This window comes from Condylostylus longicornis, unplaced genomic scaffold (assembly GCF_029603195.1).
Source record: "Condylostylus longicornis isolate FDR11 unplaced genomic scaffold, ASM2960319v2 ptg000026l, whole genome shotgun sequence".
Taxonomy (NCBI): Eukaryota; Metazoa; Arthropoda; class Insecta; order Diptera; family Dolichopodidae; genus Condylostylus; species Condylostylus longicornis.
The window spans coordinates 2050457-2531975 of NW_026577995.1; the positions used below are offsets into that span (position 1 = coordinate 2050457).

The window sequence follows — 481519 nt, forward strand, 5'->3', positions numbered from 1 at the left end:
TTTTTTTGAAATTAAATTTGTGAAAAACTATGTGGTGATGAGAACACACCATTAATAAAAACTTGTAAAATAAAAAACAAATTATTTTTTCTGTTTTCTCTGTTTTTAGTTTTTTAAAAATAAAAATTCTTAATGTTATTTTAATTTATATAAAAAAAAAAAAAGAAATCTTGATTTTCTACCGAAGCAGAGCATATTGTGTTCTCCTAATTTAAGTTGTAAAAAAAAAAAATTCAGGAATACAAAATTTTTTTATTATTATTGATGCTCTCTCCTATTATAAAAATGATTAATTACAGTCTGGACCTGAGGAAAAAATTTTTACAAAGAAATTATAAAATTTCGAAAAGGTAAAATCAAATTTTTAAAATTATCTCATAAGAAGCAATTGTACACACTTGTGAGTCCTGTAAAGATTTTCGGATTATAATTTTATTTTTTTTGCTGTTTTTTTTTTTAATGAATTTTTCTGTTGTTGTTTAGAATTTTTAGTCTAATAAATCTTATTGGTTTTTGTATTCATTGATTAATGGGCCACCTACAAAATCAAGATTTGGAAAAAAAAAATTATTAATTTTTTTATCCGGAAATTCAAATGAATTGAATATAATTAGAGACTTTTATAAACACGAAATAATTTATATGTGTAATTAATACTAAAATATTATTTAAAAAATTAAACAAAGAGAACTTAAATTTACACAATATGTTCGGTTCAATGAGTGTTTAATGATGTTATGAAATTGTAATTAAAGTGAAGTTTTTTGTATTAGATCGATTATAGGGGAGGGGGCGTTCTATGTTTGGAGCGTGATTTATTTTGTATTTTGCTTATAAAATATTGATTCCAACAATTTAAATTTATGAACAATGTTGTCACCCAATTCGGTTAATATGAAATTTATTAGTTGTAGAGAGATTTTTTTATTAATATAGAGTTGACTAACACTAATTCAATCAATTAAATTAATTATGCCGAAATAGTTGATTAAATTATCTTTATGTGATTATATTTTTAATATAACATTAAAAGATGTAAATTTTTTTGATAACAAAAGGTAAAATAGTATACAATGACAATTGTGATTTTGATTATAACAGGTTCAACTAATTTTTACACACTTTACTGCATTGCACACTCAAAATCTAATCAATCATGCAAATTCTTTATGTTTTCGTTTTTAAATATTTTGACGTTCAAAGTCTCACATAAAAACATCTACCTTTCTCTCTCTCTCTCTCTCTCTCTCTCAAAATGAAATATAAAGGCTCCATCTCAATTGGTTCATAAGGCGTAGTGCATAGGTATCCAAATTAAACATATCGCGTAATCTGACATTTATTGCCAAAATTTTGTTATATTATGTAATAATAAGTGATAAGATTCAAAATTATTTTCTAAAAGTGTACATACTCGTATATTGTTAAATATTAAGTTCTAGTTTTACATATGTAAATTGACAATAATTTGAAAATCAATTTAACATTAGAAAAAAAATCAAAAAACACAAAAAAAAAATGTATCTATCCGTTGTCAAAATCAAAAGTTCCATTAGTAGTTTATTTTAATACACTTAACTTAAAAATATACGGGTATGAGAAGATTTTGACACAAGGCAGGTAGATATTTGCCCATTTTGGGGGAACGCTAAAAGTTTAAGCATTTTGAACTGCATAATGGGAACTCGGATGTCATGACAATAAATTGTATTTTTTGACAATTTATTTTTAACAATATTTTTCTCCAATGGCAACAAACTAAAATTTTGGTACTAATTGAACAATTTTATCATTAATAAATTTTATTTGAAATAAAGTCGTACAATTTTGACAATGACAATTTAAACAGTTCTCAGTTACAAAGATGTCATTGTACGCAAAATTACTACTGTAATTCATAAAATTGTTTTGACATTAATTTTTTTTTATTAGTTAAAGCGAAAACTAATTACATAACGCATAGGCTACCGCACACGTTTTTCGAATAAAATTTTTATATACTTTATTTTTTTACTTGCTTTTTTGTTTACATTATTTTTAAATCAATCATTTTCAAAATTAATTCATTAGAAAATTGCATAAAGTCATTAAAATACATATATTTTTTTTTTGAAAATTTTATATAGTCATAAAAAAAAATATTCAAAAGGATATTAAAAAGGGCTGCCGCTTTATTCGTTTCCTTTTTTAGTACATTTACCTTTAACAATTTTGTTTTGTTGTTCTCTTTTTTTGTAATATTTTCTTTAAGGAACCTATAAAATATATTTTTTTATCGCTAGAAGTTATGGTCAATTTTAATAATCTATTAAAAACGTTCCAAAACGAATTAAGTATTCTTATACATTTCTTTATAGTTTCCCATTATAAATTCAAGTATGTAAGGGAATTTCATTGTTATATTTTTTTGAATAGGTGGAGGTTTGTATTGTGTTTTCTTATTCGAATATTCAATGTAGTCGATACAAACATATGAATTATTATATGGGCATATAAAGGGCATATTATTCAAAAGATTTCTTAATTTTATAACAATATACAAATATTTTGATGTTATACACCCCTTGAAATTTTTTCTTTTACAAAACAGAAGTTTTTTTTTTAATTTCATATATAGTAGATAATTGGATTTTTGATTTGGTGTTAATTGAGTGTGATAATTGAGTAAAATATCCTTTTTTTTCAAGTGTATAAAATTTGTAAGGGTTCTGATATCTTAAGAAATAATGTGGAGTTCTTTTTGAACGTGAATAACATGAGTTTAAAAAGGAATGAATTAAAATAAAGAGTTTTTGATAAAATTATTGTATTTTGAGGTTTGTTACATAAAAATGAAGTCCTGAACTTCAAAGAGATGGAGATGAATTAAAATTTAATGTTTTTGAAAATATTATTAAATAATGTTAAAAAAAGTATTTAAAATTTTTATAATTTTTGCTTTTTAATGAATTAAATTGTCAAAATCCTAATATCATAATGTTTTCTTTTAATAAGTGAATTCACAAAGTTTCTTGTAGAGGTTTGATTTCAAAATTCAACACAAATTCGCATTCATTTCATATTTAAAATTCAAAATAATAAATACGTATAATATAAAAATTGATACAATCAAAATCATTAAAAATTTGAGACACTTCTGACTAAAATAACAAATATTTTCAATTGCAACCATTATAATTGAATACCTTGCAATCGAATACACTTACTATTAAAATTGATATTACAATGAAATTTGATATTGTGAGGTGCTACCGATTCATTGCTGATTTACTTACCTACTCATTTAAGCAAGAAGTATGAATAGATGAATAGAGAATATTATAATGTAATTTCAATTGCGGTATATTTCTTTTTTATGTCTCTAGAGAGTGTTTAACATTAATACAAGTCTTTTATACCTACATGTAAGTATCAATATCAAAATGTAATTAAAATGTAATTTATATGCTTATTTGAATTACTGTTGGTTTAACTGTAAAACCTATAGTATTTCATATTCTCAAAAGCAATATATTATTATGTACATAGGTGCATTCGGGTTTTTTTTTCTTCTCTTCTTAGAGAAAATTAAGAAATTTTTTTGCAGTTTTTTTAAGAATTTGGGGTCGAAGGCAAATTAGCATAATCTATTTTAACTACGTTATTAAATAAGAATATGTTTTACGCTATTTCGCTTTTTAACAAAATACTAGGAATTTGGAAACTCGAAAATTGAAAATTAATGTTACATGACCTAGATTGGTCATGTCTAACCAATTAGTAATAACAAATTTCTTTGGTATGTAATTGTATAGGTTCCGCCACTATATGCCATAATATCACAAACGAAAATTAGAAATCATAAAAAAATAATAATTAATAAAAAATATTTTCGAAAATGTATTAAAAAATAATTTTTCTATTACAAAACAAAATATATGCGTCTTATTATATGCAATTTTTTATATGTATGTACTTATGTATGTGCGAACACAACAGTAACTCAAAAATTAATCAAATTAAGCTCATCAAATTTTCACAAATGATTTGAAATATTAAATGCCGGACCCCATTTTAAATTGGATGTAGTCGAGGCAGTGGTTCGGGTAGTTGTCTTACAACTTCAAAAGATATTTGGCTATATCTCAGAAATTATTGATGCTATAATATAGAAATGTTGCGCAAACAAAAATAATATTAGAACTGTTATGTGTCGTCGTTGAAATTTTTAGATTCCCTGTAGTGTCAATTTCAATAATTTTTTGGTCATAATTTACTGTATTGAAATTTTGCATGAAATTAAAATTTACGGCAACTATTGTTATCGTGCGAATGTATCTCGTAATTTTCTTTTCTTTTTTCCCAAGTAAATGGTCGAATACAGCCGGAGAAGGTTTCAACACCACGTATTTAATTTTTCATTTGTTATAAAATAATTAAAATTTTAATCCAGCGTAATTAAAATCATAGTTTGTCCATAGGGTATCACAGAGTTGGTTTATAATTCTCGTTTGTTACACAATCTTTATTATTTTGACAAACTGTCACTGATGTTGGAATTCACCAATTCTAATTAGGAAAACTTTAAAGATAAACAATTAATTTATTAATTTATTTATTTTATTTTTTAATTGAAAATTATTTTCATAACATGTTTAAAATTTTATTGTATAACAGATTTGATGTTTAAAAATCACAAGAATATGCACATTTACTTTAATTAATCAAAAAAAAAAAATAATTCTTTAAATTGTGAGATTTGTTAGTTGACAACTACAAAAATGAGTAACAAAAAATTTCCTATACCTTGTGTATAAATTTAGAATGAGAGTATAATAAAATTAATTTCGTTTTAAATAAATTTTATTTCATAAATATTTTGCGGAAATTCTTTAATATAAGTAATTTTATACACACATACATATACATGTGCATATTTCTACACAAGTTTTCAAATTTTTATTAAATTTTTTATTTATCTTTTTCTTATTTTTTTTTTTATTATTGTTTTGTTTAATAATTAGATTAATTGTCTTGGATAAAACCACGACTTTGTTAAAAGTAAAACTTTTGTTTTCATATTTTGATTTTTTTTTTTTTTTGGTTTTTTGCTCATAAAAATACCAAGTGTGTTGTATGTGGGAAAAATAAAAAATAAATTTATGAAAATAAAAAAAAAAGTGAATTTTAATTGTTTTATAGACCTATTTTTTTTTATCATGCAAGTTATAAACACATACAACACATACGCACAAACACACATGTGTGTGATATTGTACAAAAAATATTTTTATTATCATACTTGAAATTATTTTTTACTTTCTTGTTACAATAATAAATATTTATAAACGTGTGTGCAATATGTTTAAAATTTATAATTTAATTTCATACCCAGGAAAATTTATACAAAAAAATTACTAGATTATTTCAAATTTTAGTAATAAATTTTATATTATAAAAAATTAAATATGTCGGAATTATTAAAATATTTGAAGAAAAAAAAAGGAAGGCAATTAATTTTGGTGGTTGTTTTGTTTTAAAATATTGTGGTTTCACAAAATATGCAATGAGCATATATTTTTAGTTAAGCACAAAATTCCGAAATTTCACTTAAAATAATTTTTCTTCTAAAATTTTAAATTTCTTTATATAAATTTAAATTAAATAAATTAAAAGTTGAAGGGTTTGTATAATAAAATTATAGACACACAATGAGATTTGACATTCCATTTGTTAGGTTTGACATTCCATTTTCTACAAATTTGACATATCTATTTGTAAGCTGTCAACTATGTCAATTCAGAACATAATTAAAGCAATGTAAAATTAAATTTAGCAAAACAAAATCTACATTGGATTTTGATTATTAATTTTATTTTTAATATCTGATAAATTTTATTTTTCCATCTCTTCAATTTAATGAATATCAAATTTCTTCTCCATATTGGAGCATTAAGAAATATTTGAGATATAACTACAAATATTTTGCTTATAGGTACGAGTACTTGATAAATTTGCAAAATTTCTGAAAAATTTCGTTTAAAACTACAGTTTGCTTGGCAGCAAAAATAAAATGTAGGATTCTCACCGGACATAACTAATATCTAAACAAAATTTCAATGTCTAAACAACATTTTTCCCAATTCAGAATATTATTCATTTTTTTAACAAAAATGACATTTTATCAAGATTAGAAATGTACTCTTACGGTAATTTCACGAAAACATAAAAATTTTATAATTTCTTTAACAATTTCAAATATGACGTAGTAAAATACTCACCTATATCTTAATAACTTCAAAATAGTTAGGTTTTATTTCAAGACCATACGTATTTTTTTTTTACTGATATAAAGCGGTTTTTTTTCATGTTTTTGTTTTCTTTAATTGATAAAAAAAAAAATGAAGAATGTTGATATTATGTCACATTATTATGCACATACAATTACGTATGCGCTTATTATTAATTAAAAATTTAAAATTATATGGTGTTTACTATTAGATCATAATATTTTAGTATTTATAATAAAATATTTGTATGTATATATAGAAGTATACAAGTATTTTTCCGCCGCAGATAAATTCTTTGAAGAATTTGAAATTTAATATTTCAATAGATTTTTGTTTTTATTTAAACAGCTATAATTTATTTACAATACAGAACAGAAAAAATTTCATAAAATCGAATTGTTAATTATTAATTATTGATAATTTGAGTTTATAAAAATATGCTCTCATTGAGAGATTTGAGGAATTAAAAAAAAAAAATTTATCGAGTAAATATTGAAATTTAAGTATAAAAATCACAACCTAATTTTGTTTTACAAACAGCTGATGCCGAAATGTCAAATTTTGAATTTTAAATCACATGTGTGTTATTTTATATGAGTATACTTTTGATATTACAATTCACCTAAACTGAGAAAATATACTTACCCCAAATGTCAAAAAATTGCCAAATTTAAAAGTTAGAAGAGTCACTTACGATGCTCTTTTTTGTGAGAAATTATGCTTCCAATTCAAATGAGAGAAATTTGACATATTTTTTCTCAATTTTCGTAGTACATGTCTAGGTTAAAACTGACTGTATAATTAAATTAATAAATAAAAATTTTAGAATACAATATAAAAAAATTTAATTAGTCTTGATTTTTCCACACTTTTATAACAGAATTATTATGATTGATTAATGAAATAAAAAAATTATTGTTATTTTTTTTTATTTTCACACAAAATATAAGTACATACATATATGCTTACATAAATTTGTGCTCATTTTTGTTGTTTTTTAGAACAATCTGTCATAGTTGTCATTATTTTCATGTATACAAAATTTTTTTTTACTTTTTTTTTTTCAAAAACCACCCAATTATCATCACAATTTTCGAAAAGTATAATTAACGCGTGCGTGTTTAAGTATGCAATATATGTGTACATTGTAGCCGTAGTCATTCCTATTCATAGCTACATACATACATATATGTATGTATATGCATACATGTATGTATGTGCAAGTTCAAGCTATAGTTTTAACTAACTTTGATCAGATGTCTGAGAATTTAAGTACATACATATGTAAGTACGTACATATGTACATAATATGTACATTTAACTTATTTAAGAAGTTATTACACATATTTTAATAATTATTTTTAATTTTTTCTCATCTTATCTCTTTCCTTTGTACGTGCAATATAATATATGTGTATGTACTTATGTACATATTTACTTATTTATACTTTCTTTTCCAAATTCGAAATTATGAACGAACGACAGTCGACAAACAATTTTCTTTTTTTATTTATTTTTTCTCCTCTCCTTCCATTTCTTTACTCCTCTTTAACGCATCTACTCACTGTTCTCATCTGATATAAAATATAATTTATTTTGTTGAAAATGAAAAGAATATTATAAATCTACACATAAAGTATATAAAGAACGAAGTGTAGAAAAAACAATAAGAAAGAAAAAATAAAAGAATTAAAAAAAAACGGCAACATCGAAGTTCTTTATAACAGAAAAACAAGTAAAAAAGTGTGAAGGTACTAAATCGTAATTTTTTATAATAATATTACAGGTTATGCTCTTTCATAAATAATGATATGTCCATCGTCGTAACTGGCATTTATTATTTTTATTATAATTTTTTTATCGTTTTTAATTTTTTCGTGTGTTTTTTTTTTTTTTTAATTTTATTTTACTTTTATTTTATGTTTGCATTCACGCGAATATTTTTCAATAATCGATCATCTCTTGATCACCACAAGTTCATTGCTTGCATATACGTATGTACATAATCTACATATGTACGTATTTGTTATGCGTACAAACTTATGCACTAAATTCATAAATATAAAATTTGTGTGAGTAAGTATGTGCGCATAAGAAATTCATTAACCCTTGAATGTACACCCGTATGTTTCGATTATTTCATTTTTTTATGCATATATGTGTGCATACGTGCTATGTGTATTTATGTATAAGTGCATAAGTGTATAATACATAATAAAACTTATACGTTATAATTTCAAATATAAACTAAATATAATATGCCTATACATACATATGTACATTTATTCAAATATGAGACCTTATGTACATAATTATTTACATAAATGCCATGCATGCACTAAATATAAATAAACATCTACACACATGTATGTAAATATGTATGTATGTATAACTTAAAATATACGTATTTACATTTGTCATGTTAGAATATTGCCTTGCGCCACAAAAAATCCAAATGAATAATGGTGATATTTAAAAGGAAAAAACAAAGAATTACAACAACAAAAAAAAAAAAGAAAAAGTTTTATAAATGTCTGAAAAGGTATGAATATTCATATATCCTTTCTTGTTATTTTAATAAAAAGACAAGACAACACAACCAAAAAACATAAAAAAAAATTAAAGTGAAAACAAAAAGAAAACATTGAAATCTTGTAAAAAAAAAACACACAAAAACAAGAGAAAACGAGAGAAAAAACGCTAAAAAATACAGAAGTCTTAAAGTAAAAAACAAAAAAAAAAAAACAAAAGATAAAAAATTAAAAGAACTTCAAATAAGCAGTTTTACGTTACATTTTCTCTCAATTAAAAATTTGCATTGCATGATAGTTAACTAACTTTATCACATTTTAACTTTCATATCTATTTATTTTACCAAGTATGTATATTATGTACAGAATGCAGGGTTGGAAGTACGTAAAGTGTCAGAAAAAATAATATTCTACAAAAAAATTAATTGCAATTAATGGTGGATGGCGTACGAATTTGAGCAACGACAAGGGCATGTGCTAGCACTGAGCAGGGAGATTCCAGTATTATGATTGGTTTTTCATGGGACCCTGTCAATTGGGAAAGATGGCAATACCCATTGTATCTTCTATTGATCTAGTACCGGGTAGCATTGTATAGGGTGCCAACTCTCCTCTTTAACTAAACTTTTATCAGAATAACAAATATTAGGACAGTTTTTTCAATTGTGATTTTCTTTCATTGAAATTTGCTAAGTAAATTAACCTGTCAAGAAATTTAACTACACAATGAAAAAAAATACATTAACATTTTTTATTACACATTGTCTTTAATCGACAGGTCTATTGACAATCGTCAGTTCAGTAACTATTTTGACTGATGAAAAAAGTAATTTAACAAACGATGCTTTTTTCGCCAATTTTTTTTTTTTTTGTTTCGAAAATTTAAAGTTTATTTTGCATCTTATTTAATTTATTTAAATTTCAGTTGTCGAGATTAATTTTAAATATTGGAAAATTTTTCATAATTTTTCAATTAATGAAAACTCATGACACTAAAATATAACGCCTACAGAACAAAACATTTGGTTTTTGAAAATTTCGTACTACATACATGGTAAAATAAGTATAAGAACAAAATTCTTTTGTATATGCAATAAAAAAATTTCCATATTCTACATTCAAAAATCATTTCTCCTCGTAAAAATTTAAAAAAATTTTACTACTTTCTATGAAATTATCAAAGGTTAATAATCAAAAGTCAATATCGTAAAATATTTCATTTACTTTAAAATCATTTTAAATTTAACAATTTTTTAATATGGTACTTTACATCGGCTCCATCCTTTTTATTAATGTACTTAAAATACTTACGTTTGTTCAGTTGAAAAATACGACAAAGAGGTGTAATTATTTATCTCGATTATGATTTTATTTAACCCTAATTGCTCTCTGGATTCTTTTATTAAAATTATAAAAACTAACAAAAAAAAAATATGTTTTTGGTAAATTTCAAAAATTTGTTATTCAGATGAAGTTAGATAAAAATTTTAAAAGGAAAACAAAAATCCTAAATAAAATTTTAATAGAAGTTGGTAGTGTTGTGGATTCATTTTTGTTTACTGCAATTTCTGCATACTTTAATGTGGATTTTTGCAAAATATTGCAAAAATAACAGATTAGACAAAAATTATAAACTTGCATTTTTCTTTTCAATTGCTTCAAATGCTCTACTATAACTACTAATTCCACTTTTAATTTAAAACAACTAAAATAATGGTCAAAAAACGATAAGAGTTATTTATTATTTGATTGTACACTTAAATATTTAAAAAAAAAATATTAAAATTCCATAATATCCAGGGAAAAGATAAATTATCAAACTTTTAAAATTTTAAATATTTTATAAATACAATAAAAATTTCACAAATAAATTCTTTGTGTTTAGTAGAAAAAGGTGATTGATTATTATCGATAAATAATGATTGACAATCGAATAATTTATAATGTTAGAATTTTCTATTTGTCATTTCATCGATAATTTAACATTATCTACGTGATATAAATTTTAATTGAATTATTCTTAATTCCTAATAAATAAAATTTTTTTAAAATTTACATTATTGACAAATAAATCGATTGAAAATGCAGTTTTTTTATTGAATATTTCAATTGATTTGTACGCATTACACTTTCTTATTATTATCGTATATACATATTGTAATATTCAACATATTATTTAAATTTTTAGGGTGAATAAATCATTATTTACACTTAAACCAAGTGGTAGTGAATTCAGGATTATTTTAAATTAAATTTAGAATTTATTAGAATTTGCACATTTGTAAGTAATTAAAAAAAAAAACTAATGTAAATAAAAAGCAAACATATAATATCCAAAATTTGACAACTAAATTTTGACAATGTAAAATTACATGATTTTCGAATATTAGGTTTGATTAACTAAAATTTTAGTGGAAGGCAAAATATTTTCCAAAAGATATGAATTCATTTCAGTATATTTAAATCATTTTTAGTATATAAAAGCAATTTTTATTTACAAAACCTTGGCTAAAAGACAAGCAGCACCTTGACTTGTATTTCTTGCATTTTGACAACTCATGTGTCACTTTTGACAATTTAACACAAATATCATGTAAATTTCCAAAACAAAAAATTACGATTTTTTCAGTTGAATTTTTAATTAGGTGTCTGTAATTTGGTTATCTCTTGTGACTTTATCTCAAATATATGCTTTAGAATATACATATGTATGCGTTCTCATAAATCTTAAAAATTTGAAATTTAATTTAAAATTCATTCGAAATTTTGAATGAAATATTTTGAATTTATTTTAAAAATTTTTTTAGTAATGCAAACTTCGAACATTTTAGGCCATTTCATAAACGCAGTATATTGCGTGATATAGCAAAAACTGCGCTATATTCAAATCCTGCGAACTTAAATAGAGAAATTAAAATGAATAACGCAGTCAAATCATATAAGCTGATTTGATTTTATAGGATCGTTAATAATATATTGCATATATCACATTACGAGTATGTTTTTGCAGTATGACGTTTCCTAGTTATTATTTTGCATTATATTTATACATAAGTGTATAACGTTTCTAAAATATTAAAATTTAAATGACAAATTACATTTCTAATATCACACATTTACAATAATATTAGCCCGCGATAAATATCCTAAAACTCGTCTTTAATTATTTGTTGTCCATTATTAGCACAAATCAATGAAGAAATTTGACTGGTTTTGAAAATGTTCTTAAATCTAAAAACTTTTGCTTCAATTGTAAGTTTTTAGATTATGATTAAAGCAATTAATTTACATAAAAGAACATTTTACAAATACAATTTATTGTTTCATATAATTATTTAATCATCATAAAATGCCAGAATTTATAACAAAACAGAAAAGCAAAGACATGAACCATAAACCTAATTTAGCGTATCCTTTATTTAAACGACTAATTATTAGTGGGTTAAAAATAAACATACATACAAACATTATGTACACGTATATGTGGGTTTAAGTATATTTCTAATAAGATATCTATTAAATCATTTTTAAGAATTGAAACAAAAAAAAAGAGAACCATAACCATAATTAAAAGATCTTCATTTCATTTTTGATGAAAAACAAAACTTCATAACCTCAAAGACATTTTTAGGTTAGGTATCACATTTTTTGTGCATTTTCTTGTTTTCCCGTTTTACTTTTTTTGAGTATAGTCCTTTATTGTTATGGGTTGTTCTTTTTTGGTTCTTTTTTCAATTTTTGCATTACACACACTAGCTAGCTAGCTATAAGGATTTTCTCAAAAAAAAAAAAATGAAATAAATGAAGAGCTAATTTATGGTTTTTTTAATTAGTTGAAAAATAAAATTTTGTTCTTTTTTTGGTTCTGCTTATTTTTTGCCTTCCAATTTTTCTTAATTTTTATTTCCTTTAAAAAATTTATATTTTATTTTATGTGTCGTTGTTCTTTTTTATACTCATTTCATTTTTTTTAGGATATTCACGTAATTTTCGATTTTGATTCAATTTATGTGATTTTATTTTTTTGCAATAAACAAAACAAAAAAAAACAGAGAACTCATTGGAAAAAAATTAAAATCAGAATTTTTTCCCAAAAAAAAAAAAAGTACAAAAATTTGTTCTGAAAGTTGAGACAAAGAGAGTCTCAGAGAAGGACTCTACTGAATAATCTCGAATACGTTTAGATTTTTTTTTACTTGTTATATGTTGTCATAGTTATTTAGCTGCCCTCAACCTAAAAAAAAGACCCCCTAACAGGAAAAATACACCTTTATTGTAGTTCCAATCAGGTTGATGCTGTTTTTAAGGCTAAAAAAGAAAAATAACAAAAATAAAAAAAAATATTCGTTATGTTATTTTTCAGTTTTTTTTTTGTCTCTTTTTTTTGTTATTCTTCGTCTTCTTGAGTTTTTTTTTCTTTCTATTCTTATTTTATTTTTATAGTTCTGATCTTTGTTAGTGCTGCTTGCTGCTGTCTTCATCATTTTCTCTTACTTTTAATTTTTTTTTTTCAAATTCCTATATGCCTACATAAAAAAAAAATGAAAACAAGTAGAATAGAAAGAGAAAAAAATAAAAGTAAAAAAAAATTTTCTTGTTTTTCTTATAATTTATTTTCTTGAAATTTTGGTTGCATTTATTGGAATACACACTCTTCTTATATCCCAATAAAATGAAATGAAAAAAAAAAAAGTAAAAATAAATTTAACATACATGGCTTGTATGGTTATTACCTCTGTCTGTTATAGGATAATGAGCACAGGATATAAGAGGATTTATGTTTAATAAATTGATTTTTAATGATTTTGTTTGGAGAATTTTAAATTAAGAAAATGAAGAATAAATTTACGAGTTCAGGTCATATAAGTTTTTTAGATTTTTGAAAAAATTTTTTTTAATTTGCAAATGATAATAATTTTAATAGTTTTTTTTAATTTTTCTCCTTTTCTTTCTTTGTATAATCATAATTTAATTAGTATATATATTTATTTGAATAAATTTAATTAAAAATATAAATGAAAAATTCAATTTGATTTATAAACGAACTCATAAATTTGACAATTAATATTTGTCAAATTGGCCGTGTGGCAAACAAAATTAAAAAGTTTTGAAAAATGGAAATTAAATTTCTAGCCGAAAACATAACAGCATGACATTTTATGAATTATGAATGAAAATTGTGACATTTTGTCCTGATATTCATAACAATAATAAGTTGCCAGGAATTTAGCCAGGATTTATGATAAATTTTGTATCTATGTCACAATACGATTTGAATATAGTTCGGAATACGTTAGAGTTTCATATTGCAATAATACTGCTCTTAAATTCTGTTCATAAAATTATATCCAAGCAGAATAGAACTTAAAAAATTGTATTATTTCAATATGGAACACAAGGAACATACCTACAATAGAAAATTTTCATCTTTTATTGCTAAATAAACGATAAAGACCTTTAAATAAAGGATAAAGATTATTAGTACCCAAAATTACTTATCTTTTTGAATGTAGAGTTAAAAGAACTCTCTAGAAGTTAACGCAAATTCTCTACTTAAATATTTTAAATAAAATCTTTTATTATAAAACTATAATTTCCATAAATATATTGTCTACTACATTTTATTCGTTAACATAATATACAAAGAAAAAGAACACAGAGAAAAAAAATTAATAAAATTCTTTTAATTTTTGTATTTTTTTATTTGAATTCCATTAAAATCGGAATTACATTGCTGTAATTCATTGTGAAACTTCCGTTTTTTATATGATCACATGTATAAGAGGGTTTATTTTTTTTAACGAGATGAAACAGCAACACATTACATCTCAACACAGAACAGACAGAAAAAAAAATTAATAAGAAGAAAAAAATTAAATCAAAAGTAAAAAAGCAAAAAAAAAAAAAAAAAGAAAACGTTCTCGAGACTGACTACATAACTACCTGCAACAAGGCAACAAGCAACAATAATACCTTACAGTCTTACACTTATAAATGGTGAGTTTGTGTAAGGTCCTTTTTTTTTTTATTTTTTTGTGGGATTAAATCTGAAAAATTTCTTATCTTGTTATAACACTTTATATGTACATTTTTTTTTCTTTTTTTTTTCATTCTTTTAGTTTTCATTAAAATTTTTTTTTTTTTGAAAAACAAACAAGCCACGCACACTTAAAATATCTACCTAAAAATTTAAGGCACAGGCATTGAATGCACAGCATGGAATAAATAAAAACTGAGAAAAAAAAAATAAAAGGTATACATTTTAAATTTTATTTAGTTGCCGATTTGTATAGCATTTTTTTACAATGAAAAATTATGAAACTTTTGTTTGAAGTATATATAAAATGACAATTAGAATTGGAGTAATTATGTCACTTGTCATATCAAAAGGGAGTGGAATATTATTAGTTTTTGAAAATTAATAATATTTCTGTTACGGATCAAATTGTAAAATGACATTTACTCTCCCATTTAATTAAGATCAATCACCAATAAAATTCAAATGAATTTTAAAAACTTCAAAAAAATTTAATTTTGTCAAATTAATTTTTAAAAATTTGACAAGAAATTCGGTGATTATATTGAAAGTTTGTTGTCAAGCAGTGTTTCAGTAATATTAGACGTTTACCGAACTCATTGAAAAGTCGAAATTTTAATTACAAATTTTGTTATATTCGTTGTAAGCCCTTAAAGGCCTATAAGTATAGTTTTGATGAAAATTATGAATCGATCTTTTAAAATATTCTCTGGAATATAGCCTCGCAATTTGAAATTAATTTTTAAATTGATCAAACACGCTACACGTTTACTTAGACATCATAATTAAATTTTCTGCTTTACAAAAATTATTGGCATAATGGCCATGTCGCCCTTTCTAATATTGTTTTACATAATATCACTAAATATGTAAATCTATTGTATAAAATGCGCAAAATAAAATTTTACAAAAAAAATTCTAGTAACCATTTAAAAAATAACAAAAAAGAAAAACAACTGAAGAAATAAAACTAAATTATATTTTAATTAAATAATTTCAGAAATTTTCTTCAATTGGATTTTAAATTGATTGTTATTAAAAATATTGTAGATTTTATTGTACAGTGTTCCTCTAATTCCTTCATAAATTATAGAGATATGCATATATAAAACAGAAATTTTATTTAGATAAACTTAAGAGTAAAATAGTAATTATTGACAAAATAGAAGCTAATAAAATAAATAGATCAAATACCGATATAAATTGTTTTCTTTTTTTCCTACTTGCATAAATTTTGTTATTGTAATTTCAATTTTTTTCATTAAAAATTGATTATTATGACAGAATCATACAATTATGTTGCATTTTACTCGTGTTTTTCATTATTTTCTATATTTTATTATTTATAGCGAAAATTTGTTAAGTTGTAAAATAACATTGAACAGTTTTTCCAATCATTATAATATCACGTCATAAGAATTGTTTAAGGAAATACATGTATAAAGCGAATGTTTGAAAGAGAATCAAACTTGTTCTATTGCTTTGAGCATCCTTATAAGTATTATGGCAATAAGTCAAAATGTTTCATTACCCTTAACAATACCACAAGAAAGTAAATGAATAAAGTAAATGTTTGAAAATGAATCAAACTTACTCGAACATGTTTCACAGTTTTGTTTCTTTCATATCAATAAGCCAAAATGTTTTATTATTCCTTACAATACAGTGAAAAATAAATGAGTAAAGTAAATGTTTGATAGCAAATCAAACTTGTTGTTTTAAGCGTCTTTCTCTCAAGTATATTATGCAAATAAATCAAAAAGTTTCATTACCACAGACAATACCATGATTCTATAATTTTCTACAATAATACAGTTGTTTTAGTTATCTCAATTAAATATTGCAAATTATAAATATGTTTCTCTCTTAGAAAGTCACTCGCAGCTCTGGATGTCAGAATTATATTCAGAACCAGATTTTTGTGATGAAATTTCGAAATTTGTAAATATACTTATGTAGATTATAGTTATTTTTGTATAAGTTTAGATTTTCCAAGAAAAATTCTTAATTTATTTCGCGATAAATCTTATGTAGAAAAAAAAATAGAAGATTAATTATTAATAAAATTATTATAGTAATTAAAGTTGAATTGAAATTTATTTGGGTATAGTATTATGTATGCTTGTATGTTATTAAAGCACAATCTTCAATTGTTACAGTAGAAACCTGTGTGTATGTGTAGTTATTTTTGTACAAATGCAAGATTCGATTGATTGTAGAGCCTCGATACAACATAATTTTCTCATTTGGTATTCTTGGTTTCTTATTTTGTTTTTGCATACAAAGTTCAGTTTTTCCCTACTTTGAAATTATTCGCATTTTCATATACTTTCAGTTATGGTCATATTCCTGACTATTATTTCACAAATTGTTATATGCACATACTTATATATACACTTGCATTTGTATATTTATTAGAATTCAATTTTAAAATTTGTAAAAAGAACTCAATTCATATATAGAGATTCTTTAAAACAAAAACAAGGGAAAAAAAACAAAAGAAAAATGCGAGGAAAATTGCAACATCTATTTTCCTTGAATAAATGTATGTATATACTTACATTAACATGCATGTTTTATAGTATCTATTCTACTCTATCTATAATATAGCTAGATAGTTAACAGAATGAATATTCATTTCTATATAAACGCATATGTTAAAATTAATTTTGATTTCTTTTCTTATTTTCTCTTCATATTACTCCTATTTTCGTTTCTATTAGTAATTTTCATTATTACATTTTATATACTTACATACTTACATTTCCAATTAAATATTATGGATTGTTGAATTGCTTGCAATTTTGCTGTCATTATTTTTGATCAACTGCAAATTGTTATACATAATATGCATCTTACATTTTTGATGTTAATTATATATGTATGTATGTATATAAAAATAAAAACTCATAATAATTCTATTCGATCGTAATCATAATGAAATTATAGAAAGAATAGCTTATAATATTGCAATATCGCACAAAATTATAATTTTTCTCTTATGGAACTTTTCATTCCGCAAAATACTCTTTCATTTTGAAGTTTACTCAATTATTTGCAAAACCTTTTACAAAACAGCAGCTTGCCTTAATATTTTAACAGTTTAAGTGTTATTCACAAAATGTTTTGAATCCAAATGTTTCTATATCAATTTTCCTAGAAAATTTGAATCGTTCGAAGTTTCAATTACAATATTTTGAGCACCCCTTAAGCTGTATTGATTGGTTGGTCAGTTTAGCGACAAGCTGATGTATTTTGTATGAACATTTGAACTTCGATAGTTGCTTTATTTTTAGTAAAGTATCTTTATTTATTTTTATTGAGACGCTTTTTTAGACAAATCAATGAACCATCAAAAGCAAAAATAGTTCGACTTTAAGTAGTTTAGTTCAAAACCGGCGAAGAAGTGAATTCACCTTTATTCGAGAAATATTCTAAAATTTTTAATATTTAAAAAGAAAAATGCTTTCTTTATTTTTCGTTTCGTTTTGATTTATCATTTTTGACATGATTTTTGACATATTACTCATTTAACCGTCACAATTCATTGTGTTGTCAAAATTAATGCAATATAAAATTTACAACTAAGTTTTCTTTCCGATAAACCATCAAGTTTTATTCTACAATCGACCTTATTTAAAAAAAAAAAATTTGTTGTTCATTCAAACCAAAAATTTTTTCTAAAAAAATTAATCAATTTTTAAAGTTTAAAAATTACATAATAATAATCAAGTTTTTATATTCTTTCAAATAACATTAATAATCTTTCAGGTCTATCAAAAATCTAAAAATTTTCAGGCTCATATTTTCAAATCGTATTCTTTTCTTTTTATTTTTTTTATTTTTATAAAATTGAGAAATGATTGTATTTGAATTAAGCTAAGCTCCCTAAAATAATTTTTTTGAATCAGTACTCAGTAGTGAAGGTGAGGGGAATTGAATGTGATGGTAGTTACTTTACTTACAGCAATTGGAGAGCTTAGAATGAAAGTCATGTAAATTTTATTTTTATTATTTTACTTTTATTCTTTCACTTACCTCTACTTTTTGATTCTTTATATTTTTTTTTTTTGAATCATCGTTATTATTATGATCATCATTATCATTATTATTATCAGATGTACACACACACATTTCCTCTTATTTTTTTTCAAAATCGACAACACTATCCACCCATAGATATTGTAAATATTTATGTGCATAATGTGTGTGTGTGTGTGATATTCACGTAAAATAGAATGCAATGCAAGTAGTACTTTAAATATTGTATGTAAAGTTATTATTACATACATGTGTATACAAGGTGTTTCGCATAAGGTGGCAAATAATTCCTTGGATGACTCTTTGAGGAGCATAACTTTGACAACGATGTTGTTCGTTTTCTGGTTACAGCCTGTTAATAAAAAAAAGTACCAGATTTTTTCTGCATTTAAATAAACGATTATAACTTCGAAACCACACGACATAGAGTTACAATCGAGGACTTGATTTACAGGCAATTGATTGCACTTTATTTTCAGTTTTACAATCTTCAATTATTTGTCCTCTTATACGAAATAGCTTGTATATTTATACATATAATGCATATAATATTGTATAAGATTTTATTATTGAGTACTTTGTATTATACTTTAAGTATTTTTTGGATTCTTTAGCTATATAAAATGTTAAAAAAATATACAACATACATATATCTACATACATACGAATTTTTGCTGTAGTTTTCTCTCTTTTCATAGATAATTGGTATCAATAAACCTTCATTAATGCATTGAACGATTCGCGTTCGACGACTACGACGACTAGATCTTCGTATAATATTCTTAACTCTTTTACTTTTTTTTTTGTTGTATTTTACTATTACAATATTTGATATTATTACTTTCGTTATTGTTTTTATTATTTTTTTTTTTTGGTATTCACTTTTTTCTTAGTACTTGCTTGTTTTTTTTTTGTCGTTTTTCTATCATTATTATAACTATTATTATTGTTGTTATTATAAAGGTAAAATAAAAATTTCTTAAGGTATAACACCAAAAATAATACTGTTGTTGGTTGTTGTGTTGTTAATACTATTATTGCTATCGCTGCTGCTGTTGCTGCTGTTGTTATATTATTTTTGTTTTTTTTTTTTATATTGTTGTTATTTTCATTTTTATTGTTTTTATTTTTTATTGTGTTCTTGGTGCTGCATTTATAATATTATGCATTGGATTGCATTTTGTAACCTCATGAATTGGTTTATTTTTTTTTCTGTTGCTGTTTCTGTTTCTTGTAAATTTTATTTTAAAGAGAAGAGAACATATTAAAAAGTGAACATACATATATGTATGTATGTATGAATATAAGATGAAGAAAAAAATAAAAAGGAAAAATTATAAAAAGAAAAGTAAAATAGGAATATGTGAATGTGTAAAAGAAAAAAAAAACATTTTACTAGAAATAAGAAGAAGAGTATGAGTAAGAGGAAGGTGAAGGAGAAGAAGAAGAAGAAAAAAGAATAAGATAATAAATGTGATATTGTTAGGTTCATATACTTGCTTGCATACACAGGAGAAGATTGATTTTTTTATTTTGTTTATTTCTGTTGTTTCTGTTTGTAAGGTTCGTTTGGTTAATTTGAGTTCGTTTATTTGGTAGTATCCTGCCCTACGTTCATCTTTAAGGTTTTTTTTTTTAAAATACGAAATTCTCTTTTCGTTATTTTTTTTTTTTGTGTTTTCATTCCGATTTTTGTTTTATTTATTTTTTTTTTTTTTAATGTTCTTTTAAAGGAACTTTAAAAAAAATTCTTAGAATGATGAAACGAGTTTTTTTTTTTTTTTTTCAAGAAAAAAATATCAATTTGAATTTACGTTTTCATCGACCATTAACGAGCATTTTAAGAAAAAATTTCTGGTCAGTATGAACTAAAACTGTGCCAGAAAACATAAATAAGAATAAGAAGAAAATTAGGAATTAAAAAAAAAAAAGAAAAAAAAACGTATACGGGTGATTCGAGATCGAGTCGAGTGACTATTTTTTTTACGAATATATAACGAGAACGACGATGACGACGTCGATGTCGACGACAACGACGATCAAGGAATACAAAGGTTTTCATTATTATTATTATCATTTTTTTTTTTTTTTCTTGTGTGTTATACAAAACTATATATATTAAATTTTTATATATAGTAATTTAATTTTTTTTTAATATAAAATTTAAAAAATAAAAACAATAACAATAAGAGTGATGATATTCCTATGCAAGTTACTTTTTGGATAATATTATAAATGTTAATGTATAAGTATGTATGTGTATAAAGAGAAAATATAATAAAAAAAAACAATAACAACAATAAAATACTAAAAATGTTATTTTAGTTTAGAATACTTTTATTATTTTGCTTAAATTCTACTGTTTTTCTCTTAAATTTGTTGTTTTTTTATTATTTTTTTTAATTAAAAATATGTAAATTCACAAAAATCGTTTTGAAAAATAAAAATATAAAAAAAATACAACATTTTACAAATTAAAATTTATAGACTTTACCTATATGTAACATATTTTTTATATACAAACGCACACACATTTGATACAAAATAATAAAATTAAAAAAAAAAGGTAACCTTAAAATTATATAGGATTTTTTTATTTTGAAAACAGTTTAACAGAACGGAATTTATTAAAATAAAATAAAAAAATAAGGAATACATGAAAAAAAACAACAGCAACAAACAAAAAAATTAGTCTACATTTCAACTTCAAATTTCCACTATTTTCTTAGTTGAAATTAGGCATAACAAGGAAGGTAAAGCGAGTGATGATAAATGAACAAGATTAGATATAAATTTTCCAGAAAAAAAAAAATATAAAAATAATAAATAATTAAATATTAAGCGTGAAAGTGATATTAAAAAAAAAAAAATTTTCATTTTTTAAATAAAAACAAAAAAAAAAATTCTTGTTCTAATGAAAATGCATTGAATAATTGCAAAAAAAAATTGATTAAATAATTAAAAAAATTAATTTGTTTATTATTAGAAAAAAAATTATTGGTAATCAAATTCTTGAATTACAAAAAACTGTGATATTTAATTAATATTAGTTAAGTGAAATAAAGTGAAATTTAAATTTAAAAATATTAAAAAAGAAGCACAATAATTTCGAAAAAATTATTCTAAATGATTTTGTGATAAAAAATTTTCCTACACAACAATTGCATTAATTACCAGAATTTCTACTTGAATTAATCATAATTTCCAATTCAATAAAAAGAAATAACAAAAATTTAAAAAGAGTGTTTCAAATATCAATTATATAAAGTGTAAAAATTTACTTTTAAATTTTACTAAATTAAAAAGTAAATTTCGAAATTCACTATCGCACTTATTCACAAAATACAAATATAATGTTCGAAATAGTTGAAGAAAATGAAAAAGCAAGTGAAAATTTTTAAAATATCAAACAAAAATAAATTTTAAAAATTATTGAAAACTAAAAAATAAAATAAAATAAAAATGAGTTGAAAAATTACTTGAAATTACAAAGGAGCAAGCAATACATTAAAAATTTAAATTTACAAATTTTACAAAATTTCACAAAATTTAAAAATAAAAAAAAATTACTAAAATTACATAAAATATTGAAAATTATTTAAAAATTTGAAGTGCCTTTAAAAATCAATAAAAAAAAATTTAATTTAATAATGATGAAAACAAGTGCTGGATAAACGCATACTTAAATTGTGATAATTTGAAAGAGCAATAAAATTTTAATATTTTGCACAAGTATTTTTTTATATAATAGAAAATTTGACACAAAAAAAAAGAGTTTACACTTAACATTATAAAAAAACAAATTTTCCAAATTATTCAAAAAAAAAAAAATAATAATTTTTTTTTTCCACAACTCCCTACATAAACATAAAATGAAACAAATCGATATGACTTTAAATAATCATAATTCACATACAAATCATACAACATCATCTGGTGATGATCTTGGTAGTACAGATGAAGTTAAAGTTTTTAAAGATGAAGGTGATCGTGAAGATGAAAAAATTTCATCAGAAAATCTATTAGAAGAAAAATCCAGTTTAATTGATTTAACTGAAAGTGAATTTGTATCGTATCAAGAGAAAAATGGTAAAATAAATCGTTCTGATCATAGTTCATTAGTATTTGGTAAAGTTGATTCAACACCAAATTTTCCTGGTATGGGTTATTTTGTATCACCGTATGCACCATATGCAGCTGCTGCTGCAGCAGCTAATAGTGGTACAAAAATTGGTTTACCACCATTTTTTCATAATAGTGATGCAATAACATCACCACCGCCAGCACATTGCGGTATACCACCATATCAATTTGATCCAACAAAAACAATTGGTTTACCTCGCCCACCACTCTATCCATTTACAGCTAGTCAATATCCATATTTAATGTTAAGTCCTGAAATGTCACAAGTAGCAGCAGCATCAGCATGGCATCATGCAACAGCTGGACCAACTATGTATCCGACACCAACAACAACATTTCGAACACCGGCTGGTTACCCATCAACATTACCAATATCAACAAATGATTTTTCATTACGTTTTTCACCAAATCTATTATCACATACACCACCACATCATGTAATGAATACTGCGGCGGCAGCGGCTGTAGCTGCTGCAGCAGCTGCTTCACAACAGCATTCTACAATTTCAACATCATCATCTAAACAGGATATTAAAAGCCATCATCAGGATATTGCAAGTCATCATCAATTTAATAAATTTAATAATAATAATAATAATAATAATGGTACTGGAAAAATATCAATAAATAATCATCAACTACACAATCTGCAACATCATCATCAAAATTCATTACTTTTACAACAGCAACAACATCAGCAACAACAACAACATCAACAAAATCATCAACAACAAAATCAAAAAAATAATTCCCAAAGTGGTGGTCATCATCATAATCATCATCAGACATCATCGAATGATTCACAAGATAATAATAGTGAAAAAGGCAAACCTCATATTAAAAAACCATTAAATGCTTTTATGCTTTATATGAAAGAGATGAGATCAAAAGTTGTTGCTGAATGTACTTTAAAAGAATCTGCAGCCATCAATCAAATATTGGGACAACGATGGCATGCATTAGGACGAGAAGAACAAGCCAAATATTATGAATTAGCTAGACGGGAACGTCAATTACATATGCAAATGTATCCCGATTGGAGTTCGCGAACAAATATAACAAGAGGCAAAAAGCGTAAACGTAAACAAGATATAACAAATGGAAATAATAGTATGAAGAAATGTCGCGCCAGATTTGGTTTAGATCAACAAAATCAATGGTGTAAACCATGTAGACGTAAGAAAAAATGTATACGATATATGGAAGCAGAAAATGAAAATAATAATAATAACAATAGCAATAACAACAACAATAACAATAAAAATGATGATAATCATAGTTTAAATTTGAATCATCATCAAGATGATGATAATTTAGGTAGTTGTGGTAGTACAGACGAAGCAAAAACACCTGAAGATGATACAGAATCATTTAATCAATCTGTATCAAGTCCCGGTGGCTTCAGTGGGCTTTCATCATTACAATCACCATCAATGTCTGTATCATCTCCATTAAATTTTTTAGCTAGTCCAGCAACACCAAGCAATTTATTACATGGGAGCAATAGCTTGCTATTAGATCAACAATCAATTAAATCACAGCTTAATTTACCGTCTTCCTTAGTAAACAATAACAATATTAATGAAGAAAAATCGTCTTTACTAAATGTCAATAGCCCTGTATTAGGATCAGCTTCTGCTGTAACAGCGGCTACTAAAACTTCTCTATCATCAATAACATCACATTTATCTTCAATAAATGTTCAATCACCTAGACCAAGCTCTAATGAAAATGCAATATCAAATAGTAATAATAGCCAACTTCAGCATGCTCAACCATCTTTAAGTTCGTCTTCATCTACATCATCATCAAAATCTATATCGTCAACATCATTTACTGATTTATATTTTGACAAAATAATGCCAAATGCAACACGTAGTCCAGTAGGTGCAAATCCAAGAGATATAAATAATCCACTTAGTATTAATCAATTAACGAAAAGAGATTATACGAATGGCAACAGCAGCAATAACCATAGCAATATTTCAAATACTAATGTAAATAGTAATAATGGAAGTAACAACAGTAATAGCAATAATACATCTCCATCCTTATATACACCATCAACGTCATTAGCAGGTTCTGTGGCGGTAACAACACCAACAACCATCAATGGCAGCAATAATAACAATAATAGCAATTCTCTACGATCTCAAACGAATTCCTCATTTACTTCAACAACAGTAACAAACACATTAGCGAATGCATTAGATTTATTAAAGGAATCTCAACAAAGTCCGTCAACATCATCGCCATTATCATCATCGTCACCAACAACAGCATCATCTTCTTCATCATTATTACAATTACCTCATCATCAATCTAGTCTATTAAATTCAATAAATTCAATAAAACAACCTTTACCACCACCACCTTCTGTCAGTATATCAAATTTTTTGGCTGATATTAATCAACATAATCTTCATAATATCCATCATCATCATCAACAACAACAGCAGCAACAGCAACAACAACAACAACAGCAGCAACAATTACAATTGCATTTACAACAGCAACAACAACAACATGCAACTAATACTTTTATACAGCAATTACAGCAGCAGCAACAATTGCAATTGCATTTACAACAACAACACCAACAACAAACCTCATTATTACTAAATCAAGAACAGCAGAGACTACAATCAAAATAGAAAAAAATAGAAATCAATAAATTAAAATATAAAAATTTTTTTTTAGAAAAAAATTAAAAGCAACAGCAAACAAAACCAAAACAAGAAACGTCATAAATAAATAATAGGAAAAAAATATTAATTAGGAAATAATTGATGAGATGATAATTCTCAACTTGAGGCAGCAAGAAGCAATAGCAACAGCACCTAAACAAGCAACACAACAGTAACGAAATGTAAATATCGCACAAACACACACATATGCTTACTAAAATTTGTAATTCAAGCAGAGAAAAGTGTTTTTTTTTTTTCATTTCTTTAAATTCCTAAGAGGAAGAAAAAAGAAGCAAAAATATAAAGAGAAAACAATAAGTTTTGCCCCAAAACTAATATGGCGGCAGCAGTATCATCGCGTATTCGAATATTGTGTTGTGGGATTTGTCATATTTTCTTCTATTGTTGTTATTATCATTATTATATTCGGTTGTTATTTTTACATAACAATGTATGAGAAGCTGTTTGCTATGAAAATGTTGTATGTGCAAGTTTGCTGATATTTCAGAATTATAACAGATTGTTTCAATTTTTTATTGAATTCGATTATGGTTGTTTTAAATTTGGAATTTGGTGTTGTAACAAGAGTGACTACATACTATGTAAATTTGGAATAACACGTATAATTGCAACAAGAAGGAAATAAAAGAAAACGTTTAAGACATTTTCAATTAGAACTTCGAATTACTATAAGGTAAAAAATTTAAATTTTCATTTTATTTAATATTTTTTTTTAAATCTTTTTTATTATGTATGTAGACAATAAAGTTATACTTTTGTATACAATGCGAATACGTATACAAATACATAAAATTATTACATATGTACATATAGAATATAAATGCTTAATAGAACCTTGTATCGATATTGCGTATATGAACAATGATTTATGCACATATGCACTTATCATGTAGGTGCACGTATTTTTTTTTTGTTACATAAAATGTAAATATATTGAACATATACAAACAAACAAAACTGCAACTATGTACATATACAGTTGCTGTGCTGTAGAATGTAGTATTTATTAATTTTTTCAATAATGAAGAATTTTTAAGAGATTTTTACACTACTTATGTCAGAAATCTCACTTGCTCGAAAAATTAAAAATATTTTGTACAAATGTTCTTGATCTATTCATTTGATATTTCATAAAATATTTTCCTTAACTTTATATATACTTTTTTCAAATAAAATTATTGTTGAATAACGAAATTCCACAAAACTTTCGCGAAATTCTACCTTATTTCATAAAAATGTTCTTCCAAATTCAAAAACTATTCTTAAAAGCACAAGTTTAGGTTGCTGTTATTGTTTAAATTGAAATACTTTCAAAAAACCAAATGCTATTTTTTTTTGTGGGAGCAATTATGTTTAGTAGTCAAATATATCTGATAATATTTGATTTTCTGTCAACATTAATTATCTGTCAATTTGTCAATGAAATTTCATAATTTCATTTTCGTTTTGTTTTCATTTCTAATTTAATTTTTATTAACAAGAAAACAGAAGTTGAAGCATTTAAGCATCCATGATTCTTTGCCTCTTTCAACATTTTTGTAAACTTTTAATATTTTTCTTTTAATTTGTATATGGGTCTTTGCGCTTTCGTATTCTTAAGACCTCTTTATTCTTTGGCGGTTTATTCTTCTTCCTTCGTATACTCTGTCATCTACAAATTAGAAACTTTTTTGACGTAAAAGCTTTACGTTACATTGATGTTAAACGATGAATCACAAAATTTTCAGTATTCTCTGTTATAAATTCACTAATACATACAAACCACTAGAATATTTTCTGTCAAAATTTAAACAATTTAAAATATTTTGGTTTAGGTAATTGACAATTTCAAATTAAAATTTTTACTCGTACACTCAATGTGACAACTGATGCAAAATACTAATGTACATTTGTGTTATTGTCTATAAAGGTTTGGTAGCGTTCTTATGAATTCCAATTTATAAAGTTGAACCTTAGCAACAAAATTAAACTTTAATCTTTTTCAATGCATTAATTATAAATAGAAAAAAATGGAACTGAAACAAATTGGAATGAGATAGAGATAGCAAGCTGTCATTGACAAAATTTTGAAGCAAAAATAAAGTTTAGGAGTTCGAACATGATTTTTAAAAAAAATTTTTTTTTTAAATCCTACGAAAGATTTCTTGCAATTCAAAACTTCTTACCTTTTAGAAAGTTAGGTGAGCCATGTTCTCCTTTCTTTTTAGAAAAGTTTAGATGAGCCATGTTCTCAAGTATGTCACTGTATATCTTTTAGGAGCATAGCCATACGTTAATAACTTTTCATATATGTATGCACATAAGTTTATTCATGTGCATTGTATATATACTTATAAAAATAAATTATGCATAATCATGTTTTATACAGTCAGATCCTTTTAGGTTTTTAATACACAATTTTATTGTGAGAAGTGTTCTGAGAATGCAAAGAAGTTATAAAACAAAAAAAAATACGAAAAAGAGAAAAATTTGTTTTCTTTTCTTTTGTTTTGTTTTAGAGAGGCACAAAAGATATTCTTGTTAAGAAAACTAAAGTTGGGTTCATCTTATCATCTTGCTCGTTATTATTTTAGGTTCTTCTTGTATAATTTTTTTTTTTTGTGATTTTTATGGTTTTGTTTTATGTGTTTTTTAAATTGTTTTTACATTTTTTCCTTTTATTTTATTTAAAAAAAAAAAAAATTTTTTTTCCTGTCTGTTATTTACTAAATGATTTTTCATATTTTTTTGTTTTTGCTTTTTTATAACTTGTGTAAAGGCTTAGGTTATTTGATAAATTTATATTCAATAATTAACGTTTTGATAGGTGGTGGTTGAATGTTAGTAAGGTGTTTAAAGAAATTTCAATTTTATTTTTACTTTTTTTTTTTGGAATTCAGTTGAAATTCTGATCAGTTTTTATTCGTTTTTTTTTTTTTGTATTCTTAAAATCAAAAAACAAATGAAAATTGATTATTTTTAAAGTTTAATTTATTGATGTTAATCGTTAATACATGCGTGTATGTTTGTGTATGTATGATAAAAAAATGTTAATTTTAATTTTGATTGTTCATTTTTAAGAAATTACAGAAGTCGATATGATATGCGACTTGTAAACTTAATTTTGTGCATTTGTTATGTGGGCTGTGGTCACATTATTTTTTAAAATTAATTGCTTTTTTTTTATGTTAATACAATTTTAATATATTTTGAATTACATATAACAGTTTTTATTGTTCATAAAATATTTAAGATTCTAATAAATAAAACATATATTCATATTAAGTACATTTTGATTATATGTATGCATACAACATATAAATTTATATAAAGCCTTGACTTGAACTGGGCAGATATACCACAATACCATAAAGTCCAGAGCCCAAAATTTCGTATTTTTTAAAAATGCAAAACTCAATATTTTTACATAGTTTGTTATACGCATATAAAATGTGTAGATAATGAATATTTCCAGTATACAGTATATGCATGCTTATGTTTTACATTGTCATACCCAGCTGATAATCATATCCAGACAGTAATTTAAATAAATAAAAATAACAAATCAGTTCAGAATTGGCAGTAATGTCAATATTTTATTATGTTATTGTGTTCGTACTTAACAATTTCAATAAATCTAATCCATATGTCAGTGTTATATTTATATTATAGCCAAACGTAGTAATTTTAAACATATGCCTGTAGAATTGAAGATATCAGTGTACAGATTTAAATTTTCATATTTTTATAATTAAAACGTTTTTCCATTATCTCCCATCTCCACTCTGGTAACACCCATCTCAAATATTTTATTTCCAATTAATTATTAAGGTACTTATTTAAAATTAATAGTTTAATAGAGTTTCTAATAAAATAAGAAGAAAACTATCGGGAAATCTCAATTCTTATTGAAAATTAAAATAATTTCTAAAAAAACTTAAATTTGTTTTTATATTGCCCCTAATTGTATGCAACACGATTCTGTTTTATAAATTGCAAAGTCAATAATTTCAAGGCAACTGGTTCTGATTATAAAAAGTAAATAAATCTAATAAGGCTTTTCCTTTGTAAATTTTGTACCATTAAAACCATAGAAACATGGTTTTTTGACACAAATTATAGAATTACAATTTACTATATTACAACACACAGTATTATTCTTCAATAATATTTTATATTGTTTAACATTTTATAAGTTCTTACTTAAACTGTGGCTATGCTACAAAACTAGAGTACGATAAAACTTGAGTAGAAAATTTCAATATAAAAGAATTTTTCAAATTTAAATCCTTTGACAAAAAATTTTTTCCCAAAAATAAATTATAAATCTCGATCTCTATATTAACCTCAAATCCCTATTCTCTATAAACTTATCCAAAAATCCACAAACTACATAATTTCTTAAGATTTTTATAATGAGCATTGGAATTAATTGTTATATTTATATAGAAGGAATGAAAAAAAAATCTTAATTTTTCATTTCTATACTTTTCTTTTCATTTCCTTAATTACCATCATAATAATTTTCGTATACACTTACATATACAAGTATGTTAGTAACCAATCCTCTAATTTAACTGTCATAATATAATAGAAGGGTTTCTTCTGTTTGAATTTTTTATTTTATTTTTATTTTATTGTTGGTTTTTTTATTTCTTCTCTTTATTATTTATTTTTATATTTTTTTATTGTACATTCAACAACCTTTTTGGTTAGCTTTTCTCATTCTTTTAAAAAGTATCATAAATTTTAATTCTTTTAATATTTTCATTTTTTTAATTTACTATAATTTTATATATGTATATATATATATTTTTATAGCTCCTACTTTAAACTATAAAAAAAAGGTATTTGATATTTTATATATGCAGTATACTTGTTTTTTTTATTCATATGATTTTTATTACACTTAAATTTGAGGCCTTTCTTATTTTATATTATGTTTCATCAGTTTTTTTTATACATATTAAATTTTATATTTTATTTATGTACGAATTATATTATTTTTACCACTTTTCCAAAATTTTGAAAAAAAGTGTTTATTAATTTCACCTCCGTACGTCCGTTCGTCCGTCCGTCCGTGGAGCAGTTTACAAAATTTCTACACCATTTAGATAGACAGCTTTTAAAAAATTTTTACTTACCTCCCCCCACCTAAAAGTTATAACCCCTCAAAGACCTAAAAATTCGTTTTTCGCCTATTTACTTAAAAAACAACTACAACATTTTTCAAATTTTGTCAGAAAAATAGTGGTTGGTTTGTTCTACCGCTTTATATACAGCATAATTGAATATTGAAAAGACAAAATGGCTGCTTAATTTAACTGTTATTTAAAATCCGTTTTTTTTTTTTAATTTTTGATATCGTTTTTTTTCTAGACCGTAAGTTGTTAGGAGTCCGAAATTTTAAATAGTTTATTTCGTCAAAAGAAAATTTTTTTCCACCTTGAATTTTCGGTACTTTAAGATTTCCAGAGTTGTAAATACAGAATTTAATTTTATGTTAATCCAGAAAGCTGACAGCAATAATGTCATACCATCAAAAAATATAATTATTTATCTTAACTTACGCAATATACCCTTGAAAATATGCAATATTATTTTTATATATGAAACAAAGTAATTTAAAATGTAGTAGATTATTTTTGAAAGCATTATTTTCACTTGTTCATGGGAAAAGTGCTACTTGACAAATCATTGGTTTGATTCAATTTTATTTATTTAGAAGACCATGTGAATTAGTTTTTATAAAAATTTTTTTTTCAACTTAAAAATTCTAAATTTTATTAAATGAAATAAAGTTTAATAATGCAATAATATTTTATAATTTACAATTTATTTTTTAATTACAAATAAGAGAATAGAATAATTTCTTATAATAAAATTTTATTTAAGTATTAATAATAGTAGAAAATATAAGACTTGTTAGTATTTAAATTAAAAAATAATTATTTATACTCTTACTATTTGTTCCACATTATATACTTAATATGCATTATTCAATTTTATAATTTATTTAATAACCTTAATTTGAATTATATTCCAAAAAAAAAATAATTATATTAATTAATTAATTAAAAAAAATTGAATTATCTACATAAATACAACGTTGTCTTAATTAATGAAGGTATAATTAAAAATTTTCTAATTAGCAAATTTTAAACACTGTTCTAAACAATTTTGGAATTTTTTAATAATTTCGAATAAATATAAAATTAATCTTCTAGTAAAAGAAGCAAAAATTGAAATTTAAACATGACTATAAATGAAAATCAATTGTCATTTTGACTTATTAAAGAATATTGCAATTGTAATGTTAAATAAACCAATTTGACGCCATTTAGGATTTTATTTTTTCTTTTTTCATAAATTCCAATTTCTTGAATTTCGTTACTTTAATAGAATATTGTTCAGACTTAGCCATTTACTACATGAATTTTATGTAGATTTAGATATACGAAGAACTCAAATATTTTAACTAATTTTTTTTTTAGTAAAAGCAAATTTACAAGGTTTTGGCTTATTTCCATGGAACTAAAATTTCTAGATTTCATTGCAATTTTTTTCATTCGTGTTAATATTAGGATTTTATTCATGGAATGTAGATCGCCCATATTTTGCTATACATTCATAAATAGTCGATTATAAGTTAACATTATTATAGTTAAAACTCCTTAACACTAAAATATTCGTAAATTCTTTTCTATAAAACTAAAAATTTATTTATGGTAAATTTTTTAAATAAAATTTTTCATATATAATTAAAATTCTATAAAATTTTTGAAAAAGCGTGGGGGATTTGTGTACATTTCGTAACCATAAAAGTGATTTATTAAAAATAGTCAAGTTTATTATGATTCGTCAGTTTCTGTTTTTTTATTTTAAATCAAAAATTTGCGTAGATTAAAAACGATTAGAAAAGAAAAAAAACCAAAGTATTTAGAAATAATGTGTTATATATATATATATATATATATATATATATATATGTATATATCTCAAGTATTTGTATATCGTAACAGATATTTATTGTAATTTTAAGAGAGAAAAAACTTATTTGCCTTACAATATCTTTAATTCCAAGCATACATAGCAAAGCACAATATTATTTGAAACGCGTTTAAATTGTCAAATGAACTTGAGTCATAATTTCAGTTTCTTATTAAGTTTGATTTTTTATTTTTTTATTTTGTTGTTTTTTTAAAACTCCTACTTTATTAAGCGCAATCATTTAAATCATGAAAAAATAAAAAAAAAAGCTAATTTAAAATGAAAAAAAAAAGCAAATATACATTTTACGATATTTATCTAAGCCGAGTTGAATTGAATAACAGTGTGTGTATATACGAGTAGTAAATTTATATTACTGTTAATTACCCTCATTTATTTACGAACATTAAGTATGTATTATGTTTGAAAGAAAAAAAATGATTAATTAGTAATTTTCATCATCTCTTAATTCACAATTTTCGTCTTTTTTTTTGTTTTGTTTTTCTTATGTGTTAAAGCAATACTATTATTTACCTGTACTTAACAGTGATCGTGTTATAAATAATAACAACTTTAATAAATAGGAACATTTACAATATGTTTTTTCTTCTTCTTGTTTTTTTTTTCTGTTAAATAATAGGGTTATTAAGAAAAAAAAATAAGTTTTTGTGGTTTTCCCTTAAAATGCGTTGTAATTTTCATTTTGATTTACAATATTTTTACAGGTTTCAATTCAAATTCTATAGGTACTAAAAATAAATTCTAATAGGTACTACATACAGTACAGTAGAACCCACTTACAAGCGCATAACAAAATTCCACGATTTTTTTTTTTGTTTTTCAAGAGAAATTTATCAATTTCAGATAATTTTTTACAAAATATAAATTTAGTAAATATAACAAAACAATATTTTAATTAAAAAGTAAAACTAGTACTAATATTTCCTTAGTACTAATTTTAAAAAGTACTTTTAATGTTCTATTTATTATTGTACCGTTCTGTTTTACATGAAATTTAGGGCACTGATTCCACACCGTGTGTTATAGTTGATTTTTAACATATAATGTATCAGTTGTAAACAAATTTAGTTGAGTGTTTCGATATCTCGCTATATCTTTTTATGGCCGTGCTTATAGGGATAATTGTTTTCTTTAATTAATATGTTTGCTTGTCCTATCTCAAATTTTCATCAATTATCATTCCTTAATACTTAACATTATCTACATTTTCAATTTAAACCTTTTACCTTATTCGTAATATCAACAAACCTTCTTCTATAGATATTTTGAATATTATGTAAAACACACAATTCGTTGTAATGTAACCAACAGCATAAGGTTTTTAAATCAGAGTTTAGTATTTCTTCAAATTCTTCTTATGAGTTGACATTCGAAATTATATTAGTGTCATTCGCGTATATGTTATAGTTTGATATAAACTTGCTTTTTTGGTATGATCATAATAAATATCAAGTACAGCAATTGAAGTAAGATAGATCTTTGTGGTACGCCTATTCTTTAAGTTACTTTATTACCTAAATTTGTTTGTGTTTATTAAAGACTTTTGCTCATATAACAAATGTTTTTATCTGAGTTTCTTATAAACAGGTCCGCCTGTATACATTTGTTTGTCTTCAAAGAAAAATTTTGTAAGTAACATAATTAGATTTTTATGGAAAACGAAAAACAAAATGATTTAATTGGCAGGTTTACCTTCTTCACATTAGTAATTGTTTCAATTTTAAATGAGATATTTTAAAATTTTTAACCTAACAATAATTAATTATTATATACTCTACTTAATTATATGTAGCTATCAAATTTCATATTAGAACTTTATTCAAGTTTCAGTATCAAATTATCAGGTGTCTCTGGTTATACTGAATTTGAATCAATTTTTAAATTAACTGCATAAAAATTTGACATTTAATATTTGAGATAATGGAATTAAAAAAGTTTTTGAAACTTATTTGATAAAATAAAATACTATTGCCTAAAAGTACGTCAATTTTCAATTTATAAATTATTTCATGTAGAATTACTTAAAAATTTGAGAAACAATGCAGTTGTAGAGGTAAGAGAAAATAGTGCGTTTAAGAAGCGAAATATTAAATATTTTTTAGTATACTGAGTATTAATGGGTCAAAGTTGCAAAAACTGGAATGTCAATTTAATTTTTAATATGTATTTCATTTTTCTTTTTTTTTCAAACATATCGTATTATTTGACATTTTGAGATGTTTTAGTATTGTCAACGTCGCATTTTCAATAGATGATACAATGTGTCTGATGCGTTGTTTATGCAATTTTTATAATACGTATAATAGTGTTTACTAATAATTTGAAGACTTATATGAACTAATTTTTGATTTTATGCTCCGTCCATTTGTCTTTTAACTTTTTTTACAAATTGTATAAAATATTACACTTCGGAAACTATATTTTCTGCTATTGACATTTACTATTTAATTAAATAGTTTTAAATACATTTTAAAATTAAAGTGAAGTAGGATTAATAAAACTGCTTAATATGACACGATGATGTGCTAATAAATGACATATTATTTATTTTGAGCAAAACCATTCTCTTAGTCAATGACATTCACACAATATGTAAAATGAGTGGAATGTAAAAGTCATATCAAAAAAATTATTAAAATTATTATAAAATTGTACATGCTTGTATATATAACATATTGTACGCTAATTAATTAATAAAATGCAAAATTTGTAATACGAAAATTTTTGACTTACTTTAAAAATTTGACAATGACAATTTAATTGAGCAATGAATTTTCTGTTTGGTTTTTTTTTTTCAATTTCAATCAAAATAAAGTTGTCTCGGAATTAATTATTATTAGCACGCTAGAATTTATTTTTCTGATTTTTTATTTTTTTTTTATAAGTATTCTTTGTTTTTAGTAAATTGAAAAACTTTACTGATTTAGTTCTTGGAATTTATGCACAGTTATTAACAATTTCTTAGATTTTTAAAGCAAATTTTAATATTCTTAGATTCAGTTTATTTCTTAAGATACGAATAGCTATCTGTCAAGTTTCGAAACAAATTAAAATTAATATAAGTATGTAAAGTGTATGTATACATGTACAAATTGTATGGAAAATTAAACAAAAAGGGTTAATTATTTTCTTATTTTTCTGTTTCTTTTTTTTTTGTTTCATTTTAATGAGTCGAAAGGTCATTTGGAATATTAGAGCTCCAGATACTATGTTAATTAATATAATGTAAGTATACAATGGAGCTTAATTGATTCCAGAGTTCAATCAATTGCTTTATTTACTTCTTTTTTTTTTCTTCTTTTTTCTACTAAATAATTATTATACAAATTTAAAGACAATTACAAAATACTTTATAATATTTTTGTTATTCTGTGTATTATATGCATAATTTTTGAAAGATTTCAATTAATTTACAAGTTGAATTATTTGAAAGTTCATGGTATGGAAATTGTAATTATCACAATGTCATCAAATTTAAATTTGTTTAATTTATAAATGAAGTTCTTGGGAACATAAATGAATCATTACTAAGTGTAACATTCAATACAAAGATAGATTTCAAATTGATAGTAAAATTATTTTGTTATTAATTAATTTACATAATTGACATAGAATTAACTAATAACAAATAATAAACAGGATGTACATGATCGATTTTCACTTTTGTAGCATAGAGGTGATTTCAGATAATGAGCTTTATGGATTCATCGTCTATGAGACAAAAAACTTTTGATTTACAATTTTTAACTAAAATGTCTTTGAAGGACAATAAGGATCATCAAAGAAGTCTTTCCGCTTAGAATCCTCTTTATTTCCCGTACAACACATTCTTCCAGATACTAGAATTAATTATAATAGGACTTAATATTTTGATGTACATACACAAAATTCAAATGCATTTGATTACAATCATTAATTGAATATTATTATTTAGTTATTTTTGAGATAAAACAAGTGTTGCCGTCTTATTGCAATCTCATATAAAAATACTATAATGATAAGAAATATAACAATTTAATTTTAATGTAGAGTACTACATATTTTAAAATGATATTGTATAATATGAAAAAAAGTAACATACAATTCAAATAGAGCTCTAGTACAATTAACTCAAATCAATCAGAAGCTAATTTAATTCATAATTTTAATATTTTCTTTTCATCAAACTAATTAATTTTTTATAATAAAGAAACTACCATTTTTTTTAACTCTAAATTTTTTAAATTTAAGGCCCTAATAATAAATATAACCAAAAGTAAATGTAAATGTAAACACACTGTAAAAATCAATAATTTTACGATAAATATGAATACAAGCAAAAGATGTATTCAAACCCCTTAAAACTGACATAATTGTTTTTGCAATTGTTATATTCATTTTTAAATTTCCATTATTCGAAAACGATTTTTTAATAATTTGTGTGAAATTCAATACTTTAGAACAGATCGTACCATGTTAAAATAATATTTTTTTTACAAAGACTCTTTCCTACCAATTTGGAGTCAATTGAAATTTTTACCAATTCTGCAATATTTTAAACTGTTTCCACTTTCTAATATGTACATAACAAAATTTTATTCAAATAATGAGTATAATTTCAAATGTATGACATACAACAATCAATTGTACTCAATATTGAAGTAATTATTGTCAAAAAATTATTATTAAATGGCATGAAAGCAATTTTTCTTAACTTAGATTTTAATTTAATTTATTTACTCAGTTTTGATTTTACTGACCGAATTTTTACAATTTATTTATTGCAATGCTTAATTTAGAGGAAAAAACAGAAATTATTGGAAATAAAAGTGTTCGTATTTCACTTTTCTTCATGTATTACATATTATACATAATAAATATAACTGACAATTATGATTAAATATAGGTGGATGATGGTATTTTAAACAATACCTAATTTTTTGACAATTTCTTAGAAAATATCATTAAAAGCTTACCTATATGATAATTCGTATAGTAGACTTATTTATATATATAAAGAAAGATATATGCAAATCTTATTCCTTTTCGTTTGAAATTATCATCTTAATGGCTTTCTGTATACGCTTTAATGAAATAAGTATACCTACGCAAATATATCAAAATATAATTAGTATAATTGCTTTTTAAATTTGTTGTGATTTTGTACTTTCAATTATCACTTTATTGGTTAAAATATTATGTCTTTATTATTAAAATTTTGAAATATGCATACTTTGTATACATATATGTATATATTGACGTTTGCTTTCTATGTACACATATATATTGTTATATAATACTTAAATAACAAATTGTAAATTTAACAGTTTATTGTTTATTCCATTAATAGTCTCCTGAATTTCTATAAATTTCATATTTGTATATAATATTCCGTTTGTTCATAATATCAAATATTATTCAAATATACTTTGTAAATTAATTGACATTCAAAACTTAATCAAATATAATTATTGTTTATCTTTCTCTGACATTTTGGAAAATGACCCAAATGTCAACAATTATATTTCAACTTTGACATTACTAAAGCAAATTCAGTTTTTTTTTTCCAAAATAAAATTTGCCAGAAGATTCGTAATAATTAAATAATTTCAATAAAATTCCGAAATCATATGATAAGATCAAATAATTATGTGAGAAATATTCACCTAGAAAACAAAATTCATATAAAAAATGTCAAAATCAAATTTTAAGTAAATTTCAAAATAAACATATCTAGTCTCCAAAAAAAAAAAATTAATTTTTGAACCCAATGGTTAAAAAAATTGCGCACTGTTATATAGACTTTGAAAATCGATAGCAAATAAAAAAAAAATCGTTGATAATAAAAAATTATTTATTAGTTTTTTTTATTTATATAAAAATCAATCACAAAAAAAAACAAATCTTAAGAGGGCTCTTCAAGGCTCCTAAATTGGATTAAATGAAGTGCTTTGATAAATGATAAGAATAAATTTTCAAGATATTATATTAGAATTTAAAAATTTATTGAATTCGAGGGTATTCCTCTCTCTTGTTCATTGAAAATATTTTGTTAAATAAGTTTTGTTTTTATATCATTCCAAATATTAAGTTGTAAAATCAACTTGAAGCAATTATATTGTTCTGGTCACACAATTCATTACTCTAGTATTTGAATGGTTTTAATGGGGCGTCATCAACTATATAAAGAGAAATCGAAACATATAGGACGTTACATTCTTACATTCAAAACATTTATAAACTGTTCAACATTTTGACAATGTTAAACGTCATTTCGCGCCCTTTTACTTACTAGCTGAGAGATAGATAGAAAGCAAGAGTTTATATAGAAGAGAATGTGTGAATTGAAGTATAAACGTGTCAACACCTTAAAAGGTTGTATTATTTAAATTGACGATATTTCAACAACAAAGAACGACATTTAAGATTAAGTCAGTCAAAGAGATAGAGTATAAATCACATAGCTTAAAACTTACTACAATAATTGTAAAATAATTTTATTATTTAAAAATTCGGTATTTTTAAGTTATCGACATTATTTGAAAACGACATAAATTTTCTGGACAAAATCAAAAAATTGCTAAAATTCCATAGTACTAATTCAAGAAAATATTTTTGTTATAAAGGCAATATTTAATTTTTAACTATGTATATAAAATAAGCACTTCTTTTCAAAATTATTTTGGAAAAAAGTCAACTGTTATATATAAAAATGACAACTAAGAGCAAAATCAGGAATAAATATCAAACACACAAAATTCTCTTAAGTACATAATAGTGACTTTTAAGAGTTTTAATTAAATGACGTATTAGACTTGAAGAGTTTTAACTAAATGACGTAATAATTGTTGCACGTATGACGTATTAGACTTGAATGACGTATTAGACTTGAAGAGTTTTGACTAAATGACGTGATAATTGTTGCACGTTGGCAATACTTTTTTTTAGAATATACCTAAAATTCAAATTTATACATTTATTTAATTTATTCATTGCTTTCCCTAAAACAAATTTTAATTTAAGAAAATTTTAAAAATCTCTTGATTAGATTATAAATTTTTATAAATAAATTCCATAATACATGCACACACCTAAATACTATTTGTAGTACAATATTCTAACACATTTTCTATAAAAAAGCAAAAAATACACACCTACATACCTAATTATATTGTATACAAACTAAGATCACCATTCACTCATTCAAATAGAGTAGATTACAAAAAAAAATCTATGTAAGAATTTCGCGTGTCTGTTTATTTATAAATTTTAAATTAAGCACTTTCCAATATATACAAATATGTATATACATATAGTATACGCATATATGATATTATAAGGTTCAATCAATAAGCATTTATATTTTTATGTAAATAAAATGGCTACATACATACCATTTTTATATTTTAATTAATTGTTTATTTATTTAACCGTAATTATTTAATTTTAATTCTTAAACATAATTTTGTATAATTATATGAACAGGAAACAAACTGAATGTTTGATAAATCAGTACAAAGCAGAAAATAATGAAGGAAAATACAAAAAAAAATAAAATAAAAAGAAGAACAAGAAGAAAAAGGAGAATATAAAAATTTTCAAAAAAAAAAAAACAAAAGTCAGGTGGAAATACGCATACTTTACTTACTCTAGTATTTGAATGGTCTTAATGGGGCATCATACACTAGTATATACATATAGAGAAATTGAAACAGAACGGAAACACATAGGAGGTCGTTTTTGAAGAATTTATGAAGAAAATTTATAGAGGATTTTGTGGTGAAAATATTTTGTGTTTTTTTTTTAATACCTACATATTTACACAACATATTGCGTTAAATTTAAAAAAACAAAAGAAGGAAGGGGAATGAAACATAAATGTGGTTATGGACAATCTATAAGTATGATATACATACATATGTAAAATTTTGTAAAGAGGTTTTCAATTGTTAGCCAAGAACTAAACCATGTTATATATAGTATGTTATATTATTATGTATGTATATATTATTCAATCAATGCATATTAATAATAAATTATAGTTAGGTAGTAATTAATTTCATATAGGACAATAAAATGAGCTTTAATCAAATATAAAAATATATATAATTATATGTATATTAAAATAGAGAAAATTATAAAAAAAATTAAAAAAAAAAAGTTTAAATTTTGTAAACTACCTTATAAAATATTACAAATTAGTAAATATGTACATGTATATAGATAGAAATATGTATATTATATAAAAAAATTGAAAAATTAATAAAAAAAAAATATTTTTTAAAATTATTAAAATTTTTTATTATTTAATATTAAAAATTTATTTTTTGGAATAAAAATTACATACATATATGTATTATATATATATACATATACAATTAGAACACATACAATTAAATAAAAATGTAAATAAATGTATAATTTAAAGTTGAAATGAAATTTATAAAATAATTTGTTTTATTTCTTATTGAATTTTCTTTAATTTTAAAGCCTGATTGTATTTAAAGAATAATAAAATATAATTTCAATAAATCAATCCTTATTGTATAAGAAAAACAAGAAAAAATATAACACAACAAATAGATATGGGTAGAATGAATTAATTTCACAATTAAGTGACTAACCGAACAGTTACAAAAGTATTTCTGGAAATGCAGCAATGTTTTGATAGTATCCTTTTAAACTACAACTGCAACTGTAATTGATTTAAAACATGTGACAGTACTTTAAAAATTTTCGTTATTAGAAGTAGCAACATTGAAAAATACCAAAGGCTCACTGTAAATACTCACTGTCAGTGAGTGCGTTCAGCCAACCTATACGCTTAAAAATTATTAAAGCGCTTCAAGTAATTTTCGGCTGAACGCTTAAATTTTTAAAAATTTTGAAACCAATTATAGTTCATTATGAAGTGGTTAAACTTTGACATTTGGATGTCATGTATCACACTGTTTATATATAAGACACTAAAAATATATTTAACATTTTACAAATACAATTAATTTAAATTATAATTTATATTATTATAAAACATAAGTATTTTTTATTGCATACCATCATCATTCTTCATTCTGTTCAAAAAAATATGAAAATGACAGCCGTCAATCATACAAAATGTCATATTTTTTTTTAAAGCAAAAATATAGTGCTGCAAAATGTTCAGTGGAGCTCTGCAATGATAATCAATTAATCGCTACAATTCATCAAAACACTTAAGTTTGTTGAACGTACCCAATATTGAGCTTTGATGTCACGAGATGTTTCATTATCCCAGTGATGTCAAAAACGGAAGATGAGCGCATATTAACAATATTTCAAACTAATAACGAGGACATTGGAACAAATATACCACATGTCTTTCTAAAATCCTGCTAGGATTTTCAACTATAATTTTATATTTTTTTCTTTTAAATTATACAAATATTTTTGACTTTTACAGTGTTAGAAACTACTTGAATCTGTACTAATACATTTATATTTACCTATTTAGTATATTTACTGTTAATATCTTTAATTGTTTTTAATGATGATTGTTATTTCTTTTAAGGAGTTATTTTTGCTACTTTAATAATTTCTAATAAATAAAACAAAATTTTTCTTTTTGTTTACCAGTTCACTAATTTCTAATTGTTGATTTCCACAATAAAATTGTAATATTCATATATAAATTTACTTACATATGTAATTATTACAGCAAATAATGTAAAAGATTGTATAGCCCCCTTGTTCTCTTTTTACATCTATTTTTATTGTTGCCTGTAAGAAAATTATAAGAGAAAAATTTTTCTATTTAAGATCTTTTATTTACTTATTTTTGTTTGTTGTTATTTATATATATATAATAGTTAAATAAATATGTAATATTTTATATATAGGTATATGTGTATGTAAGTATAACATTTCGATCATAATATTATTATATTTGTTTTCTGATTCAACCTGAATTTCAAAATTATATATTCTATATTGTATAATTAATTAAATTGTATGTTTAATGCATGTTGTTATAAGTTAAAGAAGATTTTTAATCAATTTCTTTCATGTTTAGTTGTGATTTTGCAACTATGTTAAAATTTATTACATTTTTTTATAAATTTTATATTCCAATTTACATTTTACTATTTTTTTTTTCCATTTTTATATATACATATGTAATTTTTAAAGAGCTAAAAGAATGAAATTACTGTCAGAAATTGTTAATTTTAAGTAATAAAAATGTAAATATACTAACGAGGATAACATATATGTATGTACTTACATACATACATATAAAATGAATATTTCATTCTAGTTCACCTTAAGGCATTAATGTTTACATCTCATTTACTTCTTTATAGATTTGTTTGTTGGAGTTGTTGTTGTTTTACTTCTTATTAATATTTTACAGGTGTACTTAATAAAACAGAATAATAAAATGTTATAACATTAAATTAAATTAATTAAGAAACAGTTATTGAACTTGTGAAATGAATGAATTTTTATTTTAACAATTTTAATATTTTTTTTTATGAAATTGTGTACGTGATCTTGTATATTTCTCTTTTATATAATATTAATTTATTAATTACAGGAAAACAAAAATTTTAAAAATACTTACACAAGGAAAGAAAATTTTTTTATCAAATTGATACGTAGATGGTTATTACTTACATACTCATATATATACATAAATGAATTCTTGAACTGCTTAAATTCAGTGAATTGAAAAAATATTTTTAAAATACTTTCGAATTTGCGTATTCTAAATATAATTAAAATAATAAAATAAAATAAATGCTATAAGACCTAGTAATTAAAGAAAAAATTTGAAAAGAAATGCTTATAGAGTTCACTCTGTCTATCCGCCCGTCTGTTTGTTTACAAAGCTTCTGCATTAAAAAAAGATTTGATATAGAAAGCTGAAATTTTATTTTTCCACCCTCTAAAAGTTATCAACCCTTCAAAGTCACCAAATATGCAATTTTTTGAATATTTATTGTAAAGAAATGACAAACGTTTTTCATATTACTTCTCAAGGCAATAGCCTTTCGAAATTCTTAGAATTTAAGATTTCGATACCCTTATATTTCTGAATCTCCAAGTTTTTCTAATATATGAATAAAAGTATAATTTTAACAATGGAGTAGACAGTTATTAAAAGCAATTTAAGTAGAAAAGTGCTACTTGACAAAGCCATTGGTTTAATCTAATTTTATTAATAATATTATAAAAGATTTAAAAAAAATTTGAAATAATTTCATACTCTTTGAATATTTGTAATTAGAAATGATTATATTTTACAACATAATTGACGGAATATTGTAATAACATTAAAAGTTGAAATATATACATATATATAGTTTACAAATTACAAATCAGCAAAATTTTTAACCCTTTGGAGCATACTTACAAAACTTAAGAAAATTTTTTACTATATTTGAGACAATCTACAAAATATACTATATTACAATATATTTCTAAATACACATAAAACCGAAAATAAAATTTTTGTTGTTATGGTAATTGAAATCCATATAATAATTTTTTTTCTATAGTCTCTATATATAACAGATAGTAATAACACTATCAATAATTATTACATAAAAAAAGAACATAACACTATTATCTATAATGAATAAAAAAAAATATATATTTGTAGACAATTTGATATACTATTTTTATCACTTATATATTCCAACTTTTATAAATCAATTGGTAATATAAAGGTATTTGTTAGATAATAAAAAAATTAATCGAATCAATCAAATAAAAAAAAAGAAGAAGAAAAAAGAAAATCGCACGTAATAAATCAAATTAATCAATAAAAACTTAATTATATACTCAATTCCTAATCGCTTATAATGTACATATATATTAACATTTATTATTTGTTCACATATCGCATATTATACTTACCATATATCATGAACTATCAATCAAGTCTAAATGCTTTTGTATCTATATAGAATTGAGATAAACCTTAACAAATCATACCAATCCAATATTTGGTTATGTTCCCCTATTTTCTCTTTCTCTAATTCTTGTACTATTACTATATGTATATGTGGGGCTTTGAAATAATGTGAAAATATGTGAATTACTGATTAAACGATTTAATATATTAAAAAAAAAAAAAACATAACTCTGATTGACAAATTAAATAAATAAATTTTAAATAAAATCAACAAAATAATTAACAATAAGTTATTATCGAAAGTGGAATGGAACTGACTTCAATGGAAGTGGAATGGAACCGATTGGAATCTTTTATTTGTCTTTTCGAATTGCTTCACAGTTATGACTATTTTATAATGGAATGTATTTTGGTAGCATAATATCAAAAATATATTAAAACGGACACTGTGTCGGAAAACGGACAGCCCATTAAGAATTTACATAAATTTCGCATAAACGGAGAAATATTCGATTCAATCTCACGAGATTTCTCAAGATTATAGATTTGAAAAATTTAATTGAGTTCAAGTATACTTGAGTTAACTTTCGAAAATGAAAATGTTAAACATTGTAGAAATATTCACGTACTATCACGTCTATGTTTTAGTAGTAATAGACTTTATAATTAAGAGTGGCGTCAATTTTGACATGATGGCAAATGTCAAAATCATCGCGTTTGGTCTTTCTGTAAATTCTTTCATATTGGACGTGATAAGTAATCATTTTTTATCAGCTTAATATTTAAAATGAAATAGTTACACAAAAATTTTTTAATCATTTTTATACTAAAAATTTTATTCTATTAATTTTTATAATGATAATTGAGATTTTTGTGTTTTACATAACAAAAAGAATAACAAATATGAGCAATTTGAGCTTAAATGTTAGTGACACAAATAACAAAATACAGGTGATAGTGCTAATTTCCAAAAATAACAGTGATATTGGAACAAGTCTTATTTTTCAGAAAAATCAGAAGAGAAGCATGCGCGAGTATATACAAATGCTGTTCGATCGATTAGAATCTTATTGGCTCCTATTAGACGAATTATCATGTTACTCATTATAAATGAATCACTGATTAAAAGTACATATTAGTTCTTACATACATATATGTATAGCTGATGAGCCAACAATTATACAACATGTTATGGCTTAGAATATCTATACAACATGTTTTCATTTCAGTTATCTATTTTCAAGAAAAAAAGAAAAAATTTCCCAATTAATTTGAAAAATGTTGTATAACTTATCAGAACGTACCATACATACAAACATTATATTTCACAATTCGAGTATAAAACTCAACATATTCTCAAACTGTTTGACTCACATACAAAACAATTAATAACATTTTTTATTATAATTAAATTGTAATAATAAAATATTTCAACAACTTCTTTCCTGATGAATTTTAAATTCAATTTTTTAATTTTTTAACTAGGCAATATAACAATAAAAAAAGTACAATAGCAGAAACCAATCAAAAACGTTCACGAAATAATATTTTTATTACTTTTTAAAATTAAAATTCTAAACGTTTACTAAAAAACTTACCAATAAAAAATGCCTAAAAAATCAAAATCGTATACTTAATGCGCACTTAAATTATTTTGTTTTAATTAAAAAAAAACAATACAAGGCCTTTGTATTACGAATTTTTTTCTTCTTGTATTTTGGCAAGGTATTAACAATTTACATATTATGTTCATGTATTGTAATTTTTAATATATTTCATAAAAAAAACACAATTATTGGTTTTGTAGTATAATTTAGGGCCCACCAACGTGGTTAGGCGTGTTTTTTTTGTTAAGAAGTTTTTAAATTGTTTTCCTACTGCACTAAAGGCGAAATTACTCAAAAAATGTCGTCTAGAATCCCATTTATTTGGCCAAATTTTCAAATACATAAATAGTTGCTGACATATGACACTAGATATTTTTGACAACTCAATTTTCATGTAATACTTAATTTGTAGCCGGTTTGACAATATTCTACATACTTAATCTTTCTAAACTTATAAAAATGCTTTCGTATGTATTTACGAAAATTAAGATTATTAAAAAAGTACAATGCTACTTTTTGTTTTTAATAGTTAAAAGTACTATTAGGAGGTCGTCTACATATACGACAAGTTCTAATATTAAATCTACGACAAAATCTACGGTGACTGTTTATATATCACCAGATTTTGTCGTAATAAAAATTTAATATTTTTTTTTGCATTCATATTAAAATTATAACTAACAAAACTCCAAAAAAACAGAAAAGAAATTAATTGTCTTCATTTTGCTTTTAAAAATTTTACAGTGTTCTCATGAGATTTACTGAGAGTAATTTTTATTATTTGCCGTCAGACAAAACTTGATACTAAACAGTGTGTGTAATCAGTGAGTTTCATCAGAGTGAGATTAAAATTTAAATTCTGTCATATATGTAAGCAGTAATTGTATATAACACTCATAATATAGTTTGAGGAAAAAATTATAAATTAAAAAATTAACTAAGAAAGATTTAAATATGAAAAGAAGCCATCTTTGACACCTCCATTAACCATTAATGTCAACACGCAAATTTTTCTGTAATTATGAAATTTGTGCATTTGTATATTTTCAAAATATTCCGAAGTATTTGTAAACAATCTTCTTCTTTCAGCTTATAATTTTTCATTAAACCTTCATCTGAAACAAAACTACTTATATTAATGAAGATCCGCAATAACACAATATAAATAAAAACCTTATACTAAATTTTTAAAAATAAAAATTAAAAAATTTTTAATTATGACCACCCAAATTTTCAATATTCAAACTAATATATTTTATAATTTCTACGCCCCCACTTCTTATTTTTTTTATATTTGTTCACATGTCTATACCTCCATATAAATAGTATAGAAGTAGTACGTTATAGCTATACTGAGAGGAAAAGAACCAAAATTATTTCATTGATATATTATAGCAACCCTTAAAACAACAAACATACACATCATATGTATGTTCATTATGTTTGTATACATGTTTTAAAAAAATGTTATAGTAATTTAAGAATTTATATAATATTATTATGTACATAAATTTATCTAAGAGTGTATAACGACGATACCCAAAAATAAAATTGAAAATAAAATCAATTTTCGGCCTCAAAAACTTATTTAAATGGTGGGCTATCTTGAAAATTACGGTGACTATCTCAAAATATTTCAAATCATTTAAGGAGAACAAAAACCCAAATTAAGATATGAAAGTATAAAAACATATAAATTTAAAAGATAAGAAGACACACATCATAAGATATGTGAAGTGATAAGATAAAAAAAAAATTTAAAATTAAATTAAATAAAAAAAAAATGAAATTATAACTAAAAAATAACTACGATGATGATTTCAAGTGGAAATGCCATCAATATCTTTTCGAAAGTATTTGATGAAATTCGAAAAAAAACTTGAAAAATATGTACAAATGTGCGTATTAAAAACAACATTTAATATTTAAGACGAAGAAAGCAACAATAAGGACAAGAAATTTTTTTTAGTTGTTCCTGATTTGTAGTTGAACTTTGTTTTGTGTATAGGCAGAAATTGGTTAACTATAACCAGAACAGGCTCTTAAAAAGTAATTGCTGATTTTTGTTTCTATATTCAATATACAAACGAGTATCATTGATATCGGAAATGGCTCTAAAAATTTTCAATAGGACACAATGTATTAGAACCCATAATCTAAAATTAATCAGTAACACAGTATTGGCAAAACCACGTTTCAACTTCACGTACTTTTACCGACTCAATATGAGATCACAAATTTGTCAACGCAATGTGTTTTTTTCACAACTTCGATTATATTTAGCACAAATCACAATATCTCTGAAATTTATATCAGACTTATGTATAATGGGTTCTCGATCATTCAGTTTTAGAATAATTCTAGAACCAAGTTAGAAAATTTTACGCTGCGCACACTGAAAATTTAGACCGTTCGGAAATTACTCGATGTATAATAAAGTGTATTCACAAATTCATTCTATAATAACGAAATGTCAGAAATGGAATGCAGACATCTAATTTAAATGTTTTTCGCTGCCACATAAAATTTTTGAAATTTTCATAACAATGTCATTTACATTATTTTCAAACAACTGATTATTTAGGAGTTTCAGAATTTGCAGATTGTGTAAACATGAAAAACTTTTTAACTTTAGGTTTTAAAAATTTAAGTTCTAATGTAGAACTTTCAACGCAATCGTGCATAACCGAAAGCCAAAAGGCCAAAAGTTTTTGGACATAGAATATACATACGAGTACAATAAATACTGAAGTTTAGAAAATTTAACGGAAAAACTAAGTTAACTTACTGGAATTAATTCACCTAAATACTTCTCGTAACAACCCCTAGTTAGGAGCTTTGTGCAGTCAATTGGCAGAATGCATTATAAATCTTAACTGAAATTTACAACACACTACGAAATAGTTTTCAACTCAATTCAACACAAATTGTTCCTAAATTAGGGGAAAAGGTAAGATGAGGTATTGACATTTATTTTTTTTTTTTATTTTTCTTATTCTTGTCTTTCATTTGGTTTTTGTTTTTATTCTTTTACTAATTTTGTTTAAATATGCGATCCATGTATTTCCTTTTTTGATTTATCCTTTTTAAAACTGAGAAAAAAAAAATTTTATTTGAAAAAAAAACTATTATGTTTATTTTAAATTATCAACACAGTCTTTCAAGTATGTACGGAACCTAAAATTAGATTTCACGATCCTTGACGATTAATGGTTCTTAAGGTTGTTTTTCTTTTATTCTTTTTCTTCAGCCATCTATTTTTTGTGTCTTCTTATGTTCCTTTTTTAAATATTCTTATTTTAATAAATAGTCTTTCAACAAAATTTAAAGGCTCATATTTTATGAGGGTCAAATATATTATTATTACTTTCCATATTTACATGCCTACAGACTTTAAAAAGGATTAAATATTTGAAAAAAAAAAGAAGAGAGAGAAGGCATGATGCATTTTCTGTTAAAAACATGATATTTTATTATCTTATGAGCTAGCTGGTCCTAAGAAAAAGTTGTTTGTATAAAAGTTGAAAATTTGTTCAATTGAAATCTATTTAAAGTGCAGGAACTAATTGATGATCGTCTTTCCTTCTTTCTTTCTTTCTTTGAATACTATATTGAAAAGGGATGTTATTATTCATTATAATGTTTATAATAATTCAAACAATTCATGTTTTTTTATTTTTATAATCAGGAAAAGAAAATATTTTGAATTGTGGTTAGTGCGATGATATTTGAATTCTTTAATTTTTCCATTGTATTCTTGTACTTTTTATGTCTCTTTGATTATTTTTAATACTACTGGAATTAAGAAACGGTAGAAGTATGGATCAAAAGGACGGCGGATATTGAAAGAAAAAGTGATGTCGTGGATTTTACAGTAAATAATATAAAAAACATACTTATATTTTATATTTTTAAAGCAGTTCATTAATGCCCGTAAAAGTATGAGGAATTTGCTTAATTAATTTCAGACATAGACATGGTCATGTAAATAGATTCTTTTTATAAATTATCAAAAATTCGACGTCGATCAAAATCTTATAAGAGAATCTAGAATTTTATACAAGTATCAAATTGCAAATGTCAAAATGTTGATAACATGTGTAAAACCAAAGTCAAAATTTATCATGAGATGACCGTCAATAGATAGAATGGAGTATTCATGCTCATTGGTAGTTACACCAAAGTCATACAACACTCTAAACATTATTGTCCGGTCTATAGTGTCAAATGTCTTCCTGAAATCGAAAAATACTGCAACCACCATTTTGTTGTGCTCATTGCTCAACACCAACCTGAATTATAGACACAAAATCAAATAATACCGCAGTCCTGTTAGATTTTTTCCTAAATCTATATATACTGGTTCCTATATTTTATAAATTATCCTTTTGTAAATTTGCAGTAAATTTATTATTTATACATATGTTTTTAGGACTTTGATGAAGATTTTTGATATAGAAATTGAACAGAAGTTATTTTTTATACGTTATTTACGTGAATTGAATCTTAAAAAAAACCATTAAGAGCTATAAACAATAAGTATATTTGATTAAATTATCTAGTAGTGACTTTTTTTAATATATTTTATTGAAGTTTATCCAATTTTTTTAATATAATATCTAAAAAATTTTGTATTAAAAAGTTATTTTATAAATACCCTTGAAAAATGACATTTAACAAAGCCCCCAATGTATTTAAAGGAAAAAAAATCAAATTATTCATTTTCTCTATTTTAGTGTAAATTCTATGATTTTATCTAAACGGCAACACAACGTTATCATAGTGAATAAAAACCGGAAACCGAATTTGTATTTATTAAAAAATTTATTTTTACAAAATGTTCTTTTAAATATCAATTGTGGGTATAAGAGCCTTAGAGGCTTTAATACCTACTGACCATCATATACAATTGTATCTTATCTGTGTATTATTGTAGTTTATCTTTTAATTATTTAATTATGGTAAGATAATTTTCTATTTAACAAAATACTAATTAGGAACTGAAAGAGCATTTCAATCTTAAATTAATCGAAATCAAATTTTTTTTTTTTTTTCATAATTTATCCTAATAAAATTTTTAATTTTTGTCCTCAGTCTTCTTCCTTCATATACATACGAGTAATAAATTTTATACAAATATTTTTGAATTTATTTAAAATGATTTCTGAATGCATTTAGAATATTCTTAATGTTATTAAAGAATTTTATAAATTTAAAATATGCTTGTCATTATTAAATGATCTTTGAATAGGTTGCTTGCTAATAAAAATTAATGAATCGTGTATCATATGTTGGTCTATATATTATATACATATGTATATCGTATTCATAATCCGAATACAAATTTTTCTTTTATTTTAAGAATTTATGATAAGAATTTTTACATAATTTTCACAAATGAATGAACAATGAATGCCTCTTTGGTATTATATAGTGTGTATGTAGAAAATGAAAAAGGTATTGGAATGAATTCCAAGAAAACCTCCAATCTTTAAAAATTTATAACTCATACTTAATATCGTATTATATGCATACATATACAAATATACATACATTTATGCTGTAAGAAATTTTGAGATGAATATTTATAATTTTTTTTTTCTTTTATAAAATTTTAATAATATTTTTTGAATCTCACCTGGAAATTTTTTAAAAAAAAATTTCATTCAATATAAAAAAATTATATTTAGAAAATTTATTAAGAAATAAAAAAAAAATTTCAAATTTTTCATGTTAGCTATTGTTTTATAAGTACGAGTACAAAAAAATATTGAAAGAAAAAATTTCAAAATGAAAGCAAATAAATAAATCACAAAAGCATATTTATATAGATCGTACCTAATTAGTCCTTATAATCCTTTTTGTAATACGATATTATTGTTTTATAATATTAAAATTTTTTTTCTGCTTATTTTGGCTAACTATACACACATATAGTCTTTTATTTTGATTTTAATCCTGTTGTTTTTTCATATTCGGATTCAACAGGAAATGTGTACAGGAAATTCCCTCATAATTACAGGTAAATATATGTAATTAGTTTATTGTTTTCATTATACCTGTCCATTAATCCAACAATTTCACAGAAAATTAATATCAAATATAAATAATATGAGTTTGGCAAGTTTTTGCCAGGGAAACTTTTTATTTTGATCTTGATATACTTTTTTTTCTATAATAATTTTAAAGAAGCAGAGGCAATTTTAAAATAGTTAAATAACTTGTTTGAACATAGGACATATAATAATGTTGAATTGGCTAAAATTTAAAATTATGTTCGTTTCTTCGAAAAAATTTGTCAACTCATATTAAATGTAATATAAATAAAAAAAAGAGCCATTCCTCTGCCAATTTTATACATTCTACATACAAAAAATAAGCTAAATAAAATATTTTGAAATTTCTACTCAATATTCAAGTTTTCAAACATTCATTACAATCATTTCCTTTTTAGCACTTTTCCAAAAAAATTTTTGAAAAAAGTGCTTATTAGTTTCACTCTGTCCGTCCGTCCGTCCGTCCGTCCGTCCGTCCGTCCGTCCGTCCGTCCGTCCGTCCGTCCGTCCGTCCGTCCGTCCGTCCGTCCGTCCGTCCGTCCGTCTGTCCGTGTGTCTGTTTACAAAACTTCTACACCTTTGAAGATAGAAAGCTGAAATTTAATATGTGCATAGATCTTCGCTAGAAACTTATTTCCGTAGAACAAAATTTTTACCTATCTCCCCCCCTCTAGAAGTTATACCCCCCCAAAACCCTAAAAATGGCCTTTTTTAAATATTTGTTGCAATGAACCCATAAGCATTTTTGAAATTTTGCAAACGCAGAAAGGCAGTGGCTTGCTTCCCTTTGCGCGGTATACTATAGTTCAACTTAAGAAAAACAAAATGGCCGCTCAAATTTACCGTTATTTAAAGTCCTTTTTTTCCAAATTTTTGATGTCGTTTTTCTTCTAGACCCCAGACTGTAGAAGCTTTTAGATATTTTAGGAGCTTTTAGATATTAATAAATAGTTCATTTTGTTAGAAGAAAATTTTTTTCCATCTCCACCCCCTCTCAAATTATCACCTCTTGAAGTTCGTAAAATTTGAATTTTTGACACCTTATATTTCCGAAACCGCAAGCTTTTCCAAATTTTTATAAACGCAAAAAGCTAACGGTAAATTCCATGAAATTAAAAATATAATTATTTTTCTTAACTCACACAATTAACCTTTAAAATCGAGCATTATGTTAACCCCTTTTTATATAAATTTTTGTTTTATTTCAAAGATTGCATAAATCGTTCATCCTAAATATATGCAATCATAGAAATAGTTTTGTATATGAATGAAAATAATTTTAATAGTGTGATAGCTATACATAAACTGTATTTAAAAGCAGAATTTTCACTTGTTGAAGGGAAAAGTGCTACAATACAAACCATTGGCTTGACCCAACTTTATTACTTTTAAGATATAATTTGATATAGATGATGATCACAAGTACGTTTTAGGTTAAACATTTCGTTCAATTTGAATTTACTTACTAAACTGAATTGATTTGACATCGACTTATTATGACTTGCGTTTGAAATGTCAAAAATAAAACTGAAAACGCATACCTATGTAAATCAAACTGCAAAAAATTATTTCTTAGTTTTAGTTACTAAATTATACTTTATTTTATATGGTCTCATCAAAGCACATACTACACATAAATGCCAGAATAGAATTTGAGTTAAAAATATCAAACGCAATCAAGTATGAGCTGCTAATACAGGACTAAACTATCATATTTGATTGCTGAAAACTCGAAAAAAACATATTTCACAAAATTATTGAGTGTTTGCAGAAAATTTTATTGGCAAGACTTTAAAAAAGTAAACGGTAAAATAGCATTGAAATAGTAAATGTCAAATGCATGTTACGCAAAATTTATACTTTTTGCATTTTACCAACTTTAATTGTTGTTCGCACCACTCATAGCTAATGTTGTGGGATATTGTAATTATTATTGTAAAATTTAATAGAGAGGATCTTTGTTCTGCATTAAATTTTTTAAGGATTACATCAAGTGGAGTTTTAGTATAATAGTGTTTTCAAGAAATATTAAAAAATCTTTCAAAAAAGCGTCGCGAATGTATCATTCTTTGTAGAGAAAGAGAAAATTTTGACGCGTAAAATTGTTATAAAATTGTGAATGTCAAAGTTACAGGTATAAAAATATTCATTTTTTATTTTTATTTATTATTTATTATTGAAGGCTGAATTTGTTACTTTTCTCAAGATGGTGTCATTTATTTACATATCTATGTGTTATATATTATATAAAATGAAAATTTTGTTTTCGGTTCGACTATCTTTGAAAAATCAAGTTTTTAAAACTTGGTATAAAAGGGCTGGGTTTTTTTAATAATTTAGCACAATTTACTCGGCCAATTATCCCAACACTGCTCATTTGTATAGGATTAAATTGTCGAAAAATTTGTGTTAACTAGGCTCCTGTGTAACACGCTCTTTTGAATACAAAATGTATATTGAAATCTTTTTACGTATGTATGTATAATTATATGAATTTTTTAATAATTTTTTGTTGTCTTTTAAAAAATGTGTAATTAAAAACATTTCTTTTATAAAAACAAATTTTTATTAAAAATTAATCTACATAATAAAACAAAAAAAAAATGTGTCGATAGCCCTTATTTAATTTTCATTTTTGATTTCAGTTTTTATTTAATTTTTTCTCTGTTTTTTTTTTTTTACAATAAAATAAGAAACCACAAATTTAAATAATTTAAAATCAAAAAATTCCAGTTTTGCGAAATTTTCGATTTTTTTTTTTAATCAAATTTTAAGTTTGGTATTTTTAATAACCACATTTATTGTTTAAAATATTAAACAATATTTATGTATGTTTGTATATGTACATACATATGTATATTGTATGTTTTAACAAAAGCATATACATACATATCTACTTATATTTTTGTACAATAAAAATTTTGGAATTCACATTTACATAAGAATGTTAATGTGTGTTAATAATTTATTTTCATATAAATTAAAAAAATATTTAAAAAAAAAAGTAAAAAAAAAATTTAATTTTTGTATTTTCTTTATTTCTGAAACAAAAAATATGTAGATCTCTTTTTTTTGTTTAACAAAAAGAAGACAAATGAAGTTCGATTAAACTAATGGTTTGTAAAGTAACACTTTTCCCTTGAACAAATGGGACCGTTTTTGATGAAGGTATTCTACTTTATTTTAATTATAATTTTATTCATATTCCAAAATATATAAATTTATTGCATACATTTTTGGATGAGCAAACGAAAAAAATTTAAATCGCAAACATAATGCCTAATTTGACGATAGTATTTACCGTTATCTTTTCCCCTTTATGGAAATTTGAAAGAATACGAATTTCGAGTGGCAACAACTTGGAAAAAGATGAAGTTGGAATTATTTTCTTTCTAGCGATAATAAATTATTTATAAGTGTTTTAAAACTGCCGCAGTTTCAGACTCCTACAAGTTGTCGTCTAGAAGAATAACGACATCAAAAATTTAAGAAAAAATGTGTTTTAGGTAACGGTTAATTTTCAGAGCATCGCTAATTTTCTGCGTTGGCGGAATTTGACTAAAAGTTTGTGACTTAGTTATATTAAAAAAATCAGAAAATTACATTTTTAAGACTTTGAATGGCCATAACTATTACAGTGGGGGTATTACAGGCACGCGAATATATATAAAAATTTTCTTCTACAAAATTAAGTTACTGCTAAAAATCTATTCGCGATTTCAGCTTCCTATCTCAAAGGGAAGCTAGAAATTTTGTAAACAGACATACGGACAGACAAAGTGAAGCTTTATTTTCAATTTTTTTTGAAAATGAAGGCAAAAAAAAAAAGCTTTATGCAATTTGTCATGTCCAAACTAACAGCTTCAGAGTTAGCCTATTAATTATAACTTTCTTCACATTTCTTATCACTATAATAACACCAGCACTACAACTACCACCACCACAATACTACACAAAAAAAAACAACAACAATCATCATTATTACCATGACTATCACCATTATTATTACTACTGTTGCCGCGTGTCATACTTTTTTTTTTGTTACCTTTTTCTGATTTCTTATATTAATATTTTAAGATTTTAATCTGCCATTGTTAACGATTATAAACTATAAATATGTACAATATACGAAAACAAAAAAAAAATCCATACTTTCAAAATAATAATAAAATAAAAAAAAATAATAATAATAAAATAAAAATTATTATTATAATTTTGTAATACCCGAACTTCTTCTCCATATATAATTATATGCACAGTTTTAACACCTTCATAAGCACCAATTTAAATTCCACAAACAAAAAAATCAAATCCAGTCCTAAAGAAGAGAAAAAAAAAATAACAAAATAATTTATTTTTTGTGAATAAAATAAAAATTGATTTTTTACTTTCTGGGCTTATAGTTGTTGTAACATATAGTTCTCCTCTTCTTTTATGTCTGGTTGGGATAGATGGATAAATCGTTGGTACTTATGATGGTGTCGGAGCTTATTTTGTGTTTTTGTTTTGCTGCTGTTGTTGTTGTTATGAATTTCATTTAGCTATAGTTTAAGGTGTTTCTTAACCACCAATTCAATATTATAATAATAATAATAAATACTTTTTTTTTTAATGCTTCTTATAAAATATTGAAGTTATATAAGCACATACATATGTATTTATGTAAGTATGTGTATAATAAAATAGTATTTAAAAATTAATTGAATACATTTAAAATATAACAATTTATAATATGCAAAAGGTAGTATACTTAATAAATGCAATTTATTAAGAATTATTTCATAAAAGCATTAAGCTCACAAAATCTTATTTCAGAATTTTTAAATTTCCATTGTAAAAATTAATGTACGAGCGGACAAAAGTACATTTGGAATAGGTACTATCTAAACTACATGACATAGTCTATAAGAAAACTTTGAATTCTATTTCAAAAATTATCTTAGGTAAACTCAATTCTAAGAAATTCATTATCCATCATGTTTAAAAAAAATGAATTTTTGAATACTATAACTTGCACTTACTTAACCAAATCATTACTACAATTTAATGCATCTGTACTGGACTATTTGATCACATAGATCTTACGACGTAAGGAATAATAACATTAAATTTTACTACTTTTTTCATCTGCATTTTTACTACATCTTTTTGTATATATTTCCGAAATAAATATAAATTGTGTTTAAAAATTATTAGAAGATTGGATTGCTTTTGTATTTCATCGAGAGAGCCCATTGAGAATACAATCCGAACCGAATTATTATTTTATGTTAAAAATATACAGCCTGATTCTCTTCTTTTCAATCCTCTTTTTTATTAATTTTCTAATCGATATTCTCGCTTTTTTAATTGAATATGTCAGTTTTCCAATATAATTACTAATTTTTTTCAACTAAATTTTCTCATTTTTTCTCATAATATTGGCTGAATTTGTCACCTTCAAAAGCAAAGTAATTTTCTTCTCACTCGGTATTTTTACTTACCGAAAGCTAAAGTTTTCTATTTAGATTACAGAAATTTTTTATTTAGCGTGCTTGTTACATTGGTTTATTACATTAGCGGTATGTAAAAATTGCATACTTCGAAGCTTACACTATGATTTTATTTTTATTTCCAAGACAAATGTTATATGTATTATGAAGCAAAAGCAATTGTGTATGCATAAAATCCTTCCATACATATCGCTGCATAATTTTTTAAACCATATTCAATCTTAAATTTTATCAGGCTACAAGAACTGGTAAAAAATTTTCATGGCTCTCATCAAATGTATTGTACTATTAAAAGTTATTTTACATGAAATTATAAAAGAAATTTTTTTTTATTATTTTGTAAATTTTTATAGAATGCAACAACAAAAGCGCTGATGATTCAAAAAAAAAATTATTTTCTTGTTTTTTCGTTAACAATAATCTTTTTATTTCTTTTTTGTATTATTTTTTTTTATTTAGCGTGTTAACTTTACTGATTTGATTCGTTATCAACAGGTACACACATAGCATCTTGTATATACGAGAACAACGAATAAATATATGTACTTAAAATAGTATTTGTGTACATCCATACATAGATATATGCATACATACACATTGTATAACACTATTAATAATATAAAATACTGAATTCATATATTGTATAACACTATATAGGACTGCGTAAATTTAAAATTTATATAAATGAAGCATATAATTAGTGATTGTGATTACAATGAATTGATTGGTTTCAATATGTGTAATCCTGATTTTCAGCCTGATGAAGATTCTTTTGCTAAATAGATTTTTGTTAAAAAAAAACAAAAATTTTTTTCTTGTTTTTTTTTTTGTTTTTCGTTTTGATTATTTTGAATTTCAATCAATAACATTTTAATGTTTGTGAATAAATATCATTGTACGTTTATAATGTATTTTGAAAATATTCATATAATTGTATTAAAGTGTTAAGCTAATTGTATCTTGAAAGTGTTATACATAAAATTTTTAAAAAATCATAGCTTCCTTGGAAGCATTTGTTTTCGAACAAATATTTTTTAAAACTTATTGTGTAATAATTATTCGTTATCTTCGTAAAATGATTGAGTTTAGTGAGAAACAGAATTTTTGTTCCTTAAAATTATCTTTGTTTGGTTGCGTTTTTTTTAATATTTTGAAGAAATCAGACATAAATTTAGCGAATCAGAAAGAAATTGACATCAAATTCAAATAGCTCCACCGAAAAAATTAGCTGAAAATATTGAGCAATAATTTCTTATAGTTTAAAAGCTCATAAAAAATGTAAGTAAATACTTATCCATTCCTAATTCGGGCTTGTAATTTTAATAAATAGCAAAAGGAAAAGAATTATACAGACTCCATACCTAACAGTCCATACTGAATATCCATACCTGAAACAGCTGATTTAAGCTTTAAATCAATTTTAATTTAAAAAAAAGCCCGTGCCTTATATATAGAATAAAAACCTGACTAAATTTTAAAAATAAAAATTACTTTTATATGAATTTTGAATGCAATTAAATTTCTTATAATAATAAAATTTTGATAGACACCTTTTCCATTACATACCATTGAAATTTTGAACAGATCCCTTAAAAAAAAAATACAATATGCCCTAATATAACACTTAATCAACTACATATCTCTTTTCTTTATCTCATTTTTTATTCAGTATCGAACAATGCAGTTAAAGGAGAAATGAAATAATTCTATTTTTAAATTAATTTTGTCATCAATTCTCTACACAAAATTGAAAAAGAAGAAATGAATATTTAATTAAATTTAAATTTTTGAGAGGAGACCTAACTAACCGTTTAGAAAGAAAAAAAAAAATTGATTTGTCATGGCAATGTTTTTTAACATTTTTATGTGTTCATATATAATATACATATATATATTATATATGTACAGATGTATATACATACATATACATACATATATGAATAATTAAAATTATTTTAAATCTTTTTTGAAAAATTTCGAATAAATTCCAATTAATTTTTTTTGTTATATAAAATTTACCTTACAAAATTTTTTTTTTGATGTGGGTTGTTTTGTTAATCGAAGGAGATTATAGCTATTAGAATTAGAATGAAATTACATATAACATTATACATATGTATATTATTTATGTATGCATGTGCGTATATAATTATATAATCATGTGTTAAAGAGTAATTAACAAAATTTATTAAATGTATTTTGATTTTTTAAATTTAAAATTTCCATAAAATATAATCAACACCAATCAAATTCAGTTGTATATTATTGGATTAGATTTTTTAATTTTTTAAATTCCTGCCAATACTTATTTTTTACATACATACTTAATTTTGTTAGACTTATTAAAAAAATAACAATATGTTTTTAGAGTTTTTACGTAAAGCAAACTATTTTGTAATTTAAAATTATAACAATACTGAATTTCGTATCGCAAATCATGTTAGTCTAAGTTTAATTGGTAGATATTCAACTAATCAAAAAATTAAATGTCGGTACTCATATACACATTTGGAAAATAAATCGGATCATATCTACCATAAAAGTTGTTGAAAATCAATTGTCGAATTTTGGTGGCAATATGCAAAGGCAATGTATTCATACTAAAATGTCATTTACTTATATGTAAATGTCAGTATGACAATTTTTAATTTACGTATTGAATGTTTATTCAATACTTAAATTAAAAATTGAGTTTTTTTATACTAATTATTACTTGAATGAAATTCGATGACATAAAAAAACTTCTTTTAAAAAAAATTAATTTGAATCTAATATGAAGTTTAAAAATTTTAAGTTCTTGACATTTAATTCTGATTTAGAAGATTTTCGATAATTCAATTTGGATCGAATGCGCTTTGTTAATATCTGCAAAAATGGCATATTTGAAAATTATAGTAGTACTTAAAGTTCTAAAGAAATTCTTAAGTTTCTTTTTATAACTACAGCATAATGAAAATGATGGGAATCGACTGCAGAATGTTACAAATCTGCAGAAGTAAAATCTTCAGTTTCTGCAGATTTGTTAGTATATTGTGTGAAAAAATTTAATTTATGAATTTCACTCCATGAATTATTAAAAGTCCCTTACTATGATTATAAAATAAAAAAATTTTAGTTCAATGTTAAGCTCGTTTAGATTCTGTGCCATGAAGTATTTAAATTACAGAATAATTAGTAAATTATTAGACCACATTTTTTTTTTAATTTTTAACAATTTACACCTTAATACTTTTGTTTATTTTAATAATTAAATTGTCATGCAAATTATGCAAGTTGTACAACAAGTGCTATTAATTTAACACCAATTTTCTGTATGAAATTCTCTTTTATTATTATTTAATAAACTCTTTTTTATTGCGTATTAAAAAATAAATATAAAATTTTCAAATTTATATTTAAAAAATTTCTCTGTAATTTAAGTGCATAATTTAATTAAAAATACTTTAAATATTAATAAAGCCGCTCCTTATTATAATAAAATATGAATGTATATCCAAACATGTTAATTTCAATTTTCAAAAATCAATTGGGGGTTCGATTAAGTTATGAATTATATAATTATTGGAATTGGAAGTGTCTTTTCCTAAACTCAAAGAAAAAACAAAATAAATTGGTTTATAAAAAAAAAACCTTATCAAATGTTATCTGAGTACCATTTCTTTTTTTTTTTCCGTTTTCGATTCTGCAAAAAATCGAGAATTAGGTAATCGTATTCGATTAAATAAGATAATCATAAATTTAAATAATAATAGTGTAATTTAATCGAAAAATTTATACGATGTGATAAAATTAAGAAAGCACGAAAAATATGATATTTTAGGAATAAATTGAGTGAAATTTAAAGTATTTTAAGAATTTGTTGAGTTAAAAACTACAATCAGATATTTAATTATATAAATTCAAATAAAAACTACGTCTAAGCAAAATACGAAAATTAAGGCCAAAAAAATTTTAACATGCAATTAAAAACTTCATCAATATTCTGAGGTGGGTTAATCTCACAAGTAACATCTTGAAATCATGTTCGAGCAAAGGCGTGCTCTTAAGGCAAGTGTGTTAATATGTTTTTGTTCATGAATTTGTTTTGGGAATGTTGTTTCACAGCTTAAGGTCGGTGGAACTGCGTTTTCGTTAGTCGGTACAACAAAATTCTCTTTGTGTCATAACAAAATCTCACTAAAATATTTGTAAATAAAAGTGAAGTCGCAACTGTCAAATAATTTAAAACAGTAGCGCATTTATGTGAAATTATAGTGAAATTAACAATTTTCATGATAACTTCAAATTATTTTTCGAACACATTTTATTAAAAATTTTGGAAAGTCAACGAAATCCATTCTTTTTTGTGTCATAGTTTAAATTTTCTATAAAAAAAGGAAAACTAATTTATTTTTTGTTTTTATTTTCATTTTAGGAAAAAAACGAACTTATTCAAAAACATGAAGAATATTGTATGAAAACTGTTTCTAAAATCTCACAATATTTTAGCAAGTTGCATAATATATTGCAAACTTCTGAACGAAATACATTACTATATATAAAACAGGATGACATTAAATTCAAGAATAATATTAGCTCAATAGAAAACCAAATAACTAATAATATAAAAAATTTTGAGGTAGCTACATATATATATGTACATATGTATATATTAATTGTTTATTGTATACTTAAAAAAAGTCAGCTTAAGTATAATTAATTTCTTATTTTCAGAGTATGATTCTGTCATTGCAAAGTTCAGTTATGGAAGCAAAAAAAGTTCATTTAAAAAAGTTGGCCGATTCAACAAAAAAATATTTAGAATGTGTGGCAACACCACCATTATTTCCAAAACTTGCGAAAAATCCATTTGAGTATATTTTATTTATTTAAAAAACAAAACAGAATATTAAAATTAATTTTACAAAAAAAAATTTTAGGATAATAGAAAATGAAGATTTGGAAAAATTACTTAAAGAATTTTGCCCTTATAAAGTAATAAAAGAAACTGAAGAATCAAATAAATTTATGCAAATGGCATCAAAAAATTTTGAATTCAAAAAGAATGAAACACTTTTAGATGAGACTGAAAATCCATTAATGTCAAGTATAATTAGACGAGGTCAAAAATTTAATCAAAAATATGATTTTCCTGATGAAAAAATATTAGATATGGTCACCGATAATACAAAATTGTCAATACCACAAAAATCTAATAATAAAGAATCTCGAATAAAAATTCAAAAAGCGAAAGTATCACATTTTAATGATCCATTACATTTTTATGTTCAATTTGATTCATATTCTTTAACTGAAAATCTTTTGAATGCTGAATGTACAAAGGATGCAAAAATTGCCGAAACTCCCAATAAAATTAATATAAATCATTTATATTTAATTAAAACAAAATCAAATGTTTGGGAACGTGGAAAAATTTTAGAAGAAGTCAAATCACAAACTTATCGTGTACTACTTATCGATACCGGAGAAACCGTTTTTGCAACTAAACAGCAGTAAGTCAATGTCATTTTTTAGTTTTTGTAATTTTATTTAATTTTATTTAATTTTTATATCATGTTATTTGAGATTCAAGATATTTATAAGGAAAGATTGGCGCCCAACTTAACGTTAGGTTTCTAACTAACGTTAAGTTTTTTGTATTTTTTTTACAAATACGTTCATTTATAAAAATTAATGCTTTCGCTTTCTCTGTCAAGACTTTTTAATTTTAAATTTAAATACATAAATATAGCTCTTAAGGCTTCGGGTTAATACTCATATATGGGGCAATAATTTCAAGGATGTTTCTTTGATCAATTTCCGAAACATTTTGTATAAGCTCGAAAGCGAAACTTTTTTTAGGGTCATACAGACTTATTTTAAGATTAGTATCGTTTATTTAAATTTAATACCTTAAATATACATCTATATTTTCGTCTTATTGATAAAGTTATCCTAATTATAGCAACATAATATATGTAATTAGGTACTTTATCTACAAATTTCATAAAACTTGAATCATATTTGCTTGTAATAAGCGCCACCATTTCATATCATTAAATCATGTAATGATCGTCCAATAGTCTCGGTTTCTTGATTATCATTCTTCTACAACAATGAAATTTAATAGTATTAATGTGAAATTTTCAGAAACAAATTAGCGATCGACAAATAAATATAAATATAAATATATATAAATATTTAATAATTTCTGTAACATAAAAATTATATATTTTTAGAATAATTGTCATGTCAAAAGCATTACAATCGAAGGAAGCAGGAGCTGAAAAATGTTCAATATTCGGGATCAAACAAAAAGAATCTGAAAAAGAGTGGAGTGATGAAGCTAAAGTCCTGGCTAAGAATTTGTTACTAAAGTATTCTCAAAAACAAAAAAAAAAATTTTTCTCTCCTTTTTTATTGAATATTTCTTGTTTTTTTTTCTAGAAAACTTATTTTTGTTGCTATTCTCAAAAAAGACAAAGATGTTCTTTATGTGGATCTTATCTCAAAAGATAATTATCCTACTTCATTTAGAAATGCCTTAATATTTACAGATATAGCTGAAGAAATTTATATTGATAACAAGGAATTAGCGAATACCGTGAGATATTATAATAATTACAAGATGGTAAATCGAATTTATGTTTCCTAAAAGTAAATTTTGTTTTAAAAATTTGTTAATGGGCATACATACTACTTAATATTCTATCCATAATACTTAATATTCTAGCATAACTCTTTACTAGAAGAATTAACTAAAAACTATATACAATTCTAATTAGATAATAAATTAAAAAAATATTAGCTGTTCAAAAATTATAATAACACGCGTAATCACAGTAAGGAAATTTCACACAAGATGATAATGAATTTCTATAATTTTCAAGTAACAAAACTTGTTTTCAAAGAATAATCAAAATTATCTTATATTTTGATTCAATTTTACATTATGGATTATCAACAATTATCAATATTGTTTAATCAAACATTTTAATATAGTCAAAGAAAATGTAGATTTAATTTAGCACTTTTTTTTTGTGTCGAATCACCCACAATTTGTTTATTTTTTTTATTATTTTCTGTGAAGTTGCGCGTTTCGACATCATTTTCTATTATTAAATTTTTAAAATATTCATAAAAATTAAACCACAAACATTTTGTTGATTTAAAAAAAAAAACAACAACAAAAAATAAAACGATGATAGTAATAAAATAGTAATAAAAATCTTAGTATACATATACATAATGTAAATATATACATATTCAATTATACATGTATAAGTTCGCGTGTTGAACAAGTTTTACTAATCAATTATCAAACAAAAAAAAAAAGAACAAAACTTAATTGTCATAAAAACACTATTCCTATTGAAAACTTACACCGAATTCAATTTAATATGAAATCAAACACCGTCTCTAAATCAATCTTATTAAATACTAGTATAGTAGTTCTCGGATGATTTGTTTGATTACCTATTTATTATCAATATGTTAACAAATAAATGTCGCTCAGATTTTGTTTATTGGAATAAATTTTTGGATATTTTTTTTTTTTCTTAAATTTATACATAACTATACGCTATATAATTATGTATTTATGCTATTTATTTGTATTTACCGAATTCTTTATATATATATATATATTAAGAATGGATTATAAAATATTTATTATGCTAAATAATAAATTTTAAAAATAATTTTTCAAATAACTTAAAATATCTTCAAGATATGTTTAAATTAATAATTTATAGACATTGTTATGACGTGAATTAAAAATAAAGCCTTTCAGGCCCTTTTTGACAAAATTATGTACATATGTATTTTAGAATTCAATATACATATGTAAATACATAGATATTCCAATTATATTTTTAAGTTCTTTTATTAACTCTTTAAATTTCAAATTTTAAATTTGAAGAAATGATCCTGAATTGAAAGCGATTTATTTTCTTGGATACGTACATATATATTATATTACGTACATACATACAAATTAAAGTAGTGTCTAAAAGCTGTTAAAATTACAGGCTCTTATAAGTGATCATCTAGAAAAAAAATTTTTCTACTTTTTCTTTTGTTCTTAATACATTGTGATATTTAACTAACAATACAAAGCTCTGTGATTTTACATGCTAATGGATATTTTTCATCGTTTATTCCTAAAAATCCTGATTGCAAAAATTACAAAATTCAAACTTTTTGAATTTATTTCATTGTTGTTGCATATATGCTAGCATAAATTATTATAATAAGCCTGACAAATGAATTTATTCTTATTTGTCAAATATGTAACAAAATAAATACAATATTGATAATATTTTTTATTTATATTTTAAGTGTTAATTATGTTTCCCGATTCTCACTATTAAATAGTTATTAGTGAAATAGTGTTTCCTGAATTTGAATTTTTCGTTTTACAAAAACAATTAAAGTTAGTTATTATGAACGTCTACTGAATCTATTGGAATTACATAATAATAAAATTATCATTATATTTTGAAACAAATATATGTACATATATTAAAGCTCGTACAATTAATTTAAAAGTGTAACAAAAATATCATTGTTATATTATATAACAATGATATTAATGATATGACACATTATATATTTTAATAAATAGAAAGAGCTGATAGCACCACTGAATCGAAGCTTTTATCCAATAAATGTGACTGAGTTAGCAGAAATAAAAATAAGACCATTAAATGTGATTTCTCCATCAGAATTTTATGTTGCTCAAGTGAGAAAATAAATATGCATTTCTATATTGAATTAATAAAATAGGTCTTTATTATATTTAGCATGAATCTACAAAAGAAATGGAAAACTTGAAGTTGGAACTTAAAGAAAATTATAGTAAAAATTTTAAGATGATATACTGCCCTAGAAAAAATATGCAATGTGCTGTCGAAATTAATGAGAACTGGTACAGATGCAAAGTTATTAATGTTCATGAAAAATGTAAGATAAATATTTTTTTAATGTAATCGATCAAAATTATTTGTTAATGTAATAAAGCTTTAATAGGGAACAGAAAATTTATATTTTAATTTCTTTTTGAATTATTTATACATATACCACGAATTATGATTTAATTATTTATTTGTGTAAATATTAAAAAAATTAAAATTTATATCTAAAATTTTTTTGTGTAGTCTGGTGTAGGACAAATAAAACAATGTTCTTTTAACTTTTCACCAACGTTTCGATTTAATTTTAAATCTTCATCAGGGCTAAAAATAATATTTATATGATAATAATGCTTTTACAATATGTCATACATTTCTTATATGTATACTTACATTAAGTTATTGAACAAATTTTAATTTGATTTTAACATAATTAATTAACTCAATAGCTTCCATAAACTAATTTAATAAAATTTTTTAAAATCGTCAATTAATATTTTAATAAATAACATATATATAAATAAATAAATAAAATAAATTAACACAAAATTGTAATTGTAGAGCGAACAATAGATGAAAACAATAAACAGCTGATTTGTGATATTTTTTTATTATAGTTTAAGTTTTTGTAAGAGTCTAGTTTTTTGTCCCATTTACAATTTTGTGTTAATTTATTTTATTTATTTATTTATATATATGTTATTTATTAAAATATTAATTGACGATTTTAAAAAATTTTATTAAATTAGTTTATGGAAGCTATTGAGTTAATTAATTATGTTAAAATCAAATTAAAATTTGTTCAATAACTTAATGTAAGTATACATATAAGAAATGTATGACATATTGTAAAAGCATTATTATCATATAAATATTATTTTTAGCCCTGATGAAGATTTAAAATTAAATCGAAACGTTGGTGAAAAGTTAAAAGAACATTGTTTTATTTGTCCTACACCAGACTACACAAAAAAATTTTAGATACTAAAAATAAAGGACGCTACAATTAGAACTTTAAAATTTATACTTGTTTGTTTATTTTATTTTCAAATTTTTAGGCGATGTGGATGTCTTTCTTGTTGATGAAGGGCGATCAGAAACAGTTCGTTACACACAATTAAGTTTTTTGGAAAAATCTCATTGTATTATCAACGAATACTCGTTTAGGTGTAGTTTAATTGATATTGAACCATTCCAATCGAATAACTTGTACTGGACCTCAGAAGCTTTGGTCGATTTTCAAAGGATTATGAAACATTCAAATTTAAAAATATTAATTCATACCATTAATCAAAAAAACCACTCTGTTACACTTAAAATAATACAAAAACAACGTGAAATGAATGTTAATGCTTTATTAGTCGAATATAAACATGCAATATCAACTGGTCCTGAATCAGTAGATGTTACAACATTTAAAACTAAGTCCCTAGTCTCATTTTCTAAGGAAAAAGATAACTTAAAAGAAAAAATTTCAAAAAATATAAAAACAACCATAAACCCAGAAGGATCATTAACTGCAGGAGGTTCAGTATCTCTAAATCAAAATTCATCAAATTTTCAACGTGAAGAAATTATTGTTACCCATATAGAATCACCTGGTGAATTCTATATTCAGCTTGAAAAATTTTGCGATGGCATTATTAAACTTCATAAATTTTTACAAAAGTATCAAGAACAAATTCTAAGCGAAAATCCAGAATATCAAATAAAATATAACTGGAAAATTAATGATAATTGCTTAGTATTTTTATGTTTATCTGAAACAACAGTGAAAGAATGGTATCGTGGTAATATTATAGATATCAAAGAATGCAAAACTTCAGACAAAAGAAATATTTCTTATACAGTTTATCTAAGAGACCACGGGAAAAAAATTGAAAATATATGTAATGAACAATTATCTCCAATACGATCTTGTGATGCTCGTATTTGTAATGCTACAACAAAATGTCATTTAGCATGTGTAAAACCAACGGGAGGAACAGGTATATGGTCGAAAGCTGCCAAAGATCAGTTAAAATCCTATATTTCTAAATATGAAAAGCTTTATGCAACCGTTCAAGGGGAAAACGTCAACAATTCCATTCCCGTAATTTTATGGGGTTTTTGTACTGAAGTATCGGATGCTCTTTCACCGACAATATATAAATATGTTAACATTAATAAAACTTTACATAGTTTAGGCTTTGCTCAGTTAGTTGAAAGATTTGATCGAGATAAACAAATTATGAAACTTACTGACGTGATCAATCAAAATGAAATAGAAGATTTGGAACAAATAATGAAAAGTGTTGACCTCCAAATTGAAAAAGGTATTTTAGACGAAATTTGTTGTTTATTGGTTGAAATAAAAAAAAAATCTTTATTTTTCTAAGCCAATGCAAAACTTTAATTAATTTTTATTTTCAGAATCTAATGAAATGAAACAAACTGAAACTGTTACAGAAAGTGAGAGTGAATTAGAAAATAGCGATTTCTCTGATAATGATGATAGCTGCGAAATTTGGCCACAATGCTCTATTGACAAAACCTTATTCACCGCATACCCAACGTACGTAGATTACAATGGGTGCATCTATCTTCATGATGCTACAAAAGAAAGTCTTTTAGAAAAAATAAAAAAATATCTTAACAAGAAATTTAAAAATCACATTAATACAAACAATGAAATAACAGATTTTCAACCTGGTGAGGCTTGTATCGCCCGATATCATGGTGATTCACTATATTATCGAGCCGAAATAATTTCTGTATCCAATGATGTAATTCAAGTTTGCTTTGTTGATTACGGTAATGTTGAAGAATGTAACAAAGATGAAATAATAAGGAAAACTTGCTTCAAAAAAACTCCACGACTAGCAGTTAAATATGAGCTTTATGGTATTGAACCAAATGCTTTGGATGGAAAATGGACAAAAGATACCTTGGACTTAATGCATATATTAATTGTGACAAAACTATGTTGTGTTACCGTCAAAACTACCAAAAAGGAAACATCAACAAAGCAGTGTTCAATTAAAATTGATGCATTGGATCTATCCGAATACTTGATTGAACAAAATTTAGCTAGGCGAATACAGTCTAATTTACCTGAAAATTCTACGAAGGAAAGTGACAATTCTTGCACTTTTCTAAAATACTTGGACAATAACAAAGGTATTGAAAATATTGAGGAAGCTAACAGCAATATCGTAAAGTACGATGATTACGACACAAAATATTCTAGTAATAATAGTACCAATTTAATAGCAAACACCAAATCAAATTCTTCTTCAGAAGATGAAGCTGAAGTATGGCTTAATAAACAGAAATTAATTTCAAACATAAATAAAAAAGATTTTTTTGAATACAAAGAAATATTTCAAAAGGAGGAACTTAACAAATTTTGTGCATCTGTTATATCTAAGTCAAAATCAACATCATTTTCTGCAGATGAGGTTGATTTCGACTGCACATTTCAATCTTGGAGTGAAAAAGATCGTCCAATAACCAACCCTTACAAAGCCGAAGAATCCGTATCACTATTATCAGACGAAAAAGACAACGACCTTTCCTCCATGGAACCTTTTGATCCAATAGATACCTCAACAGTAAGACTTAAAATCAATATTTTACCTTTTTATAAAATTTAACAACTTTCTGAAATTTTAAAATGTAATTACAATTCAAAATATATAAATTTTTATTTTCAAAATTCATAATATATATAAGTACATTATGTACATATGTATTTAATTTATATAATATATGTACATGAATATCAAAATGTTGAATGAAGAACACGTACTAAAATATTAATTTTTTTTTGGTTACAGGTTGTTCCGCGTTTTGATGGTATGGAAAATTTTAAGTATTATCAGTTGCCTTACGGTTTGAAAGAATTTTATTGTGAGGTGTATTACATTGATAATTTAACTAAATTCTTTATATCACCGGTTATTGCTGATCTCCAAAAACAATATATAGACATGATGAAACGGATTCAAGCATTTGTAAAAAGTTCAAGAAGTAATATGATTGATATAGAACCTAAAAAGCCATGTTTAGCTCTGTTTAATGAAGATGGTATGTATTATCGCAGCATTATTAAAGAAATACACCCCACATTAAATAAAGCAGAAGTATTATACGTTGACTATTTTAACACGGACTGTGTTCCATTTTCAAATATCAGAAAATGCCCCAATGAATTCATGAACTATCCTTTGCGGATATTACCCGTTCAATTGCGTAAAATTAAACCGAACCCAAGATGGAGAGAATCTGACATAAAATCAATTCTAAGTGAAACTTTAAATGGTAAAAAAATTTTCGTAGAAGTTATTAAACTAGGAAAAATTCCAGAGGTACAATTTTTTGTATCAAACAACAACAGAAGTTCAATTTTAAAAGACTTGTACGATAAAAAAATATTTTTGAATAATTAATTTTTAAAAATTCAATTTTATACTATTTTAAATATTTTTATATTGGATATTTTCACATTTTTATTTTTTAGTTTTGTTCCATTTTTTTTTTCGCTTGAATTCTTGTGTTTTGTATGAAACATGTTTATGTTAATCCCTTTTCAAATAATAAAAACTATGTATTATTAAAAAAATCCGTCTTTCCCTTTTGAAAAAAATTTTTCATATATTTTATTAAGTTTTATAATTTAAATCAATCCAAAAAATAGTGAGTAAATAACAAGAAACTCTTTCTTAGTTTATCAAAATTTTTAATTCGAACACTTCACACGTAAAAATAGTAATAGGTATTGAAATAATTAAAATACGTATTTAACGCTGGGTACTTTTAGCTATTTGCTCTTTCAAGACCAAAATACTTTGGCGTTGTTCTGGAGGTAACTGACCAATTTGTTCATCAGACAATTGCAAAACCTGCATTATTAAAGCAGCTTTTTCATGATCAGAAGCATCACTTGGTATACCATTAGAAGGTAACCGATTCTGTGATGATAACGGTCCTTGCTGTAATGGCTGCGAAGTTTGATTAGTTCCAGTCCCCCTGAGACGTGGATCAGATCTTGATTGTCTTGGATCGTTTGGAAATGCTGAATGACTTGTTGGCTGCGCGGGTTGAACAGGTGGTATAGCTCTTTGTGTCCTTGGATCTGGATTATTTATAGGAGGAGGAACCGGAGCTGGATTTGTGGATATTCCACGCTAAAAATAAAGTTTATTTTCAATTCAACAAGCATATAAAACATTGAATATTTTAAACGTGAAAGATAGTACATTAAGTCGATTAAGTGAATTTTTATAACAATCACAAAATCTTTATAAATTTTTAAAATGATTAAATAATATCGAATTTTGTGCACTAAAAACTTTATTTTTACCTATTCATATGTATGTATTTCTTTTTAATATTAAAATATTTTTGAAGCCACGTGATCATAATGTGAAAAAAATATTTAAATTAAATTTTAATTGACTTCTATCCCGTTTATAAAAAAATAATAAAAAATTTTCAACGATAAGAATAAATTTTTTTCAAACTCTTGAACAATACGATTATTTATATTGCCTACCATATCTTGATCTAAGTTTCTAGTTATACGCGGATCTATTCCTCCAATTCTAGGATCTAATTGTCTAGGATCAACATTGCGTGGATCAACACTTCGTAAATCAATATCACCTGACGCTGACCCAAAGGTTGGAGTATTAGTGGAAGTTATAGTTGGCGCTGGAACTATAGCTGGTTGTGGCGGGCCAGACATTTGTGGTTGCCCAGTTACAGGATTATTAATTAAAACAGGTGGCATTTGGTTAGCTTTAAACAACATAGACTGAAAACAAAAACAAGATTAAATATTGAAAACTGATAAAAAAGCTTTTTTACCAAAGCAGTTTGTGGATCTACTATTCGCATAACGACCATGGCTTGTAAAAGAGCATATGCTAATTGAGGATTTAATAGAAGCATTTGACGAGTTTCACTAGGGTTATTTTGAATACAAGTCTTCATTTGTTTCATTAATTCATACATTTGTTCAGGAGGTAAAGATGCTACAGTTTTAGTTATATTTTCTGGCGCCAATTCTGGTTCACAATGCTCACCGTACGGGTTTTCAACTTGTGGACCTTGCAGTAATTGTTGCATTTCCATACGCGATTTTTCTGTACATGCATTATCAACTCTTAACGTCCTTCCGCCAATTTCATACCCATTTAAATTTCGCATAGCACTAAGAGCTGTTTCTTGATCTTTATATTCACAAAAACCATATCCTTTCGGTTTTCCACTTTCACGGTCAAAAACCAGCCTACCGGAGTATACTCATATTAAATTTAATAGATATGTAAATACATAAAAATCTTTTACTTTAATGAAATAACCGGTCCAACTTCACTAAAAATTTCTTTCAACTTTTCCTCAGTCGCTTCATATGGAATATTTCCCACTAAATCATTTTAAAAGTTAGAACTAACTACAAAAACAATAATATACATGCACATATTTACCAAAAACCGATCTCATGGATTTATCCATGATACTTTGTTCATTATTCTTTTCCGTCATTTTGGTCTACTATTTGACCTCTTTCAATCTAAAATTAGTAAAATCCTTTAATGTTCTCAAAAAACTAATATACTAAAATTGATATTATATATATTGGTTAACCGCTTTAACCTGAAGCAATTATTTTTCAATATTACAATTAACAAATTACAATTATGTGCGGTCAATTCAAAGCCAGTAAGTCACTTTTTCATATTGACAAATGTCAAAATAAAATAACAACTGAACTACCGTTTTTTCTAAGTTCTAGAAATTTTACTACAATTTTCATCAAATCAAATCAGATGTGTGATTTTAATTAAACATCTCTTGTGATTTTCATACAAATTTATAAAGTATGTACTCTATATTTTCGTAGCCTGGATAGATGGATTTTTGATAGTGAAGGGATAACTTTTTAAGTTTTTGAATTTAAAGTTGCATATAGAAAGATTGACAAAAATTAATTGAAATGTAAATGAAAATTTTCATCAATCTTAATCAATCCCAATTTGTCAATCTTTGATTGACATGTAAATGTTTCGTTACAATTAAAACACAATTAAAACTTTGAAAGAAAAACCGAAAAATGTATGTATTTATTCCAATTTTTAATCAAAATTTCAATATTTTAACAAAATTTTTGATATTTATGTACATTTGTAATTTAACTTCAAACAAATTTCAGTGAAAACTCGAATTACATAGATAAATAATTGTTTGCATAAGCGCAAGATTTATGGTTTAGAACAGCGACTCCCAAACGGGGTATCGCGACCACACTTTGATCAGAGACAATATGAAAATTTTCGTGAGATAATGAAAAATTAAAATTATATTAAGTTATAATTTTTTTGTTTGATTAATTCGATGGAAAGAAAAGTTAAAGTAACCTTGACTTCAAAATTGCACCAATACGGACTTAATACAAAATTCAGCTTATCAGTTGTTATTGCTGAATTGTGTAGCAATGCAGTATTGCTTCAATTCTGAAGTTACGGTATGCGTTTTTCTAATAAATATTTCATTTTCCAATAAGATTGCTCATTTTTTCAATTTTATTTTTGCATATCTTCACTTAAACTTCACAAGAAAAGTGAATAAATTTTTTTCTCTTCAAAAGAAAGTTTTAGTATAGGAAAATTCTTCTCACTCGAAAATTACATTATACAAATGTAAGATAATTACTCATTTTCTTCTCATTCGTGAGTAAAATAGGGAGATGCACGATCAGGCTCTGAAAGCCTAAAAATAAAATGCAAATGTTATTACTGATACTATGTATTATGTTATGTATTGCAATAAAATGAATTTCAACTAACTGTTTTGGTTTTAATGTCTAATTACTTGCATAACTTTTCCTTGTTAAATGAAGATTTTGCACTTTGATTTCTATTTATGCAGTTTTTTCTCTTATTTTGGAAAGAAAGATATTAAGAAAAATTAAATAATTTTGTTTATTAAAGTGATAAGATCAATTTTATTTTGAACAGAATTAGAAATTAAAAAAAGAAATAGCAAAACCAAAAATTGCATTTTTTCAAATTTGCGATGTCAGCTGGTTTAATAAGCATAGGTTTTTGGAACCGTATTGATTTTGGAAATTTTGTTCATTACCGTTAGATCTTTAATCATTAATGAAAGCATTTCGCGTATTTTAGAGTCATCCATTTCCTGGTCACCGTCAAACATTTCAATTTCTAAAAGAAAAATTTTTGTGCCATTTTTATTTTGGATGTTAGAAAACAAACAAATATTTATATGCATACCTGAAACTTGTTGCTCAATGCTATCTAAACGTTCTTTAACTTTTTGCTGTTGCATTTTTATATGTTCCAATAACCGGTATTGACACTCAACTGGCTCTATTGGTGCCTCAGGTTGTGGGATAGTGGGCTGAACCTTTTCAATTAACTTTATGTCTTCTTTTTTGTCCTTATTCTTCTCATCTAAAACTTTAGTATCTGAATCTTTATTAACAATTTTGTCTTTGGCTATATTATCTTCTTCCCATTTTTTTGCCCATAAGTACATTTTAGGATGATCCTTGTTAGCTGCTACATTCATTTTTACTTTTAAGCTATGTAAAAATTTTTTGGTTTCCAAAAGATTTCCAGTAAGAGTGTGGGATTTTTTTAATAATTCGAAAGTTTCTTTTTCTGATGGAGAGTTTGCATGGTAATTCGCTACGGGTAATTTACCTTCATACAGCCAGTCTTGATCGTGAATATACTTCATACTTTCTCGACCTCTTTGAGGATTTTTACATATATAACAAATATATTTTTCAGGGACTTGTTTTTCTTTTTCGATTCCATTGCAGATTCCATGCTGCCAGCATAAGCATAATTCGCACTGTATCATTAAACCATCTTCTTCGGTATATGAACATAAGCAATTTATTATCTCCTCTTGACGCATTTTAACAATTTTTATTAATTCACCATTTTCACGAACATATTGTGGACTTTGACTTTGGTCTGGAAAATCTCCAGTAGTATGACTATTCCCATCGATAGATTCATTTACAGACAAATTCTGAAGATTTTTAGTTTTTTTTAACGTCGTCGAAGGTACTTTAGAAATTTCTGGTGTTGCATTGAAAGAATGGCGTGTTTCTTCGAAATCATTAAACCTCGGTGATAAGTTGGTAGTAGTCTGATTGATAGTGGAATCAAGTAACGGGCAAACGGTGGCTTTTAAACTGGTGTTTAAAAATTTTTTGGCAGTTCTTTGTCGGTTAGATTTTCGCGCTATATTTTTTTTGTTTTTAGACAAGGAAAGTGTTTTCGGCGTATGAAGAACCGTAGATGATTTAATAGAGGTTTCTGCACTGGCAGTTGTAGATAATTCCAATGAAATTTTGTTTTCAATATCCTTCAAATCGTCTCCAGTCGGATGCAAAAGATTTTGATCTGTCATACTACTTATTTGAACTGGAGACAAAGATGCACAATCCAACACAGAAGTGCTAGGGGGATCTGAAGTCAACTTTTCTGGCGGTAATATTGGAACATTTATATTTTGCTGATAACTTGTCATTGATGTGGGAGAGTTTAGTCTTTGTGAAGTTGTAAATGAATTACTAGCAAATGAAGTTTTTTGTATGCGTTGATTTTTCGCTTGAATCTCCTGTTGGTGAACTTTAGCAAAGAATTGTGCATTAGGCAAATGGTTTTTTGGTAAATGATCTTCTGTCGGCTCACCAAGAGTACGTTTGAGAGCTAATTCTTGCATGTTAGGGCAAACTCCAAGTAACCTAAAAAATTAGAAAAAGATATTACCTAATTTTTTTGTTTTTTTTTTTGCCTAGTCACATAAATGAGTGTGGTTTTTAATAAACAAAGTAAAAGAAGATATTTAATTAAATCACAAAATTACAGTTTACGGGTTAATTGTGTAATATTTTGATAAACTTACTTTGCTAGTTCATGGTGGTAATGTTTTACATGTATTTGTAAGTGATTCTCTTTTCTAAAGTTCTTGTTACAATTTTGCTCTGGACATCTAAATAAATTTTCTATTATCTGAACTTTTAGCCCACCAACATAAACTAAGAAAGATAAATTTCAAATAAATTAGGTAAATCAAATTTTGCAACGAAAAATTATTACCCCATCCATCCTCTAATTTCAGAATACCAGCGTTACTATCTTCAGTTCCTGAACTTTTTGCTTGATGCGCAGGTGATGTGCCTGTTTGTTGAATTTCATTTTCTATTGAAGTCAAAGCTGACAACACTGTTGAATTAAGAGGTGGCGGCAATAAAGATGGAAGTCCACCTTCTATAGGTTTAACATTTGCATATGCGGCCTCTTTAGGTATGGCAGGAGGTGGTTTGTAATCTTTTGTATAGACATATGCATTTATATCTTTAGCTCTTCTTCTATGTATACTAAAATCGTACACATCTGGATTATATATTTGTCCTTGTTCTTCTATAAACTGTTTCAAATCTGCTTTGGATCGAAATCGTTTTCCTTGAGGACTGACCAAGATAACATCCCATTTTCCTAAAACATTTGACCTTTGATACATATGTTTTATCCATCCGGATGGAAGCCGCCAATCATCAACTATAACGGTCGGTTTTTTGTGATCGCCTACCATTAAAAAACCTTCTTTACCAATTGGTTGATCATTCACCCAATGACAGCACCATTCTCCATCTTCAGGTATATGTGGAAGATTAAGTTCATCTAAAAAAAAAAAATATCGAAATGAATTGGAAAAGTTTTTAGTAAAATTTTTATAGGTAGATACCTACCCAAATTTAATGATTCTTTGGAAATTAAGGGCCAAAATTTTTTATTTGTTTTTGAATTTTTCCCCAGTCCTGATAGAGAACTTGATGCAGACTTTGTAGATGGTGTAGTAGAAATTTTTGGCTCGGGTTGTTGTTCGTTGGTTTTGGGCGATAAAGCGCTAGAAGCAACTGCTGTCTTATTTTGCCTAATTTTTGAAATATGTGCACCTTTTACAACTTTTACAAAACCATCGTCAAAAACAACATCGTAGGTGCCATTATCTAAAACTTTAGAAATTGTTGCCGGGAATTTTCTAGCACCACTCCACCGTGCCATAATTCTTTCGCCAGCTATGAAAAATTGTTCTGGTTTGTTACTTTTATCGACATAAGGTCTTAAACGTCTGCTGTTCATTGGAATCCATTCTTCAGTTCCTCTTTTACTATACCCTTTTCCTTCTTTTCCTTCAAATTTTAGCAATACTTCCCTCTCAATATTATCCACTTCGTCTACTTTAGCCATATGCCAAACTCCGTCAAAATCTTGAGCTTCTACTACTACTCCAGGCACAAAATTTAGCGATTCTTTTTTTGGGATTTTTGAATTTGAATTCGTTGATGGAGATTTATTTTCAGCTTCCAGTTTGGGAATTTTTTTAGGATTATCTTTTGAAAATAATTCGTCATCTGACTTTACTCTTTTAGAGCTCTTAACACCTTCAACTTTAGTTTCAAAAGTTTTAGATTCTTCCGATTCTGATGACCCCAATGTGTTTGCAACATTCTTTAGATCTGATCCTTTCGTTTCGTTATCATTTCTGACATGATCTATTTTACCCCAAGGAAAAATTGTTGGAGCGCTTCCTGGTTTTAAAGTATATTTCCCTCCTTTAACTGCTGTAAAATCTGCCCTTCTGAAATGCCTTGAACACACTGCAACGCTTTTCGTTATATTTTTATCTGCGGGAATTTTACAATTTACAATCCATATATCCCTTGTTTTGGAATCAAATGGAAATGAATGAAACGTTACTCCTCTATGTTCTGGTTTGTCAGATCTAGAGTTACAACCTTCTATAGTGCATCGTCGGGTCATGTTCTAGTTTTCAAATTCTATATCGTACTTTATTATGCCCTTCTTATATGTATTCAAACACAAGAAAAAAAAATTTATAGCAACAATTATCCTTGATTTTGCAATAAGCTTGAGACCTTCATTTAACACGCAATGAAAAACGTTTATTTTTCTAGCGTTTGAGTGCAATTAAATATACAGTATTTTTATCAATTATTTTTAAAAAATACTAGACAATAAAAATTTGCTGCTTTTTTTTAGTCACTGCACCAACACTTTTTAATTTATTTTATAAATTTACCAAAGCAAAACTAATCTGAAAATTACGTACTGTCAGTGTCAGAACTAAATGTAGAAATCAAAAAATGTCAGCCCTGACAGTCATAATATAGTTGTTTAAGTTTACTGGGAATGAGTGAGAGAAAAGGCTTTGGCACTTCCAAAAATATTAATGAGCAAGATTTTCATGAAATATGTCAAAAAATAAGTAAAAAAATGGTATTTAGAATTAAGATAAGTAGTTAACATAATCTATAAATCGAAGTAGTCCGAAAAGTTAACGGGATAAAATTTTGGTTTTTCAATTTACATTTACATGTTCAAACTACATTCGTAGTTTGTAAATGGAAACACCTTTTTCGTATATGAACTTTAATTTTTTTTGTAAAACAATTTTTTTTTCATACAGCTTTGGTTTGTTCAAATGTCAATTTATTAAAAGAAGACATTTCAAATGTTAAAAAGCCAAAATACCTCCGAAAACACACGATCGATTGTTGTCAATCAGAAATACTGTTTCCATGTACAAACAAAAAGTAACGTATAATTTACGTGCATTGGTGTGAAATGTTTAGTTTTGGTAACTCAAGAAAAGTTTGAATACTGTAAGTTTGAATATTACTGTCTGAGTAATTGGAACTTAAATATTAGTTTTAAAAAATGGAAAATTAACGTGTTAAAAATTATCAGTGACATAACAAAAAAGTAAAAAAACGTTTTACTTTAAAAAACATTTACGTTTTTATTCAAAATCGTCGAATTGTGGCATCTCTTAATGTACATTAATTAACTAATTTTGTTTAATAACCTTAATCCGTTTTGGCAAAAGAATATATTTCCGGGTTGTAACACATATGTTACCAAATTTGTGAAGATGTTTTAACACGTGATTCGTTTCGAAAATATTTTTTTTTAACTTAAATAAAAATTTTTGTGCTGTGTCAAAAATAAAATAATATAGTAACACAAGAGGGTTAACCAAATTTGACTTTGACATTAATAAAAACCCAATTTATCCCCAAAAAACGCTACTGGGGACAACATACTTCAGACTTTTAAAGGAAATTTAATACGGCAGCACTCTCAATAGAAGTCATTAAATGAAATAAAATGTCTGCATTGAGATTATTTTAAATTTATTATTTTGTAATATTTGGGATAGTGTTAAACCTAAAAAGTGTAAAAACTTATTTTACAATAAGTAATTAAAAGTGAGAAGTAAAAAATTTGCAACTATGTTACATAGAAGTGATAAAATTTCTTACAGAAGTAAGAGGACTTAAGAGCTTTTGTTGTTTTTTTTTTGTCATTGAATAATTCCGTAGTAAATCGATCGAGCAGCTGAAAATTCCTATCAGGAAAAGAAAAAAGTAACAAAAAATAATTTTCATTATACCTACCTATGAAAATAAAAATGGTGTAGAATAAAAGCTATATTTAAAAGAATAATTATAACAAAAAAAAAATATCAAAGATGAAATTAATTTGAAAAATATGTTTGTGGAAAAAAAATTGGGCGTTAATATGAAGTTCAATTAAAAGTGGAAATAAGAAGTTATTGCATAAACATGAACTAATAATAAATAAAAAACAATTTTTCAACAATTTCAGGTGTTTATACTAAAACATTTTGAAGATTTTAAAAATCTAATATGGAACTTTTGTGACGTTTTTGGTTTATGTATCGATTTCTCGTGTATATATTTACGAGAAACGACCATAAAAAGTTTTGCGTTGTATGTGATTATCTTTTGCTGATAATTTTAAACTTCTACGGGGAGGAGTTTTATTAAGTATAGTATAGATAATTTATGCAACTTATTAAATTTAATTTAAGTTAGTAATTCTTCACACTCCTAGTAGATTTATAAATTAGTGTAACTAGAAAAAATTAAAAAGAGACTGTCAAAATGATGGATTTGGTTGCATGTCCGGTTTGTACCTTGTATTTGCATAAGGGAATGAGTTTGGCTGAACATTTGGAAACTCATCCTAAAGAACAAGTAATAAAAGCTTTGGTATCTCTGGCTACAGGATCCTTGTCATCTGGTGACATTTTAACAAATAATGTTACTAATAAAACGACAACGCCTGTTGCACCATCTACAGCCACATCTTCCGCAAACTATGAAAACTTTCAATCTGCCAATACAGTTTTGCATAGTAGTAATAATTTGCAAATACGTTCACCTAGTAATGGCAATAGCTCAAGTCCTTCATCTTCGTTAAACAATTTTACTACGAGTTCCAACTTTAGCTCTAACATTCAAACTACACCTGTTATTTCAACATCTTTTAACGACGTCGCATCAAGCAGGGTGCACAGTAATGCATCTAGTTTGAATTATAAATCTAATTCAGCGTATAGTTCAGGATATCAAGTGCAGGAAACACATGGGTTACAGGCAAATAGTAATATGGGAAACCAAAGTAGCTCAATAAATTTCCCTTCCCACTTGCAAGTAAGTATTTATAAAAAATTATTTTCTCTTTTAGTTTTTTACTTTGAAAAAAAAAATCAATTAATAACATAACTTTTGAAAAATAAAATTACATTTTATTCGTTTGTGGCGTTCATAAATTTATTTTAATTTCTATTTAATTTTAGCATTTATTTAACTCTAAAACAAAACAATTGCCGCCTCCACCAGAATATAGACAAGCAATAAGCCAGTTACGATCTCAAAATTTTGCACGTACAAATACTACAAAATCTTTAGCAAATTTATCATTGAATAGTAATAATAACAGTAACAATTGTAATGCAATTAACACTAATTTTAATAACAGTAATAATAATAGTAACGATAATAGCTATCAAATATCAAGTAACTCATCTACTTCGTACTCAATAGTTAACCAACAGACTACTAACTTCTATACTAACACCAACAATTATCAAGAAACATTAGACTTTTCATTACCAAAGCAACATCATCAATCATCAACAGTGAATAATTCATCTTTACCTGCGCCACCATACAACTCATCATCACATTTAAAACGTGGTCAAAACAGTGACATTTCCACAAGTAACGGGCCCTGTTTTGAATTTTCCACATATTCTCAACCTTTAGATTGTCAGACCACTTTAAATGAGGAAGTTGTTAAATTTCCAAAAGGTGTCAATTTGGAAAAGGAAGTTAATAATCCTAGATCCCCATCGCCCATTTGTTTGATTACATCAATTCGCTCATCTGAAAACAGTTTAAATGAATCACATCAAGCAAGCAAATCTCAATCGCATTCTTCTTCAGTATTACGTTTTGCTGATACTCCACCTGCTGCACAATATATAGAAAGAGATTCTGGTGATTTTCTAGTTCAAGAATCACCACGTCATATAGTAGAGTGTATTGAAAAAGATAATGGGGAATTTTCTGTTATTGAAAAGGTTATACAATCACCACCAAGTATTGTATCTGTAAATGAACATATATTAGAAGAAAATGCTCAAATGAACAATGAAAAACAAGAAGCTGACGATGATATTCATGAAGAAGTAAGTGAAGAACATGGTTGTGATGATAAAAACAATGAGCTGTCAAAAAATAATAAAAGTGCTAAATTTTCTGAAAATGATATCAAAACTGAGAGTTCGGAAAACTTTGAAAATGAAAACGCAGATTTAATTGAACACAAAAACGAATCAAAAAATAATGAGGGAAATGAGCAACGTTTAAATTCTTCAAAACGAAAACTTATCTCTAAAGGTGTGAAAGTTTTAAGCAATGTAAAATTAGATGCGAATAAATCTCTTGAAATAGTTGAAAATATCCAAAAATGTAGCACTGAAGAGTTTTGGACGGGAATAGTTAATACAATTAAAAAAGAAGATTCAGATAAATCGTATAGCTGTAATTCCTTACCCTCAACAAGCGCAAGCAGTGAGGTAGATGAAGTAGAAGAACTAAATAACTTAAATGATAAAAAAACTGCTCAAAAATGTACCTCAACTAATTTATCAGTGGAAAACGCAACGAAAATAATTGCAACAAGTGTGATTCGTTTAGCAGTAAACCAAAAACAATTAGAATCCAAAATACCATCTTCAAGCAAAAAATCAAAGAGTCCCAAAAGGGAAAAAGATTTAAACGAAAAATCTCAAATTGAAAATGAACCAATAGCATCGTGTTCTTCTCAGAGTCGATTGCAAAATTCATGTGTGAAGAAAAATGTTTACAGAAAAAACCCTAAAAAATTGATAGTAAAATTTAAAAATCCTTTACCTCCCGTTACACCTTCGCCAATTTCATTCGTTAAAGAAGGCGAGTCGCAAGAAATTATAGACATAACGGAAAATGAGTCTATTGAGAATGATTCTGTTAAGCCAGAAGATTCAATATTAATACCAAGTATAAACAAAGGAATGAAGCAGAAAAATATAGATGACTCTGATGAAACTACTCTTAATAATATGATGGAGCAAATAGTAAACGAAGACGACATATCATTTGGCGCACCTGGACTGGAGAACGAGGTCAATACCTGTGAAACAGTTGAAAAAAATCTAACAGAAAATTTCAATTTGAAAATAGAAAAAGAACCAGATTTTGCTGATATTGGGAAACCAATGCAAATACAAGATGCTACAAAAATTCCGTCTGCATCACCTTCAACTTCATCATTAGGGTTATCGTCATCATATTCATCTCCTTCTTCCTCATCGCCTTTATCAGTTTCTAATCAAGAAATTGGAAGTTTAAATGATTTAAAAATAATACAAAATGATGAGTTTTGTGACGAAGACAAAAATTTTATGTCTATCAAAACTAATAATTGTAGTGTGGAAAATGAATCCCGAAATGTTAATGAAAAAAAAAGTGATTTAAGTTTCACTACAAGCAATATTACAAAAACGGTTTTCATTATTGAGGAAATAGATGATGATAGACAATGTGACAGGAAGGTAGCCGTTCAGCAAACAAATCAAATTCCTGGACAATTTTTGAATAATGAGTTTCAAACAGTCAGCTGCGGTTTGTCAACAGGAAAAACCCCAGAATCATTCACATCAGATCATCAACCAAATAAACAACAAATACAGCAGCAAATTGAACACGCTGAATTAGTTATTGATATACAAAATAATCAAAGCAACACACAACAGAATACATATTGCGATTATCCATTCAGTTTTTTGTACTCTGCCTCGTCAACTGTAATACCTAATACAGCAAATTTGAATTTTTCAAGTGGTGCATTTACTTCAGGTAAATTTTCTTTTTCTTTGTTTAAAATCGTTACAAGTTATTAAAGTAGCAATGATTTATTCAATAATTAAAACTAAATCATATTTTTAGGTGCAACTACTAATCAAAACAACAACAGTGAACACGAAATTATTTTTAACTCGAACAGTTCTAGTAATAGTAACATGATTGATAAAACAACAAATTCTCTCACATCAGCTTCATCTTCGATCTCTGTTTACTCAAAAACAGGTGTTAATGATGATAACGCTGTTAATGGTGGTATTCAAATTTTTAATCGTTATGTAGGTCCTACCATATTTACTTCGCGCGAGGATAATGAATCAGAGGAAAAAAACAGTTACTTAGATTTAGATCTATGTACCAAGCATACTGAAAATAATGATGGAGAAACTCGAAATAATGGGAGCAGTACAGCAAATGGAATTCTTAACATAAACACTGTTACATCAATTAGTACTCATAACAGTAGAGATAATTTAATTACAGAATTAAATATACGAACGGATGAAAAAATGCCTGCTAAAGGAGAGATTTCTGAGCAAGAAAGTAATGGTGACATTGATAACTCATGGAGTCAACCTGTAATTTTGTTCTTTAATATTAAAATCAAATGCAAATTATTTTAATTTTATTATTTTAGATTTATAATGAATTGACATACAAATATTCTAATCCTTATGACGTAAGTCATGAAAGTTGGAGCCTAAGTCATGATGAATTCTTTAATCCACATGATTTAAATAATATCCGATCTAAAGTGTAAGTACTAAAATGTAAAAATAACAAAAAATGCTAATAGATTTTATTTTTTAGGACCACAAATTCAGACATAGAAAAAGATATTAAGCCTATTTTGCCAGGAACATCAACAGAATGTGTTAACGAGCCTGCCGGATCTAAAAAAATAAAAAAACGAAAAAAAGCGCCAACATTGTTTTCAGCTACCACGACAATTTTAGATACGGTTAATTTAAATAATAATGCAGCTTCATCATCTTTGGAAAATGGTCAAATATCCGGAGCAATAATAACCAAAAAGAAAGCTTATCAATGTGACCATTGTTCTGTAGTATTCGTACGATTAAAAGATAGAAATCATCATATGGTTTCAATACATCAATATAAAAGAGTTAATCGTCGTCTGATTCGGGAAGCACCATCATCTACCGTTACATCTGCTACTATAAATAACATCGTAAGTATTACAGATCAGCAAAGCGACAATGTTAATTTAGCTGTCGATAATGATACAAAGCCAGACGTCAATGATTCAGTAACTTCATTAGTGTTGTCGTCACAATATATAAAAACTGAAAACGAATTTCCAGAAGCTTCGCAGCCAATAATAGAAACTACTGTTGTTAGCACTACCAGAAATGATGATATCGATATCCCTGATGGTGATGATAAAAAACCAGATTTGGCAGTTGTTGCAACAAGAACAACAGTTCCCGCTAATTACCCGCGAACTAAATACGATTCAATACGAACAAATGTTTACCGTTTATTAATGAATTTCAATTTAGGTGTTCTTAAACAAAACAGTAATGTAGAAATTGATCAGAATCTTTTTAATTCAAAATCTTTTTGTTGCATGGTTTGTAAGCAAGACTTTATTAGCGTTAAACTTTTTGATGAACATTTATCGGAACATCCAGCAGAATGTTTTACGTGTGGTAAAAAATTTTCTCGTTGGACATATTTCTCAATTCATTTGAAACGTCATTTAGGATGGAAAGATTTCGGTTGTACTATTTGCCAAAAAAAGTTTGTAATTAGGAGCGCATTAGTAGAACATATGCGTATACATACAGGAATTACACCTTTAAACTGTAATTTATGCAGCAAATCTTTCAAACGATATTCAAATTTAACACAACATAAAAGAGTGTGTCATACCAAAAAGAGCATAAGAAAAAAAGATTATGTTTGTTACTGTGGCGAAGTTTTACCAACAAAAGCTCGTTTTATTTGGCATAAAGAAACCCATGATCCAAAACCGAAATGTTGTCTTTGGTGTTGCGATCGTTTTATTCACGTTAATAGTCTACGACGTCATATTCGTTTAGCACATGCCGATAAATTTGCTTACAATGAGCCAGCCGAATGTCCAATTTGCAATAATATATATGCAAAAACTAGTCTTAAAAGTCATATGGCTACACATTCAATGGAAACTCAACACGAGTGTGCTATTTGTAATAAATCATTTAGTACAAAATGGAATTTAAAAATACATAGTTGGGTGCATGCAAATCGTACCGCAAAACCTTTTAAATGTGAGCATTGTACAAAAGCTTTTGTACGTGAAATTGATTATAAAAATCATATGAACGCTCACAAACAAATTCGCCCATACACTTGTGAATATTGCGGATGTAAATTTATACGTAAATATAATTATTTAAGACATAGACGTGAACATCACGGACAAAAGAAATTCAGTTGTGATTTATGTGGAAAACTTTTTCATAGACATTATTATTTAATAGAGCATCGTCGTATACATACTGGTGAAAGACCGTTTTTGTGTACCATTTGTGGCAAAAGTTCAACAACAAAAACAAATCATAACAAACATCTAAAAATACATCATTCTCGTGATCCTTTTACCTCCGAAGCTTAAATATAAATGCCGGGTGTATTTATAAAAGCAATACTTTGAAAGTTATAAAAATTAAGCTATATTTCCAATTAATGCTTTCAATAAAAAAAAATTTATATTAATTTCTTCTCAATGCAGACATTATATAGAAAAATAAAATAACCACGAATTTCATGGCTCAACTGATAAAAAGTTGAAATTTGTTTGAAATATTAAAAATAACATGTTTAGTTGCTTTTAAAATTCCCCCTTTATTAGTATATATCGACTATGGACAAAATAATAAAGAAGATTTTTATTGTTTAATAATTCATAAGAATGAGGATTGTAAAAAAAAGTGTTCAGATTGTTAAACTTTTTTCTAAAATTTATTTTCTTGATTTGTAAAAAAATTATTTACTTTATAAAAAAATTTCAGTTTTCATTTTGATTTTTATTAACTATATATATATATATATATGTAAATATCGTAATATATATATATATATGTAACCTATGTGCATAGCTTATTAATATACATTTTAATAATGTTTTAATTTTTAATGAGTTCTAAGGTTAGAAACAGAAAAAAAATCGTAAAATATATTCAGAAATTATTTGGATCGTTATCACTGATATTGACATTTTTAATTTTGATTTTTGGTAGATAATTTTTTATCATCTTCAATTATACTAAGTGGATAAAAAATAACGATTTGTTTTGTTTTTAACCAACCAATCTTCCATTTAATATTTTATTGATATTTTATTGAATTTTATTGAAAAATTATTTGGAAGCATTTTAAAACAATCTATTTTACATTTTGCGTTAAAATTATATTATTTTGTTGTTAAATTATATATCTATATAAGCTTATATATAAATATATATATAATAAAAACTAAATCATGTGTATATTTCTTTTAAATTTTAAATAGAAATAGCTCTGAAAAGAAAAAAAATATTTAATGTATTGAAATATCAAATTGAAAAAAAAAATAATTGTAAGGGACTTTTAAACTGTATAACTTGATAATAAATATTAAAGATGTTCAAACTTCCTTTACTAGTGCAATAGTTAGTTAAGATTTTTTTTGGAGTAATTAATTGCGTATTGATTATATTTAAGATTTAATTATAAATTAAGAAACACACAAATAAAAAGGAACAGAAAACTTCAGATCATATTCTTAGAAGTAGATTCAACAAATAATCTTAACATAATGTATAAGAAAAATTAGAATTTAAGAAAAATAATTACAATATCTATATTTAAATGAATTTACAAATGAATTTATATTAAACAAATGAAAATAGGCGAAAAAAAAATAAATAAATAAGAATAACAAATTTGCTTGAATTACAAACAAACAAAAAATAAAAGACTTTAATTTTTATTGTATTAAAAGAAAACAAAGATTTTTTGTTACAGTTTTTTCTGATATCCAAAAAAAAAAAAAAAACAAAAAAAAAAAGAAGAATATTTTTTATCTGAAAAACAAAACTAACACTACTACAGTAATTATTGTAAAATTTTCCTCAACATATCTGCATATAAAATTCTTTTTGTAATAATACTAATAATATTAAAAAAACAATAGTAAAAAAATAAATATTAAATATAATATAATATGTTACAGTGAATATTTTCATATTTAATTAAACAGCATACGAGCCAAATTTTCTATCAAACGCGTACGTTTTCACGATATATTTATTATTATTTTTTATATAATATAAGAATATCGATTTTGAAAAATTACATTTAATACGTTTAGATATCAAATTATTGCAAATGAATAAATATTCAAGGAATTAATTGAAGAGGCTTAACTTTGAATTTATACGTGTAATATTTTCGTTGTTATTTGTTATAAAAAAAAAAAATCATACATTTATAAATTTCATGGCAATTTATCCAAATTAATGTAAAATTAAAATTCAACAAAATAATAATAACTTACAAGTTTTATGGATTATTTTTTAAAATTATTAAATAATTTTTCGATCAACAACCATTTAAGGAATTAAAAACATATAACAGGGAATTTTACATTTTGCATTGTATTTTAATAAAATATTACCAAATTGCCTTTTATATCCTTGTTGCTGAGATTGAATTATATATTATTTCATTAGCATTAATAAATTTTTTAAATGTAACATATTATATAAGCTCTCATGTAAATACATTCAAATGAATTCACATATTTATATAAATTTACAAAAATTATACTTTAAAAATTACATTTTCACAATCATCAAACCAAATAATATACAAAAAAAAAAAAAACTATAAAAAATTTTTTTTTTCTATATTCTTAACTTTTATAAAATATTCATAAAAAATTTGTATTATTGAAAATTTATTGAATTGTAATTATCGATTATATCTGTATTTCTGGATTAATACAGTTTAAAAATAAATTGTAAATTATTTAACAGAATTTGTAAGGAAGTCTTTATTTTCACAAAAGAAAAAAAAAAAGATATAAATAAAATGAAAAAAAAAAAATCAGCATTAGAAGCAAATTTTGCATCTTTAAATTAGTTATTTAAATTATATTTTTTTACTAGTTATTTTTTAATTTTTTACTTTAACTTTGATTTTAACTTTAGTTATTTAAATTATTATAACTCTTTGCATGATTTTATTCTTACAACTTATAAAAAAAAATATTTAGTTCTGTTACACAATTGAGCTTGGGTTGGATTTTATCTGCCTTATTCAAAATAAGTTTATGAAAGTAATTGATTATACAAGATTTCATTGTAACTTTTTGAAAACAAATTAAACATTTGAATAAAAGCTACATTAAGAAATTATTATGAGAAAATTGAAAATTATTTTCTCATCTTAAATGTTATTTTCAATATTATTTCTTGAATTAAATTCAAATATTTAAAATATAATAATTTATTTTTAACGATTTGATAATTTTACAAAATTTATTTCGTTTTGCTATATTATTAAAAAATAATTAAAATTAATAAACAAAACTAATTTAAAGATACAAAAGTGTAATACGCAAAGCATAAATAAACTAAACAAAATTAAAAAGTATAATTAATATGTGTAAAAAATATTTAAATAATGTAGTAAATAAAATAAAAAACTTAAAATTGTCGTATATTTGTGTGAAAAGCAAAAAAAAAAGTAGTAAATTAATGATATAACAAAGTTTAAAATATAAACAAAAATAATCATGATTAGCCAAATTAAAAATACACCATAAAATTTTTCTATATTTCATCAAATAAAAAGCAAACCAAAAAAAAAAACAATTATTTTCCAATTTCAAATTATTTAAAAAATCTAAAAATTCATTAAATTGCTTAACATAGAGTGTTAAAATTGAGAAAGAAAGAAAGTTTTGTGTGTTTTGTGTAAGCAAGCAATTAAATTATGAATTTCTAAAATATTTAAGTGTAATCTGATAATGTTAGATAATAGATGTAATCGTAAACTGCAAAGCTTCGAAAGCTGTACATTTAATTTGTACATAATGCTTTTTAAAAGCTTTGCAGTTTTGCAATTCCATATGACATTATCGATTATACATTTTATGACGTATGTATGCATGTGTACATAAGGAAATTAAATTAAATTCAATATGAAAACAATTTGTTCCATTTTATTACTTAATGAGAGCAATTTGCCGAAGGAATATCCAAACATTAAATTTTTGGAACACTATATTCTCAATTTGAAGTTGGAAAAACATAAAATCATATAAAAAGAAAGGTTATCAAAACAAAGTAAAAAAAAAAAAATTTAATTGGAAATATGTTTAGTACTAAAAATTATAAATAAAAACTACAATTAAAAAAAAAAAAGAAGAATTATAAAAAAATTAAATGCGCAATTTTTACAAAACAAAAAAGAAGAAAAAAAAAAACAATTGAGTAACAAAAAAATTTTAGATGATAAAATAAAAAAAAACAAAAAAAAAAATAATTTCAATGTATTTGATAAATTAAAATTACTATTAAAAATACCCTAAAATATTCTGTTTTAATTTTGATTATTTTTAAGTAGAAAATATTTTTAAAATATAATTAAATAAAATTAAATTTAAGTAAAAGAAAAATTAATGAAGAGAAAAAGAAATTAGACATCATAATTCAATTATTATTTAAAAATATAAATTTATATGAAATTAAAATCTTGCTGAAGTTTTAATTTTTTTTTTTTTTTTGAAAAAAATTCATGCTTTTGGAGATTGTTCAAATTGATTATTACTAAGTGCCGAATTTCTGTTCAAGATTTCTGTTTAACCTTTTTCTAAATGTAGAAACAATAATCTTTTGATTACAGCACCATGTTATTATTTTGTGAATTATAAAATTTTATTTAATTAAAAGTTGAATTAGTTTAAATATTAATTTAAAAATATTTCGCATAATTTAGACGTGAACTGAAAGTAATAATTTTAAAACTCAACAGTTTTTTCAATATACTTACAAATCTGCAAAAATTGAATATTTTACTTTTACAGATTTTTAAAATAATTAAGTAATTTTTCAATATCCAAAATTTTTCTATTATGCTCTTCTCTTAATCTATAATATTTTTACAATGGTTAAGTTAAAAAAGAAAACTCACTAATTTCTTTAGACCTTTAAGAAAAACTGTTCTTTTTAAACTTATCATTTTTGCAGTATTCTGCAGTTTGCACATATTGAATGTGCTTTATGTTAAGATCTAAGTTATAATTAAATAATCGAAAATTTCCATAAGTACATAAATGTATATATGTCATGACATTTTATTTTTCTTATTTAAACTTAATTCCAAAACAGATTACCAAAGAAATTTACGCATAATTTACATACTGCTGTTAATAAAAGACCAAAATTGAGCCTCGAAGAAAATATATCTATTTCCGGAACATTTCTTTATCTACTTTCAGTTTTATGCTCTGAAAATTAGGTGTAGTAGTTTTTGAATGGTAGTTTGATTCTTCAATATATATCGCTTTACTTCTCATAACGATTTTGGTCATGACATTTTTTTTTGTCAGCTTTCAGTGCTTATTCTGATGATGTCGATTTTTTCTTTTATTTTAGATTTTAATATTTAGGCCTTATTATACTCTCACTTGCTTGTTCTTATTAAGCTTTTTAAAAAGTACTTCTTTCTATTAGTATGAAATTCATTAGTGTTTTGAATTTTTCGAATACTTGATTAAAAAAAAAGTACAAAGTAATTGGTTTAATAGGACATACATACTTACTTATGACATTTCTTGATTTTGATTTTGAAAACTTTATCTTTTAGTGGAGCAATAGCTCATCATGAAAAATTGAACAATGTTCTTGCATATCGCTAAAAATTGGTTTTTGTATATTAGGGCCAGTATTATGTAGTTCATCTTTTTTACTCTTCTCCACCAATTATTTTGTCAAATTTTTACTCTCCGTTACTTATTTTTTTCTCGACTTTATATTTTTATCAGCATTTGGGTAAGAAGAAAGTGAAGGACTATCAAGTTATAAAAATGTTTTTCTCATTTCTATTCTACAATCGAGTAAAATGTAAAATTCAGTCACTTTATTTTAAGAAAATATGAGAGAAATGAATTGAAAAACTGAATAATCTTATTGGAAAATTGATTACAAAAATGAGTAAAGACAAGTTCTTGTACACATAGGCCTTTATTATGACTGGCGAAGCGAATGAAATTTTTGGCGAATAAAAATTTTTGGATATTATGAATTTAGCGAGTTCATCTAAATTTTAGGCGAATGAGCTGTTAAATCTGTCGAATGAAAATTTTGTGTGACAAGCTTGGCGAATGAAACCAAAAATCTTTTATTTTGATTGGATATTGTAGAATTTACAATGAATAAATCTAAACTATCTGTAAAGTAAGTTCATAAAATTTAACAAATAATTGTAAAAAATATTAATTGTTTCATATTAGTTTAAGCGTGAAAAAAAAAGAACCAAAAACTTCAAGCATTTAAGTAAATTAATGGGCAACAACCACGTAATTGTTGCTGAAGGGATAGGAAAATTTAATTGTTCTTGCAAAAAAGCAAGCAAATAAGGTGTTAACCTTATTATTTATTATTAGCAAAATTTTGGATCTCGAAAATGAAAGCATTCGCCAATCATAATTTAAAATATCATTCGATTCACCTAGTCTATTCGACTTGTCCAGCTATTCACTTCGCCGATCATAATAAGGGTAATAATCATCGTTGGAAGTAAAGTGAATGTGTTAGTAAAAAGTAATTAAGTAAGGGAAATATTCAGAACTAAGTTCCAGTTTTGAAGGTACAGAAATATTTTAGAATAAAACAATTTAATTTAATCAATTCAGTGTATTTATTTATTTTTATGAATTTAGCAATACAGTAAACTCGCTATTCATATCCTTTTTTTTTTTTTTTTTAAGTTTTTTTTTTTTTATTAATTTATTTTTTATTAAATAAAACACTTATAATTTCACATTTTTTGTTAATTTAAATTCATTTTTTGTTTTGCAACGTGTATAATTTATTTTTTTAATGTTTTATTATTTGTATTTTGTCTTTCTTGCTCTTTAATTTGGAACATAAATTTAATTTACTTTTCTTTTCACATTGTTTAAATGTTATTTTATATAATTCAATATATTTTGTTTTTTGTTATCTTCAAAGGACATAATATTTTTATTTTTATTTTGTATAAAGATCTTCTAAACTTGGGATACTATTTATATATAAAAAGCGTTTTTTGTTTCACTTTGGGCTAAATTCAAAAAATAAATTATTATTTTCGATAGGTATTTAGTTATAGATATAATAATAACATTAAATTTAAGCGACTTTTTAAAGCTTTTTAAGGCGAAAATAATTATATTTTAATATAAAATTTTATATTACATTATTTTAAAATAAATAAATTAAAAAATTGTGCTTTGTTACTTCAAGATTAGAAAATTATTATATTTTTGCCTTTTTATCAATTAAAAAATGATAATTTTGTAAGAGAAAACAAAAATATTATACTATATAAATTGTATAAAAAGCCCTTATTTTATAAAAAATAAATTGGTTCTGATAATTTCTATATAAAATTTGATATAGTAGCTTAGGAATAGCATAGAGAAAAAATATGAATTGGACATGTTTTTTATACAAGTTTGAATAAAATAGAAACCTGTTTAAGAATGAAATTTTGAAAATTTTTCATAAATGGTAATTTTATAAAAGGTTTCGAAAAACTTTTTCTTTAGAAGATTTTTTTTATAACTTTCAATGGTAGAATATCAAAGCAATTCTAATATAAAAGTATTTCTTTTTTTAATAATAATGTTATATAAATTTTTATATTATTGAAGCATTTAAAAACAAATATTTCAAAAATCATTTAAATTTTTTCTCTTAAAATACCATAATTTACAATCACTCTCATTTTTTATATATATATAAAAAAAACTCATATTACATATTTATATAAAAATTTTACTAAATTGAAAAATAAATGGTAATTTATTAAAAAAAAAAACTTTTCTTAATATTCATATTTTTAGACCATTTATTTATTTCTAAAATAATTGTCTTGTCATTGAAATCGAATTAATTAAATTTGTAATTGGGCAAGGTAAAATATACAATATTTAAAATTAAGAAAAAAAAAACATTATACTGCTAGAAATAATACCGGTAAATATTTGTATTAAAAACACTTATCCCTGAATAGCATAAAAAATAAGGCTTTTCTTATTTGCATCCTCAACAAATTTCTATTCCATTAAATTTTGTAATGTAGCTAATTTTTTTGCAAGACCGGAAAATTCTATACTTATCAAAAATATTGAAAAAAAATATAGAATTTGGATGTGTTATCTCAGAAAAAGTTTTATTATATGTTTTGCAAAATGTATTAAAAACAATAGACCTTATATGTATGGTAAATTTGTCAAATTGGTGAAGTTCCTTGATCTGGTGTTTACACAATAGTGCAACATTTTATAATACTGACAGTATTTTAAAGTCAACTATTACAATAAAATTTTTTAGGTTTCTTCAAGAGACCGTATTAAATTTCATGTCAGTTATCTTTGTTCTCATGAATTAATTATCTTATTCTCATGAATGTTTCTTTTTCTCCAAGAATTATTATTTAATTTTTTTGGTAAATCTTATTAATTTTAATTCAGAAATTTTTTAATCGAGTTATTTTAAAACTAGTCTTGTGACTGAACTTGTAAATTAGATTTTTGACAACTCTGTATTGTTGTAACACATTCTTATTAGCCCGGTTTTTTTGTCGAATTAGCAAAGAAATTTGATGAACCCATCATACATAATAATTCTATAAATATATTTATTATTAAATTGATATTAATATTTATTTCAACTACACTATTTTTCTTTCTCTATAATGAATTGGAACGAAAAAAATATAAGTTTTTATTCCAATTCATAAATGATTTACACAATTATCAAATAACAATGGAAATGGTTGAAGGTGATTTATTGATATCAGAAAAGTGTGTCAGATATTATAGCCAAATATGAATTCCTTTTTTTAATTAAATTAAATTATTTTAATTGTAGACTGGGGCTACAAGAAACAAATTAAAAAAAAAAATAATTATTTATGTAAATCATTCTAATTGAAAATTCAATATGTATAAAATTTTATTCGTAATTTTGCAAATATAACATAATGGCCCCATTATAAAATATTTATAATTCATAAATGGCCACATGATATATTTTTCTCTGGGAAGTGTTGCAAAGATTTATAGTTTTATTTTTAAAATATGTAAATACAAAATATTCAGTGTCCAACATGATAGTTATGCATATTTGAAACTCATAAAAGTTATATATTATAAGAATTTAAAATATAATTAAATAAATAAAGAAAACACACATAAATATTCTTTTTTTTTTTAATAATTATTTTAATATATTTTTTTTTTATTAATTTTTCGTTCTTATATGGTATATTACAAAAATAATATCATTACTAATATAACAAAAGATACAATAATTGAAACAAAAATTACATTCAAAATTAAGAAAAACCAAAAAAAAAGAATTTTATAAATGAAAATTAATTTATTTTAAAAGTACAAAAAGAATACACATTGAGAATAAATAAAATAAAATTTTTAAATAAATAGAGAAAAGATATAATAAGTAAAGAATAATTTTAATTACAGAAGACAAAAATTAATTAGGAAATAAGTGAAATATAAATAAAAAAATTTAATCTTATAATCAAAAAATTGTGAAAGGATTTTTTTTACATCATTTACTTAAATTTTAAAAAGTAAACAAAATATATATATAAATCGTTTTGTTTTTTTTTTTTTTAATGTTATTTTAAATAATCGCTATATTATTTTTTTCTTTTACTTGTTATACTGATTCGAAGCAGACGTTTTAAGTGTTCGTATTTCTTATTAAATAAATCTTAAACTTAAAAATATTTTACATTAGAATTTTTTTTTTTTATCTAGTCGATAATATGAAATATAAAATGCATAAATTGTGTAGTTTGTTTTTTTTTTTTTAGCCCACCGATAAATAATTTTTAAATTAAAATTTATAATTTTCAAATAATATAATACAACAACCTCACCTCTTAAATATTAATATTAATACTTTTTTTATATTGATTAATAGATAAAACTACGGATTTGTTTTACGGATGTGAAAGTGTAATTTTTAAGAAATTAAAAATATAAAATAAATTTTATTGTTGACTAAATGAACCGAATTACAAACAGAAGATTAAAAATAATAAAAGAAAATTGGTTCTAGAAAATGAAATTCAATTGTAATTTGATTTTCTTATTTTAAAATTGATATTTAATATAGGCTGCTATTTAAGCATTTAATTATTAATTTAATTATTTTTTTTTTTTTATAATAATTTCTTATTAATTCGAAATATATATTGAATTATTTTGTATATAATTTAAGTCGTTCGTAGCAAAAAACAAAAAAAAAAAAACAAAAATTTTTCAATTAAAATTTTGTCGACTTTTAATTAAAAACTAAAAAATAACATTCATTTTAATTATTAATAAAATAAAATAGATTTAAATGGAGGAAAATATTAAAATTAAAAAAAATCAAATTATAAAATAGTACACAACAATATATACCACCCTCTTTAAATATACAAAATTACCACCATATTAGAAAATTTAAATTAATTCGATTCCATAAATTTTACATAATATTCATAAATAATATCTATCACCTAAAAAAAAATTTGGATCACTCATTTTTATAATACACATACAATATACACATCATTTTTGTTTCTCACTTATTTTAAATACAAAATAAATTAAAATAAAATAATAATTTTTTTCATGTCAGGGTTTCGAATTTTTTTTATTTTTCGAATTCAAATTACCAGAGCAATATTACGATTTTTTTACTTACATTTTTGATATACATAATTTTCAATTTTAGAAAAAAAAAAGCTACATTTTACATATTACGAAAATAATAAAAGAAACAAAAAAAAAATAAAATTAATACAATTCTTCTTTTTTCTTACACAATTTTTTTCTTTTTATAATATTTTTTTCCTTTTATTAAAATTTAAATCGATTTTTATATTTTTTTTTGTTTGTTCAATATTTTTCGAATTTTTTCATATTATTTTCGTAATTATTTCTTTTAATTTTTTTGTTTTTTTATTTTCTTGTAAAATATTACATAAAAAATATACATTAAAAATATTATTTTATATAAAATATTGAATAACATTGAAATTCTATTGAAATATTAATGTCAATTTTTATATTATGATATTTTATTGTATTTGTTAATTAATTATGATTTTATAATGTTAAATTTAACTGATAGTATTCAATTACTATTATAATTAGTTCTTATTACAATACTGAAAGTCAATTAAAACAAACTAAGCAAATTATGTGAATAAAGTAAAAAAATATGATGTTTTTAACATTTTATATAATAAATTTACAGTTTTAAAAAAAATTTACAGTTTCTTATTAATACACAATGGATTTGTTTAGATGGGTATAGCATTGAGCGTATGCACAGCCGCCCTTCTGGTTTATTTCTCACATCCTCTCTTCTATAAAAAATAAAATTTTAATTATAAGGAAGAGGGTGTGAGAAGCAAAAAGTAAATGCTGTTCATATTCTCAATATATACTTGTATAAAGAGAAAAATAAATTAAGAAAAATATTATTCAATAAAAAACTAGACTTTCTTAATCATTTGTAAAAAAAAAAATGTACAAATTATATGAAACATTTTTTATTATAAATTCTAACAAGAGCAAAAATAATAATTTCAATTTTAGTCATTTTTCCATGTTGCCACGGAAGCAAATAGAATTTTTTAATAAAATTTTAATAAAGTATGATTAAAGAAAATACTAAATAAATTAGATTTCATTGAATTTTCGGTAAATATATAAAACTATTCGTGTATGTAGTTTGAATTCAATAGAAATAGATTTTTTTTTTTTATTTAAAATATTTTTTATTTAAGAATTTATGCACTCATTTCTAATGTATATTTTAAATGTAATATTAATATAAATTTTATTTATTAAGAATTATTAATCTGATTATTATCATTGTTATTGTTTTATTATTATCCTTTTGTTTTTAATTATATATATATATATTTTTGTTTTAAATAAGTATTTTATAAATATGCGTATTATATATATATAAATTATATAAACATATAATAATAATAATATTATCTACTTTTAAAAATTTACATGTCATATTATTATTTTAAGATTTCTTTTTTTTTTTAATTTTTCTGTTACGCGTTTTTATTCATTAATTTTTTTTTTTTTGTAATATATAATTTTCATTTACAATGAGTATATACTTTTTTCTGATTTAATTTTTAATTACAATTTGTTTCTTTATTTTTTAACTATTTAATGTTATATTTTCTTTTTTATACATATAATTAATGCTAGAAATCTTTTGTTTTTATTAAATATTTACTTTCATTTTTATCTTTTAAGCTTAAAATGTTAAAAAAAGGTTTGTTATTTATTTTCTTTTTTTTTAGCAAATTATTCAATCAAATGAAAAACTTTTTTTTTGTTTTGAAGATTATGAATTATGATTATGAATTGTTGTTTGTTTTGTTTTTATTTGATTTTTTAATTTCTAGTCAGTATATTTAATATATAAATGTGTATATAAATATATATTTTATACATAAATTTTATACTAAAGCCCCTAAATTTATTTAATAAGTTAGAAATCATCATTTTTCATATTTTGTTTTATAAAATTATTCAAATTTGATGTACATATATATAATTCAATAAATTTATGTATATATTTCAAAATATTATCAGAATTTTTATGAGGGCGGGGGGGGGCGGAGGAGTTGGAAGCTTTTTATTTTTTTTTTTATCTCTTATTCAAATATACATGCAATAATTTTTGAATTTTTTTTTTTCCAAAATTACATTAAAAATATACTTGTTATAAAATAATAATAAAATAATAAGGAAATGAAAAGCATTTTTTAATTTATAATTAAAATTTAATATTTTTATATTTTTGTTTTTTTCACTGAATCATTTAAATATAATTTTTTTTATATTATATATGTATTATAGTAATTATTATTTACATAATATCTGATGTTTTTATTTTCCTGATATAATTAATAATTTAAGAAAAAAAATTCTTATTTCTTTTCTGCGAACTATTTTTTCATTTAATATTATGTACTATAATAAAAATTTTTTTTTACCTTTTTTTAACTTTTTTTTACTAAAATTTGTTAGATCACATAAAATAAATCTACATATTATGTATATTAAATTTAATTTTGCTTTAATTTTTTGATCAATAATTCATTACAGATTTTCTTATTAAATTATCAAAAGTTTATATAAATCAAAAAAAAAAATAAAAACGAATTAATTTAAATAAAATTTTATGGCTTAAATGATTATGTATATATATATAATGATTATTATTCATTTATTTTCAAATAGTCTGATAATTTTTTATTTATTCTTTAAATTAAATCAACTACAATTCTCTAATTCTAAGTTTATAGTTGTTGATTTTATCGTGTACGAGGTGTTGCTCTGAAATTAAAAATTTATTTTTAAATTTTTATTATATTTTATAAAATATTTAAATAAATATACTACATAATGAAGATGTTTATTAAAATTATTTGTACCTTTAAATATGAATAGTGAAAAATAATTAAATAAATTTATAAATGTATTAATTGACATGGAAAATCATTAGTTTCAATGATTTTCCATTTTCATTTTCTTGTTTTCATATAGTATTGTTCCTTATACATATATTAATTCATACGTATAAAGAACAATACTATATTATAAATATTCGTTATAAATATATTTCTAATTACATTCACTTATAAAATAAGTTTTAAGAATAATCACCCAATCCCAAAACTCATTTTTTTACTTGTTTAGATCTTGAGTAATTTTCAAGCAATATTTGATGTTTTCAAAATAGTTAAATCAATTTCTATGCCAAAATTTTATAAAAAAAAATTAGGCTTAAGCGTTATTAATTCGATATTGATAGTAATATACTAGGAATTTTTAAAACTTTTACCTTGGTGATTGTACACGTTGTTTAGGTGTTGAAATATTTCCATTATTTGATATTCTATTATTCGGTGTTCTTGCTCTGTTACAGGTTGCATTTTGACCTGTAACATTATTTACCGTTGTTAGAGCGGTTGTATGTGTCGGAGCATTAATTGGCGACGTATTCGGCGGCGCCGTATATTTTTTTGGAGGAACAATTCGACTTGGTGATCTAAAAGCTTTAGTTACTTCTTGTGTCGGCCTGTTTACAGGATTAGATTTATTCTGAATAATTTTTCTCCTATTTTCAATTATTATGTGTTATTTTTTGAGGAAATACCAAAAAATAAAACAAAACAATAAAAAAAAAAAAATTAAAAAAAATAATAATTAAAATTTTATACGAAAATTGAAAACATTAATGCATGCATACACGCATAAAAATAATTAAAACATATTAACTCTTGAAACCAAAAAAATAAAAAAAAAAGAATAAATTTTGAATAAAATTAAAATTAATCGAATAGTAAAAATTTAAGTTTTTTTCGAACTCGACATATTTGCTTTATCATTTACAGTTATATTGCTTACTTGCTGGCTGGATAACTAACTGGTCTTGGTATTCTGGATCGTAGTCCGCCACTAGCCGACGTAGGTGTTGATCCACCGCTCTTTGTTTCTTTTTCACTAGCTAAATCTTTAAGCATCATACTTGAGTCTTTACTTAATAATTCCCATTGGATTTGTAATCGTTTAAATCGATTACTTGAAATTTTATTCTGCCGTTCTTTTTCCGCTTGTGTCATTTCTTTAATATTTTCTTTTTCAAGTCTATTATTACTATTATTGACACGTAATCCAGCCATTGATATATTTGGTGAATTTGGGGGCGTTGTGAATTTCTTCCCACTTATATTAGTATGCAAATAATTTGTGTGTGTAGGACCACCACTTTCAATATTGCCATTTTGAATAAATGAAACACGTTTCTGTTGACATAGAGCTCGACTGACCTCATTTTTCAATTTCACGGCATCATATTGTATATTGGTTGAATTGTTCTCAGCTGATTCTAATATACTTGCAATTTCAGCATAATATTTTAAGTCAGATTTTGGTACATTTGAAAGAAAATTTTCAGCTCGAATTCTTGCATCCAGATCATAGTCTCGTCTTGATTTGCGTTCGAGTGAATTCCGATTTTTTGAATAATTATCGAGTATGCAATTAATATCATTACGATCTGATAGTAAATTTTGATGCATATCATCATAATATTGTAACTCTTTTTCATCTTCTGGTGCTTCAGCTAAATATTCTTCTATTATATTATGTTCATCATAAGGTGGTTCTTGTAAGCTTCTGCGTTTTTCTAAATTTCTAACATTGGAATTTTCTTCTTCAAACATGCTATTACGTTTTAAGCGTGTTGCTTGAGATCCTGATTTTAAATTACGTCTTAAAATTCCCTTGGGTGTACGTCCACTTGGTGGCAGCTTTTCTTGTAAAATTTCTGAATCGATTCTATTATTTTCATATTGGTAAACGAACATATTTTTTAGAGGATCTATGTTATTAAGTGCTGGGGCTGAGCCTACAATTAAAAATTAAAAATTTAAGGTTTTTGTTAATCGAATTTCATTTTTGCTTTATGAATATACATATATAAAATGAGAGTTGAAGCTATTACCTGGCGAGTTCGATGTTAAAGTTGGCGGGTCAAAATCTGAATCTGTTAGGAGTGTTGATGATCCACGGTAACCAGAACTTGGTTGATGACTAGAGCCAGAACTGGAATCACAGGCTTGTTGTAGTTGTTGTTGTTGGAAAAACATAGCACAATCACATAAATTTGTTTTGACAGCATTTCTTCTTATCGGTGGTGACATACAGAATAAAGGTTTCATTGAACATTCAGGATCTAGTTCAATATCTGCCTCCGGAATGTGTTTTAATCGTTTACGATATTCTATTGGTAGTAATGTGACTAATGATTTCCAATCAGTAATATTTTTATAATCTATATTCTTTAACACTTCTTCTTGAGAACTAGTCAATGATTTTGGTCTTATTTTGAAATTACGATGATTTCCAGTTGCAGCCGCTAACGCTGCTTTATAATTAAAAGGCGATAAAACAATGTCAGCTAAATTATTTTTAACAAATCCTAAGTCCGGTAGAGCATAATTTGGATAAATGACATAAACAGGAGCTGGCTTTTCATCACCTAGTTTATTTAATTTAGCTAAAAATGATGGAGGTACAAAACGTACACGATCTTTGAGCAAAAATGATGTTTGTATTGAACGTGTAACCACTTCTGTTGGTATTTTAATTCGATCAGCGTTGTTATTGCAATAAATTTGGGTTAAATTATCTGAAGTTCGACTAGCGTCCGATGAAAGACTGTTGTTGTTATTAATTTTATTCAAATTATTATTATTATTATTTTGTAAAGCTAAATTTAATAATTGTGGGTTCCGTAGAATTTGTTGCTGTAAATGTTGTTGTTGTTGCATACGTAATTTATGTGTTGGTGAACTTTCATAAGCATCACGATATAATTCAGTTGATTTAGTCTTTTTAGTTGGTGTTGTGTTTAGCGAATCCTTATTACTACAATTACTTTCTTCACATATGTCTAAACTATCTAGTTGATAACTTGAATCTTCATTGACTTGTTCTAAAGCTGTATTACGATTATTTTGATTTAATGTCATTACATTATCATCGTCATCATCTGTATGTTCAACGATTTTCAATTCGGTTTCAAGAAGATTATCATCTTCTTTAATAGCATCTCTTGCTGTTGTGCCAGAAGAACATGATTTATCAGAGTCATGCATAATTTTCTTGCGACACCGTTGATTATTTTGTTGTTGCTCAGAAGATGAGCTAGCATTACTTGATGGCCAACAGCCAGATGAAACATCCATACAAGTATCACTTGAACTACTTTTTTGTTTTATAAACAATTTGACTAGATTAAATGCTGGTTGATTTTGTTGCTGGTTTTTTATTACTCCAGAGCCACCATTCGAGCCGCAATCTGTTCCGTTACCAATTGATGATTCATCAGTTGTGTGCATAACATTTGATGATCCATCTCCAGTTTCATTTGTTTGGTCAGTGCTACAATCATCAACTGATATTGCTGAAACAGGAATCTGGCACATAGGAAGAAGATTACGTAATTTTGTGGAGTCAACCTGAAAGTGTTATACATACATACATACAGATATAATTCTTGTTTCACTGTTTTATAATTAAAATACTTACAGTTGAAGTACTGATTGCTTGAGAAACATTTAATTGCCTTTGAATTTCTTTTCTTATACGTAAATTAGGTAAGCTTGAACTTTTTCGAACAAAACAGTGTGGAGCGTGTCTCGTAATGACATTAATTGATGTATTATTGTTCCCAGAAGGATATCTAAATATTGAAGAAAATTTAATTATAGAAAAAAGTTGATTTTATTAAAAAAATCCTGTTGTAAAATATTCATTTTAAGATGTACATTATTAATAAATAACAAAAAATTGTAGTGATACATTTTTGATGTTTTTATGAATAGATTCCTCTTGTTTTTGATAATTTTCTGCGAAATGTATTAGTTACTTTTTTAAAGCTTTATATATTCACAAATAGATATAATTTTATATTGTACATTACAGATGAATTATACTTAAGTCTTTAAATTGATTTGACCTCAAATAAGCTTTAACTATGACGTGCACATTAGAATGGGTACAATCGATAAACAGAACGGAAATTTAATAAATACAAATTTCCTTTACTCTAATAAGAGGGGGGCTAAAAATACTATTGTTTAAAAGTATGAAAGTAAATGAGAATTTGAATTTGTAGCAGACAACAATGCGCACACGAAAAACTTTTGAGATATTTTAAAACAGACAGTGCTTTGCATTTTTACAGTTCAAATACACTGTCCATTTGTTAAGCGATGACTTCAAAATAACTGTAGTGCTAATATAATAAAATAAAATCGCCTAATATTTTACGAGTTTTATGTATTTGAATTGAATACTACTTGTCTATTGTTTCATGGTAGTAAATGTACATATTTGATTAAATAGTGCACAAAAACAATTGAATTACCTTTGCAACTGCAATGCGCTATTCTTTTTTAATTTACTCCACGTTGTAAAAGCATTGTCCGATCGACACATTGATACTTCTAAAGATTTTCTTTTTACAATGTCATCTAAATTGCTATGCAAATTTATAAAATTTTGTCTATTCCTAATATTTAATTCATTCGGTTCAGCTACAAGAATATAAAAAATAAAAATTAAATTTTGTTACACGAAGTTGTAAATTTAGCAATTGTAGTTCTTGATATTGAAAAATTGCTTACCATAAAAACTTTCATCCGAATATAATGTGCTCCCTTCAAACGCAATTGTATAATTGTCTTTATTAGCTTTACAAGTTAAAATAATATCAGCATCATCTTGATATGCATCTAAATCCAATGAATCAGTACTAATATGGGATTCTTTAACTGGTGAAAACAATAGCTCCGATTTACATATTGAATTATCAATTTCACTTGTTGTATGCTTCTTACTACAAAATGATGGTATATGTGTTAATAGTGAATGAATATCTTCAGTACGAAAACTTTCCATATCAACTTCAGCTAAATTAGCATCAATATCTTTAGCTAAATCTTCATAATAAGATAATTCACCAATTCCATTATAAGAAGCTGATAAAGATGATAGTACACTTTGATGTGCAACACCATCTCTATAACCATAATCTAAAAACCATTGATAATCAGAATTATCATGTGTAAAATCATGTGATGAAGCTATTGAACAATTCAAATGACCATTTGTAAATGTAAATCCTGGTGTATTTGGACTACCATATGCTGTAGCAAATGTTGTTAAATGCTGTTGACCAATATTAGCTGGATTACTATTATAATCATCTTGTCCACTAACTGGACTTGATAATAAATTTGCTGCCATCATTGTAATATCGTTTGAATTATTTTGACCAGATGTTGAAAAGATATCGTTATTATTATAACTTAATGCCAAATTATTAATTTGTTCATTTAATATTATGCTACGTAATGTATTTTGATAACGACGATCTAAATTATTTAATACAATTGCAACATTTTGTTTTAAATGTTCTTCAGTTAATTCATTTTCAATTGATCTTTGCAATATATTATCTTGGCTTGTATTACTTCCATTAATGCTACTATTGCTGTCATTAATATCATTAAGTGATCCAACACTACATTGAATATTATTGTAGGCATTAAATGTATTATAATTGTATGGCATTCCATTATTATAATAATTATTCAAATTAAATATTGTTGCATTTGGACTTGTTAATGGTCTTTTATACAATATTTCTTGATTGCTAATATTTGAATTTTGTATATAATTTTGTTGAAAATTTCGATTATTCTGTCTTATTTTTGTTGGTGATAATAATGTTGTTGGATGAAGACGTTTTGGTGAAGTTATTATTGTTGGATTATTATTACAACTTATTTGATTATTAATATTAGAGGAGAAAACAGAAGAAGGAGGTGGTGGGCGACGAGGTGATGATGATAATGAAGATGATTTATGTAATGGTGATGATGATTCGGTGTTTGGGTGTTCGGTCATGCCACGGTGAGATTTTATTCCTAAAAGAAAAAAAAATAAAAAATTTGTAAGTAAAACATTACAAACATAAAATATGTAATTATATAAAAATAAACATGTAATAATTTTAATATTATTAAATAATATATTTTTATCTATTATAATTGAAAGTATGTTATAACATTTTCCATAAAATTATGTTAAATATAAGAGAAAGAAACTTCCAACATAAATATATTCAATATACATATGTAAGTTATACACATATTACCAGGACAGTAATGTAAGTATGAGGTTTACACTTGTTTTACACATTTTAACTTTATATACTTACAATAATATTTTACTTATTTATTTAATTAATCATAATACACATAAAATAATTTTGTGTCTCTCAATAAATTAAACTTATGTTCTCATCAATTTCCAGAAAAAAATTATACTATTTAAAAAAATTCTCGTAAAGCTATGAGGGTAGCAAGCTACATAATTAAAAAGCTACAACTTCTTTTTTTTTTTATTATTCACAATAACAAAATATGGAAAAACTTCTCACATAAAAATAAAGAAACTGAAAATAATTGCGATGCGGGTATGTGAGTGTGTATACAAAACACTTCATTAATAATAATATAATGAGAGGTTTTTAATCATATTTGGTAATTGCAAACCTACAAAAATAAATAAAAATTATGTGATAAAATTTAAAAAAAAAATTTCATAACTTTCGAGCCATAAATTTTAAATTATAAATATTGAAAAGTTTATCTAAATTTGGAAAGTTCAATTTTTTATAAGGTTTATTAAGTAAAAGATTTCTTCATTTAATATACAAATTTTTTTTAAAAAATCATGAAATTTTGGATATTAATGTAGAAGACTTTAGTAACAAAAAAACAACAGTACCTACTTAAAATTAATTAACATATTTAATTTTATATAATTCTCCTACAAATTAATTTCAGATCGCAATACTTAAACAGTAAACTAACTTGAACTCGTAAAATTGAAATAAATTTTGTAATAAATCAAAAATTTCAGATTTCACGGGAAATTATTTTAAATAGAAAATAGACTCCTACTGATGCTTATGATTCTGAGAATTGAAATGAAGTTAAATCTAACTAGTTGTCTTGTAGTTGTAAAGTTAATTGTAATTGTATAGTGACCTGGCTGGGCTTTGAACCCGCAACCCTTCAGTTAAAGGATCAGTACAATAACCACTGTACCATTAAAATTGTTGTAATTAATGTAAATTAGTTGAAAATCACAGATGAAATATTTGTTTTTTTTTTGCAAATACAATAATTTTAATATTATAATAAATAACAAAATAAATCCGAAAATCTCCAAATCAAGTACTTAGTTAGTCTTCAAAATTAAGTTCTAAATTAAATTTTTAAACGATTTTTGTTTAAATGAAAATAAAATATTTTCTAATACAGAATTTAATTTTTAATTAAAATTATCATCGTTTTTCTGAAAATATAAAATTATTTTAAATATAGTACACTATATAGGCATTTGGTATGTATCAACCTTTAAAAACTACTTTAAAAATTATGAGATTTCTTTGATCTTGTCTATATAAAAAGAAAACAGAAATCAAATAATACAAGAATTAACAAAAAAATTAAAATACGAAAACAAATTACAATATTAATTTTATTAGACTTCTCTCAATCAATATAACAGAAACCTTCCAATTCACATTCATACAAATATTAAGTTGTATAGATTTTTGTACTCAATATGGAAAATACCAAAAGTTCAATAACATTTTTTCAACTTTCAATATTTGATTGCAATACAGAAATTGTTTGTACAATATTATTGTTTAATTTTAAATTTGAAATTCTCTCTTTTGAATACTAAAAATACCATAATTCAATACTGATGGTTATGGTGCCATTATTACTATATAGCTGTATACAAATGCTGCTTCTCTGTTTTTCTGATACTATTATAACAATTTCAATTAAATGTTTTGCGATAATGATGCATTTTTAATATGCACTTGAGATAATAAGCAAAATAAAAGAGGAAAAGAAAAGAAAAAGAATAAATGAACAAAAAAACTATTTTAAATTTTCCCATTTCCATTCCAATTTTTAATTGAAACCCATCATTAGTCATTGTGTGATAAATTTGTATATATGTACTTATAATGTAAGTGTATATAATTATAAATTTTTTTGCTGCGGTACCAATAAATAAAATTTGAATATTTATTTAGCATCTTTAATTCAAATATATTGTAGATTTTACATAATGAATAAAATATATGTATATACATATATATTTTTGCTCATAAAAATTATGTTTGTATATACAATTATAATCTTTACAAAAAAAAAAAAAATAAAACAAGAACCATTGTATAATTAATTAAATGTACAAAATGAAAAAATACAAGAAAATTTCACTTTCTCTCTGAATAATACTTATTGTGTTATAGGCATATGATAAAATTGAAAGTGATTTCTAGAAATAAAATCATTAGATCATACTCAATAAAATTCAAAAATTAAAAAAAAAAAGAAATAATTGAAAAAGGAATATTGAACTTATTTTTCAAAAATTCAAAATAATTAACAAAAAAAATGATATGAACATGTGTTCAATTTTCAAATTTAAAAAAAGGCGTCTTATTCTTTTGCACATACAGCGGTGTTAATAATCACATTATTTTTGTTCCGCATATAGAAAGCCGATAATCTCACATAAATCTAAAATATTAAATGGATAAAACATGTGCTTTTTGATGGTACATCTACATCAATTCCAAAATCAATTTATGGGGTAAAATTTTTAAAATTTATCCCATTTATAGTTCAAATGGGAAATTTTTACTTATTGTGTTGTGTACTTAAAAAAAAAACATATTTTACTAGATTTTCGTATCGTACTTAATTGTCATTTAAAATATCAAATTTAATTTCATTAGGTTTGAGCCTTGTAGTACACTTGTATTTTTTTAATGTCATTCACCTCCCTAATATGTCCTTTTATTTTCAAATTAGAATTTTTGTTTTCGTATAAACTTCAATTTCTTTGATGATGAGTTAAGTCAATGTATGAGTTAAGGAATGAGAATTGAATGATGGCTGGAAGATCCGTTTTATAAAATGTAAGTATTTTTCGTAGATGTTCAAAAAATTCTCTTAACAATTAATTTTCCTAATGGTTTGTTTTTGTACCAATTTATTTAAGAAAAATTTCAAGTTCTGTGTAAATCCAGTTGAAACTGGAAAATTATTCAATAAGTAAAGGAATTATATTTTCAGTTTTTAAATAAAAGATCTGTCCTTATATTCTGATTTTAATTCTGTTAATATTGGAAAGGTTAACCCCTTTAGTTAAAAATTATTCTGATTGAAGTTTAGAATTTAGGAAATCAACTCTCTTCAAAATTCCAAGAGAAAAATTAATTTTTACACAAATTTAGACAAAATTGTGCGCATAAATTTCCTCCATTTTATTTTTATTAGATAATTAAAATTTTTATATTTTCCAATTTTGTAAATGATTTTTTTTAAAATATGAATGAAAATTTTATTGTTCAAGTTGTTCGTCCTTAAAACTTTTATATTTTAAATTAAAAAAAAAACATTCAATATATTTTGACTTTGAAACAAATTTTTAAACAATGTCTGTTGTTTTCATATTCTGCATTAATTCAAGATTTTCTTTTGCCCCTTTCTTATTAAAAAATCAACTCTAATATATTTATAGAAAGAGTAGAAAATGATAGAGAAACCTTGTTAACATTATAATTATTATTTTATATTGACATTTTATATTTAAACCAAGGATTTTTTCTTTCTAATTTCTAAAAAGAATTACGCAAGGATTGAAATTTTTAAAAAAGGATAAAATAATTAATATAAATACAATATTTTTTTTATAATTTTTAGATTGCAAGTATAGCTAGAAAAGTTAGTTCTCTTTTATGTCAACTCTTCAAAAATCAAAAGATAATCTTTAGAACCAATGTGAAAGCATTGTTGGATAAGATTCTAATTTCTACTCAAAGATTCTAATTTCTTGTGATTATATCACAAAGTATTTAAATCTATTTATGTATGCCGATAGCACATATTTTGAAATAAAATTTTTTAAACTGTTATATTCATCTATAAAATTAAGTGTAAAAAAAATGTTCCTTCTATTTAGGTATAAGTGTCCCTAATACTGACATAGATAAAAGATAGTATTGCGATAATTTTAATGAATATAGAAAAAAAAATTTTATATATGTATATGTGTATGTTGTATAAAGATACCGTATATATCTCAGTATTACCGCCAGTGTCAATATTAGGGGCGTTTACCCTATTAAAAATAATTTGTTTTTTCATTCATTTCAAAAATTTTGAATTTAGATTAAGTATAAGAAATTTTTGTAATTTACGAGTACACAATTATAGTAATTCTATGGGTTTTAAGTCTCGGTTTAAGCCCTTCCAGGCTTTAAACTTGAACTTTTTATTTGCGTTTACCAATGTTACTTATATAGAACTTATACAAACAAGTGAAATGATTTGCTTGTACTAAAATCCAATATGTTTTCCTATTCGTGCAGTTTTTAAAGGGCTAATAAGATTATAATAGTAGTTTTTAATTTATTATATAAGAGGGGATCAATATTTTATTTGTTAAATTTTAATAAATAATAAAAACTTAAACAATAATTAAGAGGATATTTTAATATTATAATTTGTTAGTAACTAATTTTGTGTGTAGATCCTAATTATGTTATTACGAGAGCTTAAAATTTCATATTCCCGTTTATAAGTCAAAATATTTATTTTATTAAAAAAATTTCTCTAATTTGGTGAATTTTTTAACGAAAGCAACATTTTCAAATATTTTAAATTTTGTTACAAAATAATTATGTTCCCTCTTGCGTAGTCAACTACAACATATACGGCGTACTCAAAATATCTTTATTACCACTGAAATAAAATAAGAAATATAAACTGAACTTTTTATTACCCAATAAAATTTTTCTGATAACATTAATTAGCACTCCTTAAAAAGTATGTAATTAGATCATTTTTCAAAATCAAATGGATGATTAATGAAGTGAAAAAATTTTCTAAAAATATCATTTTTAATTTTAATCAACAATTTATATAAATAATAATTGATAACCTTGTTTAATTTTAAAAGAGATTAAATTTATAGGGTAATATTAAATTTTAAAAAATAAATGTTGTATCAAATAACAATAAATAAATATTGTAAAATGATATTATAAATGCATAGCATAACACTTACACGTTATGTACACATAACATAAATATTATTTTAGTATTTAAATATATAAATTCATGTTTCGGATCAGTTAATTATCGCAACAAAAATTAATATACAAATAAATATTAAAACTAAAAAATAAATTTTTTATAAAAGTTACCTTGAATATTAATATCAGAATTTAATCCTAGGCATTTTTTAGAACCAATTTCAGCCCATGTTTTTTTATTATTATTAATACTAATATTATTTTTAATAGAACATAATTTATTTATATCAAAATTATTATTACTGTTACTATTATCATTAATATTTATGTTATACAATTGCTGTTTTGATAATAAATTTTGTTGTTTTGATTGTTGTTCTTGTTGTTTTTGTTGTTCAGCATATTTTTGCTGTTGTTGATTATGTTGTAACAATAATTGTTGATATTGTTGTGATGTTAATTTTTTTAATTGTTCTTCAATTAATTGTTGTTTCTGTTGATGTAATAATAATATTATAATTTTATTAAATTCATTATCATTGCTATTACTATTATTACTATTATTATTTTTATTATTATTTACATTAATATTATTTGAGATTCGATTCTCTTTTGCTGAATCTGATGATGAATACGATGAATGCGATGAATCAGATCCAGTTGATGATAATGGCCTTCTGCAGGCAAAACCACCAGAATAAATATTATCACGACGACCGGATAATAATAGACGTTGTTGTTGTAGTTGTTGATGTTGTTGTTGCTCCCAACCAACATTTCCACTACCATCATAATAATGCATATTTTTATTATTATAATGATTATGATGATTGTTATTATTATTAGAATTATAATTATTATGATTTAAATGATGATTATTATGATTATGTGCAGTATGATGATTATGATTTTGATAAAAATGATGATTATGTTGATGGTTAGGATTGTTGGCCGAGCCGTTGTTACGCGACCGATTTAACATTGATAAGTCCACAAGTTTCATCAGGAAACAAAGTAATAGTAACAACATTAGATTTTAAATGGAACCATTTATGTAAAATGTGTTCTTTTTAACACTTTTTCTCTTGGTTTATATTGTTTTTTATACACAAATTATGTAATTTTATTATTACATTTAGATTGATTTTATTGTTTCTTATTTTGTTATACAATTATTTTTAATTTTTGCGATGATTTAAACACTGTTAAAATTTTTAGTTTTGTTAATTTAAATTTTTTTTTTATTTTTTTTCATTCTTTATTGTTGAATCTCTTTCATTCATATAACTAATAATTTTTAAATATAATTTATGTTATTATATTTTTCAATGTATTGGTAATTGTTATGTTTATATCATATATTATTATGCGGTAATCAACACATAATAAACTTGCAAAATAATTTTAAATTCTAATTGAAAAAAAATCAAAAATTTAAAATAAGTAAATAAAACTGCGAAAATTTTTTATTAAAGAATTTCCTTATACACACACATACATACATATATGTGTTTCTTTTGTACATGTAGTATATTATAGCTTTGCAAAAAGATATTATTATGGGGTATATTAAAATATTTTATTTTATTATACGAGTGTATAGTACAGTTTTTTAAAATATTTACTTTAATTGCAAAATTAGTAACAATAAAAATTTATTTTTTTCACTCCTGCGCTTAAAAATAGCTTTGAATTATAAAAAAAAATTCTTTAATTCGACAAGACAATATTGTAGATTGCGCCGATAAAAATAGGCCCTTAAAAATGCCGCCTTAATAAATTCAATACAATTTTATTACTACTTTCAGAACACTGTTGTAACGCTTAAAATGTTGAACGAATTAAGCGAACATAGTAGATAAGAAAGCTCAAAATCAGTACAATTTACATACACATCGACAATATATTTTTAAATACCTATAAGTACATTAGGGTTACTATGTATTTAGAAAATACAGACTATAGCAATAAATCAAATTTATAAAATATTTGTAATTACATATTTACTTTATGACTCTTATTTTTTTTTTGTAAGTGAATAATTCTTGAAAATTCTTATAAAATTAAATGAAAGGGGGAAAAGTAAAATGAGTGAATTTTTTAATAAGAGCAAGATAACAGCATATACTCACATAATATGTATATGAGGCGCATTAGTGGTCTATACAATATTTTTGCAAAAATGAGTTATTGTGTTCAATAAAACTGTAATGACCTAAAGAATTGTTCTATATTTTCAAAATACTTAATTTACTCCTATTTTCATTCTATTTTGACATAAATTCATTTTTGCCTTTTAAAAATTTTCTTAAAAATTAAATATTTATATAAACATTTCAATTACAGTTTATATATGGGCAAATAAAGAATTAAATTTTGATTAAAGTACACGGGAACCAAAATGTTACACTCTGTCCTTCTTATAGATTGTCATTACCTTAGATTGTCATTGCGTAAATTGTAATTTAAATTTGAAAAAGACAATAATAGTGACAAAAATCCTAGAAACAATAAGTCATTGTTATTTTTATTAATAATTGTGCCAACCAAGTTCAGAACCTTTTTAAACTATAAATAGTAAGAGATTCTTAATTTTCTTAAATTTTGTTAACCAGAATAAAAATTTAAGTATAAATTTTTACGATTAAGAATTTCATTTGATTATTAAACGAATTTTAATAAATTTTATGATTCATAATGCACACTCTAATTTACAGTTATAATATACATATGTATGTGATTATTTGATTAAAACCTACATATGTATATGTATACGACCTATAAAATTTTATTTCACATTTATATATTTGAGTACAACAACTTGTTTTGTAAAAAAAACATTAATAAAAATTTAGCGATAAAATAATTAAAATAATTTGTAAACAAAAATTATTTTTTTTTTTTATTTTATTAAGTTTACAATAAATTCTTAATCTTATCTAATTTTTTTTTGCAGAATAAATATTGAAACCTTATTATTTAACAATTTTATTTATATATAGGGACACATTTAAAGACAACAAAATTCTTCTCTGTTTTAGCGCGAAATTTGCAAGTAATGAAGCCTTTAAAAAATCACATGTCGAATCAGTTTGCCTCTTTTTCAGTTAAAAAAAAGCATCTGCCCGGAAATAACTAAAATGCTATAATCACAAGAATTTTATTGAATGAATCACATAATATTGCAGACGTGTGAAAGAAACTCTATAGTGTCCCTTATTTCTGGAATAACATATGGTTAAAAATTTAAAATAAAATTTAAATTACGGTTAATAGTTATAAAATGTTTAATTTTTAAAAAACAATTTCTGTCAATAAAAATATTTTAAGTCATTGTTAACAAATACAAAATAACGAAAATTTTACTGATAAGATTTTTGATTGAAATGTTGTTTCGACCAGTACACCTATAATTCTTTTATCGTATGAATGTGGTGATAAGAGAATTAAAAAATCTTAACAGAAGTGCATTTTAAAATTATTTTTTGAAATTCAAACTAAACCTTTGTGATAAGATGTTTTTTTTTAATTTACTTATTAATTTAATCTTTTTCCAATTTAATAGCCACAAAGGCGATAACTATAAACAACTGTACTCGTATCAAAACATACGAGGTAAAACACAAATACCTTTCTGCTATCAAAAAATAAATAATAAAATAAAAAATCTGTAAAAAGTAAATTCTAAAGAAAAGTTGGAGAAACTAGATTAAATTGCTTTTATCTAATAATTTAATCTAATATGAAGAGTTGATTGACATTATGTCCAAAAATAAATAAAGATAAAATAAAAATATAGAAAAATTATGGTAGAACTTGAAATAAATTTTAAGAAAATTATTAGAAATTTTAGCTATTAATAATTTTTTTAGCTAGTATTAATTGATCGCTAAGAAATTTAGAGAAATCTTTATGTATGAGTATATAAATCCTATTTAAAAAAAAGATGAATAAGTTCCAACCACATAAAATATATGGTTTTTATTCAGTTTTAAAAAAATTGTCTTAGTTTCTTACGTTTATTTAAACTTAAAATAAGGCTAAATATCAATACTTAATGAAGCACTTAACTCATAAAACGAAACTCATAAAAGACATAATCAAAAATTAATTATGATGTCATAATTATTTAACAAAATAATTTTAACTGTCACTGCTAGTATATGATTTTACACTCCTACAATACTTAAGGCACGTTTAGCACTTTCTCTTTATCGGATATTTGAAGTTAAAAAATTATACAAAAGAATGGATCCGTTTAGAAAAGTATAATTTTGATAATACAGTGAAACCTCTACAACTCGAGGTCGCACGGGAACGCTAAAACAGTTCGAGTAATGGAGATTTTGCGCTGAAGAGAAAAAAAACGTAATGCCAATGTTCAAGGGAACTGATATGGCTTTGAGATAAGTAGATTTTCGAGTTGTGGAGGTTCAACTGTTTTGTAATTAAATGGTTACACATGTATTTGTATCAGCAAAATGGTAGTCGCGCTTGACACACAATATTTGAATTTATTTCATTTTATTATTCCAATTGAAAATTTTCATTTTTTGCAAATTTCCTATTTGTATATTTACTAAAAAGAAATTTTTCATAAACTCAACAAACAAAATCTCAGAAATATTTTAGAAAATTTATCACGTGTTTTTGCATTTTATTTCTAAATGTATTAATAGAAAATCTTTTAATACATAAAATATTTTTTTAAGTATTCTACCGCCTCTGATTAATTCTAAAAATATTTAATATTCATTTAAGATTTTTTTCCCATGAATGTTTTTATATGCGATTTTAATATTATTTTCGACAAAGAATATTATTCATGACAAAATTATAGGAAACTATGATGGCTTTAAAAAATATTATCTGCTCTAAAATTTTAAAATCTAGAAGTATAGATCACTTGAAAAATATTAAGCTTAAAAAAATAACTAACTTTTCAAGTTTGTGATTGCAAAAATCTTGAATTTAAAAATAAGCAAACAAAAAAAAATTACATTTATTATAATATCGCCAATAAGCACATAACAAAACAACTATACAGAAAATACAGAAATTAAATTGGAATTCTTGTGGGTGTAAGGTCAAAGGTATATAGAGGAAATCTTATAGTTTAACTTGCTTTCATTTCAAAAATCAACAGATATTACACATATAAGATCAAAAAACGAAAAAAAAATAAAAAGACCACGAGTAAAATAAAAATTGTATTTTGGTATGGCGCCAAATTGGAATATAATTTTGTTATTCGCAAAAAATTACTTAATTTAAAAAATAAAAAATGAATTTTCAAAAAAAAAAAATAAAGGATTTCCATGCGAAAAATTTGATAAACAAAAAAATAAAAATTTTATTTTTGCAAAATACAACGTAGAAATTAAAAAGAAATTGCAAAAACAAGAAATTTCGTTGAAATTTTTCAATAATTTTTTTTTTAATTTTGAATGATAATTAACTGAATATATGAAAGTTCGTGCAACATCGTTGAAATACAATATTCAACGACACTGTCAATTTAATTGAGAATTAAAGTATTTTGTAGCATTACATTTATTCTCTTTAACTATAGTAGATTATACAATCCCAAGTAATTCTCAGAGAGTTAACTGTAAAAATTGAAGTGACGTATAATAAATTAAAATGACGTATCACAACTTAAATGAGTATCACAACATTTTTGAAAATATAAATCATAATTTTTGAATTTTGACAAAAATTGTTGCAAAAATCATTAATAGTAAAAATGACAACAAATCATAGTAAGAAGAACGACCGCAAAATAAACAAAGCTATCGTTCTGTCTAATAATAATTCAAATAACTGTCACTGGGAGTCGTTGTATAACGAGTCATCTTGTTCCGCGGAATAATCGCTAAGATTTAATATCGATTTAATTTGAGTTAGATTATTTAAGTAAAACCATTAGAAGTTGCTTTTTTATAGTTACTTTATATTGAAATTAATCATTAACATTATTTTATAATTTTTTTTTTTAAATAGAAAGATTAAATTTCAAAATTTCCTTGAAAAACAATTTAAGATTCCCAATTTGGAGCTTTAATTTAATTTCACATTCTCTTAATTTTTTATATGTATGTACATTTGTGCATTATTTGGGTAACAAACAAGGTGGTATTCATTAGCATATTATAAATAAAAATTTAATATTTTTTCTTTAAAATGAACTTGGTATGACGTAAATAACAAGTTTATAATATGAAAACCAAATATTTACGTTTTATTTGAAAATTATTTTAAATTAAATTTTTCATTTTAAAAAAATAAACCAAAATTCTTTTTCTTATTTACTTTAAATTTTTCTTTTATTCTTCGCTTTTTTTGACTTTTTCTTTAAAGTTCAAAGTTATAGGTGAATCTGTAACGCCCCGGAAAACAGATTTCCATAAGGAAATATTATTGATTTTTTTTTAAAGTAAATTTCAAAATAAAAAAGAAGATTTCCACCATGAGCTTAAAAAGTGTATTATTCATTTTGATTTGAAATCATATACGAGTATTTGACAATATTTTTAATTGACAGATTAAATGAAATGAAAATTAAATTTGTTGATAATTCGAAAAAAATTTACAGTTTTTAAAGCTAATTTTTTGTATTTTACATACTTTTAGGGGCTATAATTTTTAGTGAATTCAATACACTAACTAATACAGAGGTACAGCATAATTATGTATGTATACTCTTCTGATACATATTAATTTATTAGTATTGGACTGGGTCAACTGTGTGTATAACAATTAAATATTTTATTATGCCATTTTTAAATTATTTCAATTAATATAAAAGTGAATTTTAATTTTTATTTTAATAGAAGCAAAAAAATTAAAATTTTTAAAGCACAAATACATATGAATAATATATGTATGCATGCATGTATATAATAATTATAGATAATTAAGAATATTACAATAAAATTAGTGCCAAAATATTGTACTAAATTTAAAATATTTTTATTTTAATATAAAATAATTTCTAAAATATTTCATTTTATTATTTCAATTATATGAATCGTACCTATCCACAATAAAATGAAATAATTGAAAATGTTGTTATTTTATAAAGAATTTTAAATTAAATAATTTCGTCATTTTTATTTTATTATTATTCATTTTATTAAATTTTGACATTTTCAATTGTATTCAATGATGATTTATTTAAAAAAGTTGCATGTGTATAAATTGTGGTCTACCACATAAGAGGACGAATTAATTTAAAAAAAGAGTTGCCAACAACAAATTATTGCTTCATAGTTATAATATTTAAGAACTTAGAAAAACATGATTTTAAATATAGAAAATGCATAACAAATAAATGTAGAAATTTTTAAATGCATGATTGAATATAAAATTTTTCTTGTAAAATAACAAATATTTTGTGCATTTTTAATGCGATTTTTAAGTATATAATTTCTTATAACACCGGGATCCCCAAATTTCTAAACAATGTGTGTGTCCGTATTGAAATTTCTTATTTACAAATTGTTTATAATTTGTTTGGTATTAAATTTTTTTTAAAAAATATAATTTATTAAAGTATGTATAAAGTATGTAATGAGTTTTCAAGAATAAATTTTTATTTATTGTATTTTATAATTTATGTAATGTTATTTAAAAATACAAGAATTTTAACAGAAGCAAACTTTCAATAAATCAAAGTTCTATAAAAATGTTGAAGGCAAACATAAATTTAAATCAAACATAACAGTGTGTGCATGTGGTTCTTGTGCTAAATCTGTTTTAATTAAAGCATAAATGCAGTATTTCTACAATGTGTAGTGTGCGCAGTTGAAATATTTTATATACTTTTGTATAGAATTTTGACGTTTACAAATTCCCGATTAAAAATGTAATTTCTTTTTATTGTTTTTGAATGCAATATTCATTTTTTTAACATAGTTTTTAATTTTAAGAGATAAAATTGATAAAATTTTGGACAATTTCAGAAAAAATAATGCTGCTTATACTGACAAAATATTTTGCCTTATTTTTTCGAACATTTTTGAATGTGCGTTCCGGTTCATCAAAAGCAATTTATTAGTTACAATTCTTTTTCTTTTAAATTCTGATTTATTTATACTAAGTCGACTTGTTTTCATTTTGACAGATTTTAAATTTTAAAGACTTTAACATTTTGTTACCTAAAACAAAATTTCAATAAAATTACATACTGCCTATATAGTGAACACAATTTTGACCTTTACACAATTTCTACAAACATGTGGTCAGTTCTACAAAAATGTAATCAGTTGTTTTCAATAATGTCATTTTATGTACCCTACCGCAGTATGACAGTAGTTTTTTCCTACATTAATGAAAACTGGGATAAATTTGAATTACACATAATATAGTGTGTGCATGTGGTTCTGGTTATAAATCTACATTAATGTGTACATACTATGCATGTATATAAATAAATTTTGCCACACACTTAAAATTCATTTTTTTTTTTTGGTTTGTTTTTGATTTTGTAATAAATGTACTTTAAATTTAAATAAATCGTGCAATCATGTAATGAACATGCATTTACATCATTTCAATATAAAATGGACTTTGTACTCAGTTTTCCTTTTTTTATAAGAATACGATTAATAGACACATAGCAACTCGCATTACATAGAAAGCATACATAGAATATTCAAAATACCCCCGTAGAATATCTTTTTACTTTAAATAAAATTTATTTTTGAAACTATTTGAAAGCAAAGAGCTAAAATGTTTTTTTTTTGCTTTTAATTAAAAATTAAAAGTGTATACATAGTGAAAATTGAATTTCTTTGTATAAATGCGATTATATTCAATAAATTGTATTAGAATAAGCAATTGGATTCTATTTTTAAAATATTTTTTTGGATTTTTAATTTCCTTCTTGTACATTTTCGCTTTTTTTTCATATTTTAAACATTTAGTCATAAATTTTGTGTATTTTTTCAATAAAACTTTTTATATTATAATATTGCGAGCATATGTATGTGTATGGGTAAATATGAACATACTTGTACAAAATTTTTGTTATCTTTTATTAATTTTTTCTAAGTTTATTTAGGTTATAATTTCATAGCATGTTTCTTCAAAAAAAAAAGATTAAAAATATTATTTTAAACTTTATTCTATTGAAAATTAAACAACCAAAAAAAAATCAATTTTAACCCCATAAGAACTGCATACTGAATGTGAGTCACTCACAAAAAACTAGCCTTTTTATTATGCATATTAATAACTTTTGACAATATTAATTTGTGAAGTTAATATTGTCAAAATGTGTAAATAAGTTCTTCGAAAAAGGGTTATCAGACACGAAATTTTCTGTTATCTAGCGACATCTGGCGGTTTAAATTACATGATTATTATTGAAAATAATGATTATAATTCTTATGACAAGCCTTAAATGACAAAAAATTGCGGAATGTAACAGAATGAAATGTAATTATGCGGAATGTAACAGAATGATAAACGGTAAATATGTAATTATGTTTGATTATAAAAGCCACAAATTTGAGAAACAGCAAGAATAAGTATTTCACATATCAAACCTTCTTCACAGATTCTATTTGATATAAATTGAATGAACATTGTGTTCACAGTCGATGAACATTGTTTTCACAGACGTTTTGTTTATACATCAAATCAAACAAAATCCCATGAGCAATGTTTGGTAGTAAACAAAAGTTGATTGAAACGTCATTTTTAAATGGATATTCATGTGAAATAGAAATTATGTGACTGATGCGAGCATCTATTCCCAATTGTACATTTATTTCAAAAATAAATTGAATACTCTTTTTTTATCCTTTTCATAATTTTGTTTTTTAAACATCCATTTAAAATTCATTTTATAATGCATCTAAAAATTTAAAAATCAAGAATGATTTCTTATTTTAGGAAATTAATTTTAAATAACTATTATTATTGTATAATATGCATTTATATCATAAACATAAAATTGCAGGCAGAATACCTGTCTCCTTTCGTATTCTTTACGTATTTCTTTTTGCCAAAACAAAAAAATATACTTTGCTAAATTATTAAGTGCTAATTGATTTAATAATGTACTTTTTTTTATTTATTTAGTTATTTTATACAAATTGGCAACAATAACCTTCTAGTATATATTGGAATTGGAACAAAAATCTTATATATACTAAAAATAATCTTTTTTATGCACAACATACGTCTCTTTATGCTCTACAGTGAGCAACAACAGCAAGTACATGTGTATATATGAAATATGTAAATAATAATGAAAATTTTTGTTAAAAAATTAGCATCTTGTTAAATCTTATGAATAAAACCTTGCAAAATACTTATATTGGAACAGTAAAATTAACAAGTTATTTATAATAAGTTTTCATTTTTATAAGTTAACGTATTATTCGTATATGTATAATAGAGTATAAGCTGTCAAAATCGGAAAAGGGACTATGGTTGGAACATAGGTTTCATGTTAAGCTAAAATAGGAAATTTTCTTAATTTTCCTAATTCTTAATTTTTTTCAATTAATTATTATTTTATCAATATTAATTCCGTCATTGGCAGGTTAAATATTTTTAAAAGTGTTTAAGCTGCTCAAATTTTTCTACAGAATTTTTACGGCTTTCGCCTTGACAAGTTGATTGTTCTTTCTGACTTGCCGTTTTTTCCGGCAATGACAGATGTTCTTGGAGCATTTAGTTTTGACATATTTTACTAAATATAACAACTATTCCGTACAATATTTTATGAAATAGCGACATCTATGAGATGATATTAAATTGAATGAGATTATGAATACGAACGAAAATATTATTATTTGCAGGTATTAAAGGGTTAAAAAAAATTTTATATGAAAAAAAAGTTTTTTTTATTACATTTTAATTTCTTTTTTCTTTTAAAGATAATTTCATTTTTGCTTTTGTATAAATTAAAATTTATTTTTAAAAATACACTATTAAAAATTTTTGCAATTCTTTTGCAAAAGAAAATTAAATTTTAAAAATATAATTTTTTTGTTTTCTTTTTTTCGAAAAATCTTTTAATGTTTCAACACCTTTATATTTTTACTATGACATAAATTAATATTTGAAAAAAAAATTTCTTAAAAAAAACTAAAAATAGATTTTTTTTTGTTTTCTTTTCAAAAAAACTCTCACAGTAAAATATTTTTAATTTAATTTTAGCTCTTTGTTTTTGAATTCATATTGAAAAATCTTCAGGTATTTTAAAATTTTTCAAAAAAAATTGAAATATATTTTAATACAATATGCATGCACACATGTGTACAACCATTTTATGTATGTATGTATGTAAAAAAAAATAATTTTCTAATTTAAAATAATTTTAAAACTCTTTTTTTTTTAATTTTTTCATTTATAATTAAATTACATGTTAAGATTTTTTTTAAATGACATTTATTTGTCATAACAGTTGATAATAAATTCTGATTGATTTTTTTTTTCTTTTTTTGGTTAATTCATAATTTTCATTTCACGTTTAATATTTTAACTATCATTCTTCTGTTTTATTATATTTTGCCGAATATAAAAACCGGTTAGTATAACCGTAGAATTCATTTTATATCGCAAAATAATTTTTCCCAATTTTTTATGAAACATTTTTTACATTTTGAAATATGTAAGAAAAGAAAAAACAAATGTAAAACGAAAAATAAAAAATTTAACGGTAAAAACGAATACACGACGAAGATATTATTATGTTAAAACATCACGACGAATTAAAAAAAAAAAACAAAAGTGACATTTAAACCAAATCAGCTCAGCACAAAATATCAACTGAAAGGAAATCATTATACTTAAAGAAAAACACACAAATATTTTTGCTTTCAAAACAAGAAAAGAAAAAGAGGAAAAGAAAATAAAATATTAATCATGTTTTCTCTTTCATTCTCATTGCATATGTGTAGGTATAACGAATTTTTTCCCTCTGTTTGGGGTAAAAAAAAAATTATTTTTCAAATAAAAAAAAGTCTACTTCTAAATTTAAAATTACGTACATATATTTTTCGCGATTTTTTTTTTCATTTAATGTAATGCTTTAATACAATTTTATGTTTATTTTACTATTTCTACAAGTATTATTATGTATACAGGCATTGTACATATATACATATAATGTTAATACACTAATTCATGTTACATGTTATACGAAATTTTTATATATTTAAATTTGTATGTACATAATATACGTAGGTATGTTTTATATGCATAAATGTAGGCTGATATTCTTAATATACATATATTCTTAATATACTTGAATGATACAGTAGAATCTGCATGATATCACATTGAAAAATTCATAGAATTTAGTGACGTTAAAACTCTAGGATCTGTTTTATATCATACTGTGGGAAAATAAATGAAGTATTTTTAATCTGACATATTTTGTGAAAATAAAATGGAGTTAAAACAATTTTTAAAAATACTTAATAATTCTTACTATAACAATTATTTCTACTGTAATTAAAAAATTATTGTGGAAAAACTTTAAAACTGCATGAACATTTTCAAATTTCAAAACAACATCAATTCAGTCAACAATTGAAATAAAATTGAATTTGACGTTTGATTTAAATTGACATTACATGAAAGAAATACAGGAATTTTGAATATTTCATCTCTGGGCAAATATTAAAATTATTCACTTTTATTTTGGTAGAATTTTTGGCAAATGTGAATTTAATTTCAATTGTTGGTAGAATTTTAAACGACTTACTTTAAATGAAATTGAATATTTCTATTGCAAGGTGTTGCCATTGTTCGATTACAAATACAAGTGACACTATATTAAAAAAATTTGTGTGTCATTTTGAAAATAAACAGCTTATAATGCTATCCGATATAATTTTACACGGATTTCACTGTATATGCATACAAAACCGTATGCTACTTTGTAAATTATGTTTTTCTTGAAAACGCTATAAAAAAAAAATAAGAAAGAAACGAGCCCTATTTTATAATAAATTGGAATAATTTTTACCTCAATTTGTAAATGTAACTTTTATATATGCACATATACTTGATTTATATTGCACCATACACACGTAGACATAGATTATATATAAATATGTAAATACATAACATAGTACAGGTAATATAAAAGTACTTCAACTTTGCATAGATTTTGCAAAGTAATAAAAAAAAAAACCTTTTTTAAAATGAAAAAATTTAAAATTGATTCCTTTATTTTAAAAGACGAAAGTATATATTTTAAAATTTTCGAATCATTTTGGAAAATACAATATCTAATAATAAAAGCAATCTGGTATAGCCTACCTATAACATCCCATAAAAGTTGTGTAAAATATAAAATTTATAAGAGTAGTTGCTGTACCAAGACTGTAACCCTCATAAAACTTTTTTGTTAGAATAATTCGGACTGGACGAAATTATAAGTAAATCATAAGAAAAAAATAGGACAAAAGTATAAGTTATAAATTTTATTCATTTATGCAAATTAGAAAAAAAAATAAGTATATTAAAATATGCAAATTTTATTAGTTATTATCATTACGCGCAGTATATAAAGACTTAATAATTATAAGGATTTCCTAGAATATCTCATTTAATTATTTAAATTTTATTTAAATTGTCTGTACAAGAGTTTATGGCCAAAATATTTCAAATTTAAGATATTTCATCAATTAAGTTTTTGTATTAAAAAGTCTCAGTTATTAAAAGGATATTCATAATAGAATATAGAGAGAGATATTAAATTTATTTTGATTAAAAAATATAAGAAAGTTAAATATTTTAGATAAGAAATATTTTCGTCTTGATAAAAACCAAGTGAAATTTGAAAAGTGATAATGAATTTATACAAAACCACGTTTTATTTGTCTTAAGGACTTAAAGAATCCTTAATAAAGAAGTGAAAATTAAAAATATTTTTCCCCGTAATAAGAATTCCCCATAATACTTTCAAAAAATATTTCCTTTCTTTCTTTTAGCGATAATTTTTATTCCAATGGCGTCATATGAATAATTTCCTCAACTTAATCCAATTAAACCTCAATTTTTGACATAAATATTGACACGACAAATATGGAGACGTATGTCCATCTTGTATATTATATATATATATATATATATATTCCCAAAAGATTCGTTCATATTATAATTAACGTATGTATATCCTTATAGTTAGTACCACATATAATGAACAACAAAAAATCTTATAAGTTTTGTGTGTCAAAGAGAGATTTTAAATAATGTATATTTTTAAATAAAAATGCAACTATACTGTCAAACAAATTATATGCTAATATACATATATATAATAATTACGTACATATTTTAAAAATATTTTGAAAAATAATTTGATCCCATTTATTACATAAACTCCTAAATAATGCTCAATCATAGACTGTCATAGTTTAACTTAATTATTATTTACATATGTATGTTAGTCCTTTTTTCACGTCTTTTATTCACAATGTATATGCTATAAAATATCTCAATTCACAATATGCACAATTAAATTAAAATTCTTAAAAAAGGGACCCCGTAAATTTTATATCGAAAATATTTCCTAAAACAATTTTATATTTGAACTCGTTAATTAAAGTACAAATTTATTTTTCTTCTTCACTATTTATAACCGTATATAATATTATGCGCGTATATTATATATATTTATAATTTCCTTTTTACACTATAGGGTCCGTTTCAATTACACATTACCATTAAAATATAATACATGAACATATACAGACATACATAGCTTGTTTTCCTTTTGTCTTTATTTTTAAAATAAAAAGAAAAAATTCGATATTGCAGTAATTCTGAAGTCGATAACACTTTATAAACATGTATGTAGTATGTGTAAATGTATAACTAAACTTTTTTTTATTTATTTATATGACTTCCCAACAAATATTATTGGTGGTGTTTTAATTGATGGTGATGACTTAATAGTTTTAATAGCCATATAGTTAACAGGCAAAACGTTATTATAAATATTTTGGCACTAAAATACTTCATAAAATTTATGTTATCAACATTATAGATTACAAAACATAATCTATTAAATACGTATGTATGTTTGTATTTAAGTATGGATAGACAATTCGTATATCGTATAATTTATGCTATAAATTTATTTACCACATATAGATTGTCAACCACAATTTCGCGTTTTATTACTTTGTACAATAATAAGGGGCTATGTTGACTACATAGAATATAAATTAATATTGTGCGTATACAAAACTCTTATACTTGTATAAAAATATATTTATTCTATTAATATATAACAGATATATAGACAATTTAATATTTAAGTATGTTTGTATTTGAATAGGTAAGTAAACATATACGTAAAATTGGCTGACTGCCGAAATGTAATAATAAAGGTGTAATAAAAAATATTTTTGTGTGTAAAAAGAAAAATAAAATTTTTGAAAAAGATTTCTTTTACGATTCTTTAACACTTTTTTTTTAAAAAGTAAAAAATAAATATTAGAGAGCATCAATAATAAAAATGATCCTTTTTAGTAATTTTCCAAAAAATTATTGAAAAGAAGTTTTGATTAGTTTCATTCGGTCAGCCCGTCCGTACGCCCGTGGTTATCGCCACTCGAAATTTGTAAAATTTGAATTTTCAACGCCTGATATTTCCGAAACTGAGAGCTCTTCCAAATTTATAAAAATGCAGAAATTTGATGGTAAATAATATTCTATCAAATTCCTTATTTCAAACTGACGCAATTAATCCTTGAATTATGTTAACGCCTCTTTCAATTGCTTTTTTGTTTTTATTTTGCTATCTGAATTTAAAATGTAATAGTTTGTTTTTAAGAGCCGTATTTTTACTTGTTCAAGGGAAAAATGCTACTTTGCAAACCATAGATTTTACCTAATCTTCTTTGTTTTGTTTTTTCTCATTTTGTTTTCAGATTTTATATCCTTTTAATGTTAGAAATAAATATGAACGAAATTCAGGATTATTAGAAAATTATGTGCAAAATATTAACTACCAATAATAAAAATTGGTGTAATTACCATTAAACATGTCTTCAATTTAAATTAAAATTAATTTTTATCTATTTTCGGGATTCAGTTTCTATTTTCTTGCGTTTCCCTTTCTTCTGTGTCTATGGTAATAATAATAAATATGATGCCATACATTAAATGCCGAAATATTATAGAGGATTTTTGGCTTCATTTTTTTTTGTTTTTCTTTTTAGGTTATGATCATAAAAATTAATTAATTATAATCACTGTAGATGATGCCGACTCAAAAAATATTTTCAAAGCGAAAAATAAAAGAATTAATTTTTTGACGTACACACACAAATTCTTGCACATTTTTATGGCTTATGTACCTATATTTCAATGTGTACCTATCTATGTATAATCATAGTCTATGACTATGTGTTCTCACAGTTTAATTTTGGAGTAAATTTAGTTTTTGTCTCTTTTTTTGTTCTTTTTAATGTTCTCGCGGCAATTTTTCTTTTATTAATGGCTTATTTTTTTCAATGGAGTGATTAATATAATTTAACGGGATATAAAAGGAAAAAAAAAGAAAAAATGAAAATATTTACACGTAACATTCCTTGAATAAAAATTACAAATTATTGTTGTTCCTTTTTTTACTATAATTTTAATAAGATATATTTTTTTTTAATTTTTGAAGGAAAGTGTGCTCTATTAAGGTCAAATAAATTTTATTTTCATGTTTTGAAATTTATCAGAAACCCATTTAATAACGAATTATTGGTATTTTGTATCTATCTTTTGATTGGTGTCGACTCTTCCAGTAAATTTGAGCAAAAATAAAATTAAATTATCAAACCGCACAAAACTGTCAAATTTTGTGAAAGTAACTGGTGTTATCAAAATTCTATTGACAATAAATTAATTTTTAGTAAATGCAATTAAATTCACTTGACAAATTTTTCGCCAGTGTACCAATATTGAGCGAACTTTAACAATGTTTTGAATAAACTTGCTTCAAAAAAAAATTCAATACTCATAAAGCAATTATTATAGATTTCAATTTGAATTTATAGAACCAATAATTAAATTAATTTTAGAGCAATAATCGAATAAATATTATTAAAAATTAAAGAGGAACTTTGAGAAAAATTGTTTTGGTGTAAAAGAGAGGACGAGTAGACTTGTCTCTGGAAAAATTAAATAAAATTTTAAAAATTCAAGAGAAAGATTTATCACAGAAGTTACTGAATTTCTTAAAATTTCATTATTTAATAGCAACGTTAATTTTGCACACGAATAAATTACAATTTCTTATCTCCATGATGTGTAAATCAAAAAATCGGTTTATTCTGTTTATTTGTAAAACTTTCTACGTATTTTTATATTAATATTATTCAAAATACAAAAATTGGCTTGGCTTATCAGTGAAATTGGAATAAATGTAGGTTATCATAATTTTGTGAATCCAATATACAAGAGATTATAAATTTCAGAATTTTAGGGTCAAACTTTATTTTGATTAAGAATTTTTTTTTTAATGATTTATTGAATTTATTGTTTAAGTTATTTATAGGTCCATAAAATTTTACAAAGCTTTTTAAGTGCTCTTTAATTGAGGTCTGTATTTTATTCAGTGCTTTGTATGAAATACACAATAAAGAATTATGCAAGAAAAAAACTTAATTTTAGTTTTAAAACTTTTAAACCTCAAAAAGTTTAAATTTAAAAAAGTTTTTTAATAAGTTTAAAGTAAACTAAATAAAAAAAAATTTATACAATAAAAGAGTTACAAGTTTTTTTTGAGTTCAAAAATAAAAAAATTATCAAAAACCACAAAAGTTTTATATAAAAATTAGAATTATTTTCTTTTTGTTTAAAAAAAAAGATTTGTTTTTTTTTAAATTCAAAAGATTTATTTATGTTTAAAACAAAAATTTTATTTTATAAAAAGAATCAAAAAGAAAACAATGAAAAATAACTATTTCTGGCAATTGTAAGAAATTTTCTTTCAGTGTACCAAACAAAAACTTAAGTAAACAAAAAATTTAAACATAAAAACCCAATGAAATTTATTTGTAAATTAAAATATAAATTTTGTATTAAAAACAAAAAAAAATAAAATATTAAAAATAATTTTTGTATAAATAAAAACATTTCTCTTATAATTAAGAGCACGCAGCAATACAACGTTAGACTGACCAAACCATCCTCAGGAAGAAAAACGCAATAATATGTTTACAAAAACTTTATATAAATATAGAATTTTATTAAAAAAAATTTTTCTATAAAATTTATAAATAAGATTTTAGAGAAAACTTTATTATTTTTAACGTTAAACAAAATCAGTAGGTATTAGATGAACGGAAATACTAAAGTGATGTTGAAAAAAATTTTAAAAATAAATTTTATTTTGTTGTCTAGCTAAGTGCGCTGTAGGCAACATTAATTTTTAATATAGAACAATATTTTATAAAATTTTTTAATTGCCTTAAATTTATCACTTACTATTTTTCGTTTAGTTAGCTTTCTTACTAGATTTTAAAATAAAATTATATTTACATACATAAAAAAAAATATTGAAGTTGAATGAAATTTACTTCGCAACTTCTGTTCGATTATACTGTCATACATAATTTGTTACATCATACATGATTCGCTATCTAAACAAGCGCTTTAATTACAATATCATAATCATACATGATTTCATACCTTATTATGCGGTTCGATTACAACATCATACATGATTTATTATCTAATCAAATTGTTTGATTTTCACACACTATCATACATAATACTGTTTGAAAATTTTGATTTTTTTAAAATTCGATCGTCTAGTTGGATTTTTTAAAGTTCGATCAAAAACAAATACACATTAATTTTTTTTTAATTCCAGTTTAAAAATTAAGTTGCTTTGAAAAAGAATTTCGAAAACTTACTCAAAAGATTTATTACTAAATATGAAAATTTTAAAATTTTTGCAACTCTTCGCTCTCTCTCTCTATATATATATATATTTCTATATATATATTTTGAAAAATTAATTTAAAAATTTTCGTGAAATGCTTTTAATTTTTGATTCTAAGCAAACTGCATAGGAAGTTTTCGCCCCGAAATCATATTGTCTAAGCCGGAAAAACTACGACAAAATGGTCTTGTAATTAATACACAACAGTATAACTTCTATCAACAGCTCGAATTTAAAAAAAAAAAAGATTTTTTTAAGAAAAGAAGATTCTAGTTTGGGTTAAAATCGAGTTTAGAACTTTTTCGTGCTTGGTTCCTATAAATTAATCTTTAAGAAAACAAACTAATCAATTGACTAATTGATAATCAGATGAGAAATTTTGATAATCATCAGTTCTTGCAATCATTTCTTTTATAGTTACTTATTTGGGTACAAAATTGCACAAGTTATGCTTTAACTCGCCTTTTCAAAAACTTTTTAAATTAATATAATTAGAACTATTTTTCTTTTATATAAATTATTTAAAATTCAGTTTACGGAAATTTTTTCAAATTACATTGAATATAATAAAATATTTATTATAAAATCTTGCAACTTAAAGAAAGGAAATTTTCTCTTTTAGAACAGAAAATCTTTCAAAGTTTTTCCCTTTGATTATAACAGAAAATGTTAATTATGTATTTCAAACGTCGCTTTGAATTTTAAACAGATATGGTATATTGATGTAAATCCTTAATTTCCTCATATCCTTATATTAAAAATGCTAATATTCATAATATAGATATGACACAATTGTCAGTTATGTACAAGAAACATAAAAAAACAAAAAAAATATTCTAGATTTTCTGTTATCCTTTTTCTTTTGTGCCTTAATTTAAATCTTATTTAACAAGATGTTCTTATTTTTCTTTACAATTAGGCAAAAAACATTAATGCATACAAATTTTTTCAAAAATCTCATCAACAGATGAGTTAATTTTAAGTATTGGTATTGCTTATAGCAAGAACAAATTAACAAGTTTGAATCTAGATGAAAGCAAAAACGAAAAACCTAGAAACACAGATTTTAAAACAAAAAACACAAAATTTTATACTTTGTATTTAAAATTTCACTTTAATTAATTCAAAAAAAGACAATTGGTTTTAATTTAATATTTTTCTTACAAACTATTTATTTTATAGGTTTTGTGGCTCACAAATTTTCTTAAAGCAATATTATGCGGCATATTAGCGAAAATGGGACGTAATTAAAAAAAAAGCCAGAATTTCTTTGATTGTGTATTAAAGAATCCTCGCATTTCTTTAATAAAAATTATTTTTGATTGGATAGTGAGTCCTTTATGTAGATCTATTTATGAAGTCTTTTATAATAATTCTTTTATGTGCGATGCTCTATATGTGTCTATTTTTAAAAAATGCTGAAAACTTTCAAATTATAAATTAAATTTGTTGTCAAAAGTTTTATTGTTAGTAATTTTGTTATGCAAACAAATTTTTCAGTCTTTATTGCTTTTTAGAAAAGTTCTACATGACTTTAAGGGGAAAACTACCTACATAATGTCAAAGAAATTGCTTCAACAGCATTTAATTTAAAATAGAAATTTTATTAAGAATAATTAAGTTTGCGTCATTTCTCTCTAATTGTCAATTGTCATATTTTATGTCTTTCGAATAGTACAAACAAACAAAATTCTTTTCCAAATACTAAATTTACATTTTTTGAAGCAAATTAATGCGAGCACTCTTGACATTTTGTTAAACGAAAATCCTTTTTAAAACACACACGCAACACACAACATACAAATTTCATTCCTGTTTTTATAAGACATTAACCTGCAGGTAGACTGCAACAAAACTTAGCTAATTCAAAAAAAATAATTCTAGTGTAAATTCTCTTAATTAAAAACTTTATTTTGCATATTAATTAGTTTCCAGACCTTTCGACATTATAAATACTAAAAATAGAGACTTTACGAGAATTTTAAATTATTTCTTTTAAAGGAAAGAAAGAAAAACAACTTCACTTAAAGCTTCAAAAGGAAAATGTGACCGCATAGTGAAATGTAAATTGTTTTAGCAGGAAATTTTTTTAAAATCAAAAAAAAAATCTATGGTACAGGATACTTCAATATTTACCTATTGAAAGTTTGCGTTACAGGCTCTTATTAGAAAAATAATAGCATTTTTTGGTTGGTTATGTTATATCACAGAAGACCAAGCTTTAAAAAGAAGTTTTGAAGCTACTGCAAGCAAATATTGTTCTATATTAAATGCCGCGAGCATATAAAATTTGTAATACTTGCTTTGCCAATTAATTTGCATATACGAATAAAAATTATTGTCGAATTTCATTCTTGTTTTTTTTAAAATTTACACTGCAATTGTTTCTCATTTAGGCTCGTATAGTTTTTGATTTACAAGTTTATTTAATTTTTTTGAATAAGAGAATTGAAATTTGTTTTCATTGTTTGATTTCTCGTTTTTCTTACAAAAAAATAATATTTTCTTTATTATTATTATTTAAAATGACCTAGAATATTCAATGGGAGGAAAATTTTGTATACACTTGTTAATTTTATTTAAAAAAAAAAAATTATTTAGATTTTAAAATTGTAAAATGGTGGGTATATAAGTGTATTTATCATACATCATACGTAAATAAAATATTCAAATTTTTTTGCCAAAAATAAAAGATACTCATGTCTTCCAGTTAGTCTGCCTTAATACTACAAATAATTTTATAATGAGATGTGGGAGTTCAATAGTTTTATAATTCTTTATTTATTAATTTATTTCACCTTTTTTGAAGGTTAGACTATTTGAAATGCTATAGGTATACGATATACATACACACTAGTATGAATATAATGTCATATCTGTGCAAGCTGTGTAGATAAGTATAAAACAAAAAATAAATGATGCCTTAAAAAAAAAGCGCTTTAATCTTACGCTTATAAAGACAAAATTGTTGGATGCAACAAAAAAAATAAAAAAGTTGTTGTTTATGAAAATAAACTTTATGTTTTGCAAAAATGTCTAAAGATGAATAGAAATTTGAATAATATTAATTAATGCTTGCGTCATAAAAAAAAATCTCACAATTAATTTGCAAAATAATTGGATACAGTAAAAAACTTAAAGTACTCAAAAAATTCGGAATAAAATTTAATATGCGTAATTTATTTAATCATTCGAAAGTTGAAAGAATTTCCGAAGCTAAAAATTGTGAAAATAAAAGAATTTGTAATGCGAAAGTAAGTAAATAAACTGGTTTAAAATCAGTAATGACATTTTTCCGCCTATCTTAAACGACTTTTTCTATAAAATAGCTAGTGAAGTGTAAGTACCTTATCAATATAAATTTGCAGAAATATTTACAGAATTTTATATGAATCGATGAAAGGTGGATTTTATATGAATTCTGACATTTCGCCATGGAAAATCGCAATTTTCAACTTTACTTTTTAGCTTAAGTTTGCAACAGAGATTTTTAATACATAGGCAGCATTATGTAAACAACTTCTTTTGCAACGAAGTTTAAGAAATTTACGAGAAATTAATAATGACAATTCATGCGTTTTTGACAATTCATGTGATATGAGAAAGAATTAATATGATAATAAAGTGGTTTAAATTTGGAATTTTTTGTTTTCAAATTTTAGTTCAACAGTTTGGCTTCTACATTCATGCACACTTTTGTCAACTTGCAGTGCCTGCGACTTTAATGAATTAACTGTTTACTTATTATTTACTGTATACAATTTGAGTCAGATGTTTTTTGTTAAATAACTAATACGGATACAAAAGAAAATCTCTTTTTATACAGTTGAAAATACAAATGACTCTTTTGTGCATTAAATTGAAATTAACAAAGCGGTCTTTTTTTTTAAATGTCATTTATGATGTGACCCCTAAAATTTAAATATGCCTTTTATATTGTTTCCATTTGAATGTAAATATCCATCGAAAATAATAAACAGCCTGAGGAGTACTACTTTAATGTATAGGGTATATAAAGCAATTTTTTTTTTGTTTCATTTTGTTTTTTTTTGAATATCATTTAAAAAGCTCACAAAAAAAGAAACTGAAATAAATCGAAGAAAAAAAAAATTTTTAAATTGGAATCAATTAGAATCAATTGTAAGAAATTTATTTTTATCTAGAATAACAATGATAATGACGACTGTTGTGCTGTGTTCTGTTCATGATGATCTCTAAATTCTAGACTCTTATGATATAATAATTTTTTATTAAAATTTCTAACAGCCATATGAAAAATTTTTGTTCCTTTTTTGTTTGTTAGGGTTAAATGATCTCCTGATTATCTCAGATGCTGTTGATTACATAAAATTTGCCTGTATGAACATACATATACATATATGTATGTGTAATTTTAATACAAATACAACTAAAAAAAATATATTATACGAGTATCAACCAGGGTTGCCCAATAGAAAATTTAAAATTACCGGATATAAATCTATTTTTTTAGTTTTAAATTTACCTTTTAAATGAGTCCTTTAACACAATTTTGAAGGTTTCGAAAAAAACTTAAAGTGCCTATGTTGACCAAGATGTTTGCATGTAATTAAATAGTGTCTGAGCAGGATAAGTCAAATGCAAAACTCTCTTTGTAAAAATAACATAATAAGAAATTTGCAACAAAAATTTTTTTAAAATGAAATTTTTAATTGAAAACGTCAGATTTTGTCCGACTACACTAAAGTTTTTGATTTTTGAAGAAAAATTTATAAAATATAAAATTACTCAAAATAAGAATTACCCGAGGTATTATTTGACAGTATCAAAAATACCGTAGTTTTTCATATTTAACACAGGTTCGACCACCCTGATATTAACACATACTCATACATGCAATGTCCATATGCATATTTATATTTATGGGTTATTTAATCTTGCCTTTTATTTTTCTAAAATTCTTTTGCATGACAAATCGAGTTAAATTTTTTTTTGATGACGACTCAATTGCTCCATTTTCATTTCATTTACAGTTGACCATTTCATTTTAAATGTATAATCACAACAGAGTAGCGAATAAAAAAAGAATCATTTTTTTTATTTATTTTTTTTTTATTAAGTATTAAATTTCTTTAAGAATTTAAGCATTGATGTCACTTTTATACTAACTGAAACTGAATTTAACAAAAAATACTTATATGGAATGAGATTTTAAAAATATTTTAAAAATCCCTTTTTCGAAATTTGTTTAAGACGTTTTGATAAAACAATTGCATAAATTGCAAAAAAGAAATAAAAATAACGAAAATCAAATGATAATTTAAAAGAAATTCAAACATTAAAATAATGAATAATGTCTTAGATTTTATCATCTTTAGAATCCGTTGCCGAGAATTCACATTTATTTTTGTATTTAATACAAGCTAATGTAGAATAAATTGTTATCACGGTCACACAATATTGGAAAATTGCAAAATTATCAAATTCATTGTTTCAATTTACATATATGCAGAGATTAACTTAAATGTCACTAGTTGAATTCGGAAATTACCCTTTATAACTTATACATAATAGGTAACATTCTTGCTTTAATGAATGAAAAAGTGTCGACTAGTACAAAACAAAATTTAGTTGTGGAAATATTCGAAAGTTTATTTGTCACATTAAATGACAAAAGCACTACAAATTACGTCTAATCAACATTAAAACAAATAAACAAAAAGCATTTTGTGTCAAATTAATTTCTTCATGTGTCAAATAAATAGCTTCAATTTATTGTCAAAAAATGTATTTGTATTGTTAAATTATATTCGCTTTCGTCATCTCTCCGTTAAAAAAAGTAATTTAACAGTTATAATATTTTTCCGCAAATAAAAGAGTTTAGAAAATTTTATTAAAAGTGTTTCTGTCAAATTTTTGCTTCCAAACTAAATTGTAATTTTATTTATAACCTAAATGAACTAATTGAGGAAGATATCAAATTAATTTTAAGAGAAACAATTCTAAGCTTTTAAATTTCTCAAAGACATAAAGATTAAGAGAAAAGAAAATAACAACAACTACAATATTTTTTTGCGGAAATTGTCAATGATTTTTGCACCATCCGGCGGTTAATATTTTATTTATTTAAAAAATTTTAGATAGTTGAGAAAATAAGTGCTACATCAACATCAAATTCTTTATCACGTGTTGTAAATTTATTCTAGATTCTAATGAGATGATATCAAATTTAAAATTATTTCAACTTTAAGAAAAAATATTGAGCTCAATTTTTGTTATAAATTATTTATAAAGGAAATTTCAATATTTTTTCTGATTAAAATTTATATTTGATATATGGCGCTTGGTAGTATAGAACGTGAAAAAGCGGCACATTGAAATGAAAACAATTCGTAATTTTTGATTTCGAAATAGAATAGAAATAAAATTGTATAAAGATTTCATTTTCGAAAATTTTTCAAAGTCGACTAATTGATCTTTATTTCTCCAATACCCTACACTTCGTCAGCACTCAGATCTTTTTACGTGTAACAACATTGTTTGTTTTCGAAATTCTATTCGTATAGCCAGAAAGCATTTATTACAAAAGTGACACAATTTTTCGGTTTCTTTTTTATTTTAAAACGAAAAGAAAAAAATCTTAATATTGCATTTTCTTTATAAAGCGTTTATTGAACTTTAATTTTACAATCCAAGGTTTGAAAAGAAAGAAGATATATTCTAAAAAATGAAGACATACAAAATTATTTAAGAAAAATTTCAAACTTTTTTACTTTCTTTATATTTTTTTTTATCGTAAAATTAATTTGTAACTTTCTTAAATGCAAAATGCAAGCATAAAGAAAGCATTATAATTTACTTACTTTTCTTATTTTTTTCGAAAAACTACTTAAACTGATAAGAGAGTTTTTGTTCGTTTACTCTTATCATGGATCAGAATTAGACAATTGTGTTTAACAATAGCAAGAATGAAATGAAGAAGAGTAAAAAGAGAAAGAATAAAAACTCATGTCTGGAATGCATTACAACAAAAAAACCAAGTTTTTTTTTTAAAGTAAATTTAAAAATTTTAGTTCTTAAATTTTTTACAAGCTTCTTATAGAATCTTACACTATTATAATTTACGGAGTGTCAGAAACAGAGTAATGCAATGTATATGAACCATATAAGAATCTAAAAAGTCGAGTGTATTTGCGACAGCGAATTTACTAACGTTTCTAACTTACTAATGTTAGAATCTATATAGATAAAAGAAATATCTTGTTCAACTCAAGAACAGCCGTTTTTATCTGTATCACTCAAGGTGTAATGGATTATACGCGTTGAATTCATTTTCATCTTAATTGATGTTGAGGTTGATAAAAGCATTGTAACTTTTAATGTTGTCAACAGATGTCTTCATTTGTATTATAACCGATAACGCAAAACAAACAAATTTCACGTAATTAATATTGTCAATTGCTGGTCATATTGATAATTTTAATAATAAAATTTTTTGCCATATCTATTGTATCTTAAATTTGGAATATGTCATAAAATGTATTTTCTAAAATCCTGCGTATAATCGTCATAGTACACATTAAATCTTAATTTTATGTTCAAATTTATGAAATAACATAAGTAACAAAAATTAAATTCTACACATTAAGCAGGACACATTTAATTCCTATATCAAATTAATTATTATGCCGATGTTAAATTATATGTATGTATGTATATGAAATGTTCAATTCAAAAATTTTTAATATTTAACAAAAAGTTGTTGATTTTAATGAAAACATTATTGAAATCAACTAGCCTATTTGAAATATTGGAAACAATTATAATGAATTTCATATTAGTCTGTATTATTTTACACATAATTAATTAGAAAGAAAATATTTTATACATACAATATCTTTATCGAATTTCTTACAAAAACAAAATGGCAAATAAACTTTCACGAAAATCATTCTTCAATAGAAAATTTTATATCTTTTTATTATTAATTAATTACAATTTATAATTTTTCAATAATTGTCATCTCTTCAACAACCTACTTACATACATATGTTCGTATCGAATATTAATTACGAGTTTATTTGCCTATTAATTCTTTAAATACAAGTATTGATTATAGTTTAACAGACTTTCTATTTTTTTTATCGTATTTCTAGTATCAATTCCATGCATACAAGTTTTAACATAAGATTCCATTAACCAATAACCACATGTTTAAAATATTTCATTTGAATCTTCAAAATGAACGGTAATAATGAATGGTATATCTTCAATATATATATATACATATATATATATAGATATATACAAAATAATAATTCTTAAGCGGCAGTGTATGTATAACAGTATGTTAAAATAACAATTTATTGAATTGCCATAATAAATTAATAACAGGTTTAATTTCCCTTTTCATTGATCTTGATCTTAATTCATACTAAAAAAAAATAAATAAAATAAATAAGCATTTAAAACTTGTACGATATTTTTGTAAAACATAGTAAACTCTTTATTTATATTGTCATTTCCTATTAACCCCATTAACCTTATTTTCTGTCATTTGCTTTTATTACTAAAAAAAAAAATTATTAAAACTAAATAAAAGTATATTGATTGATCCAGTGAATGGCAACGTAGTTTAAAATGGCGAATGATAAAATCAAAAATTTTAATTACATTTTAAGTATAATAGTATGATATTAAAGAACTTGCAGTTCTCACAAAATATCGACATAAAGGAGGAAATTTGCTGTTATCAACTTGAAACTGAAATAATATTGAAAATTTTATTGAGATTGTAGCTCTCTTAAGTAACTTGTCAAATACATTAAAGTTGTTGAATAAACAACTGTTATACTAATAGCACAGATTTGGTGCACTGTTATACTAATATACTAGACTAATATGTAACAAATTTGCTATTCATTTCAAACTCTCTTGCCATAGATAAGAGTTTAAGTGTAATAAAGACTAATTTTATAAAAAAGAAAGGTTGTTAATTCCTGAAACAAATATATATTAAATATACCTGATTACCGATAATATGCCTTAAATGGTGACAATTAACGGTAAACATTAAATGTTGGTAGCGATGAGTACACACATAACATTTTGTATTTCTCTAATTAATTTATCTCTTCTTGTATTTGTTCATTTTATAAAAGGAAAAGCGGATGAGAAGCCATATAGTAAAACTGATATATCATCAATACGAGTATAAATAAAAAATTAAATATAAAAGAAAGTAAAGACAGAAATAAAATTTATTGAACTGGTAATTAAAAAAATCCTTAATTGGTGAATTTGAATTTTTTTCCGCATTTATAGAAGACAACATTTTTTACACATTTTTTATAATTTTAAATAACATTTTGTTATAATTTTAATTAACACTTTTCGAATATGAACAATTTAATATAATACTAATGAAGTCTCCTTTGAACTTTACGCTGGTCACTAATTTTTTTCGCTCCTTAACATAACAAAAAATTTTTCATTTTACAATATTTTTGCTTGTATACCACACATTACCTAGACAACATTTCTAAAAGCACATACGCCTTTAGATATGCAATATAATAAAAATATTTTAGTCAACACTCAAACTCTTTATTTTACTTAACAAATTTCTAAAGTCAATTAATTTGTAAATAAAAATTCTCAAATTATCTACTCATTTCTCTCAAAACCAAAAAATGTAATTAAAAACTTTTCAAAGTTAAATAAAAATAGGTACACACAATACCGTATGAATAACTATGTTTATGTATAAATTTGAGATTTTTTTTAATGATGCACGTACAAATTCACTCACTGTACACTCACACTGATTATTACTCCCTCGTGAGAAATTTCATTAACTTAGTTAATTGTATAAGTTTTCACAAAAGTAAAGTTTTCAAATTTTCTCTTCAAGGTCAAAGTTAATAATGTTTTTTTACGAAATATTTTTAAATGTGTATGTATGTATGTATGTATGAAATTGACATTAATGATAAAATCATGACAAAACATAAATAAAATTGCAAAAACAATAAAAAAACATCAAAGAAGTGCAAAGTGAAAAGTTTACCTTTTTAAAATTCATTGAATTATTGAAAAATTTTGATATTTAATTAGAATAAAACAAAAAAGTATTGAATTAATTATTGCATTAAAATAATGATATTTTTATATCCAAATTATACGCCCAAATCCAAAATGTATAGAGATTAATAAAAATATTAATACTGAAAGTAGTGTAAGTAATGGAACGCATTGAAATTTTAAATGATGAGTTTTTTTAATTAACCCACACAAGCTAACAATACGTTTACTAAGATTTTTGAATACTATAACTTTTATTTAATAATTAAGTTATAATTTATACTTGACTAAATCTGAAAGGAGGAGGAGGAGACGGTGGCTGGTGCTCATGCCCAGTTTTGGCACAGGGAATTCCAGCGGTATTTCAACAGGCCTATCTGGCCTAAGCGATTCCTTTGACAGCGGCGTCAAAATAAGCTAACCTAACCTAGTTGCAACTTGTAAACTCAAAATAATTATAAAATACCCACTGAATCTGAAAAAAATAGGAATACATTGATTACGAATAATCTTAATAAACTCTTTAATAATTAAATAAAATGTAGTTATCCTTAAAACAATGTTTAATTTAAAAACTAACTACAGCTTAATTATAATTACACAAACATTGTAAATAACGTCATCATCATCATCATATCAATAGATTTCCCCTTTTTATTTTAGGGTCATATTACATTCATATACACATATGTAGTATAATCCGATAAAAAATATATATAAAATATTATTATTAAAAAAATTGAAAAAGGTCAAGACACTTAATAAATACATACACATATTATATATGTTTACCTATACTATTAGATTACCCTACAAACTGAAGTATAAAGTGGCTCATCGCAGAAGTAGACCCGTTTGTATAAAATTAAAAAAAAATATTGGAACCAGTGTCATAGTGCTTTCATTCTTAAAGTGATCCAAAATAAGGTGAATGGTAATTATATAAGAATAATTGATAAGTCACAATATGAGGGACTTGTAATTTAATGAATAGCAGTACGCGAATTTCGACAGACAATCAGATACTTAGCTCATAATAAATATCCATGTAAGGCTGTTTAGAGTGGTTCAATAGTGAATGTATGTATTCAGTCGGTCTGATAGGTCTGATATAAGATGACAATTATGTTGATTAGAACAAGAACTGCTGGAAGGGAATACTGAAATAAGAAATATTGAAAAAATCTTCCAGGGTTTCGAAGAGGCAAATAAATTCTGTAAAAGAATGACTATTATTAAGATCTACAAGAGCCAGGTAAAAACTTGGATATCTTATTGGATCATTGCAAAATGAGACAAAAACTCGAAGGTGGACTTAGAAAGTAAATATTCGTGCAACTTTTCCGTAAGGATGAATTATTTTTGGGCAAGACTGGACAAATATACACTAACTGCAGCTATAGATTCAAAAAGATTTCGGTATCATTTTTTTTCATACAACAATGACTTTACAACAATTTATCTCTTGTAAACTTTTACCATAATATTATATACATTTCCGTAGATTAAAAAGCAGCATGTTTTTAGTTTGTTTATAACAGAGACACTACTTTTTTTAAATCAGAAGAACTATCTTTTATAATTTTCCGATGAAACACACTGTGCCGCAGAGATCCCAAAAAAAAATTTCTCCTTTCCAGCTGATTATATTTATCAAGTTATTAGACAAAAAAAAAGATCTCTAATTGGCTTAAAATAAAATTTCATTTTATTTCATTATTGTACACATTCTTTACACAATGGTCAGAAAATGTTTTTTTTTTCATATACTTAATAAGCATAATATTGAAATTTTTCTTTTCCGATTTTGGGATCTGAAGGAGACAATATGGCTTAACCTTTTTTTTTTTTACAGTATAAAACTTTGAGATTTTAATAATTTTGTTTTTCTTTTTATATTCTTACTTTTTGTTTCTTTTTTTGACCCTGAACAGATTTTCTTACAACCCCTCACGTACCTAAAAATATAATGGTAACCTTACATAAAATTTACCATTTTAATAAAGTTCAAAAATGTTGCAATACAGGTGTATGACGTTTTGTTTTTAGTTTCTTTTTTCATATGTAGAGAGGGTAGGGAGAGAGGATTTAATATTTACATAAATTTAATTTGATCACATTTTATATTTTGTGTATTGTGCTTGAGGCAAATTATGTATTTTGTTTAAAAAAATTAGAATTTAACAAATTGTAAATAAAGAACGAAGAGATTTTCTTGAATATTATTATAATTTAATTTACTTTTAATTAAATTTTTAAATTACAAAAAAAAATATTGACTTTACAGTTTATTATAGCAAAGAAGAGAGAAGAAACGTCAAAATTTCACTTATAAATGTCACTTGTATTCACAAGTGACGTTTATAAGTGAAAAATTTCACAAAATTTAATACCTCTACTTACTTTTTCATTAATTTTATTTAATATCTTTGCAATAAGCCAATTTTTTACTGTGTTACCTCACCATTTCATTATCTCTGGTAACACTTATAAAGTTTTATTTAATAAATAAATGACAACTGTTATCATGAATAACTTGAAAGATTTACTATGAAATTTCCGGCAAGATCTCATATTTCAATTTTTTATTTCAATATTTAATCTTCTGCACATTTTTATACTCATAAATTGTAAAGTTTAAAATGTGAAATCAATAGCACCTATATACAATATTCTAAAATAGGTGAATATTAACAGATTAAATAAATTTGATTCAATTAATCCAATAGTTTAGGTTTTACGACAAAATGTCCACCAACACAATATTATATGATTTGTTCAATTTATTTTTAAGTGTTTTTAAAACGATTTTAATTCTATATAAAGCTATAAAGAAAAACAACTTAAATGTATTAAAATTTTAAGTATGTTAGCACTAAAAAAATATGACAATTGAATAGTTTTTGCATTAACATTTTGACAGTTGAAATTTCAATGAAAGCAAATTAGTGGTCAAGAAAAGGTTTTAATTGAAGCTCTTTTCCTGTTGCAATAGCATTGGTTTATTAATAATAGAATGTACCAGACATTTTTTGTCAGCAAAAAATTGTCAAAACAGTTGCGAAAAAATTAATCCTTGCATACCTTACGAGTAGAAAAGGGCAAGCAAAAAAATTTCTACAACTCAAAATATCTGTTTTTGAATAAACATGAGTGAAATTAAAAATAAATTTAAAGAAAGTTCCATATCGGCTTAAAATTTATTTGATAATAATGACATTTAAATGTTATTGTAAAATAAAATTAAGTTCCCCTGTCTATGTTATTATTAATTTTTCTTTAATAAAATTTTTCTTTAATAAATTAATAATTACATTTTTTTCTTGAGATTACATTAAGAAAATTAAAGATTTGCATAATCAAGATTAGAAGATTTTGGTTCGGATTCATAAAAAATATCATTAAGTATTTTATTACGTAACATAAAAAATTAACATCGTATATGTACATTATTTGATACCAAAGTTCATGGAAAAGATTGAGTTAATACCCAATTTTTATGCCAATTTTTATAATTAAAATAATTATTAATTTAAAAAAAGGCTTGAAAATTTTGTTTAAGAAATAATTTTCATATTTTTATATGAAAAATCTCAATTAATCGCTTACAAAATTCGAGATAAAATATTGACATAAAGTGTAAACAAACTTTTTTTTTATTTGTCAATTGTCAAATATCAATTTGATTAATTCAGTTTATAATTTCTAATTAAGTTATACATAATTTTAACACAAAAATTAATAAACTAAATTAATTGAGAATTTTGAAACTAGGAGAACTCAAAAAAAATTTGACATGAAATCAAAATGGCTCATTACAAAGTCTGTCTTTCAAAATGGATTTTCTTTCATTAGTTCGGTGGATAATAAAGTAAACAATATTGTTAATGAAATGCAACGTTTTACATAAAATTTATGAATCTATTTTTAGATTTAATAAATAAATCGAGTAAAATTATAATTTTTAAAAATTCATGATAATAAAAGAATTTTTTTTTCTTAATTTTATGGAATTTTCGTTTTTCATCCTCATTTAAGGTCTAAGATTAGTTTTTAAAATAATGATTTTCATATTCAGATTGATAATTTAAAAAAAAATGTCATTAAAATTGCTCTTTTTATAGATTTATTTTATAAATTGTATGTGATGTTTTATGGAACATTATAATAATTTGGAAAATATTTTAAATATTATCAAAAATTACAGAAAAATTATGCTATTAAAAACAATATTTTTTATAGTAATAAATTTATTATTTTAAAAGTCACATATATTTTTGAGTGTAACATTTTTATTATTTTAAAGTTGTAAAATTAATTTTTAAAATTTAATGCTTTCCATATACTATAATTACGCTTTTAAGTAAAAATTCAGTTTAGAAAATTTTTTAATTCAACTTTCTTAATATGTGCGCTCCATATTTTTCTTGTATGTAAGGTGCTTTTTATTAACATTTTTCCCTAAAATATATTTCTTCATTTTTCATATACTTTTATGACGGCAATATGAAATGTACGAATCAGGGTTGCCGTTTTGGAATATTTCTTTAAAAATTACAATTTTTTCTCGTGCCTGAAAAATTGGAAGAAACTTCTTTCAATCGAAATTGAATTTCGTTTATTTTGTAAAATTTTTGTTTCACATTTTCGTTACTTCTTATTGTGGAAGAATAATTTGACTACTGCAAAATTAAAGGCTTTCCTTTAATTTCCAGAACACAATCATTAACTACTGCGAACTTCTGCAATGTTGAACATTTATTCTTTGAGTGATTTTAATGTTTACTTACACTCAAATTATCTAATATTTTTCATATATCATTGACTAATCCCTATGGTTCATTCTCATAAATCGTAAAAGTTTATGATCGTCCCCTCTTAATATTTTTTAACTTTAAGTTGTTGTTTTATAAGAGCAGGTGTAGTAAATTTAAAGAAAATGTAGAAAAAATATAAAAAAAGTAAAAACACTAACTTCTTGTGAAATGGATCATTTTGCCCCCGATTTGAATTATTTTCCAATCGGAATGGTTTAAAATTTTTCTTTTGAGTGGCAACCCTGTGTACATTGCATAACTTAAGACAAAAATCCCATATACAGAACAATCATGTATATTAAAATAATTTTTATAATTAAAAAATTTTTATAGCCTTGCATATTACAAAGAGGGATAAAGTTATTAAAAATTCCGAAATATATTAATTTTTCATTTTTTCCCTTTTTTTTTTTTGAAATTTGAATATGAAAATTTTTTAATTATGTATGTATGTATACCAAAATTATTATTATCCTCTTTAAAATATTAAAATTTATTTTATTCCCTGTAAATATTAAAGATGAAATTCATTAGAAAATGACAGGAATTTAACAGTGACAAGAATGTCGGGTGAATAAAATAAAAATGTGATTTCTTACAAAAAAAAAAACGAAAAGGAAAAACAAATTTATGACATTTTCCATAAAATATTTTTTTAAAGATTATAAGCCATCTATTGTTCAACACACAATAAAATTTTTTTTTAACTTTGTTGTATTCACTGCGTATATAGCAATTAGAAGGTCATACACAATAATATTTTAAGTCAAATAGTTTTATACATTAAAACAAATTTTTCCATTTTGATGTTTAAGTACATACGCATATATGTATATATGTAGTAATATTTTAAATTCCCTAAATTTCCGATTTTTCAAGAGCTTTAACTTCGAACAAGTGAAATTATTTTCCACTCAAGAATATTAAGAGTATGAAAAATATTCTAATAATTCTCCACATTCTTTGACAACAGACCCTAGCATCAATAATAAAATGTTGAAAGATGAGAATTTAAAACTAAAGTAGAAGTATACAAAAACAAAAATATCGTATACGGAATCATATTCTACGAGTACATACATGTGTATATAAGTATATTTTTTTCTTATTTTTGATAAAACATTCATAGAAATACCATAGAATTCATTATGAATTCTCCCCCTTTTTAGAAAAAAAAATTCCATGAATTTGAAAACAAAAACTAAAATAAAAAATTATTCAATAAACAAAAACTTTATTCTATAAGGGCCTTAAAATAAAAAAGAAAATGTAGAATTATTCAACTTCAAGCATTTTTTTTTCAGTTTCAGAGACGGATTCAGGAAAGAAAAAAAAATTTTATATCGAAATATTTTCTCATTTTATTTTGATTGTTTATGCCAATCAAGGAATGAGCATAAACCGAAAAAATAAGAGCGCCTAAAAATATGCAAATATATAGCGTTTTTTTGATATCTTAAGAATTTTGAATGTCAGGAATATTGAATTCGGAAATGCATTATTTTATATGCATTTCTGAGCCTTTACATTCCCTTAACAATGGGTGAAATCAAAATGTAAACACAGCATGTAAGATTGTGTAAGTGCTGCTGTGTTTTTATGCTTTCACACTACAACAATATTGCTATTTAAATTAAAAATAAAAGATTTCGTGAAGAATTTCGTGTTACAAATGTGTACTAAATATTGTCGCAATGTCAAGTTAATTTTTAGAAATTGATTATGTTACTTACGTCAGCTGATTTCGTGCATTATTATTTTTTTTTGATTTCATGAACACATGACATGATAGTTTTTGTTGTCAATAAAAAGAATAACTCCTTACAAATTTTTAATTTATTATTAAAATACAATAGAAAATAAATTAAATTATATTTTGTTATTTGAGTAAATATTTTGCAAATTTTAGGGTCTTGAATAATTTTTTTTCTTTTGTTACCTTTCCTCCAAATACTGGGTACTTCTCTAATTTGAAACGTACGCATACCATAATATATACATTCTTATCATATGTATGCATATATGTAAAAAACTATAGTTAGTATTAGTGGGCAAAACGATGAGTCATACAATATATTCATGTCACATTTTTTTTTCTATATATACACTTAACATTAGACATATATATAAATATATGTACAAGATTTATATATGTATTTGTATTTATAATAAAAATTGTGCACTTATATAACGAAATCATTTAAAACAAACATTATTTACAGTTAAACATGTGAAACATAAACGAATTAATAAATGAAACAGGAAAATGCAATTTTAATCTGAAGTATATGTTATACATATACATATACATATTATAAATGTAGATATTATATTTAAAACAGATTCAGAACGCATACACATAATACACATGTGATATTTAAATATCCCCTCCAGTAAAATTAGAGAGAAAAAGAAAACAAAAAAAAAAACTTGTGATGACTAAGGTTATTAAATGTTAAAAAAATAAAAACTTCCTATCATTTATGGTGAAAAATCATTAAAACACTTGTATAGCATTATGAAAATTATACAAGTCAAGGGAGAGAACCTCAATTTAATACTATACAATAATACTGAAGATTCGCTCTGATTCTGCACTAAAATGTATATTGATGCTTCATTAATATGCATATGTGTGTATAAAATATAATATAATATAATTTATTATTAAATGATTTTAATATTGAGAGAATATATATATATATATATAAAGGGAATAAAGGGAATATAGGGAATAATTTATGAAATTTTTGTATTTTAAAAGTTGAAAAATTTTTACCATAAAGTAATTATCATTATTTATTATCAGAGAGTTTGAGAAAATATTATTCCATTTTATGAGATGAAAATCACTTTATATACACCACACCCAAAATACCGCATATGGAATTTTAATAAACTAAATTATTATAGATACAATTAATTCTCCCCTCATCCTCTACGATATTATTTACTTTACTTAGTCACAGACATTAAAAAATTATTATTAAAATCAACATTTGAAACTAATTGAGTTGATTATTGAATTTATTTTTTGTTTTTATTATTTTAGGATATGATGCACTTGAATCTATTAATAAATTATAAATTATATGAAAAAATAATAATAACAAAAGAAAACCGGCTGAGATTTTTAAAACAGATTTTCCCGCATATTTTTAAACATGAAATTTAATATTGATTAATGGGATATTGAATAAAATTTACTTTACATACGGTATATACGTTATATGGGTATTTATTTATACAAACATGAAGTAATCAGTCAATTAAAGCATCCTTTTTTTGTTCCCTTTTCTTTATTTTTGCAGATAATTTAAAGTAAAAGCAGATTCACATTGAAATTTTAAACTCAATATGAAGAGAAAACAAAGACCAACGCAACGATTATAGTGAAATTGTTAAAATATTATTTAGACTTGCCGTTTAAAATTAATAAGAGAATGAAATTTTCATTATTCTTGAAAAACGATTAAAAATAACGATAGATTTTGATTATTTCAGGTATAAAGATTCATCCTTTATAAGATTTCAAAACAATAAATTGTCAAAAACGTAACATGTTTGGGATTTTAATGAAGTGAAAATATTACTAATTAGAAAATTTTTACTGCAAAAATATTAATAACTAGAAAACCTGAAGACCATATGCTATAAAAATGTTGCATTTTAAAGAATTACTCGACTATAATACGAATCGGCAAAAATGAAATATTCAGTTTATGCAGATTTGTAGGCATGTTTGATTAATTTAGAAGTTTCAGTGTATGTCTGAGTAATTGAAAATTCTCATTGTATACTAGTAAATTAATTTTCTAAATTTAATATTTTTGCTTGGAATATTTTAAACTTTTTACCATTGAACATTTCGAAAGAACAACATTTTTTCAAAAATGTTTTGTAAATAAGCGGAAAATTATTTTAGAATTCAATTTTTTAAAAGAATTTTAGAAATTATTGAAGTTTTTTATAAAATACTGGATCAGAAAGGTACCTGAAAATTTCAATTTTTTTTTTCAATTATACCGGAAATATGAAAATATTTTAAATTCTCAAGTACCGTTCTCTAATTAATATTTCAGGAATACTGTATACGCACTATTATCGCATGCGGTCAGCTCTAATAAAAAACTTATAAGTGTTTTTAAATTTAATCCCACTTGTTTACTTAAATTGAAATTGAGCAGAATTGTTTTAGATTTTTAATGCATACACCTACAATCACAATAGCAATGTTTAGATATTTTAAAGTTACTTAAAAATTATATTTAATCAGATTTATTTTTAACTTTGTAAATAACTTGCAAAAAACAAAAAAAAAGAAGTCGAAAACTTTGTTATTTTTTAAAGCATTTCTAAATTAATTAAATTAATTGGACTTAAAACTTTCAATGAATTTTTTGTATTTTATATATAGTTTAAAGAATTAAGAAAAAAAAAATACAAAATCCGTCACTAAAACTGTACTCATGAATTTTCAACTTATAAAATAAAAGTACAAGGTAAACCCATAAAAATGTTGTAATCTCTACTACTCCAGTATACCATTGGAATAAAGAAAAGCAAACGTTTTTAAATCTTTTAATTTCTTTTTTTAATTGTTAAAGTTTTTTGGAGAAGAAAATGTAGGTCGTTTATAGGAAATAAAATTGCAAACTGATGAATTTCAACAATTTTAAAATACGGATGAATTTTAATGGTTTTTTTTTTTCATTTTCAAGAGTTCAATGTATGCAAAACCATCAGAGGCAACATAAAAATTATTTAAAAAGCAAATCGTTTTAAAATTTTTTTTTCTTAATTTAGTTCAGATTTTTTTTTCAATATGCTTGTTTAAATGTTAAATAAATTTTTTGTTTACGTATACGTTATGCTGTACTTGTGTGGGATTAGATTAAATAAATAATTTATGAGCACACAGAAAAACTTTATTTGAATCTGAGTTTATAAAATGTGCCTATATAGAAAGTTTGTGGTAAGTTTGCACATTATAATTATTTTATATTTGTATATGTATATGTGAAAATATTAAGGTAAATGAAAAATAACAAATGATTCAAAAATTCTAATTCAAAAATTAATTTTAAAATTTATTAAATTAATAATTTCATTAAAAATTAGTCAATTCAATTTATTTTTCGGCCATTTTGTTGACCCATTTTTTAACCAGTATATCAATATTGACTCAAACTTGAATATTAAAGTGTACTTTTCAAAGCAATCTTTTAAAACGATACAAACGGTCGGCACAATTCACAAGCCGGCTGTGCCTATATTTGATAAAGATTACGTTCTTCTATCATTATCAGTCAACAAAACATACAGTGTGATCGTTAACTGCAGTGCTTTAACATAAAATATAGATAAAATTTAAAAATGGGTTTTAGAATGGGGCAAATTACAACAAGTTTTCAGAGAATTTTCATGAAGTTTCCACTTGCTTCAGTTGCTATGTTATATTTTATATTTCGATGGGGCAAATTTAATCAGCATCTCGACCATACAGGTCTTTTGTGCATTCCCGCGCCAGATCATTAGAACTAGAGATACAGGCTCCCGATAAATTTATATTGATGTGGTAATAATACTGATCTGTGTATTATGATGTCACAAGAAGGACTACCACTATTTTGTTCAAACAACATTTCATATTATTAGTATAAATACATATAGGTTCAACTGAAGGGAAAGAGTACCAGAATTTATGTAAAATGCAAAAAATGCGTAAATATGTAGGCAAATTTAAACATAAGCCATGTTCTTTTTAATAGACGTATGATAGAGTTCCATTCAGCAGTACTTAATATACGATTTTCAAATCTGATCTACCTTAGAAATAAATTGTTGAATTAATCCTTGTTATGAATTTCTTAATATAATTTAAACATTTAAACACTGTAAATATTTAAACTACAGAACTCAAAATTCGATTTCACTCTGCAAAACTTTATCAATTTGTAACTTATTTCCAAAGTTCTTGTAGCAATTAAAAATTGCTTTTCAAAGAATATAAACTATACATTCATACAACAATGTGAATGTACATGTATGTAAATCTAATATAATTATTAACATTAAAATTATTCCTAATCAAGTAAAAACGACACGATTCTTTAATTTAAAAAAACTTTTTCAAATAAAAATGTTAAAAAATAAAAATCAAAAAAAAATATTTATTAACATTACAATAATTGAAATTCAAGCATCCATTTCTCAAATTCCAAATTATTTTCAATAATATTTCTAAGAACTAACAGTATAATTTCTTGTTTTATCTTGATACATAACAATAATATGATTTGAAGCAGACATCTTTCAGTTTTAATTTAATTCAATGCGATTAATGGAAAATGTTATATATGTATACATTTTGGTGAGGAACGAGAACTCTTCACCAAAATGTCAATAAGGATCAACAAGCTAATGTAATATGAATGAATACAAGTATGATTAAATATGTATAAAGAATGTATATACATTACATTGATATAAATAACAGATAACGCACATATTATTTACTATAATCCTATAAAATCATTTTCAAGTTAAAGATAAAAAAATAATATTTTCTAATAAAGAAAAAATAAAAGTTTCTTATTTTTTTATTTAAGTACAAAATTGTGTATGAATTTTGATTAGGGTGGGTCATTTTATAACTATATTAATGATATTAGTAGAAGTTGTCTGTTTTGTAAATAAAATTAAAAATTTCCAAAGGGCAAAGACACCAGTTGGGACAACATTGTTTATATTATACAGCTCTGAATGTAATATAATGAAAATCGTGTTCAATTAACATAATTCCTCTCTCTATCACATAAAATTGCATACATTTAGGATTAATATTAAAATTTAAAAAAAAACGTCTTAGTGTCAAAGAAATAGGGGACTGAAAACTAACAAATTGGAAATTTTAAACGATTATAACTCGGATTCAATATATGAATATTTGACATTCATATAGTGATATTTTTAAGATTAATCCGAATTGATTTTAAGGAAAAAAATAGCTCACCAGATATCAGTTCATACGATTACTAATAACTGTTGCAGGAAAGTTGTGTTAGATTACGAGTACTAAAAAAAAATTCAAGCGCTTAACATGAGCCTTATTTAGATTATACTCGTACAAGAATTAAGCATTTGTTTACTTAAAAAAATTCATATAAGTTCACATTCGCTGACTGCTAACACAGAATATAAATGAAAAATTCATTTATTTTCTTTTTTTTTAATTTTCTCTATAACTCATTTCATCTCCTTTCTATTTCATCTTATGATCAAGGACAAAACTTAACTTTTAGCTATACTTTCATACTTTCATCTTAATTTTGTAACTTCTATTTTTTAACCTATAAATTCGATATTATCATTATTTTTCAACAAATTATTCTTATATATTTATTTTTTTAAAAAGTTCTTAATCAACTTTTTAATGGATAAGTTTTTTTTGTATATAGCATAGTTGTAGATTATAAATAATATAGTATATAGTTATACATAAGTATATATGTCCGTATTATAATTATAAGTTCTATGTAAAGTTATAATATTGTAGAGCCACTTAAGGAAATAATTAAGTGAAAATCAATAATTTCAAAAACTTTGTGTAAAATACTTAATATATTTTATATAATGTGCATACACATATTTATATACATGTTAATTTAAAGGAGATATAAGAGACATTATTACACATACTGTCTTTGTGTATAACCTATACAGCTGTTATACAAAATTAAATTATCGGAATATGATAGTGACAAAGGATTCAATGAGAAAAAAAGTAAAAAAAAAATTAATTCGCTTACATCTTTTGAAAAAAAAAAAATAATATATGAAATCTATTATATTGGCATACAATATACTTTACTTATTACAATATTGGGACATCCTTTATAACGTGTTTAAGACATCCTTTTTAAGAATTCATTTTCTTTTTTTTGCTCTTCTCTCTCATATGAACAATAACTATTCAATTTATTCATTTTATATAATAATAATAATTATTATTATTTTTATTTTACATAATATTTTTTATAATGGTAAACCTATTTATTAAGAGTGAAACATTATCCTTTCACATTTAAATACACTTAAGTGTGTTTTTTTGGCAAAAATTCAAAATAAAAAGGACAAAGAGCGAAATAAATGAGTACAAAATGGAATCAAAACCAAAAAAAATTTTTTTCTTCGTACTTTTTAAAAATTCAATATTAAATTTTTATGTTTATTGAAATTTTCTTTAAAACTGAGATTTTCTTTTAAATACTCGTATATTGAGTTTTTACCGACCGTATTGAATACAATACGGGAAGTTATGTGATGGTACTAAATTTCACATGTTGAAATTTCGGCGGAAATGCGCTCCTCCGTAGTATAGAAACGTTCGACTGAACCGATTTTCACAAAAAAATATATATCTGAGTTTACTTTTGGAATGTGATTATTTGATTAGCTTTTGGCAAATGTCACAGAACTTTGGAACTGGATTTTTATTATATGAGACGATTTTACATTTTTGATTATTTTAAGAAAATAATTAGCGAATTTTCTAGAAATTTTATATGACAATACAACAATAAATCTAACTTTTTGAGGAAATCAGGCTGTCCGCAAATGGCGTGATTTTTTCATGTGCCGGAAACTAGTTGACGGAATTTCTAGAAATTTAATGCCTGAGTTCTGGTTGCTAACTAGATTCACTGGAAAATGAATTTCTATTAAGAACCAAATTTACATTTTTCTAGGTATATTACCAAAAGTCTATATTTTCTATCTTTCATAGAAATTCAAATAAACATTCAAAAAAAATGTTGAAAATCTTGTTGAATATTTAAATAATGCAGTAGGTTATGTGCTGTTCACATCAGATTTTTATATTCTGAATATTGAATTTAATTTTAAAATAATGACCTAAATTTTGGCCAAAAATTTGAAAAAAAAAATACGTAAATATTGTTTTTTTTTCTTTTCCACTTAAATGAAAGTAACTTTTATCCTATGCAGATTATTTATAACATTTTTTTTTGTTGTTTGAAATCTTAGAATTTTAATAGAATTCAATAAAAGCAAAATAGAAGAGCAAATAAAAAAAACTTTATTTGACACTTAAGATTGTATATGTAGGTTCTTTTATTACACCTTTCTCTCTAAAAGCTTTCATTATTTTAAGATAAATGTTATTTTTATCAGATTCGCAATGTACCTTGCTCAAAATAAGTTTTTCAATAGAGACCAATTATTTAATAAATATAAATTTGTCAAAATTATTGTGAATGATAATTAACTCTTTATGGAACAACACAAAAACTAGAGGTGGATATTAAAACACTGAACAGAATGTATTCTCACTCCAAATTATAATAAAAGCAATTTAATTGATTGATTTTTGATTAAATTAAATTGTATTTATTTGAAATGGTCATTTTAATACTTTTTCGTTTGCATTTCAGAAAAAACAAACACTTTTTAACTTAGCATTATTGTGAATACTAGAAAACGAGCAAAGTATAGTAAATAAAATAGTAAAAACGCAAATTATTCAATCAGTAAATATTACCAACACTCAAGGTGATCTCAAGGAGAATTACTTTTTCGTATTTATAAGTTGTAATGGAAATTGAGCAAACTTAGCATGGAACCCAGTTTTTAGTGAAATAAAAGAGATGAGTTTAAAATTGAATGTAGTACTACGGTTGTATACTAAATTAGAAAAGTGAAATTCTTAATCATACTATTTTGCCTCCTTTTACAATTTAAAAACGCAATTAATATCACTAATTTTCTCAAAAAGAATTCAAATTTAAGAATCAAATAGCCATAAAAAACATAATATCAATAAATTTACACCTGAAATTATAACATTCCTTTAAGCTCATTAACATTATTGTATTAACAAATACAATAAATATTAAAATCATATACACATGAATCACAATATAGATGGCGACTATTCATTTTAAAGAATACTTTTATTAGAAAATGGCGGAATATCTGTTTATTATTCTTCATTATAATATAAACTAAGACTATATAAACAAGTTGCTAATTTAAAAAAAAAATAAAAAATTCTTTCAAAGATGAAGTTTGTGTTTATAATAATCGATTTTTCTTTAATGATTCTTGGAATTTATGCAATTAAATATTAATTTTGCAAATCTTAATTGATATTTTTATTTACTTACTAATTTTGCAATTAATGTATATTTTACTGAAAGAATTTAAGACAATAATTTTAATAGTTTTAAATTCCAAAAAATTTCATTAGAAAATAACAAAATATTTTACCATTTGTTTAAAATTTTTTATTAAAATTACTTAAAAATAATTTAAATTTCTTTAAATTTTTTGTGTTGTAAATTATTGTTATTTTGTAATAATTACAATTTTTTAAATTATTATTTAAAATTTTTACTTTTCAAGTTCTTTTATTTTAGTACAAGTATTGTATGCAGTAAGGTTTATCAAAACTATTTAATTTTCTTAATAAATTTTTTTATAATAAAAATATTTCCATGTAAATGTCATATAAATTTTATTAATATTATATAATAAAATATACCAATTTATATACCATTATATACCATTTTATATTTTGATAAAAATCAAATATAAAAAAGAAAACATTAATATTAATTACTAACAATAGTTTTAGTAATTTATTATGACAAAATTTTCATAAAAAATAATCTGTTTTTTTTTCTCAGTGTATATTAAATAACTTTATAAATCACTTTGAAAAATTAAAATTCACATAAACCACAAATTTTATCTTTATAATAGTAAATTATTTTTTCCTTTTTTTCTATTTTATTTCTCCAATTTCCTTACTAAAATTTACTTTAATATTTTATTTTATACATTAATATACACGGGTTATATATGCAAAATTTCGTATATGCATGTATGTATGTTTTGAATATTTTGTTTATTTTTAATTTATAGTCTTCCTTTAAAATTTATACATGCATATGTAAGTATATGTATGTATGCATTTTTATTTAACATATGGGCTATAAAAACGCTCAACGCCGCTTAAACGAAAATGCTTTAATCTTTTTTCTTTTTTGAATAATAAAAGAAAAATAATTTTTCAAACGAAAATTTTATAATGAAAAGAGAATAAAAATGCAAACCAAAAAAAAAAATAAAATAAAATAAGAATTAAAATGAGAATAGGTGGAGTTGACCGTGTCAACTTTGTGATACTCATACGAATGAACGATCTTAAAGAGTTTTATTGTAATTACCATACTATTTCATATGACCTTATTTTATAAATTTGCTACTCTGTACTTGTATATATTGCAATTATGCAAAATTTTAGAACTACGAGTATAATTTGAATATGGTTTCTATAATATACGATCAAATAACTTTCGAAGTTATATAACAGCTACTAAAACGAAATTTTATGAAATTTCTATAGCTATAAGAGTTCCAATAATTTCTGAGATAACGCCAAATAAGTTTTAAAGTTGTAAGACAACTACCGAACCTCTGCCTCGATCACATCCAATTTAAATAGGGTTCTGACATTTACTATCATAAATCATTTGTGAAAATTTTGTGAAATTGGCTCAATTAGTTTTTGAATTATCTTCGACACGGGCGGATAGAGGCATAGACCGATAGACATGGTTCAAAATTAAAAACATACACTTATATCTATATCTTGAACCATTATTTCTTAGCATTACAAACGATAAGGCAAATTTATAATACACTCCGAACATACGTTCGCTTGGGTATAAACAAAGATGATAAAAACCGGCGCCTGAAATTATACTATGTGATATTATTGTTATTGTTTTTTATTCTAATATTATTCATAAATAAAAATTTTCTAGTACCACCGAACTTCAAAGGAGTAAAAATAAAAACAATATGAAGAGGATTTGTTTTCTTTTTAATTATATGTACTTGTTTTGTATTTTTTTTTTAATAAAATCCACTTTAAATTTCAAATTTTCAGAAAAATTTATAACAAATTTTTAAACATGTCAAAACAAAATGAAAAAAAAATAAAGAAATTATTGAGGAGGAATTTATTCTCTCTTTTTGTTAACTCTTCCCTTTGTTTTCTCTCAAAATTTAAAAAACAAAAGAAGTTTCACTGAAGTAAATTTACACTGTCAAAATGTCAACTTCATTTTGTGTTGTCTGTCATTTATTTAAAATGGAACATAAAATAAACATTTTTTTTTTTAATTTAAATTATTATTTTCCAATTATTTTTATTAAATTTCATTTTTAATTTAAAAAGAATTTTTAAAAAATTTTCAAAAAAAATTCTCAATTTTCAAAAAAAGAAACAAAAACATTCTCATTTTCTGTCAAATCAAAATGCATTATAACAAATTTATGTGCTGTTGGATGTGTGTACATTTTCGAAACATACGACGCTTATATCTAATAAATTATTTAAAAATTAATTTTCATTTTTTTGTTAATTTTATTTTTTTTCATATAACACTTTTCCTTTTCTTTTAACTCATTAAATATTCATGAACTTTTATTATTAAAATAAAATTGGCATACGCTCTTTAAAAAAAAATTTCATTCTTATCATCAGTGTATCCTTAATAAATTCTAATAGGTGGTAAATTACCAGCACACTTTATTTATTTCACATACAATTTTTCAAATGAAATTCTAAAGTGTAATACAAAAATATTTTAAATGCCACGACAAATTTAAATGTCACAATCAAATTGAACGAGATTTAATTTAGTTAAACTTTGTTTATTATTTACTTTTTATTTGTATACTCCTCAAATTCCACTTTAATAATGACAACAATATTTCAAAGTTTCTTTTTTAAACGCGGCGACAAGTGCATACATTTTCCGATACATGCATCATATTACGTTTATATAAGTTTACAGATGTATAATTAATTATATAGTTGTGTCTGTAAACGAATAATCACGAAACGCATATTATTATTGTTATACGAAATAAACGACACGAAAAATTTAAAGTATATACGTGATATACTTAATACGCGAATTAATTCAACTTAATATTAAAATTTTAAATTATACATTAAATAAAAATTATTGAAAGTAAGTTTAAAAAAAAAAATAAAAAATATATTAAAAACCACGTATGTATGCGTTCATTAATAAACTTTTATCATTTATACGCTTTTATATTTATTTCTAATACCGTTAACATCAGCGTCTAAACTTGTAATGAAACATTCCTTAAGGATGATAATGCATTTTTATTCGTCTTTGGACTTGACTTTATCCATATGTATATATAGTTGAAAATATGAAAAATATACAAAAATTATTTATGTATGTATGTATAAATGTATAATTGCACACAGCACACACATTTAATGTCAATATGTATGTATGTATTTATACGGATACATAATAATAATATATTATGTTTACCGTTGTTTTGTTAGTGCTGCTGGCTTATTATTTCTCTTCCCCGCTGGATGCTTCGGTTTTTCTCTCCCTGTACTCTCTTTCTTCTTCTAATCATTCGTTTAATTTTCTTTTATTCGTTATTATTTCGTATCTTTTTTTTTGTTTTCTCTGTTTTTATTTCATCATTTTCTTTTCGTTTTTCGTTTTGTTTCTCTCTCTTTCTAGTTTTCCATTTACTTCTTTTTTTGGAATAAAATATTTTTCATTTCATTTCTGTTTTCCTTTCTCTATAATGTATATACATTGCTTTGGACAAAGAAAAACTTTTTGTTTTGTTTCTCACTTGAAAAAATTTTCCATATTTAAACATAATGATATGATGTTGAATAAAAAAGAAAAATAATATGAAAAACAGTGAAAATTTCAACTAAAACGATCTATAGGATGAAAATAAGAGGCAGAATAGAACTGTCATTCTCATTACATGTGACAAGTTCTTAATAATAATATAATAAAAATAAAAAGTAGAATAGAACAGTCATTGTCAATGCGTATGATAAGTCTTTTATAAGAGAGGAGAACCTCGTTCGGCCACCAACCCGAAGTCAATGCACTAGGCCAACCAAAAGGCCATGTAGTACAAATCCCACAAATTATCTATCGGAACCAATTAACCAAAGATTCTCGAGACAGATCCTCCAGGTCATCGTAAACAAAGGATCTCAGGATGCGTTTCCCCTCCCAAATCGGAGACGAATAAGCACAAATAACATGTTCCATGTACTTCATTTCCGCAATATCTCGACATTCCCAACAGACATTGTAGTTGTTATGACTCCTAGCCGCTTGAATATTTTTCCAAAAAAACAATGCACCATCAGCAGAGCCATCAGTTTAACAACAACACCTTCGTCTTTTTTTGACAAGTTACGGTTTACGAATTTGACGTATTTTAGATTTGAAATTAATTTAAATAAATATTTAGCTAATTTTATAGATTTATTACTTATAATCCAATCTTTATTCACAATTCAATATATTTCTCTACCTTTTGTTTAACATTGACAAAATGACATTTATGAAGCAGATGTTTTCCACTTTGCTCTCTTTCACAAGCTGCCATCTTAATGTCATAAGAGATTTATTATTGTCATGTTGAGATTCCTATTCTTATATCTAATGTTGAACAAAAATAGCGGTCCTCCCTCATTACATAAATAAATCATAACTAAATAATTAAATTAATTTCCTTTTTAAATACTAAAAAGTATTACGAACGAAATGTAAAATGTACTATATATATTTAGAATTCAAATGTGATTCACAGGGTTACAAAAATTAATTCAGGAAAAAGCAAAAAAAAAAAAATTGTTTGTATAAAGAGAGATTTTGTTAGACAGTTTAGTAGAAAGAATTATGCTTCATTCGATTCGTGTGCGAGGCGACTCACATTTTTTTTCCATATTCCTCATTCGTTTGAGTTAAAATGATTAGAAGAATAAGAAGACAAAAAAAACACAATAAAAAAAGAAAATGAGTATGAAAAATGTTTCATATTCTAAAAGCGTACACGTTTACTTTACTTGCCATCGCCGCGCCACCATCATGTCTGGTGGAATTTTCTTTTTATTCTTTAAAGATTTTCATTTTCCTCTTTTGTATTATTTCTTTTTTTTTTGTTTGTTTGTAAGTTTTATTATACAAATTACATAAAATATAGGAAAAATAAAAACAATATATAAAATAATGTAGTGTTTGTTTATACGTATATACACACATACACATATATGTACATGCATACATAAATTTATATTCAAATGGAAAACGAAAGGGAAATCTCTTAATGTTTTTATGTGGGGGTTGTTGAAAAGAGAAGAATTTCATATTATTGTTATTTTTATCACTGGTTGTTTCATATTAAAAATATGTAATTTTTTATATAAAATATAAATATATTGACATTATATACATTCACTTATATTATTCAGGAATACATACATATAAACATACGTATATGCAGTTGTACGTGTTAATTTTAAGACATCCAATATACATTTAGAAAGAACGCAATATATAATTTAGATTCCAATGAAATAATATAGGGGGACCGGGACACAAACTTCAGTTCATTAAGGACTAAAAATTATTCATAAGAATTTTCCTTCTAGAATAGAAAAAAAAAATTTATGTTTATTTAAAAAATTTTGCAAGAAATATTTTTTTTTTTTGCAGAATTTAGTTAAGAGAATTGCAAATTTTAAGAAATGAAACGTGTATCGTTTAAAATCTATTTATCTATTTTTGTATACCAATACATTCATAAAATTGGATACAAAATGTAAAATAAGTAATCAATTTTAACAAGGTAAAATGTGATAAGCATTGAATTTCATAATATCCTTGAATGAAAAAAAAAAGATTTTGAAATTTAATTCCATAATAAATGTGCTGTATAAAAAAAAATTGTACACAAACTGAGTTTAAGCTTTTTTATCTTCGGTTATCCTCGGAGTGTGTACACATGCAATAAAATAAAATTTAAAATTATTATACACGAGCTCATTTAACAATTAATTCGCAAATGTTGGAATAAAATTAAATTGAATTTTAAAGAAAATATTAAATAGCAATTGAAGATATTTATTGGAATTAAAAAATTTTGTTCTAATATTGCATATATTAATCCTATTTCAATTTTCTAATACATAGTTTAACAAAAAGTTGGTATTTTGTTTCGATAGTTTAAGTGATAATAATAAAGACAAATTCCCTATAAAAACCACTTCTTTTAACTTATAATTTTTGATATTTCTATGACGCGCAAATGTCAATATACACAAAAATTAATGCTTATGATTTTTTTGCAACAAAAATTAATGTGTCATTTTACAAGATTCATCAATTTTTATTTAAAAATTAAATATTTTCTATATTAAATTTAGATTCAAAATTTCGTGTGGCAAATTTAATTAACACTTAATTCTTTTTTAAAAGTTTTATATAATCCAAAATTAGATAATTCAATGGCTGTTCTAGAATATACTTTTATAATTTTATACTAAATATTTTTTGATGATTATTTTAATAAATAAATTTATTAAATAAATAAATAAATAAATAAATTTAATAAATAAATTTATTAAATGATTTTTAGGATAAATCAAAAAAAATGTCAAGTACATAATCCATTGATTTTTATGTCATTTAAATAAAAATTTCAAGGTTTTCAATTTTTAGAAAATAAAGAAAATATTTTATATAACAAGAGAATACAAATATCAAGAATAATATTAAAAATTATATCTTGTATTCTTGATTTTATATTATAAAATGAATAAACTCACAAAATCTCAAGGGTAGTAAATAATGTATACATATTGTTCCCTTTTTTCTTTTTCTATAAAAAAAATTCTAAACGAATTTATTAGAAAATTTATGCAGAATAAATTGAAGCCTTCAGATCAAGGAAATTTAATTGACCAACCCTACAATTGACATTACTGATTATAAAATTGTTACAAAAAAAAGGAATGCCATTTTAGTACCTACAAGAGCAGTAAATTGTTATTCTCTCCATAGCAGTTTAAATTAAAATTTTTTAGAACTAAAGCACTGTTGAGACTTTTGCTCTTTAGAGCACAAAACACTACTTTGTAGAAGACACGTTTGCTCAGTTCCGAAAAGATTTATATTTTGCTCTTTCACACTGAGTTTTCTAAAATTTATATTAATTTCAATGTATTCAACTTAAAAAATAAAAAAATATTTTCGAAATGCGAAATATTCGCCTTGGAAATTTGAGTATTCAAATTTCGAATGTTCAGAAAATATATATACGAGTATTTGACAGTGATATGTAGGGATATTCCAAAAATAAAACAATTGAGAGAATAAAAAGAGAGAAATAGTCAGTATCTGTGTATAGCAATTAGCAGAGAAATGTTGAATAATCAAACTTACCGGTTGTATCTGCTTGTGCTTTGTAATTTACAATGAATGGTTGAATTTAAATTAAATATGTATAGCTACATATGTTTATGTATTTTCTAAAGCATTAAACATTTGAAAATAAACAGAAATTTTTTGCTTTAAAATCTTTGATTAAAAACGCATTTACTTACTAAAATTTAAAACAGTACTACAAATTATAGAAGCAATTGACAAGAACAAAATTTAATTTTAATTTGAAACCTACGTAATTTAAAAAAGTTTATTAGAAAATTTCCAAGAATATAGATTAATAATTTACGACTAAGAGTAACTTTTGGATAAGAAAAATTTTGTTTTTTTTTGTCCTTTTCTTTTCTTAAAATAAAATTAATTTCCCTTGAAACTGTTAGATGTACCCTCTATAGGAAAATTTTCAAATTGTCAAATATAATAAATTTCCATTTAAAGAACCGAAAATGGTAAAGAAATTCTTTGTTTTTTTTTTGTTTTTATAATCAGGACAATGACGGATTCAAATGAATGGAGAAATGATTACATACAATGTATACGGTATATCTCTTCAGTTTCTTTTTGGTCTTACCAAAATACCAATTGTGTATGTGTTCATTATATTCATGTTCTATGATGATGTTCAAGCATCTCTACTTAAGTCATTTATTTTTTTTTTTTAAGTTTTTCCGTTTTACTTTTCATTGTTTTCATTTTTTTTTTTGATATTTTTGTATTCACTCGAGTACATTTATAATACGTTCATTTTACTTCATTTTTGTTCTTGTGTGCTTTTTTTTTGTTCTTTCCTCTGACTCACCATAAATACATAATGAATTTTATACATTTTGTCTTATAAATTATAAGGGGGGAATTTAAAATAAAAGGGTATAGAAAATTTGATTGCATTTAATGGATAGAAAAAAGAAAATATTATTCTGGACTTATGTGTGTTAAGTTAGAGAAGGTACAAATACTATATATACATACGTGTATATCACATAGTAAATTTAATTGTGTGGTACATAAAAATACCAAAATAATATTAAAATTTCGAAATGATTGTTTATTATGTATGTATGCAAATAACAAAAAGAAAGAGAACAAACAAATAACGATTAATTGTAAGAGTGAGCATTGAATTTGATAAAATAATTTTTCTCTCCTTTTTTTTTTTGTAAAATTTTTTATGGCTATTTGCATATCCTATATGGATTTTAGTTAACATCATAACGGAAATATGCTTTTAAAAGTCATAAATTCTCTGAGAAATTTACAATGTGTTAATGGTGAATGGGTAAATTGTTTTTTTTTTTCTCAAGGTTGTTAACTGAATTAAAAATTTTGTAAGAGTAATTTAAAAATTAGATTATTGTCAAATATTGACAATTCTATAAAATTTATTTCTTTATTTTGTTTTCCTTGTTTCTTATTAAATTTAAAATTACCTAATATTTCGTACATTAGAGAATAAAACTGCAAGATTGCCTATTTGTGTGATTTCCACCTGTTGTCTAAAATTAACAAAAAATTCACCCAAAATACACAATGCATACTAAGTACAAATATTACATAGAATTAGATACTACCTGGATGTATTATATATTGTATATTTCGCGTACAGTTCGATTTTCAGAAAAATTCTGGAAATTATTTTTTAGTATCCATGCAAAGCTTATGCGGACGAACTCCGTACGAAAACTAACAAGAACTCCATAAATTTTATTTATCCTGACAGATGTATGTTTGGCATTCGGAAAATAAAATTTCGCGTGCTTTTTTAATAACATCTTACACACCTTTTGCTGTTTCTTCATTCGGTTATCATTATAAAGCAAACAAATTACATTCACCAAGTGTGCAATTATCTGTGGTCTTCTGATATACACTTAAACAAAAGTAACACGAGTATTTGACAAATAATATCAAAATTGAAACTGAATCCGGTTAAATTGATTTCAATATTTTAAACTTCAAAAAGTAATTTAAGTGTCAAAAACTCTCACCAATGAACAAAAAAAGCTTTACAATTATGGCAATTATTTGCATTTATTATATTAGTAATTTTTGACCTTGAAAATTATTCTGTAATTTTTAAATTTTGTATATCAAAATTTAAATTCAAATTTATGGAAATAAATTTTACTATTGACAAAAGAATTGTCAAAATTTCAATAAAATAATTTTTTTTTTTGATCATTTTTTGATCGCGATTGATTTATTTGATCAAAACCAAAAAAACAAATAAACTTTTATTATTAAACAAAAAAAAAACACTAAAAATTCAAAACACAAAATTGACATAAGGATTCAATGTTGAAATTTTTAAATTGAGAAATTAAACTTAATTTATTACTCAAAATTATTACTGGTTTTTTAATCTTTAATTTAATTAGATCAATCACATTATTTATTTCCAAAATTTCGATCTAAATTTAAATTCAAAATTTGTATAAAAAGATCTTAATATAATCTTCAATATTTCAGTTTAATTTCAAAAATATTATTGAAAACATTAAAATTATCATTTCTCAAATTCTAAAGAATTGTAAAATGAAAGTGAGTTTACATTATTCAAATTTACTGAATAATTTATAATTAATATTAATTACAAGATTGAACTAAACTAACAAATTTAATTTTAAAAATTAGGTCTTCGTATATTTCACATTATTTCTACTATTTGTCAGCGGTGGGACTGCAACAACTTATCGTACTTTACCAGTAGCACCACTTCCTACAATTATATATTCAACAGTTCCACAAGTTTCATCTATACCAAGATCAAGTACAATTTTTTATAGACCAGAACCAACTATTATTCATAGAACTTATTCAACATATGGTCAAATTCCAGTTGTTTATAGTACGATCCCATCTAAAGGATCAGTAATTACTTATTATGGTAATGGTAAAACATATTAAATTTACAATTTTTTAATAAATTTTTAAATTACATTGTTGGGAATGTACACATACTTTCAAATTTTTTATATTAATTGAAATTTAAAATAAAAAAATTTGTTTTATTGAACACTTTAGTTTAATTAAATTCAAGTCAATATTTAATTCAAAAATCTGTGCTCCAATTAACATTTTCCTTCTGTATAAACGAATTTAAATTCTGGTACATGAGTTTAAAATTCGGTTAAAATTTACTTACATAATTGTTTTATAGAAATTTTAATTAATTTAGTAAATATTAGTGTATGTTATTGTTCATAATTTTAATATTATTAGGTGAAACAAGGGAATAATTAGGGAATATATTTACAACAAAATTTTTTATATATATAAGTAATTTAGAAATGAATAAATTCATAGAGGAGAAATACAGTCGATGTAACTAAAATCTGTAACTTGTGAAATTTGTAATTTAAGTGAAAATTCGACACTTTTAAACAAATTTTAATGATTTTGTTTACTTATATTCTTATATAAAGTCTTATTGCATACTTTTAGGGCCAACATTAAAGAAGGAATAAATTTAAAAAAGTTATATGTGAATTACAGTTAAATTAAACATAATAGAGTTTCTGTTTGAAATTACACCTTTTGTTCCGTAATTATTGTAAGTGGACGATGTGGTTAAATGGAGAAATCGGGCGGTACCACAATGGGCCTAAATGGCCTCAGTGTGTCCTTCGGGAGCCACTTCAACCAAACATAACCAAACTTAATAAAATCATAATACACCTATTTATAATTCGACTTAAGGCGGAGAATGTTTGAAAAGATTAAAAAAAGTATGGAAAAAGTACGAGTATTAGAAAATTTTAAGTTTTGAATTTTCTGTGGTTGCATAGTTTATTGAAATTTAAAAAAATTCATATGATATTGTAAACATCTTACTTCTGCACTACATGTTGTGCAAATCAAAATGTCTTATATTAATTTGAAATACCGTATATTTAAATGAAATTTGATTCTATATTTTCATAAGAATTTAATTGTAATTTGATATTAGATTTATGTATTAATTTTGAGATTGCATATAGCTGCATTATAATAAATAAATATCACATTCCCATCTAATATAAATACTAATTCCACAATTTGTACAATAATTACAGAGAAAAATAATGGTATATTAATTTCATAACTATCATAACGATTATATAAAAAAAAAACATAATGTTCTGCTTCACTAATTCGAAAACAAAAAAAAAACGTCAAGTTTATATTCTTGAAATTTGATATTAGAACCCTTGAAAATTAATATGCAAAATATATTTAAATTTGAAACATGAATAAGAATATTTTTCTTGATTTATAATTTCAATTAATTAATTAAACATTTTAAATTGTTAATAAAATTTTTATAAAATATTGAAGAATCCCTAAGTTGGAGACGGTAAATTTTGTATTAAAATTTATATATAAAAATTTAATTCATTAATTTGCAACATTTGCTATAAAGAATTTTACACAGTATACTTAAACAGGAACAAAATAATTCCATTACCTTTTATTAAATGAAAATTTTCTCTTTTGCGATAGAAATGCACGGGATATGTCAAAATTCCAACAAAGTCATAATTAACACAAATGATGACGTTTTGATATTCTTTTCATCTACCCATGATCGATTCCTACATCTAATAATACGACAAATTGTAGTATAACAACTACCTCAAGCTGCGAGACTTCCATTTGGGTTACCAAAGCTCTTCCGAAGAATCTATCAGTCATAGGCAAGCCATTGATGCCTATTCACATAATAAGTGCTTCTCCGTCTTGCCCATCTCTTTCAAATGGACCATCGAAAGATAATGCCTAATAAGCACATCCATTAATATGGAAAACCAAATTTGTCCTGCTCTCTCGTCTTTAAAAGAGACATAAATTTTTTGAAGTGATATTTGTAGTTGTGTCGATGGTCACATATACACACACATGCTGATGTTCATCATTTATATGTCAGTGAAATTAAAAAAGAGATCTAAAAATTTGTAAATAAAACTAAAAATTTGCAGTTTTTTGGTAATATTCCAAAGTTGTTAATACAAGTCGAACAGTTATGACAAAAACTAAGATTTGTGAAAATAAAATTTTTTTTAAGTACTCTTTAATCTTATGAAATTACTTAACCATTATGCCATTCACACCATCAAAATCCAATTACAGCGAATTTAGGTACAAATAAAATTTATCTTAATATTTTCTATAGGCAATTTTTATATTTTATTGTTTTTTTAAATGTTTGATCCCTAATGTCTACTTGAAAAGTTGACATCTGGATAATATAACAGGCTTATATGCATACACATATATGTTTGTGTATACACTAAATAGGAACTATAAAAATTATGGTTAACATTTTTCACTTAATACGTAATAAAAATTTCACTTTAAGAGTTATAAAAATTCATAAAAAAAAGTATGAAGGAAAACATTTTTTTTTTTATGTTTGTATGCGCAACACAGTATTCTAGCCAATTCCATATAAAACTGAAAACAAAACAAAAACTAATAAAAAGAAAATTTCATCTTTTTATTTTCACAATTTTTTGCTTTTTTCCTCTTCCGAAAAAGGAAAAACTTTTCCACTTTAATATCAATAAAAGAAAACCCCAGAATGAACATTAAATTAGAAAACAAAAATTCATTAAAAATTCATAAACCAATTCTCCTCAGCCACCCCCTCATACACGCTTTATTCTCACATAAAATATGTACATCAATTCTTCGCAGAAATTAAAATGAATAACGTGAAAATAAACAAAAATTTTTATTAAAAAATAAAAAAAAAAAAAGGATTTTAATAGAAAAACGAAGAATCCTTTTTGACAAATAAGCAAAAAAAAAAAAACGAAAAATCTTCATTGAATTCAAATTATAATTATAAATATTTTCCTTGTTAACCTTGAGTTTTTTAATCATTTGGGAAGACATGTGTACGATAAAAATGGAACTTAATAATCCTAATAAGGATAATAATAATTATAATAAAGAGAAATTAATTTGAATCAAAGCAATAGTTTGTAAAGTAGCATATTTCCAGGTGGAAACAATTTTTGAATGAAAATAACATTTTTACGAATCCGAACCAATATAAATGAATTAAGCAATTAATTCAACATTTAAAATGTTTATTTATATTTTCGGATTAGAAGACATTTACCGTTATTTATTTACTTTTATATAGATTTTACATTTGAATTGTTCTCTTAATTATTAATAGAGAAATATTCATAATAATATTATTATCACAATTATTGCATAGCTTCAGGATGAATAAACAAACTTCATCGTTATTTTTATGCGATTTTAAGGAAAGTGGCACTTTGTCAGAACGTAATTTACACTCAATTTTCAAAAATCTTGAAATTACGAGTAGTTTTTTAACTAACACAAATGATTGTCATTTTATGATATTGTATTGCATTTGTTGATGTTCACATTTTCAAAAACTAATTGTTAAATATGGCTGATTCCTTGTTTCCCTTTTCTACATCAAAATCAGTCATAAGATTTTTATTTATAAATTATAGAAGATCAACTGACACGAGTTGCTTTATATATGATGTCCCTTGGAAATTAAAATAGTTTACATGATTGATGATGTTCTGGGAAGGTACCTATATGATTCAATTGTGTATACAATATTAGTTTTGAATATTGAAAGATGTAAAAGTTTTGTCAACAGACGAATAGACAAAAGGACGGGCATAATAATAACATACAGCAGAATAATAATAACATTTTTTTTTTCAATTTTGTTTGAAATGTGCTAAAAAACCGAACGAAATTAAGGTTGCGTCTGTTCTTTTTAAAAAAAAATTATTAAACAAAAACGTAAACACACATTACAAACACACACTATATATACCATGAGTGTATGAGTGCGTGTAAGAGAGAAAATTTAATGAAAAATCAGAAAATTGTTTTTCAATTATCAATTTCGAAATGGCTATCCTTCCCATAACCAAAATACAAAAAATAAATAATTTTAGAATTAAAATTAAAATTGACTTTATTTTTACATGTAAAATGAATTTTATATTAAAATGAGCGGCATTTAAGCAGATTAAATAATTTTTTGCCTTTTTTTTGCATTGGTTGACTTAAAAAAATCGAAAAAATGAAAAAGTTTAATTAAAAGCTATTCAAATTATGATTTTTTTTTTCAATATTTGAAAAGGTCGAAAAGTTATTTTTGATCATAAAGGCTGAATAAATGCCGAATAAAATTAAAGAAGAACAAGACAATTAATGAAAAATGCAAAAATTAAAGTAAAAAATCCACTCAAAAAAAATTTTTTTAAGTTTTTAACGAAAAGTTAAAAAAAAACAAAAGCTGAAATTTTTTTATGAAAATGTCCTTTAACTTTAGAGTGCATATACAATTCAAGAAAAAAAGTTGAAAATTTAAGCACTTAATTTGAAATTCAACTTTTTAAGTTGTTAAATGCAAATGAAAAACTTTTAAAATAAATTTAAAATATTGGTGGGTGAAATAATTGAGTATTGCGATTTCTCAAATTAAGTTAAACACAATGAGCTCTGTATGCAAGCATATACAAAAGAAAATACATACAAACAAACTCAATCGATTTTATTTTATTGGAAAATCATAGCAGATAAGAAACACTTGTGTGTCTGTTCAGAAATCACTTAAATTTAATCAAAAAAATATGAAATTGATTAGTTTTCAAGTTGTAATTGTTTGTTCAGATTGTCTTTCCTCATACTATAGTAAGTTCCAGAAACGACATAGTGTTCGTTTCATTTCGCACTGGTGTTTTGCATTTTCTGCAGGGATAGCTATATTTGCAAACGGGTTTAGATCGAAGTGTTCAGTCACAATATCAAATAATCTGTCACATTAGGCACGCGATAGCGACAAGGACTAATTCATCCATTATTTATTGTTTTATCAATTATGCAAAATCTATTGTCTTCCAATTCAACACTAACATGTGAGACCTAAAGTTATGTATTATAAAACAAAATGTAAGTAAGAGTAAGCATTTTGGTAATTGAGCACCTAATAAAGAGTCTAATAACTTCAATTATTTTCTGTAATGTTAAATACGTCCTTGAAATTTTTTGAGCATTTTAACTTAATTAATTAAGATTTCTATGCAAAATATTGAAAATGTTTTATACATTAATATTATATTCACAATATCTTATTAATTTATAAACCTTTTTTGTGCTTGACTTTGGCATAACATTAAAATTAATTGCATTAAACACTCAAAATAACCCAATTTCATTAACATTTCTTTTTATATTTTTAGAAAATTAAAAGTTCATCTTGTAATTATTTTCAATATTCGATAAAAAAATTATAGTTTTTAATTAATAATAAACTGTTATAAATAAATATAAAATTAGACTTATTTTAAAATTTAATTAAAAAATTTATATTTTGTTTTATGCAATGTTATTATTAATTGTATTTAATTATAAATATAAACTTCTTAAAATAAAATTGTCTGTTTACTTTACTGGAAACAAAGATAATATTTTTTATTTAGACGTGACCCGATTGAAATTCAAGTAGAATGCCTTGCTAAAGAATTTAATTTTTCATTAAAATTAGGTTTTTTAAATATCATAATGACCGGTACAGGAAAATGTTATCCAATTGTCTAATTTTAATTTGGAATTCAGTTGTGTATTTGCGATACCTATCTCTAATTTGTTTTATCACAAAATTGTTTGCAAAAAGGCTTATTTTAAAGTCATCAACTGATTCATTAATAAGCAAAGTTACTGCTTATTGCGTAAGACCAATCACCAAAAAACGCCGCAAATTGTATTACATTTGCCAAAATTCGGCATTTGCTGTGACGCGACTTAAAAATTTATTATTTTTCAAAAAACATCTCATGTCACTGTTAATGTAGATTGTTACCGTGTCATTATCAGTGGTTCCTTTTGAACTAAAAAAGAATTGAATAATAAATTTTCAATAAAGCACACTTTAATTTAAGGCAAAATTAATTAAACAAGGCTTGTACAGAAAATATCGATTCAGTATGAATCGATTCAAAGAGAAATGAAGTTTTATAAAAGATGTTAGTTTGACAATGAGTCAATTGTGTAAATTTTGTATAACACATAAAAGAGTTTTTATTACGAGTACTTAATACAGAAAATGACAACGATTCAAACAAATAATTTGTTTTGAAAAACTAAAAACTGCTCATTCTGTTAAAACAATGTTACAATTTTGTACATTCTTATGCTTTTATAAAGACAATTGTTTTTAATATGACTATATAAAGCAACAATTGGAATAAAAATATAAATTGTAAGATAATTGTTGGAAAATGTTAGAACATACACTCAATATAATATAATATGCGTATTAATAATTATTATTTTCATGTAAACTTAACCTAAAAAAATATTTATTTATCAACAATTATTTATTATTTAATTTATATATTAAAAGTATGAAAACAAATATAAAAAACAAATATAAAATGTTATTTTTATATAAAAGCATTGCATACCCTTTTTTTAGATTCTCTGGCATGTATCAAACAATTAATGTTTGCTGTGTTAAAATGCAGCTTCTAGAAAATTTTTTTCCAATAAATTTTTTTTTAATTGAGAAAATATAAAATGCGATTTTTTCTTGTATTTTTTTTTAAAAAGCCTTGTCAATTTTTCAGTTGCGATGTGACAAAAATATAGAATATCAATGCAAATATATATATTTATGTATATATTATGTTAATATGTATATATAAATAGCTGCTAGCGAGGCTGTGTTTCTTTTGTATAGAAGAAATTCTACAAAGCTTGCAGCACTAATTTTATAACTACTTAAAGTATAAAATGTTTGAAGCTTTGCCTGAAATGAGAAAAAAAAATGAGAGAAAATAAAAAATTAGGTTAAAAAGTTATTTCTTTTCTTAATACATATAACGAAAAACATTATATATAAGTATATGTATATGTAAATATTAATGTATATTCTATATTACATAAGAAATGTACGTACATAATCTATAACGCACACTGTAATGCTAATTATGTACATGTACATACATTTATATTTACATTTTGATAATGATTATACTTTTTATTATGAATTAATTATTTGACACATTGATGTTTGACAATTATTTGTGCAATTAACATTGTTTTAAACATTTTTGTTAGCGATTGTGATTTGTTTAATGGTTAGATTAAGAAAGTGATTATAAAAATTCCCTCTCCGTTTCGATCAGATAGAATAATATGTCCACCACTGTCTTTTGTATACAAATTTTGCGAATAAAAGTGCCTATTATTTTCAACGGCCTTCACTTTCCTTAGTTCAGTTTAATATGACCCGAGATGTGAACAAATGAACGGAAATGATCTATAAAGTTTGTACTCTTTATAACAATCGACTTGAGTCGGCTGCTTATAATATTCGAAGCATGTACTTTTACGAAATTAGTATGCTTAATTCCTAATGGCAACAAACAAGTCTGCATAAAATACCAAAATCAAATGTCACAAACTTCTCCCGCAACACTATATAATAAACTACTTGTGGCGTTCTTTAACAATTTGGTTTAATGTTGCAAATTTAATATGCGGATCACTAAATTTTAGAAGGTATAAATGCACTTTATAATGCAATTACTGTAACAGTAATAAATTTTAAACCATTGTAATTTTACTCATATATTTTAGATATTAGAATGTAAAAGTTGCCTTTCTCTTTTTTCCTAATATAATTACATATAAATATAAATTAGAAAAGAATAACTGAGTTTTCTATAAAAAATTTCCCTATTGAATAAAATAATTTTTTTAATTTGTTGACTCACATATCACACGTACATTATTAGTACCAGCATTAACCACAAGGGGAATCAAATTATATAAAACAATATCAAAAAAAATTTGTCGGTAAAACTGGTACACATTTTTTTTTTCTAATGGAAACTAAATACAAAATCTGAACAAATAGTAGTAGGTGAATAGCTTCCTTTGTTTTTTTTCCTCTGCATTTTCTAATAATAGGAAAAAAAATAAGAAACAAAAAAATAAATAAAGAAAAAAAAGTTGTTGTCCCATAAATCTGTTAAAATGTCCTGATTATAGTACGTGCACTTTAGATGGTAGTTTTTTTTAAAATTCCTATATAATACAACGGATTAAAAAGTTATTTGGAATTAATGTCCTTGTTGCTAAGAGTTTTCATGAATAGAAAATATAAAAAAAAAATAAAAAAGAACATAAAAAAATATAAAAATGAAAATCGATTATTTTATCCTTGCATATATACGAGTATAAAAGTGGGAAGAAAATGTTTGAATAATGAAGGTTTTTATAAATAACGAAAGCAAAGAAATCTTATATAAAATCAAAATTATGTGTCGAAAACAATACAAATTCATTCTGAAAACTTTATTCATTGACATAGTTTATGTTTTTTTTTTTTTGTAATCAGAGGGACCCTTTAAGATAATCGGAAATAATTCTTTATGAAACAAAAATCTTCTCGGATTAAGAAGAAACTTATATGAAAATTTATTACATATATCATAAAAAAATATTAAATATAACAGTTTTATACATAACGTGTAACAGTTTATGATTGAGAACGCACGCCCAAATATCGCACTTATTTTTCCAAACAGCAGGCAAACAAATTGCATTTCACTAAATTAAAATAATTAATATTGTTATAAATTTAAAATTATGTTTCTCAATCACAAAAAAGAAAAAAACAAATATAATAAAAAACATAATTAAATTTTAAAGTTTTTTTTTTTTTAATTTTACACTTTTCCACCCATTAATTTTATTATACTTATCCAAATTACAAGTGTCATACAGATTTTAAATGCATTCAATGCAAGTTGTTTTTAAAATCATTAATTAAGCAAAGCACATTTCATAATTTTATAAAAAAGAAGAAAATTAAAATTATGGTAAAGAAGACAAATGAGCTTGCAAAGATGATAATTCAAATACATATTTACTCTCACTAGATCGCTGCTGCTAAATTGTCGTAAAATTTTATGAATATTAAATTTATTTGAATTAAAAACGAAAATAAGTTCTAATAAAATAGTTCAAATTTCTGTTAAAAGTTTACGGTATACATGTGAATACTGCGATAATCGTACGTAACCATTACGTAATAAATTACAAACATAAATGTGAATCGTAAATTAATTGATGGTTAGTGATTCAATAAGGGTGGGACCAGAGTTTTTTTAAATAAATAAACATGTCAAATTTGATCATTGCGGTTTTAATATCTTCTCAATTGAATGATTAACTTCACATAATTTCACACGAAAATAACCGTTAATACCGTCGTACGCTAAAATTTGTCGAGAGTCGTAATCATTTTACGATACGATAGTATTACTAAGCGGAAAATCATAACACTAAACAAGGTTGTATAAAATTTCTCTATATATTGACCAAGTAATTGATGTAACCCATATATGATAATGAAATTATTTTTGAAGTTATATAGCCACAACCGTAGGTCATAAATACAGTACTCATTCAATATCAACTATACAACAAATCTAACTACTTCTTGAATAAATCAACCTTAAACACTTTACATGTCTTACACATTTGAAGAAATATGGAAATACAATACAAACAACTATAGTAAGCCCATTTTTATTTTTAATTTTAAGTAAAAAACGTACCAAACACAAAATTTTAATACAATTTGTAAGTTGTTATTTTGAAATGTTCGTGTGATATTCAGACATGTTTATGTTTCTAATAATTTATAATTTAAAAATAAGACACACTTTTAGTAAATTAAAAAAAATATGTTTTTTTTTCATCTTGTAAAAGTTCTACTGGATCTACACGCCGATGGACAACGACGCAATCTTCTATTGTTTATTTGTAGATTTAAATTATACTAAAAATAAAATGAAATAATTCTAAATTTATAACCAAAGATGTTCTTTTTTATTCATAAAATTATTTACAATCATTAAGAGGGAAGAAAAAAAAAATTTTACAATAAATTTTAGTATTTAATTTTTTTTATGTTTATTTGTTTGTCTTTAAAATTATGATCATTAATTTTTGCTAGAATACATAATATGCATAGGATTACAAAATATTTTAAAATATTTACTCATTATTCAAAATTTTACCATTAATAATTTTTCCATAAAAAATGCATTTTTCATAAAGAAAATTATATTTTTTAAAAAAGCTTATTTTTATTAACAATTTGCGTATTAATCGCTTGCGTCTCAAAATTATTGTAGAAATTTATATCATTCTTATTTTAAAAATTTTTGAAATTTACAGACGAATTTTGGTTTGACGTTGGCCACCTTAAATTTTTTATTAAAAAATAGAATTTTTTTTTAAATAAACAGCTCAGAAAAGAAAATATTTAATTTTTCTTTTGAAAATTATCATATAATGACCGTTTTTATCGCAATTTTTATTTCCAAATTAAAAATTACGTTTGTCATTCAATTGTCATCGCATGTTGCAGCTGCAAATATTCAATTTTCCGAAATTTTGTAACTGTCACAGTCGCATGTAACGGCACTTCAACCTATTAAATCAGTGGATTGAATAATATTTTGACACTTCGTGCGGCTGTTGCTGTCGCAGTAAGTTTATGGGCTTACTACTTACTTACGATCATGTTTACTTTTATAATAATTTGAGAGTTCGTTAGCATAAGATAAGTATTCCCTATTGTCACTATGGAATAAGGCAAAATTTATTATATTTACGATGATGTATACCAAAAAACAAAATGTCATCTATCGAAACTAAAATGGTAGCTAATTTATCTAAAAATGTTAGTATTTTTAAATAATTTTATATAAAATATGCAAGTTATTAAATTTTTTTTTCTCAATTGTTTGACAAAGAGATTCAAATTTATGAATAAATTTATATTCATAATTTTTATGCTCAAAACATTGCATTTACATTTATAGAAAAGTTTTATATACATGACGTATACTTGTACATATAATATTTTTAATAGCGTAAAATGTGTAAAACATTTGACATATCCGCCAAAAAATGTCATAGAACAGAATATTATACTGTAAAATTCTACAAAAGGATGACGTACACATACATACATAGATATATTATGCATCTTCATTCTGGCGATTATAAAAATATATTTAAGTAAATTTATGCACAGAGAATCACAAATATACTTACATAAAAACTGTCAGACGCGTTTTTATGACTGGTTTAATTGCAATGTGTTTGTATATTTTTCTTTTATTGTTTTTTTTCCTTTTTTAATGTCTAATGTGACCCCAGGCAGCATAAATATTACAAAAGCTTTTAGCTCATTCATTTCTTGATTTAATTTTAGAAATAAAATATTTTATGAAAAAATTAAAAAAATAAAAGAACACTTTTTGTTTTGTTTATATTTATGTGAGAAATTCAAGTTTAAAGTACACATATATACGCATACCTAGGTACACATACATAGGCATAAAAAGCCTTAGGACATTTTTGGTTCAAGTACAATAGTACTTAAATCCATTATATTATGAATATTAAGTTATAAAGTAAACATTTTTTTTGAGTCATTTCAAATTAAAAAATTATATTTCGCATTTATAATTAATTTTTTTAATATTTTATATTAAAATTTCGTGCAGTTAGTATATGAATTTAATTAGGAAATTGAATAAAATGTAGTCGCGCTGCAGCACTTAAAAATGTTTAAAATTTAAAAATTAATGACTAAAATACTTGTTTAGTATATAATATTTTCCTTTCAGTACATAAAAATATAGCAGATTGTACTACAAGTTATGGTAAACTACATAACGACAATAATCCTAATTGAGAGAAATTGTTTTCAGATTCGCTTTTGACATACAAAATAAAATGCATTTTCATATTTAGTCTTTAATAAAATGCATTGGCATATTTTGATTTTTTCTTTTGTAAATATCAATTTTAGATTTCGAACGTTCCAAAAGTTTAATTACGTAGCATTTAATTTTTGCATATAAATTTGCTCCTGAATTTTCGACCATTCTTCTGTTATACATATATTTAGTAAGATTACATCTGGAATTCTGTAAACTTTTTGCCACATTTTTATTAAAGTGTGTTAAAAAGTTCTTAATCGGGTTCAGAACACTTTTGGCCAGTTATAAAGCCACAAGCTTCTTACCAAATATTGGTTTTTATTTATATGTCTATCAATAAAAACCGAGTCTCCTGCCAAAACCAAAAAAAAATTATTGTAGTCACTTTCTGCAAAAAAATATCATTTGTTCAATATATCAAAAAGTTTAGACCGATAACAATGTCTAGTGTCTAATTTCTACAAATCCTCGAGTAATTAATATGTTTTAGAGGTTTTCTTGCAGTTGTGTGACTCACACTCGTCGAATGTAGGAGTTCTGCTAAAAGCCTTCAAATTCAATTTTTGTTATTAATTTTCTAAATAAATTTTAAATTATAAATTCAAAATTACATGAACAATCAAGTTGTTTCAAGATCTTACATCATTCAACTGAATTGAAATTAGACCTTTAAAGATATATGGAGTGAACGCCTGCCGAACCGTTTAGGAAAATCTGAGCTTCTTTTCCTAATAAAATGAAAAATAATTAATAATCCAAATTCTACATACTTGAAATTCTTCGAACGTTCGATTTAAAAAAAACAGTTTGCTTCTAGGGCTATTTTCATTAAAAAAAAATATTAAATATTAATTATCAAATTATAAATATGCTCACATATTATTGTCCACATGCAAATCTTAATAGATTTTAATTATTGTTTATTAGCTTTTAAATTCAAACAAATTATTTGACAGAGGTTAAAAACTTTATTTAAAAACAAAAATTTCTTTCTTTTTTTTCCGAGTCACAAAAAAAAAAACCAAAATATTTAATTTTTTTTTGTGTTAAATTTAAACATTTTTAAAAAAAACCTTCTCTACATATTAAAATATATTTTAGACAAGTAGACTAAAATATGAATTTATAAAAATTTTGAAATTAATTAAACCGGATCATCCGGTTCGCAATTATTTTGTTATTCTCTCTATAAATCTATATAGCTAGGGCTCATATTAGTTTTAAAATTTGCTTCATACAAGAGAAACTAAAAAATTTTCGGCTCTGATTAAATTTTAATAATTCAATATACATGTATGATGTATACGTACATACATACATATTATATATGTATTTTCAAAATTGAATATTTTTTAAGTAATTAGACGTATTTTGTTAAAATTTGCTTAAAGAATTTATAGATTTTTAATTAATCTTATTAAAAAAAAATCTCAATAAGATTTTTGAAAGTTCATTAGTTTTAAATGGGGTCAAAAAAATATTGAAATAGAATTTTCTAAAAACCTGATTTTTCTTTTTTTTTTTTTTTGAAAAATGCTGAATATTGAAAAAATGAATTTAAATAGAGACTAGAGAGTTGTTTTTTTTTATTTTTAATTAATCATAAATAAATAATACGAGTATAAAAAAAATATAAAAATGTTTTTAATATAATAAAATGAGGTTTAATTAAAAATGATGAGTAATTTGCGTTTTCATTATTTCGAATATAATCTAAAAATAATAAAAAAAAAGAAATAGAACTCGCAAAAAATTAGCAAACAGTTTTCTCTACATAGTAAATGAGGATGTGATCTAAATCTAACACAATATTTGCAAGACTACGTTATTGTATTTTGGGGATTCAATATTTGCGTTTCATTTAAGTGCTTTACTCATGAGTATCCGAAGCAGAGTACAACTTCACTACCTCAAACAAATGCATGCATGACCTGTGCAGCTACCTTACTATTTTCCATTAGGCCGAAGTAGTTTTTCTAAAACACAACATAACAGGGATTTTATGTTTTCGAAGTTATTATGGCATTTAATTTTAATATTTAGATGTTGTTTTATTAAATTGACATTTGAACAATAAAAAAAAAACTATATTTAGGTTATTTTTTTACTCATATATACCGAAACAGACTGTTCCGTTTACAAACTATTCACATCTATAATCATGCGTACTCTGAACACAAAAACGCAACGCAAATAGTTTAACAGTCTCTTTATTTTCTTACTTTACAATTTTTTCATTAAATAAGTTATTCGTTAATTTTCAACTATTTACGCGTATAAATTGAGTTGTGTACAAGGAATTAAAGCTCAAGAATGTTACCGTAAAACATTAAAAAACAATTTACTATACGTTTAAAATACAATTAATTTTAATAAAGTTTCTTTAAATCTTAAAAATTTCTCTAAAATTTTGGGTGTTAATTTTTAAATTTCAAGTATTGGAATGATTTTCTGTATTGTAAGGTATACCATACCTTTATATCCCACGAACGTCCAACAACTTTTAAAATACAATATAAAAGAACTAAAAGCATAAAGAAAACAAGGAAATTATTACCTAGCTAGAGTACTATATCTTAAGATTATTTGCAAATTTATAATATAAATATACGCACCTATATTAATTGTATTCGTACCAATTTAATATATTCAATCTTTTAACTAGTAATTTAAGATTTATAGCGTTTTGTTAAAGTTCGAATACTCAAATATTCAGTTTATTGTATGTATACATAATAAATGTACACATATGAATATTATATTAGTACATAACCGAATACTACATAAATAAGAGTAAAAAAAAAATAAATATAATATCAGTGCTGTGCGTTAACCTTTATCACAATGTGTAATGGAAGTAAAATTTTTTTCTTAAAAATATACCTTTATTTTGAATTGCGTTTGACAAATTGAATTCAAAATTAAAATCATATATTTTTTTCGAAATTAGAACTTTCTTTACATTTTCTTGGTTATTTGTCTGGTAATTTTTCCACAAAATCTTTTCCGAACTGTATACTAGCTTTAAATAGAACTATAAATAATAAAATTATATTTAAAATTTGAACTATAATATATATGTATGTATATATATGAAATGATTGAAACTACCTAGATATTCAAATTGCACTATTATCGCAGCCAGTTTTGGTTTGATTTTCTAAATTTTGATAATATTTAACAATTATTTTATTACCATCACTACTTAATTACAACTTATACATCACTAACTTTTACTTATTGAATTACTTAGACAAAATTCGATGCGAAGGAAATGGTCTTCGCCACTGCAAAATTTATGTTCACATATATACCACATATTATAATATCCACGTTTCTATGTACATTTTTCAATTTTTTTTATCTTCTAATAGTCATGATTTCATCAGCCATTTATTAATGTAAGTATTTATTTCTTTAAGTTTTTTTTTCCACTTCCGAATTATCATATCATATTATATAAATTATGAGTTAAACGAATTCCAATATACGTATAATATTATACGAATACATATTATTCACAAAAACAAGAACAAATAAGATTATACAATGTAAAATATTACACAGGGTACCCACCGAGATTCAATAGTACACCCGCAATAGGGTAATAAAGTAATTTCAGTCGAACAACAAACACATACTGACATTTTACATTTTAAATGTTGTTATGTGGCAACAAAGTTGGAATTTCTTAAAACCGTTTAATTTTGACATTTTTATTCATAATTCGAGATATATGACAGCTAGAACCAACTTATTATAGTCATTTTGAAGTTTACGGATTTTTTCTTCTATCAGCACAACAGCGGTATCGAATACTTTTTCAACTGGGTTTATTTATCACCCTACTGCTAGAGTACGATTAAGCCTCGAACACTCTGTATATGTACATAAAAACTTATATTATAATATATATATATAAACAAAATGTATGTAACAATATTGATTGGGTGTATAAAGAGCTTATACTAAAAAAAAAAATAAATAAATAAATAAATTATAATGCCTATATGTTCCTACTATACACTTTTATGTCCTTGCTATCATTATCCTTAATTTTATACGAATACAAAAGAAAAGAAAACAAAATGTCAATATCAAAAAAAAAATTCAAAAAAGAGAAAAACAAACAAAAATGGAAAAGGAAAACAGATCCTTTTTTTAACATTAATACACTCAAATCGATTTTATTACATTTTGTAGGTTAAAAAATGGTAAGTAATAATAATAAAGTTAAAAAATTTCTATTGTAAGTGTGTGTTTGTACCGTGTACGTTATGTTTAGATAATATATAAAAAGTCAATATTTATTATGTAAGTATTTTGTTGTTTGTTTGCCGAAATTTTCTTATATTTATTTTGCGTTCTTTCTTTCCAATTCAGTAAAATTTTTGTTTTTGTTTCTTATAAAATTTTTGACTCCTTAAACTCCAATGTGTTAAAAAAAATTTGGTATCAATTTTATTTTACATTTTCATATTGGCACTTTTTTTTTTCCTTTTAATTCTTAACAAAATGATGGCCTTGTTTTAAACTCACAGCTAACAAAGTTAAAAATGAAATTTAACATTTTGTTTTAACAGGGATGGGAAAAAAAAATTCGATTTTCTCCAGTATGAATTAACAATCTGTACACATCCATATTGTTGCCTCTACTACATTTATTTATATTTTATTCTTTTTTTATTTTTTTTTTGTGAAATCCCAAAATTTTAAAATTTTTTTCCGAAAAATAATACGAGATAAAATTATAAAATATAAAATCAACTTTCTATATAATATATTGAACAAACTTATCAACAAAAAAAAATATCAGATAACTGGTTAAGGATTACTTTAAGATCAATTGAATTTCAAATTAAATCTATATAAACGTTATCTATTTAATTCAGCCTACGCATTATTAACTTAAATAGTAAGAGCCTAAACATTGTGTTATGATAATAAAAACGAAATATCAAAAAAAAAAGACGGTTTGAAAGTTTTAAATGTCATTTTTACAAAAATGACACATCTTATCAGAAATATTTACACAAAAGCAATTATTGACACAATACGTTGAGACCATTTCGAAAAACTCGTAGAAAGCTTTGATAATTTTAAAACAGAAAAAATTTTAATCAAAAATTGCAGTAGATTAATCAAATATGAGCTCAATCAAAAATTTTTAAAAATCGAATTGCTAAAATTGATAGAAACTTATTTCAATTGAAGAATATATTAAGATTAAAAATGTGTCAAAGTGATTTCGCATGACACCAAGAATTAAGAGAGAAATTTAAATAGTTCTTTAATAATTCTTCAATATAAATAGATCATTGAAAATTTTATCCACTATAATTTTGAAAAAAAAACTTTAAGAATAATTAAAGCTGACTTTGTTTTAAATACATAATTTTCTTTTTCCTTATATACAATTAAAAATCTCCTAAGAAGATTAAATTTGAAATTACTTTAACATTAAATTTTAATTCCCGCTCTTTTGTAAATCTATATGTATATATAAATTTATTCAAAATAAATAACCTCTATCATTTATTATAGATATTATCAATGTGAACAGACAGACATTGCAAACTATATAAAAATTATATTTGAAAATAAATGTGATCTTATTTTTTTTTTCTTTTCCTTTTTATCGTAAATATGTATTATAGAAGGAAAAGAAAATAGATTTAGGAAAAATATTTTTCTTTTTTTCTTCTCTCATTTTCTACTTAAATTTTAATTTAAAATGACATGAATATAAAATAAAATTATAAAAATTACACGCAAAGACTTTATGTATAAATAGAGTGTAGTAAATATGTAATTATAATATTTAAAAAAAAATCGTCAGTCTATCCTATCGGATAAAAACGAACTGATCCGATAATTTAAAAACGGGGAGACCAGATTTAAATTTGACAATTCAACATAGTTCGTACTATTTTTCATAGAAAATTTTAGCTTAATCTCAAAACTCAAATAAAATTTTCGAATAAATTTTTTTTTTATTTAAAAGAATTGAAATAAAAGAAAAGGCAAATTTTTACATAAAATTATTTGACATCTGTCAATGTTCCTTATTTTTGGATTTTGTTAATACTTTCTTCAATTTTTCAAATTTTTTGATCGATATTACTTCATATTTAACTTCAATGATTCACATTGATTGTTAGACAGTCGAAGTTTTTTTTATCAAATTACAAAAGATGTTTAAATGTCACTATTTTTCATTCTATTTGTAAATTGACGCTATGCAAGTTTTTCAATAATATTCTAAACGTAATTGAATAAACTTTTTATCACTCCATGTAATTTTTTGTTCGATTACATTTTAAAAAAGAGGCAAAAAGAAAAAAAAAATTAATTTAAAATGACTCGGACATTTCTGTTCCATAGTTGTTTTCCAATTTAATTTATTATCATGTCTACTTAAACGAAATATATTTATATAATATTCTTTGCTTATTTTTGTTTTTTTTTTTAATGTCAATATAGTTAATACGATAATCTGTTTTATGCTACATACATACTTGCGTACATTTATTCAATATTGATTTATAAAAAAGGAAACAACGTAATTTTCCTATAGCCCCAAGAGAAATAGAAATCGTACTATCAAAAATGGTTTTTTGTTGTGTGTATACTACATAAATTATTAATAAAATAAATTTTGTACGTGACTAAATCTTAACAAGTTCCAAGAAAAAGGAAGGATAATTTAGAATAATTTTGATGAATTTTGTGCAAAAAAAAACATAGGTATAGATGTAGATTAATAAAATATAAGCTTCAATCAATATAAAAAAAAACAATACTTCGCAATTAGTAAAAAAAATTTTAATCCAGCCATTTTGGTCATGTAAAAATGTTTAATTAACGTTAATAAATAATTTATATTAACGTTTGGAATTACATTTAAAGCTCTAAAATTTTTTTAATTTTTAAAATATTATTTTGTCTCTTATTTAATTCACCTATTCACATACCACCTAACGTTCATTTTATTAAATAGAAAAGTTACATGTTCAGTGTTGTCGTGATGACAAAATTATTGTTATAATTATTTCCTTGAAAATTTTTAAATTTAATTTTTAAATTTTCTCTTTATTTTACTACATCTAAGTTACTTTTATTTACAATGATTTAAATTGAAATCAAGACAACAAGACATAAAATTGTAACATACTTATATAAGAAGAAAATTACTCAGTATTGTTACCAAATTCCAAGAGTCGAAACATACAAGAATTTAGTTGGACAACAATATATATGATAAAAAAATTTGAAACTAAATTAATATATTCATAGATTAACCCAATTTTTATTTAAATTTCTTTTATATGCATTTTGAATTTTTTTCATTCAGTCATGTTAGTTTAAGTTTTTGTTACCTACCTAACAATGTAAAGCATAATAACTGATTTATGATCGCCTGCAGGTCAATAGTATAGATAATATTCTGGATTAAAATCGTTCACTAAATATTCACTCACCAAAAATCAAAAATTAACTATATTCTATATCTTATAAGCAAAGCAAAACAATTAGTTTTTGAAATACTTATATTGTTGTCAATAAGTGGAAACAATACCATTAAAACTTCAATAATAACTAAATAATTCAAATAACTAAATCATAAATTTTTCAACCTCTAAACTTGTAATTAATTTTAATTACACTTGATGGAAACAAGCGAAAAAAAAGAACTACATTATCTAATTATTCTTATAAAGTTCTCAAACTATTAAGAAAATAAATTAAACTGGAATTAATAATGACATTTCATATCATTATTATTACGTACCTAGTGGTTAACAACAAAGTCTTATTTTGGCAATAATGTGATGTCAAAAAACCATTTAAAGTCAAAGAGAAATATTTTATTATTCGATTTTTTAATTATTTATAAAATAATTTAAATAATAGTGACAACAGTACCAATTATTCACAAAATTACTGGCGCTATCCGTAACAAGCATCAAGAATTTTTTATTTCGCATAAATTAAAAACAACAAAAAAAAATAAATAAGCGAAAATATTTTTTTTACCTTTCTCTATTTATTTAAGCCTTTCTTTTTTTCTTTCTTTTTATTCAAATCATACATTTTTATCCCTCAATTAGAATTGGAGTTTTTAAATAAATTAAAAAAAAAAAACAAAACACGAAAACGAATTGATTAAACAAATCACCAACATCAAGACACTTCTTACCTTACATAATTTATATTCTTTTTTTTTTCAAAATTTAAAAAAATTTTTAACATATCCAGTAGTTTTATCTTTAACGTTTATAATGCACAAACGAAACCAAACAAACCAGTACCAACTTTAATTATTAAATTCGTTATATGCGCGAAAAAAATTTAAGGATTTTCTATATAACTTTTGACAAATCAAGTTATGAAAAAATTATGACAATTAAGACAAAATAATTATGATAACTATGATTAACATTTGTGTTAAAATCTCGAATATAATATGCGAAACTTAGAGCAAGAATAAAAAATAACAAATTTTAATAAATTAATAGAAACTAAATAGCGATTTCAAAATTGTGAACGATTTTGACAGTTAGCCTAGGTAAACTATGCAAGCATGCATATATATTATGTATATATTGCATTATAATTATATACAAGATTGTGATTATTTGTTGCCATTTTGCCATGAATATTATTAAAACTTGTCAAGATTCAATCCACAATTTTTCTTAAAATAATATTGCATCTTTCAATCATCAAATTTAAAATGGTTTGAAAATTCACAAAAAAAAACCAAGTAAAATGTACTCAAAAGCAAAGGGCTCAAAATTATTAATAGTACACATTGCAAATGACTAATTTCTTTCCAATTATCAAAATCTCATAGTTTCTTAAAACGAACACTACAATTTAAAATTTGTTTTTGCAATTTTATTATTCTATTGAAATAAATTTTATAACTTTAAATTAATTACAATTATGCCGGTAATTTTATTAGATTTTTCTTAACAAATTTAATTTCATTATACAATAACATTAATTAATTACATTGTGAATTGTGATTTTGTTATTTAATAATTTTATTTTATTGAGACTTAGTTAACATAAAAAAAAAGATGAAAAACCGGTTTACGTTTTTCTAAATTTCCTATTGATGAACATTGTTTATGCACGTGTGTTTAATTAAAATTATGGGCAACGGTTCTTAATCATGATAATCAATCCCATATAATTAATTAATGAAATAACAACAGAAGAAATACCCACACATAAAAAATTAATATTTTACTATAGACAGATTATTTTCCTGTTTAATTTTACATGTAACAGTTGTCAATATCAAATCGATTTATTTTGGTTTGTTATTTTATCATTGAAGACAGACGCCCGAACAAATTACTGAATTACTGAACGTTTTCAAATGACTTTCGGAATCCTAAGAATTGACGAATCTAGATATATTTTAATTTATCCATCCGAAATTGGCCGCAGTTTTGTGTGACATAAAAACATAATGAGCTAACCGATTAAACACATAAACATTCATCCATTATTCATTTTGTGTTTCATTTTTAATATTTAGTGTTTATAAAATTTCCGTATACTCAAAATATACATGGTGTCATATACTATAAGTTAATTTTATAAAGTAATTAGTACGAGGACGTTAACTTTAATAATGATTTATTATAACTAAAAGTATAACTGATTGATTTCACAGTACACAATTACAGATTATAAAGATCTTCAATTATTTATTCAGTTAATAAATGCTACCGCCAATTTAAGTACTTTGTACAAATACATTTTAATTTCAATTCATTTAGTTGGATTGTCACTTGCGCAAAAATACAATATTATTAAAATATAGAGTCGTCTTTGTTTAGTTTTGAAATTTTCAAAACTTTTGAAATTTTGCCGCTCAGGCACTTATACAAAAATCGCTCAAACTGCTTTTCATTCGATCAGGATATTTGAATGGGCGTTTTTTTTTTTATTTTTTTGAATTTAGTATTGATCCCAGGGGTTCGTACTTCCGATTTTTATCACTTTTATGATATTTTAGCTCCTAGGGTTTTTATGCTTTGCTTATGACCTTTTAATATGCATCCTTCGCAAATTTAAATTATATCCAATGTTTTGCGCTAATTATTCGAAGCGTTAATCTTAATTTTTGTATTTCACAAAATTTTCCAAAATCGCATGGTACTCATTCATAGAATGCTTAATTTCGCATTTTCTTCATTTAAACTGTTTTTTGCTGCTTTTTCTAAGATTTATAAGAACTATGTTAGAATTCTATAAGAATTGTATTAACTCTCTTAATTAAATCGTCTTTTCTACTAAAGAAAATTAGTTAAGATTATACTGAATTTGTATTAAAAATAATAACAGTTCCTATTGATGTACTGCACAAATTATATTTTTGTTAAACTGTCGAATGAAAATTTTTTATTTGTTTATATTTTATTTTGGTATTTTTTTCTGCTTAAATAAATCCATTTTTTCTAGACTTTTTTTTTTGTTTTTTTGTAAAATATGCTTGGAATACATAATGAACTTAAAAAAAAAATTAAAAAATAAAAAAACTCAATTTATTCTGTTTGTTTGCCAAATTCTTATTCTATAGTCATTATAAATTTCTCAAGTGTAGTATCCTAACCTTGAAAAATTAATCATAACCGGCTATCACACCGGTATAATATGATTTTTAGTATATACACAAATTAATATTTAAAACTAAAATTAAAAATAAAAATATTCTCTGTTTCGAGGAAAAATACCTACGTCAGTTAATAAAAAAACGTTGATTTCTTTTTGTTTCAAGAATTGCTTTTTTTTTTAATAGCAATGGTGGTTTCAGTTATTGTATAATAATAATGGGTACAATATGACAGTATGACATCTTTTTAATAAACAAATTATACTACTACATTTAAAATATATGTAAATATGTGTGTACACACTACAATAATTAAGAAGAAATTAAAATGAATTTTTATTATTTAATTGGAAATAATTAATAACATGAATTTTTTAATAATTTAATCTTATTATTTTCCCTAACATACAAAATTATATTTTTGTGGTTTTGATTTTAACAAAAACAACATTTAATTTCATTTTAACCAGTTTTTGTTTTTTTACTACACTTACAGGAATTAAAATTTTGAATAAAATTTAAAATATGTAGGCATATGTGTATAAAATGTGCGTGTAAGGCATTTTGCGTAGTTATACGCGTCTAAAAATAAATAATTTTGTTTTGACACTTGAACTTATCCGATGAAAATTCATGAATTGATAATTTTGTGTATACATAATTTGATTTGCTCAGATATTTACGATTGTCAATTTTAAATTTAAAAGTTTTTTCAGTTTTAAAGTTAAAAGTGCTATCCGTACTTGCATTTTGTTAAAACTACGTTAACTTAGGCGAAGAAACGGACTCCATATATAGTTTATAAATAAACTTTGACGAAGCATCCTATTCCATATTGTTTAAAGACCATTTTCAATGCGGAGAAAAAGCGGAAAACTAGATGGTTTTTATAAATACTTTGGAAACCTTTTGATTAAAGGCTGACTAAAAACTGATTTTTTGCCATTACATATGGAAGCTAGGGCTATTAAATTTTCTAATGGTGTCTCTAAAATTATATGTAGTTAATTGAGCAAATTTGAACTGTGTTTCGAATTTTGATTAGGTTTTAAGCCTATAATTCGAAACACAACACAACTTTTTACTTCTGTGTACTCATTTAATGTTAACAACCTTAATGAAAATGAACTATAACTTAACATCCCTTTTGATCTACAAAAGTGACAATGGCAGCTATGGAGTAGTCCTTGAAATTTCAAACCAAAACTGAAATTTATTCAATAAATCGTATGAAAATTCACGAAAAATTAGGAATTATTGGAGTTTACTAAAATTTATTCAAAAATTTTTGAATTTTTTTATGCAAATTAAAATAAAGGAAAATATTAAACATAAAACTACTTTGATACAGATTTAGATTAATTCAAATATAATTTTCCTAGAAATTCTTTTGTTAAAATTTTTGAAAATTCTATGAATTATTAGGCCATATAGCCTCAAAGTATACTTCAATCATAATTTGAAAAAAGTCTTCGCGAACTTTATTAAAATCTTTTAACAACGCATTTAATTTTCTACTTTACATAATAATTTTATTTATTATTTTATTTTTAAAACTCAAGACTCACCTAAAGAATTTTGTATATACGTATATATTCATTTAGGAATTCTAAGGATAAAATAAGTTGTAACATTTTTAAAATATTAAAAAAAATTAATTATATTTAATGCAAGTTGATCTCAATTTTGTTTTTCAAAGTTTTAAATCTTCTTAATTTATGCCATACGTACAAGATTAAATTATAACCCATTCTATAGAAATGAAATTTTCGTTGAAGAATCGCGTTGTTTGAAGCATAAATCTTCAACAAAAGGATACAATAAAATCCGTCATAAGGAAAAAAAATTTAAAATGCTTAAAAATAAAATTGTTATGTACTTTTCATGTTTTTCAAAAATTATTATTTATTCAAATTATAAAAGTTTTGGCTTTAAATTCGTTTAATCGAAATGAAAAGAAGTTTTTCTAATATCACACAGTCCAATTTTAATTGCCGTTTTTTTTTTTATTGTCAAATGCAAAGTTCTGGTTTGAAGTTAGAACTGCAGTCGCTACCCATTTTTATTAGTACTGCACAAAGCCGTCCGTTTTATTTTTGAAGTTTTGCGAATCGTCTATCGCAGAGTTAGCAAAACTACAAAAATAAAACGGGCGGTTTTGTGCAGTATACTAACAAAAACGAATAGTGACTGCAGTTTTAAATTTTAACCAAAATTTTAAATAATTTGAACTTTAACCGCAGTACGATGATGCAATGATAAGAAGAAAGGAAAAAATATACGTGTGGTACCATCAAAAGCAAGAAATTTGACATCACTTTATTTGATGCAGATAGGCAACATTGTTTTTTGCGTTGAAATATTTAAAGTTCATAAAATTTTACAAAATAATTTCATTTGTTTTTGAATTTTATGTAGAGTATAAATTTTTTTTCTTATTTTTTTTCCTCTATATAAAAAATTTATGTAAAACGTACATAAAATAAAATTGTTATATTTTTAAACAATGAACGAAAAACTATGTTAAAATTACAAGAAATTTTAAATAAAATAAAAAATCGCCTTTTAAATGCAGTCATTACTAAAATAAACTGTCCTAATTTTCGATATTTCCAACAACTCACAAGAGAAAATGTGTCTAAAGTTAAATTTTTTTTTATATAGGTTTATATGCCATCGTATTGTTTTTAAAATTACAGCAGTACTTAAAATATTACAAAATATTTTTCTAAAAGTACGACGATGTAAAATAATTAGAAAAAAAATATATAAAAAAAATAAATGTAAAGAGAACTCTATAAATAAAATATTAAAAAATAAAAAAAAATGGAAATTTAAAATAGATTAGAATAGTGTTATGAAAATTTAATTTAAAAGTTATTCCTTTTTTTTGGTATTCCCATTTTACTGTTGTTATGTCATTGGAATTGAATAGAATCTGATGAATCTCAATTAAGATAATTAAGGAAATATTACTGAATTAAAAATAATATTCTACAAAAGAAAAAGAAATCTGACACCATTAACTCTAAATATTCATTAAATTGGCAAGATTTGGAGAATATTTGAAAAGTTATTTTTAAGTCAACTGAACAATTTACATTTTATACTTTCTTTCTTTGAAGATTTTCAATTGAAGATTTTCTATCTATTTAAATTAAACCTTGCGGCCTACTATGTAAAAATCCCAATGTCGTAAATTTGCAAAAAATTGCAACTGGCAACATTTTCTAAAATTTGAACGTACATTTGAATGTACATAAAAGTAATGTTTGTTATTAATTTTTCAGAAAAAAAAAATGGATTGCAGGAGATTTTTAGCACAACATGTAAACTTTGCAGATTATTTAAATATTGCTCTTGCTCAGTAAACCATTTCACTTGTTATGCCCGAAATGCATAACATTATAGAAAAGAAAATAATTTCTTATCAAAATAAAACTGGAAAGGAAGGGACTCCAAGAGAAGAGAAGCTAAACAATTTTTGGACAATGTATGTATTCTGTAAATGAATAATGTATGAACAATTATCGGCAACTGAGATGATTTTGTATTTTGTTTTGATTTATAATTATAATTTATTAGTATTATTAGTTGCTCATTCACAATTACAATTTTTGTTTTAAATTACAAAATTCAAACGTCAATTACTATTTAGTCGCATAATGTTGTTATGTCATTTTTATAATTTATGTATTTTTCAAAATAATTTTTTTTTTCCTTTTTGAAAAATAATCAAAAATTAGGGAATTTTTTTCCAAAAAAAGAATTAATAAGCAATTAAAAATGAATTTTATTTAAAAAATATTATAAAAATTCATACATATATAATATTATTCTATCCCATCTTTATGACGTAAAGCTTCTTAAACATCATTTATTTTTTTTTTTAATTTTTAAACCATAATAAAAAAAAAATTTAATATCCATCGGAAACTAGTATTATTTATGCAAAATAATTCCAAAAACAAACATTGAAAATGTACACACATGCATACATATACAATACATAATACATGTATATATTTAAGTGTGCAATAATTTTATTTATACGAAAACCTTATGGTCAACAAAAAAGTGATAAATTTTTTTTTAATATTTTTCCAAAAATGTCTTTAAGATTTAGAAAAATAATTTGAGACCGTACTAGAGGTAAGGTATAATTGCAACAGTAATTTGAAAACAAATATTTACTTTTAAGTTTTTGTGTATTTTCAACTAAATATCATTTTTATAAATTATTGATAAATTTTGTATAGATATTCCTAATTTGCATAATATACGAGTGTATACTTTACTTATAATAATATGGTATTGTCTTGACAATAATTTTTTTTTTGTTTTTATTATTGTTGAGATTATTTTTTTTACTATCAAATTTAACATTATCAAACACAACTTATTATCACCGTCCTTACATCATTGAAAAAAAGCAAAAAGCTAAATCATAATATTATTGGTAGTCACGATGGTTGGGTATCATGACAAATCTGTTTGTAAAAAGCTTTTACTTGTTAAATTTCTTAAGAATTAGAGAACCGGAGAGGGAGGGTAAGTACCTAAAACAACAAAATTAAAAAAAAAATTAATAAAAAAAACAACACTTTTATAATATGTATTTAATTTTTTTTTTGTTTTACTGCTGCTGTTGCTGCTGCTGTTACCGATATTTAAATTGTGTTGAAGGAGTTTTAAGAGACAAATAAAATTAAAACAAAAAATAATAATAAGATGATAAAACCCAAAAAGTGAGAAATAACAAAATAAAGTTAAGAATATATTACTGTTATTACGTATATTATAGTTATACATATTATCATAAACATAAAATAAATTTTAGAAACGGCATTCATATAAATAGTAGCAAGTTTGAAAATTTAAAATCAGTTTGATATAGCTCTTCATTAGATTGAGGCGGCTTATCTATTTTCACCTTATTTTATATTTTTTAAAAATAAAAATTTTTTTTTACTATAATTCATAAAAAAATCTAGTCATGTTTAAATTAATTTTAATATCGGTATTATTGATTAGTTCATCATATATTAATGCTGATGAATTATCAAAGGATGCAGTACGTACAAAAGCAGCTAAAGATATTACCGATTATTTGGATAAATCAGTAAATCCATGTGATAATTTCTTTAAATTTGCTTGTGGAAATTGGAAAAATTTTAATAATCCACCAAAAGGTCAATTAGATGCAACTGGTTTTTCAAAATTAAATCATAATATTCAAACCGAATTGAAAGAAATGTTAGAACAAAATGATGCCATCTATAATGCAGATGTTGAATTAAAAGTAAAACAATTTTATAAATCATGTTTAAATACTGATGTCATTAAATCAAAAGGTTTTGAACCAATTAAAAAATTTGTTCAAACATTAGGTGATTTTCCAATTATTAATAAAGAATGGGATGAAACAAAATTCGATTATGTTGATGTTGAAGAAAAATTAAAATCATATGGATTTGATGGTGTTATTGGTTTAAAAGTACTTAATGATAAAGATAAATTATATATTGGTGAAATAAGTTTACCATTTAACAAGGAAGGATATAGTAATCCACAAGTTATTGACCAATATATTAATCGTATTGTTGAATTTTTAAAATTAACATTTGGTATTGAAAATGAAGAAGCCGGTAAAATTGCAAATGAAATTGTTGAATTTGAAAAGCAATTATCAGTAATTGTAGCTGATGAAGAAACAAAAGCAGATCAAAGTAAATATTTTGTTCATACAACTGTTGAAGAATTAAATAAAAAATATCCAAAAGTACAATGGGAAAAATTCTTAACACAATCAATTGGTACACCAATTGAATTATCGAAACCAATTGTTGAATTTAATCCAAATTATATTAAAAGTGTAATGGAATTAATTGAGAAAGCATCGAAAAAAACTGTTGCCAATTTTATGATATGGCACGGTATTGGTGAATTTGTTTCAATTACAGTTCCACCATTAGGTGGTGATAAGGATGATATTTGGAAATATTGTATTGCAAAAACAAAAGAATTTTATCCAAAATCTATTGCTGTAATGTATTCTAAAAAATATTATGATAATGAAGTACAAAAAGATGTTGAAGAAATTTTCAATGATATTAAAAAATCTGTTCGAACACAATTAGAAAAATTAGAATGGATCGATGATGTTACAAAAAAATTAGCTTTTGAACGTTTAGATGCAGCTAAAATTGAAATTGTTGGTTATCCAAAAGGTGTTGATGTACCAGTTGCATCAGATTTTGGAACAATTGTCAGTAATCCAGATGAATATTATGAAAATGTATTAAATAAATTAAAATATAATATTGGAAAATTCCGTTCAAAAGTTGTTAGTGGTGAAAGTATTGAAGATTATATTAAAGATCCAGCAAGTTTAGTTGCACGTTATGTTGTTGAAGAGAATACATTAAAAATTTCTTTAGGATTCTTAAATCCACCATTTTATACAAAAACACTACCAAGAAATATGAAATTTGCTCAATTGGGAGCTATTTTAGTACATGAACTTTTACATGGCTTCGATGCTTTAGGACAGACAATACCAGTTAGTAATGTACCAGCACCATGGTGGTCACAAGCATCAACGAATACATTTAATGAAAAATCAAAATGTTTCGCTGAACAATATACTAAAAATGGTGGTACTTCAAGTTTAAATGATAATGTCGCTGATAATGGTGGCTTAAAATATTCATTTGAAACCTATAAAAATTGGGCAGAATCAATTAAAGAAAGTAACAAAGACTTGTTTACTGAAGAAACATTCCCAGGTATCGATTACACTAACACACAATTATTCTTCTTAACACACGCTCAAACATGGTGTCATTACTCAAAAATGACTGCTGATTCAAATGATTTATTATATCCATCTGAATATAGAATTAATTTACCAATGACCAATTTAGATAGCTTTTCTAAAGAATTCCAATGCCCTGAAGGTTCACCAATGAATCCAAAAGATAAATGTGTATTATGGTAAGATTAAGAAATTTAAAATTAAAATGAGGTGAAAAATACGAAATTTTTTTTTTTTTTGTAATTTGATACGTAATTTTAAGGCTTTAATTTGTAAAAAAAAAGGCAATTGTAAAATTATTTGAATTTTTGTTTTTGTTTATTTTGTAGACTTTAAAAAAGAAAAAAAAATTAAAGTTTTTTTATTAAAAGCAAAATTTGTTATTGTTTTTTCAAATAGTGAAGTTCAAAAACATAATTTTTGGCTCTAAATCAAAAACAAGACCAAAATCCTGAAATTTTTGAAATCACTCCTCTGGTTTTTTTTGCAACTACACAATTATGGCAGTTCCATATCTTGAAATATTACATCCTTTAACTTCACAGAAAATTCAAATTTTGAGAAATTTCAACTTAATCTGCAACAATTTTAACAGTGCCATATCCTACATATGTATTGTTGAAGACATTCTTGCAAAATTATGATTTTCAGTGAACAACGAAAGCTTTTTCCGGAAAAACAATAAATTAAACATACAACATTTCAAAAATGACTAAACGGACCTGCAAGCAAATAAAGTTCCTTGCAAAAATTTGTTTAATTAAATGAAAAAAAAGAACAAAATCTAACTATCAAAGTTTATTTGAAAACTTTTTCGCAAAAAATAATGAAAATCGAAAATTTTATGTTGTATAAAAATTGAAACTTAAATTAGTAAATAATTGATAAATTAATTTAATCTTAATTTAATATATTTTCAAAACTCAAAAATATATGATTGAATTGCTCTTTGTTTTGTTGCTTTTACCATCCCGAACATGTACGTTTTGGTCTCATCCAACTACCTTCGGTACAACGAAACTCTTTCGCAAATTCATCAAAATTAGCCAATGATGTAAAAATACGTAATTTATCATCTTTTTTTTTGCTTGCTCTACAAAAATTTTGTGCATATGTAACAAAAAATAATTGTGTATTTGTTAAGTCTAATCCAAAGATTGTTTCATTTTCTAATATTTCTAAATCTCGATTATTTTCTGGGCTACTTTTAAATTGATTCAAATAATCTAAATATGCCTTGAAAGCAGCTTTAACACCAAAACTAACTGCAAAACTTTCATCTTCTGGTATATTTTCAGCTAATTGATTATATTTAATTTGATTTTGAAAACATTTAATTTTTTCATCTGCAACACCACCAAAACTATTCAATGAACTAATATCATCATCTTGTTTCCACCAATTTCTTAAAAAATCTTGCTCATAAGCATATTTACTATCGGTGAAATTTTTAAAGACATGTGTAAAAGCACGTGCCAAATACACACCTAATCTTGCAAAATTCATTGCTTTCGGATATTTTGAATTATAAAATGGATTTTGTACAGCTGTTACTGGTATTTGTATAATACCATCATTTTCCGTTGGTATATAATAAACATTTATGTCTAAAGGTTTAATAATATCAAATTTATCAATTTGATTAGAATGAAATTTACTAAACCAATGATTTGCATAAAATTTCATCATATTTTCAGTATTTCTATAAAAATGTTGATCTGTTATTTCAATTCCAACAATTTGATTAGCTTCCAATTCTTTTTTTTCATATTTTAAGAAATCAATTCTAAGTGATTCAATTTGGCGCTTCTTAAATGGTGCATGTATACCGAGAACACTTCTTAAATAATGACGTACAATAGTTTCAGATGATTGTGCTAAATTTCTATATTTATCGAAATAAAGTTGAGTAGTAATTTTTGGGAAAAATTTCATTGTTTGTTGAACACAGTATGTCATTCTTCTTTCATCTTTTATTAATTTACCATTGTTATCGAAATTCTTATACATAAATAATTCTGCTACTTTGTACATTATATAATTTGCTAATATTTTATTTGGTGTCCTTTGAATAACATCCAAAACACTCTTAATATAATGATGATTTGTTTCAATTACTTCATATGTATCTGACATTGTAAATCCAAGAACTCTTTGTATAAAAGTATGAAAATCAATAAATTTATGATCTGGTGGTAGTTGATGTTCACGTACCAAATGTTTAATTTGAATTGGTTTTAGTGCAGTAGCTGTATCTACTAATACACCTTTAAGAATATCTTTTTCAAATGAAATAAATTTTTGTGACAGAGCATCAGCTTGTTCAAAATCAATACCAAGTTTTTGTAAAAATTTTGACATCATTGAACGATATCTTTCAAATTTGGATTTATGTTTCGATTCAAAATAATAATTTCGTGGTATTGGAGATAATGGTGTCTCACCAACATATAAAATACGATTTCTATAATTACGATAATCATTTGAAAATGTTAAACCAATTAAAATATCAATATTGTAATTTTTCTTTAAATTAATTATTGTTTCACTAAAATTAAATGCACTTTCTTTCCATTCTGGATGAATAGCTGGCATACCATGTAATCGACGAATTAAATCAACTATTGGATTAACATCGCGTTTTTCTAAAATTAAAATAAAAATAGATTTCACATTTTTGTGAATGCAAAAAAAAAAAAATCTCATTACATAGCAAAAAATATATTTTTTTTAATAATAAAAAAAAATGGTTAATGAACGGCAAGAATTTAAATTTTTTGAATTTCAAGAATAATCACTAAATTGTAAATAAAAACTATAAACTCCAATTTAATTCCGTCAAAATTTTTCGAATTTGAAATTTAATTAGAGTTAAAACTTAATTTTTTTTGTTTTATTTTTAATTATTTGAAAACTGTGCAATTTTTTAACTCGGGACACTACGAAATTATCACATAATTTTATAAAAAAAAAAATTTAAATGAAATACAAGTCCAATGCAAAATCTTATCAATTTTCAACTTTGATTACAACAATTCATTCACAATTAAATTTACACGATCAATCACATTTCCTGCATTATCAGTTATGTCAAAAATTATGTAATATTTATAGTTGCACTTTATAAGTAATATTAAATTCATTACCGTTCATATTTTTCTATACTATTTTCCTTTTTTTTTATTGTTATTAAATTAAAAATTATTTAAAAATGCTCTGAAATGATTTTTTTGTTTTGTTTTTGATTATTGTTAAACAAACCTAAAACATCAGTTTCCGTACAAGACACATAATAATTTTTAGCTAATTTTGTTGTTTCTTCAATTGGAAAAACTTCACCAGAATTTAAAATTTCATGTAAATTTTTTATATTAATTTGATTTAAAACATCCATTGCAGTTATTAAATCTTCACCAGATTTTAATTTATGATATTTATACCAATTGCCACACGAATAACGATAGAAATCATCGCATGGATTAATTCTTCTATTCATATATTTTGACATATTCTTTCCATATCCTTCTAATTCAGTATGATGATTAATATGAAATGCTTTTGATATTAAAATATTAATAATCAATAAAAATTCTATTATCAATATTAAAAATCTCATTGTTGTCATTGTAAATTTTAATAATAAAGGAAGTTAAATTTATTTTTTGCGGAAAAAAAATAAAAAAAATAATATTTATTTAATTTTTATTCAATTTTTTTCCCCCCTTTCTTTTTTAAAAAATTAATTTATACGATGTTATTATTACAAATGCCAGAATAGAACTAATACTAAATAATTGTAGTTAATACCTTTTAAGTCTAGCCTATATTAACTAAAATATTTTTAAAAATATTATCATATATAAAAAAAAAATAAAAAAATTAAATTTAATTAAATTTTCTAATTGTTTTCTTATTTGTTTTTTTCTTTTTAAAATTTTAACAATGATTAAATTAGAAAAAAAAATTGTGGAAGAGTTCCGAAATTTCCTTTCTTCTTCTTACTTAATAAGTTTTGTTAATTTATTTATTGAAACATATGTACAAAAGTGTTATACAATTTAAAAAATTAAATAATATTCAAATTTTTGTGTTTTACTAAAGTAGAAACAAAAATAGAAAAATTAAAAATAAACTTAGAAATTATGCAAAACTAAAACTGAATTTGTTAAACAAATTAAAAAAAAAATTTTAATTGAATTAAATATAAATTACATTTTTCAGTACTTAGATTTTAAACAATTCCATTAAATTCAATTTCGGGATAAGGCAAAATACCCTAATCGTCTAGGAAATATCGTTTAGCTATTATATTTGAAGTCAATATTAACATTTCAAGTAAAGTAAACAAAATATTTTGATTTCCTTTTTACTTCAAGTCAAGTAACTTTTATATGTGCATAACATAGGCTTTAAGTTCCCCTAAAACTGTCATTAAAGTGTCTTTTTTCTTCTTCTGAATTTTTCTTAACAATATTAATAACAAAAGATAAACTCAAATTAGCATCAGATTAGGAATAATTTCCTATTGTTATAAACTGACTGACTGATTACCACTAATTTAATTTACAAATCTCAAATATTAATATCAAACTTCATATTAGTTTCAAAAATTAATTTCAAATAGCAAATTAATATTTAAGATTAAGCTTAAATCATTTGTTATAATGTTTAACAATGACAATAAGGTTATTGCAATCTTAATATTATCATGATACAATTACAATTTCAAAATGAATATTCAAAATTCTCATCTGTACAAGTTATAAATTATTAACAATAAGAAACTAACAAAAAATTTTAGCAATTTAACAAATTTTCATTTTCATAAAAATGTCGAGAACCTCTTTTTATAAAACCTGATTTGCATTCTAATAAAATAACAACATAATAAGAAAAAAAATGATTTTTCTTGTTAAAATTTTAAAATAATTAATCTACATTTTGAATCCCTATTTGTAATAATTAAATAATTTGTTAAATTTTTGTTTTTTACTTAAATATATACAAATAGTAGCGGCACAAAACAATAATATACAAATAAAAATAAACTTAAATGACAATTTGTGTATAGAATAAAAACTTTGGCACGAGTCAATTTAAAGAAGCGAACATTTTAATACATGCCTCTCTTTTTAACACCAACTCCTATACTCCGCCAATTGTCTTTATAAGTTACTAAATTAATTAAAATTTCAAAAGAAGAACGCAATTATGTTGGAAAAAAAATGTATCAACAAAGAAAAACAAAAATCTTAAAATCTCTTACACACTACATGAAAATAATCAAATTATACACTACATATTATGAGGGTAAACCAAAGATTTGTTTCGGTCGGGCAACAATAAAAAATAATATTACTTAATACAAAAATATTTAATAAATTACAATAAGTAATGACATTTTAATTTTTGAGTTGAAAAACATAATCCAAGCCAAACACATACTGTCGTACAATCTCAAACTCAATAACAAAGACAATAATAAAATCTCTAAAATTCGTTTAAAACTTAATAATAATTTAATTTTTTAAACTAGGTCCTTTCGATATATATTTAACAATATATAGTAACAAAAATTATCAATAGAATACGAATTACAAATAAAAAATTACTTTAATAATGTCACTCATAATACAAAGTACAATAGTATTTAAAAAAAAAAAGAGATGTATAACAAAGGGCTTGTAGTTCAGGTTTGTTTTCATAGTCAATTTAAAATTCAATTAATTATTTAGAGTTTTTAAAGCTTTTAGTTGTATAGTTAATTTAGAAACTTTGAGCAATAATCTCATAAATGGACTGTAAGTAATATAATTTTAATTACAACATAAAATATTATTAAGGGAAACAAATTAAATTTTTGTTTGTGTTAAAAATTTTGAGTTTCTACTTTTAAGCCATAGAATGTATTTAAAATAACATAATTCTTTCTAAGTGAAAGTTAAATGGCACAAAAGAAGATTCAATCAAGAGTTTCAAATTGTCTTTATAAAATTGTCTATTTGTCTATTTGTGATTTTGATATAATAATAAACGCTGCCAGTACTTATGGCCGTTGTCAAATTTATTTTGATAGACTTTTATTGGTAGATTCCAAATTCTGAGACCCTTGAAAATATGTATTAAGTAAACGGATAGAGCAGTTATTAGCATGTGTAATATGTTCATTATAATTCCTTTCTATAATCTTTATTCCATTTGAGCAATCATTCAGGATGTGCAAAAATTCCTAAGTCTTTGATAAAAATATTTATTAAAGTACGCGGTAGCACATTCTCAGCTTTGCACAATAGCAAATTCTGAATATTTAATCTTGAATTCATAATCTTAAATTATCTTTTGGAAAAAGCATCACACATCTTATTACATTATGGCATCTCAATTTCTTAGCAAATTTAAATTCTTATTTATTATTTTGAATAATAGACGTATGCGGTTCAAAGACTCCAAATGTCTTTAACTAAGTAAAAGTTCACAAAAAATAACTTACGATAATATATTGATATGATATTGCATAAACGTGATGATGAATGTAGAATTGTTCTTACCTAAAATTAGAATAAAAAAATGAAATTAAATAAGAAATATTAACAAATAAGTAAATATATAAAACAAATACATAAATATAATATAATACATTTCAATGAAATGACAATCGTTTAATAATTTAATAGTGGATACAATATTTGACATTCAAAAAAAAAACAAATTTATTTTATTACTCGTATTTATTTTGTTTGTTTTTTATACTAAAACTTCCTTTTTTTATTTCTTTTCCTATGAAAACTCTTCGCGCCACCTGTTGTTATGTAGTGCAAAAATATGTTGATTACTTCAAGTATTTCTATTGGGCGTTTTCGGTTTTTACTTCAGAACAGATTCAGATCTGTCAGAAAAGAGGATCATTGTTCATTTTTTATCTCGTCATGCTCTATACGGATTTGAAAAAAAAAATTCAGATTTTATAGAGGTCATATACTTTTCCTTTTTAAAAATTTCAAAATTCATCTAATGACAGAATAAGTACATATGTACATACATATGTCATTTAAACCATCGTATTTGTTTTTAGAGTGAAAGCACTCTGAATAAAAATTTTTTTATCTTAACAAAAGGTGTGCTCTGATAACTCGGAATCTAATCCTATTTAACGCCAGATCAGAAAAAACGAAAGCATCCATTAATTACTATTAGTGTCACTATAACATATGTCATTTCTCTAGAACTCGAGCCCCCAATCAATATTCTGTGACTTTTCACGAATTTAGAAAATAATAACTATTCATATTTTTACTGTGAACTAACAGTATGTAACTATGATGGATATTTGATATTACTAATAAAATCTTTTATTTTTAAATGTCATAATACATGATAGCACACAAGAGCGAACAAAAAAAAAGAATGAGTTATGTTCCAAAATATTTGTATAAAACAGTTTTTAAGTTTTTTACAAGTAGGTTAACCAAAGTCTTGAATACAAGAACGAACAAGACACAAACTTAACAAAAACTTAAAAAAATTATCTTTTACTATTTGTTAAAAGTTTACCGAAAACATGTGCAATTCATTTGTTTTTTACTTTTCTGTAATTATATTACATAAAAACAAGTAAATTAAGGGAAACCCGCAAAAAAAAAAAACTTTTATTTTTTGGTCTTGCAATTAAACTTTTTCAAAACTTTTTTACAAAATCACATATTGCTATTTCAATAAAACTATAATTCGTATATTTATTATACAATTTATTGTATAGATCTACATACGAGTTTTACGTATGTATAACAAAAATTAGGTTCTACATCATTTATTTCTAAATTGTTGCAAGGATAACTGACATTAACAAATTAGTAAAAGTCTTAAATACTATATATAAGTTCATATATTGTACATGTAATTAAAAAACCTTGAATTTTTTGAGTTTAATCACAATAAAACCAAAAAAGTTAAATAAGGATTATAAATTTTTTATAACAGCATTTATACTGTGAAATAGAACTATATATATATATATATATATATATATATATATATATATATATATATATATATATATATATATATATATATATATATATATATATTGCATGAAAAATAGGCTTTTCTAGAATTATAGTATACTTTTGCAATTGTAAACTTAAGTACACACTTTTGACATATGATAATACTTCATATGTAGTGTTTTTTTTTAAATACTATTCAGAAAATGAGTCATAAATTTATTATTTAATTCCTATTTAATTATTGTATGAAAATTTTAAACTAGATAAGTTACAAAGGACTCAGTACATACATATAAGAAATTGTTTAAGTACGATACAAAAGACTGTTATGTATCCTTATAAAATAAATACAAGTTAATAGTTCTGTTTAAAAATTTTAAAGAAGGGCAATTTAAAATAAATTTAAAATTAAAATAAATAATTGTGGAAAATTAGCTTGAATTTAAATGCAAATAAATTTTAAAATAAAACTAATTTCTCACTTTGCAAGAATTTATTATATCAGAGCTGAAAGTGCAGAAAATTTTTAATCATTTTATATTGCGCTCTTTCACAATAATTGTCAAATAGATTTAAAACTTACTACATAAAATAATATTACGACATTATGTCGTAATCAAAATAACAAGTCGTCCCGAAATCAGAAAATAAATTCGTTCTACATTAAAAATACAAACACAAAAAAATAAATGTGTCCAACTAAAATAAACTCGTCAGAAGAGCCTTATGTTCGTTAAGTTTTGAATTATCATTTTATATGAAGAATCAAATCAATACGATTTTATTCGTTTTGCAGAGTACTTTACGAAAACAAATTAGGTTGAAAAATGTGTTGCCTAAAAATTCAAATTAAGAACTATATGGACGGCTCTATTTTAGTCAGTTTGACGAAATTTTATACAATATGTCAAAACTTACGTATGTATTCGATAAATTTGAACGTGTTCTTGATATATTAGTTTTAATTAACACTATAATAAGTTGGTATATGTACTTGGTAGTGTTGGTAGTTGGTAATTTATGTCAAAAATTTTCTGACTCAACGAAAAATATAACGGAAGAAATTAAACTTTTATTACAACCATTCGATATTGTTATTATTAAATCATAAAGATGAAAAATTAAATGTTGCGTTGTAAAATAACTATAATTTTACGTATTTCAATAATTTTGCCTACTAAATTGTAATTTAAATTATTTTTTATTTTCAATTCATTTTTTTGCATATTACTTAATGAAATTTTATTTTGGAATCGGTTCAATCAAATCGTTTCATTGAACGCAATAAAAAAACTAGAGTTAAGAAGTTCCAATATAATGCAAGTATAGTAAATTAAGAACTTCAACTGGAAGTAAATTTTTTTGTCTAATTTTAAAATTATTGATTTAAATTTTTTTTTATTCTTAATTTCAAGGCTATTTACAAGAATTGTTGCCATTTTTCTTTTTGAACTACAATGGAAGATTTAAGTTATTACAGGCATTGAATGTAATTTTTAAAAAGTAATAAATTATTGTAGGAATTTTGACACTTGATATTTTTTGCTTAAATTTTTTTTTTCAATTTTCTTGAATAATAAAAGAAAAAACATGATATAAATATGTATGAATAAATAAATTGCATGTCTCCATTTAAGGATTTAAATTAGTTTAAATATTATTGTCGCATTTCTTTATTATACAACTAAAGCAGTATCATTTCAGTTTAAGATTTTAAAATGTCATATTCATTTAAAAATATTTTGTCCTCATAAAATATGTGTATATCTAGTTAAATTGGCAAAATCACAATTATTAAGCTGAATCAAATCCAAATAATTATGTAGTTCAAAAAAAAATTCAATACAAAAAAAAAATTATAAGATAATAAATTGGCCTAGATGTGAAAATCATTTTATAAATTTATTTTTGAAAATTTATCAAATTCATCAAGTTTTTCTTTTCATATGCCCTACATATTTCTATTGCATAAACGTGTCCACAAACGTGTCGTCGCAGTATTTCTACGATGCTAGAGAAAGTAATGTGCACACCAAAATGGTCTCACTTCATCTCATCTTGAAAATATTTTACTTACAACGTACATATGCATCATTATCAAGAGCATACTGTTTTTCTGTTTTTTAGTGATTATAAATTTGATGTTCTTATAAACTTCATTTATAAATATATAAGTGATTCCTAAAAGTTTTAACATGAATATTCTTCGAATAACTTCATAACATTTACAGCATTAAATTATTACAGTTCATAAAATAATAATATAACAAAATCTCTGCCGATAATTAACAAATTTCATAATTGTTAGAACAAATTGTTAGAACAAATTGTTAGGAGTGTAGATGCTCCGTTTAATGTCCACAGAACAGCAAATTTTTATTAGTGTAATTCCATACTTAAAATAAAAGTTTATATTTTGGAAGTATATCTTCATTAATAACCGATCGGATATTAACCAACAATAATAAAACTAATTGACAAATTTATTAACTTATTTGTCACCAGAGTACTCTGACGGACAAATTTCCTATTGTGAATTACAATATTAGGCTATCAAATATGGTATTGATATTGAATTTATATAACATTTAATATTATAATATAGCTCACACACATTTAATATTAAGCTAACATAGAGAATATCATAATGTCGATATTACACGTCTTAGATAGAAAATATAATTATTTCATTACATTTTTTTCTCAACTTGTAGCAATGACTAGGTAATTAATACAATTTAATTATTTCATAACATACAAAATTAATTACACATATTTAATTACTAAAACATATTTTCAATATAACACAATCATCATTATCATAATGGAATGTGAAATGCGTGCATATACATCTGTACATAGATAATTTCCGACCATTTCTTACCACAAGCAATATTCATTTCTTTTAAGTAATAACTAAACAGGGTGTATAACACTCATAACCATCTCTATATGAAATAGTATTATAGAGCGAATAGATTGTCATTTGAGTAGATTAAAATTAAGAAAGCTCTGACCAGCCCGGATCTTATAAAAAAAACCTACAAACTTGATTTGGTTATTTGGCGAACATTGTCTATTAAAAACTGGTAATAGGATAACCAAACCAAAAAAAATGTCAGAACCATATAATCGCGTCAAACACAACTTTCGGAGACAACCAAATCTGTTAGATGTGTAAATAAAAAGCGAGAACACACTCACTTGAGGACACAAAAGTGATCTGATCACACTCAGAGTATCAACTTAACAACAAATCTAGATTTTCTTCTTGACAAATCTTAATTCAACTAGGAATAAAAAATAAAATGCAAATAAAAGGAAAATATCCAAAAGAGTAATTGATAGGAGTATAGTTACTCACACAGGAGTATAGTCAAATCGTGAATATTTTAAATTTATAGACTAGTTTTCTTGTAAATGGAACGCGAGCAATGTTATACAGTAACTTTATTTAAAAATTCCACAATTCATTCCAATATACATACTTTAATTTCTAAAACTTATAACTTGTAAGTGTTTATGTATATATGACACATAAATAACACTTTATTTAACTTTATAAAATCAAAAAATATAAAATTTTTCAACAAAAATTTGAAATACAATCAATTAAATCATTTTTAATAGAAAATAAATGAAAAAGTAACATGAAGAGAAAGAGAAAAACTCCATTTTAAAAATAGTTATAATTGAAAAATTTATCATAAATTTATAGATGATTGACTCATCAATCAATCAATCAATTCCTCTAAAAGATTACAATTAAAATGATTTTCCCTCACTCAATAAATTAAATGGAATAAAAAAAACAAGAGAATTATAATCTGTTGCGCAACAAATTATCCAAAAAACAAAAAAAAAAATCTCATAAATAAAAACTACAAGAGAATAAAGAAAAAAATACTTACAAAATTTATAAAACATTATTATAAAAAAGCATAAATCTTTACAACTTGCGGGGCATAACAGAGAGAAAACAAAGGTCCATAATTTTTAATATTGCTGGGGTTTGAATAGATATGAGTAAGTTAATGTCGTTTAAATTTAATAAATTTTTAAAAATACTAAATGAAAATAGTCAAAAACATCAGAATGCTATTACAACTAAATCTAGCACTTTTTTAAATCTAGCATTTAAATTTTATCATATTACTGATAAATAGCAATGTTCTATTCTACCAATTTATAATACAATTTGTAATAATATTTTATGTTGAAACTACTCCTAAGACATTGAATATTAAAATATAGTGGGAGTTTTCTGAGAAGCTTATCATTTAATGACAGTGATACTTTTCCGTAAAATACTAGAAATGAATATAATAAAAGACAAAACTTAATTTACAAGAAAATATAATTTTTTTTTGTTACATTACACAAAATAAAAATTAATTTATGAATATGAATAAAATTAAACAACAAAGAAATTTTGATAAATATTACAAACGAAATTTGTGTTATTTATTCATTTATTCCTAAATGCTATTTGTAGTACTTAGTAATGTGAGACGTATATACGTATAAGACATTCGTATTTGTAGAAGTTTATATCAGTGATTTCAAATCAAAAGCATTAGTGCCTTACATGGCACGGAAAAAATTTTTTACGGCACACGGTAAGTATTTAACCTGTTTTATTTGTATAAGTATAAAAATAAGTGCAAATAATTAAAAATTATAGATTAAGTATAGAATTACTCTGATTTTAACAAACCGTACTGAAAGCCCAGTACTGAAATTTTATCTATATATTGACACATGTACCATATACCAAGTAATTTTTATGGTATTTCGTCCATTAATATTACATATTGCCATAGCATCGTAATTAGCTACACTATTTAAAAAAATTGAAAGACGGCACGCTGTAAAATTTGGAAGATTTAGGCACGTAAAATTATTTCAAATTTAACAAGACTGATTTATACTACATACATACCGTACATAAATACCAATATGTAAAATGACATTATTGTAGTGTTGGCGCATAATATTCGTAAATTTTAATAGTATTAAGAGAAAAAAAAAGAATAACAACGCGATTTTATTTTTTATTAAAAAAGGCACTTTATTAAAAAAATGTTTTCTTTGTTTTCGGATTCTTATGACTCATTCCTTCCAGTGTTTGTATTGAAGAACCATATTTTATCTAGTTTATTTTCTTTCTTTCTTCTATTTTATTTTTTTTTCTCAATGTGTATAAGAAAGCAAGATGTATCTAATAATAATGGTAAAACTAATAAGCACTAATAATGAAAAAAAGTCAAATTTTTATTTTGGTTTTTAGGTCAGATAAATATATTAGAAGAAGTTCAAAAATATATTTGCGGCAACAAACAACAACAAAAAAAAATCATATTTCCCTTTATTCTATAAAATATGTCTAGTCAATTACTACATTTTATTTTACTGACATCTATAATGCGCTCTGCTCATCAACTTATTTTTCCTTTTATTCTATTATATTTATTTTGGTTTTTTTTTTTTGTATAACATTTAAAAATAAAAATGTATGGTTGAAAATAAAATGTCCGTTCATACATAAATTCATACGTAAGTCGAGAATTATGAAATTTTTTTTCAATATTTTTTAAAATTTATTAAAAGTCATCAAATACTTTTTTATATGAAATATGAAAATTTCTTATATTAGGTTACTAATTACAGATGCCGTCGGAATTGACAAGCGCTTTGTGTTGCTTTATAAAATTCTCTGCCAGAATTTTAAATGAAATGCGAAAAGCAACTTCTATGTAGGATTTTTATACAGATATTACCCCTTCAAAAATAAAGAACACTCTAAGCCAGGAATTCCAAATTCTTCAAGCTTGAGGTTATATTGATTACCCCAGTAAGTTTAATAAGAAATAAACTGCAGGCCTACGAATGAACTTAGGAGGCAGGGTCTAGAAATCTAATGAGATGGCCTGAGCACTTGCAGAAGGAGAATGAGGAGAATGTGAGGAGAATGAGGAGACCTCAACGCACCTTCGGGGATCTCACTCACAGGAGAAGGAAAGTACTTCGAAATCACGTGCTCACCCCGGCGAATTCATCAGAGGGATGGGGCTCGATCGGGTGTTGTAGGGGCGTGTCCCATAACTACTACAATACACAAGTTCAAAAAGTCAAAGCAATTTTTTAGTTTTCTGTCATTACATAAACTACAACAAACTTGTAATATTTTTTACCCTTGTACATTATAAATCGCTATAGCAGCACACAAATAAGAGTGATTATTATCATTCTTATTTTTAGCCAACTTATTTTCGAATCGATAAAATAACTCGAGCATTAGTTATATCGTGCCAGATTGGATCACAATGACGCATTGAATTTGGTTCCCGTACAGTAGATTGTAGAATCAGATGTGACAATGAAAATTTCCTGTTATTTTTTTCTAAATTTCCGCATTGAAATATTTTAAGAAAAAAAAACACGAAACATTATTGAGATTAAATTATTAAAGAGTGCAAATTATTGTCTTTATTTTCACACATACATTTGTATTTATAATTATTTTAATAATATTTTTTTTTTATAATCATAATTATATGTTTAATTTCATTTTATTTCTAAACAAACATATGTACATACATACATTTCTTCATAACATGCATGCCATTAAACAAATGCTTGTATTATTTTCATTAAATTGCATTCAAAGAAATTTGCAAAAACATAATGATTGTGTTTACAATAGCCTATATGTGAATATGACCTTAAAATTAATTAATTAAAATTTGTTATTAACATTGTAGTAGACATCATTTTTCTATTGAATGCGTGGAAATTTTCTGTAAACATGTTTTTGTTATACCATCTAATATACATGTATATATGTATATAGATGCATGTAAATATTATGTAAATTATTCAAATAACATTTTAATATGAAATTTTTTCTTGATATGCACATGCAATTTAAATAAGAAATAACAAATGAATTTGTGCGTGCATTTTGAATTATTTTCTCAATAAAGAATTTAATTTAATTTCATGATTTGAATATGCGTTAAAATATGCGTGATTTTAGAAATTTTTTTCGAAATTAGAAATGTGCTTGTTTTATTGAACTATTCAATGGAACTAAAGAAACAGAATTAAAGAAAAAACATTGGAAGAATTTACTGAATTGTAGACATTTACATTAAGTAAATTAAGTTCTTTAAATTAGACATCGGATCTCATAACAAAATTTTGAAAAATAATGTGCACAGATCACAGATGTACATACAGATATTGCAATATTTAATTTTAGTTCCTTAGTTAAAAATAATTTGTAATTCAGACCTTGATTTCCACTGAAATTTTTGAAAATAAAATATAGTGACATGTAAAGTGTATATACAGAGACAGAAGCGTTATTTTTAAAAACTGGTATCTATTCAAATACTGACCTATATTCAAAAAGGCCTTTCATCATTTGCTTAACGTTGTTGCAAAATTTTTTCTATCACAATAGGAAAATTATAATTACTTTGATACTACTTGTCACAATGTAGCCGTAATATACATATGCAAAAAAATTTTAAAATAATTCATTTCGCTATTTTCTGTCAAAAAACATAAAAATTTCATTTCGTAATTTTATTGGACCAAATATTGTTTCGCTAGCTTTTGTCATGTTACTTCAGCTTTTAGCAGCAACAATAATAATTTTACTTCTATATATTAGAGTATTTTTTTCAATTGTTCAATTCAACGTGGATCTCTACCAAATGTCTAAAGTTCCCGTGAAAATGAACTTCAAATCAAACAAAATTTAAAATTTTTGATTCTCTGACAGCTGACAAGGCATTTCCACCTATATACGCATAAGTTTTATAAATTTTTGGCAATCAAATTTTTGTAATAAATTTTCTCTTCACTTTCTATTTTCTTTTTTCTTTTTTTTCTTTTGGTTTTCTTTTATAAAAACTTGTGCAATATTTATACGGAAAGGAACTTAAAAAAACGTAATAAGAAAATCCATTCAGGCTGAAAATTATACCCTGTAAATTCTAAAGTTGCTGTTTTTTTTTGTGTATTTTATTTCTCATTTTCTTTCATTTATGATAAAAAATAATCTACCAACCGTGACAACTTTTCATATATCTTATAGTTATCACATTTATTATTTTGTATACCTACTATATAGAATTAAAATTTATAAATAAAATATAAAATGAAAATATGGTGAACAAATGTTTAGAGAGATTAAAAACAGAAATACAAAATATTTTAATTTTTAATTTATTTTTATATAGATTATGATAATGTGTATTATTTTATATATGTATGTATAGGTATGTATATGTATGTATATTTTGTGAAGACAATTTATGACAAGAAATTTAATATCATTAATGAAACGGTTCATTGGAATTTGAGAAAAAAAATATTATTTAAAATACGAAAACAAAAACGGAAACTTTAAAAATGAATTATTAGATATTTTCAATTAAGTATTTTCAAGATTTCAAAATTATAATTAAAATTCTCTAAAAATTAGATTTTCTAACAATTTCTTCATTCCAAGCAATTAAGTAAAGTAAGGTTTTATTTGTAAGTAAGTATATTGTGAAGAATTTGTTAATGAAAGAATTCAGATTAAATTAAATGGTTTGTGAAGTGTCAGTGTAGCACATTTCAATTAAACAATTAAAAACTAATTTGTTTTCAAATTTTATCTTATGTTGCATACAACTAGGATGAGAGTAAAAGTTAAAATAAATACTAATGTACAGATGGGAATCATGTATGGTTCATAAAATCAATAAACAGAGATTAGCTGCCAGATAAATTGGGATTTTTACAGAATTAACCATTTATTATAAAGTATAAAAATGAACAAACAACGTAAAATTTTAATTTTTAAATTCAACAATCATTGTTAGAGACAGTAAAGAAAACTTATCTAATTTAGATTCCAGTCTGTACCGTGGCAACAATAGGTAACACTCACGCAGATGAGATAAGCAAATTGGTTATATTAAAACCCCACTTTTAAAATTTATGCCATTCTGTAAGAAGAAGTTGTTTACAGAACTAACTTCAAAAAAATTTACAGAAGATCTAAAGAACCAGTGGAAAAATTTTAATCACATACATATATAAAAATGTTAACATACAATGTGTGACAACACAATTTTCACAATGATAAAAAAAAAAGATGCTTTGTCAGATTCCGATTACGTCATACTGGTATGACTCATTCATATAAATTAATGGAACAAAACGCTCATAGAAATTCAACTATATTTGTCAATCGCATTCTTACGGGATGCCAGTCTTTTGCAAAAAGAGGCCAAAAAGAGGAACAGAATGAAATTAATAAGTACATTTTTTCCATGTGATAAAAAAAAAGTTATTCAATTTCAAACACTTCTGTTATTTTACTTAACACATAGACTATTGTACATTGTGTTAGTTTCTTATCCTAATACATTATACTACACAACTAACCTTGATTTTAAAGACATCATTAAATTCTCAAATTTCATACATATTTTTTTGCAATTAACATTTTTTATATAAGCCTTTTGAAAGGTTTTTTTTTATAGTTTTTTCGATATTTGAATATCTCAATGTTAAATTTTTAGTTTTAACTGAAATTTTAATATAAGGCAAATTATAGCTGACCGCTATTATGTAATTCTAATGTGCTATACTACTTAATTAATTGTACTGTAGCACTTAATGTTATATGGTATTTATATTTTATTATTTAATTTAATAACCACATTTAAAAAAACTAAGAAATTTTAAACTTAAATTTCAATATTTAAAAATTTATTTTCACTTGATAGGAGCCAGTAAATATTATTAATTTGGTTTATAACAATTAATATAAAACAAATAAATTGTAGTATTGGTCATAATTATTATTATCTTTATACCATTGTATGTATACCATTGAAAAGCAGAATGTGTAGAAGATTTTTTAACAAATATTTTTTATTTAATTCAACTTTTAGAATTAAACTTAATAATATTGAGACCTACAGAGTTTATAATACTTAATAATACCCAAAAATAATATTTATTCTGAGCACATGATTTTCTCTATATAAATATATTAACAAACGAAAGGGCAATTTTTTAATACATATACCATTTCGTATTAAAGAAAACTCTATGAGTAAAAAATTTATTTCAGCTAATAGTTTTAAAGTAAAAGAAATACTTATAATTAAAAATTTTTTATTGAAAAGTTTAATACAATATACAGGGTATTCCAAATAAGGTTGCAAATAATTTCAGGTATAAGTTTTTGGTAAATTTCCAGCGATCGTATTAGGGGAGAGGTGTGCATATATAGTCGCTTTCGAGCCACAGCCTGTTAAAAAAAATCTGTCGCGCATTATTCTCTCATATAAATATTTAAATGCTAAATATTTCGGAGACGTGCCACATAGAGTAACAAATAGGCATATTTTTTAAAATTTACCGATAGATCTTTATTTTTGTTTCTACATCTGAATTATATCTGAGCTTAAATTTTTGAAGAAAAGCTACGTGAAATGAGAATATTGAATTTTTTTGATATTATTTTTAAAAAGCACGAAATTTCGCTGGAATTTTTGTTATTATTTTTTTATTACTATGTTTACGTGTCATAGCCCTCCGTACAAATTTTTTTTTTTAAATTGCCCATAGTTTTCCAATTCAACGTTTTTTACGAGTCATTAATCAAAGAATCATCCTTGAAATTATTTATAAACTTATGCCAAACACTCTGTATATGAGTACATGTCAATGTGTGTATGTATGAGAATTGTGAATATATATATGTAATATGTACGAGTATAAAGTATATATGTAAATAAGTAATAAACACTTGAACAACTTAAAAATAGTTCTTATAGCGATTAATTAAAACGCACATGTTCAAAATTTTTAATTATTTAAATGAAATGAATAATACAATAAATAAAATAAAATAAAATAGAAAAAATATTGTGTCGAGGTTAGTAATCGCTTTAATTAACTAAAATGAATTACTATTTATACATACTGTAAAAAAATTAAAACAATTATCAAAAAATAAGAAGAATTTTGTCTTTTAAATTTTAAGCGTATAAAGCTTTCAATATTCAAAATTCAATTAATTTTTAAGCGTTTTTAAATGAATTGTGTGTTGAAGAAAAATTAAATGAAAAATTCAAATTACAAATTTAAAATAAAATTTAAAGAAAAATAATATTTTTTTTTTTATTTTTAGGAATTATGTAATATTATGAATAAATCCTCAACATTATTCACATAGAAAGAACCTTACATTCATTCACACACACACCTTATACACACATACTTATTTTAATAATCACATCAATATTAAGTAACTAATAATAAGAAAAGAAGATTAATATCTTATTTTTTCCCCCATTACCTATAAAAAATATGTCAATATATTAAGAAAACACACATAAAAAATCACCAATATAGCGATTGCTAAACAATTCACAGTGTAAAATGTCATACAAAATTTTTTGTTTTTTTTTTTTACATTTTTCCACTTTCTTTATTGCAACATACCCATAAGTATACAATATGAAATTAAGCTGGCCTGATTTTATACATTTGTTAATGAGAAAACAAAAATGTCGATGCAATGTAAAAAAAAAAATATTGTTAAAAGTATGTAGGTGCGATTGCAAAAACTGAATTGAAAAACAAAAAATTGAAACTTTCAACTATAGGAATTTTTTTTTTTGATAAATCTGAAAAAACTACTTTTTATTTTAGAAATGGTCCTCATGACAACAGAAACTCATACTTTATTTCGTGAAAATAAAAGGTTTCGAAGAAAATTAATATTTTTATACTCTCCTTTGAACCAGGAGTGCCATGCCACGGATGTCATCAAACAAAAAATTGCACATAGGTTTTCGATGATTTTTCAATATTACGCGGCATAACAATATTTATTAATTTTTTTTTGTTCTGACCAGGAATACTAATCTTTCTTATAGGATTTTTCCAGACGTCAGGAGTCACACAACCATAATTTTCGAAAAAAAAAATCTAAACATAAGTTTTTACTTTGATCTTTTGCGCTTGTCAATCAGTAAACACAAGCATTTTTATTTGGAATTTGATGGCTATATCTGTTCCCGTTCCAAAACAAGCATTTCAAGAACAGTGGAATAAACTGCCGAACATGTGCTTTGAGCCACAATAAAATCTAAATGTATATTAACACATACATACTTTATAGAGTCGTAAATGCTCTCTTGTCAGCGGTACACATATAGCTCATAACAAATTGAATATACAATTTTATTTCATATAAGATTTTGGTAAGTAATATTATTTTCTATACATTTATTATAAATGAATTTTCTAAAACATAATATAATAAAAAAAAATTATTTTAAATAATCAGAAACAATAAATCGCGCATATTTAAATTGTGAAATTTTAATTTTTTCCACATACTTATGAAAAAATACATTTTTAACGCAGCTCTGTAATGAAAAAAAAAATTAAATTAATTACAATAATTCATTCATTTCCTTAAAGAGTCTTACATTATATATGTATGTATGTAAGATATCAAGTATATTATTAATTGAAAATTAAAAAAAAAAAAACAAAGATTCAATCAAGGTTTTTTTGACAACTAAATAAGGAGTCTTTTATAGGTGATATCTATAACTAAATAATAATATTCTATTTGTTTTTTGCTTTGACATTATAATTTGCCGCTTATAATATTAATTTTTAATATGCATGCAGTATATAAGTATACTACTTATACTGCACACTTTCATCATTTTTATTTTTTTTTTAATTTTGCCTTCATATTCTCATATTTCAATACAAAATATTATTATTTTTTTCTATATTTTTTTATTAATTACGTTTGGTTTATGATATATTTTGTAAATTAATATATTTATATAAAATCACAATTAATTAAATAAATAAAGAAATAATCAATATATGATAAAATTAATTAATGAATTAAAGAAACTGAAAAAGATCGAAATATAATGATGAAACGCTTCGTTTATAAAACGTCATTATTGTCGTACTTCGAAAAAATATTGCATTTTATAATTTTCTACTAAAAAATTAAAATTCTCATTTCAAATAATTTTTGCGTTCCATCCACATGCTCAAACTAATCATGAAAAGCCAAAACTAAACAAAACTGCCTCGTGCATTTGAAACCTACCTCGGTACGTATGTATGTATGTTGGTAATTTTTTGATCAAAAGTTTTATTTAACTTGCTTTGCACACTGTTATTCTCGACTTCAAAATTATAGCTATACTATATTAATGTAAAATTGAGCTTATGAATTTTAATTGCTAAATTGTGTATTAACGCTGTATTAATGAAATATTAAAGTCACGGTATTAAAAACTTGAATGTTCATGAGAAGAGATTTATGTCATACATTTTGACATCTTTAAGGTATCATATTCTGCAAAATTTTGACGTTCCTTGGATAAGTTCTAAATTTATCCTTTACGTATAATACCCATTTTAGCAGGATACACTTCCCGAGTTTTAAAAATTGGACTAGAGTATTGCAAATAATTTAGATTCTCATTTTAATTTTATGAAAGTCCTAACTGTAATACAACTTTCATTATATTTAGAGATCTTAAAAATAATTCTTAGTTACAAAATATTACTAATTTTAATAGTACAAAAAAAAATTTATATAGGTTATTACAAGACAATTCAATCTTTTTTATCACGAAATTGAATATGTCAAACAAATAATAAGCCTTAAAATTAGTATAGGCAACTATGTTAAAAAATATCACAAAAATAATTTCTTTGAAATCTTTTAGTTTTTAATTAAATTATACGTTTTCAAGCTCACATATATAAAGAAGAGCATAGCGATGCCTCTACAGAATTCCATTAAATAAAATGAATCAAAAAAAAAAGAACATAAAGCAAATTTTCACCTTAAAGAAATTTCATCAAGGATTCTTCTCTTTTGTTTTGATACTTTTTCATTCTGTTTTGCATTATTACCTGCCAGGTATTCCTTTTAAAGTATATATATATATAATATATATATATATATATATATATATATATATATATATATATATATATATATATATATATACAAAAATTAGATTAATAACCTGCATTAGAGATGTTTCTGTATACTTTTAAAATTTTATTTAAAATAATTAGTAAAAAAAATTTATATGAATGTAAAAAATATTTTATGTGCAGTATTTTTCTGTATGATATATTAAATTGACCTACATTATTATTATAAAGAGTTGACAATGGAACATTATTATATTTTAGATAAGTAATAAGCAGGAGTTATTTAACGTACATGAGTAATTCAAGTCATTCAAAATGTAATAGTAAAATAGAGTAAGTATTGCATTATTTAATGAATCTTTTATTTAAAAAATAATATTATTAATGAGAATATTGTATTTAAATTAAATATTATTAGTAATTAATTATATTTTATTTTAAAAGTGAAAACTTTAATATTCATTCTTGTCACAATTTTCTACTTGTAGATTGCAAAGAAGGGGTAACAGTGTACCGTGACCAGAAAATATAGGTCTATTGTGATCCAAATTTTCCACTTTGTAACTATATCAATTATTTGTTTTGCATATTTTTCGGGGCTATCAAAATTTACAAACTGAACAAGAATAATAAATTCAAAATAATTAAGAATATTTAAATAATATATTTATAGTAAAGAGAACCCAATAATTTTTTATATCGTAAGTTTTTGAATTATACTTGCATGGTGAATTGTCTCAAAAACATCTAACGCTAATCAGTAATTTCCTGAAATCATATACCATTAAGTAACTCGCTCGTATGAATGTACATTTGTACATGTATCAACATCTCTTCTCCAAGAATTAACAACAATTCTTTTTCAAAAAGGAATAAATTGAAAATTTAAAGAATAAAAATCATAAATGCACTTTGATATGTAAATTTTAAAATATTTTAATATATTCTTAAATGTACTTTGCCTTAAGGTATACACATACATATGCATATATATATGTAAAATAATATTTTGCTGCGAAAGTACTTGCATATATACGTATAAAATTTTAATAACAATAAATCTACATGTACTGTGCACTTCAAATTCTTAAACTTTATATTGGTATTTGTAATTTAATATTCCTATATAAATGGGTTCACATTAAGTGAAGATTTTTTGTTTTTGATTTTTTTTTTCAATTTGTGTAATATAAGAATTTACAACTTATTGTTCTTTAGAAATTTTTTTTAAATATATCTTGTACAGTGTGCTTTGTATTCAAAAAATATATTTTTTTTTTTAAATTTACTTATGAGAAAAAATTATATGATACGGGAAAAATTAATACCGTGGCTAGTTGCACGGTAAAAACTAAATTGACGAATAATGAAAAACTTTTAAGTTAATTTTTTGTTTATTCTTTTTTAAGTAGATTAAGATGTCATGTGTTTTTTACATTTTATTTAGCAATAAGATTTTTCAATTTTTTTTCAATTCATTTTATTCATTTGAAATTGTTGTAATACTCTGAATCAATATTCGTTTCGTCTCTCTATGTCAATATGTATTCACCAATAAGTGCTCAAGTGCTCATTAAAATTGAGCACTTGAGCACTCATTAAAAGTGGCAAAATTGTATAAAATAATGCTCTTCTACGTCATGGTTCTTTAGGAATAGTGGAACGTATTTGATGACATAAAAGGACCCATTTATGTACATATATGATAAAATCTAAGAATAAATCTACGACCAAGTCGCTGATAACCGTTACATATCTAACTTACATTATCTTATGAAGTTTATAGATTTTACTTCCAAATTTAACAATTTTGCTATAAAAATTATAATCAAAATAAAGTTAATCAGGTAACCGCTATTCAAAACTTCAATAAAAAAATTAATTGTCGCCATTTTACTTTTAAAAAAATTGACAATAAATCAGTTGAGAATAGAGTAACTTCTCTTATTTGTTTAGCAAAAAAAAATTAATGTCAAAATGTTTTTACATATAATGACTCTCATCAAGCTCATATTGAGTTCTATGTTAAATTAAATTTTGTCGTTTATATTAAGCAGTAGCTAATTTTAAAAAAAATTGACGTTTTTTAATTTACAATAGAAAGAATTAGTTTTTGACTTTTCTACAAATTTAACGTGGATTTTTTTTACATTTTCTTTCAACTGCACATATACTTTTATATGCAAGTATATTAATGTTGAAACACACTGTGCCAACTGAACATAACAATAAATTAAATCAACATTTTTTTTTTAAAACTTATGAATAGCTTTTGTCAACTACAAATACAGAATTTTTTTTTCAATTTCTTTACTAATTAAATATTTTTTATAAATTAATTCATTGAATTGTTTTTAATTAAATTATAATATTATTCCCAAGTGCAATTTTAAATAATTATTCAAGGTCTATATTAAAACAAAAATGAAATAATAAAAAAAATTAAAATTGGCAATATACATAAATTTATAAGTAGGTACTTGCCCGTTATACATATAAGGAATTGCTCATTTTTTAGTTACCGGTAAATTAGCAGAACAATAAAAAATATGTTAACAAGTAATTTTCATTAAATATTCTCTAAAAACAAATAAATACCAACGTTGTCTCACAACACACTATTTTGACCATAGAAAAAATATCAGAAATATCAAACAAAAAATAATGAGAAATGTCGCTCAACGAAATCCATCAAGCGACGAAATATCACTCAAAAAATATCACTCATTGCGCTCTTAACTTTATTGACTAAATCAATCCAAATTAATTATTATTGGAAATAAATCTGTAATTTTTTTTAATAAATCTGTAAAAAGCCAATGAACTCAAACAAAAGCAAACGTATATTTCCCTAAATTTTAATTACAATTAAAAATCAAATTTAAGTATGTAAGTTTGTACGAAACAAGAATGTAAATAAAATTTTAACTGAATTTACGTTCATTTAGTAAACGTTATTGAAAGTTGAATAAAAAAAACTTTATTATATTAAACTTTGCATGTTGCAAAAATAAAGAAAAATAAAAAAATTAAATTATCTTTAAATTTTTAATTTAATAGGTACGACATTGAATTTTTTTCTATTTTTGACAGAGAAAATGTTATGGGAAACGAAGGCAGTAAGTATAAAACATAACGCCTTTATGTATAAAGGTAAAAAACAAATTTTATTATTAAATAACATCCGATTATTATTTTGAATAATTGGGTTTTTATTATTCCGCTTTTTTGTTTTTTTTTTATACTTCTATATTATTTAATTGTTTTCATTTTGTTTCAGTATAACAATTCGAAATAAAAAAATATTTTCATGACAAATAAACGTCACGTTTTGCTTTATAATATTTATTGTTCATCTATGGTATTTTTTAAGATTTTTTTTTTATTTCTATATACCTTTTTGTATGCAAAAATAAAAATACTCGCTTATATTATATTTGTATATTAGCTATTAAACAAAATATTATTATATTTTTTAAGTAGATATTATATAAAACTATTATGTGTATAGTTATTTAGAAATAAATCCTTAAATGCATAAGTAGTATGAGTATTGATTAAAATAGCTCATATTACTCAATTAAAGGAAATTTATATATTACAGGATGTACATATATTGCGTGTTTGAAATAAAACTATCTACATTTAAACTATGTTAACATGCATTTAATACTAAATAGCTTATAAATTATGAACATAATTATGGAGATTTTTTGATGAATCGAAATTCATTGAAATTTCTACATTAAATCTGCTGAAATTCTTTCACACATATATTCACAAATCTGCTGAAACTAAATATTTTACTTTACACAAATTTTGTAATATTCTCGAGCCTTCTATATCCAACATTTTTTTATTATGCTATTCTTCTAATTTATATTTCTGCAGTAGTTACTTATAAAACAAACTTAAAAATTCCATATTTATTTATTAAATATTTGAAATATTATAAATAAATTACATACATATACTTAACTTGGACAAATAAATATATCAGTAGCATAAATTACTTTTTGGACCATGCGATACAGCATGACCGTTATATAGTATTCTTGAACTGGTTTATTTTATATATAACTCAATAGGAGAAGAAAATAAAAAAGAATAGGAATAAAATGAAAAAACTTATCCAAATATGATACTTAATTTTAATGAATAGTTATACAATTTATATTAAATAGTTAAATCCGTAAGTATTCAATAAAACAAAGATCCACAAATAGTATCGAAATCTAATGGATAATGTCAAATTTTCAAAATAAAATGGAGCTATGTACATATTCAAGAATGGAATAACGTCTACCAACACAAGAATGGCTGTAAAAAATTTCAAAATTCTCAAAACTTACAAAATTTATTAAAATGGAATGATAATTTTTTAGTTTTCAAGAGGCACCGATTTTTTTAAAAATTTAATGCACTTAAAAATGGTTTTCGACTAAAATAAATTTTATTCTATCAAACTTTCATAATACAACAACAACAGAAAACACAACTCCCTATAACTTCAAATATTATTGAGTAAACTTGATTATAAATAAAAAAGGATAACTCTTTCCCATAATTGTGCATATGCTAAAATATAAAAAATTATATACGTATGTATGTATGTATTGAAATGTATATAAAAATACTTTTTAAAATAATTTTTTCTTATTTTATATACATACATACATATAAAATAACTATTGTATATTATGCATATTGAATTAATCTATAATTACATCAAAACTTGTATTTTAAGAAATTTATAAATGCAAGCCTACATATTAGGTATACTTACTACTAAATATATATGTACATATAATATTTGTAATTATAGAAAAAATATTACCTATATGAAAAACATGTAACACATTTCAAAACGTAATATTACATCGATTAGAAAAATCGATTTTTCCAAAAACAGAAAAAGAAATATGTAAGGAAAAACTTTTCAACAAAAAAAAAAAAAATAAAAAAAAAAACGAGAAAACTTACGTCACCACGATTGCTTTTCAGTTCCATAACATTCAATAGATTTGTATTCTATAATTAAATTTTTTTTTCTTTCTCTCTCTTTCTTTCTCTCCCATTAAATATTATACACACATGCGTATACATAAAGGAACATACAATTTACAATTATAATGTAAATAATATTAATTAAGGTGAATGAATTTCTTACATTTTTAATTTAATATTTGTACTCTAATTTATTTATTAAATAAATAAATTACCTTTTAATCCAGAAAAATTTTTTTCTTCAAAATGCATATATTAGAATATTTTTATTACAAGATTTATTTATAAAATGAAAATTTAAGTTTAAAATATTGTTAAATATTTGATTTTATCCTCAAATTTCTGCAAATTTAATAAACATGCATACATTTTATACAAGAACATGCATGTATACTTATTATCTACACAGATAAGACCCTTTTTTATACACATATACACATATACATATGTAGATAGATAACGATAAAAATTATAACAGGATAAAATAATTTTCTTCCTGCATTACACTATTGATTTTTTTTTTTTACGTATTTCTTTTTTCTTTATATTTTCTTAAAATTTTATTATTAATTAGAATATTTTTCTTTTCATAAATAATATTTTTTTAATTTCACATTCAATAATTTTATTTAAATTTCTCACTGATTTTAAAATTATACTCTCAATGTGTTATTATAATAAAAAATATTTCATTAACGAAAAATAACAATAAGAATAACAGCAAAAAAAAACTTTTATACACATTTACATTATAGTTATGTCAAGGACTTTCTGACATTTTGCAGTATTTCAATATAGGCAAAAAAAAAATATTTCTTTTTTTTTTCTTTCTTGCTTTTTGCTTGTTTTTTTTTTCAAATTGTATTTTATAAATAGATTATAAATAATTATTAAACTTTTTTTTTTTAATAATTCATTCAAGTTATTTATAAAATTTGAACTGGTATAATTATAAATTGTGTGTACGTACAATTAGGAAAATTTTTTTAAAAAATTACAAATATATAAATACAATAAAAAAGAAGAAATTTGTATTTTATAACCCGACCACGACGACGACAACGACGACAATTTTTAACAGATACTGACAGATAAACTAAAGAAAATGAAAACAGAGTTTTTCCATTCTGTTATCCGAAATTTTTTACCTTTTAGAAATGCAGTTTTTTATTTTGTTTTTGCTTTTTATTTTGTTTTTAATTTCCATAAAAATTATTATTTCAAATTTATATATAAATAAATTATTTTTTTTTCTTTTCTTTTATATTCCAAATTTTAAAATCGTCTACAAAAAGAAAAATTCAATAAGAAAAAAAAGAAAAATATTTTCCTTCCAATTGCTTTTTCCGACAGCTTTTTTATATTTTTAATATTATTTTTATTATTCAAACTCAATCCAACAATATTCGATTCGAGTGCAAGAACTGTTACTACAAAAAAAAAATCATTGTAGCCAACATGAAAAAAAAAATTAAACTGAAAAGTGACAGATGAGAGAGGACACTCACTAAAGAATAAAAGTTTAATTGTGTGTAAGTTATTGTTGTATAAGAATATTTTCACATTATATTTAAATGTATAGGTACATGTGTTTATGTTATTCTTTTCTTATATATTATAATATCTTATTTGTAATATATTAAAAACAATTAGTAACAATAAAGAATTTTTGAAAATTTTTCATCTTTTTCTTTTTTTAATATTCAATATTTTAGAATGTACATATACATATCTAAATATTTAAAAAAAATGTTATTTTGTTTGACATTTACATTCATACATATTTATACATTTTCGTCCATATGTAAAAACATGTATGCATATATACAAACAAAAAACTGTTATGTTTATATTATTAATGTTTTTTTTTGTTTATTTTCTCTTTTCTTTTATTGCTTTAACGGTTATTAAATAGGATGAATGGATATGACAAAAAACGCATTTCAATTAACTCTAATGTGATTATAGTGCCAATATTTTGGAAAATTATCTACATACCTATTTACATATGACAAAAAATTTATTATTTTGTATTCGAAACGTAAAATTCATAAATTAAATATTACAAAAATTTAAAAAAAAATTAATGAGAACTTAAGTCATTATAACATTATATGACATTAATATAAATATGTATTAGGATTGCATTAAGAGAGTAGCAGTAGAATTAATAACAACATATTTGATAGAATATTTTGCTTACAAGTAATTTACTTGAAATATTTCTTATCAAGAAGTATTTGATTATCAAAACAAAAATGCTAATTATTTATATTGTAAATAAGTACATACATGGACTATAGACGTTTTTGTTTTTGCAAGCAAAGCATGTCTCAATACGTTGTAATTTAATGAAAATGAAGAATAAAAGAGCCAATATATTAAAAATTAAAAGAATTTCTAAAATAATTTTGAGTCAAACTTGAAATATTGTCTTTATACAAAAAAGGGCGCATTTCCAAATTGCAAAACCTTGAAAAATAGTGTGTTCGAAAATTACAGTTATGATTAATGTTCTACAGGAATTTTTCAATTTTTTTTTTATATATTGCAAAAATATTACAAACCAGAAGAAGAGTACCTATAAAAAAAAAATGTTGAATATTGAAGAGTCGAGTTTATTACAAATTTGTAAATATTTGTGAAAAGTATTTTTAGATTTAATTTAGAACAATCAATGCATGTCTGAATTGTCGAAAATTTTCAAAATTAACCTAATTTCGCATTTTTTGGCAAACCAAATTATTTTACATAAAAATGTTACACCAAATATTATCAAAATATTTCAAAAAAATAAAAAATAAAGTAATCAAAGTTTAAAATCTCCTCTTATTGTTATTTACTGGACAAAATATGCAAAAAATTTACATATTTTATGTTAAATGATTTGGTAAAGTGTCATATTGATTTTGAATTTTTATAGTAGGTACGTGTATCAAAGTTTTAATTGAATTCCCGTGTAAGTACTTGTTCATGACGGCATTTAACCTAATTTTTTATTCCAAAAATTACGCTTACTCAAAATATAGCATTTTTTAAAATAATAAAACAAAATTTGTAAATATTTTAACACTTTTCTAAGAAGTGAGAACATCATTTTTTTATTAAAAATTTTTTTAAGTTGTCTTCCCAAATGTATGCAAATTTTCAAGCTCAACAGGCCTATAAAAAATGTGACAATGAAAAAGAATGACACCAAATAAAATTATATTACGTAGAGAAATTTCTACGGTATTTTATATTCCAATGTTTGCTAGTGTTTAATAAATATATTATTGCTTAAATTTATTTTCATTTAAGTGCATTCTAAATTGTTTTGTTTTTAAATCAATTTGACTTTATTTCATCACATTGAATTAGACGATATTATTTTTTAAGATTTTATAATTTTGAATTTTACATATTAAAAAAATCACATACAGCAAATAATTTTATGCAGTCATAAAATAGCTAGTAAAATATAAAAAGTATATCTTCTTTATATGGTATCGAAAAAACTGGGGAAAATATGCAAATTTTTTGCCAATCTCTTAAAAAAAAAAAACAAAATAATGTAGAAAGAAGTTTACCAGAGAAAATAAAATTAAAATTTTACAGTTGATTCAAAAAATTAAATCATCAAGTGTGATGTTGAAAAATCTATAAATAAAAATATAGGTATTTTTTAAACTGCTCGCCTAATTCGGCAATAATTGCTTAATTATTTTTTTTTCTCTCTTTTTAGTGAAAACAGAAAAATTTTAAAAGCTTATAATAACAATTTTTTTTTTAGATGAATGTTGATCAGCTTTGGAAACTTTAAAATTCACGGAAAATGATGGTTTAATAACTCTTAATAAATGAGTATGTAGATATGTGTAATGCAATAGTTGCCTGAATTTTAGCCATTTATTTTAGAAACTAAGCTCTACAAAATAAAGGTAATTCAAAATTTAAATTTTTAAAACAGGATTGATTTTAAGTATTTTATTTCTTCCACTACGCCTACTTCGAAAAATACGATTTCGTGTAAGTTTTTACATATGTACATGTAAATATCTTAATATATAATGCTACATATGTAAGTATAATATACATACTTGCATAGTAAATATAGTTCCGTTTAAAAAATTAATGTTTTGCTTATTAATTTTTAAAATATTAAACTTTAAATTTGCAAAGTTTTAAAAGTTGCCTTTTTTCTTCTGAATCTTTAAAACACATTTAATATAAATACAAGAATAACTTATTATGAATCAGACAAATTTAAATGAACATAAACATTAGCACGTTCATACCTACCACTCATTTTTGTTATATATGTACCTAATATACATACATTTATGTTGATATATATCACATATTTTAGTATACATACATATGCAAAACTTAAATTTATGTTTTTCCAAATTTCAACAAAAAAGATATTAGTAAAAATCTTCAATTCACAGATATTAGGAAGACAACAATATGATAGTTATTTTTTCATTCATTTTCAATTAATAGATAACAAATAAAACAATAATTATTAAAAAGGAAAGTTATGTTTTTTTCGCTTATAAGAGTAAAACTATATAATGTTCATATATAATAGTGTATATATTTTTACATTATGTACATATATACAAACATTTATACATTAAGTTACGTTTTTTTTTTCTTTTTAATATTATACTCGTATATTTTAAATAAATTAACTCACCTTGAATCAATCAAAAATTTTTGTTCAAATCACATTTTAGAGGGATAAATTTTCACTGTTTAATAAATTTACAATACCTAGGCATTGTAAAAGAATAACAATTAACTCACTATTTTAATGGCAAAATTTAAAATGTTCACTATTTACCTAAAAACACCTATTTTTTCTTGTTTCTTTCTGGCATATACAAATACATACACAAAATCATGATGACTCTTCTACCTACTTATTTAAAAAATGTTTGCAAAATTTTTGACAGTTGTCAAAATATTTCATTTAAAATATGGTGACCATTTTGCTACAATATAAAAAAATCTACTACATTGCGAATACAGTAGATTTTATAAATTCCTACAAAGATTTTTTTAGAAAATTGGAAAAAAATTATTTGTTCTATCCACTATGTCCTCGAAAATTATTAAAAATGCTTAGTAGTATTTTGTATTCGCTATAGATAGATTATAGTATTCGCTATAAATAGATTATATAATTCGATATAGATAGATTATAAGATATTAATAAATATTTATTTCTTTTTCCTAAAATAATAAGAAAATTAATATTATATTAAAAATGTTTGTAATATATTAGTTAAAAATTATAAATGTTATAGCCACGGTTTGGGCCTTCCTTTTTATTCCCTTATACTTATATTTATAATATGAAACGCCTTAGAAAATAGAGGAGTGAATTCGATTAATCTCAATAATTTCTTGAAGTCGAAATATATTACATAAAAAAAACCCTACTTGATAAATCAGTCAAAAAAAACTTCTAAATTAAAAGTTATGTAAGTTTTAAAATATAAAATTTAAGGCTGTCAAAATTCAGTATAGCTTTCCATAATTCTTTAAATATACAGTAAAATGCAAGATTTAATCTGAGTCTGATGAAAGTCGTGTATACAAACACTGTTGATGGCAAATAAGATACTGTTTACATATGGGACAAAATCTTAAATTAAATCTACATTAAAGTCTGAAGACTGTTAACATAATACTGAAATTATCTCACCCTTTACTTTAAAATTTAGCAATTTGCAATTAAAATTATACCCAAAATAAAAATTAGCGGTTTTCTACTCAAAATTTTAGAAAAAAATTAATTGTCGCCATTTTACTTTTAAAAAATGTGATAGTAAATCTTTTTTTTTTTTTTTTTTTTTAACATTTTTAATACGTTGCAACTAAGTCATTTCGACCTATCTAGCAATTCTTCTATCACTTTAGTTCACATTTTGCGGGTTTTGCATCCATTGATGTGTCCCCTAATTTGTTGACTCCTACCAAACTAATCCACTATAGTAGGAGGTCAATTGGTTTTTTTCTTTTAAGTCGCCGAATCGGCTCCACATCCTGGAAAATGTTCACCATATTTACGTTCTCGTGCTGCTGTAGCCTATTAAAATGCTTGTAAGCATATCTTTTAACTTCACCAAGAACTGAATTCACTCCCAGGTCTCTGTGAATAACTTTATTTTTAACGTACCATGGAGCATTAACTATATTTCTTAGCACTTTGTTTTGACATCGTTGAATTATTTCTACGTTACTTTTGGAAGCACATCCCCATAGTTGGATTCCATATAACCATATAGGCTTTATAACTTGGTTGTATATCAGTAATTTATTATGGATATTCAGTTCGGAGTTTCTGCCGATCAGCCAATTAATTTGCCTTAGTTTAAGGTTTATTTGGTCCCTTTTGATTTTGACATGCGTTTTCCAACGTAGTTTTGCGTCAAGCGTCATTCCAAGATATTTGGCACAGTCCGCGATTGGAACTTCAATTTCATTAATTTTTATTGCAATTGGATTATATTTCCGATTTGTAAAATATACGTGTACCGATTTTGCTTCGTTCAGCTGGATTCTCCATTTTTTGGTCCATACACTAATTTCATTTAACGAGCTTTGGAGTTTTTGCGCACATTCTTCACTGGATTCACCTGTAGCCATAATTGCGGTATCGTCTGCAAACGTTGCCATGAGTATATCATCTCTCCTTGGGATGTCTCTGGTGTAGAGAAGATACAACGTTGGTCCCAAGACGCTACCTTGCGGAACCCCAGCCCTAATTGGCTTTAGTTCCGAGTATTCAGAGCCTTGTTTTACTCTAAAACATCTGTCGGAAAGGTACGAAGTTATTATTTGACCAAATGGATCGGGTAAATCTCGATTTATTTTAAACAGTAGACCTTCGTGCCAGACTCTATCAAAGGCCTTTGCTACGTCCAGGAAGACCCCTGCGCCTATCTGCTTCTTTTCCAGGGCATTTTCAATAAAATCGGTTATTCTATGTACCTGATCAATGGTAGAATGTTTACATCTGAAACCAAATTGATGGTCCGGAATGAGTTTTCTTGCTTCTATTTCGGGTTTCATTCTGTTTAGCAGCAATCTCTCAAAAATTTTGGATAGAATAGGCAAGAGAGAGATCGGTCTATAAGATTTAGTTTCGTTTGCTGGTTTACCAGGTTTGACAATCATCAGAACCTCAGCTGCTTTCCACTGCCTAGGTACATAATTCAAACGAAAGGAAGCATTGAATAGATAAAGCAGCATCTTTAGAGCTTTCAGTGGAAGTTCCTTAAGTATGTCCGCTGTGATCAGGTCATACCCAGGTGCCTTTTTGTTCTTGGTATTTTTTATTTCATTTCTCAATTCACCAAGCTTTATTTTCTTAATCTGGGTTTTAACTGGAGGAGCGTTAAGTTGGATGTTTTCCAGATGCGTCTGTCTTGGTAGAGGTTCAAATATCTTTTCGAGATAATTTGCAAACACGTTAGCTTTTTCTTTATCATCCGAGGCCCAAGAATCGTCATCCTTTTTGATTGGCGGATTTTGTTCTCTAGGTCTATTGATACCTTTCACTGTTTTCCACAGCGAGTAATCAGTGTCTTTTTCAGCTGTCAAATTTTGAAGGCGATTGGCAATAGTTTCGTTTCTAATGTCTTTTAGTAGAACTTTAAGTTTATTGCTCAGCTTATTGAGTTTAGTTTTGTCAGTTGGGCAGCGTGTGACTTGCCATATTTTTCGGGCCTTTCTTTTCTCTTTGATGAGCCTCCTGACTTCTATAGGACAATTGAGATTGCCATTGGCCACCGGTTTCCTAATTTGAATAGTATTGTTCCAAATGGCACCTTGGACATTAGTGATAAACGAATCAAGCTGTTCCTCCAGTTGAGCTTCATTCCTCAAGGACACTTTATCGTCAATAATTTCGTCAAGTTCTTCTCTAAACTGAGTCCAATTAGTTGTTTTATTAGCTAATCTAGGAGCATCGTCAATCATTATAATGGTTTCACTTATAGTTAATATCACAGGCGAGTGATCAGAGTTGAGGTCAAAGTTTTCATCAATGCTAATATAGTTTTCAGCTACACCTCTAGCAATATAGAAATCAATTACATCAGGCAATCTATTCGGGTCATTAGGCCAGTATGTTGGTTTTCTCGAAGAAAAGAAAGAGCAATTTAGTTCTCTCCCAGCTTCATAGAGAGCCCTTCCTTTAGGACTCGTTAATCTAGAGCCCCAAAATACGTTTTTAGCGTTAAAATCTCCTCCTAGTATGAAGTGGTTACCCATTCTTTTTAACATTTCTATGTAGTCTGCGTACCTCATGTTATGTTTTGGAGGGCAATAAATGGCCGAAATTTTAATTTCCTTATTTCTTGCCTTAATTTTCACCGAGCTTATCTGCATACTTTCTTCTTCGATTTCGGGTTCCAGAACGTGTTTGATATTTTCTTTAACTATGATACATGATCCTCCCCTTGCATTGTTTGCGGGATGTAAAGCAGAGTAGAGCTTGTAACCCCGCACCCTTAAACAGGACTCTCTCGTAAAATGAGTTTCCGAAATAAGACAAATGTCTATTTCTTCGTTATGCAAAAAGATTTCTAGCTCTTGGATATGATTGGTTAGTCCATTAGCATTCCACGTCATTATTCTTAAAGTATGTGTCATCTTTTAAAGCGCCACGTGTTTATTTTATTTTCTATGTTGTCCAGTCGATTCCAAAGTTTCGTTTGTTGGGCTTCGGATTGCTCTAGTTTCTTTAAAATTAATTCTATCATTACCTCCAAAGACTTACTTGGGGTAGTGTTACTTGAAGCTGCTAGGGCGAAAGTTCTATTTCCTAACATCTTAGGATGCGGGCTCTTGTTATGAGGGGTGATCAGTATCGGAACCGCTGGTTGGTCTAACGCAGGGGTTTTTGGAGTCTTTGGCATAGTTGGATTAAGGTTTCTTTTTCCTTGCTTTTTATTTTGAACAGCTTGGTTCCTTCGTCTTTGCAACTCTTTTGCTACTTCACATCCCCGATAGTTCGCTGGGTGATTGCCGCCACAGTTAGCGCATTTTGCTGGAGCGCTCCTATCGAGATCACAGCACGCGGTGAGATGACCTCCGCCGCATTTAAGACACCTTGGGAGCTTTTTACAGTATTTTTTGGTGTGGTCAAAATCCTGACATCTTTTACATTGAGGAATTTGATTCGAATTTTTCCTCAATGCCTCTATTTTTACAGGAATATTTAATATCGATCTGATATCATAAATTTTCTGGATACTTTCATTTTTGCTGAATGTTAGCATAAAAAGCGGCAGTTTCTTAGGTTGAGTGAGCCGTTCACCGTTCTCCTTGATCACCCCCACCTTTTTGATGATGTTGACTGCATCCTGAATTTGAAACTTTTGATCAAGTAAATCATTAATTACTTCATTCCTATCGCAGGACCAATGTAGTCCCCTGGCCATTACTTTAATTGGTCTGTCATGTTTATTTTCGTAAGTGAACCATTGTAAATTTTCTGCTTCCAGCTTGTTTACTAAAGCACGATAGTCGTCTGGAGCTTCGGTGTTCACTTTCCAGACGTCATTGTTTAGAGGCTTCACTTTATAGTTGTTGGTAACATCGGTTATAACCTTTTTTATGGTTAGATGATCTCCAATTCCAACTATGTTAATAGGAGGAGGCCTTCTATCTTTTATTACTTTATCAGCTGTCTCTTTATCCGATTTGCATCCAGTAGATATATTGGAAGCGTTCTTTGAAGGAACAGGTTTTTGCAGCTGACTAGTTGACTTTTTAATATCTTTGCAACTGGAGGATAAAGCCCCGTTATTAGCATCATTTTTAGAATGCGATAGGTTTGGTTTAGCATTTTTACTGATAGATGCAGTTTCTTTAGCCATTTCCGGGGAAGAATTGGCTTTTCTTTTCTTGTGTTTTTTGGTAGTTTTTGCTACCCAGTTTGCATTTGCATCTGTTTCAAAACCCGTTAGGTCCTCACTGCTGTTGCTCCTAAAGTTCCTCGCTGAGACTTTCTTCTCCAGTGCAGCTCTCAGATTTTTATTTTCCAATTTCACCTCGCTTAGCTCCTCCAAGAGTTTATGTAGGAGAGCTTCGTTCTCTACCATTTTTTTTCGCAGTTCTTCACACTCTTTTAAGTAGTTTGTAGAAGAAGCAGGAGATTCGGGAGGAGTACGCTTAGTTAGCGAGCTCCTGGAACCAATACTGGCGTTTGTCAAGATACTAGATTGTTTCGTACCTGTAGTTAAATGCAATAAGTGACCCCCCCCAGAATCCGTGGGGTCAGCCTCCAAAGAGGGTGGATTCACCAAAGGTTTTGGCTTACCACCTGGGGTACAAAATCCAATTGTTTTGTTCATTGCATGTTACTTGTGTTATTTTGTAAGAGTTAACCTCTCTGAATGGTTGCATATCTGCTTCATCACGTTTATTAAGCGAGCCGCTTGTTACAAGTCAGACGCCCGCCGGCAGCCGCCAAATCTTGGTACAGACGCTACCCAAGTTAGGAGGGGATAATATTAATCCCACTCCTAACCCGCCATTCTCGTTGGCTCACTGACCAGAGCTACTCCACTCGGGTTGGTTACCGAATCTTTGGCTCAGGTTGCTCAGCTTAGCAGGAGGGACCACGTGCAGATGAGACTTGGCGTTGAGTGGAAGAGGCTAGGTTGACATAACAGGAAACTGTCAACTATATTACGCTTACCACTCCTCTCCCCTCCATTTTTTAAAAGTAAATGAGAAAAAATAATGTCTCATCAGAATTTATAGGTTTAGGCCTCAACCGCGGAAATAACTCGATTTTTTAAAGTCGCTCGTAAAATTATTTTATCAACACAAATTTTTATATGTCTTGAAAAAATTCTTCATTTTATATTTTTTTGAAATCATCTTTGAAAGACTAATTGTTCTTTATATATAATTATGCAATTGTAGAATGTCCGCTTAACAGAATGTCAAAGATTTCACGATCATATTAATCACGTTATTCGCCTGATTTTGTAAATGATAATTATCTGCGATGAAGCAATTTTCGCAATCGAAATTTTACAAATTATTTCAATAAAGCGGTAAATATAAAATTTTAAAGAAATGCAAGAAAAAAATTAAGATAATAATCAGTTACGTTTGAATTCATGATTAATGGCATTTGATATACTGGACAACGATCGATTATATTGGGGTTTATTGTGAGTATCGAATGACTAAGTGATAGTGATATTTATCGTAAAGGTTTCAAAAACTTTATTATATACAATAATATCCAACTTTTTAGGATTCTTAACACTGTAGATTCTTTGTGATTCACTCACCTTTTTTTCTTCCGTGAGTAGTAGGGGTGCATATAAAATCGATTTTAAATCTTTGTCAAAATGTGATTGAAAAACTGATACGGAAGATGTGTTATTTATACTAAAATTTATTAAAACTATTTTCTTTGTATACTTCTATATTAACTTCATCATTTTCTATTGGTTAATTTATTTGTATTCATCATTTTTTTCAATTATCATCAAAAGAAAAAATTAATAAATATTTACCTAGATGGATCTGTACTACAGACATACATATGTATACATACTTATGTATGGTTAAAAAACATAAGATCAATTTTTTAAGTTTAAGCGATCTTGTTATCCATTTTGCCTGGTATTACTGTAATTCGAGTAAAACGATCAGGTAAATGTTGTTAATTAAACGAAAAAATCGAAGGGGACGTAGATTTGTGAAATTAAGCGGTTTTTCTAAAACTTAGTGAAAATTTAAGCGATTTTTCTTGGGTTTTTAAATTTTTTAATAAAGTTACTGGTTGTCAAGAATTTTGCTAATGTTATATTTTTTTATAGAACTTAAAAACATGTCTTGTCTTACGAGAAAAACATAAAAAGAAGATTTACATATTTTTGTAATTTCGACGTTGTATTTCCGCCTGATTGTTGGTTTTTATATTATTTTTACTTTAATAAAAAAGAACAAAACAAACATGAATTATTTTAACTTATTTAAAACTAATTATTCTTAAAAATTATAATAATTATTTAAAATATTTATTAAAGGATAAACTTAAGATAGCAGTCAAGGGTTAAATACATTACACATAACCTATTGCAAACATCATAACCAAATTATAATCAACAATAAATGTACTGCGAAATTTCTCTAAGTTTTAGTTGTTTAAAATAAATTAAAACTGCAATATTTAATGACGCAAAACTTTAGAAAATCGTTTCCGTTACATGTAAAAAAAGCTATACAATGGTTTCCAGGACACATGGGGAAAGGTCTTAAAATAATGGAACAAAAATTGAAAACAGTGGACTGTGTAATTGAAGTAATGAAACCTTCATAATATTTCGTAATATATTTACGTACTTAAATAATATTATACATACTTAATATATTTATAAATTAATAAATATTGGAAGGTATAATTTTAAGGAATACTTTGAATTTTTTTGTTTTAGGTTCATGATGCTAGAATACCATTTTCTGGTAGAAATCGTCAGTTGAAATACAAAATTTTAGATTCAAAGCCTCATATACTAGTTCTCAATAAAAAAGATATGATTGATGCAAATCAATTCAAAATAATTTCTAAGAAAATAGAAGAATCAGAAGCTGTTAACAAGGTAATATTTACTAATTGCAAAGATCAATTGTGCAATGGTGTGAGGAAAATTATTCCTATCATTAAAGATATAGTATCAAACACAGATCGTTACCGTAGTATGGATGACAAAACCCAAACATTAATGATTATTGGTGTACCAAATGTGGGCAAGTCTTCTTTGATAAATATTCTGAGAAATAAACATTTAAAAGAAAAAAAGGCAGCTAAAGTTGGGGCCGTTGCCGGTATTACACGAAGTGTTATGAGCAAAATTAAAATATGTGATGAACCACTCATATATATGATAGACACCCCCGGAATTTTAGAACCTCAAATAGAAGACGATGAGACTGGATTAAAATTAGCATTATGTGGTTGTTTTCAAGACCATCTGGTAGGCTATGAAATAATAGCAGATTACTTGTTATATTGGCTAAATAAACATGAAAATTTCGCTTATGTTGATCTGATGCATCTAAAAAATGGCCCTACAGATAAAATTGAAGAAGTTTTGATATCAGGAGCTGTTAGTATGCAGAAGTTTAAAAAAATTCGAAACTACGAAGGTAGGCATATAATATTGCCCGATACACAATATGCGGCACAATATTTTATTAAAAATTTTAGAATTGGAAAATTTGGGAAAGTTAATTTGGATTCCATCCAGTTTAGTTGAGTAATTAAAAATTTTTTTCTTAGTTTGTTTTATTAAATTTTGTGTATATTTCAATAAATGTTATCTCTTAAAATTTTACTTTTTTTTAAAACAAATAATGAAGGATTTACCATGCAAATTTGGCAACTCCAGCTTTATTCGCGTACTCGTCTGACAACGGTTTCATTCGGTCTTTAGCCTTCTTAGAAAGAGGACATCTTTGTTCATAAAAGGCAATTACAGTCTCAGGATCCTTTTCATTAACTATTAATGCTGGAATTAAGTCTAATTCCTCACAATCTTCCCACTCAATTAAGAATAAAATATCCCCAGTGCAATCTGTTGCTCCACATATTCTTTTAATTGCCAAACCGCGATCATATCCCCTAGGCTTTTCTATTTCTTCAATTTTCGGTTTTTGGTTTGTCCGATTTTTTGATGGTTTTTGGCGATCCTCTTCGAATTTTGCTATAAGCTGAGGACAGTTACAATTTTCTTCCGGTTCCCAAGTATTATCTTCACTATTAATAACAGAAATTAATTGTTGTACTAACGTTTTAAATTATTATATGTATACTCTGTGTATCCTTTCCACTTAAGCAAGTATTCTATTTTACCTTCTGCTGTTATTCGTTTATCTAGAACCTTTTCAACAGAGAACCCCTTTGCTCGTACCATATCTTTTACACCGAAAATTTTATTAAAATGAAATATTTCTGTACCTATTTTAAATTGTTTTGTTAGACAACAAACGCTTCAATCAAATTTTAGAAAATAAAGCAAAGTTAGCAACGACTATGACAATAGTTTTTTGTTTTTGAATAAGAGTTGTCAAAAATGTACATAGGAAAAAGTACACAAATACGCAAAATTTTATAATAACATAGAAAATACACAAATTTTTTTAACGTGAATGTCAATGGTCCACCTAAATGGAGACGATTTCTGGAATACGCTTACCAAAATGAAATTAATTTCATATATTTAAATGAATACCAACAAGATGGCTACAGGGCTACCGCACCGAATCCTACCGTCAAATTCCAAACTCACACCTTTGGAATTAAAAAATTATTTTTATCACTTTTCACATTTTGTACAAACGACAATCATATTTTCATAGCAATAAATACATACAACTTCGGTTTGTTTCTCCCACAATGCGGCTATGTTTTTTGTATCAGGTAATTATAAAGATAAAGTAATAAACTAAATTAAGATCAGGTATTAAGAAACTTGCATTAAACAAAGTGAGCAAAAAGAAATATTGCGAAATAGTTCAGTTAAATTTTAATGAATAATAAGCGACGATAATTATATAATAAACGCTAAAGTTTTATGTTTGAAGTAACTGAGGTATATTAGTAAAAAACAATACGCTTTGTCACGTAAGCATGTTTTTCTCATCAAGAATTATTTTAATATTAGAGCAATGTATTAAGATCAAGAGAGCTGTTTTGTTTGATAGGTCAAAAAATAATCCGAAGTGTAAACAAATGTTTTTTCATATACAACAACAACCGAAAATTGTATTTCCGATCTCTTGAGGTTTTTTAAAGAATTGTACACCCCTCTTTTTTTATTAAACTGACACACACTGACAGCGACATTGTAAATAATAGCATTTTCAGAATTCATTCTAATAAAATCACAAAGGAGATATTTAGACGATTTGATAAAAGTTTTTAATTAAATAAAATGAAAGTTAATATAAAGTGGAGTATTTGTCGAATATGTTTGGAAGAAGTTGAAAATGAAGGAAAATCAATATTTGATTACGATGAAGATAAACAGGAAATTTGCGCAAAAATCAGAGAATGTGGCGGAATAAATGTATGAGTATTCCACATTAAAATAGTTTCGTAATTTTATATTGTGTTTTTATTTTCAGATATATAGAAAATCAAACTTACCAAGTATAATATGTAATACTTGCTTATTGCACTTGAATATAGGTAAATTACTTATTTAGTAGTTCTTAATTGTTTATCAAAAATATTGTTACAACTAATATACTTGTTTTAGCTTACCGCTTTCGAAGTGTTTGTCAAAGTTCTGATGAAAAATTACAAACATTTCTTGATAAAACCGAAGTTTTGAATAAAAAGATAACCCCTGATTGTTCATTTTTAGAAGTTGACGATTTAATTTTAAATCAGAGCAATGAGATTTTTGAAAATGATGATGAACAATATTTTGTATACTATGCTGATCCCGAAGAAATTGATGATAATCCCTTAGCACAAGATCCAACAAAGAACTCATCAGATTCTTTACCACATTTCAAACAAGAATATACTTTAGATGAAGAATACATAATTGAAACCGAAGATGATCCTAAAAATGCAAATTTACTTACAACTACTAAAGATGAGGAAACATATGAACTAAATGTTAGTTTAGAAAGTGATAGCAAGGACATTGATAACATTTATGATGAAAAAAATGTAAATATTTTAACTCTTGAAAGTAAAACAGAGGAAATTTTGGAAAAAAATGATTCCATAGTAGAAGAATCAACAGAAGAAGTTAAAATAAGGAGGAAGAAGAGAGGTGCAAGTGGCGTGGACCAACAAAAATATGTTTGTGACGTATGTGGAAACCAATACGATCGTAAATATACTTTGCAGCAGCATATGAAATGGCATTCAGATGACAAACCCTTTGCCTGCGAGTGAGAAATAAAATTTATATTGAAATTTTTACTTTGTTAAAACGATTATCTCTTTTTTAGACTATGTGGAAAGGCATTTGTGACAGAATATCAAATTCATCGCCACATGAGAGTTCATACAGGGTGAGAAATAGTGTGCTTTGAACAACTAATAATATATTTAAGATAGACATATACGATTTTATTTAATATTTACAATTTTACAGGGAAAAACCATACAAATGTCAATATTGTGAACGTAAATTTTCAGATGCCTCGTCTAGAATGAAACATGAGAGGTAGGTTTGAAGCTAAATATGGGTTTATTTCAAATAAACTAAAAAAATAAAAAATTATTATACATTTACGACAGAATTCATACAAATGTGCGACCATTTAAATGTGATGTATGTGATAAATCTTTTAATTACAGTGATGTCCTACGTGTACATAAAATGACGCACTCTGGAGAAAAGGTAAATGTGAAATGTGTAATTTTATGCACCAATACGCATATATGACACATATATTCGTTTAGTAAATATATGGATGTATTTTATTTTGTTTCTTTGGTTTTAGCCTTATGCTTGTGAATTATGCGGCAAAAGATTCTCCCAAATGCATCATCTCAAAGCTCATTTACAAACTCTTTCGCACAAAGCATTAGCAGAGAGTGGGGCATATTAAATATCAATGTTCTTATTTTACATATAAGAATATAAATTTTAGTTTTAATGTAAAGTATTCAATATTTGATTAAATTTCGTATTGCCAGGATTTCTCCAAATCTCAGTCTATAAATACTGATTTTTTGGTAAAATAAATATTACTCTTTTATGCTGAAAGATGTCAGGCTAAAAAATAAGAAAGTAAAGCAACAAATCGAAATTACTTCGTGATTTGATTGGTTACATATATTTTTAGTTAACCTTAGTAATTTATGCTTATGTTAATCTATAGTACATTTTGTATTTTAGTAATTTTCTGAAACAATTATAATTACCAATTAAAAATAAAAATGTAAATGTTCATTTTCTAGCTTTTATAAGTTTCAAATTCAGTACGACGAAATTTCCCAAGTTAAAAATGAAAGAAATTTTAAATTTAAAGAATATTTTTTTATTAAAGATAAATAATAGTAAATAAATGGAATTTATTGTAATGAAATAACTTCATGTTGTTCTATTAACTCCGTTTTATGCCCTTCTATTGGCGAGTTAAGAGTTTGAGTATAATCCGAATAACTGGGATCTGTTTCAAAGAGTTCAATTTCAACCTGCTCGCATTGAGCTTTATGAGATAATGTCATTAAATGAGCCTTCAAATGATATGACTGTGCAAACTTTTTATTGCATTGAAAACATCTGAAATTTAAAAAAAAGTGTAAATATGAAAAGAATGTATTTGATTTGAAAGATTTATGAAAAAATACTCGTAAGGTTTTTCTCCTGTGTGTGTAACGATATGTCTTTTGCAAACATCTGAATAAATAAAATCCTTGGGGCAATACGGACATTTAAAAGGACGTTCATTTGTATGTATTCTTTCGTGTTTGATTCTTGTACTAATGTCTCTAAATTTGCGCTCGCAATATTTACAGCTATAAGGTTTTTCCTAAAAAGAAAACTTTCGCATCATCTCAATCTAAAAAAAAAATGAATAAGTCTTACCCCTGTATGTATTCTCATATGACGAGATAACTGAAAATTTAAGGCAAAATCTTTACTGCATATCCTATAAAAATAAAAGGATCAACCAAAAGATTTTCAGATATTTTGAGAAAAACTTACTCGCAAACAAAAGGTTTTTCGTTTGTATGTAGCCTCATATGAATGTCAAGAGAATATTTATGTTTAAATTTATTACCACATATATCGCAAGAAAAACTTTTTGTTTGATCGCGTTTTGTATATTTTCTACGAGTTTTTCCTTGTTTTGTTAATTCTGAGCCACTCATTTGAAGTTCATAAATTTCATGATTTTCCTCAATTATTCTTTCTTCAGCGTCTGGAAACAGGGCTTGATTATCTATTTTAAAAGATGATAGGTTATTATCCATATCTAAACTATTTTTGTCTAATATTGTTCTAATTGTGTATTTGCAATCAGGCATTTCTTTTTCTGATAAAGTGTCTTTCAATAAATTTGTATAATCAACTGTATCAGTTATTGTATATTGATCTTGCCCTTCTCTATTTAACTCGATTTCATCCTCTTCTATAACGTATTCTACAAAATCAATTTCTGCTTCATTCTCAATTTTATCCACTAGGTTTTCATCAACTATAATTTCTGGGACTTCCAAAGATTCTGTCATTTCTAAGGTCCCGGATAAGAGAAATTCGTTAGCTTTGTTTACAAAGGAATGAAGACGTTCGTTTGTAATTTTGCAAGTTGTACGAAATTTGTATGCAACATCCAAATGCTTAATGCACATCTTGCATATAATTTCCGGGAAATTGCTTTCCTTTTTTACCTTTTTAGTAAAAAAATAGATAAAAATATGAAAATATTAGTACAAATAATTAAAATTTCAATTTAAATACTGGGCATGAAAATAAAAATATAAAATTTAATTATGTATAAAAGGTGTTACTTCAATTCCCCCACATTCAGAAATTTTCTTTGAAATTTCAATTTTGTCCTCATCGGTATCAAAAATACTTTTATTTTCGATTTCAGTATTAAGTTCGCTTAAACAGACACGGCACATATTCCAATTTATGTTAGCTTTCATTTTGCAAATTTGTAATTTTTTTGTTACATCTGCTAATTATTTTTATAAAAAAAATATAGAAAGTAGTAAACAGCTCTCAAATTTGTCAAACGTCAGACAATTTTATTTTCGCTTATATATAATATAAGTAAGCACCTGACAGCTATTTTTGTTAAGTCAAAATTAGATACATCTAGCGATATTTTTTTGAAATTCCTTTGCAAAATATGTACATATAAAATTATTTCAATTTTTTTGAGTCATTAGATTTTTTAAATATAAAATGGCGATAATTAATTTTTGGCGGTAGTTTGGAGTAGCGAACAACTGACTTTTTTATGGATATAATTTTTGTAGCAGAATTATTGAATTTTGAGGCAAAGTCTGAGTGTTATCAGATAATTTTTGTCTGATAGGTAAACAGTTATCAGGTTTTATCTATGATTTACTCTTATTTTTTTCGTATTTGTAAGCCATGCACATGAAAAAACCTCAGTGCTAGGCTAATTTGCACTGCAACATGAAGACTCTTTTATAATTAATATTATGAAACATTAATTAAATAAAACTGTATTAATGAAAAGATACTCTATTAAATCAACCATTGTGAAAATGCTAAAAGCTACATAGGACAAATAATAAAAAAGTAAGAAGTGCGAAGCAAACGAAAGCAATCTATGATTTTATGGCAAGCTATAAAGTGTAAAGCATTCTTAAGTAAAACTAAATTTTGGATTTACTAAAACGAGTTTACAATGCGTTGTAGCTGTTTAAGTGGTAAGAAAAATGCTTTTTAGTTCGTAATTTTGACTACTCTAGGATTGATTGTAATATAATTCTATCTTAAAACCCAAAAAATTTTGAGAAAGATTTGGTTTAATGCAAATACTATCTTTTGTAAAAAGATCTGTATCATGTTAACTACATTTTATAAAGCAGTTGAAAGGTCTTCACTATGTACAAAAGTTTTTATTAAATATAGTAAGGACATAATATTCTGTCTATGTTATTTGATTTAAATTAAGACCAATAAATTCTTTTAAAAAACAATCCATTGAAAATAGTACAATCCATTGTTTAAAATTAAAGGTTATCACATAAGTTACCAATTTTTCAAAAAATTACGTAAAATCTTCTTTATTACCTTATAATTTCCTCACAATAATAATATTTTCTTTTTCATCCACCAGATATCGTTACATCTTTATTCAATTAATTAACTTGGTCTAATGCTAAAAGCGAAGCTTACTTTAATATGATGACAATCAATTTTTAGGTTATGAACAAAATTTTATTATTTCTAAAAACAAGTGAAATTCGTAGTCATAGTTGAAAATTTTTGTGAATAAAAATGGTATATTTTATTTTTAATTTATTTTCAAAAATAATTTTTTTTTAATTTTTAAAAAGGGACAAAACCAATCTGGTCAAAGTGGTGGTGATAAAAAAGATGATAAGGACAAGAAAAAGAAGTATGAACCTCCGATTCCAACAAGGGTTGGCAAAAAAAAAACGGCGAGTTAAAGGCCCAGAAGCGGCTATGAAATTACCTCAGGTGACGCCTCATACAAGATGCAGACTTAAATTATTAAAACTTGAGAGAATTAAAGATTTTTTGCTGATGGAAGACGAGTTTATAAGAAATCAAGAACGCTTAAAACCGCAGGATGAAAAAAATGAGGAAGAACGATCAAAAGTTGATGATCTTCGAGGTACTCCTATGTCGGTTGGTAACCTTGAAGAAATTATTGATGATAATCATGCAATTGTTTCAACTTCTGTTGGTAGCGAACATTATGTGAGTATTTTATCGTTTGTTGATAAGGATCAACTAGAACCTGGTTGCTCGGTGTTATTAAATCATAAAGTGCATGCTGTAGTTGGTGTTCTTAGCGATGATACCGACCCAATGGTAACAGTAATGAAATTAGAAAAAGCCCCACAAGAAACTTATGCGGATATTGGAGGTCTGGATACTCAAATTCAAGAAATAAAAGAGTCTGTAGAATTACCATTAACACATCCAGAATACTATGAAGAAATGGGTATCAAACCTCCGAAAGGAGTTATATTGTATGGTCCTCCTGGAACTGGAAAAACACTTCTTGCAAAAGCCGTTGCAAATCAAACATCAGCTACATTTTTGAGGGTTGTGGGGAGTGAATTAATTCAGAAATACTTGGGCGATGGACCAAAATTAGTAAGAGAATTATTTAGAGTAGCTGAAGAACACGCACCATCAATCGTATTTATTGATGAAATTGATGCAGTTGGTACAAAACGATACGACTCAAATTCTGGTGGAGAAAGGGAAATACAAAGAACTATGTTGGAACTTCTTAACCAACTTGACGGTTTTGACTCTAGAGGCGATGTTAAAGTAATTTTAATTTATTTATTTGACATATATAAGTTATTAAAATAATGAAAACGCTTTAGGTTATCATGGCCACAAACAGAATTGAAACTTTAGACCCTGCTCTTATTAGACCTGGTCGTATAGATCGTAAGATAGAGTTCCCCTTACCAGATGAGAAAACCAAGCGCCGCATTTTTACTATTCACACATCAAGAATGACTTTAGCAGAGGATGTAAACCTAAACGAATTGATTATGGCTAAAGACGATTTATCTGGTGCTGACATTAAAGCAATTTGTACAGAAGCTGGTCTTATGGCATTAAGAGAGCGTCGAATGAAAGTTACGAATGAAGACTTTAAAAAGTCAAAGGAAAGTGTTTTATATAGGAAAAAAGAAGGTACACCGGAAGGACTTTACCTTTAAAAAAAAGCCAATTCAGTTAATATTAATTTTTAATTATATTCTTATCTTTTGTAGAGTCCAATAAAATTATCCTAATAAATTACTAAAATTTGGAAATTTTGCTCTTAATATTTCTTTTTCCTTATCCAAGAGACTATTATGTTGACTTGAAACAATGTCATACTGTAAATCTTTACTATTGTTACATTTAAAATATTTTGCCTTATAACGTTCATCAAACTTTTCTTGGCGGTATTTCTGTATTTCCCTCACTAATTCATCGTTATTGCTTTTACCAATTAACATTTTAGCAGCTGCTTCATATTTTGAGATTTCCAAAGCTGTTTTTAGTCCATCTTTATATCCAAAATCAAACCCTTTCTGAAACATTACTTCTCGTCCTTCTGTAATTCCGTCCGAATATCCCATCTAAAAAAAATTTCTTTCTAAATATTGAAATATCTACATATATCAATCCAAAAAGGAAAACTAAAAAATTTATTAATAAAATACAAAAGCTAGAAGCAAGAAACGGTTTTAACTGTGGGTAAACTAGGATTAAAATTGATGTTTGTACTCATGAACCTAAAGTACAAATAGTTTATTAAAGATGAATGTGCCCTGTTTAAATCAACAAAACAATGGTCACCACATGTTTTATTAAACTGTCAAAATTATTCTCATTTTATATGTTGTGTGAAGAACATTGTTTGCAAAATACCTTTGAAATTCCGGAGCTGACTTTATTTAAATTTAATTTTGCTACATTTTGAAAATCTAGATCATCCAGGTGAGAACTGCTTTCCATATTTCATTGACTAGTTAAAATCAAAATTATAATAAATTTGATTAAGAAAAATAAGATATCGCAAAAAAACAACAAGCTTTTGAATATTGCCAGCTAACTAAAAAAATTGAGAGCTGTTTAATATTGGCACATTTTAATAAAAAGTGCCATCAAAAAAAAGTGTGTTCAAACTCTAATGCTCTTGCAAAAAAATATACTCCCGATTCTTTAATTGTACCAAAATTGTGTATAAAATAAAGAAAAATAAAGTATCAAACTGTTATAATTAAATAAATATAAAAATTTTATTTACTCTTAAGTAATATATAAAAAGTTTTTTTTTGAGCACCAAATAAAATAAAAACAAATTTGAAAGATCTAAAACCCAAATTTAAATTTCTTTTTAACAGGACTTATGGGAGAATCCTCTGAAGAAATTTGCAATCGACTGCTAGCGGCAGTCAGTAGTAATCCGGCGGGAGTAATTAATGATGACGTTGTAAAGTTATCTAGTGATATAACAATAGAACAAAGAGTATCTGGTTTAAACAAGTTACTTCAACAAGGGCTGCTCGAGATTCTTCAAAAAGGAGATAAATTAGTATATAGAGCGAAAGACCCGAAAAAAGTTTCTCTACCCAAAGGTGCAGATAACGAAGAAAAGATTGTGTATGCTATTGTAGAAGAAGGTGGCAATAAAGGAATATGGATAAGAGACATACGCATAAAGTCAAATTTAAATATGACTCAACTGAATAAAATACTAAAAAATCTTGAGACAAAAAAATTAATCAAGGCAGTTAAATCCGTAAATGTAAGTCCAACAATAAACCAATTTTTGATCATTTTTATTTTAAAGTATTATGTGCATATATGTATATGTTAACAATATAAATTAAAGCATTTAATTTTATAAAAATAATCTCGTCTATTTCCTGAGTATTGTTATAAGAATACATATATACATATGTATGTATTTATATTAATTAAAATAACTGCTTAAATATTTTAGGCCAGTAAAAAAAAAGTTTACATGCTTTTCAATTTGGAACCCGATAGATCTGTTACTGGAGGGGCTTGGTATCAAGACCAAGACTTCGAAGCGGAATTCGTGGATGTTCTCAATCAGCAATGCTTAAGATTTTTGCAAATGAAGAGAGATTCTGCTTTAGAAAAACAAGAAAGTCCTTTAACTACAAAACAACTTGCATGTTGTTCTGTAAAAGAAGTTCATAAATTTATTTCAGATTTGGGAATAAGTAAGGTAAAACATACCAAATTCAAAAATTGTTAATGAGGAAACGAAATTCAAAATATATAATAACTGTCAAAAATTTGTTTTAGGTTAAACTTGACAGCGAAGACTTAGAAACCATTCTCAAAACGGTGGTATATGACGGTAGAGCAGAACGAGTACCATTAGCTGATGGGACATTTGCTTATAGAGCTATCGAAAATGCTTTGGGTCCACCAGGATTAGTTCAAATACCTTGCGGAATATGTCCAATAATAAAAAATTGCTCGGATTGTGGTGACGTAACCCCTAGAAGTTGTAAATATATGTCAGAATGGTTGGATTAATTTATACATAAAATGAACTTTATTAAATATTATTTTTTGAAAAATAAAGTAAATTATATTAAAATTTATGTTTATCGTATATTCTGCTGTTTTTCCGTTAATTTCGAAATTAATTTCTATTTTTAAAAAAGAATAGTCTGGCCACATTGCTTAGACGTGGCAAATGTCAACAAATTAAGTAGAGTTTTCAACTGCACAAATGAAAACAAACGTCACTAAATCACTACCTGACTTGTTCTATTATAAATTAATAAAAAAACTTGCATAGTATCAAACAGCTCAAATTTTTATTGGATAAGATATAAAAGAGTTTTAGATTTTAAATTCATTATGGGGCTCTGTAAATGTCCTAAACGACAAGTAACCAACCAATTTTGTTTTGAACATTGTGTAAATGTCTGTGAAAATTGTATGGTAACTTCTCATCCTAAGGTATACATTAAAAATGCATTTTATATGCTAAATCCTGTTTGACTTTATTTATATTTATTAGTGTATTGTTCAATCATATTTAAATTGGCTAAAAGATTCCGATTATGTGTCAATATGTTCTTTGTGCAATGGTTCTCTAGAAGATGGAGATTGTGTTCGTCTAATTTGTTACCATATATTTCATTGGAATTGTCTCAATGAAAGACAATCTGCTTTACTAACAACTACTACTTCAGGAACTCATACTTGTCCTATATGTTTTGAGACTATTTTTCCCCCAACAAATTTGGTTTCACCAGGTAATTCGATAAGGCTATAAAATTTAAACGTATTTTAACTTTATTCTTTAACAGTTGCTGATATACTTAGAACTAAGCTGAAACAAGTGGACTGGGCCAAAAATGATTTGGGTCAAATAACAGTAAATAGAAAAATAAAAGAAATATACAAATAATAAAAGAAAAAAATAATTTATTTTTAGTTTTCCGAAAATGCGGCTCCAAAGTCAAATTCTCAAATAGGACAGGCAAGTCAAGTTACGAAAATTCATGGAAATGCTGAGAAAAATAAGAAAAACAACGGAGCTAGCACGTTCTATAATAATAATAATCAAATAGCTTCAAATAGTCCGCATTCCGTTCTTTTAATGGATGCTTTCAATCCACCATCAACATCTGCAGATTATTGTAATACGTTGTTGTATAAAACTAAATAATTCGCATATATAAAACACAAATTATATTTTTAGCAAATAGCAGGCGATCTCTTTTATCGAGACAATCTTCTAACGGTTTAACAGATCGTGACGATAACAAATATAGAAGGAGAACCCCAGCGGAAATTTTTTCGCGTTGGTCTAGAAGATTTTACGCACCATCATCACGACCTCCTTGGAGGAGAACATGGTTTTTGGTTTTGCTTGGCTTTCTATCATTTATAATAATCGTCTACGTGATGGCACATTTTGGTCGTAGTTCTAGTAGTAATGAATCCAGTGATTATTGGGATAATCCAAATCCTAAACCAATGCAAGTGCAAAATGATCATTATTAAAATTATTTTAGGATAACTTAAAACAATATATTATTTTTTTTTATTCAATATTTTAATCACAATAAATAAAAAAAAGTTACATATTCCAAAAAAGAAATAATGTTTTATTTTTTAGCTATTTGAAAAGGAATAAAGCCATTCCTTTTATGTTGCATGTTGTTTTGTACGTACAAATTGTTTTAATATGCTATCATGCACAACCTCACAGGTAAAATACTTACAATGTATGTATACATATATTCAATTTTCTGGGATTATAATTTGGATTTCACACTTCTGTTCTTCAGCATATCTCTTAAATAACGCCTTAAAATTTTCCCGCTAGGATTTTTCGGGATTTCGTCAATAAATTGAACACCTCCTCGAAGTCGTTTGGCGGCAGAGGTTCGACTTTTTACAAAATCAATCACTTCATTTTCTGTTAATATTACGCCAGGTTGTTTAACAACAAAAGCGAATGGTAATTCACCACATTCATCATCAGGTAAACCTACTACAGCTGCATCTTTGATTTTCGGATTAGACAAAAGCAATGCTTCTATTTCGGCTGGCGGTACTTGGAAGGCTTTGTATTTAATGAGCTCCTTAATGCGGTCAACTATGAAAAATTCTAAATTTTCATCGTAATACCCGATGTCGCCAGTATGCAACCATCCGTCTTTGATTATAGTTTGGGTTGAATCTGCGTCTCCAATATATCCTTTCATTATGCATGGACCTTTAAAACATAATTCTCCACGTTTATTTGATCCCAAAATTTCACCAGTCTCGGTATCAATAACTTTAGCCCAATGTCCAGTAACTAGAGCACCAACACTTCCCGGTTTACAATGTGAATCATTTTGTGCTAAAAGGCTTAGAGTTGATTCTGAGAGACCATATCCTTGCCTTATAATGGAAATGCCAATTCTTTCTTTAACTGCATCCTCAACATCCTTGCTTAAAGGCGCCGCTCCACTCATCAAACCAACTAAAGATGACAAATCATAATTATCAATCATGGGATGTTTAGCCAAAAAAACCATCAGTGGTGGAACCATAAAGGCTAATTGAACACTATGTTTCTCTATAGCTCTTAAAAAGGCTTTTTCTTCGAATCGTGGTAGAAATACTAGTCTCATTGCAAAAACTGTAATCAGTATCAAACTAACGCAGCCATATGAATGGAACCAGGGAATTACACTCAAAAGCGTAAGCATTTCCAAAATCGAATCGGAACTTTAAATTAAATTGAATATAATAATATGTTTAAAATTTTGTTTGTATGTACATATGTAGGATTTACCTTTTTTGATCGAAAGTATATAAGATATTTTTCTGTGAGAGTTGTACTCCTTTTGGCATTCCCGTAGTTCCTATAAAATTTGAGAAAAGTATCAGTTTATTACAAATGTATTTTTATTTTCCTCATAGACATTAATTTACCTGATGAACATAATATCAAAAGCACGCTTTCATTTAAATCAGCAGGCTTAGGGTAATACTCTGCTTTAAAAGAGAATTGGGAGTCGTTCAATAATTCCCAAAACGAACTTATATTTCTATATTTAGAATTTTTGTCATATGCTACAATATTTTTCACAAATTTATTTTTCTGAAAAATCTTTACTATCTTGTCGAAAGCGAAATTTGAAGAAAATATAACTTTTGGTTTAGATAAATTAATAGCATGATCCAACTCTCCTAAAATATAAAATCATAAAAATTTAGTTAAAAACTTACATTTAGTAGATTTCAAGTAAGTGGATACCTATACTTATATGATTATCATTAAACAAAAAAGAGAAAAGAAAATTAAATTAAAAAAATATTATTTTCTTTTTTGTGAATATTTTTCTTGAGATTTTTGTACGAGTTCACATAAAAGATGTAAAAATGCATTAAAATAGAATGTTACAATTTAGCTTTCAGATGATATTAAATTGAACATTATATTTCACTGTACATGTAATAACCTGCAAAGTACACTTTTGAAATTTTTATTTTATAATTCGTGTAAAATTCATAAACTTGTGATTAAAATGAATATATACTTACGTTCGCTGTACGTTACATTTAATGGTGCGATTGTAGCATTTAAACAAAATGTAGCAAATAATGTTATAATAAATTCAACACGATTTTCACTGCATATTGATACAACATCGCCTTCTCCAATTCCAAGATTTTCTAAACAGTAAGCCATTTTAATTATATTTTCCCTTAGTTGTCTTGCAGTAAATTCTTCATCGGTCACTCCGTCAATCTTTTATCAATCAAGTAACAATTTATTTTTTCAATTATATATTTAATTGTTTAACATGTTCTAGAAATTTAGCTTACCAAAATGACCTTATCTTCAGCTTCTTTGAATTTTTGTAGAAAAAATTCCCCAAAAGATTTTGCATTTGATGTTATACTTTCTGAAACAGGTCCTCCATAAACCACATTATTTTCAACCGATGCCATGATTAAAGCCTTTCTTTCAACTTTAAAGAAAAAACACAAAATTTAAAGTGTACTTTTTTTTGCATTAGAATAGAGAGTAATATGTAAATTTCTTATCTAAAATAAATTTTGATACTTTAATCACAGTTCAAAGTGTATGTGCAAATTGGAGATATATAAGTAATTATGCATATAAGTAGTTTCTTGAAATGCGCGAAATGTAAAAAAATATTTCTTTATTTACTTTTAAATATATTATCGTATTTCTTATTAAGTAATACGTTATCAAATTTCTTATTAACACTTTGCAAATTTACAAAACTTGTGTCATGATCAAGATCTTGAAACAAAATTTTGTTTTGTAAATTTTTGATTAAATTTATCTGTAATAAGTTTTGGTTCATAAATATTTTTAGTTTAGTTACTTACATATTTTTCTCAGATTCAAATAAGCGTACTTAAACGGGTTGAAAATATTCTAAATCAAAATTTGTAGATTTGCTTGCTTTTTATACTCGGAAGTGTTTTTTTTACTTGGAGATTATAATATTATTGTATGCATGCTACAAATGTTTATAAAACATATGTAAGATCGCCGATTGCGTATAGGGTTTTTACACGTCTCGTTAAAAGAATACGGGAAATCTCTCCAAAATATCAATTATGACAACTCTGTTTTTTTTTTAATTTTGAAACATTTTTTTTTTGAATATATACAAAATTTTTATAGAAATAACGTTTATATGTGAAATTTTGTTTTAATAACGAAATGGTGTTCTGTATATTTTATATTTTTTATAATTTCATTAATTTTTACATGTACAACAAATTCTACGATGTTATCTGACTTTAATGAAAATCGAATGTGCAAACCTTGTTTTACATTCGACTTTGTCTGACGACAAATTAAAACTTATTCTATTATCGTTATATTTAACCTCAGATTTGTGAAAAGTGATTGTAAAAACATAACAAAAGCAGCAGAACGGCAAAATCAACTGTATCATATTTTGTATATAATGTCACCCATTTATGAAAACAGATAATGTCAAAAAAAGAAACAGCAGTAAAATAAGAATTTAAGCTACTTTACCGTCGGCGGTCAAATTTGCGGTGTTAATTTCATTTCATTTTGGTATATCATATGAATTCTGATATTTCGCCGCGGAAAATCGCTCTGTTTTGCTGTTAGCTTAAGTAGGTAACTTGTTACCACTGTTTCGGATAAAATTTTCTAGGAAAATTATAAATTGAATATTTTGGAAAATTTGTTTTGGATACAATTTTGTAGTAAAGTTATTAAATTTTGACATAAATTCTGAGTTCCACCAAATAATTTCAGTTTGATATTAAAACTATCATCAGTGTTAGATTTATATGTAAACAGTCATATATATAAACAGTGCCCTAGAAATAATACTTCAATGTATTAATGATACTATTATAATTATTCTTGTATGACTAAATTCCTGTCAAATTATGAAAATGAAAAATGTGGTGTTTTTAAAAATACGTTTAATTTTTATATTTAACCACTTTAAAAAAGGCAGCAAACGTGTTCCACGTTAAACAAGAAAACATCTCTTAAAAATATACTTGGGTTGAAATTGGCATTATGGAAAATTACGCACTTCATTCATAAATTCAATAATTTACAAAAAAATCTTTTTAAAAACGTCATTGGGGGCTACCTGATGACATTTCTTATTTCTTCTCAATGAGGTCACATTTGCAAACATTCATGGTCTCCAAACGACCTTATCAATTATTAGAGCACGATCTTTAATTTGACTTAAAAATTTTTGACATTCACTCTTCGAACAATGGCAGTACTTTATTTATGCTTCTTCATGTATCAATGAATTTCAGCCCTTCAATTGATAAAAATGGCTGCAGGTGAGGCTTTTTGGCTTTTTGGTATTTTGATTTAAAATTTTTATGTAAAATTTGAAAACTTTTAGACCTTTTTACAAAATATAATTGCACAAATTGTCAAGATGATATAAGTGGAATTCGAGTTCATTGTGCAGTTTGCAATAATTTTGATATATGTTTGCAGGTAAGTTCTAGGTTCTGGTATAGTAAGCCATATCATTTACATGGATGTAAGTATTATGCAGTACCAACATATATGAAAACGTAAATTTTAAATTTTTATTTTATAATGTATTTATTTCTATGAAATAGTTTTTATAAAATTTTAGTGAACGGAATATTAAAATTATGTTATCTGAATATTTCAAGTGTTTTGCTGCCGGTGCTGAAATTGGTGACCACAGGAATGATCATGCTTACCAGTTTATGGATACTGGAACATCTATTTTATCAATATTTCGAGGAAAAACTGCTTGGTCAGCAAGGGAAGAGCTACGTTTATTGGATGCGATAGAGCAATACGGTTTTGGTAATTGGGAAGATATTAGTAAACACATTGAAACTAGGAGTGCGGAAGATGCCAAAGAGGAATATGTAAACAAATATTTATTAGGTACAATAGGAAAACATACATGGATACCTGCGCAAACACAACGTCCTAAATTAATTGATCACACAGCTGAGGAAGATACTGGTCCATTAGGTAAGTTTAAAATGAAAAAAAAAAATAAAAAAGTAAAAATTTATATTAAGCTAATATTGAATTAGGATTTTCTCCTATTTCTTAAAAGTTTGTAAAGGTTAACTAAAATAGAAACTTATAGTTTTAGTTTAGTTCATGTTTTTCTGTCCTTGCTAACTTAGGTTTTAGGATTAAAAATTTAGGTTCTGACAATATAAAAGCCTATTTTTTACAAATATCTATAAAAACGAAAATTTATAAAATGACGAAGACTCCCAAAATAAAAGTAAACAAACATCTTAAATTCTATGTCAGAACTTTTGCAGAACTACAAATTAAAATTAACTGCTTTTTGCAGTAAAATTCAAAATCGGACTGAAATTGCATTTCTAATTTTCAATTCCAATTTAGAACTGGGAACATGACTTATATTTAATTTATATTCTTCCTATTTTTTCTCGGTTTAACCGAACTTAATAAAAAAATTTTGAATACCTACTTAAATTGTCTTAAAAGAAATGGGTAAGGAAAAAATTGACTAAAAAAATCAGTGGAAATTTCAATTTACTTTATAACTTATTACAATATTTTTTGTTACAGAAGTTTTTTATTGATTTTTAATATGAAAAATCTCATTTATTGTCTTGAATAGGAAATGATATTTTAAGACGACTACCTCCTCTAGATGTAACATTAGAAGAAGCGATACAATTGGGATACATGCCGAATAGAGATGGCTTCGAAAGGGAGTATGATCCTACCGCTGAAACCATAGTATCTTCTTTAACACTAAGTTCAGAGGATGTTGAAACGGATCTCTTATTAAAATTAGCACAAGTTGATATTTATACAAGACGTTTAAGAGAACGGGCACGTAGAAAACGAATAGTTCGAGATTATCAGTTAGTAGCAAATTATTTTCGAGGCAAGAGCATTCTGCAAACCCCAGCAAGAATGACAAAAGATCAAAGAGATTTTCGTGATAGATTTAGAGTTTTTGCACAATTTTATACTTCACTTGAATATGAACGCTTAATTAATTCAATAGAAAGAGAAAAAGATTTAAGACTAAGATTATCAGAACTAAGTCGCTATCGATGGAACGGTTTAACTAAAATTGACGAATGCGTACATTTTGAACAACATGCAGCAGCTTCACAAAATCGTAATACAGGACCATACGGACACGGAAGGACGGTAAGTTATATATCAAACTATAAAAATACTAATCAATTTAATTTGCAAATATTCAACTTTTCGTGTTTTATATTAATAAAATGAAAAGAACATTTTTTTTTCTTTAAAAACAAATCGAAAAAATTAAAACATGTAATTAACACGTTATTCAAATTTCAACGTAAAAAATTTAAAAAATGTTCTTTTCACTTTACTTTTTTAATTAACATTTTAAGTTAAATATTCAATTATACACAAATGTTGCATATATCAATTTTAAAGGCATTGTTGTGATATGAAGATATTATATTTTTAAGTTCTTATTAACTTTATCTAAATGTATTGAAAATATTTTTTGTTTTATTAAAAAGTAAAAATTTTAATGGACTATAAAAGTTTCAAAATTATGCTGTTGCGTAAAAATTTTCTAATAGAAATTGGGAATATTAAATGTTGGCGCGATCATTTCAGTTACCTATGATAAATATTATTCCTCACGAAAAGTTGAATAAAAATTTGTACCTGATATTTTCTTTCTAAAAATTATTAAAATTATCCGGTCAAATAGACAGCATTGCCTTCAAATGCGATCAAAAAAATTTTAAATAAATGAATTTTATATGCAGCTTGCGTGTATAATTGAATCTAATGGTCAACGAATAAATGGTTGTATTCGACAATGTTTAACAGGACAGTCAACCAATTGGAAACAGGCACAGATCGTTTTTGCCCTCGCAGCAAATAAAAACGTAAGTAAAATGAAAATTCATTTAGTCTTAAATATTCATTTAAAATAAATTTTATAAAATTTAAACATCTAATTTCAAATCTAATATTACATATTTGTAAAATTTAAAAATTTGCAATTAAAAATTTAAAATTTAATTCATTTTAGAAGAATATTGAAATTAAAAAATTTATTATTTTTTAGAACCGAAAACGGAAGCGAAGTAAAAAGCTTAAATTTCATAGAGCAAAAACACACGCCCCACATCGCAGACCAGCATTACTCAGACGGATTATTGCACAACAAAAGTTACTTGGATAGCTATCGGGGATTGTCGGGTCAATCGATTATGAATCAGCTGCCGACGACACCGACACAAATGCAGCAACAATATCAACAACAACCGGTAGTAAACACCAGCAACCAAGTACTTCAACAGGTACAACTTCAGCATCAAAACGGAAATGCAACAGGAAGCCAAATACAACAAAACAACAACAATCTCAACAATGTCAAATTAAACGATCAATCCGCAATAAGCCAACGTCCACTCAAACCTCAAATGAGTACAATACTACAAAATCAAATTCAGCCGCAAATACTTCAACATCTTAGTGCAAATTTATTATCGTCTAATGAATTACAATTATGCTCAACGTTAAATTTACAACCGACACGTTATATTTCATTAAAAACAATTTTATTAAGTGGTGTTCCAGCTAGTTCAAATTTATCTCCAATTGAAAATTCGATTAGAAAATATTTGATAAAAGCTGGTTGGTTAAGTCACTAATTTAAAATTTAAAAATTTAGTTTTAAAAATTTTAAATTTACAAAAAAAAATTAAAATCACCTATTAAATTATTTGATTTATTTAAAATCAAAAATGTATTATTGAAAATTTGAAAAACTAGATTCAATATTTTTTTTTATAATTATTCTTTAATTTTTAAAATTAAGAAATAATTTTAAAATTAATATTAAATTAAAAGCAATAAGCAGTATTGGTATTATATACAATTTATTTTTTTCGCTTATAATTTAATAATATTGAATTTGTTAAATTGTTCTTTTTTTTTCAAAAATAACTCAAAAGAAATAATTATTAAAACATTTTTCATGAAATGACTTCATGTAATTATTTTTCAATTTGATCAAGTTTTGTAAATTTAAAAGAAATAACAAGTTATGATCTTTTGTCATTTTTTAAAAAGAAATGTTTTATATATGGCTTAAAAAAATTTAATTAACGCTGTATATCAATAAAGCAGATAATCAGAAATATAGTTTTCAAATTATTTTAGGCCTTTAAAAAGATGTAAATTATCTATTGAAATTAAATAATTTCATCATATTTATAGATATTTTTTTTTCAAATATTTATTTGTGAATACATAACTTGTAAAACTAATTAATTAATAAATTCATTGTAAGAAAATTTTGAGAAAAAAAAAAACTATTCCTAAAATTTGTGGCATAAATATAGATGAACTGTTAACGTAATAATAAAAATTAAAGTAATTGTTAAATGAAAGAAAACCGAACACTTGTTCTTTTTACAATAAAATTCAAATAAAAACAATATTGTTATTTTTAGTATAACAATTGTGGTATATAAAAATAAAATAGCTTAAAAAAAATGTGAAAAAAATATATGAAATAATAAAAACTATAGATAAAATAATATTATCTTTTAAAAAAAATTTCTAAACATGAACAATTTTTAAATAATTGATTATATTTAATATTATTTAATAGAAAAAGGCCTTCTCTGTTATAAACAATATAAAAAAAAAAATGCGTTAAAATTATAAAACGTCTATTTTGATTAACGTAAAACAATTAAAAAGAGGAAAATCAGCAAACTTAAAAAATAAAATAAGCTATTTAGGAATATTTTATATTGTAAACACTATTAATATTATGATAAATTATTACAAATTATGTTATAGAGTATGTTATATTAGCAGAAAACTTAAATGTAAATATTATAATATAATTATAGTTTTATTTTTAATTTTAGTGCCGAGAATAAAACAGAAAAAAAGGAAAAATATCAAAGAATTCAATGAAGTTTTACTAATAATATTTTTGTTTTTTAAATTAAATCCACCTTTAAAGATTTTTTGTTTTGTTTTGTTGTGTAAAAATATTATTTAAAATTTTAATAAATTTGAATGCGATTAGGATCCAAAATTTTAATTTTAAATACATTGCCATATTAAGACAAAAAATTAATAATTGTAATAATTTAGCAGAAAAATAATAAAAACATTTGCATTCAATAAATTAAAAAGTTTTCCAAAAAGAAAATTCCCACTTGTTTTCTAAAAAGAACTAGAGCCTTACTCTGTATAAAAATTGTAAAGAATTGCCACTAAATTATTTTGACCGATGAAATGTTTTGATTTTAATTAAAGAATCAATTAATATTAGAAAAGGATCTTATTTTTAAAATAAATAAAATTGCAACATCGATTTTTATTAACAGGATGAACAAGAAACTTAACTTATGTGTCTCAGATAATACAAAATGAGAAAAAGTATGAAAAATGAGGCGTTCAGCTTTTACTACAATTGAGCAAAATAACATCGTTTTGGAAAATTTTAAAATTTTTGCAGTTGACAAAAAACATTAGAAATCTAATTACATATATATATATATATTATATGCAATGTAAATTTATATTTTATGTTGAATTATAAATAAAATTTGACGAATCTGTATTTCTTTATATAAACTTCTTCTACATAAAATTTTTAAGGAATTCCCGGAGAAATAAATCTTAAAACTGGAAAAATTTCTTATATTTCTAAATTATTATTTTCAATTTATTTATAGAACAAAAGCACTGTTCTTCAATCAAGTCATACTCGTATACCTTATTAAATCTATTTATTTTAAGTTTAAAGCCCAAGTAATGATTACGCATCAAATAACAAGCATTTTTAATTAAAGTAAATATAATTTATTTCCAATAATTTGATTTCATTTTTTAATCTTAAAATTATAAATAATTTACAAATGAAGTATATTATAATTCATACTCTGAATAATTTACAAGGTCGCAAATTTTTAATTTTTTTTTCAATTTCGCCGGAAAATTCTTAATATTTCAAAAGGTACTATCAACTCAAAATAACAAGAAATTAAAATGTTATGGAATCCCAACCATTGTTTTTTTTTTTCTGTTTTTTGTTCTCCTTAAACATTTATTTTTATATTGAGCTGAAAATATTTTTAAATATACTGTATATATTCTATTATTTTTATTTTTTCCTTAAATTAATTATCGAAGACTTAAATCTTAAACACGTTACATTTATCTTGAATTTTTGTTTTTTTCTTTTTTTTTTTTTTTGATCTTTAAAATATTCACAACACTTATGATTTTTATTCCAATATTAAGAAAATTAAAAATATTCGTTTATATGAAATAATTTTAAAAATAATAAAACAATAATATTAAATTTTTTTTTTTGTTTTTGTAAATAAAAAGGAAACAATAGTAATTAAAATTTCTCATATTTTTAATTCAAAATATTTTTTTTAAGAAAATTATTGCATGTTCGTAATAAAATTTTTTTTTTACAATTTAATTTATTTATTGCTTTTGATTTTGCTTAATATTTTTGAGTGTATAGAAAATTTGAATTTTTTAAAATACGTTCACCTTTAAAAAAGTATTTTATTCCAAATATAAGGGCGCTTTCTTTTCATACCAATAAAAAAAAAAAAATTATATTTCGTAAAAATTATCGACCATTCAAGGATTTTTTCGAATACGTTCACCCTTGTCGCATCACCTGATGTTATCCTGGATATTATTTAAAAGAATTTTATTTTTTAGTCCAAAAATTTCCAATTTTGAAATTAATTTCATTCAGAAAATTACAACAGTTTTAAATAATAATTCATCAAGTCAAGTGATCGTTGCACCACCGAGTCTAAGACAATATTTATTTTAATTGCTTCTTTATTTAATTTTTTTTTTTATTATTATATAAAATTTTTAAATCAATTAAATATTTTAAAATATTTTTATGATTGTATTCTAATCAAAAACTTTTACTAAATAATAAAATAAAAAATCTCAAATTTTTTGGTAAGAAACCGATCCGATATCCGATGTTAAAACCGAATATTTAGAATAGAATTTTGTTCAATCTCTTCTATATTATATAGTTTTCAAAGTAACTCTTATATTGTTCTATTATTTTAAACTTACTTCATATTATCAAATTTTTTAATTACTTCATTTTTGTGATTTTGATTACTCTGTAAGTAACAAATTAGTTTTGTCTTCAGTGAAAAGAAATAAGCATAAATATTTCTCATAGAGAAAATTATTTGTTTTTTTTTTTTTTTTTTTAATTTTTTTTTTCTTCCTTTTTTAAAGCCAAATCATGAAAAAAAAAAAAAAACTAAATACTTTACAATGATTATGATGTTTAATATGCAAAATCTATGTGTATGCATAATTAATTTATTAGTGATTTTTTTTTTTATGTTAAATTTAAGTTTTAATTACTTAATTAAAAAATAATAGTCTTAAAAATTATTATAGAAAAAAATAAAAAAATTAAAATATTGCTACTAATAAATATAGAAAATTTAATATTAAATTTAATTTAATAAAAATATATATACTACTTGAGTATCGAAAGTAGCACCTTTATAGAAATGAATTTTCTTTTTTTTTTCTCTCTTGCTTTGAATTTACGTTTTTTTTTTTTGTAATACAAGTAATATTTTTAAGTAAGTCAAATTAGTTGTACAAATTTTTTTTTTATTTTTGTAAAAAATTTGTAATTTTCGTTTGATAATAGCAATCAAAAAATGTTTACTAATTCTTTAAATTATTTAAACATTTGAATCTGAATTATAATTTTTGATATTTTTTCATTATAAAAGTCTACGTACAGTTTTTTATTTATTTTGTTTTTTCAAATAACATTTATTTACTTTATAATACTTAATTTAGTTAAAATAAATGAAATAATTTGATCATTTTGTTCTTAAACTCTAGAAAATTGTTAATAAAAATCTTTTTTTAAAAAAAAAAAAAATCATAGTACAATATTAGATATTTACACTGAGTCAAGTGTTCAAAATATCATAACTAAATTCTAATTTTTAATACAAGAATACAAAATACAAAAAAAAAAAATACAAAAATTTAATTTTGTTGTGGAAGCTGATGTTAAAGCAAAATACCAAATTTTTTCATTAATTTTTTTTTATTTTTGTCATAATTGTAAAATAATTTGTTTTTCATTAAATTTTCTAATCAATACAAAATCATTTTAGTTTTAAAGATGTACAATAATACATTACAGATTTATTTTTTTTTTTCTATTTAAAATTAATTTTAAAAATTATCATGAAATATAAAGTTGTTTGTTCTATTAAAATAAACGATTCATTTGGAATTAAGTTTTAAATTTGTTTTTTGTTAAAAAATTTTTTAATATTATTAAATTACTTATGTATTTCAAAGACATTGAAGGACGAAATTTTAAAAATTGAAAATCGATTTTGATTATGAAAAAAAAATATGCTTTAACTTAAAAGATTTTTAATTTTAATGTTTTAAAAAATAATTTTAAATTCTATATCAAAATAAATATAAATTAAACTCGACAATTCTACGTAACACGTATAAGGATGTAGTCAAATAAACCTATATCTATATTTTTTTATTACTCTTTTTTTTTTTTAATTTGTTTTAAGTGATGATATTTTTTTTTGCTTATTTCTATAATATAAATTATTGCACTAATTGTAAGTTTAATCATCTGACAATAAGCTGGTTTTTGTTTTTAAAATACTGATTTCATGTTAGTTAAATTACATTAAAATCGAAAATTGTAATTGTAGTTTATTATTATATATATTCAGTTTTCATTTTTTCTTTTTTGGAAATTTAGTGAAAAACGGTAATGAATATAGATTAAAAATCAAAATACAATATAATATAAATATTATAATATTGATTAGCATGAATTGTTGTAAAATTAATGTTTGTAAATAAGTACATGGCCAAAAATTATAATTTTTTGTTTCAAAAAAATTTTACTTTTGAAAAATAAATATTTAACATAATTAGAAATATCAAACTAATTTAATTTTTATAGTAAATAAATTTAGAAAATCATTTTGAATATACATATGTACAAACAATGGGAAGATAAATATATCAATAATTATTAATATAATTAAATAATTATAAAAATCTTAATGCGTATACGTGAAAAAAATTTTTAAAAATTTTCATTTTACAATATTTTAAATTACCGCTTTTCGCTATTTTTCTGAATTCTTTATACAGTAACTTTATATATATATATATATTTGTTTTTACAAATTAAGTAAATATATTTAAGATAGAAAATTTTTAAATTTTCTACGCAAATAAGTATAGTTCTTTTTTTACATTCATGTTATTATCATTATTATCCGAATACATTTAAAATTGCTAAGCTTTTTATTTATCCGCATAGGGTGTAATGCAATTTACGAACTTTACGTTTTGTTTTAAAATGATTATTTACAGTTAGCGATGGAGATGATGATGATGATGATGATGATGAAGATGGTGTTGATGAAGTTGATAATTTTAAAGATTTGTGATAAAATTTTTTTCTTGGTGGCCTTTTTTGTCACTTCTCTTCGTTAATAACAGACGAACTACAGTTTTCAACCAAATTTCCTGACATACGCAGTTGTTGCTGTTGTTGATGCTGTTGTATTTGAGCTTGCTGATGTTGTTGATTAGTTAAGTGTATATGTTGACAAAACGCTTGTAAAACTTCAAAATGAGTAACCAAATTTGCAATTGATGAATCAAAGTGCAAATGACGTGATATAGGTGCACCAAGCCGTCTTAACAAATCCGAAAAAATTTTTTCTTCTTTTCTTATCCACGGACGTCGATCATCCTGAACTTGATATGGTGTTACATGTACATGTATATTAATTCCTTCAAAGAGAAAAAAAAAAGAAATATGTTAGTATATTTTTGGAAATTAATGTCACTAAATATTTTGTAATATAAAAAAAATTTAATAAATTTCACCAGTAGGTGTTTTAAATAATTCAAAAACAATGATGTTTGTTTTACAACTCAAAAAGTTTATACCAACTTTTGTAAATTACCTAATCTTGTGAGTGTTTCTAATAAACTTCTTGAAGTTATCCAAGTATTTTTCTGCCCTCCGTGTCCACCATCAAGCCAATACATATCTTTTATTCGGGATAGTAACCTTATCATTGTGCTGTCATCAGGTGTCAAAGTTTTAAGGTAGTGAAATTCGTAAATAAACTATAAGTATGAAATTTTTTTTTAAGTATTTATTTGAGAAAAATTTAAATTATAAGTAATAATAGATAGATTATTACAATTGATTTTAACCTTACTTGATTGAGAACAACACAGCCTTTACTAAAGCCGATCAATACTAATTTTGATTTGTCTAAATTGAGATTTTCACGCCACCAAAGGGGATTTCTACTGTTTAGTAGGTTGTGGCAATCTGTATTATTAAATTGCAAATCATTGTTATGCATTAGTTCAGTCGCAAGGTTTGTTGTATGCCCAGTGACTGTATTTGTAATTGTAGTGTGTTGCGTTGTTTGCTGTTCTTGTTGTTGATGCTGTTGCTGAAGTGAAATAGTTGTTTCATTGCATGGAAATATCATAGCACCATCTGCATTTACTGTAACGGTTTCTTGAACTTGCAAAACGTCAATATCCATTTGATGCTGCATAATATCTGACGCATGTTCATTATTAATGCTTGAACCACTAGGAGAACCTGCATTTGCTGATGCTGCAACAGCCACAGCTGCGGCGGCTGCAGCTTGCGCTAATATTTCACTTTCTGGTATTTGCTTTAAACGAACTGATAAATTTTGCAACAATTTCTCCAAATGTTGTAGAGCGTGATTCATTGGAGTATGATCTGGTACACCAGCATTATTACCACGAACAAAATTATCGAAGCAGCTAAACGTTTTGAATTCCATTCTTAAAATATATATTTTATAAGTTTAAATAGTATTTTAAATATGCAAACTTTTCAATACAATACCTCACTGGTCTAATAATGATAATATGCGACCTAGGAAAAGCGTTTCTTAACAATACTGCCGAACTTTCTAAATTATATTTCATATAACCACGACTATCTCGATTAGTTTCCATACTTTCTGGAAAATCCTAATAACAAAAAATGTAAGTTAAATTTAGTATTCCTTATACAAATAAATGTTTCTTCAAAGACCCGTTTGATTGTAGTTAATTAATTGTAATACGGAATAAATTAAAGGTCTAGAAATGAATACTATTACAAACTATTACACTCTTTTAAAGAGTACTCATTTCTATCAGACCTAATAGAACTTTTGCTAATCAAACTACACAAAATAATAAAAAAATATTTGCAATGAAATAAGTTTTTTTGCACTAAGATTATAATAATTTGCAAAAATATTAATGTATAAATGTTTAAATGCATTGATGCAATTAAGAAAAACTTTTATAATTCGATAAGTAATTTTCTTCATGAAGAAACTATAAGATTTAGCAAATGTTGCTAATTGCTAATTTTCCAAGCATTCAATTAATATTAAATTATTAAAAAAAATCTTATTAGAATTTAAAACACTACAATTTTATTTACCTGAACATCTCCACCAAAATATACGATTGCTGTTGATTCTTCTTCATTTTGATTTAGTTGACGTAATATTGGGGGGCAATAGACAATATCATTTGTTCGATTTTGAAAGCCATTAACAGCAAATATACGGAAAGGTCCACCAGAAGTGCTTGGACTGCAAAAACGACCGGCCGTTCCGCCAAGCATATCAAATTATTTTTCTAGATTTAATATTTTAAACAATCTTAAAATCCTAATTATTTAATGTGCGTTAGTTTATCTAAAAATTATATTATAAAAACTTAAAAATTTTACACATAAAGCACTTTGAAAAATATAATGTTTTAAGAGCATTACGTCAACAAAATATTTAAAAATCTTTTATATATGTATAATAAATTAATATTTGAATTCATTTTTCAATATACGTTTAGTTTACACAATACTGAAGCTTTTAACTTGTACATTTGTCATATTAAAAAGTAAAACAATTATGAAAATCTGAAATTTCCACATTTTTTAAAAAATAATTTAGTAATAATAATAATTTTCGTTATAGTGTTCCCTACCGCAACACTGACCAAAACGAACTTTTAAATCTTCAATGGCTAATTTGAAATCTTCTTCCAATTCTTTGAATTTAACCCGAACTTCTTCTCTCATTAAATTATAACACATAGCAACCAAACTCATACCGATAAGCATATAAAGAAAATTAATTGCAAATTTAGTTTGCGAATCTAGTTCTAAAAATTCCTTTTCTTTTTCTGTACTTGTTAATTCAACGATTTCTGTAATATTTTGACTTTCGTTCGTCAGAGCGTTTACAATTTTAGCTCCGGGTACAAAATCCCCAAAACCAATTTTACATAAACTTGTCATACAAAAATAAATTGAATCTAAATAACTCCATTTCTCCCAATGTGCAAACATTGTTGTCCCAGTTAAAATATAAAAAGTTATAACCCATAAGCAAGCTGTTGATGGTACAATGATTTTTTTTGATGAATTAAAATTATCATCATCGTCATCGTCATCTGTTTTATCCTTATTATCATGTGTACATTCATGTATTGTTGTATACAAAAATTTAAATGATTGTGCCAGAACTTTTCCCATATTTAAAAAATATAAAATATATAACGGTATTCCAAAAGTTGCATAGATAACTGTAACACCTTTACCCCAAGGTGTTCTTGGCACCATGTTACCATAGCCTATCATTGTAAATACGGATAAACAATACATTAATGCTGCTGGAAATGACCAAATTTCTTGAGGAGTTCTGCCACTATAACCTTCTTTTATCAATTCTGTTATATTAAATTGAAAAATTTTCAAAATAACATCAGTTTCAGTTTCCCAATCAGAATGATTAAATAAATTATATTTAACAGTTACATCCCATAATTGTAGTGAAATATTTTTTCGTAAACGACTGGCTTCCCTTATTGAATCATCCTCGAGTTGCATTTCTATTGCTCTAAAACTAAGTGCTCCTACAATAGCGTAAACTACAATTAGAGCACCAACGCCAACTTGAGTACACATAAAAGCGACAAATTTGCGACAGCATTCTCTTACACGTTTTCGTGGATTACTAGCTGATGATGATGATGATCCACGACTACGTATCGAAGCTTTATGATTACGTCCCATATTTTTGTACTATGGATATATACATATATTTATATATTCAATATAAACAAATAAATTTCAATATTTTAACTAAATTTTAATACTTTAATTGCAATTTTTAATATTCAAATTCAGATGTGAAATTATTAATTCATTTTACTTAAAAAGTTAAAAATAATTTGAATTCTAAAAATAAATTTCACTCAATATATGAAAATTTTTCCAAAAAAAAAAAATAAGAAACGAAATGGACACACGATTTAAACAGATCAAGAATTTTCCAATAACTAAAGCAAAATCTCAAAAAATACATGAGCATATAGGAACATGAGAGATTTTTGGAAAATGAGTTCTTGTTTTCATATTGCTCTATGAAAATCATCTAATTTCATAAAATACGTAAATTTGTATGTATGTTTCATAAAATTAGTAAAACAACAAAAAATTTGTAAAAAAAATGAAAATTAATTTATGTAATAGTTAATTTATTATTGTATAAAAATAATCAATAGAGCACATTGCACATTATCTTTAAAGAAAATGTGAAAATTTATATCTAAAAACCTTAGATGAGAAGAATCCAAAAAAAAAAGAGTATTTTCGGAATATGAACGATGAAATAGAGAATAATTAATTTCTTTGAAAGGAAAAGAATCAAAAATAATTAAAAGTTAATTTTAGTCTTTGCCAATATTAAATGTACCTGTTTATCTTAAGTTAATTTTATCTCAAAACTGTTACTCGTTAATTTTATTGGGCTATTATAAAAGAGTAGTATGTACTTTGAAATTAGTACCTACATATTTTATCTTTTCAAAGATCTTGCCCAGGCCTTGAAGGACCAAGTTAAAAAAAATTGTCGAAACTAAAAATCAAAAAATATGCAATGATTTTCATTATTGATCTGCCATAGCTAGATCGAGTTGTACTTTGATTCTGAGCACGAATATAATATATTTTATGGAATTGTATATATTATGTATATAATATACCTAGTGTTTGATTCTTGCTGTTGCATATATTACAACAAACTTAATATGTATACTCCCTGTATAAGCGAATATATTAAACCAGAATGCACACAGTGCAGCCTACACACCCAAGCACACAGTGCACACTAATGGTTTTAATGCACTTAATTTTAAATAATAATACATAGTTTAAATATTCTTCTTATTGTAGTTCTTATAATTGCACATTATTTTAAGATAGGTTTTTAACATATGTAATAAACTTATAAAACAGTGACTTATAGAACTATAAACTTAGAATGATCAACTATTAACTAATTTGGAGATTTATTTCAAACTTTAATTTGTAATTTTTTGCATGAAAAAATATAAGAAACCTTAAGCAGCAAATCAATAATTCTTAAACATATTATTAAATTGACTCATATTCATTTAGGGTTTGTCGTTCATGGTTTTTTTTTAATTAGCAGACGTGGTAATAACAAGAAAAAGAAAGAGGAATGTTACTACATAAAATTAGGCTATCGAACAGAAATTTATACAAGGTAAAATAAGGACTATATATTTAACAGATATTTTTTAAATAAGAATGGAAATAATAAAATCCAGCAAATTTTTTAAATAATCCATTTTTCAAGGTACCCTATCATTTTATTTAATTAAATTTAACATGATGTTACACAAAATAATTGCATTATACTTAGGTATACATATCTCAGTATGTACCGAAAATTTTGCAGGAACTCATTTAAATATTTTTGATAATAAAAATAAATAGATTTGTTAATACATTTTTGTATGATCTTGATTTGACTTAAATTTATCTAGGTAGGCAAGTATTTCATTTGTACATTTGCAATTAATCGAATCGCTACAAAACAATACTGATTTTATTTTTACATACATATGCGTTTTTTTTTTTACATTTACTTATATGGTACCTACATACATCCAATATATTCTTGCACCAATTTATTCGAGCATATTAAATGCATTCAAATACTGTTTATTAAGTAATGACAATAATGTTGATTCAAATAAGAATTTAATAACAAATATGCAAGTTACACAAAATCGAATTTTAAAAACTTAAAAAATATGTTTAGTAACTTTAAAATAATGAAAGTTTTTTTTAAAAATATTAAGTAGGCATATAAACTTTTTCTAAAAATTTGATATTTATTAATGTAACCTCACAAGAATGATAAAAAAAAAAATCAATAAAATTTGGCGGTGAAAATCTTTTGTTGCATATTTCATTGTTTTTTATAAGACATTTTTGCTAATAAAAAAGCACAATTTATACTTTTATTTTTATTATAATTAAAATAGAAATACTCGTAAAGTTTAGAAATATTAAAATAATTTCTAATTCAAAAACAATTTTTGAATAGTAAACAAACTTTTTGTATATAAACTAAAGCCAAACAATATTTTGTTGACGATGATATTTCGCTTCATTTTTCATTAAGTAAAATCTTACCCTTACTTTTTATACTAAACTTCATTCAATCGAAATAAATTTTATATTTTATTAAAAATCAAAATACTTTTAAGAATTTAGAATTCAAAATTTACAAATAATAAATTTTACCAATTTTTGTATCACATAATTAATAATTTTTACTTCTTTTTCAATGTCAAAAAAATTTCAATATGGAGAACCGAGTGAAGCTGATTATACAGCTTGTAAATAAACAAAATTCGCCGGGGCTGCTTTTACAACTTGCAAATAAGTTGCTAGATTATGAGTCGCAGCTAGTACAATTTGGTATTTGTGGAGTCGGTATGATGAGTCGTTATTAAATTAGTCTAAAATGTTTGATACAATTTTCTAATTGTCCACGTTTTGTGTGGTTTGATTTAGTATCATTCATTTTGTATGACGTCTGGTGGATATGATATTATTATATAAAAAAATAAAATTTTATTTGGTGTAAAAATAAATACATAATTATAAAACATTATTATATAATACTAACTATCTAAAACCTTATAAAAAACAACCTCGTGCAATTTTTTGGCAAGTTTTATGAATTTTAATATATACTTTGACGTTGTCAAAAAATAACTTGCTTTTAATCAAGTTATTTGAAAGAACTCATATGGAGTATACGAGTACAATCTTCAACGTTATTAAAATTAAACATAACATACAACAGGTGAATATTTACGAAGATTAGCATGGAAAAAAATATAAAATAACATTAATGACATATTCTTAATGTATATTTAACAGTTGTTTATTATACAATTAAAGTTATAAACATTATCAGAATTCAAGGATGCACTTTATTTCATTTAATTACATATAAGACGCGTAATATTTATGCAAGCTGTCAAATATTGTAGTGCATCTTTGTAATTCAAACCCTTCAAAATTCTTTTACTTTTTAATTTTGAACCTGCAATCTGTCTAAACATACGACTTTACAGCAGATTTATTACAGTCTAATTTTAATGTGTTGCTTTGTATCATAAAATTTTTCAAATATTTACTACACTAATTGTAAAAATTCGTCGAACGAACGTCCAACTTCAAACAGTAGCTGAATTGAAATTAAACTTTTTTGATTGATTGATACTCATTCAGCACAACCCTAAAATTAACGTCATACTTTAGAAATTTAGAAAAGATTGAAAAAGTTGTTCTTTGATTATTTTTGAACAATTTTTTAATTTTCTGAAATAGGATTATAAAATAAAAAAGTGTTCGACTAACATTCCATTAAAAATTTGTTAAACATAATTTCATTGTTAAAAATTATATCGAATGTAAGGCTTCACTCAAAATAACAGAAAATAAAACCGAATAGAAGTAAAGGCATAAAGTAAAAGTTTAAATATAGAATTAAAATTTTACCAAATGATCCGTGGACCTATTTGAAAAAATGCCTATAAGAAAATATCGTCGTGAAACTAGTGAAATTAGTTGTTGTTTGAAATACGTTATTTTTGGATTTAACGTTGTTTTTTGGGTAAATATTTTTAATAAATTCTATTGCATAAATATTTTGAATTGTATTTTCATCAGGTGAGTGGATTAATTGTTTTAGCAATTGGAATATGGGCATGGACAGAAAAGGATATTAATATAACCAAATTGAACTTTTTATTGTTGGATCCAGCGTTTATTTTAATTTGTTGTGGAACAATAACTTTTCTAATAGGATTTACAGGAAGTGTTGGTGCTTTACGAGAAAATACTTGTTTATTGGGAGCGGTAAGAAAATTTGTATAAAGGCTCAATATTAAATTTCATCTGCGTATGTATTTTTTTTTAGTATGCTATATTTCTTTCGGTGTTGCTTATTTTAGAAATTAGCCTAGGGACCCTTGCTTTTATATTAAAAGACAAAGGATGGGTAAGATTTATACTTAATTAATTGTCCAAAAATGTATATTTATTTTTGCTTATGTAAAGATAAAAGACCAGGCAACGGAAGGACTACGAGCTTTTATAATTCATTATCGAGAAGATCCTGATCAACAAAATCTTATTGATTGGATCCAAGAAGACTGGCTTCAATGTTGTGGTATTGAAGGACCAAAAGACTGGGACAGTAACAATTATTTTAATTGCTCTTCGATAGCTATTGGTAGCCGGGAAGCTTGTGGTGTTCCATTTTCATGTTGTAAACGTCGTCCACATGAATTAATAAAGAATAAGCAATGCGGCTATGATGTTAGAAAAGAAGGATATGTAAGTACATAACAATGTTTTAATATAAATAAAACTTTATGTTCGTTAACATAATAAATTTTTTGCTTAAAAATAACTCTTTTTTTTTTTTTAAATGCACGCATTGCATTTTTAATAAATGGTGTTTGGGTAAATTTTAAATTATGTAATTATAAAATTCTTAAAAGTAGCCAGCCGATCGAAGCATTTATGAACGAGGCTGCTTAAGAGCGGGTGAAGATTGGCTAGAAGGTCATATATTCCCAGTAGCTGGTGCCTGTGTTGCCGTAATGATAATACAGGTTATCTTTGATTACAATACTCATTGTATAATTTTTGGTTAGTTATTCCTTGTGTGTTTTGTTCTTTTTTGGTTTTGTCAAATAAGTATTGGTATTTTACTAACTAACATATTCTTAAAGTTATTATTTTCTTTACTTTTATTTATTCTTTTCATTTTTTATGTTTGTTTATATTTATTTTATTGTTAGAACAATGATGTATCAAAAATTATTTATGAAACTGGTTGCGTTCAAGCTGGAGAAGATTGGATAGAAAGAAATTTAATAATTATTATGTCAGTTTCAGTGTTTTTAGTTTTTGCCCAGGTATTTTAATTTATTTTAATATTGTTTTTTTTTTTTAAATAATAATTTAAAATTTAAAATCCTTATTCAAATTCATACTTTTATGTTTTCTTAATTGTTTTATATTTTTAAAGATAATTCGAAATTTTTTATCTAATATATATATTTTTTATATTGCAGATATTGGGTATTTGCTTTGCTCAAAATTTAAGAGCAGATATTTACGCTCAAAAATCTAAATGGCACTGACACTTAACTGCCCCTGTCGCTGTATAAGTTTTTAAATAATAAATAAATGAATTTCATTGTACCAATGAATCTCTGTTTTATACCTATTTTTTTACCAAGTTTCTTATATTTTAAAACTATGTTATTATACGAAAATATGTTAACATGAATTTAAAACTCATCTTGTACTTACATACATATTATATATATAATAATTTTACTAATTAAAAAAAAATAGAATAAGATAAGAATAATATGTACAATTCTAATAAGAAGTTAAAAAAAACTTATTATAATTTTATACTCACACAATATTTTTTTAATGAACATATCATAGCTTTAATAATACAAATTATTTGAAAACTATTATTTTAGAAAAATAAATTTTATATAAAGTTATATGCTTATGTATACTACATATTTTCCAGATAAATAAAATTTTTATTTTAGTAGCTATAAAATGAAAACAAACATAATACTCGTTTATTTTTCTGTGATTTAAATATTAAAAAATATATATTGAATATGTTATGTAAAAATTTTCTTGACAATAGGCAAAGTTTTTTTTTATATAAGCTTTCTTTATAAATGTGACCAATTACGAACACTATACAATTTGTAATCTAAATTGAATCTTACTTTGATACTGATTTTACAATCAAATACATATTATAAAATTCAAATTATTTTAGTTTAAAATCATATTCATATTATGTAATGTTATAATTTAAGCTTTAATTTTTCTAAAAATATTTTTATCTGAATTTAGGCATTGTGTATGTAGTAGATAGTAATAAGCTCCTATACAAATTTTATGGGTTTAATGTCGGCTTAATGTCAAACAAATTTTTTTTTTTGGTATGTTATGCTATTTTTATTTAAAATGTTGTTAGATCCATATGTGATCACTTGTTCTAAAGTTGTATAAAGCAGGTATGAATAAAGAAGTAATTTTATATGGGAGCTCGTCACTGTATACAATATACCCCATGTTATATGGTTAGATTTATTAAGATACATTACGAAAACAATGCTTTTAGCTATTAAACAATCCATCAAAATACTATTGGTACAATTGTATATTTCATCAGAGAATTTTAAAACGATAGGGGCATTAAACTTGTATTTCTATTATTAAAATACACAAGAATATATTTGATATACTAAAAAGACTAATAATTTTTAACCGTTAAAATAAAAATAGAAAAATTTGCACTTACGTTAAATTAAAAGCTCAAATTTATTAAACATTTTAATCATGAAATAAAATAAATTACAAAGTATTGGGATAAAATTTTTTTATACCTCATACAACATATGTTATTTTTTTCGACTAATAGATATGTGCAAATTTTTCATTAAATAAAGCTTTTTCAAACAAAAAAAAAATATAATTTTAAATAAGCGGAATAAAACATACGTTAAAAATTTTAAAATTAATATAGATTTAAGAAAATATAAACAATAATTAATGGTAATTGTCGTATAATGTGTAAGTTGTTTTAATAATTTTATATAATTAATGAAGGGTCTTAGTATAGATTTATTTTTTATTTTACAATCTATTATCGCATTGTGATCGTGTTTTCTAAGTTAAGAAATCTAATAAAACAAATTAATCAAATTAATATGTTGTTTAATAAAAATTCTATACATTTTATTTACATTATTTACATTATATTAGTTTTTAACTAAAAATATTAAATTGTAACAATAAGAAAATAAAATGATTTCTTATACATTTGATTGTGTTTTGTATTCATTTCTGGTTTCAGAAGCAATGTCGAATTCAATGCATTTCATTAAAGCTTCAATTTCCAAATTAAATAAATTTTTCACCGAATATACCTACTTATTTGACGTAATTTTTTTTCTTCATATTCCATATAAAAAATAAAACACCTATGCAATTTTTTAATTCCATTCTTTACAAAAAAAATGATCATATATTCAACATTATTGATTTTACTTTTATGAATTATAATAAATAATAAATGCATTCTTTTAATTAAAACTATATTTACATAGAAAAAGATACATCTTAAATCCGTAAACAGTAATTATTTAAAATATATATCTACATAAAATCTAGCAATGGTGTTTACATTCTACAGCAGATTCCCATTCATCTGATCCGTCACAGCAATCGCAAATTCCATCATTTATACGACTACTTGGTACCCAAACATCCAAACCTCTTCCAGTGATATGTCTTTTTTGGTATTTACAGCTTAAAAAAAATATAAGAATGATGAAATATTAACAAGCTACGGGCTTCACTAACATTTTTTTTGAAGATTTACTGATTAAATTATCTTGTAAGTGGTTTTATAATAGTTAATAAACAGTGGCTTTATAATATGGCGTAAACACTGGTTTAATAATAGTTAAGGCCAAACGTTTTTATATTAATATGTTCAGAATTATTACTTTTAGTATTAAATTAAGTTTTCAATAACATTAATAATTAAAGTAAATAAAATAATTTACTAAAATTTGCATTAAATAAATTATAAACCTAATTTCCTAAATTTAACACGTAAGTAATGCTGAAATGAAAGATTCTGATAGAATCTAATGAAAAAAAAAATTATAGCAATTTATAAAATATTGCAAAACGTAAGATTAAGAGTAGAAATTTAAACCAATTCGAAACGTTTATTTACTAAATTGAATTATAAACGTTTTTTTTATTACTTTCAAAGATTAAAAACGAAATTTTTGTATTTTGGTATAGGTATTTTGTTTTGACTAACATTTGAGCTCAACCAGCAAAAAGCGGAAATTTCTTAATATTCTTAATTTTTAATTATAGTAAAAAATTTAGATTTCTACATTATAGCAAAAAAAATCTTAAATTTTTAAATTATTGTAGTACATACTAAAATTTTCCATTAGCACATGCATTTGTCGATGGTTCATCGCTGCCATCGGAACAATCACAATAATCATCATTTAAATATTTATAAGGAATTGATTTACTTCCATCTAAACAATAAAAGGAGTTATCGAAATTTTTTTTATAGGAATCATAATCACGAAACCGAATCCCCCTAAAATGAAAAAAAAAAAAAAGAAAAATAATAAAATTATTGATCCTTTATTTTAAATATTATATAAATTTTAATGTGTAATTCAATTTTAATACAAAATTTAAATAACTCTGTGTTGTCTTCTCATAGTACCTGGTAAATATGATAAAAAAAAATTGGTAGGTAGGTAGGTAGATACCTAGGTATACTTTTTGTTTGATTAATAATTGTATGTATACAAAACACAAAATCTATTCAAAAATAACAATGACTAATATATCGCATTCTGGAAAACCCTGAAAAGCGCTGAGATCCGGTAATTTTTTTGTGTGCAAAATTGAATTAGCAAATATTTAGCACTTCAATAACATTTCATTCTTCTTATTTCTCAATAATAAAAAAGTTTTCAAGTTAAAAATTATCAAAACATTGTTTATAACTTTTTTTTTTGTTTTTATTTTTATTTTAAGAAATTATTGATTCATCAAAATAAGTTAAAAATGTTAACGTAGACAAAAATACATGTTTCAATTTTGTTTATTTTAATAATATATATGGAAAACAATAATATTATGTTAATTAGGTACATACCTAATGATGTGGAGTTCAATTTCAGTCTCTTTAATATATTTTGAAGACGTTGAAGTAAAAGATAAATCTTTATAAATAGAACTGGCATTCATATTTAAAGGTGTACTTGTAATTGGTAATTGATTAATATAAATAGCTTGGTAAATAAAAAATACGATTCCTAATAAAAATATTAACATTAATATCAATTTAGTCTTTTGTTTATAAAATGGTTTATAAAACATATTTTCTCTTTTAATATAAATCTTCTTCATATTTTTTTATATATGTATATTGTCTTAAGGTGAAAACTTGAATTAGATTAAAAAAGTATTTTAAAAAAACATTTTTAGTTTTAGTTATTAATAAATAAACTTATTAATGAAGCTGTAAAGAACCACTTAAATCACAACTCAAAAGTTTTATTTTTTTTGGAAACAAAAATAAAAGCTTTGAGACTTTTGAGAGAACATCGTCTAATAAACTGACGTTTCAATTGTAAATAGCAAATGCCAGTAAAAATTCAAGTTGGCTTTTCATTTGACAAAAACAAATAAACAAAGAAACAAAATCTTTTTCTTGTATCACGGCTGATATTTTTGTAATGTCAAGTTTTGTATCAATTTTTTTTTTGATAGTGTTAGAACTTCTACATAAAAAATATACAGGCCTAGAAATTGAAGGAGGATGGCGGATGACTTTCCAATAAGTTTGAGAAATGGCGATTTAAACATGCCTTGTGAGAGTCAGAAATAAAGGCCATTTGCAGTAGTAATCTTAACTAAAGTCGGTTTTACTTTTTTTTAGCAGAAACTCTCATAATTCATCTTTTTCAGTTCTAAGTTAGAATTGTATTCGCAGGTCGTCAGATATTTAATTTTTTTTTGCATAATTTTCTTTTGTTTTTACAGTTGATGCAGCAAATAAGCATTTTTATTAGCAGTACTACTTTTTCGCAGTATGATTCTATTCTAAGGTCTGAATTGATAAGGGCTGCCAACATGAACTCGATCTTCCTCTAGTTATTAAGGTACATAACTAGAGTAAGAAACTGCTTTAGTTATATAGGAAATATACCTTGATTAAGAAACGACATAGAAGATTTATCTCAGATCTGCCGTCATTTTAACTACAATCGCTGGTAATAAATGAGAGATAAAGAGCTGAATTTTAAAAAATATTTAAAATTCGGACCGTAGAAACGTGAAAATAAGTATAATAGATCTTTATGCATAAATAATAGTTCATAGGTACGATTAAATTTTCTGACGATTAAACAATTCTGAATTATGTCAAACTTTTCAAGCTTCACATACGTGCTCTAAAAAACATGTAACTTCAGGGAAAATGAAAACTGAGCGGATAATCACCACTCTTACATGACAAATTTGCAAAATGTGTTCCGTCATGAATCCGGATAGTTCCTGAGGAAAAGTTTATTCCAATTTTTCCAAAACCATCTAGTAAAAGAAATCGTTAATTTATTAATCGGTAACACACGATTTAAGTTCAATGCTTTTTGAGTATTTAATAAAATATATATATGTAAGTTTTAGGTGCGCGTACAGGGTTGAAAGGGAATTATAATCCGAAACCATTACTATAACGATCTTGTATATTTTTGTACTATTTCCATTACTCAGATGTTCAGTCTCTTAAATAAATTTTTGTCTAAAATTGGAATGATAATAAGATGAAATTTAGATATTAAATTTATTTTATAAAATATTTTTGACTATTTGAAATTGTTATACTCCTAGCAATTTTTTTACTTCATTTTTATATTCCACAATGTTTTCTTCGCATTCTACGTCATTTATGAAATTTTCTATGCTCTTAGCTAAATCCAAAGTAATTTTTGGTATAACAGTTGGATTATTTTTCTTAATTAGCTCTATTATTTTTTCAATAGTTTCTTTAGATTTATTTCTACTGAATTCATAACTAATCATATCCTTTTCTTGTTTCAAATTTTCCCACGGTTCAGAGACGTGCCTAAATCATATTTAAAAATAAATTAATAAAATTTCTGTAAAAGCATTTCAAACTTACGATTCGAAATAACATGCAGTTAGTATATATAGACAGAAGTTGAAATTTTGTATTTTTGCTGGACATCTATCAGAGGTGATCGTTATTATATCAGTATCTGGATTATAATGCTCACCCAAAAGTCTTAAAAATTTATCTTTTGAACGTGCGTCAAATTTTAACGAAGACATTTTTATTTTTAGTGTTACAATTCTAGATAATGGGTTTCTAATTGTTGGTAATCCGTGGCAGTAGTCGCTAGTAATTACTTCAATCGGATACAAATCTTTCCATTCCTTTTCATTTGGTATTTCTTTTGGCCACTGCGTGCAGTATGGTTTTATGGCCTCACAATGCTTTTTAATAGCCAAGGGCGTAAGATGTAAAAAATTTGGTATTTTCATTAATTCAGCATTAGCAAATTTTGATGGCGGAGCACCTTTTTCGTTGAAGCCCTGACGTAATGGTAAAGGAACTGACGATGGATGAAAAGTTTTACTACCGGGCCAAACGGAGGTCCAATCTTGATTTTCCGACATTTTATCTGTTCTTGGACCTATAATTGTATCAACTTTCTTTTGTTTCCTTAATCTCCGCGTTGAGGTTTGCTCAGCCCTCAGATTTAGTACACGAAAATCTAAAATATTAAAAATATTGCACTTGCTGAAATATCAGTGAACATGTTAACCAATTTACCATCTTCTACAACTTCGGAATAAGCTCTCCTTGACCCAATATTGCTTTTAAATGGAAAATATTGGAATATTTTTCGCTGCATAATTGAGTGTGCACTTATATTGCATGTAATTAAAGGCAAAATATTTGTCGTAAATCCACACTAACCTTTGTTTACTAAAAATATGAAGTTTGTGTTGGTTTGTCAAAACCATGAGTGATGAGAACTGTCTATCATAGAGTTACCAGATATATTAAAAATATTTTTTAATGTAGTAGATTTTTATCTTGCTCTTATTAGAAATGAGTTTCAATTTTAAAACATCAATTATGATGAAATTTAATATTACTTATATTAGATACCAATAGTTGAAGTGAATGAGCATATCGAATAACTGTAGCTTAAAAAGCTTATTGTTGCATCGTTCAAAAATCATAAAAACTCCGCTATATCTTTGCTTGGTTTGAAGCCATATTTCAAACCATGAGTTAAAAATTTCAATCACGTAATCCTCGCCGTGTGTCCTTTCAAAAGTATGGGTAGTTTTTATGTGCAATTGTTTCGCCGTTATTGTTTTTTGAACTTCATTTAAAAATAAGAATTGAGGTTCATTGGTTTTAAACCATAAATTTTTTTAAAATACGTCTATTGCCTTCTATGAATGCAATTGCAATTTTAATATGGGCGCATAATATAAAAAGACAATTAATTTTGTATTCAGTTTTAAAATTGAAGATTTTGTATTAGAATGGATCTAATTCTTAGAGACAATATATAACCAGTACTCAAGACGGAGCATCCCTACGTACAGTAGGATATTCTTATTCTTAGCAAATAGGCAATACCTACTCTTATTTAAATATTGTGAATTTTTTAACATCTGGTTGTCAGGTTTGACAATCTTAATAGTAAATTATTTTTTAAGAACGTGTTGGCGAGTTTTCGTATAATATTACCTAAGGTTGGTGAAATTATAAGAAATGTCTATAAAACTAGTAGCTAACATAAACAATCCCCCAATTAGTAAGTTTTCAAGTAAAACGTATTTCTTTATAACATAACTATATATTGCAAATATTTTTTATAGGTGGACTAGCTACTGCTCATCTTATCAAGGAAACTGTTCCGATTGATATTATATGGGGTCAGGAGACTTCTTTGACTTTTCCTGATAAGACAAAATTCATTTGTTATTCAAATAATGATGTTTTACGTGCCTTAGCTCGATTTGCTCCCAACTACTGTTTGTACGGTGAATCTGCTGTTGAACGAACTGAGATAGATCATTGGCTTTCATTCAGTTTGACATGTGAAGATGATATTTCTTGGGCATTATCTTATTTAAATAAATCAATCGCTCCAGTTACGTACCTTGTAGCCAATAAATTAACAGTGGCAGATTTTGCTTTGTTCAATGAAATGTATTTGCGATATGAATTTCTTTCAAAACAAAAAATTCCAGTACATGTTCAAAGATGGTATAATTTAATAATGGCACAACCATTTATCCAAAAAGTCCTGGAAGATTTACCAGCTGAAGCTAAAGCATCTTTAAAGAAATGTCCAAAACGAAAGCCATCTTCTCCAGAAAAAGAGAATAAGTCAATTGGAGAAAGAAAACAAGAAGGCAAATTCGTAGATTTGCCGGGCGCTAAAGTTGGTGAAGTGGTTGTACGCTTTCCACCAGAAGCTTCAGGATATTTACATATTGGTCACGCTAAGGCTGCACTTTTGAATCAATACTATCAGGAAGCATTCAAGGGCAAGCTTATCATGCGTTTCGACGACACAAATCCGGCTAAAGAAAATGTTGAGTTTGAAAAGGTTATATTAAAAGATTTGGAAATGTTAGAAATAAAACCAGATGTTTTTACTTACACATCTGATTATTTTGACCTTATGTTGAAATACTGCGAAAAATTGATAAGTGAAAGCAAGGCTTACGTAGACGATACAGAACCAGAAGAAATGAAAAAAGAAAGAGAACAAAGAATTGAGTCAAAAAATCGCAATAATTGTAAGTTTAAAAAAAATAACACAGATACAAGAATTTGATATTCAAAATAAATTAAATTTTCTATAAAAAAAGCTGTGCAAAAAAATATGGAAATGTGGAATGAAATGTTAAAAGGTTCCGAAAAAGGTAAAAAATTCTGTGTAAGAGCGAAAATTGACATGTCATCAGCAAATGGGTGTTTACGTGATCCGACTATCTACAGATGTAAAAACGAACCGCATCCCCGGACTGGAAATAAGTACAAGTAATTATTTATAATTTTCATTAAATAACTGATGTTGACTTTGAAACATTAATTATTTTTTTTAGAGTTTATCCAACATATGATTTTGCTTGCCCTATTGTTGATGCTATTGAAAATGTTACCCATACCCTTAGAACTATGGAGTATCATGATCGAGATGAACAATTTTATTGGTTTATCGACGCGCTTCAGCTTCGTAAACCTTATATCTGGGAATATAGTCGCTTAAATATGACAAATACCGTTTTATCAAAAAGAAAATTGACTTGGTTTGTGGATGAAGGATTAGTTGATGGCTGGTAGTGTTTATGTTTTAGGTTTAATTAAAAATTTTTAAATACATTTATTTCAAGGGACGACCCAAGATTTCCAACAGTTCGTGGTATATTACGTCGTGGAATGACGGTTGCAGGACTTAAAGAATTTATAATTGCACAAGGATCAAGTAAATCAGTTGTATTTATGAACTGGGATAAAATATGGGCTTTTAATAAAAAAGTAATTGATCCAATCGCTCCACGATATACCGCTTTAGAAATTTCCAATCATGTTGTTATAAATGTAGCAGGAACAGAAAAAGGAGTGTTTAGTGTAAACGCTCATCCTAAAAATGATGATGTTGGGAAGAAATTGGTTCATTATGGACCACGAATTTTAATAGATTATGTTGATGCAGAAATGTTAAAAGAAAATGAAAATGCTACATTTATTAACTGGGGAAATCTTAAAATAAAAAAAATTAATAAAACAAATAACAAAATCACATCAATTGATGCTGATCTGAATTTAGAAGATAAAGATTTTAAGAAAACAGTTAAATTAACATGGTTAGCAGAACTTGAAGATTCGAACTATACTAAAACTTATTGTGTGTACTTTGATCATATAATAAGCAAACCAGTACTAGGAAAAGATGAGGACTTTAAACAATATGTTGGACATAACACGAGAGTAATTTTTAATTTTTTCTTTTAATAAAAAATCAATGTATATTTTCTTTAGCATGAAGTTGAGATGATCGGTGATCCAGAATTAAAAAAATGTAAAGAAGGTGATATTATTCAATTGCAAAGGAGAGGATTTTTTAGAGTGGATACACCATACGCACCAAAGAGTACCCAAAGTGGAGTTGAAACTCCAATCATATTGTTCTCTATTCCAGATGGCCATACTAGAGATGTCCCTATGTCAGGTTTAAAAATATCTGCCACTGAATCAGATAGTAAAAGTAAAGTAAGTGTTATACTTAATTTCTGAAAATTAAAAAATATTAAAATATTTTGTTTAACGTATTTACGCTTACAAAAGTGATAAAATAGTAAAAATTAGTAAAAATATTTTGTTTTTACAAAATATTATGTATTTCAAAAAACATACTTAAAAAAAATATTTATGTTGTATAACATAAAAAAATTGGCACGGCTGGGTTTCGAACTCAAACTGTCTGGATAAGCTTGTGTATGTACATATATATTCACACAAGTGTAATGATATTATAAATATGAACATAAATGAGTATCTATGATCTTTTTTTCTGTTATTCTTAATTAAAAATATTAAAAAACCATATTTATCGAAGTAGATTATAATAAAAAACTTTTTCTTATCTTAAAAAAATTAACTATTTACATAATAAAAAAGAAAAAAAGAACATAATATGATGATTTTGTTAATACAAAACTGTAAAGGAAGATATTTATAAGTTAATGTGGAACTACCAAATTTTGATTTTTGAAATAATTAATTGAACTAAAATTTTCTTATTAAATTTAAGAGTAATTATTATTATTTTGATGTGTTTTTGAATTTGAATTTTCAATACTTTTGACGACATTTCAAAATGTAATTGGTAGTTGAATTGGACAGTATCCTAATATATTATGTGATTTTTATACTGAGGTTCGATTCTATTCTGTGACGTGAGCTTTTTTAGGTGTGTGTGCCGTGTGATAATTTAAGTTTCCTTGCCTTTTTCATTAAAATTTTAAAAATTTTTATGTTCTACATCGTAAAAATTAAGAAAAAAAGGCTATAGCAAATTAACCCGTTTAATCATAGGCAGAACTTGTTATTAATTAGTTTGTCCTATTTCATGCCCGGGTAATAATTTTTTTTTTATAAAGTTCATAATTTTTATGTAAAATAATTAAAAAGCATTGTAACACCAGATATGCTCACAAAAAAGTTTTTTCATTCAATAAAATTTATTCAAAAAATTAGTAGCGCTTATTTTCAATTAATTTTGTCATTATATAACAAATATATAAAACACTAATACGTACTATAATTCTCAAATTGTGCAAATTAAGAAAATATTCTTATGCCATAAAAAAAGATACATATGTATATAAAATTTTTGTTTTTTTTTTTTTTTTCTTTTTGAGTTTCAAGTGAAAGCGAAGTTAAGCTTTTTATATTCATTAATAAATTAATGTTCAAAACCAGACTTTGGCTTTGTTTTGCATAGCTTTTGTACGTTTTTTCGTTTTCATTTTGCCACATAAACATAAATTGAATTTGTACCAATTTATGATATGTAGGTACATTTCTTTTATTTATTTGTTTGTTGGCAATAGAAATCAAGTTTAAAAAATATTCTTTATTAAATTATATTTCTAATTTGTAATTCAGGTTCGCAAAAGTTTTTAAAGTTGATAATTTTTTAAATTAATTTTGAAATAAGTTTTTTAAAATAAAGTTTAAGTAAACATCATTGCGGTTAGTATAAAAATTTTTGTAATTCACTTTTTTCGTATTAAAATTACCCATCGTATAAAACTTTTATAGTAAAAAACACATAAGGGCAAAAAAAAATTAAATTTAGAAAATGTATAGTGTTTTTTTTTCGTTATTTTGTATTTTATATGTAAATTATGAAAAAAACTTACGTGTTATTACATTTACCGTGTAACCATAAGATTTGATATAAATTAAAATTTCTATACTGTTCCTTGAGCTTAATAAATTCATTTCAATACATTCAGAAATTTGTTCAATTGCAAATCACGCACCTATGCCGATAAAATAATTTTTGTTTATTTATTTTTTTTTTCTAAAAGCAGACTCTTTTTTTTTGTTTTTTTTTTTTGTTTTAGGAGACTTCTAGTAAAAACGGAGATGAATTAAATGAGAAAATTGTTGAACAAGGAAATAAAGTTAGAGATCTGAAAGGAAACAAAGCACCGAAAGATCAAATTGATGCTGCAGTAAAAATTTTATTAAGTTTAAAAAGTGAGTTTAAAACTATAACTGGTAGTGATTGGAAGCCTGGTACTGTACAATCCAAAACACCTTTAGCTGCAGTGAGTAATAATACTGATATTTTGAATAATAAAATTAAATCTCAAGGAGATACAGTAAGGGATTTAAAAGCGAAGAAGGCACCAAAAAGTGAAATAGATTCAGCCGTTAAGCTTCTCTTACAGTTAAAGGCTGAATATAAAGAAAAAACTGGTATTGATTGGAAGCCAATAGAACAAAATACAATTTCTAATACTGCTGTTCCATCTAATTCGAATGTGTCTTTGAATATTAATGAAGTATTAAAACAAATCGCAGATCAAGGTGATGTAGTTCGGAAATTGAAGGCCGAAAAAGCTGAAAAAACTGCGATAGACTCTGCCGTTAAGATTTTATTGCGTTTGAAAAACGATTATAAAAATTTGACAGGTCAAGAGTGGAAGCCAAATGCTTTACAAGATATAAAATCTGAGTCTTGTAAATTACCAGACAATTGCAACGAACTATTAGAAAGAATCCAAGCTCAGGGTGATAAAATTCGGAAATTAAAGGTTGAAAAAGTCGAAAAATCTATATTAGACTTAGAAGTTAAAAAACTATTATCTCTAAAAACTGATTTTAAAAATTTTACTGGAAAAGATTGGACGCCAGAATTAAAAGTTGAACCGAAAGTATCAGTAATGTCTGAAACAAGTAGTGATCATATTAAGGAAAAATTAACGAAAGAAATCACGGAACAGGGTGATAAAGTGCGGCAGTTAAAAAGTAGTAATGCAGGAAAAGATGTAATAGATTCAGCAGTTAAAACTTTGCTGGACTTGAAAGCAAAGTATAAGGAATTTACTGGAATTGATTTTCCAACACCTGGGAAAAGTAGTAAAAGTTCAGACAAAAAGGAAAATCAAAAAACCAAACCACAAAAAGAAAAACCAAAACAAGAAACTAAGGACACAAAAGATTCGTCTGGAGTTAAAAAGCAAACTAGATTAGGCTTGGAGGCTACTAAAGAGGATAATTTACCCGAATGGTACTCTCAGGTATAATATAATTATACACATAAACATAAACAATTAAAATATTATTTTAATTTTTTTACGAATTAGGTTATAACAAAAGGGGAGTTGATTGAATACTATGATGTATCTGGATGCTATATTCTACGTCACTGGTCATTCGCAATTTGGAAAGCTATCAAAAATTGGTTTGAAGCTGAAATTACAAAAATTGGAGTCAAAGAATGCTATTTTCCAATTTTCGTGTCAAAATCAGTTTTAGAAAAAGAAAAAACTCATATCGCCGATTTCGCTCCTGAAGTCGCTTGGGTCACAAAATCTGGTGAATCCGATTTAGCTGAACCGATAGCTATTCGTCCAACTTCTGAAACAGTAATGTATCCTGCCTATGCAAAATGGGTCCAATCTTACAGGGATCTTCCTATTCGGTTGAACCAATGGAATAATGTTGTAGTAAGTAAAATATTTACAAAAAAAAATTCTTTTTTAAGGATAGATTTTATTCTTTTAGAGGTGGGAATTTAAACATCCACAACCATTTTTAAGAACGAGAGAATTTTTATGGCAAGAAGGTCATACTGCCTTCGCGAACAAAAAGGAAGCAGAGGAAGAAGTTTTATATATTTTAGACTTATATGCACAGATATACACCCACCTCTTGGCTATACCAGTAGTTAAAGGTAGGAAAACAGAAAAGGAAAAATTTGCGGGTGGTGACTATACAACAACCGTGGAAGCTTTTATTTCAGCAAGCGGACGAGCTATTCAAGGAGCAACAAGTCATCACTTAGGTCAGAATTTCTCTAAAATGTTTGATATAGTTTTCGAAGATCCAGAAACTCAAAAGAAAGAGTATGCATATCAAAACTCATGGGGATTAACAACTCGTACTATTGGAGTAATGATTATGATTCATGCCGATAATCAGGGATTAGTTTTGCCACCACATGTGGCGTGCGTTCAAGCTATTATAGTACCTTGCGGGATTACAGCTAGCATGAAGGATGATGAAAAAGAACAATTATTAGACAGTTGCAAAAATTTGGAGAAATTGTTATGTTTGAGCAACATTCGCTGTGAAGGTGATTATCGTGATAACTACTCACCAGGGTGGAAATTCAATCACTGGGAATTAAAAGGTGTACCTATTCGTATTGAAATTGGTCCAAAAGATGTAAAATCAAATCAAATGGTCGCTGTTCGGAGAGATACAGGAGAAAAATTAATTTTGTCGTGTGATGATGCAGAGAAAAAAATTGCGCAGTTATTGGAAACAATCCATGAGAATATGTTAGCTAAGGCTAGAAAAGATCTTAATGACCATACAAAACAAACTAAAAATTGGGCAGATTTTTGCAAACTTCTAGACCAAAAAAATATGATTTTAACACCGTTTTGCGGAGAAACATCTTGCGAGGAAAGAATTAAAGCTGACAGTGCAAGGTAAGAAAAAATTGTAATTTTTTGATTTTTGCTTTGTAAAAATTGATTTTTTATTTTCATTGCAGAGATGAAGATGCAGAACCTGGAGCTCCTTCTATGGGGGCTAAATCTTTGTGCATACCTTTTGAGCAACCTGCACAAATAACATCTGTTGACGCTTGTATTCATCCGGCATGCCAAAATAAACCTAAATTTTACACATTGTTTGGAAGAAGTTACTAGAAGTAATTTTAAAAGTCTTGTTTTATATTACTTATAGAGTGAGATCTAATTTTTCCGTAACAAAACTTCAGAAAGAAAAGAATTTTGTAAAATAAAAAAAATTGCAAACTATTTAATATATTTTTCACTAAAACAAAGTAATAAAGTTTCATTTTTGCTTTTATTGCTAAACACAATTCCTCAACTCATTTAATATTTGTTATTTTTATAGTTTTTGCATAAAATGCATCTAATATAATTTAAACTTGAATTACTACCAACCATGGTATGCATAAAACTTTTTAGTATAATTTCCTTATTGTGTTTATGTTTTTCTAAAGCCAAAATTTTATCGAATTGGAAATTTTTCTCTTTTGCTACATTTAATTGGAAGAGATTTTGCCTGTATAAAAATTATTTTAGCATTATGCACAGAAAAATACTTACATAAATTTTATTTCGAGTTGAATTTTGCATCAGCCAAATAATAAAAAAATAAACTATGTTAATTAAGTTATATTTAATCTAGAATCACTTTTTTACTTTCTTAAAACAAATTATTTTTTAGTTATTTAAAATTATTAGTTTAGTGTTTTCAATATTTACAATCTGCTGTAATGAAGAGTACGATATATTGGGAACATGATATACATATGCATTAGCAAAACTTGGGATCAAATACTAAATAACTCTAAGTAGACATGTCTGTAAAATAAACATTATCTTTTTCTAAAGTTTTCTAAACGTCATCAAATATTCCTCTAGGAGGAGGTCCAAGTCGTCTATCACCATTTGCTTCCTCGGTATCGTCATCTTCCAAAAAATTCGCAGGATCTTTGAAAACAACTTGAACTTGTGTGCTTACCCCAAATCGTTCATTAATTTCTTGAGACAAGCTTTTTGTAATATCGAATTCATTATTACCTGAAGATGTTGTGTAACGTAGGCTATCTGCGTCTCGCAACAAGCCATCCGAAGGTGTTTGATTTCTAAATTGACGATTTGTAAGTATTTCTCTACTTACGTCATTTCTTTTCCGTGCTAAAGCTTCTTCAGCTCTTTGTCGCCGTCTTTTTTCTCTTAAAATCAAATCTCTACCTTCTTGAACCAATTCTGTTACTATTATTTCATTTTGCATGAATTGTTGAAAACCCAAAGCATTTAAAGCGCGACTGCCAAGACTGAACCAGGTGGCAAGACAAAACGCTAACATTAACATAGGAAAGTATATATTAAACCCATCTGAAATTATAGCCACTACATCCATATGGCCCATTATTTGTGTGTAGTATGTTTCCATAATACGAGTTTTTATTATATGAGAGTCCATATGTATTAATCCTAAAAAATTAAGACACATAGGAGGCGTTAACCGACACAGAAGCATTCCACTGAAAATCTTTTAAAACAAAAAATTAAAAAATGGACATTTTCAAGTAATGTGAAACGTACCAGGCTATGCTCATTTGTCTGATGATGTGGAGCTAAATAATATAGGTTTAAGAACTTTATTCGAAATACTGTTGAATATGCGCAATAACATAAATAGCATAATGTGACTGTAGAAAAAATTTCAATTGTTAAAAAATCATAATTGTCTTTTGCAACGTTTAATATTGCAGCAAATATCGACAGTACAGGTTTTCGATTAAAAAATGTAAGTTCGCTCCATACAACCATTGATGATAAGGTTGCAGTTAAAACCGCCATACCTTTTAAAAATGGAGATTTCAGCAAGCATTCCCAATACCAATCTAACACCGGACTATAAAACAAATCAGAAAAATGTGATCTCGCTTTTGGAAACTCCGTTTTAAATCGATGATCTGATGAATGCATGTTATGTGCTACATCCTCTAAATGAAATATTTTTTCAACTTGCACACTCCATAATGCTTCAGTTCGTTGAAGTGTTTGTAAAGATTTAATTACTTGCTTATGAATTCTAATCAATGCTTTCTCAGATGGAACTATTGTCGAACTGAGGGCAGAGCCGCCACGTGCATAATTTCGATTTGCCCTCTCCATTAACTCCGTTGGAACTTTTTGTAATATAGTTTCAACATATGGCCTTAGTTGATGGTTATTCGGTACAGACTTGTTAGCGGCTTGAAGAGATTCTAAAATATCGTCAACATTTTCCTCAGCTTCTGCTTTATCTGAACTTAATTTAGCCGCTTTAAAATACGCATATTGTAAAGAGTAACCTGGCTTCGAATTGTTCCAAAGGGATCTTGGAACTTCCACCAAGGCATAACCTAAAAGTATAAATAAATTAAGGTGTTTTTGTAGGTATGTATTTATATGTAAAGATATTATATTGATTACCTAGTAGTAAAACTAATAAAAACAATCCCCATGTGTTTGACGCTGAAGAAGCTATGGCTTTGAGTTTTTGCCAGTCTAAAGAAACACCTTTAAAAGCTATGTAAATTAATAAAATTCCACAAATAAAAAGATATGACCCATAATATATAGCATTATCAATTAATGACGATTTGAGTTTTCCTTTTATAGTAAAATCACCAGCTTTTAAATATGACTGCATCAAAGGCATTATGAGCCAGGTCAAAAATTGTGATGTCCAATAAATCAGTCGCCATAAATTTGGAAAAACATGTTCCGGTATCATACCCCATGGTTTTTGGCAAATTTTTTCTGTTTTATATATTCCAGTTGAATTTGGTAACTGGATAGATTGATTTGAATTGATTTTTTCTTGAATACACTGTCTGTACACAGTCTAAAATTTAAAAAGAAATTGTTGGATGAATAGTACTGCATTTTGCAATTGAAATTTTCGCTTTAACAAATTAAATTTATTATTTTATATATCACTTTAACGTATTTACAGACTTACCGATGTGACATCCAGCGGCAAAGTAAATACAATCAAAAATGAGAAACACCACGCAATCAGTATTGAAAAGGTAACAATCGGATGTTGCCTAGGTATATTTCCATATCTAAACAAGAACAAACCAGCTAAAAACAAAGCAATTATCACTGCAAAAATCAATAAATATGCCATTTCTCGTTTTTATTTGTTGTCAAGGTTTGGATTTTATATATTTTGATACTGTGTTTCTGATGCTGTTTTCGCACTATTTTCTTGAAGTTGTCGATGTGCTTCTTTTTGCATTCTTTCTACTGCCTCTAGTGTAACTGACTTGAGAGGCATTAGATGAGGCTTGCAAAACTCTAAATCAATTTTCTTTTCAAAAAATAATTTTCCTGTTGTTGGGGCTATAAGATCAATCTTTTCTAAATTTTGGCTATTTGACATAACTTTTCTTTCAAAAAACGTAACTTTTCGATATCAAATAAAACAAAATATTTAACTTGGAAATTAATTTATACCCCATTGAGTAAATACCAATAAATCATAAATTATGAGTTTTGTAAAAACTCAGCAATATTTAAATATTAATTTTGTCTTTTTATTTTTTGTTACAATTGAAAAAATTTTATTGTGTTAAAAAATTGAAAAACAAATAAATTTTATACCATTTAGAAAAATTCAACATAAAAATATGACACAACTACAAATTAATGATGTTTCGACGTTTTGTTGGCAACGAATTTCAATATAATCGTAATGATAGGACTTTACTTTTTTAAGTGCCGAATTTCGCAAATTATATTTCCACACTTCGTCGTTTTGACAATTGCTTTCGTGATGCTTTACAGTAAATGTAAAGTAGGTTGCTCAATAAATATTTTTTGTTTATAGACCAGCATTAAGTACTTAGAGATTCAACAAATTTTAATGATAATATCACTTTAATTAAATTAAAATAAATATAAATGATTAACTGAGAGTGTTATGGTATTTCATAATGTAAAAGTTATGAGAGTGACAAAATTTGTGGTATTAAAAGTGATATGAAATTTATTAATTAACAAGTTTCATCAACTAACAGTTTTTAATTAAACTTGGCCACACTATCTTTCTATAGAAACCCTCTCATCAAACATTACTGAATATGCTTCCGTTCATTCTTCTTATGTACATATGATTATATGTAAATCTGGATATCCAATAATCTTAAATACATATTTCCGAACATGTTCCAAAAGTTCTTCGCTCATTCTTCTTATGTACATATAAAGCTAAAATTTAAACTAACTTACGCTTTACTCACACGTGCACATTATGTATAAATGATTGGCCAAAAACAAATTAAAGTAAAGTTCTGTGATATCCAAATTGAAACTAAAATGCGAACTTTGCAAAAATTTTTTAGAATGTCAATTGATCCAAAATATTTACTAAACTTCAAATAAAAGCAAGAACATAATAAGCGGTTTGCTTAAGAATGTCAGTATATTATACTTGTATATATGTATTTCATTTTTAAAAAATCTACAATTGACGCTTTTCCGAAAAAGGTGATCCAAAACATGAAAATATACTTTGTATTTTTTTACAATGTTGTCAAAAAATAGCTCAGTGCACTTAAGTCATTTAAAATACTTTACAAAATTACTTGAATGTACCTCGTATTGAGTGTCTTTATTTTTTGTTGGATGTATCTCGTATTTAGAGATGCCCAGTTTTGAAAATGAAAATGATTATTCAGTAGTGTAAAGTAAAGTAAGCAAGCGCTTTTAATTTAAATAAATTTTGAGAACAGAGTATTAATTAGTAAGAAACTATGGCATGGCAAACCATTAAAAAAACTTTTAACAATTATGAATATCAGGCAAGAGCAAAGAGGCAATGCAAGCGCAAGTTAAATTATAAAACAAAAAATTACGAAAAATTTTCAAAAGTACAACTCAATCTGAACCAAAGCTGTGACAATAAAAATTATAGGAACTTAAGTGCCGAACACTTGTTGTATCGAAAAGATTTTGAAACTAATGAAGATGTTGAAAATATTTTAGCCGATATTTGTACTAACACGGATTTTAATGTATGTATATTTTTTTTGTAAATTTGATAAACGGTTGATTTTGATTTATTTAAACTTTTAGTTAACAGCGAAATCGTTTAAATCTAAAAACGACGAAGTAAATAAGAAATTTTTCCATAAACCACATAACTTAATCAAAGAAAATTATTGGTTTAAACCATACTTGTTAAAAAATTCAAAAAATCCAACGCAAAAATTAAACCAATTAATTATAGAAGAAAATACCTCAAGTGATGAAGAAAATATTAATCAAATGGCTAGTTTAATTAAAACGGGTAATTATGAAAACTCTCCTAACTGCATTAGTACTTATACAAAAAGTTTTAAACATAAACAGTTGTTGCATGCACGAAAAAATAATAGTTATAATTCCAATACGTTGGGTAATAACATTATTCATGTAACTTCGGATGACAGCGATTCGACGAAAAGTGATAATGAGGTAAGTGATCAAATTATTTTGGAAAGTTCGGGAAATTCCAACGAAGAATATTCAAGAAAAGAATTAGTTGGACAAAAATCATTAACACAAAATGATTCAAGTTATATAGAAGAAAACAATATAGATTTACAAATATGTACATTTGAAAAACAGCAACAACAAGGCAGAGAAACACCATGTAGTGAACATTCGCAACTATTTTCAAAAATTGAAATAGACTACATAAGCAGCGCCACCGAAAGCAGTACTGGTAATTATACGAAGATTGTGAGTCAAACCTCAGTTGAGAATGAACATAAAGAATCTGATGGAGAGAAAGAGTTGGAACTGCTAATCAGAGATCTTCAATCTTATCACAAGGATAAAATTTTAGCAAAACGCATTAAACCCAAAAAAGGGGGTTATGTCGAAAAACTTCGAAGTGTTTTGAGATCTGATAGGTCTAATTACTACTTTTGGAGAAATGAACTTGAGAATTCAAGAGTAGAAAGAGGGTTAATTGGAGAAGTTGTTGAAGTTACCGAAATTTTTAAGCAAACACTTCTAAAAATTGCCTCACAAAATGAATGTTTTTTTATATTACTGGACTTAAATAATAAAATATATAAAGGCCAGAATTTTTGTGTTGGGACTAAAATAATTTATGATATTAATTCAGAGCCATATATTTGTAATAATGTAAAATTTTACATTGGAGTAAGCAAAGTAATAAGGTGTGAATAAGTATGTATCTTTGTAAGGAATGTAAAGTATTTTAGATGTTATTCGAATTGAAATCTGTATAAAAATTTGCAAATTAATAAAACATTACAAATTAAATTATGTTAAAATTACACATGTACCTGCGTGTACAACTTGAATAGTATATTCTATGTTATACCATAAATAAAGTATGTATATTTAAAAAGATAAACTCTTAAGCCTTATTCTTTGTTTCGCCTGGTTATAAATCGATAAAACACTCATGTCATAACGATCATAAAAAAACCTAATATTCAGAAGCACATAAAAGAATAGAAAACGGTAAAATTCTTTTACAACATTTTTTTAGTGAAGCATACAGAAAATAAAACTGTGAATCATGCATGGTTCTTAAATACATACATTTATATTGTGCGTAGTTTTTTTTCAGACGGGGTCTTTACTTAGTTTGCAAGTAAATAGGAACTTGTCGCTAAATTTTAAATCAGTCACTATTGAGTCATGATTGCAATGTAATTTAGGTACTACAATTATTGGTAATAAAAGCAATCAATTATTCATCTGCTTATTATGATAGTAATAATAAATCGTGTTCTTTTTTGTTTTTGATTTTTATTTATAACTTTTTATACCATAACCAAATATTGATAAATGTTTACAGTTTACACAACCAATTTACATTAATGCATTAAAGTGGAATGAAACATTTGTTAACCAGTGATGCAAAAGTCGTGAAAATGTCACCTAATGTAAATATTTGCCGTGTAAACACATACATAAACAAAATCCAACATTAAAATGGTGACGTTTTTTCAAAAGTTTGGAATCTTTTCCCAAGTAGAAATTTTGTTGTGCTAGAAATATAAGAAGGCAATGGTCTTCTAATATTCTAATATATTTTATTTATGCCATGCCATTGTAAATTTTTTAACTTTACCAAAATATTCTTAGAAAAAAATGAAAACGTTTTAAACAAAAATCCAAGATAGATATATGTTGGTTTTAGTTATAAATACAACTAGGTGTGAAGAAGCATTTCTTTAGGCGTAATTGGGAAGATTTTATGCGATCGTATTTTGAAGTGCTTCTTTGTATTCCTTATATGTATATTAAACATTATACATAGTTTTTAAGTTTTCTATAAATACCGTCATTGCAATGCTGTTAAACGTTAAATATCGATTTCCTCAACTTTAGAAACGCCTATACAATACAAAAAAGAAATGTATATATGTATGTGCAGCCATATATAAGTTTTGTTATAATATTACTTCTTTAGCCAGTTAAGCTATTTTGACACTTGCTCTTCACTTATTTTCTTTTTTAGTTTTGAATCGCACTTAACTTCAAAACTCTTCTAAAAAAATGGATGGATTCTTTTTTGTGTATTTTACATATATATTTTTTTCATTCATAAAAAAATTTGATATCTTTGATATAAATTCGACATCATATTTTGACTTTCATACTCTTTTACATGGCTGGAATTTTGACATTTTGAGTACAAATTAGTTGAATACATATTTTACGATTGAAAATTTTTATGTGTAAATTTCATGTTAGACATTATGACTTGATGTGTACTGCGTATGCAAAATGAATTACCCGCTTATAAAATAAAGAATAACGTTTCTAAAGTTGCATTCTTGTAACAAAAGTGGAAGTTGTAGAACTGTTTGTTTTTTTTTTTCAAATCAGCTACAAATTTTGTTAGTTCAGTTCAAAAATAAATAGGTCATACTTTCTTAAATTTTAAATTACTTGTGTGGAATAATAGAGTGTTTTATTTTTATTTTATTATTGTGAATTGTAAGTATTTCTCCATTTTTAGTATTCCTGTTCACTTATTTTGGAGAATATACATATAAGACTTTTTTCCTTCTTAGAATAAGAACATTTTAACTTTTTTAGAGATAACTGAATTGTTTCGAAAATGTCAGCATCAGCTAATAGAAAACGCATTTTCAATAAACAGGATTATGATTGTTTACCTCATCTTTCGCTTGTACAAAATAATGAAGCTTATTTAAACAATTTCTTTACAAATTACTTGTTAGAACTAAAAAAGAGAATATACAAGCCAAATATTGCTAAAATAACTGGTGAGCCGAATAGTTCAAAAGTGGTTCCTAATTTATCTAGTACTATGTATTCTTCAGCATTTTCGCAAAAAATTAACGCCAATGGACGTGATTTTACTGATCAATGTACAAGAGAACAGAAACCCTTAATATTTACCAACTACTCTTGGATTAAAAATAATATTGATGTAAAAATTCAATCTTCTGATAAGGATATTATTAATTTTAAATTAAAAGCTTGTGAACAGATAAAAGAGACAAAAATTATAGACATTACTTTTCAAGATCCATTTCGTCAATATTATGAATCTTTGGAAGGTATAGCTTTTATAAGGAAATCCAACAATAATGCAAAATTTCTTTGCCTAGAATGTGAAAAATATTTATGTAGTTGGCAATCAGTTTGTCTCCATATTAACAAACATAGAAGAGTTAGACCTTATAAGTGTTCACTGTGTAACAAATGTTATGCCAATATAAGTGGATTAAAGCGACATGCAATAAAAAAGCATGATTCTCATAGGGATGTATATAAATGTGCAACTTGCTTTAAACGCTTTTATTCAACAACTCATTTTGAAAATCATATTAAATTTGAAATATCTCAAAATGTGAAACAATCAAAAAAGGAATTACCCTTAAATAGCATACAATATGAGGAACTTAATACAAATATGTCTATCGAAAATTTAACTACTTTAGAACAAATAATGCAAAATTAAATGTAAAAATTTCACATGCATGACCATGTATGTGGTTACTTATTCTTTCAAATAAGAATTGATAAGGAATTTTAGTTTTTGCTCAATACATATGGATTTTTAATTTTGCTTTTTATATTTGAAATTTGTATTTTATATTTAAGATATATTTTTTATATAATCTTATTATAATACACCCATTTAAAGCTAACTATTAAAAGTATGTACGTATTTACAAAGTTTTACTAATTAATTAATTGTTTTTTTTTTATTTGAAAGAAAATAATTTCAGCTTAATTTTAAAAGAATATGTGTAAATTACTTTTTGGAAAAATTAAATAAAATTAAAGTAAAAAAATATTAAACAATATAAGTATATTAATTCTACTTAAAATTCATTACTTTTATTAATTAAATAAGATAATTTTATAAATATATACATACTTATATTTTAAAATTTTTTCATATTAAAAGTATTATTTTCAAAGAACATTATAATTGGTTAAATTAAATATATTTTAATTATAAATTTAATAATGTATTTAGTTTATGTAATGTAATATTTTATCAAATAATTATTACAATAAAATTATATAATGACGATTTATATTATGTAAGTAATGTAAATTTACATAAAATACAATGTAATAAAATTAAGATTTAAATATGAATCGAAAATAACATCATAAATTAAGAAATTCTTGTAACGATGCTGTATGGGAAATTTTATTTTAGATGAAAAGTCCATTTTGATAAAATAAAAATATCCCTAACATGCGTTTTTTAAACACATAAAGTTGAAAGTTTCAGAATCCTCTAATTTCTCTTATATTAAAAATAATAATAAAATATATAGAAGAAATGTTACAGATAGAATACAGATAAAATACAGATAGAATTACAGATTTCTAAGGAAATTGACAGATTTTTTCATTTTTAATATATCAAAGAAAGAAATCTGTATAGTATTTTCAGTATATGATTTAATGTTGACATAGAAAGAACAAATTTTCAAAGTGGACAAAAAAAGCTAAAAAAAAATATATATAAACCTTTTTTAATAAAAAAATTTTTTTTTTTTGTTAATTTTTGCTTCCTAAAAGCAAAAATTTTAGACTAAAATTTTTGAAACCAAATTGTGTTCATTACAAAAAAAGAAAAAGCAAAAAAATTTTAAATATAATATAAAACTTAATTAAAAATGAACTTACTTTAAATATGTAAAAAGAAAAAAAAAGGTACCTGTATATTTAAATTCAAAAAAAAAATTACATTCAATGTTACAAGAAAAAATATTTTTCTTATGAGGGCGATGATACTGATGAAATTATTTTTTTTTCACTGTATAATCATGGGAAAAAATTTATCAATATCATGTCCCTTTGTATTATAACAAATACCAGAATGAAGTAAAAAAAAAAAACAAGAAAAAAACTTACAAGGAGAATCACTAAATCACTAAATTCACTAATACAATTGTGAAGAAAAGCATAATAATTGAAAATGAAATAAAATATATACCTAAATTAAACATACACACATATGTACAGATACATATAAAAAAAATTAATTTAAGTTAAAAGAAAAGAAAAAAAATAAAAATCGTTTCTGTAAAAATATGAGATGCTAAAATAATATATTATTACTTATCCTGTGTATTATCCTTGCAATGAGAAAAATTTATACATTTTTATTTTTCTATTCTCTTTTGTTCTGCTGTACTCTGCTTTTTTTTTTTTTTGCAGAATATGCAGATTGTAAAAATGTAAAAAATGAACAAGAAAAAATTTCGAAAAGTAAAAATTTCTTATAAAAAATAAAAAAAAAGTAATGGGAGCCGCTCCCAAACTAAGAATGAAAGGAAAAAATAATTTTTTAAAAAATTTTTTTTTTTAAGTGAAAAATAAAATTAGCAAAATTTAAATAAATATTCTTTTATATGTTAAAAATAATAATAAAATTTTAAAATAAATAGGAATAACAAAAAACAAAAAAAAAATATATTAAATTTTGTAATTTATTTTTTCTTTTTTTGTTTTACTATATTTAAAATTTGAACTATGTTACTTTAAATTTACTAATTTGAAAAATTTTAAGGAAATTAGGCAAAAAAAGGAAGAAAATCTTTTAGTAGTGATATAACCACAAAAAGAAAAAAAGAAAAAATTAATAAAATAAAATGTGTATTTAAATTTTTACAGCTTTGACATGAAATTTTGGCATACTTACTATTTGAAATTAATAAAATTAAATATTTTAAGAAAACTAATAGTAACTTGTAATAATTTGTAATAATTTATAATAAAATTATGTTAATAATAATGAATATTATTAATTTATAATAATTTGAAAACCTTAAAAAATTTACATTTTTATAAATATACAATTTAAAAAATTAATTTTAAAATATCTATGACTATATTATATATCAATGTTTTCTGATTTAACATTTTAAGTCTAATTATTCTGTGTATGTTATATGAACATAGAATAATTTTCATGTACATATTGTTATTATTATTATGTATAATTATACGCATTCTTTTATATTATATTATATATATGTACATATATATTATCCATTATTATCATATGCCGATGTTTTTATTAAAAAACAAGAAAAAATAAAATGTTTTGCCTTATCTACATTATGTAGGTATGCATATTGATAAAAAAGGTAAGTGCCTACACAAATTATATTTTTTTTTGTCTTATTAACTTTTTAAAATTTTTTTTTTTTTGAAAAATAATCTACAAATATTATTTGGATATTTTGAATAAAACTTTTTAATTTTTTTCTAAAATTTAAGTCAAATTTTTAGAATTTTTTATATGTAATTATCTTATTCTTTAGACATGATTAATAAGCCAAAAATAAAAAATAAAATAATGTAATAGAAAGCCAAGTAAGAATCTTAATAAAATTCAAGGATAAAATAAAAATTATTTATTTGAATAAATCATAAAATATGAAAAGAATATGAAATTAATGAATGTATTATTTTTGCCAATAATTCTCTTATCTGTTCTCTGTAATTCAAGAAAATTTCATGCAAATATGTATGTAGGTACTTAATGTACATAATATTTAAATAATATGTATACAAGATAATTGTTTTTATTATATTTATATAATAAATAATTTCTTATTTTTATTTTATTTTAAATAATATTTTAATATATTAAAAGAAATTTTAATACATACTATGTATATTTATTAAAAAAAAAATTAAATATTGTAGGCAGTTAATTACAAAAATACCAATTTGGAATATCATGTGTCAAGGACATTATCTTTTAAAATAAGTATATACATGTATGTATATAATTGTGTGAAAATAAAATATTTCATATAAACATTATGTATACGTATGTATGTATATTTGTAAATATATCATATATGTATGTAAATTTAAATATAAAACCGAATCAGAATGATAATTATGTACTAGTTTTTTTTTATATTAAAATTATACTTTTATTCCCAGATTTCTTTTGAATTTTTTATATTCGATATATACTTTAAAATAATGGTTTATGTTATTCTTTTGCTTTAATTTTGAATTAAAATCTATATTTCTACATAATTGAAAGAAATTTGAAGTAAAATCTATAATTGAAAGAAAGAAATAATAAATAACAATTATGGCAAAAACAATATAATTTTTTTTTGTATAATAATTATCAATTTCATAAATGAAATTAGATTCTATTTACAAATTTTATCAATAATAATGTATCTTAAATGGTCTGCAAATGGGCATAGATATATGTATGTACATCAGTCTATAATATATTTCACGTTGAAGGTAAAAGAATGTTGAAGGGCCTAAATTGTAAATAAATTGACTTACTCCTTTCAATATATTCATTGCAGTATAGTTTAACATATTGCAAGTTACTAATATAGCTTAATTATTGGGGAATATTAGTATTGTTTCATATTTAAAATCTGTTTCATCTTGTACAATGATCTTATATTAGATGATTTTAAAACGTCGAGTTTTTAGAATAAAATTATGTAAAATAAATAATTAGTTTCAATATTATAAAATCCTTATAGAAAAATTAATTGACTGATTAGTATAAAGCTTATATACATTAAAAGAAACTTATATTAGAATAAAACTTATATACGTTAAAAATTATACTTTACAAAAATTATATTAGAAAATGCTTTCAACTTATTGAAAAATCATAGTGAACGAAAGCTATAGTTATTCTAGCAATCTAGCCTATATAAAATTTTTTTGGTTAGAATAATAAAAGTACACTATTATAAAAACAGGATTTTATCTCTTCTAAGAGCTTTTGTTAATAAATACTGAATTCATTATAGTTAATAAAACCTTCATTCAAATTTGTTAATGATTTTAACTTTAATTTTAAAAATATAAGGTGTTTTTGAAATTTTTCTTATTATTAATAAATTTATACTTAAAACACAACAAAAAAGAAAATCATTTAAAAAAAAAAGTAAAAAATCCAAAATAAAATTAAGAGCAACAATAAAATTTTAAGATGTTCAGTTACAAACTGTATGTGCTAGTACATATCAAATCTAGTTCGTTAGAAGATAATGGCATTAAAAGAGTCTAGTATAGTAGAAAACTTGAAGAAGGTACCATGTATTTGTAACTTGCAAGAGTGTTGACGTGCTATTTATATGGAAATCATGTGAAATTTTGTAAAAATTATTACTGTTATTATTACTGTTATTATTGTGTCAAATGTAAAATTTTAATATAAAATGGCTGGATTTTTTTTAATATTTCTAACTCTGTATATAAATTACAATTTTACTTAAATCCAAAAAGAATTTTTAAAAAGTTAATCTCACTTATCCCAGCCAATGTCTAAAAATTTTTAATTTGACTATCATTTAAAAAATATATGTCGAAAATTTAATTTACTATAATTCGGTTATTACTTCAAAATAACTAGACTTATATAAAAAAAATGTGTGTTCTAATTGCAAATTTAGTACTCTAAATTACAATATTTTCGATAAATATGGGTAGTGCAAAAATATTTATCAAGCTTAAATTTTTTAAATTATTATTGACGACATTGCAATTCAGTAAAATAAATCTCTACATTCACATACATATATATATATATATATATATATATTTATATGTATTATGTTTTATTTTATAATGTATAAATAATATGGTTAATAATTTCTTAATTTAATATCGCTTGTAATACGCTACAGAGAATTAATATTATATTTTTTATTTTTTTATTTTTTAATAAAAGAATGAATAAAATAAAATTTTTTTTTTTATTCTTTACATATAAAAGTTTATGTACTTAAATTCAATTATATATATTCTTTTTGTATTATATTTTATTTAATTGAAAAAAATTCTTTTATAATGCGAAAAATAAAAAATTAAGTTTAATATTATCACTATACAATATTATGGCAAATTGTTATAAAAGGGAAAAAGTAAATAAATTTAATAAATTTAAAGAAATAAAAATATTATAAAATATTATTGTATATATGTACTTTATAATAAGATTAAGACACAATAGCGAACCATACAAGTTGATAATAATAAAGAATAGAGTAAAAATTGATAAAACATACATTCAAATAGCCATACATACATACATATAATAAAATATAATAATGTTTATAATAGTATTTTAAAAATTTATTTAATGGTAAGGTGTTTCAAAAAAATTTGATACAAGAAAGTTTTAAACACAATATCTTGAATTGAAAATGGTATAGGATTGTAGATTGAACAGAATATTAGGGTGATTAAAATTATATTTTCTTTTTCACATCGAATTTCGATTAATTTTAAGCATACTTAAATGACTATATATTCTTATAATAACAGTGAATATTGGAAAATCATAATATAAGTTCTGTATAAAGTTATTTAAAGGAATTTGTTGCATGCATTATAAGTTTGAAGATTGATGAATTTAGAAATTTTTTACTTAAGCTGATTTGTATTTAAATACTAGAATATATTAACTAGAATGTATAGAACTCATCATTATATTGCTTTTTAATTGATCTAGTTTTCTTTCTTATTTTACCGGATTTTGTATCTATGGTAGATTTTGTTCATCTGCAATTCCAAACTGCGTGAAGTAGAACTAACAATCATTTCTAAATTGTAATTCTCTTTTTCCGTTTTGTTCCCAAACAAATGGTTCAATTATGAGCAAAAATATGTTATGCATCCATTAAGTATATGTGACCAAAAATGTTTTTTATTTATGGTATTAAATGCATATACTTCGTAGCAAATTGAATACACTGCATATATAACAAATAAGCTGCTGATATAAAAATGATTACAAAAACTGATTAGTAATGTACATACTTACTTAATTCCGTTATTCTAATTTTTACCTAAAAGTATGCAATATTTTATTTTTGATTTGTACTCACTTAAATTTTGAAACTAACTAGTTATTAATCGAATTTTTCCATTGAGTTTTTATATATAAAAGTAAATTAGCGAAAAAAAAAATCGCTTTGAAAACTAAAAATTTTTTATATGAGAATTTGTTTACATTATAATTTTTTGCTAATTATTTGCTTTAGAAAATTTAGAAAAAATTATTTTTTTTATATTAAATTAATGATTAATTCATATAATATTAATAAAAATTCATTTGATTGGTAAACATCTTATAAATAATATTATATAATATAAGAAGGAAAAATTAAATATGGATATATATATATATATATATATATATATTCTTAAAATATAAGTACTTACATATTAAGTAGTCATACATAATAGTATGATAGTAAGTTGTTTATTGAGAAAATGAATGCATATACATATACATACATATATACATATGTATATTATAATATAAAATAAATTCATATTATAAGAACATATGTCATTCAACAGAAATTATATCAATCACAGAAATAATTTTAATCTATATAAATGTGATCTAAATATTATAATTTTTATTTTTCAACTATATATTTTGAAATGTGGGTAACACTACTTTTTAGTTTTTTTTTAAAAAAAGATTAAATATTATTTGAATCTGTAGATTATTAATATAACGATATGTTAAACATAGTATATTAATATTATATTTATATTATTCTTCTATATATTCTTAAATGTATGTGTGTACACCTATGTATATATAAAGAGTAAAATTACTTACTAAAATTAAATGTCGTCACAATATGACAATTGTTATCTTAAAGAAACTTTTTATATATTATTATGTAGGTATATACATACATACATGTAATATACACATGTAGTTTTTAAGCTAATATACATTAAATATTATGATGTGTATATTAAATATAATTGTGCATATTATACACGCGTATACATATATGTATATATACAGATGTAAATTACTATAATAGAATTATTTTGTTTTTTTTTTGTCATATTTTTTCTTCACTTATGTTTTATTGTAATTTTCATATAAAATTTGTTTTTTTTATGATTTATTTTTTATTTTAAATTTAATTTGTTTTTATTAGTAAAAATTAGATTGCATAAAATTGTCCAATTTATACATTTATAAAAAATGTTTAGTTCGCATATTACCATAGACAAGAGTGGGTCAATTCAAATGTTTTTTATTTTTTTTTTGCAATAAACAGCAGAAAAAAGAAGAAAAAACAAAAAAATCTTGTACTTTATTGTTATAATATTTTTTTTTCTGTTTGTTGTTGATTGAGGAAAATTTTCTTATTTAGATTTTCATTGAGTTCCTTTTATCATTCATTCTGCAAAAAAAATATATATATATGTAAAGATTATCGCCTGTGTTTTTTTCTTTATTGTTGGTACATTTTTAAAATTTACAGAATTCAGAATTATTTGTGTGTTTGTGTGCGTGCGTTAATTTGTGTTTTTCCTTTAAGTAAACATTTTTTTTTATTTATGTTTTTTTTTTTCGAAGTGTGATTTTTTTTTTAAAGTAAAAATAAATAAGAGGAAAATCATGAAATATAAAGTGAAAATAGTTAATTGAAAAAAAAAGGGGAAAAATAGCTAACTGTATAAAATTAAAAAAAGTATAGAAATTAAAAAAAAAAATAGATTTTTCAAAAAAATTACTTTGATTTTTATGTTTGTTTTTTTATTATTTTTTTTTTAAATTTTATTCGAAAAATTTAAATTTTTGTAAAAAATCGTGTTTTTTGTTTTCGATTTTTGGTTGTATTTTTTTTTTTTTGATAAAGTAAACTGAAAATTTTTGGAACAAAAAAAACGAATATAAAAAAAGCCAAAAAGGGCGTGTTTGTGCATGTGTATAAGTTATAATTTACATTTAAAACGAAATTATCTACGTACATACATACATACTTAATACGTATATAAACAATATTACCAATGTACATTCATATATGTGCGTTTCTCTATGAAAATTCGAAAAATAAAACTCTAATATTGTATGAATGTGTGTAAATTATAAACATGTATGTATGTATGTACGTATTTGTGTATTTTTATAAATTTATTTATATTTCCGTTTTTAGTGCATAAATCCTTTTTTCTTTCTTTTTTTATAAGTTTTTTAATATATAAACATTTTTTATAAATATATTTTTATTTATGTGCTCTTATACATACATAAATATGTATACATACATTATGTACCTACTGTATATATTGCAATCAGAAATATTCATAAATTGAGGTAAATTTTTTTTTTTTGTTTTTGTAATTTTAATAATATTTTAAAATTATGGTATAGAATAAAATTTTAAAAAACATTAAATTTTATAGAATTTATATTTGAAATTGGAAATAAAAAAAAGAATATTGTTTTTTATTTATTTTTTATTTCATAATACTCGTAAATATAAAAATTTTATAATATGTTAAAAAGGACTATAACTAAATATATTGAAAAACTATAAATAGTGACATTTTATACAATTATTATATTAAACCGGTAGTGAAAATTTTTATACTCACCTTCTTCAGTGATTTTGTGCAGCAAAATAATTATGAAATATTACGTACATTATTTTTTACGATATATCGTTTGAGAATCACTATGTTTTGTGATAATTTTTTAAGTTATAAAAATATAATGAAATGTCAACATATTTCATGATCAATTGTTCTCATATAAATGCTGTTCATAATGCAGAAATTTTGTTATATATATATAGAGTTATCATATAAGCAAAATGAATATTAAAATAATTAATTTCATAATTATATAAAAATTTACAGTTTAATCGTGTATCTCGCCCTATCTCATATGATATGATATTTAAATTTTTCCAATAAAATTACTTATAAGATTTTCAATTAGATTTTTGTATTTTTGTCTCAAATTATGTACTGAACCTATTCCAATTTAAAAACAAAGTAAATTATTTTTATAAGAAAAATAGATGATGATTAAATTTTATATAAATTTTAGAAAAAACGACATATGCAGCACATAAAAATTCTCACTTGAAAATTACATTGTAAAAATATACGATAGTCATTCGGCCTCTTCTCAATTGCCAAGTAAAATAGTGAAATATATGAGCATGCCCTTAATTGTATTATTAAATATTTTTAATAAAATCTGGGATAGAGTTTTTGTCAATTTTTCAATGGTATGTTGTTCAGTATATTTTATGAGATTGACCCTTTTTTGAGTCCCTTAAATTATAAATTTTATTTCATAACCTATATTATTAAATTATTTTATAAAAAAATATTATTAAATTATTTTATTACAAACGCGGAAATCGATAAAAATTTTTTGTATTCTTCATATATATAATTTAATATTAAATTTATCTATAATGCAGAGATGCATTGAGTTAATTAAGATATTTAAGTTTTTCTTAAATTTCTTGTTTTTATCCTTTATCACTTGCTTGCTATATGAGCATTTTGTTTAATCTTATAAAAAATTTCAACTACAAATACATTAATATACTCTGTAAATTTCAATTAGATATTATTTAGAATAAAATGACCTTAGATAGATAGATCAAAGGTCAAGAGTTAAAATTATTTTATTTTAAATGTTTTTAGGTTTTATTAAAAGAAATTGTTTAAATCAAAAAACCAAATGAATTTGTTTACAATATTGAATAGTAGTGCATCAAAAATATTTTCATTATATTGCAAATATTTTCAATTTAATAAAATATTCACATACAATTGCCTCATTTTGCTGCAATATTATCTTCATCAATGAGATTTTTTTTTTAAATACTGCGGTATATGTATGAGATTTGTTTCTTTTTTTTTTGTTTATAATTTTTTTTATACACATACACTATACGTACATTCATACACAAATTTACGTATATGTACGTAATAACGTAGTACGTAATGATAATATGTATTACATATGGATGTACTTAGATTGTATACAAGTATAGCAAACGAGGATTTTGTATATTTATAGTCGTGTATGTATTAAAAGTATTTATGTATTTTGTTTTTATTATATTTTTTGGCAAAAAAAATGGGAAAAATTCGCAGGAAATATATGAAAGAACAATAAAAATTAAAATTTAAAAAACTTGTTAAATTTTTTTCTTTGTTTTTTTTTTCGTGAATTAGGCACAAAAATTTTAATTGAAAAAATGTATGTATGTATACATATACGTGTACTATGTAACATTAATATGAATTGTGATTTTTCTGTTATGTTTAAATGCAGAAAATTTATGTTTAGATATTGCTCACAAAAAAAAAAATTGTTCAAAAAGATTGGGCTTCATCTTTTTGAGCAATATTTGAACACCGATAAAAAGCATTAAATAATTAAATTTTTAGTGCTTCCAATGCTCTTTCACAATTAACTATAATCGTGATGATTGAGATGTTATACATTCATGAAAATCAATGAAAATGACCGAATAAGTACGACTATATTTACAGTGTAATCGTGTATCTCGGTTTTTAACAGACTTTATTCACTTTCAAATCAGAATTTTTCCAATAATATTCATTTTTTCAATTGGATTTTTGTAATTTTTCTCAAATTTTCGACTGAACGTCTCACTTTCAAAGACAAAGTGAAAAATTTTGTATACATTTCAGGAGAAAACGAGGTACGCAATACAGAATAATTCAGTTTCTCACTCACAAAATTATATTATAGAAATATATGACAGTTACTCACTTTCTTCTCATTTGCCCAGTAAAATAGCGAGAATAGGAGAGTTTTAATTTGCAGAATTAAGCTCGAATTCTTTTTTAATTTTTGTTCAAATACAATTTTATTTGTATAGAAAATTGTGAGAATTCTAAATTTTTGAAAATTATTTTTATATAACTATATTAATCAAAATAAATTTTAAATATTTATATACATGTTCTTGTATATAATTTGAAAAATACTGCAAACTATATGTAAAATTTAATATAAAAATTTTTATTTATTCTCCTATACTTAATTCCTAAACAAAATAGAGATATACGCACAAAAAAAAAACTTGATAATAATTACCAACTGCTAACAAAACTACTGTTTAAAAACTATTACACCACTTAGTATAATAGTTGGAAACTACTTTTTTGTACTAAAACAAGTAAGTTCGGTACAAACGGATGTTTTTTTAACAAATGTTTTCGTAAAAGTCTTATTAAAATTTAAATTTGGCCACAATACATTAAAAATTGGTGGAAATAATAATAGTAATTATTACCAATATACATATAGCTTTATGATAGATCCCTGATGATAAGAGTGTTTACACTACTATAAGTTTCACCGTATAGAAAATCAGACAAATTTTTGACTGTTATATTAATACTAAATTGAGTTGGTTTAATGTACAATTAATTTTACTTTTCACCAAGAGTATCCGAGGAAGAAATCAGTTATTATGATTACATTTGGCATTACTTTGTGAGTAGTGAAATAATATTGTTAGAGTATAAACAACATATGATATTTTTGAAATATATTTTCATAAATATCATTACAACATTAATACTAATTTTTTTTTAAACATTTTATGTTATTTTCCAGAAACTTTACAGTATTTTTATATCATAAACATTGGTCAGTTAATATACTTATAACGTAACCACATATATTATAGTTTAAGTACATCACGTAACGGAAGATAAGGTAACATAACATAATGAAAAACTTAGCTTCATAGGGGTCCCTAATTTCTATGTAATTCACTATTTAAATTATTTTTCAAATTTATAAATTTAAATCCACAAATTTTATTTGAATCCAGAGCTATTTAATCGAAATACGTCTTACTTTAATTATCTATAGTTCATTCTTTAATATATGAAAATTTTTCGATATTCTACTATGAGATTTAAATGTTGATTACATTCTTATATTAAGTCTTGTATGTGCTTTTACTCTTGTGAATATGATTTAATTTTTTATTATTTTTTTTTAAATCTGCCTCACTATAATCTAAAGAAAGATTAATAAATCTTGTTTAGTTTCTTGAATAAGCCTTGAATTTTACTATATTTTCGATTAATAATTAATTAATAATCGTTTTAATTCCTTTATTACGGATTCTAAGTACTTAGATGAAATGCGTAATCTAAGTAACTTAACTCTTAAGTTCTAAGTACATAAAATAAAAACTTGGTATATCTATATTATCTTTGGTATATCTATTAATCTTTTAAATGCGATTAATTGTTATTAAATCTAATTAAATAATAATTTGAAAATTTTTATTTATTTTTACATGTAAATATAATAAATTTCTTATATATTTATTATATTTTAAAAACAGAGAACAATTTTAAATTTTATATACTTTATTACTATACAGTATATATACATATATATGTATGTATATACTTAAAGATTTTTGTACAAACAAAACACACACCCATATAATATTTAAACACACACATATAATATATAATTAAATTATTGTTATTCTTTTATATATTATATTATGTACATAATTTATTTTATGTATATTATGTATATATATGTATATATATGAAAGTAAACGTCATAAAACTCTCCAAATTTGCGGAGTTTTCCTTTTTATATTTTCCTTTTATCCTTTAATCTTTAATATTTGATTACATACTATTTTTTTTTTTGTTTGATGTGGGAAATTGTGAGAGAGAAAATGGAAAAAAAAATGTGCTTTATCTGTTTAAGGATAATGTATACATACATTACATATATACAATATATCTATATGTAAAGCTAATGTTAAATTCAAATATTATATACATTTGCAGATTTTCTGAGAATTTCAATTTCAAAAATTATTTTGTATAATATGAGAATTTTTCTCTATATATTTTGGATGCTGTTCTGTTTCTGTTCAGTTTGTTCTCTCTCTCTCTCTTCTCTTCTACATTTACAACCTTTTACATTTATTTTATGTCTTCAATAACATGAATTTTCGAAAAATTTTATTTTTTCGAATTTATACAAAAATATTGGAAAATTCTGTCAGGCGCGCGAATACATTTTGTATTATGAAGAAAAAAAAAATTATACTATGATTTTGAATTTTTGCTTTTATATTAAAAATGTTAAAACAAAACTTAACATTTTATATACTTTACAGGAATGTAAATATATATATATATATAAATTACATATGGCTTTACATAAATATTTGTGAATTTGACGTTTGTATTTTAAAACTTTTGTATTTATTATATTTTCATTTTATACGTAGAGAAGAAGTGAAAATATGGCAAAATCAAGAGGAGAGAAAAAAAAAGAAAGAAAGAAAAATTTTAAGATTTTTTTTTCTGTTTTGATGGTGTAAATATGTGATGAAATATGTGCATATTACAAAATGTTAAAAATCATATGTATTTATTGTGATTGCATAAAAAGTATAACATTTATACGTTAACACCATATTTATTATTAATATTTGTATACTCGTGTGTATATATATAGTATATATATAGGATATATTAAAAAAAAATAATGCGTTTCTATTGTTATACATAGTTTAGTCTTTTATAAAGGAAGTAAGTTTTTAGTATACATATGTATATAAAAATATACATTTGTATGTACAAATATATATAGTGTTTTTAATATCTTATAATGTTTTTCAATTTAGTCGATTTATTTGATATTAAAGAAAAAAATTTTTTTAATTTAAAATTGACAAAAAACCGGGTCAAAAATGGGTTAAAAAGTATAATGGAGAGTATATATATATATATATATATATATATATATATAGGTATACATATGTAGGGATTATACAGGAAAAAACAAAATTCTCTTTATACACAGATTTATATATCTATACGTAATAAATAATTATAGTTTTAAAATTGGAATTAAAACAAAATGAAAAATATTTTATATGGAAAAGAAAAAAAAGAATTTAAGAAGCAAAATGATAAATAAAATTTTCTTTTATATTTTATGATAAAAGTTGAAAGTTTTTATAAATCGGAAATTTTATAAATGCAATTTTGAATGTTCTTTTGTTTGTTATAGAGACAATTGACATTATATACATACGTACATACATACTTTTTCATAATAATGCACTTTGGAGTGCGTTTTTATTTATTTTTTCTTACTTTTATTTACATATATGTAGTTCTCATATATTTGAGTGAGAATCGAAAAATCTAGATCAAATAGAGTGATCGAATTCTAGATCAAATAGAAAAAATGCAAATTTTTCATATATACATAATTATTTTTTACCGAATATGTATTTTAAATTCGTGAAGTAACACTCCTTACAGACTATCCACAATATATGAGATTTTAATTCGAAAAAATGTAGCAGACTAAACATAAATAGTTTTTAAAATAACACATTTGCCCCGTTAAAATATTTAATAGCTTGTTTTTGTTAATTTTAGTTCTAAATGGTAAAAATGATTTATTAAAAACCACTCATACTATAATTTAAGAGAAATTTTAGAATAACAATTTTGAAAAAATATTCAAACTAGCTAGCATAATTAATTTAGTTTTGTAAATTTAAAGCGATAATTACTCAGAAGATACAAATAAATTTAATTCTGGTAAAAATTTTTTTTTCCGATATTTATAAATTGTGATCTTTTTAGACCATCCGAGTTTATGTGTAGGAGTTTATGTTTACAATGAGTAAAAAGTCCATATGAGATACCAGTTTTTTTTTTAAGAATTATTTCAGAAACAGAAAATTTTGTTGTCGAACTGAAGAAGTTGCAGATCTAGATTAGTTTTAATACTAATAAGTTGTCTTATATACTTATTGGTACTTTTTATTAAATTTGTTTGATTTGATAATGCATAAATCGCTTTATCAACAAAAGTAGAATAGAATAAATTTTGCATACTTCTAGGGAGAAAAAAAAATTAATTGATTTTAGATTTTAAAATTTTTTTGCTTATTCAATCGAAAATTTTAGTTTCACCTCAAAACTTGTTGAAATTGAATGCCTTACAAAATAGAATCTTAATTATCGAAATCAAAATTAAATGTCGAGTTAAAAATTTTTGTTTATTTTGTTAAACTAGAAGAGATTACTTGGTTGTTGTTTTTAAGGTACAATTTGAAGTTGAACCGCAATTCCTTCTATCATGTCTTTATTTGCAGCAGCATCATATCATTTTGTACACTAGAATTCAAAATTGCAGAAATTTTATGCTTCAGTTAAAAAAATGCCGAAATTATTTCAGAATCATATTAAAAATTATTTGTAGTTGAACTTTTTCTTCAATTTTACTTCTTAGCAAATTTTGTTACAACTTTTGTAGGATGATTTCTTATGGTTTATATTTTCGTGCAATAAATTTTGAGTTCCATATATTTAAAAGAACATTTTTTTATTTACCAATGCAATAAATCAAAATTTCTAAAACTTAATAATTTTTACAATTTGTAAAGACAATTTACATTAAATATTTTTTTAAATCAGTTGAAACTTGTAGTTCTTTTGTACTATTAAACCCTTGTGAGTGTAAGTGTATGTGTTGGTGTATTTTATGTCATAATCTTAAGTATAATTTGTGCAATTTTTAAAAATAAATGAAAAAAAAAATTTATTTTTTAAAATTGAGTTAAGGATTTTTGTACAGATACAAATAATAAATTTTACTTTTATAAACGAGGTGCAAGGACACAATTATACACTTGTTTTACAATTTTTTCAACATGTGTGTGGGTGTATGTTTCCATACAAAAATATACATATATTATACAAACTGTACTTATATCTGCAAATATTGCAATTTAAACAAAAAAGCAAAAAATCATTTTGTCAGACAAAGAGTCGACTTTTAAATCTTATACTTTCTTTAAGATTTCTTAAATCCAATGACATAGGAAGCATACAATCGATTATATATACATATTATATGCAGTTGGAAAATATAATTAAAATGGACGTAACTCCCAAAAGGAAAACCTTCAATGTGGTTTATTTTATATGTGTACATATATATGTATGTATATATATTTGTATGCTCTTTGTTCTTATTATTATTTTTCACTTAAAATATTCTATTATTGGTTATTTTCTTTTTCCTTCTAATTCATTTTATTTTTACAATAAAGACATTTTCACACCATCATATACACACGAAACAATATACAAAAAAACCATTTGTGTATAAAAAAAGAAAAATTTAATAAGGAAAATAAAAAAAAAATTAAAGACATTGAGACATAAAAGGGAAAAAGAAATAGTTAGAAAAAATGGAAGGAGAAAAAAAATGAGAAAAACAAAAACTGTCATTTATTTATAAGATTTTTAACTTGTAATGACCTTCCTTTCAAACTATCAAATGTAATAGATGTAACGGTTAGATTTTTTTTAGTTTTATTTTTTTTTGTTCTCAAAGAGCATCTTTTAGTTTGAATATTAGAGAATATTTTTATAATGTTTTATGCTTACAGTCGAATACAAATAAAATTGGTTTAAAAAAAAGAATTTCTTTCAAAATTTTATGTGCAAGCACAAGCTTTATACGTTTTATACTCTTTGGTATTTTACGAAAGAAGAGTAAACAAAAGGAGGAATCCGTCGTCCCTTAATCACTATAAATAATAATGTTTATACATAGTTGTAAAAATAATATATACACAAAAGTTCTATTTTAACGGCGGCGTTCGTTAACTTATAAATTTTATATGTGTAGAAAACTTTTAAACCCCAAGTTTTAGAAAAAATCTTGTCACTTCTATAATAGTTGCTGGTAAATTTTTTAGGAAATTCTTGAAATTTAAGGCGTTTGTATAGTCAATTATATTAGTTTGAAGAAATTGTGCTGAATAAAAATTAATCAGGCTTATAATATGCACTGATTCAAGCACTGATCAAAAATAGAATTATAGTGTGTTTTTTTAAAAATTATTATAATAAATTTTTGGTGACAGACTATTATAGCGGATGCATTCTAAGTCATGATTGTCACCAATCTTTGATTTGTTAAATTTTTTGAAAAATTAAAAATTTTATTAAAAATATTTTAAAATAGTATTAAAATTTCTCCCACCCTTTTTATACACAAATATACATGTATAATTTTGAAAAGTTAGAAATCTTTTCTGACACGTGATATCTGTTCAAGTGCCATATTCAACAATTCAACAATTTCCAATAAATTTGAATTCTATTTCGAAAAATCAAATTGTCGTGTTGTGCCATACTATTAATACATATTATTACGGGATTTAGAAATGTTGAAAGAATTTCGAAAACATATTACATTTTAATTTAAAATAGCTATTTATCTTTTTTCTTGATCAGAAATTAAAATAAAATTTTGTTGAACGTTTGTATGTATATATAATGTTTGTATGTAATTTAAATACAGTTATGTGTGCAAAAGATTGAAAATTTTCTTTTTTTAATTTTTCAAATTTGAAATTCTAATTCAGATCGTAGTTTTGATAAAAATCGTAATATCGTAAGCTTGTATATTAACATTGATGATGTTTGATGTACTTACTTTGCGTATACAATGCAATAATATTTTTAAATTTTTAGGATTATTTTAAAATTTAAGTAAATACGTGATTTACGTAAGTTAGTCATAAGGGAAAATAAAGTATTCATATTAAGAATTTATTAATTTAGATTTTTTTTGAGAAATGATTTTGTTAAATTTTGAAGTTTAGTTTATATGAAATAAAAAATTTTTAGTTAGACGATTTCAACTTTTTCCCACAGATTCATATACACTAATAGGTTGTTATTCACAAATTTTTATAATTTTCTTAATTTGAAACTTTTTCCTAAAAAACTCGAAATTTTTAAATAACAACCCATTACGGCAAGTGATGGAACTAACAAAATACGGGTCATCAGACCTGGCTCTAAATACAATAAACAATATATTATAAACATTTTTAGGAGCTCATTGCATATGCTTACTTTGCATATATGGTAGATTCAACGCAGCGTGCTCTAAATTTAAAAATTTTCCAAATAATGTTTAGTTTAACAATCGCTAGAAATTTAATTAATTTAAAATTAATTGAAAAACTTCCCATACAATATCAAATTATAGAAATGTGGTTAGGGTAATTTTATTCTAATAAGATTATTTAAGAATCATAAAATATTATTTAGTATACAAAACAAATTATTTTTTTTTGAATTCTTCTTGATTAATAAAAATTTAAAAAATTTCTTAAAAAAATACTTAAAAAAAAATAAAAATAAATTAAAAATAAATTTCGTATCTAAATAAATTATTCATTTTAAGGACGTTATAGATTAAGGTTAAAACTCTATGGAATATTCATATATACCCATAAATATATGCAAAATTTTCGTATAAATATGCACTGACTACATACGATAAAGATAAACGTAAGTGCATTTAAAATAAAAAAAAAAAAATTTAAAAATCACAATCAATAATTTAAAATTTCCACGTGTATTTTTTTTTATATTATAAGGAAAAGAGAATTTTGTATACATGACGTATGTTTGGATGTGTATATAAAAAGAGTGGGAGAAATTTAAATAATATTTTGAAATATTAAAATAAATTTTTTTATTTTATACGTACGTATGTATTTGTGTATTTTTTAAGTTTAATTATACATATACAGTATATTTTTTTGACATTAAATTTTAGAAATATACTTATGTACCTATGAACGTATGTATGTATGTATATGCTGTTGTTTAAAATTTTAATTGAATGCAAAACATTTATTTTCTATACATTTATAATTTTTCCTCTAAAATCTAAATACATACATGTGTATATATAAATTATTATTTTTTTTTAAATAATAACAATGAAATTATCATGCAGTGTAGTAGTGAGTATAACAATAATTAAAATAAAATAATATTCTATATATTTAAATTAAAGTTGTCCGTCGTTTTGTCGCTTTTTCTTTTGTATTTTAAAAACATTCAGGTTTTATAATGCATTTATTTTTCTTACTTCACATGGGAGCATTAGAAACCTTCACTTTCAAAAGCCAAGTGAAAAACTTTTGTATACAATTCTCACTCGAAAATTACATTATACAAGTATATATGATAATTACTTACTGTCTTCTCACTTTCCGAATAAAATATCGAGAATAGACGATCAGGCCTGAAATATTGAAGGCATTATTTATTTCTCTTTATTAGTATTGAATATCGCATATTATGGATGTATGGGGTAATTACTTTTATATTAATGTTTCATTTTATAATATTTTATATTAAGCTACTCGTATATGATACTAAGGTTGTATAGCCCTAGATTCTTCATTTAAAGTGCATAAAAAATTTATTTAATAGAAAATTATTGAAACAATTTTTTTAAATTTTTCGCCCAAATAACCATGAAAAAAATGAATTATTAAAATTGTTATATAATTTTTTCTAAATAACAATTGGAAAAAAAAACAGCTATAATTTTTCGTTTTGGTAATTTATTGAAATCATTATGTTCTGGAAGAGGATCCGGTATTTTGGCTGACATTTTCTTATATTCTTTATAATTCGGATCTCAACTGTTCATTTTAAATTGAATATAATGAATTTTGTTAATAATAACAATAATATTTTTATGATGCACTATGATATGTGTATGTATGTATGTAAACGGAACGGTATAATATACTTATTGTAAAATATTTTTGTACTTTTAAGAAAAAAATATTATTCTTTTAATAAAGACCTTGATATAATTGTCATCACATAAAAACCTTTTTCTTTTCTTCTTTTCTGTTTTCGTATTTTTAATATAAAGGAAAATTATTTTCTTTTTCTACTATTTCTTCTTCTCTTTATTTAATTTTTATTTTTTTTCTCTTTTTCTATTTATTGTCATTATTTTCTTTCTTCTTTTTCCATAACTGTATAGCATGGAAAATTTTTCCGATGGAAAATTGAATTAGAATATTTTCTATTATAATTAAATATGAAAAAATATAATTTTTTAAAATATGTACAAGTATTTTTTTCTCAAAATATCTCAATTTTAATGGAATAGCGAATATGTATAAATAAAAATGAAAGCAATATAACAAAAAAAAAAAAAATAAAACAGTACAGAATGATCAAGAAAAAGAGATAAGATAATACAGAGGGCGAGAGACTTGAGAGTGAGGGAGAAAGCACAAAAAAAAATAGAAATAAATTAAAATTGATATTAAAATTAAATACAAAAAATTTATAAAAACAAAAAGCATGAAAACGAAAAAAAAAAATTGTGTGACATCACAAGGAAAATGCATTTTTTAATGGCCTCTTTTGTTATTATATACAAAATAAGAAAATACAAAATCAAAGTAAAAAACAAGAAAAATAAAAAGAAAAGATGATAAAAAAAAATTCGTTTTTTCATAATATTTTGAAAGCGTTTCTCAAAAGTAGACGTGCATTATGAATTTTCAAAATAACAACAATAAAAAAAAAGGAAAATATTGTTGCCGGTCCTATCGGTAATGAATTGAAAATATTAAAATATGAATGAAATGTTAAAGGATAAAGGATTTTTTTTTATAAATATATATGAAAACCTTGGCTCTCGAAATGCTCTACTTATAACCATGTTATACAATTTCATAGATTCTATTATTTTTTTTTTCTTTTATGCTTTTAAATAAATTGATTGGCTTAGTTAGTATATGCGGTTATGATAAAAGAAAACAAAAATAAGAAAACAAAAAAAAAAAAAAATTTATCATTGAACTTTCATTATTATTAGCTAAACATTATGTAATTTGTATAATATGGCAATTATTTGATTTGAATTTAAATTGCATATATGAACTGGTTTTTTTTAAAAAGTGGTATAAGTCCATTTTTTCATGTATTGGAAATTTAAGGGATGAAAACTGCTTTTGTTTATTTTATGTCTGAATAAAACTCTATTGAAATTGTGATTGTAATTGTGTGGAGAAGGTGTTTATAGCTCATCAAAATTACCATTAATATAGTCCTTTTAAAAAGTGGACTTATACCACTTTCAAAAGAAAAAACAGCTCTTATCTAGAACATATGGCAACAGCTATGCTTTTTTCTTTATATTTTAAATATACTGAAAAGGGAAATTGCCATATAATTTTAATTTTAAATATTGACATAATTTTTATGTTATTGCAGAGATTCATATAATGTCTGCAATTAGGAGTCTATTTATATATAAGGTCTTTTATTGGATTTTATAACATTTTTTTTCACTCAAATATCATTGCTGTTATCAAGAAGTTAAAAAATGAATGATGATATTGAGTGATATTTGAGTTTTTAAAAATTTTAAAGTAAAACTCTTGATTTTTCGAAAAATGCATATGTGAATATTTTCTTAATACGTACTCAAACGTTAAGCTATATGTTGTAGTTTCGTTATTCGTTTCAAGATGTTAAATTTTATTTATTACATCACTCGTATTATTTGAACTAGAAGTCTTCACTCTATAATCTATCACAAATTAATATTTAAGATGGAGTATAAGTTACAATATATTAATATGGAATGTGCGATATCCTGTGAAGGAGTCTATTTATTAAGTCCCAAAAAAATACTTATTGTATTTAAGAATTAGTTGTAATAAAATTACTAAAATACCTCATTTATAAACGCTTTAGCCATAGGCCAAAACTAAAATTATGAAATTATTAAAAACGCTGGTTTTAAATAAAATGATTTTAATTTTTCGAACAGCAGATTAAATATTTAATATAAAAATTTTTACTGCGTTAATACCTAAATTACACAATATGTGTCTTATTAGAATTATAGGTCTTATTCATATATCACTGCTCTAAGAATTAAAATTTATTTAAAAATATTATGTTCTGCTGGTAACATTAACGTTGTATATGAACATATATATATATATATATATTGTATACTATACATTATTTCCATATGTATATACATTTAACTATTTAATATTAAATTTTTAATTTTTAATTTCTTAAAGCAGACATCCTGTCTTTGAAACGAGGCCAAAATAAAATAAATATTAAATAATTATGAAAGGATAAAATTTTAGAACTGTTAATAATTAAAAATAAAAACGATTTATTGTTTATAAAAATGATTTTAAAGACTTGGGCATATTTTAAATACTTTTTGTATATATGCAATCATAAATATGCAATTCACGTAGAAATTCATATACAGAATTCATTAATGCACACATATATCTATATAAACTTATATATGTTTAAAAACATAAAGGTAATTCACAATTTTTCTTCGCTATTTTCATTTGTTCATTTGCTTTATAACAAAAAAAAAGCATAAGAATAATTTTGTTTTTGCCCTAATTTTTTTTTTAAATTGAAACATGAACTAATTTTTTTCTTTTATTTCTATTTTATCAGAATCGTATAGAAGCATAGTTATGATAGAAAATTAAAAACTTGATAATAAATTACAAATTTATTGAAATGATCTTTTCGGAAAACAATCATGAAATGTGATTTTAAAAATAATATTTAATTTCCTTAGAGAAAATTATTGATAAATTTTAACTTGGGGATTGAATAGAAAAATGACAGTGGATGCAATTGAAATGAATATTAATTAAATTTTGATTACAATTGACATGTCATTAGAGTGATATTTATTATGCAATATTTTATTCTGGTAGCTAAAAAATTTTTAGAGATAATTTAGTTAAATAGATAATTAAATAGGTCGAATAACCACCCAAATGCAGACCAGTAGTTATTTTGACTTTTTAAGCAAATCTAATTGTGTTTATTTTAATACAATTATCAGATTTATTTAACACATTTTATTCTAATTATAAAACCAAATTACTCCGAATAAACACAGCAAACCTTTTCTACTTCGTTATAAATGCCAACCCAATACAAGATGTCAAACAATTCGTTTATCTTGGCAGTATAATATATGCAAGCAAGGGAAAGAGGGACAAAAGAAGACATGGAAAATAGGTTGAAATTGGCTAAGATGGCATTCGGCAGATTATGGACAATCTGGAAATCTTCACATTTATCCAGATATACAAAATTAAAAATATTCAACACATGTCTGAAATCAATCCTGATGTATGACTCCGAAACACGGTAAAAAATAAATACAGAAACAAAAAACAGGTATTCTTAAATAGAAGGCTAAGAATTATCTGCCGAGTAATCTGGCTCAGACGAATAACTATCACAGAACTTTGGGTTTTTACAAAAAAAACAAAAATGGGGATAGATAGTCCACATATTGTGACGCACGCAAGGGGAAAAAAGCATTGGACTATACCCAAAAAGACATGGAAAAGAACAATAAAGAAAAAAATCGCCACAGCCATAATGACATTGTTTGTTAAAGTACTATGCTTCCAAGGGGAATAAGGCAAGAAAAAAAAATTGGTGCAATTTTGAACGCTGGGGGATATCTTTTAAAAAACAATTTGAGGTATTTACGGCAATCAGACTTTTTGTTCCCTTTTTTTTCAGACCATTCTCAGAAATTTTTTCATATTTTATTTTACTAAAATTACATACATACGTACACATACTTACATATGCATGTATATACAACAAATATTTCATTTAAGTTAATTTTTTCTATTTTCTTATTTTATTTTTATGATTTTTCAATTCTTATCACTTATTCTGTGTATTTTCTGTTTAAAAAAGTTTCTAATTAAAAACTTCAATCTCAAAAAATTTTTGTACTTTCTTTTGTTCTTTCTTATTTTTCTTATATTCTATTTAATATTTTATACTATTTATTTGAGTATACATATATACATACATACTAAAGGCATATATATATACATATATTTCTTTTAAATATAAATCAAGTAATCAAATAGTTAAGAGAATAGAAAACAATAAAAATAATAATGTAAATTAAAAAAAAAAAAAAATTATAACAAGAAAAATAAAAATGTGAAAAGCATATAGAAAGAATTTTCATACTTAATATTTTGTATACAGTCACTGCAACATAAATACATACATATTGTATATACATAGCTATACAAATAGAAATGTATCTTATAAAACAGTATGTAGTTCGAAGATATCTGCTTTTTTCTCTCTCTTTATTTTTATTTTATTTTAATTTTTTATTATTATTTCGAATATCCTTTGAAAATATTTTACCATTTATTCAAATACTTTTATACATAGTATTATAATAAGTAGCTATACATATACACTAAAAATTTTTTTTATTATATATATATTTAATATATATACACGTATTTGAATTGAGTAGGTCACACATATTCTGTTTAATAGCAAAAGTGACAAACAACAGCAGTAATATAACAAATAGCCATTATAGTACACCAGAAAGAGTCAGTAAAAAAATATAACAAAAATTATATAAAATACAAACAAAATAGCAATGACAGTAGGAACTATAAAATAGTATAGAGAAGAGAAGTAAATAATTTTCCAAGTTTTTAATCCATTTATCTTTTCTTTTATACATTTTATAAAATATATATATATATACATATACATATAGGAGATAATAATAATATACATAATAACCTAAATATAACAAATACTAACCTATAGTTGCATACACACAAACATACGCACAAATATTATACAATATAATTAATACGTATTATTATATAAGTATAGTATAACAGATATATATAGCGTATATAACAGTGGATAAGTAGAAAGAAACAAAATAATTATATATGTATGCGTTGGGATATCTAAAGGACAGATAATAGACTGAAGAAATAAAAATAAAAATAAGAAGAAGAAGAAGTATAAAAAAAAAATTATAATGCTTGAAATATTTTTTTTTTTAGTTTTTCTTATTTTTCTAACATTTACAATATTCCATAATATTATTTTATTCTTTTATATTTTTCATGTTTAATTCTCTGTTCTACACTCTGTTTTGTTATACACGTATTTATTACATATTTATGTATATATATAATAAACATATATTCGAAAATATTAGGTTATAATATTGGTAGATGATTACAAAAAAAAAAAAAATTGAAGGTTAGTTTTGTTGGTTTTTATATTTTTGTTTCGTTCCATTTGCAACAACAAAAAAAAAAAAACAAAAACCAAAAACAAAAAAATAAAATTGATTATATATTTTTTTTCTCTGTGTATTTTTTGTGTTTCTGTTCCCTTGTTTCTTATATTATTCATTTTTATATTTCATTTTTTTTTTTTTGGAATAGAAAAAAGCACATGTTATTTTGATGATGGCGCACCCTATTCAATACACACCGAACAACAATAAATACAGTTATTATTATTATTTTTTTGTGTGTTTTGGTTTTTGTATTTTTCATCTCTTGTATCGAATATGCGATGATGTAGAGAAGATTACAGCATTTTATATAATATTAAAAGTTGTCTTTATAGTCCTTTTTAGTCCTTAACGGTTATTTTTTTCTTTTTTTTTTTATTATTGATATATTTATATGTATATAGAATATATATTATGATTTTACACATAGTTTTGTATTTTTTGTTTCGGTTTTGTTCTACTTTTTGTTTCAGTGTTGCCCAACAGCATATTACAAAACAAAAATAAATATAAAAACAAAAGAAATGAAAATATTAAAAATGTAAAACGAAAAAAAACAAATAATGAAAAACATACGAAAATTTATAATAAAAAGTACATCAGAAGAATGAACACCAAAATGTTGTTTGTAATGTAGGATAGAGCAGCAAAAAAAAAAAACCAATAGAAAAAACAATAAGTAAAACAGAATAAAATAAACCAAATTTTATGTAATATATTGTTATGTATGAATGTACAATACACACTTACATATGTAAAAATATTACAAGTGTATTACAAAGTATGAGAAAATGAAAAAAAAAAACAAAAGAACAGAACGAAAAGGACACGACAAAATAAATAAAACACTATAAATGTAGACAATCATGTGGGAGTAAATGAATTTAGTGTAAACATACAAAATTTAAAATAAAAACCAAAATGAAAATGAATAAAAAAAAAGACCAGCAATATAAAAATTTTTCGAGTGCGTGAATAACCAGCAGTACAACGGTAGAACATCATCACAGTTTTACAATTACATGTTATTACTGAATTTCACTTTGTGTATATTTATGCAAAAAATTTGTATATATACATATATATATATATATACTCGTATTTCAGTAAATCAGTGTTTAAAAATTCTGGTTCCTAATTTTGAAATCGGTAATTTTGGAATTATGCTTTGTTAATCACTTAAAACTACAATTGGAATAAGTTCTTGTTTAGTTTGATTACTTTTGTGGCATATAGTCTATTTTTTGAGCCTTCAATTAGAAAATTATTTTCAAAACACCTACTTGATTCTTAGTAAACTGCAAGAGCTTCTATTTGATTGTCTTTTATGCTAAAATTGCCTTGGCATATGGAATTCAACGGAATACATTCTGAAATTCTTGATACTGAAATTTTTTTCATTAGTTCTCTTAGAAAACATTATTTAGAAAAATGACAGGATTTTTGTTAATCCCAGATTATTTGATAATTTTTGATTATTCTAGTTTAGCTAAAGCATTAGGGCAGCGTTTTAGCTACACGTTAATATTGTCAAAATTCATTGTTATTTAATTAATCAATTGATTTCTCTCTGATAATCACAAGTCTTAGAAATTTTAGTATTACATAATATGTTATATTCATTTGCAATCCCTAAAAGTATGCAAAATTTGAAAAATAATGCTGGTAGAAAATACATGTACGAAAAGTCTATAAAACAGCCTATTTCACTCATTTCCTTTATTTTTACGCCAAATTTTATAATTACAATAGTGTTAAATATAGTAAGTGTCATACAAAAATATAAGATGACTTCCACCATTTTACAAGAAAATTTTTTTTAAATTATTAATTAAATAAATGTCAACATTTTATTTTAAAATGCAACTGCACTGAAATTTTTATATTGGTTTTTTTTATTTTGGAAATTTTTGTGTGGCAGAATAAAGATAGTCAAATACCAAAATAATGTAAATGAAACGTGGGTATAAATAAATATACAAAATTGCAAAATTTTAATGGGTTCTTTGCGTAAATTTGTTAAACTCTTGAATTTTTTTTTTTTAAATTAAATCGCTTGTCATGGCATATACTACGAGTATATAAAGAAAAATAAGAAATTGTGTTTAATTACAGTAATTGCAAATGTCATTGTGGGTGCATAACAATAAAAATCAACTTTAAAAAGATAAAAAGTGGGTGGGGAATTGTAGGAACATTATGCATATACAACGATTTTTAATATTAAAATTAATGAAAAGCAGTTTTTGATTTTTTATAAATTTTTTTGTTATATCGCTAAGTTGAATGTACAAGGCAGCTCAGTTTATTGGTCAGAAATATTTTACTTATACTTAATTTCTTCAGGAGATATTTTAAAAGAATAATATGGCTATTAGGGTTATAGTAAGATTTTTAGTCTCACTTACAAGAGGTATAGTAAGATTTTTAAACTAGGACTAACACAGATTTATTTTATTTCCATTTTGAGTATAACCTTCCTGTTAAGATTAATTATCCTGTTTAGTTCGAGTATGTTAAAATATGGTCTATATACCCTTAAATATATTGTTGTATAGTGCTACTATTTTTTTGTAGAAATTTTATTTCATTCTCTTAGTTGATTCGGGGTGACAATATGCACTTCGGCCAGTTGTTTGCATGCGTACCATACATATCCTTAAAATTTTCTTGAATCGCTTCGGTTAATACTCATTTAGAAGCTACTTCTTTCTTTTGAAACTCCTGAAATTATTTTCGTTGTTGCGCTCTAATCGATTCTCTTATTATAATTCATTCTTTATTGAATCGCATTTAACCCGGTGTCAACCACGATGTTTTGACTTTGATTGGGATTTTTGTGATTAAACCATGCAGCTTACTGAACCAAAGTTTTCCGACAACATATAAGTCACGTAAACAGTATTATTTATTATAATTTTATTAATGTTTCTTTTTATGTATGAGCCTTTTTTATATGTTTATAACTTCGTTAAGACTTAAAGCATTCTCAAGAGTCTAGTGATAGTTATTATCATAGTATAATGGTTGAATTGCATTCACTTGTGCTCGTGTGTTTGTAGGAACTTTTTTCAATGTGAAATTAATAAAATCGATAAGTTTGCAATTTCATATTCAAATTATTCAAAAATTAAAAATTGTAATGGAAAGAAATTGAAAAATTTTAAGTTTCAATATCAACTACATATTCTTATTTGTGGAGTTGACACAATCTAGGTTAAACCAAATGTATAACAGTATGATGTTTAATGCTAGATAAGATAGATAGAGATATTATTAAATTGTTGTTTTAATTATTTTCGTATACATTATATATGCAAGGAAAAAGTCCTTAGTAAGTAGAAAATATTTTCAGATCTTGTCTTCTTGTTCATTATTAAAAACTCTTCATTTTCTGTGTAATCTAGCTTGGCTTCACGTGGAGTATATACATCGATTTTTCTTATAAATACTTATACTCGTATGTGTTCTCCTTACAAATAAATACTTTTTTTTCAAAAATTATAGTAGTTTTGCTTTAACAATTGTATTTATTGCACTATTTTGTAGTGTCTTCAAAAAGAAAATTTGAATATCATGATATCAAGGCTGAGAAAAACATACATAAGTGCTATAAATTGCATCGCATGTATATACAAATAATATAAAGAACTGAAATCTTTCATACCAGAATCATATAGGTATTTATAATTATTGTTATTTTTCATTTAATTTTTCGTTAATAAAAAGCAGTTTTTTAATACGATTTAAATGCAAAATATTTTATATAAAGAGAAAATATGAATTAATGTATGTCAAAAATTCACAAAGGAATTTATTTCTTTAATGGGGTGAAATGATATGTTAAAATAAAGAAATTTCCATATATAAAGAAAGGAAGAAAAGCTATAAATGAAAAGAAGTCCCTGATTCATTAATACTTTGTGCTAGGTCGATGAATGAAAGTCGAGAGAAATGAAAATTTAATTATTGAATTAAAATGAGAGCATTTGTTTTATTGAAAGAGATTTAATATTGATTTGTAAAATAAATCAATTATAATTTTCAATTTCAATCATAAGAGAATTTATGCACAATTTCTTCTTCTTTCTTTTTTATTTTTGAATTCTTTCGGACGCATTATTTTGCATGCATATTTCATTGGTGACATTTCAATGAAGCTAATAATATAGCATTTAAATGAGTGAATAACAGGTTTCCCTTTTGTTCTGATTTAGTGTAAAAGGGAAATTAAAAGTGAAATTATTTTGTCGATGCTCCAAATTTTCATGAGTAAAAGTCTCTTACATGGTCAGTGGTTTAACTAAAACATTTTTATTTAGAAAATTGTTTTTTCATTATACAAGTGTCTTCTTCTTACCTAGTGTTAACTGCATTGCATTAGTCATGCTTTTTTCGTCATCATAGATCGACTTGTGAAATCCTTTATGAAGATTGAAATAGGACCATCTATACTGTAAGATGTTATGCATTTTTTTTGTTGTTTACGTGTCCAGCCGTTAAACCATCCACAACTTGCGGAATATCTAAACAAATTACACATAATAAATAAACTATGGGTTCAGATACAAGTCTAACAAAAACTCGACTTTATTGGATATGTTGACACTCATTGAGGAACAACACAAGAAGAAAGGAAAAATTGGAATTGTTTTCTTTGTCCCCTACAGTATGCGTATTATTGATATAGGCCATAAATGGTTTACAAATAACTTAAGGAATAGATTACAATATTTTGAAATTAATGAAGTGAAAAGTGAAGAACAAAAAGTAAATTACGGAGTCGTGCAGGGAAATTTTCTTGGTCCTACCCTATTTTTATACTATGTATAAATGAAATAGGTAGCCTAAATATCAATGGACAAATATTTATGCATGAAGATGATTTAGCGATAGTTTACTAATATAAACTGACAATAACTGTAGCGAAAACAAAATACGTGTTGATTAGTAATTATAGTAATAAAAATTTGTACATTAAATTTAACGGAGCTTGAGTAAAATAAGTGAGTAGCCGCAACTATTTTGGACTAACTATTGATAGTGAATTGAACTGGAATATATATGTTTATAAAGAGTTAAAAAAATGTTAAAGAATAGCAGACATTTTCAGAAAAACGTCGGTTTGCTTATCTGACAAATTAAACCGATCAATCTTAAGGTGGTAAATAAATTTCTCAATATGGTTGTCTTATGTATAGTTACAACTGTACATGCTTAGAAACAAAATTCAAATTAGGAGACTAATTTTGTAAGCTCTAATTACCTTTAACTGGAACTTGAACCTTATTAATAGATGTTCGGGCGTGTTATTGAGTTAGTCGAGTAGTGCTTTATTTTAAATTATGGCACGTGTAATTGTACAAATTAAAAAGTAAGTTAATAAAAAGAAAGTTAATAAAAAGTAAGTTAATAAAAAGAAAGTAAATTAATTTTTTAGAATTTGTCCTTACTTTCGGTTACAGCAACTTTGATTGAATAATATGAAAAATTTACAATTTTGTATAACTAAATTTTATATACAAACGAATTTTGTTGAATTTTTAAGCTTTTTTTTTTTATTTTTAAATTAAACTTTTACATTTTTACTTTGTATTAAGAAAATTTTTTAGAGAGAAACAAACAACTTTTTAAAATTATAGAAAAGAAACAAAATTTCGTACATACTCATATGTATGTATGTATGTATACTTTTCTTCCTTTATGTTAATTATGTCCTGATTACACATACGTGTATACACATATAGACAAATAGAAGTTTACAGTTTTATTTAGAAAGAAATTGAAAGGTGTGTGACATACTTTTCATATTCGTTTGATAAAGATTTTTTTTGTTTTTTTTTGCACGGATTTTACAGTTGCAAGCGTTTACATAATACAAAATAGAATATTTTTGCAATATTTACTTTTTCTTTTCACAAAGGTAAAGGAATATAAGGTTATGTCGTGTGTGTGTTTGTAGTAAAAGACTAAAATTTGCTCCTTTTTAGTTTTGTTTTCATTCTCTTTGAATGTATAATTTTTTTTTTTAACATACGTGTATAACGTTGAAAATTTATTTTAAAGATTTTTTTAAATTTTATTTGTGTAATTTAAAATTATTTCCTGTTTTAGTTTTCCTTATTTTTTTAGAAAGATCTGCTAATAAATTTTAATGTAATAAACAATTTTTTACGATAGATGGTATTGGAAATGTTAGTTCGTTTAGGAGCCCCGGTCAACATTAGGGAGAACTCCTTAAATAAAATTTTCTTAACAACAAGAAAACAAGTGTAAATTTTAAATGTTTGACTAAAAAAATAGAGAAAAGTGCTTATTACTTTGTTCCGTTCGTTTTCTTAAATCTGTTTGCTTTTAAAATTTTTGATATAGATTTGAAATTTTATTGGCCAAGTATAATTTAGACTCCAGTAAATAATTTTTTTTCAATTTTCATGTTTTTACTTCACGAAATTCTTAATTTTCAGATGGATTTGGTACTGGTAAATTTTTTTGTTGTAAATTTTAAGTTTAAGTAGTTGAATCTATATACAAATATATTTTTAAATTTTTTCAATATACCACAGTGAGTTTGAAACTATTAGAATTTTTTTACTTAAATAAAATCTTAACTTTAAACTTAACTCACTTGAATTTTGCTATTAGGACTTGAATAGCTTTTCCATCAGGATCATAAAAAATCACAGAATTTATGACAATTTTATAGAAAAATATTATTAGTTTCGTAATATTGCTAATAGTTTCTTTTGTAAATATTGTATAATTATTTAAATAAAATTGTTTAAACAATTGAAACAATTGCAATAGTATAAAAATATTATTATTTTTATATTTAAAACAAATAAGTAAATTGTTTCAATTCATAAAGCATTTTTTGCACAAAAGATTAAAAAACATGTACTATTAATAATTATAAATACATACATATATTTAAAACTATGTAAACATCTGTTGAGTGATTACTTTTAACACTTGTTCATGTTATTTATAACAGCAATAACAACAATAAACAATACAACTATAATAATATTATCTACACACAGTATAAGTGATTCAATACGCAATAAAAGTGCAAAATTGTAGATTCTTAATAAAAATAAAATTTTTATTAAATATTTTTAATTTTTTTTATTAATAAAATAAAATTTCAAAGGAATTCTTTAAAAATTTTAATTTAAACAAAGTATGATAAATTTTAAAATTTATTGAACTTAATTGAATTCCAAATAAATATAATTTTCTTCAAAAAATTTTATGGTTGCAGCATCATGGTGTTTGGAAGCTCAACTTTAATTGTCCAAAACAACTTCTTAAAGTTTTCCAGAAAATTCTATTAAAAAAACTTTAAAAAATTTTCTAATTTTACTGTAAAAGTTAGTTTTATTGTAAACTAATCAAGTGTAAAATTTTTTGTTGAGTTAAAATTATTTGTTCGGACTTTATTTCAAATTATTACGTATACAACATTTTCTAAGCCTATTTAATTGAAAAACTAAAAATAAAGTATTTCTCTGCATATTTGAAAAATATTATAGTAGAATTTTTTCTTCAAAAGTAATATTTTCATAACATAAATTTGATTGAAGAACTTCTTTACAAAAACTGAATACATATTATTCGAAACTCCGAAAAAATATTGCGGCATTAAAATTTTTCAAAACTTAGGAGTAAACTTTGTAATAACAAAGAAAATTTCTAATATTTGCTGCTAGGCTTGATACCAAATAGCATTTATTTTAGATTTTCACCTCACAACTTATATTATTGGCATTAAAAAATTTTTGGCATTAAAAAAGTGTGATTTAAAAAAATATGTATTAGATGGCTTTGTTTAACATTATTTTTAAAAATATTAATATTAGCATTTGAATTAAATGTCATAAAAAAAAAGAAATTTCTAGAATTTTATAAAAATTTTTAAAAATTTTTAGTCTCTTTTAGTCTGATTGGAATTTTCAAATAAGAATTTTTAATATTGTCCGGCTTTTAAAATAAGAATTTTTTATAAAATTAATTTGTGATTTTGTAATTACAAATCGTGTCATTATTGTGTAACTCTTATAGAAGAATAGGAAATAAAATTAAAAAATCAAATTCTCGTTTAAAATGGAATTGTGTTTCTTCATTAATTTGGTGGATACATGCATATTGAAAGAGAAATGTAATTAATGGATTTTAATTCAAAAAAGGTTGTTAAACTTCTCTACAACTATTTAGGACTGTTGTGAATAAAACGGTACATCGATTCAATCTGCTTGTGTACATATGAACATATATTAAAAATATTAAATATAATCTTAATCAAAGTTGAAGATAAAGAACAGGAACTAATTCAAATGACCTGTGGAACAACTTATGTCGTCTTGTGCTAAAAATATTGATGAAATGCATTCATGCTCAATAAAATCGAATTTGTATAATGTGAAACATAACCTCAAAATTTCCAAATTTAAAAAAAAAAAACACTACTAAAAGATTTTCTTTTTCTCCTCAATATCAAATACGCCTTATACATAATATGGATATTTTTTAATGTCCATTTTTTACAAAATTACAAAGATATTAAAAATATTACAAAAAATTTAATTCAAGTACTTTTATATTGGGTCTCCCCGATATTCAATTTTTTAATTATAAATAATTTTTATATTTTATTTTTAATTCTAGTTTAATAAAATATTCCATAATTTTGTAATATATATAAAAATTAAATACAACAATAGTTTATTAAAAAAAACAAAAAGAAAACTTAATTAATTCATAAAAACAATTAATAGTGAACGTTAAATAGCGAAAAATACATATATAAATTAATAAAATAAATAAGTAAATAGTTGAAATAAATTAAATAAATAATAAAATTTAATAAAAATATAAAAACACAAGTGAAATAATCATAAAACTATTAGTAAAAAAAAAAGAAGAAAAAAATATTAAATAATTTGAAGAAAAAAAAAACAAAAAGTTAACATAAATATAAATTAAGGGTCAGAAAAAAAAATTAAATTTAAATTATAATAAAATAAAATAAAAAGAAGAAAAATAAATAAATAGTTATAAAAAATAGGAAATAGATAATTTTTTGTATTGAAATTTAAAAAAAATAATAGAAAAATTTCACATTAAAAAATCAACACTTTTAAAAAAATTTTTTAAACTAACAAACACAACATTACAAATTGTAATTTGAAATTCACCAAACAAAAAAAAACAAGCCGAAATTTTGTTTATTTTTTTGTTTAATTTAATAATTTAATTTTTTGTTTTTAAAAATAATAAATATCAAGAAAAAATTTAGAATAAAATAATATAAAAGTAGTTTCTATACATAATATTATATAAAATAAATACCTAAAAATAATATAAAAAACATAAACAAAAATTCAGAAAAATAAACAATTTTGATTATATCTAGAATATTATAATAAATCATTATATAGAATTAATTAAATGAAATTTCAATATTGATATTAAAAACAATAAAATTAAATAAAATAAATAAATAAAACGATACTCTAAAAATATAATTAAAATTCAAAAATCATAACCATAAGTGCAAATGAAAAATATAAATTAAAATAAAATAATTAAATAAAATAAAAAAATTTGAAAAAAAAAACTAATTTAAAATAATTAAATTACATACTAATTTTCTTAAAATAATTAAAAATAAAACTGAAAAAGAAAATACAAAAAGTTCAACTAAATTACAAATAAATAAAAATTTTTAACAAATTTCAAAAGGATTATGGCGAATTTTATAGTAAATCTGAGACGGAAAAAGGTAAGTACAAAATTTTATAATTATTTTTATTTTTTCTAAATTTTATTTAATATATAAACTCAAAAAGAAAGTTATAACTTGCTAATATAACATAATTTCAAATTAGTATGAAAAATTAATTAAGATTTTATAATAAAGTATAAAGCAATGTGACGTTGAAACAATTCGTCGGTAATTTCTTCATAGATACACATGCCTGGTCCGCCTCATCTTGAATATGCTTCACAAGTATGGTCGACATTTAAAATACATTTAAAATAAAATTGTGATAAACTGTCAGCAGAATGTTGCGTTTATGCAATAAACACAAACACAGACTTGACTTTTCACTTAAGAAAGACACAATGAAAAAGCTTCTATTTACTTATAGTTAAGTATAACCCTTTTCTTTATTTTAACAAATTCTTGTTTTAGTTTTTCATTGTTTATATTCATATAGAAAGCGATAGATCACTGGTTCGTGTCCAATTCGAGGACAAAAATTTTTTAAATTCTTCTGCCTTTAACTCGTTCTTTTCATCGTTATTCATTTGTTTTTGTATTTGCTTGATGAAGTTTTTAGTGTAATAGGCACAATATTCATTAATTAAGCACAACATTTTTAATATTGTATTTAAATTCCTTCGAAAACACACGATCCTCCTGTTGAAAGTAAAAAATACTATTTCCATAAACCGAAAGCAAAAAAAGTAATTGCATAGATTTTCTATGCATTCGTTTGAGATACTTAGGTATTTTGAATTCAATTCAATTAATCGAGATATATGTATAATACATTTGTTCGAGTTCAAATATTAGATTTGATTGACCATTAAATATCCAAGACACTATACACGTATTGTCCTATCTATGCATGTCAGAACATGCAAAATTATAATTATTAATAAAAACAAAAAAAAACCATTACCCGGAAATCAGTATTACTGTGGCTTTCAGTATATGAAGTGGTTTTACAAAAAAATATTGGAAAATTTTTTAAAGATAGTATTGCTTTGTGTTTTGCAGTTTTCTGTACTGTTACGGTAAAACCGGTTTGTGCGAAAGAAATGTTTTTTGCCATAGAAAAATTCTGTTTAGAAGAATTTTATGTGAGTATTTAATTTGATTATAAAATTTATGTTTTTTTAAAGATCGAAATTCTGTTTATTGTGAAAGTCTTTACTTCGGGTATTTTGGCCCAAATTTTTATATGCAGAACATTCACTGGTACGTTTTTAATTATGATATTTTATCTCTAATTTTCAACAAAATTTCATTAGCCGTAATGTTATAACTAAAATGTAAATAGCCAATTACATATGAAATTTGTCAATTTAAAGTCAATATTGAGGTGGTACTTTAAAGCAAAATTAATGGTTAATCATTTGTCTTAACTTATTTTATTAATGAAATCCAAGCTTTGATTTGTTTCTTTTGATAATTCGCTTTTTATTAACATTTTGTTGAGCTCGGAAAATTTTCGAAAGCACCTAATAAAATTGCTGCATAAATACTGCAATTATTACAGAAATTCTAAAATACTACAGAAGATTATACTATAAAACTTAAACTTATATAAATTGAAAAATTTTTAAATTATTTCAACATTATAGCTGAAAAATTCCATTCAAATTCCTCTAATTCATAAATTCATAAAAATTTTCCATATACTCGTATGTACGTATAAGTAACATATTCTGCTCTTAATAATTTTTTTTAAATATTTTTTTTTATAGCGAACATTACTTTTATATACATATGTACATACGAGTATAGATCACGTTATAAGCGTTGGTGGCTTAATGAATATATTATTATAGAAAGCTCGTAAAAAACTAAATTTCTTATTGACGCTCTTCCATCAGAAAAATTGAATTTATATATAACAGAAGACATGTTTTTTTTGCGAGGCTTTTCTACATTATTCAAGCGGTTCAATGAGAAAAAAAATGATGGCACTATATTTCATTATATTAAAAGTATTTTTTTTTTTTCAAAAAAAAAATTATTTCACAAAGAAATTCGTACTAAGAAAATAATTTGACTCATGAGTCATAAAATAATTTGAATAAAAATTTTTTTCATTTTTCATTTTCTTATGCACTCGTGATCACTGTAATTATAGTTTTAATGAAAGACCGACCTACATTTTGTTGCTCTTATATTCAAAATAATAAATTTAAAAATTCATTCAAAAAAAAAAAAATAAAAAAAGGGGAAAATATAATAAAAGAGAGAATGTTTTTTTTTTTTGCTCAGTATTTAAAATAATTTTTAAATATGTATGTATTTGTGTGCGTGTGTAGCATTTATAACATTTTATGTTCATTCACGTAAGTAAAAGTAATATATAAATATGCAAGTGTTCTAATCATTTAGAATGCTACACGACAGTGTTACCATATAATTATTTTTATTTTTGTTGAAAAAAACTGTAAATTTTTAATAACATTTTCGTCTTATTGCACGAAGAGAAGAGAATAATAAGCATCAAATATTCAATTAGCAGGTGACTGTAAAAATCAGTTAAATATATAAATTTATTTTTGGCAAAAGTTAATCCCTTCAACTAAAATAACTCGTTGTGTGACTGATTGTTTTTGGTTTGCAAAATTATTTTGATGGGTTTATTTATTAAGAAAGGCTTGGGGCTTGTAGGTAAGTGGCGGATATTGAGTTTCTTTAGGATTTGTCCTGATTGTATTGGATCGAATTTCTTATAGGTAGATTCCCAGTAACTTAAGTTTGGTCGAGCTTTTCAATGTTCTACATCATAGAAATATGGCACCTATTACAAATATTTTACGAACGTAATTATGCAAATCAAATAAATTTTATCACAATTAAATCTTGTTTGTTCTATTGAAACAAATTGACTGTTGTAGGTTTTCTTTTGTAACAACACATTTCATTTAAAATATTTTATAAAAATGTTATAAAATTAAAAACAATGAACATGATTTTGTTTATTTTACTAAAAATAAAGATAATTTTTGTTTGTATAAATTTGTCCCAGATATTATACTAATTTAATTTCATGTGCAAGTATTTGAATCGATATAATGCAAAATGAAATTCTATTCAAAAGAAATTTTTAAATACAATAAAAAATTTTTCAAACAATCCTGATTTAGATGCATTAGTTTATGATTTTTTATTTTTAAAACATATAGGGTAATAAGTACAACATATGTATTCATTCATTAATGGAAGAATGTATGCATTTATACCATTTTATTAACATGAAAACAGAAAATAAAGGGACTTGAAATATTTGTATTGAAAAAGAGTATATTATTTCAAATAATTAAATAATATTGAAACGCAAGTATTATGAATTTTAGCCGAAATACTTATTTTATTTTCAAATACACTTCACAATTACAACAATAAATGCACTGTAATTTACTAATGAAAACGACAACTTGGAAAAATAAATATTGTGATTAAAGATTATACTTTAGGATGTGCTTGTTATGCTATTTAGTTTTGTTATTTCGATCGCTATTGTCATTTAAATTCTACACATATTTTTTATGCTCTGGGAACAAACAATCACATAACTTCTTAAATTCACTGTTTTGCAAATAATCCGATTTCTGGAGCTAAATTTTTATTAAATAATTGAAAAGCATTTGCAATATATGCAGATGAATGTAAAGCAAATTCATAAAATATGTACGTATATATACTTTTAATAGCATTGTGGGAGATATTTTAACTATGCAAAATTCGTTAGCCAGGCATACCATAAAATTTGTTTATTCCCTTTAAAGAGAAATAACTGCAATTTTATACCCAAACGTGTTTGTGGTAGGCAAATTATTTTTTTTTGAAGAACATTTTTATCTATCTTCCATCACTATGTCGCTCTAACAATTAAATAAACTAAATTAAGCCAATAAACTCTTAAGTTTTAAAAATTCCAATTTTGACAACTTATTGTTTTTAAACGTAGAGAAAAACAGAGAAAGAATCCGTGACGTACATTTGCTACCCCAGAACATTATAGGGAAATTTTGTTTAAATAATGACTGCGTTTGTTTGTCGAACCTTGCCACAATTTTTCTATTTGACAGCAAGTTATGGAGGTCAAAAAATTTGCGGACTTCAGTAAATATTTTTTTGCCAGAGCAAAATTTTTTTTTTAAATTTTTTCACAAAAACAAGAGATCCCCTTTTTTAATATTGCCCTATATAATTTGCAAAATTTTAATATTTCGGCAAGTTATTTCTTCAAATTTGTGAGCTCTTCTAAATTCAAATAAAAATTAAGATCTAAAAATAAAAATGGTTTACGTGATTACCCGCGAATCGACCATACAACGTTTATGCTTCCTTTAATTTATGATTTCATACTAAACGTATGCAACGTGCGCCAAATAATCACTCATTTGGTTCTGATTTTAATGTGATTTTTTTTTGTGTGCGTAATAATTGAATTCTAAATTTTTTTTTTAAATTTTATTCAATTTTATGTTTTTCATATTGTATTTAAATATTGTACAGGATTTGATATTTTGAATTTCTGATTTTCTGACTAATTTTCGTATTATTCCAAAATCTGTTCAACGTACACAATATGATATACGCAAAAGTTGCTTTGCTCTTTTTCTAAAATTAAATTGTTTTAAAATTGAATATTTTTGTAAAAATTAAATTTATTTATTGGTAATAGTCAATTTAAATTTAAAATGGTGATGTTTTCCTTTTATAATTTATTAAAAGGTTTTAACTTGATTTTAATTAAATTTTTTTTTGTTTTTCTATAAACATTTTTTTTTTGTTATTCTTTTAAATAATTATAATTTTTTCTATCAACGTACTTATATTGTTATACCCATTTTAAATTATAAAAGATAATTAAATTTTATTGAAAATTTTTTAAATTGTTTAGCTTTTTACAATATTTAAAACACTAATTTAAATAAATTGTGAAAAATTATTGAGTAAATTTAAATAATATAAAGAATTTCCGAAATAATTTACAAAAATATGTTTTTTATGGGTTCCCTGATCGATATTCTCTTTTTATCATTTGTCTATTCAATAAATGTGGAAGTAACAACTGATTTTTTTGTGAATAAGAGAGCATTTATAATGCTCTACAAAATACTTTGGAACGAAGGCCAAATAAACCAACGGACTCATTTTGCACTCATTGAGCACTCATTCTGCTCAATAAAGCTCAAAATAGAATATCTATTTTCTTCTTGTGTGGAAATTAAAATTTACATATTAGATCCATCTTGCCTGAAATAGTATTTTCTTTATAAACTTGTATGCAATCTTATCAATTGTTTTATAAATTTTCATAACAATGTGATTCAAATTTCAATATAATCCAAATTTCAAATATTCTGTCAGTAAATTTTTTCCTGAAATTTATAGTTTTGCAAACAGACTGTTATTAAATATTCATTTTTTTATTGTCTTAAAGAGACGATAAAATGAAAGAAATAAATAAGATTTTATGACAAAGAATTCTTAAAATAGGTTTTGGCCAGGTACAAGTTATTATTTTCATAAATTCATCTTAAATAAAACATTTTGTTATCATCCTTTTGAAAAAAAAATGTAGAATTTTTCAAAGCTTCAATCATTCAATTAATCCCCTTTTATTTGATACATTCACGTTTTTTTTTTTATTTTAATTCAAAATTTTAAATAATAAAACGAAAGAAGGAAAAAAATTGATGAGAACAGCACGTAATCGATTGCACTATTATCTGTTTTCTAGGTTGCAATTGAAAAGTTTAAAATTATCATTAATATCATTGTTACCTTACTTAATTGATTACTGAAAATAATATTTTTTCATATGCGAAAATTGAGGCGGTTAATCAAATTTTAAATTGAAAGCAGCAAAATCTGAAGCGCTCAACTCGTTTGTTTTTCGTATCATTCTATATAGTTTGTGAATTACGCTTAAATTTCAATGAAAATAACCGCGAGGTTGAAATTGTGCGCCAAATTAATTTATGCATTGTTTTCAGATAGTAGCCATCTTACTTTAATCACTAGTATTAAATTTAAAAAGTAAAGTTTGAATATCCTCTGAGTTGTGATTGAGCTAATTAGGATGAAATTTTGACCCTATTTTGACTTATAAATTAGGTACTTTGCGCAGAATTTCCATTATTTTTGAAACGTCACCTTATGATCAAATACAAATTTATATGATTGCTTTCTCCTAAGCACTTACAGAATCTTAACAAGTTCTTATGTCATTTTTTGAACTATATATACGAGTAATGTGAACGTCTCTTAAATTTTTATTAAGAAAAATTTGATAAGGAAACAACACTTTCGTTATTGTGCACAATGTGGTGGCGGTTTGTGGAAAGAAACATTCAAAAATATTATTGGAATAAAATGGAAAATATGACGTAAAACATGAAAATAATTTAATGCAGATTAACCGGCATAATGTTTTTTGATTACTCGCTCGTAAAAAGCTTAAAAAAAATCTTTGTACATATCAAAATGATAATAATGCACACAGATACATACAAGTGTTCAAATTATGTTATCATATTTATATAAAAATTATTTTTTATATGGGAATTGTTGCCTTAGCTTTAGAAAGAACGTATGTTTGCATATTTTCGATATTAATTTTAAAGAAGACAAAATTATTTTTAAGATTTTTGTAGTAAAAAATTGTGTTTCTGTTGAAGAGATGACGCGTTAATAACGATATAAAGTACTGCAAATTACAATTCTTGATTTTTTTTTAACTTTAAATTTAGAAATAAAAGGCAAATTCAAAAATCTCGTTGAAAGTAATTTTTTATAAATAACGCCAAATTTGTTCATTTGAGTTTTTGTGTATAAAAAAATTAGATATGATCCTTTCTTTGAGTCGATTTGCTTAAAATTGTAAATTTTCGAACCAACAGACGAATTTAACCGACGGATTACTTTGATAAATATAAATTTTCTGCAAATTTTCAATTCCGTTGCATTCCGTGTCATCTTAATTCGAGTGGTGTCAATGACAATTTTCGTAAATGCAGGTATGTTTCTGCATTCCTTGCATTCATAGATTCTACATTCTTAGATTCTATATGTTTCTCTATTTTCTGTGAGTTATTCATTTTTCGATATAATTACTGTAATTTTTTCCCACTCTATGTTTTTGAAATGATAAACACTTAATGCACAGAAACGTTTATTCAATTTTATAAAAATTACAAAAACTTATAAAAGGGCTGAAAAAACCTATAGAATGCACCAATGTTTTGGTTGTGTTAAAAATGCTATTATTGCTTCCATTAATAAAATTTATAGTTATTTAACTGGTATTTTGTGTTTTACCCAGGCCAATGCATACAAAAGATGATGATGCTGTGCTCGATGCATATCTACATACATTTATACATATAAATACAAAAAAATATATTTATAACCTCAAAAACCGCTTTTAAGGAATTTAAAGATTCATATAAAAATATTATTTATATACATTTAGTCATCGTTTAATAATTTCGAAATTATTTAAAAGGTAGAATAAAAACGATTTACAAATGGTTATGTTTTTGGTTATTTGAAAAGATTAAATGCACTCAAATTAAAGTTTTTGTTTATATTTTAATATCAAAATATTTTTTTTAAAAAAAACACATTCTTTGGAAAAATTTCTTAAATTTAATGTAGAAAATCTGATGTGGTCAGCACATAACCGCTGATATTGTGTATTTTCTGAAAATTCTACCTTTATTGGTGTAGCTCAAACGTTAGACATAATTATATGCAAGTCTTCTTCGAATATCTATTACAAATTTTGAGAAACTGGTAAGTAATAAACCAGATTCACTTACCATTAAAAATATCAACTTGGTTCGTAATGAAATTTCCCTTGCTGAAATAAGATTTTTCCAAAAATTTCGTTTGTTAATTTTTGTTCACAACAAGCAGTAGTCAAAATTAAATTCCAAGAAATTTTATTAATTCTGTTCTGTTTGCATAATGTAAAAAAGCGACTCAATTAATAGTTGGGTTTCTAAGCAGTTACTCCCGGTTAGTTCATTATTTTATAGATAACCAAAATTTGTAATATAAATTTAGTTCTAAGTAAAAGTTAATTTGCTAGTAAATGATTTCGCTGGATATATTGTGAGTTTGTCACATTATCAGGTGGAGCATGTATACATATATATATTATATAACTTTAAGAAATTATGTCCAATTATTTTCAAAGATCCTCTAAAAAGTTGATGAAGTTATCACATTTCGAAAACAAACTCAGATATTTTTGCCAAAATAATTTTAGTTAACAAAATTGAGATACAAGAATTCACAGACTGACAGTTAAACAGACATACATAAATTCCAAAATTAGTTTATTTACGTCTCGACAAGTGAAATTCGATGATTTCATCATCGACTACAATACCTACCTTATGGAATGTAGTCGGTAAAAATGATTTTATGTATGAAGGATTTGCAAGATAAAAACTGAAGAGAGATGAAATCTTTTTATTATGTGAATATAGATTAATTTTTCCTCGAATTAAGAGTAACATTGTATTCCAAAAATTTTCTTGTTATCTTCTTCTTATTTTAGTTTTTATTCGATTGAATGTATGAAGTGTACTTTTTAAACCTGTATTGTGCACATTCCTATTCACGTATGTATTTTTATTTTACATATTCTGTCCATGCACACTCATCCACATCTAGGTTTATGGTATTTTCTATATTAAGTAATAGTATGAAAAATTTTTATGAATTTTTTTTTATTCTGGTATTTTAATGAAAAGCAAATAAATTTCGGTATCTTTGAAAATTTTTTGATGACCTCACATAATTCGTGCATATACATATGTGTATATGTATATGTTTATAAGCATGTACGTTTTTGTTCTTTTATTCATCATAATGAATCTGAAGTGCTCTTTTTAATAAGATTTTTTTTTCATATTCGTTGCATGTTGCAAAATGAAAAATTGCATTCTGGATTTTCTGTTTTTAAGTGTTTGTGTCATTTAATTACATATTGGATTTATGTAAATAATTTGTAATTTTAAAAATGGAAAAAAATCGAGCAGATTTCATGAGTTTTTATGTTTTTTGAATTTTTTTAATTTTGTTCGCATTGTTAAAACCGATACAGTACCATCAAATCGATTTAGTACGTCCGAAGTACTAGTTAACTTGTTGAGCATTACTGCGATCTTCGAAGAAAAGAGATGACATTGTGTTTATTAATTTATTCTAGTGTTTTAAAAAACTCCTCGAATGTTTTACAATCTTTCCCTTCATACATTAATTATATCAATTTTTTTTCATATTTAAGATTTCCCGTGACCTTAATCACCCGTGATTTTCTTTTAAACCTACTAAAATCTATCAAATATCTAAGTTACACAAAATCTGTATATCTTGCATAAATCTATAGTTTTTCTAAATCCCTATATCGGGATCAGAGGCCTTATAGGGCTTATTTTCACAAGATTTCCTGAGCAAAGTTGAAATCCGAAAACTATATTAATGCCTCTTATAAAACCACTACAGGACCAGGTCTATCGATTTTTAGTTTTAGTATGACAGGGTTTGTAATCGATAGTAAAAGCTTCAACGGATTAATTTATTTTTATGCTTTCGAATGATTAACTTTCTTTTTATGATTAACCTACTGACTTATAGGTATAGATGTGTACATGTCATTCTGAAAATTTAAAATACAAGAAGCTGTTCAATAAATTTCAAGAGATAAAATTAATAATCTAATTTAGTTCGACACAATATACTAAAACAAAATTATTTCAATAACATGGTTACCCCGGTCCTTTGTATCTACGGTAAGGATTTTAATAAGTAAGGAGTTTTTACCTTTTTCTTGTGCGGAATTTTTACATGTATCTCAAATATATTTGAATTTTTTCATTTTTTTGAATTCGTAAAAATTTGACATAATGTCAGAAACACTATATGATTAATACACAATAATTTTCTCTCTTTCTCTCTTTTTTTTTTTTTTTTTTTTTTTTTGTTTCATTACAAATTCAAAATTTGCAAATGCTATTCATTAAAAAAAAAAAAAATAGAAAAAAAAATAGGAAAAGTTTACTTTGGTTAAACAATTTAATTTTCTAAATAAAAATGATTTAAATAAATATAGAAGAAAAGAAGAGAGTGAGAGAAAGAAAAAAATTAAATAAGAAAAAAACAAACGAAAAAGAACAAGGTAAGTATGTGAAGGTAAACATCAACAGTAGTAGGAAATATTTAAATAAATAACTGCAAAATTACATTTATGTACTTACACACATGCACACATATACACACATACATTTAATATTAAAAAATATACGTTTTAGGATTGCTGCAGTTATTTAAACTTACTTATAGATTACCTGCTAGGATTCATTTTTTTTTTCGTTATTTTTTTTGGTTTTTCGTTATAAATTTTCCATCATGTATGTAAGGTGAATGTTGTTGTTCACTCATTTTATAATAATTATAGAATTATAGTTATATACATAAAATAAATTATGAACTAAAATGTAAATGAGTGTGTGTGTGTTTAACAAACTTTAACTCAAATGACTGGCCCCTTATAGAATGCAATTAAAATCATACATACTCATAAAACAAAAAGAACGAAAATGTGATTTTTTTTTTTGTTTTTCAAAATTTTTGTATGTTTATGAAAGCTAATTAGTGCCCTCTAATGTAATATGCAATTAAAATAAAAGAATATTTGAAAAGTGCTTTCTTGTTTTTTTTTTCATATTTGAAATTTGTAATATTTATGTATACAGAGAGAGGGAGAGAGTGCATAATATACATACATTTTTGAAGGATTTGTTTGTATGTTTTTAATTATCTTCATTTAATTTTTTTTTATATTGCTTTTAATAAGAGTGCATATACATAGGTGTACCCTATTACTATTATTCTAATGCCATTTTGTTTTTTTTTTTCTCTCTCTCTCTCTCTCTGTTATGCACTTTAACTAGTCATAAAAGAATAAAAAATGTTATTAAACTTATGATGTCATTAGCATGAAGGTAAACTTCTACTTGCGGTTTGTTTTTTTTTTTTTTGAAAAGCATATTAAATTTGGTATAAGTTAGTAATTTAGAGTTCTGAATTAAAAATTTTCAAGTTGAATTTTTGAATGTAATGTATACAAATATTATGTATGTAATGTATATAATGAATGTACTTACTTTTGTGTTATTATTGTAATAAGAAGCGTTTTAAATGTGAAATGCATAAAAAATTTTGAAAAGTAAAAAAAAAAATTTAAATCCTTTTATTATTTTGAATTAATATTTTATGAATTTTTGTTTTATGATGGAGGAGCTATAAAAAAAGAAAGGTTTGTGCATTAAAGGTTATTCAAATTTGTGTAATTATAATTTTAGTGTAATTTTTCTCTTTTTTGGTTAAAATTGGAACAAATACTTAAGAGTCAAGAGAGAATTATTTAATAGGGGTTTTGTTGTTGTTTTTTTTTTTATAATTGAAATAATTGATTCGTTCGAAATGAATAATTATTTGGAAATCAAAATATTATTTTTATGTAATATTATTGTTAAAATTTTAAAGAAGAGAAAATTTATCGGGTTTTTCAGTGGAAACGCCTCAATTTTAAATTATCAGTGTGGCAATACTTAAAGTTGCAAATATTCGAAGTAATTTCAACATGTAAAAATATTCGGCTTAACAGTGTTTATGATTCTTTCAATTATTTTATTAAAATAATTGTTAAATTGCAGCGGCTTTTACGCCTACTTCTATCATTATATCTTTACCATCCTGGAAATGTTAATTGAAAAAGTTTGTCATTAAAGGAGAAAAACTGATCTATAAACATATACATACTATTTAATTTACTTTTATTTTAAAGGATAAATGATTATAATTGTTTGGTGTGACTTATGATGTGGCAGCATTATTTGGTCTATTTATTTCTTTAAAAATGCAAAAAGAAGGGAATCAATACGCTATAGGTCGATTGCTAACCGAGTTCTTCTGACCAAGATAAATCAAGAAATATCATGTCAACTCAATGATAAAGATGCATTTGTATGATATCGTATATCCGTATGAATAACTGATTGTTGTTGGAGTTAATTTTTAAGTACCACATTAAAAAAATACCAAGTTGAGAACTACAGCTTGAAAATGACTGAAATAATATGAAAAAAATTATTTCCGAAATTTTATTTGAGCTGACTTAAATTTTGCTACTATAGTGTGAGTTAAATTTTATAAAAATGGTGGTCATATTACCATAACTGGTTTGTGCATATTTTCAAAATTATGGTTTTAATAGTTTATGAATTCCAACGAAATTGCTTTTGAAATAATATGTAGTAATTGAGTTATACAATTTCAATTCTGTATTTTACGAAAAATATTACAGTGCTTAAGTGAAAAAAAACGAAATTTCGTAAGTAAGAATAAAAAGTTTGCAAATACTTGTAACATTAATTTTAAAAGTTCTTTGACAGCTAATAAGCATGCTGTCATAATATCATTAAATTTTAATAGAGTTCTGCAATTTACTATTATAAACCATTTGTGAGAATTCGGTGGATTTGAGTGAGAGTGTAAGGCTTGATTGAGACAGGCAGATAGTCCGTCCGTTCGTCTTGGAAATAAAAATTTAGTTAATAGTTTTGGAATGCCACTTTTAGTAATACGAAAATCATTAGTAAACGTATTCGTTAAGAGTTACTATCATTGCATACTTTTAGGGGAATAGAATATTTCTTTTTGATTTTTCTTGTTTAAAAAGCGCATTATTAGACAATATATTGTACATATATTGAAAAATATAATTAATTTTGAAAACAAGGCAGGGAAAACTTTAAAACTGCTAATTAAATTATTAATTAACAATTTAATTATAATGATAATTAGTTAAGGTTTTCATATAATTTACAAATTTGTATTGTTTAATTTACGTTTTATATATTTCCGATCGAAATTTCTTTGTAGAATTAATTTTCACGAAATTAAGTAAATACACAAACATACCCACTTTCATATTCATTCACCTTATATTATTTCCTTAAATTCTTTCTTTTATCATATCATTCAATAAAATTATAAGGATAATAGCAATTTCAACCCAAACTCTTTTATTTATTTTTGTTTTTTAATGTAATTTCAAAAAATGATCTTATGGTTTTTAATATACACTTGTGAATTTGTTCATATATGTCATTTATTGCATCCTTAGAGATTTATAAATTAAATTTTATTTGGTTAAATACTGTCATATATACATACATATTTATATACGAATAATAATACTATATTTATATGTATGTATGCATACAATATTCATTTTATATCATTGGTATGCATATAGTATGTTTGTATATGCTTTATCGTATAACAAGGATGCATACATCATACATATTCTATATATTTATTATAAATTAAAATTGAATTTTCAATGGAGTCCTTTTTAATTTTTATAAAATACTATTGAAGGACATGATAACATTATTTATTTATGAAAATAACTTGAACTATTTTAAATGTTATTAAGGGTAATAAAATTTTAATATTTAATAATATGACATACATATATAAAATTTATCAATAATAGTATATAATATGATTAGTTATTTAGAAAATTAAAGATAATTTTTAGAAAAATGTAGTTAAATTTGTGAAAGAACTTTAAATAAATTACAAATAAAAAACAAATTATTTATTGATTCTTAGGGAAGGATTCTTGACCATCTATTTAAAATCACTGTGAACTCTAATAGAGACATGAGTTATCTTATCTTTTATTTTACTTGTCATTAAATGTTCTGTATGTATTAGTGATACTTTGGAGTTTTATTATGGAAAGAGTATCACGATTGGAACAAACAAAAATTTAATTTAAAATTTATTTAAACATTTACTTTTAAGTTGAGTAAATCTTTTTTTATTACAGAATTGTGTTGAGTGACAAGGTTCATTTTTGTCTCACCAAGTGTGATAATGAACAGAATTGCTGCACGTGCATTAAGATTGTTGTATACAACAGACTTTGCAAAAGTTTCTTCATCTAGCAAAATGCCTTTTTATACTTATGAATTCATCAGAGTTTTTTATAATAAAATAATGTGACAGCTCGTATTATGGTCACTGATATAGATACCTCATATATGTAAAGGACAAAACTTCAGCACCAACAAATCGGAATTGCTTGAATTAATTTCGAAATGTTTTTACAATTTTTACCACATCTACGGAACTAATTGATGGAATTTTTTGAAATTTAACATTTGAGTTTTTGTTGTTACTGAAATTTTCTGCAGAACTTTTCAGGGAATTCGAATGGAACAAAACGAAACACTGCTAATAGTCAAATTTACATTTTTATAGGAATGTGAACTGAACGTTTGCTACTGCCTTTAAAATTGCAAGCAAGTGTTTAAAACTCGTTTTCGTACTCTTTTGTAACACTTTCGCTAAACTAACAATTGACAATATACATTGCGGTCGGTTATGTGCTGATCAAATTAAAGTATTTTTTAATACATGTGCAACATGTTTAGTTTTTTACTTAAATTTGCATTTGAAAATGAAAAATCTTGTCACTAACAATATTTAAAAATTAAATTATTTGTGTGTTTTCGATGCATGTGAAAACAAAAATTAAATATTACGCTGCACAATAATCTCTGTATAAAAATAACGTGAATATAATTACATAACAGTAAATTCTATGAAAATGAAAATGGAATGAAAAGAAAATGTTTAAATTTTTTTTATTATTGAAGCTTACGAATAACTACTTTTAAATTTTCCTTCTAGCTATTTAAATGTTAAATTTTTTCAAATGTAAATTTGTGTATATAAAAAAAAAAGAAGAAACAAAAAAAAAGTGAATTTTTCCAGATAAGTTTTTCTTTTCCTTTTTTTGTTTGTTGTTTTTTTTTTAAAACAAAGAATAGTTTTCTTGTTATGCACAAGTTTGGTATATGGTAACAAAAACTTTTAAGATTTTAAGACTCAAAACAAGTTTTTGTTTTGTTTTTCTGCTTATTCAAAAAAAAAAATTATGTTCATGCAGAAATTCAAAAAGGCTTTAATATTTTTTTTTTGATTTTTGATAAATTTTAAAATCTTTAAAATTAATTAAATTTAAAATATTCAAAAAATTTTAATAAAAAACAAATTTAATTGTAACAGAAAATAAATCAAATATGAATTTTAAAATTAAACCTTGAATGTAAGATAAAATAAATGCAGTTACATACACACAATATTATGTACTCATACTCACAATATTATGTATAGGTAGTTGTAAATTTGAATGTAATTTAAAATACAACTACATATTATATACAAGCATTTGTGTATGCACTTGTATGCACGAATTTAATTTATTTTGAATGAGTATACAAACGTGATCATGCCGCCTCGCCGCTAGCCGAAATTAAAAAGATAGTCATTATTATATAGTTTTTCCGTCATACAAAAAGAATGCCATTAACCATTTTAGGTGACTTTTTTAATGACAATGTGATAACGAATGTTTAAATCATTAAATTTATAAATTGCATTTAAAAAATTACATTGCCAAATATTAGAAATTTAATTTAAAAGATTTTTTAATTTGAAAATCTTATAATTTGCCTTATTTTGAAATGTCATGGCTTATAAACGAAGTGGCAATTCAGAATGGAACCGACTAGTTAAAAATAAACCAGTTGTGTATCTGCTTCGTGTTAACCTTATTTACGAAATGTTATCACGAATTTTGGAAAAAACTATTCAACTTTTCTTATATAAGCATTAGTTTACGGTAATAACATCGATTTAATTTAAAAGTGAGAAGAAAATCAGCTTTGTTAAAAAAGAGCTCAGGAAGAGCAGAAACTAATAAAAAATACAAGTAACAGTTGCCTCCCTATTGAAAGTTTTTTCAAATAAAATTTTTTACTTGTGAAAATTTTGCAATAATTTATTAACTTTTATTTTCACTTACCGAAAATCAACAACTTATGCTAAAAAAAACTTTTGCATACAACCAGTTCATAGCTGGTTTAATTATTTTTAATTTAAATATTTGTAGAGTTAAATTTCGTTAGATAAAGTTACTTATCCACTTCAACTATTTTTTTTTCCCTATGGGGGACCGAGGACCCTTAAGCCCTTCTTACGTCGACCTATATGACCTTTTGTGATTCCCATCCCCACCCGAATTAGCCCTATATTCAGACCCGTGACAAACCACAGTATGACAGCCCAATCAAGCCACGAGATCCTTCACGAGGCCACAAAACCCCCCTCCTCCCCTGAAATACCGCCGTCGCAGGTGAGTAACTGCCTCGCAATCACATAATAAATGTTCCTTCATCCTCCGCCAGGCATAAATGACAGACCCGTCCTCCATCCTGCCCATCCTTTCTGGACGACTAAGCATAGCCAACTTCCGTTCCCTCAGTCCCAAGGGTGACATAAATTTCTTAGAGTGCGAAAGGCCAAAAAATTTTAACAATACGACCGGTAATTGACATTATTAATTACGTGACATTTGTTTTTTCGATTATCGGTTGCAATGCAAATGAAGACATCTGTTGTCATTATTAAAGGTTATAAAGCTTTTGTTAATTGTAATTCCCACTGCAATTAGGATTCAATCGATTTTAAAAAAAAATTTTTTTGAGAAAATTGCGTTTGACTGCTTTTTTTTTGTTAAAAATTTAAGAATTTTATTATTCGGTCACATTTCAAAATGTCATTCTAAGAATTTTGTAGAAAAAAGTAAGAAAACAGCAAATTTTTTAACAAAGCCAATTTGTTAATTTTTAAACCCCTAGTTTAGTTTCTTTTCATTAAGCTGGCAAGATCTCTGCATACTTTTGTTCCAATGATTTGTAATAATTTTTTTTCTTTTGAAAAATTGTCTAAGAACACCTAAAACTAGTAAAAGAGAAGACTAAAACTCGTTTTGTTTGTCAAAATGAATAAATATTGAACAAACGAGCTCACGAATTAAAAAAAAACACAAGATCAATAAAAAAATATTTTCAAAAATTTTTCAAAAAAAAGAATGTCCTACTTACAAAACAAATAAAAGTGCAGCTATAAAATATTTTTTTTTTAATAATTTTCATTTTTATTTTCTTCTTTTGTTTTTTTTTTCAATATTAATGAAAATACAAAAATTACAATCTCCTTGAAATTTTCATTGTACTAAGGTTAAAAATATTAAAAATAATATCGTAGAATAAATATTTAAATATGTAATAATAATAGCATTAACATTTGAATATAATATCGTAAGTATATATGTATGTATATGTACTCGTAAATGTGCATAGATGACATCCTTTTATTTTAACAGAACATTTTTAAATATTATGTAAAAGAGATATGATTTTATTGTCTCTTTTTGAAAAGGACTCAAATTTTTAAGTTTTGAAAATTTTAAAAAATATTTTTTTCATAATGATACTCGTATGCACAAAGTATGTATGTGAGAATAATAAAAAATAAGTATCACATAGATTTGAACAAATAACTTATTTTTGTATGTGTATAGTTGTGATTTCATTGTGATTATTAAAGTATAAAAACAAACTAAATTGTTTACTTACACTATAACGATGCGCTAGATAGAAAAAAGGAACTGCTATGGTACACGTAATATTTTTGTGTGATAAATTTTAGTATTATTATTATTTTTTTTTTTGAATTTCAATTTTGATATTTGCTATGCAGTTAATTTTATTATCATGTTGAACGTGCTACTTAAAGGACATATGGGGTTCATGATAAAATCATGTACATTAGAATGTTCTTGTTTTCAAATATGAAAAAGTTTTATGAAAAACAAAATTTTTAATAAATTATTAAAATTATAAATTTAGAAAATGGTGATTAAGTTTTGATAAGTTGTAATTTAGAAACAACACCATCCATGTACTAGTGATACCGTTGTGCGTGCATTCGATCTCAGAAGTTTGGAAATGGTATTTCTTTTTATTTGCGTTCTAGGGTTTTTCGATATTTTTTGTATTTCTGACACATTATTGGTCACATGTAGTTGCCCATATGCTCACACACTAGTAATAATTGTCCACGACAAGACTATACCGCAGCACAGAACTATTACAAACACGTTTTCGTTTAGGTATGAAAATGTCGACTTTTAATTTCAGTATAACAAGGTTTTCAAAAGACTAAAGAAAATTGGTTTTTGCGCTATAACTTCTGAACCGTCAGATAAGTCAGTTTTTTTTTTGAATTAAATGTGACGCAATCACCAACAAAAGCCAATTGAACTCTAAAATAGGTAAGCGATAATTTTTCAATTTCGAAAATAAAAAATTGAAATGGTGAAATTTTTGAGCGAATTTCATAAAAGTAGATATCGCTCTGTGCCTGCCAAACTGATCATTAAATTTAAATAGTTTTTTGTTATTACTTTTTTTAAATTAATTTTTCTAAAATTGTAAGTTGTTTAATTAAGTGGCCAGTTTTGTTAATAATTAGAGCAAAAAAAAATTTTTTTTTTAATTTTTTTTCTGTTCTTAAAATTAACTTAATCTTAGTTTTCGACAATCTATTTTCAATTAACATAACAATTACATCTGATTTAACATATTTCTTAAATCCAACTCTTAATGTTGATAAAGTCTTTTAATTTTTGCTTTACTCCTAACAATATGCAATATGATAATGTGATATTTACGAACATTAGTGTGATATTGTGAAATTATGAAAAAAATGAGAGTAGAATAAAACTTTTTTGTAAAATAAAATGCGTTTTCAGCAATTCAAAAAGTTTAAGCTAGTTTACTAATTTATTTTGATCAAAATCAGTTTGATTCAAATTTGATTAACTCCTGAGCAGGTTTTCTTATAGTTGTGATTTTCTTCAATAACAAAGTCTCATTATTCTATTGGAAATACTTATAACAGGCTACGTCCGAAAAAGCTAAGGTTCTAAAATTATTTGACAAATAATTTCTAAATTGTCGACCAAGCATGCATACAGGCCTTTTCGGCCTCAAGTGAATCTCGACTCTATATAGTATCTTTTTAATATTATTTTGAAAAGCATGATTTCAAGCAGAATTTTTTTAAAAATTTTGAAATTTTATAACACAAATTATAAATTTTATGTACGAGTTGCTTTCAATAAGCAAAAAAATTAAATTGTTATTATAAAAGTTTTTTTTTTATTTTTATTTTTACTTTGACTTTTTAGATCGCTAAAGTGTATTTTCTAAAATTACATTTTTATTTTATGATAAATTAAAAAAAAATTAAACTTTTCTTGAAGTATTTTAATTATTATTCTTTTTCTTTGTTGTTGTTGTTGTTTTTTTTGTTTTTTTATACAATTAAAAAATTTCATTAAAACTTTCAAATTAACATTTTTTGACAAAATCGTTCATCTTTTTTTTCTTTTCTCTCTCGTTTTTTTTTTTTCTTTCTATACACAACACTTTAAAAATTTGAATAAAACTATAAGAGAATAAGTTTTTAAAGTAGTTTTCTTTCACCTCGTCATATTTTTAGAAAGAGAGAAGAAAACAACAACAAATATACTAGTGAGTAGTGTATAGTGTTGTAATGTGTATACATGAACATACACAAGTGTATATAATATACGTATGTATGTGTAGTATTATAGAAGTTTTTCGTTATTATTTTGATGTTAAAAGTTGTATAAAAACTATGAAATGTTCAGGAGTACTTTGCAGTTACACTATAAATGTATGCATGTGTGTATGTTGAATGAACCGAAGCATACCATATTTGATTGAATTTTTGTGCATTTAAATTGATGGTGGGTTATGTACGATAAAATTATTATAGTATTGTTTTATATACAAAGAATTTAAGGTGTTCTTTACGATATTTTAAATTAAGTATTTTGGGAGATTATAAAATTTGTTTGAACTTTTTTTTTCTATGTATATTGCACAATGTCAAACTAAAATTTATCGCTATATGATCGGTGGGAAAAGTCATTTCAACAATTAAAAATCATCATTAAAATGTAAGATGTGTTGTGTTTTTAGAAGTGTCTTTTGAGAGTGACGTTTAGATATCGAATATTATTCATTTATTTTTTGACATTTTTGATTAAATTTGAATGGGTAAATCTTTGTGAATTGTGTTAGATGAAAATAATGAATGGCTACCTAATTCTTATTAAACACAGTTCGGGAACAATGCTTGATCTTGGATTTTAACAATCAAGCCTGGATGACTTGATGACTGTAGAAAGTTAATTTTGCGCATCATGAATGCCTACATTAGGATTCAGTTGCTTACCAGAAATGACCTGAACAGAAGATGGTCATGGCAAAGAAATGATTAAGGAAAACCATTGAAATTATATTAATATTGAAATTTTTACGAAAACTTTTACAAATATGAGCAACTTTTTCAAAATTTTTTTCAACATGATTTCTATAAACTAAAAGTGTTCAAATAAATGATTTAATTTCTTCAAATGAAGCGATTTTTTGTAAAGTTGCACATTTCAAAATGATGTTATTTTCTAAATATTATAAAATATTTTGCATACTTATCGGATGAAACAAAAACTTTTTAATTATCAGAAGCATTAATATGATAACAGCGCATATACAAAGTCTAATAAGAATGTCTTATTTATCCGATTTTATTTTCGATGAACTTTGTAGTTTTTTAAATAATTCAGAATATAAAAGAGTCGAAGACGATAATTTTTTATTTGAACGGCTATTCAACAAGAGGAATGTATAGATAAAAACTTTCTCTTTAGAGAAAGTTAATTTTTACATTATAATTTTTACATTTTTACATTACTCTTAAGAGTAATGTAAAAATTAATTGAATTAACAAAATTAAGTAAAATTGGCAAGCCGGATTTTACCAAATTCATAATTAAATACGAAAGATTAAATTGCAAAAATTTAAATTACCAATTTTATGTATGTATGTATGTATAAAAAATTTTGTGATTGTTCAAAAATTGTTATTATTAAAAAAGTGTATTGCACGTTTAATAACAATTGATAAAATGATCAATTATGCAAACTTAATGAATGCAGTTTACAGAATTAAGGATTGTGTCAAGAGTGTATTCACAAATATTAATAAATTTTTTCTTTTTTTAATAATTCTATAAATAAAAAATTTTATGATTGCATATATTGAAAGGTGATAGAGAATATAAAATTTAAAATTTGCATACGCACACAACTACACATACACGTTATGATACACATGTTATACAAATAATATGACGAAGATAAAAATCGGAAAAAAAAAACTTTTAAAAAAATATTAAAGGATCTTGAATAATTAATAGTAATAAAAAAAAAATAAAAGTTCTATGGTGATAGAAAACTAAAGTTCTTGAATAATCAGGACATTTTTTTTTTCATTTTAATCTATCAACGTCACATCAATATTTAAACTTATGTATAGTTATATATGCGAATATTTACATATTATATAATAAAAATAATTCTCATACACACATTTACTTTCTATTTTATTCATGCTATATATGCACACTGCTCTTATATATGAACGTATGTTCGAAGAATATTGCAAATTTGTTTTACCGTTTGTAACGCTGATTTAATTTAAGCATATCTGTTCGTCTGTCACAACCATAACTCAAAAAATAATTGAGATAATTTTAAGAAATGATTTATAACAGTAAATGCCGCAGCCCTATTTTAATTGGATGTTATCTTGGCAGTGATTTAGGTAGTTGCCCTACAACTGCAAAAGTTACTTGGCAGTATCTTAGAAATTATTGAAGCCATAATAAAGAAATCTCGAGCAAACAAGAATATTATTTGGAGGGTCATGTGTCATAAAAGTTGTTGAAATTTTTTGATTCTGTGGCAGCTGCCTTCCCTGTGGCAGCTGCCGTACAACTTCAATAATTTTAAATAAGAACAAAAAACTATTGAAGTACTAAAATCGAAATTATAGTACTGAAATTTTGTATAAATTAATATATGTAATACGGCAACTATTTTTCCTGTGAAAATGTATATTCGAAAGATATTAATTGACTCACCATTCCGTTTATAACGGTATATAATTAGAGATGCATATAATTAATTTTTATTCAGTGTCGAACTCTGAACCGAGTAAGCCATGTCGGCTTGTTCTAGTGATAACTTAAAAGTCAATAGATTTTAGATCTACACTAAATTTTTACAAAGAGTTTATGAAAGAGTAAATATCAGGACCCTATTTAATACGGACTTGACCGAAAATGTAGTTTAACCAGTTGTCATACAACTTCGTGCGAGTATCACAGAGTTAACATAATCAACCCTATTTTTTCTCGTATATATTTAGAATTAAAAAAATATGCATACAAGGATATAGAAGGATTATATAAGACTATAGAACTTGAAGAAAATGGAAAAAAAACTTCTTCCTTTAATTTTTTATAATATTTTAAGAAATAAAAATGTTTTTAAATGTTTAGTAGAGTAATTTCTTTTTTTTTTGCTTTTGGTCTACTTGAAATATTCTCAAAATGATTTTTAATGAGCTCTTTGATAATAATTTTTTCTTCAAAGTTCTTCATAAAAGGGCTATAGAGAGAAAATCACTTAGATAATTTTTTTTTTAATAGTTAGTTTAAATTTTTTGACTGCTTTTTTTATTAACAAAATAATTTTTTTTTGACAATTTTTGTGGAAAGTTCCTTGTCGAGAGTATTGCGTTTATATTTTTCATTTTGGTTGAGAGCCCACTACCTTTTGAAAATAATAAACTTATGAGTATACAATTATTTCTATTAATAGTGTTAGTAGTAGTAGTAGTACACGTGAAACCCATGCACTAGGCCAACAAGGCGGCGCATCGGTAGCCCTTAGATTAACGCCCCACAACCCACATGTAATAAAATCCCAAAAATTCCGTTCCGAAATAAATTGCCTTAAAAGCCGCGCCAAAAACACCCACCCGACAGGTTCTCCAGGCCATCGTATAAGAATTAGCCTCCTCTTCCACATCAGAGAGGGCATAAAGAACATGTTCCACATCTACCACTCCTGGTAGATTTTGACATTCCCGACAGATATCTGAGCAACTCCAAGCCATTTGCCCCAAGAGACTATGCTCCCGTCGGCACCCCCATCTGTATGCTAAAATCAACCTTACTATATACCAGCAACATTTTCAATCTCTTCTCATCCCTGCATTGCGACATAGTTCTGACCATCCTGCACGTGTCAGCTACCGCCTACAAGACATCACAAATAATACTTATACACACTCGAGTTGCGTTGCTGCCAATACGTTAAACTAATAAAAAGATAAGAGAAATGTTACACAAATATTCTTTATAAAAAGAATATTACCAAGAGAATGAATCATCAAAAATTTTAAGAAATATTGAAATTTGATTTATTCTTGCGTCATTTACGAAATTCTAGTACAAGTTGAAGTCTAGGAGTTGGTGTTACTTGTTAAATTACATTATTTAAGGTTAGATTCTTACTAAGGATTAAGTTATTGCAGTTAACTGCCACCTTCTACTGACCTGATTTTGTTATACGAAACCTCGGCAAATTCCTTCTTAAGTCGAAAAGCTGTCTATTTGGTGATGTATGTCCGGGTCATTATAAATAATGACTGATGAGTTGATAGCAGAAAAAAAATTTAAAAAGATTTTGTTTTGAGTTGACTTGCAATTTTTTAAGTTCTGCAAGTAGCATATGGGTTCAAAAGTTGAGCTATAATGTTTGTTTCGAATTTCGAATTTTATTAAGAAAAAACATGCCGACATGCCGCTACGAGTATGAGTCGCGCTAATGAGTATAATGAGTAATATATAAAGTTTGAAGTTCGATAAGTCGACGTTCTAATTTAACTAATTAAATTTTTAAATGGTGAAAATGGTTTTAGTTTTTTTAGTTTATTCTATCTATAAATTTATTTAAAAATTCCATAGATCAAAGTCAAAAAAGTCAAATGTGAAAAATTATTTTTTAAAATTTTTGTTTGCTTCTTTTCGCGTTTCAATTTGCATAATCACAATTTGTATTATTAAAAAATGAAAATAAATTATTATTATATTAAAATGTCATAATTCTAAAGGCAAAAAATGTATGTACATATTTTTTAAGGATATTGGATAGTGATTATTGTAATATTAATTGACATTTATTGATTTTTTAATATTTCATAGCAAAATTTAAAATTTTTAGGATGAAATTTAATAATGTTTCGAAACTGTAGTATAATAAAGGAGAAAAATAACATAGCTATTGAAATATTTTCAAAAAAGTTAATAATAGGATTTTGATGGTGCAGGATGAAATATAGAAACCATTTTTAATTTTCTTGAAATTTAATATGTAATAAGTTTTACAGTTTTTAACAATGAAATCTCTTAGTTATCCATAATAATTACAAAAATTAAAAGTTTATAGTGTGGAATCCTGACTTAATCATTATTCAAAATAATCAATAATTTATCATTTAATAGAATAGTTCATTTACATATGTTGAAGCATATTTAATATTAATGTTATTGATCAGTCAAAATCTGCAAATTTTACATATGTACCTTGGTGCGGAGATAAATGCTAGTAATGACAAACATAAAGAAATAAAACAAAAGATTTTAACAACTAACAGGGCTTACTACCCCATGGCTCATTTATTTAAATCCAAAATTATATGAACAACTGTATAAAACAACATTATGCCCTGTTTTAAGTTACAGTGCTGAAACAAGGTAATTGAAATAAATATTCTGAGGATTTTTGAAAGAAAGATATTGCGGAAAATTTTTAAACCAAGACTGAACAAATATAATGAATATGAGATAACGTCAAATCAATAACTAATGAATTTTATAAAAATGAGGATATAGTAAGATTCTTAAACCTCAAAGATTAAAATGACTGGGACTGCTTAATCGAATAGATGATTCAAGAGCTCCAAAGAGAATTTTCGAAGTAAGACCACTTTTTCAAAGAAGCATTGGAAGACCAAGGTTGAGATAGAAAGACGACGTAGAAGAAGACTTACGTAAAATGAATATAACAATTGGGCGGCAACTAACAACGGATCTAGAAGATTGGTGGAGAATTGTGAATCAAGCTAAGGCTCATATCGGGCTGTAGGAGTACTGATGATGATGATGACGATTATAAACAGTTATGCGTTTATTAAGAAATCTATAGTTTTATATTAGCAAACTGGAAATCAGATTTTGAACGAATATTTAAAGTTAATATAGGGGTCAGAATATTAAACTTTCGCAGTGAATCAAGTGTAACAAGGTAATTTTTCGCCATAAAAATATAATATTTTCGACATTGTGCAAGTTATTCGGTTCGTGTCTTTGATAACTACCTACTCATATCTCAAAACCAAATTAGAACAAATTTGGTAACAACGCCACCAATCTTGAAAATATTGAGCTGGTTATTATTTTAATTTTATTCTCATAGCTTTCGTGTACTTCTTATATAGAAAGGATTTCCTTCTAGTATCACGAATTTGACATGACCAACTTAATTTTTTTTTTTTTCTTCCTATTGTTTTCAACATTTATAAGCCATTACGGATTACATAATATATTGTTAAATAACCAAGAATAAACCAATAAATTGAAATTAAAAGTTTTTTTTTTTTACTTAATATAATTTTTATGGTGATGATGTCCTTTTCAAGAAAAAAAAAAAGAAAAATACACTTTATATAGATCAGAAACAATGGAAAAACTTTTCATCTTTTTTTTTTCCTTTTTTGAATAAAAATTTTTTATTCTACTTTTACTTTTTTTCCTAAGTTTATCACATTTTTCTTTTTTTTTTCTTGTTCTACCCCATCATCGTTTCCTTCTCCTTTGCAGAAAACATACATACGGTTGTCAACACACTGTAAATAATATGAAATGCACCGAAGTTAAGAGCATGAAAAAGAAAGACGAAAAAAAAGTATAAAACTTTTACTTTATAATAGTAGTTATTTCTATAATGGGCATTTTATCGTTGTAAGTAATAACAAAATAAATAAAAACAACCAGAAGAACAACAAATACACAACCAAATACAGTATACACTATGCACATCAACAACAAGACGAAACAGCAGTAGCAATAATAGTAATAATAATGATAAACGTGTAAACAAAAAGCAACAACAACAACCATATAGTTGTGACAAAAATAAAGGACATCTTTTTGTTTTTCTTCTTTCTTTCTTTTTTGTATATTTATTTTTTAAGTATCGTACATATTTTTTGATCCTTTTGTGTGCAGATGAAAACTTTTATGAAGTGCAAATACTAGAAGTCTAATTTTCTTGTTGTTTTAATACTTACTTGTTTTTTTTTGTTTTTTTTTTTGAGTGTATGCACATAGTAGGTCGATATGTACACATATACACAATCACATATTTACATATTATGTAAGTATGTATATATAAGACTTATGAATTTTATATGTGACAATAACAAAATAAGAAAAACCAAAAAAAATAATACAATAAAAAAAAAGAATGAGAAAAAAGGGTTGCAATGGATTAACTATTCTCTCGAAAAAAAACCAACAATTCAAAAGCCTAGAGCAAAGTTATACACGAAGAAGCTAGAAAAAAAATTTCTATTCTTAAGAAAATTCAAGAAAATATTATTTAGTGTTGCCATGTATAATAAATTTATTCGTCTATGAAATGAAAATTTGACAGTAAATCTTAAAATGCCCCGAGAAGAAAGTTCAATTTCTATGTACATTGAATATAATTTTTATGATATCGCTTTTCCATAATGTTCAAGACTCCTATAAATATGATATTAAAAAATTTTACAAATCCAGCCGTTTAAAATTCGGTATGAGTAATAAAAAGTCGTGTTTTGTTTAAGAAATATTTTATCTGTAATGAATTTTAATTGGGAGTTAATTAAAAGGGGCTAGATAAGAGTTGAACAGGATATTATCGCATAAGGTAAACCCAATATCTTATCTGACCACTACATTATCTGACTTAACGTAAGAGTATTTGTGTTTCTGTTGTAGAATCTTTTTTTTTATTTATATATCAACTAATGTAAATATCTTTCGGCTCGAAAATATGCTTATATGAGGCATATTAAAAATTTGTATTCTATGTACATAGGGTGCTTCGAAATGATACCTTTGAATCGGGGTGGTCTAGAATAGAATATAAGAGAGAAAGTTTTTACTCTTTCTGTTGTGTTTTCGTTTCGAGCTCTTGTGTACCTAATCTTAATATGTTTTGTATTTTTATATTTGCTATTCAACACAAGTAGTTTTATCGAAATAACGTAATCAAACAAAAATGTTAGTTTGAATATCAAATCGTTAAGGTAAAATTTTAATCGACCTTAACAAATACCATTTGAATCAGACAAATGTCTGAAATAAAACTGAATATAGACTGTCATTTGAATTAATTGATAAAACGTCAAAATGCATGTTTTTGTCAAAGTGCAATATCATTGTAATCGATTTTCTGTCTGCTGAATTTCAAGATTCAGTTACAATTAAATAGTTAGAAAAAATTCTTAACGCATGTTATTTGTCCTATCATTTAAAGTAAATGTTTGAGAGACAACTTATATACTGTCTATTTTTATAAAATATTATTAAAGTGATTACATTCTCAACTCTCTTAGTTAAACCTACATATGTTCCAATAAACTAAATTGATAAGATATTTAGTTAGAATCCGTGGAAATTTCCTTGTGGGCACGTGGGGGTACATGTACCAATGTTTTTTCATATGATATTGTTTTTTGAAACAAGGTACCTTTATTTCTGTAGAAGTATATAAAAATAATTATATTGGAAAGGGACTTGGTACACTCTGGATTAATTCTTTGAAAATTATTTCAAACAATTAAGAATGGTATTCTAAATTTGTGTAAAACAAGGCGCGCCTGATAAAAGAAACATAAAATGTTGACTTTTATTGAAAAATAATTTGAAATACAAAATTTTTTAAATTTAAATATTTTTAATGAAAAATTTATGGAAAAATTTCGTATATTGCCGTCCTTTTCAGATAAATATGGACCCATTAAAAAAAAAAAAAAACAAAAATTAAAATCTTAAAAATGTCAACATTGAATTTGGTAACTATACCAACAACAAGAATTTTAGTTTTTGACGAAGAAAACTTAAATCTAGTTAAAATTGTACAAAGAAAAACAATAAAGACAAAAAAAAAATAAACTAAGTAATTTTGTACAAAGATGAAAATTGTTGACAACTATGAAATGAATGTTTTATAAATTATTTTTTTATTGTTAAAGAAAAACAAATAGGAATTGTCGAATGAGTTGCTTTTTAAATACCGAAAACAAACAAACAAATAAACTGCATGTCAGGATTCTATTAAAAAAGGATTTATTTTCTTAGATACACTCACATCTATACACAACAATTTTTATACTATTTGTATACATATATACATTATATATTATGTAATACATTTATTGTTATACATATAATATTTTTGTGTATATTTTATTTAATTTTTAATTTTATTATTTTTGTTATTTATTTTTGTTGACGGGAAAAGACAATTTTAAAAGATTGTACAATAAGTTTGCTTGTATATATATATAAGTACCTATATATACGTTTATGCTCATGTCAAAAAAAATTTCCGTCCGTCAAGTATATTATTCAAGGACTATTATAAAATTATGGGAATATTTTGAAAAAAAAAACCAAAGAGAAAAAAAAAGACAACATGAGAGAAAAAATAAGAAAACGGATGAGAAAAATTATTATAATTTTTTTTTTATTTATTTTTTTATTGTAAATGAATATTAGAAGAAAAAATTGCGGTTCGTTGACCAATTTTCTGCAAAACAAAAAAAAAACCCAGCAAATAATATAAAACAAATGCAAGACGCGAGCGATAAAAGCTCATATTCCAAAATGGTTTTAAATTTTCATTAAAGTTGATTTATAAACCATCAAAAATACGAGTGTTTTTGCGTTTAGATAATTTGTGTACCTTAGTAGAAATATCGGGTAGTATATAGATCGTAGCAATTGGGAAAACTAAACCAGACTTAAGAAAAATAATAAGATACATAGGAGTTTGGGAAATTTAAATATTTGACGAAAACACGAAGTGCAATGACATGTCCTAAAAAATGTAATAGTTTGAGATTATTTTAAATTTTAAATTCTTTTCAACTATTTTAAATATTTTAAGAATTTTAGTATTAAGTAATATAAATTGCTAAGTCGAAACTATTAATAATTAATTAAAAATTTTTATACAGAAAAAGTTTTTCAAAATCCGGTTCAATTGGCTTCTGTAAAGAATAACATTTAATTTGCTGCATTATGTATATGACAGCTATCGTTAAGAAAGTAAGTGGACTAAAAAATATTTGTAAAATAAATTAAAGTTGCAATTTGATGTGTGACGTCCCAAGAGTCGTATAAATACACAGCTATCTTTAGAATTTTGGCTATACGAAATCGCATATACAGGAAATTTTGGTTTCGTTTTCATCGAAAGCATTTTAGAATTGTTTCTATCAATGATAGCAATGTGGCATTATTGCTGTTTCATGTGACATTGTAATCAGAATTGATATATTAAATATCGATTCAAAGTTATTCTTCCCACAAAAATTACACTATTTTACTTTTAAGAATTGCAATTCCCTATTAAATAATGAAAAGTGTGCTAATTAACTAAAGTCAATAAATGAAATTGGTTTTTCTTTCATACTCCCAATCCAATTAAAAAACGATATTTTTCTGACAATATTTAATCATTTTGCTTGACTAGAATTATTGCAAACAATTAAAATGTCAATTTTCTAATGCATATAATATTTAAAAAGAAGTCAGTAATTAAAATTTAGATTAAAATTGCGTTAAAAATTAAATTACTTAATTAATTGTATTTTATTATTGTTAAGAAAATTTTAAGTATTCAATTTGTATATTTTAATAAAATTGAAAATTCAATTAGTTAAGAAATAATTAATTGATATTTGCGTTAAATTTAGAAAATTAAGGCACGGAATGTATGCTTACTATTGCATATATATGTATCTATATATAAAGATTGTATACATCCTTATTCATGCATGCAGACCACATTTACAATAAGAATTGTTTCAACTTAATAAAAAATTGTTGAATTTCATACGTTGTTACGTAGGTGAATTTCTATTCTTAGTACATATTCGTTTATGGAAAATAAAGGAGAATTTTTAACCCTCGTCTGGTTTTACAATTTTATGTGTTATCATATAATAACAATAATGTTGCGGTTTAAATTTCTTATAAATTTTATTCAAAAATTGAGTTTCCTTGACAATAAAACAACGCAAATACTAAAACTAATTGCGAGACTGCTAAGTTTTCGCGGTAAAAGATTATTGTTACTTTAAAAGGAATTTGATTTATTGGAAATTTAAGAAATTGATGAGCATAATGAAAGCATACAATTAATACCGTTTAGAAGATAGAGCCGCAATAATTACGTTCGACAAAGTTAGTAGTAATTGAGGATTCGCCACAGATAGCAAAATTTTATGATAGGGAAGAGTTTTTATATTAAGGAAACAGTTTAATGCAGTAGCAGAATACTCGTAAATATAAAACTCTATTACTTAAAATATATTTAAATATTACTGTTAATTCCTCCTATTTTATACCTGATAAACTCTATTATTGCAGTGATAATTTTATTAAATTGGAAAAAAACAAGGGTTAAATACATTATTTGAAATCAAGTATATACATACATATACATACATGCATACAGTATGCAAACTAATATGAAATTGTTTCTCTTTAGAAATTTGAAAATTTTCAAATTTTCAAAAGGTCCATTGGTTAACTACTCGTATAATAATAATAATGCTATTTAAATTAATATTACATAAGAATAAGTATTTTTGTCTTTGTTATAGAATATTATATGATGGTAGATTTTAATAAGGAACATATGCTTGTCTCCCATGTGTAACTACATATTCTTCTTATATACCTATATTAATTAGAATTCAACTACATATATGTAAGCTCCAGTTTTGAATGTTACTAGTTAAACAGATTTTTTTGTATTATAATTTAAATTGGAATTAAAAAAGGTTTATGCAATTCGCATTATAGACTTTAGACATAATTTTTTCTTGTATTTTTTTAATGGAACAACCTTTAATTATTGGATAAATTTTATAAGACAAAAATTTTTCTATATTTAAAGAAAAATTATGTAAAAATATTCTTTAATATTTAAATTTGTGGTTTAATATATGCTTTAAGAATATTGAACAGTAGGTTATCGTACAGGTATTAAAAGAAATTAAGTTTAAAATATTTTTAATTTTGTAGGTTTGCTATGTCAAATGTGCGCTTGAACTTATATAAACGCGCGTTCAGTAAGTACAAATCATAAGGTTCAATTGAATTGCAAAGCAATCAAAATTAATTTTGAAGGAAATTGAGCTTCTTATGAGTCTTAATTGTACCAACTAATTTTTTATATCAACTGACAACGCATTGTACTTCTTTACACCACTGCAAAAAATTGGTTCCAGGCCATGTAAATTGTTGTTCGTTGGATATGTAAATTACTGCACGCCCTGGGTCTTTTTCTGTTTTTATCCCTTTTTTTCTTATTTTGTGAATATGCCGAGTTTGAGAATACCGAATCAAGTTTTCTATTTCAAGAATTTCATGCTTTTTGTGTATAAGGCATGTTGAGGTTCTCATGGGTAATGCAAATAAATTGTTAATAGCTTTGTTTTCGAGTCTCTGGAGAATCCTAATATTCTTGTTGAAGATATTACCCAAACTCCGATAACGTACAAAATTACGTTGTGAATTAAACTATAATAAACTGAACTTTTGATGTTGGTTGGTAGTCTTGCTTCTAATTTTTTGAGTAGCCCTACTGTTCTTCGAATTTTCGGCAGTATTTCATTGATTTGTGGACTCCAACTTAAATCTTCGTTTAAAGCTACTCCTGATTTATATGTAGATACTTTTTCAATTGCTTTGTTTTTGTACTTTAAATCATTGCCAATATTATTTGGTTAAGTGATACTCGTACATAAAAAATTTTACTTTATTAATAAATATGTCAAAAATATGGAAAATAGGCTACCGAAACTAACGATAATTTCTTTTAAATAATTAAGTTTTGTGAGAAATCTTAAACTATTAAATTCAACAAAACAAGGAAAATTTAATATATAAGTGTTACCAATGTTTAGTGATATGTAAATTTTTAATTATATTATGGTAGATATAATAGTATTTATTACCTACAGTTTATAGATGCATATTTGGTCAAATAAAGGTATAAAACCAAGTCGTTAATTTTACTCTCCAACTATAGGTTTTAAGTTCGTAAAAGGAAGCGTTCATACATATTCTTCGTGATATTCTAGTTATGATAGGACATTGATATAGAAATTTATAAAGGATTGCCCTATATTTCTTGAAGAGAGTCATGAGGGGTTGCTCTATTTTCTTCATGGATTGTTGCCCTATACTCTTCATACAGAAAGTCATGGAGGGTTGCCCTACACTTCTGCCATGTTCTTTTTTATCGTACCTCAAAGGGTATTCATACGACTTGAATTAGTTCCTAATAGATCCACGACTGTATCATTTTTTTATAAGAATCTACCTTGAGTTCCCTTGTTCTGTCTTTTGCTTTAGTGTTTCCCAAACTATACTCAGTTTGATTTATTTAGTTTAATAAGATTGTATAAAAAAATGTAGTGAAAATTTTTTCATTAATATAAAGAGAAGACAATATTAGTATCAGTTTATTATTATTTTAATATAAGATGTTTTTTAGCCCCATAGAAAAATTTAGAAAGTTTATTGTATTTATTTCTAAAAATCCCTATAAGTAGGTTGTTTAGGTACCGTCAATTTATTAAATACCTTCAATCTATTCAAGAGAGTATTATTGTCTATTGTGAATGATTAATATTGTTATATTATTTTCATCGAGTTGAAAGAATTTTTTATTCTCATATTATGAAAAAACAAAAAATTTACTAATGTGTCCTCAATTCTGTTATACTCTTATGTTCGCCTACATTTAGGTATAATGAAGGAAAATAATTTTTATTCTCATTCAATTCTTAATATTTTTCGAAGACTTCTTAAAATTATTTGTAATTGAAATTATGTTTTACTTATTAAATGCAGCAATTTTAAAAATTCAAAAATATAAAAAAAAAAGAATTTAAATTAAAAATTATTGTAAAATTTTGTTAAAAAAAAAAAACAATAAGTGTAATATTTTCAGACCAGGTTTCTTTCATTATGCTTTGTTATATTGAAAAGTAGAGATGAAAAAAAAAATTACAAAACTTTTTAAAAAAGAATTGAATAGGATTTGGTAGGACCTAAATTTTAAGTTTATTTGTTTTTTTTTTTTTTGTTTCTGGTTCTTTATTGTATATTGACGTCAAATAGAATGCATTAAAATTGTGTTATACCAGGTGTTCAGTAAATTATTTAATGTTAGAATCCAAAAGGGTGTTATCCAAATTTTGAATTTCTGTTAGGTGCGAAATTCTCTATCTAACATAAAACAACAATCTTCACTAAATTCTTTTTTCTATTCTTAGAGAATTACTTTTAGAATTGAAGATTTTATTTCAAAAGTTTTGGGTAAAAGTTAGATGAAAAGAATTGTCAAAGAAGTTTTCATGGAGAATTCCTGGTCACAAAAATGTTAAAAGAACTACTGTTTGAGGAAAAGATTTTCAAGTGATCAAAATCACAATTTTATAAATAAAATTCACAGGTATTAATTTCAAAATTTCAAATTTTTCCACGTACTTTTCTCATTTGGTGTTGAAGCTTACAAAATTTAAACTTATGAATTGAATAATTCAAATTTGGAGTATGTTTGTTTGAAATTGAAATGCATGACCAATGTTTGACGTTTAAATTCTACTTTTACTCATAGATTTAAGTTGTATGACCTAGAAATTTACACTAAAGAACACTCTGTGTATGTTAATATGTTTATGTATTTTAGGTAAATATATATATACAATATGTATCTGAAAAAATAGTGTAGTTAAAATTATCAATACTATACGTTGTAAACTTGGATATTTTGTAGTATGTATGTCGGAAATAATGGGGGTAATGAAAGAAGAACATGGCATTATCATTAAACACAACCAAAAATTAAAAAAGTCTTAATTTTTTTTTCTCTTATAATTTGTTTTTTTCTTTTCTTTTCATGTTTTTCTTTTGTCCTTTTTTCATTTTTTGCACATTAGTAAAAATAAGGAAGAATATATGTATATAATACTGAAATGGGATAAAATAGAGCACAAAAAAAAAGTATAGGAAAAAAAAAACTTCATTTTGGAATTAAAAATCAATAAGATTTTGGCAAACGAACGACGTAAAATGTCAAATACTTCTTGCTTTAATGCATGATGCCAATGTTGTTTTAGTGGTAATTGTTTTTTATACTTGGTTGCATACTTTTAGGGGTAAAATAAAAATTTTTTTTTATTTTCTTTTTATTTCATTTTAGAATGTAGTTTAAATTATCTATACCATTTACATATCTAATATGGTTGCGATACTCAATAAATTCGTAGATATATTTTGTAGCTAGTTGTGTAAAAACAATAAAAGAATTGGATGAGTCATTTAAAAAATGTTTTCATTTGCATTTATTTTGCTGGAAAATTGTAAGTTGTTTGCGGCAAAACTTTTCTCGTCTAAATTGTATGGTTTAGACTATGCACAATCATTCATTAAGAACTCGTTCTTTTGTGACAAAATAAGAACCAGAGGATGCGAATCTTGATTTTTTGCTTGTCAATTTTATTAACTGTTCACTTTCAAACGGTCATTAAGAGGATAATAAGAAACAATTTGTGAACGAACTGCAAAAACTTATAAATTTGGTTCGAACCCCATTTTTGTGCTGAGATCTCAATTTGATCTATTGCGTCTTTAGAGTGATCGAATATATATGCATTTTAGTTTTCAAAAGCTATATATGATTATATGGCCATAAAATTCTTGATTCAATAACACCATTTTATTTTAAGTGGTATGAGATTTTTTGCCAAAAAATCTTTTTTTGTTAAGAATTTAAGTATGATACTTTTAAATTCACACAATACTTTTTATTCAGGTTTAAAAATGATTATTTATTATTTCAGGTATGGTTTTGTTTTTAGCACTTTTCCAAAAATTTTTTGAAAAAAAGTGCTTATTAGTTTCACTCTGTCCGTCCGTCCGTCCGTCCGTCCGTCCGTCCGTCCGTCCGTGTGTCTGTTTACAAAACTTCTACATTTTTAAAGATAGAAAGCTGAAATTTAATACGTACATAGATCTTTACTAGAAACCTCTTTTTGTAGAACAAAATTTTTACCTATCTCCCCCCCTCTAGAAGTTATACCCCGCCAAAGCACTAAAAATGGCCTATTTTAACTATTTGTTGCAATGAAACCATAGGCATTTTTGAAATTTTGCAAACGCAGAAAGGCTGTGGCTTGCTTCCCCTAACACGATATGCTATAGTTAATTTTTAGAAAAACAAAATGGCCATTCAAATTTACCGTTATCTACAGTCCTTTTTTACCAAATTTTTGATGCCGTTTTTCTTCTAGACCCCAGCCTGTAGAAGCTTGAAATTTTAGGGGCTTTTAGACATTAACATGTAGTTCATTTCGCTAGAAGAAAATTTTTTTCTATCTCCACCGCCTCTCAAGTTATGGCCTCTTGAAATTTGTAAAATTTGCATTTTCGACACCTTATATTTCTGAAACCGCAAGCTTTTTCAAATTTCTATAAACGCAAAACGTTAACGGTAAATTCCATGATATTAAAAAATATAATTATTTTTCTTAACTCACACAAGTAACCCTTAAAATCGAGCATTATGTTAACCCCTGCTTATTTTAATTTTTGCTTTATTTCAAAGACTGCATAAATCGTTCATCCTAAATATATGCAATCCTAGAAATAGTTTTGTATATGAATGAAAAAAATTTTAATAGTGTGATAGGTATACATACTCGTAGACTGTATTTAGAAGCAGAATTTTCGCTTGTTGAAGGGAAAAGTGCTACAATACAAACCATTGGTTTGTCCTAACTTTATTATAAATTGTCTTTGGATAATATTGATGTAATCCCAAGCATCATTTTGTCAGTTGGCTGTAAAAGGAGTCTAACAACTGCAAATGTGTTCCCATAAACACCCTTAAAATGCAAATTTAAATTGTAAAATTGAAGTATCACAAAATTTATATTTTTATTTTTTTTTTATATGTCAATTCAGTTATAAATTCAAATTTTGCTTTTATTATTGTTTTATTTTATTAAACATATATTTGTTTGTTCAGAATGTTCAATTGAAAATTTGCGACCCAATTTAAGAAACTTCTGTTTGTTAACAAAATAGTCTTGCATAAATAGCATAAAGTTGCATAAAGTTCTTCACAAACACAACGTAAACATGAGTATATGTTAAGTACCTATCTAAAAATTTTAATTTAAATATGCAAGGGTTTCGGTTCTTAAACGGCACATAAACAATTTGCCTTAACTTTTGGAAATGCTCTTATCTTGTAGCTAATTTAAAAAATGTTAACAAAATTTTATTAAAAATCTTTTTTTCTTTGTTTCAGGTTGACCTTACGTGTGATTAGGACGTGTTGTTACCCTATAGCCCCTTTGCAGATATGGTAAGTTTTAATTCTTATTTTTTTTTTTAACTAAAAAAATATACAAATTCCTTCTTGAAAATAAGGAATTTGAAAAGTTTAGAAAAAAAATTGAACTATTTACAAAATTAGATTTTTAGACAATGCCAGTTCGTCTGCGGTTCAGTTCCGTGCCACGGGTGTAGACTCTTTTGATAGTAGACTCGCGGCACAAAATACCTTCTGCGTTGTGTAAATGTTGTGTAGAGTTTCATTTTTATACCAATTTTAATATAATACCAAATTAAAATATTACCTCTACAAATATTGTGGGCTGCCTACAAGAGAATTGGAATAGTTGGTTTTACCGTCTGACATAATTATATTTGTTATTATTCTCTTAAACTGGAAACACACTCAAACACTATATTTAATATTAAAATAATTTTTTTCGAGGCTCATTTTGACCGAATAAGTAGGTATATAGCTAGAAGTAGTTGTTACGCTTTTATTTTCATTGTTTAAAAGTAATATCTAACTTATTTAAAAAACCTACCAAGTTTTCGCGAAATAGGCAGTTCAAATAGATGGAAATTTGAATTTTATTTTTCGTATAAAAATATAAAAGACGTCTGCCGGGATAAGCAATTATCTTTTCTTGGGCAGTCCATCCAGGTTTACGATAGCAAAAAATTTATATACAAGATTTTATTATTCAATGTTAATGAACATTTAAAAATATTTTTCGCACTTTGTTTCTAACAAAGTTTTATTCAGAGGAAAAGGAAGGTAATAAGTATTTTCTATAATGAAATGGGCATCTGTATAGCCGCAAGAGGAAACGTGCCATTATGTGTATCTATTCATTACTTTCGATTTTATTTATGAAGAACAAAAGTTAAATGAATGGAATAAAATCAAAAAATAATAAATGGAACCAATTTTTTCTTTTTGTTTTTTTTTCTTCATTTTGTGCACATTTATTTCTAACATACACACACATTTGAATACGTGTTATCTATGCAAATATAAATTGTACATAAAGTATTTGAAAATGTTATACAAAAAGCTCAACTTTCAAATTTTTGTATACATTGCAGTAGTGTATGTTAATTTAATTTTATTTATACAGTGGCAATAAAGTATCCTTATTCCATTTTAACTCAAATGTATATAGGTATAAAATTTATGGCGAAAATGACAGAACGTTCATAATATTTCATATTTTCGTGTCATAGTATATCTTCACTTCTTTGTAACTCAAAGAAGAAGTGAAAAGCGAACAATAAAACGGGGCAAAAATGGACAAATATGGGAAACGAGCTTAATTTTTGTTTTAAATTTTACTTGGTTGAAAATTCACAAAAAAATTTTGCGGATACCATTTATAACAAAATTATTAACTTTTATTTCGGAATCAAACCGTGATTTGGGGCTATAAATTTCATTATCACGCATTTTGCTGTCTCAGTCGGTGCAATTTATTTTCAATTTCAGATTAGTAACTTGACAATTACTTAATCTGATTTCACAGCATATTCTTATTCCGTTTTTTTCGTTTGGTTCAGACGAGGATTCATTTTGTTCTAAATAAAATTTATGTCAAAATTCCCTCGAAAGCACACGAAAACTATTTAACGGTGTAAGAAAGCTTATCTCTGAATAATGACACCTGGTAGCATTCAGTTAAATCAGCGGTGGGGGAACTTTTTTAAACATTACTCTATGGCGAAGAGCAAAAAAAAATGAAATCGCCTCTCTTTAGCATCTTTCATATTATATAGCCCCCCATGATAATTTTGAAAAAGAAAACAATAATTCAAAATTTATTTCATTAATGTAATAAGTAATACAAACAACAACAAATTGAAACCCATTGGGGTACAATTGAGTCTTCACAATTTGGGGTAGTGTAGCAAATTATAATAATAATAATGGAGGTACAAACAAAATTAGAATAGAAAAAAATAGAAAAAAAGAATGATTGAAAACATTCTTCTTTCACATTTTGGGAAAATGATATTGTTTCATGTTCGATAGAATTGTTTCTAAATTGGGACTTTTTGATATAAGGGCGATTTGAATGCAGTCTTCGGCGTTTAATTGATTTCTGTCCTTCGTTTTTAAGTTCATTAGAGTGGAAAAGTCTTGTTCGCACAAATGTGTTGTCCCAAATGGCAATAATTTTTTAACTGCCTCATCACGCACAATTTTAAAAGCCTGTGCACCTTTTGAAATCCAAAAAGGAAACAGATTTGGTTTACTTTCAAATTGAATTTGCGCCTTAGAATTAGATCAAAGTTCAAGAAAAGATTCTGCTAAACCCGAAGGTATTTAAAAGTATATACAATCCAACTGACAGGAAGTTTATCATTTTTACTCCCAAAAATTTCATTTTTACGACATTTGGGGTAATGTTATTCCCAATAGATGGCATTTGCTTTTGGTTTGCAAATTTTTCAGAATATATAACTATGTTTAACAATAAAAATATTGTAATTCGAAAATTTATGATATGAAATTGTGATTTTTTTCAAATTAAATAAAAATTTTTAGGATGTGAAAATATCGGCAGAATATTTCGAACATTGTAGATATTATGTTCAATTTGATTTTTTAATAATTATAGAATTATAAGTGAAGTTCCTCTTATTTAAATTGAATTGCTCATATTTCACACATTTTTAAATTTAATACAATTGAAATATTAATAATATCTCATAATAAACAGGAACTAATTATCTAATATAATTGTGTTCAATATTTATGTTGCCTTTTATTATTAAATAAACTGAAATAATTAAATTATGACATTAAAATAAAACTGTTATACATTTGAAGCTTTATTTCTTTTTTTATAATACGCAAGGACTACAAAACTTTTCCATAAATATTTTTACACAAAATATAAAAGCTTCTTTAAGGATAGAAAGTAAAATAACTTGTTTATTGTAAAAGTTTCTCTAAGTTATAAAGTTGAACTGGTATTCGGAAATAAAGCTTTTAGAGTAGGAATATTTTGTCAGCATATGTTCTAATGCGGGTTGTAACTCAAATTTAGTTTTCGGAATGTTTTTTCCAAATATAAATTGAATGACGTTTTAATTTTAATTTTTTAACTGGAGAGGGCTAACCATTTGTGTAAGATTTGAAAATACATTATCAAAGTTCAAGCCTTATATTTTTATTGCTACGATAACACCATCTTTATGTTATATCAATAAAACTGACATATTTCTTGTATTTTTGAAAGGAATGGTGAATTTCTGGAAATTAATTACTTGAAGAATTTAAAAAAGGAAAAGTTTTTGGAAAAATTCGGTTATTAGGAATATTTTCAACATTAGAAAAACTTTTAATATTAATGAGCAGTTTATACCATACAACATTATTGTTTCTTGAGCGAGTTTCGAAGAGATTGAGTCAAAAAATGAGTTCGTTCCTGTATTAATTTTGTTACAAATTCGGTGAAATTCTTGTGCAATTGGAGAGTCTTTTTTTTTTATTATTGAAAAAAGAGTCTTTATTATCCCTGCAAAATAATTTTACATTGTAATTTGTGTTACATGATTATATACATAATTATGGTTGATTTATCAAACTATGTCCAATGTTTGGTTTGATGGTTTTGTTTTTTACAAAAATAGTAAATAGTAAGTTTTAAGTTGAAAGTGACTTAGTATATCTATTACTTTTTTTTTCTTTTTTTTTTTACGTATCTTTTTAATTTTTACTTTCGCACTTGCACCCGGTGCTAAATTCATTTTTTATTTTATTTATTTATTTTTTTTTTTTTTTTTTTTTTGTTGTATAGATAAAACTTAAAACTATTTTTAAAACTAACCTTAACTCTTCTAACCCTAACCTACGTTTCCATCTTGGCCCAATTAGCCTCGATGATTATTTCTAGTATCTACGGAATAATTGTAGAACCTAGGCAAATTGTTAGTATTAATTTCAAATAGGTTAGTTGATTCTATATTACTCAAATATAATGGTGAGAGATAATATTCAAAATTTATATTACCCTCATTACATATTCTTTTAACTATTTCATTGGGATGATTTTTTATTCTTTCTATATATTTAAGAGAATTGTTTATCATATATTGATACAGTGGTACGATTTTCGCCTCATTATACAGGAAGTCATTGGAATATCTACGATTTTGAGATTCGTAATACTTATTTGTGCAATTTCTCAGGACTTTCCTTTCAAAAATTTGCAATTTCTCAGCATATGTTGGAGAGCATGTGAACCAAATGGGAAAACCATAAGTCATTATTGGACGAATAAGCTGTTTGTATATTAAAATTTTACTTTTTTCGTTTAAACCATTATGAGTCAACAAAGGTCTCAGGAATGAATACGCCCCTGCGGCTTTCTGCAGTATGTAGTTTACGTGTAAATTAAATTTAAGTAGAAAGTTGAAATGAATACCGAGATATTTAAAATTTTTCTTACAAAGTAGTTGTTCTTGTTCTAACTTTAATTTTATGTTATTACTTTGTTTTACTGCATTTCGTGGTCCTTTTCCACTAGCATTTCTTATGCAAATCAGTTCCGATTTACTAGTGTTAATTTTTACCTTCCATTTTTTGTTAAATTCAATTATTTTTTCAGCATGTTTCTCTACGTATTTTTTGGCGATTTTCGGGTTTTCTGCGTGTGAATATAGTAAAGTATCGTCTGCATATAAGATTAGTTTCGATCTTTCCTGTCTTCGACCGTCATAAAACGATGCTGGTATATCATGCATGTATATATTAAAAAGCTTGGGTCCCGTTATGGAACCCTGTGGGACTCCTTTGTCGACTCTGACCAAATCTGATTTTTCATCACTAATGTTCACGAAAAGAAATCTATCTTCCAAAAAGCTATTTACTATTCTTATTATTTCAGTAGGAAAATTTAATTTTATTAACTTATATTTTAATCCCATGGTCCAAACAGAGTCGAATGCTTTTTCTGTGTCTAATTTTAATACTACACTACTTTTTTTACTTCTCAAGCTATTATTTACGTCATTGTGGAATTTAAGTAATGCATCAGTAGACGAGTGTTTCGCCTGAAATCCGAACTGAAACTTTGGAATAATATGATGTAACATACAGAAGTTCTCAATTTTGTCATAAATAAATCTTTCCAAAATTTTTCCAATGTTAGAAAGCAAGGATATTGGGCGGAAATCCTTAGGTTCACAGTTGGCTTTGCTTTTGGGAATTGGTAACAGTCTGGCTATTTTCCACGAATTTGGAAAGTAGCCGTTGTTGATACAGTTATTGAAAATTACGCAAAGATACTTAAACGCACAATCTGGTAATTTTTTAATTACAAAATTACTGATTTCGTCAGGTCCCGTAGATTTTTTGTTATTTAGATTGTTACAAATATTTTTAATATCCAATAATTTCATAAATTTTCCAGAGTTTTGCAATGAATTGCTCGTATCGGAAAAGGTGGTAATTGGAATTATTTCGTTATTACAACCTCTCTGTGAGTTGATATAGTTAGTAACAACATCACATATTTCCTGATCAACTTTAGACTCTGTTGGTTTTAATCCATATAAATTTGTATAATAATTCTGGAAAGCAAATAATTTTTGTTGGTTCGTTGTTAAAGAGACACCATTTTGTGCTACGTCAAAAGTTTTGTCAGCTTTTGTTCCTATTATTTTTCTGATTTCTTTAAACGCTTCTGGGCCTGGTTTTATGCTTTTCAGCTTGTTATGAAACCTTGTATTAAAATATAGAGATATTTTCTCACTAATTAGTTTCTTTAGACAATTTAGTCTTGACTCTAAACTTCTGTATTCGTTCGAACGTCGATTGAAATACTTATGATAAATAGCTTTCAATTTATATTGCCATTTCCTTTTAATATCTATTAAATGTTTAACATCATTAGGTAAATCCTTAAATTTTCTGATATTTGATTCAATCGTCACAGAGTTATTATCTAAAACATTTTTAATGACATTATTAAAATTATTTATAAAATAATCTATTTCTTCGTTATTTAGGTTTCGGTTGTTAGGTGGAAAATTAGGTTCATTTGTAAGAGAATTTTCTATTTCGTTTCTAAATCTTACCCAATTTGTATTTTTAAAGGACTTGAATTTTCTCGGCTCAGCTAATTCAATATTATACCTACTTAAAGATATATCCATTTTTATGGTGAGATGATCTGAGAAGGAAGGATACGTTCGACATAAGATGTTGTTAGTGAGATTATTAATTAAATTTTCAGATATAATAAACAAATCTAGGATTGAAGAGCTTCTTGGAAATGTTGGTGATCCTGGTGAAATCACATTTAGGCTTGTCTCACTAATGTTGTCTTCAAACCACGTGTTCAAAACTTGACCATTGGCATTGGAAGCCGTATCTCCGAAATTAATGTGCCTAGAGTTGAGATCCCCGCCACATATGCAAAAGTCATAGTTTTTCGCCATATTGTTAATTTTGTACCCAATAATAATGTTTTTCTAGCGCTATTAGAGTCAATTAAAGTACCACTTGCAAGAGTTATAGGCATTTCGAAATTGGTTGCGTCTAATTGATTCAATTTGAAATTTTTTTGGAAGAAAATTGCCGAACCCTGACCTTTGTCATTTCTCATCATTTTATAATTATCCATAACAACTTTGTGAAACGATTTTAATCTAGTTTCAGTTATGAAAGCAAAGTTTGGTTCTAGGTCTTCGAATATACTGTGAAGAAAAGTCCTTCTACCTAGATTCCTTATTGATTGAACATTTAATATTATAGTTGATATATTATTAATCATCATTATTATTTTGCAACTTTACTATAAATTGAATATACGAAAATTGTTTTTCTTCTAACGTTTTTAACTTTTTATAAATTGTCATAAATTCGCCAATTTCCTGTAATAGATTTGTAAGACTCATTCCAAATAAATCATTTGATATTTCTAAAAATTCATTTATCGTTTCATTGTTCTTTTTGCCTTTTTCACCCCTTTTATTTTGGTTTTCCTTGCGAAATAGGCTAGCGAAAGATGTTTTGTTGTCAATATAGCTACTGTAACTTACTTTTTTCGATTTAGTTATTTTTTCTTTTTGGCTTTTTAACCTATATCTACGCCTGGCCAAATATTCTTTGTAATATTCGCAACCACGATAATTGGCTGGATGTTCACCTCCACAGTTCGTGCAAACTGGTTTATCTTTATTTCTTATTATTGGACATTCTTTTGGCCCGTGTTCAAAAGTACATTTAACGCATCTATATTTTCTACTGCAGTTGGATGCTGCATGTCCGAAGTCTTGACATCTCATACATTGAACTGGTTTGTCTACTAATAATTGCTCCCAATATACCTTTTGGTACAGAATATAATTAGTTTTTATTAGCTGTTGTATATTTTCGCCCGGTTCAAGTTGAACCAAAATAATTCCCAGATTTATACCCTTGGCTCTAGAATTTATTGTTGAGAAATTGCAAATCTTCGAGAATTTTATATGTGGAAACAAATTTTTCAATTCATTTTCAACATCAGTGACAGTAAAAGCACTATTTATACCTTTTAATAATAAATTAATTACCTTTTTATCTTTTGGTGTATATGAAAACGAATCAATATTTTTTCCTCGCAAATATTCCAATATATCCCTGTGTAAATTCGAATCAGTTACAAATATTTTGGTTTTATTTTTCCTAAAATTATTAGTAACTTTAAAATTATTTTTTTCAATTTTAATTTTTGTTTTAACAAAATCTATTACATTTTTGAAATTACTTTCGGCCATTATAATTGGGGGGCAAAATTTTACTTTACCTTTATTGAACTTATCGTCTAGGTTAGTATTATTAGTACCTTTTTCTGCATTTTGAACATTATAGCTTTTACTAATATTGTGGTCCATATTGTCGCTTTCTCTATCTAAAATTGCAAACGTGTTTGTATTCAAATTTTCTGTGTCTTCTATTTTCCTTTTCTTTCCACTTTGTTGCTCTTGATATTGTTGCTTACGCGGCATTATTTTAACCCATTTACATTCGATAGTGTTATTTGCTGTCTCACTCAGTTCAATATCTATGGTGTGCTCTTTCTCGCTTTCGTTTTCGTTTCCATTTGTTTCTATTGGATTATCCGTTATAATCTTGTTGTTTTTTATACTCACAATGTTGCTATCTGCCATTTCGTTCATCATAGAAGGAGATATTTTAATTTTTTTTTTTTCTTCTTTTTTGCCATGCGTGTACTTGGCTATTGTTTTTGAGACCAATTTCTCAATATTAACGTTTAATTACTATTAATAATCAATCAACACCCTGAGATTTTATGATCAGGAATTCTTAAATAATTTTAAATATATTTTCTTAAACAAGTTTAAATCCCTTAGTGCTTTAATTGTTATTATAAAAAATTTTTTCTTTTTTTTAACTTAAGCGCTCGCTTGGCACGTCTGACTCAGATCAGAACCCGAAGCTCTCTCTGTGCAATTGGAATATTAAAATAATTTTATAGATATTTTTTATCGTATTGCAAATATTGTGCGAAATATTAAAGAAGAAAATTTTCATGATATTCATAGACTTTTCTGAGTCTAACTTTGCCATATAATTACTTACGTTGTATGTATTTCTTACGGCATTTTTATGAATTGTGTGATTTTGCCAGTTGTTAATTGTTGCTTAGCTAATTTAAAATTTTTTTTTCTTTGTCCAAATTCCTATTTAATTTACTTCTCATTGTATATTTTAGGGCGCAACATGGCCTCAGCACAACTATTGCATTTTTATGAGACAGCAGAAAAAAATAAACAAAAAATTACAAAAAAATATTTTAGCAATAAAAAAAAATCAATCACAAAACATCATTACAATCTCTGCCAACAAAAAATTAAAAAATCCAAAAAAATTAATAGAAAAATTCAAAATTATATTAAAATTTCCATTATTATTGGAAAATCGAAAACAATATCATTTTTTACGAAAAACATCGAAAATAAAAAAAGAAAATTTAGAAGAAAATTTCAAATTAAAATCGCAACTAATACAGCAATTAAACATCGAAGAGTATGGAACTACAAAAGAAAATATTTATTACGAAAAGAAAAAGCAATCAACAACGATCAAAAGAAATTTTCCAATCAATTACAAAGCAACAGAAACGACAAAAACAACAAGAACAACAGAAGAAAAGAAAAATTTTCATCATACAATGCAGATGATCCCATTAAAATCAATAAAAAGAATAACAATAAATTCAAACTACTATTATCACTTTGGAATTGTTCAAACAGTAATGATGAAATTTTTTATGCTAATGATAATGATTATACAATTAGTTGCTTTGTTATATGTAATAAAAAATTTTCAATCAAAAATATTTCCTCCTATAAACGAACAGAAAGAAAAAATGATCGAAAAATGGAATTTTCAAAAGAGATTACTAATGTTAGTGAACGGATTCTTTTCAATAATCATATGTCTTCTGTATCTGATAAATATTATTCTTCCTTTTTCAATAAAAAAAAATCTGTTAACATTGAATTCAAACTATTTACTAAAAATAAATGTTATACAATGTTTAAAAATGAATTTGATATTAAAACAAAAAATTATACAAATTATATGGAATATAATTCAGTTACAGGGAGCTCTTATAATCGATTCATTGAAAACAAGAATATTTTTATTAACAAGAACTACAATTATAACAACAACAACAATAATAATAATAAAACACAACAAATTATTAATTCATATGAACAGGGAGATTTTAAAAATAATAATGAAAATCAAAATGATAAAATTGATTGTAATGATGATAATAAATATGATATCTTATGCTATTATCCTTATATTCGTTACAAATTTGATAAAATTCTTAGTTATGATGAGCAATTTAAGCCATTTACCTGCCATACAACAAAATATAAATTATTGTCTTCTGTTAAAACTGCCAACATTAAATTGTTGTTATTATTGTCATCGTCAAAATCAATGTTATTATCATTATCAGAAAAAAAATCGAATCAATTATATACAATTGGATCAGCAACAAAAACATCAACAACAACAACAGCAACAACAAAAAAAGCAATTACAATTATTAATACAACAAAAGCAGATAAAACAATATCAACACTTACAGCAACAAACAATTTTACAGAACATAACAATAAAAAATCAATTCTATGTCATCATCAATCAATTAATAATAATATTAATTTACATAATACTAAGAATGAAATTTCAAAATCAAATTCATTATCAATATCAACATTATTACAACAAAAATACGAACAACAGAAACTTCAACAACAACAACAACTACAATTACAACAAAATCATGAAAAATTACTACAATTATCACAAATTCAAGAAGATCAACAACACCAACGAAATTTTAATAAATTGTTGCTTAATTCAAAGCAATATAAATGCCAAAAAGTGTCTTGTTGTTCAACCTGTTATTGTTGCTGCTATAATATTTGTTCCAGTTGCTGCCATCACATTCAAACCAATAATAATAAAAATAATAAAAAAATTACAATTAATAACAATATTATTAATTACAACAAAAATATACAAAAATCATATTATAAAAAAAATGAAAAACAAAATTTACAACAACAACAACGACAACAGAAACAACCAGATTTACAATTACAGAACAAGCAACAAAAACAACAGCAACAATATAAAAATCAAACAAAACAAAATGATGATTTTAATCAAAAAAATTTACGAAGACAATACTCCCATGCCAAAAGAATACCGAAATTATCAAATTATAACAAAACAATTGAAAATAATGAATTCAATGAAAAAGGATGCAATATACCAAAGGATTGGAAAAATAGTATTAGAAAAAATGCAATATTTGTTGTTGAAAATTTTCAAAAATTTGCAAAAACTGTTTTACCATTTTTTATTCTATTTAATTTATTGCCGTTACTATGCGCAGGTAAGTCAAAATTTTTTATTTAAAATTTTTATTGTATTTTGTAATTTAAAAAAAAAAATATTTAAATTTGTATATGATATTAATTGTGATATTAAGATTTTAAACACATAATGAGTTTTCCAATTGTAGTCAGAATTTGTAGAACGTAAGAATTGAAATAGAAGAAATTCTTACAAATCAAGAATTAATTTGTTTTGAAATCACAATTCTTTCAAAACAAATAACAAAACTATATTTTTTGTTCTCCTTATTGCTACTTTTGAGCAATTATCGCCCCACTTCTCGTTTTTTTTAATTAAACGGTACTAAATCAACGAAAGATTAATAATGTCGGACACTTTGACTACATTATTTTGTGCCGAGGTAAAATATGTTTATTGCACGTTATAAAAGTATTTTTTTATAAAATTTTCGAAGCAGAAACCAAAACGATATTCAAAAATTTTCATATCGTAAAAAAACCAAAACGATATTCAAAAAATTTTATATCGTAAAAAAAACCAAAACGATATTTAAAAATTGTTATATCGTAAAACGATAAAAATCATATTCAAAAGTTTTATATCGTAAAAAAGCCAAAACGATATTTAAAAATTTTTATATCGTAAAACTACCAAAACCATATTCAAAAGTTTCATATTGTAAAAAAATCAAAAGGATGTTTTCAAATAATTTAATTTTTTTCGTAAAAAGCTTTATTCAAAAAAAGCTTTCACTATTTTAGACATTTTTTTTTGTATTTCCCTCTCTTTTATTAGTATTTTTATTTTCATGGAAAATTTCAACAGCATATAATATAAAAACAAAAATATTATAATTCACTGAACTCTTGTAAATATTTGCTGATTGTATAGAACAAGGATCTCGTCAAACATTCAAATTTATAACAAACCAATTCTTTTGTACAATATTCCTCGTTATACATATATACATACATATAAGCAAATAGACTTATCCCTGGCCTATAGTGGCAATGATAATTTTTTTTTTTTACAAAAGTGTAATCTTTCTCCAATAAATATGTCGAGGTCAACAATAACAGAAATTTCATTTTTATTTTTTTTTTGAGATAAAATTTTTCGTATAAAATATTCACCTACATTTTTGTATATGGTATACATTATGTACGTTATACTTAAGTAGATAAATAAATAGTTGGATGGCTTTTTGTTTTTCTCTGTTTTTGTTTTTCTTTTTTATTATCACCTTGTATAGTGATTGTAAATTAATATATTATATTGACATTCATTTTACTTGTATATAAATTGTATATATACTTAAAATTCAATAAAGTAATATGAGCAAAAGGAAAAGAAAGAAAAAATTTTATTCATATGGGGTATGCAACCACTTTGTAATTTTTTATTTTTTTTTAAATTTGATATTGAAAATTTAAGATTTAAAGTGTCATTCTCTTAAATACAAATATACTCGTATATACATATGTGAACATGCATTTTGTAACCATGTCCTTTCTATTTAAAATTTTTTCGTTTTATTTTAGGTTGAATACATAATATTAAGTATACGTGCTTTGACAGAGTCATATACATATACATATATGTATAAAGTTTCTTATGATTATGCTGATTATTTTCAACATGAACTTTGAACATCACATCCCTCTTTTATAAAATTATTCACATCATTAAATTGTAAATAAGATTTCAATTGCAGCAGTTTAATTTTTACATTAAATACATATTTGTATTCATTATATTATGCTTTTACATTATCATTTATACATGATAAGAACATCTTTTACATTATTTACATATACAAATATATTAAAGAATTGAAGAAGAACAAGCTATTTTCAAAATAAAAAATTCAAAATTTTGCATAAATTAATTTTGTATTCAAAAGTAAATACGCTTCCCATGTATGTATGTATCGGTATATGAAAGTGTTCACTTTTGAAAATTTGTTTACATTTTACTTCTCTTTTTTGAAATTGGTATACACAGGCACACTGTACACATCTAACTATTTAGAGTAAAGAGCATCAATCATTCAAAAGAAAATATTTTAATTTTGTAATTAAAATACAAAAACAAAAATAATTCTCATCTCACTACTATAATAGACAACAAAAAAATAATCCCCAATAGAAATGTAATTTTTGCAATATTTAAGATATATTTCAAATATGTATATTAATATTATAGCATATATATATATATAACAGTGTGTATTTATATACAATATATATTATTATTATGTAAAAATCATTATACAATATAGCAGTAGCTTTAATAATTATTAGGTATTAATTGCATTTTAATTAAGTGATAGATAGTTTTTATATAACATTTTCTCTTAAATAAAATTTCTAAGAGAGAGAGAGGGAGAGAGGAAAAAATATTTGCATGCGTTTTCCTTATTCATACATTATGCTTATTTCACAACCTGTTAACGGAAAATTACAAAAGGATAATGTTATTGTAATTTACATTGTATAAAAATAGATAAGAAGAGACAAGGAGAGACAGAGAAAGTAAAATTGGATATTTCATTTTTAAGAGAAATTTTTGTGATTGCGCAGGATTTTATTTCTCTTATAATGATAATACAGTTATAATAATAATAATAATTTTTGTGATAAGAAAAAATTACCAGGAAGCAAATATGGGTTTAATTTTTGTTTTTGGTAAAACTTTATATTTTTGAAATTAATTTGACTCTTTATAGCTGATTAACTAAGTGGAAATATAAGATTCGCAATTATTAAAAAATATAAAATTTGATTATTGATAATCATTGGTGTTATACAAATATGTTAAATGGTTTAAATATATATAATATATAACTTAGTATAAAAATGAAAAGATGATCGTGAAAAACATTTACAAATTTATTAAAATTTTAAGCATGTTTTGTTTAATTTTGCGCTAGCTGCGCTAAAATTTTGAATATTTGAAAGAAACTACGTCCATTTGTCTTGTAAATCTTTTTGAACATATTTTTCAAGACATCATTTCCAAAAAAAAACTCGACTACAATTTAAGCCTTAAGTTTTTGTTTAAAATAGGAGTTAAAGAGTTTGATGTAACAAAAGATACGAGTAATAAAGCTGCAATTTTTTCATTTAAACCAGATATTTTCAGCAGTAATTTTTAAGTTTTTATTAAAATTAAAAATTATTGTAATTAATTTATAAGCATTTTTCCGTATATCAGAATCTAAAAAAATTTTTTTAATTGGAAATCTCAAATCTCAATTCAATTTCCATCTCAAATTAAATATTGCTTAAAATCTCAAATTAAAATTTGCTACCAGGGAATGACATTAATAAATTTCTCATTATTTATTCAAAAAGAAGAATTCATTTTTTGAGTAAACAAATTGTTGATATTACTTTTTGTTAAACCTAATAAAAAAAATTCATTCTAACAAATATTTTTTTTGTTTTTCCTTTCTTTTTTAAGGATATTTTTTGAAAAATCAAAATTTTCTCTTAACACAATTGTATTTAAGGTTATTTTTGTATATCAGAAAGAGAAAATATTATATTTACTTCAAAAATTTTGTAACACATACACACACACACAAACCAACACTAAATAAGAATTATGAAAAGAAAAAGCAAAAACAAAAATAATATTGAAAATCGTCGGTCGTCACAACAAAAAAAACAACAAAAAAAAAATAATTTTTTTTTTCCTTTTTGGATGAAATTCCTTCTCGAGATAATAATTTTCAATCAGTCGATTTACGTCGGCCGAGCCATAATCTTGACTTTTTGCTAAAATTTATTCAAAAAAAAAAAAAAATAAAATAAAATTTTAAATTATTTTCTGTTATTTTTGTGCACACATTCACACACGTTTATACACACAGCTGCTGTAGTTGATTTTCAAAAAAAAAAAAAATTGTTTTTTCTATAAAATTTAATTTTTTTTTTTCGATTTCTCTCGCAATTCAATAAAATCATAAAAAAAAAATATTTATACCCAAAAGGGCGGGCTTTACTTAAGAGTATCTCCCATATCAATTGAATTAAATAATAATAATAAAAAAGAAGTAAAATATTTAATAAAATATTGAAAAATTACAAAAAAAAAAAAAAACAAGTAATAATAAAAAAAGTTCACCATAGATTTGATTTGAAACGTAGTCAAAAGCACGTTTCAATTATAAAAAAAAAAAATTTTTTTTATTTTGCAATATTTTTTTTTTTTTCATAAGTTTATTTTAAATACACAGGGAGAAAAAAAAACCCTAATAAAAAAGAATTCAATAACTTCGATTTAAAAAATAAAAAATTCAAAATAATTTTAATTTTGATTTCTTCATAAATTTTTTTTTGCTGGGTAATTTTAAAAATAAAATTAAAAAAATTTATTGTTAATTTTTAGAAAATTTAATTTTATATTAAATTTAATAATTTGGTATTGAACAAAGAAATACTTTTATATAGCTATTAAAAATAAATGTGATTTTCAGGTTTTTAATTTAATAATTACGGAATTTTCTTATTTATTAAAAATTGAATTTAATTTTAAAATATAATTTTAATTTTGTGATCTTTAAATTTAATATACGATTTTATTACTGGAGACAATTAAAAAAATTGAATTTTTATATTTTAAAATTAAATATTAAAATGAAAATTTAAAATAAAATTAAAATCATATTCAATGATTTTCTATAATAAATTAATAAATTTTCTAATTAACAATTAAGTTTTCTAATAGAATAATTAAAATTAATTAATATTAAAATAATTTAATAAATATTTGCTAATAAATCAAATAAATTTAAAATTGCAAAAACTACTTTTATATTTGGAAAATATTTATTTTTTTTATTAAATATTAGTTGATAATTTAAATAAAATTTAATTCACAATAGTCTTATAATTTAATAATTTGAACAAAAAAAATATTTTTTAACAAAACTTAATCATTTGAATAACAATTTTTTGTAACAAGAGCAAAATTAACAAAAAATCAAATATTTTAAAATTATTTTTTTTCTTTCTTAAATCATAAAATTTTTAATATTACAAAATATATAAAATTAAATAAATATTAAATAAAAAATTATTATTGCAAAATGTGTGAAGAAAATGATGAAGGTCTTTCCTTAAAAACACAAAATAATATTCAATAAAATTTAAAAAAAAAAATCTATTGTTTTGTGGAGCATCTCCCTATAATTTCCATTCAAATTTATTCAAGTGTAAAGGATTCACACACAAAACAAAGCAAAAAAAAACGAAAGATCACATTGTGAATAAAGTAGAAAAAAAAAATAAAGAATAAAAATGTAATCAAAACTTAAAATGAAAATTTCAATACATGAATACCGCGTATATATTCAAAGATACAATAACAAATAATAAGAAAAAAAAAAATTTTAAATTTTCTATTATAGTCAAAAGAATACAAGGGATTTATTCTTTTATTCAGAAAAAAGATTTTCCAGTGATCCTTTAATAATGATGATTAATTTCATATTAACTTTGATTATATATAAAAAATTTTTATATTTGCTTATATAATTACATTTAATATTATTATAAAATTAAATTTTTAATATTAATGAAAAAGAAAATTAATTTTTTTATTAATTATTAATGATCTTTAAATTTTAATTTTATGTTATTAAATTTTTTTTCCAATTTAACTGCAACAAATTAAAATAATATTATTATACAAACTTATTATTATCCTTAATTAATTATGAAAATTATCTGACCATTGGTGCAGTGGTTATGGCACCGGTCCTTTAACCGAAGGGTCTCGGGTTCAAACCCCGGTCAGGTCACTATAAAAATTATATTCAATATTATTATAACTTAATATACAATACTAATAAAAATATTATACAAGTAATTTTCAAATATTCCTAATATTCGATATTAAAAAAAAAACTAAGAAAAATAAATAGTAAATATTAATAACCTCAAATAATTAATATAAATAAAAACTACGGCAGGCTAGTCACCTACCTAGTTAAACCCTATGACGCTATGAAACTAGTGCATGAGAAATCATGCACTAGCCCTATGCTCCTTCTAGGAGTGAACAAAGGAAAAAAAAAAAAAATTATGAAAATTATCCTTAATTAATTATGGAAAAATTGGAATTATTTCTTAAATTCGAATGTTTGTATTTCCGAAAGTACATAAAGAATTAGTATGTTAATTTTAAGAACTTTACTAGCCCTTTCGAAAACTGTTTGTTTGAAGCTTCTTTCTTTTTCTGAAAGGAAGTTTTAAGAAAAAGAATTGACACAAGTATAGAAATTTTGTGAAAATTTATTAAAATCCTTGTATCTCGAAAACCTTTGAGATTCGGCATCAACTGCGGAACAAAAGATTTGCTAACCAATGGTGTATATTGTTGTATACCTTTCAGAATCACCCTTTATATTATTTTGTTAATAAAAAAATTTTAATTTTTACGTTGAATTTTAAAAGTATTTTTAATTTTAATAAAAATAATTTTTTTTTCGTACTTGAAGAAAAAAAAAATTAGAATTTTCCTCTTTTTTTTTTTTTGTTTTTCTTATTTAATTAAAATTGATTTTTCTTCTTATATGTTATGATTATATATGTATGTAAATATATTAATAATTTTTATAATTGACAAGGGGATTTTAAATCTAAAATTAGATTTAATTAGAAATTTACAAGAGAAAAATGCTACGAGAATTTTTTTTTGCCAATTGTTTTTTTGTTTTTGAAAAATATAATTTTAAAAAGAAATTTTTCAAAAATTTGTGTTAGAAGAAACGAAAATAAAAAAGTTTTTTAATGAAGTCTTCAAAAATAGTATTTGGTGGTAGGATCTTGTGTTTGCTATAGAAAATTTTGGACTACGAACAGAGTGTATAGGATATGTTTGGGTTTTGCCCTCTTAGTAGTTAATTTTTAAAAGTTTTGTAAATATTTTTATTTGAATTAATAAATCAAATTCTACATTAGTTCCTTATATATGCAATAAACTGTAAGTATAAAAATGTTGTTGACTACTATGTAAGCTTTAAAAGCTTTAAAAGGTGAACTAGATTTTTAATATTCCCTACCAAAAAAATAATACAAATAAGCGTCAAATTCGGTGATTTGGGCGGCAAACTGTTGCTGCTTATACAAAGTTGTTGCTATTTATACATACCAGGAGCATACTTAATGAATATTTTTTAAAAATTAATAATGTGGGATCGTTATTCGGCCTCCAGTTTCTACATGGTGAAATGGCAAACTATAAATTTTAGACCGATTAAAACAATCTTAAACGATATACAGAGGACTTAAATTTGCATTCAAAAACTCTTTGCGTTTTTTTGTTTGTATAAAAACTTTAAAATATTACTAGATTCGTCAAACTTTAATATTTACTCCCGAATTCCCCTAAAAATATGCAATATGAAAATATTTTTTAAAAATTTTACATTAAAATTTTAATTGAGTTTGAGTTCACATATATTTTATTGAGTTTTATTTTAAGTTTCAACTTAATTCTGTAAGACCATATAAAAATTCGTATAATTTTAATTTTTATATTAAGATTTCTGTTTGTCTCATTTGTATCTAATTTTAGAATTAGAAAGCCAAAATATTATAAAATATTATGGAAATGTAAAAATTTTCTCCAAAAATTATTCCATGGAAATCCTTGTATATTATTGTAAATGAAACGCAGCTGACTATAAAACTACTATTATTGCCAATAATAAAAATGACAATTAAATTTTAATATTTTTTTTTTCGTTTTTAAAAATTTCAACAAAATTATTATGTAAGAAATATTGTAAATGCCATAAAATAAAATAATTTCCTTAGATTTTTTTTTATTATATTTTTTATTATGACAAAATACAAGGATTTATGAATATTTTTTTATTTTATAGTTTTGTTTAATTTTAGGAATTTATTTGGTTTGAATGTTAACATGATTGTTAGTAGATTATTTTTTATTATTTTGTATTTGTTTTCTTACTCCCTCTTATTTTTGAAATTAAATTATTATCCTTTATAATATTAAAAATCCTTTATTAAAGTGGGGATTTAAATTATAAATACGTATATATAAAATGTTGTTTATAATAATTTATTATAATTACATATACATACATATATTTATAATATATTCTTATATTTTGTAAATTTGTACAAAAGTATGTGTTCTCCTCCTAAATTATGTAAAATAATTGACGACGTAAAAGCGCTTATAATTTGTTTTCTTATTATTTATTAAAAGTGTATATACATATATGTATATATATACAATTATTTTTAAAGCAGATGGTCTAAATGTTCATTTTTGTATTACTTAGACAGTCATTAAATTCTTAACGTTCCGCGAAATTAAGATACTGTTGAAATATATTAAAAGACAAAAAAAAATTGAAAGCAAATAAAAAAAAACATTTACATTACAAATATTATGTAAGATGTATGTATGTATGTACTTAATTTTAAGAATATTAAAATTTAAAATATTGCTTTTTATTTTTTTTTGTTTAACTCATCTATCACCTGATTCTTAAGTAAGGGGGGTATTGTTATGCCATAAAAATTTTACTTTATTTCAATATGAGTACACGCACTCTGGTGGAAAAAAATTTAACGAAAATTCCTTCACTAAAATATTTACAATTCGAGAGCATGGAAATTCTGAAAAAGAAAAAACTGAATTTAGAAAAATTTTGAAATTTTAGAATTTTATAGAATTTTTAAAATGGCTTAATATTTGTTGAAATTTCAAGAGATGATACTAAAATTTTATTCTAATTAAACTAACTAATTCTCGGAGATCGTCGGGAACAAAAATTACTTGGAAGTGCATCTCCTATATCCGCGATTTGGTAGCACTATATCAAACACAAGATCCTACCACCAAATACAATTTCTGAAGACTATATAGAAAAACTTCATTAAAAAATTATTTATTTTCGTTTCTTCTAGCACAAATTTTTAATAGAAGATTTTATCTGAGAAAACTGAAGGTTTACATCATATCATTTTTTGTTACATACTTTTAGACCAATTATAAATCAATAAAGATCCTTAGACTTTCAATAAATATAAGACTTGAATATTGTAGTTGGAGCAGCTTCAAAGAAATCATGTTCTGCATCGAAAATATTTATTTAATTTTGTCTGTTAAAATTTAGTTCTGTCAACCACATACAGAGGGCTAAAGTCATGTTTTTCTCAATTACAATCACTTATGGCTTAAAACTGGAGTACATTCATTTATGTTTTTAACTATGTTACGATTTTGAAAGAAAAATTTTATATAATCTGTAAGATGGCGTTCCCATCACAACAAAAATATTTCTTTAATATTTTTATATTAAAAAATATTATTTTCTTTTTTGTCATTGTCTTTGAAAAATATAAAACATCTGTAAATTTATAACTGTTATAACATTTTCAAATATTAAATATTAAAAAGATTAAAAGTATTTTGACTTTTAAAATGTATTTTTTTCGAATCTACCCTTCCTTCCCCCTCCCGCTTCCTCTTTTTCATTTATCAGTCAAGAGAAAAAAAAATAATATAGTAATGTACGAGTGTATTGGGAATAAGTAGTTTTTAAGTATATTGTAGGTAGAATTTCAGAGGGAATTTTTGAATTTTTCAACTCTTATAAATTAGTGAATACATACTTGTACTTGCATATCTATATATACGAGCATTATATGTATATTGCCATATATATATGTAATTGTATTAATTCTAGTGTACATGAAATTTTTTGTAAAAAAATTTTTAAATATTCATTTTGCATAATGATATTTAAGAGCTTTAAATAAAAAGTTTTAAATCTTAAAAATTTGAAATTCATGCGAAAGTTTTTTTCCCCTTTTTCTAACTATTATGTATTTATAATTATATTATATAAATAAGAATTTAATATTCTTAACAGAAACTATTGAAATATTAAAATGATACAAAATATCCAAAAAAGACTTTGTCAAAAAAATCATGTTATTACAGCTGTCCAAAAATTGTGGTTGTTCTGCAGAGGGATGATATTTTTTTTCTGTTATTTGAAATTAATATTATTGCTAGTTTTAAAGAGTAAACAGTTCCAAGGACTTTTTTTTTTGGTAAATTTATTTTTTTATAATGTTATACGAATTTATTATGTGGTGATTATGATAAAATTTTAATTTATTATATTTAGAAATTTTTGACATGAAGGTAATTATGTAAATTACCGCAAGGTTTTTTTTCACACTTTACTGACTTTAAAATTGTCACTCATTTTAAAATAATGGCGGGGTCGAAAAAGGTAATGCAAATATTTTGTGAAAAATATGAAGTAGTGTAAGTAGGAAAATACATTGGAATAATAACACATTGCCGACCGATCGGGGAGATCTCCCCGTTATAAAAAATGCCTGTTTGACAATGTATAATGCAATGGAGTACTGCATACATGGTTTTAAGTATATTAAGTATATATATTTTATATTATATATGTTGATGTCCTTTTCTCTTCGTTGATCGCTATATATAACGGTATATCAGCAATATTTCTGCTGAAGAAATATTGCTGACATTGGATCATAGCTGAAAAATACAATTTTTGTACTGAGCAGAACAACTCTATATCTTTTTTGTGATATATTTTTGTAATATAATAAAAGACCTGAATAAAATGTTCCAGGAAATTGAAGATGCTTTTGATGAATTTTACGTTGATAACTTATATTCAGTAGAAATTCGTGCGGTCGGCAATGTGTCAAAAGAACTAGGAACTATTACAAGGAAGATACTTAAAACATAGGAAAATACAGTGGAATATTATTGGAAATATGGTAGGAGCAATTGTTTGAAAAAATCTAAAGCCGAAAGTTTGTAAAGAAATTAAGAAAAGTTATCGGAATTATTTTTGGAATATAATTAGGAAAAACTGCTTGAAATGTGTTATGAAAAGAGGTTGGAATTATTATTGGAATATATATTGGATTAGAAGATTGATATAACCGCAAATTGATTCAAACTTTATCACTTTCAATTCCAAGGTTTCTTCAATTACAAAATTTTGTGTTCATACACTTTTAGAAAAATATCACTTTTATATAGGAAAAAGCATTGGTACTCTTGGTACAATCCAATCAGAAATCTAAAGTTCAAATTTTTCGTATATTTTTGAAAATATTGTATATTTGTTTTTATGAAATGTTCTGCACAATTCAAATAAATGTATTTGCATTTACTTGAATCTTTTCATAACGAATAAATTTTAATTTTGTCAACGTGAGTTTTGAAACACTTAATATTAATCACGTTAAAGTTGCAAGTATTTAATATTTTTTGTGTATACGGTGTAAGCACTCAAATTTTATTTATATTCGCTTAATCAAGTAATTTATTTATTTCCTTCTAGTTTTTTTTATTAATACCAATCTTTATTGTAAATACATACTTTGTGATATGCCTGTAAGTATGCAATTTTTCGCAATATCCCTATAAATATGCAATTTTAATCATTTTAAAAATACACGCAAATAATTCAAGTGTAATATTATTTAGCAATTGTTTTTGAGGAATTTTTTATGTCTCTTATATTCGGTTTATATATATTAAATTTTAATAGAGATATAGAGGAAAATCATATAAGCACCATATTTATATAACAATTTCATTTACAATAAAATTCATATATGAGAACAAACAAACGTACCTACATATAGGCTATATTATTATGTTATTAACAAGTTAACTATCATAGTAAATAAAATTTGTTATTTATTTCTATTCTCAAGAGTATAAGAGTTATAAAACAGAAATTTTTTTTTCCTTATATTCCAAATTTAATGTGTATTTTAAATTATTAAAATTTATAATTAATGATAGAACAAGAATAGAAACGTGGAGATTAAAATTTGTTAATTTATTGGATTTAAATATAAAAAATATGTGTGTGAGTTTTAGAGACGGATAGAGGGAGATATCTATATTTAAATAGTTAACATTAAAGAATACAATATTATTATAATGTTGTATTCCGGTTAACTTTGAGTAACTGGATTTTATTGTTAGATGAAGAACTAATCTCAATGGATTCTAATTGCAGCTATCAATAATGTTTTAGTAGTTATTTACTCGGCATTTAGATATTCAGACCAAATACCAAAATTCGATATATTTGACACAAATTAAACGCTGTTTACAAAGTATAAATCTAAAGTCCATTTGAGTCTATTCCATTTAGTTGCTAATGTAATGTTAATTAGCCTGCATTTGCATAAATTCCGGAAGAATTTCAGTTTACTGAATATATTTAAAGGTAGATGGCATTTAAACCGCAAATATGAATTGTTTTTCTATAAGAATTGAGTGGCGAAATCTTGAATTTTGAATGTGCCATATGAATTATATATATATATAACATACCAAATTAGTATACCATTTCTGTAATCTCTATATAATTCTCAAAACTATCTTAAATTTTAAATAATAATTTAATATTGCAACAAAATTCTTCTCTAATTTTATGGGGGTAAACTATACAAATAAAAATTTATTTAAAAAATTACACAGAAAAAAAAAATCATTTTTTTTATATAGAAAATTATTTAATATTTTTCTACTATTAAATGTTATTTTTGTCCAGACTTAAAGCATTGAGTACAAAAATATAAAAATGAAAACAAGAAAAAAAAATCATTGTCACGAGCAAAAGTTCTGTGTTACACTTTGTTCACAACCTCTTAATTAAGTTGTAATTTATATTTTTATTTTTTGATATTCTATTTTTCTTCTGATGATATTTTTTTTTTATTTTTATATATTATTCTCATATATATAAGAAGAAAATCCTTTTTTGTTTTTATCTCAGAAAATTAATTTTAAATCCTTCCTTTCATGGGCTTTATTTTTAAAAATATAATTTTAAAGTGTTAAAGAGTTTTTTTCTTCTTTATGTATATGTGTATTATAACATTATACTTACTATAAGTATATATGTATACGTATTTAAGGAGACAAGTGGGTGTATATTATATAAGTATTCATTTATATATTTCTATATATTTGCTTATATACATACTTAAACTTTATGTGTACATGCATGCAGGCGCGGTCCTGGTGTATTCGTCGCCCTAAGCGGTTCCTAAAAAGTGCGCCCCCCCCCCCCCCCCCCCCCCCCCCCCCCCCTCCCACCTGCGTTTCACCTATTTTATTACTGTGAACAAAATTTAATAGGCATTACACATTGTGCATCATAAAGCACTTTCTTGTAACCTTATTATGCTGAATTATAGAATTAAAGTCTGGAACTAAACTTTTCAATTTTTTGTTTTATAAATTCAAAAACAAGGTAATTTATTTAACTGTATGTTTTTTTATGAAGTTATGATCAGATTTATATGAATCATTTAAACTTGATTTTTTGATTTTAACAATCAAAAAATTTACTTTTTGACGTTAGTGAAACTTATTGTAAAAGGTTTTATGAAAATTATATCAAATGAACTTTTTCAAAGCTTATTTGAATATGAAAAAAAGTAGAAATTTATTTTTATTCGTAATTTTAAATTTACGAATAAAATTTGGCTTTTTATTTCACTAATCGCCTAAGAATTTAAGCAGCGTATAAAAAAAGTTTCGACTTGCATTCAAAAATTTAAGGAAAATCAAAGTTTCGTTCTAAAATTTATGACTTGAAAACTAAGCTTTTTATGTACATTGGTACAAGCTTTTATGCTGTTCATTAAATTTTTTTGATTTTATTAAAATAAATCCATTTTTAATTTTGGAGTTAAATGTGTGAAACAAATTATTGCGTCATTTCATTTTACTTTTATTGTTTGCATGATTTACACAAGATCAATTCAACATAAAATTGTTAATATTCGCTTGATTATTAAACAACATTTTTCCAATTCAATATAAGTAGTAGATATTACCAATATTTAATTCTGTGATTGATAACAGTTTTTTCAAAAACGAAAGCAAAACATAGTAGTAGAAATTCATAACGATCATGTAATTTTGAAATTCATTCAAAATTTCTTGTTGTTAAACAAAAACAAAATATTGGTATACACAATCTCAATATCAAGCTATGCATTTCATTATTTAAGAATATTGCTCTCATTCTCTTTTTCTAATTTCTTTCTATTCTCATTCTTAATTTGTGTTTTTTTTGTTTTGTTCTTGTTGTTTACTAATGCAATAGTATACAGAAAAGTAATACATTATAATAATGTGTTTGTTTGTTTGGTGAGTGGGCGCCAACTAAGCAAAAATAAAATTTTGCATGTATGAAACAATTTAAATATAATGTGTACGAACGAGTGTAGCCACTAAGCATAATAAAAATATTGCGTTGTGATATAATTATATGTGTACGAGCGAGTGTTGATAGGGAGCAATCTCAGCAAAATAAAAATCTTGCTTTATGAGATAATTATATGTGTACGCATGAGTGTTGATCTTATTCATATTAAACAATATAAATTATGTGTGCGTGTGTATTTTTGAATATTTTTATTTTTTGCGTAGCTTGCTTCTATGCATATTATATGATTTCACTTATGTATATGTAGGATTGAATGTGTATAGCTGTATGAAATAATATTTTCTGCGTATAGGCATAATATGCGAATTTATTCTAGTATGTATGTAAAAGGAAAAATTAATATTTGCAATTCTGATGATTCATACATTGAAAAAAATATTTTGTGTATTCGTACAATAAATAAAAATAAAAGAGTAGTTTAGAGTAAGAAAATGTGTGAATAATTTTCATTCTATAAACATTTCATTGTACGGTGCGAAAGGAAAATATATGAAGATCAATACTAAGTGTTTTGCGTAACAGACCGTTTTTTTTCATGCACATTTTTTATATTATTAGGAATAAAATGGTATGTTTGTATGTAGGTACATTTTATCAAGTAAATTTCGCTGTAAATTGAATTAAATTTGTATTAAAATTTTTTTTTTTAAATTTATGGTTTTTTAAAGTTTCTAATGGCGCCCCTGCTTTTCTGTCGCCCACTGCAAATGCATACTTTGCATATATGAACCGTCCGGCCCTGCATGCATGTATACTAATGAGAATTCACAGTAGGATTGATAATTTAAATAAGTTTCAATCGTATATGAACCTAATAAAGGTAGAAATTATATAAATTTTATTTTTGTATTTTGTTGTTCATTAAAATTTTTAACATGTATTATATATTATATAGTTACAGTTATTAAATTCATGGTCGAATTCTTAAATTCAAAATAATTAAGAAATTTATACGTATATAAAGAAATTGTATTTAAGGGACCGTATTTGTAAATAAAAATTCTATATGTGTAGATGGTCTTTTCTTTATTTTAAAATTAAAATTATTTTATTATTGGACAATTAAGATCTAATTTTATAAAAAAATAAAAATATAAATTTTAGTTGGAGTTGACAATGTTAGGCAAATATAGTTAGACAAGGAATTTGTTTTTTGAAAAGGATCCTATTGAATAGGTAAAGAATTGAAATCGAAAACAAGAGATTGTAATAGAAGAATCACTGTTCGGAACATGCGGAATGCAGAGAGTTGCTAGGAAATTATGATTATAACCGATTTAAAGCAATCATAGCCTTGAAGTTCGGTAATTATTGTACATTCTGTATACAATAAAAAAAAAACACCTAAAACAATTTTTTTAGTAATAAATTCTTGAACATTTCTACAAGAGAACAGGCTCCTCTGGCAGATAATTTGAAACGACCACATTGTTTTGAGGTCATGGTTTAGAAAAATTATTTGAAATAATAAAAACTGCTGATTTCGGAGTGTAAGATAGTCGAAATCACATTTAGTCACTCCAATCATATACAATCGAAACCAAAAATTAAATACGTAAACACAATTTTTAATATTTACCATGAATTGTATTAGCATTATCCGCGTGCATCTCATCTTTCATTAACGTGAATTATACAACAAAAAACCAGAAATTTTTATTTGTTATAAAATAATTTGCTACTATATAAAAATATTTACTTAACATGCTTATTAAACATTGTAATTTCGTATATAATTATAAATATTTTATTATACAAATAATAATAAAGCTTCTCTCATTATACTCTTTTGTATAATAAACATAAAAAAAAAATCTCAATTAAATGGACAATATTATGATGAGCAGTATAAACACATCGTAATTTACAAAAATATCTTTTTACTTAAAAAATTAACTAAAAACCGAAACTTTTACGAAGTGTGATTATTTATGTAGTTAAAAGTAAACAAAATCTACAAAAAAGAAATCTCTCTCTCCTCTCTCGCTCTCTCTCTTTTGTCGGATTACATTAAAATTCTTTTTACTTTTACTGCTATGCTATACGATAGTGTATTTTGTATAAAATAATTATACACTAGAGCTATAATATAACAGTAACATGTTATTACTGTGTACGTGTATGAATAATTCTGTATATTTAGATGTTTCTCCCATATAAACAGATTTTTCATCAAATTATCATTAAACACAAAGATTAGTGCACATATAATATAAAAGTAAAAGAAAAACGATAATTCAATCATGTGTGTATATTAAAAATTTCTTTGTTCTTCTTGGTTTCTTTATAATATGAAAGTCGTCATCTACTATACACCAATTCAATCTACTTTATTCAAGAATTAAAAAAAAATTTTTTTTTTACATACTAAGATTCTTTTATTCTAGTAGTTTTTTAGCTTTTGAATTTCAAAATATGCACAAAATGTAAATATGTTGGAGGGGATTTTGTATATATACTTAAATATATATTCATAGAACAGAAAACTGTATATAAGTAGGTAGATAAGGTATATGCATTTATTTTTAGAATTAACATAAAAAAAAATATGTCATAGAGTGACGCATTATTTAAATGTGGGAGGGGGTTTGTGGTTGTAAAAGGACAAAATGTTCAAGAAATTAAGGATTTGAATATTATGTGAATATTGAATGCGGATCTTTTTTCTTGTTTTTTTTTTCTCTCTCTGTCTCTTCTGTATTCTAGTTCACTAGTTTGAATTTATGAATATATATATATGCTTATATGTATTATGAATTTATCTTTGATTTTATTTAAGAAGCTTAAGTGTTTTAACCTTGAATGCATTTTCTTTTTCTTGTTTTTTTTTTTTTTTTTGTAAAAATGTTTATTTATAATTTTAAAATTTTGACCTGTAAAGGGTTAAAAAGTAGAAATTTAATTAAATTATTCGGTTTATTATCCGTATATATTTAAAGTATTATTCAACAATTTAATGAAAATTATAAATTTTTCGGATTTAATTATGAAAAAATAAAAGCGTATATTGTAGGGTTTTTGTACATTTGTGTTCATTCGCTGTTGTTATTTTTTTGCACTTCGGTACAGTATGTGCTCTCCATATCATAAAATCCAAATATTAGTACAGTATTTTTTTGATTCAAGCTTCAAATAATGTTGGTGATAGAGTATTTTGTGAGAAGAGAAATGACATATAGGCAAACTTCAAAATGACAATGTGAATGTTAAAATTAGCTGCTATGTTCAGCATTATTTTACTTTAGGACGTTAAATTGTAGAAATTTGACATTTACTTTTCTCTCTTTAAATTATTATCTGTCAATATTAAACTGAATTCAAGGGCGATTTATACGTCGCATGAATTATATAATAGTTTTTTTCATTATTTTTGCATAAAAATTAATAAAAATATTGTGTGTCCTACTTTATAGAACTCAAGTATTTGTCCTTAAAGATTCTAAAAAATTTTCTTTCTAGAAATTTAAGACATCATGTGTTTTTAATCACATATTAATTTATGTATGCATGTATATACGTACGTAATTACACATATATACGAGTACTTGTAAGTAATTTTCTTCTACTTATTATTATAGTTTTATAATGAATGCCAGTCTGATATTTCAATGATATTTAAAAAAAAAATAAAATATTTAAAATTAAAAATAAGAAAATATTAAGAAATTATTTTGATAAAACAAAAAACAATAAAAAACAAAGAAAATAAAAATAAGAACAGAAGTGCCATCTTTCTAATCAAGTCTTAAACAATCAAAGAATGTACATCCTGTAAATATGCAATTCAAATAGGAAAGAAAATAATTTTGAAATATAAGTTTTGTTTTTCTCAAGGTTCTTTTTCTTTCTTTCTTTCTCTCTCTCTCTCTGTCTTCCTCTCTCCCTTAAACAAAACATTCTTTTATTTCCGTTAAAATGTTCACATATTTATATTTATTTTAAATTTTATTTGTCTCTCTTTGAATAAAACAGAGAGAGAGAAAAATTTATTTGTTTTCCCTCAGCGTTTAAAACATTAATTTGTAAAATGCCAAATGAATTCTCATAAATATTTCTCAATTGTGTCATTTCTCATTTCAAAAATATTTCAATAATAATTATTTCGTTATATAAAATTATTTCTATTATGATTAAAAAGAAAAGAATTTGTAAAATTTGTCTACTGAACCCCGTATACTACATTACTCAAATTGATTAAGTTTTTTAAGAGTTGCCAAAATAAATTACATTTTCCAAACAGTGTTGCCAAACAAAAAAAAGTAAAAGACAAGCTGTGTCTATCTAGACAAGCGTTGTCTTGTACTATTAAAATCAAGATTGTTTAAGCCTTTATGGTAGTTGCCATGCGACTACTGTTCCCTATATCCGCAGCTTGTTTAAACTACAACAGCGTGAATTTTGTGATAAACAGTGAATTAGTTGAAGTTGCACAGTAGTTGCGATAGGATTTTAAAATATTATCCAGGAAACTATTATACTGTTCTCAACTTTAACAGGAGCTATGTTTGGTAGCATAAAAAGCATATTTAAAGAATTATCGCCACAGTATAGATAAATTTGTTTGGCAACTCTTGCATGACATCTGCCTTCGTAGATGCCATTATGATATCGCAGATGTCGCAGTATATGCAATGTGGAACTATAAACATTGTCAAATTAGACTCAAAATAATTTTTTCCAAAACATTTTTGGTCCCGAGAAGAGAAACAGAGGAACAACAATTAAAAATTGCATCTCTTGAATTCTATTTATGTTTGCATACACACAAATATTTGATTTGCGTTTACTTGACAGAATTTTTTTAATTAAACTTAAACGAAAACAAAATTTAATAAGAAATTTTTCATTTCTATCATTCATAGTTCATAACATTTTAAATTTAAATTTAAAGATTGTAATTCAAATGGAAAAGGATGTGAGAATTTCTTAATTTAAAATTTCACTTATATTTACAAATATACGCGTTTTTCCTTTTCCTCAACATAAAACATTTTCTTTAATATATGTATGTAATGCGTAGATATGTATATGTGTATTTGTAAGAAACTATTATTGTAGAAACAATACGCAATGATTTATAAAATTTCATTTACTATTTACAAGGAATCAAACAAATATACAATAAAATATTTAAAGAATATGAGCGTATGTGGGTGGTTTCATTAATATTTTGTACACATTCACTATACATCCCACATACTCGTACATGTATAGTATGATACTGAGAATTCATGTACAATAAATATATAAACAGATATAGAAAGAATGACGTGCATTGCTACAAAATATGTAGAACTACATATGCATGTGTATGTAGTTCGCAACTAAATATAATTTGATTAGCTTTCAGTGTTTAAGTTTTTGATTTATTTGCTTTTATTTGTGGCTTACCCGATAAAATAGAGTGGGAGTTTCGTTTATATTTTCATTGATGTAATAAAATAAATCTTAAAATTCATTTTTTTTTTTAATTCAACAGCTGAGTTAATATAGACAGAAGTTGCTTTAAATTTTATACTACTTTAAGTTTTTATGAGCTTGTTTTCAATTATAAGTGCAATATGAAAAATATGAGTAGTTTTGGATGAGTTACAGAGTTGAAGTAAAGCATCGGAAGAAAGACTGATCTTGCGACATTATATTACTTTTCTGCAGCGCTGTAGAAATCATTCGGAATGTTCTACTCGACGATTTTTTGGAAAATGGGTCTTGCGAAACTTTCTGCTCTGCATTAACCGCGTAAGGTATTGAAGGGAAGGTTGTTTAATGTTAAATATGACAACACGATTGAAATGAATATGATAGCGCGTTATCTTGTTGTGTCTTTTAAATTCTACAGTTGCTATTTGGGTATATGATTTAAAATCGGTCACAGTTTGCCTATACTTTATCTATTTGGTTTGAATATTTGAAAATTATGTTCAATACAATTTAATATTCTAAAAATTATAGAGTAAAATTTGTTTATATTTATTCTTCAACTTCTTAATCTTATATCTATTTACCGCTGCGATAAATCATGAAAATTGCTGACGGCAATTAAACAAGAAATTTAGACAAGACTGAAATTTAATATTTAATATTTTTAAATTACTTTAATTGTGCAACATTGCTTACAATAAAATACTTTTAAGTTGTTGGTTATTTCAGCAAAAAAAAAAATATTACCCTTAAATTTATTGAAGCCTTCACTTCTAAAAAAAATTTATAGTAATTTTTAGCATTTTTATAAAACCGCAATAAATTTTAAAATTTATTTGAAAAAAATTTTTTTTTTGCAAGAAAATTTGTTAAGGACTCACTCTTATTCTACACAAGTACTTGTATTGTAATTTAAATGTTCTTAAAACTTTAAATGCTCCAAAGGTATTTGTAAAAATGAAAAAAAAAAATATAAAACCTTTTTTTTGTGCCATCTTAAAGTAGAAACGCTACAATTACTTTTCATTTTAAAAGAACAGATAGAAAATGAAAGAGAGAGAGAGAAAATAATGGAGAAAAATTAGGTCAAGAACGAATTCAACTTTTTCGAATAAATTTAATTTTAGATGGACTTCCACTATTTTGAAAAAACCATGATCAAAAGTTAAGTTTTCTGGTAACATTTTTTTTGTTCAAATACAAGTAGGCTGGTAATTAGGGTATGTAGGCCTGTATGTTTTGTGATGCGTTATTGTTGTTAGTTTACAAGTAGAGAATTATTCTTGTTTTTTCTTTTTGTTTTTAAATATTTTCTTTTTGAAATTAAAATGATAAAAGGAAAAAGAAAACCACAATTGAATTTTTTTTCTGGCTCCTTTCAAATACAACTAATTAAAAAAATTTTTTTAAGTATTTTGTAATTCAAAAACAAAATAATTTAAAATTTAATAGAATTTTGAAAAGAATTTAATGTAGTTTTTGTGAAAAACAAAGAAACAATTATGTACGGCGGCTTAGAGTTGTAAGGTGTTTAAAAGTTTAAATTACAGTTTTAATTGTCAACGAATATTCGTACGAAATTTTTTGAAGAGCTAATTGATGGTTGTGTAGATGGTTGTGTGCCGTTTTACTAAATTTGTAATTGTTTTATGAATTCAAAATTGGTCTTTCTTGCCAGTTATTGTAAGAACTTTCACAATTACCATTAAATTCGGCCCTATCATGAAGCTCATTTATGCAGAATCCGAGTATGATAAAATTTATAATTTTTGAGATAAGAGTCAATTATTTTCGAGTTCTTGTGAGATAGAAAAAAAAACCGCAATTAAATTTTGTCAAATCATTGCATGCCTTACAATTTTGAAGACTTGATCAAATTATTTTGGGAGTTTTGCGGGTATTTTAATTACATTAAATTAAATACTGATGGTATCTGTTGAAACCTATTTGTGAAAATTAGTTTGGTTGACAGCTAATTACTAAATCGACAAGGAACAATATCGACGCTAAGCAAGAATATTTAGATACATATTAGTCTGTATCCCACATCATTGTTTCGTATTGTTACACAAAGAGTGGTATACTTATAATAAACTTTCCAACATACGTAGGTACGAGTTTGAGCAGAAATATTCGCTGTTCCATTTTCAAAAATTGTAAACAATATGGAAAGAATTACAAATGTCGATTACAATTGAAGATATTTTTTGAATACCTTTGATTAAAAATCTTTACTTAAATTTGTTCGGCCACTTGTGGATTGTGTTAATTCCGTGAAAGCTATTGGTTTAGAAAATCGCATATATTGTTACAAATTTTTCTGTTTTTTTCTCTGTTCTCCGTTACAACATCAAAGAGTCGGAAGAATGAATTGAGTATAGAGTCGAATTTTATAAACTGAGTATATTCAGATATAAAGAGTTCAGAAGAGATTTCAATTTATTCAATTTTTTGTTCGAACTTTGATCGAATTGAAATCAAATTCATTTAATTAAATTTTTGCTTCCTTATCATAGATGTCGTAAGAAGCAAGAAGTGCGCTTACATTTGTATTATTTTATTTTTCAAAGCTGTGCCATAACTAAATTTAATATTACATCGAATTAAATAGCGATTTGTATTTCATTTTGCAAGTAATTCAAAAATTTTGTAAACTCTAGGGTTTGTAATTATTTAACATTTTATTTCAAAAACGCCATAATTGCATTCTTAAAAATTTAACTAAAAAATAAATTCCTAAAGGAAATTCTCAAGTTGTAAGCATTTCTTTTTTTTTTGATTAATTAATCTAATAAATTTAACTTTAACTTTTACTTTCTCTTGCTCGCTTTTAATATCATGATTTTGATGAACAAATTGTGAATATACAAAGTTGTTGCGCGGAAAAATATTAGTTATCTACCAGCTACTACTCCATTACTAAAAGAATTCTACACCATATCTAGATATTTGATCATAAAAATATGGAATATACACAGAGGGAAAAATTGCATTCATTTGGGGTTTAAAAGCAGTAAATTAATTAAATTTTGAATTGATAAAAGTCGAAAACAAAAAACAAAAAAAAAAAAATTAGAAAAAAGTGCAATGCATGCGATGATGCAAGGATTTAAAGGATTATGATGATAAAATGCTATTATTTAAGTAGATTGAAAACACAAAATATTTTCCTGTTTCTTTTCTCTTTTGGCTGCGGTTTCATGGATAGAAAATAATAATTTTTTGCGTAAAATGTGTTTTTTTTTCAGTTGGCATTCATACATATTTGCATTTGTTTGTATGTATATACGAATACAAAACCAAATATAATTATGAAGGCGAATCATATACTGACTTACATACAATTTTTATTTTAAAAATGATTGAATTTCATTGTTAAAAAAGTTTTAATATTCTTGATCCTTAAAAAATAATAAAAAAAAAAAAATATGGCAGAAATCAAAAGTTGAACGCTTTAAATAAAATTTTCATATTGAAAATAATTTTTTTTTTCTTTTTGGGTTTTATATATTAAAAACTTCCTGCTGATAAAAGTTTTTGAGAACTTCTGAAAAGATTGATGATGATTGAAAACGAATGCAATGCAATGTTTTCAAGATTTTTGTTCGTTATTTTTTAATTTTAATTTTTTTTTGCTTTGGAATTTGGAAGGGGTAGGGAGAAATTTTTAGTTAGTTTTCTTGAACCGCAATTGAACGTGTGAAATTTCCACATTTACTTATAAAATGAAAGTTGTTTTTTTGAAAGGATTTTTCGATTTACAAGCTTCAAATTTTACAAACTATTTTTTGGTAAAGTTTTTGGTATAGCAAAAAGAATTAAAACTAATTCTAAGGGTTTTTCGGATAGATTGCGCTCAAAAAATGCCAAAATCCATTTTAATAGTTTCCAATTTTCTCTTAATTTCGAATAATTCTTTATGATTTTATTTCCTTGCTGAAGTTTGGTTGATGTACCTGAACTATGTACTTCTAAGTTATGAAGAAAAATCTAAGAAATTGGATCTGAATTTCAAATTTGATTTAGTTAGTTGAGTTCGCCAATTTTTAAATTCCCGACTTTCAAATTATTTTTGATCAGCGGTGCTCGTTAATCTTTTGAAAAAGAATTTGGATTTGTTTTATTTATATTCTCTTGTATTAGCTGCGCACCACAGTTTTGAAATTATGGAGAAGAATTGAAAGAGCTACAATTTTTTTTCCAATAGAAACTTTGAGTTGAATTTTCTCAAACGATCTTTTTTGGACTTATCTTAAGTGTTTTTTCTTTGAAAATTAAACCACTAAAGTTCAGAAATAAAGCAAAAAAATTAAAAAAATTAAATATTATGTAAGTTATATTCAACTATAGATAACGTAATTGAATGTATAGTATTTATTCGGACTCGTAATTCAGATTGGTTCTGAATAAATTTGCAAAAACTTGAGTGAATGATTTGTGGGTTTTAGACATGTGTTTTCAGTGGTTTCGAAAAATTATTTGAAAGAGTTATTGAAATTTTGTACAAGATTGTTATTTTCTTACTTATATAAGGTAAAACTGTTCTGTGTCTTACAATTTTATCGAAAATTATTTAAAATTTTCGAATATTATTTCGAAATGTTCTCTTTTGCTAAATTAAATAAAATTTCGGGCTTAATGAATAGTGTATTTATTGCACAGCCACAACAGAAGTGTTTTAACTCAAAGAAATCAATTTCGAAAAAAATTTTTTTTCGAAAATATAAATTCGAAATCATTTCGCTGAAGAGAAAACTCTCTTTCCTTCGGAATAAAATGCTTTTACTCTAACTAATATTTTCTTCCTTACATACGAACTTTATCATAGCAGATTTTCTTCGTAAAGGAGAATTTAAGGTTCTTCAAACAGTTGACACATAACCTACGAAATCGATTTTCCCAAGTTAACAAAATCTTTTAACAAGGGTACGATATGCACATATGCCTAATATGTGTGTATTATTCGAAAACAAAATTTATCGAAATTAAATTTGTAAATTATTGCATAAAAACTTTGTTGAAAATTGGTTAGAAGCCAAAATTGATAAAAAAAAAATAATATAAAGATTAATTGAATAAAAGACCTATAAAATTTTTTTTTATCTGCAGAATTTGTATTTAATATGTTGCACCAAATTTGCAATAACAGTAATACGAAAAAAAAAAATAAAAGCAAAAATATGAAAGGTGAGAAAATTAAATTAAAATAAAATTAATAGGAAGAGCAAAAAAAATTTTTTTAATTGCTTTTTAATAAATTCACAATTTATTATACTCGAAGGTATTAAATGATTTTTTTAAAGTATTTTTTAGTTTAATTTTTATTTACAAAAAAATATTACCGGGGTGAACTAAGGGGGAAACAGGCAATGCTCCCCAAAATATAAATCCATCCTTAATTGCCTCAAAAATGAAGAAATATTTGGTACATTCTCAGTTAAAATCATTGCTTATGTTGCAATTCCATTCTAAAATAAATTCCTTTAATCTATTTCTATTCTTTCAATATTTTAATAGTGTACCTTACCCATTTCTTAAGTTTCGAATAAAAGAATAAAAAATTAGAATAAAGTTACAATACACAATTAATAAATAATTCGGAATTAGATTAAAATCAATATTGAATAGAATGAATTTTTAAAAATTTTCTATTCTAATTTACCAAATTTGCATTTACAAAGTAATGTGGTAGACCTCCGTATAAACCGTAAAATTTAATTTTTAAAATAACATAAATTTTCATTTATACCCTCTTATAAATAATGAAAATTTTCAATTCTAAAAAGGGATTTTATTTAGAATGAAGGAGAAGAGCGGAGAGAAGAAGTGAGGTAAAAAAATTCTATAATATCATTTTATTGCATAAAATCGAATTGATTTGAATGTCAAAAGACTTTTAAAATTCTATAATTATTACTCAAAATTGATTTTATTTCCAAACAATTATTGTTTGTTATTAAGTAAATTAAAAGTAAAGGATAAAATTAGAAATAAGATAAAAGTGATCGAATTGGACATAAATATGGAAAATAAAAATTAAGTGAAGAAATTTAAAATTCTGTATGTAATTTGATTATTAATTTTGGAAAATATTAAAAGAAAAATATTTTTACCTTTTATTTTTATAATTGCTGTTTATTGATTTTAAATGGTTAAAAGTGTCATGACAGTAATGAATTCTTGGTAGGCATTATACTAAGTAATGTTATTTGTTTGGAAAAGTAGAAAATTTTCATGTGAATTTGAATTGAGAATTGAGAGGCAAATTCAAAATGCTGCTGTCGTTGCCGAGTTGGAATTCAATTAGAACAGAATTATAGTAATGCAGTTCTCTTGCACTTACTGTGTTCTTTTTGAATGTTATATTAGAGGGCTATTAATTGAGAGTACAACAGAAGTAGTATCATAAAAATGAACATAGAAGCTCCTTCACCATAGGTCTGTCTGTAATATTATGTATAAAAATTTGAGAAATGTAGTTACCCATTTATTCTAATAGATGGCTTTTTGTTTTTGTGTTGAATACCAAGTACTTGTAACATTAATGGCTTAAGTTTCACGAATTCTCAACTAATTTCAACTACAGATCAGATTTAAGAAACGCAAAAATTAAATTCAAATGCCAGAAAGTGTATATTGACTTTGCCAATATTGTTTTTTGTTGTAACGATCTCGGAATTTTAAATTTAATTCCAAATTTAAAATGTAAGGAGTAAAATAGTGAAAGCTTAGAAAAAGAGATAGATGTTTAGGATTAGATGGAACACTATATGCAGAGCCAGTTAGAATATTACGTATATTAATTAGCAACAGATGGACTGTTCGTGCAGGTTAAGTAAATTTTAAAAATTTTTGCTTTATTTGTTCTTTGCGGATGAGATTTCATGATGCAATCATATGTCATAAATGCCACGTGTTTTGCCATAATTTAAAAATTCCATTAACATTCTGTACTTCGTATTAAGATCCCATTAAAAGAAAAATGCAAAATATTGTTAGTTTAGTAAAATATTCTTAATATTTTTAAAGCACAATCGAATATAAATACGTAAAAGACGTCTTCTTCTTACCTTCCTAGAATGATGTCTTAAATATGCTTCAAATAATCAATTGAGTGGAAATTAAAATAACAATCAGTCTAATTATTTTTATTAGAATTTCATAATAGGTTTTTGTTGTTTTTTTTTTGTGAGCATTATTACAAATTTTTAAGGTAATTAGGGTTTTCTAAATATTTTATGTCAATTGATTTAGTTTCATTTGCCAAGATTTTTATTTGAATTTGTTTGTGTGTAAATTAGCCTACTTTAAAATCTAAAATATTTATACCCATATATAAACATTCATACGTATGTATGTGTGTAAACTGACTGAATAAATAAATGAATGGATGAATAAATTTTTGAGAGTCAATTAAAAAAATAAAATAGCAAAAATAAAAAAAATTTAAAAATAATTCTTGTATGTGCACGTATGCAATTTATGAATGTTTATGAATATCTATGACGTAATTTTGTATGTGTGTATGTATGTGTGTGTTCATAATTTTTACCGAGCCCATTGCATACAACAAGAGTAGTGATGTGATAGCTTCAAATTTTGCATTTCAAGTTTAAGGCAGAGGAGGATTTTTCCATGCTCTAGAGTATGGAAAAATCCTCCTCTGCCTCTGAGTCAAGTGTATATAAACTATTTTTAGAGAGTTGTCTGTTTGCCTGTCTTTGCCCTCCTGTAATTCAAGTTCGTAGATGAACTGATTTTTTCGAAAATTTATGTTCAGGTCTGTTTTGAAGATTAAACAGTTTGATCAACTTTTAGGATATGACAGGTCATTAAAGCGCTGTCTGATTGTAGAACAAGGCGCTTTACTTTTTAATGAAATTAAATTATTGCAAGAAGGGTTTTACTATGGGTTGCATTTATATTTTTGCTCCTTTAGAGGGAGACAAATGAACCAGCAAATTCTTCCTTAATATTAGCATTTAGAAGCATAAATTTAACCAAGGGTCGATTTTATGTTTATTTTTAACGAAATTTACATTAACTAAAACCTACTTTCTATTTTTCATAGAATTTGAGGAATAAATATTTAAAGAAAACTTTCATACTCCTACGATCGGTTATGTGCTGATCACATCAGAGATTTTTTTTTATGTAATATTGAATTTTAAATTTTTGTTGTAAATTTGGAAAATTTAAGAAGAATAAGAAGCAGCAAAATAATATTTTATTTTATTTACATTTGAGGCAATATCTGACAATAAACTTGTGATATTCATACATGTGCACATATTTGTATGTAGTTTACGTAAGTAGTCACAATTGGTATAGAAGAAGTTTTGAATCGATTTTGAGGGGGGGCAATTTTTTTTGGCTTCTATTGTAGTACATTTAAATAATATTTGTGATTAATTTGATTTTAATTTTAAGAACCATGTCCATACAAAAGTAAAAATTAGGTAATTATAGAATTATTTTGCGTCATATCGAATCCCGCCGCCACCTTAATTTAAAATCTATAATTAATTTTCGAAACAATTTCAAAATTTTGTGATTAATGTGACATTTTTGAAAAAGGTTAAATTTTATTCTGCATTAAATTCTGGCATAAATGCGGAAATTATGAAATTGCCGAAAATCTGGCGGCAAAGCAAACAAATTAGATAATATTATGAATTTTGGATATTGATTAAAGAACTTTTTAAATAAAATAAAATGTAAACACATACATATGTAATTAATATTGACTATGCATGTATGAGTATGTTTTTATTGCAGTGTTTTATTGCATCATTCATTAGATTGCTATAGGATTTTAGCAATTCAGTACGCGTGTGTCTTAATGTTCAAGGAGGACCGAATTTTTGCCAAAAATAAGGGCAGAAATTGCCAAAAATAGCAAAATTTGTCCGAAATAGTCACCTTCGAGCTTAAAAGAAAATCTAAGTTTGTTTAGTATGCATAATCGGAATCGATTAGTTTTTTTAGAAATTGCCTTAAAATTTCCATACCTTATTCGGCAGAGCATTTACTTAGAAAGCCAGCTACCACTGATTTAAATCCACTTCTCAATTTATTCACTTTAACAATTTTTCGATTTACCGAACACAATTTTTCTTGTTAATGACTAAAAATTTTCCCATATCTGTTTTGAAATTTTTATAATAAATAATTAAAATTTTAATCGTTTTATTTTTGTCCTTGTCAGAATTCTTTAAATATTTTCTTGTTTTAATTGAAAGATTCTTTAAAAATTAAAAATTGAATTAAATTAAACATTAAATTTTTTAATCCTTATGTATTAGAAAACGTAATAATAATAATCATTATTGTGAACCATTAAAATTTTCCCTTTGTTGTTAACTATTTTCTATATGTGAGGATCAAGTTATTCGGGTGTAGGGTAAATTACATTCTTATTACTTTTCCCCTTCCTATTATTAAAATATGTATATATTTTTTTTTGTGTAATAAAGTAATTTGTCCCTTTTAATTATATCTTCACATATCACTCTTAATGATTCTTCTTTCATATAAACACACACATAAATATTTATTTTTATATAAAACTCATTAAATGTTTATAAAGAATCTCTTATTATTTATAAAACATTAGTTAACCATATTGTTATATATTACTTATGTACATATGAATGTGTTTATAATTTATGAAAAACACATCTTGAAAGGAACAATATTATAATATCCTTTATATCCTGTTTGACATACCATAATATTTTTAATTGTACTAAAAATAGTTTTCTATATCATGGTAAGCCCTAAAAAAAGGAAAAGGAAAAGTAAAAGAAACGAAGTGAACTGAAGAGTTTGTGTAAAAAAAAATGATTGTTTAACAGTACCGGACCTTAACTGATTTCAACAAGACTCTACACTAAACTGTTGATGGATTTCCAACTAATTATTTTCTGAAAGATACAAAACTCCGTCACCTCAAAAAATGGTACCGATAGTAGCCGCACTAGTAATTCGATATTGATAGTTGCAAATGTGGGTCCCTGTAACTAATCCTGATACTTTATTTTTTTACCTGATACCTTTAAATTGAATTTTATGTAGAATTTTAAATGAATAAATTCCATTTAAAAGGAAAGTAAATAATTTTTCGGCATCCAATGACATAATTTTGTTAGCATTTTAATATTGCATATTTTTAGGCGAAAAGTCTATGAATATTTTAATATGATTTACCATGATGGTAGTGTTTTGAAAAATTAAAAAAAAACGAGAAAAAAAATAGAGCTGACCTTGTCAACTCTGTGATACCCGTACGAATTCGTTATCCTATGTGCGAATAACTAATGTGCCATAACTAACTATGGGGCGAACTATGACTTTAAGTTGCCGTATTACCATATTAATTTATGCAAAATTTCAGTACTATGTGTTTTTCAAAATACTGGTTGTGCCAAACTACTATTGAAGTTGTATGGCAGCTACCAGAAAGAGCCAAGAAATTTTTAGCAAATTTTATCAAGAACATCGGCCCTACTAATATATTCACTTGTGTGAAATCTCAATATCACAGCTTTTATAGTTTCTGAGATATAGCCAAATAACTTTTGAAGTTGTATAGCAGAAGGAGCCAAGTTATTTCAACGATTTTTATGAGACACATTGGCCCTACTAATATATTAATTTGTGTGAAATTTCAATACCATAGCTTTAACAGCTTCTGAAATATAGTCAAATAACTTTTGAAGTTGTATGGCAGGTACCAGAAGGAGCCAAGTAATTCCAACGACTTTTATGAGACACATTGGCCCTACTAATATATTCGTTTGTGTGAAATTTCAATACCACAACTTTTATAGTTTCTGAGATATAGCCAAATAAATTTTGAAGTTGTATGGCAACCGGTATCCCGATCACGTCCAATTTAAATAGGGTTCTGGCACTTACTACAATAAATCATTTGTGAAAATTTGGTGAACTTAGCTGAATTAGTTTCTGAGTTATCGTTCGGACGGACGGACAGACAAAGCTAAATCAACTCAGAATTTGACGCTGATCAAAAACATACACTTGAGTCTATATCTAACACCGAAATCTTGTATTATCAAACACAATACAACAATAACCGATTATAAGCTAATTTTTTTGGGTTGCATAATACACAATTCAGCAATTATTATTTATTAGCTGAATTTCACGGTAATAGAGTATTGTTGCGATTTCGATATTACGATTACGTTATTCTGGTATCAGTTATGTCAAAAATTCTTATGAGACACTATCTACACACATACATAATATATTCTATACCATAAATTACAATAATGGTGACCCTGGTAAATAAAATAGGTAAAATATTTTTATATTGACTTCTTGAATAAATTTTAACTTCCGTCTAACTAAAGATCATTATTATTTTCCTTTAAATGTTCGAAAGGAATCGAAAATGAAAGAAACTAGAATGAATATCTGTACATGTATTTGTATATACAAGTATTCCTTTACTTTTACAAAGGAATCAAAAAGGACTTAACTAGGATATATAGTTTCTTAATGCATATTTTCCTTTCAATATCACTTTAAGCTGTCAGGTTGATTTCGTTTAATTTTCAGTCATTCAAAAAAATATTTTGTATGCACAATGTGTGTGTTTGTGTATTTAAATGTATTATATTTAAGTATTGTACCTGGTTGTACTTTTTGTTTTGATTTTCTGAGAATATTTTCTATAGAAATTGTATATAATATATGTGTGCGTGTATGTAATGTTTATTTAAGAATATTTATTGTACTCTTCTTCTCCTTCTGTGTTGTTTAATGTTCATCAAATATTGATGTGTTGAATTATTAAAGTGATTCTTTTATATGAATATTTTTTGGTTATTCTCATAATATTTTGTATTGTGTATAGAAGAGAGAGCAGGATTGTGAGAAAGTATGAAGGAAAGAGGAGAGAGGTATGAAATAAAGAAATGGCTATTGTTATTTTATTATTAAAGAATTTCACTCTTGTATCTTGTTATTGTTTGGCATTTTTTTCATTATATCGTATAATTTTTTCCTATGTTATACAATATTACATTTTATTATTTGATTTGATTGCACATGACTTAACAAAATTATATACTTTAGTTTTAATAATATAAAAGTTAGAAAGAAAATTAAGAAGAAAAAAAATATTAATAGATAGTAAATTGTTTATTCTTCTTTACATAAAATGTTAAAGGATACACAGAGAAAAAAAAATAAACAATATTGATTTTATCCTATATTTGTAGGTGATAAATTTGATTTTATTTAATCAAATTCTTCTGTACACATTTTTTACATTTAAATTAATTTAAAAAACAAAATTCTTAGTTGTATAGTGTACTGTAATCCTTTTTAATACTTATATTAAAAAAGATAAAAATATCTGATTCTGAAATGTTGTGAAGAGTATAATTTGAATGCACGAATTATGTGAATATGAATGTCCATGCACATGTGTATGTATTACAATTTAAAATATTCAGGATTTCGAACAATAATTTTTTTTTTTGTTATATTTTAATAAATATATTAAATCAATGATTTTATTGCAAGATGTGCTTTGAATATTTTGTTTTTCTTGTAATTGGTATACAGAAAAATAAAAGAATCTATTATCGATCCCGCAACGTATGGTTTGTGAAATAGCACATTTCCCTTTTAATATATGTATCTACTCAGAACCGATACTGACCAGCTCGGCGCCTTACGCGGTTTCTGAAGAAAGCACTCACCTCACTTTCGAAGCAATGAACAATAAACAATAAACATTGGTATAAATGTTATCAAGTTAAGTTCGCTGTAAATAGAAAAACAAAATTTTTGGAAAGCATGTAATGGAAAAAATGGGAAAAAAATTTTAATTTTTCAGTTGTTATTTTCAAGTTTTGAATAGCATGCCCATTTTCCGATTCCCTAGACAATCTTGGAGGCAGAGTTTAATTTATAGATAAATTTTTTCCAATTTGTTTGTTTTTGCAACTTAGACACAAATATTAACTGTAACCTGTTATTTATGATTTTTTTTTCGGAATAAAAAAGCTATATAAAATTCAACTTATGCAGAAAATGCGGGTTTTTCGAATTCACATCGAACTTATAGTTCTTATACTTTGCAGTTCGCAGGCTAAGTAGATACTGTATTTTTTGAGATAAAAAAAGTATGTTTTTTTTTATCTCAAATCAGTTTATTTAAAAACTATAGTTCAAGAATGAAAATCTCATCAGTATTACGTAACTCTGTACGAATTTAAACATGAACTTTCGGCAGAAATATATTTTATCCATTAAAATTGTTTAAACCCTACGAGTTATAAGTTCAAAGTAGACCTGCATTGCTATAGCGACACCAAATATTAATTAACCATTAGTTATCAAAGTTAGTAAGAAATATTTCATAGAGAAACTCACCAATTCACCAGAAATCTAAAAGCCGTAGTGGTATATTAATTCAAATAGTCGTTCTTAATCGTACTGGTATCACACTGTTTGTTGACGCTATCAATTCTCGTTTAAAATTTAAAATTTTTGAAATATTTTTATTAAAAAATTTATTACAATAGCAAATTTAATTCCTCTTGGTAACGACGTATGTAGAAGGTGTTTAAAAATAATTCCTAATGATTTTCATGAACCTTAGAACAATTTCAACTTTGTTTTAAAACAATATTTTTCCTTAAATATATAAAATTCTTTAAATACACAATTTAAATAACAACTTACACCGTCCTTTCTAAAGAAATTAACATTCTTGTACGTATGGTTGCGTACAATATAATTTTAAGGTATAAGAAAAAAAAAAATTAATAAGATTTTATTTACATTGGTTTCCTTAAAAATTACTTTTTTCTCGGAATATCTAAAAATAACAAGTAAAAAATTAAACATTGTAAAAAAGTAAATAAGAAAATAACTTTGAAAAACTTTTCATAAAATGTTCGAAATACGTTTTCCTTTTATACAAATATATAATTATAAAATATCTTGAAAAACTGGTATACGAGTAGAATAAATTCCTTAATTTTTTGAATGTTTATGACTTAAGACACCAAAAAAAAAAGAAAAGATTACAATATCATAAAGTTTATGGAACAAGAACAACTTCTTAATTTGTATGTATATATAGAATATGGCGTGACCCATTAGTGTTAAATAGTGGTAATAATAACTTTTTTCTTGATAATATACTTACTTTATGCTTGTATATTAAGCACTTATTTTGTGGGTATCCGTATAAACAAGGTGTAAATTTTGTATATATTTTTAGAATTTAAGAAATCCAAAATGTTTTACAGGGAATGATGAATTTTATTCAATTTGGTTTAGCATTTTCGCCATTAATATTTTCATATTATAATAAAATTTACAACACTCAACTCAAGGATTCAAACCATTAAAACTAGTTTCTCGTTTCATACATGCATTTCATACAAATTAATTTGATTGTTTGATTGCAACATGCTTTCAATATTATATCTATGTTTTAATCCCATATTTTATCATTCCTTATCATTCCATTTTCATATAAATTAATGCCGTTTTGTAAAAATAGCTATATTTTATTAATAATTTTTTTTTTATTTTGACAATTCAAATTCATACACGTTCGCTACATGTACGTTCTACAAAGGACTTTTGGTATGAGGGCTGTGGCAGACATGAAATTTTTAGTTTTGCAATTGATGCTTGATTGTAAAATTGTTGCGCCTACACATAAGCAAGTAAACTACAGCGTTTTTTAAAATCGATTGCGTTAACTAATTTATTGCAGTTTGTAAAATATTACAGACTGTTTGATTGCTTAATTGCATGCGATCATACAGTTGCTTATGTTGAATATAAACTTAATAAATACAAATAGGCTATCAAACAGTTGCAAGACTAATTTTTTAAGTTATTTACTTTCTATTCAACGGAACACCCTATTCATATCCTATTATTATTTTGAAGACCTTTAATTTTTTGATATTAACAAAAGAAAAAATTTTCCAACTTTTGTTGAATTGTTGTAGTTGTCATTTTTATTAATAGAATTCAAGTAACTATTTCCACCTACTGTAACGATAAGACTTGCACAGCAACTTACAAACATATAATATAATTATTATATACTTTCATATTAAAAAATTTTTAAAGGACTTCTCTTTCAATTCCTTTTTATTTGTTTCTTTTCAATGTTCTTTTTTTAATATTTTGACTTTTTATTTTCGTTGTATATTTGTACATATTTATATTTACATTAAGGTAAATTTACCTATATGTATATATATAAGTAAATGTACTTGTACTGTATACATTTTTGACCCTTATTTTGTGGTTTGTAATGATCATTTGATATACAGAAGAGAGAAAAAAAAATAATACTGAGGATAGAATGAAGGAAAAATGTAACTGCAGGTATACATAGCAGACATTAATGTCTATTAAGAGACTATAATATAAATAATAAGAGAGAATAATATAGAACGGGTAAATGATAAAAAATTATTGTAGTTGTGATGGGAAAGTGAGATAGAAGAGACTGAAAATAAAATTATACAACACTTTCTTATACAAAATTGTTAAATTTAACTTACCTGAACGTTAACAACAATGATGGATTTCTATTTTTAAATGAAAACTAACAGATTTCTTGTATACTGAGAGGAGAGATGAAAGAAGAAGAGTGAGAAAGGGTGAGACTAAAGGAAGAAATTTTGCTGAATGTTGTATAACAGTTGAATGAGTAAACATTGTAAATTTCTGAAAGTCTTGTAAGAAATCTTAAATAAAATGATGTCTTGCTTTTAAATTTTGGATGTAATATCCTTGTTAGATTTTGTTTTAGCATTTCTCAGTTTTTGTGGGTATCGTACAAAATAATGTTAATCAATACAATCTGGATTTTCTTTAATAATTTCAAGAATGTAAGAAATTTGAGATTTTTTAATAAAAATTTTTAGTGTAGATTTCTAGGAAAATTTCAAAATAGCATTACATTATAGTTTTCATATTTTAAGAAAATTTCATTTTCGAATCAAAAATTTTCATTTGTAATTCATTTAATAAAAATGTTAAATTTGTTATAAGTAGGAGCCAGAAAGAAGGCAGAATGACTTTTAAATTGCTCTATTCAATTTAATTTCTTTTATGAAATAAAAATGTCAGTTGTCTAAAAAATTAAATATCAAGACTTACGTCACAAAATATAGTTTGACTAGAGTTTAAATCTAGAGCTATCTTTTTTAATTCAACAATTACAAGTTGAAATTAATTTTAAGATTTTATTTATGATTTATGATTTTAAAGGTAATTTAATTTTAAAAAGTAATCATTTTGAATAGAAAAACAAAACAATGGAGTAAAATTTTTCAAATTTTTATAGAAAATTATGAGAATTTGAATTTAAATTTAAATTTTCTTTTAATTTAATTTCTGTAACTATGAAATTGTTATCCTAAATTTTAAATAATTGTGAAAAATTGGCGGCTTTTGAATTGTAATTTTATGATTGAATATTTGAGAGTTGTTTGTTTTAGAGTACGTATAAGTTATGTGATTTTTTATGTACAGTTGTGAAGCTCCAAATATTTACAATATTTCCAACATACTGTGACAAAGAAAAAACTTCTACCAATAAGTACAAAAGTGTACTAATACTTGTTACTTAATTCAGCAATTTCAATTCATAAGCTGAATTGTGTAAGAGTAAATTGCATTGTTTTAGGCTGTTTACATTTAAATTTATAACATTATTAAAGCTGTAAGAACATTTTTCATTGATATTTTGTGTTGCCAAATGTTGGGAATTTTTACTAAAAAAAATTAAAAATTATGAAAGGGAATAAATAAAGAACAAATGGCATGAACAAATGAATTGAAAAAAAAAATAGCTTATATAATTCGCTGTGATCATCCATTTCAATAAATAATCTATTTCGTTAGAAAATTTTTTTTTTCCTCGTTCTCTTCCAAGTTATTATATCTTGAAATTAGGCACATTTCAATTTTCGGCACATTATGCATTTACAAAACTGCCAGCTTTCTCAAATTACTATAAAAACAGAAAACTAACGGCCGCGACTGTTATACTGAATTAACAGTCAAATTTTATCATTATATTAACATTACTTTTAAATATTTTTTTTTCTCCGCAAAGTATGCAATATTTTTTTATTGCATAAAATAATTTTTGTATTGCATAAGAAAAAGTGTCATTATAAAAGCCGTTGATTTGATCCAAAATTTATAAATAATACCAATCAAAAATTCGCGAGACATAGAACGAATCTTTGTGTCCTACCTAGGGTAGGAAAAGTAGGGTTGGGAGATGCCTCTGAGTGTGTGCAAGCTGCTGCTACAAAATGCGGCAATAAAGCAGGCCAACGGTAGATAAGAAGATGTTTGATTCCAGGAGGATGGGGCGTCTCGCTAAGGATCCCTGCAGGACCTGCCGTAACGGTGTGGAGGAGGAGACGGTGGATAATTTTCTCTGCCCATGTTCAGCTTTGCCGCGGAGAAGACGGAGGCTCTTTAGATCGCATTTGTTACTTTCTGCATGTAACGGACCTGGCTAATGTAAATGCCAGGAATTTAAACCAGTTTATAAAGGACTCGAGCTGGTTCACGTGCGGATGGGGATATGGAGATCCAGGGATAGTTTTAAGCCTAAACTTAAAACTATCAACAAAAGTATATTTTAGCCAAAAAAAAAGTTCTTCTCTTTTTCTCAGGAAAAACGGCAAAGAAGATTTAGTAACAAAGAATATTACAAAATTTATATTTCGTAGAATAATTATTTTGTTATAAAACTAAAAGAATTAAGAATCGTAAAGGATAATGGATGAATTCAGTGACTGTGAAATCTGTAATCGATATGAAGGTTCCAAAAATTTCAAATTCTCATTTTTTAGTTTCATTTTTTGAGTTTAATTTCATAAAAACAATAATCCGTTTTCTTAAACATGGTTTTAATAATTCAAAATATCCTTTAAACATTAATTCTTAATCCTTTTTTGATTTCTTCTGAAAAAAAAAAAAAATCGCATTTATTCTTGTGTAAAATGGTAGCTTTAAGGGGTTTCTTTCCTTTTTTTTTGTTTTGTTTATTAAAATTAACTCTTTTTTATAAAGGAATCCCTTTTTCTTTATGTATGTACGTATATGTATATTTAAATGATCAATACTATGAAAAGGATATTTGAAAAAAAATAAAACAGTTTTCAATAAAGGATTTCTTATTATATAAATGAAAATCATTCTTGGAATTAATAAAGAAATTTAGCAACAAAAATGTTTGTAGTTTTGTGAATGTCTTTATGGAAAACCAAAGCGTTACAAGAAAACCCCAGTTTATTTTAATTTTTTACGCATCTTAGGATATACAAAATCTAATAAATTCCTTTAATTTTTTTTTTATCAGAAAATCCGAAATCTATGTTGAGCGTTGGTACTTTTATTTTCATGAACAAAAACGTAACCTTCTGCATTTGTAAATTTTTTCGATCCATATGTGAGTGTATGCGTGTTGGTATTCAGAATTTAGATACTTGTTAATAAAAGAAAATGTTCAATTTTACTTTTACATTAGTTTTGTTTTTTTTTTATTCATAAATAAAGAGAAGAGTTGCAAAAGAGAGAAAAATGGGTTTAAATCATAATCCTTTTACTTTATCCTTTTTTTGCCTCTGTATACTTGTTTTGTTTTTCAAAAAAGTTAATTCATTTGAAATTTTCGAATTTTTATTCTAATTCTTTTATAAATTCATGCTTAATGCCGAAAATATATTTCTGTAATAAATGTGAAAGTAACCGTGTAAATATTCAATGCAATCTTATTCAGTTTGATCCTGTTATGGTTTGGTGTATGGCTCTAGTATAGAATGTCGAGAGAGAGAAAGAGAGATTTTTTGTTTTTACTTTATAAATTTTATGAATAATATTCAGGAGTTTTTAATTATTTTTTTGATAATTTCCAAAAGAAATGCACTCCTTTTATATGAGTTTCAGATCAAAATTTATTCAAAAAATTTTTTAAAATTCTTCTTATTTTTAATTAGAGTTGGCGACAGAAAATTAATTTTAATTGTTTTTAATTTATTTGAATTTGAGCAGAATTTAATTCAGAAATGTTTACTGTTATGTAAATGAGGCAATGGAAAACATTGTGCATGAAATAAAATGAATTTATTATATTTAAATTGACCAATTTTCAAGGGTTGAACCTCTTGAAATTTGTGTATAACAAACAGTCATTATAAAATTTTTAATATATAAATATCTCGAAATTAGATTAGATTAATTTAGAATCATTAAAAATCGGACTCCACATGGAAATTTTTTACAAACAAATAAATATAATCTGGCTCTTATTACCTTCAATTTTGAATTTATGAAAACTCGGAAATTTTAAGTACCAACTAATTTTGTTTCATTTTAAATGCCTCATTAATACCTTTTAATTTTAATTTTCCCCATACAATAATAATTTTCATCATAAAGAGTAAATGAGAAAAATATTTTTAAATTCATCTCCTTTTCTACTCATATAAAACAAAACAAAAAAATTCCCACCACCCTTGAGCAATATTATTTATTTAATTCTCTTAATATCCTTGCCATAAAAAAATTTTATTTATATTTTAATTATTATTTTGGTTTAAGAGTAATATGAGAGGACGGGTCCATAGAATGTCAAAATTATCTTCTGGAAATATTTTATTTTATTTCTTGTAATTTTAATTCTATGATTTTTTATTTATTTTAGCTAATAAATCTGTAAGAGGGATGAAATTTACCCTATAATTATATGATTATAAGATTTATATTAAATGTGACAGACCTACCAAATGACTTACGAAACTGGAGCATGTCTTACTGGGGCATACGATATCAAGAATAAGCCTTATTTTCCTCATAGGGGTGAAGAGGAAAAAAAAAATATGATCTGTTCAGGATTTTCTCTTGTAATTTCTGACAAAACGAAGAATATCAAATATTTTGAGCACAAGGGTAAATAAAATACAATTAACATATAAATTTCCTTTTAATAGTGTTCATGTTTTCTAAGTAAATTAATTGTTTTTTACAAATAATTGATAAAATTTATGTGATGAAATGAAAAAAAACTATAATTTTGATTATAGATTTCAAAAGTTATAACAATGCCGTTATAAAGTTAAAGAAACTAATTTCATTTACATTTTGCCATTTCTTTACTGCGCTATAAAACTTTGTGCCCGAAAACTGTGAATGTAAGTGAAAAGTGTAAATATAAGTAAATGTTGAACGGGATACTGTAAGTGTCCCTAATCGTTTTTAACATTTTTGGTTTCTAATATACAAAATTATGATTTGCAGCAAAACACCTGTCCAGATTTTGAACCACATGACGAAAAAACACATTTAACTAGCGTAAACCAACATACTGGACCCGACTAAACTATTTTTAGTTAAAATTCAAATCAAGTAATTCAAAACAAATTTCAATTCACATAACAATTGTGTTAATTTTAAAAACATGTGTGTGCTGCGGCATATATCCTTTATGACCATTTAAAATTTTTTATGTTTGCACAAAAATTAAGAAATTCTTTTAAAATATTTTTATAGCCACTTTCATATTTTTATTTGTCAATTCTTTTAATGTGGGTAAAATTTTAATTGTTCGTTTTCTTCTTTATTTAGGCAAAATATTTTTTTTTTGTAATTTACACAAATTGCGCTGAAATTCTTGTTAATATTTCACATACTAATTTATTTTTTTAATATAACTCTATAAAGTGCTATAACATGTGAACCAGTATAATTTCGAATAGAATTAGTTTTGTAAGTTCAATTTAATTTTTGAAATTTAAAAGACAATCGTGGTTTTAATTGGTTTTTGTTCATTAAAATTGCTTAATCATTCCACTGTCATAGTTTTTGGAATATGAGAGTTGTTCTTTCTAAATGGGCAGTAATCGTTCATTTAAAAGATTTTATTTGTGTGTTTTCTGATTCTGGTAAAAAGTCTCAACTTTAATATTTTGCATATGGTAAAATTTCTTCATAGATTAAACCGAATATGAGTTGAAAACTTTTTAATTCTGAATTCGTACGAAATTGATAAATTAACTTTAAAATTTAAATAATAAAAAAATTTTCGGAAATAATTGCTTAAATTTTGAAAAATTGTTCCCTTAAAGAAAATTCCCTCCATTTAAAAAAATTAAAGAAGGCCAGAATTAACAAAAATAAAAGAACAAAGAAAGCAAGATATCAAAAATTTTAAGGACATTAATAATTTTCTTTCTTCACTTTTGTCTTTTTTTTCTGTAAAAAACCTTCAAAGTATCAATATTTCTTCATTAATAGCCTTATTAAAAGGTTACCATATTCTTTAATAACATAAGTAAAAGAAATCATGTTTTACTCAAATTACAACCTTAAATAACCTCATCAAAGCTTTCTTAATTGGATAAAAGGCCAAAACAAAAAGAAAAAGAAGAAAACAAAAATTAAATATTTTCTCTTTAGGAGCCTCTTTTTGTGTGTGTGCGTGTGTATGTTTGAATCTTTTATATTAAATTTAAGGAGAATTTTTTTTGTTTTTGCTGTTTCAGGTATTTTACAAAATTTGTATAATAACTTTTAGTAAATATAATCGATATTTTGTAGAATGATACCGGATTTAGTATTATTTTATGACAATATTTTTATAATTTTATTTGCCCTACTTTTACGGACGTTGTTCAATTTGTAATTTATAAGTTTTCCGCAATGATTTTTTTGTTTTCGATATTAACAAAAAAATTGCGTTTTAATATTTGATTTTGCTAGATTTTAAGTTGGAGGCATTTATTCTAAAATTCGGTAATATTGAGGATCAATGCCTTTACAAAAGGTGGGGAATGATACCAAAAGAAATATTTGCTTGATTTCATGGAAAATTTTGTCTATTTACACATAATTGTGTCGAATAATTCTTCCTTGTTAGCTTATTTTAGGCTCTTTCTTGAATTGACATTAAATAGATGAAATTTTTTTCGCCTAATTCTACAATTAATAATAAATTTAGTTAATTGTAGTAGTTATATAAGAAGGGCAATTTAAAATTAGAATGGAACAAAAGAGATTTCTAATTTTCTATTAACATTATTTTAAAATATTTTAAAATTGCATACATTTAGGGGCAATATTAAATTTTAACACCGGTATAAGAGAAAATTTAACAAAAAATTAATTTTTTTTGTTCTTGGTTTTTAATGCGTAGTTGTCGTACAATTTTGTTTTTTTTTGGTTTCATTTTGTAAAAATTTTGTTCATTTTTTTTTTTTTAAGTGGAGAAAAATGAAATTTGTAATATTTTGTGAGCCCAAAAACAAATCTTTAAAGAAATTTTTTTTCTTTTGTTTTAAAATTATTCCTTCTTTTTCCTTTTTTCCGTAACCTTTCGTTTTTTTTTGACCAAAATTTAGAAAAAAAAAAGAAATCCTTTCCTTCATTTCATTCTAATTTTTTTTTTGTTGATAGGATTATTATTTTAATAAATTGGAAGGTCTTTATAAAAAATACTCACCCACACTCAATAAGTTTATAATATTTTCTTTTGTTTTTATTCTATCGCACCCCCTAAAAGTAGATTGTTATATTATAAACGGAGACAATTTAAAGTAATGACCATACTTTAAAATATACTTTAAATAGTTTCTGATTTGCTCTTTTTTTGTCTCAGTTGTGAATGCGCCTGCCACCTATCGCATAGTAGAAATTTCAATTTTTTCACTCATAAACAGATGCAAATTAAAATGAATTTTTCCTTAATTCTAGAAAAAACTTCTAAAAGTTGAATATTTAGTTTTGATTTCAGAAAATTCTATTTAAAGGGCGAGTTTTTAATAGAGTTGTCAAATTTGAAACAAAAGCCGAAAGATTGCCATTTTTTGTAGATCAAATTTGATTTTGATTGATGAACTAATCATTATCATTTATCATTATCATAACAATTGTGTTTTAAGTGGTTAATTTTCCATGTTTCAATTGCGACAAATTTTTTCGGAAGCTACGGCCAGAGCAATACCACCGGTTCAATTAGTTCTAGTGTTCGTGTAGTCGATTATAACCATGGTGATAATTTTGGAATTGTTCAATTATCGTAAACGGCCCAAAGAGATTACACTTGGAGAACAATTTTTTCTCATTCTAATGTATTTCGCTCCAAAAATATCTGTCAAATGTACTTAATTAATGTAAATTTTTTACAGGTATACCTGATAATATTCAGAAATTTGTGTATAAATTTTGTTACTAAAATACATACATTACATACATTTGTACATATAATTTTTTTGTATAAATTTTGTAATGAAAATAAATTTTGATTTTTAATAGGCTATCATTATCATCAACAATATCATTAAAATATTGTAGTCAATGCAATCATTATCAAAGTTATTATTGTGAATACCTTTTAAGTATATTTTAAGTATGTATGAGCGTTGGGCAGTAAAAACCACTTCCTGCACTACTTAACAACTTAACAGTTTCTCTTTTATTTTTTTTTCTCGTTTTATTTAAAGAGTGAATAAAAACAGTAAAAATGGCACAGAAGACAAAAATTAACAAAAATGAAAAAAACTTGAGTAAAAGAAAGAGAAAATAAAAAATCAAGGGGAGATTGTATTTATTTTTGTATTGAGAAGAGAAAACAAAGAGAAAATTTTTAACCATCTTTTGAAAGCAACACTTTCTTTCTTTTGAAATCGGTAATTTTTCTGGCAAATTTTTTTTTTGTCTTCGAAACCCAATTTCTTGTTAATGTTCTTAATTTTTTTTTTTGCTTCTCATTTTATAAGGCTTATTTTGTTTTACAAATTTTTATTCTCTTCTTTTTTAACTTTTGAAAAATTTTGTTTTTTAATTCCTTGGGAAAACTTTTTTTTTCGTTTTCCAATGGTTGAGTTTATAATAGAATTTTGAAGAAATCACAATTGGTCTAAAAACAAAGTTTCTAGTTAAAATTTATTTCAGGTTTAAATTTTAAAGCCCGTAATACAAACATTATTGTTAATATTTTAATGTTTTTTTAATGAAAGTTTTAATTTGTTAATGTTTCCAAATTAAGTGAGAGCATAAAAAGGGAAAAATTTTTTTTTTTGTATTAAGAAAAACTTTTTAAAAATTTTTACAAATTCCAAATATCTTGTACAAAGGAATAACAAAATATCAAGTAATGCTGGTAAAAAGATTTTCGAAATTCATTTTTAATAATTTTTCTCTAAAGAGAAAATTCGAGAATAAAAAGAGTGTTTAACAATTGAAATGGATAAGAACATTAAATTTTTATTAACTGACACGAAAAATTGAGATTTTAATAACAAAACTTACAATAATTTCAAAAATTATGAAAGAAAATTGTCAGAAAACAAGAACTTTTATTAAAAATCTATTAATTCGGCTTTCATTTGGTTTGTGTCTACAATATTTCTCGAAAATCAAAAGAACAGTCATTATTATTTTTAAATCAAATAATTTTTTATCACATATGGCATTCAGTTTAAAAAAATTGTTTTAAACTAAATTGATGTTGAATATAGTGAGTACGAAGAACAGGTGGCCTATAACTTTCACTTTAAATAATTGATTCCCGGATATCAGGTGCTTGCATAATTATTCATAATTTTTAAATAGTTGAAGATAAACTGGACTAAAATGAGTATTTTAAATTTTTAATAGCCAAAACTAAAAAATTTCGGAAACCATTAGCCGGAGTTGTGTTATTTTCATCAGTTTACAAAAAATATTATAAGGCAAGAGATTTTTTTTTATAATTTGTGGGAAACGAAAGTAACGAATTTTTCTGAAAGTAACAAAAATAGTAAATAAAGTGTTTTCAATTTAATTTATTTTGAAAAATAAAGAGATAATTTTCAATTCTGGCTCGATTTAAAAAAAAACTTTAATTTCTCAATTTCAATAACTGTTTTCTGAAAGAAATCGAGAGTGTTCGATACAAAATTTAGAATTTGAGAAATATTTCACCTAATTACTTTCAATATTACTCAAGTACAGTTTTTCTTAAATTATTTTTCTCATAATAAGACCAGTATTGGACTCGTACAATTGAGTTGAGTCGAAATGAATCAAAAGAGAACATAATATCATTTAATGAACTCAAAGTTTATCGCTCACTACTCACACACATTAATATGGGTGTTCAGTTTTCAATTTATAAAATTCAAAAGAAATTAATAAAAAAATATCAATTAAAATATCTTGAATTTCTTTCTAGTCCAAAAAACAGTTAAAATCTTTTCTTTTATATTTTTAACACTTTTAAAATGCTATTGGTCTCAATTTAATTGGAAACAATTTGAATAAAGACCTTTTCTATGTCTAAATAAAATCCAAAACAAAAAATTTTAGAGGTTTTTTATTTTTGTTTTCCTCTTTTCCTTTTCTCTTTTTTTGTTCAGGATATTTTCAAAGTTAAATAGCGATGTAGAATTTTTTTTTTATTTTCAACTTTCCTTTTTTTTATTTTAAATAAAAAGTTTTGAGGGAAATTTCCAGATTTTGTTCATAAAAAAAAAGAATGAAAAACAAGAAGAGAAAAATTAATTTTATTGTCTTTTTTGTTTTTTTTTTATTATCCTTGCACTTACTAGTATTCTAACAAGATTATGAGTTTTCAACACAAATAAAAGAGAGGAAAAAAAAGTAATGATGAAAAAAAGAGAGCAAAAAATTTTTTTTTTTTTTAATTAAAATTTAATACCAATATTCTTGGGGTAAGATTATAAAGGTTAAATGTACCTATATATATGCGGGTATGTATGTGTTTGTTTGGTTACAATGTTTGTTTTTGGATTGCTGCTTTTATATAAATTGTTATGTGTGAAAATTTTATCTAATTTTAAGATATAAAATCAATTAACTTTTTAAATCTGGTTTAAATTTTCTCTGTTGTGTATGAATGTATGTTAGTATGCTAATAAACACTCCATAACAGTTACAGGCGTAATGATAAAATACAAAGGTATTAAAGACAAATGGGCTAAATTCTCCCTGCCCTTTTATTTATAGAAATTTGCTTCTATATTACTACAGTTGTGTATGAAAACAAGGCTCGGCTAATAGTAAACAGCTTCAAATTGGCTATGGTTAAGCGAACAAATATGGCTATGAAAAACTACTATACCACAATAATACAGATTTTACTGTTTGGAGAATACATTTTGGAAATTTCTATATATTTCTATATTACTTAATTGCTGCTATTGCCATCATCGGTCTTAGATTCTGTTTCAAAATGTAACAATAGGCAATCCGTGAATTTCGTGTATAAACTTCTACTTTCTGCTTTAAGAGCTTGCTAGAAAAAGGTGAACTTTAAAAGTTGACAGAGTAATTTTCAATAAATATTAAATTTTTTTTTTTAAACTCAAACTCGTAATTTTAAAACTCGTAAATTGTCATCAAAAAATATTTTAACAATATTAACGCTGCATAATTAAATTTACATTTTTAATAAAAAAAAAAAACTCTACTCTTTAAAAGGAAATCCTGAGAAAATGTTATAAATGTGTTTGATATCTACACAAATAATGTCATTAATATGTACAACGTATATACATACATATATGTACGTACTCGTATGTATCGAAAAACAATATAAAAGTAAATTAAAATTAAAAAAATAACAAAAATAAACCAAAAACAAAAAAAAAGTTTAATGCTCGTCGTATTAAAAAATGCCTTTGAACATTTTTTTTTTATCTCTCTCCCCCTCTCTGTATTTACGTACACAAAATAATGTGATAAGATGTGGTGAGAATATAACAGTATATTATATATAATGTGTTAAAATATGTATATAACAATAAAATGAGTAAAGCGTTTCTAAACAAGCGTGTTTAATGTTATTATCGAATTAAATATTAAAAGTGTACACACAATGTTAAAGAGTGTAATTTTATTTGTTTTTACTCGTAACATAAGTGTATCATGAACGTAAACACGTACATATGTACATCTGTATTACACTGATTATATTTACATTTAATTATCTATGTGTGTTAATATTATTTTAGAAATGAGTCTTTAATATTTTAATAATTAATTCATTAAAAATGTGTTTAGTCAGCGAATTTATGACATAGAGAGTTGAGAATTAAATTAATTTTCAAAGTTAAATTTTTTGGCTTTTTTTTAAAAGTTTCGAATTTTTTTTTGTTTTTGACTTTTCATCTCTTCTTTTCCTATTTATGATTTTGTTGTTCTTTTTGTTTCTACAATTGTTAAGGGCAAAATTGTTTAAAAGCATTTTCGTTTACGCATTTTTCCTTAAAATTTGTTTTTTTATTAGAAAGTTTGGAAAAGTTGTACTAAAGTAATGAATTTAAAATTAAGGCTTATAATACGTTCCGTTGCGAGTAAATGTCATATGTGGAGTATGGGAATTGGTTTTGGAGTGTAAGTTATAAAATGTTTAGAACTTTTGTGTTTGTTATATTAAAAATACATTTTGCTTGGATAATTTGAATTTTAAAGTCAAAATATATGTAAGGAAATTTTAAGGTAATAATATATTCATAAACAAATATTATTGCATAAATATAGGAGCAGCATATTTGAAAAATGATGTATGTACTTTGCTACTAGTACGATAGTTCAATTATTAGACTGCTCTAAAAGTAAAATTAATTAAGAAATGTAATTTTAACTTTCTATAAGGAAAATATTTCCTGCTAGCTTCTTATAGTATTAAAAGTTGTTAATTTTAAAGAAATAACTTGACGAAAATGGAAATTACTGGAAATTTAAAAAATTAAAATTTTTTTTTTTTAAATTTTTTTAATAGAACCATTATAACTTGAGAAAAGAGGTTATATAGTGGACGTCAGATTTTTTTTTAATTATAAAAAAAGTGAAATCTTATTGCTTGAGAAATTCTAGCTTTTGATCCTGATTATCGAAAACCAGTGTACGGTAATAAGCGGAATGGAGAGTAGAATTAAATTTATTAGTACATTTCTTTTTAAAATTTTCTCAAAATTAATTTAGAAAAGAATACTGCTACCAAAAAAAAAATGTGTGTTTAAAATTTTTACAATTTACTTTAGTCTTGCTTCTACTGATAGCGTTTAAGCACTTGAAGTGACAGACACTAGCTGTACTCCAGTTTAATAAGTTACCACTAATAGATATTACGAAAACGTATACTTATGTGATGGTGTTCATGAAATTCTTCGGGCTACCAGGAATGTACTTAGGTTTTTTTTTAAGATTAAGATTTTTATAATTTTAGAAAGAAGTTAAGGAGATTATGTTCAGGAATGTAATGAAATTACAACATTCTTCCTCTCTTTTTACATTTAAAGTATGTAGTATCAATTACAATGTATATATACGGGACCTTTTACTTTTCTAATTGAACCTTAATTATTTAGTAAATTCTATTTGTTTGAATTCGGAAGAATTTAATTTAAAATTTTTTTACTATTGCCAACGTTAAAACCAAGCAAACGTAATTATTTTAAAAATTTCTAATTTCCATACATTTTCTTTTAATACTCACAACTTTCGAATAGGATCAAGAAATACAAATATTTTCAAGAGTGTACAAATATTTTTCTTTTTATATTCAAACAAACACTTGTAGTGGAGGCGTTTTATTTAATACGCTACAAAATTTTTTTAGTTAAAGGCACCAAAAATACTTAATAACCCGCAGTCATTATTTTTAAATTTTATTTTATTTAATTTATTTTATTTTTATTCTATTTGCAATTTTTGTTATTGTTTTTTCTGAAATTAAAGAGAATTATACATTAAGTTTTATTGCAATGTTTCTTGTAATTATTTTGTAAAATAAAGAGTTTATAAAAATTAGAAAATGTTGGTATAGAAATTGCAATGTAGCCAAAAAACAATTTTTTTTTAAAATGTTCCAAGGTTTTCAAGATTTGTGTGTAGCTTGTTTAAAGTACTAGATAATTTTAAGAAATATTTTTTTTTTTTCAAATATGCAATAATTATTTTGTTTTTATTGTATAAAGAGAAGCCTCATTAAAAAAAATCAATAAATTTTAGTAATTTATACTGCGGCAAAGGGTTCTTTGTTTAGTATTCTTATTGAGCTAAAGAATGAAATGTTTACAAAATATTTGAGTTGTGAGTTGCTTCTCTATAGGTCACATAGTTGCTTCTCTTTCTCTTTATGCAAACAATAACTTATCAAAAAAATTTGAAATTTCTTTTGTTTTAAAATGAATATGTCAAATATATTGGTCTAGTCTTTATGATTTTACAATGAGAAAATTTTATAATACGTAATTTAAGAGTCTATAAATCAAATGACGTTTTCACTTTTAATATAAAACTTTAAGTATTAATAAATTTTTATTTAATAAATTTTTATAAGATAGCTGGAAAATAATATTCCTTTTTAGTCACGCACTATCTGCATATTTGATTTGACACTAAAACTTTATTAAGTATAAAACATTGATTGAGAGAAATTTCTCACTCTTCGTTCTCAAAATATTCAAAATACTCATGAGTTGTTCACATCATTGCGACATCGCGACAGTGACTACTGTAGTTTACATTACTGTGCTATGTGACACATTAAAATGGCAATGTTATTTTTTTTTCTTTTGACAATAATAAACGTCATTTTTTATTAAAGTTTGAAATAAAAATTACGGTATAAAAAATAAAAACTCGTAAATTTAGCAGAGTGCAATTAGAAAACTAATAGAACTAGTGAAATTTATATGATTTCAGCCAAATATTAAACTCAAATTCACGGTCGCTTTCGCACCAATGTAATGTAACGAACAGCAATGTAACTTTTGCGACATTTTTCACGACTCTCGCTGCCAGAAGTGTTAAGATTCTTCAAAATATTTTTAATGAGTTTGTACAAAAAGATTTTTTTAACCAAAAGCGAGTTTAATTTGTTTTAGACCTAATCCTGTAGAAGGTGCTCTTTGTTTAATTCAAATTATTTGTGACTAAATTATATTCCAAATTTCACTAAACAACTCTGCAGCCATTAAATCTTCCTCTTAAAATTTTTAATAAAAATAAAATAATTAAAAAAATCAAATGATTTCTTGAAAATCCTGCGTTTATATTTTCAAAAAAATAAAGAAAAAAAACAAAATATTTACTTTTTTAATCAAAAGGAAATAACAGATTAATAAATTAATTAATTTGAATTAAATTCTTCTTTCTGGATGCAATCAAATTAAATAAACACAAATTTTTAATTTGAGAGATTTGTAAGTGAAATGGATATCCGGCGGTTGATTACAATATTTTAAATAATAATGAGAATTCTGTGTTTTTAAGTAAGGAAATGGGCATTAATTTATTACCCTTAGGTTTTATAAATTTAGTAAGGATAATTTTACTTTGATCAACCTTGAAGGGAATTTCATTATTAAAAGAAATATTCTAATTGAAAGAATAAAATGAATGTAATTTGGAAAGGGGAAACTGCGCGAGAAAAAATAAAATTCATCTTTTAATTTTTTCTTTTTTATACCATAAAATTTTATCCGTTTCCCAGCAACTAATTGTTATCAACAGTTTTTAATTGTTAAATAAGAATTTTGCTTGTTAAACTTAATTAGTGTAGAGACCAGGTAATTTAGGTCAACGGAAGTCAGCATTTTTATCCATTTTTGTGTGATTGTAGTAGTGAAGGTCATTTTGTTAATAAAAAATATTTTGTAATCTTAGCGTATTTTTGTTGATTTTACTTTGAAATTAGTTATTATTGGTGCATTTTTCTTTTAAATAATTATTGGACTATGAAAAATAAGAAAATAATTAGAATTCATAAATAGTTTTCATGATTGGTGAAAAATAATTCATTAATCTAGTTCTTTGACCTTCCTTACTATAGGTCTTTGTAGTTTAGAAAAACTTATAGAACAAGTGAATAGTTTTTACTATGAAAGCGAGTTTATTTTTGGATACTTATGTTCGGATAGTTGCATTTGAAATTTAGAGCTAGGTTAACTTATCCTTTTCTCTTATTCTATGTGATTAATGGCACCATTGAATTCTACTAGCATTTAAACTAAAAATATTTTTCTATATCCAATAGATTTACTATTTTAAAACAAATTTTCTCGAATCAAAGGAGCTTTTCAAAAATAAAATTAAATTTGAAATAAAATTCAACTCTTTTTCAATTTTGTTTTAAAATTTTACCATGTCCAATATAAGAAAATTTCATTTTATACGTGAAAAGCATACAATAATAAAATTTACGGTAGACAACGAAAAATCCTCAATATTTATTGCAACATTATGAGAATTATTAAAAAATTTTCAAAATGAAGAACTAAAAAAAGCGTAAATAAAATAATAAACGAATTTTACGATTTAACAAACCCTATAAAATGTACTTTAGTGTCCGAAAATATGCATACCATTAGCGCGGAGGATGTGCGCGATAAAACAATTACATTTCATATAATGCAATAATTTTTGTCAGGAGAATTTTAATTTTAAATTTTCTCTTAATATTTATTACGTTGGCTTTTAGTTATCATAATTGGAACACACTTTGGATTTTGTTGGTCGTAAAATTTCATTGTAATTTTTTCTTCTTTCGTGTTGAATCAATTTAAAAACAGTTTTTGCTTTATAATAAAAGATTTTTCAAACAAATTAATATAGTTAAGAAAAATAGCGCATTTCCTTTTGATTGTAACAAAAATTTTATTTGGTTGAAACATTTTTATTGATTTCGTAAAATTTGTAATTTTGCATATTTTTAGGGGTTGTAATTTGAATGCGAAATATTAAAATTTATTTATTTTTTTACATTTATGGTAAAGTTGAGCTTTTTAAGTGCCGTATTAAGAGAATATATTTTGAAAAGTGTTGAACATCGTAATTTACCTGCATGCGGAGTCAGATATCTCTCAAATTCCTGTATAATTAATGATTTTTCAGCTACAATTATTGATAGAATTTCAAATTTATTACGCTTCCACTCCTGAAAGTGAATTTACAATCAATGAAACTTTTATTATAATTACAATTTTTTTATATCGTACTAATTTTATAAAATTTACCTCACTTACTAATTTCAAATGTTTGAGTTTCCCGCATTAAAGTTGAAAGTTTTGTATTTAAATTAACTAAGCCGAATAAACAAAATATTGGTGACAATTTATTAACTGATATATGTAGTCTGACTACATTTGACATGGTGACATTTGACAGTAGATAAATATTATTTTTCGATTTTTCGCGGCAATATCCAAAAAAGTAAAAAGTCATTTCTAATTTGTGATGGTATAAAATTTAAATTATTGTCCGAGTAATCAACAATTTTAGAGAATATAGAAAATTGAAATGTCAAATAAAAAGGTAGACAACAAAACAAATACTCTTAAGCATATTTTCAATTTTTTTTATTAAAATTCTTTAAATATGCTCTGAAATTCATATAATTGTTGTGTCAGATTCCACTTTGGTGTTTATGTTTGTGTTTATGTGTATATGAAAAAAAAAGGAGTAAATTATAATAATAAAAATTCAATTATGTCAACGCGTGTCATTCTTGGGATTTCAATCGTACCATTTTCTTTTACAACCATTTTAACAAAATTTGCATCAAATTATTTGAATTTTTTTTTTACAGATTTTTATTTGAATATTTTCTCTTACATATATTGTTAACATAAAATTATTATTAACTTGACATTTACAGTGTATATATAGATATATGCAATTATCCGATAATATTAATTTACACAATATTATATTTTTTATTAAAAACTCTTATGTAAATTATTTCCAATATTTTTATTAAAAGTTCCTTATCAAAACAGTGTAATTCAATTTATCGTGAAAATTAAAATTAAATTTATTTAATAATGATAATTTTATGTACTTAGGCACTCTTTTTCACTTAAATTTGTTATTATTTGTAGTGAGTTTATAAAGGTTATTGTTTTATCAACACAGTTTGTATGTTGTGTGTAGTCCGTAATTATGCCGTAAATAAATTTATTTTAAATGTAATTGGTGACAAACACTGGTAGCCATAAAATTAAAGTGTTTATTTGAAAAAAATTAAAATAAAATTTCTTCTTCGTATAGTGGTAGAATGAGTGTCGAAATTTAATATCGGAATAGAGTGAGCGAATGGAATTGAAAATTCATATCACATCAACAGTTTGAAAAGTGTTAGTTACAAATAATAACTATTTTCTGTCAAATAATTCAACTAAATATCATATTTACTGATTTTTGATGAAAAAAAAATTGGCAAAATCTGAAATTCTAATAAAATTTTGAAAGATGGCAGAGTGATGAAGGAAGAAGAAGTTAAAAAATTTTAATTTTTTTTTAACATCTGGAAAATGTAAAAAAATTCACATTTCTACTAATTCCAGTTTACAAATGGCACGTTTTTATGCGGCTCTTCCTCTTTCCCGTCCATTAAAACTGGCCCGACTTCCTCAGAAATCGGGCAAGGGTCTCGATATTTATATTCGCCGAGTTCGAAGCTCGCTTAAAGAAGCAAGATTAAAGAAAATTCTGCCTGGAAGTCGTCAGCACCGAAAATGAAAAAAGCAGTAGGATTACCGTTTTCTCTTTCTATTTGTAGCAGCAGCTCCTACAGAGGTCGTTTGCGATGCGACCCCTCCTCCTGTTATGTTCATCAATCAGACATTATCCAGTTAAAACTCCTATTACCACACCAATATTATCTCGTCGGAGGGATATCAGATCTCTTGTACGACATAAGTCTATTTTTGGCCACAATTTCCTTTTCGTGTTAAACATTGTTCCATTCCAAATATGCATTATGTAAGTTACAGTATATTTCATTTCTTGGACTATTTTTTATGCTTCGAAAGTTACCGAAAATCTTTTATTTTTATTCAGGAACAGTTGTAAAAATTACGTTTAAACATTTAAAGTTTGTAGGCTATGTTTCAAATGTTGTTACATTAAAAATTTTTTTTTGAGCTTTTCTTAATTTGAATTCAATGATTTCATGTAGTATTTTTCAAAAATTCAAAAACTCATTGACTGAATTACATTAGTCTTAACTCTTTGATTGAATTATTTTCGAAAGTTCGTCTGCATTTGTGAATATAGTTCATTTTTCAATTTCAATAGAATTTTGTTATAAATAGGTAGGTATATAAGAATTCTATATTAGAATAATAAAAATTATGTAGTTTTCAGATCAGTTTAGATTTGAAAAATTCTTCTTCGATATATGGGACTGCCGGACTCAATAGTAAATTTCGTATTGCGTTCGTATTAAATCTCCTCTTTCAACGTAAATAAATTTTATTTTTCATATATTACGTAATTCTAATTTTAATACTTAAAAACCTTTTCATAATATTCATAATTAAAATATAAAAGAAATCTATACGAAATCTTTTTATTTTTCTAAAATTTTTTTCCATTCATATTTACTTTAAAAAAACATTTATGTTTTATTCTCTTTTGAAATCACTTTATTCTTTTGTCGTCAGAACCCTTGAATTAAATTGTTCTCTCTTAGAGCACACAGTTGCTATTCACAGCTATTCTAAATTTTTTTTTTATTATATTTTAATAGAAAAATAAAGGCATAACAATTTTACATTAATTTTCTTTTTTTTATGACTTTGTCCAACAATAACTGTTCTAATCATAGTAAAAAGAAGAACAAACAGTAAAATGAAAAGTAGAGAAAAATGTGAAATTTTTTTTTAAATTTACATGTGTGACAAAAATTATGTGAACAACAAGTTGAAAAAAAAATTGTTTTGCGCATTTAAATTTTATTCAAATTTTTCAACTTCAACAATAGCCTTTTGATTATAACATAAGAGCTTTGAAGGAAACAATAAAAAAAACAAACAAACAAGAGCATTATTTTTTTTGAAAAGCTAAAGAAAATTATCAAAATAAAACGTTAATGACATACATTTGAAGTATTTATGTTTTGACACACACATTGTATACAAACATACACACATAAAATTATATTTGTGTTTTTTCAACATTCTTTAAATTTGTTACTTTTTATTTCTATATGAATACCCTAACTTAGAATTGGTGATCCGTTTTCTGCTGCTTAACACATTATGAGCGGGCGGCCTAGCATGGGCAAAAATGTTGCGTAGCGGGCAAATATACAATGTATACATCCGGATACATAAAAAGTTTGAGGGCCCTATTACTCAAAAAATATAAGAATAAAAAATGTCTAGAATAAGTTTCTACATCCATATTGCCTATAATAGGATTAGTTCCCAATTTTGTAGGTTAGTTTCAGGTTATTTGAAAAATTCTTCTTCGAAATATGGGACTGCCGGACTCAATAATAAATTTCGTATTGCGTTCGTATTAAATCTCCTCTTTCAACGTAAATAAATTTAGTTTCAGGTGGATTGCTAAAGTACGCGTAATTTTATGAAGTTCTGGGAGATTTTATCACTTGTTTTTATAAAAATATAAGAATAAAGAAAGTTAACAAAATAAGAAAAACACATAATGAATTGTGCATTTCAAAAATATTTTGATAATCTTATATACACAGAACAATAATTAAAAATATAAGAATAAAAAAACACATAATGAATTGTTCATTTTAAACGCTTGTGTCGTTATGCATAAAAACGAAATGAAAGGCTAAAAGAAATTATTATAAGACCTTTGTGTATAAAAAAATAAACTAAAGGGGACGACCAAATATTTTATCAATCAGTCCAATCAAACAAATTGAAGCATTGTAACAAATTAGTCTAGGAAGGCGTTGCACTGTCTTAGGAGTAGTAAAGTGTCATAATGAATGAAGTTCTGAAACAGAAACATAATATGAATGAAATTTGTGAGATAAACTAATTTTGTTAGGATTGCTCCGGATGTTATGTCTAACGCGTTCCCAATAATAATAGATCAATTTGAACATTATATTAAACATATTTTTTAGCTTGTGTCATTTAAAAGTGGTGATTTTTAACAAGTACTAATACCTGTACCGCTTTTAAGCGACAATGCGCGCAGCGGGTATTTGTAACCGGCCCGCTTATAAGTAACAATCCACACAAGCGGGTACTAGTACCCGATCCGCTCATAATGTGTTAAGTCGATTTAAAATTTTTCAATCAATTTAAAAAGCTCAACTAAAGCAAACATAGACATTTCTGTATTGACATTATTTGACATTCAAGTAATAAACAATAAATATGAGTGCACATGTCAGTTGTCATTTAAAAAAGTGTCATAATTGTAATTTCAATATTTGAAGAAACCCGTGAAGTTCAATAAAAAATTGTAACAATAATTTGAGCGATGCAATTCGGCTACTTCCAAGTATATAAAATATGTGCAACTGACATTAGTATTGAATTCCAACGGGACATGACGTATAAAAAATCAAATAAACATATGTTACCAACGCAAAGGATTATTATTTTTGTTATTTTCTTTTATTTCTTCTAAGGCTGGTGTCTTTCCGCTTAATTGAAATAATTTTTAAAATGTCCACTGTAAAAATTGCTTAATTGCAGATAATTGTCATTTGCAAAATTAAGCTAATGACATGATTGCCTTACAAAATAAAAAGAGATTGAAATACTTAAGAAAATCACGGGTTCTGTTTACGAACATTCCAAATCAGTTTTGTTTAAACGTGTTGTTACTCTTTATTTTTTGACATAAAACCCCTGTGTAACTTAATTTTCAGCGATATTTTAATATTTTTATTGTAGGGTACAAATTGAATCCATATTAAATAAACAAAATACTCTTTATTATATTTTGTCCTAAAAATTCATAAACATGTTTACAAAATTTACAAATTACATTTTTCTTTTATTTACATTTCAAAATATTTACGGATTTAATTTCAATTTTGACATTACAAATTTAGAATTTTGTTTTTCTGTCAAATTACTTTAGATTTATGAACGCTGAACAAAGATATTTATATTAATAACAGAATGAAAGGTAAAATGTTATTAATCCTGTGTTGTTTTTCCAAAAATGTATGAGCTCATACAAATGTCATATTCATACATGTATGAATGTGTTAACGTATTCGAGTTGCATTTTTCGATTCTTTATCAATTTTGTATTTTTTCTAATCAAAAATTCATTTCAAAATTTTTATGAAAATCTAAAATTAACTTAAAAATTTCCATTTTATAGTAGAAATGATGAACCAAGCAAGGCTACCCACCGTATATTCGATTATATAACTAATAAATCGTTAAAGTTTATTACGTACATTTCATATATAAATAATTTAAATGAATAGATTCCGTTTTTTTAATGAAACGGAAGTGAAATTTTCATGAAAATATTTTGAAAATCATTTTTTTCTATTTTTATTTTGAATTTTTTTTTTTTTTTTTGTTAAAATGTCAAAATCATATTGATAATTTTATACTGCCTGTTTTGAATTCCAAACTAAAAATCAACCGGACTACAGAAATGTCATTTAATGGTATAGGAAAATTAAAAAAGTATAAAATGAAAAGGAAAGGTAAAAATATTTTTTTTTTTCTAATTTTTTTCAATTTTTGTTGTTTTGTCATAAAAAAAAAAAAATGTAGACATCAAAATCAACAACGGTGGAAAAAAAAAACTTTATCTGTTACAAAAATGTTCGTCTAAAGGAAAAGAAAAAAAAAAGTGAAACTAACGGAAGGAAAAGAAGAAAAATTAAAAAAAAGAAAATATAAAAAGTGTCCTTTAAAATGTTTTTGTTTTTACTTTTTTGTTTTTCTTCTTATTTTTATCATAGCCTAAATATAAATATCTTGTTTTTGATTATAACACTTGAACTAAAATACAATTGTATACAAAAAAAAAATATAAACTACTAAAAATATGTTTGGTTCCCAATGTTAATTGCTCTCGCTCAAAACATTCACAAGAACACAAAACACGAAAAAGAAAACAAGAAAAAAAGAAGCAACTAAGCAAAGCAATTCAGGATTTTTCATTAAAATAATTGATTTGTGAAAGAGATGAGAGAAACAAATACAAAAAAAAAACAATAACAAATATTTTGTAGTTCTTGTTCTTCTATTGAATGAGAGAAATGGGGAGGGGAGGCTGAATAGGATGAAGATATGTAGTTAAAAAGGAAATAATAAAAATAGAATAACAGAGAAAAAAAATGTTTATGTTATTCGATAGCATTTTAAGTTCACAATACCGCCATCTTCTTATATATGTATATATATAAATATATATGTATATATTGAATTTTTTACATACATACTCGCAGTTACCCACATAAAATTTTTAATTTCAATTGGAATTCTTTTAAAAAAACATCTGTTTGCTTGGATATATCAATGTATATTTATTGAATCCAATACGTATATGTAATATATATATATATATATATATATATATGTATATATATTAGAAAACCATAATATAAAGGAAGAATGCAATTCATAAGAACTATTCAATTTAAAATCAAGGTTAAAGTTTATACCGTGATCTTATACACAATAAAAGATTGAAAAATAAATTGTAAAAAGATTAAATTAAATGAAACATTTATTTCTCTCCCTCTCTCTCTCTCTCTCTTTCTCTCTCAATTATTTTCTGATTTCCATTTTCTGATTAATATTTTGTAATTCATTTCGAATACTAAAACTGAAGGTATGTAGCAGGTATATAGTAATTGCTTACTTGGAAATTGTTTTGATTTGATTAACAGTTTTTTTTTCACGTAAAAAACCTGTTTTAATAAAAACAAAATACGTTTATTGAAATTTTGCTAGAATATCTTGTTTATAATTTAGAAAGACCTCTTTGGGGGAATATTTACAGCTTTTAGATTTCTGATTTGTTTCCTCGTTCAATTGTTCTTTCAATATTCTGAATTTTGTTTGCCTGAATAATTATATTCGATCTGAAAATAACTTATAAGCATGCTATCCTGGTTTAATTGGATTCACATCTTATTCTGTATTTATGCTCAAAACGGTGCTTTGGTTGACGGCTTATTCGGATTTCTATAACACAAAATTTATAAAGAAATTCTGAAAAAATTATAGTCCGCATTCCCCTGCTTCTCTACCAATTTTCTACTAATTTTTCATAATAATAATTATGAAAAAAAGTATGTATGTTCATTTAAGTAAATGATCATAATCAATGTACACACACTTATATGTTGTTATACACACACTATTCTTTGTTGTTGTTTTTCAAGAAAAGTTTATGGCCTACACTAGTTTATTTGCAATGTCGAAAACGATTGTATGAAAAAAATAGCAATTTTAGTTTTACTTTAGTTTGAAAATCTTGTCAAACATATACACAAAATTTTTAAAATTTATGATTTTATTTGTTATATTTCCCAAATGTAAAAAACTTCTTACATCATTTATAAGAATATATGTTACGGTTAAAAAATTGGAAAGGAAGAATACTGGAAGAGTATGAGTGTATAAAATTTATGAAAAAAATTTTTAAGCGAAAAATGTTTATGAAAATGCTGTTGAACTAGGATTAGAGGGATTCCAAGGAACCAAGATCTTTTTTCCAGTATATAAACTATCCCCTGAAGACTTAACCGTGTATAACGGCAAATATTTCACATATCGATAATAATATATACATAGAATTGAAAACTGCTTATTGCAAATATTTCAACTTAAAATTAAGGTGTTGTAAGGTGTCATGTAAACGGTCTGCGGTTTTTGCTTGAAAAACCAAATTATTTCAAACATTTTTCTTAATGATTCGTCTTTTAAAATTTTCTGATTATATACTATTATGGTTACTTTAAATTTTTCCAATTAGATTAAATAAAATATTTTTTGAAATTTTTCTCTCATTGTAAAATACTTTCGTTCAGTCACGTTTATTATATTCGGTTCGGAATCAAAATCAAGTTTTCATTTTATTCTCATTTTAATTAGACTATTAATTTTCCAATTCTAGTTTTTCATTTACATTAGAACTTAAAAATCTTGATTTGTTGCATTTCAAAACAATATAATCGAATTGTGACTGAATTATTGTGAATGAGATTTCAGTATTTTTGAAAATGTGAGATACCTTTATGCATAATATGAAAACCATTCTCTCAACTTGTGAATTACCTTAAATGCCATGGGAAAATATGACAATTACTCCTACTTTCCTGTCATTCAGTGAGTGTAAGAGTGAAATATAGAATGTGGCTCTTAAAATATTTTTAACGAAATAATTATACGCCAGAATCTGCGAATTTTATGATGCCTAGAAGCTTAGTTGATAAATTTTAGATTTACTTAACAAAAAAAAAATATGGATTGAAATTTTTTATAATAAAATAATTTTTTTGTTTGATTGGGTATTTATTGCGTTAATCATGCATGTATATCGTCTTGCATGATATATCTATGTGTACGCACCATTATGCCTTTATATATACAATTATACTATTTCATGTTATTAAACATAGAATTTTTGACACAAAATTTCGCTGATGGCGTAAAATTTTTTTATTCAATTTCATTTATTCCTTTTTCTTTTTTTTTCGTAAGTCTTTTTAACACAAATTTTTTTTTGCCCCCATATTCTTCTCCATAAAATATAAATTTTTATGATCTCAATTATAAGGTATAAAATAATGGGCATGCAAGTGTATAATCGAAAAACGGAGAAACCAAAAAAAAAATTATTATTTTTATTCAATTTTGAAAATTTTATTGAGAACAAAGTTAACATAGTAACTCGCTCTCTCTTTCTCTCATATTTTCTATCACGTATAGGTTATCATATAGACCAAAATTCGATAAAAAATGTTATTGTCTTTTTGTTTCCCTTGTAATTCACTTTTCTCTCTCTCTCTCTTACTTTTCATCCTTCCGCCTACATTTGATATTATAAAAAATTTTTTTAATATTATGTGTACCACTTTTTTTTTTTTGTTTTTTTTTTTTAAAAATGACACAAAAATGTCCTAGTTACATTCATATTATTGAAATGAAACAAAAACAAGAACTTAAGAGATGTGAGAAAGAAGAATAATAATAATGAAGAAAAAAAATTTAAAATTGCTTAAAAAGCAAAAATATAGAAAAATAAAAATTCAAAATAGAGAATAGGAAGAAAAGTAGGAAAAAAAAAGTATTCATATTGAAATTCATTGAAAATGTTCACAGAAGAGGAAATTTGAATAAACAAAAAAAAAAGGAGAAAAATTATGAAAAATAAAAAGGAAAGTAAGGATTTGCAAAAAGCGCGACTCATAATTAAATTTTATTCATATGCAATGGAACATCCGAAATGATTACATAGTTGCATCCAATTGGATTTGAATTGGAATTGGAAAATCGTTTTAAAATTGCAATAATTTGTTATCAAAATAATAATTAGGCAAATAGTAAGTGTAAAATTAAAGAGATTCAAGTCCTTTTTTGCAAAATAAAATGATGTTCGGTATATAAACAAAACAGTGTAAGTGTTACAAAGAATTTGGTTGTTTCTGTCAAAATATTTTATTATGCACTTGACTTTGTAATTGAGTTAAAAAATATCAGGTACTGCATCGGAAATATTCACATGGCACTTGCGATGGAGAGTCGTTGAACATATTTGTGCTGAAATGGCGTGAAAATGATCATAAACCATTTTCGAAATGCAACTTTTTTGACAGTTTCACGCTGTACGTAAACATTTTCTAATTCCTTAATTGACATTCGCGAAAACTGTCACAATTAGAATTACCAGCTGTTGTCAAATTTGAATTGTCATCCCTGCAAAACACAATATTTGTAGATTTACAAAACTTTTATATTTAAATATTTTAATTTTGAAGTCTCCAATATAACGAAAGTAAAATTGATTATTAATGTACTTTGGACAAATTTCACAATTTTAGAGGAAATTTTGTCGAATATAGCAAATCTACTAAAAATTTTATAAGAAAAAAATCATTTTGTTATTTTTTTTGCGATCTGTAAAGAAATTCTTTAAACAGAAAATTATGTTAATATATTAATATATGTATATTTATATTTTAATATGTGTATATGTTTGCAATTTTAAATTTTGTATATTTGTAAATATATACATACATATATTGTTAGGGATTTTATTCAAATGTTAACCTTTTTTTTGTCTCAGGGTAAGGTGAAAACCTTGACTTTTTTCTTCATTTACATGCGTTATATATTTATATATATATATACGATAAGAGAGGTGAAATTATAAGAGGAAAGAGAAATGAAATAAGATTTATGTATTCATATAAAAATAAGTACCTACCTAAGTATATATACAGTTAAAATAACTATATTAGGGCTTTTATGAGAGTAGATTTTGTTCTTTTATGCAAAATATATAAAAGTTAAAATATACAAAATTTCATTTAGAAAAAGAATGCCTGAAGGTAATTACATGTTTTCTTGAGTGATTTTAAATGCTTGTATTAATAAATAAAAAAAAAATTTTTTTTTTTACATTGTAACCATTTTTTTGATTTGTGTTTTGTGATATACTGCCTGTAAAATTTATTTAATTACTATCATAATGTCCGAGAATTTCTCATCACAAAGTGATAATATTTATCACATTTACTACTTTATTAAGTCAAATAATTGAGTTGAGGGTAATATTTTCAAGAAATTTAGTAATTATTGTCAACATAAATTTTTAATCTCTTAAGCTAGAAATCTCGAAACTAATTTCGATTTCGAAATTCGGCTAAATTATTTTCGCTCAATATTTATTGTGAATTTGAATAACTTAACATCATCTGGGTTTTTATAAAATAATAATTTTTTAATTGATATTAATAAAAAAAATAAAAGTATTTATTCACAAAATTTGTCACAACTTTAATGGTTCGAGATTAAAATTACACCAAGCGCATAAAAATTGGCTTGTTTCCTAAACCGTCCGAATTCAGAATTATGAATCTCTCAAAGCAATACGCATTCTTTCGATATTGGCGTTTTTGACAAGATCTCAAATACATAGCGCTTTTAGATTTTAATATATTTGAGCATGGAATGCGTTTGTAATGATTAACTTTACCTTAGAATTGAATCGATCAACGGTATTTTTTTCTATTTGTGGTAATTGTTCTAACTATTTAAATATGTTAAATATAAAGAAGGAAAAATTAGGATTATATGAAGAAATGAAGTAAAAAAGAAAACAATTGCAAAAATAAAAAAAAAATTTTTTTTTCATTTTTTTTTAAATAACCTACTTAAACGATAATAATTAGGTACTTTACTTTTTAATTGATGCACTTAACACCAGATGTTGCTATTTTTTTTTTATTTTCTTGCTATTTTGAATTGAACTAATTTCGAAAAATTTCTATTTCTCTCTCTCTAATAATAATTATAATAATAATAATGTAATTGGGCACTGTAAATTTCCTTTCTCTTATTTCTCTTAATTTTTTTTCTTTTGCTCTTTGTTATTTTTTACTCTTGTTTACTGAGAATTCATCATTTATTAAAATACTTAAAAGATTTAATGATGCTTTTTGTTTTACTATTGCACATATATATATATATATATACATTTGCTAGCAATAGAAAATTATTATGTAAGATGCAAAAATTGTTTTACAAAAAAAAAAAAAAATAAAAATTATTATTTGAGGCAGTTGTGAATAAAATATCTGGAAAATTATTTTCATTTACAATAATTATGATTTGGTTATTGAATTGAGGCTTGTTTCTTACATTTGATAGTTTGTTATTGTGTATACAATTTAGGGTAACAATGGTTTGTAATTAATTTTGTTAAAGTGCGATTCAAAAAATTTGTTTGTTAATAAATTTTTATAAATTGTTGTTCGGATCTATTTGGTGTCAATTAGTGCCTTTTTAATCACTTTGAATTTTATTAAATATTGCTCATTTAGTTAAAGCCTTTTTGGTCCAATACTATTAATGGTAAAAAACGACATCTGGATAGAATTAACTTAATTACTTTTAATTATGCTGAAATTTTTTAGTTTTATATAGTAAGAATAGAAATTTTAATTTTAACTAAATCGGGATATAATTCCTAATTAGCCGTGTAATTAGGATACTTAATTAAAATTAAAATATTTATTAATTATGAAAATTTAATTAAAATATAACTACAGCTTGTTGGGTGTTTTTAATATTAAAATATTTAATTAATATTTTTCAAAATTCGTATTTAACTTGAAAAATAATTTCGAACTGTTCTCTTTTTGGTGTAGATTTTAGTGCTGTACAAGTACTTGACGAGATCAATGTGAAGGCAATTGGTTAAGTTCAAGGTTGAAATAGAAGAGGAAGGCTAAGTGTTTTCTAAGAACATTTATATTACAAATAGTGATGATATACAAAAATAGGCTAAGTTGGCATTAGTTATATCAACACTATTAGCCATTCCATACTTAATGCATGACTTCTTGTACAAAAACTGAAATTTTATTAAAGCGTTATTCTAATAGACTGGCTTCTTTTCCTGAATTTGTAAATTTTCAAAACTCTCCACTGTAAAATTTTAAATTTGCTATTTACCACATGATTGCGCTTAATCATCGATAAATTTTATTCCAAATTTTAACAGAGAGAAAATTCTCTCATTGAATTTCTTCAATATCATTAATTTATTCATATAATTTATTTATATTTTTATAAAAAATAATTAATCAAAGTTAATAACAATAAAATAACATTTCTATTTATAAAATTGTTTCTCTTCATTAAATATTTTAGGTTATTCGCGGTTTATTGAATACGATTTTTCCCCAACAATTTTTTAGAACTAATTTTCATTTTTCTTAATTAAAAACAAATTTTCATTTAAATATCAAGAATGTATGGTTTCTATCGAAAATCCCAAAAAACGTTTAACATTCCTCGAAGAAATATTTCTTTTCAAAACGTAATCAATTACGAATTCAAATTAAAATATATATGTAGGGTTCCCGTAAATGTGTGCGTTTAGATTATCTAGGAAGGAACTAAATATATACTTTGCGTGTCAATGGCACATTGATAATAACAATCAATTTTAAAAATAAAATAAAATAAAATATAAAATTTATTCATTTTTTGGAGTTAAACAAGACACTTTCATTCATTATCATTTTTTATATAATAAATTTCGTAAAGGAACCCTTAATTTTAAACGCAAAGGTAAAAATCTTAATACACGTTTACTGTTTATAGTGTTATTCATTGGCATTTTGAAAGACAATAAACTTATTTGGGGTAATGACTTTTTGAATAATAATTAACTTTGTTATTTTCAGTGTTATTTTATTTAAAATTGTTTTTGTGTATAACAGTAATAAAAATGTCTTTGTTTAACTTTTTTAACCGCATTAAAACGATAGGTTTTTATAAATTAATAATTTGACATTAGGTGCGTTGAATGATCTAAATACCAGTATAGTTTTTTATATTTTATGTATTCGAATAGTTCAGAGTACTGTCACTTTATAATACGTAATATAGTTAAACACTGAATATAAAAATCAATGAAGTGCGAAAGGAGTAAAATTAATTGAAATTTTTGTCTACCAAAAAATTTTGTTTTTGAATATTTAAAATATTCATGGTGAATTTCTGATATTTTTATAAATTTCTAAAATAAGAACTGTAATTATATGACAACTAATATTTTAAAAGCAAAAGTTATTGACATCTCAACTATTTTATTTATGTGTGCATATACGTCATAGTAAAATAATTGGTGATTTGGTTTTTTGATTCGAAATTGATTGTAGATTGCATAGATCGGGTAACAGTGCATCGCGACTCCACTATGCCTCCCATCCACTAGATGTGGGATATTCCCCTCCTCGAGACTTTAATGAATTCGAGAAATTTAGAACCACAGCTCCTCCAGAGTGAGTACGTAATTCCCCAGTATTTCCATTCTCCTGCGGGTGAATGCCGCACAATTTTCCGGATTGTGCACTAAGATCTCGTTATTCTCACTACAAAATCAATTCGATATTAGTATGTTTTTTAATCACAACATAATTTGCATATTGAGCTGAAGTTAACAGTTTCTTATAAAATTGAATAATTAAAATTTTTTTGTTGAGCCATTAGGAAATTCGATAAAGAGTAAAATTAGAAATTCAGTCTTATGCTAGTGTTTCGATATTTGGAATATTACATTAGATATAACAGAATTATGCAGCGTCATTGCAATATTTAATTGTTGATTTTTCATTTTTCTTTTTGTTTTATTGTTTTGTCGCTATTTCAACGAAAGGGTAAGAGACAATCCTTGAGTTTCCTTAGTGTGTTCTCATGATTTATTTTCGTATAAAGATTTCATTGCGTGACTCTTTAAAATTAGAAAATTATCAATTCTATTAATCTGAAAATGAATTTAAAAAATGCAAAAATATAAATTCAATTTTTAATTTTTCCTTCAATTTTTATTATAATAAAATGATTTTTCCATATTAATTAGAAATATCATAAATTTTATTATAATTTATTGATTTACTGTAGTGATTTGCTCTTAAATCAACTCGTGTCCTTATAAAAATTTATTTATATTGGTTTTATATTGGCGAATGATTGAGATGAAAATTCTCAATAGTAAATAAGTTAGATATTGTTAATGTTGAAAAATATCGAACGTTTGAAATAAAAACAAAATGCTATAAATAAAATCTATTTCTTAAATTATTCGCACATTTCCCTTTTAATGTGTTTCCTTTGTCTATGAATAAATGACATTAGTTTTTGCTAGTAGCTATGTATGTATATGTATGGCAACATATTTGTATGATTAAGTTAATATGGTATTAAATGGTCAATATTCGAGACAAGAACCATTAAATAAAGTTTTATTTTTTTATATAAAAATAATTTCATTTATTCATTATTGTAAATTCATTTCATACAAAATTATGAAAATATCGTGCAATATAAAATAAAGGAATATGAAGTAAAAGAAACTCTGCATAATGTTATACAGGATGGTCCAGTCCAAGTGTTAAAGCTCTCGGAAGGAAAATGCAAGTAAAGGTTTGTATCTTGTATTTTCTTAGCCGTCTTTTTTACAGGTATCAAAAAAGTTACTTACATAAATTATTATTTTACTTGAAAAACGGCCCGCGTCCTATAAAAGTTATCTATAGAAAAGTTGTAGAATATGATGTAGCGCATCGAGACGAAAAACAAAAATAGTGAACTTATGTGCGATAATAAGTGTTTTTTGAACAATTTTCAGTTTTTTAATTAAAGTTTTAATGTTTGAAGAGTTATTGCTTGAAACGTAAGTCTGTTGCACTGGTGAACAGCTTCAGCTTCAAAGCTATAACAGATATTCGTGGGACAGAATTTTTTCAATCCGATTTTTGTTAACCTTCGAAAACTACCCCTAGACCCCTTCCCCTCCCGCGCCCTTCTCTTTTTCCGCATACGACTTTTTTTCTAAAAAAAACTCCCAACGAATATCTTTCTAGAGCTTTAACCCTTGGAATGGACCACCCAGTATAGATTGAAGAGTCACACATGTTTGAGAAGAATTTTTTAAGTGATCAACAGAATTCTTGGTATAACAAATTTTTTGTTATTCTTTATGTTTTTACCAGTAGTATAGCAATATTAAAATTGCTATAAAAATAAAAACTATAAGTAAAATGTAATTTTATATTTTTGCTAATGAACGTCAATATTATTTTCATTATGAGCAAAGAATGATAATTTGAGAAAATAAAATGAGTGTGATTTTTTTTTATTAAAATATTAAAATTTTATTTTGATTGAAAATAATAAAACTATAAAGAAGATTTATGAAGTTTTTAATATTCTAGTATGGCGTAAAAATAATATATGAAATCCCGATACAATAAATAAAAAAAATTCATCTATCATAAATTTATTGACATTATTATTGAAATATGAAGTTTATCGTTTTGAAAAATGTCAGAACATATTGGTCTCGACGGGAGGAGTTATTATTCTCTAATCACATTCTACCATATAGAGTGCAATGACTTTTTGATGAGGATTAGATTTTTTAGTCATTTACAAAATTTTACCAATGAAATTCAAAAATTCTGAATTAAAGTAAAGGAGTTTATAGAAAACAAATTGAAATTTTTTCTTAAAATTTGTTGAATTTTAGGGAATTTTTAAACAATATTTTTTTTTCTATAAAAAATTCTTCTTGAATTTCATTTACGAATTGTTCATGATATTAAGTATTAATTTAGGTTTGAGTCTCCACTAATTTGAAAACTAGTTGAAACACATAAAACTAGGAATTTAAAACAAAAAAAATATTTTCAATGTTATCAAAAACAATAACAATTATTATTGAATTTTCATTAATTTTTGATATGATTTTCGAAATTTCATACGCAAACTATTATGAGTATAAAAAAATCAACACCGTATTGTATGTATATCTTATTGAGTTTGTCAAATTATGAGTTTGACATTTTAAAGTCTAAAATCGAAAGATGTCACCGGTCAACTGATTTTAATTGTTCTCAATCAATTGTGTTTGAATATTTTAATTTCTATTACTGCAATGTCATTACTGTAAAGTGCAAGTATAATTTTGCGTTTAATGATTATTGTGAATATTTTGTAGTTTAAATCAAGAGACGGCAATTATTAGTATGTTGTGGCGAAAATATTATTATGTAGTTACTAACTAGTGCAAAATTTCTTCAAAATTTTTATAAAACTACCTTGCAAATGCATTTTCATTTATTTTTCATTTATTACTTTCATTTTATAGCTGCACACGGATAATACTATATTTCTTCTTTTCTGATTTATAAAATTGTGAATTAAATTTTTTATAAAAATTTATTTTTAAACTTCCTCCACTCTGTATTAAAGCGTTTTTATGACACAGTTATAAAATTTTATTTTTTTGAATCCTTAGTTATCTTTTTTTCTTTAATGGTTTCAAAACGAGGGTAGTAATTCTTAAAGAAATGAAAAATTTCAATGAATCTTGTTAATTTTTCCATTATCCAAATTTGTTTATATAAAATTGCAAATTTCTATATTTTTTTTTCTAAATTAATGAGATGTTGATTGTGTACAGAACAATAATGGAAATGATAGGATGAAAAAATGGATGAATTACTTAAAATATTGAATTATGAATTTTTAATTATCTGAACAATGAATTTATTTTAAGAATTCAAAAAATCCTTTATGAAAAATGTAAAGAAAAGGAACTATGCGTAAGAGTCCTTTTAACTTTTGATAAAAAACAATTTTCCCTCTTATTTAACTTAAGTATGTTCAAAGCTCTTTTTTGTTCTGAAAGACAAATGGAATGTAAAAGTAGCATAATAGAATCGAATTAAAGTGAATTCATTAGATTTCTTAGAATTGAACAAAGATTTACTCTGCGTAAGGTAAAAAGGAAAGATGACCCTTCGTGTAATGTGGTAATTTACGACGAATTTAATACTTTCCCATTCCTTTAATGTATAGGCTTACAATCATTTCAAAATTTGTTCTTGTTGTTAATTTTATAAGGTAAAAGTGCTGTGGGAACGTGTTTAATTTCTGTGAATTTCAAATTATTTTAAATACAATTACAAAATTTAAATGCTTAGTAGTTTCATTTTAAATTATATTTTGTATTATTTCAAATTTAATTAAAATTATTATATTAATCCAAAAATTTTTGTCCACATTTACATATTTTGTATAATTAAATCAATATAGAAGTAATATGCTTTTATTCTTATTTACAATTCTTCATTTGAGTTAAAAATTATTTTATATTAAATTAAAAATTTTAAACCATAGAATATTGGCTTCTATGTGATTTATACAATTCATTAAAAATTATAATGAGTGTCCGATATTTGACAGTATTCTCAAAAAGAAATGGTGTCACAATGGATTCACATGAATAATAAGGAGAAATTTTTTCTGTTTTTATTTTCGTGCTTGAATTATTGGACCTCAAAGTTGGTCCTTATGAAAAATATCTTCACTTTTTAAGATTCGACTTGAAACGCAGAAAATTTTCCAAATAAAGTCTCGGTAGTGAAATTTTGTACTATTTAAAAGTTGTAGCAAAGTTTAACCGAAATTCAAATATTTTCTACTTTAAGAGGAATTTAAAATTACCCTAAAGATAATTACCTTATGATGTAACTCTCCTCTATTCAGAATTGTTATATTATTCATTCACTATGTGTTTCACACCTTTAACAAGTTGTCATACTGAACTTCATTTTAATAAGAATTGCGATGAAATCAAAGTCTGACATCTATTAATTTAGTGAATACCATTAAGTGTTCCACACTGTGTACAATAACAAAATTCATTCAAAATATTCTGTACAACTACAATTTATTATTTTTATAATATTTTGTCATTTATATTAATTAGATGCAAAATAAAAAATTCTATGGCAACATTAAGGATAAAAAGATCATTTTAATAATGATTTTTTCTCTATATTATATAGAAAATTTCCATTTTTCATGCAATCAATTAATTTTCTATCTGTTCATAAAATGCACACAAGTAAGTCAACCAAACCAGAGACTTACACACACGTACACAAAATATTCATCAATTTAGATGTCAGAAACAATATCAGAAGCGAAGAAAAAAAAATTTAATTTATTGATTTTATATGTGTGTGGGTTGTCAGTTTCATTTTATATATAAAAAATAAAAATCTCATATACGCACATCAACTTTTAGTAAATATAACAGAAATAATTAAATTAGAAGGTTTAATTTAGGTTAGAATATTAATTTTTCAAAAATTTATTTGATTGTTGTTCAATACAGTAAATTTTAGTTGATTGTATTCATTTGTATTAAAATAATTTGATTTTATTTTTGGATTTGTTTATTAATTAAGGTACTCGTATATTGGGGATTCAAATTTAATGGTTGTTATTTGTTATATTCAATTTATGCTAAAATTGTAAGTAAATTATTTCTATTTATTTTATTTTTGGTTGAATTTTCAATAATAAATGAAATAAGTTGAAAATGTATTCAAAATTTTATTTGCAGTAATTACAATTATTAACGTTACTAATTATTTCATATTGTAACGCGATTTGTTGCTTATGAAACTCATACTGGACTGTGAAACTAAGATGAATATAGGGAAGAGCTCAAATTTTAAGATAAAATTGATTTGGTATCTGTGGTTGAGCTTTAAATGAGTTAAATAAATCGAACAAAAAAATCTTTGAAAATAAACTGTATTTGTTAAAATCAGGCAATTAAAGCTCGTTAATGTTCGGATCGAACAAATTGGGAACGTATTTTATTCTAGATCACAAACCAAAAGATGTTAAACTAAAATTATTCTTTGAGAGCGTTAATATATATCAAATATAATCTATGGATTTTGTTTGATTTAAATGATTTTCCATTTTCTGCATCAAACAACCATTGACGTGTATACTTTTCAACTTTCATCAACTTAATCCTTAATTAAATCAAACAAAATCCATGAACAATATTTTATGTTTAAGTGTGAGAATTGGACTTAAATTTTTTTCCATCAAACAAAAAAACCACGTCAACTATTGTCAACGTTTCATCAGATCAAACAAATTGTATGAACAGTGTTTGAAGTGTAATTGCTGAGTTAGTCTCTCATTATAAATATATTTTAATTATTCTTTACAAAAATGGCTTCAAATCTTTTTTTTTTTAATTTTAATCACATTTTTATTAAAGAAATTATTTTTTTTTATAAAATTTAAGATCATGAACTTATTATGCAATAAAATGTTGCGATTTTCATTATTTAAAAAAGATGACCACAAAAAAAAAACATTTTCTTCTGTTTCTTTTATAAAAAAAAAGATTTTCTCATTATATAAGGCTTCGGATAAAAATTTTCTTTTTTTCTTAGTTTTTCTGATGTACAAGTATACATACATTTACAAAACTTTTAATTTTCCCCACAAATAGATAAGAATATTATTATACATGTAATAAGAAACCAACAAAAGACCAGTAAGAAGCATGCTTCGTTCATAAATATTAAAATAAAATTTTTAATTAGAATATTTTGCCTATATTTAAAAATGCAAATTACTTAAGAATAATAATTGTTTGTCTATTTAGTTTATTAAATATTGTTTTGAAATTGTAAAGAATAAAATTTGGCTTGATACAGAAAGTTTGTTGTGAAAGAATTGAGATTTCGAATCTCCTTCGAATCATCTATAGTTTGTTTGAAGGTAGTGAGAGTTTTCTTAAGGTTTGTCTCGAGTATGTTGTTTTGAGTTTTCAATTCTGGCTTTTCAAGAAATAAAGATTCTTACAAAATTTTGATGTTCGAACTGCAATAATGGAAAAGTCTTTGAAACGTGATTTAACTACTTCCAACGTGTTTGATATAACTTGAACATGTTTGATTTAAAAATGTATAGAGTACTCATACATTTATGATAATTAGCTATAAAAAATTTGTTTATTCTTAATAGTTATTCGAAAACTAAAACTTTTTTAAATTTATTATTAAATAATTTTGTAAGGAAAATGGCTATCTTTCTTTCTCTCTTTGTTACACAAAAATCTATCATACATGTAGAAATATAGATAATGTTCTCATAGATTTTATCTGAAAACAAATCGTACATAAGTATTGCAATTCTGAATATTATAATTTTTTTTTTTATTTAATGAAAACTATTTGATGCGGTATAATTAAAAAAGTTGTGAGTAATAAATAGAAGAACTTGCATTAATTATTATTTTTGAATCATAAGAAAAAAAGAAAAGTTATTTTCATTACCATTTGGAATAAAAACTTTTTGGTTTTGTTTTCGAATTTTATTAATGTTGCTGAATTGTGGATTATAATTTATTAATAGAAAAAAAAGTTTAGTTCTGTTTAAAAGAAATCTTATATAGAAATGTAATTTTTTCTACTTTAGATATTTTATTGTATATAAGAAATAAATTGAAGAAAATTAAGAAAATTTAAATAATTTGCGAAGACTAGTTATTTAAAAATTTAAGGCTTAAAAATTCAGAAATTCCACAAGGTAATTCCATGTAATTGGAAAAAATAGAATAATTGAGAAGGAATTTGAGATGAGAATTAATTATTTTCAATTTACAATTACAATACAATATATTGAAGAGATTTAAGAGAGAGATTAGTTTCTGCACTAAATCGAAGACACAAACCATCGGAAATCAATTTTAAAGTCATACAGTTAAGAAATGGCATATTCTATAAAATTAATAATTGATGTGACTGATTTTTATTTTTTCAAAATTACTTCTCACCAAGTGCTTGTGATTTTATAGAAATCTTGTATTAAACCTAGAACGTTGAAGATTCTGGAAATGTTAGTAACTTTTGCGTAAATAGGAGTTATGTTTTGCAATACATGAGCTAATAATACGGCGCATAAGCCAATTTTTTTCATATAATTAAAACTTCCATGATTATCACACAGTTTTTAAAATCTTAATAAATAATTTTTATCTTTATCATATTTTAAATAGTATAGGCGGCCACTGACAATTACAATTTGACATACGTGCTCCAATAATTTGCACATAACGTTTATTAAATTTGGTGTTGCATTTGTTGTGTCTTATTATTTTTTTGTATAATTTCTTGACATTTAAAATAAAGCAACTATTGTATAGTGTTGCCAGATTTCAATTTTACTTTTTAAAAACCAATTTTGTTAAAAGTATTAAAAATAATTTTCTTCCTTTTTTCATATTTACATTTTATGTCAGAAATTAGAACAGAAAAAATTCTTCAAAAAAAAAATTTTTTTTAAATTCACATTGTTTTGCTAACTGCATACTTTTTTTTTATTTAAATGCGAAATTGTTGAAAATCAAAAGTTTTATTAAATTCTTTTATAATTTAAAATTTTTACTTATCACATATGTATATGTAAAAAATTACATTATGTACACATATACATACCCAAATGTTATTTAAGTACTTGCCTCATATTAATTTAATTTTCTTATAAAAGTTTGGCCCATCTATTGCTTTATTACAGAATTATTACAGAATAAAATCATATACATTTAGGAACACATAAATTATTAAAAAACAAAATATGCAGTAAAATTTCATATTGTGAATAAAATTGCATCTGTACATGCATATATGACTCAAACTTATATTATATATAATGTATATTGAATGGATGCAAATATGTGTTCCAAATATATAATTCCAGAGGAAGGAATTATACCCCTTATAACACATAAGTATTAAGTAAATCTATTATGGAAATTAAACAAGAAAATTTTTGCTTGCTTTAATATTTTCTAAATCTAAGTCTCCCCGGATGTACTTAAAATATATATATATATATATCTAAATTAAATTTTGTATATAATTTACATGTATGTGTATAAATGTAAGTGTTGAGAGATAAAAAATGATTACAATTTATGCAGAAGATAATCATAGATTAAAAATAAAAAAAAAGAAAACTGGACAGGGGTGGAACATAAAAAAAAAAAAATGATATGTTCTGCTCTGATCTGATCTACTTTCTTCTGTTCACTTCTGCTCTCTCTCTCTCCTGCCCTTTCTTCTCCTCCTTCTGTACTCTGCTCGTTTGAAAGCACATGGCATTGATATCGTACAATTTTTTTTTGTTTTTGTTATATCTTCCCTCCAATTTCTTATATAACTTATTATTATTTTTTTCTGTGTAATGTTCTAAACTGTCATAAGCAATAATTTCCTTTTTGGAATTAATGGATTTATAAATTTATTTGCTTTCTACTTTTTTTTGTGTGTGTGTTTTTCTTATGTATGGTGTAATAAACTTAATCAAAAGTGTACAAAAAATAATTTGTTTTTGTATATAAGGTCCAAGTAGAAAAGAAGGATGAAACCAATTTTTTGAATAATTTTTTGTGCTACATAAATTTTTTTTTTTCTAAAATATTGTTGAATAATATGTAAATGACATGAAAATTTGCATATTAAGTTGTGATGTCGAATTTGTTTTTTTCATCCTTAAATTTTTTAATGTTTTAATTAAAAGTTTTTGTTTGTTTTTTGAATGAAGAAATATGTGTGTTTTATATATGTTGTCATTTATTTACGAATCTACATTTTTATTATGGGAGAAAAATGTAGTAATTTGTTATATAAAAAACGAAAATTGTATGCAGATTGTTGCAATTTATTAAAAATCACTCACATACTTAAACGATTGCATAGTAGGGACACATGAAGTAGTTTTTTAAATCGTATAAGTAAAAATGAAAACGAAGAAAAATAGAGTTGATCATGTCAACTGTGTGATACTCGTACGAATTTGTTATCCTATAGGCGGAAGAATATTTTATAGCTGACTATATGAGACAAATGAAGTAAACTATGAAAATTCGATACTGAGTAAGAATATATATGCATGTCCACATCACAAACGAAGTGGAGGACAGCTACCCGAACGGGATGCAATTCATATAAGGTTCTAGAACTTACTATTATAAATCATCTGTGAAAATTTGTTGAGTTTCGGTGAATTAATTTTTGAATTATCGTTGGGATGAACGATCAGAGAGTGAGAAGGACAGACAAAGCTAAATCGACTCAGAAATCGATGCTGATCAAAAATATGTAATTGAGTCAATATCTCAGATAATTACTTCTTAGTGTTACAAACGGTAAGGCAAATTTATAATACCCTGAATATACGTTCGTATAGGTATAAAAAGAAAAATATTGTAAATTTTAAAATTAAATAAAAATTATTTTTTTGTTATAACATAAAAGATTTTAAAGATTGTATTGAATTTTGAAGAATTTTTAAAATAAATTCCAATTTGAACTGAAGATTTGCTTTAAAATTAAGGTAGATAAAATTTTTTACATTTTATGTGATTTACTTTATGCCCGTTTGCGGCTCTTTTTCAAAATCAAAGAATATTCAATAGGCTATTTCGAGACTTTTTCGGTACCATGAGGTTTATTTGAGTCACTTTTTAAAATAATCGCTTCACTGTATTTGATATGTATTGTTCTCGACACTCTCTTTGAAACTCCAGACTTTGTCAGGTTTTTTAGAAAAAGTTCTAAAACAATATCTGTTTAGAGCTATTACAAACGTTTTTCTTTAATATCTTACTCGACCATTTTTTGGTAAATTTTTTCCTATTATGTTATTGTCTTTGACTCTGAATCACTTTTCGGAATAAAGTTATATATTAAGATTAATTGTTATCCAATTATTTGAATTTGAACAAGACATTAATAAATATTAAAAGATATTGTGAGTAGGAATTGTAAAATGAAAAATTTTTCTATCAAATTTATGTTTTTACTTTGAAATTCTAAAAGTATGCTAATTTTGTTGAATTAAAATTAAAGAAGAAATTTATATTTTACCAGTCCGAATGTTCAAATACCATGTCCTTTAGAGTGGTATTTAAGCATTCGGTCTCACAATTTTGTCTGAAAATGTTCTTTACAATAAAATAGGCTCTTATTTCATAGCAACTTAAAAGTAAAGTTCAGCAAATTGTGGTTCTCGTAGTCACATTTGTATTCTTGGACTCATGCACTTTGAGTATCAGAAAAAGGAATCGTAATTATAATAAATTAATTAAAATAAAATTATTTATTTGAATTCAAAATGGTAGAAAATACAATTCATATTCATATTTTACTGAACACGTAAATGTGTTTTCAAATATTTTACTGTTAAATCGGTAATCTATTATGTTTAAAAATTATTATAATTATTATTTAACAGTATTACAAATTATGAGGCATCATTAACATTAGAAATATTAGTAATGAATCTCATTTATATTAAATTATTTTCATTTTCATATATGTATGTATTAATAGAAATAATCTAATAATTTCACCTTAAAAAGCTCATAATAATCTATTAAAAATTTCTAATTTACCTCTGAGTAATAATAATAATAATTAAATGTAAACTATATCGAAGAGAGTGAGAAAAAACCCTAAAAGATTACAATACATATATTCATTTCAATATCGTATAACACTTAATTTGTCAGAAATCAATTGAAAACATTTTATATGTAAACACAATGTGTTATACATGAATATAAAATTAACTGTATAAACTATTATTAATTATACATTCTGTGTAATATCTAACGACACCATACAAATTACCTTGGTTAATTTTGAACACTATAGTTCGATTTATATATTCAAAATCTATTAAAATCTTGGGTATGTGTATGTGTGCAGTGGTATTCTACTTTCATGTTTGTATATAATTGAAAATCGAAACTTGTTTTTTTGACAATAAAGTAAAGAGAGTGTTAATACTAAAAATAACGTGACTATCATTAGAAAATAAAGCAAAAATATTCTGTATTCTTAGCTTATAATTGGAATGAAAAATTACCAGACATTTTATAATTTCACAATATAATCAGAAAAACATAAGAACAAGTTGTTATCGTTAAAAATAGAAATAAAAGTACGTATTTACAACATGTTTGAATTCGAATTAAAATGTGAGTAAACAAAAATTTCCCAAAAATATTGTATGAGAATGTGGTGAGAGTATTTTTTATTTATGTGCTGTGCGGTTTGTAGGATTTTCTTTTTCTTTTAATAGAAAAAATATTAAAATCGATATTTTTGAACAATAATAATGAAATATTACTGTAGTCTTAATGTCACGAATATAGTGTCATTAAAACAGCAACAGTAATAGCTTCATGACGAATACATAATCTTTATTTCGATATTGAGATATTTTGGAGTTTTATACACATTAGGGATACTGTTTACATATAATTTCTTAATTGTTGTTAGGTTTCAACTTATTTGAGGTAAAATTGTAAAAAAAAACACAAATTTGTATGTTGTATGAGAGGATACCGTTCGAACATGTTGCAACTACAATTCAGTCTTGCATGATTTGCTGTTCAAAGTTAATTTTTGATTACCAATTGAATTAGACACTTTTGTAAGTTATATCATGCAAACAGTTTCAGAATATTTAAAGAAAAGTTTGTTTAATTGAAAAATTTCCAATGAATCGAATTTTTTATATTAAGTAGCAGTTGTTTGGCAATCATTCGTTTTGTTAAATTGCGAGATCCTTAAAGTATGCAATTTTTTCTTTAGGTTAGGAAACAAATTTTTTAATTTTAGGTATTTGAAAGATGATTTTCTTTCAAAATGTTTCCATTTTTATTCTTTTATTGTTGTATTTATTAAATTTATTTTGAAAATTGTATGAGAACAAAAAAAAAAATGTTATGCATAACTTGTAACAGAGCTCAATCCCCTCTTTTACTAAAGTTTTCACAGTTATTTTTTTATTTTTATGATGAAATTATTACCTTTCTGATCACTTTCACGTATATATACTAATAATAGGGGATTTATTTCACACTAACATTTGTTTTCCTACTTGTCAGCTTTTCGTATTAGTTCAACTCGCAACACAACTATACCCGCAACTTTAACTATACGTATGTGTTGTACAAATACAAAAGGACATGATAACAGCGAAGCGATTTTTTGTTTTTGTGTTCTTATTGCATGTATTTTCGAAAATCCTTATATAATATCATAAAAAGTTGAACCAGAAATATAATATAAAGATATTGATAATGCGAATGGAGGGACATGAAAAGAAAAGAAAAGAAACAAATAACACTGTATAAATAATACATTTGTCCTTATCTAAATCGTTGTATCGTTCGATGTTGAAATGAAAATAAGAATAAAAATACTCGTAATAAAAAGTGTGAGAATATTTTTAAGAAAGCAGGTAGAATACGATAAAAAAATTTTTTTTGATACTAAAAATTTTTTAAAAGAGTATTAATTTTCATATTTATGTTATGGGGTGTTTTGCGATAAGAGTTTATTATAATAATGATAATATGATATTCAAAACTGGATTTAGACAAAGCTTTATTGGATGTTAATATTTTTCGAAATTATTTTTAATTATATTTTCATTAAATTTTATAAAATTCAAATTTTGTATTACTTTCGTTAATTTCTTTTAAGATGGATTAATCGATTTGTCAGTTTAAAACTGAGCTATTTAAATTCGAACTAATTTTTCTCTTGATGATTCATTGATTTGCAGCTTGAAAGCAGAGTACATTAATTTTTACAACACTTAATTTGAGATTTTTTACACAAGAACAATGTGCTATTGTAGCAGGACAGTTTATGAACTAACAATAAAATTGATTTTTGAAAAAAACCTCCGCGCTAATTTTGTATTTCATGCAATTTATATGAAATAGAGAGAGAGAGGGTAAAAACTGCTCTAAAAATAAAGAGAATGTCAAAATTTCAAAATTCCAAATTTTCAGTTCGTCGCCAAACCGATATAATTTCTATAATAAGTTAAGAAAGTTTTCATTTTTAGACGTACTTTTTAATCAATTGAAATTAAATTAAAATTAATTTCGTGCATAAGATTTTACAACTTTGCTTGTCAACAAATTCTATAGCTTATTTGTCAAATTTCAATTCAATTATTAAAAAAATTATTTCGTGTGATTAAATTTGTGAATTTCGGTATTCTATTTGAAGGTTATGGTGGTATTTTAGCTTAAGTTGTAAGAATGGAATCGAAATTTTCGGGCTTTTCAATTGTTAGCGTGGAAATCGGGCTCGAAATCGAGTACGAAATTCGAAAATTAGAAAAAAAAAAATTCATTTTAAAATTTTCATATTAGGCTGATGATCGGTGTTAAAGCATAACGTAGTTGAAAATTAATTTTTAATTAAAAAATAATGGAAGTCTGGGGTGGAGGTGAAATTGCTAAATTTCAGCTTACTGCTCTTTTTTTGTGTAAAATTATAAGGGTTATTTGGAATTTTGAATTACTTGGCACTTGTTGCTTTAATTTTTAATATTATCTGATAACAAAATCCTTAATTACGGTAAAATCACTAAAATATTAATTTAAAAAATTAAAATTTATGATTTTTTCAAAAAATTTTAAGATAAAATAAAGATTTTTAATTACCAAGCATATTTTAGCTACAACAAATCTGTTTTTTGGAAAATTTTTCTTGCAAAATTGACAATATTCTAATATTTTGCAAGCAAATTACGTAATGTGTAAAATAAGCGTAAATCGAAACACAAAAAAAAAACCCAAGAAACAAAAAAAAAACAAATTATCAAATTTACTTTGAAAACAAATTCGTCATTGTTTGAATGAGAGAATAAACAGAAAACAAAAGAGAGAAAAAAAAGTTTCGCCTAAAGATATGCAACCCACATTGAATTCAATTCTTTTAAAAACAATTTTCTTTCTTTTTGTTATTTTTAATTTTCAAATTCTTATACACTTACAAAAAAAAAATGTTAATTTAATGTCAACCCTTTTTATTTATTTTTTTCTTTTTTTTTGTTTTTCGTACCCCAAAAGACAACAAAATTCTCGTATATCAGAATTGATAAGTCAGCATAATCGTCTTAAAATTCATGAGCTTAAACTGATTAATCATTGTCTGATAGTGAATTTTTCATCTCTCATTAATTCGATACACCCTATAAATTTATCATATAGATATACAAATATACTAATATATATTTTATCTATACTAATATATGCACATAATATATATACTCTTATTCTATACAATATGAAAGTAGTGCAAAAAAACAAGCACAAAAAAACTGCTTATGTTCAATTTAAAAAATTTTTTTTTTCTCAGTGTTTAATTTTTTCTTTTCTTCTCTCTATTATCAAACACCTGTGTACTTTACCTTACATATTATTCTTACAACTCAATATATATATTTAACATATTATAACATTTTCATATTCACCGACATAGTATACATACATGATGTATGTAAGTATATATTGTAAATATATAAAAATACACACATCTATTGTCGTCATAAGAAAAAGGAAAATATTATATGTATTTAATAGAAGAAGAAGAAGCACAACAAAAAAAAAATTAAAAAATGTGAATCCTTGTAGTATATGATACCGTTATAAAAAAAATAAGAAAAGGTATGACGTTAATAACCTTGACTTAGCAATCAATCGAGTAAAATAATATTATATTTTATTATAGTATGCGTGAGTATATCCGAATAAAATTTTTATATAATATTTGTATACTGTATAGCTATGCAATAAAATATATATTGGATGGGACGACATTAAAATATGTATATAAGTTTGTAATAATGTAATAAACTTTGGAATTAAATCGATGGTTTGAAATCTAGCACATTTACTTATTTTAATCCTGGAATTGCATAAATTTAGGATAAGAGGAAAAAATTATAGAAATTTTTTTAAAATAATGCATATATTTGGGGGCTTATGCGAAATTAAGAAGATTGCTATTACCATTACACCAAAAACATAGAGTTTCCAAAAAATTAGTTTTTGAAAATTGTGATTCCGTTAATTTTTTGAAGGTGATAACTTGATAACGTGTAAGAAAATAGACTATTTCGACTTTTATTTTGTCTGATTACCTACTCTACGTCGTGAAGAACAATTTGTCATCTTTTAGAGATTTAAGAATTTCAGAAAAGTGTTGATGTTTTTGACATAATAAATTGTCAAAAAATTATATATTTCGTACTTTAAAAGGGAGTAAATAACCTTCTGAAGAAAGGAGGTCGGTAAAAATTTTTTTCGATGTCGGAAAAAAAGTTTCGTACAAAAATTTTTAATGGTGTAGTGTAGAAGATTTGTGAACAGACACATTGGCAAGCTGACGAACTAATCTATTTCTTTTCTTTTAATATTTCCATTCTCAAAACGTGTTGATAATAGCACCCTTTTAAATACGTTCGATTATTTTATATTTTGTGAGTTTTTCTTTAATCTCGATCATTAAATTAAAATGTCATTCTATTTTTTTTCTTGTTTCTTCTTTTCATTAACTTCATTTTGGTGGTTTTCTTGTTGTGCCTAATAAAATCTAATGTGTGCGTCGTCTAATGTCTTAATATTTTTAATATATTTGTATATTGTGTGTATATATACATAAAACAACAAAATTCTTGGAGGTTGTCATGAAAAATTTTAATGATATCTAGATTATGGTTACTACTGCTCTCTGTCTAATATTATTTTTTCGGTAAGTCTATACCATTTCTGTACATTAATACAAGAGGTTAAAAAGTTTATTACACTCTTTATAAATATTGAAATCAATGCGCGTGAATGTGAAAGGGATGAAGAAAATATTCCGTATTTTTACGACATTAATTTTAAAGGTGTCAGTTTCATTCGTGACACAAAACAAAATGTTGTCTAACAAAAATAATAAAGCAAAAAAAAAACGAAATTTTTTTTTTGTTCAAATTTTTTGTTGCCTCCGTTTTTTTTTCTTAAAAATTTTTTTTCACTTTTCCCAACACTGAAAGAAGGTAAAAAAAAATTCATTCCATTTTATTCAAGTTAAGATTCTTAAACTTTGTATTTGGTTATTTGTTTTTTGTGTCTCCTCACACACTATCCACACAAGAAAAACAAAAAAATAATGAAGAAAAAAAAAAGGATATTTAAAGGATATTTAGTTTTATTTTTATTTATTTTTTTTTTCTGTGTATTATAAGTAAGATGTGGTACGATTATAGGTTCTTATGTAACATGTTTTCTTTTTAGATATGCAGCCAGGATTTTTGTCAATGTATTTCGAAAGTTTTCGGATTTCTTTCCTTTTCTTTTTCTCGTAAGGATTTCTTTTTATGCTTGTTTTCATTTCTAATGATATCATTTTAGAGAAGGGTGAACGAAAAAAGAGAAATCTTTGCAACCAAAAAATATTAAACCTGAACTTATATACGTATATGTATATGGCAAACTATTGTATGTATATGGAATGGTTTAATTTCAGATTGATTTAACTTGGGGCTAAAAAGTCATGACACATTGAAAGAAAGAAATAAATAGTATATTTAAGTTAAATTAGACGGTAAAGTGTTTATATTATAAATATTGAGAAACCGTTCGATTACCTACAAATATACACACATACTTCACAAATATAAGACAGTAAAACTCTTTTAAAATTAACTTTTGTATAGGAATGGTTTTATTTTATATGATGAATGGAAACTAAATAATTATTTTACTAAAATTTAAGATTATTAAATAATTTTTTGTAAAAAAAAGGATTCTACATTTTTGATAACATTTAAGGGGGCTATTCTTACATCTCTAGGGGTGATGTTAAAATTTTGCTTTGATTCACATTTTTTCACGAAAAATGTTCAGTATCCTAGAAAAAATATGTTTCGTAGTAGTGAAAAATAATCATATATTCTGAAAGAATTACTGAATGGCTCAAAGAAATTAATTAAAAATTTTTAAACTCCGAATCAGTTCGAAATATATATAACGCCTTGTTGAGGTATTCAATTGGTATAGCCGGTCGAAACTATTTACTCCGTGAATATATGAAGAAATTCTATAAAGCCACCAATATTAAAAAGAGTTTACTGTAAATTTAAAAATTATATTTTCAAAAAACACAAAACAAAAAAAAACTTTCAATAACATTCGTTTCTATTTCATTTAATATGGTTTCACACACATACACACACAAAAACAAAGAAAATACTGATTTGTTAGTGACATTTGATTGGTTTAAAATTTAATAAACAAAAAAAAAAAATTCAGATATCTTTATTTAAAATTTAAGTCAATACTAAAAATTTTTTTTGGGTCTAATGCCCATTATTAAAAAATGTGTAATCGATATGTAAAAATCTATATCATAATTTTTATAGCTTTATTAATCATACCACACAGAAATAAGAAAATTTAGATGGAAGATTGAGCTATCAAAATTTATTTAAATCTTCTATAGAAGATTTAAATAGGCAATTTAGTTTAGAATTTGTTGGTGGTAATCCGGAAACTTATTTTAAATTTCTAAATGAAATTTTTTAATATTCCATTTTTTATAGGGAAACTCGGCAACGATACCAATCTGAAAGGGGTGTCTATATGTAGGAGTGCTTATATTTTTAGGTCTACTTAAAACGTTTCATTTTATTAGAATTAGATGATGAAAGTGTTATTATAAGCATTTGATATTAATTTAAGTTAATAAAAGGAATAAATTTTTTAAAATCTTATGCTTTTTCAAATTAATATATTGCATATTTTTAGGGATAACAAGAAAATATTTTTTTCTTAATACTAAAGGGGGCGATTCGAAAAACTATCAACTATTTTCAATTGTACAGATGGGACTAATTAGACTCTATTTTGTGTAGATGGAAAAATTAGACTCTATTTTGTGTAGATTCCGCCTGGACGATGAGAAGACGGATATATATATTCTGTGTAACTGTTCTACTCTGGCCGTCAGGAGGCGCAAATGATTTGGGTGGGACTTTAGCAGTACTAGGGATCCCACGTCCAGGTTCTAGTATTATTGGGATATGGAAGAGCTACAATAAGCCATGACTGGTTTCTGTGGTGAGAAAGGAGAAGTTCTTTTGTCACACACCTCTTTGTGACCAAAAAATTTTTAATTGAACTCTTAATTCCTATGTACTAATTTTTATACTAATCGTATAAATATATTCTAAATTAATATTTAATTTAGAAGAAAAAATATATGAAATTAGTGAATAACTTCAAGAAATGAATTCATTTTTAATATGATTTTAATGCAAATTACATTGAAATTTTGATCATATAGAGTAATCCATCTTGAATTCATCTTTTATTTTAACTCAGCGATTAATGAGAATCAGAACAATAAAAGCACAATAGCGTGAAGAGCAGTTGAGTTTCAACAAAAATCATCATTATTCTTTTATTCTACATATTGCTATGAATACCAAATCTCACGGATTTTGAACTTCAATAACAGAACCCTCCATTTTTAGTTGATTAAACTTCCGAAATGCAAATATTCAAATATAAATTCTTTTCTAGCAACAACGCTGCTGGTGTATAGAAGCTTAAATAATTCTACTCTCTTTAAAACAAGAACAATATGTCATTACAATAGAAGTTTAAATAATTCTCATCTCTTCTCTCAATTCTCCAATAATCATTTTATTGTGAATTGAAATCTTTTAATTATTTTTAAATTCTTAATTGCAGCATTGCAAATTGCATCGTTGGTTTTGTTTAGAAATAATTTCACAATATTAAATTTATTAAATTAAATTAATAAATAATTGTCCTTTTATTTTTCTATAAATAAATTCTCTACATATTAAATAAGAAAATTATAAAGCAACTTGCAACAATTTTTTTTGATGTAATATAAATTTTTAACTAAATGCTCTAACTATACTTGTACACAAATATAAAAAAATATATTATGTGTAATAACATATGTGTACAGATTCGGTTCTAACTTGTCCGGCGCCCTACATCTACTTCCGAAAATGCGCCGCTCCGCCTGCTCTTTTTAAGCAATGAACAATATGCAATAAACATTACACATTTCGCATAATAATCATTTTCTCGCAACTTTATCAACTGTAATGCAAAATAAGTCATAGAACTAAAGCCAGCATGTATGTAGGTACATGTTAATTTTGCTGTAAATATAAAGGTAAAAATTTTTTAGAAACACGTACTGGAAAGAGTTCGAAAAAATTTAGTTTTCTTTTTTTAAGTTCTGAATAGCGTCCCGGTTTTGTAGCGCTCATTACAAGTGCTTACTTTTCATAGATGGTAGACCCGGCGCTGTATATGTTATATGTAAAAATATTTTAAGTTCAATTGAGATTTAAAATGAATGAAGAATTCATTCAGTTGTAAAGAAAGAAAAAAAAACATTACCTTTGAAAAAAATCAAAAGTGAAATGATGGAAAATTGAGTGATGTGAGCGAGAGTGGGAGTGATAGTGATTTTTTTTTATTTTTGCATATTTTCACATCAAATCAAATATGGTGGATGAGTTATTAACATGACAGAAGTTGAAAGAAACTCTTGAATTTTTTTTTCATTTCGAGAAAAAGACGAAACAAAAAGGAAAGTTTGTGTGTATATGTGATGCACATATGAGCAAAGGAGAAAAGAAAACATTTTTCTTTTGAAGTACAGAAAAAAAGACAAAAAGAAAAACATTTTTCTATTTAGATTGCTTTCATATTGTGAATTAGTATGATGAGAATTTTTTTTTGTTTTAAAATAAAAAAAAATTCTTTTGTAAAAAATTAAAAATCTTAAGCGATTCTTAAGACTCTTAGGAATAACCAAAGCTATATTATGTAAATAAACCTTAATTTATTAAAACTTCATATTTAATCACTTTTCTATTTTGGTATTATAGAGAATTTTGAATAACGTGAAAATTACAAACGGAATTTGTAAGTTTTTCCCTTCAAGTATCACCATAGAAAAATCATAAATTTTCAGTGTAAAATGTAAAAGTTTTTAGCGTAAATTTCTGGGTCTTCAAAGCTTTACTTAGTTTTTCGAAAATACTTTTTACACGAACTCAAAAATTGAAATTATAAACCCGACATGAAACGTCTTTAGTCAGTTTATTATTTACTCTATGAAGAAAAGACTGAATTTTCATTGTGAATATCTTAGTTATTAAATTGTGAGTAAATTTTTATTATTTTTACAGCAACAATTATTCGTGTGCACTAAAGTCGTTTAAGGGGGTTAATAAAATTTAATTATTTTTGAAAGTTGTAATCTGTTTCCTAAAATTATTTCACTAGGGGTAAAAGGGGTTTCGTTTGATTACATATCCCCAACTTATTTTATTTTGGATATTTTCTTAATTTGATGGCGCATTGAAGTCTTGCAGCTCCATAAAATTACACATTTGTATCTGGAGCAAGTATTTTTGTGACGTCCGAATTTTCTTGAGCCTTGCTGATTCCACTTAAACCTGATTCTTGAGATATTGTTTGTTTTTTTGAGAGTGTCTTCAATTTGTCACCTTCATTTTTTCAATTGAATTTTCTTGACAATGTCGAGGTTTTGTGCTTATTTTTTTAGTTAAATAATGATTAAGTAGTAATAAATCAGTAGCATCTAGTAGAAATTTAAGAGTTTTTCAATTGTTGAAACAAAAATGACTGCTTACTTCTGAAAATAATATTTTAGAACCCATTAAAATTGGATTTTTCTCAATACAAAATTTTTTGTTCAGTACGAATTTAAAATTTTTGTCAAAATTTTACTGAAAATATTAAATTAAAAAAAATACAAAAATTTTACTTTGTTTGCTTAATTTTGTTCAAATACCTTTAATAATTATTTTTTATAATGAAATTATTTGCCGTTTTATAAAACATACTCACACATGCATAATATACAAAGGAAATCATTTGCGTTTCAAACACATCAAAGGGTAATTTTGCTTTTTTCTTTATTAAATTTACAAAAAAATTTCAGATTTTTTTCATTTGTCACATGTGAAAAGTAACAAATAGAACAAATAGAACATATCTACATAATATACCTATAATAATATATCTATGTGTGTATTCAATAATTTTTCTATAAAAAACTTTTTGACTTCCGAACGTGTTTTTTATGACAAGTAAAGAGAAAAAAACCAAATTTTTACCTTCTTCTTTTTTTTTGAATAAATTTCAATAGAAAAAGGAGTGAATAAATCACACAACACCAAGCAAATCAAAGTTCATTTGTAAATATGTAAATTGGTAATATTTTGAAAACTCATATGGAATAGAGACGTTATAGAAATTGTCGCATTTTATCTATGATTTACGATTTAAAATCAAAAAGTAAAGAAAACAAAAATATTGCGGAATGACTCACGTGTAATTTAGTAAATGTTCACATGATTATGTTGAAATTTATACACAAACACATACATGCATGCTAGAATAAAAGGGTCGATGAAAAGAGTTTAGTGGAAATTTAATTTTTCTTATACTAAATTCAATTTTTGAGGCAAAAGAATTGAACAGAAAAAAAATTAGTGTCTATTTTTTTTCTTTCATTTTCCTTTGAAAATGGTGAAAATTCTATGAAATGGAAATTTTTTGTTAAGTCATCCAAAAATGTTCCCCTAAAAATTTAATACTTTTATAATTTGAAAAGGATAAATAGAAAATGTTTAAGGACGAAGCCGATTGATAAATGGGATTTTGAATTTATTTTTTCTATTTGTTAAATGAAAAGCTTATTATACTAAAAAGAAAATTTATTTTTGATTTTAAAAATGATTCATTGGAAATTCACTTTGTTATTCTTGCGTTAGTAAGAAAATTGCAAAAAGAAAAAGTATAAAAAATTATTTTAAAACAAAAAAATTTTAATAGGTTTTCATAGATTTTGTTCCAGAAAAATATATGAAAAAAAATATAGCAAAAATATTACAAGGAATTTCCTACATTTTGTGGTTATATTTTTGTGAGTAGACTATAAAATATACAATTAAAAATTAAAAATATATGGGAGTTGAGTGTTCTCTGAAAAATCGACCTGATTCTTACTGGAATTTTTAATATTAGCAAAAGTTTGATGTAAAATTGAACGTAAAATTCATGGATTTCATGCTATGATATCTTAGATTTTCATTTCATAATATTACAAACAGATTAATTAGTGTTAAAAAATATATTTACAAGAATTCTTGGTCACATTCAGTTACAGTTCAGTTCAGTTCAGTTACAGTACAGTTGCTTTATTTTCTCTGTGTCTGCTCGTCTCTGATGAAGACGAGGAAGACGTCTTCTTTCCTTCTTTTACGGTGGCCGGGACAACCTGTTGCGAGGGTCTTGAACGCGGCTCTTGAGCATTCGCCAAGAAATTTGATTAGTTCCAGTAGATGGTTTTTGCGCTTTGCATTACGTGGGGGTTTGCTGACTGTTAATTTGAGGATTGCCGATAGGCCGTCTTGTTGGCCTAAATATGGACTTCGCGATGGTGGCTGGGGTGCGTCATCCTTTTTTACTAATAGATCGAGGGTAGTCTTTATATAATTTATCAATTTAAATAAAGTTTATAAAAACTTTACTCTTTCTACGTCTTAATAACAATCTTAAATTTCAATCAAGTTATTAATTTTTCTATAATTTTTCTTTAAACTGTCAAGCTAACTGGATGAATAGTTAAACGTACTTAATACGCTTAATTAAGCTTCTGATTTAATAAATTATCGCAGGATAAAAATAACACGCACCCTTATAAAAATTAATTTTTTTTCTTATTATGTGTTTGGTTTTGTTCTTATAAGAAAATTCAATGAATAAACCGAAGGTTATTTAAAATTAGGGACATAATTAGGGTATATATAAAAAAAAAAAAAACAATAAATTTGTTAAAAAAAAATATTTTCTTATAACCCGCTATAATCATTTGCACAAAGAAATCTCCTTAATTTCTTAAAAGATAAAATGAGTTTTACCTGTTGAAATTTCCAAAAACTTTTCGAAAATAAAAATTAAATATTGACAAATAGAATTTGTATGTTGACGTGACTGTTATTTATAACATATTTGTTGTTTAAGAAAAAATAAAACAAAAGGAATTTGGGAAAATTTAATGAAAATATTGAAAAGCGAAATTCAAGATTATCAAAAATTTTGGAGAAAGTCTAAATTAAGAGAGATAAAATTGACGAATTCTGGAAAACATAGAATATTCTTTACTGTTGCAATATTCTTGAAGCTATTCCGAGAAATTTGATGCCTCCGTCATTCAGCTCAATGATTTGTATAACATTATTATATATGTAATACAAAATCCGCCTATGAATTGCGGGGTCAACATCAAACATCGGTACCCACGAAATTTGCGTTCACTCCTAGAGCTCAAGTATAGATTTAAATTTCTGATTTTGACCCCGACTCCAAATCCGACTCTGAATCCAAATCCGACTCCAACTCCGACTGTGACTCCAACTCCGATTTTCTAAAATTAAATTAAATAAGGATAAAATTATTATAAATATTATTAATTTGTTGCAGTTATTTTAAAATCAATTCGTTTCTTATAATTTTCTTTATAATTAAAAATTATATTTAATATTTTTTTTAGCAAACATTTTAAAAATTATTAAAAAGATTTAAAAAACAAAAACCAAACAAACAAACTTTAAAACAAAGAACAATGGTGTTAAAGTGATCGTCACAAATTGAAAAAAAAAAAAATAAAATATTTTAACTTCTATTTTTGAAAATGGAACTGAAAATGAAATTTTTTTACTAAATTTCTTCTGAAAAATAAAATAAATTTAATAGAATCGGAAAAGAGAAAATGTGCTTAAAGCCTTTTCAATACTAATTTCTTATCAAAAATAAATTCTTCTGCTAAATATTCAACCACTTTACAAAACAAACTGCTGCTTACTCTTTTAAAAATTAAATTTATACAATCAAATTAAACTGGGGTTGCAAAAGAAAAAAATATTCAAAATAGAGCAGGATACAAAATAATTAATTATTGATCGCTTGCATTCTTCACGCTGCTATCGCTTGCCACTTTTATATTTGCGCAATTATATACTTAACTGCTGCTATCAATCCTCCGGAATTCAAAAACAACATAAGAAAGCGTTCTTCAGCTGCACAACAATTACGTCTTGACACTGGTTTTGGATTATTTGAAAATTTTAATTATTTTCGAAACAACAAAAAAAATCAACTAAACTATAAAGTGAATTCTAAAATTTAATTGCAACTTTTTTAACAATTCCGATTATTTAAACATCAAACAACACAGTCTTGCCGTTTTATTAAAATATTAAAATATAAAAAGAAGAACATCTTCTGTCATTCAATTAAGTGGATGTAATTGACGTAATAATCAACATTGGCAAAATAAAAAAAAAATAAATTGGCTTTCTTTTTAAAAATTTAAAGCATTAGAAAAATTATTTTCAAAATTCTTTAAAACAAAAAATTTTCTTCCCTTCGTATTTTCGCAAGTATTTGGATGAGTAATAGCGCGATGGTTGCTGTAGCAATTTGTTGTATTTTACTATTATTAGCCGTATTTATTATTATTATTATAGTAGTTGGTCAACAAATGGGTGAACCTAAGTGAGATAAGCTTCAATTGGGGCCAGGTAATTATCCCGATGGATAGCAACGGCCCCCACTTTGTTAGTGTTTAATAAATTTTATTGGCAAAATTTTTATTTCTTTAGTAAATGTTTTTTAAATTCAAAAAGAAAAAAAAATAATATAAAAAAATTTTCGATAAAAATTAATTTATAAATTAAATTTAAAATTAAAGAAAAAAAATACTAATTAGAAAACAAAATTCTTTTTATAAAAATAAGATTATAAATTAAAAATTAAGAATTAATTAATATAATTGACATCACGTAGGTAAAAATTTTAAAAATTAAATTTTAAGGTTTTAGAAAAACAAAAAAAAGCATACAAACAAAAATCATTTTTAAATCATAAGAATTTTGAATTTTTATTTTTAAATTATTTAGAGGAAAAGAACAAACGTAAACCAAAAACAAATTAAAATTTCCCCAAACTTCAAATAAAATGAAAATATCATGTTTGAAATGTCATCAAACACCATGAAATGTCATTGAATAATGTGATGGAATTGTAATTTTTTTTTTGATTTTACACTCATCTTCGTTTTCGTTGCGCCGCGCTGCGTTATTCAAATTCATTTTTTTTGCATATCAACATTGTTGTCATTTCTTCTTTTGTCATACGTACGTATTAATTCTCTTTTTTATCAGTCAATATTTTAACAAGACAATTTCAAAAGTTCATACACAATATTGTAAAAATGGCATAAAATATCAAAAAAGCTTGAAAAATTTTAACGTATTTGTAGTACATTAGTAATCAATGGAAATTTAATCAGTTGTAATTCGCTATCAACTATTTAAAATTTTAATTAGTTTAAAAAAAAAATTGCAAAATTTTATATTTTTGGCTTCCAAAAAAATTTTGTTACAATTGTGTGAAAAAATCTTGCAAATGATAATTAAATATTGACATTGACAACAATTTGACAATTGTGAAACGTTTTCAAAATATTACAACATAACCAATTTCGGTATGATGTATGCGAAGTCGATGTACTGTTAATTTTTCTATAAAATTAGATTTTAAATTTGACATTTTTCTATTTCAAAATTTGACATTTTTCTACTTTTATATTAAAGAAAATTTGACATTTGTGATAAATGAAAAAAAAAAATTTTTAAAAATTTAATTTTAAATTTTGAATTCGTTGCTATTTACCTGAAATGTTTTACTTTTCGGTACTTAAACTAATAATTAAAGAAAAATTTTGTGACATAAAAGAAATTTATATGTCAAAATATTGAGTGAATTATTGTTAATTCAGTAAGAAAAAGTTTTCTTAAAACATTTACTGAAAATTTTATTTTAATATGACCTAAAAATTTTTATATGTAGCTTTTCATATTACGAGTACAAGTACGTTTGATGAAATATTCAAAAATTCATAATAAAAATATGAGATGTTCAAAAGAAAAATTCATTAATTCAAATTATTTCGGTGTCCTTGGGTCGCATTTAAATTTACACATACACACACATTTTTTTTATTCATAAAAGATTTTGTTTTATTTCACTGTCAAAATAATTTTTTATACAACATATTGCAAATGTATTAAATTTTTTTTTTAAGAAATTTTAAATAAAAATTAAAAATAATAAAAATATTTTTCTTTTTTTGTTTTATATTTCAAAAATTTAATGAAATAAAACAGCAAAACAACAAAACAAAAATAACAATAATAATAAAATAACAGTGAAGGAAGGAAAGATAAACAAGAATCTTATCATTCATAAAATTCAATTTAAAAATATACACACATACATCCTCGAACATATCACTATAAAAAATCTGATGAATGTTATATATATTGTTATACGCCTATTATAATTTTAATAAAATATGAAATTTTAGTTCAAAAATTGAATAAATATGAAAACATCGTGTGTAAACACACAAATAAAGACAATGACAAATAAAGACAAATAAAAAAAAATGTTTGTTTTCGTTTTGTCTTTAGGCCGCTTTTATTATTTTTTGTTTTTGGAATAAAATGGACGTATATTGAAGTTTTGCTAAAGCTGACAGAATCAGCTTTTCCATATCAATTCTTTTATATTATTTTTTTTCAATAGTAATCGTGAATGATATATGAATACTAAGTAAATAATCCTTTCTAATATTTTATAACTTTGACGAAATTTGTTATTGTCAAAAATTTCTTCAAATATTTTGTATTTTAGAATAATATTAACCTTTTCATTGTCACATTAAGAATAATACAGACAAAGTTTCTCACAATTTTGACTTCGATATTGAATAATAAAATTGGTAAGCTTTCTGGCAAATTTTTTCTTAAAATATTTTTACGCCCTCTATTCGCCTCTTAGTAAATAATGTCTGCTCTCAAATTGAAATTTGTTTTAAAAATGGAAGCAACTACTAAGAGTAATTTATCAAAACATTTTGGGGAATCATAACTTCTTAAAGTCGAAAATTCAAAGGAATACAATTATTTATTACTTAATATTCAAGTAAACGAATAAAACAGTTAGCAGAGTGCTGCAGATTAGTTTATAATTTGAGAAATTTTAAGACAGATGTTACTGTACACTTTTACATAATTTTCCAAATTTTGTGTTTTATAATTTTCATTCACAATAATTTTTTTTTTAAAAATTACTCATTGTTATAAATATTTTTTGTATTAAAGCATTCATTTTTTGTCAACTGATGGCATTGTTTAAGTAACATTATAAATTTCCCTATAATTTTACACCTTTTACTGTTAATTTAATTTGAAAATAAAAATATTTAAATTTTCTATAAAAATTTCACAGGTATTATTCACCTACTTTTCAATTTTTAATATTTTCCGACGCAAGCTATTAAAATTTTTATGTTTCAATTGTTTTACACACCCACCCGAATGTGGGAACTGAACAAAAAACTTGATTGAAATTTAAATTTTTTTTATACTTCATTATTGTTCGCATTATACACATTTAATATTCTAATTTGTATTTTTTAAAATAACACGAATTATGGAAAATATTAAAGACGTAATAATGAAAATCTCTTGGGGTTTCTATAACCTCTTATACTTTAAAATATTGCAAGGATAATAATTTTAATGTTATCAAACAGGCAATCTATACATCTTAAATAATCCGCATACATCTTATATGATATTCGGGTGAGACACAATAACAAGAAATCAAAGCGCAAAATAGAAAGTAAAAAAAAGATTATTATTGACACCGCCATTATCGTTTACATGCTTATTTCTTAAAATAAATACGAAAGAAAAAATATTCAGAAAAACACTATGATAATATTTTCTTTGAAATTATAAAATAGATTTCAAAAGAGATTAACTATGAGACAAAAATGACTTTTTATGTTTTCTTTCTATATACTACAGAAATACGCAGTTTAATGTCATATTTATGATATGAGCTATATATACTTGTATGCGATTATATCGTAGGCGAATTTATTGTTTTATAGTTAAGCAGACGCTCATGAAATTTAATAACTTACAAATAATTTATTCTAACATTTCTGTCACCCAAAAAAAATATTACTGTTATACAAGATCATTTTACATCATTTTGAAAAATAATTTTCATTTAATGGAATATTTTATGTGATTTTTGCTCTTATTTATAATTTATACGCAGATATAAGCCATTTACAGTGAAATATAAAAAGACACTTATATAAAGCATTTAAAATAAGATATAGAAGGATATTGTTTGCAGAACAGATTTTTTTTACAATGGATTTAATTTTAAAGAAAAATAGAAATTTGCTGTCATTTTTGACGTATTAATGCCAAAATGTTTTAATTTCAAATGATCAAAAAGTCAATAATTAGATATTGCTATTTTGAAAGGTTTTGGTGTATTTAAATTTGGTGTTTATTGTAAACGTACTTATATAATTTATGTCATTAAAGTTAAACCATCTCATAAATGGCAGAAGTTGAAATTTTGACATTTCAAGAAAATATTTTTAAAGTTTAATGATATTCTATAAAAAAAAAGGTCTTGTTTAATTAAGACAACGACTTTCCTTGTTAAAATTGAATAAATTCAAAATTTTGTCCCTGAAAGTATGCAATATTTTTTCAATTTATTGTCTTGAGCAAAATTTTCAATTTATTGTGTTTGTAAAAGCTTCCGAACCTTATACAAATATAAATTTCACTTTCAATTTTTCCATTCGTCAAATATTTCATTCTTATTGGGCTTTAATTTCATTTCGGAAACTTAAATTTTATATGGTATGGGTGAAGTAGAATAGTAAAGCATGAAGAGCTTTTGACAGACACTACTTTAGATAGTAAGCAATTCTGTCCCCTTAAATTTGTTCCACTCTACAAGTAGAAATTTCAATTAACTTCAAGGCAAATATTAATGAATAATTTTTACTTTGCTTTCATTCAATAATTTTGTATAAAATAAATTAATTTGTAAATTAAAGCAATCATCTTTTAAATAAACTCTTTTTGATCCATTTTGTTTTTCTTTTTATTTTCAAGGAATATTAATTATCTAAAATCAAGTGGGTAAAATTATAATTTATTCATATGCTATTAAAATATTATAATATTTTTTTTTTTTATTTAGCATAATATTTAAAATAAAATATATTTGCATATTTTTTATTTTGAGCATTAATTTCATTATTAATGCAAATGTGTATATATGAAAATCTGGTGGGATTCAGTTAAACTAAAACTATGTAGAATATAATACAATCATTTGTATACACGTATGGTTAATTTTGAAAATTTTTACATGAATTATACAAGTTATAATTTATATGTGAATGAAATCTGTTAAAATTTATCCAAGCATAAATTAAAAAAAAAAAAATTTAAATTCATAGAATTGTTAAGTTGTAAAACAATAAAATAGTTTGAAATTAAATTATAATATTTAATAGGCAGGAATTTAATTCACAATTGATAAATTTACTAAAGTAAGGAATGAAATTGTCTTTTCTCTTATAATAATTATGATTGTTACTATGTCATAATATTTAATTGTTCGTTATAATGTACAATTATGTTTGATATACAAAATATTCATAAAATGAACTGCTCAATCACATTTGGTTCGGTTGGAATATGATTATAATTTAAACGAATGTAATATTAAATACATTAGCAACACAAAAAGATTTTTAAAGCTATATGATTTCCCTATAATTTTCTACTATATTCCAAAATTGTACAGTAAAAATTTGCTTTAATTATGTGATTGAAAGCGACACCTTCATGACATATTTGAAATGTTTATAAACAAAAATAAATAATTATAGTGCAACATTGTAGCTGAGATAGCAACGCGAGTTGATTGAATTATTCATGCGTTTAAAAATATAAAAAATCATTCACAATAGCGTATATACATGATATTGAAGTATATGTGACCGACAGGCAATTGAGTTTTTAGTATATTTTTTAAATGCAGAGTATGTTTCTGAAAAAATAAATACCTGATTTACTGATGATATACGAATTAACAAATTAATTTTCAATTAACCAAGTTAATAATAAATTTTCAATAAAATTATTTTATTCCGCGATATTTGATTGTTGAAAATAAAATTATTAATAATTAAAAGAACTGTGGATCTCTGAAACCATTAAGGAACTTTCTTTATTATGAGAAATTTTCTTATTTCGACCTGATTTATACAGCCTAATTAAAAGCTAGTTTATTTGTTACAATTAGCTCACATGTACAAGTTATTAATTTTCAAAATTTATATTTGATAAGCATAATGACAGTTCTCTCTGCTCACATCAGAATTTCATTTTTCAATTGAACAGTCAAAATTTGAAAACAATTAACTACAATTTATTTTTTTATTTTAAAATAATCAGGAATCTAAGCATTAATAATCAGAAATTTATGCATCAATAATTAAATTTAAATTTTAATAAAATGTAATTTTCTCCCCATATCACATACGATTGTTCTTCTATTAAACTTTAAAATCCTGTTGTGGAATGGGAACACTGTACCATTTTCACATATTTATTGTACATATAAGTTGTTTAATTGAATTTTATAAAAATTTCATTAAGAAATTGAAGAACAAGACCATTTTAATTTAACATTTTAATTTATTTGCAATTAATTTAATTAAAAATGTAATGAAATATAAAATACAAATACAAAACAAAAAAAAATGGAATAATTTTTTTTTCCATTTCCGTTACATTAATTCCACTTTAATAAACTCTTTTATAACAATATATAAAATGTTTTAAATCAATAATTCTATAGTATTGTGACTATTGTATTTGCTCACATTGTTCAAAATGCTCATATATATGTATAGGTTTGCATATAGCTAAGTATACGAATTTGAATAACAACAAATTTAAAAATTTGTTAATGTACAATAGAGTGTATTAAGAGTGAACTGTTAAGAAGAATATTTTAACATCTTGATCATTAAAAAATTTTACAAGTATTTTGAAAATATATTAACATTCGTCTGCGTTTAAAATTTAATTCATTTTAAACACTATTTGTACAATTTGAATACTAGCTGCTAAGTTGTAAAATTTTATGAATTTTTGCTGACATTTCTGAATCACTGTCTATCTACGTTAAGATAATGCTTAAATGCTTAAATTTTACATTGCGGCAATTGAATATTTCCCAGTACAACCCGCAAAAAATTCATATTTAGACCCCAAAACAGGCTCTTTCAATTATATAGATTTTTCATTTTTAGACAACTCAATTACAATTTTTATAGAAATTCAATCAACATGAACCACTGTTTCAAACATAAGCAATCAAAATATGTAATGCTTTATTCTCGCTCTCCCTAAAATGGGGCTCTTATTATATTTTGTTTTCGGCCTAAAAATATAATAGAAAAAAAAAAGTTGGTAGCAAAAAATATACGAGTATTAAAAACGATCTTCATTATTAAGGCTTTTTTTTTGTCTCTCTGTGTAAAATATGCATACATACTAATAGTTATATATATGCGGATTTATTATATAATAATAAATAATGAAAGTAAGTAGGTGCAGGCCATATATAAAATTGTATATATATATACATGAAAATTTAATATTCTTTTTAAAAATCCTTGAAACTTTGAACACATATAAGATTACAAAAAAAATTCAGAAAAATAGTTAACAATTAATTACATACTCCATTCTTACTGTTATACACATCCAACTACATTATAATGTGTAATTTATATGACATGGTATACATATATTTGTAAGTTTCAGATAAGAACGTATACATATATACAATGTGGGTATTAAAAAATTTTCATGGTAAAAAATACAAGGAAAAGAAAAAAAAAACACAACATCGATTCATTACAATTGTTAAAAAAAAGTTTAAATAGCGCGATTGCAACTGAATCGTAAACAAAAAAAAAAAAAGGAAAAAATTCACAAAAAAAGGAGCCGCACGTATTCGTGCTACTCATTGTATGCACATATTTTTTGTATATACAAACGTAAATAATTAATTCTCCCCTATATTTAAAATGTTTTTCGTTTTCTCTTTATGGTTTTGTTTTTTTTTGGTGGAATAAAACCAAAGCCATGTTTTAATTTTTGGTTTCCTTTTCCTTTTTTTTTTGTTGTTGCAAATATTCCGAATTTCATGGAAACTTTTCCTAATATACGAGTAAGCTTATTTCATCTTTATAACATAAAATTATTGTGAATGAAATTGTAACATTTTAACCACAATATTAAAATGTACGCACATATACTTAATGTTATATTTATATACCGGAATATGTTATACACATATAAATGTTATTTATTCATGTACATAAGCGAATATTTACCTACATGTTCATTTGAATCCAAAAGAATGTTAATGAATGCATAAAAGGATCATTTTCTTTGATAACTTTATACATAAAAGAAAACAAAAAAGCAAATAAAAAAAAAATAAACGGTGAGAAGAACAAATAACAAAAAAAAAACAGAAAATATTTTCAATGTCCTTTGATATCCTTCATCTTGCTTCATATACTCTTATTATTTTTGTTTTTTCAACTCGCTATTTTACTCATACATATTTGATTTCATTAAATATATTAAATTTTATTCTCTATATTAAAATTTTATATCTAGAACAAAGAATGTTTTTTTTTTTGTATAACATTTTTTATTTCCTTTTTTTCTTGTTTTTTCTCTTAAAAACAAAATAAAGTAGCTCAGATGGTTCTTTGACAAATTACTCCTTTCTCTCTCTCTCCTTTTTTTTTTTTTTCTTAATTTGAGTTTTACTCTTTATAAAAACAACGTCAACCCTATTTATAACTGTAATACTTGGAATTTGACTTAATTTTTTAGTTTGTTCTTTAGCATAATCCGTCTTTTTAACATTTCGCCATATTATTTTTACTTTATATACCGAATTATTTGAATTTTTTATAAAAAATATGAAAAGATAAGTAATAAGAATTATAAATGAGAGTTGTGAGATTCAAAAAGCATATTGAAAGAAAATTATTTAATAATCAAAAAAAATATTTGAATTAAAATTCATTTTGGTAATGCTTATGTTTCATTTAGAACATATAATTATATTGTAATTAATATAACATTACTAATGAGAATATAATTAGGTTGAAAATAAAACAAGAGTAACTTTGGGTGGTGAAATATTAGAATTCATATAGACTACACATATTTAAACGGGACGGTCCAGAATTAAACCACATTACCGCTGGCGGCACAATAGCTTGATTTACCCACAATTTGCAAAAAAATGTAATTTCGGAAATTTTCGGAGTATTTTCTGAAATCGTAATTAGACTACAGTAGATAGTAGATTTCGTTCAATTCAATTTTAAAAATAATTTTTATAAATTCTAGTGCTTCTGAAAGACCACAAAAAAAAATCAATTACCACAGTCCTGACTGGGTTAATTGTTCATAATTTATGAAATATAACAAAAGAAAAACTTAAAAATTCTTCAATGAAATAAATCAACATTAATATTGTTGCTTAAAAAAAATTACAAAAATTACAATAAAATTCATTTCATTTTAAACTATAATATTATTTCGTTCATAAATTTTGGCCTAAGGTCTTTAAAACTTTTAGAAACGGAAAAAAACTTGAAAACAATTTTAAAATTTCAAAAATAATAAATTTAAATTTTTAGTAGTTACGTGTTTATCTATTAAGTATATAAAACAATTAAATTCTTCCAGCTTTTATGTGTTTACGTGATACTGAATGCAAAACGACACTGCTCTTCATATTCACCTCACTCTCCCACTGCAATAATATACGGGAGTTAATTTAACAATAAATGTGCAACTGTTATAATGCTTCTATCCTAAAAATAGAATAAAATAATTGAAAATTAATATAAAATTTTTTGCTTTAAGCATTTAAAATATTTCTCAAGGTAAAATTTTAATAATTTAGAACAGAAAAATATATTTTAATCTTAAAATTTTAACCAACACATATATGAGTATAATATTGCTAGTATAATAGAGAGATTAAATAAACCAAACAGGTTATGAGAGTATAAATAAAATTATTGTATAACTTTACATTTGTTAAACTGTTCACAAGTACTTAAACATTAATAGAACAATTATGTGTACTTAAAGTTTGAATATTTTCTAATTCTCCGAGTTTTTTTTTGTTTTTTAAAGAATTGTTCACATACATGCATGCATACATATTTTTTTTTCCACTACTAAATTTCAATGCAAAAGAAAATTTATTTCTAAGTTAGTAAAATAAATTTACTTTTTTTTAATATTGTGAACACAAAACTGGAAAATTAAATTTAAATCTAAAATAACAAAAACTTTTCTTTTTTTTTTCTGTGTTACTTTGAAAATCACTCATAAAATAAATGTTATTACTTTTGTATTAAAAGTTTTTTTTTTTGTTCTTTTCCCTCTCTCTGCTCCAGTGCAGATTGCACTACAATTACATGTTGTAGATATTTTTATGTAAATTTAAAGTGATTTTTTTTGTTTATACAAAAAATTTAATACTTTGTAAAAAAAAATTTTTTTTTTTATATGTTTACGAGTGTACGAGTAGTTTCTGAATAAAATAAAACTTTGTTTTATGTTTTTTTTTTTTTGAAATAATGACAAACAACAAGGGAGACAGCAATTTTTTTATAACTTTCGAAATTGACAACAGAATTCCGCTAAGTTGTATTACAACAATATGAGAACATTGTACTACAGTAGTTAGATGGCAACTCGCACTGGCCCTTGGAATGAAATATGTCTCGTTGAATTTCAAAACTCGTGTCGGTTATAAATTTCAAAAAATATAATTAAAATCTAATATAATAATATAAAAATAATTACTGTTATATATCAAAAATTAATATTAGAAGTGACAAGTGATGCTAGTCTCTCAAATATCTCAAATCGACGTCGAATGATCTCAGGGCTGTAGAAATTAAAAATGACGTCAGTTCTTTCGGAAAAATAAATTATTTTTATTTAATTGGAAAATTATTAAGATAGTTACGAATACATGCAACAGACTTGTCATCTGACTAAGGAGTGTCATTATACATGACTTGAAACTTAAATATTAGAACGTCATATTAAGCTATGCTAGATTCCCCTACTGTTTAACATATTTTATTACGCTTAAGATTTTTAAAGTTCAAAGTCAATATTTCTAATGTAAATATTAAAGTTTCCGAATTGTAATTTTGTATGTGTTATATTTGAATAAAAAGTCACTGTCGAAAGAAAATTTTTATATTTTTTTTCGTAAAAAAAAGTCAAACTTTATATAAACTTCACATAAAAGAACAAATAAAACTTTAAATTTACCTAAGACAAAAAAAAAAAAACAACTATTTACGATTCAAATAAGTTTTTACCTGCCTTGAGTAAAAATTTTTTTTTTTAGTTTTTCTAATCAACAAGCGGAAATAAAAAACGTGTATTCACGTCTATATACAAAGTAACAAAATGAAAAGTTTTTTAAACTAAGGATAAGGAAGAAATGACATTTTGTAGATTTAAATTTTAAGAAAACCAAGTTAAATTTGCAAGTTAAATTACAACATAAATTGCTTTAGTTTTCAATGTAAATGAGAGTTCTGAAGTGGTATATGAGGTTTAAGAGGAGGAGCAGGTTCATACCATTTTATAACAACAATTATAGTATAAGGCATAGAATATTAGAAAACAACATAGCATAATATGAATGCCACAGTAAAATCATGTGAACTGTTCTGGTTTTATAGAATAGTTAAAAATATTTTGTATATTCATCAAATTACATTTTTTGCAGTATTGCGTTTCGCAGCTATTGTTTTGCAGTGTTGCGTTAATGACAAGCCTGTAACGTTTTGATTTTGGTCCCCGCTTTTAAATTTGATTTTCGATATTTAATTAAAAATAGCTACAATATTAAAATATTGTTAGTACAGCATTGACAATACCATGATATAATGTCAGTGCAATGTGTTGCTTTCAAAAATTCTGAAAATAATCAAGTTTTTCTTATATATGATTGTAAGTTTATTTATGAGAACTTCAAAGTTTAATATAGTCTATACAAAATATTTATAGCAGATGTCAAATGTCAAATTGAAAAATCATATCAAAATTTCAAATGATGTCAAATTAATGTCAAAAGATTTGTCATGAAATTTAAAACAAAACTACTAATGTCAAAAAGAACATGATATTAAAATAAAAATTTAATTATAAAATTTCAACTTCACTAAATAAAATAATAATGAAATCTTAAATTCAGTCGTTGTCATGAATATTGTCATCAGTAAAATGTAAAAAAAATTCAATTACACGCCTAAATAAAAAAAAAACATTTCAATTGTAAACATTTCATTAAATTTTGTATTGTATGTATTAGATGTAGATATTCAAAACTCTTACCATAAATTTAACATAAACATATTTCCAGTAATAAATATGTACAACATGTTGTACGTATTTAAATAAATACATGTACATATTTCCGTTATATATAATGTATACAATTTAAAATTATTAAAAACGTATACATTATGTAATCATTTTTCAAAAATATTTGACATATCTCAGCATTCAATATGCCAATATCATTTAAAAAATTTTTTGTAAGTGAAACGAAAAAAAATTCAAGAAACGTGTGTTCATTTTCGTTTTACATAACATAAACATAAATAAAATATCCAAGTCATTGAATATCCATTTATAATTTGAATTTTAAAATATTTACTAATATTTTAATTGAAAAATTCAAATTTTCTCTCTTCTTCATTTAAAGTCAGTTTATTGAACTATGTTGATTCTTAGGTTAATCGCAATTTCATGTTAGCCAAACTTAACTTTAATAAATTAAAAATAAATACAGTGTATGCGGTCTAAAAAATTGAATTTTTCAAAATTGGCTAAAAATAAATAAAAAATTAAAAAAAAAAGGAATAGCAAAAACGCGTACAAACAATAAAAATTACATCCACTTTACTTATATACAAACCAAAGAAAAAAAAATATAAACTATTATGACAGTTAATTAAAAACTTATTTAAATGAGAATGACAAAAATAATAAAAATAACAATAGCTATTTATAATTTAAAATAAAATTACAATTAAATGCAACTGTCAAAAATTGATGTATAACAATTTTTGCTGACAGTATTAAAATATAGAATGTTAATTATGTTCATCCATAATAATTGACGTTTTAATACCATAGACATAAAATAATAATAATGGTGGAATTTTTTTTTTTATTAACTCATAATTTTAAACAACATCATAAAAACTGTCAATTTAATGTCAAATTTGGAATGCAGGAAACATGATTTATTGCTTCTTTTTTGGATTTATGTAATTTTATCAAAGTTTTATTACATTATTAAGTGATTTTGAATTAAGTGAGAATTTGGAATACTGTAGAATTCTTTACATTTTATTCTTAAAAATTGTTAAAAAGCATTTTATTAAAAATTAAAAATATTTTTTTTTAATTATGTAATACTACTATATTAGGTAATAACTTTAATATTGGATTTTCGAGTAATTACGTTAACAACCGAAAGGAATAATACCTAAGTAAACAAAGCAGCATTTTGGAAATAAAGCAGCGAATATTCAGGATTAAATCGAAGACAACAACCTTATTTTTTATTTTATTTACAAATTACAATATATACTCATCAAAATATTATAAAACTGTACTACCGCATATACAAAGAAAAAAGAAAAACAATTAAAATAAAAAATTTATTTTTAAACTGAAAATAAATATCAAAATAATTGCAAGCGTTCTTTAATTCTAAATTAATCTAAAATTATCACATATATTCATATTAACATTAATATAGAATCATAAAATATTATAAAATTTTAATAAAAAATGTGACACATATATTAAATACAAAAAATATATACAATAACTTAATTTAAATAATAAAAAAAATAAATATAAATAAAGTAAATATAATAAAAATAAAATAATAGCAAATAATATTGAAAGAAAACAGGAATTTTATTACAAGCAATATAAAACGAAAATTTTATTAATTTAATTGATTGACAACTAAAACACAAAATGTCAAGAATGTCAAAATATAGTGCAAAATTTTTTTTTTATATAAACCGTAAATGTCATCAATAAAATAAATATCTTATTAGCAATTTAATGTACCCTCTCTTACTATAATATGTCAAAAAACCTCAAAATTTGACATATACATAAACAGAAAATTGAAGTTTAAATTGTAATTCTCAATTTTTGTTTGCTTTCAATTTTTGTTTAATTGAACACCATTTTTCAAACATAATCAATAGTGCAAACATAAAAGGAATTTAAAGTATATAATTAACAAAAAAATCAAAACAAAATATAAAATTTGTATATCAATAAAATATTCAAAAATCGGGCTGTTTTAATAAGAAATTATACATGCATACTACAAAATTTGAAAATATGGAAATAATTCACAATTATTACATAACAAATACAAATTATATACAAGTATAACAAATAAAAAAAATCATAATACTTACATAATATACTTACATAATAATTAAATATTAAAAAAAAGCAGATAAAAAAACAAAAAAAAAATTTAATACATAAAAAATTTTTGCAAAAAGTGATTTGAATTTGAAAAAAAAAAATTATAAAAATAAAAAACAAAAAATATTTTTACCATATTATAATTGTAAGAATTAAGTGTTTTATTGTAGTAAAAAAAAAACAAAAAAAAAAAATAATAAATAAAAAAGTAATTTTTAAAAATAATTACTTCTATAATTAACTTTATTATACATACACACATACACATTATATTCAATATTACATTCAAGTAATAATTATATATACATACATATATTTACATTGTAAACGCACATATACTTTAATGTATATGTTAAATCATAAATTTAGTGATTATATACATTTACATACATATACATATTAAATATTATGTATGTGTATAATATATACATAAACACTTATATTAATATGTATTATACGTAAAATTACTGTTAATTATAACAATAAATATAATTAATATACATATACCTACATAATAATAATAACAATAATAATATGTTCATATAACATTATGTAAAATTATTTGATTTTTTATACAAAATTAACAAAAAAAAAGAAATATAAAACAAAAAAAAATTATATTATAAAAATGCCGTTATATATAAAATTCAAGAGAGATGAAAAAAAAAATTTACATACTTATATACACATACATACCTACCTATATATAATATAATATCTCAGCCGTATAAGAAAAAGTTTTACATAACTTTAAGAAAAAAAAATATTATAAAATCAAAAAAAAAAAAAAAATACACAGAGAAAAAGTAAAAAACCAAAAACCTCAGAGAAAATTCAAAAAAAAAAAGAATTATATAAAAAACTGTTATACAGAGCCAATTATGTTATAAAATGGGTTTAATTTTTATTTTTTTTTATAAAACAAAAACTTTAATACATTCAATAAAGCAAAAAAAAATTAACAGTTCTAATAACAAAAAAAAATATTAAAAAACCAAAAAAAAAAAAACAGTTGCGTTATAGTTTTAACTATTTATAAATTAATTATATAACAGTAAAATTACAAAGTTCTCAAATTTTTTCTTTCTAAATTAATACCACATACATACAATTTGAAAAAAAAAATATTATTTAAATATTAAAATAGTTGTACGTTGTATAAAATTTCAGACAATTATTATAAATGTTTAATACACAAAAAAAAACCAACAAAAAAAAAATAAAAAATAAAATTATGTAAATACTAATAAAACAAAACAAAAATAATATATATTAATTATTAATTTAATAAAATTAGTGAGAACTTTTACAAAAAACAAATTTTTTAGTTATTTAAAAACAAAAAATCTAATCATAAAATTGTGTGTATTTAATATTAAAAAATATAAAAACCAAAATTATAAAATAATAAATTAATAATGAATTAATAATAAATTAATAATATATTAATAAGGTATACAAAACAAATCAATAAATTTATGATAAACTCAAAAACTAATGGAAAATTAAGTGAAAAAAAAAAAAATTTATTTTTTTTCTCAAAATATATTGTGCATCAATGAAATTAATAT

The 481519-nt window shown here is 24.5% G+C and overlaps 30 protein-coding genes across 39 annotated transcripts; 17 read left to right on the forward strand and 13 right to left on the reverse strand.

Annotated features, from left to right (window-relative positions):
• Positions 1–22383: 22383 nt before the first annotated feature.
• Positions 22384–40762, forward strand: LOC129607019 (protein pangolin, isoforms A/H/I/S-like). The gene is made up of 2 exons (XM_055517708.1): positions 22384–26402; positions 40184–40762. Exon 1 carries the CDS (start codon positions 22751–22753, stop codon positions 25673–25675), a length of 2925 nt encoding a protein of 974 aa, XP_055373683.1. The 5' UTR covers positions 22384–22750; the 3' UTR covers positions 25676–26402; positions 40184–40762.
• A 21004-nt stretch (positions 40763–61766) lies between these two features.
• LOC129607037 (RING finger protein 17-like) lies at positions 61767–71322 on the forward strand. The gene is made up of 12 exons (XM_055517729.1): positions 61767–61793; positions 62161–62364; positions 62460–62599; positions 62666–63238; positions 63965–64102; positions 64173–64356; positions 66352–66468; positions 66530–66689; positions 67696–68952; positions 69050–70230; positions 70456–71036; positions 71316–71322. Exons 1-12 carry the CDS (start codon positions 61767–61769, stop codon positions 71320–71322), a joined length of 4569 nt encoding a protein of 1522 aa, XP_055373704.1.
• Positions 71256–73340, reverse strand: LOC129607128 (cleavage stimulation factor subunit 2 tau variant). Its single transcript, XM_055517871.1, has 5 exons — positions 73111–73340; positions 72971–73049; positions 72488–72911; positions 72174–72434; positions 71256–71805 (listed from the first exon to the last, which is right to left on the reverse strand). Exons 1-5 carry the CDS (start codon positions 73166–73168, stop codon positions 71419–71421), a joined length of 1209 nt encoding a protein of 402 aa, XP_055373846.1. The 5' UTR covers positions 73169–73340; the 3' UTR covers positions 71256–71418.
• A 1245-nt stretch (positions 73341–74585) lies between these two features.
• Positions 74586–78789, reverse strand: LOC129607060 (uncharacterized). The gene is made up of 5 exons (XM_055517765.1): positions 77415–78789; positions 76762–77346; positions 76568–76700; positions 74917–76406; positions 74586–74847 (listed from the first exon to the last, which is right to left on the reverse strand). Exons 1-5 carry the CDS (start codon positions 78487–78489, stop codon positions 74711–74713), a joined length of 3420 nt encoding a protein of 1139 aa, XP_055373740.1. The 5' UTR covers positions 78490–78789; the 3' UTR covers positions 74586–74710.
• Positions 78790–79834: 1045 nt separating this feature from the next.
• Positions 79835–87046, forward strand: LOC129607093 (protein PF3D7_1417600). Its single transcript, XM_055517821.1, has 5 exons — positions 79835–81209; positions 81356–83960; positions 84051–84544; positions 84604–84722; positions 84777–87046. Exons 1-5 carry the CDS (start codon positions 80658–80660, stop codon positions 86587–86589), a joined length of 5583 nt encoding a protein of 1860 aa, XP_055373796.1. The 5' UTR covers positions 79835–80657; the 3' UTR covers positions 86590–87046.
• Positions 87047–95441: 8395 nt separating this feature from the next.
• Positions 95442–226293, reverse strand: LOC129607094 (putative uncharacterized protein DDB_G0282133). Of its 4 annotated transcripts, XM_055517824.1 has the most exons (10): positions 226250–226293; positions 226103–226179; positions 171600–171943; positions 104490–105794; positions 104231–104399; positions 103390–103543; positions 101801–103319; positions 100702–101704; positions 100136–100411; positions 95447–99627 (listed from the first exon to the last, which is right to left on the reverse strand). In XM_055517824.1, exons 4-10 carry the CDS (start codon positions 105772–105774, stop codon positions 99606–99608), a joined length of 4428 nt encoding a protein of 1475 aa, XP_055373799.1. In that variant the 5' UTR covers positions 105775–105794; positions 171600–171943; positions 226103–226179; positions 226250–226293; the 3' UTR covers positions 95447–99605. The 4 variants fall into 4 exon arrangements, with proteins under 4 accessions (XP_055373798.1, XP_055373797.1, XP_055373799.1 ...); XM_055517823.1 differs by lacking the exons at positions 171600–171943; positions 226103–226179; positions 226250–226293 and adding exons at positions 111176–112415; positions 157561–157671 and having other exon boundaries at positions 95442–99627; positions 100136–100372; XM_055517822.1 differs by lacking the exons at positions 171600–171943; positions 226103–226179; positions 226250–226293 and adding exons at positions 111176–112415; positions 157561–157668 and having other exon boundaries at positions 95445–99627.
• Positions 159325–165096, forward strand: LOC129607096 (uncharacterized). Of its 2 annotated transcripts, none has more exons than XM_055517828.1 (2): positions 159325–159876; positions 164782–165096. In XM_055517828.1, the coding sequence occupies exons 1-2, from the start codon at positions 159724–159726 to the stop codon at positions 165052–165054; spliced, it is 426 nt and encodes a 141-aa protein (XP_055373803.1). In that variant the 5' UTR covers positions 159325–159723; the 3' UTR covers positions 165055–165096. The 2 variants fall into 2 exon arrangements, with proteins under 2 accessions (XP_055373803.1, XP_055373804.1); XM_055517829.1 differs by lacking the exon at positions 159325–159876 and adding an exon at positions 164565–164688.
• Positions 192455–194774, forward strand: LOC129607095 (neprilysin-4-like). Its single transcript, XM_055517827.1, has one exon. The coding sequence runs from the start codon at positions 192578–192580 to the stop codon at positions 194579–194581; it is 2004 nt and encodes a 667-aa protein (XP_055373802.1). The 5' UTR covers positions 192455–192577; the 3' UTR covers positions 194582–194774.
• Positions 226294–233235: 6942 nt separating the features above from the next.
• On the forward strand, positions 233236–234777 carry LOC129607123 (mitochondrial GTPase 1). The gene is made up of 3 exons (XM_055517863.1): positions 233236–233353; positions 233475–233749; positions 233883–234777. Exons 2-3 carry the CDS (start codon positions 233621–233623, stop codon positions 234702–234704), a joined length of 951 nt encoding a protein of 316 aa, XP_055373838.1. The 5' UTR covers positions 233236–233353; positions 233475–233620; the 3' UTR covers positions 234705–234777.
• LOC129607124 (chromobox protein homolog 1) lies at positions 234710–235464 on the reverse strand. Its single transcript, XM_055517864.1, has 2 exons — positions 235261–235464; positions 234710–235204 (listed from the first exon to the last, which is right to left on the reverse strand). The coding sequence occupies exons 1-2, from the start codon at positions 235359–235361 to the stop codon at positions 234811–234813; spliced, it is 495 nt and encodes a 164-aa protein (XP_055373839.1). The 5' UTR covers positions 235362–235464; the 3' UTR covers positions 234710–234810.
• An 829-nt stretch (positions 235465–236293) lies between these two features.
• On the forward strand, positions 236294–238398 carry LOC129607085 (transcription factor Ouib-like). Its single transcript, XM_055517803.1, has 7 exons — positions 236294–236516; positions 236575–236638; positions 236709–237357; positions 237418–237480; positions 237564–237635; positions 237710–237812; positions 237916–238398. The coding sequence occupies exons 1-7, from the start codon at positions 236382–236384 to the stop codon at positions 238021–238023; spliced, it is 1194 nt and encodes a 397-aa protein (XP_055373778.1). The 5' UTR covers positions 236294–236381; the 3' UTR covers positions 238024–238398.
• Positions 238399–238432: 34 nt separating this feature from the next.
• On the reverse strand, positions 238433–240155 carry LOC129607084 (zinc finger protein 287-like). Its single transcript, XM_055517802.1, has 5 exons — positions 239933–240155; positions 239127–239812; positions 239007–239070; positions 238769–238950; positions 238433–238700 (listed from the first exon to the last, which is right to left on the reverse strand). Exons 1-5 carry the CDS (start codon positions 240071–240073, stop codon positions 238490–238492), a joined length of 1284 nt encoding a protein of 427 aa, XP_055373777.1. The 5' UTR covers positions 240074–240155; the 3' UTR covers positions 238433–238489.
• Positions 240156–241289: 1134 nt separating this feature from the next.
• LOC129607020 (26S proteasome regulatory subunit 4) lies at positions 241290–242932 on the forward strand. Its single transcript, XM_055517709.1, has 3 exons — positions 241290–241406; positions 241463–242432; positions 242492–242932. Exons 2-3 carry the CDS (start codon positions 241503–241505, stop codon positions 242834–242836), a joined length of 1275 nt encoding a protein of 424 aa, XP_055373684.1. The 5' UTR covers positions 241290–241406; positions 241463–241502; the 3' UTR covers positions 242837–242932.
• On the reverse strand, positions 242903–243687 carry LOC129607022 (uncharacterized). Its single transcript, XM_055517712.1, has 2 exons — positions 243537–243687; positions 242903–243244 (listed from the first exon to the last, which is right to left on the reverse strand). The coding sequence occupies exons 1-2, from the start codon at positions 243621–243623 to the stop codon at positions 242903–242905; spliced, it is 429 nt and encodes a 142-aa protein (XP_055373687.1). The 5' UTR covers positions 243624–243687.
• On the forward strand, positions 243324–245241 carry LOC129607021 (probable DNA-directed RNA polymerase III subunit RPC6). The gene is made up of 4 exons (XM_055517711.1): positions 243324–243605; positions 244013–244416; positions 244615–244866; positions 244947–245241. The coding sequence occupies exons 2-4, from the start codon at positions 244018–244020 to the stop codon at positions 245181–245183; spliced, it is 888 nt and encodes a 295-aa protein (XP_055373686.1). The 5' UTR covers positions 243324–243605; positions 244013–244017; the 3' UTR covers positions 245184–245241.
• Positions 245242–245383: 142 nt separating this feature from the next.
• Positions 245384–246677, forward strand: LOC129607017 (zinc finger protein-like 1 homolog). Its single transcript, XM_055517706.1, has 5 exons — positions 245384–245615; positions 245677–245914; positions 245969–246036; positions 246097–246301; positions 246364–246677. The coding sequence occupies exons 1-5, from the start codon at positions 245514–245516 to the stop codon at positions 246666–246668; spliced, it is 918 nt and encodes a 305-aa protein (XP_055373681.1). The 5' UTR covers positions 245384–245513; the 3' UTR covers positions 246669–246677.
• Positions 246678–246920: 243 nt separating this feature from the next.
• Positions 246921–249660, reverse strand: LOC129607016 (uncharacterized). The gene is made up of 6 exons (XM_055517705.1): positions 249525–249660; positions 248991–249136; positions 248706–248913; positions 248094–248351; positions 247954–248023; positions 246921–247886 (listed from the first exon to the last, which is right to left on the reverse strand). The coding sequence occupies exons 2-6, from the start codon at positions 249114–249116 to the stop codon at positions 246923–246925; spliced, it is 1626 nt and encodes a 541-aa protein (XP_055373680.1). The 5' UTR covers positions 249117–249136; positions 249525–249660; the 3' UTR covers positions 246921–246922.
• Positions 249661–250944: 1284 nt separating this feature from the next.
• On the forward strand, positions 250945–254757 carry LOC129607104 (transcriptional adapter 2B). Of its 2 annotated transcripts, none has more exons than XM_055517838.1 (6): positions 250945–250991; positions 251057–251154; positions 251340–251673; positions 252305–252849; positions 253519–253577; positions 253760–254757. In XM_055517838.1, the coding sequence occupies exons 1-6, from the start codon at positions 250982–250984 to the stop codon at positions 254346–254348; spliced, it is 1635 nt and encodes a 544-aa protein (XP_055373813.1). In that variant the 5' UTR covers positions 250945–250981; the 3' UTR covers positions 254349–254757. The 2 variants fall into 2 exon arrangements, with proteins under 2 accessions (XP_055373813.1, XP_055373814.1); XM_055517839.1 differs by having other exon boundaries at positions 253455–253577; positions 253760–254008.
• A 4987-nt stretch (positions 254758–259744) lies between these two features.
• Positions 259745–266453, reverse strand: LOC129607078 (mitochondrial protein C2orf69 homolog). Of its 2 annotated transcripts, none has more exons than XM_055517793.1 (6): positions 266318–266453; positions 262241–262499; positions 261650–261777; positions 260976–261585; positions 260715–260880; positions 259745–260538 (listed from the first exon to the last, which is right to left on the reverse strand). In XM_055517793.1, exons 2-6 carry the CDS (start codon positions 262424–262426, stop codon positions 260219–260221), a joined length of 1410 nt encoding a protein of 469 aa, XP_055373768.1. In that variant the 5' UTR covers positions 262427–262499; positions 266318–266453; the 3' UTR covers positions 259745–260218. The 2 variants fall into 2 exon arrangements, with proteins under 2 accessions (XP_055373768.1, XP_055373769.1); XM_055517794.1 differs by having other exon boundaries at positions 266312–266431.
• Positions 262684–264045, reverse strand: LOC129607079 (TWiK family of potassium channels protein 18). Its single transcript, XM_055517795.1, has one exon. The coding sequence runs from the start codon at positions 263876–263878 to the stop codon at positions 262751–262753; it is 1128 nt and encodes a 375-aa protein (XP_055373770.1). The 5' UTR covers positions 263879–264045; the 3' UTR covers positions 262684–262750.
• Positions 266454–267463: 1010 nt separating the features above from the next.
• Positions 267464–269726, forward strand: LOC129607126 (tetraspanin-17). Of its 3 annotated transcripts, XM_055517867.1 has the most exons (7): positions 267464–267806; positions 267863–268051; positions 268113–268193; positions 268253–268531; positions 268702–268812; positions 269002–269118; positions 269278–269724. In XM_055517867.1, exons 1-7 carry the CDS (start codon positions 267720–267722, stop codon positions 269344–269346), a joined length of 933 nt encoding a protein of 310 aa, XP_055373842.1. In that variant the 5' UTR covers positions 267464–267719; the 3' UTR covers positions 269347–269724. The 3 variants fall into 3 exon arrangements, with proteins under 3 accessions (XP_055373842.1, XP_055373844.1, XP_055373843.1); XM_055517869.1 differs by lacking the exon at positions 269002–269118 and having other exon boundaries at positions 269278–269726; XM_055517868.1 differs by lacking the exon at positions 268702–268812 and having other exon boundaries at positions 269278–269721.
• A 1218-nt stretch (positions 269727–270944) lies between these two features.
• LOC129607134 (glucosidase 2 subunit beta) lies at positions 270945–273230 on the reverse strand. The gene is made up of 3 exons (XM_055517882.1): positions 272949–273230; positions 272208–272378; positions 270945–271555 (listed from the first exon to the last, which is right to left on the reverse strand). The coding sequence occupies exons 1-3, from the start codon at positions 273200–273202 to the stop codon at positions 271414–271416; spliced, it is 567 nt and encodes a 188-aa protein (XP_055373857.1). The 5' UTR covers positions 273203–273230; the 3' UTR covers positions 270945–271413.
• Positions 273231–274632: 1402 nt separating this feature from the next.
• LOC129607151 (28S ribosomal protein S35, mitochondrial) lies at positions 274633–275796 on the reverse strand. Its single transcript, XM_055517904.1, has 3 exons — positions 275655–275796; positions 274980–275595; positions 274633–274922 (listed from the first exon to the last, which is right to left on the reverse strand). Exons 1-3 carry the CDS (start codon positions 275734–275736, stop codon positions 274676–274678), a joined length of 945 nt encoding a protein of 314 aa, XP_055373879.1. The 5' UTR covers positions 275737–275796; the 3' UTR covers positions 274633–274675.
• A 729-nt stretch (positions 275797–276525) lies between these two features.
• LOC129607115 (bifunctional glutamate/proline--tRNA ligase) lies at positions 276526–283989 on the forward strand. Its single transcript, XM_055517852.1, has 10 exons — positions 276526–276657; positions 276722–277651; positions 277724–277895; positions 277961–278194; positions 278249–278846; positions 278898–279128; positions 280991–282172; positions 282239–282601; positions 282660–283591; positions 283657–283989. The coding sequence occupies exons 1-10, from the start codon at positions 276615–276617 to the stop codon at positions 283811–283813; spliced, it is 4842 nt and encodes a 1613-aa protein (XP_055373827.1). The 5' UTR covers positions 276526–276614; the 3' UTR covers positions 283814–283989.
• Positions 283990–284269: 280 nt separating this feature from the next.
• Positions 284270–286823, reverse strand: LOC129607116 (LMBR1 domain-containing protein 2 homolog). Its single transcript, XM_055517854.1, has 4 exons — positions 286653–286823; positions 286121–286535; positions 285245–286050; positions 284270–285191 (listed from the first exon to the last, which is right to left on the reverse strand). The coding sequence occupies exons 1-4, from the start codon at positions 286821–286823 to the stop codon at positions 284532–284534; spliced, it is 2052 nt and encodes a 683-aa protein (XP_055373829.1). The 3' UTR covers positions 284270–284531.
• A 33-nt stretch (positions 286824–286856) lies between these two features.
• On the reverse strand, positions 286857–287316 carry LOC129607117 (BBSome-interacting protein 1). The gene has a single exon (XM_055517855.1). The coding sequence runs from the start codon at positions 287076–287078 to the stop codon at positions 286857–286859; it is 222 nt and encodes a 73-aa protein (XP_055373830.1). The 5' UTR covers positions 287079–287316.
• A 1035-nt stretch (positions 287317–288351) lies between these two features.
• On the forward strand, positions 288352–290018 carry LOC129607150 (probable WRKY transcription factor protein 1). The gene is made up of 2 exons (XM_055517903.1): positions 288352–288711; positions 288773–290018. Exons 1-2 carry the CDS (start codon positions 288451–288453, stop codon positions 289874–289876), a joined length of 1365 nt encoding a protein of 454 aa, XP_055373878.1. The 5' UTR covers positions 288352–288450; the 3' UTR covers positions 289877–290018.
• A 1770-nt stretch (positions 290019–291788) lies between these two features.
• LOC129607038 (oocyte zinc finger protein XlCOF7.2-like) lies at positions 291789–292658 on the forward strand. The gene is made up of 3 exons (XM_055517730.1): positions 291789–292124; positions 292185–292254; positions 292306–292658. The coding sequence occupies exons 1-3, from the start codon at positions 291789–291791 to the stop codon at positions 292656–292658; spliced, it is 759 nt and encodes a 252-aa protein (XP_055373705.1).
• A 1020-nt stretch (positions 292659–293678) lies between these two features.
• Positions 293679–375489, forward strand: LOC129607081 (myb-like protein D). 2 transcript variants are annotated; one of them, XM_055517797.1, is made up of 4 exons: positions 293679–293875; positions 326691–327807; positions 364401–364457; positions 373153–375489. In XM_055517797.1, exons 3-4 carry the CDS (start codon positions 364455–364457, stop codon positions 375472–375474), a joined length of 2325 nt encoding a protein of 774 aa, XP_055373772.1. In that variant the 5' UTR covers positions 293679–293875; positions 326691–327807; positions 364401–364454; the 3' UTR covers positions 375475–375489. The 2 variants fall into 2 exon arrangements, with proteins under 2 accessions (XP_055373772.1, XP_055373773.1); XM_055517798.1 differs by lacking the exon at positions 293679–293875 and having other exon boundaries at positions 326824–327807; positions 373153–375438.
• A 3388-nt stretch (positions 375490–378877) lies between these two features.
• Positions 378878–469810, forward strand: LOC129607062 (uncharacterized). The gene is made up of 2 exons (XM_055517766.1): positions 378878–379676; positions 464927–469810. The coding sequence occupies exon 2, from the start codon at positions 465824–465826 to the stop codon at positions 465932–465934; it is 111 nt and encodes a 36-aa protein (XP_055373741.1). The 5' UTR covers positions 378878–379676; positions 464927–465823; the 3' UTR covers positions 465935–469810.
• Positions 469811–481519: the final 11709 nt, after the last annotated feature.

Bases quoted from the DNA above. Each gene is read 5' to 3' on its own strand.
- LOC129607019 (XM_055517708.1), top strand. From the start codon at position 22,751: ATGAAACAAATCGATATGACTTTAAATAATCATAATTCACATACAAAT.
- LOC129607128 (XM_055517871.1), bottom strand. From the start codon at position 73,168: ATGACGGAAAAGAATAATGAACAAAGTATCATGGATAAATCCATGAGA. The intron at 73,050-73,110 runs GTAAATATGTGC...AAAATGATTTAG, and splicing joins ATCCATGAGATCGGTTTTTG to TGGGAAATATTCCATATGAA. The intron at 71,806-72,173 runs GTAGGCAATATA...CTTTATTTTTAG, and splicing joins GAAACTTAGATCAAGATATG to CGTGGAATATCCACAAATCC.
- LOC129607117 (XM_055517855.1), bottom strand. From the start codon at position 287,078: ATGTCAAATAGCCAAAATTTAGAAAAGATTGATCTTATAGCCCCAACA.
- LOC129607084 (XM_055517802.1), bottom strand. From the start codon at position 240,073: ATGAAAGCTAACATAAATTGGAATATGTGCCGTGTCTGTTTAAGCGAA. The intron at 239,813-239,932 runs GTAACACCTTTT...TTTACTAAAAAG, and splicing joins CTGAATGTGGGGGAATTGAA to GTAAAAAAGGAAAGCAATTT. The intron at 239,071-239,126 runs GTAAGTTTTTCT...TTATTTTTATAG, and splicing joins GAAAAACCTTTTGTTTGCGA to GATATGCAGTAAAGATTTTG.
- LOC129607038 (XM_055517730.1), top strand. From the start codon at position 291,789: ATGTCAGCATCAGCTAATAGAAAACGCATTTTCAATAAACAGGATTAT. The intron at 292,125-292,184 runs GTAAAAATTCAA...GCTTGTGAACAG, and splicing joins GGATTAAAAATAATATTGAT to ATAAAAGAGACAAAAATTAT. The intron at 292,255-292,305 runs GTATAGCTTTTA...TTCTTTGCCTAG, and splicing joins ATATTATGAATCTTTGGAAG to AATGTGAAAAATATTTATGT.
- LOC129607104 (XM_055517838.1), top strand. The intron at 251,155-251,339 runs GTAAGTTCTAGG...GAATATTTCAAG, and splicing joins ATTTTGATATATGTTTGCAG to TGTTTTGCTGCCGGTGCTGA. The intron at 252,850-253,518 runs GTAAGTTATATA...AATGTTTAACAG, and splicing joins CATACGGACACGGAAGGACG to GACAGTCAACCAATTGGAAA.
- LOC129607123 (XM_055517863.1), top strand. From the start codon at position 233,621: ATGACGCAAAACTTTAGAAAATCGTTTCCGTTACATGTAAAAAAAGCT. The intron at 233,750-233,882 runs GTAATGAAACCT...TTTTTGTTTTAG, and splicing joins CAGTGGACTGTGTAATTGAA to GTTCATGATGCTAGAATACC.
- LOC129607126 (XM_055517867.1), top strand. From the start codon at position 267,720: ATGCCTATAAGAAAATATCGTCGTGAAACTAGTGAAATTAGTTGTTGT. The intron at 268,532-268,701 runs GTAAGTACATAA...TCTTAAAAGTAG, and splicing joins ATGTTAGAAAAGAAGGATAT to CCAGCCGATCGAAGCATTTA. The intron at 269,119-269,277 runs GTATTTTAATTT...TTTATATTGCAG, and splicing joins TGTTTTTAGTTTTTGCCCAG to ATATTGGGTATTTGCTTTGC.
- LOC129607021 (XM_055517711.1), top strand. From the start codon at position 244,018: ATGGGAGAATCCTCTGAAGAAATTTGCAATCGACTGCTAGCGGCAGTC. The intron at 244,417-244,614 runs GTAAGTCCAACA...TAAATATTTTAG, and splicing joins AGGCAGTTAAATCCGTAAAT to GCCAGTAAAAAAAAAGTTTA. The intron at 244,867-244,946 runs GTAAAACATACC...AATTTGTTTTAG, and splicing joins CAGATTTGGGAATAAGTAAG to GTTAAACTTGACAGCGAAGA.
- LOC129607016 (XM_055517705.1), bottom strand. From the start codon at position 249,116: ATGGCATCGGTTGAAAATAATGTGGTTTATGGAGGACCTGTTTCAGAA. The intron at 248,352-248,705 runs GTAAGTATATAT...TTTATATTTTAG, and splicing joins AAATGTAACGTACAGCGAAC to GAGAGTTGGATCATGCTATT. The intron at 247,887-247,953 runs GTAAATCCTACA...TTTAATTTAAAG, and splicing joins TATACTTTCGATCAAAAAAG to TTCCGATTCGATTTTGGAAA.
- LOC129607094 (XM_055517822.1), bottom strand. From the start codon at position 112,034: ATGTTGTTACTATTACTTTGTTTCCTGATGAAACTTGTGGACTTATCA. The intron at 103,544-104,230 runs GTAATTCAATTG...TTCAATATTTAG, and splicing joins AGCGCATTGCAGTTGCAAAG to ATATCCTTCTGGGAACAATA. The intron at 100,412-100,701 runs GTAAGCAATATA...AATTGAAAATAG, and splicing joins GTTAGTTATCCAGCCAGCAA to GAGAAAAATTATTCAGAATA.
- LOC129607062 (XM_055517766.1), top strand. From the start codon at position 465,824: ATGAGTAATAGCGCGATGGTTGCTGTAGCAATTTGTTGTATTTTACTA.
- LOC129607085 (XM_055517803.1), top strand. From the start codon at position 236,382: ATGAAAGTTAATATAAAGTGGAGTATTTGTCGAATATGTTTGGAAGAA. The intron at 236,517-236,574 runs GTATGAGTATTC...TTTTATTTTCAG, and splicing joins GAGAATGTGGCGGAATAAAT to ATATATAGAAAATCAAACTT. The intron at 237,481-237,563 runs GTGAGAAATAGT...ACAATTTTACAG, and splicing joins CACATGAGAGTTCATACAGG to GGAAAAACCATACAAATGTC.
- LOC129607116 (XM_055517854.1), bottom strand. From the start codon at position 286,823: ATGGCATATTTATTGATTTTTGCAGTGATAATTGCTTTGTTTTTAGCT. The intron at 286,536-286,652 runs GTAAGTCTGTAA...TTTAAATTTTAG, and splicing joins TGCCGCTGGATGTCACATCG to ACTGTGTACAGACAGTGTAT. The intron at 286,051-286,120 runs GTAATCAATATA...TTATACTTTTAG, and splicing joins TTTATTAGTTTTACTACTAG to GTTATGCCTTGGTGGAAGTT.
- LOC129607078 (XM_055517793.1), bottom strand. From the start codon at position 262,426: ATGCTTGGCGGAACGGCCGGTCGTTTTTGCAGTCCAAGCACTTCTGGT. The intron at 261,778-262,240 runs GTAAATAAAATT...TTTTGTTATTAG, and splicing joins ATTTTGGTGGAGATGTTCAG to GATTTTCCAGAAAGTATGGA. The intron at 260,881-260,975 runs GTAAGGTTAAAA...TCATACTTATAG, and splicing joins GCTGTGTTGTTCTCAATCAA to TTTATTTACGAATTTCACTA.
- LOC129607095 (XM_055517827.1), top strand. From the start codon at position 192,578: ATGTTTAAATTAATTTTAATATCGGTATTATTGATTAGTTCATCATAT.
- LOC129607093 (XM_055517821.1), top strand. From the start codon at position 80,658: ATGATGGATTTGGTTGCATGTCCGGTTTGTACCTTGTATTTGCATAAG. The intron at 81,210-81,355 runs GTAAGTATTTAT...ATTTAATTTTAG, and splicing joins ATTTCCCTTCCCACTTGCAA to CATTTATTTAACTCTAAAAC. The intron at 84,723-84,776 runs GTAAGTACTAAA...TTTATTTTTTAG, and splicing joins AATAATATCCGATCTAAAGT to GACCACAAATTCAGACATAG.
- LOC129607020 (XM_055517709.1), top strand. From the start codon at position 241,503: ATGATAAGGACAAGAAAAAGAAGTATGAACCTCCGATTCCAACAAGGG. The intron at 242,433-242,491 runs GTAATTTTAATT...AAAACGCTTTAG, and splicing joins ACTCTAGAGGCGATGTTAAA to GTTATCATGGCCACAAACAG.
- LOC129607060 (XM_055517765.1), bottom strand. From the start codon at position 78,489: ATGACCCGACGATGCACTATAGAAGGTTGTAACTCTAGATCTGACAAA. The intron at 76,701-76,761 runs GTAATAATTTTT...TATCTTTCTTAG, and splicing joins GAAATTAGAGGATGGATGGG to TTTATGTTGGTGGGCTAAAA. The intron at 74,848-74,916 runs GTATGCATATAA...TTTTTCTTTTAG, and splicing joins CATTGAGCAACAAGTTTCAG to AAATTGAAATGTTTGACGGT.
- LOC129607115 (XM_055517852.1), top strand. From the start codon at position 276,615: ATGTCTATAAAACTAGTAGCTAACATAAACAATCCCCCAATTA. The intron at 276,658-276,721 runs GTAAGTTTTCAA...TATTTTTTATAG, and splicing joins CATAAACAATCCCCCAATTA to GTGGACTAGCTACTGCTCAT. The intron at 278,195-278,248 runs GTAGTGTTTATG...ATTTATTTCAAG, and splicing joins GAAGGATTAGTTGATGGCTG to GGACGACCCAAGATTTCCAA.
- LOC129607079 (XM_055517795.1), bottom strand. From the start codon at position 263,878: ATGGGACGTAATCATAAAGCTTCGATACGTAGTCGTGGATCATCATCA.
- LOC129607037 (XM_055517729.1), top strand. From the start codon at position 61,767: ATGTTCGAGCAAAGGCGTGCTCTTAAG. The intron at 62,365-62,459 runs GTAGCTACATAT...TCTTATTTTCAG, and splicing joins ATAATATAAAAAATTTTGAG to AGTATGATTCTGTCATTGCA. The intron at 66,690-67,695 runs GTAAGATAAATA...TCAAATTTTTAG, and splicing joins TATTAATGTTCATGAAAAAT to GCGATGTGGATGTCTTTCTT.
- LOC129607022 (XM_055517712.1), bottom strand. From the start codon at position 243,623: ATGGAAAGCAGTTCTCACCTGGATGATCTAGATTTTCAAAATGTAGCA. The intron at 243,245-243,536 runs GTATTTTGCAAA...AATTTTTTTTAG, and splicing joins TCAGCTCCGGAATTTCAAAG to ATGGGATATTCGGACGGAAT.
- LOC129607124 (XM_055517864.1), bottom strand. From the start codon at position 235,361: ATGGTACGAGCAAAGGGGTTCTCTGTTGAAAAGGTTCTAGATAAACGA. The intron at 235,205-235,260 runs GTATACATATAA...TGTTATTAATAG, and splicing joins AAGTGGAAAGGATACACAGA to TGAAGATAATACTTGGGAAC.
- LOC129607151 (XM_055517904.1), bottom strand. From the start codon at position 275,736: ATGCAGCGAAAAATATTCCAATATTTTCCATTTAAAAGCAATATTGGG. The intron at 275,596-275,654 runs GTAAATTGGTTA...TTAATATTTTAG, and splicing joins TTCCGAAGTTGTAGAAGATG to ATTTTCGTGTACTAAATCTG. The intron at 274,923-274,979 runs GTAAGTTTGAAA...AATATGATTTAG, and splicing joins ACTGCATGTTATTTCGAATC to GCACGTCTCTGAACCGTGGG.
- LOC129607096 (XM_055517828.1), top strand. From the start codon at position 159,724: ATGAGTATGAAAAATGTTTCATATTCTAAAAGCGTACACGTTTACTTT. The intron at 159,877-164,781 runs GTAAGTTTTATT...TTTAAAAATTAG, and splicing joins TCTTTTTTTTTTGTTTGTTT to GTCTTCGTATATTTCACATT.
- LOC129607017 (XM_055517706.1), top strand. From the start codon at position 245,514: ATGGGGCTCTGTAAATGTCCTAAACGACAAGTAACCAACCAATTTTGT. The intron at 246,037-246,096 runs GTAAATAGAAAA...ATTTATTTTTAG, and splicing joins ATGATTTGGGTCAAATAACA to TTTTCCGAAAATGCGGCTCC. The intron at 246,302-246,363 runs GTAATACGTTGT...TTATATTTTTAG, and splicing joins ATCAACATCTGCAGATTATT to CAAATAGCAGGCGATCTCTT.
- LOC129607134 (XM_055517882.1), bottom strand. From the start codon at position 273,202: ATGAAGAAGATTTATATTAAAAGAGAAAATATGTTTTATAAACCATTT. The intron at 272,379-272,948 runs GTATGTACCTAA...TTTTCATTTTAG, and splicing joins ATTGAACTCCACATCATTAG to GGGGATTCGGTTTCGTGATT. The intron at 271,556-272,207 runs GTATGTACTACA...ATTTTTTTTAAG, and splicing joins TGTGCTAATGGAAAATTTTA to CTGTAAATACCAAAAAAGAC.
- LOC129607150 (XM_055517903.1), top strand. From the start codon at position 288,451: ATGGCATGGCAAACCATTAAAAAAACTTTTAACAATTATGAATATCAG. The intron at 288,712-288,772 runs GTATGTATATTT...TTAAACTTTTAG, and splicing joins GTACTAACACGGATTTTAAT to TTAACAGCGAAATCGTTTAA.